The following is a 576,716-nucleotide window of genomic DNA, read 5'->3' as shown; positions in this document are numbered from 1 at the left end:
ATTCAGCCGTTGAATCTTGGTCAAAAGTCATGATTTTGTAGATTTCGTGCTCTTCTTTGCGAATTCAAGCCAGAAAACAACGAAAATCGGCGAGAAATAGTCGTTTTGCATCGAAAAATGCGGTTTTCTGTAAGAATTTTGATGATTTCGTGCAGAATTCTGCTGTTTTCTTGCAATTCAGCTGTTGAATCTTGGTAAAAAGTCATGATTTTGTAGATTTCGTGCTCTTCTTTGCGAATTCAAGATAGAAAACAACGAAAATCAGCGAGAAATCGTCGTTTTGCATGGAAATATGCGGTTTTCTCTAAGAATTTGGATGATTTCGTGCAGAATTCTGCTGTTTTCTTGCAATTCAGCCGTTGAATCTTGATAAAAAGCATGATTTTGTAGATTTCGTGCTCTTCTTTGCGAATTCAAGCCGGAAAACAACGAAAATCGGCGAGAAATCGTCGTTTTGCATCGAAATATGCGGTTTTCTCTAAGAATTTTGATGATTTCGTGCAAAATTCTGCTGTTTTCTTGCAATTCAGCCGTTGAATCTTGGTAAAAAGTGATGATTTTGTAGATTTCGTGCTCTTTTTGCGAATTCAAGCCAGAAAACAACGAAAATCGGCGAGAAATCGTCGTTTTGCATCGAAATATGCGGTTATCTCTAAGAATTTTGACGATTTCGTGCAGAATTCTGCTGTTTTCTTGCAATTCAGCCGTTGAATCTTGGTAAAAAGTCATGATTTTGTAGATTTCGTGCTCTTCTTTGCGAATTCAAGATAGAAAACAACGAAAATCAGCGAGAAATCGTCGTTTTGCATCGAAATATGCGGTTTTCTCTAAGAATTTGGATGATTTCGTGCAGAATTCTGCTGTTTTCTTGCAATTCAGCCGTTGAATCTTGATAAAAAGTCATGATTTTGTAGATTTCGTGCTCTTCTTTGCAAATTCATGCCAGAAAACAACGAAAATCGGCCAGAAATCGTCGTTTTGCATCGAAATATGCGGTTTTCTGTAAGAATTTTGATGATTTCGTGCAGAATTCTGCTGTTTTCTTGCAATTCAGCCGTTGAATCTTGGTAAAAAGTCATGATTTTGTAGATTTCGTGCTCTTCATTGCGAATTCAAGCCAGAAAACAACGAAAATCAGCGAGAAATCGTCGTTTTGCATCGAAATATGCGGTTTTCTGTAAGAATTTTGATGATTTCGTGCAGAACTCTGCTGTTTTCTTGCAATTCAGCCGTTGAATCTAGGTAAAAAGTCATGATTTTGTAGATTTCGTGCTCTTTTTGGCAAATTCAAGATAGAAAACAACGAAAATCGGCGAGAAATCGTTGTTTTGGATCGAAATATGCGGTTTTCTGTTAGAATTTTGATGATTTCGTGCAGAATTCTGCTGTTTTCTTGCAATTCAGCCGTTGAATCGAGGTAAAAAGTCATGATTTTGTAGATTTCGTGCTCTTCTTGGCGAATTCAAGATAGAAAACAACGAAAATCGGCGAGAAATCGTTATTTTGCATCGAAATATGCGGTTTTCTGTAAGAATTTTTATGATTTCGTGCAGAATTCTGCTGTTTTCTTGCAATTCAGCCGTTGAATCTTGGTAAAAAGTCATGATTTTGTAGATTTCGTGCTCTTCTTTGCAAATTTAAGCCAGAAAACAACGAAAATCGGCGAGAAATCGTCGTTTTGCATCGAAAAATGCGGTTTTCTGTAAGAATTTTGATGATTTCGTGCAGATTTCTGCTGTTTTCTTGCAATTCAGCCGTTGAATCTTGGTAAAAAATCATGATTTTGTAGATTTCGTGCTCTTCTTTGCGAATTCAAGCCAGAAAACAACCAGAATCGGCGAGAAATCGTCGTTTTGCATCGAAATATGCGGTTTTCTGTAAGAATTTTGACGATTTCGTGCAGAATTCTGCTGTTTTCTTGCAATTCAGCCGTTGAATCTTGGTAAAAAGTGATGATTTTGTAGATTTCGTGCTCTTTTTTGCGAATTCAAGCCAGAAAACAACGAAAATCGGCGAGAAATAATCGTTTTGCATCAAAATATGCGGTTTTCTCTAAGAATTTTGACGATTTCGTGCAGAATTCTGCTGTTTTCTTGCAATTCAGCCGTTGAATCTTGGTAAAAAGTCATGATTTTGTAGATTTCGTGCTCTTCTTTGCGAATTCAAGATAGAAAACAACGAAAATCAGCGAGAAATCGTCGTTTTGCATCGAAATATGCGGTTTTCTCTAAGAATTTTGATGATTTCGTGCAAAATTCTGCTGTTTTCTTGCAATTCAGCCGTTGAATCTTGGTAAAAAGTGATGATTTTGTAGATTTCGTGCTCTTCTTTGCGAATTCAAGCCAGAAAACAACGAAAATCGGCGAGAAATCGTCGTTTTGCATCGAAATATGCGGTTTTCTCTAAGAATTTTGACGATTTCGTGCAGAATTCTGCTGTTTTCTTGCAATTCAGCCCTTGAATCTTTGTAAAAAGTCATGATTTTGTAGATTTCGTGCTCTTCTTTGCGAATTCAAGATAGAAAACAACGAAAATCAGCGAGAAATCGTCGTTTTGCATCGAAATATGCGGTTTTCTCTAAGAATTTGGATGATTTCGTGCAGAATTCTGCTGTTTTCTTGCAATTCAGCCGTTGAATCTTGATAAAAAGTCATGATTTTGTAGATTTCGTGCTCTTCTTTGCAAATTCATGCCAGAAAACAACGAAAATCGGCGAGAAATCGTCGTTTTGCATCGAAATATGCGGTTTTCTGTAAGAATTTTGATGATTTCGTGCAGAATTCTGCTGTTTTCTTGCAATTCAGCCGTTGAATCTTGGTAAAAAGTCATGATTTTGTAGATTTCGTGCTCTTCATTGCGAATTCAAGCCAGAAAACAACCAGAATCGGCGAGAAATCGTCGTTTTGCATCGAAATATGCGGTTTTCTGTAAGAATTTTGATGATTTCGTGCAGAATTCTGCTGTTTTCTTGCAATTCAGCCGTTGAATCTAGGTAAAAAGTCATGATTTTGTAGATTTCGTGCTCTTTTTGGCAAATTCAAGATAGAAAACAACGAAAATCGGCGAGAAATCGTTGTTTTGCATCGAAATATGCGGTTTTCTGTAAGAATTTTGGTGATTTCGTGCAGAATTCTGCTGTTTTCTTGCAATTCAGCCGTTGAATCTTGGTAAAAAGTTATGATTTTGTAGATTTCGTGCTCTTCTTTGCGAATTCAAGCCAGAAAACAACGAAAATCGGCGAGAAATCGTCGTTTTGCATCGAAAAATGCGGTTTTCTGTAAGAATTTTGATGATTTCGTGCAGATTTCTGCTGTTTTCTTGCAATTCAGCCGTTGAATCTTGGTAAAAAGTCATGATTTTGTAGATTTCGTGCTCTTCTTTGCGAATTCAAGCCAGAAAACAACCAGAATCGGCGAGAAATCGTCGTTTTGCATCGAAATATGCGGTTTTCTGTAAGAATTTTGATGATTTCGTGCAGAATTCTGCTGTTTTCTTGCAATTCAGCCGTTGAATCTTGGTAAAAAGTCATGATTTTGTAGATTTCGTGCTTTTCTTTGCGAATTCAAGCCAGAAAACAACGAAAATCGGCGAGAAATAATCGTTTTGCATCGAAATTTGCGGTTTTCTGTAAGAATTTTGATGATTTCGTGCAGAATTCTGCTGTTTTCTTGCAATTCAGCCGTTGAATCTTGGTAAAAAGTGATGATTTTGTAGATTTCGTGCTCTTTTTTGCGAATTCAAGCCAGAAAACAACGAAAATCGGCGAGAAATAATCGTTTTGCATCGAAATATGCGGTTTTCTCTAAGAATTTTGACGATTTCGTGCAGAATTCTGCTGTTTTCTTGCAATTCAGCCGTTGAATCTTGGTAAAAAGTCATGATTTTGTAAATTTCGTGCTCTTCTTTGCGAATTCAAGATAGAAAACAACGAAAATCAGCGAGAAATCGTCGTTTTGCATCGAAATATGCGGTTTTCTCTAAGAATTTTGATGATTTCGTGCAAAATTCTGCTGTTTTCTTGCATTTCAGCCGTTGAATCTTGGTAAAAAGTGATGATTTTGTAGATTTCGTGCTCTTCTTTGCGAATTCAAGCCAGAAAACAACGAAAATCGGCGAGAAATCGTCGTTTTGCATCGAAATATGCGGTTTTCTCTAAGAATTTTGACGATTTCGTGCAAAATTCTGCTGTTTTCTTGCAATTCAGCCGTTGAATCTTGGTAAAAAGTCATGATTTTGTAGATTTCGTGCTCTTCTTTGCGAATTCAAGATAGAAAACAACGAAAATCAGCGAGAAATCGTCGTTTTGCATCGAAATATGCGGTTTTCTCTAAGAATTTGGATGATTTCGTGCAGAATTCTGCTGTTTTCTTGCAATTCAGCTGTTGAATCTTGATAAAAAGTCATGATTTTGTAGATTTCGTGCTCTTCTTTGCAAATTCATGCCAGAAAACAACGAAAATCGGCGAGAAATCGTCGTTTTGCATCGAAATATGCGGTTTTCTGTAAGAATTTTGATGATTTCGTGCAGAATTCTGCTGTTTTCTTGCAATTCAGCCGTTGAATCTTGGTAAAAAGTCATGATTTTGTAGATTTCGTGCTCTTCATTGCGAATTCAAGCCAGAAAACAACGAAAATCAGCGAGAAATCGTCGTTTTGCATCGAAATATGCGGTTTTCTGTAAGAATTTTGATGATTTCGTGCAGAATTCTGCTGTTTTCTTGCAATTCAGCTGTTGAATCTAGGTAAAAAGTCATGATTTTGTAGATTTCGTGCTCTTTTTGGCAAATTCAAGATAGAAAACAACGAAAATCGGCGAGAAATCGTTGTTTTGCATCGAAATATGCGGTTTTCTGTAAGAATTTTGATGATTTCGTGCAGAATTCTGCTGTTTTCTTGCAATTCAGCCGTTGAATCTAGGTAAAAAGTCATGATTTTGTAGATTTCGTGCTCTTTTTGGCAAATTCAAGATAGAAAACAACGAAAATCGGCGAGAAATCGTTGTTTTGCATCGAAATATGCGGATTTCTGTAAGAATTTTGATGATTTCGTGCAGAATTCTGCTGTTTTCTTGCAATTCAGCCGTTGAATCTTGGTAAAAGTCATGATTTTGTAGATTTCGTGCTCTTCTTTGCGAATTCAAGATAGAAAACAACGAAAATCAGCGAGAAATCGTCGTTTTGCATCGAAATATGCGGTTTTCTCTAAGAATTTTGATGATTTCGTGCAAAATTCTGCTGTTTTCTTGCAATTCAGCTGTTGAATTTTGGTAAAAAGTGATGATTTTGTAGATTTCGTGCTCTTCTTTGCGAATTCAAGCCAGAAAACAACGAAAATCGGCGAGAAATCGTCGTTTTGCATCGAAATATGCGGTTTTCTCTAAGAATTTTGACGATTTCGTGCAGAATTCTGCTGTTTTCTTGCAATTCAGCCGTTGAATCTTGGTAAAAAGTCATGATTTTGTTGATTTCGTGCTCTTCTTTGCGAATTCAAGATAGAAAACAACGAAAATCAGCGAGAAATCGTCGTTTTGCATCGAAATATGCGGTTTTCTCTAAGAATTTGGATGATTTCGTGCAAAATTCTGCTGTTTTCTTGCAATTCAGCCGTTGAATCTTGGTAAAAAGTCATGATTTTGTAGATTTCGTGCTCTTCTTTGCGAATTCAAGCCAGAAATCAACCAGAATCGGCGAGAAATCGTCGTTTTGCATCGAAATATGCGGTTTTCTGTAAGAATTTTGATGATTTCGTGCAGAATTCTGCTGTTTTCTTGCAATTCAGCCGTTGAATCTTGATAAAAAGTCATGATTTTGTAGATTTCGTGCTCTTCATTGCGAATTCAAGCCAGAAAACAACGAAAATCAGCGAGAAATCGTCGTTTTGCATCGAAATATGCGGTTTTCTGTAAGAATTTTGATGATTTCGTGCAAAATTCTGCTGTTTTCTTGCAATTCAGCCGTTGAATCTTGGTAAAAAGTCATGATTTTGTAGATTTCGTGCTCTTCTTTGCGAATTCAAGCCAGAAATCAACCAGAATCGGCGAGAAATCGTCGTTTTGCATCGAAATATGCGGTTTTCTGTAAGAATTTTGATGATTTCGTGCAGAATTCTGCTGTTTTCTTGCAATTCAGCCGTTGAATCTAGGTAAAAAGTCATGATTTTGTAGATTTCGTGCTCTTCTTGGCGAATTCAAGATAGAAAACAACGAAAATCGGCGAGAAATCGTTATTTTGCATCGAAATATGCGGTTTTCTGTAAGAATTTTTAAGATTTCGTGCAGAATTCTGCTGTTTTCTTGCAATTCAGCCGTTGAATCTTGGTAAAAAGTCATGATTTTGTAGATTTCGTGCTCTTCTTTGCGAATTCAAGCCAGAAAACAACGAAAATCGGCGAGAAATGGTCGTTTTGCATTGAAATATGCGGTTTTCTGTAAGAATTTTGATGATTTCGTGCAGAATTCTGCTGTTTTCTTGCAATTCAGCCGTTAAATCTTGGTAAAAAGTCATGATTTTGTAGATTTCGTGCTTTTCTTTGCGAATTCAAGCCAGAAAACAACGAAAATCGGCGAGAAATAATCGTTTTGCATCGAAATTTGCGGTTTTCTGTAAGAATTTTGATGATTTCGTGCAGAATTCTGCTGTTTTCTTGCAATTCAGCCGTTGAATCTTGGTAAAAAGTGATGATTTTGTAGATTTCGTGCTCTTTTTTGCGAATTCAAGCCAGAAAACAACGAAAATCGGCGAGAAATAATCGTTTTGCATCGAAATATGCGGTTTTCTCTAAGAATTTTGACGATTTCGTGCAGAATTCTGCTGTTTTCTTGCAATTCAGCCTTTGAATCTTGGTAAAAAGTCATGATTTTGTAGATTTCGTGCTCTTCTTTGCGACTTCAAGATAGAAAACAACGAAAATCAGCGAGAAATCGTCGTTTTGCATCGAAATATGCGGTTTTCTCTAAGAATTTTGATGATTTCGTGCAAAATTCTGCTGTTTTCTTGCAATTCAGCCGTTGAATCTTGGTAAAAAGTGATGATTTTGTAGATTTCGTGCTCTTCTTTGCGAATTCAAGCCAGAAAACAACGAAAATCGGCGAGAAATCGTCGTTTTGCATCGAAATATGCGGTTTTCTCTAAGAATTTTGACGATTTCGTGCAGAATTCTGCTGTTTTCTTGCAATTCAGCCGTTGAATCTTGGTAAAAAGTCATGATTTTGTAGATTTCGTGCTCTTCTTTGCGAATTCAAGATAGAAAACAACGAAAATCAGCGAGAAATCGTCGTTTTGCATCGAAATATGCGGTTTTCTCTAAGAATTTGGATGATTTCGTGCAGAATTCTGCTGTTTTCTTGCAATTCAGCCGTTGAATCTAGGTAAAAAGTCATGATTTTGTAGATTTCGTGCTCTTTTTGGCAAATTCAAGATAGAAAACAACGAAAATCGGCGAGAAATCGTTGTTTTGCATCGAAATATGCGGTTTTCTGTAAGAATTTTGATGATTTCGTGCAGAATTCTGCTGCTTTCTTGCAATTCAGCCGTTGAATCTAGGTAAAAAGTCATGATTTTGTAGATTTCGTGCTCTTCTTTGCGAATTCAAGATAGAAAACAACGAAAATCGGCGAGAAATCGTTATTTTGCATCGAAATATGCGGTTTTCTGTAAGAATTTTTAAGATTTCGTGCAGAATTCTGCTGTTTTCTTGCAATTCAGCCGTTGAATCTTGGTAAAAAGTCATGATTTTGTAGATTTCGTGCTCTTCTTTGCGAATTCAAGCCAGAAAACAACGAAAATCGGCGAGAAATCGTCGTTTTGCATCGAAAAATGCGGTTTTCTGTAAGAATTTTGATGATTTCGTGCAGATTTCTGCTGTTTTCTTGCAATTCAGCCGTTGAATCTTGGTAAAAAGTCATGATTTTGTAGATTTCGTGCTCTTCTTTGCGAATTCAAGCCAGAAAACAACCAGAATCGGCGAGAAATCGTCGTTTTGCATTGAAATATGCGGTTTTCTGTAAGAATTTTGATGATTTCGTGCAGAATTCTGCTGTTTTCTTGCAATTCAGCCGTTAAATCTTGGTAAAAAGTCATGATTTTGTAGATTTCGTGCTTTTCTTTGCGAATTCAAGCCAGAAAACAACGAAAATCGGCGAGAAATAATCGTTTTGCATCGAAATTTGCGGTTTTCTGTAAGAATTTTGATGATTTCGTGCAGAATTCTGCTGTTTTCTTGCAATTCAGCCGTTGAATCTTGGTAAAAAGTGATGATTTTGTAGATTTCGTGCTCTTTTTTGCGAATTCAAGCCAGAAAACAACGAAAATCGGCGAGAAATAATCGTTTTGCATCGAAATGTGCGGTTTTCTCTAAGAATTTTGACGATTTCGTGCAGAATTCTGCTGTTTTCTTGCAATTCAGCCTTTGAATCTTGGTAAAAAGTCATGATTTTGTAGATTTCGTGCTCTTCTTTGCGAATTCAAGATAGAAAACAACGAAAATCAGCGAGAAATCGTCGTTTTGCATCGAAATATGCGGTTTTCTCTAAGAATTTTGATGATTTCGTGCAAAATTCTGCTGTTTTCTTGCAATTCAGCCGTTGAATCTTGGTAAAAAGTGATGATTTTGTAGATTTCGTGCTCTTCTTTGCGAATTCAAGCCAGAAAACAACGAAAATCGGCGAGAAATCGTCGTTTTGCATCGAAATATGCGGTTTTCTCTAAGAATTTTGACGATTTCGTGCAGAATTCTGCTGTTTTCTTGCAATTCAGCCGTTGAATCTTGGTAAAAAGTCATGATTTTGTAGATTTCGTGCTCTTCTTTGCGAATTCAAGATAGAAAACAACGAAAATCAGCGAGAAATCGTCGTTTTGCATCGAAATATGCGGTTTTCTCTAAGAATTTGGATGATTTCGTGCAGAATTCTGCTGTTTTCTTGCAATTCAGCCGTTGAATCTAGGTAAAAAGTCATGATTTTGTAGATTTCGTGCTCTTTTTGGCAAATTCAAGATAGAAAACAACGAAAATCGGCGAGAAATCGTTGTTTTGCATCGAAATATGCGGTTTTCTGTAAGAATTTTGATGATTTCGTGCAGAATTCTGCTGCTTTCTTGCAATTCAGCCGTTGAATCTTGGTAAAAAGTCATGATTTTGTAGATTTCGTGCTCTTCTTTGCGAATTCAAGATAGAAAACAACGAAATTCAGCGAGAAATCGTCGTTTTGCATCGAAATATGCGGTTTTCTCTAAGAATTTTGATGATTTCGTGCAAAATTCTGCTGTTTTCTTGCAATTCAGCCGTTGAATCTTGGTAAAAAGTGATGATTTTGTAGATTTCGTGCTCTTCTTTGCGAATTCAAGCCAGAAAACAACGAAAATCGGCGAGAAATCGTCGTTTTGCATCGATATATGCGGTTTTCTCTAAGAATTTTGACGATTTCGTGCAGAATTCTGCTGTTTTCTTGCAATTCAGCCGTTGAATCTTGGTAAAAAGTCATGATTTTGTTGATTTCGTGCTCTTCTTTGCGAATTCAAGATAGAAAACAACGAAAATCAGCGAGAAATCGTCGTTTTGCATCGAAATATGCGGTTTTCTGTAAGAATTTTGATGATTTCGTGCAGAATTCAGCTGTTTTCTTGCAATTCAGCCGTTGAATCTTGGTAAAAAGTCATGATTTTGTAGATTTCGTGCTCTTTTTGGCAAATTCAAGATAGAAAACAACGAAAATCGGCGAGAAATCGTTGTTTTGCATCGAAATATGCGGTTTTCTGTAAGAATTTTTATGATTTCGTGCAGAATTCTGCTGTTTTCTTGCAATTCAGCCGTTGAATCTTGGTAAAAAGTCATGATTTTGTAGATTTCGTGCTCTTCTTTGCGAATTCAAGCCAGAAAACAACGAAAATCGGCGAGAAATCGTCGTTTTGCATCGAAAAATGCGGTTTTCTGTAAGAATTTTGATGATTTCGTGCAGATTTCTGCTGTTTTCTTGCAATTCAGCCGTTGAATCTTGGTAAAAAATCATGATTTTGTAGATTTCGTGCTCTTCTTTGCGAATTCAAGCCAGAAAACAACCAGAATCGGCGAGAAATCGTCGTTTTGCATCGAAATATGCGGTTTTCTGTAAGAATTTTGATGATTTCGTGCAGAATTCTGCTGTTTTCTTGCAATTCAGCCGTTGAATCTTGGTAAAAAGTCATGATTTTGTAGATTTCGTGCTTTTCTTTGCGAATTCAAGCCAGAAAACAACGAAAATCGGCGAGAAATAATCGTTTTGCATCGAAATATGCGGTTTTCTGTTAGAATTTTGATGATTTCGTGCAGAATTCTGCTGTTTTCTTGCAATTCAGCCGTTGAATCTTGGTAAAAAGTGATGATTTTGTAGATTTCGTGCTCTTTTTTGCGAATTCAAGCCAGAAAACAACGAAAATCGGCGAGAAATAATCGTTTTGCATCGAAATATGCGGTTTTCTCTAAGAATTTTGACGATTTCGTGCAGAATTCTGCTGTTTTCTTGCAATTCAGCCGTTGAATCTTGGTAAAAAGTCATGATTTTGTAGATTTCGTGCTCTTCTTTGCGAATTCAAGATAGAAAACAACGAAAATCAGCGAGAAATCGTCGTTTTGAATCGAAATATGCGGTTTTCTCTAAGAATTTTGACGATTTCGTGCAGAATTCTGCTGTTTTCTTGCAATTCAGCCGTTGAATCTTGGTAAAAAGTCATGATTTTGTACATTTCGTGCTCTTTTTGGCAAATTCAAGATAGAAAACAACGAAAATCGGCGAGAAATCGTTGTTTTGCATCGAAATATGCGGTTTTCTGTAAGAATTTTGATGATTTCGTGCAGAATTCTGCTGCTTTCTTGCAATTCAGCCGTTGAATCTTGGTAAAAAGTCATGATTTTGTAGATTTCGTGCTCTTCTTTGCGAATTCAAGATAGAAAACAACGAAATTCAGCGAGAAATCGTCGTTTTGCATCGAAATATGCGGTTTTCTCTAAGAATTTTGATGATTTCGTGCAAAATTCTGCTGTTTTCTTGCAATTCAGCAGTTGAATCTTGGTAAAAAGTGATGATTTTGTAGATTTCGTGCTCTTCTTTGCGAATTCAAGCCAGAAAACAACGAAAATCGGCGAGAAATCGTCGTTTTGCATCGATATATGCGGTTTTCTCTAAGAATTTTGACGATTTCGTGCAGAATTCTGCTGTTTTCTTGCAATTCAGCCGTTGAATCTTGGTAAAAAGTCATGATTTTGTTGATTTCGTGCTCTTCTTTGCGAATTCAAGATAGAAAACAACGAAAATCAGCGAGAAATCGTCGTTTTGCATCGAAATATGCGGTTTTCTGTAAGAATTTTGATGATTTCGTGCAGAATTCAGCTGTTTTCTTGCAATGCAGCCGTTGAATCTTGGTAAAAAGTCATGATTTTGTAGATTTCGTGCTCTTCATTGCGAATTCAAGCCAGAAAACAACGAAAATCAGCGAGAAATCTTCGTTTTGCATCGAAATATGCGGTTTTCTGTAAGAATTTTGATGATTTCGTGCAGAATTCTGCTGTTTTCTTGCAATTCAGCCGTTGAATCTAGGTAAAAAGTCATGATTTTGTAGATTTCGTGCTCTTTTTGGCAAATTCAAGATAGAAAACAACGAAAATCGGCGAGAAATCGTTGTTTTGCATCGAAATATGCGGTTTTCTGTAAGAATTTTTATGATTTCGTGCAGAATTCTGCTGTTTTCTTGCAATTCAGCCGTTGAATCTTGGTAAAAAGTCATGATTTTGTAGATTTCGTGCTCTTCTTTGCGAATTCAAGCCAGAAAACAACGAAAATCGGCGAGAAATCGTCGTTTTGCATCGAAAAATGCGGTTTTCTGTAAGAATTTTGATGATTTCGTGCAGATTTCTGCTGTTTTCTTGCAATTCAGCCGTTGAATCTTGGTAAAAAATCATGATTTTGTAGATTTCGTGCTCTTCTTTGCGAATTCAAGCCAGAAAACAACCAGAATCGGCGAGAAATCGTCGTTTTGCATCGAAATATGCGGTTTTCTGTAAGAATTTTGATGATTTCGTGCAGAATTCTGCTGTTTTCTTGCAATTCAGCCGTTGAATCTTGGTAAAAAGTCATGATTTTGTAGATTTCGTGCTTTTCTTTGCGAATTCAAGCCAGAAAACAACGAAAATCGGCGAGAAATAATCGTTTTGCATCGAAATATGCGGTTTTCTGTAAGAATTTTGATGATTTCGTGCAGAATTCTGCTGTTTTCTTGCAATTCAGCCGTTGAATCTTGGTAAAAAGTGATGATTTTGTAGATTTCGTGCTCTTTTTTGCGAATTCAAGCCAGAAAACAACGAAAATCGGCGAGAAATAATCGTTTTGCATCGAAATATGCGGTTTTCTCTAAGAATTTTGACGATTTCGTGCAGAATTCTGCTGTTTTCTTGCAATTCAGCCGTTGAATCTTGGTAAAAAGTCATGATTTTGTAGATTTCGTGCTCTTCTTTGCGAATTCAAGATAGAAAACAACGAAAATCAGCGAGAAATCGTCGTTTTGCATCGAAATATGCGGTTTTCTCTAAGAATTTTGACGATTTCGTGCAGAATTCTGCTGTTTTCTTGCAATTCAGCCGTTGAATCTTGGTAAAAAGTCATGATTTTGTAGATTTCGTGCTCTTCTTTGCGAATTCAAGATAGAAAACAACGAAAATCAGCGAGAAATCGTCGTTTTGCATCGAAATATGCGGTTTTCTCTAAGAATTTTGATGATTTCGTGCAAAATTCTGCTGTTTTCTTGCAATTCAGCCGTTGAATCTTGGTAAAAAGTGATGATTTTGTAGATTTCGTGCTCTTCTTTGCGAATTCAAGCCAGAAAACAACGAAAATCGGCGAGAAATCGTCGTTTTGCATCGAAATATGCGGTTTTCTCTAAGAATTTTGACGATTTCGTGCAGAATTCTGCTGTTTTCTTGCAATTCAGCCGTTGAATCTTGGTAAAAAGTCATGATTTTGTTGATTTCGTGCTCTTCTTTGCGAATTCAAGATAGAAAACAACGAAAATCAGCGAGAAATCGTCGTTTTGCATCGAAATATGCGGTTTTCTGTAAGAATTTTGATGATTTCGTGCAGAATTCAGCTGTTTTCTTGCAATTCAGCCGTTGAATCTTGGTAAAAAGTCATGATTTTGTAGATTTCGTGCTCTTCATTGCGAATTCAAGCCAGAAAACAACGAAAATCAGCGAGAAATCGTCGTTTTGCATCGAAATATGCGGTTTTCTGTAAGAATTTTGATGATTTCGTGCAGAATTCTGCTGTTTTCTTGCAATTCAGCCGTTGAATCTAGGTAAAAAGTCATGATTTTGTAGATTTCGTGCTCTTTTTGGCAAATTCAAGATAGAAAACAACGAAAATCGGCGAGAAATCGTTGTTTTGCATCGAAATTTGCGGTTTTCTGTAAGAATTTTTATGATTTCGTGCAGAATTCTGCTGTTTTCTTGCAATTCAGCCGTTGAATCTTGGTAAAAAGTCATGATTTTGTAGATTTCGTGCTCTTCTTTGCGAATTCAAGCCAGAAAACAACGAAAATCGGCGAGAAATCGTCGTTTTGCATCGAAAAATGCGGTTTTCGGTAAGAATTTTGATGATTTCGTGCAGATTTCTGCTGTTTTCTTGCAATTCAGCCGTTGAATCTTGGTAAAAAATCATGATTTTGTAGATTTCGTGCTCTTCTTTGCGAATTCAAGCCAGAAAACAACCAGAATCGGCGAGAAATCGTCGTTTTGCATCGAAATATGCGGTTTTCTGTAAGAATTTTGATGATTTCGTGCAGAATTCTGCTGTTTTCTTGCAATTCAGCCGTTGAATCTTGGTAAAAAGTCATGATTTTGTAGATTTTGTGCTTTTCTTTGCGAATTCAAGCCAGAAAACAACGAAAATCGGCGAGAAATAATCGTTTTGCATCGAAAAATGCGGTTTTCTGTAAGAATTTTGATGATTTCGTGCAGAATTCTGCTGTTTTCTTGCAATTCAGCCGTTGAATCTTGGTAAAAAGTAATGATTTTGTAGATTTCGTGCTCTTTTTTGCGAATTCAAGCCAGAAAACAACGAAAATCGGCGAGAAATAATCGTTTTGCATCGAAATATGCGGTTTTCTCTAAGAATTTTGAAGATTTCGTGCAGAATTCTGCTGTTTTCTTGCAATTCAGCCATTGAATCTTGGTAAAAAGTCATGATTTTGTAGATTTCGTGCTCTTCTTTGCGAATTCAAGATAGAAAACAACGAAAATCAGCGAGAAATCGTCGTTTTGCATCGAAATATGCGGTTTTCTCTATGAATTTGGATGATTTCGTGCAGAATTCTGCTGTTTTCTTGCAATTCAGCCGTTGAATCTTGATAAAAAGTCATGAGTTTGTAGATTTCGTGCTCTTCTTTGCAAATTCATGCCAGAAAACAACGAAAATCGGCGAGAAATCGTCGTTTTGCATCGAAATATGCGGTTTTCTGTAAGAATTTTGATGATTTCGTGCAGAATTCTGCTGTTTTCTTGCAATTCAGCCGTTGAATCTAGGTAAAAAGTCATGATTTTGTAGATTTCGTGCTCTTCTTGGCGAATTCAAGATAGAAAACAACGAAAATCGGCGAGAAATCGTTATTTTGCATCGAAATATGCGGTTTTCTGTAAGAATTTTTATGATTTCGTGCAGAATTCTGCTGTTTTCTTGCAATTCAGCCGTTGAATCTTGGTAAAAAGTCATGATTTTGTAGATTTCGTGCTCTTCTTTGCGAATTCAAGCCAGAAAACAACGAAAATCGGCGAGAAATCGTCGTTTTGCATCGAAAAATGCGGTTTTCTGTAAGAATTTTGATGATTTCGTGCAGATTTCTGCTGTTTTCTTGCAATTCAGCCGTTGAATCTTGGTAAAAATTCATGATTTTGTAGATTTCGTGCTCTTCTTTGCGAATTCAAGCCAGAAAACAACCAGAATCGGCGAGAAATCGTCGTTTTGCATCGAAATATGCGGTTTTCTGTAAGAATTTTGATGATTTCGTGCAGAATTCTGCTGTTTTCTTGCAATTCAGCCGTTGAATCTTGGTAAAAAGTCATGATTTTGTAGATTTCGTGCTCTTCTTTGCGAATTCAAGCCAGAAAACAACGAAAATCGGCGAGAAATCGTCGTTTTGCATCGAAAAATGCGGTTTTCTGTAAGAATTTTGATGATTTCGTGCAGATTTCTGCTGTTTTCTTGCAATTCAGCCGTTGAATCTTGGTAAAAAGTCATGATTTTGTAGATTTCGTGCTCTTCTTTGCGAATTCAAGCCAGAAAACAACCAGAATCGGCGAGAAATCGTCGTTTTGCATCGAAATATGCGGTTTTCTGTAAGAATTTTGATGATTTCGTGCAGAATTCTGCTGTTTTCTTGCAATTCAGCCGTTGAATCTTGGTAAAAAGTCATGATTTTGTAGATTTCGTGCTTTTCTTTGCGAATTCAAGCCAGAAAACAACGAAAATCGGCGAGAAATAATCGTTTTGCATCGAAATTTGCGGTTTTCTGTAAGAATTTTGATGATTTCGTGCAGAATTCTGCTGTTTTCTTGCAATTCAGCCGTTGAATCTTGGTAAAAAGTGATGATTTTGTAGATTTCGTGCTCTTTTTTGCGAATTCAAGCCAGAAAACAACGAAAATCGGCGAGAAATAATCGTTTTGCATCGAAATATGCGGTTTTCTCTAAGAATTTTGACGATTTCGTGCAGAATTCTGCTGTTTTCTTGCAATTCAGCTGTTGAATCTTGGTAAAAAGTCATGATTTTGTAGATTTCGTGCTCTTCTTTGCGAATTCAAGATAGAAAACAACGAAAATCAGCGAGAAATCGTCGTTTTGCATCGAAATATGCGGTTTTCTCTAAGAATTTTGATGATTTCGTGCAAAATTCTGCTGTTTTCTTGCAATTCAGCCGTTGAATCTTGGTAAAAAGTGATGATTTTGTAGATTTCGTGCTCTTCTTTGCGAATTCAAGCCAGAAAACAACGAAAATCGGCGAGAAATAATCGTTTTGCATCGAAATATGCGGTTTTCTCTAAGAATTTTGACGATTTCGTGCAGAATTCTGCTGTTTTCTTGCAATTCAGCTGTTGAATCTTGGTAAAAAGTCATGATTTTGTAGATTTCGTGCTCTTCTTTGCGAATTCAAGATAGAAAACAACGAAAATCAGCGAGAAATCGTCGTTTTGCATCGAAATATGCGGTTTTCTCTAAGAATTTTGATGATTTCGTGCAAAATTCTGCTGTTTTCTTGCAATTCAGCCGTTGAATCTTGATAAAAAGTCATGATTTTGTAGATTTCGTGCTCTTCTTTGCAAATTCATGCCAGAAAACAACGAAAATCGGCGAGAAATCGTCGTTTTGCATCGAAATATGCGGTTTTCTGTAAGAATTTTGATGATTTCGTGCAGAATTCTGCTGTTTTCTTGCAATTCAGCCGTTGAATCTTGGTAAAAAGTCATGATTTTGTAGATTTCGTGCTCTTCATTGCGAATTCAAGCCAGAAAACAACGAAAATCAGCGAGAAATCGTCGTTTTGCATCGAAATATGCGGTTTTCTGTAAGAATTTTGATGATTTCGAGCAGAATTCTGCTGTTTTCTTGCAATTCAGCCGTTGAATCTAGGTAAAAAGTCATGATTTTGTAGATTTCGTGCTCTTTTTGGCAAATTCAAGATAGAAAACAACGAAAATCGGCGAGAAATCGTTGTTTTGCATCGAAATATGCGGTTTTCTGTAAGAATTTTGATGATTTCGTGCAGAATTCTGCTGTTTTCTTGCAATTCAGCCGTTGAATCTAGGTAAAAAGTCATGATTTTGTAGATTTCGTGCTCTTTTTGGCAAATTCAAGATAGAAAACAACGAAAATCGGCGAGAAATCGTTGTTTTGCATCGAAATATGCGGTTTTCTGTAAGAATTTTGATGATTTCGTGCAGAATTCTGCTGTTTTCTTGCAATTCAGCCGTTGAATCTTGGTAAAAAGTCATGATTTTGTAGATTTCGTGCTCTTCTTTGCGAATTCAAGATAGAAAACAACGAAAATCAGCGAGAAATCGTCGTTTTGCATCGAAATATGCGGTTTTCTCTAAGAATTTTGACGATTTCGTGCAGAATTCTGCTGTTTTCTTGCAATTCAGCCGTTGAATCTTGATAAAAAGTCATGATTTTGTAGATTTCGTGCTCTTCTTTGCAAATTCATGCCAGAAAACAACGAAAATCGGCGAGAAATCGTCGTTTTGCATCGAAATATGCGGTTTTCTGTAAGAATTTTGATGATTTCGTGCAGAATTCAGCTGTTTTCTTGCAATTCAGCCGTTGAATCTTGGTAAAAAGTCATGATTTTGTAAATTTCGTGCTCTTCTTTGCAAATTCATGCCAGAAAACAACGAAAATCGGCGAGAAATCGTCGTTTTGCATCGAAATATGCGGTTTTCTGTAAGAATTTTGATGATTTCGTGCAGAATTCAGCTGTTTTCTTGCAATTCAGCCGTTGAATCTTGGTAAAAAGTCATGATTTTGTAGATTTCGTGCTCTTCATTGCGAATTCAAGCCAGAAAACAACGAAAATCAGCGAGAAATCGTCGTTTTGCATCGAAATATGCGGTTTTCTGTAAGAATTTTGATGATTTCGTGCAGAATTCTGCTGTTTTCTTGCAATTCAGCCGTTGAATCTTGGTAAAAAGTGATGATTTTGTAGATTTCGTGCTCTTCTTTGCGAATTCAAGCCAGAAAACAACGAAAATCGGCGAGAAATCGTCGTTTTGCATCGAAATATGCGGTTTTCTCTAAGAATTTTGACGATTTCGTGCAGAATTCTGCTGTTTTCTTGCAATTCAGCCGTTGAATCTTGGTTAAAAGTCATGATTTTGTAGATTTCGTTCTCTTCTTTGCGAATTCAAGATAGAAAACAACGAAAATCAGCGAGAAATCGTCGTTTTGCATCGAAATATGCGGTTTTCTCTAAGAATTTTGATGATTTCGTGCAAAATTCTGCTGTTTTCTTGCAATTCAGCCGTTGAATCTTGGTAAAAAGTCATGATTTTGTTGATTTCGTGCTCTTCTTTGCGAATTCAAGATAGAAAACAACGAAAATCAGCGAGAAATCGTCGTTTTGCATCGAAATATGCGGTTTTCTCTAAGAATTTGGATGATTTCGTGCAGAATTCTGCCGTTTTCTTGCAATTCAGCCGTTGAATCTTGATAAAAAGTCATGATTTTGTAGATTTCGTGCTCTTCTTTGCAAATTCATGCCAGAAAACAACGAAAATCGGCGAGAAATCGTCGTTTTGCATCGAAATATGCGGTTTTCTGTAAGAATTTTGATGATTTCGTGCAGAATTCAGCTGTTTTCTTGCAATTCAGCTGTTGAATCTTGGTAAAAAGTCATGATTTTGTAAATTTCGTGCTCTTCTTTGCAAATTCATGCCAGAAAACAACGAAAATCGGCGAGAAATCGTCGTTTTGCATCGAAATATGCGGTTTTCTGTAAGAATTTTGATGATTTCGTGCAGAATTCAGCTGTTTTCTTGCAATTCAGCCGTTGAATCTTGGTAAAAAGTCATGATTTTGTAGATTTCGTGCTCTTCATTGCGAATTCAAGCCAGAAAACAACGAAAATCAGCGAGAAATCGTCGTTTTGCATCGAAATATGCGGTTTTCTGTAAGAATTTTGATGATTTCGTGCAGAATTCTGCTGTTTTCTTGCAATTCAGCCGTTGAATCTTGGTAAAAAGTCATGATTTTGTAGATTTCGTGCTCTTTTTGGCAAATTCAAGATAGAAAACAACGAAAATCGGCGAGAAATCGTTGTTTTGCATCGAAATATGCGGTTTTCTGTAAGAATTTTGATGATTTCGTGCAGAATTCAGCTGTTTTCTTGCAATTCAGCCGTTGAATCTTGGTAAAAAGTCATGATTTTGTAGATTTCGTGCTCTTCATTGCGAATTCAAGCCAGAAAACAACGAAAATCAGCGAGAAATCGTCGTTTTGCATCGAAATATGCGGTTTTCTGTAAGAATTTTGATGATTTCGTGCAGAATTCTGCTGTTTTCTTGCAATTCAGCCGTTGAATCTAGGTAAAAAGTCATGATTTTGTAGATTTCGTGCTCTTTTTGGCAAATTCAAGATAGAAAACAACGAAAATCGGCGAGAAATCGTTGTTTTGCATCGAAATATGCGGTTTTCTGTAAGAATTTTGATGATTTCGTGCAGAATTCTGCTGTTTTCTTGCAATTCAGCCGTTGAATCTAGGTAAAAAGTCATGATTTTGTAGATTTCGTGCTCTTTTTGGCAAATTCAAGATAGAAAACAACGAAAATCGGCGAGAAATCGTTGTTTTGCATCGAAATATGCGGTTTTCTGTAAGAATTTTGATGATTTCGTGCAGAATTCTGCTGTTTTCTTGCAATTCAGCCGTTGAATCTTGGTAAAAAGTCATGATTTTGTAGATTTCGTGCTCTTCTTTGCGAATTCAAGATAGAAAACAACGAAAATCAGCGAGAAATCGTCGTTTTGCATCGAAATATGCGGTTTTCTCTAAGAATTTTGACGATTTCGTGCAGAATTCTGCTGTTTTCTTGCAATTCAGCCGTTGAATCTTGATAAAAAGTCATGATTTTGTAGATTTCGTGCTCTTCTTTGCAAATTCATGCCAGAAAACAACGAAAATCGGCGAGAAATCGTCGTTTTGCATCGAAATATGCGGTTTTCTGTAAGAATTTTTATGATTTCGTGCAGAATTCAGCTGTTTTCTTGCAATTCAGCCGTTGAATCTTGGTAAAAAGTCATGATTTTGTAAATTTCGTGCTCTTCTTTGCAAATTCATGCCAGAAAACAACGAAAATCGGCGAGAAATCGTCGTTTTGCATCGAAATATGCGGTTTTCTGTAAGAATTTTGATGATTTCGTGCAGAATTCAGCTGTTTTCTTGCAATTCAGCCGTTGAATCTTGGTAAAAAGTCATGATTTTGTAGATTTCGTGCTCTTCATTGCGAATTCAAGCCAGAAAACAACGAAAATCAGCGAGAAATCGTCGTTTTGCATCGAAATATGCGGTTTTCTGTAAGAATTTTGATGATTTCGTGCAGAATTCTGCTGTTTTCTTGCAATTCAGCCGTTGAATCTTGGTAAAAAGTGATGATTTTGTAGATTTCGTGCTCTTCTTTGCGAATTCAAGCCAGAAAACAACGAAAATCGGCGAGAAATCGTCGTTTTGCATCGAAATATGCGGTTTTCTCTAAGAATTTTGACGATTTCGTGCAGAATTCTGCTGTTTTCTTGCAATTCAGCCGTTGAATCTTGGTTAAAAGTCATGATTTTGTAGATTTCGTTCTCTTCTTTGCGAATTCAAGATAGAAAACAACGAAAATCAGCGAGAAATCGTCGTTTTGCATCGAAATATGCGGTTTTCTCTAAGAATTTTGATGATTTCGTGCAAAATTCTGCTGTTTTCTTGCAATTCAGCCGTTGAATCTTGGTAAAAAGTCATGATTTTGTTGATTTCGTGCTCTTCTTTGCGAATTCAAGATAGAAAACAACGAAAATCAGCGAGAAATCGTCGTTTTGCATCGAAATATGCGGTTTTCTCTAAGAATTTGGATGATTTCGTGCAGAATTCTGCTGTTTTCTTGCAATTCAGCCGTTGAATCTTGATAAAAAGTCATGATTTTGTAGATTTCGTGCTCTTCTTTGCAAATTCATGCCAGAAAACAACGAAAATCGGCGAGAAATCGTCGTTTTGCATCGAAATATGCGGTTTTCTGTAAGAATTTTGATGATTTCGTGCAGAATTCAGCTGTTTTCTTGCAATTCAGCTGTTGAATCTTGGTAAAAAGTCATGATTTTGTAAATTTCGTGCTCTTCTTTGCAAATTCATGCCAGAAAACAACGAAAATCGGCGAGAAATCGTCGTTTTGCATCGAAATATGCGGTTTTCTGTAAGAATTTTGATGATTTCGTGCAGAATTCAGCTGTTTTCTTGCAATTCAGCCGTTGAATCTTGGTAAAAAGTCATGATTTTGTAGATTTCGTGCTCTTCATTGCGAATTCAAGCCAGAAAACAACGAAAATCAGCGAGAAATCGTCGTTTTGCATCGAAATATGCGGTTTTCTGTAAGAATTTTGATGATTTCGTGCAGAATTCTGCTGTTTTCTTGCAATTCAGCCGTTGAATCTTGGTAAAAAGTCATGATTTTGTAGATTTCGTGCTCTTTTTGGCAAATTCAAGATAGAAAACAACGAAAATCGGCGAGAAATCGTTGTTTTGCATCGAAATATGCGGTTTTCTGTAAGAATTTTGATGATTTCGTGCAGAATTCAGCTGTTTTCTTGCAATTCAGCCGTTGAATCTTGGTAAAAAGTCATGATTTTGTAGATTTCGTGCTCTTCATTGCGAATTCAAGCCAGAAAACAACGAAAATCAGCGAGAAATCGTCGTTTTGCATCGAAATATGCGGTTTTCTGTAAGAATTTTGATGATTTCGTGCAGAATTCTGCTGTTTTCTTGCAATTCAGCCGTTGAATCTAGGTAAAAAGTCATGATTTTGTAGATTTCGTGCTCTTTTTGGCAAATTCAAGATAGAAAGCAACGAAAATCGGCGAGAAATCGTTGTTTTGCATCGAAATATGCGGTTTTCTGTAAGAATTTTGATGATTTCGTGCGGAATTCTGCTGTTTTCTTGCAATTCAGCCGTTGAATCTAGGTAAAAAGTCATGATTTTGTAGATTTCGTGCTCTTTTTGGCAAATTCAAGATAGAAAACAACGAAAATCGGCGAGAAATCGTTGTTTTGCATCGAAATATGCGGTTTTCTGTAAGAATTTTGATGATTTCGTGCAGATTTCTGCTGTTTTCTTGCAATTCAGCCGTTGAATCTTGGTAAAAAGTCATGATTTTGTAGATTTCGTGCTCTTCTTTGCGAATTCAAGCCAGAAAACAACCAGAATCGGCGAGAAATCGTCGTTTTGCATCGAAATATGCGGTTTTCTGTAAGAATTTTGATGATTTCGTGCAGAATTCTGCTGTTTTCTTGCAATTCAGCCGTTGAATCTAGGTAAAAAGTCATGATTTTGTAGATTTCGTGCTCTTTTTGGCAAATTCAAGATAGAAAACAACGAAAATCGGCGAGAAATCGTTGTTTTGCATCGAAATATGCGGTTTTCTGTAAGAATTTTGATGATTTCGTGCAGAATTCTGCTGTTTTCTTGCAATTCAGCCGTTGAATCTAGGTAAAAAGTTATGATTTTGAAGATTTCGTGCTCTTCTTGGCGAATTCAAGATAGAAAACAACGCAAATCGGCGAGAAATCGTTATTTTGCATCGAAATATGCGGTTTTCTGTAAGAATTTTTATGATTTCGTGCAGAATTCTGCTGTTTTCTTGCAATTCAGCCGTTGAATCTTGGTAAAAAGTCATGATTTTGTAGATTTCGTGCTCTTCTTTGCGAATTCAAGCCAGAAAACAACGAAAATCGGCGAGAAATCGTCGTTTTGCATCGAAAAATGCGGTTTTCTGTAAGAATTTTGATGATTTCGTGCAGATTTCTGCTGTTTTCTTGCAATTCAGCCGTTGAATCTTGGTAAAAAGTCATGATTTTGTAGATTTCGTGCTCTTCTTTGCGAATTCAAGCCAGAAAACAACCAGAATCGGCGACAAATCATCGTTTTGCATCGAAATATGCGGTTTTCTGTAAGAATTTTGATGATTTCGTGCAGAATTCTGCTGTTTTCTTGCAATTCAGCCGTTGAATCTTGGTAAAAAGTCATGATTTTGTAGATTTCGTGCTTTTCTTTGCGAATTCAAGCCAGAAAACAACGAAAATCGGCGAGAAATAATCGTTTTGCATCGAAATATGCGGTTTTCTGTAAGAATTTTGATGATTTCGTGCAGAATTCTGCTGTTTTCATGCAATTCAGCCGTTGAATCTTGGTAAAAAGTGATGATTTTGTAGATTTCGTGCTCTTTTTTGCGAATTCAAGCCAGAAAACAACGAAAATCGGCGAGAAATAATCGTTTTGCATCGAAATATGCGGTTTTCTCTAAGAATTTTGACGATTTCGTGCAGAATTCTGCTGTTTTCTTGCAATTCAGCCGTTGAATCTTGGTAAAAAGTCATGATTGTGTAGATTTCGTGCTCTTCTTTGCGAATTCAAGATAGAAAACAACGAAAATCAGCGAGAAATCGTCGTTTTGCATCGAAATATGCGGTTTTGTCTAAGAATTTTGATGATTTCGTGCAAAATTCTGCTGTTTTCTTGCAATTCAGCCGTTGAATCTTGGTAAAAAGTGATGATTTTGTAGATTTCGTGCTCTTCTTTGCGAATTCAAGCCAGAAAACAACGAAAATCGGCGAGAAATCGTCGTTTTGCATCGAAATATGCGGTTTTCTCTATGAATTTTGACGATTTCGTGCAGAATTCTGCTGTTTTCTTGCAATTCAGCCGTTGAATCTTGGTAAAAAGTCATGATTTTGTAGATTTCGTGCTCTTTTTGGCAAATTCAAGATAGAAAACAACGAAAATCGGCGAGAAATCGTTGTTTTGCATCGAAATATGCGGTTTTCTGTGAGAATTTTGATGATTTCGTGCAGAATTCTGCTGTTTTCTTGCAATTCAGCCGTTGAATCTTGGTAAAAAGTCATGATTTTGTAGATTTCGTGCTCTTCTTTGCGAATTCAAGATAGAAAACAACGAAAATCAGCGAGAAATCGTCGTTTTGCATCGAAATATGCGGTTTTCTCTAAGAATTTTGATGATTTCGTGCAAAAATCTGCTGTTTTCTTGCAATTCAGCCGTTGAATCTTGGTAAAAAGTGATGATTTTGTAGATTTCGTGCTCTTCTTTGCGAATTCAAGCCAGAAAACAACGAAAATCGGCGAGAAATCGTCGTTTTGCATCGAAATATGCGGTTTTCTCCAAGAATTTTGACGATTTCGTGCAGAATTCTGCTGTTTTCTTGCAATTCAGCCGTTGAATCTTGGTAAAAAGTCATGATTTTGTTGATTTCGTGCTCTTCTTTGCGAATTCAAGATAGAAAACAACGAAAATCAGCGAGAAATCGTCGTTTTGCATCGAAATATGCGGTTTTCTCTAAGAATTTGGATGATTTCGTGCAGAATTCTGCTGTTTTCTTGCAATTCAGCCGTTGAATCTTGATAAAAAGTCATGATTTTGTAGATTTCGTGCTCTTCTTTGCAAATTCATGCCAGAAAACAACGAAAATCGGCGAGAAATCGTCGTTTTGCATCGAAATATGCGGTTTTCTGTAAGAATTTTGATGATTTCGTGCAGAATTCTGCTGTTTTCTTGCAATTCAGCCGTTGAATCTAGGTAAAAAGTCATGATTTTGTAGATTTTGTGCTCTTTTTGGCAAATTCAAGATAGAAAACAACGAAAATCGGCGAGAAATCGTTGTTTTGCATCGAAATATGCGGTTTTCTGTAAGAATTTTGATGATTTCGTGCAGAATTCTGCTGTTTTCTTGCAATTCAGCCGTTGAATCTAGGTAAAAAGTCATGATTTTGTAGATTTCGTGCTCTTCTTGGCGAATTCAAGATAGAAAACAACGAAAATCGGCGAGAAATCGTTATTTTGCATCGAAATATGCGGTTTTCTGTAAGAATTTTTATGATTTCGTGCAGAATTCTGCTGTTTTCTTGCAATTCAGCCGTTGAATCTTGGTAAAAAGTCATGATTTTGTAGATTTCATGCTCTTCTTTGCGAATTCAAGCCAGAAAACAACGAAAATCGGCGAGAAATCGTCGCTTTGCATCGAAAAATGCGGTTTTCTGTAAGAATTTTGATGATTTCGTGCAGATTTCTGCTGTTTTCTTGCAATTCAGCCGTTGAATCTTGGTAAAAAGTCATGATTTTGTAGATTTCGTGCTCTTCTTTGCGAATTCAAGCCAGAAAACAACCAGAATCGGCGAGAAATCGTCGTTTTGCATCGAAATATGCGGTTTTCTGTAAGAATTTTGATGATTTCGTGCAGAATTCTGCTGTTTTCTTGCAATTCAGCCGTTGAATCTAGGTAAAAAGTCATGATTTTGTAGATTTCGTGCTCTTTTTGGCAAATTCAAGATAGAAAACAACGAAAATCGGCGAGAAATCGTTGTTTTGCATCGAAATATGCGGTTTTCTGTAAGAATTTTGATGATTTCGTGCAGAATTCTGCTGTTTTCTTGCAATTCAGCCGTTGAATCTAGGTAAAAAGTTATGATTTTGAAGATTTCGTGCTCTTCTTGGCGAATTCAAGATAGAAAACAACGAAAATCGGCGAGAAATCGTTATTTTGCATCGAAATATGCGGTTTTCTGTAAGAATTTTTATAATTTCGTGCAGAATTCAGCTGTTTTCTTGCAATTCAGCCGTTGAATCTTGGTAAAAAGTCATGATTTTGTAAATTTCGTGCTCTTCTTTGCAAATTCATGCCAGAAAACAACGAAAATCGGCGAGAAATCGTCGTTTTGCATCGAAATATGCGGTTTTCTGTAAGAATTTTGATGATTTCGTGCAGAATTCAGCTGTTTTCTTGCAATTCAGCCGTTGAATCTTGGTAAAAAGTCATGATTTTGTAGATTTCGTGCTCTTCATTGCGAATTCAAGCCAGAAAACAACGAAAATCAGCGAGAAATCGTCGTTTTGCATCGAAATATGCGGTTTTCTGTAAGAATTTTGATGATTTCGTGCAGAATTCTGCTGTTTTCTTGCAATTCAGCCGTTGAATCTAGGTAAAAAGTCATGATTTTGTAGATTTCGTACTCTTTTTGGCAAATTCAAGATAGAAAACAACGAAAATCGGCGAGAAATCGTTGTTTTGCATCGAAATATGCGGTTTTCTGTAAGAATTTTGATGATTTCGTGCAGAATTCTGCTGTTTTCTTGCAATTCAGCCGTTGAATCTAGGTAAAAAGTCATGATTTTGTAGATTTCGTGCTCTTCTTGGCGAATTCAAGATAGAAAACAACGAATATCGGCGAGAAATCGTTATTTTGCATCGAAATATGCGGTTTTCTGTAAGAATTTTTATGATTTCGTGCAGAATTCTGCTGTTTTCTTGCAATTCAACCGTTGAATCTTGGTAAAAAGTCATGATTTTGTAGATTTCATGCTCTTCTTTGCGAATTCAAGCCAGAAAACAACGAAAATCGGCGAGAAATCGTCGCTTTGCATCGAAAAATGCGGTTTTCTGTAAGAATTTTGATGATTTCGTGCAGATTTCTGCTGTTTTCTTGCAATTCAGCCGTTGAATCTTGGTAAAAAGTCATGATTTTGTAGATTTCGTGCTCTTCTTTGCGAATTCAAGCCAGAAAACAACCAGAATCGGCGAGAAATCGTCGTTTTGCATCGAAATATGCGGTTTTCTGTAAGAATTTTGATGATTTCGTGCAGAATTCTGCTGTTTTCTTGCAATTCAGCCGTTGAATCTAGGTAAAAAGTCATGATTTTGTAGATTTCGTGCTCTTTTTGGCAAATTCAAGATAGAAAACAACGAAAATCGGCGAGAAATCGTTGTTTTGCATCGAAATATGCGGTTTTCTGTAAGAATTTTGATGATTTCGTGCAGAATTCTGCTGTTTTCTTGCAATTCAGCCGTTGAATCTAGGTAAAAAGTTATGATTTTGAAGATTTCGTGCTCTTCTTGGCGAATTCAAGATAGAAAACAACGAAAATCGGCGAGAAATCGTTATTTTGCATCGAAATATGCGGTTTTCTGTAAGAATTTTTATGATTTCGTGCAGAATTCTGCTGTTTTCTTGCAATTCAGCCGTTGAATCTTGGTAAAAAGTCATGATTTTGTAGATTTCGTGCTCTTCTTTGCGAATTCAAGCCAGAAAACAACGAAAATCGGCGAGAAATCGTCGTTTTGCATCGAAAAATGCGGTTTTCTGTAAGAATTTTGATGATTTCGTGCAGATTTCTGCTGTTTTCTTGCAATTCAGCCGTTGAATCTTGGTAAAAAGTCATGATTTTGTAGATTTCGTGCTCTTCTTTGCGAATTCAAGCCAGAAAACAACCAGAATCGGCGAGAAATCGTCGTTTTGCATCGAAATATGCGGTTTTCTGTAAGAATTTTGATGATTTCGTGCAGAATTCTGCTGTTTTCTTGCAATTCAGCCGTTGAATCTTGGTAAAAAGTCATGATTTTGTAGATTTCGTGCTTTTCTTTGCGAATTCAAGCCAGAAAACAACGAAAATCGGCGAGAAATAATCGTTTTGCATCGAAATATGCGGTTTTCTGTAAGAATTTTGATGATTTCGTGCAGAATTCTGCTGTTTTCTTGCAATTCAGCCGTTGAATCTTGGTAAAAAGTGATGATTTTGTAGATTTCGTGCTCTTTTTTGCGAATTCAAGCCAGAAAACAACGAAAATCGGCGAGAAATAATCGTTTTGCATCGAAATATGCGGTTTTCTCAAAGAATTTTGACGATTTCGTGCAGAATTCTGCTGTTTTCTTGCAATTCAGCCGTTGAATCTTGGTAAAAAGTCATGATTTTGTAGATTTCGTGCTCTTCTTTGCGAATTCAAGATAGAAAACAACGAAAATCAGCGAGAAATCGTCGTTTTGCATCGAAATATGCGGTTTTCTCTAAGAATTTTGATGATTTCGTGCAAAATTCTGCTGTTTTCTTGCAATTCAGCCGTTGAATCTTGGTAAAAAGTGATGATTTTGTAGATTTCGTGCTCTTCTTTGCGAATTCAAGCCAGAAAACAACGAAAATCGGCGAGAAATCGTCGTTTTGCATCGAAATATGCGGTTTTCTCTAAGAATTTTGACGATTTCGTGCAGAATTCTGCTGTTTTCTTGCAATTCAGCCGTTGAATCTTGGTAAAAAGTCATGATTTTGTTGATTTCGTGCTCTTCTTTGCGAATTCAAGATAGAAAACAACGAAAATCAGCGAGAAATCGTCGTTTTGCATCGAAATATGCGGTTTTCTCTAAGAATTTGGATGATTTCGTGCAGAATTCTGCTGTTTTCTTGCAATTCAGCCGTTGAATCTTGATAAAAAGTCATGATTTTGTAGATTTCGTGCTCTTCTTTGCAAATTCATGCCAGAAAACAACGAAAATCGGCGAGAAATCGTCGTTTTGCATCGAAATATGCGGTTTTCTGTAAGAATTTTGATGATTTCGTGCAGAATTCTGCTATTTTCTTGCAATTCAGCCGTTGAATCTAGGTAAAAAGTCATGATTTTGTAGATTTCGTGCTCTTTTTGGCAAATTCAAGATAGAAAACAACGAAAATCGGCGAGAAATCGTTGTTTTGCATCGAAATATGCGGTTTTCTGTAAGAATTTTGATGATTTCGTGCAGAATTCTGCTGTTTTCTTGCAATTCAGCCGTTGAATCTAGGTAAAAAGTCATGATTTTGTAGATTTCGTGCTCTTCTTGGCGAATTCAAGATAGAAAACAACGAAAATCGGCGAGAAATCGTTATTTTGCATCGAAATATGCGGTTTTCTGTAAGAATTTTTATGATTTCGTGCAGAATTCTGCTGTTTTCTTGCAATTCAGCCGTTGAATCTTGGTAAAAAGTCATGATTTTGTAGATTTCGTGCTCTTCTTTGCGAATTCAAGCCAGAAAACAACGAAAATCGGCGAGAAATCGTCGTTTTGCATCGAAAAATGCGGTTTTCTGTAAGAATTTTGATGATTTCGTGCAGATTTCTGCTGTTTTCTTGCAATTCAGCCGTTGAATCTTGGTAAAAAGTCATGATTTTGTAGATTTCGTGCTCTTCTTTGCGAATTCAAGCCAGAAAACAACCAGAATCGGCGAGAAATCGTCGTTTTGCATCGAAATATGCGGTTTTCTGTAAGAATTTTGATGATTTCGTGCAGAATTCTGCTGTTTTCTTGCAATTCAGCCGTTCAATCTAGGTAAAAAGTCATGATTTTGTAGATTTCGTGCTCTTTTTGGCAAATTCAAGATAGAAAACAACGAAAATCGGCGAGAAATCGTTGTTTTGCATCGAAATATGCGGTTTTCTGTAAGAATTTTGATGATTTCGTGCAGAATTCTGCTGTTTTCTTGCAATTCAGCCGTTGAATCTTGGTAAAAAGTGATGATTTTGTAGATTTCGTGCTCTTTTTTGCGAATTCAAGCCAGAAAACAACGAAAATCGGCGAGAAATAATCGTTTTGCATCGAAATATGCGGTTTTCTCTAAGAATTTTGACGATTTCGTGCAGAATTCTGCTGTTTTCTTGCAATTCAGCTGTTGAATCTTGGTAAAAAGTCATGATTTTGTAGATTTCGTGCTCTTCTCTGCGAATTCAAGATAGAAAACAACGAAAATCAGCGAGAAATCGTCGTTTTGCATCGAAATATGCGGTTTTCTCTAAGAATTTTGATGATTTCGTGCAAAATTCTGCTGTTTTCTTGCAATTCAGCCGTTGAATCTTGGTAAAAAGTGATGATTTTGTAGATTTCGTGCTCTTCTTTGCGAATTCAAGCCAGAAAACAACGAAAATCGGCGAGAAATCGTCGTTTTGCATCGAAATATGCGGTTTTCTCTAAGAATTTTGACGATTTCGTGCAGAATTCTGCTGTTCTCTTGCAATTCAGCCGTTGAATCTTGGTAAAAAGTCATGATTTTGTAGATTTCGTGCTCTTCTTTGCAAATTCATGCCAGAAAACAACGAAAATCGGCGAGAAATCGTCGTTTTACATCGAAATATGCGGTTTTCTGTAAGAATTTTGATGATTTCGTGCAGAATTCTGCTGTTTTCTTGCAATTCAGCCGTTGAATCTTGGTAAAAAGTCATGATTTTGTAGATTTCGTGCTCTTCATTGCGAATTCAAGCCAGAAAACAACGAAAATCAGCGAGAAATCGTCGTTTTGCATCGAAATATGCGGTTTTCTGTAAGAATTTTGATGATTTCGTGCAGAATTCTGCTGTTTTCTTGCAATTCAGCCGTTGAATCTAGGTAAAAAGTCATGATTTTGTAGATTTCGTGCTCTTTTTGGCAAATTCAAGATAGAAAACAACGAAAATCGGCGAGAAATCGTTGTTTTGCATCGAAATATGCGGTTTTCTGTAAGAATTTTGATGATTTCGTGCAGAATTCTGCTGTTTTCTTGCAATTCAGCCGTTGAATCTAGGTAAAAAGTCATGATTTTGTAGATTTCGTGCTCTTCTTGGCGAATTCAAGATAGAAAACAACGAAAATCGGCGAGAAATCGTTATTTTGCATCGAAATATGCGGTTTTCTGTAAGAATTTTTATGATTTCGTGCAGAATTCTGCTGTTTTCTTGCAATTCAGCCGTTGAATCTTGGTAAAAAGTCATGATTTTGTAGATTTCGTGCTCTTCTTTGCGAATTCAAGCCAGAAAACAACGAAAATCGGCGAGAAATCGTCGTTTTGCATCGAAAAATGCGGTTTTCTGTAAGAATTTTGATGATTTCGTGCAGATTTCTGCTGTTTTCTTGCAATTCAGCCGTTGAATCTTGGTAAAAAGTCATGATTTTGTAGATTTCGTGCTCTTCTTTGCGAATTCAAGCCAGAAAACAACCAGAATCGGCGAGAAATCGTCGTTTTGCATCGAAATATGCGGTTTTCTGTAAGAATTTTGATGATTTCGTGCAGAATTCTGCTGTTTTCTTGCAATTCGGCCGTTGAATCTTGGTAAAAAGTCATGATTTTGTAGATTTCGTGCTTTTCTTTGCAAATTCAAGCCAGAAAACAACGAAAATCGGCGAGAAATAATCGTTTTGCATCGAAATATGCGGTTTTCTGTAAGAATTTTGATGATTTCGTGCAGAATTCTGCTGTTTTCTTGCAATTCAGCCGTTGAATATTGGTAAAAAGTGATGATTTTGTAGATTTCGTGCTCTTTTTTGCGAATTCAAGCCAGAAAACAACGAAAATCGGCGAGAAATAATCGTTTTGCATCGAAATATGCGGTTTTCTCTAAGAATTTTGACGATTTCGTGCAGAATTCTGCTGTTTTCTTGCAATTCAGCCGTTGAATCTTAGTAAAAAGTCATGATTTTGTAGATTTCGTGCTCTTCTTTGCGAATTCAAGATAGAAAACAACGAAAATCAGCAAGAAATCGTCGTTTTGCATCGAAATATGCGGTTTTCTCTAAGAATTTTGATGATTTCGTGCGGAATTCTGCTGTTTTCTTGCAATTCAGCCGTTGAATCTTGGTAAAAAGTCATGATTTTGTAGATTTCGTGCTCTTCTTTGCGAATTCAAGCCAGAAAACAACGAAAAACGGCGAGAAATCGTCGTTTTGCATCGAAATATGCGGTTTTCTGTAAGAATTTTGACGATTTCGTGCAGAATTCTGCTGTTTTCTTACAATTCAGCCGTAGAATCTTGGTAAAAAGTGATGATTTTGTAGATTTCGTGCTCTTCTTTGCGAACTCAAGCCAGAAAACAACGAAAATCGGCGAGAAATCGTTGTTTTGCATCGAAATATGCGGTTTTCTGTAAGAATTTTGATGATTTCGTTCAGAATTCTGCTGTTTTCTTGCAATTCAGCCGTTGAATCTTGGTAAAAAGTCATGATTTTGTAGATTTCGTGCTCTTCTTTGCGAATTCAAGCCAGAAAACAACGAAAATCGACGAGAAATCGTCGTTTTGCTTCGAAAAATGCGGTTTTCTGTAAGAATTTTGATGATTTCGTGCAGAATTCTGCTGTTTTCTTGCAATTCAGCCGTTGAATCTTGGTAAAAAGTGATGATTTTGTAGATTTCGTGCTCTTCTTTGCGAATTCAAGCCAGAAAACAACGAAAATCGGCGAGAAATCGTCGTTTGCATCGAAATATGCGGTTTTCTGTAAGAATTTTGATGATTTCGTGCAGAATTCTGCTGTTTTCTTGCAATTCAGCCGTTGAATCTAGGTAAAAAGTCATGACTTTGTAGATTTCGTGCTCTTCTTGGCGAATTCAAGATGGAAAACAACGAAAATCGGCGAGAAATCGTTGTTTTGCATCGAAATATGCGGTTTTCTGTAAAAATTTTGACGATTTCGTACAGAATTCTGCTGTTTTCTTGCAATTCAGCCGTTGAATCTAGGTAAAAAGTCATGATTTTGTAGATTTCGTGCTCTTCTTGGCGAATTCAATTTAGAAAACAACGAAAATCGGCGAGAAATCGTTGTTTTGCATCGAAATATGCAGTTTTCTCTAAGAATTTTGATGATTTCGTGCAGAATTCTGCTGTTTTCTTGCAATTCAGCCGTTGAATCTTGGTAAAAAGTCATGATTTTGTAGATTTCGTGCTCTTCTTTGCGAATTCAAGCCAGAAAACAACGAAAATCGGCGAGAAATCGTCGTTTTGCATCGAAATATGCGGTTTTCTGTAAGAATTTTGATGATTTCGTGCAGAATTCTGCTGTTTTCTTGCAATTCAGCCGTAGAATCTTGGTAAAAAGTGATGATTTTGTAGATTTCGTGCTCTTCTTTGCGAATTCAAGCCAGAAAACAACGAAAATCGGCGAAAAATCGTTGTTTTGCATCGAAATATGCGGTTTTCTGTAAGAATTTTGATGATTTCGTGCAGAATTCTGCTGTTTTCTTGCAATTCAGCCGTTGAATCTTGGTAAAAAGTCATGATTTTGTAGATTTCGTGCTTTTCTTTGCGAATTCAAGCCAGAAAACAACGAAAATCGGCGAGAAATAATCGTTTTGCATCGAAATATGCGGTTTTCTCTAAGAATTTTGACGATTTCGTGCAGAATTCTGCTGTTTTCTTGCAATTCAGCCGTTGAATCTTAGGAAAAAGTCATGATTTTGTAGATTTCGTGCTCTTCTTTGCGAATTCAAGATAGAAAACAACGAAAATCAGCAAGAAATCGTCGTTTTGCATCGAAATATGCGGTTTTCTCTAAGAATTTTGATGATTTCGTGCAGAATTCTGCTGTTTTCTTGCAATTCAGCCGTTGAATCTTGGTAAAAAGTCATGATTTTGTAGATTTCGTGCTCTTCTTTGCGAATTCAAGCCAGAAAACAGCGAAAAAACGGCGAGAAATCGTCGTTTTGCATCGAAATATGCGGTTTTCTGTAAGAATTTTGACGATTTCGTGCAGAATTCTGCCGTTTTCTTACAATTCAGCCGTAGAATCTTGGTAAAAAGTGATGATTTTGTAGATTTCGTGCTCTTCTTTGCGAACTCAAGCCAGAAAACAACGAAAATCGGCGAGAAATCGTCGTTTTGCATCGAAATATGCGGTTTTCTCTAAGAATTTTGATGATTTCGTGCAGAATTCTGCTGTTTTCTTGCAATTCAGCCGTTGAATCTTGGTAAAAAGTGATGATTTTGTAGATTTCGTGCTCTTCTTTGCGAATTCAAGCCAGAAAACAACGAAAATCGGCGAGAAATCGTCGTTTTGCATCGAAATATGCGGTTTTCTGTAAGAATTTTGATGATTTCGTGCAGAATTCTGCTGTTTTCTTGCAATTCAGCCGTTGAATCTAGGTAAAAAGTCATGATTTTGTAGATTTCGTGCTCTTCTTTGCGAATTCAAGCCAGAAAACAACGAAAATCAGCAAGAAATCTTCGTTTTGCATCGAAATATGCGGTTTTCTCTAAGAATTTTGATGATTTCGTGCAGAATTCTGCTGTTTTCTTGCAATTCAGCCGTTGAATCTTGGTAAAAAGTCATGATTTTGTAGATTTCGTGCTCTTCTTTGCGAATTCAAGCCAGAAAACAACGAAAAACGGCGAGAAATCGTCGTTTTGCATCGAAATATGCGGTTTTCTGTAAGAATTTTGACGATTTCGTGCAGAATTCTGCTGTTTTCTTACAATTCAGCCGTAGAATCTTGGTAAAAAGTGATGATTTTGTAGATTTCGTGCTCTTCTTTGCGAACTCAAGCCAGAAAACAACGAAAATCGGCGAGAAATCGTCGTTTTGCTTCGAAAAATGCGGTTTTCTGTATGAATTTTGATGATTTCGTGCAGAATTCTGCTGTTTTCTTGCAATTCAGCCGTTGAATCTTGGTAAAAAGTCATGATTTTGTAGATTTCGTGCTCTTCTTTGCGAATTCAAGCCAGAAAACAACGAAAAACGGCGAGAAATCGTCGTTTTGCATCGAAATATGCGGTTTTCTGTAAGAATTTTGACGATTTCGTGCAGAATTCTGCTGTTTTCTTACAATTCAGCCGTAGAATCTTGGTAAAAAGTGATGATTTTGTAGATTTCGTGCTCTTCTTTGCGAACTCAAGCCAGAAAACAACGAAAATCGGCGAGAAATCGTCGTTTTGCTTCGAAAAATGCGGTTTTCTGTAAGAATTTTGATGATTTCGTGCAGAATTCTGCTGTTTTCTTGCAATTCAGCCGTTGAATCTTGGTAAAAAGTCATGATTTTGTTGATTTCGTGCTCTTCTTTGCGAATTCAAGCCAGAAAACAACGAAAATCGGCGAGAAATCGTTGTTTTGCATCGAAATATGCGGTTTTCTGTAAGAATTTTGATGATTTCGTGCAGAATTCTGCTGTTTTCTTGCAATTCAGCCGTTGAATCTAGGTAAGAGGTCATGATTTTGTAGATTTCGTGCTCTTCTTTGCGAATTCAAGATAGAAAACAACGAAAATCAGCGAGAAATCGTCGTTTTGCATCGAAATATGCGGTTTTCTCTAAGAATTTTGATGATTTCGTGCAGAATTCTGCTGTTTTCTTACAATTCAGCCGTAGAATCTTGGTAAAAAGTGATGATTTTGTAGATTTCGTGCTCTTCTTTGCGAATTCAAGCCAGAAAACAACGAAAATCGGCGAAAAATCGTTGTTTTGCATCGAAATATGCGGTTTTCTGTAAGAATTTTGATGATTTCGTGCAGAATTCTGCTGTTTTCTTGCAATTCAGCCGTTGAATCTTGGTAAAAAGTCATGATTTTGTAGATTTCGTGCTCTTCTTTGCGAATTCAAGCCAGAAAACAACGAAAATCGGCGAGAAATCGTCGTTTTGCATCGAAAAATGCGGTTTTCTGTAAGAATTTTCATGATTTCGTGCAGAATTCTGCTTTTTTCTCGCAATTCAGCCGTTAAATCTTGGTAAAAAGTCATGATTTTGTAGATTTCGTGCTCTTCTTTGCGAATTCAAGCCAGAAAACCACGAAAATCGGCGAGAAATCGTCGTTTTGCATCGAAATATGCGGTTTTCTCTAAGAATTTTGTGGATTTCGTGCAGAATTCTGCTGTTTTCTTGCAATTCAGATGTTGAATCTTGGTAAAAAGTCATGATTTTGTAGATTTCGTGCTCTTCTTTGCGAATTCAAGCCAGAAAACAACGAAAATCGGCGAGAAATCGTCGTTTTGCATCGAAATATGCGGTTTTCTGTAAGAATTTTGATGATTTCGTGCAGAATTCTGCTGTTTTCTTGCAATTCAGCCGTTGAATCTAGGTAAAAAGTCATGATTTTGTAGATTTCGTGCTCTTCTTGGCGAATTCAAGACAGAAAACAACGAAAATCGGCGAGAAATCGTTGTTTTGCATCGAAATATGCAGTTTTCTCTAAGAATTTTGATGATTTCGTGCAGAATTCTGCTGTTTTCTTGCAATTCAGCCGTTGAATCTTGGTAAAAAGTGATGATTTTGTAGATTTCGTGCTCTTCTTTGCGAATTCAAGCCAGAAAACAACGAAAATCAGCGAGAAATCGTCGTTTTGCATCGAAATATGCGGTTTTCTCTAAGAATTTTGAAGATTTCGTGCAGAATTCTGCTGTTTTCTTGCAATTCAGCCGTTGAATCTTGGTAAAAAGTGAAGATTTTGTAGATTTCGTGCACTTCTTTGCAAATTCATGCCAGAAAACAACGAAAATCGGCGAGAAATCGTCGTTTTGCATCGAAATATGCGGTTTTCTGTGAGAATTTTGATGATTTCGTGCAGAATTCTGCTGTTTTCTTGCAATTCAGCCGTTGAATCTTGGTAAAATGTCATGATTTTGTAGATTTCGTGCGCTTCATTGCGAATTCAAGCCAGAAAACAACGAAAATCAGCGAGAAATCGTCGTTTTGCATCGAAATATGCGGTTTTCTGTAAGAATTTTGATGATTTCGTGCAGAATTCTGCTGTTTTCTTGCAATTCAGCCGTTGAATCTTGGTAAAAAGTCATGATTTTGTAGATTTCGTGCTCTTTTTGGCAAATTCAAGATAGAAAACAACGAAAATCGGCGAGAAATCGTTGTTTTGCATCGAAATATGCGGTTTTCTGTAAGAATTTTGATGATTTCGTGCAGAATTCTGCTGTTTTCTTGCAATTCAGCCGTTGAATCTAGGTAAAAAGTCATGATTTTGTAGATTTCGTGCTCTTCTTTGCGAATTCAAGATAGAAAACAACGAAAATCAGCGAGAAATCGTCGTTTTGCATCGAAATATGCGGTTTTCTCTAAGAATTTTGACGATTTCGTGCAGAATTCTGCTGTTTTCTTGCAATTCAGCCGTTGAATCTTGGTAAAAAGTGATGATTTTGTAGATTTCGTGCTCTTCTTTGCGAATTCAAGCCAGAAAACAACGAAAATCGGCGAGAAATCGTCGTTTTGCATCGAAATATGCGGTTTTCTCTAAGAATTTTGAAGATTTCGTGCAGAATTCTGCTGTTTTCTTGCAATTCAGATGTTGAATCTTGGTAAAAAGTGAAGATTTTGTAGATTTCGTGCACTTCTTTGCAAATTCATGCCAGAAAACAACGAAAATCGGCGAGAAATCGTCGTTTTGCATCGAAATATGCGGTTTTCTGTAAGAATTTTGATGATTTCGTGCAGAATTCTGCTGTTTTCTTGCAATTCAGCCGTTGAATCTAGGTAAAAAGTCATGATTTTGTAGATTTCGTGCACTTCTTGGCGAATTCAAGATAGAAAACAACGAAAATCGGCGAGAAATCGTTATTTTGCATCGAAATATGCGGTTTTCTGTAAGAATTTTTATGATTTCGTGCAGAATTCTGCTGTTTTCTTGCAATTCAGCCGTTGAATCTTGGTAAAAAGTCATGATTTTGTAGATTTCGTGCTCTTCTTTGCGAATTCAAGCCAGAAAACAACGAAAATAGGCGAGAAATCGTCGTTTAGCATCGAAAAATGCGGTTTTCTGTAAGAATTTTGATGATTTCGTGCAGATTTCTGCTGTTTTCTTGCAATTCAGCCGTTGAATCTTGGTAAAAAGTCATGATTTTGTAGATTTCGTGCTCTTCTTTGCAAATTCAAGCCAGAAAACAACCAGAATCGGCGAGAAATCGTCGTTTTGCATCGAAATATGCGGTTTTCTGTAAGAATTTTGATGATTTCGTGCAGAATTCTGCTGTTTTCTTGCAATTCAGCCGTTGAATCTTGGTAAAAAGTCATGATTTTGTAGATTTCGTGCTTTTCTTTGCGAATTCAAGCCAGAAAACAACGAAAATCGGCGAGAAATAATCGTTTTGCATCGAAATATGCGATTTTCTGTAAGAATTTTGATGATTTCGTGCAGAATTCTGCTGTTTTCTTGCAATTCAGCCGTTGAATCTTGGTTAAAAGTGATGATTTTGTAGATTTCGTGCTCTTCTTTGCGAACTCAAGCCAGAAAACAACGAAAATCGGCGAGAAATCGTTGTTTTGCATCGAAATATGCGGTTTTCTGTAAGAATTTTGATGATTTCGTTCAGAATTCTGCTGTTTTCTTGCAATTCAGCCGTTGAATCTTGGTAATTAGTCATGATTTTGTAGATTTCGTGCTCTTCTTTGCGAATTCAAGCCAGAAAACAACGAAATCGGCGAGAAATCGTCGTTTTGCATCGAAAAATGCGGTTTTCTGTAAGAATTTTGATGATTTCGTGCAGATTTCTGCTGTTTTCTTGCAATTCAGCCGTTGAACCTTGGTAAAAAGTCATGATTTTGTAGATTTCGTGCTCTTCTTTGCGAATTCAAGCCAGAAAACAACCAGAATCTGCGAGAAATCGTCGTTTTGCATCGAAATATGCGGTTTTCTGTAAGAATTTTGATGATTTCGTGCAGAATTCTGCTGTTTTCTTGCAATTCAGCCGTTGAATCTAGGTAAAAAGTCATGATTTTGTAGATTTCGTGCTCTTCTTGGCGAATTCAAGATAGAAAACAACGAAAATCGGCGAGAAATCGTTATTTTGCATCGAAATATGCGGTTTTCTGTAAGAATTTTTATGATTTCGTGCAAAATTCTGCTGTTTTCTTGCAATTCAGCCGTTGAATCTTGGTAAAAAGTCATGATTTTGTAGATTTCGTGCTCTTCTTTGCGAATTCAAGCCAGAAAACAACGAAAATCGGCGAGAAATCGTCGTTTAGCATCGAAAAATGCGGTTTTCTCTAAGAATTTTGACGATTTCGTGCAGAATTCTGCTGTTTTCTTGCAATTCAGCCGTTGAATCTTGGTAAAAAGTGATGATTTTGTAGATTTCGTGCTCTTCTTTGCGAATTCAAGATAGAAAACAACGAAAATCAGCGAGAAATCGTCGTTTTGCATCGAAATATGCGGTTTTCTCTAAGAATTTTGACGATTTCGTGCAGAATTCTGCTGTTTTCTTGCAATTCAGCCGTTGAATCTTGGTAAAAAGTGATGATTTTGTAGATTTCGTGCTCTTCTTTGCGAATTCAAGCCAGAAAACAACGAAAATCGGCGAGAAATCGTCGTTTTGCATCGAAATATGCGGTTTTCTCTAAGAATTTTGAAGATTTCGTGCAGAATTCTGCTGTTTTCTTGCAATTCAGATGTTGAATCTTGGTAAAAAGTGAAGATTTTGTAGATTTCGTGCACTTCTTTGCAAATTCATGCCAGAAAACAACGAAAATCGGCGAGAAATCGTCGTTTTGCATCGAAATATGCGGTTTTCTGTAAGAATTTTGATGATTTCGTGCAGAATTCTGCTGTTTTCTTGCAATTCAGCCGTTGAATCTAGGTAAAAAGTCATGATTTTGTAGATTTCGTGCTCTTCTTGGCGAATTCAAGATAGAAAACAACGAAAATCGGCGAGAAATCGTTATTTTGCATCGAAATATGCGGTTTTCTGTAAGAATTTTTATGATTTCGTGCAGAATTCTGCTGTTTTCTTGCAATTCAGCCGTTGAATCTTGGTAAAAAGTCATGATTTTGTAGATTTCGTGCTCTTCTTTGCGAATTCAAGCCAGAAAACAACGAAAATAGGCGAGAAATCGTCGTTTAGCATCGAAAAATGCGGTTTTCTGTAAGAATTTTGATGATTTCGTGCAGATTTCTGCTGTTTTCTTGCAATTCAGCCGTTGAATCTTGGTAAAAAGTCATGATTTTGTAGATTTCGTGCTCTTCTTTGCGAATTCAAGCCAGAAAACAACCAGAATCGGCGAGAAATCGTCGTTTTGCATCGAAATATGCGGTTTTCTGTAAGAATTTTGATGATTTCGTGCAGAATTCTGCTGTTTTCTTGCAATTCAGCTGTTGAATCTAGGTAAAAAGTCATGATTTTGTAGATTTCGTGCTCTTCTTGGCGAATTCAAGATAGAAAACAACGAAAGTCGGCGAGAAATCGTTATTTTGCATCGAAATATGCGGTTTACTGTAAGAATTTTTATGATTTCGTGCAGAATTCTGCTGTTTTCTTGCAATTCAGCCGTTGAATCTTGGTAAAAAGTCATGATTTTGTAGATTTCGTGCTCTTCTTTGCGAATTCAAGCCAGAAAACAACGAAAATCGGCGAGAAATCGTCGTTTAGCATCGAAAAATGCGGTTTTCTGTAAGAATTTTGATGATTTCGTGCAGATTTCTGCTGTTTTCTTGCAATTCAGCCGTTGAATCTTGGTAAAAAGTCATGATTTTGTAGATTTCGTGCTCTTCTTTGCGAATTCAAGCCAGAAAACAACCAGAATCGGCGAGAAATCGTCGTTTTGCATCGAAATATGCGGTTTTCTGTAAGAATTTTGATGATTTCGTGCAGAATTCTGCTGTTTTCTTGCAATTCAGATGTTCAATTTTGGTAAAAAGTGAAGATTTTGTAGATTTCGTGCACTTCTTTGCAAATTCATGCCAGAAAACAACGAAAATCGGCGAGAAATCGTCGTTTTGCATCGAAATATGCGGTTTTCTGTAAGAATTTTGATGATTTCGTGCAGAATTCTGCTGTTTTCTTGCAATTCAGCCGTTGAATCTAGGTAAAAAGTCATGATTTTGTAGATTTCGTGCTCTTCTTGGCGAATTCAAGATAGAAAACAACGAAAATCGGCGAGAAATCGTTATTTTGCATCGAAATATGCGGTTTTCTGTAAGAATTTTTATGATTTCGTGCAGAATTCTGCTGTTTTCTTGCAATTCAGCCGTTGAATCTTGGTAAAAAGTCATGATTTTGTACATTTCGTGCTCTTCTTTGCGAATTCAAGCCAGAAAACAACGAAAATCGGCGAGAAATCGTCGTTTAGCATCGAAAAATGCGGTTTTCTGTAAGAATTTTGATGATTTCGTGCAGAATTCTGCTGTTTTCTTGCAATTCAGCCGTTGAATCTTGGTAAAAAGTCATGATTTTGTAGATTTCGTGCACTTCTTTGCGAATTCAAGCCAGAAAACAACCAGAATCGGCGAGAAATCGTCGTTTTGCATCGAAATATGCGGTTTTCTGTAAGAATTTTGATGATTTCGTGCAGAATTCTGCTGTTTTCTTGCAATTCAGCCGTTGAATCTTGGTAAAAAGTCATGATTTTGTAGATTTCGTGCTTTTCTTTGCGAATTCAAGCCAGAAAACAACGAAAATCGGCGAGAAATAATCGTTTTGCATCGAAATATGCGGTTTTCTGTTAGAATTTTGATGATTTCGTGCAGAATTCTGCTGTTTTCTTGCAATTCAGCCGTTGAATCTTAGTAAAAAGTCATGATTTTGTAGATTTCGTGCTCTTCTTTGCGAATTCAAGATAGAAAACAACGAAAATCAGCGAGAAATCGTCGTTTTGCATCGAAATATGCGGTTTTCTCTAAGAATTTTGATGATTTCGTGCAGAATTGTGCTGTTTTCTTGCAATTCAGCTGTTGAATCTTGGTAAAAAGTCATGATTTTGTAGATTTCGTGCTCTTCTTTGTGAATTCAAGCCAGAAAACAACGAAAAACGGCGAGAAATCGTCGTTTTGCATCGAAATACGCGGTTTTCTGTAAGAATTTTGACGATTTCGTGCAGAATTCTGCTGTTTTCTTACAATTCAGCCGTAGAATCTTGGTAAAAATTGATGATTTTGTAGATTTCGTGCTCTTCTTTGCTAACTCAAGCCAGAAAACAACGAAAATCGGCGAGAAATCGTTGTTTTGCATCGAAATATGCGGTTTTCTGTAAGAATTTTGATGATTTCGTTCAGAATTCTGCTGTTTTCTTGCAATTCAGCCGTTGAATCTTGGTAAAAAGTCATGATTTTGTAGATTTCGTGCTCTTCTTTGCGAATTCAAGCCAGAAAACAACGAAAATCGGCGAGAAATCGTTGTTTTTGCATCGAAATATGCGGTTTTCTGTGAGAATTTTGATGATTTCGTGCAGAATTCTGCTGTTTTCTTGCAATTCAGCCGTTGAATCTTGGTAAAAAGTCATGATTTTGTAGATTTCGTGCTCTTCTTTGCGAATTCAAGCCAGAAAACAACGAAAATCGGCGAGAAATCGTCGATTTGCATCGAAATATGCGGTTTTCTGTAAGAATTTTGATGATTTCGTGCAGAATTCTGCTGTTTTCTTGCAATTCAGCCGTTGAATCTTGGTAAAAAGTCATGATTTTGTAGATTTCGTGCTCTTCTTTGCGAATTCAAGCCAGAAAACAACGAAAATCGGCGAGAAATCGTCGTTTTGCATCGAAATATGCGGTTTTCTGTAAGAATTTTGATGATTTCGTGCAGAATTCTGCTGTTTTCTTGCAATTCAGCCGTAGAATCTTGGTAAAAAGTGATGATTTTGTAGATCTCGTGCTCTTCTTTGCGAATTCAAGCCAGAAAACAACGAAAATCGGCGAAAAATCGTTGTTTTGCATCGAAATATGCGGTTTTCTGTAAGAATTTTGATGATTTCGTGCAGAATTCTGCTGTTTTCTTGCAATTCAGCCGTTGAATCTTGGTAAAATGTCATGGTTTTGTAGATTTCGTGCTCTTCTTTGCGAATTCAAGATAGAAAACAACGAAAATCAGCGAGAAATCGTCGTTTTGCATCGAAATATGCGGTTTTCTCTAAGAATTTTGATGATTTCGTGCAGAATTCTGCTGTTTTCTTGCAATTCAGCCGTTGAATCTTGGTAAAAAGTGATGATTTTGTAGATTTCGTGCTCTTCTTTGCGAATTCAAGCCAGAAAACAACGACAATCGGCGAGAAATCGTCGTTTTGCATCGAAATATGCGGTTTTCTCTAAGAATTTTGATGATTTCGTGCAGAATTCTGCTGTTTTCTTGCAATTCAGCCGTTGAATCTTGGTAAAAAGTCATGATTTTGTAGATTTCGTGCTCTTCTTTGCGAATTCAAGCCAGAAAACAACGAAAATCGGCGAGAAATCGTCGTTTGCATCGAAATCTGCGGTTTTCTGTAAGAATTTTGATGATTTCGTGCAAAATTCTGCTGTTTTCTTGCAATTCAGCCGTTGAATCTTGGTAAAAAGTCATGATTTTGAAGATTTCGTGCTCTTCTTTGCGAATTCAAGCCAGAAAACAACGAAAATCGGCGAGAAATCGTCGTTTTGCATCGAAATATGCGGATTTCTCTAAGAATTTTGATGATTTCCTGCAGAATTCTGCTGTTTTCTTGCAATTCAGCCGTTGAACCTTGGTAAAAAGTCATGATTTTGTAGATTCCGTGCTCTTCTTTGCGAATTCAAGATAGAAAACAACGAAAATCAGCGAGAAATCGTCGTTTTGCATCGAAATATGCGGTTTTCTCTAAGAATTTTGATGATTTCGTGCAGAATTCTGCTGTTTTCTTGCAATTCAGCTGTTGAATCTTGGTAAAAAGTGATGATTTTGTAGATTTCGTGCTCTTCTTTGCGAATTCAAGCTAGAAAACAACGAAAATCGGCGAGAAATCGACGTTTTGCATCGAAATATGCGGTTTTCTCTAAGAATTTTAAAGATTTCGTGCAGAATTCTGCTGTTTTCTTGCAATTCAGCCGTTGAATCTTGGTAAAAAGTGAAGATTTTGTAGATTTCGTGCACTTCTTTGCAAATTCATGCCAGAAAACAACGAAAATCGGCGAGAAATCGTCGTTTTGCATCGAAATATGCGGTTTTCTGTAAGAATTTTGATGATTTCGTGCAGAATTCTGCTGTTTTCTTGCAATTCAGCCGTTGAATCTAGGTAAAAAGTCATGATTTTGTAGATTTCGTGCTCTTTTTGGCAAATTCAAGATAGAAAACAACGAAAATCGGCGAGAAATCGTTGTTTTGCATCGAAATATGCGGTTTTCTGTAAGAATTTTTATGATTTCGTGCAGAATTCTGCTGTTTTCTTGCAATTCAGCCGTTGAATCTTGGTAAAAAGTCATGATTTTGTAGATTTCGTGCTTTTCTTTGCGAATTCAAGCCAGAAAACAACGAAAATCGGCGAGAAATAATCGTTTTGCATCGAAATATGCGGTTTTCTGTAAGAATTTTGATGATTTCGTGCAGAATTCTGCTGTTTTCTTGCAATTCAGCCGTTGAATCTTGGTAAAAAGTGATGATTTTGTAGATTTCGTGATCTTTTTTGCGAATTCAAGCCAGAAAACAACGAAAATCGGCGAGAAATCGTCGTTTTGCATCGAAATATGCGGTTTTCTGTAAGAATTTTGATGATTTCGTGCAGAATTCTGCTGTTTTCTTGCAATTCAGCCGTTGAATCTTGGTAAAAAGTCATGGTTTTGTAGATTTCGTGCTCTTCTTTGCGAATTCAAGATAGAAAACAACGAAAATCAGCGAGAAATCGTCGTTTTGCATCGAAATATGCGGTTTTCTCTAAGAATTTTGATGATTTCGTGCAGAATTCTGCTGTTTTCTTGCAATTCAGCCGTTGAATCTTGGTAAAAAGTCATGATTTTGTAGATTTCGTGCTCTTCTTTGCGAATTCAAGCCAGAAAACAACGAAAAACGGCGAGAAATCGTCGTTTTGCATCGAAATATGCGGTTTTCTGTAAGAATTTTGACGATTTCGTGCAGAATTCTGCTGTTTTCTTACAATTCAGCCGTAGAATCTTGGTAAAAAGTGATGATTTTGTAGATTTCGTGCTCTTCTTTGCGAACTCAAGCCAGAAAACAACGAAAATCGGCGAGAAAGCGTTGTTTTGCATCGAAATATGCGGTTTTCTGTAAGAATTTTGATGATTTCGTTCAGAATTCTGCTGTTTTCTTGCAATTCAGCCGTTGAATCTTGGTAAAAAGTCATGATTTTGTAGATTTCGTGCTCTTCTTTGCGAATTCAAGCCAGAAAACAACGAAAATCGGCGAGAAATCGTCGTTTTGCATCGAAAAATGCGGTTTTCTGTAAGAATTTTGATGATTTCGTGCAGATTTCTGCTGTTTTCTTGCAATTCAGCCGTTGAATCTTGGTAAAAAGTCATGATTTTGTAGATTTCGTGCTCTTCTTTGCGAATTCAAGCCAGAAAACAACCAGAATCGGCGAGAAATCGTCGTTTTGCATCGAAATATGCGGTTTTCTGTAAGAATTTTGATGATTTCGTGCAGAATTCTGCTGTTTTCTTGCAATTCAGCTGTTGAATCTTGGTAAAAAGTCATGATTTTGTAGATTTCGTGCTCTTCTTTGCGAATTCAAGCCAGAAAACAACGAAAATCGGCGAGAAATCGTTGTTTTGCATCGAAATATGCGGTTTTCTGTAAGAATTTTGATGATTTCGTGCAGAATTCTGCCGTTTTCTTGCAATTCAGCCGTTGAATCTTGGTAAAAAGTCATGATTTTGTAGATTTCGTGCTCTTCTTTGCGAATTCAAGCCAGAAAACAACGAAAATCGGCGAGAAATCGTCGTTTTGCATCGAAAAATGCGGTTTTCTGTAAGAATTTTGATGATTTCGTGCAGAATTCTGCTGTTTTCTTGCAATTCAGCCGTTGAATCTTGGTAAAAAGTCATGATTTTGTAAATTTCGTGCTCTTCTTTGCGAATTCAAGCCAGAAAACAACGAAAATCGGCGAGAAATCGTCGTTTTGCATCGAAATATGCGGTTTTCTATAAGAATTTTGATGATTTCGTGCAGAATTCTGCTGTTTTCTTGCAATTCAGCCGTTGAATCTTGGTAAAAAGTCATGGTTTTGTAGATTTCGTGCTCTTCTTTGCGAATTCAAGATAGAAAACAACGAAAATCAGCGAGAAATCGTCGTTTTGCATCGAAATATGCGGTTTTCTCTAAGAATTTTGATGATTTCGTGCAGAATTCTGCTGTTTTCTTGCAATTCAGCCGTTGAATCTTGGTAAAAAGTCATGATTTTGTAGATTTCGTGCTCTTCTTTGCAAATTCATGCCAGAAAACAACGAAAATCGGCGAGAAATCGTCGTTTTGCATCGAAATATGCGGTTTTCTGTAAGAATTTTGATGATTTCGTGCAGAATTCTGCTGTTTTCTTGCAATTCAGCCGTTGAATCTTGGTAAAAAGTCATGATTTTGTAGATTTCGTGCTCTTCTTTGCGAATTCAAGCCAAAAAACAACGAAAATCGGCGAGAAATCGTCGTTTTGCATCGAAATATGCGGTTTTCTGTAAGAATTTTGATGATTTCGTGCAGAATTCTGCTGTTTTCTTGCAATTCAGCCGTTGAATCTTGGTAAAAAGTCATGATTTTGTAGATTTCGTGCTCTTCTTTGCGAATTCAAGCCAGAAAACAACGAAAATCGGCGAGAAATCGTCGTTTTGCATCGAAATATGCGGTTTTCTCTAAGAATTTTGATGATTTCCTGCAGAATTCTGCTGTTTTCTTGCAATTCAGCCGTTGAATCTTGGTAAAAAGTCATAATTTTGTAGATTTCGTGCTCTTCTTTGCGAATTCAAGCCAGAAAACAACGAAAATCGGCGAGAAATCGTCGTTTTGCATCGAAATATGCCGTTTTCTGTAAGAATTTTGATGATTTCGTGCAGAATTCTGCTGTTTTCTTGCAATTCAGCCGTTGAATCTAGGTAAAAAGTCATGATTTTGTAGATTTCGTGCTCTTCTTGGCGAATTCAAGACAGAAAACAACGAAAATCGGCGAGAAATCGTTGTTTTGCATCGAAATATGCAGTTTTCTCTAAGAATTTTTATGATTTCGTGCAGAATTCTGCTGTTTTCTTGCAATTCAGCCGTTGAATCTTGGTAAAAAGTCATGATTTTGTAGATTTCGTGCTCTTCTTTGCGAATTCAAGCCAGAAAACAACGAAAATCGGCGAGAAATCGTCGTTTGCATCGAAATCTGCGGTTTTCTGTAAGAATTTTGATGATTTCGTGCAAAATTCTGCTGTTTTCTTGCAATTCAGCCGTTGAATCTTGGTAAAAAGTCATGATTTTGTAGATTTCGTGCTCTTCTTTGCGAATTCAAGCCAGAAAACAACGAAAATCGGCGAGAAATCGTCGTTTTGCATCGAAATATGCGGATTTCTCTAAGAATTTTGATGATTTCCTGCAGAATTCTGCTGTTTTCTTGCAATTCAGCCGTTGAACCTTGGTAAAAAGTCATGATTTTGTAGATTCCGTGCTCTTCTTTGCAAATTCAAGATAGAAAACAACGAAAATCAGCGAGAAATCGTCGTTTTGCATCGAAATATGCGGTTTTCTCTAAGAATTTTGATGATTTCGTGCAGAATTCTGCTGTTTTCTTGCAATTCAGCCGTTGAATCTTGGTAAAAAGTGATGATTTTGTAGATTTCGTGCTCTTCTTTGCGAATTCAAGCTAGAAAACAACGAAAATCGGCGAGAAATCGACGTTTTGCATCGAAATATGCGGTTTTCTCTAAGAATTTTAAAGATTTCGTGCAGAATTCTGCTGTTTTCTTGCAATTCAGCCGTTGAATCTTGGTAAAAAGTGAAGATTTTGTACATTTCGTGCACTTCTTTGCAAATTCATGCCAGAAAACAACGAAAATCGGCGAGAAATCGTCGTTTTGCATCGAAATATGCGGTTTTCTGTAAGAATTTTGATGATTTCGTGCAGAATTCTGCTGTTTTCTTGCAATTCAGCCGTTGAATCTAGGTAAAAAGTCATGATTTTGTAGATTTCGTGCTCTTTTTGGCAAATTCAAGATAGAAAACAACGAAAATCGGCGAGAAATCGTCGTTTTGCATCGAAATATGCGGTTTTCTGTAAGAATTTTGATGATTTCGTGCAGAATTCTGCTGTTTTCTTGCAATTCAGCCGTTGAATCTTGGTAAAAAGTCATGATTTTGTAGATTTCGTGCTCTTCTTTGCGAACTCAAGCCAGAAAACATCGAAAATCGGCGAGAAATCATCGTTTTGCATCGAAATATGCGGTTTTCTGTAAGAATTTTGATGATTTCGTGCAGAATTCTGCTGTTTTCTTGCAATTCAGCCGTTGAATCTTGGTAAAAAGTCATGATTTTGTAGATTTCGTGCTCTTCTTTGCGAATTCAAGATAGAAAACAACGAAAATCAGCGAGAAATCGTCGTTTTGCATCGAAAAATGCGGTTTTCTGTGAGAATTTTGATGATTTCGTGCAGATTTCTGCTGTTTTCTTGCAATTCAGCCGTTGAATCTTGGTAAAAAGTCATGATTGTGTAGATTTCGTGCTCTTCTTTGCGAATTCAAGCCAGAAAACAACCAGAATCGGCGAAAAATCGTCGTTTTGCATCGAAATATGCGGTTTTCTGTAAGAATTTTGATGATTTCGTGCAGAATTCTGCTGTTTTCTTGCAATTCAGCTGTTGAATCTTGGTAAAAAGTTATGGTTTTGTAGATTTCGTGCTCTTCTTTGCGAATTCAAGATAGAAAACAACGAAAATCAGCGATAAATCGTCGTTTTGCATCGAAATATGCGGTTTTCTCTAAGAATTTTGATGATTTAGTGCAGAATTCTGCTGTTTTCTTGCAATTCAGCCGTTGAATCTTGGTAAAAAGTCATGATTTTGTAGATTTCGTGCTCTTCTTTGCAAATTCATGCCAGAAAACAACGAAAATCGGCGAGAAATCGTCGTTTTGCATCGAAATATGCGGTTTTCTGTAAGAATTTTGATGATTTCGTGCAGAATTCTGCTGTTTTCTTGCAATTCAGCCGTTGAATCTTGGTAAAAAGTCATGATTTTGTAGATTTCGTGCTCTTCTTTGCGAATTCAAGCCAGAAAACAACGAAAATCGGCGAGAAATCGTCGTTTTGCATCGAAAATTGCAAGAAAACAGCAGAATTATTTACGAAATCATCAAAATTCTTACAGAAAACCGCATATTTCGATGCAAAACGACGATTTCTCGCCGATTTTCGTTGTTTTCTGGCTTGAAATCGCAAAGAAGAGCACGAAATCTACTAAATCATCACTTTTTACCAAGATTCAAAGGCTGAATTGCAAGAAAACAGCAGAATTCTGCTCGAAATCATCAAAATTCTTACAGAAAACCGCATATTTTGATGCAAAACGACGATTTCTCGCCGATTTTCGTTGTTTTCTGGCTTGAATTCGCAAAAAAGAGCACGAAATTTACAAAATCATGACTTTTTACCAAGATTCAACGGCTGAATTGCAAGAAAATAGCAGAATTCTGCACGAAATCATCAAAATTCTTAGAGAAAACCGCATATTTCGATGCAAAACGACGATTTCTCGCTGATTTTCGATGTTTTCTATCTTGAATTCGCAAAGAAGAGCACGAAATCTACAAAATCATGACTTTTTACCAAGATTCAACGGCTGAATTGCAAGAAAACAGCAGAATTCTGCTCGAAATCATCAAAATTCTTACAGAAAACCGCATATTTCGATGCAAAACGACGATTTCTCGCCGATTTTCGTTGTTTTCTGGCTTGAATTCGCAAAAAAGAGCACGAAATCTACAAAATCATGACTTTTTACCAAGATTCAACGGCTGAATTGCAAGAAATCAGCAGAATTCTGCACGAAATCATCAAAATTCTTAGAGAAAACCGCATATTTCGATGCAAAACGACGATTTCTCGCTGATTTTCGTTGTTTTCTATCTTGATTTCGCAAAGAAGAGCACGAAATCTACAAAATCATGACTTTTTACCAAGATTCAACGGCTGAATTGCAAGAAAACAGCAGAATTCTGCACGAAATCAACAAAATTCTTACAGAAAACCGCATATTTCGATGCAAAACGACGATTTCTCGCAGATTTTCGTTGTTTTCTATCTTGAATTCGCAAAGAAGAGCACGAAGTCTACAAAATCATGACTTTTTACCAAGATTCAACGGCTGAATTGCAAAAAAACTGCAGAATTTCGCACGAAATCCTCAAAATTCTTACAGAAAACCGCATATTTCGATGCAAAACGACGATTTTTCCCCGATTTTCGTTGTTTTCTGGCTTGAATTCGCAAAGAAGAGCACGAAATCTACAAAATCATAACTTTTTACCAAGATTCAACGGCTGAATTGCAAGAAAACAGCAGAATTCTGCACGAAATCATCAAAATTCCTACAGAAAACCGCATATTTCGATGCAAGACGACTATTTCTCGCCGATTTTCGTTGTTTTCTGGCTTGAATTCGCAAAGAAGAGCACGAAATCTACTAAATAATCACTTTTTACCAAGATTCAACAGCTGAATTGCAAGAAAACAGCAGAATTCTGCACGAAATCGTCAACATTCTCACAGAAAACCGCATATTTCGATGCAAAACGACGATTTCTCGCCGATTTTCGTTGTTTTCTGGCTTGAATTCGCAAAGAAGAGCACGAAACCTACAAAATCATCACTTTTTACCAAGATTCAACATCTGAATTGCAAGAAAACAGCAGAATTCTGCACGAAATCATCAAAATTCTTAGAAAAAACCGCATATTTCGATGCAAAGCGACGATTTCTCGCCGATTTTCGTTGATTTCTGGCTTGAATTCGCAAAGAAGAGCACGAAATCTACAAAATCATCACTATTTACCAAGATTCAACGGCTGAATTGCAAGAAAACAGCAGAATTCTGCACGAAATCATCAAAATTTTTAGAGAAAACCGCATATTTCGATGCAAAACGACGATTTCTCGCTGATTTTCGTTGTATTCTATCTTGAATTCGCAAAGAAGAGCACGAAATCTACAAAATCATGACTTTTTACCAAGATTCAACGGCTGAATTGCAAGAAAACAGCAGAATTCCGCACGAAATCCTCAAAATTCTTAAAGAAAACCGCATATTTCGATGCAAAACGACGATTTCTCGCCGATTTTCGTTGTTTTCTGGCTTGAATTCGCAACGAAGAGCACGAAATCTACAAAATCATGATTTTTTACCAAGATTCTACGGCTGAATTGCAAGAAAACAGCAGAATTATCCACGAAATCATCAAAATTCTTACAGAAAACCGCATATTTCGATGCAAAACGACGATTTCTCGCCGATTTTCGTTGTTTTCTGGCTTGAATTCGCAAAGAAGTGCACGAAATCTACTAAATCATCACTTTTTACCAAGATTCAACGGCTGAATTGCAAGAAAACAGCTGAATTCTGCACGAAATCATCAAAATTCTTAGAGAAAACCGCATATTTCGATGCAAAACGACGATTTCTCGCTGATTTTCGTTGTTTTCTATCTTGAATTTGCAAAGAAGAGCACGAAATCTACAAAATCATGACTTTTTACCAAGATTCAACGGCTGAATTGCAAGAAAACAGCAGAATTCTGCACGAAATCATCAAAATTCTTACAGAAAACCGCATATTTCGATGCAAAACGACGATTTCTCGCCGATTTTCGTTGTTTTCTGGCTTGAATTCGCAAAGAAGAGCACGAAATCTACAAAATCATCACTTTTTACCAAGATTCAACGGCTGAATTGCAAGAAAACAGCAGAATTCTGCACGAAATCATCAAAATTCTTAGAGAAAACCGCATATTTCGATGCAAAACGACGATTTCTCGCTGATTTTCGTTGTTTTCTATCTTGAATTCGCAAAGAAGAGCACAAAATCTACAAAATCATGACTTTTTACCATGATTCAACGGCTGAATTGCAAGGAAACAGCAGAATTCTGCACAAAATCATCAAAATTCTTAGAGAAAACCGCATATTTCGATGCAAAATGACGATTTCTCGCCGATTTTCGTTGTTTTCTGGCTTGAAATCGCAAAGAAGAGCACGAAATCTACTAAATCATCACTTTTTACCAAGATTCAACGGCTGAATTGCAAGAAAACAGCAGAATTCTGCACAAAATCATCAAAATTCTTACAGAAAACCGCATATTTCGATGCAAAACGACGATTTCTCGCTGATTTTCGTTGTTTTCTATCTTGAATTCGCAAAGAAGAGCACGAAATCTACAAAATCATGACTTTTTACCAAGATTCAACGGCTAAATTGCAAGAAAACAGCAGAATTCTGCACTAAATCATCAAAATTCTTACAGAAAACCGCATATTTCGATGTAAAACGACGATTTCTCGCCGATTTTTGTTGTTTTCTGGCTTGAATTCGCAAAGAAGAGCACGAAATCTACAAAATCATGACTTTTTACCAAGATTCAACGGCTGAATTGCAAGAAAATAGCAGAATTCTGCACGAAATCATCAAAATTCTTAGAGAAAACCGCATATTTCGATGCAAAACGACGATTTCTCGCTGATTTTCGATGTTTTCTATCTTGAATTCGCAAAGAAGAGCACGAAATCTACAAAATCATGACTTTTTACCAAGATTCAACGGCTGAATTGCAAGAAAACAGCAGAATTCTGCTCGAAATCATCAAAATTCTTACAGAAAACCGCATATTTCGATGCAAAACGACGATTTCTCGCCGATTTTCGTTGTTTTCTGGCTTGAATTCGCAAAAAAGAGCACGAAATCTACAAAATCATGACTTTTTACCAAGATTCAACGGCTGAATTGCAAGAAATCAGCAGAATTCTGCACGAAATCATCAAAATTCTTAGAGAAAACCGCATATTTCGATGCAAAACGACGATTTCTCGCTGATTTTCGTTGTTTTCTATCTTGATTTCGCAAAGAAGAGCACGAAATCTACAAAATCATGACTTTTTACCAAGATTCAACGGCTGAATTGCAAGAAAATAGCAGGATTCTGCACGAAATCATCAAAATTCTTAGAGAAAACCGCATATTTCGATGCAAAACGACGATTTCTCGCTGATTTTCGATGTTTTCTATCTTGAATTCGCAAAGAAGAGCACGAAATCTACAAAATCATGACTTTTTACCAAGATTCAACGGCTGAATTGCAAGAAAACAGCAGAATTCTGCTCGAAATCATCAAAATTCTTACAGAAAACCGCATATTTCGATGCAAAACGACGATTTCTCGCCGATTTTCGTTGTTTTCTGGCTTGAATTCGCAAAAAAGAGTACGAAATCTACAAAATCATGACTTTTTACCAAGATTCAACGGCTGAATTGCAAGAAATCAGCAGAATTCTGCACGAAATCATCAAAATTCCTTGAGAAAACCGCATATTTCGATGCAAAACGACGATTTCTCGCTGATTTTCGTTGTTTTCTATCTTGATTTCGCAAAGAAGAGCACGAAATCTACAAAATCATGACTTTTTACCAAGATTCAACGGCTGAATTGCAAGAAAACAGCAGAATTCTGCACGAAATCAACAAAATTCTTACAGAAAACCGCATATTTCGATGCAAAACGACGATTTCTCGCAGATTTTCGTTGTTTTCTATCTTGAATTCGCAAAGAAGAGCACGAAGTCTACAAAATCATGACTTTTTACCAAGATTCAACGGCTGAATTGCAAAAAAACTGCAGAATTTCGCACGAAATCCTCAAAATTCTTACAGAAAACCGCATATTTCGATGCAAAACGACGATTTTTCCCCGATTTTCGTTGTTTTCTGGCTTGAATTCGCAAAGAAGAGCACGAAATCTACAAAATCATGACTTTTTACCAAGATTCAACGGCTGAATTGCAAGAAAACAGCAGAATTATTTACGAAATCATCAAAATTCTTACAGAAAACCGCATATTTCGATGCAAAACGACGATTTCTCGCCGATTTTCGTTGTTTTCTGGCTTGAAATCGCAAAGAAGAGCACGAAATCTACTAAATCATCACTTTTTACCAAGATTCAACGGCTGAATTGCAAGAAAACAGCAGAATTCTGCACAAAATCATCAAAATTCTTACAGAAAACCGCATATTTCGATGCAAAACGACGATTTCTCGCTGATTTTCGTTGTTTTCTATCTTGAATTCGCAAAGAAGAGCACGAAATCTACAAAATCATGACTTTTTACCAAGATTCAACGGCTAAATTGCAAGAAAACAGCAGAATTCTGCACTAAATCATCAAAATTCTTACAGAAAACCGCATATTTCGATGTAAAACGACGATTTCTCGCCGATTTTTGTTGTTTTCTGGCTTGAATTCGCAAAGAAGAGCACGAAATCTACAAAATCATAACTTTTTACCAAGATTCAACGGCTGAATTGCAAGAAAACAGCAGAATTCTGCACGAAATCATCAAAATTCCTACAGAAAACCGCATATTTCGATGCAAGACGACTATTTCTCGCCGATTTTCGTTGTTTTCTGGCTTGAATTCGCAAAGAAGAGCACGAAACCTACAAAATCATCACTTTTTACCAAGATTCAACATCTAAATTGCAAGAAAACAGCAGAATTCTGCACTAAATCATCAAAATTCTTACAGAAAACCGCATATTTCGATGCAAAACGACGATTTCTCGCCGATTTTCGTTGTTTTCTGGCTTGAATTCGCAAAGAAGTGCACGAAATCTACTAAATCATCACTTTTTACCAAGATTCAACGGCTGAATTGCAAGAAAACAGCTGAATTCTGCACGAAATCATCAAAATTCTTAGAGAAAACCGCATATTTCGATGCAAAACGACGATTTCTCGCTGATTTTCGTTGTTTTCTATCTTGAATTTGCAAAGAAGAGCACGAAATCTACAAAATCATGACTTTTTACCAAGATTCAACGGCTGAATTGCAAGAAAACAGCAGAATTCTGCACGAAATCATCAAAATTCTTACAGAAAACCGCATATTTCGATGCAAAACGACGATTTCTCGCCGATTTTCGTTGTTTTCTGGCTTGAATTCGCAAAGAAGAGCACGAAATCTACAAAATCATCACTTTTTACCAAGATTCAACGGCTGAATTGCAAGAAAACAGCAGAATTCTGCACGAAATCATCAAAATTCTTAGACAAAACCGCATATTTCGATGCAAAACGACGATTTCTCGCTGATTTTCGTTGTTTTCTATCTTGAATTCGCAAAGAAGAGCACAAAATCTACAAAATCATGACTTTTTACCATGATTCAACGGCTGAATTGCAAGGAAACAGCAGAATTCTGCACAAAATCATCAAAATTCTTAGAGAAAACCGCATATTTCGATGCAAAACGACGATTTCTCGCCGATTTTCGTTGTTTTCTGGCTTGAAATCGCAAAGAAGAGCACGAAATCTACTAAATCATCACTTTTTACCAAGATTCAACGGCTGAATTGCAAGAAAACAGCAGAATTCTGCACAAAATCATCAAAATTCTTACAGAAAACCGCATATTTCGATGCAAAACGACGATTTCTCGCTGATTTTCGTTGTTTTCTATCTTGAATTCGCAAAGAAGAGCACGAAATCTACAAAATCATGACTTTTTACCAAGATTCACGGCTAAATTGCAAGAAAACAGCAGAATTCTGCACTAAATCATCAAAATTCTTACAGAAAACCGCATATTTCGATGTAAAACGACGATTTCTCGCCGATTTTTGTTGTTTTCTGGCTTGAATTCGCAAAGAAGAGCACGAAATCTACAAAATCATGACTTTTTACCAAGATTCAACGGCTGAATTGCAAGAAAATGGCAGAATTCTGCACGAAATCATCAAAATTCTTAGAGAAAACCGCATATTTCGAGCAAAACGACGATTTCTCGCTGATTTTCGATGTTTTCTATCTTGAATTCGCAAAGAAGAGCACGAAATCTACAAAATCATGACTTTTTACCAAGATTCAACGGCTGAATTGCAAGAAAACAGCAGAATTCTGCTCGAAATCATCAAAATTCTTACAGAAAACCGCATATTTCGATGCAAAACGACGATTTCTCGCCGATTTTCGTTGTTTTCTGGCTTGAATTCGCAAAAAAGAGCACGAAATCTACAAAATCATGACTTTTTACCAAGATTCAACGGCTGAATTGCAAGAAATCAGCAGAATTCTGCACGAAATCATCAAAATTCTTAGAGAAAACCGCATATTTCGATGCAAAACGACGATTTCTCGCTGATTTTCGTTGTTTTCTATCTTGATTTTGCAAAGAAGAGCACGAAATCTACAAAATCATGACTTTTTACCAAGATTCAACGGCTGAATTGCAAGAAAATAGCAGAATTCTGCACGAAATCATCAAAATTCTTAGAGAAAACCGCATATTTCGATGCAAAACGACGATTTCTCGCTGATTTTCGATGTTTTCTATCTTGAATTCGCAAAGAAGAGCACGAAATCTACAAAATCATGACTTTTTACCAAGATTCAACGGCTGAATTGCAAGAAAACAGCAGAATTCTGCTCGAAATCATCAAAATTCTTACAGAAAACCGCATATTTCGATGCAAAACGACGATTTCTCGCCGATTTTCGTTGTTTTCTGGCTTGAATTCGCAAAAAAGAGCACGAAATCTACAAAATCATGACTTTTTACCAAGATTCAACGGCTGAATTGCAAGAAATCAGCAGAATTCTGCACGAAATCATCAAAATTCTTAGAGAAAACCGCATATTTCGATGCAAAACGACGATTTCTCGCTGATTTTCGTTGTTTTCTATCTTGATTTCGCAAAGAAGAGCACGAAATCTACAAAATCATGACTTTTTACCAAGATTCAACGGCTGAATTGCAAGAAAACAGCAGAATTCTGCACGAAATCAACAAAATTCTTACAGAAAACCGCATATTTCGATGCAAAACGACGATTTCTCGCAGATTTTCGTTGTTTTCTATCTTGAATTCGCAAAGAAGAGCACGAAGTCTACAAAATCATGACTTTTTACCAAGATTCAACGGCTGAATTGCAAAAAAACTGCAGAATTTCGCACGAAATCCTCAAAATTCTTACAGAAAACCGCATATTTCGATGCAAAACGACGATTTTTCCCCGATTTTCGTTGTTTTCTGGCTTGAATTCGCAAAGAAGAGCACGAAATCTACAAAATCATGACTTTTTACCAAGATTCAACGGCTGAATTGCAAGAAAACAGCAGAATTATTTACGAAATCATCAAAATTCTTACAGAAAACCGCATATTTCGATGCAAAACGACGATTTCTCGCCGATTTTCGTTGTTTTCTGGCTTGAAATCGCAAAGAAGAGCACGAAATCTACTAAATCATCACTTTTTACCAAGATTCAACGGCTGAATTGCAAGAAAACAGCAGAATTCTGCACAAAATCATCAAAATTCTTACAGAAAACCGCATATTTCGATGCAAAACGACGATTTCTCGCTGATTTTCGTTGTTTTCTATCATGAATTTGCAAAGAAGAGCACGAAATCTACAAAATCAAGACTTTTTACCAAGATTCAACGGCTGAAATGCAAGAAAACAGCAGAATTCTGCACGAAATCATCAAAATTCGTAGAGAAAACCGCATATTTCGATGCAAAACGACGATTTCTCGCTGATTTTCGTTGTTTTCTATCTTGAATTCGCAAAGAAGAGCACGAAATCTACAAAATCATGACTTTTTACCAAGATTCAACGGCTAAATTGCAAGAAAACAGCAGAATTCTGCACTAAATCATCAAAATTCTTACAGAAAACCGCATATTTCGATGTAAAACGACGATTTCTCGCCGATTTTTGTTGTTTTCTGGCTTGAATTCGCAAAGAAGAGCACGAAATCTACAAAATCATAACTTTTTACCAAGATTCAACGGTTGAATTGCAAGAAAACAGCAGAATTCTGCACGAAATCATCAAAATTCCTACAGAAAACCGCATATTTCGATGCAAGACGACTATTTCTCGCCGATTTTCGTTGATTTCTATCTTGAATTCGCAAAGAAGAGCACAAAATCTACAAAATCATGACTTTTTACCATGATTCAACGGCTGAATTGCAAGGAAACAGCAGAATTCTGCACAAAATCATCAAAATTCTTAGAGAAAACCGCATATTTCGATGCAAAACGACGATTTCTCGCCGATTTTCGTTGTTTTCTGGCTTGAAATCGCAAAGAAGAGCACGAAATCTACTAAATCATCACTTTTTACCAAGATTCAACGGCTGAATTGCAAGAAAACAGCAGAATTCTGCACAAAATCATCAAAATTCTTACAGAAAACCGCATATTTCGATGCAAAACGACGATTTCTCGCTGATTTTCGTTGTTTTCTATCTTGAATTCGCAAAGAAGAGCACGAAATCTACAAAATCATGACTTTTTACCAAGATTCAACGGCTAAATTGCAAGAAAACAGCAGAATTCTGCACTAAATCATCAAAATTCTTACAGAAAACCGCATATTTCGATGTAAAACGACGATTTCTCGCCGATTTTTGTTGTTTTCTGGCTTGAATTCGCAAAGAAGAGCACGAAATCTACAAAATCATGACTTTTTACCAAGATTCAACGGCTGAATTGCAAGAAAATAGCAGAATTCTGCACGAAATCATCAAAATTCTTAGAGAAAACCGCATATTTCGATGCAAAACGACGATTTCTCGCTGATTTTCGATGTTTTCTATCTTGAATTCGCAAAGAAGAGCACGAAATCTACAAAATCATGACTTTTTACCAAGATTCAACGGCTGAATTGCAAGAAAACAGCAGAATTCTGCTCGAAATCATCAAAATTCTTACAGAAAACCGCATATTTCGATGCAAAACGACGATTTCTCGCCGATTTTCGTTGTTTTCTGGCTTGAATTCGCAAAAAAGAGCACGAAATCTACAAAATCATGACTTTTTACCAAGATTCAACGGCTGAATTGCAAGAAATCAGCAGAATTCTGCACGAAATCATCAAAATTCTTAGAGAAAACCGCATATTTCGATGTAAAACGACGATTTCTCGCTGATTTTCGTTGTTTTCTATCTTGATTTCGCAAAGAAGAGCACGAAATCTACAAAATCATGACTTTTTACCAAGATTCAACGGCTGAATTGCAAGAAAATAGCAGAATTCTGCACGAAATCATCAAAATTCTTAGAGAAAACCGCATATTTCGATGCAAAACGACGATTTCTCGCTGATTTTCGATGTTTTCTATCTTGAATTCGCAAAGAAGAGCACGAAATCTACAAAATCATGACTTTTTACCAAGATTCAACGGCTGAATTGCAAGAAAACAGCAGAATTCTGCTCGAAATCATCAAAATTCTTACAGAAAACCGCATATTTCGATGCAAAACGACGATTTCTCGCCGATTTTCGTTGTTTTCTGGCTTGAATTCGCAAAAAAGAGCACGAAATCTACAAAATCATGACTTTTTACCAAGATTCAACGGCTGAATTGCAAGAAATCAGCAGAATTCTGCACGAAATCATCAAAATTCTTAGAGAAAACCGCATATTTCGATGCAAAACGACGATTTCTCGCTGATTTTCGTTGTTTTCTATCTTGATTTCGCAAAGAAGAGCACGAAATCTACAAAATCATGACTTTTTACCAAGATTCAACGGCTGAATTGCAAGAAAACAGCAGAATTCTGCACGAAATCATCAAAATTTTTAGAGAAAACCGCATATTTCGATGCAAAACGACGATTTCTCGCTGATTTTCGTTGTATTCTATCTTGAATTCGCAAAGAAGAGCACGAAATCTACAAAATCATGACTTTTTACCAAGATTCAACGGCTGAATTGCAAGAAAACAGCAGAATTCCGCACGGAATCCTCAAAATTCTTACAGAAAACCGCATATTTCGATGCAAAACGACGATTTCTCGCCGATTTTCGTTGTTTTCTGGCTTGAATTCGCAACGAAGAGCACGAAATCTACAAAATCATGATTTTTTACCAAGATTCTACGGCTGAATTGCAAGAAAACAGCAGAATTATCCACGAAATCATCAAAATTCTTACAGAAAACCGCATATTTCGATGCAAAACGACGATTTCTCGCCGATTTTCGTTGTTTTCTGGCTTGAATTCGCAAAGAAGTGCACGAAATCTACTAAATCATCACTTTTTACCAAGATTCAACGGCTGAATTGCAAGAAAACAGCTGAATTCTGCACGAAATCATCAAAATTCTTAGAGAAAACCGCATATTTCGATGCAAAACGACGATTTCTCGCTGATTTTCGTTGTTTTCTATCTTGAATTTGCAAAGAAGAGCACGAAATCTACAAAATCATGACTTTTTACCAAGATTCAACGGCTGAATTGCAAGAAAACAGCAGAATTCTGCACGAAATCATCAAAATTCTTACAGAAAACCGCATATTTCGATGCAAAACGACGATTTCTCGCCGATTTTCGTTGTTTTCTGGCTTGAATTCGCAAAGAAGAGCACGAAATCTACAAAATCATCACTTTTTACCAAGATTCAACGGCTGAATTGCAAGAAAACAGCAGAATTCTGCACGAAATCATCAAAATTCTTAGAGAAAACCGCATATTTCGATGCAAAACGACGATTTCTCGCTGATTTTCGTTGTTTTCTATCTTGAATTCGCAAAGAAGAGCACAAAATCTACAAAATCATGACTTTTTACCATGATTCAACGGCTGAATTGCAAGGAAACAGCAGAATTCTGCACAAAATCATCAAAATTCTTAGAGAAAACCGCATATTTCGATGCAAGACGACTATTTCTCGCCGATTTTCGTTGTTTTCTGGCTTGAATTCGCAAAGAAGAGCACGAAATCTACTAAATAATCACTTTTTACCAAGATTCAACAGCTGAATTGCAAGAAAACAGCAGAATTCTGCACGAAATCGTCAAAATTCTCACAGAAAACCGCATATTTCGATGCAAAACGACGATTTCTCGCCGATTTTCGTTGTTTTCTGGCTTGAATTCGCAAAGAAGAGCACGAAACCTACAAAATCATCACTTTTTACCAAGATTCAACATCTGAATTGCAAGAAAACAGCAGAATTCTGCACGAAATCATCAAAATTCTTAGAAAAAACCGCATATTTCGATGCAAAACGACGATTTCTCGCCGATTTTCGTTGATTTCTGGCTTGAATTCGCAAAGAAGAGCACGAAATCTACAAAATCATCACTTTTTACCAAGATTCAACGGCTGAATTGCAAGAAAACAGCAGAATTCTGCACGAAATCATCAGAATTTTTAGAGAAAACCGCATATTTCGATGCAAAACGACGATTTGTCGCTGATTTTCGTTGTATTCTATCTTGAATTCGCAAAGAAGAGCACGAAATCTACAAAATCATGACTTTTTACCAAGATTCAACGGCTGAATTGCAAGAAAACAGCAGAATTCCGCACGAAATCCTCAAAATTCTTACAGAAAACCGCATATTTCGATGCAAAACGACGATTTCTCGCCGATTTTCGTTGTTTTCTGGCTTGAATTCGCAACGAAGAGCACGAAATCTACAAAATCATGATTTTTTACCAAGATTCTACGGCTGAATTGCAAGAAAACAGCAGAATTATCCACGAAATCATCAAAATTCTTACAGAAAACCGCATATTTCGATGCAAAACGACGATTTCTCGCCGATTTTCGTTGTTTTCTGGCTTGAATTCGCAAAGAAGTGCACGAAATCTACTAAATCATCACTTTTTACCAAGATTCAACGGCTGAATTGCAAGAAAACAGCTGAATTCTGCACGAAATCATCAAAATTCTTAGAGAAAACCGCATATTTCGATGCAAAACGACGATTTCTCGCTGATTTTCGTTGTTTTCTATCTTGAATTTGCAAAGAAGAGCACGAAATCTACAAAATCATGACTTTTTACCAAGATTCAACGGCTGAATTGCAAGAAAACAGCAGAATTTTGCACGAAATCATCAAAATTCTTACAGAAAACCGCATATTTCGATGCAAAACGACGATTTCTCGCCGATTTTCGTTGTTTTCTGGCTTGAATTCGCAAAGAAGAGCACGAAATCTACAAAATCATCACTTTTTACCAAGATTCAACGGCTGAATTGCAAGAAAACAGCAGAATTCTGCACGAAATCATCAAAATTCTTAGAGAAAACCGCATATTTCGATGCAAAACGACGATTTCTCGCTGATTTTCGTTGTTTTCTATCTTGAATTCGCAAAGAAGAGCACAAAATCTACAAAATCATGACTTTTTACCATGATTCAACGGCTGAATTGCAAGGAAACAGCAGAATTCTGCACAAAATCATCAAAATTCTTAGAGAAAACCGCATATTTCGATGCAAGACGACTATTTCTCGCCGATTTTCGTTGTTTTCTGGCTTGAATTCGCAAAGTAGAGCACGAAATCTACAAAATCATCACTTTTTACCAAGATTCAACGGCTGAATTGCAAGAAAACAGCAGAATTCTGCACGAAATCATCAAAATTCTTAGAGAAAACCGCATATTTCGATGCAAAACGACGATTTCTCGCTGATTTTCGTTGTTTTCTATCTTGAATTCGCAAAGAAGAGCACAAAATCTACAAAATCATGACTTTTTACCATGATTCAACGGCTGAATTGCAAGGAAACAGCAGAATTCTGCACAAAATCATCAAAATTCTTAGAGAAAACCGCATATTTCGATGCAAAACGACGATTTCTCGCCGATTTTCGTTGTTTTCTGGCTTGAAATCGCAAAGAAGAGCACGAAATCCACTAAATCATCACTTTTTACCAAGATTCAACGGCTGAATTGCAAGAAAACAGCAGAATTCTGCACAAAATCATCAAAATTCTTACAGAAAACCGCATATTTCGATGCAAAACGACGATTTCTCGCTGATTTTCGTTGTTTTCTATCTTGAATTCGCAAAGAAGAGCACGAAATCTACAAAATCATGACTTTTTACCAAGATTCAACGGCTAAATTGCAAGAAAACAGCAGAATTCTGCACTAAATCATCAAAATTCTTACAGAAAACCGCATTTTTCGATGTAAAACGACGATTTCTCGCCGATTTTTGTTGTTTTCTGGCTTGAATTCGCAAAGAAGAGCACGAAATCTACAAAATCATGACTTTTTACCAAGACTCAACGGCTGAATTGCAAGAAAATAGCAGAATTCTGCACGAAATCATCAAAATTCTTAGAGAAAACCGCATATTTCGATGCAAAACGACGATTTCTCGCTGATTTTCGATGTTTTCTATCTTGAATTCGCAAAGAAGAGCACGAAATCTACAAAATCATGACTTTTTACCAAGATTCAACGGCTGAATTGCAAGAAAACAGCAGAATTCTGCTCGAAATCATCAAAATTCTTACAGAAAACCGCATATTTCGATGCAAAACGACGATTTCTCGCCGATTTTCGTTGTTTTCTGGCTTGAATTCGCAAAAAAGAGCACGAAATCTACAAAATCATGACTTTTTACCAAGATTCAACGGCTGAATTGCAAGAAATCAGCAGAATTCTGCACGAAATCATCAAAATTCTTAGAGAAAACCGCATATTTCGATGCAAAACGACGATTTCTCGCTGATTTTCGTTGTTTTCTATCTTGATTTCGCAAAGAAGAGCACGAAATCTACAAAATCAAGACTTTTTACCAAGATTCAACGGCTGAAATGCAAGAAAACAGCAGAATTCTGCACGAAATCATCAAAATTCGTAGAGAAAACCGCATATTTCGATGCAAAACGACGATTTCTCGCTGATTTTCGTTGTTTTCTATCTTGAATTCGCAAAGAAGAGCACGAAATCTACAAAATCATGACTTTTTACCAAGATTCAACGGCTAAATTGCAAGAAAACAGCAGAATTCTGCACTAAATCATCAAAATTCTTACAGAAAACCGCATATTTCGATGTAAAACGACGATTTCTCGCCGATTTTTGTTGTTTTCTGGCTTGAATTCGCAAAGAAGAGCACGAAATCTACAAAATCATAACTTTTTACCAAGATTCAACGGCTGAATTGCAAGAAAACAGCAGAATTCTGCACGAAATCATCAAAATTCCTACAGAAAACCGCATATTTCGATGCAAGACGACTATTTCTCGCCGATTTTCGTTGTTTTCTGGCTTGAATTCGCAAAGAAGAGCACGAAATCTACTAAATAATCACTTTTTACCAAGATTCAACAGCTGAATTGCAAGAAAACAGCAGAATTCTGCACGAAATCGTCAAAATTCTCACAGAAAACCGCATATTTCGATGCAAAACGACGATTTCTCGCCGATTTTCGTTGTTTTCTGGCTTGAATTCGCAAAGAAGAGCACGAAACCTACAAAATCATCACTTTTTACCAAGATTCAACATCTGAGTTGCAAGAAAACAGCAGAATTCTGCACGAAATCATCAAAATTCTTAGAAAAAACCGCATATTTCGATGCAAAACGACGATTTCTCGCCGATTTTCGTTGATTTCTGGCTTGAATTCGCAAAGAAGAGCACGAAATCTACAAAATCATCACTTTTTACCAAGATTCAACGGCTGAATTGCAAGAAAACAGCAGAATTCTGCACGAAATCATCAAAATTTTTAGAGAAAACCGCATATTTCGATGCAAAACGACGATTTCTCGCTGATTTTCGTTGTATTCTATCTTGAATTCGCAAAGAAGAGCACGAAATCTACAAAATCATGACTTTTTACCAAGATTCAACGGCTGAATTTCAAGAAAACAGCAGAATTCCGCACGAAATCCTCAAAATTCTTACAGAAAACCGCATATTTCGATGCAAAACGACGATTTCTCGCCGATTTTCGTTGTTTTCTGGCTTGAATTCGCAACGAAGAGCACGAAATCTACAAAATCATGATTTTTTACCAAGATTCTACGGCTGAATTGCAAGAAAACAGCAGAATTATCCACGAAATCATCAAAATTCTTACAGAAAACCGCATATTTCGATGCAAAACGACGATTTCTCGCCGATTTTCGTTGTTTTCTGGCTTGAATTCGCAAAGAAGTGCACGAAATCTACTAAATCATCACTTTTTACCAAGATTCAACGGCTGAATTGCAAGAAAACTGCTGAATTCTGCACGAAATCATCAAAATTCTTAGAGAAAACCGCATATTTCGATGCAAAACGACGATTTCTCGCTGATTTTCGTTGTTTTCTATCTTGAATTTGCAAAGAAGAGCACGAAATCTACAAAATCATGACTTTTTACCAAGATTCAACGGCTGAATTGCAAGAAAACAGCAGAATTCTGCACGAAATCATCAAAATTCTTACAGAAAACCGCATATTTCGATGCAAAACGACGATTTCTCGCCGATTTTCGTTGTTTTCTGGCTTGAATTCGCAAAGAAGAGCACGAAATCTACAAAATCATCACTTTTTACCAAGATTCAACGGCTGAATTGCAAGAAAACAGCAGAATTCTGCACGAAATCATCAAAATTCTTAGAGAAAACCGCATATTTCGATGCAAAACGACGATTTCTCGCTGATTTTCGTTGTTTTCTATCTTGAATTCGCAAAGAAGAGCACAAAATCTACAAAATCATGACTTTTTACCATGATTCAACGGCTGAATTGCAAGGAAACAGCAGAATTCTGCACAAAATCATCAAAATTCTTAGAGAAAACCGCATATTTCGATGCAAGACGACTATTTCTCGCCGATTTTCGTTGTTTTCTGGCTTGAATTCGCAAAGAAGAGCACGAAATCTACTAAATAATCACTTTTTACCTAGATTCAACAGCTGAATTGCAAGAAAACAGCAGAATTCTGCACGAAATCGTCAAAATTCTCACAGAAAACCGCATATTTCGATGCAAAACGACGATTTCTCGCCGATTTTCGTTGTTTTCTGGCTTGAATTCGCAAAGAAGAGCACGAAACCTACAAAATCATCACTTTTTACCAAGATTCAACATCTGAATTGCAAGAAAACAGCAGAATTCTGCACGAAATCATCAAAATTCTTAGAAAAAACCGCATATTTCGATGCAAAACGACGATTTCTCGCCGATTTTCGTTGATTTCTGGCTTGAATTCGCAAAGAAGAGCACGAAATCTACAAAATCATCACTTTTTACCAAGATTCAACGGCTGAATTGCAAGAAAACAGCAGAATTCTGCACGAAATCATCAAAATTTTTAGAGAAAACCGCATATTTCGATGCAAAACGACGATTTGTCGCTGATTTTCGTTGTATTCTATCTTGAATTCGCAAAGAAGAGCACGAAATCTACAAAATCATGACTTTTTACCAAGATTCAACGGCTGAATTGCAAGAAAACAGCAGAATTCCGCACGAAATCCTCAAAATTCTTACAGAAAACCGCATATTTCGATGCAAAACGACGATTTCTCGCCGATTTTCGTTGTTTTCTGGCTTGAATTCGCAAAGAAGTGCACGAAATCTACTAAATCATCACTTTTTACCAAGATTCAACGGCTGAATTGCAAGAAAACAGCTGAATTCTGCACGAAATCATCAAAATTCTTAGAGAAAACCGCATATTTCGATGCAAAACGACGATTTCTCGCTGATTTTCGTTGTTTTCTATCTTGAATTTGCAAAGAAGAGCACGAAATCTACAAAATCATGACTTTTTACCAAGATTCAACGGCTGAATTGCAAGAAAACAGCAGAATTCTGCACGAAATCATCAAAATTCTTACAGAAAACCGCATATTTCGATGCAAAACGACGATTTCTCGCCGATTTTCGTTGTTTTCTGGCTTGAATTCGCAAAGAAGAGCACGAAATCTACAAAATCATCACTTTTTACCAAGATTCAACGGCTGAATTGCAAGAAAGCAGCAGAATTCTGCACGAAATCATCAAAATTCTTAGAGAAAACCGCATATTTCGATGCAAAACGACGATTTCTCGCTGATTTTCGTTGTTTTCTATCTTGAATTCGCAAAGAAGAGCACAAAATCTACAAAATCATGACTTTTTACCATGATTCAACGGCTGAATTGCAAGGAAACAGCAGAATTCTGCACAAAATCATCAAAATTCTTAGAGAAAACCGCATATTTCGATGCAAGACGACTATTTCTCGCCGATTTTCGTTGTTTTCTGGCTTGAATTCGCAAAGAAGAGCACGAAATCTACTAAATAATCACTTTTTACCAAGATTCAACAGCTGAATTGCAAGAAAACAGCAGAATTCTGCACGAAATCGTCAAAATTCTCACAGAAAACCGCATATTTCGATGCAAAACGACGATTTCTCGCCGATTTTCGTTGTTTTCTGGCTTGAATTCGCAAAGAAGAGCACGAAACCTACAAAATCATCACTTTTTACTAAGATTCAACATCTGAATTGCAAGAATACAGCAGAATTCTGCACGAAATCATCAAAATTCTTAGAAAAAACCGCATATTTCCATGCAAAACGACGATTTCTCGCCGATTTTCGTTGATTTCTGGCTTGAATTCGCAAAGAAGAGCACGAAATCTACAAAATCATCACTTTTTACCAAGATTCAACGGCTGAATTGCAAGAAAACAGCAGAATTCTGCACGAAATCATCAAAATTTTTAGAGAAAACCGCATATTTCGATGCAAAACGACGATTTCTCGCTGATTTTCGTTGTATTCTATCTTGAATTCGCAAAGAAGAGCACGAAATCTACAAAATCATGACTTTTTACCAAGATTCAACGGCTGAATTGCAAGAAAACAGCAGAATTCCGCACGAAATCCTCAAAATTCTTACAGAAAACCGCATATTTCGATGCAAAACGACGATTTCTCGCCGATTTTCGTTGTTTTCTGGCTTGAATTCGCAACGAAGAGCACGAAATCTACAAAATCATGATTTTTTACCAAGATTCTACGGCTGAATTGCAAGAAAACAGCAGAATTATCCACGAAATCATCAAAATTCTTACAGAAAACCGCATATTTCGATGCAAAACGACGATTTCTCGCCGATTTTCGTTGTTTTCTGGCTTGAATTCGCAAAGAAGTGCACGAAATCTACTAAATCATCACTTTTTACCAAGATTCAACGGCTGAATTGCAAGAAAACAGCTGAATTCTGCACGAAATCATCAAAATTCTTAGAGAAAACCGCATATTTCGATGCAAAACGACGATTTCTCGCTGATTTTCGTTGTTTTCTATCTTGAATTTGCAAAGAAGAGCACGAAATCTACAAAATCATGACTTTTTACCAAGATTCAACGGCTGAATTGCAAGAAAACAGCAGAATTCTGCACGAAATCATCAAAATTCTTACAGAAAACCGCATATTTCGATGCAAAACGACGATTTCTCGCCGATTTTCGTTGTTTTCTGGCTTGAATTCGCAAAGAAGAGCACGAAATCTACAAAATCATCACTTTTTACCAAGATTCAACGGCTGAATTGCAAGAAAACAGCAGAATTCTGCACGAAATCATCAAAATTCTTAGAGAAAACCGCATATTTCGATGCAAAACGACGATTTCTCGCTGATTTTCGTTGTTTTCTATCTTGAATTCGCAAAGAAGAGCACATAATCTACAAAATCATGACTTTTTACCATGATTCAACGGCTGAATTGCAAGGAAACAGCAGAATTCTGCACAAAATCATCAAAATTCTTAGAGAAAACCGCATATTTCGATGCAAAACGACGATTTCTCGCCGATTTTCGTTGTTTTCTGGCTTGAAATCGCAATGAAGAGCACGAAATCTACTAAATCATCACTTTTTACCAAGATTCAACGGCTGAATTGCAAGAAAACAGCAGAATTCTGCACAAAATCATCAAAATTCTTACAGAAAACCGCATATTTCGATGCAAAACGACGATTTCTCGCTGATTTTCGTTGTTTTCTATCTTGAATTCGCAAAGAAGAGCACGAAATCTACAAAATCATGACTTTTTACCAAGATTCAACGGCTAAATTGCAAGAAAACAGCAGAATTCTGCACTAAATCATCAAAATTCTTACAGAAAACCGCATATTTCGATGTAAAACGACGATTTCTCGCCGATTTTTGTTGTTTTCTGGCTTGAATTCGCAAAGAAGAGCACGAAATCTACAAAATCATGACTTTTTACCAAGATTCAACGGCTGAATTGCAAGAAAATAGCAGAATTCTGCACGAAATCATCAAAATTCTTAGAGAAAACCGCATATTTCGATGTAAAACGACGATTTCTCGCTGATTTTCGTTGTTTTCTATCTTGATTTCGCAAAGAAGAGCACGAAATCTACAAAATCATGACTTTTTACCAAGATTCAACGGCTGAATTGCAAGAAAACAGCAGAATTCTGCACGAAATCATCAAAATTCTTACAGAAAACCGCATATTTCGATGCAAAACGACGATTTCTCGCCGATTTTCGTTGTTTTCTGGCTTGAATTCGCAAAGAAGAGCACGAAATCTACAAAATCATCACTTTTTACCAAGATTCAACGGCTGAATTGCAAGAAAGCAGCAGAATTCTGCACGAAATCATCAAAATTCTTAGAGAAAACCGCATATTTCGATGCAAAACGACGATTTCTCGCTGATTTTCGTTGTTTTCTATCTTGAATTCGCAAAGAAGAGCACAAAATCTACAAAATCATGACTTTTTACCATGATTCAACGGCTGAATTGCAAGGAAACAGCAGAATTCTGCACAAAATCATCAAAATTCTTAGAGAAAACCGCATATTTCGATGCAAGACGACTATTTCTCGCCGATTTTCGTTGTTTTCTGGCTTGAATTCGCAAAGAAGAGCACGAAATCTACTAAATAATCACTTTTTACCAAGATTCAACAGCTGAATTGCAAGAAAACAGCAGAATTCTGCACGAAATCGTCAAAATTCTCACAGAAAACCGCATATTTCGATGCAAAACGACGATTTCTCGCCGATTTTCGTTGTTTTCTGGCTTGAATTCGCAAAGAAGAGCACGAAACCTACAAAATCATCACTTTTTACTAAGATTCAACATCTGAATTGCAAGAATACAGCAGAATTCTGCACGAAATCATCAAAATTCTTAGAAAAAACCGCATATTTCGATGCAAAACGACGATTTCTCGCCGATTTTCGTTGATTTCTGGCTTGAATTCGCAAAGAAGAGCACGAAATCTACAAAATCATCACTTTTTACCAAGATTCAACGGCTGAATTGCAAGAAAACAGCAGAATTCTGCACGAAATCATCAAAATTTTTAGAGAAAACCGCATATTTCGATGCAAAACGACGATTTCTCGCTGATTTTCGTTGTATTCTATCTTGAATTCGCAAAGAAGAGCACGAAATCTACAAAATCATGACTTTTTACCAAGATTCAACGGCTGAATTGCAAGAAAACAGCAGAATTCCGCACGAAATCTTCAAAATTCTTACAGAAAACCGCATATTTCGATGCAAAACGACGATTTCTCGCCGATTTTCGTTGTTTTCTGGCTTGAATTCGCAACGAAGAGCACGAAATCTACAAAATCATGATTTTTTACCAAGATTCTACGGCTGAATTGCAAGAAAACAGCAGAATTATCCACGAAATCATCAAAATTCTTACAGAAAACCGCATATTTCGATGCAAAACGACGATTTCTCGCCGATTTTCGTTGTTTTCTGGCTTGAATTCGCAAAGAAGTGCACGAAATCTACTAAATCATCACTTTTTACCAAGATTCAACGGCTGAATTGCAAGAAAACAGCTGAATTCTGCACGAAATCATCAAAATTCTTAGAGAAAACCGCATATTTCGATGCAAAACGACGATTTCTCGCTGATTTTCGTTGTTTTCTATCTTGAATTTGCAAAGAAGAGCACGAAATCTACAAAATCATGACTTTTTACCAAGATTCAACGGCTGAATTGCAAGAAAACAGCAGAATTCTGCACGAAATCATCAAAATTCTTACAGAAAACCGCATATTTCGATGCAAAACGACGATTTCTCGCCGATTTTCGTTGTTTTCTGGCTTGAATTCGCAAAGAAGAGCACGAAATCTACAAAATCATCACTTTTTACCAAGATTCAACGGCTGAATTGCAAGAAAACAGCAGAATTCTGCACGAAATCATCAAAATTCTTAGAGAAAACCGCATATTTCGATGCAAAACGACGATTTCTCGCTGATTTTCGTTGTTTTCTATCTTGAATTCGCAAAGAAGAGCACATAATCTACAAAATCATGACTTTTTACCATGATTCAACGGCTGAATTGCAAGGAAACAGCAGAATTCTGCACAAAATCATCAAAATTCTTAGAGAAAACCGCATATTTCGATGCAAAACGACGATTTCTCGCCGATTTTCGTTGTTTTCTGGCTTGAAATCGCAATGAAGAGCACGAAATCTACTAAATCATCACTTTTTACCAAGATTCAACGGCTGAATTGCAAGAAAACAGCAGAATTCTGCACAAAATCATCAAAATTCTTACAGAAAACCGCATATTTCGATGCAAAACGACGATTTCTCGCTGATTTTCGTTGTTTTCTATCTTGAATTCGCAAAGAAGAGCACGAAATCTACAAAATCATGACTTTTTACCAAGATTCAACGGCTAAATTGCAAGAAAACAGCAGAATTCTGCACTAAATCATCAAAATTCTTACAGAAAACCGCATATTTCGATGTAAAACGACGATTTCTCGCCGATTTTTGTTGTTTTCTGGCTTGAATTCGCAAAGAAGAGCACGAAATCTACAAAATCATGACTTTTTACCAAGATTCAACGGCTGAATTGCAAGAAAATAGCAGAATTCTGCACGAAATCATCAAAATTCTTAGAGAAAACCGCATATTTCGATGTAAAACGACGATTTCTCGCTGATTTTCGTTGTTTTCTATCTTGATTTCGCAAAGAAGAGCACGAAATCTACAAAATCATGACTTTTTACCAAGATTCAACGGCTGAAATGCAAGAAAACAGCAGAATTCTGCACGAAATCAACAAAATTCTTACAGAAAACCGCATATTTCGATGCAAAACGACGATTTCTCGCAGATTTTCGTTGTTTTCTATCTTGAATTCGCAAAGAAGAGCACGAAGTCTACAAAATCATGACTTTTTACCAAGATTCAACGGCTGAATTGCAAGAAAACTGCAGAATTTCGCACGAAATCCTCAAAATTCTTACAGAAAACCGCATATTTCGATGCAAAACGACGATTTTTCCCCGATTTTCGTTGTTTTCTGGCTTGAATTCGCAAAGAAGAGCACGAAATCTACAAAATCATGACTTTTTACCAAGATTCAACGGCTGAATTGCAAGAAAACAGCAGAATTATTTACGAAATCATTAAAATTCTTACAGAAAACCGCATATTTCGATGCAAAACGACGATTTCTCGCCGATTTTCGTTGTTTTCTGGCTTGAAATCGCAAAGAAGAGCACGAAATCTACAAAATCATCACTTTTTACCAAGATTCAACGGCTGAATTGCAAGAAAACAGCAGAATTCTGCACGAAATCATCAAAATTCTTAGAGAAAACCGCATATTTCGATGCAAAACGACGATTTCTCGCTGATTTTCGTTGTTTTCTATCTTGAATTCGCAAAGAAGAGCACATAATCTACAAAATCATGACTTTTTACCATGATTCAACGGCTGAATTGCAAGGAAACAGCAGAATTCTGCACAAAATCATCAAAATTCTTAGAGAAAACCGCATATTTCGATGCAAAACGACGATTTCTCGCCGATTTTCGTTGTTTTCTGGCTTGAAATCGCAATGAAGAGCACGAAATCTACTAAATCATCACTTTTTACCAAGATTCAACGGCTGAATTGCAAGAAAACAGCAGAATTCTGCACAAAATCATCAAAATTCTTACAGAAAACCGCATATTTCGATGCAAAACGACGATTTCTCGCTGATTTTCGTTGTTTTCTATCTTGAATTCGCAAAGAAGAGCACGAAATCTACAAAATCATGACTTTTTACCAAGATTCAACGGCTAAATTGCAAGAAAACAGCAGAATTCTGCACTAAATCATCAAAATTCTTACAGAAAACCGCATATTTCGATGTAAAACGACGATTTCTCGCCGATTTTTGTTGTTTTCTGGCTTGAATTCGCAAAGAAGAGCACGAAATCTACAAAATCATGACTTTTTACCAAGATTCAACGGCTGAATTGCAAGAAAATAGCAGAATTCTGCACGAAATCATCAAAATTCTTAGAGAAAACCGCATATTTCGATGTAAAACGACGATTTCTCGCTGATTTTCGTTGTTTTCTATCTTGATTTCGCAAAGAAGAGCACGAAATCTACAAAATCATGACTTTTTACCAAGATTCAACGGCTGAATTGCAAGAAAACAGCAGAATTCTGCACGAAATCATCAAAATTCTTACAGAAAACCGCATATTTCGATGCAAAACGACGATTTCTCGCCGATTTTCGTTGTTTTCTGGCTTGAATTCGCAAAGAAGAGCACGAAATCTACAAAATCATCACTTTTTACCAAGATTCAACGGCTGAATTGCAAGAAAGCAGCAGAATTCTGCACGAAATCATCAAAATTCTTAGAGAAAACCGCATATTTCGATGCAAAACGACGATTTCTCGCTGATTTTCGTTGTTTTCTATCTTGAATTCGCAAAGAAGAGCACAAAATCTACAAAATCATGACTTTTTACCATGATTCAACGGCTGAATTGCAAGGAAACAGCAGAATTCTGCACAAAATCATCAAAATTCTTAGAGAAAACCGCATATTTCGATGCAAGACGACTATTTCTCGCCGATTTTCGTTGTTTTCTGGCTTGAATTCGCAAAGAAGAGCACGAAATCTACTAAATAATCACTTTTTACCAAGATTCAACAGCTGAATTGCAAGAAAACAGCAGAATTCTGCACGAAATCGTCAAAATTCTCACAGAAAACCGCATATTTCGATGCAAAACGACGATTTCTCGCCGATTTTCGTTGTTTTCTGGCTTGAATTCGCAAAGAAGAGCACGAAACCTACAAAATCATCACTTTTTACTAAGATTCAACATCTGAATTGCAAGAATACAGCAGAATTCTGCACGAAATCATCAAAATTCTTAGAAAAAACCGCATATTTCGATGCAAAACGACGATTTCTCGCCGATTTTCGTTGATTTCTGGCTTGAATTCGCAAAGAAGAGCACGAAATCTACAAAATCATCACTTTTTACCAAGATTCAACGGCTGAATTGCAAGAAAACAGCAGAATTCTGCACGAAATCATCAAAATTTTTAGAGAAAACCGCATATTTCGATGCAAAACGACGATTTCTCGCTGATTTTCGTTGTATTCTATCTTGAATTCGCAAAGAAGAGCACGAAATCTACAAAATCATGACTTTTTACCAAGATTCAACGGCTGAATTGCAAGAAAACAGCAGAATTCCGCACGAAATCTTCAAAATTCTTACAGAAAACCGCATATTTCGATGCAAAACGACGATTTCTCGCCGATTTTCGTTGTTTTCTGGCTTGAATTCGCAACGAAGAGCACGAAATCTACAAAATCATGATTTTTTACCAAGATTCTACGGCTGAATTGCAAGAAAACAGCAGAATTATCCACGAAATCATCAAAATTCTTACAGAAAACCGCATATTTCGATGCAAAACGACGATTTCTCGCCGATTTTCGTTGTTTTCTGGCTTGAATTCGCAAAGAAGTGCACGAAATCTACTAAATCATCACTTTTTACCAAGATTCAACGGCTGAATTGCAAGAAAACAGCTGAATTCTGCACGAAATCATCAAAATTCTTAGAGAAAACCGCATATTTCGATGCAAAACGACGATTTCTCGCTGATTTTCGTTGTTTTCTATCTTGAATTTGCAAAGAAGAGCACGAAATCTACAAAATCATGACTTTTTACCAAGATTCAACGGCTGAATTGCAAGAAAACAGCAGAATTCTGCACGAAATCATCAAAATTCTTACAGAAAACCGCATATTTCGATGCAAAACGACGATTTCTCGCCGATTTTCGTTGTTTTCTGGCTTGAATTCGCAAAGAAGAGCACGAAATCTACAAAATCATCACTTTTTACCAAGATTCAACGGCTGAATTGCAAGAAAACAGCAGAATTCTGCACGAAATCATCAAAATTCTTAGAGAAAACCGCATATTTCGATGCAAAACGACGATTTCTCGCTGATTTTCGTTGTTTTCTATCTTGAATTCGCAAAGAAGAGCACATAATCTACAAAATCATGACTTTTTACCATGATTCAACGGCTGAATTGCAAGGAAACAGCAGAATTCTGCACAAAATCATCAAAATTCTTAGAGAAAACCGCATATTTCGATGCAAAACGACGATTTCTCGCCGATTTTCGTTGTTTTCTGGCTTGAAATCGCAATGAAGAGCACGAAATCTACTAAATCATCACTTTTTACCAAGATTCAACGGCTGAATTGCAAGAAAACAGCAGAATTCTGCACAAAATCATCAAAATTCTTACAGAAAACCGCATATTTCGATGCAAAACGACGATTTCTCGCTGATTTTCGTTGTTTTCTATCTTGAATTCGCAAAGAAGAGCACGAAATCTACAAAATCATGACTTTTTACCAAGATTCAACGGCTAAATTGCAAGAAAACAGCAGAATTCTGCACTAAATCATCAAAATTCTTACAGAAAACCGCATATTTCGATGTAAAACGACGATTTCTCGCCGATTTTTGTTGTTTTCTGGCTTGAATTCGCAAAGAAGAGCACGAAATCTACAAAATCATGACTTTTTACCAAGATTCAACGGCTGAATTGCAAGAAAATAGCAGAATTCTGCACGAAATCATCAAAATTCTTAGAGAAAACCGCATATTTCGATGTAAAACGACGATTTCTCGCTGATTTTCGTTGTTTTCTATCTTGATTTCGCAAAGAAGAGCACGAAATCTACAAAATCATGACTTTTTACCAAGATTCAACGGCTGAAATGCAAGAAAACAGCAGAATTCTGCACGAAATCAACAAAATTCTTACAGAAAACCGCATATTTCGATGCAAAACGACGATTTCTCGCAGATTTTCGTTGTTTTCTATCTTGAATTCGCAAAGAAGAGCACGAAGTCTACAAAATCATGACTTTTTACCAAGATTCAACGGCTGAATTGCAAGAAAACTGCAGAATTTCGCACGAAATCCTCAAAATTCTTACAGAAAACCGCATATTTCGATGCAAAACGACGATTTTTCCCCGATTTTCGTTGTTTTCTGGCTTGAATTCGCAAAGAAGAGCACGAAATCTACAAAATCATGACTTTTTACCAAGATTCAACGGCTGAATTGCAAGAAAACAGCAGAATTATTTACGAAATCATTAAAATTCTTACAGAAAACCGCATATTTCGATGCAAAACGACGATTTCTCGCCGATTTTCGTTGTTTTCTGGCTTGAAATCGCAAAGAAGAGCACGAAATCTACAAAATCAAGACTTTTTACCAAGATTCAACGGCTGAAATGCAAGAAAACAGCAGAATTCTGCACGAAATCATCAAAATTCGTAGAGAAAACCGCATATTTCGATGCAAAACGACGATTTCTCGCTGATTTTCGTTGTTTTCTATCTTGAATTCGCAAAGAAGAGCACGAAATCTACAAAATCATGACTTTTTACCAAGATTCAACGGCTAAATTGCAAGAAAACAGCAGAATTCTGCACTAAATCATCAAAATTCTTACAGAAAACCGCATATTTCGATGTAAAACGACGATTTCTCGCCGATTTTTGTTGTTTTCTGGCTTGAATTCGCAAAGAAGAGCACGAAATCTACAAAATCATAACTTTTTACCAAGATTCAACGGCTGAATTGCAAGAAAACAGCAGAATTCTGCACGAAATCATCAAAATTCCTACAGAAAACCGCATATTTCGATGCAAGACGACTATTTCTCGCCGATTTTCGTTGTTTTCTGGCTTGAATTCGCAAAGAAGAGCACGAAATCTACTAAATAATCACTTTTTACCAAGATTCAACAGCTGAATTCCAAGAAAACAGCAGAATTCTGCACGAAATCGTCAAAATTCTCACAGAAAACCGCATATTTCGATGCAAAACGACGATTTCTCGCCGATTTTCGTTGTTTTCTGGCTTGAATTCGCAAAGAAGAGCACGAAACCTACAAAATCATCACTTTTTACCAAGATTCAACATCTGAATTGCAAGAAAACAGCAGAATTCTGCACGAAATCATCAAAATTCTTAGAAAAAACCGCGTATTTCGATGCAAAACGACGATTTCTCGCCGATTTTCGTTGATTTCTGGCTTGAATTCGCAAAGAAGAGCACGAAATCTACAAAATCATCACTTTTTACCAAGATTCAACGGCTGAATTGCAAGAAAACAGCAGAATTCTGCACGAAATCATCAAAATTTTTAGAGAAAACCGCATATTTCGATGCAAAACGACGATTTCTCGCTGATTTTCGTTGTATTCTATCTTGAATTCGCAAAGAAGAGCACGAAATCTACAAAATCATGACTTTTTACCAAGATTCAACGGCTGAATTGCAAGAAAACAGCAGAATTCCGCACGAAATCCTCAAAATTCTTACAGAAAACCGCATATTTCGATGCAAAACGACGATTTCTCGCCGATTTTCGTTGTTTTCTGGCTTGAATTCGCAACGAAGAGCACGAAATCTACAAAATCATGATTTTTTACCAAGATTCTACGGCTGAATTGCAAGAAAACAGCAGAATTATCCACGAAATCATCAAAATTCTTACAGAAAACCGCATATTTCGATGCAAAACGACGATTTCTCGCCGATTTTCGTTGTTTTCTGGCTTGAATTCGCAAAGAAGTGCACGAAATCTACTAAATCATCACTTTTTACCAAGATTCAACGGCTGAATTGCAAGAAAACAGCTGAATTCTGCACGAAATCATCAAAATTCTTAGAGAAAACCGCATATTTCGATGCAAAACGACGATTTCTCGCTGATTTTCGTTGTTTTCTATCTTGAATTTGCAAAGAAGAGCACGAAATCTACAAAATCATGACTTTTTACCAAGATTCAACGGCTGAATTGCAAGAAAACAGCAGAATTCTGCACGAAATCATCAAAATTCTTACAGAAAACCGCATATTTCGATGCAAAACGACGATTTCTCGCCGATTTTCGTTGTTTTCTGGCTTGAATTCGCAAAGAAGAGCACGAAATCTACAAAATCATCACTTTTTACCAAGATTCAACGGCTGAATTGCAAGAAAACAGCAGAATTCTGCACGAAATCATCAAAATTCTTAGAAAAAACCGCATATTTCGATGCAAAACGACGATTTCTCGCCGATTTTCGTTGATTTCTGGCTTGAATTCGCAAAGAAGAGCACGAAATCTACAAAATCATCACTTTTTACCAAGATTCAACGGCTGAATTGCAAGAAAACAGCAGAATTCTGCACGAAATCGTCAAAATTCTCACAGAAAACCGCATATTTCGATGCAAAACGACGATTTCTCGCCGATTTTCGTTGTTTTCTGGCTTGAATTCGCAAAGAAGAGCACGAAACCTACAAAATCATCACTTTTTACCAAGATTCAACATCTGAATTGCAAGAAAACAGCAGAATTCTGCACGAAATCATCAAAATTCTTAGAAAAAACCGCATATTTCGATGCAAAACGACGATTTCTCGCCGATTTTGGTTGATTTCTGGCTTGAATTCGCAAAGAAGAGCACGAAATCTACAAAATCATCAATTTTTACCAAGATTCAACGGCTGAATTGCAAGAAAACAGCAGAATTCTGCACGAAATCATCAAAATTTTTAGAGAAAACCGCATATTTCGATGCAAAACGACGATTTCTCGCCGATTTTCGTTGTTTTCTGGCTTGAAATCGCAAAGAAGAGCACGAAATCTACTAAATCATCACTTTTTATCAAGATTCAACGGCTGAATTGCAAGAAAACAGCAGAATTCTGCACAAAATCATCAAAATTCTTACAGAAAACCGCATATTTCGATGCAAAACGACGATTTCTCGCTGATTTTCGTTGTTTTCTATCATGAATTTGCAATGAAGAGCACGAAATCTACAAAATCAAGACTTTTTACAAAGATTCAACGGCTGAAATGCAAGAAAACAGCAGAATTCTGCACGAAATCATCAAAATTCGTAGAGAAAACCGCATATTTCGATGCAAAACGACGATTTCTCGCCGATTTTTGTTGTTTTCTGGCTTGAATTCGCAAAGAAGAGCACGAAATCTACAAAATCATAACTTTTTACCAAGATTCAACGGCTGAATTGCAAGAAAACAGCAGAATTCTGCACGAAATCATCAAAATTCCTACAGAAAACCGCATATTTCGATGCAAGACGACTATTTCTCGCCGATTTTCGTTGTTTTCTGGCTTGAATTCGCAAAGAAGAGCACGAAATCTACTAAATAATCACTTTTTACCAAGATTCAACAGCTGAATTGCAAGAAAACAGCAGAATTCTGCACGAAATCGTCAAAATTCTCACAGAAAACCGCATATTTCGATGCAAAACGACGATTTCTCGCCGATTTTCGTTGTTTTCTGGCTTGAATTCGCAAAGAAGAGCACGAAACCTACAAAATCATCACTTTTTACCAAGATTCAACATCTGAATTGCAAGAAAACAGCAGAATTCTGCACGAAATCATCAAAATTCTTAGAAAAAACCGCATATTTCGATGCAAAACGACGATTTCTCGCCGATTTTCGTTGATTTCTGGCTTGAATTCGCAAAGAAGAGCACGAAATCTACAAAATCATCACTTTTTACCAAGATTCAACGGCTGAATTGCAAGAAAACAGCAGAATTCTGCACGAAATCATCAAAATTTTTAGAGAAAACCGCATATTTCGATGCAAAACGACGATTTCTCGCTGATTTTCGTTGTATTCTATCTTGAATTCGCAAAGAAGAGCACGAAATCTACAAAATCATGACTTTTTACCAAGATTCAACGGCTGAATTGCAAGAAAACAGCAGAATTCCGCACGAAATCCTCAAAATTCTTACAGAAAACCGCATATTTCGATGCAAAACGACGATTTCTCGCCGATTTTCGTTGTTTTCTGGCTTGAATTCGCAACGAAGAGCACGAAATCTACAAAATCATGATTTTTTACCAAGATTCTACGGCTGAATTGCAAGAAAACAGCAGAATTATCCACGAAATCATCAAAATTCTTACAGAAAACCGCATATTTCGATGCAAAACGACGATTTCTCGCCGATTTTCGTTGTTTTCTGGCTTGAATTCGCAAAGAAGTGCACGAAATCTACTAAATCATCACTTTTTACCAAGGTTCAACGGCTGAATTGCAAGAAAACAGCTGAATTCTGCACGAAATCATCAAAATTCTTAGAGAAAACCGCATATTTCGATGCAAAACGACGATTTCTCGCTGATTTTCGTTGTTTTCTATCTTGAATTTGCAAAGAAGAGCACGAAATCTACAAAATCATGACTTTTTACCAAGATTCAACGGCTGAATTGCAAGAAAACAGCAGAATTCTGCACGAAATCATCAAAATTCTTAGAAAAAACCGCATATTTCGATGCAAAACGACGATTTCTCGCCGATTTTCGTTGATTTCTGGCTTGAATTCGCAAAGAAGAGCACGAAATCTACAAAATCATCACTTTTTACCAAGATTCAACGGCTGAATTGCAAGAAAACAGCAGAATTCTGCACGAAATCGTCAAAATTCTCACAGAAAACCGCATATTTCGATGCAAAACGACGATTTCTCGCCGATTTTCGTTGTTTTCTGGCTTGAATTCGCAAAGAAGAGCACGAAACCTACAAAATCATCACTTTTTACCAAGATTCAACATCTGAATTGCAAGAAAACAGCAGAATTCTGCACGAAATCATCAAAATTCTTAGAAAAAACCGCATATTTCGATGCAAAACGACGATTTCTCGCCGATTTTGGTTGATTTCTGGCTTGAATTCGCAAAGAAGAGCACGAAATCTACAAAATCATCAATTTTTACCAAGATTCAACGGCTGAATTGCAAGAAAACAGCAGAATTCTGCACGAAATCATCAAAATTTATAGAGAAAACCGCATATTTCGATGCAAAACGACGATTTCTCGCCGATTTTCGTTGTTTTCTGGCTTGAAATCGCAAAGAAGAGCACGAAATCTACTAAATCATCACTTTTTATCAAGATTCAACGGCTGAATTGCAAGAAAACAGCAGAATTCTGCACAAAATCATCAAAATTCTTACAGAAAACCGCATATTTCGATGCAAAACGACGATTTCTCGCTGATTTTCGTTGTTTTCTATCATGAATTTGCAATGAAGAGCACGAAATCTACAAAATCAAGACTTTTTACAAAGATTCAACGGCTGAAATGCAAGAAAACAGCAGAATTCTGCACGAAATCATCAAAATTCGTAGAGAAAACCGCATATTTCGATGCAAAACGACGATTTCTCGCTGATTTTCGTTGTTTTCTATCTTGAATTCGCAAAGAAGAGCACGAAATCTACAAAATCATGACTTTTTACCAAGATTCAACGGCTAAATTGCAAGAAAACAGCAGAATTCTGCACTAAATCATCAAAATTCTTACAGAAAACCGCATATTTCGATGTAAAACGACGATTTCTCGCCGATTTTTGTTGTTTTCTGGCTTGAATTCGCAAAGAAGAGCACGAAATCTACAAAATCATAACTTTTTACCAAGATTCAACGGCTGAATTGCAAGAAAACAGCAGAATTCTGCACGAAATCATCAAAATTCCTACAGAAAACCGCATATTTCGATGCAAGACGACTATTTCTCGCCGATTTTCGTTGTTTTCTGGCTTGAATTCGCAAAGAAGAGCACGAAATCTACTAAATAATCACTTTTTACCAAGATTCAACAGCTGAATTGCAAGAAAACAGCAGAATTCTGCACGAAATCGTCAAAATTCTCACAGAAAACCGCATATTTCGATGCAAAACGACGATTTCTCGCCGATTTTCGTTGTTTTCTGGCTTGAATTCGCAAAGAAGAGCACGAAACCTACAAAATCATCACTATTTACCAAGATTCAACATCTGAATTGCAAGAAAACAGCAGAATTCTGCACGAAATCATCAAAATTCTTAGAAAAAACCGCATATTTCGATGCAAAACGACGATTTCTCGCCGATTTTCGTTGATTTCTGGCTTGAATTCGCAAAGAAGAGCACGAAATCTACAAAATCATCACTTTTTACCAAGATTCAACGGCTGAATTGCAAGAAAACAGCAGAATTCTGCACGAAATCATCAAAATTTTTAGAGAAAACCGCATATTTCGATGCAAAACGACGATTTCTCGCTGATTTTCGTTGTATTCTATCTTGAATTCGCAAAGAAGAGCACGAAATCTACAAAATCATGACTTTTTACCAAGATTCAACGGCTGAATTGCAAGAAAACAGCAGAATTCCGCACGAAATCCTCAAAATTCTTACAGAAAACCGCATATTTAGATGCAAAACGACGATTTCTCGCCGATTTTCGTTGTTTCTGGCTTGAATTCGCAACGAAGAGCACGAAATCTACAAAATCATGATTTTTTACCAAGATTCTACGACTGAATTTCAAGAAAACAGCAGAATTATCCACGAAATCATCAAAATTCTTACAGAAAACCGCATGATGCAAAACGACGATTTCTCGCCGATTTTCGTTGTTTTCTGGCTTGAATTCGCAAAGAAGTGCACGAAATCTACTAAATCATCACTTTTTACCAAGATTCAACGGCTGAATTGCAAGAAAACAGCTGAATTCTGCACGAAATCATCAAAATTCTTAGAGAAAACCGCATATTTCGATGCAAAACGACGATTTCTCGCTGATTTTCGTTGTTTTCTATCTTGAATTTGCAAAGAAGAGCACGAAATCTACAAAATCATGACTTTTTACCAAGATTCAACGGCTGAATTGCAAGAAAACAGCAGAATTCTGCACGAAATCATCAAAATTCTTACAGAAATCCGCATATTTCGATGCAAAACGACGATTTCTCGCCGATTTTCGTTGTTTTCTGGCTTGAATTCGCAAAGAAGAGCACGAAATCTACAAAATCATCACTTTTTACCAAGATTCAACGGCTGAATTGCAAGAAAACAGCAGAATTCTGCACGAAATCGTCAAAATTCTCACAGAAAACCGCATATTTCGATGCAAAACGACGATTTCTCGCCGATTTTCGTTGTTTTCTGCCTTGAATTCGCAAAGAAGAGCACGAAACCTACAAAATCATCACTTTTTACCAAGATTCAACATCTGAATTGCAAGAAAACAGCAGAATTCTGCACGAAATCATCAAAATTCTTAGAAAAAACCGCATATTTCGATGCAAAACGACGATTTCTCGCCGATTTTCGTTGATTTCTGGCTTGAATTCGCAAAGAAGAGCACGAAATCTACAAAATCATCACTTTTTACCAAGATTCAACGGCTGAATTGCAAGAAAACAGCAGAATTCTGCACGAAATCATCAAAATTTTTAGAGAAAACCGCATATTTCGATGCAAAACGACGATTTCTCGCTGATTTTCGTTGTATTCTATCTTGAATTCGCAAAGAAGAGCACGAAATCTACAAAATCATGACTTTTTACCAAGATTCAACGGCTGAATTGCAAGAAAACAGCAGAATTCTGCACGAAATCATCAAAATTCTTAGAGAAAACCGCATATTTCGATGCAAAACGACGATTTCTCGCTGATTTTCGTTGTTTTCTATCTTGAATTCGCAAAGAAGAGCACAAAATCTACAAAATCATGACTTTTTACCATGATTCAACAGCTGAATTGCAAGGAAACAGCAGAATTCTGCACAAAATCATCAAAATTCTTAGAGAAAACCGCATATTTCGATGCAAAACGACGATTTCTCGCCGATTTTCGTTGTTTTCTGGCTTGAAATCGCAAAGAAGAGCACGAAATCTACTAAATCATCACTTTTTACCAAGATTCAACGGCTGAATTGCAAGAAAACAGCAGAATTCTGCACAAAATCATCAAAATTCTTACAGAAAACCGCATATTTCGATGCAAAACGACGATTTCTCGCTGATTTTCGTTGTTTTCTATCTTGAATTCGCAAAGAAGAACACGAAATCTACAAAATCATGACTTTTTACCAAGATTCAACGGCTAAATTGCAAGAAAACAGCAGAATTCTGCACTAAATCATCAAAATTCTTACAGAAAACCGCATATTTCGATGTAAAACGACGATTTCTCGCCGATTTTTGTTGTTTTCTGGCTTGAATTCGCAAAGAAGAGCACGAAATCTACAAAATCATAACTTTTTACCAAGATTCAACGGCTGAATTGCAAGAAAACTGCAGAATTCTGCACGAAATCATCAAAATTCCTACAGAAAACCGCATATTTCGATGCAAGACGACTATTTCTCGCCGATTTTCGTTGTTTTCTGGCTTGAATTCGCAAAGAAGAGCACGAAATCTACTAAATAATCACTTTTTACCAAGATTCAACAGCTGAATTGCAAGAAAACAGCAGAATTCTGCACGAAATCGACAAAATTCTTACAGAAAACCGCATATTTCGATGCAAAACGACGATTTCTCGCCGATTTTCGTTGTTTTCTGGCTTGAATTCGCAAAGAAGAGCACGAAACCTACAAAATCATCACTTTTTACCAAGATTCAACGGCTGAATTGCAAGAAAACAGCAGAATTCTGCACGAAATCATCAAAATTCTTAGAAAAAACCGCATATTTCGATGCAAAACGACGATTTCTCGCCGATTTTCGTTGATTTCTGGCTTGAATTCGCAAAGAAGAGCACGAAATCTACAAAATCATCACTTTTTACCAAGATTCAACGGCTGAATTGCAAGAAAACAGCAGAATTCTGCACGAAATCATCAAAATTTTTAGAGAAAACCGCATATTTCGATGCAAAACGACGATTTCTCGCTGATTTTCGTTGTATTCTATCTTGAATTCGCAAAGAAGAGCACGAAATCTACAAAATCATGACTTTTTACCAAGATTCAACGGCTGAATTGCAAGAAAACAGCAAAATTCCGCACGAAATCCTCAAAATTCTTACAGAAAACCGCATATTTCGATGCAAAACGACGATTTCTCGCCGATTTTCGTTGTTTTCTGGCTTGAATTCGCAACGAAGAGCACGAAATCTACAAAATCATGATTTTTTACCAAGATTCTACGGCTGAATTGCAAGAAAACAGCAGAATTATCCACGAAATCATCAAAATTCTTACAGAAAACCGCATATTTCGATGCAAAACGACGATTTCTCGCCGATTTTCGTTGTTTTCTGGCTTGAATTCGCAAAGAAGTGCACGAAATCTACTAAATCATCACTTTTTACCAAGATTCAACGGCTGAATTGCAAGAAAACAGCAGAATTTTGCACGAAATCATCAAAATTCTTAGAGAAAACCGCATATTTCGATGCAAAACGACGATTTCTCGCTGATTTTCGTTGTTTTCTATCTTGAATTCGCAAAGAAGAGCACAAAATCTACAAAATCATGACTTTTTACCAAGATTCAACGGCTGAATTGCAAGAAAACAGCAGAATTCCGCACGAAATCCTCAAAATTCTTACAGAAAACGGCATATTTCGATGCAAAACGACGATTTCTCCCCGATTTTCGTTGTTTTCTGGCTTGAATTCGCAAAGAAGAGCACGAAATCTACAAAATCATGACTTTTTACCAAGATTCAACGGCTGAATTGCAAGAAAACAGCAGAATTCTGCACGAAATCATCAAAATTCTTACAGAAAACCGCAAATTTCGATGCAAAACGACGATTTCTCGCCGATTTTCGTTGTTTTTTGGCTTGAATTCGCAAAGAAGAGCACGAAATCTACAAAATCATGACTTTTTACCAAGATTCAACGGCTGAAATGCAAGAAAACAGCAGAATTCTGCACGAAATCATCAAAATTCGTAGAGAAAACCGCATATTTCGATGCAAAACGACGATTTCTCGCTGATTTTCGTTGTTTTCTATCTTGAATTCGCAAAGAAGAGCACGAAATCTACAAAATTATGACTTTTTACCAAGATTCAACTGCTGAATTGCAAGAAAACAGCAGAATTCTGCACGAAATCATCAAAATTCTTACAGAAAACCGCATATTTCGATTCAAAACGACGATTTCTCGCCGATTTTCGTTGTTTTCTGGCTTGAATTCGCAAAGAAGAGCACGAAATCTACTAAATAATCACTTTTTACCAAGATTCAACGGCTGAATTGCAAGAAAACAGCAGAATTCTGCACGAAATCATCAAAATTCTTAGAGAAAACCGCATATTTCGATGCAAAACGACGATTTCTCGCTGATTTTCGTTGTTTTCTATCTTGAATTCGCAACGAAGAGCACGAAATCTACAAAATCATGATTTTTTACCAAGATTCTACGGCTGAATTGCAAGAAAACAGCAGAATTATCCACGAAATCATCAAAATTCTTACAGAAAACCGCATATTTCGATGCAAAACGACGATTTCTCGCCGATTTTCGTTGTTTTCTGGCTTGAATTCGCAAAGAAGTGCACGAAATCTACTAAATCATCACTTTTTACCAAGATTCAACGGCTGAATTGCAAGAAAACAGCTGAATTCTGCACGAAATCATCAAAATTCTTAGAGAAAACCGCATATTTCGATGCAAAACGACGATTTCTCGCTGATTTTCGTTGTTTTCTATCTTGAATTCGCAAAGAAGAGCACGAAATCCACAAAATCATGACTTTTTACCAAGATTCAACAGCTGAATTGCAAGAAAACAGCAGAATTCTGCACGAAATCATCAAAATTCTTACAGAAAACCGCATATTTCGATGCAAAACGACGATTTCTCGCCGATTTTCGTTGTTTTCTGGCTTGAATTCGCAAAGAAGAGCACGAAATCTACAAAATCATCACTTTTACCAAGATTCAACGGCTGAATTGCAAGAAAACAGCAGAATTCTGCACGAAATCATCAAAATTCTTACAGAAAACCGCATATTTCGATGCAAAACGACGATTTCTCGCCGATTTTCGTTGTTTTCTGGCTTGAATTCGCAAAGAAGAGCACGAAATCTACAAAATCATCACTTTTTACCAAGATTCAACGGCTGAATTGCAAGAAAACAGCAGAATTCTGCACGAAATCATTAAAATTCTTAGAGAAAACCGCATATTTCGATGCAAAACGACGATTTCTCGCTGATTTTCGTTGTTTTCTATCTTGAATTCGCAAAGAAGAGCACAAAATCTACAAAATCATGACTTTTTACCATGATTCAACGGCTAAATTGCAAGAAAACAGCAGAATTCTGCACTAAATCATCAAAATTCTTACAGAAAACCGCATATTTCGATGTAAAACGACGATTTCTCGCCGATTTTTGTTGTTTTCTGGCTTGAATTCGCAAAGAAGAGCACGAAATCTACAAAATCATAACTTTTTACCAAGATTCAACGGCTGAATTGCAAGAAAACTGCAGAATTCTGCACGAAATCATCAAAATTCCTACAGAAAACCGCATATTTCGATGCAAGACGACTATTTCTCGCCGATTTTCGTTGTTTTCTGGCTTGAATTCGCAAAGAAGAGCACGAAATCTACTAAATAATCACTTTTTACCAAGATTCAACAGCTGAATTGCAAGAAAACAGCAGAATTCTGCACGAAATCGACAAAATTCTTACAGAAAACCGCATATTTCGATGCAAAACGACGATTTCTCGCCGATTTTCGTTGTTTTCTGGCTTGAATTCGCAAAGAAGAGCACGAAACCTACAAAATCATCACTTTTTACCAAGATTCAACGGCTGAATTGCAAGAAAACAGCAGAATTCTGCACGAAATCATCAAAATTCTTAGAAAAAACCGCATATTTCGATGCAAAACGACGATTTCTCGCCTATTTTCGTTGATTTCTGGCTTGAATTCGCAAAGAAGAGCACGAAATCTACAAAATCATCACTTTTTACCAAGATTCAACGGCTGAATTGCAAGAAAACAGCAGAATTCTGCACGAAATCATCAAAATTTTTAGAGAAAACCGCATATTTCAATGCAAAACGACGATTTCTCGCTGATTTTCGTTGTATTCTATCTTGAATTCGCAAAGAAGAGCACGAAATCTACAAAATCATGACTTTTTACCAAGATTCAACGGCTGAATTGCAAGAAAACAGCAAAATTCCGCACGAAATCCTCAAAATTCTTATAGAAAACCGCATATTTCGATGCAAAACGACGATTTCTCGCCGATTTTCGTTGTTTTCTGGCTTGAATTCGCAACGAAGAGCACGAAATCTACAAGATCATCACCTTTTACCAAGATTCAACGGCTGAATTGCAAGAAAACAGCAGAATTCTGCACGAAATCATCAAAATTCTTACAGAAAACCGCATATTTCGATTCAAAACGACGATTTCTCGCCGATTTTCGTTGTTTTCTGGCTTGAATTCGCAAAGAAGAGCACGAAATCTACAAAATCATCACTTTTTACCAAGATTCAACGGCTGAATTGCAAGAAAACAGCAGAATTCTGCACGAAATCATCAAAATTTTTAGAGAAAACCGCATATTTCAATGCAAAACGACGATTTCTCGCTGATTTTCGTTGTATTCTATCTTGAATTCGCAAAGAAGAGCACGAAATCTACAAAATCATGACTTTTTACCAAGATTCAACGGCTGAATTGCAAGAAAACAGCAAAATTCCGCATGAAATCCTCAAAATTCTTACAGAAAACCGCATATTTCGATGCAAAACCACGATTTCTCGCCGATTTTCGTTGTTTTCTGGCTTGAATTCGCAACGAAGAGCACGAAATCTACAAAATCATGATTTTTTACCAAGATTCTACGGCTGAATTGCAAGAAAACAGCAGAATTATCCACGAAATCATCAAAATTCTTACAGAAAACCGCATATTTCGATGCAAAACGACGATTTCTCGCCGATTTTCGTTGTTTTCTGGCTTGAATTCGCAAAGAAGTGCACGAAATCTACTAAATCATCACTTTTTACCAAGATTCAACGGCTGAATTGCAAGAAAACAGCTGAATTCTGCACGAAATCATCAAAATTCTTAGAGAAAACCGCATATTTCGATGCAAAACGACGATTTCTCGCTGATTTTCGTTGTTTTCTATCTTGAATTCGCAAAGAAGAGCACAAAATCTACAAAATCATGACTTTTTACCAAGATTCAACGGCTGAATTGCAAGAAAACAGCAGAATTCTGCACGAAATCATCAAAATTCTTAAAGAAAACCGCATGTTTCGATGCAAAACGACGATTTCTCGCCGATTTTCGTTGTTTTCTGGCTTGAATTCGCAAAGAAGAGCACGAAATCTACAAGATCATCACCTTTTACCAAGATTCAACGGCTGAATTGCAAGAAAACAGCAGAATTTTGCACGAAATCATCAAAATTCTTAGAGAAAACCGCATATTTCGATGCAAAACGACGATTTCTCGCAGATTTTCGTTGTTTTCTATCTTAAATTCGCAAAGAAGAGCACGAAATCTACAAAATCATCACTTTTTACCAAGATTCAACGGCTGAATTGCAAGAAAACAGCAGAATTCTGCACGAAATCATCAAAATTTTTAGAGAATACCGCATATTTCAATGCAAAACGACGATTTCTCGCTGATTTTCGTTGTATTCTATCTTGAATTTGCAAAGAAGAACACGAAATCTACAAAATCATGACTTTTTACCAAGATTCAACGGCTGAATTGCAAGAAAACAGCAAAATTCCGCACGAAATCCTCAAAATTCATACAGAAAACCGCATATTTCGATGCAAAACGACGATTTCTCGCCGATTTTCGTTGTTTTCTGGCTTGAATTCGCAACGAAGAGCACGAAATCTACAAAATCATGATTTTTTACCAAGATTCTACGGCTGAATTGCAAGAAAACAGCAGAATTATCCACGAAATCATCAAAATTCTTACAGAAAACCGCATATTTCGATGCAAAACGACGATTTCTCGCCGATTTTCGTTGTTTTCTGGCTTGAATTCGCAAAGAAGTGCACGAAATCTACTAAATCATCACTTTTTACCAAGATTCAACGGCTGAATTGCAAGAAAACAGCTGAATTCTGCACGAAATCATCAAAATTCTTAGAGAAAACCGCATATTTCGATGCCAAACGACGATTTCTCGCTGATTTTCGTTGTATTCTATCTTGAATTCGCAAAGAAGAGCACGAAATCTACAAAATCATGACTTTTTACCAAGATTCAACGGCTGAATTGCAAGAAAACAGCAGAATTCTGCACGAAATCATCAAAATTCTTAAAGAAAACCGCATATTTCGATGCAAAACGACGATTTCTCGCCGATTTTCGTTGTTTTCTGGCTTGAATTCGCAAAGAAGAGCACGAAATCTACAAGATCATCACCTTTTACCAAGATTCAACGGCTGAATTGCAAGAAAACAGCAGAATTTTGCACGAAATCATCAAAATTCTTAGAGAAAACCGCATATTTCGATGCAAAACGACGATTTCTCGCCGATTTTCGTTGTTTTCTGGCTTGAATTCGCAAAGAAGAGCACGAAATCTACTAAATAATCACTTTTTACCAAGATTCAACGGCTGAAATGCAAAAAAACAGCAGAATTCTGCACGAAATCATCAAAATTCGTAGAGAAAACCGCATATTTCGATGCAAAACGACGATTTCTCGCTGATTTTCGTTGTTTTCTATCTTGAATTCGCAAAGAAGAGCACGAAATCTACAAAATTATGACTTTTTACCAAGATTCAACTGCTGAATTGCAAGAAAACAGCAGAATTCTGCACGAAATCATCAAAATTCTTACAGAAAACCGCATATTTCGATTCAAAACGACGATTTCTCGCCGATTTTCGTTGTTTTCTGGCTTGAATTCGCAAAGAAGAGCACGAAATCTACTAAATAATCACTTTTTACCAAGATTCAACGGCTGAATTGCAAGAAAACAGCAGAATTCTGCACGAAATCATCAAAATTCTTAGAGAAAACCGCATATTTCGATGCAAAACGACGATTTCTCGCTGATTTTCGTTGTTTTCTATCTTGAATTCGCAACGAAGAGCACGAAATCTACAAAATCATGATTTTTTACCAAGATTCTACGGCTGAATTGCAAGAAAACAGCAGAATTATCCACGAAATCATCAAAATTCTTACAGAAAACCGCATATTTCGATGCAAAACGACGATTTCTCGCAGATTTTCGTTGTTTTCTATCTTAAATTCGCAAAGAAGAGCACGAAATCTACAAAATCATGACTTTTTACCTAGATTCAACAGCTGAATTGCAAGAAAACAGCAGAATTCCGCACGAAATCCTCAAAATTCTTACAGAAAACGGCATATTTCGATGCAAAACGACGATTTCTCCCCGATTTTCGTTGTTTTCTGCCTTGAATTCGCAAAGAAGAGCACGAAATCTACAAAATCATTACTTTTTACCAAGATTCAACGGCTGATTTGCAAGAAAACAGCAGAATTCTGCACGAAATCATCAAAATTCTTACAGAAAACCGCAAATTTCGATGCAAAACGACGATTTCTCGGCGATTTTCGTTGTTTTTTGGCTTGAATTCGCAAAGAAGAGCACGAAATCTACAAAATCATGACTTTTTACCAAGATTCAACGGCTGAAATGCAAGAAAACAGCAGAATTCTGCACGAAATCATCAAAATTCGTAGAGAAAACCGCATATTTCGATGCAAAACGACGATTTCTCGCTGATTTTCGTTGTTTTCTATCTTGAATTCGCAAAGAAGAGCACGAAATCTACAAAATCATGACTTTTTACCAAGATTTAACAGCTGAATTGCAAGAAAACAGCAGAATTCTGCACGAAATCATCAAAATTCATACAGAAAACCGCATATTTCGATGCAAAACGACGATTTCTCGCCGATTTTCGTTGTTTTCTGGCTTGAATTCGCAAAGAAGAGCACGAAATCTACTAAATAATCACTTTTTACCAAGATTCAACGGCTGAATTGCAAGAAAACAGCAGAATTCTGCACGAAATCATCAAAATTCTTAGAGAAAACCGCATATTTCGATGCAAAACGACGATTTCTCGCTGATTTTCGTTGTTTTCTATCTTGAATTCGCAAAAATGAGCACGAAATCTACAAAATCATGACTTTTTACCAAGATTCAACGGCTGAATTGCAAGAAAACAGCAGAATTCTGCACGAAATCATCAAAATTCTTACAGAAAACCGCATATTTCGATGCAAAACGACGATTTCTCGCCGATTTTCGTTGTTTTCTGGCTTGAATTCGCAAAGAAGTGCACAAAATCTACTAAATCATCACTTTTTACCAAGATTCAACGGCTGAATTGCAAGAAAACAGCAGAATTCTGCACAAAATCATCAAAATTCTTACAGAAAACCGCATATTTCGATGCAAAACGACGATTTCTCGCTGATTTTCGATGTTTTCTATCTTGAATTCGCAAAGGAGAGCACGAAATCTACAAAATCATGACTTTTTACCAAGATTCAACAGCTGAAATGCAAGAAAACAGCAGAATTCTGCACGTAATCATCAAAATTCGTAGAGAAAACCGCATTTTTCGATGCAAAACGACGATTTCTCGCTGATTTTCGTTGTTTTCTATCTTGAATTCGCAAAGAAGAGCACGAAATCTACAAAATCATGACTTTTTACCAAGATTTAACGGCTGAATTGCAAGAAAACAGCAGAATTCTGCACGAAATCTTCAAAATTCTTACAGAAAACCGCATATTTTGATTCAAAACGACGATTTCTCGCCGATTTTCGTTGTTTTCTGGCTTGAATTCGCAAAGAAGAGCACGAAATCTACAAAATCATGACTTTTACCAAGATTCAACGGCTGAATTGCAAAAAAACAGCAGAATTTCGCACGAAATCCTCAAAATTCTTACAGAAAACCGCATATTTCGATGCAAAACGACGATTTCTCCCCGATTTTCGTTGTTTTCTGGCTTGAATTCGCAAAGAAGAGCACGAAATCTACAAAATCATGACTTTTTACCAAGATTCAACGGCTGAATTGCAAGAAAGCAGCAGAATTCTGCACGAAATCATCAAAATTCTTACAGAAAACCGCAATTTTCGATGCAAAACGACGATTTCTCGCCGATTTTCGTTGTTTTCTGGCTTGAATTCGCAAAGAAGAGCACGAAATCTACAAAATCATGACTTTTTACCAAGATTCAACGGCTGAAATGCAAGAAAACAGCAGAATTCTGCACGAAATCATCAAAATTCGTAGAGAAAACCGCATATTTCGATGCAAAACGACGATTTCTCGCTGATTTTCGTTGTTTTCTATCTTGAATTCGCAAAGAAGAGCACGAAATCTACAAAATCATGACTTTTTACCAAGATTCAACGGCTGAATTGCAAGAAAACAGCAGAATTCTGCACGAAATCATCAAAATTCTTACAGAAAACCGCATATTTTGATTCAAAACGACGATTTCTCGCCGATTTTCGTTGTTTTCTGGCTTGAATTCGCAAAGAAGAGCACGAAATCTACAAAATCATGACTTTTTACCAAAATTCAACGGCTGAATTGCAAGAAAACAGCAGAATTCTGCACGAAATCGTCAAAATTCTTAGAGAAAACCGCATATTTCGATGCAAAACGACGATTTCTCGCTGATTTTCGTTGTTTTCTATCTTGAATTCGCAAAGAAGAGCACGAAATCTACAAAATCATGACTTTTAACCAAGATTCAACGGCTGAATTGCAAGAAAACAGCAGAATTCTGCACGAAATCATCAAAATTTTTAGAGAAAACAGCATATTTCGATGCAAAACGACGATTTCTCGCTGATTTTCGTTGTTTTCTATCTTGAATTCGCAAAGAAGAGCACGAAATCTACAAAATCATGACTTTTTACCAAGATTCAACGGCTGAATTGCAAGAAAACAGCAGAATTATCCACGAAATCATCAAAATTCTTAGAGAAAACCGCATATTTCGATGCAAAACGCCGATTTCTCGCTGATTTTCGTTGTTTTCAATCTTGAATTCGCAAAGAAGAGCACGAAATCTACAAAATCATGACTTTTTACCATGATTCAACGGCTGAATTGCAAGAAAACAGCAGAATTCTGCACGAAATCATCAAAATTCTTAGAGAAAACCGCATATTTCGATGCAAAACGCCGATTTCTCGCTGATTTTCGTTGTTTTCAATCTTGAATTCGCAAAGAAGAGCACGAAATCTACAAAATCATGACTTTTTACCATGATTCAACGGCTGAATTGCAAGAAAACAGCAGAATTCTGCACGAAATCATCAAAAATCTTAGAGAAAACCGCATATTTCGATGCAAAACGACGATTTCTCGCAGATTTTCGTTGTTTTCTATCTTGAATTCGCAAAGAAGAGCACGAAATCTACAAAATCATGACTTTTAACCAAGATTCAACAGCTGAATTGCAAGAAAACAGCAGAATTCTGCACGAAATCGTCAAAATTCTTAGAGAAAACCGCATATTTCGATGCAAAACGACGATTTCTCGCTGATTTTCGTTGTTTTCTATCTTGAATTCGCAAAGAAGAGCACGAAATCTACAAAATCATGACTTTTAACCAAGATTCAACGGCTGAATTGCAAGAAAACAGCAGAATTCTGCACGAAATCATCAAAATTTTTAGAGAAAACAGCATATTTCGATGCAAAACGACGATTTCTCGCTGATTTTCGTTGTTTTCTATCTTGAATTCGCAAAGAAGAGCACGAAATCTACAAAATCATGACTTTTTACCAAGATTCAACGGCTGAATTGCAAGAAAACAGCAGAATTATCCACGAAATCATCAAAATTCTTAGAGAAAACCGCATATTTCGATGCAAAACGACGATTTCTCGCTGATTTTCGTTGTTTTCTATCTTGAATTCGCAAAGAAGAGCACGAAATCTACAAAATCATGACTTTTTACCAAGATTCAACGGCTGAATTGCAAGAAAACAGCAGAATTCCGCACGAAATCGTCAAAATTCTTACAGAAAACCGCATATTTCGATGCAAAACGACGATTTCTCGCCGATTTTCGTTGTTTTCTGGCTTGAATTCGCAACGAAGAGCACGAAATCTACAAAATCATGATTTTTTACCAAGATTCTACGGCTGAATTGGAAGAAAACAGCAGAATTATCCACGAAATCATCAAAATTCTTAGAGAAAACCGCATATTTCGATGCAAAACGACGATTTCTCGCTGATTTTCGTTGTTTTCTATCTTGAATTTGCAAAGAAGAGCACGAAATCTACAAAATCATGACTTTTTACCATGATTCAACGGCTGAATTGCAAGAAAACAGCAGAATTCTGCACGAAATCATCAAAATTCTTAGAGAAAACCGCATATTTCGATGCAAAACGACGATTTCTCGCAGATTTTCGTTGTTTTCTATCTTGAATTCGCAAAGAAGAGCACGAAATCTACAAAATCATGACTTTTAACCAAGATTCAACAGCTGAATTGCAAGAAAACAGCAGAATTCCGCACGAAATCCTCAAAATTCTTACAGAAAACCGCATATTTCGATGCAAAACGACGATTTCTCCCCGATTTTCGTTGTTTTCTGGCTTGAATTCGCAAAGACGAGCACTAAATCTACAAAATCATGACTTTTTACAAGATTCAACGGCTGAATTGCAAGAAAACAGCAGAATTCTGCACGAAATCATCAAAATTCTTACAGAAAACCGCATATTTCGATGCAAAACGACGATTTCTCGCCGATTTTCGTTGTTTTCTGGCGTGAATTCGCAAAGAAGAGCACGAAATCTACAAAATCATGACTTTTTACCAAGATTCAACGGCTGAAATGCAAGAAAACAGCAGAATTCCGCACGAAATCCTCAAAATTCTTACAGAAAACCGCATATTTCGATGCAAAACGACGATTTCTCGCCGATTTTCGTTGTTTTCTGGCTTGAATTCGCAACGAAGAGCACGAAATCTACAAAATCATGATTTTTTACCAAGATTCTACGGCTGAATTGGAAGAAAACAGCGGAATTATCCACGAAATCATCAAAATTCTTAGAGAAAACCGCATATTTCGATGCAAAACGACGATTTCTCGCTGATTTTCGTTGTTTTCAATCTTGAATTCGCAAAGAAGAGCACGAAATCTACAAAATCATGACTTTTTACCATGATTCAACGGCTGAATTGCAAGAAAACAGCAGAATTCTGCACGAAATCATCAAAATTCTTAGAGAAAACCGCATATTTCGATGCAAAACGACGATTTCTCGCAGATTTTCGTTGTTTTCTATCTTGAATTCGCAAAGAAGAGCACGAAATCTACAAAATCATGACTTTTAACCAAGATTCAACAGCTGAATTGCAAGAAAACAGCAGAATTCCGCACGAAATCCTCAAAATTCTTACAGAAAACCGCATATTTCGATGCAAAACGACGATTTCTCCCCGATTTTCGTTGTTTTCTGGCTTGAATTCGCAAAGACGAGCACTAAATCTACAAAATCATGACTTTTTACAAGATTCAACAGCTGAATTGCAAGAAAACAGCCGAATTCTGCACGAAATCATCAAAATTCGTAGAGAAAACCGCATATTTCGATGCAAAACGACGATTTCTCGCTGATTTTCGTTGTTTTCTATCTTGAATTCGCAAAGAAGAGCACGAAATCTACAAAATTATGACTTTTTACAAGATTCAACGGCTGAATTGCAAGAAAACAGCAGAATTCTGCACGAAATCATCAAAATTCTTACAGAAAACCGCATATTTCGATGCAAAACGACGATTTCTCGCCGATTTTCGTTGTTTTCTGGCTTGAATTCGCAAAGAAGAGCACGAAATCTACAAAATCATGACTTTTTACCAAGATTCAACGGCTGAAATGCAAGAAAACAGCAGAATTCCGCACGAAATCCTCAAAATTCTTACAGAAAACCGCATATTTCGATGCAAAACGACGATTTCTCGCCGATTTTCGTTGTTTTCTGGCTTGAATTCGCAACGAAGAGCACGAAATCTACAAAATCATGATTTTTTACCAAGATTCTACGGCTGAATTGGAAGAAAACAGCAGAATTATCCACGAAATCATCAAAATTCTTAGAGAAAACCGCATATTTCGATGCAAAACGCCGATTTCTCGCTGATTTTCGTTGTTTTCAATCTTGAATTCGCAAAGAAGAGCACGAAATCTACAAAATCATGACTTTTTACCATGATTCAACGGCTGAATTGCAAGAAAACAGCAGAATTCTGCACGAAATCATCAAAATTCTTAGAGAAAACCGCATATTTCGATGCAAAACGACGATTTCTCGCAGATTTTCGTTGTTTTCTATCTTGAATTCGCAAAGAAGAGCACGAAATCTACAAAATCATGACTTTTAACCAAGATTCAACAGCTGAATTGCAAGAAAACAGCAGAATTCTGCACGAAATCGTCAAAATTCTTAGAGAAAACCGCATATTTCGATGCAAAACGACGATTTCTCGCTGATTTTCGTTGTTTTCTATCTTGAATTCGCAAAGAAGAGCACGAAATCTACAAAATCATGACTTTTAACCAAGATTCAACGGCTGAATTGCAAGAAAACAGCAGAATTCTGCACGAAATCATCAAAATTTTTAGAGAAAACAGCATATTTCGATGCAAAACGACGATTTCTCGCTGATTTTCGTTGTTTTCTATCTTGAATTCGCAAAGAAGAGCACGAAATCTACAAAATCATGACTTTTTACCAAGATTCAACGGCTGAATTGCAAGAAAACAGCAGAATTATCCACGAAATCATCAAAATTCTTAGAGAAAACCGCATATTTCGATGCAAAACGACGATTTCTCGCTGATTTTCGTTGTTTTCTATCTTGAATTCGCAAAGAAGAGCACGAAATCTACAAAATCATGACTTTTTACCAAGATTCAACGGCTGAATTGCAAGAAAACAGCAGAATTCCGCACGAAATCGTCAAAATTCTTACAGAAAACCGCATATTTCGATGCAAAACGACGATTTCTCGCCGATTTTCGTTGTTTTCTGGCTTGAATTCGCAACGAAGAGCACGAAATCTACAAAATCATGATTTTTTACCAAGATTCTACGGCTGAATTGGAAGAAAACAGCAGAATTATCCACGAAATCATCAAAATTCTTAGAGAAAACCGCATATTTCGATGCAAAACGACGATTTCTCGCTGATTTTCGTTGTTTTCTATCTTGAATTTGCAAAGAAGAGCACGAAATCTACAAAATCATGACTTTTTACCATGATTCAACGGCTGAATTGCAAGAAAACAGCAGAATTCTGCACGAAATCATCAAAATTCTTAGAGAAAACCGCATATTTCGATGCAAAACGACGATTTCTCGCAGATTTTCGTTGTTTTCTATCTTGAATTCGCAAAGAAGAGCACGAAATCTACAAAATCTTGACTTTTAACCAAGATTCAACAGCTGAATTGCAAGAAAACAGCAGAATTCCGCACGAAATCCTCAAAATTCTTACAGAAAACCGCATATTTCGATGCAAAACGACGATTTCTCCCCGATTTTCGTTGTTTTCTGGCTTGAATTCGCAAAGACGAGCACTAAATCTACAAAATCATGACTTTTTACAAGATTCAACGGCTGAATTGCAAGAAAACAGCAGAATTCTGCACGAAATCATCAAAATTCTTACAGAAAACCGCATATTTCGATGCAAAACGACGATTTCTCGCCGATTTTCGTTGTTTTCTGGCGTGAATTCGCAAAGAAGAGCACGAAATCTACAAAATCATGACTTTTTACCAAGATTCAACGGCTGAAATGCAAGAAAACAGCAGAATTCCGCACGAAATCCTCAAAATTCTTACAGAAAACCGCATATTTCGATGCAAAACGACGATTTCTCGCCGATTTTCGTTGTTTTCTGGCGTGAATTCGCAAAGAAGAGCACGAAATCTACAAAATCATGACTTTTTACCAAGATTCAACGGCTGAATTGCAAGAAAACAGCAGAATTCTGCACGAAATCATCAAAATTCTTACAGAAAACCGCATATTTCGATTCAAAACGACGATTTCTCGCCGATTTTCGTTGTTTTCGGGCTTGAATTCGCAAAGAAGAGCACGAAATCTACTAAATAATCACTTTTTACCAAGATTCAACAGCTGAATTGCAAGAAAACAGCAGAATTCTGCACGAAATCGTCAAAATTCTTAGAGAAAACCGCATATTTCGATGCAAAACGACGATTTCTCGCTGATTTTCGTTGTTTTCTATCTTGAATTCGCAAAAATGAGCACGAAATCTACAAAATCATAACTTTTTACCAAGATTCAACGGCTGAATTGCAAGAAAACAGCAGAATTCTGCACGAAATCCTCAAAATTCTTACAGAAAACCGCATATTTCGATGCAAAACGACGATTTCTCGCCGATTTCCGTTGTTTTCTGGCTTGAATTCGGAAAGAAGAGCACGAAATCTACTAAATCATGATTTTTACCAAGATTCAACGGCTGAATTGCAAGAAAACAGCAGAATTATCCACGAAATCATCAAAATTCTTACAGAAAACTGCCTATTTCGATGCAAAACGACGATTTCTCGCCGATTTTCGTTGTTTTCTGGCTTGAATTCGCAACGAAGAGCACGAAATCTACAAAATCATGATTTTTTACCAAGATTCTACGGCTGAATTGGAAGAAAACAGCAGAATTATCCACGAAATCATCAAAATTCTTAGAGAAAACCGCATATTTCGATGCAAAACGACGATTTCTCGCTGATTTTCGTTGTTTTCTATCTTGAATTTGCAAAGAAGAGCACGAAATCTACAAAATCATGACTTTTTACCATGATTCAACGGCTGAATTGCAAGAAAACAGCAGAATTCTGCACGAAATCATCAAAATTCTTAGAGAAAACCGCATATTTCGATGCAAAACGACGATTTCTCGCAGATTTTCGTTGTTTTCTATCTTGAATTCGCAAAGAAGAGCACGAAATCTACAAAATCATGACTTTTAACCAAGATTCAACAGCTGAATTGCAAGAAAACAGCAGAATTCCGCACGAAATCCTCAAAATTCTTACAGAAAACCGCATATTTCGATGCAAAACGACGATTTCTCCCCGATTTTCGTTGTTTTCTGGCTTGAATTCGCAAAGACGAGCACTAAATCTACAAAATCATGACTTTTTACAAGATTCAACGGCTGAATTGCAAGAAAACAGCAGAATTCTGCACGAAATCATCAAAATTCTTACAGAAAACCGCATATTTCGATGCAAAACGACGATTTCTCGCCGATTTTCGTTGTTTTCTGGCTTGAATTCGCAAAGAAGAGCACGAAATCTACAAAATCATGACTTTTTACCAAGATTCAACGGCTGAAATGCAAGAAAACAGCAGAATTCCGCACGAAATCCTCAAAATTCTTACAGAAAACCGCATATTTCGATGCAAAACGACGATTTCTCGCCGATTTTCGTTGTTTTCTGGCTTGAATTCGCAACGAAGAGCACGAAATCTACAAAATCATGATTTTTTACCAAGATTCTACGGCTGAATTGGAAGAAAACAGCAGAATTATCCACGAAATCATCAAAATTCTTAGAGAAAACCGCATATTTCGATGCAAAACGACGATTTCTCGCTGATTTTCGTTGTTTTCAATCTTGAATTCGCAAAGAAGAGCACGAAATCTACAAAATCATGACTTTTTACCATGATTCAACGGCTGAATTGCAAGAAAACAGCAGAATTCTGCACGAAATCATCAAAATTCTTAGAGAAAACCGCATATTTCGATGCAAAACGACGATTTCTCGCAGATTTTCGTTGTTTTCTATCTTGAATTCGCAAAGAAGAGCACGAAATCTACAAAATCATGACTTTTAACCAAGATTCAACAGCTGAATTGCAAGAAAACAGCAGAATTCCGCACGAAATCCTCAAAATTCTTACAGAAAACCGCATATTTCGATGCAAAACGACGATTTCTCCCCGATTTTCGTTGTTTTCTGGCTTGAATTCGCAAAGACGAGCACTAAATCTACAAAATCATGACTTTTTACAAGATTCAACAGCTGAATTGCAAGAAAACAGCCGAATTCTGCACGAAATCATCAAAATTCGTAGAGAAAACCGCATATTTCGATGCAAAACGACGATTTCTCGCTGATTTTCGTTGTTTTCTATCTTGAATTCGCAAAGAAGAGCACGAAATCTACAAAATTATGACTTTTTACCAAGATTCAACGGCTGAATTGCAAGAAAACAGCAGAATTCTGCACGAAATCATCAAAATTCTTACAGAAAACCGCATATTTCGATTCAAAACGACGATTTCTCGCCGATTTTCGTTGTTTTCTGGCTTGAATTCGCAAAGAAGAGCACGAAATCTACTAAATAATCACTTTTTACCAAGATTCAACAGCTGAATTGCAAGAAAACAGCAGAATTCTGCACGAAATCGTCAAAATTCTTAGAGAAAACCGCATATTTCGATGCAAAACGACGATTTCTCGCTGATTTTCGTTGTTTTCTATCTTGAATTCGCAAAAATGAGCACGAAATCTACAAAATCATAACTTTTTACCAAGATTCAACGGCTGAATTGCAAGAAAACAGCAGAATTCTGCACGAAATCCTCAAAATTCTTACAGAAAACCGCATATTTCGATGCAAAACGACGATTTCTCGCCGATTTCCGTTGTTTTCTGGCTTGAATTCGGAAAGAAGAGCACGAAATCTACTAAATCATGATTTTTACCAAGATTCAACGGCTGAATTGCAAGAAAACAGCTGAATTCTGCACGAAATCATCAAAATTCTTACAGAAAACCGCCTATTTCGATGCAAAACGACGATTTCTCGCCGAATTTCGTTGTTTTCTGGCTTGAATTCGCAAAGAAGAGCACGAAATCTACAAAATCATGACTTTTTACCAAGATTCAACGGCTGAATTGCAAGAAAACAGCAGAATTCTGCACGAAATCATCAAAATTCTTAGAGAAAACCGCATATTTCGATGCAAAACGACGATTTCTCGCAGATGTTCGCTGTTTTCTATCTTGAATTCGCAAAGAAGAGCACGAAATCTACAAAATCATGACTTTTAACCAAGATTCAACAGCTGAATTGCAAGAAAACAGCAGAATTCCGCACGAAATCCTCAAAATTCTTACAGAAAACCGCATATTTCGATGCAAAACGACGATTTCTCCCCGATTTTCGTTGTTTTCTGGCTTGAATTCGCAAAGACGAGCACTAAATCTACAAAATCATGACTTTTTACAAGATTCAACAGCTGAATTGCAAGAAAACAGCCGAATTCTGCACGAAATCATCAAAATTCGTAGAGAAAACCGCATATTTCGATGCAAAACGACGATTTCTCGCTGATTTTCGTTGTTTTCTATCTTGAATTCGCAAAGAAGAGCACGAAATCTACAAAATTATGACTTTTTACCAAGATTCAACAGCTGAATTGCAAGAAAACAGCAGAATTCTGCACGAAATCATCAAAATTCTTACAGAAAACCGCATATTTCGATTCAAAACGACGATTTCTCGCCGATTTTCGTTGTTTTCTGGCTTGAATTCGCAAAGAAGAGCACGAAATCTACTAAATAATCACTTTTTACCAAGATTCAACAGCTGAATTGCAAGAAAACAGCAGAATTCTGCACGAAATCGTCAAAATTCTTAGAGAAAACCGCATATTTCGATGCAAAACGACGATTTCTCGCCGATTTTCGTTGTTTTCTGGCTTGAATTCGCAAAGAAGAGCACGAAATCTACAAAATCATCACTTTTTACCAAGATTCAACGGCTGAATTGCAAGAAAACAGCAGAATTCTGCACGAAATCATCAAAATTCTTAGAGAAAACCGCATATTTCGATGCAAAACGACGATTTCTCGCTGATTTTCGTTGTTTTCTATCTTGAATTCGCAAAAATGAGCACGAAATCTACAAAATCATAACTTTTTACCAAGATTCAACGGCTGAATTGCAAGAAAACAGCAGAATTCTGCACGAAATCCTCAAAATTCTTACAGAAAACCGCATATTTCGATGCAAAACGACGATTTCTCGCCGATTTCCGTTGTTTTCTGGCTTGAATTCGGAAAGAAGAGCACGAAATCTACTAAATCATGATTTTTACCAAGATTCAACGGCTGAATTGCAAGAAAACAGCAGAATTATCCACGAAATCATCAAAATTCTTACAGAAAACTGCCTATTTCGATGCAAAACGACGATTTCTCGCCGATTTTCGTTGTTTTCTGGCTTGAATTCGCAAAGAAGAGCACAAAATCTACTAAATCATCACTTTTTACCAAGATTCAACGGCTGAATTGCAAGAAAACAGCAGAATTCTGCACGAAATCATCAAAATTCTTACAGAAAACCGCCTATTTCGATGCAAAACGACGATTTCTCGCCGAATTTCGTTGTTTTCTGGCTTGAATTCGCAAAGAAGAGCACGAAATCTACAAAATCATGACTTTTTACCAAGATTCAACGGCTGAATTGCAAAAAAACAGCAGAATTCTGCACGAAATCATCAAAATCCTTAGAGAAAACCGCATATTTCGATGCAAAACGACGATTTCTCGCCGATTTTCGTTGTTTTCTGGCTTGAATTCGCAAAGAAGAGCACGAAATCTACAAAATCATGACTTTTTACCAAGATTCAACGGCTGAATGCAAGAAAACAGCAGAATTCTGCACGAAATCGTCAAAATTCTTTGAGAAAACCGCATATTTCGATGCAAAACGACGATTTCTCGCCGATTCTCGTTGTTTTCTGGCTTGAATTCGCAAAGAAGAGCACGAAATCTACAAAATCATGACTTTTTACCAAGATTCAACGGCTGAATTGCAAGAAAACAGCAGAATTCTGCACGAAATCATCAAAATTCTTAGAGAAAACCGCATATTTCGATGCAAAACGACGATTTCTCGCTGATTTTCGTTGTTTTCTATCTTGAATTCGCAAAGAAGAGCACGAAATCTACAAAATCATGACTTTTTACCAAGATTCAACAGCTGAATTGCAAGAAAACAGCAGAATTCTGCACGAAATCATCAAAATTCTTACAGAAAACCGCATATTTCAATGCAAAACGACGATTTCTCGCCGATTTTCGTTGATTTCTTGCTTGAATTCGCAAAGAAGTGCACGAAATCGACAAAATCATGACTTTTTACCAAGATTCAACGGCTGAATTGCAAGAAAACAGCATAATTATCCACGAAATCATCAAAATTCTTACAGAAAACCGCCTATTTCGATGCAAAACGACGATTTCTCGCCGATTTTCGTTGTTTTCTGGCTTGAATTCGCAAAGAAGAGCACGAAATCTACTAAATCATCACTTTTTACCAAGATTCAACGGCTGAATTGCAAGAAAACAGCAGAATTCCGCACGAAATCCTCAAAATTCTTACAGAAAACGGCATATTTCGATGCAAAACGACGATTTCTCCCCGATTTTCGTTGTTTTCTGGCTTGAATTCGTAAAGACGAGCACTAAATCTACAAAATCATGACTTTTTACAAGATTCAACAGCTGAATTGCAAGAAAACAGCCGAATTCTGCACGAAATCATCAAAATTCGTAGAGAAAACCGCATATTTCGATGCAAAACGACGATTTCTCGCTGATTTTCGTTGTTTTCTATCTTGAATTCGCAAAGAAGAGCACGAAATCTACAAAATTATGACTTTTTACCAAGATTCAACGGCTGAATTGCAAGAAAACAGCAGAATTCTGCACGAAATCATCAAAATTCTTACAGAAAACCGCATATTTCGATTCAAAACGACGATTTCTCGCCGATTTTCGTTGTTTTCTGGCTTGAATTCGCAAAGAAGAGCACGAAATCTACTAAATAATCACTTTTTACCAAGATTCAACAGCTGAATTGCAAGAAAACAGCAGAATTCTGCACGAAATCGTCAAAATTCTTAGAGAAAACCGCATATTTCGATGCAAAACGACGATTTCTCGCCGATTTTCGTTGTTTTCTGGCTTGAATTCGCAAAGAAGAGCACGAAATCTACAAAATCATCACTTTTTACCAAGATTCAACGGCTGAATTGCAAGAAAACAGCAGAATTCTGCACGAAATCATCAAAATTCTTAGAGAAAACCGCATATTTCGATGCAAAACGACGATTTCTCGCTGATTTTCGTTGTTTTCTATCTTGAATTCGCAAAAATGAGCACGAAATCTACAAAATCATAACTTTTTACCAAGATTCAACGGCTGAATTGCAAGAAAACAGCAGAATTCTGCACGAAATCCTCAAAATTCTTACAGAAAACCGCATATTTCGATGCAAAACGACGATTTCTCGCCGATTTCCGTTGTTTTCTGGCTTGAATTCGGAAAGAAGAGCACGAAATCTACTAAATCATGATTTTTACCAAGATTCAACGGCTGAATTGCAAGAAAACAGCTGAATTCTGCACGAAATCATCAAAATTCTTAGAGAAAACCGCATATTTCGATGCAAAACGACGATTTCTCGCTGATTTTCGTTGTATTCTATCTTGAATTCGCAAAGAAGAGCACGAAATCTACAAAATCATGACTTTTTACCAAGATTCAACAGCTGAATTGCAAGAAAACAGCAGAATTCTGCACGAAATCATCAAAATTCTTACAGAAAACCGCACATTTCGATGCAAAACGACGATTTCTCGCCGATTTTCGTTGTTTTCTGGCTTGAATTCGCAAAGAAGAGCACGAAATCTACAAAATCATCACTTTTTATCAAGATTCAACGGCTGAATTGCAAGAAAACAGCAGAATTCTGCACGAAATCATCAAAATTCTTAGAGAAAACCGCATATTTCGATGCAAAACGACGATTTCTCGCAGATTTTCGTTGTTTTCTATCTTGAATTCGCAAAGAAGAGCACGAAGTCTACAAAATCATGACTTTTTACCAAGATTCAACGGCTGAATTGCAAGAAAACTGCAGAATTCCGCACGAAATCCTCAAAATTCTTACAGAAAACCGCATATTTCGATGCAAAACGACGATTTTTCCCCGATTTTCGTTGTTTTCTGGCTTGAATTCGCAAAGAAGAGCACAAAATCTACAAAATCATGACTTTTTACCAAGATTCAACGGCTGAATGCAAGAAAACAGCAGAATTATTTACGAAATCATCAAAATTCTTACAGAAAACCGCATATTTCGATGCAAAACGACGATTTCTCGCCGATTTTCGTTGTTTTCTGGGTTGAAATCGCAAAGAAGAGCACGAAATCTACTAAATCATCACTTTTTACCAAGATTCAACGGCTGAATTGCAAGAAAACAGCAGAATTCTGCACAAAATCATCAAAATTCTTACAGAAAACCGCATATTTCGATGCAAAACGACGATTTCTCGCTGATTTTCGATGTTTTCTATCTTGAATTCGCAAAGGAGAGCACGAAATCTACAAAATCATGACCTTTTACCAAGATTCAACAGCTGAAATGCAAGAAAACAGCAGAATTCTGCACGTAATCATCAAAATTCGTAGAGAAAACCGCATTTTTCGATGCAAAACGACGATTTCTCGCTGATTTTCGTTGTTTTCTATCTTGAATTCGCAAAGAAGAGCACGAAATCTACAAAATCATGACTTTTTACCAAGATTTAACGGCTGAATTGCAAGAAAACAGCAGAATTCTGCACGAAATCTTCAAAATTCTTACAGAAAACCGCATATTTTGATTCAAAACGACGATTTCTCGCCGATTTTCGTTGTTTTCTGGCTTGAATTCGCAAAGAAGAGCACGAAATCTACAAAATCATGACTTTTTACCAAGATTCAACGGCTGAATTGCAAGAAAACAGCAGAATTTCGCACGAAATCCTCAAAATTCTTACAGAAAACCGCATATTTCGATGCAAAACGACGATTTCTCCCCGATTTTCGTTGTTTTCTGGCTTGAATTCGCAAAGAAGAGCACGAAATCTACAAAATCATGACTTTTTACCAAGATTCAACGGCTGAATTGCAAGAAAGCAGCAGAATTCTGCACGAAATCATCAAAATTCTTACAGAAAACCGCCTATTTCGATGCAAAACGACGATTTCTCGCCGATTTTCGTTGTTTTCTGGCTTGAATTCGCAAAGAAGAGCACGAAATCTACTAAATCATCACTTTTTACCAAGATTCAACGGCTGAATTGCAAGAAAACAGCAGAATTCCGCACGAAATCCTCAAAATTCTTACAGAAAACGGCATATTTCGATGCAAAACGACGATTTCTCCCCGATTTTCGTTGTTTTCTGGCTTGAATTCGTAAAGACGAGCACTAAATCTACAAAATCATGACTTTTTACAAGATTCAACAGCTGAATTGCAAGAAAACAGCCGAATTCTGCACGAAATCATCAAAATTCGTAGAGAAAACCGCATATTTCGATGCAAAACGACGATTTCTCGCTGATTTTCGTTGTTTTCTATCTTGAATTCGCAAAGAAGAGCACGAAATCTACAAAATTATGACTTTTTACCAAGATTCAACGGCTGAATTGCAAGAAAACAGCAGAATTCTGCACGAAATCATCAAAATTCTTACAGAAAACCGCATATTTCGATTCAAAACGACGATTTCTCGCCGATTTTCGTTGTTTTCTGGCTTGAATTCGCAAAGAAGAGCACGAAATCTACTAAATAATCACTTTTTACCAAGATTCAACAGCTGAATTGCAAGAAAACAGCAGAATTCTGCACGAAATCGTCAAAATTCTTAGAGAAAACCGCATATTTCGATGCAAAACGACGATTTCTCGCCGATTTTCGTTGTTTTCTGGCTTGAATTCGCAAAGAAGAGCACGAAATCTACAAAATCATCACTTTTTACCAAGATTCAACGGCTGAATTGCAAGAAAACAGCAGAATTCTGCACGAAATCATCAAAATTCTTAGAGAAAACCGCATATTTCGATGCAAAACGACGATTTCTCGCTGATTTTCGTTGTTTTCTATCTTGAATTCGCAAAAATGAGCACGAAATCTACAAAATCATAACTTTTTACCAAGATTCAACGGCTGAATTGCAAGAAAACAGCAGAATTCTGCACGAAATCCTCAAAATTCTTACAGAAAACCGCATATTTCGATGCAAAACGACGATTTCTCGCCGATTTCCGTTGTTTTCTGGCTTGAATTCGGAAAGAAGAGCACGAAATCTACTAAATCATGATTTTTACCAAGATTCAACGGCTGAATTGCAAGAAAACAGCTGAATTCTGCACGAAATCATCAAAATTCTTAGAGAAAACCGCATATTTCGATGCAAAACGACGATTTCTCGCTGATTTTCGTTGTATTCTATCTTGAATTCGCAAAGAAGAGCACGAAATCTACAAAATCATGACTTTTTACCAAGATTCAACAGCTGAATTGCAAGAAAACAGCAGAATTCTGCACGAAATCATCAAAATTCTTACAGAAAACCGCACATTTCGATGCAAAACGACGATTTCTCGCCGATTTTCGTTGTTTTCTGGCTTGAATTCGCAAAGAAGAGCACGAAATCTACAAAATCATCACTTTTTATCAAGATTCAACGGCTGAATTGCAAGAAAACAGCAGAATTCTGCACGAAATCATCAAAATTCTTAGAGAAAACCGCATATTTCGATGCAAAACGACGATTTCTCGCAGATTTTCGTTGTTTTCTATCTTGAATTCGCAAAGAAGAGCACGAAGTCTACAAAATCATGACTTTTTACCAAGATTCAACGGCTGAATTGCAAGAAAACTGCAGAATTCCGCACGAAATCCTCAAAATTCTTACAGAAAACCGCATATTTCGATGCAAAACGACGATTTTTCCCCGATTTTCGTTGTTTTCTGGCTTGAATTCGCAAAGAAGAGCACAAAATCTACAAAATCATGACTTTTTACCAAGATTCAACGGCTGAATGCAAGAAAACAGCAGAATTATTTACGAAATCATCAAAATTCTTACAGAAAACCGCATATTTCGATGCAAAACGACGATTTCTCGCCGATTTTCGTTGTTTTCTGGGTTGAAATCGCAAAGAAGAGCACGAAATCTACTAAATCATCACTTTTTACCAAGATTCAACGGCTGAATTGCAAGAAAACAGCAGAATTCTGCACAAAATCATCAAAATTCTTACAGAAAACCGCATATTTCGATGCAAAACGACGATTTCTCGCTGATTTTCGATGTTTTCTATCTTGAATTCGCAAAGGAGAGCACGAAATCTACAAAATCATGACTTTTTACCAAGATTCAACAGCTGAAATGCAAGAAAACAGCAGAATTCTGCACGTAATCATCAAAATTCGTAGAGAAAACCGCATTTTTCGATGCAAAACGACGATTTCTCGCTGATTTTCGTTGATTTCTATCTTGAATTCGCAAAGAAGAGCACGAAATCTACAAAATCATGACTTTTTACCAAGATTTAACGGCTGAATTGCAAGAAAACAGCAGAATTCTGCACGAAATCTTCAAAATTCTTACAGAAAACCGCATATTTTGATTCAAAACGACGATTTCTCGCCGATTTTCGTTGTTTTCTGGCTTGAATTCGCAAAGAAGAGCACGAAATCTACAAAATCATGACTTTTTACCAAGATTCAACGGCTGAATTGCAAGAAAACAGCAGAATTTCGCACGAAATCCTCAAAATTCTTACAGAAAACCGCATATTTCGATGCAAAACGACGATTTCTCCCCGATTTTCGTTGTTTTCTGGCTTGAATTCGCAAAGAAGAGCACGAAATCTACAAAATCATGACTTTTTACCAAGATTCAACGGCTGAATTGCAAGAAAGCAGCAGAATTCTGCACGAAATCATCAAAATTCTTACAGAAAACCGCAATTTTCGATGCAAAACGACGATTTCTCGCCGATTTTCGTTGTTTTCTGGCTTGAATTCGCTAAGAAGAGCACGAAATCTACAAAATCATGACTTTTTACCAAGATGCAACGGCTGAAATGCAAGAAAACAGCAGAATTCTGCACGAAGTCATCAAAATTCGTAGAGAAAACCGCATATTTCGATGCAAAACGACGATTTCTCGCTGATTTTCGTTGTTTTCTATCTTGAATTCGCAAAGAAGAGCACGAAATCTACAAAATCATGACTTTTTACCAAGATTCAACGGCTGAATTGCAAGAAAACAGCAGAATTCTGCACGAAATCATCAAAATTCTTACAGAAAACCGCATATTTTGATTCAAAACGACGATTTCTCGCCGATTTTCGTTGTTTTCTGGCTTGAATTCGCAAAGAAGAGCACGAAATCTACAAAATCATGACTTTTTACCAAAATTCAACGGCTGAATTGCAAGAAAACAGCAGAATTCTGCACGAAATCGTCAAAATTCTTAGAGAAAACCGCATATTTCGATGCAAAACGACGATTTCTCGCTGATTTTCGTTGTTTTCTATCTTGAATTCGCAAAGAAGAGCACGAAATCTACAAAATCATGACTTTTAACCAAGATTCAACGGCTGAATTGCAAGAAAACAGCAGAATTCTGCACGAAATCATCAAAATTTTTAGAGAAAACAGCATATTTCGATGCAAAACGACGATTTCTCGCTGATTTTCGTTGTTTTCTATCTTGAATTCGCAAAGAAGAGCACGAAATCTACAAAATCATGACTTTTTACCAAGATTCAACGGCTGAATTGCAAGAAAACAGCAGAATTATCCACGAAATCATCAAAATTCTTAGAGAAAACCGCATATTTCGATGCAAAACGACGATTTCTCGCTGATTTTCGTTGTTTTCTATCTTGAATTCGCAAAGAAGAGCACGAAATCTACAAAATCATGACTTTTTACCAAGATTCAACGGCTGAATTGCAAGAAAACAGCAGAATTCCGCACGAAATCGTCAAAATTCTTACAGAAAACCGCATATTTCGATGCAAAACGACGATTTCTCGCCGATTTTCGTTGTTTTCTGGCTTGAATTCGCAACGAAGAGCACGAAATCTACAAAATCATGATTTTTTACCAAGATTCTACGGCTGAATTGGAAGAAAACAGCAGAATTATCCACGAAATCATCAAAATTCTTAGAGAAAACCGCATATTTCGATGCAAAACGACGATTTCTCGCTGATTTTCGTTGTTTTCTATCTTGAATTTGCAAAGAAGAGCACGAAATCTACAAAATCATGACTTTTTACCATGATTCAACGGCTGAATTGCAAGAAAACAGCAGAATTCTGCACGAAATCATCAAAATTCTTAGAGAAAACCGCATATTTCGATGCAAAACGACGATTTCTCGCAGATTTTCGTTGTTTTCTATCTTGAATTCGCAAAAAAGAGCACGAAATCTACAAAATCATGACTTTTAACCAAGATTCAACAGCTGAATTGCAAGAAAACAGCAGAATTCCGCACGAAATCCTCAAAATTCTTACAGAAAACCGCATATTTCGATGCAAAACGACGATTTCTCCCCGATTTTCGTTGTTTTCTAGCTTGAATTCGCAAAGACGAGCACTAAATCTACAAAATCATGACTTTTTACAAGATTCAACGGCTGAATTGCAAGAAAACAGCAGAATTCTGCACGAAATCATCAAAATTCTTACAGAAAACCGCATATTTCGATGCAAAACGACGATTTCTCGCCGATTTTCGTTGTTTTCTGGCTTGAATTCGCAAAGAAGAGCACGAAATCTACAAAATCATGACTTTTTACCAAGATTCAACGGCTGAAATGCAAGAAAACAGCAGAATTCCGCACGAAATCCTCAAAATTCTTACAGAAAACCGCATATTTCGATGCAAAACGACGATTTCTCGCCGATTTTCGTTGTTTTCTGGCTTGAATTCGCAACGAAGAGCACGAAATCTACAAAATCATGATTTTTTACCAAGATTCTACGGCTGAATTGGAAGAAAACAGCAGAAATATCCACGAAATCATCAAAATTCTTAGAGAAAACCGCATATTTCGATGCAAAACGACGATTTCTCGCTGATTTTCGTTGTTTTCAATCTTGAATTCGCAAAGAAGAGCACGAAATCTACAAAATCATGACTTTTTACCATGATTCAACGGCTGAATTGCAAGAAAACAGCAGAATTCCGCACGAAATCCTCAAAATTCTTACAGAAAACCGCATATTTCGATGCAAAACGACGATTTCTCGCCGATTTTCGTTGTTTTCTGGCTTGAATTCGCAACGAAGAGCACGAAATCTACAAAATCATGATTTTTTACCAAGATTCTACGGCTGAATTGGAAGAAAACAGCAGAATTATCCACGAAATCATCAAAATTCTTAGAGAAAACCGCATATTTCGATGCAAAACGACGATTTCTCGCTGATTTTCGTTGTTTTCAATCTTGAATTCGCAAAGAAGAGCACGAAATCTACAAAATCATGACTTTTTACCATGATTCAACGGCTGAATTGCAAGAAAACAGCAGAATTCTGCACGAAATCATCAAAATTCTTAGAGAAAACCGCATATTTCGATGCAAAACGACGATTTCTCCCCGATTTTCGTTGTTTTCTAGCTTGAATTCGCAAAGACGAGCACTAAATCTACAAAATCATGACTTTTTACAAGATTCAACGGCTGAATTGCAAGAAAACAGCAGAATTCTGCACGAAATCATCAAAATTCTTACAGAAAACCGCATATTTCGATGCAAAACGACGATTTCTCGCCGATTTTCGTTGTTTTCTGGCTTGAATTCGCAAAGAAGAGCACGAAATCTACAAAATCATGACTTTTTACCAAGATTCAACGGCTGAAATGCAAGAAAACAGCAGAATTCCGCACGAAATCCTCAAAATTCTTACAGAAAACCGCATATTTCGATGCAAAACGACGATTTCTCGCCGATTTCCGTTGTTTTCTGGCTTGAATTCGGAAAGAAGAGCACGAAATCTACTAAATCATGATTTTTACCAAGATTCAACGGCTGAATTGCAAGAAAACAGCAGAATTATCCACGAAATCATCAAAATTCTTACAGAAAACTGCCTATTTCGATGCAAAACGACGATTTCTCGCCGATTTTCGTTGTTTTCTGGCTTGAATTCGCAAAGAAGAGCACAAAATCTACTAAATCATCACTTTTTACCAAGATTCAACGGCTGAATTGCAAGAAAACAGCAGAATTCTGCACGAAATCATCAAAATTCTTACAGAAAACCGCCTATTTCGATGCAAAACGACGATTTCTCGCCGAATTTCGTTGTTTTCTGGCTTGAATTCGCAAAGAAGAGCACGAAATCTACAAAATCATGACTTTTTACCAAGATTCAACGGCTGAATTGCAAGAAAACAGCAGAATTCTGCACGAAATCATCAAAATTCTTAGAGAAAACCGCATATTTCGATGCAAAACGACGATTTCTCGCAGATGTTCGTTGTTTTCTATCTTGAATTCGCAAAGAAGAGCACGAAATCTACAAAATCATGACTTTTAACCAAGATTCAACAGCTGAATTGCAAGAAAACAGCAGAATTCCGCACGAAATCCTCAAAATTCTTACAGAAAACCGCATATTTCGATGCAAAACGACGATTTCTCCCCGATTTTCGTTGTTTTCTGGCTTGAATTCGCAAAGACGAGCACTAAATCTACAAAATCATGACATTTTACAAGATTCAACAGCTGAATTGCAAGAAAACAGCCGAATTCTGCACGAAATCATCAAAATTCGTAGAGAAAACCGCATATTTCGATGCAAAACGACGATTTCTCGCTGATTTTCGTTGTTTTCTATCTTGAATTCGCAAAGAAGAGCACGAAATCTACAAAATTATGACTTTTTACCAAGATTCAACGGCTGAATTGCAAGAAAACAGCAGAATTCTGCACGAAATCATCAAAATTCTTACAGAAAACCGCATATTTCGATTCAAAACGACGATTTCTCGCCGATTTTCGTTGTTTTCTGGCTTGAATTCGCAAAGAAGAACACGAAATCTACTAAATAATCACTTTTTACCAAGATTCAACAGCTGAATTGCAAGAAAACAGCAGAATTCTGCACGAAATCGTCAAAATTCTTAGAGAAAACCGCATATTTCGATGCAAAACGACGATTTCTCGCCGATTTTCGTTGTTTTCTGGCTTGAATTCGCAAAGAAGAGCACGAAATCTACAAAATCATCACTTTTTACCAAGATTCAACGGCTGAATTGCAAGAAAACAGCAGAATTCTGCACGAAATCATCAAAATTCTTAGAGAAACCGCATATTTCGATGCAAAACGACGATTTCTCGCTGATTTTCGTTGTTTTCTATCTTGAATTCGCAAAAATGAGCACGAAATCTACAAAATCATAACTTTTTACCAAGATTCAACGGCTGAATTGCAAGAAAACAGCAGAATTCTGCACGAAATCCTCAAAATTCTTACAGAAAACCGCATATTTCGATGCAAAACGACGATTTCTCGCCGATTTCCGTTGTTTTCTGGCTTGAATTCGGAAAGAAGAGCACGAAATCTACTAAATCATGATTTTTACCAAGATTCAACGGCTGAATTGCAAGAAAACAGCAGAATTATCCACGAAATCATCAAAATTCTTACAGAAAACTGCCTATTTCGATGCAAAACGACGATTTCTCGCCGATTTTCGTTGTTTTCTGGCTTGAATTCGCAAAGAAGAGCACAAAATCTACTAAATCATCACTTTTTACCAAGATTCAACGGCTGAATTGCAAGAAAACAGCAGAATTCTGCACGAAATCATCAAAATTCTTACAGAAAACCGCCTATTTCGATGCAAAACGACGATTTCTCGCCGAATTTCGTTGTTTTCTGGCTTGAATTCGCAAAGAAGAGCACGAAATCTACAAAATCATGACTTTTTACCAAGATTCAACGGCTGAATTGCAAAAAAACAGCAGAATTCTGCACGAAATCATCAAAATCCTTAGAGAAAACCGCATATTTCGATGCAAAACGACGATTTCTCGCCGATTTTCGTTGTTTTCTGGCTTGAATTCGCAAAGAAGAGCACGAAATCTACAAAATCATGACTTTTTACCAAGATTCAACGGCTGAATGCAAGAAAACAGCAGAATTCTGCACGAAATCGTCAAAATTCTTTGAGAAAACCGCATATTTCGATGCAAAACGACGATTTCTCGCCGATTCTCGTTGTTTTCTGGCTTGAATTCGCAAAGAAGAGCTCGAAATCTACAAAATCATCACTTTTTAGCAAAACTCAACGGCTGAATTGCAAGAAAACAGCAGAATTCTGCACGAAATCATCAAAATTCTTAAAGAAAACCGCATATTTCGATGCAAAACGACGATTTCTCGCTGATTTTCATTGTTTTCTATCTTGAATTCGCAAAGAAGAGCACGAAATCTACAAAATCAAGACTTTTTACCAAGATTCAACGGCTGAATTGCAAGAAAACAGCAGAATTCTGCACGAAATCATCAAAATTCTTACAGAAAACCGCATATTTCGATGCAAAACGACGATTTCTCGCCGATTTTCGTTGTTTTCTTGCTTGAATTCGCAAAGAAGTGCACGAAATCTACAAAATCATGACTTTTTACCAAGATTCAACGGCTGAATTGCAAGAAAACAGCATAATTATCCACGAAATCATGAAAATTCTTACAGAAAACCGCCTATTTCGATGCAAAACGACGATTTCTCGCCAATTTTCGTTGTTTTCTGGCTTGAATTCGCAAAGAAGAGCACGAAATCTACTAAATCATCACTTTTTACCAAGATTCAACAGCTAAATTGCAAGAAAACAGCAGAATTCTGCACGAAATCATCAAAATTCTTACAGAAAACCGCCTATTTCGATGCAAAACGACGATTTCTCGCCGATTTTCGTTGTTTTCTGGCTTGAATTCGCAAAGAAGAGCACGAAATCTAGAAATCATGACTTTTTACCAAGATTCAACGGCTGAATTGCAAGAAAACAACAGAATTCTGCACGAAATCATCAAAATTCTTAGAGAAAACCGCATATTTCGATGCAAAACGACGATTTCTCGCCGATTTTTGTTGTTTTCTGGCTTGAATTCGCAAAGAAGAGCACGAAATCTACAAAATCATCACTTTTTACCAAGATTCAACGGCTGAATTGCAAGAAAACAGCAGAATTCTGCACGAAATCATCAAAATTCTTAGAGAAAACCGCATATTTCGATGCAAAACGACGATTTCTCGCTGATTTTCGTTGTTTTCTATCTTGAATTCGCAAAGAAGAGCACGAAATCTACAAAATCATGACTTTTTACCAAGATTCAACAGCTGAATTGCAAGAAAACAGCAGAATTCTGCACGAAATCATCAAAATTCTTACAGAAAACCGCATATTTCGATGCAAAACGACGATTTCTCGCCGATTTTCGTTGATTTCTTGCTTGAATTCGCAAAGAAGTGCACGAAATCGACAAAATCATGACTTTTTACCAAGATTCAACGGCTGAATTGCAAGAAAACAGCATAATTATCCACGAAATCATCAAAATTCTTACAGAAAACCGCCTATTTCGATGCAAAACGACGATTTCTCGCCGATTTTCGTTGTTTTCTGGCTTGAATTCGCAAAGAAGAGCACGAAATCTACTAAATCATCACTTTTTACCAAGATTCAACGGCTGAATTGCAAGAAAACAGCAGAATTCCGCACGAAATCCTCAAAATTCTTACAGAAAACGGCATATTTCGATGCAAAACGACGATTTCTCCCCGATTTTCGTTGTTTTCTGGCTTGAATTCGCAAAGAAGAGCACGAAATCTACAAAATCATGACTTTTTACCAAGATTCAACGGCTGAATTGCAAGAAAACAGCAGAATTCTGCACGAAATCATCAAAATTCTTACAGAAAACCGCAAATTTCGATGCAAAACGACGATTTCTCGGCGATTTTCGTTGTTTTTTGGCTTGAATTCGCAAAGAAGAGCACGAAATCTACAAAATCATGACTTTTTACCAAGATTCAACGGCTGAAATGCAAGAAAACAGCAGAATTCTGCACGAAATCATCAAAATTCTTACAGAAAACCGCATATTTTGATTCAAAACGACGATTTCTCGCCGATTTTCGTTGTTTTCTGGCTTGAATTCGCAAAGAAGAGCACGAAATCTACAAAATCATGACTTTTTACCAAGATTCAACGGCTGAATTGCAAGAAAACAGCAGAATTCCGCACGAAATCCTCAAAATTCTTACAGAAAACCGCATATTTCGATGCAAAACGACGATTTTTCGCCGATTTTCGTTGTTTTCTGGCTTGAATTCGCAAAGAAGAGCACGAAATCTACTAAATCATCAATTTTTACCAAGATTCAACCTCTCAATTGCAAGAAAACAGCAGAATTCTGCATGAAATCATCAAAATTCTTACAGAAAACCGCATATTTCGATGCAAAACGACGATTTCTCGCCGATTTTCGTTGTTTTCTGGCTTGAATTCGCAAAGAAGAGCACGAAATCTACAAAATCATCACTTTTTATCAAGATTCAACGGCTGAATTGCAAGAAAACAGCAGAATTCTGCACGAAATCATCAAAATTCTTAGAGAAAACCGCATATTTCGATTCAAAACGACGATTTCTCGCTGATTTTCGTTGTTTTCTATCTTGAATTCGCAAAGAAGAGCACAAAATCTACAAAATCATGACTTTTTACCAAGATTCAACGGCTGAATTGCAAGAAAACAGCAGAATTCTGCACGAAATCATCAAAATTCTTACAGAAAACCGCATATTTTGATTCAAAACGACGATTTCTCGCCGATTTTCGTTGTTTTCTGGCTTGAATTCGCAAAGAAGAGCACGAAATCTACAAAATCATGACTTTTTACCAAGATTCAACGGCTGAATTGCAAGAAAACAGCAGAATTCCGCACGAAATCCTCAAAATTCTTACAGAAAACCGCATATTTCGATGCAAAACGACGATTTTTCCCCGATTTTCGTTGTTTTCTGGCTTGAATTCGCAAAGAAGAGCACGAAATCTACAAAATCATGACTTTTTACCAAGATTCAACGGATGAATTGCAAGAAAACAGCAGAATTCTGCACGAAATCATCAAAATTCTTACAGAAAACCGCAAATTTCGATGCAAAACGACGATTTCTCGCCGATTTTCGTTGTTTTCTGGCTTGAATTCGCAAAGAAGAGCACGAAATCTACAAAATCATGACTTTTTACCAAGATTCAACGGCTGAAATGCAAGAAAACAGCAGAATTCTGCACGAAATCATCAAAATTCGTAGAGAAAACCGCATATTTCGATGCAAAACGACAATTTCTCGCTGATTTTCGTTGTTTTCTATCTTGAATTCGCAAAGAAGAGCACGAAATCTACAAAATCATGACTTTTTACCAAGATTCAACGGCTGAAATGCAAGAAAACAGCAGAATTCTGCACGAAATCATCAAAATTCGTAGAGATAACCGCATATTTCGATGCAAAACGACGATTTCTCGCCGATTTTCGTTGTTTTCTGGCTTGAATTCGCAAAGAAGAGCACGAAATCTACAAAATCATGACTTTTTACCAAGATTCAACGGCTGCATTGCAAGAAAACAGCAGAATTCTGCACGAAATCGTCAAAATTCTTAGAGAAAACCGCATATTTCGATGCAAAACGACGATTTCTCGCTGATTTTCGTTGTTTTCTATCATGAATTCGCAAAGAAGAGCACGAAATCTACAAAATCATGACTTTTTACCAAGATTCAACGGCTAAATTGCAAGAAAACAGCAGAATTCTGCACTAAATCATCAAAATTCTTACAGAAAACCGCATATTTCGATGCAAAACGACGATTTCACGCCCATTTTCGTTGTTTTTTGGCTTGAATTCGCAAAGAAGAGCACGAAATCTACAAAATCATAACTTTTTACCAAGATTCAACGGCTGAATTGGAAGAAAACAGCAGAATTCTACACGAAATCATCAAAATTCCTACAGAAAACCGCATATTTCGATGCAAGACGACAATTTTTCGCCGATTTTCGTTGTTTTCTGGCTTGAATTCGCAAAGAAGAGCACGAAACCTACAAAATCATCACTTTTTACCAAGATTCAACAGCTGAATTGCAAGAAAACAGCAGAATTCTGCACGAAATCATCAAAATTCTTAGAGAAATCCGCATATTTCGATGCAAAACGACGATTTCTCGCCGATTTTCGTTGATTTCTGGCTTGAATTCGCAAAGAAGAGCACGAAATCTACAAAATCATCACTTTTAACCAAGATTCAACGGCTGAATTGCAAGAAAACACCAGAATTCTGCACGAGATCATCAAAATTTTTAGAGAAAACAGCACATTTCGATGCAAAACGACGATTTCTCGCTGATTTTCGTTGTTTTCTATCTTGAATTCGCAAAGAAGAGCACGAAATCTACAAAATCATGACTTTTTACCAAAATTCAACGGCTGAATTGCAAGAAAACAGCAGAATTCCGCACGAAATCCTCAAAATTCTTACAGAAAACCGCATATTTCGATGCAAAACGACGATTTCTCGCCGATTTTCGTTGTTTTCTGGCTTGAATTCGCAACGAAGAGCACGAAATCTACAAAATCATGATTTTTTACCAAGATTCTACGGCTGAATTGGAAGAAAACAGCAGAATTATCCACGAAATCATCAAAATTCTTAGAGAAAACCGCATATTTCGATGCAAAACGACGATTTCTCGCTGATTTTCGTTGTTTTCTATCTTGAATTTGCAAAGAAGAGCACGAAATCTACAAAATCATGACTTTTTACCATGATTCAACGGCTGAATTGCAAGAAAACAGCAGAATTCTGCACGAAATCATCAAAATTCTTAGAGAAAACCGCATATTTCGATGCAAAACGACGATTTCTCGCCGATTTTCGTTGATTTCTGGCTTGAATTCGCAAAGAAGAGCACGAAATCTACAAAATCATCACTTTTAACCAAGATTCAACGGCTGAATTGCAAGAAAACAGCAGAATTCTGCACGAAATCATCAAAGTTTTTAGAGAAAACAGCACATTTCGATGCAAAACGACGATTTCTCGCTGATTTTCGTTGTTTTCTATCTTGAATTCGCAAAGACGAGCACTAAATCTACAAATTCATGACTTTTTACCAAGATTCAACGGCTGAATTGCAAGAAAACAGCAGAATTCTGCACGAAATCATCAAAATTCTTACAGAAAACCGCATATTTCGATGCAAAACGACGATTTCTCGCCGATTTTCGTTGTTTTCTGGCTTGAATTCGCAAATAAGAGCACGAAATCTACAAAATCATGACTTTTTTCCAAGATTCAACGGCTGAAATGCAAGAAAACAGCAGAATTCCGCACGAAATCCTCAAAATTCGTAGAGAAAACCGCAAATTTCGATGCAAAACGACGATTTCTCGCCGATTTTTGTTGTTTTCTGGCTTGAATTCGCAAAGAAGAGCACGAAATCTACAAAATCATCACTTTTTACCAAGATTCAACGGCTGAATTGCAAGAAAACGGCAGAATTCTGCACGAAATCATCAAAATTCTTAGAGAAAACCGCATATTTCGATGCAAAACGACGATTTCTCGCTGATTTTCGTTGTTTTCTATCTTGAATTCGCAAAGAAGAGCACAAAATCTACAAAATCATGACTTTTTACCAAGATTCAACGGCTGAATTGCAAGAAAACAGCAGAATTCTGCACGAAATCATCAAAATTCTTACAGAAAACCGCATATTTTGATTCAAAACGACGATTTCTCGCCGATTTTCGTTGTTTTCTGGCTTGAATTCGCAAAGAAGAGCACGAAATCTACAAAATCATGACTTTTTACCAAGATTCAACGGCTGAATTGCAAGAAAACAGCAGAATTCCGCACGAAATCCTCAAAATTCTTACTGAAAACCGCATATTTCGATGCAAAACGACGATTTCTCCCCGATTTTCGTTGTTTTCTGGCTTGAATTCGCAAAGAAGAGCACGAAATCTACAAAATCATGACTTTTTACAAAGATTCAACGGCTGAATTGCAAGAAAACAGCAGAATTCTGCACGAAATCATCAAAATTCTTACAGAAAACCGCAAATTTCGATGCAAAACGACGATTTCTCGCCGATTTTCGTTGTTTTCTGGCTTGAATTCGCAAAGAAGAGCACGAAATCTACAAAATCATGACTTTTCACCAAGATTCAACGGCTGAAATGCAAGAAAACAGCAGAATTCTGCACGAAATCATCAAAATTCGTAGAGAAAACCGCATATTTCGATGCAAAACGACGATTTCTCGCTGATTTTCGTTGTTTTCTATCTTGAATTCGCAAAGAAGAGCACGAAATCTACAAAATCATGACTTTTTACCAAGATGCAACGGCTGAATTGCAAGAAAACAGCAGAATTCTGCACGAAATCATCAAAATTCTTACAGAAAACCGCATATTTCGATTCAAAACGACGATTTCTCGCCGATTTTCGTTGTTTTCTGGCTTGAATTCGCAAAGAAGAGCACGAAATCTACTAATTAATCACTTTTTACCAAGATTCAACAGCTGAATTGCAAGAAAACAGCAGAATTCTGCACGAAATCGTCAAAATTCTTAGAGAAAACCGCATATTTCGATGCAAAACGACGATTTCTCGCCGATTTTCGTTGTTTTCTGGCTTGAATTCGCAAAGAAGAGCACGAAATCTACAAAATCATCACATTTTACCAAGATTCAACGGCTGAATTGCAAGAAAACAGCATAATTCTGCACGAAATCATCAAAATTCTTAGAGAAAACTGCATATTTCGATGCAAAACGACGAGTTCTCGCTGATTTTCGTTGTTTTCTATCTTGAATTCGCAAAAATGAGCACGAAATCTACAAAATCATGACTTTTTACCAAGATTCAACGGCTGAATTGCAAATAAACAGCAGAATTCTGCACGAAATAATCAAAATTCTTACAGAAAACCGCATATTTCGATGCAAAACGACGATTTTTCGCCGATTTTCGTTGTTTTCTGGCTTGAATTCGCAAAGAAGAGCACGAAATCTACTAAATCATCAATTTTTACCAAGATTCAACGGCTCAATTGCAAGAAAACAGGAGAATTCTGCATGAAATCATCAAAATTCTTACAGAAAACCGCATATTTCGATGCAAAACGACGATTTCACGCCGATTTTCGTTGTTTTCTGGCTTGAATTCGCAAAGAAGAGCACGAAATCTACAAAATCATGACTTTTTACCAAGATTCAACGGCTGAATTGCAAGAAAACAGCAGAATTCTGCTCGAAATCATCAAAATTCTTACAGAAAACCGCATATTTCGATGCAAAACGACGATTTCTCGCCGATTTTCGTTGTTTTCTGGCTTGAATTCGCAAAAAAGAGCACGAAATCTACAAAATCATGACATTTTACCAAGATTCAACGGCTGAATTGCAAGAAACCAGCAGAATTCTGCACGAAATCATCAAAATTCTTAGAGAAAACCGCATATTTCGATGCAAAACGACGATTTCTCGCAGATTTTCGTTGTTTTCTATCTTGAATTCGCAAAGAAGAGCACGAAGTCTACAAAATCATGACTTTTTACCAAGATTCAACGGCTGAATTGCAAGAAAACTGCAGAATTCCGCACGAAATCCTCAAAATTCTTACAGAAAACCGCATATTTCGATGCAAAACGACGATTTTTCCCCGATTTTCGTTGTTTTCTGGCTTGAATTCGCAAAGAAGAGCACGAAATCTACAAAATCATGACTTTTTACCAAGATTCAACGGCTGAATGCAAGAAAACAGCAGAATTATTTACGAAATCATCAAAATTCTTACAGAAAACCGCATATTTCGATGCAAAACGACGATTTCTCGCCGATTTTCGTTGTTTTCTGGCTAGAAATCGCAAAGAAGAGCACGAAATCTACTAAATCATCACTTTTTACCAACATTCAACGGCTGAATTGTAAGAAAACAGCAGAATTCTGCACAAAATCATCAAAATTCTTACAGAAAACCGCATATTTCGATGCAAAACGACAATTTCTCGCTGATTTTCGTTGTTTTCTATCTTGAATTTGCAAAGAAGAGCACGAAATCTACAAAATCATGACTTTTTACCAAGATTCAACGGCTGAAATGCAAGAAAACAGCAGAATTCTGCACGAAATCATCAAAATTCGTAGAGAAAACCGCATATTTCGATGCAAAACGACGATTTCTCGCTGATTTTCGTTGTTTTCTATCATGAATTCGCAAAGAAGAGCACGAAATCTACAAAATCATGACTTTTTACCAAGATTCAACGGCTAAATTGCAAAAAAAACCGCAGAATTCTGCACTAAGTCATCAAAATTCTTACAGAAAACCGCATATTTCGATGCAAAACGACGATTTCTCGCCCATTTTCGTTGTTTTCTGGCTTGAATTCGCAAAGAAGAGCACGAAATCTACAAAATCATAACTTTTTACCAAGATTCAACGGCTGAATTGGAAGAAAACAGCAGAATTCTGCACGAAATCATCAAAATTCCTACAGAAAACCGCATATTTCGATGCAAGACGACTATTTTAGGCCGATTTTCGTTGTTTTCTGGCTTGAATTCGCAAAGAAGAGCACGAAATCTACAAAATCATGACTTTTTACCAAGATTCAACGGCTGAAATGCAAGAAAACAGCAGAATTCTGCACGAAATCATCAAAATTCGTAGAGAAAACCGCATATTTCGATGCAAGACGACTATTTTTCGCCGATTTTCGTTGTTTTCTGGCTTGAATTCGCAAAGAGGAGCACGAAACCTACAAAATCATCACTTTTTACCAAGATTCAACAGCTGAATTGCAAGAAAACAGCAGAATTCTGCACGAAATCATCAAAATTCTTAGAGAAAACCGCATATTTCGATGTAAAACGACGATTTCTCGCAGATTTTCGTTGTTTTCTATCTTGAATTCGCAAAGAAGAGCACGAAGTCTACAAAATCATGACTTTTTACCAAGATTCAACGGCTGAATTGCAAGAAAACTGCAGAATTCCGCACGAAATCCTCAAAATTCTTAGAGAAAACCGCATATTTCGATGCAAAACGACGATTTCTCGCAGATTTTCGTTGTTTTCTATCTTGAATTCGCAAAGAAGAGCACGAAATCTACAAAATCATGACTTTTTACCAAGATTCAACGGCTGAATGCAAGAAAACAGCAGAATTATTTACGAAATCATCAAAATTCTTACAGAAAACCGCATATTTCGATGCAAAACGACGATTTCTCGCCGATTTTCGTTGTTTTCTGGCTTGAAATCGCAAAGAAGAGCACGAAATCTACTAAATCATCACTTTTTACCAACATTCAACGGCTGAATTGTAAGAAAACAGCAGAATTCTGCACAAAATCATCAAAATTCTTACAGAAAACCGCATATTTCGATGCAAAACGACAATTTCTCGCTGATTTTCGTTGTTTTCTATCTTGAATTCGCAAAGAAGAGCACGAAATCTACAAAATCATGACTTTTTACCAAGATTCAACGGCTGAAATGCAAGAAAACAGCAGAATTCTGCACGAAATCATCAAAATTCGTAGAGAAAACCGCATATTTCGATGCAAGACGACTATTTTTCGCCGATTTTCGTTGTTTTCTGGCTTGAATTCGCAAAGAAGAGCACGAAACCTACAAAATCATCACTTTTTACCAAGATTCAACAGCTGAATTGCAAGAAAACAGCAGAATTCTGCACGAAATCATCAAAATTCTTAGAGAAAACCGCATATTTCGATGTAAAACGACGATTTCTCGCCGATTTTCGTTGATTTCTGGCTTGAATTCGCAAAGAAGAGCACGAAATCTACAAAATCATCACTTTTAACCAAGATTCAACGGCTGAATTGCAAGAAAACAGCAGAATTCTACACGAAATCATCAAAATTTTTAGAGAAAACAGCATATTTCGATGCAAAACGACGATTTCTCGCTGATTTTCGTTGTTTTCTATCTTGAATTCGCAAAGAAGAGCACGAAATCTACAAAATCATGACTTTTTACCAAGATTCAACGGCTGAATTGCAAGAAAACAACAGAATTCCGCACGAAATCCTCAAAATTCTTACAGAAAACCGCATATTTCGATGCAAAACGACGATTTCTCGCCGATTTTCGTTGTTTTCTGGCTTGAATTCGCAACGAAGAGCACGAAATCTACAAAATCATGATTTTTTACCAAGATTCTACGGCTGAATTGGAAGAAAACAGCAGAATTATCCACGAAATCATCAAAATTCTTAGAGAAAACCGCATATTTTGATGCAAAACGACGATTTCTCGCTGATTTTCGTTGTTTTCTATCTTGAATTTGCAAAGAAGAGCACGAAATCTACAAAATCATGACTTTTTACCATGATTCAACGGCTGAATTGCAAGAAAACAGCAGAATTCCGCACGAAATGCTCACAATTCTTACAGAAAACCGCATATTTCGATGCAAAACGACGATTTCTCCCCGATTTTCGTTGTTTTCTGGCTTGAATTCGCAAAGACGAGCACTAAATCTACAAAATCATGACTTTTTACTAAGATTCAACGGCTGAATTGCAAGAAAACAGCAGAATTCTGCACGAAATCATCAAAATTCTTACAGAAAACCGCATATTTCGATGCAAAACGACGATTTCTCGCCGATTTTCGTTGTTTTCTGGCTTGAATTCGCAAAGAAGAGCACGAAATCTACAAAATCATAACTTTTTACCAAGATTCAACGGCTGAAATGCAAGAAAACAGCAGAATTCTGCACGAAATCATCAAAATTCCTACAGAAAACCGCATATTTCGATGCAAGACGACTATTTTTCGCCGATTTTCGTTGTTTTCTGGCTTGAATTCGCAAAGAAGAGCACGAAACCTACAAAATCATCACTTTTTACCAAGATTCAACAGCTGAATTGCAAGAAAACAGCAGAATTCTGCACGAAATCATCAAAATTCTTAGAGAAAACCGCATATTTCGATGTAAAACGACGATTTCTCGCCGATTTTCGTTGATTTCTGGCTTGAATTCGCAAAGAAGAGCACGAAATCTACAAAATCATCACTTTTAACCAAGATTCAACGGCTGAATTGCAAGAAAACAGCAGAATTCTACACGAAATCATCAAAATTTTTAGAGAAAACAGCATATTTCGATGCAAAACGACGATTTCTCGCTGATTTTCGTGGTTTTCTATCTTGAATTCGCAAAGAAGAGCACGAAATCTACAAAATCATGACTTTTAACCAAGATTCAACAGCTGAATTGCAAGAAAACAGCAGAATTCCGCACGAAATGCTCACAATTCTTACAGAAAACCGCATATTTCGATGCAAAACGACGATTTCTCCCCGATTTTCGTTGTTTTCTGGCTTGAATTCGCAAAGACGAGCACTAAATCTACAAAATCATGACTTTTTACTAAGATTCAACGGCTGAATTGCAAGAAAACAGCAGAATTCTGCACGAAATCATCAAAATTCTTACAGAAAACCGCATATTTCGATGCAAAACGACGATTTCTCGCAGATTTTCGTTGTTTTCTATCTTGAATTCGCAAAGAAGAGCACGAAATCTACAAAATCATGACTTTTAACCAAGATTCAACAGCTGAATTGCAAGAAAACAGCAGAATTCCGCACGAAATGCTCACAATTCTTACAGAAAACCGCATATTTCGATGCAAAACGACGATTTCTCCCCGATTTTCGTTGTTTTCTGGCTTGAATTCGCAAAGACGAGCACTAAATCTACAAAATCATGACTTTTTACTAAGATTCAACGGCTGAATTGCAAGAAAACAGCAGAATTCTGCACGAAATCATCAAAATTCTTACAGAAAACCGCATATTTCGATGCAAAACGACGATTTCTCGCCGATTTTCGTTGTTTTCTGGCTTGAATTCGCAAAGAAGAGCACGAAATCTACAAAATCATAACTTTTTACCAAGATTCAACGGCTGAAATGCAAGAAAACAGCAGAATTCTGCACGAAATCATCAAAATTCCTACAGAAAACCGCATATTTCGATGCAAGACGACTATTTTTCGCCGATTTTCGTTGTTTTCTGGCTTGAATTCGCAAAGAAGAGCACGAAACCTACAAAATCATCACTTTTTACCAAGATTCAACAGCTGAATTGCAAGAAAACAGCAGAATTCTGCACGAAATCATCAAAATTCTTAGAGAAAACCGCATATTTCGATGTAAAACGACGATTTCTCGCCGATTTTCGTTGATTTCTGGCTTGAATTCGCAAAGAAGAGCACGAAATCTACAAAATCATCACTTTTAACCAAGATTCAACGGCTGAATTGCAAGAAAACAGCAGAATTCTACACGAAATCATCAAAATTTTTAGAGAAAACAGCATATTTCGATGCAAAACGACGATTTCTCGCTGATTTTCGTTGTTTTCTATCTTGAATTCGCAAAGAAGAGCACGAAATCTACAAAATCATGACTTTTTACCAAGATTCAACGGCTGAATTGCAAGAAAACAACAGAATTCCGCACGAAATCCTCAAAATTCTTACAGAAAACCGCATATTTCGATGCAAAACGACGATTTCTCGCCGATTTTCGTTGTTTTCTGGCTTGAATTCGCAACGAAGAGCACGAAATCTACAAAATCATGATTTTTTACCAAGATTCTACGGCTGAATTGGAAGAAAACAGCAGAATTATCCACGAAATCATCAAAATTCTTAGAGAAAACCGCATATTTCGATGCAAAACGACGATTTCTCGCTGATTTTCGTTGTTTTCTATCTTGAATTTGCAAAGAAGAGCACGAAATCTACAAAATCATGACTTTTTACCATGATTCAACGGCTGAATTGCAAGAAAACAGCAGAATTCTGCACGAAATCATCAAAATTCTTAGAGAAAACCGCATATTTCGATGCAAAACAACGATTTCTCGCAGATTTTCGTTGTTTTCTATCTTGAATTCGCAAAGAAGAGCACGAAATCTACAAAATCATGACTTTTAACCAAGATTCAACAGCTGAATTGCAAGAAAACAGCAGAATTCCGCACGAAATGCTCACAATTCTTACAGAAAACCGCATATTTCGATGCAAAACGACGATTTCTCCCCGATTTTCGTTGTTTTCTGGCTTGAATTCGCAAAGACGAGCACTAAATCTACAAAATCATGACTTTTTACTAAGATTCAACGGCTGAATTGCAAGAAAACAGCAGAATTCTGCACGAAATCATCAAAATTCTTACAGAAAACCGCATATTTCGATGCAAAACGACGATTTCTCGCCGATTTTCGTTGTTTTCTGGCTTGAATTCGCAAAGAAGAGCACGAAATCTACAAAATCATGACTTTTTACCAAGATTCAACGGCTGAAATGCAAGAAAACAGCAGAATTCCGCACGAAATCCTCAAAATTCTTACAGAAAACCGCATATTTCGATGCAAAACGACGATTTCTCGCCGATTTTCGTTGTTTTCTGGCTTGAATTCGCAACGAAGAGCACGAAATCTACAAAATCATGATTTTTTACCAAGATTCTACGGCTGAATTGGAAGAAAACAGCAGAATTATCCACGAAATCATCAAAATTCTTAGAGAAAACCGCATATTTTGATGCAAAACGACGATTTCTCGCTGATTTTCGCTGTTTTCTATCTTGAATTCGCAAAGAAGAGCACGAAATCTACAAAATCATGACTTTTTACCATGATTCAACGGCTGAATTGCAAGAAAACAGCAGAATTCTGCACGAAGTCATCAAAATTCTTAGAGAAAACCGCATATTTCGATGCAAAACGACGATTTCTCCCCGATTTTCGTTGTTTTCTGGCTTGAATTCGCAAAGACGAGCACTAAATCTACAAAATCATGACTTTTTACCAAGATTCAACGGCTGAATTGCAAGAAAACAGCAGAATTCTGCACGAAATCATCAAAATTCTTACAGAAAACCGCATATTTCGATGCAAAACGACGATTTCTCGCCGATTTTCGTTGTTTTCTGGCTTGAATTCGCAAAGAAGAGCACGAAATCTACAAAATCATGACTTTTTACCAAGATTCAACGGCTGAATTGCAAGAAAACAGCAGAATTCTGCACGAAATCATCAAAATTCTTACAGAAAACCGCATATTTCGATTCAAAACGACGATTTCTCGCCGATTTTCGTTGTTTTCTGGCTTGAATTCGCAAAGAAGAGCACGAAATCTACTAAATAATCACTTTTTACCAAGATTCAACAGCTGAATTGCAAGAAAACAGCAGAATTCTGCACGAAATCGTCAAAATTCTTAGAGAAAACCGCATATTTCGATGCAAAACGACGATTTCTCGCCGATTTTCGTTGTTTTCTGGCTTGAATTCGCAAAGAAGAGCACGAAATCTACAAAATCATCACTTTTTACCAAGATTCAACGGCTGAATTGCAAGAAAACAGCAGAATTCTGCACGAAATCATCAAAATTCTTAGAGAAAACCGCATATTTCGATGCAAAACGACGATTTCTCGCTGATTTTCGTTGTTTTCTATCTTGAATTCGCAAAAATGAGCACGAAATCTACAAAATCATGACTTTTTACCAAGATTCAACGGCTGAATTGCAAGAAAACAGCAGAATTCTGCACGGAATCATCAAAATTCTTACAGAAAACCGCATATTTCGATGCAAAACGACGATTTCTCGCCGATTTTCGTTGTTTTCTGGCTTGAATTCGCAAAGAAGAGCACGAAATCTACAAAATCATGACTTTTTACCAAGATTCAACGGCTGAAATGCAAGAAAACAGCAGAATTCTGCACGAAATCATCAAAATTCGTAGAGAAAACCGCATATTTCGATGCAAAACGACGATTTCTCGCTGATTTTCGTTGTTTTCTATCTTGAATTCGCAAAGAAGAGCACGAAATCTACAAAATCATGACTTTTTACCAAGATTCAACGGCTGAATTGCAAGAAAACAGCAGAATTCTGCACGAAATCATCAAAATTCTTACAGAAAACCGCATATTTCGATTCAAAACGACGATTTCTCGCCGATTTTCGTTGTTTTCTGGCTTGAATTCGCAAAGAAGAGCACGAAATCTACAAAATCATCACTTTTTACCAAGATTCAACGGCTGAATTGCAAGAAAACAGCAGAATTCTGCACGAAATCATCAAAATTCTTAGAGAAAACCGCATATTTCGATGCAAAACGACGATTTCTCGCTGATTTTCGTTGTTTTCTATCTTGAATTCGCAAAAATGAGCACGAAATCTACAAAATCATAACTTTTTACCAAGATTCAACGGCTGAATTGCAAGAAAACAGCAGAATTCTGCACGAAATCCTCAAAATTCTTACAGAAAACCGCATATTTCGATGCAAAACGACGATTTCTCGCCGATTTTCGTTGTTTTCTGGCTTGAATTCGCAAAGAAGAGCACGAAATCTACAAAATCATGATTTTTACCAAGATTCAACGGCTGAATTGCAAGAAAACAGCAGAATTATCCACGAAATCATCAAAATTCTTACAGAAAACTACCTATTTCGATGCAAAACGACGATTTCTCGCCGATTCTCGTTGTTTTCTGGCTTGAATTCGCAAAGAAGAGCACAAAATCTACTAAATCATCACTTTTTACCAAGATTCAACGGCTGAATTGCAAGAAAACAGCAGAATTCTGCACGAAATCATCAAAATTCTTACAGAAAACCGCCTATTTCGATGCAAAACGACGATTTCTCGCCGAATTTCGTTGTTTTCTGGCTTGAATTCGCAAAGAAGAGCTCGAAATCTACAAAATCATCACTTTTTAGCAAAATTCAACGGCTGAATTGCAAGAAAACAGCAGAATTCTGCACGAAATCATCAAAATTCTTAAAGAAAACCGCATATTTCGATGCAAAACGACGATTTCTCGCTGATTTTCATTGTTTTCTATCTTGAATTCGCAAAGAAGAGCACGAAATCTACAAAATCATGACTTTTTACCAAGATTCAACGGCTGAATTGCAAGAAAACAGCAGAATTCTGCACGAAATCATCAAAATTCTTACAGAAAACCGCATATTTCGATGCAAAACGACCATTTCTCGCCGATTTTCGTTGTTTTCTTGCTTGAATTCGCAAAGAAGTGCACGAAATCTACAAAATCATGACTTTTTACCAAGATTCAACGGCTGAATTGCAAGAAAACAGCATAATTATCCACGAAATCATCAAAATTCTTACAGAAAACCGCCTATTTCGATGCAAAACGACGATTTCTCGCCGATTTTCGTTGTTTTCTGGCTTGAATTCGCAAAGAAGAGCACGAAATCTACTAAATCATCACTTTTTACCAAGATTCAACGGTTAAATTGCTAGAAAACAGCAGAATTCTACACGAAATTATAAAAATTCTTACAGAAAACCGCCTATTTCGATGCAAAACGACGATTTCTCGCCGATTTTCGTTGTTTTCTGGCTTGAATTCGCAAAGAAGAGCACGAAATCTACAAAATCATGACTTTTTACCAAGATTCAACGGCTGAATTGCAAGAAAACAACAGAATTCTGCACGAAATCATCAAAATTCTTAGAGAAAACCGCATATTTCGATGCAAAACGACGATTGCTCGCCGATTTTCGTTGTTTTCTGGCTTGAATTCGCAAAGAAGAGCACGAAATCTACAAAATCATCACTTTTTACCAAGATTCAACGGCTGAATTGAAAGAAAACAGCAGAATTCTGCACGAAATCATCAAAATTCTTAGAGAAAACCGCATATTTCGATGCAAAACGACGATTTCTCGCCGATTTTCGTTGTTTTCTATCTTGAATTCGCAAAGAAGAGCACGAAATCTACAAAATCATGACTTTTTACCAAGATTTAACAGCTGAATTGCAAGAAAACAGCAGAATTCTGCACGAAATCATCAAAATTCTTACAGAAAACCGCATATTTCGATGCAAAACGACGATTTCTCGCCGATTTTCGTTGTTTTCTTGCTTGAATTCGCAAAGAAGTGCACGAAATCTACAAAATCATGACTTTTTACCAAGATTCAACGGCTCAATTGCAAGAAAACAGCATAATTATCCACGAAATCATCAAAATTCTTACAGAAAACCGCCTATTTCGATGCAAAACGACGATTTCTCGCCGATTTTCGTTGTTTTCTGGCTTGAATTCGCAAAGAAGAGCACGAAATCTACAAAATCATCACTTTTTACCAAGATTCAACGAATGAATTGCAAGAAAACAGCAGAATTCTGCACGAAATCATCAAAATTCTTAGAGAAAACCGCATATTTCGTTGCAAAACGACGATTTCTCGCCGATTTTCGTTGTTTTCTGGCTTGAATTCGCAAAGAAGAGCACGAAATCTACAAAATCATCACTTTTTACCAAGATTCAACGAATGAATTGCAAGAAAACAGCAGAATTCTGCACGAAATCATCAAAATTCTTAGAGAAAACCGCATATTTCGTTGCAAAACGACGATTTCTCGCCGATTTTCGTTGTTTTCTGGCTTGAATTCGCAAAGAAGAGCTCGAAATCTACAAAATCATCACTTTTTACCAAGATTCAACGGCTGAATTGCAAGAAAACAGCAGAATTCTGCACGAAATCATCAAAATTCTTAGAGAAAACCGCATATTTCGATGCAAAACGACGATTTCTCGCCGATTTTCGTTGTCTTCTGGCTTGAATTCGCAAAGAAGAGCACGAAATCTACAAAGTCATCACTTTTTACCAAGATTCAACGGCTGAATTGCAAGAAAACAGCAGAATTCTGCACGAAATCATCAAAATTCTTAGAGAAAACCGCATATTTCGATGCAAAACGACGATTTCTCGCTGATTTTCGTTGTTTTCTATCTTGAATTCGCAAAGAAGAGCACAAAATCTACAAAATCATGACTTTTTACCAAGATTCAACGGCTGAATTGCAAGAAAACAGCATAATTATCCACGAAATCATCAAAATTCTTACAGAAAACCGCCTATTTCGATGCAAAACGACGATTTCTCGCCGATTTTTGTTGTTTTCTGGCTTGAATTCGCATAGAAGAGCACGAAATCTACTAAATCATCACTTTTTACCAAGATTCAACGGCTAAATTGCAAGAAAACAGCAGAATTCTGCACGAAATCATCAAAATTCTTACAGAAAACCGCATATTTCGATGCAAAACGACGATTTCTCGCCGATTTTCGTTGTTTTCTGGCTTGAATTCGCAAAGAAGAGCACGAAATCTACAAAATCATGACTTTTTACCAAGATTCAACGGCTGAAATGCAAGAAAACAGCAGAATTCTGCACGAAATCATCAAAATTCGTAGAGAAAACCGCATATTTCGATGCAAAACGACGATTTTCGCTGATTTTCGTTGTTTTCTATCTTGAATTCGCAAAGAAGAGCACGAAATCTACAAAATTATGACTTTTTACCTAGATTCAACGGCTGAATTGCAAGAAAACAGCAGAATTCTGCACGAAATCATCAAAATTCTTACAGAAAACCGCATATTTCGATTCAAAACGACGATTTCTCGCCGATTTTCGTTGTTTTCTGGCTTGAATTCGCAAAGAAGAGCACGAAATCTACAAAATCATGACTTTTTACCAAGATTCAACGGCTGAATTGCAAGAAAACAGCAGAATTCTGCACGAAATCGTCAAAATTCTTACAGAAAACCGCATATTTCGATGCAAAACGACGATTTCTCGCCGATTTTCGTTGTTTTCTGGCTTGAATTTGCAAAGAAGAGCACAAAATTTACAAAATCATGACTTTTTACCAAGATTCAACGGCTGAATTGCAAGAAAACAGCAGAATTATCCACGAAATCATCAAAATTCATACAGAAAACTGCCTATTTCGATACAAAACGACGATTTCTCGCCGATTTTCGTTGTTTTCTGGCTTGAATTCGCAAAGAAGAGCACAAAATCTACTAAATCATCACTTTTTACCAAGATTCAACGGCTGAATTGCAAGAAAACAGCAGAATTCTGCACGAAATCATCAAAATTCTTACAGAAAACCGCGTATTTCGATGCAAAACGACGATTTCTCGCCGATTCTCGTTGTTTTCTGGCTTGAATTCGCAAAGAAGAGCTCGAAATCGACAAAATCATCACTTTTTACCAAGATTCAACGGCTGAATTGCAAGAAAACAGCAGAATTCTGCACGAAATCATCAAAATTCTTAGAGAAAACCGCATATTTCGATGCAAAACGACGATTTCTCGCTGATTTTCGTTGTTTTCTGTCTTGAATTCGCAAAGAAGAGCACAAAATCTACAAAATCATGACTTTTTACCAAGATTCAACGGCTGAATTGCAAGAAAACAGCAGAATTCTGCACGAAATCATCAAAATTCTTACAGAAAACCGCATATTTCGATGCAAAACGACGATTTCTCGCCGATTTTCGTTGTTTTCTGGCTTGAATTCGCAAAGAAGAGCACGAAATCTACAAAATCATGACTTTTTACCAAGTTTCAACGGCTGAATTGAAAGAAAACAGCAGAATTCTGCACGAAATCATCAAAATTCTTACAGAAAACCGCATATTTCGATGCAAAACGACGATTTCTCGCCGATTTTCGTTGTCTTCTGGCTTGAATTCGCAAGGAAGAGCACGAAATCTACAAAATCATGAATTTTTACCAAGATTCAACGGCTGAATTGCAAGAAAACAGCAGAATTCTGCACGAAATCATCAAAATTCTTACAGAAAACCGCATATTTCGATGCAAAACGACGATTTTTCGCCGATTTTCGTTGTTTTCTGGCTTGAATTCGCAAAGAAGAGCACGAAATCTACAAAATCATGACTTTTTACCAAGATTCAACGGCTGAATTGCAAGAAAACAGCATAATTATCCACGAAATCATCAAAATTCTTACAGAAAACCGCCTATTTCGATGCAAAACGACGATTTCTCGCCGATTTTCGTTGTTTTCTGGCTTGAATTCGCAAAGAAGAGCACGAAATCTACTAAATCATCACTTTTTACCAAGATTCAACGGCTAAATTGCAAGAAAACAGCAGAATTCTGCACGAAATCATCAAAATTCTTACAGAAAACCGCATATTTCGATGCAAAACGACGATTTCTCGCCGATTTTCGTTGTTTTCTGGCTTGAATTCGCAAAGAAGAGCACGAAATCTACAAAATCATGACTTTTTACCAAGATTCAACGGCTGAAATGCAAGAAAACAGCAGAATTCTGCACGAAATCATCAAAATTCGTAGAGAAAACCGCATATTTCGATGCAAAACGACGATTTCTCGCTGATTTTCGTTGTTTTCTATCTTGAGTTCGCAAAGAAGAGCACGAAATCTACAAAATTATGACTTTTTACCTAGATTCAACGGCTGAATTGCAAGAAAACAGCAGAATTCTGCACGAAATCATCAAAATTCTTACAGAAAACCGCATATTTCGATTCAAAACGACGATTTCTCGCCGATTTTCGTTGTTTTCTGGCTTGAATTCGCAAAGAAGAGCACGAAATCTACAAAATCATGACTTTTTACCAAGATTCAACGGCTGAATTGCAAGAAAACAGCAGAATTCTGCACGAAATCGTCAAAATTCTTACAGAAAACCGCATATTTCGATGCAAAACGACGATTTCTCGCCGATTTTCGTTGTTTTCTGGCTTGAATTCGCAAAGAAGAGCACAAAATCTACAAAATCATGACTTTTTTCCAAGATTCAACGGCTGAATTGCAAGAAAACAGCAGAATTATCCACGAAATCATCAAAATTCATACAGAAAACTGCCTATTTCGATACAAAACGACGATTTCTCGCCAATTTTCGTTGTTTTCTGGCTTGAATTCACAAAGAAGAGCACAAAATCTACTAAATCATCACTTTTTACCAAGATTCAACGGCTGAATTGCAAGAAAACAGCAGAATTCTGCACGAAATCATCAAAATTCTTACAGAAAACCGAGTATTTCGATGCAAAACGACGATTTCTCGCCGATTCTCGTTGTTTTCTGGCTTGAATTCGCAAAGAAGAGCTCGAAATCGACAAAATCATCACTTTTTACCAAGATTCAACGGCTGAATTGCAAGAAAACAGCAGAATTCTGCACGAAATCATCAAAATTCTTAGAGAAAACCGCATATTTCGATGCAAAACGACGATTTCTCGCTGATTTTCGTTGTTTTCTATCTTGAATTCGCAAAGAAGTGCTTGAAATCGACAAAATCATCACTTTTTACCAAGATTCAACGGCTGAATTGCAAGAAAACAGCAGAATTCTGCACGAAATCATCAAAACTCTTACAGAAAACCGCATATTTCGATGCAAAACGACGATTTCTCGCCGATTTTCGTTGTTATCTGGCTTGAATTCGCAATGAAGAGCACGAAATCTACTAAATCATCACTTTTTACCAAGATTCAACGGCTGAATTGCAAGAAAACAGCAGAATTCTGCACGAAATCATCAAAATTCTTACAGAAAACCGCATATTTCGATGCAAAACGACGATTTCTCGCCGATTTTCGTTGTCTTCTGGCTTGAATTCGCAAAGAAGAGCACGAAATCTACAAAATCATGACTTTTTACCAAGATTCAACGGCTGAATTGCAAGGAAACAGCAGAATTCTGCACGAAATCGTCAAATTTCTTAGAGAAAACCGCATATTTCAATGCAAAACGACGATTTATCGCCGATTTTCGTTGTTTTCTGGCTTGAATTCGCAAAGAAGAGCACGAAATCTACAAAATCATGACTTTTTGCCAAGATTCAACGGCTGAATTGCAAGAAAACAGCAGAATTCTGCACAAAATCATCAAAATTCTTACAGAAAACCGCATATTTCGATGCAAAACGACGATTTCTCGCCGATTTTCGTTGTTTTCTGGCTTGAATTCGCAAAGAAGAGCACGAAATCTACAAAATCATTACTTTTTACCAAGATTCAACGGCTGAATTGCAAGAAAACAGCAGAATTCTGCACGAAATCATCAAAATCCTTACAGAAAACCGCATATTTCGATGCAAAACGACGATTTCTTGCCGATTTTCGTTGTTTTCTGGCTTGAATTCGCAAAGAAGAGCACGAAATCTACAAAATCATGACTTTTTACCAAGATTCAACTGCTGAATTGCAAGAAAACAGCAGAATTATCCACGAAATCATCAAAATTCTTACAGAAAACCGCATATTTCGATGCAAAACGACGATTTCTCGCCGATTTTCGTTGTTTTCCGGCTTGAATTCGCAATGAAGAGCACGAAATCTACTAAATCATCACTTTTTACCAAGATTCAACGGCTGAATTGCAAGAAAACAGCAGAATTCTGCACGAAATCATCAAAATTCTTACAGAAAACCGCATATTTCGATGCAAAACGACGATTTCTCGCCGATTTTCGTTGTTTTCTGGCTTGAATTCGCAAAGAAGAGCACGAAATCTACAAAATCATCACTTTTTACCAAGATTCAACGGCTGAATTGCAAGATAACAGCAGAATTCTGCACGAAATCATCAAAATTCCTACAGAAAACCGCATATTTCGATGCAAAACGACGATTTCTCGCTGATTTTCGTTGTTTTCTATCTTGAATTCGCAAAGAAGAGCACGAAATCTACAAAATCATGACTTTTTACCAAGATTCAACAGCTGAATTGCAAGAAAACAGCAGAATTCTGCACGAAATCATCAAAATTCTTAGAGAAAACCGCATATTTCGATGCAAAACGACGATTTCTCGCCGGTTTTCGTTGTTTTCTGGCTTGAATTCGCAAAGAAGAGCACGAAATCTACAAAATCATGACTTTTTACCAAGATTCAACGGCTGAATTGCAAGAAAACAGCAGAATTCTGCACGAAATCATCAAAATTCTTACAGAAAACCGCATGTTTCGATGCAAAACGACGATTTCTCGCTGATTTTCGTTGTTTTCTATCTTGAATTCGCAAAGAAGAGCACGAAATCGACAAAATCATGACTTTTTACCCAGATTCAACGGCTGAATTGCAAGAAAACAGCAGAATTCTGCACGAAATCATCAAAATTCTTACAGAAAACGCATATTTCGATGCAAAACGACAATTTCTCGCCGATTTTCGTTGTTTTCTGGCTTGAATTCGAAAAGAAGAGCACGAAATCTACAAAATCATGACTCTTTACCAAGATTCAACGGCTGAATTGCAAGAAAACAGCAGAATTATCCACGAAATCATCAAAATTCTTACAGAAAACCGCATATTTCGATGCAAAACGAAGGTTTCTCGCCGATTTTCGTTGTTTTCTGACTTGAATTCGCAAAGAAGAGCACGAAATCTACTAAATCATCACTTTTTACCAAGATTCAACGGCTGAATTGCAAGAAAACAGCAGAATTCTGCAAGATATATCATCAAAATTCTTAGAGAAAACCGCATATTTCGATGCAAAACGACAATTTCTCGCTGATTTTTGTTGTTTTCTATCTTGAATTCGCAAAGAAGAGCACGAAATCTACAAAATCATGACTTTTTACCAAGATTCAACAGCTGAATTGGAAGAAAACAGCAGAATTCTGCACGAAATCATCAAAATTCTTAGAGAAAACCGCATATTTCGATGCAAAACAGCGATTTCTCGCCGATTTTCGTTGTTTTCTGGCTTGAATTCGCAAGGAAGAGCACGAAATCTACTAAATAATCACTTTTTACCAAAATTCAACGGCTGAATTGCAAGAAAACAGCAGAATTCTGCACGAAATCATCAAAATTCTTACAGAAAACCGCATGTTTCGATGCAAAACGACGATTTCTCGCTGATTTTCGTTGTTTTCTATCTTGAATTCGCAAAGAAGTGCACGAAATCGACAAAATCATGACTTTTTACCCAGATTCAACGGCTGAATTGCAAGAAAACAGCAGAATTCTGCACGAAATCATCAAAATTCTTACAGAAAACGCATATTTCGATGCAAAACGACAATTTCTCGCCGATTTTCGTTGTTTTCTGGCTTGAATTCGCAAAGAAGAGCACGAAATCTACAAAATCATGACTCTTTACCAAGATTCAACGGCTGAATTGCAAGAAAACAGCAGAATTATCCACGAAATCATCAAAATTCTTACAGAAAACCGCATATTTCGATGCAAAACGACGGTTTCTCGCCGATTTTCGTTGTTTTATGACTTGAATTCGCAAAGAAGAGCACGAAATCTACTAAATCATCACTTTTTACCAAGATTCAACGGCTGAATTGCAAGAAAACAGCAGAATTCTGCAAGATATATCATCAAAATTCTTAGAGAAAACCGCATATTTCGATGCAAAACGACAATTTCTCGCTGATTTTTGTTGTTTTCTATCTTGAATTCGCAAAGAAGAGCACGAAATCTACAAAATCATGACTTTTTACCAAGATTCAACAGCTGAATTGCAAGAAAACAGCAGAATTCTGCACGAAATCATCAAAATTCTTAGAGAAAACCGCATATTTCGATGCAAAACAGCGATTTCTCGCCGATTTTCGTTGTTTTCTGGCTTGAATTCGCAAAGAAGAGCACGACATCTACTAAATAATCACTTTTTACCAAAATTCAACGGCTGAATTGCAAGAAAACAGCAGAATTCTGCACGAAATCGTCAAATTTTTTAGAGAAAACCTCATATTTCGATGCAAAACGACGATTTTTCGCCGATTTTCGTTGTTTTCTATATTGACTTCGCAAAGATGAGCACAAAATCTACGAAATCATCACTTTTTACCAAGATTCAACGGCTGAATTGCAAGAAAACAGCAGAAATCTGCACGAAATCATCAAAATTCTTACAGAAAACCGCATGTTTCGATGCAAAGCGACGATTTCTCGCTGATTTTCGTTGTTTTCTATCTTGAATTCGCAAAGAAGAGCACGAAATCTACAAAATCATGACTTTTTACCCAGATTCAACGGCTGAATTGCAAGAAAACAGCAGAATTCTGCACGAAATCATCAAAATTCTTACAGAAAACGCATATTTCGATGCAAAACGACAATTTCTCGCCGATTTTCGTTGTTTTCTGGCTTGAATTTGAAAAGAAGAGCACGAAATCTACAAAATCATGACTCTTTACCAAGATTCAACGGCTGAATTGCAAGAAAACAGCAGAATTATCCACGAAATCATCAAAATTCTTACAGAAAACCGCATATTTCGATGCAAAACGAAGGTTTCTCGCCGATTTTCGTTGTTTTCTGACTTGAATTCGCAAAGAAGAGCACGAAATCTACTAAATCATCACTTTTTACCAAGATTCAACGGCTGAATTGCAAGAAAACAGCAGAATTCTGCAAGATATATCATCAAAATTCTTAGAGAAAACCGCATATTTCGATGCAAAACGTCAATTTCTCGCTGATTTTTGTTGTTTTCTATCTTGAATTCGCAAAGAAGAGCACGAAATCTACAAAATCATGACTTTTTACCAAGATTCAACAGCTGAATTGGAAGAAAACAGCAGAATTCTGCACGAAATCATCAAAATTCTTAGAGAAAACCGCATATTTCGATGCAAGACAGCGATTTCTCGCCGATTTTCGTTGTTTTCTGGCTTGAATTCGCAAAGAAGAGCACGAAATCTACTAAATAATTACTTTTTACCAAAATTCAACGGCTGAATTGCAAGAAAACAGCAGAATTCTGCACGAAATCATCAAAATTCTTACAGAAAACCGCATGTTTCGATGCAAAACGACGATTTCTCGCTGATTTTCGTTGTTTTCTATCTTGAATTCGCAAAGAAGAGCACAAAATCGACAAAATCATGACTTTTTACCCAGATTCAACGGCTGAATTGCAAGAAAACAGCAGAATTCTGCACGAAATCATCAAAATTCTTACAGAAAACGCATATTTCGATGCAAAACGACAATTTCTCGCCGATTTTCGTTGTTTTCTGGCTTGAATTCGCAAAGAAGAGCACGAAATCTACAAAATCATGACTCTTTACCAAGATTCAACGGCTGAATTGCAAGAAAACAGCAGAATTATCCACGAAATCATCAAAATTCTTACAGAAAACCGCATATTTCGATGCAAAACGACGGTTTCTCGCCGATTTTCGTTGTTTTCTGACTTGAATTCGCAAAGAAGAGCACGAAATCTACTAAATCATCACTTTTTACCAAGATTCAACGGCTGAATTGCAAGAAAACAGCAGAATTCTGCAAGATATATCATCAAAATTCTTAGAGAAAACCGCATATTTCGATGCAAAACGACAATTTCTCGCTGATTTTTGTTGTTTTCTATCTTGAATTCGCAAAGAAGAGCACGAAATCTACAAAATCATGACTATTTACCAAGATTCAACAGCAGAATTGCAAGAAAACAGCAGAATTCTGCACGAAATCATCAAAATTCTTAGAGAAAACCGCATATTTCGATGCAAAACAGCGATTTCTCGCCGATTTTCGTTGTTTTCTGGCTTGAATTCGCAAAGAAGAGCACGACATCTACTAAATAATCACTTTTTACCAAAATTCAACGGCTGAATTGCAAGAAAACAGCAGAATTCTGCACGAAATCGTCAAATTTTTTAGAGAAAACCTCATATTTCGATGCAAAACGACGATTTTTCGCCGATTTTCGTTGTTTTCTATATTGAATTCGCAAAGATGAGCACAAAATCTACAAAATCATCACTTTTTACCAAGATTCAACGGCTGAATTGTAAGAAAACAGCAGAAATCTGCACGAAATCATCAAAATTCTTACAGAAAACCGCATGTTTCGATGCAAAACGACGATTTCTCGCTGATTTTCGTTGTTTTCTATCTTGAATTCGCAAAGAAGAGCACGAAATCTACAAAATCATGACTTTTTACCCAGATTCAACGGCTGAATTGCAAGAAAACAGCAGAATTCTGCACGAAATCATCAAAATTCTTACAGAAAACGCATATTTCGATGCAAAACGACAATTTCTCGCCGATTTTCGTTGTTTTCTGGCTTGAATTCGCAAAGAAGAGCACGAAATCTACAAAATCATGACTCTTTACCAAGATTCAACGGCTGAATTGCAAGAAAACAGCAGAATTATCCACGAAATCATCAAAATTCTTACAGAAAACCGCATATTTCGATGCAAATCGACGGTTTCTCGCCGATTTTCGTTGTTTTCTGGCTTGAATTCGCAAAGAAGAGCACGAAATCTACAAAATCATCACTTTTTACCAACATTCAACGGCTGAATTGCAAGAAAACAACAGAATTCTGCACGAAATCATCAAAATTCTTAGAGAAAACCGCATATTTCGATGCAAAACGACGATTTCTCGCCGATTTTCGTTGTTTTCTGGCTTGAATTCGCAAAGAAGAGCACGAAATCTACAAAATCATCACTTTTTACCAACATTCAACGGCTGAATTGCAAGGAAACAGCAGAATTCTGCACGAAATCATGAAACTTCTTAGAGAAAACCACATATTTCGATGCAAAACGACGATTTCTCGCTGATTTTTGTTGTTTTCTATCTTGAATTCGCAAAGATGAGCATGAAATCTACAAAATCATAACTTTTTACCAAGATTCAACGGCTGAATTGCAAGAAAACATCAGAATTCTGCACGAAATCATCAAAATTCTTACAGAAAACCGCATATTTCGATGCAAGACGACGATTTCTCGCCGATTTTCGTTGTTTTCTGGCTTGAATTCGCAAAGAAGGGCACGAAATCTACAAAGTCATGACTTTTTACCAAGATCCAACGGCTGAATTGCAAGAAAACAGCCGAATTCTGCACGAAATCATCAAAATTCTTCGAGAAAACCGCATATTACGATGCAAAACAACGATTTCTCGCCGATTTTCGTTGCTTTCTGGCTTGAATTCGCAAAGAAGAGCACGAAATCCACTAAATAATCAATTTTTACCACGATTCAACAGCTGAATTGCAAGAAAACAGCACAATTCTGCACGAAATCGTCAAAATTCTTAGAGAAAACCGCATATTTCGATGCAAAACGACGATTTCTCGCCGATTTTCGTTGTTTTCTGGCTTGAATTCGCAAGGAAGAGCACGAAATCTACTAAATCATCACTTTTTACCAAGATTCAACGGCTGAATTGCAAGAACACAGCAGAATTCTGCACGAAATCATCAAAATTCTTAGAGAAAACCGCATATTTCGATGCAAAACGACGATTTCTCGCTGATTTTCGTTGTTTTCTGGCTTGAATTCGCAAAGAAGACCACGAAATCTACAAAATCATGACTCTTTACCAAGATTCAACGGCTGAATTGCAAGAAAACAGCAGAATTATCCACGAAATCATCAAAATTCTTACAGAAAACCGCATATTTCGATGCAAATCGACGGTTTCTCGCCGATTTTCGTTGTTTTCTGGCTTGAATTCGCAAAGAAGAGCACGAAATCTACAAAATCATCACTTTTTACCAACATTCAACGGCTGAATTGCAAGAAAACAGCAGAATTCTGCACGAAATCATCAAAATTCTTACAGAAAACCGCATATTTCGATGCAAAACGACGATTTCTCGCCGATTTTCGTTGTTTTCTGGCTTGAATTCGCAAAGAAGAGCACGAAATCTACAAAATCATCACTTTTTACCAACATTCAACGGCTGAATTGCAAGGAAACAGCAGAATTCTGCACGAAATCATGAAACTTCTTAGAGAAAACCACATATTTCGATGCAAAACGACGATTTCTCGCTGATTTTCGTTGTTTTCTATCTTGAATTCGCAAAGAAGAGCATGAAATCTACAAAATCATGACATTTTACCAAGATTCAACGGCTGAATTGCAAGAAAACATCAGAATTCTGCACGAAATCATCAAAATTCTTACAGAAAACCGCATAATTCGATGCAAGACGACGATTTCTCGCCGATTTTCGTTGTTTTCTGGCTTGAATTCGCAAAGAAGGGCACGAAATCTACAAAGTCATGACTTTTTACCAAGATCCAACGGCTGAATTGCAAGAAAACAGCCGAATTCTGCACGAAATCATCAAAATTCTTCGAGAAAACCGCATATTACGATGCAAAACAACGATTTCTCGCCGATTTTCGTTGTTTTCTGGCTTGAATTCGCAAAGAAGAGCACGAAATCTACTAAATAATCAATTTTTACCACGATTCAATAGCTGAATTGCAAGAAAACAGCAGAATTCTGCACGAAATCGTCAAAATTCTTAGAGAAAACCGCATAATTCGATGCAAAACGACGATTTCTCGCCGATTTTCGTTGTTTTCTGGCTTGAATTCGCAAGGAAGAGCACGAAATCTACTAAATCATCACTTTTTACCAAGATTCAACGGCTGAATTGCAAGAACACAGCAGAATTCTGCACGAAATCATCAAAATTCTTAGAGAAAACCGCATATTTCGATGCAAAACGACGATTTCTCGCTGATTTTCGTTGTTTTCTATCTTGAGTTCGCAAAGAAGAGCACGAAATCTACAAAATCATCACTTTTTACCAAGATTCAACGGCTGAATTGCAAGAAAACAGCAGAACTCTGCACGAAATCATCAAAATCCTTATAGAAAACCGCATATTTCGATGCAAAACGACAATTTCTCGCCGATTTTCGTTGTTTTCCGGCTTGAATTTGCAATGAAGAGCACGAAATCTACAAAATCATCACTTTTTACTAAGATTCAACGGCTGAATTGCAAGAAAACAACAGAATTCTGCACGAAATCATCAAAATTCTTACAGAAAACCGCATATTTCGATGCAAAACGACGATTTCTCGCTGATTTTCGTTGTTTTCTATCTTGAATTCGCAAAGAAGAGCACGAAATCTACAAAATCATGACTTTTTACCAAGATTCAACGGCTGAATTGCAAGAAAACAGCAGAATTCTGCACGAAATCATCAAAATTCTTACAGAAAACCGCATATTTCGATGCAAAACGACGATTTCTCGCTGATTTTCGTTGTTTTCTATCTTGAACTCGCAAAGAAGAGCACGAAATCTACAAAATCATGACTTTTTACCAAGATTCAACGGCTGAATTGCAAGAAAACAGCAGAATTCTGCACGAAATCATGAAACTTCTTAGAGAAAACCGCATATTTCGATGCAAAACGACGATTTCTCGCTGATTTTCGTTGTTTTCTATCTTGAATTCGCAAAGAAGAGCACGAAATCTACACAATCATGACTTTTTATCAAGATTCAACGGCTGAATTGCAAGAAAACAGCAGAATTCTGCACGAAATCATCAAAATTCTTACAGAAAACCGCATATTTCGATGCAAAACGACGATTTCTCGCTGATTTTCGTTGTTTTCTATCTTGAACTCGCAAAGAAGAGCATGAAATCTACAAAATCATGACTTTTTACCGAGATTCAACGGCTGAATTGCAAGAAAACAGCAGAATTCTGCACGAAATCATCAAAATTCTTACAGAAAACCGCATATTTCGATGCAAGACGACGATTTCTCGCCGATTTTCGTTGTTTTCTGGCTTGAATTCGCAAAGAAGGGCACGAAATCTACAAAGTTATGACTTTTTACCAAGATTCAACGGCTGAATTGCAAGAAAACAGCCGAATTCTGCACGAAATCATCAAAATTCTTAGAGAAAACCGCATATTACGATGCAAAACAACGATTTCTCGCCGATTTTCGTTGTTTTCTGGCTTGAATTCGCAAAGAAGAGCACGAAATCTACTAAATAATCAATTTTTACCACGATTTAACAGCTGAATTGCAAGAAAACAGCCGAATTCTGCACGAAATCATCAAAATTCTTAGAGAAAACCGCATATTTCGATGCAAAACGACGATTTCTCGCCGATTTTCGTTGTTTTCTGGCTTGAATTCGCAAGGAAGAGCACGAAATCTACTAAATCATCACTTTCCAAGATTCAACGGCTGAATTGCAAGAAAACAGCAGAATTCTGCACGAAATCATCAAAATTCTCAGAGAAAACCGCATATTTCGATGCAAAACGACGATTTCTCGCTGATTTTCGTTGTTTTCTATCTTGAGTTTGCAAAGAAGAGCACGAAATCTACAAAATCATCACTTTTTACCAAGATTCAACGGCTGAATTGCAAGAAAACAGCAGAACTCTGCACGAAATCATCAAAATCCTTACAGAAAACCGCATATTTCGATGCAAAACGACAATTTCTCGCCGATTTTCGTTGTTTTCCGGCTTGAATTCGCAATGAAGAGCACGAAATCTACAAAATCATTACTTTTTACCAAGATTCAACGGCTGAATTGCAAGAAAACAACAGAATTCTGCACGAAATCATCAAAATTCTTACAGAAAACCGCATATTTCGATGCAAAACGACGATTTCTCGCTGATTTTCGTTGTTTTCTATCTTGAACTCGCAAAGAAGAGCATGAAATCTACAAAATCATGACTTTTTACCGAGATTCAACGGCTGAATTGCAAGAAAAGAGCAGAATTCTGCACGAAATCATCAAAATTCTTACAGAAAACCGCATATTTCGATGCAAGACGACGATTTCTCGCCGATTTTCGTTGTTTTCTGGCTTGAATTCGCAAAGAAGGGCACGAAATCTACAAAGTTATGACTTTTTACCAAGATTCAACGGCTGAATTGCAAGAAAACAGCCGAATTCTGCACAAAATCATCAAAATTCTTAGAGAAAACCGCATATTACGATGCAAAACAACGATTTCTCGCCGATTTTCGTTGTTTTCTGGCTTGAATTCGCAAAGAAGAGCACGAAATCTACTAAATAATCAATTTTTACCACGATTTAACAGCTGAATTGCAAGAAAACAGCCGAATTCTGCACGAAATCATCAAAATTCTTAGAGAAAACCGCATATTTCGATGCAAAACGACGATTTCTCGCCGATTTTCGTTGTTTTCTGGCTTGAATTCGCAAGGAAGAGCACGAAATCTACTAAATCATCACTTTCCAAGATTCAACGGCTGAATTGCAAGAAAACAGCAGAATTCTGCACGAAATCATCAAAATTCTCAGAGAAAACCGCATATTTCGATGCAAAACGACGATTTCTCGCTGATTTTCGTTGTTTTCTATCTTGAGTTTGCAAAGAAGAGCACGAAATCTACAAAATCATCACTTTTGACCAAGATTCAACGGCTGAATTGCAAGAAAACAGCAGAACTCTGCACGAAATCATCAAAATCCTTACAGAAAACCGCATATTTCGATGCAAAACGACAATTTCTCGCCGATTTTCGTTGTTTTCCGGCTTGAATTCGCAATGAAGAGCACGAAATCTACAAAATCATCACTTTTTACCAAGATTCAACGGCTGAATTGCAAGAAAACAACAGAATTCTGCACGAAATCATTAAAATTCTTACAGAAAACCGCATATTTCGATGCAAAACGACGATTTCTCGCTGATTTTCGTTGTTTTCTATCTTGAATTCGCAAAGAAGAGCACGAAATCTACAAAATCATGACTTTTTACCAAGATTCAACGGCTGAATTGCAAGAAAACAGCAGAATTCTGCACGAAATCATCAAAATTCTTAGAGAAAACCGCATATTTCGATGCAAAACGACGATTTCTCGCTGATTTTCGTTGTTTTCTATCTTGAATTCGCAAAGAAGAGCTCGAAATCTACACAATCATGACTTTTTATCAAGATTCAACGGCTGAATTGCGAGAAAACAGCAGAATTCTGCACGAAATCATCAAAATTCTTACAGAAAACCGCATATTTCGATGCAAAACGACGATTTCTCGCTGATTTTCGTTGTTTTCTATCTTGAATTCGCAAAGAAGAGCACGAAATCTAAAAAATCATGACTTTTTACCAAGATTCAACGGCTGAATTGCAAGAAAACAGCAGAATTCTGCACGAAATCATCAAAATTCTTAGAGAAAACTGCATATTTCGATGCAAAACGACGATTTCTCGCTGATTTTCGTTGTTTTCTATCTTAAATTCGCAAAGAAGAGCACGAAATCTACACAATCATGACTTTTTACCAAGATTCAACGGCTGAATTGCAAGAAAACAGCAGAATTCTGCACGAAATCATCAAAATTCTTAGAGAAAACCGCATATTTCGATGCAAAACGACGATTTCTCGCCGATTTTCGTTGTTTTCTGGCTTGAATTCGCAAAGAAGAGCACGAAATCTAAAAAATCATCACTTTTTACCAACATTCAACGGCTGAATTGCAAGGAAACAGCAGAATTCTGCACGAAATCATGAAACTTCTTAGAGAAAACCACATATTTCGATGCAAAACGACGATTTCTCGCTGATTTTCGTTGTTTTCTATCTTGAATTCGCAAAGAAGAGCATGAAATCTACAAAATCATGACTTTTTACCGAGATTCAACGGCTGAATTGCAAGAAAACAGCCGAATTCTGCACGAAATCATCAAAATTCTTAGAGAAAACCGCATATTACGATGCAAAACAACGATTTCTCGCCGATTTTCGTTGTTTTCTGGCTTGAATTCGCAAAGAAGAGCACGAAATCTACTAAATAATCAATTTTTACCACGATTTAACAGCTGAATTGCAAGAAAACAGCAGAATTCTGCACGAAATCGTCAAAATTCTTAGAGAAAACCGCATATTTCGATGCAAAACGACGATTTCTCGCCGATTTTCGTTGTTTTCTTGCTTGAATTCGCAAGGAAGAGCACGAAATCTACTAAATCATCACTTTCCAAGATTCAACGGCTGAATTGCAAGAAAACAGCAGAATTCTGCACGAAATCATCAAAATTCTTAGAGAAAACCGCATATTTCGATGCAAAACGACGATTTCTCGCTGATTTTCGTTGTTTTCTATCTTGAGTTCGCAAAGAAGAGCACAAAATCTACAAAATCATCACTTTTTACCAAGATTCAACGGCTGAATTGCAAGAAAACAGCAGATCTCTGCACGAAATCATCAAAATCCTTACAGAAAACCGCATATTTCGATGCAAAACGACAATTTCTCGCCGATTTTCGTTGTTTTCCGGCTTGAATTCGCAATGAAGAGCACGAAATCTACAAATTCATCACTTTTTATCAAGATTCAACGGCTGAATTGCAAGAAAACAGCAGAATTCTGCACGAAATCATCAAAATTCTTACAGAAAACCACATATTTCGATGCAAAACAACGATTTCTCGCCGATTTTCGTTGTTTTCTGGCTTGAATTCGCAAAGAAAAGCACGAAATCTACAAAATCATGACTTTTTACCAAGATTCAACGGCTGAATTGCAAGAAAACAGCAGAATCCTGCACGAAATCATCAAAATTCTTACAGAAAACCATATTTCGATGCAAAACGACGATTTCTCGCCGATTTTCGTTGTTTTCTGGCTTGAATTCGCAAAGAAGAGCCCGAAATCTACTAAAACATCACTTTTTACCAAGATTCAACGGCTGAATTGCAAGAAAACAGCAGAATTCTGCACGAAATCATCAAAATTCTTAGAGAAAACCGCATATTACGATGCAAAACAACGATTTCTCGCCGATTTTCGTTGTTTTCTGGCTTGAATTCGCAAAGAAGAGCACGAAATCTACTAAATAATCAATTTTTACCACGATTTAACAGCTGAATTGCAAGAAAACAGCCGAATTCTGCACGAAATCATCAAAATTCTTAGAGAAAACCGCATATTTCGATGCAAAACGACGATTTCTCGCCGATTTTCGTTGTTTTCTGGCTTGAATTCGCAAGGAAGAGCACGAAATCTACTAAATCATCACTTTCCAAGATTCAACGGCTGAATTGCAAGAAAACAGCAGAATTCTGCACGAAATCATCAAAATTCTTAGAGAAAACCGCATATTTCGATGCAAAACGACGATTTCTCGCTGATTTTCGTTGTTTTCTATCTTGAGTTTGCAAAGAAGAGCACGAAATCTACAAAATCATCACTTTTTACCAAGATTCAACGGCTGAATTGCAAGAAAACAGCAGAACTCTGCACGAAATCATCAAAATCCTTACAGAAAACCGCATATCTCGATGCAAAACGACAATTTCTCGCCGATTTTCGTTGTTTTCCGGCTTGAATTCGCAATGAAGAGCACGAAATCTACAAAATCATCACTTTTTACCAAGATTCAACGGCTGAATTGCAAGAAAACAACAGAATTCTGCACGAAATCATTAAAATTCTTACAGAAAACCGCATATTTCGATGCAAAACGACGATTTCTCGCTGATTTTCGTTGTTTTCTATCTTGAATTCGCAAAGAAGAGCACGAAATCTACAAAATCATGACTTTTTACCAAGATTCAACGGCTGAATTGCAAGAAAACAGCAGAATTCTGCACGAAATCATCAAAATTCTTAGAGAAAACCGCATATTTCGATGCAAAACGACGATTTCTCGCTGATTTTCGTTGTTTTCTATCTTGAATTCGCAAAGAAGAGCTCGAAATCTACACAATCATGACTTTTTATCAAGATTCAACGGCTGAATTGCGAGAAAACAGCAGAATTCTGCACGAAATCATCAAAATTCTTACAGAAAACCGCATATTTCGATGCAAAACGACGATTTCTCGCTGATTTTCGTTGTTTTCTATCTTGAATTCGTAAAGAAGAGCACGAAATCTAAAAAATCATGACTTTTTACCAAGATTCAACGGCTGAATTGCAAGAAAACAGCAGAATTCTGCACGAAATCATCAAAATTCTTAGAGAAAACTGCATATTTCGATGCAAAACGACGATTTCTCGCTGATTTTCGTTGTTTTCTATCTTAAATTCGCAAAGAAGAGCACGAAATCTACACAATCATGACTTTTTACCAAGATTCAACGGCTGAATTGCAAGAAAACAGCAGAATTCTGCACGAAATCATGAAAATTCTTAGAGAAAACCGCATATTTCGATGCAAAACGACGATTTCTCGCCGATTTTCGTTGTTTTCTGGCTTGAATTCGCAAAGAAGAGCACGAAATCTAAAAAATCATCACTTTTTACCAACATTCAACGGCTGAATTGCAAGGAAACAGCAGAATTCTGCACGAAATCATGAAACTTCTTAGAGAAAACCACATATTTCGATGCAAAACGACGATTTCTCGCTGATTTTCGTTGTTTTCTATCTTGAATTCGCAAAGAAGAGCATGAAATCTACAAAATCATGACTTTTTACCGAGATTCAACGGCTGAATTGCAAGAAAACAGCCGAATTCTGCACGAAATCATCAAAATTCTTAGAGAAAACCGCATATTACGATGCAAAACAACGATTTCTCGCCGATTTTCGTTGTTTTCTGGCTTGAATTCGCAAAGAAGAGCACGAAATCTACTAAATAATCAATTTTTACCACGATTTAACAGCTGAATTGCAAGAAAACAGCAGAATTCTGCACGAAATCGTCAAAATTCTTAGAGAAAACCGCATATTTCGATGCAAAACGACGATTTCTCGCTGATTTTCGTTGTTTTCTATCTTGAGTTCGCAAAGAAGAGCACAAAATCTACAAAATCATCACTTTTTACCAAGATTCAACGGCTGAATTGCAAGAAAACAGCAGATCTCTGCACGAAATCATCAAAATCCTTACAGAAAACCGCATATTTCGATGCAAAACGACAATTTCTCGCCGATTTTCGTTGTTTTCCGGCTTGAATTCGCAATGAAGAGCACGAAATCTACAAAATCATCACTTTTTATCAAGATTCAACGGCTGAATTGCAAGAAAACAGCAGAATTCTGCACGAAATCATCAAAATTCTTAGAGAAAACCGCATATTTCGATGCAAAACGACGATTTCTCGCTGATTTTCGTTGTTTTCTGGCTTGAATTCGCAAAGAAGAGCACGAAATCTACAAAATCATCACTTTTTACCAAGATTCAGCAGCTGAATTGCAAGAAAACAGCAGAATTCTGCACGAAATCGTCAAATTTTTTAGAGAAAACCTCATATTTCGATGCAAAACGACGATTTTTCGCCGATTTTCGTTGTTTTCTATCTTGAATTCGCAAAGATGAGCACGAAATCTACAAAATCATCACTTTTTACCAAGATTCAACGGCTGAATTGCAAGAAAACAGCAGAATTCTGCACCAAATCATCAAAATTCTTACAGAAAACCGCATGTTTCGATGCAAAACGACGATTTCTCGCTGATTTTCGTTGTTTTCTATCTTGAATTCGCAAAGATGAGCACGAAATCTACAAAATCATCACTTTTTACCAAGATTCAACGGCTGAATTGAAGAAAACAGCAGAATTCTGCACGAAATCATCAAAATTCTTACAGAAAACCGCATGTTTCGATGCAAAACGACGATTTCTCGCTGATTTTTGTTGTTTTCTATCTTGAATTCGCAAAGAAGGGCACGAAATCTACAAAATCATGACTTTTTACCCAGATTTAACGGCATAATTGCAAGAAAACAGCAGAATTCTGCACGAAATCATCAAAATTCTTACAGAAAACGCATATTTCGATGCAAAACGACAATTTCTCGCCGATTTTCGTTGTTTTCTGGCTTGAATTCGCAAAGAAGAGCACGAAATCTACAAAATCATGACTTTTTACCAAGATTCAACGGCTGAATTGCAAGAAAACAGCAGAATTATCCACGACATCATCAAAATTCTTACAGAAAACCGCATATTTCGATGCAAATCGACGGTTTCTCGCCGATTTTCGTTGTTTTCTGGCTTGAATTCGCAAAGAAGAGGACGAAATCTACTAAATCATCACTTTTTATTAAGATTCAACGGCTGAATTGCAAGAAAACAGCAGAATTCTGCACGAAATCATCAAAATTCTTAGAGAAAACCGCATATTTCGATGCAAATCGACAATTTCTCGCTGATTTTCGTTGTTTTCTATCTTGAATTCGCAAAGAAGAGCACGAAATCTACAAAATCATGACTTTTTACCAAGATTCAACGGCTGAATTGCAAGAAAACAGCAGAATTTTGCACGAAATCATCAAAATTCTTACAGAAAACCGCATATTTCGATGCAAAACGACGATTTCTCGCCGATTTTCGTTGTGTTCTGGCTTGAATTCGCAAAGAAGAGCACGAAATCTACAAAATCATCACTTTTTACAAAGATTCAACGGCTGAATTGCAAGGAAACAGCAGAATTCTGCACGAAATCATGAAACTTCTTAGAGAAAACCACATATTTCGATGCAAAACGACGATTTTTCGCTGATTTTCGTTGTTTTCTATCTTGAATTCGCAAAGAAGAGCATGAAATCTACAAAATCATGACTTTTTACCAAGATTCAACGGCTGAATTGCAAGAAAACAGCAGAATTCTGCACGAAATCATCAAAATTCTTACAGAAAACCGCATATTTCGATGCAAGACGACGATTTTTCGCCGATTTTCGTTGTTTTCTGGCTTGAATTCGCAAAGAAGGGCACGAAATTTACAAAGTCATGACTTTTTACCAAGATTCAACGGCTGAATTGCAAGAAAACAGCCGAATTCTGCACGAAATCATCAAAATTCTTAGAGAAAACCGCATATTACGATCCAAACAACGATTTCTCGCCGATTTTCGTTGTTTTCTGGCTTGAATTCGCAAAGAAGAGCACGAAATCTACTAAATAATCAATTTTTACCACGATTCAACAGCTGAATTGCAAGAAAACAGCAGAATTCTGCACGAAATCGTCAAAATTCTTAGAGAAAACCGCATATTTCGATGCAAAACGTCGATTTCTCGCCGATTTTCGTTGTTTTCTGGCTTGAATTTGCAAGGAAGAGCACGAAATCTACTAAATCATCACTTTTTGCCAAGATTCAACGGCTAAATTGCAAGAAAACAGCAGAATTCTGCACGAAATCATCAAAATTCTTAGAGAAAACCGCATATTTCGATGCAAAACGACGATTTCTCGCTGATTTTTGTTGTTTTCTATCTTGAGTTCGCAAAGAAGAGCACGAAATCTACAAAATCATCACTTTTTACCAAGATTCAACGGCTGAATTGCAAGAAAACAGCAGAACTCTGCACGAAATCATCAAAATCCTTACAGAAAACCGCATATTTCGATGCAAAACGACAATTTCTCGCCGATTTTCGTTGTTTTCCGGCTTGAATTCGCAATGAAGAGCACGAAATCTACAAAATCATCACTTTTTACCAAGATTCAACGGCTGAATTGCAAGAAAACAGCAGAATTCTGCACGAAATCATCAAAATTCTTAGAGAAAACCGCATATTTCGATGCAAAACGACGATTTCTCGCTGATTTTCGCTGTTTTCTGGCTTGAATTCGCAAAGAAGAGCACAAAATCTACAAAATCATCACTTTTTACCAAGATTCAGCAGCTGAATTGCAAGAAAACAGCAGAATTCTGCACGAAATCATCAAAATTCTTAGAGAAAACCGCATATTTCGATGCAAAACAACGATTTCTCGCCGATTTTCGTTGTTTTCTGGCATGAATTTGCAAAGAAGAGCACGAAATCTACTAAATAATCACTTTTTACCAAGATTCAACGGCTGAATTGCAAGAAAACAGCAGAATTCTGCACGAAATCGTCAAATTTTTTAGAGAAAACCTCATATTTCGATGCAAAACGACGATTTTTCGCCGATTTTCGTTGTTTTCTATCTTGAATTCGCAAAGATGAGCACGAAATCTACAAAATCATCACTTTTTACCAAGATTCAACGGCTGAATTGCAAGAAAACAGCAGAATTCTGCACCAAATCATCAAAATTCTTACAGAAAACCGCATGTTTCGATGCAAAACGACGATTTCTCGCTGATTTTCGTTGTTTTCTATCTTGAATTCGCAAAGATGAGCACGAAATCTACAAAATCATCACTTTTTACCAAGATTCAACGGCTGAATTGAAGAAAACAGCAGAATTCTGCACGAAATCATCAAAATTCTTACAGAAAACCGCATGTTTCGATGCAAAACGACGATTTCTCGCTGATTTTCGTTGTTTTCTATCTTGAATTCGCAAAGAAGAGCACGAAATCTACAAAATCATGACTTTTTACCCAGATTCAACGGCATAATTGCAAGAAAACAGCAGAATTCTGCACGAAATCATCAAAATTCTTAGAGAAAACCGCATATTTCGATGCAAAGCGACGATTTCTCGCTGATTTTCGTTGTTTTCTATCTTGACTTCGCAAAGAAGAGCACGAAATCTACACAATCAAGACTTTTTACCAAGATTCAACGGCTGAATTGCAAGAAAACAGCAGAATTCTGCACGAAATCGTCAAAATTCTTAGAGAAAACCGCATATTTCGATGCAAAACGACAATTCCTCGCCGATTTTCGTTGTTTTCTGGCTTGAATTCGCAAAGAAGAGCACGAAATCTACAAAATCATCACTTTTTACCAAGATTCAACGGCTGAATTGCAAGAAAACAGCAGAATTCTGCACGAAATCATCAAAATCCTTACAAAAAACCGCATATTTCGATGCAAAACGACGATTTCTCGCCGATTTTCATTGTTTTCTGGCTTGAATTCGCAAAGAAGAGCACGAAATCTACAAAATCATGACTTTTTACCAAGATTCAACGGCTGAATTGCAAGAAAACAGCAGAATTATCCACGAAATCATCAAAATTCTGACAGAAAACCGCATATTTCGATGCAAAACGACGATTTCTCGCCGATTTTCGTTGTTTTCCGGCTTGAATTCGCAATGAAGAGCACGAAATCTACTAAGTCATCACTTTTTACCAAGATTCAACGGCTGAATTGCAAGAAAACAGCAGAATTCTGCACGAAATCATCAAAATTCTTACAGAAAACCGCATATTTCGATGCAAAACGACGATTTCTCGCCGATTTTCGTTGTTTTCTGGCTTGAATTTGCAAAGAAGAGCACGAAATCTACAAAATCATCACTTTTTACCAAGATTCAACGGCTGAATTGCAAGAAAACAGCAGAATTCTGCACGGAATCATCAAAATTCTTACAGAAAACTGCATATTTCGATGCAAAACGACGATTTCTCGCTGATTTTCGTTGTTTTCTATCTTGAATTCGCAAAGAAGAGCACGAAATCTACAAAATCATCACTTTTTACCAAGATTCAACGGCTGAATTGCAAGAAAACAGCAGAATTCTGCACGAAATCATCAAAATTCTTAGAGAAAACTGCATATTTCGATGCAAAACGACGATTTCTCGCTGATTTTCGTTGTTTTCTATCTTAAATTCGCAAAGAAGAGCACGAAATCTACACAACCATGACTTTTTACCAAGATTCAACGGCTGAATTGCAAGAAAACAGCAGAATTCTGCACGAAATCATGAAAATTCTTAGAGAAAACCGCATATTTCGATGCAAAACGACGATTTCTCGCCGATTTTCGTTGTTTTCTGGCTTGAATTCGCAAAGAAGAGCACGAAATCTAAAAAATCATCACTTTTTACCAACATTCAACGGCTGAATTGCAAGGAAACAGCAGAATTCTGCACGAAATCATGAAACTTCTTAGAGAAAACCACATATTTCGATGCAAAACGACGATTTCTCGCTGATTTTCGTTGTTTTCTATCTTGAATTCGCAAAGAAGAGCATGAAATCTACAAAATCATGACTTTTTACCGAGATTCAACGGCTGAATTGCAAGAAAACAGCCGAATTCTGCACGAAATCATCAAAATTCTTAGAGAAAACCGCATATTACGATGCAAAACAACGATTTCTCGCCGATTTTCGTTGTTTTCTGGCTTGAATTCGCAAAGAAGAGCACGAAATCTACTAAATAATCAATTTTTACCACGATTTAACAGCTGAATTGCAAGAAAACAGCAGAATTCTGCACGAAATCGTCAAAATTCTTAGAGAAAACCGCATATTTCGATGCAAAACGACGATTTCTCGCCGATTTTCGTTGTTTTCTTGCTTGAATTCGCAAGGAAGAGCACGAAATCTACTAAATCATCACTTTCCAAGATTCAACGGCTGAATTGCAAGAAAACAGCAGAATTCTGCACGAAATCATCAAAATTCTTAGAGAAAACCGCATATTTCGATGCAAAACGACGATTTCTCGCTGATTTTCGTTGTTTTCTATCTTGAGTTCGCAAAGAAGAGCACAAAATCTACAAAATCATCACTTTTTACCAAGATTCAACGGCTGAATTGCAAGAAAACAGCAGATCTCTGCACGAAATCATCAAAATCCTTACAGAAAACCGCATATTTCGATGCAAAACGACAATTTCTCGCCGATTTTCGTTGTTTTCCGGCTTGAATTCGCAATGAAGAGCACGAAATCTACAAAATCATCACTTTTTATCAAGATTCAACGGCTGAATTGCAAGAAAACAGCAGAATTCTGCACGAAATCATCAAAATTCTTACAGAAAACCACATATTTCGATGCAAAACAACGATTTCTCGCCGATTTTCGTTGTTTTCTGGCTTGAATTCGCAAAGAAAAGCACGAAATCTACAAAATCATGACTTTTTACCAAGATTCAACGGCTGAATTGCAAGAAAACAGCAGAATCCTGCACGAAATCATCAAAATTCTTACAGAAAACCATATTTCGATGCAAAACGACGATTTCTCGCCGATTTTCGTTGTTTTCTGGCTTGAATTCGCAAAGAAGAGCCCGAAATCTACTAAAACATCACTTTTTACCAAGATTCAACGGCTGAATTGCAAGAAAACAGCAGAATTCTGCACGAAATCATCAAAATTCTTAGAGAAAACCGCATATTTCGATGCAAAACGACGATTTCTCGCTGATTTTCGTTGTTTTCTGGCTTGAATTCGCAAAGAAGAGCACGAAATCTACAAAATCATCACTTTTTACCAAGAGTCAGCAGCTGAATTGCAAGAAAACAGCAGAATTCTGCACGAAATCGTCAAATTTTTTAGAGAAAACCTCATATTTCGATGCAAAACGACGATTTTTCGCCGATTTTCGTTGTTTTCTATCTTGAATTCGCAAAGATGAGCACGAAATCTACAAAATCATCACTTTTTACCAAGATTCAACGGCTGAATTGCAAGAAAACAGCAGAATTCTGCACCAAATCATCAAAATTCTTACAGAAAACCGCATGTTTCGATGCAAAACGACGATTTCTCGCTGATTTTCGTTGTTTTCTATCTTGAATTCGCAAAGATGAGCACGAAATCTACAAAATCATCACTTTTTACCAAGATTCAACGGCTGAATTGAAGAAAACAGCAGAATTCTGCACGAAATCATCAAAATTCTTACAGAAAACCGCATGTTTCGATGCAAAACGACGATTTCTCGCTGATTTTTGTTGTTTTCTATCTTGAATTCGCAAAGAAGAGCACGAAATCTACAAAATCATGACTTTTTACCCAGATTCAACGGCATAATTGCAAGAAAACAGCAGAATTCTGCACGAAATCATCAAAATTCTTACAGAAAACGCATATTTCGATGCAAAACGACAATTTCTCGCCGATTTTCGTTGTTTTCTGGCTTGAATTCGCAAAGAAGAGCACGAAATCTACAAAATCATGACTTTTTACCAAGATTCAACGGCTGAATTGCAAGAAAACAGCAGAATTATCCACGACATCATCAAAATTCTTACAGAAAACCGCATATTTCGATGCAAATCGACGGTTTCTCGCCGATTTTCGTTGTTTTCTGGCTTGAATTCGCAAAGAAGAGGACGAAATCTACTAAATCATCACTTTTTATTAAGATTCAACGGCTGAATTGCAAGAAAACAGCAGAATTCTGCACGAAATCATCAAAATTCTTAGAGAAAACCGCATATTTCGATGCAAAACGACGATTTCTCGCTGATTTTCGTTGTTTTCTATCTTGAGTTCGCAAAGAAGAGCACAAAATCTACAAAATCATCACTTTTTACCAAGATTCAACGGCTGAATTGCAAGAAAACAGCAGATCTCTGCACGAAATCATCAAAATCCTTACAGAAAACCGCATATTTCGATGCAAAACGACAATTTCTCGCCGATTTTCGTTGTTTTCCGGCTTGAATTCGCAATGAAGAGCACGAAATCTACAAAATCATCACTTTTTATCAAGATTCAACGGCTGAATTGCAAGAAAACAGCAGAATTCTGCACGAAATCATCAAAATTCTTACAGAAAACCACATATTTCGATGCAAAACAACGATTTCTCGCCGATTTTCGTTGTTTTCTGGCTTGAATTCGCAAAGAAAAGCACGAAATCTACAAAATCATGACTTTTTACCAAGATTCAACGGCTGAATTGCAAGAAAACAGCAGAATCCTGCACGAAATCATCAAAATTCTTACAGAAAACCATATTTCGATGCAAAACGACGATTTCTCGCCGATTTTCGTTGTTTTCTGGCTTGAATTCGCAAAGAAGAGCCCGAAATCTACTAAAACATCACTTTTTACCAAGATTCAACGGCTGAATTGCAAGAAAACAGCAGAATTCTGCACGAAATCATCAAAATTCTTAGAGAAAACCGCATATTTCGATGCAAAACGACGATTTCTCGCTGATTTTCGTTGTTTTCTGGCTTGAATTCGCAAAGAAGAGCACGAAATCTACAAAATCATCACTTTTTACCAAGAGTCAGCAGCTGAATTGCAAGAAAACAGCAGAATTCTGCACGAAATCGTCAAATTTTTTAGAGAAAACCTCATATTTCGATGCAAAACGACGATTTTTCGCCGATTTTCGTTGTTTTCTATCTTGAATTCGCAAAGATGAGCACGAAATCTACAAAATCATCACTTTTTACCAAGATTCAACGGCTGAATTGCAAGAAAACAGCAGAATTCTGCACGAAATCATCAAAATTCTTACAGAAAACCGCATGTTTCGATGCAAAACGACGATTTCTCGCTGATTTTCGTTGTTTTCTATCTTGAATTCGCAAAGATGAGCACGAAATCTACAAAATCATCACTTTTTACCAAGATTCAACGGCTGAATTGAAGAAAACAGCAGAATTCTGCACGAAATCATCAAAATTCTTACAGAAAACCGCATGTTTCGATGCAAAACGACGATTTCTCGCTGATTTTTGTTGTTTTCTATCTTGAATTCGCAAAGAAGAGCACGAAATCTACAAAATCATGACTTTTTACCCAGATTCAACGGCATAATTGCAAGAAAACAGCAGAATTCTGCACGAAATCATCAAAATTCTTACAGAAAACGCATATTTCGATGCAAAACGACAATTTCTCGCCGATTTTCGTTGTTTTCTGGCTTGAATTCGCAAAGAAGAGCACGAAATCTACAAAATCATGACTTTTTACCAAGATTCAACGGCTGAATTGCAAGAAAACAGCAGAATTATCCACGACATCATCAAAATTCTTACAGAAAACCGCATATTTCGATGCAAATCGACGGTTTCTCGCCGATTTTCGTTGTTTTCTGGCTTGAATTCGCAAAGAAGAGGACGAAATCTACTAAATCATCACTTTTTATTAAGATTCAACGGCTGAATTGCAAGAAAACAGCAGAATTCTGCACGAAATCATCAAAATTCTTAGAGAAAACCGCATATTTCGATGCAAATCGACAATTTCTCGCTGATTTTCGTTGTTTTCTATCTTGAATTCGCAAAGAAGAGCACGAAATCTACAAAATCATCACTTTTTACAAAGATTCAACGGCTGAATTGCAAGGAAACAGCAGAATTCTGCACGAAATCATGAAACTTCTTAGAGAAAACCACATATTTCGATGCAAAACGACGATTTTTCGCTGATTTTCGTTGTTTTCTATCTTGAATTCGCAAAGAAGAGCATGAAATCTACAAAATCATGACTTTTTACCAAGATTCAACGGCTGAATTGCAAGAAAACAGCAGAATTCTGCACGAAATCATCAAAATTCTTACAGAAAACCGCATATTTCGATGCAAGACGACGATTTTTCGCCGATTTTCGTTGTTTTCTGGCTTGAATTCGCAAAGAAGGGCACGAAATTTACAAAGTCATGACTTTTTACCAAGATTCAACGGCTGAATTGCAAGAAAACAGCCGAATTCTGCACGAAATCATCAAAATTCTTAGAGAAAACCGCATATTACGATCCAAACAACGATTTCTCGCCGATTTTCGTTGTTTTCTGGCTTGAATTCGCAAAGAAGAGCACGAAATCTACTAAATAATCAATTTTTACCACGATTCAACAGCTGAATTGCAAGAAAACAGCAGAATTCTGCACGAAATCGTCAAAATTCTTAGAGAAAACCGCATATTTCGATGCAAAACGTCGATTTCTCGCCGATTTTCGTTGTTTTCTGGCTTGAATTTGCAAGGAAGAGCACGAAATCTACTAAATCATCACTTTTTGCCAAGATTCAACGGCTGAATTGCAAGAAAACAGCAGAATTCTGCACGAAATCATCAAAATTCTTAGAGAAAACCGCATATTTCGATGCAAAACGACGATTTCTCGCTGATTTTTGCTGTTTTCTATCTTGAGTTCGCAAAGAAGAGCACGAAATCTACAAAATCATCACTTTTTACCAAGATTCAACGGCTGAATTGCAAGAAAACAGCAGAACTCTGCACGAAATCATCAAAATCCTTACAGAAAACCGCATATTTCGATGCAAAACGACAATTTCTCGCCGATTTTCGTTGTTTTCCGGCTTGAATTCGCAATGAAGAGCACGAAATCTACAAAATCATCACTTTTTACCAAGATTCAACGGCTGAATTGCAAGAAAACAGCAGAATTCTGCACGAAATCATCAAAATTCTTACAGAAAACCGCATATTTCGATGCAAAACGACGATTTCTCGCTGATTTTCGTTGTTTTCTATCTTGAATTCGCAAAGAAGAGCACGAAGTCTACAAAACCATGACTTTTTACCAAGATTCAACGGCTGAATTGCAAGAAAACAGCAGAATTCTGCACGAAATCATCAAAATTCTTAGAGAAAACCGCATATTTCGATGCAAAACGACGATTTCTCGCTGATTTTTGTTGTTTTCTATCTTGAGTTCGCAAAGAATAGCACGAAATCTACACAATCATGACTTTTTATCAAGATTCAACGGCTGAATTGCAAGAAAACAGCAGAATTCTGCACGAAATCATCAAAATTCTTACAGAAAACCGCATATTTCGATGCAAAACGACGATTTCTCGCCGATTTTCGTTGTTTTCTGGCTTGAATTCGCAAAGGAAAGCACGAGATGTACAAAATCATGACTTTTTACCAAGATTCAACGGCTGAATTGCAAGAAAACAGCAGAATTCTGCACGAAATCATCAAAATTCTTACAGAAAACCATATTTCGATGCAAGACGACGATTTCTCGCCGATTTTCGTTGTTTTCTGGCTTGAATTCGCAAGAAGAGCCCGAAATCTACTAAAACATCACTTTTTACCAAGATTCAACGGCTGAATTGCAAGAAAACAGCAGAATTCTGCACGAAATCATCAAAATTCTTAGAGAAAACCGCATATTTCTATGCAAAACGACGATTTCTCGCTGATTTTCGTTGATTTCTATCTTGAGTTCGCAAAGAAGAGCACGAAATCTACAAAATCATGACTTTTTACCAAGATTCAACGGCTGAATTGCAAGAAAACAGCAGAATTATCCACGAAATCATCAAAATTCTGACAGAAAACCGCATATTTCGATGCAAAACGACGATTTCTCGCCGATTTTCGTTGTTTTCCGGCTTGAATTCGCAATGAAGAGCACGAAATCTAAAAAATCATCACTTTTTACCAACATTCAACGGCTGAATTGCAAGGAAACAGCAGAATTCTGCACGAAATCATGAAACTTCTTAGAGAAAACCACATATTTCGATGCAAAACGACGATTTCTCGCTGATTTTCGTTGTTTTCTATCTTGAATTCGCAAAGAAGAGCATGAAATCTACAAAATCATGACTTTTTACCGAGATTCAACGGCTGAATTGCAAGAAAACAGCCGAATTCTGCACGAAATCATCAAAATTCTTAGAGAAAACCGCATATTACGATGCAAAACAACGATTTCTCGCCGATTTTCGTTGTTTTCTGGCTTGAATTCGCAAAGAAGAGCACGAAATCTACTAAATAATCAATTTTTACCACGATTTAACAGCTGAATTGCAAGAAAACAGCAGAATTCTGCACGAAATCGTCAAAATTCTTAGAGAAAACCGCATATTTCGATGCAAAACGACGATTTCTCGCCGATTTTCGTTGTTTTCTTGCTTGAATTCGCAAGGAAGAGCACGAAATCTACTAAATCATCACTTTCCAAGATTCAACGGCTGAATTGCAAGAAAACAGCAGAATTCTGCACGAAATCATCAAAATTCTTAGAGAAAACCGCATATTTCGATGCAAAACGACGATTTCTCGCTGATTTTCGTTGTTTTCTATCTTGAGTTCGCAAAGAAGAGCACAAAATCTACAAAATCATCACTTTTTACCAAGATTCAACGGCTGAATTGCAAGAAAACAGCAGATCTCTGCACGAAATCATCAAAATCCTTACAGAAAACCGCATATTTCGATGCAAAACGACAATTTCTCGCCGATTTTCGTTGTTTTCCGGCTTGAATTCGCAATGAAGAGCACGAAATCTACAAAATCATCACTTTTTATCAAGATTCAACGGCTGAATTGCAAGAAAACAGCAGAATTCTGCACGAAATCATCAAAATTCTTACAGAAAACCACATATTTCGATGCAAAACAACGATTTCTCGCCGATTTTCGTTGTTTTCTGGCTTGAATTCGCAAAGAAAAGCACGAAATCTACAAAATCATGACTTTTTACCAAGATTCAACGGCTGAATTGCAAGAAAACAGCAGAATCCTGCACGAAATCATCAAAATTCTTACAGAAAACCATATTTCGATGCAAAACGACGATTTCTCGCCGATTTTCGTTGTTTTCTGGCTTGAATTCGCAAAGAAGAGCCCGAAATCTACTAAAACATCACTTTTTACCAAGATTCAACGGCTGAATTGCAAGAAAACAGCAGAATTCTGCACGAAATCATCAAAATTCTTAGAGAAAACCGCATATTTCGATGCAAAACGACGATTTCTCGCTGATTTTCGTTGTTTTCTGGCTTGAATTCGCAAAGAAGAGCACGAAATCTACAAAATCATCACTTTTTACCAAGAGTCAGCAGCTGAATTGCAAGAAAACAGCAGAATTCTGCACGAAATCGTCAAATTTTTTAGAGAAAACCTCATATTTCGATGCAAAACGACGATTTTTCGCCGATTTTCGTTGTTTTCTATCTTGAATTCGCAAAGATGAGCACGAAATCTACAAAATCATCACTTTTTACCAAGATTCAACGGCTGAATTGCAAGAAAACAGCAGAATTCTGCACCAAATCATCAAAATTCTTACAGAAAACCGCATGTTTCGATGCAAAACGACGATTTCTCGCTGATTTTCGTTGTTTTCTATCTTGAATTCGCAAAGATGAGCACGAAATCTACAAAATCATCACTTTTTACCAAGATTCAACGGCTGAATTGAAGAAAACAGCAGAATTCTGCACGAAATCATCAAAATTCTTACAGAAAACCGCATGTTTCGATGCAAAACGACGATTTCTCGCTGATTTTTGTTGTTTTCTATCTTGAATTCGCAAAGAAGAGCACGAAATCTACAAAATCATGACTTTTTACCCAGATTCAACGGCATAATTGCAAGAAAACAGCAGAATTCTGCACGAAATCATCAAAATTCTTACAGAAAACGCATATTTCGATGCAAAACGACAATTTCTCGCCGATTTTCGTTGTTTTCTGGCTTGAATTCGCAAAGAAGAGCACGAAATCTACAAAATCATGACTTTTTACCAAGATTCAACGGCTGAATTGCAAGAAAACAGCAGAATTATCCACGACATCATCAAAATTCTTACAGAAAACCGCATATTTCGATGCAAATCGACGGTTTCTCGCCGATTTTCGTTGTTTTCTGGCTTGAATTCGCAAAGAAGAGGACGAAATCTACTAAATCATCACTTTTTATTAAGATTCAACGGCTGAATTGCAAGAAAACAGCAGAATTCTGCACGAAATCATCAAAATTCTTAGAGAAAACCGCATATTTCGATGCAAATCGACAATTTCTCGCTGATTTTCGTTGTTTTCTATCTTGAATTCGCAAAGAAGAGCACGAAATCTACAAAATCATGACTTTTTACCAAGATTCAACGGCTGAATTGCAAGAAAACAGCAGAATTTTGCACGAAATCATCAAAATTCTTACAGAAAACCGCATATTTCGATGCAAAACGACGATTTCTCGCCGATTTTCGTTGTGTTCTGGCTTGAATTCGCAAAGAAGAGCACGAAATCTACAAAATCATCACTTTTTACAAAGATTCAACGGCTGAATTGCAAGGAAACAGCAGAATTCTGCACGAAATCATGAAACTTCTTAGAGAAAACCACATATTTCGATGCAAAACGACGATTTTTCGCTGATTTTCGTTGTTTTCTATCTTGAATTCGCAAAGAAGAGCATGAAATCTACAAAATCATGACTTTTTACCAAGATTCAACGGCTGAATTGCAAGAAAACAGCAGAATTCTGCACGAAATCATCAAAATTCTTACAGAAAACCGCATATTTCGATGCAAGACGACGATTTTTCGCCGATTTTCGTTGTTTTCTGGCTTGAATTCGCAAAGAAGGGCACGAAATTTACAAAGTCATGACTTTTTACCAAGATTCAACGGCTGAATTGCAAGAAAACAGCCGAATTCTGCACGAAATCATCAAAATTCTTAGAGAAAACCGCATATTACGATCCAAACAACGATTTCTCGCCGATTTTCGTTGTTTTCTGGCTTGAATTCGCAAAGAAGAGCACGAAATCTACTAAATAATCAATTTTTACCACGATTCAACAGCTGAATTGCAAGAAAACAGCAGAATTCTGCACGAAATCGTCAAAATTCTTAGAGAAAACCGCATATTTCGATGCAAAACGTCGATTTCTCGCCGATTTTCGTTGTTTTCTGGCTTGAATTTGCAAGGAAGAGCACGAAATCTACTAAATCATCACTTTTTGCCAAGATTCAACGGCTGAATTGCAAGAAAACAGCAGAATTCTGCACGAAATCATCAAAATTCTTAGAGAAAACCCAATATTTCGATGCAAAACGACGATTTCTCGCTGATTTTTGCTGTTTTCTATCTTGAGTTCGCAAAGAAGAGCACGAAATCTACAAAATCATCACTTTTTACCAAGATTCAACGGCTGAATTGCAAGAAAACAGCAGAACTCTGCACGAAATCATCAAAATCCTTACAGAAAACCGCATATTTCGATGCAAAACGACAATTTCTCGCCGATTTTCGTTGTTTTCCGGCTTGAATTCGCAATGAAGAGCACGAAATCTACAAAATCATCACTTTTTACCAAGATTCAACGGCTGAATTGCAAGAAAACAGCAGAATTCTGCACGAAATCATCAAAATTCTTACAGAAAACCGCATATTTCGATGCAAAACGACGATTTCTCGCTGATTTTCGTTGTTTTCTATCTTGAATTCGCAAAGAAGAGCACGAAGTCTACAAAACCATGACTTTTTACCAAGATTCAACGGCTGAATTGCAAGAAAACAGCAGAATTCTGCACGAAATCATCAAAATTCTTAGAGAAAACCGCATATTTCGATGCAAAACGACGATTTCTCGCTGATTTTTGTTGTTTTCTATCTTGAGTTCGCAAAGAATAGCACGAAATCTACACAATCATGACTTTTTATCAAGATTCAACGGCTGAATTGCAAGAAAACAGCAGAATTCTGCACGAAATCATCAAAATTCTTACAGAAAACCGCATATTTCGATGCAAAACGACGATTTCTCGCCGATTTTCGTTGTTTTCTGGCTTGAATTCGCAAAGGAAAGCACGAGATCTACAAAATCATGACTTTTTACCAAGATTCAACGGCTGAATTGCAAGAAAACAGCAGAATTCTGCACGAAATCATCAAAATTCTTACAGAAAACCATATTTCGATGCAAGACGACGATTTCTCGCCGATTTTCGTTGTTTTCTGGCTTGAATTCGCAAGAAGAGCCCGAAATCTACTAAAACATCACTTTTTACCAAGATTCAACGGCTGAATTGCAAGAAAACAGCAGAATTCTGCACGAAATCATCAAAATTCTTAGAGAAAACCGCATATTTCTATGCAAAACGACGATTTCTCGCTGATTTTCGTTGATTTCTATCTTGAGTTCGCAAAGAAGAGCACGAAATCTACAAAATCATGACTTTTTACCAAGATTCAACGGCTGAATTGCAAGAAAACAGCAGAATTCTGCAAGAAATCGTCAAAATTCTTAGAGAAAACCGCATATTTCGATGCAAAACGACAATTTCTCGCCGATTTTCGTTGTTTTCTGGCTTGAATTCGCAAAGAAGAGCCCGAAATCTACTAAAACATCACTTTTTACCAAGATTCAACGGCTGAATTGCAAGAAAACAGCAGAATTCTGCACGAAATCATCAAAATTCTTAGAGAAAACCGCATATTTCGATGCAAAACGACGATTTCTCGCTGATTTTCGCTGTTTTCTGGCTTGAATTCGCAAAGAAGAGCACAAAATCTACAAAATCATCACTTTTTACCAAGATTCAGCAGCTGAATTGCAAGAAAACAGCAGAATTCTGCACGAAATCATCAAAATTCTTAGAGAAAACCGCATTTTTCGATGCAAAACAACGATTTCTCGCCGATTTTCGTTGTTTTCTGGCATGAATTTGCAAAGAAGAGCACGAAATCTACTAAATAATCACTTTTTACCAAGATTCAACGGCTGAATTGCAAGAAAACAGCAGAATTCTGCACGAAATCGTCAAATTTTTTAGAGAAAACCTCATATTTCGATGCAAAACGACGATTTTTCGCCGATTTTCGTTGTTTTCTATCTTGAATTCGCAAAGATGAGCACGAAATCTACAAAATCATCACTTTTTACCAAGATTCAACGGCTGAATTGCAAGAAAACAGCAGAATTCTGCACCAAATCATCAAAATTCTTACAGAAAACCGCATGTTTCGATGCAAAACGACGATTTCTCGCTGATTTTCGTTGTTTTCTATCTTGAATTCGCAAAGATGAGCACGAAATCTACAAAATCATCACTTTTTACCAAGATTCAACGGCTGAATTGAAGAAAACAGCAGAATTCTGCACGAAATCATCAAAATTCTTACAGAAAACCGCATGTTTCGATGCAAAACGACGATTTCTCTCTCTGCTGATTTTCGTTGTTTTCTATCTTGAATTCGCAAAGAAGAGCACGAAATCTACAAAATCATGACTTTTTACCCAGATTCAACGGCATAATTGCAAGAAAACAGCAGAATTCTGCACGAAATCATCAAAATTCTTAGAGAAAACCGCATATTTCGATGCAAAGCGACGATTTCTCGCTGATTTTCGTTGTTTTCTATCTTGACTTCGCAAAGAAGAGCACGAAATCTACACAATCAAGACTTTTTACCAAGATTCAACGGCTGAATTGCAAGAAAACAGCAGAATTCTGCACGAAATCGTCAAAATTCTTAGAGAAAACCGCATATTTCGATGCAAAACGACAATTCCTCGCCGATTTTCGTTGTTTTCTGGCTTGAATTCGCAAAGAAGAGCACGAAATCTACAAAATCATCACTTTTTACCAAGATTCAACGGCTGAATTGCAAGAAAACAGCAGAATTCTGCACGAAATCATCAAAATCCTTACAAAAAACCGCATATTTCGATGCAAAACGACGATTTCTCGCCGATTTTCATTGTTTTCTGGCTTGAATTCGCAAAGAAGAGCACGAAATCTACAAAATCATGACTTTTACCAAGATTCAACGGCTGAATTGCAAGAAAACAGCAGAATTATCCACGAAATCATCAAAATTCTGACAGAAAACCGCATATTTCGATGCAAAACGACGATTTCTCGCCGATTTTCGTTGTTTTCCGGCTTGAATTCGCAATGAAGAGCACGAAATCTACTAAATCATCACTTTTTACCAAGATTCAACGGCTGAATTGCAAGAAAACAGCAGAATTCTGCACGAAATCATCAAAATTCTTACAGAAAACCGCATATTTCGATGCAAAACGACGATTTCTCGCCGATTTTCGTTGTTTTCTGGCTTGAATTTGCAAAGAAGAGCACGAAATCTACAAAATCATCACTTTTTACCAAGATTCAACGGCTGAATTGCAAGAAAACAGCAGAATTCTGCACGGAATCATCAAAATTCTTACAGAAAACTGCATATTTCGATGCAAAACGACGATTTCTCGCTGATTTTCGTTGTTTTCTATCTTGAATTCGCAAAGAAGAGCACGAAATCTACAAAATCATCACTTTTTACCAAGATTCAACGGCTGAATTGCAAGAAAACAGCAGAATTCTGCACGAAATCATCAAAATTCTTACAGAAAACTGCATATTTCGATGCAAAACGACGATTTCTCGCTGATTTTCGTTGTTTTCTATCTTGAATTCGCAAAGAAGAGCACAAAATCTACAAAATCATGACTTTTTACCAAGATTCAACGGCTGAATTGCAAGAAAACAGCAGAATTCTGCACGAAATCGTCAAAATTCTTAGAGAAAACCGCATATTTCGATGCAAAACGACAATTTCTCGCCGATTTTCGTTGTTTTCTGGCTTGAATTCGCAAAGAAGAGCACGAAATCTACAAAATCATCACTTTTTACCAAGATTCAACGGCTGAATCGCAAGAAAACAGCAGAATTCTGCACGAAATCATCAAAATCCTTACAGAAAACCGCATATTTCGATGCAAAACGACGATTTCTCGCCGATTTTCGTTCTTTTCTGGCTTGAATTCGCAATGAAGAGCACGAAATCTACAAAATCATGACTTTTTACCAAGATTCAACGGCTGAATTGCACGAAAACAGCAGAATTATCCACGAAATTATCAAAATTCTTACAGAAAACCGCATATTTCGATGCAAAACGTCGATTTCTCGCCGATTTTCGTTGTTTTCTGGCTTGAATTTGCAAGGAAGAGCACGAAATCTACTAAATCATCACTTTTTGCCAAGATTCAACGGCTGAATTGCAAGAAAACAGCAGAATTCTGCACGAAATCATCAAAATTCTTAGAGAAAACCGCATATTTCGATGCAAAACGACGATTTCTCGCTGATTTTTGCTGTTTTCTATCTTGAGTTCGCAAAGAAGAGCACGAAATCTACAAAATCATCACTTTTTACCAAGATTCAACGGCTGAATTGCAAGAAAACAGCAGAACTCTGCACGAAATCATCAAAATCCTTACAGAAAACCGCATATTTCGATGCAAAACGACAATTTCTCGCCGATTTTCGTTGTTTTCCGGCTTGAATTCGCAATGAAGAGCACGAAATCTACAAAATCATCACTTTTTACCAAGATTCAACGGCTGAATTGCAAGAAAACAGCAGAATTCTGCACGAAATCATCAAAATTCTTACAGAAAACCGCATATTTCGATGCAAAACGACGATTTCTCGCTGATTTTCGTTGTTTTCTATCTTGAATTCGCAAAGAAGAGCACGAAGTCTACAAAACCATGACTTTTTACCAAGATTCAACGGCTGAATTGCAAGAAAACAGCAGAATTCTGCACGAAATCATCAAAATTCTTAGAGAAAACCGCATATTTCGATGCAAAACGACGATTTCTCGCTGATTTTTGTTGTTTTCTATCTTGAGTTCGCAAAGAATAGCACGAAATCTACACAATCATGACTTTTTATCAAGATTCAACGGCTGAATTGCAAGAAAACAGCAGAATTCTGCACGAAATCATCAAAATTCTTACAGAAAACCGCATATTTCGATGCAAAACGACGATTTCTCGCCGATTTTCGTTGTTTTCTGGCTTGAATTCGCAAAGGAAAGCACGAGATCTACAAAATCATGACTTTTTACCAAGATTCAACGGCTGAATTGCAAGAAAACAGCAGAATTCTGCACCAAATCATCAAAATTCTTACAGAAAACCGCATGTTTCGATGCAAAACGACGATTTCTCGCTGATTTTCGTTGTTTTCTATCTTGAATTCGCAAAGATGAGCACGAAATCTACAAAATCATCACTTTTTACCAAGATTCAACGGCTGAATTGAAGAAAACAGCAGAATTCTGCACGAAATCATCAAAATTCTTACAGAAAACCGCATGTTTCGATGCAAAACGACGATTTCTCGCTGATTTTCGTTGTTTTCTATCTTGAATTCGCAAAGAAGAGCACGAAATCTACAAAATCATGACTTTTTACCCAGATTCAACGGCATAATTGCAAGAAAACAGCAGAATTCTGCACGAAATCATCAAAATTCTTAGAGAAAACCGCATATTTCGATGCAAAGCGACGATTTCTCGCTGATTTTCGTTGTTTTCTATCTTGACTTCGCAAAGAAGAGCACGAAATCTACACAATCAAGACTTTTTACCAAGATTCAACGGCTGAATTGCAAGAAAACAGCAGAATTCTGCACGAAATCGTCAAAATTCTTAGAGAAAACCGCATATTTCGATGCAAAACGACAATTCCTCGCCGATTTTCGTTGTTTTCTGGCTTGAATTCGCAAAGAAGAGCACGAAATCTACAAAATCATCACTTTTTACCAAGATTCAACGGCTGAATTGCAAGAAAACAGCAGAATTCTGCACGAAATCATCAAAATCCTTACAAAAAACCGCATATTTCGATGCAAAACGACGATTTCTCGCCGATTTTCATTGTTTTCTGGCTTGAATTCGCAAAGAAGAGCACGAAATCTACAAAATCATGACTTTTACCAAGATTCAACGGCTGAATTGCAAGAAAACAGCAGAATTATCCACGAAATCATCAAAATTCTGACAGAAAACCGCATATTTCGATGCAAAACGACGATTTCTCGCCGATTTTCGTTGTTTTCCGGCTTGAATTCGCAATGAAGAGCACGAAATCTACTAAATCATCACTTTTTACCAAGATTCAACGGCTGAATTGCAAGAAAACAGCAGAATTCTGCACGAAATCATCAAAATTCTTACAGAAAACCGCATATTTCGATGCAAAACGACGATTTCTCGCCGATTTTCGTTGTTTTCTGGCTTGAATTTGCAAAGAAGAGCACGAAATCTACAAAATCATCACTTTTTACCAAGATTCAACGGCTGAATTGCAAGAAAACAGCAGAATTCTGCACGGAATCATCAAAATTCTTACAGAAAACTGCATATTTCGATGCAAAACGACGATTTCTCGCTGATTTTCGTTGTTTTCTATCTTGAATTCGCAAAGAAGAGCACGAAATCTACAAAATCATCACTTTTTACCAAGATTCAACGGCTGAATTGCAAGAAAACAGCAGAATTCTGCACGAAATCATCAAAATTCTTACAGAAAACTGCATATTTCGATGCAAAACGACGATTTCTCGCTGATTTTCGTTGTTTTCTATCTTGAATTCGCAAAGAAGAGCACAAAATCTACAAAATCATGACTTTTTACCAAGATTCAACGGCTGAATTGCAAGAAAACAGCAGAATTCTGCACGAAATCGTCAAAATTCTTAGAGAAAACCGCATATTTCGATGCAAAACGACAATTTCTCGCCGATTTTCGTTGTTTTCTGGCTTGAATTCGCAAAGAAGAGCACGAAATCTACAAAATCATCACTTTTTACCAAGATTCAACGGCTGAATCGCAAGAAAACAGCAGAATTCTGCACGAAATCATCAAAATCCTTACAGAAAACCGCATATTTCGATGCAAAACGACGATTTCTCGCCGATTTTCGTTCTTTTCTGGCTTGAATTCGCAATGAAGAGCACGAAATCTACAAAATCATGACTTTTTACCAAGATTCAACGGCTGAATTGCAAGAAAACAGCAGAATTATCCACGAAATTATCAAAATTCTTACAGAAAACCGCATATTTCGATGCAAAACGACGATTTCTCGCCGATTTTCGTTGTTTTCCGGCTTGAATTCGCAATGAAGAGCACGAAATCTACTAAATCATCACTTTTTACCAAGATTCAACGGCTGAATTGCAAGAAAACAGCAGAATTCTGCACGAAATCATCAAAAATCTTACAGAAAACCGCATATTTCGATGCAAAACGACGATTTCTCGCCGATTTTCGTTGTTTTCTGGCTTGAATTTGCAAAGAAGAGCACGAAATCTACAAAATCATCACTTTTTACCAAGATTCAACGGCTGAATTGCAAGAAAACAGCAGAATTCTGCACGGAATCATCAAAATTCTTACAGAAAACTGCATATTTCGATGCAAAACGACGATTTCTCGCTGATTTTCGTTGTTTTCTATCTTGAATTCGCAAAGAAGAGCACGAAATCTACAAAATCATCACTTTTTACCAAGATTCAACGGCTGAATTGCAAGAAAACAGCAGAATTCTGCACGAAATCATCAAAATTCTTACAGAAAACTGCATATTTCGACGCAAAACGACAATTTCTCCCTGATTTTCGTTGTTTTCTATCTTGAATTCGCAAAGAAGAGCACAAAATCTACAAAATCATGACTTTTTACCAAGATTCAACGGCTGAATTGCAAGAAAACAGCAGAATTCTGCACGAAATCGTCAAAATTCTTAGAGAAAACCGCATATTTCGATGCAAAACGACAATTTCTCGCCGATTTTCGTTGTTTTCTGGCTTGAACTCGCAAAGAAGAGCACGAAATCTACAAAATCATCACTTTTTACCAAGATTCAACGGCTGAATTGCAAGAAAACAGCAGAATTCTGCACGAAATCATCAAAATCCTTACAAAAAACCGTATATTTCGATGCAAAACGACGATTTCTCGCCGATTTTCATTGTTTTCTGGCTAGAATTCGCAAAGAAGAGCACGAAATCTACAAAATCATGACTTTTTACCAAGATTCAACAGCTGAATTGCAAGAAAACAGCAGAATTATCCACGAAATCATCAAAATTCTGACAGAAAACCGCATATTTCGATGCAAAACGACGATTTCTCGCCGATTTTCGTTGTTTTCCGGCTTGAATTCGCAATGAAGAGCACGAAATCTACTAAATCATCACTTTTTACCAAGATTCAACGGCTGAATTGCAAGAAAACAGCAGAATTCTGCACGAAATCATCAAAATTCTTACAGAAAACAGCATATTTCGATGCAAAACGACGATTTCTCGCCGATTTTTGTTGTTTTCTGGCTTGAATTCGCAAAGAAGAGCACGAAATCTACTAAATCATCACTTTTTACCAAGATTCAACGGTTGAATTGCAAGAAAACAGCAGAATTCTGCACGGAATCATCAAAATTCTTACAGAAAACTGCATATTTCGATGCAAAACGACGATTTCTCGCTGATTTTCGTTGTTTTCTATCTTGAATTCGCAAAGAAGAGCACAAAATCTACAAAATCATGACTTTTTACCAAGATTCAACGGCTGAATTGCAAGAAAACAGCAGAATTCTGCACGAAATCGTCAAAATTCTTAGAGAAAACCGCATATTTCGATGCAAAACGACAATTTCTCGCCGATTTTCGTTGTTTTCTGGCTTGAATTCGCAAAGAAGAGCACGAAATCTACAAAATCATGACTTTTTACCAAGATTCAACGGCTGAATTGCAAGAAAACAGCAGAATTCTGCACGAAATCGTCAAAATTCTTAGAGAAAACCGCATATTTCGATGCAAAACGACAATTTCTCGCCGATTTTCGTTGTTTTCTGGCTTGAATTCGCAAAGAAGAGCACGAAATCTACAAAATCATCACTTTTTACCAAGATTCAACGGCTGAATTGCAAGAAAACAGCAGAATTCTGCACGAAATCATCAAAATCCTTACAAAAAACCGCATATTTCGATGCAAAACGACGATTTCTCGCCGATTTTCATTGTTTTCTGGCTAGAATTCGCAAAGAAGAGCACGAAATCTACAAAATCATGACTTTTTACCAAGATTCAACAGCTGAATTGCAAGAAAACAGCAGAATTATCCACGAAATCATCAAAATTCTGACAGAAAACCGCATATTTCGATGCAAAACGACGATTTCTTGCCGATTTTCGTTGTTTTCCGGCTTGAATTCGCAATGAAGAGCACGAAATCTACTAAATCATCACTTTTTACCAAGATTCAACGGCTGAATTGCAAGAAAACAGCAGAATTCTGCACGAAATCATCAAAATTCTTACAGAAAACAGCATATTTCGATGCAAAACGACGATTTCTCGCTGATTTTCGTTGTTTTCTATCTTGAATTTGCAAAGAAGAGCACGAAATCTACAAAATCATGACTTTTTACCAAGATTCAACGGCTGAATTGCAAGAAAACAGCAGAATTCTGCACGAAATCATCAAAATTCTTAGAGAAAACCGCATATTTCGATGCAAAACGACGATTTCTCGCTGATTTTCGTTGTTTTCTATCTTGAATTCGCAAAGAAGAGCACGAAATCTACACAATCATGACTTTTTACCAAGATTCAACGGCTGAATTGCAAGAAAACAGCAGAATTCTGCACGAAATCATCAAAATTCTTAGAGAAAACCGCATATTTCGATGCAAAACGACGATTTTTCGCCGATTTTCGTTGTTTTCTGGCTTGAATTCGCAAAGAAGAGCACGAAATCCACAAAATCATGACTTCTTACCAAGATTCAACGGCTGAATTGCAAGAAAACAGCAGAGTTCTGCACGAAATCATCAAAATTCTTACAGAAAACCGCATATTTCGATGCAAAACGACGATTTCTCGCCGATTTTCGTTGTTTTCTGGCTTGAATTCGCAAAGAAGAGCACGAAATCTACTAAATCATCACTTTTTACCAAGATTCAACGGTTGAATTGCAAGAAAACAGCAGAATTCTGCACGAAATCATCAAAATTCTTATAGAAAACCGCATATTTCGATGCAAAACGACGATTTCTCGCCGATTTTTGTTGTTTTCTGGCTTGAATTCGCAAAGAAGAGCACGAAATCTACAAAATCATGACTTTTTACCAAGATTCAACGGCTGAATTGCAAGAAAACAGCAGAATTCTGCACGAAATCATCAAAATTCTTAGAGAAAAAAAATTCTTACAGAAAACCGCCTATTTCGATGCAAAACGACGATTTCTCGCCGATTTTCGTTGTTTTCTGGCTTGAATTCGCAAAGAAGAGCACGAAATCTACTAAATCATCACTTTTTACCAAGATTCAACAGCTAAATTGCAAGAAAACAGCAGAATTCTGCACGAAATCATCAAAATTCTTACAGAAAACCGCATATTTCGATGCAAAACGACGATTTCTCGCCGATTTTCGTTGTTTTCTGGCTTGAATTCGCAAAGAAGAGCACGAAATCTACTAAATAATCACTTTTTACCAAGATTCAACAGCTGAATTGCAAGAAAACAGCAGAATTCTGCACGAAATCGTCAAAATTCTTAGAGATAACCGCATATTTCGATGCAAAACGACGATTTCTCGCCGATTTTCGTTGTTTTCTGGCTTGAATTCGCAAAAAAGAGCACGAAATCTACAAAATCATGACTTTTTACCAAGATTCAACGGCTGAATTGCAAGAAAACAGCAGAATTCTGCACGAAATCATCAAAATTCTTACAGAAAACCGCATATTTCGATGCAAGACGACGATTTCTCGCCGATATTCGTTGTTTTCTGGCTTGAATTCGCAAAGAAGAGCACGAAATCTACAAAATCATGACTTTTTACCAAGATTTAACGGCTGAATTGGAAGAAAACAGCAGAATTCTGCACGAAATCGTCAAAATTCTTAGAGAAAACCGCATATTACGATGCAAAACAACGATTTCTCGCCGATTTTCGTTGTTTTCTGGCTTGAATTCGCAAAGAAGGGCACGAAATCTACAAAATCATGATTTTTTACCAAGATTCAACGGCTGAATTGCAAGAAAACAGCAGAATTCTGCACGAAATCATCAAAATTCTTACAGAAAACCGCATATTGCGATGCAAGACGACGATTTCTCGCCGATTTTCGTTGTTTTCTGGCTTGAATTCGCAAAGAAGAGCACGAAATCTACTAAATCATCACTTTTTACCAAGATTCAACAGCTAAATTGCAAGAAAACAGCAGAATTCTGCACGAAATCATCAAAATTCTTACAGAAAACCGCATATTTCGATGCAAAACGACGATTTCTCGCCGATTTTCGTTGTTTTCTGGCTTGAATTCGCAAAGAAGAGCACGAAATCTACAAAATCATGACTTTTTACCAAGACTCAACGGCTGAATTGCAAGAAAACAGCAGAATTCTGCACGAAATCATCAAAATTCTTACAGAAAACCGCATATTGCGATGCAAGACGACGATTTCTCGCCGATTTTTGTTGTTTTCTGGCTTGAATTCGCAAAGAAGAGCACGAAATCTACAAAATCATGACTTTTTACCAAGATTCAACGGCTGAATTGCAAGAAAACAGCAGAATTCTGCACGAAATCATCAAAATTCTTAGAGAAAAAAAATTCTTACAGAAAACCGCCTATTTCGATGCAAAACGACGATTTCTCGCCGATTTTCGTTGTTTTCTGGCTTGAATTCGCAAAGAAGAGCACGAAATCTACTAAATCATCACTTTTTACCAAGATTCAACAGCTAAATTGCAAGAAAACAGCAGAATTCTGCACGAAATCATCAAAATTCTTGCAGAAAACCGCATATTTCGATGCAAAACGACGATTTCTCGCCGATTTTCGTTGTTTTCTGGCTTGAATTCGCAAAGAAGAGCATGAAATCTACAAAATCATGAATTTTTACCAAGATTCAACGGCTGAATTGCAAGAAAACAGCAGAATTCTGCACGAAATCATCAAAATTCTTACAGAAAACCGCATATTGCGATGCAAGACGACGATTTCTCGCCGATTTTCGTTGTTTTCTGGCTTGAATTCGCAAAGAAGAGCACGAAATCTACTAAATCATCACTTTTTACCAAGATTCAACAGCTAAATTGCAAGAAAACAGCAGAATTCTGCACGAAATCATCAAAATTCTTACAGAAAACCGCATATTTCGATGCAAAACGACGATTTCTCGCCGATTTTCGTTGTTTTCTGGCTTGAATTCGCAAAGAAGAGCACGAAATCTACAAAATCATGACTTTTTACCAAGACTCAACGGCTGAATTGCAAGAAAACAGCAGAATTCTGCACGAAATCATCAAAATTCTTACAGAAAAACGCATATTTCGATGCAAAACGACGATTTCTCGCCGATTTTCGTTGTTTTCTGGCTTGAATTCGCAAAGAAGAGCACGAAATCTACAAAGTCATCACTTTTTACCAAGATTCAACGGCTGAATTGCAAGAAAACAGCAGAATTTTGCACGAAATCATCAAAATTCTTAGAGAAAACCGCATATTACGATGCGAAACAACGATTTCTCGCCGATTTTCGTTGTTTTCTGGCTTGAATTCGCAAAGAAGAGCACGAAATCTACTAAATAATCACTTTTTACCAAGATTCAACAGCTGAATTGCAAGAAAACAGCAGAATTCTGCACGAAATCGTCAAAATTCTTAGAGATAACCGCATATTTCGATGCAAAACGACGATTTCTCGCCGATTTTCGTTGTTTTCTGGCTTGAATTCGCAAAGAAGGGCACGAAATCTACAAAATCATGATTTTTTACCAAGATTCAACGGCTGAATTGCAAGAAAACAGCAGAATTCTGCACGAAATCATCAAAATTCTTACAGAAAACCGCATATTTCGATGCAAAACGACGATTTTTCGCCGATTTTCGTTGTTTTCTGGCTTGAATTCGCAAAGAAGAGCACGAAATTTACAAAATCATGACTTTTTACCAAGATTCAACGGCTGAATTGCAAGAAAACAGCAGAATTCTGCACGAAATCATCAAAATTCTTACAGAAAACCGCATATTGCGATGCAAGACGACGATTTCTCGCCGATTTTCGTTGTTTTCTGGCTTGAATTCGCAAAGAAGAGCACGAAATCTACAAAATCATGAATTTTTACCAAGATTCAACGGCTGAATTGCAAGAAAACAGCAGAATTCTGCACGAAATCATCTAAATTCTTAGAGAAAACCGCATATTACGATGCAAAACAACGATTTCTCGCCGATTTTCGTTGTTTTCTGGCTAGAATTCGCAAAGAAGAGCACGAAATCTACTAAATAATCACTTTTTACCAAGATTCAACAGCTGAATTGCAAAAAAACAGCAGAATTCTGCACGAAATCGTCAAAATTCTTAGAGAAAATCGCATATTTCGATGCAAAACGACGATTTCTCGCAGATTTTCGTTGTTTTCTATCTTGAATTGGCAAAGAAGAGCACGAAATCTACAAAATCATGACTTTTTACCAAGATTCAACGGCTGAATTGCAAGAAAACAGCAGAATTCTGCACGAAATCATCAAAATTCTTGCAGAAAACCGCATATTTCGATGCAAAACGACGATTTCTCGCGGATTTTCGTTGTTTTCTGGCTTGAATTCGCAAAGAAGAGCACGAAATCTACTAAATCATCACTTTTTACCAAGATTCAACGCCTGAATGCAAGAAAACAGCAGAATTCTGCACGAAATCATCAAAATTCTTAGAGAAAACCGCATATTTCGATGCAAAACGACGATTTCTCGCCGATTTTCGTTGTTTTCTGGCTTGAATTCGCAAAGAAGAGCACGAAATCTACAAAATCATGACTTTTTACCAAGATTCAACGGCTGAATTGCAAGAAAACAGCAGAATTCTGCACGAAATCATCAAAATTCTTAGAGAAAACCGCATATTTCGATGCAAAACAACGATTTCTCGCCGATTTTCGTTGTTTTCTGGCTTGAATTAGCAAAGATGAGCACGAAATGTACAAAATCATGACTTTTTACCAAGATTCAACGGCTGAATTGCATGAAAACAGCAGAATTCTGCACGAAATCATCAAAATTCTTACAGAAAAACCGCATATTTCGATGCAAGACGACGATTTCTCGCCGATTTTCGTTGTTTTCTGGCTTGAATTCGCAAAGAAGGGCACAAAATCTACAAAGTCATGACTTTTTACCAAGATTCAACGGCTGAATTGCAAGAAAACAGCCGAATTCTGCACGAAATCATCAAAATTCTTAGAGAAAACCGCATATTTCGATGCAAAACGACGATTTCTCGCTGATTTTCGTTGTTTTCTGGCTTGAATTCGCAAAGAAGAGCACGAAATCTACTAAATAATCAATTTTTACCAAGATTCAACAGCTGAATTGCAAGAAAACAGCAGAATTCTGCACGAAATCGTCAAAATTCTTAGAGAAACCGCATATTTCGATGCAAAACGACGATTTCTCGCCGATTTTCGTTGTTTTCTGGCTTGAATTCGCAAGGAAGAGCACGAAATCTACTAAATCATCACTTTTTACCAAGATTCAACAGCTGAATTGCAAGAAAACAGCAAAATTCTGCACGAAATCATCAAAATTCTTAGAGAAAACCGCATATTTCGATGCAAAACGACGATTTCTCGCTGATTTTCGTTGTTTTCTATCTTGAGTTCGCAAAGAAGAGCACGAAATCTACAAAATCATCACTTTTTACCAAGATTCAACAGCTGAATTGCAAGAAAACAGCAGAATTCTGCACGAAGTCATCAATATTCTTACAGAAAACCGCATATTTCGATGCAAAACGACGATTTCTCGCTGATTTTCGTTGTTTTCTATCTTGAATTCGCAAAGAAGAGCACGAAATCTACAAAATCAAGACTTTTTACCAAGATTCATCGGCTGAATTGCAAGAAAACAGCAGAATTCTGCACGAAATCATCAAAATTCTTAGAGAAAACCGCATATTTCGATGCAAAACGACGATTTCTCGCTGATTTTCGTTGTTTTCTATCTTGAATTCGCAAAGAAGAGCACGAAATCTACACAATCATGACTTTTTACCAAGATTCAACGGCTGAATTGCAATAAAACAGCAGAGCTCTGCACGAAATCATCAAAATTCTTACAGAAAACCGCATATTTCGATGCAAACCGAAGATTTCTCGCCGATTTTCGTTGTTTTCTGGCTTGAATTCGCAAAGAAGAGCACGAAATCTACTAAATCATCACTTTTTACCAAGATTCAACGGCTGAATTGCAAGAAAACAGCAGAATTCTGCACGAAATCATCAAAATTCTTATAGAAAACCGCATATTTCGATGCAAAACGACGATTTCTCGCCGATTTTTGTTGTTTTCTGGCTTGAATTCGCAAAGAAGAGCACGAAATCTACAAAATTATGACTTTTTACCAAGATTCAACGGCTGAATGCAAGAAAACAGCAGAATTCTGCACGAAATCTTCAAAATTCTTACAGAAAACCGCATATTTCGATGCAAAACGACGATTTCTCGCCGATTTTCGTTGTTTTCTGGCTTGAATTCGCAAAGAAGAGCACGAAATCTACAAAATCATAACTTTTTACCAAGATTCAACGGCTGAATTGCAAGAAAACAGCAGAATTCTGCACGAAATCATCAAAATTCTTAGAGAAAACCGCATATTTCGATGCAAAACAACGATTTCTCGCCAATTTTCGTTGTTTTCTATCTTGAATTCGCCAAGAAAAGCACGAAATCTACAAAATCATGACTTTTTACCAAGATTCAACGGCTGAATTGCAAGAAAACAGCAGAATTCTGCTCCAAATCATCAAAATTCTTACAGAAAACCGCATATTTCGATGCAAAACGACGATTTCTCGCCGATTTTCGTTGAATTGAATTGCAAGAAAACAGCAGAATTCTGCACGAAATCATCAAAATTATTAGAGAAAACCGCATATTTCGATGCAAAACGACGATTTCTCGCCGATTTTCGTTGTTTTCTGGCTTGAATTCGCAAAGAAGAGCACGAAATCTACAAAATCATGACTTTTTACCAAGATTCAACGGCTGAATTGCAATAAAACAGCAGAGTTCTGCACGAAATCATCAAAATTCTTACAGAAAACCGCATATTTCGATGCAAAACGACGATTTCTCGCCGATTTTCGTTGTTTTCTGGCTTGAATTCGCAAAGAAGAGCACGAAATCTACGAAATCATCACTTTTTACCAAGATTCAACGGCTGAATTGCAATAAAACAGCAGAGTTCTGCACGAAATCATCAAAATTCTTACAGAAAACCGCATATTTCTATGCAAAACGAAGATTTCTCGCCGATTTTCGTTGTTTTCTGGCTTGAATTCGCAAAGAAGAGCACGAAATCTACTAAATCATCACTTTTTACCAAGATTCAACGGCTGAATTGCAAGAAAACAGCAGAATTCTGCACGAAATCATCAAAATTCTTATAGAAAACCGCATATTTCGATGCAAAACGACGATTTCTCGCCGATTTTTGTTGTTTTCTGGCTTGAATTCGCAAAGAAGAGCACGAAATCTACAAAATCATGACTTTTTACCAAGATTCAACGGCTGAATGCAAGAAAACAGCAGAATTCTGCACGAAATCTTCAAAATTCTTACAGAAAACCGCATATTTCGATGCAAAACGACGATTTCTCGCCGATTTTCGTTGTTTTCTGGCTTGAATTCGCAAAGAAGAGCACGAAATCTACAAAATCATAACTTTTTACCAAGATTCAACGGCTGAATTGCAAGAAAACAGCAGAATTCTGCACGAAATCATCAAAATTCTTAGAGAAAACCGCATATTTCGATGCAAAACAACGATTTCTCGCCGATTTTCGTTGTTTTCTATCTTGAATTCGCCAAGAAAAGCACGAAATCTACAAAATCATGAATTTTTACCAAGATTCAACGGCTGAATTGCAAGAAAACAGCAGAATTCTGCTCCAAATCATCAAAATTCTTACAGAAAACCGCATATTTCGATGCAAAACGACGATTTCTCGCCGATTTTCGTTGAATTGAATTGCAAGAAAACAGCAGAATTCTGCACGAAATCATCAAAATTCTTAGAGAAAACCGCATATTTCGATGCAAAACGACGATTTCTCGCCGATTTTCGTTGTTTTCTGGCTTGAATTCGCAAAGAAGAGCACGAAATCTACAAAATCATGACTTTTTACCAAGATTCAACGGCTGAATGCAAGAAAACAGCAGAATTCTGCACGAAATCTTCAAAATTCTTACAGAAAACCGCATATTTCGATGCAAAACGACGATTTCTCGCCGATTTTCGTTGTTTTCTGGCTTGAATTCGCAAAGAAGAGCACGAAATCTACGAAATCATCACTTTTTACCAAGATTCAACGGCTGAATTGCAAGAAAACAGCAGAATTCTGCACGAAATCTTCAAAATTCTTATAGAAAACCGCACATTTCGATGCAAAACGACGATTTCTCGCCGATTTTAGTTGTTTTCTATCTTGAATTCGCCAAGAAAAGCACGAAATCTACAAAATCATGACTTTTTACCAAGATTCAACGGCTGAATTGCAAGAAAACAGCAGAATTCTGCTCCAAATCATCAAAATTCTTACAGAAAACCGCATATTTCGATGCAAAACGACGATTTCTCGCCGATTTTCGTTATTTTCTGGCTTGAATTCGCAAAGAAGAGCACGAAATCTACTAAATCATCACTTTTTACCAAGATTCAACGGCTGAATTGCAAGAAAACAGCAGAATTCTGCACGAAATCATCAAAATTCTTAGAGAAACCGCATATTTCGATGCAGAACGACGATTTCTCGCTGATTTTCGTTGTTTTCTATCTTGAATTCGCAAAGAAGAGCACGAAATCTACAAAATCATGACTTTTTACCAAGATTCAACGGCTGAATTGCAGGAAAACAGCAGAATTCTGCACGAAATCATCAAAATTCTTACAGAAAACCGCATATTTCGATGCAAAACGACGATTTCTCGCCGATTTTCGTTGTTTTCTGGCTTGAATTCGCAAAGAAGAGCACGAAATCTACAAAATCATCACTTTTTACAAAGATTCAACGGCTGAATTGCAAGAAAACAGCAGAATTCTGCACGAAATTATCAAAATTCTTAGAGTAAACCGCATACTTCGATGCAAAACGACGATTTCTCGTTGATTTTCGTTGTTTTCTATCTTGAATTCGCAAAGAAGAGCACGAAATCTACAAAATCATGAATTTTTACCAAGATTCAACGGCTGAATTGCAAGAAAACAGCAGAATTCTGCTCCAAATCATCAAAATTCTTACAGAAAACCGCATATTTCGATGCAAAACGACGATTTCTCGCCGATTTTCGTTGAATTGAATTGCAAGAAAACAGCAGAATTCTGCACGAAATCATCAAAATTCTTAGAGAAAACCGCATATTTCGATGCAAAACAACGATTTCTCGCCGATTTTCGTTGTTTTCTATCTTGAATTCGCCAAGAAAAGCACGAAATCTACAAAATCATGAATTTTTACCAAGATTCAACGGCTGAATTGCAAGAAAACAGCAGAATTCTGCTCCAAATCATCAAAATTCTTACAGAAAACCGCATATTTCGATGCAAAACGACGATTTCTCGCCGATTTTCGTTGAATTGAATTGCAAGAAAACAGCAGAATTCTGCACGAAATCATCAAAATTCTTAGAGAAAACCGCATATTTCGATGCAAAACGACGATTTCTCGCCGATTTTCGTTGAATTGAATTGCAAGAAAACAGCAGAATTCTGCACGAAATCATCAAAATTCTTAGAGAAAACCGCATATTTCGATGCAAAACGACGATTTCTCGCCGATTTTCGTTGTTTTCTGGCTTGAATTCGCAAAGAAGAGCACGAAATCTACGAAATCATCACTTTTTACCAAGATTCAACGGCTGAATTGCAAGAAAACAGCAGAATTCTGCACGAAATAATCAAAATTCTTATAGAAAACCGCATATTTCGATGCAAAACGACGATTTCTCGCCGATTTTTGTTGTTTTCTGGCTTGAATTCGCAAAGAAGAGCACGAAATCTACAAAATCATGACTTTTTACCAAGATTCAACGGCTGAATGCAAGAAAACAGCAGAATTCTGCACGAAATCTTCAAAATTCTTACAGAAAACCGCATATTTCGATGCAAAACGACGATTTCTCGCCGATTTTAGTTGTTTTCTGGCTTGAATTCGCAAAGAAGAGCACGAAATCTACAAAATCATGACTTTTTACCAAGATTCAACGGCTGAATTGCAAGAAAACAGAAGAATTCTGCACGAAATCATCAAAATTCTTAGAGAAAACCGCATATTTCGATGCAAAACAACGATTTCTCGCCGATTTTCGGTGTTTTCTATCTTGAATTCGCCAAGAAAAGCACGAAATCTACAAAATCATGACTTTTTACCAAGATTCAACGGCTGAATTGCAAGAAAACAGCAGAATTCTGCTCCAAATCATCAAAATTCTTACAGAAAACCGCATATTTCGATGCAAAACGACGATTTCTCGCCGATTTTCGTTGTTTTCTGGTTTGAATTCGCAAAGAAGAGCACGAAATCTACTAAATCATCACTTTTTACCAAGATTCAACGGCTGAATTGCAAGAAAACAGCAGAATTCTGCACGAAATCATCAAAATTCTTAGAGAAACCGCATATTTCGATGCAGAACGACGATTTCTCGCTGATTTTCGTTGTTTTCTATCTTGAATTCGCAAAGAAGAGCACGAAATCTACAAAATCATGACTTTTTACCAAGATTCAACGGCTGAATTGCAAGAAAACAGCAGAATTCTGCACGAAATCATCAAAATTCTTACAGAAAACCGCATATTTCGATGCAAAACGACGATTTCTCGCCGATTTTCGTTGTTTTCTGGCTTGAATTCGCAAAGAAGAGCACGAAATCAACAAAATCATCACTTTTTACAAAGATTCAACGGCTGAATTGCAAGAAAACAGCAGAATTCTGCACGAAATTATCAAAATTCTTAGAGTAAACCGCATACTTCGATGCAAAACGACGATTTCTCGTTGATTTTCGTTGTTTTCTATCTTGAATTCGCAAAGAAGAGCACGAAATCTACAAAATCATGACTTTTTACCAAGATTCAACGGCTGAATTGCAAGAAAACAGCAGAAATCTGCACGAAATCATCAAAATTCTTACAGAAAACTGCATATTTCGATGCAAAACGACGATTTCTCGCCGATTTTCGTTGTTTTCTGGCTTGAATTCGCAAAGAAGAGTACGAAATCTACAAAATCATGACTTTTTACTAAGATTCAACGGCTGAATTGCAAGAAAACAGCAGAGTTCTGCACGAAATCATCAAAATTCTTACAGAAAACCGCATATTTCGATGCAAAACGACGATTTTTCGCCGATTTATGTTGTTTTCTGGCTTGAATTCGCAAAGAAGAGCACGAAATCAACTAAATCATCACTTTTTACCAAGATTCAACGGCTGAATTGCAAGAAAACAGCAGAATTCTGCACGAAATCTTCAAAATTCTTACAGAAAACCGCATATTTCGATGCAAAACGACGATTTCTCGCCGATTTATGTTGTTTTCTGGCTTGAATTCGCAAAGAAGAGCACGAAATCTACAAAATCATGACTTTTTACCAAGATTCAACGGCTGAATTGCAAGAAAACAGCAGAATTCAGCACGAAATCATCAAAATTCTTAGAAAAAACCGCATATTTCGATGCAAAACAACGATTTCTCGCCGATTTTCGTTGTTTTCTATCTTGAATTCGCCAATAAGAGCACGAAATCTACAAAATCATGACTTTTCACCAAGATTCAACGGCTGAATTGCAAGAAAACAGCAGAATTCTGCACGAAATCATCAAAATTTTTACAGAAAACCGCATATTTCGATGCAGAACGACGATTTCTCGCCGATTTTCGTAGTTTTCTGGCTTGAATTCGCAAAGAAGAGCACGAAATCTACAAAATCATCACCTTTTACCAAGATTCAACGGCTGAATTGCAAGAAATAAGCAGAATTCTGCACGAAATCATCAAAATTCTTACAGAAAACCGCATATTTCGATGCAAAACGACGATTTTTCGCCGATTTTCGTTGTTTTCTGGCTTGAATTCGCAAAGAAGAGCACGAAATCTACTAAATCATCACTTTTTACCAAGATTCAACGGCTGAATGCAAGAAAACAGCAGAATTCTGCACGAAATCATCAAAATTCTTACAGAAAACCGCATATTTCGATGCAAAACGACGATTTCTCGCCGATTTTCGTTGTTTTCTGGCTTGAATTCACAAAAAAGAGCACGAAATCTACAAAATCATGACTTTTTACCAAGATTCAACGGCTGAATTGCAAGAAAACAGCAGAATTCTGCACGAAATCATCAAAATTCTTAGAGAAAACCACATATTTCGATGCAAAACAACGATTTCTCGCCGATTTTAGTTGTTTTCTGGCATGAATTCGCAAAGCAGAGCACGAAATCTACATAATCATGACTTTTTACCAAGATTCAACGGCTGAATTGCATGAAAACAGCAGAATTCTGCACGAAATCATCAAAATTCTTAGAGAAAACCGCATATTTCGATGCAAAACGACGATTTCTCGCTGATTTTCGTTGTTTTCTATCTTGAATTCGCAAAGAAGAGCACGAAATCTACAAAATCATGACTTTTTACCAAGATTCAACGGCTGAATTGCAAGAAAACAGCAGAATTCTCCACGAAATCATCAAAATTCATAGAGAAAACCGCATATTTCGATGCAAAACGACGATTTTTCGCTGATTTTCGTTGTTTTCTATCTTGAATTCGCCAAGAAGAGCACGAAATGTACAAAATCATGACTTTTTACCAAGATTCAACGGCTGAATGCAAGAAAACAGCAGAATTCTGCACGAAATCGTCAAAATCGTCGTTTTGCATCGAAATATGCGGTTTTCTCTAAGAATCTTGATGATTTCGTGCAGAATTCTGCTGTTTTCTTGCAATTCAGCCGTTGAATCTTGGTAAAAAGTCATGATTTTGTAGATTTTATGCTCTTCTTTTCGAATTCAGGCCAGAAAACAACGAAAATCGGCGAGAAATCGTCGTTTTGCATCGAAATATGAGGTTTTCTCTAAGAATTTTGACGATTTCGTGCAGAATTCTGCTGTTTTCTTGCAATTCAGCCGTTGAATCTTAGTAAAAAGTGATGATTTAGTAGATTTCGTGCTCTACTTTGCGAATTCAAGCCAGAAAACAACGAAAATCGGCGAGAAATCGTTGTTTTGCATCAAAATATGCGGTTTTCTCTAAGAATTTTGATGATTTCATGCAGAATTCTGCTGTTTTCTTCCAATTCAGCTGTTGAATCTTGGTAAAAAGTGATGACTTAGTAGATTTCGTGCTCTTCTTTGCGAATTCAAGCCAGAAAACAACGAAAATCCGCGAGAAATCGTCGTTTTGCATCGAAATATGCGGTTTTCTCTAAAAATTTTGATGATTTCGTGCAGAATTTTGCTGTTTTCTTGCAATTCAACCGTTGAATCTTGGTAAAAAGTGATGATTTAGTAGATTTCGTGCTCTTCTTTGCAAATTCAAGCCAGAAAACAACGAAAATCGGCGAGAAATCGTCGTTTTGCATCGAAATATGCGGTTTTCTGTAAGAATTTTGATGATTCCGTGGATAATTCTGCTGTTTTCTTGCAATTCAGCCGTTCAATTTTGGTAAAAAGTCATGATTTTGTAGATTTCGTGCTCTTCTTTGCGAATTCAAGCCAGAAAACAACGAAAATCGGCGAGAAATCGTCGTTTTGCATCGAAATATGCGGTTTTCTGTAAGAATTTTGATGATTTCGTGCAGAATTCTGCTGTTTTCTTGCAATTCAGCCGTTGAATCTTGGTAAAAAGTCATGATTTTGTAGATTTCGTGCTCTTCTTTGCGAATTCAAGATAGCAAACAACGAAAATCAGCGAGAAATCGTCGTTTTGCATCGAAATATGCGGTTTTCTCTAAGAATTTTGATGATTTCGTGCAGAATTCTGCTGTTTTCTTGCAATTCAGCCGTTGAATCTTGGTAAAAAGTCATGATCTTGTAGATTTTGTGCTCTTCTTTTCGAATTCAAGCCAGAAAACAACAAAAATCGGCGAGAAATCGTCGTTTTGCATCGAAATATGCGGTTTTCTCTACGAATTTTGACGATTTCGTGCAGAATTCTGCTGTTTTCTTGCGATTCAGCCGTTGAATCTTGGTAAAAAGACATGATTTTGTAGATTTCGTGCTCTTCTTTGCGAATTCAAGATAGAAAACAACGAAAATCAGCGAGAAATCGTCGTTTTGCATCGAAATATGCGGTTTTCTGTAAGAATTTTGATGATTTCGTGCAGAATTCTGCTGTTTTCTAGTAATTCAGCCGTTGAATCTTGGTAAAAAGTGATGATTTAGTAGATTTCGTGCTCTTCTGTGCGAATTCAAGCCAGAAAACAACGAAAGTCAGCGAGAAATCGTCGTTTTGCATCGAAATATGCGGTTTTCTCTAAGAATTTTGATGATTTCCTGCAGAATTCTGCTGTTATCTTGCAATTCAGTTGTTGAATCTTGGTAAAAAGTGATTATTTAGTAGATTTCGTGCTCTTCTTTGAGAATTCAAGCCAGAAAACAACGAAAATCGGCGAGAAATCGTTGTTTTGCATCGAAATATGCGGTTTTCTCTAAGAATTTTGATGATTTCGTGCAGAATTCTGCTGTTTTCTTGCAATTCAGCCGTTGAATCTTGGTAAAAAGTCATGATTTTGTAGATTTCGTGCTCTTCTTTGCGAAATCAAGCCAGAAAACAACGAAAGTCAGCGAGAAATCGTCGTTTTGCATCGAAATATGCGGTTTTCTCTAAGAATTTTGATGATTTCCTGCAGAATTCTGCTGTTATCTTGCAATTCAGTTGTTGAATCTTGGTAAAAAGTGATTATTTAGTAGATTTCGTGCTCTTCTTTGCGAATTCAAGCCAGAAAACAACAAAAATCGGCGAGAAATCGTCGTTTTGCATCGAAATATGCGGTTTTCTGTAAGAATTTTGATGATTTCGTACAGAATTCTGCTGTTTCCTTGCAATTCAGCCGTTGAATCTTGGCAAAAAGTCATGATCTTGTAGATTTCGTGCTCTTCTTTGCGAATTCAAGATAGAAAACAACGAAAATCAGCGAGAAATCGTCGTTTTGCATCGAAATATGCGGTTTTCTCTAAGAAATTTGATGATTTCGTGCAGAATTCTGCTGTTTTCTTGCAATTCAGCCGTTTCTGCTGTTTCCTTGCAATTCAGCCGTTGAATCTTGGTAAAAAGTCATGATCTTGTAGATTTCGTGCTCTTCTTTGCGAATTCAAGATAGAAAACAACGAAAATCAGCGAGAAATCGTCGTTTTGCATCGAAATATGCGGTTTTCTCTAAGAATTTTGATGATTTCGTGCAGAATTCTGCTGTTTTCTTGCAATTCAGCCGTTGAATCTTGGTAAAAAGTCATAATTTTGTAGATTTCGTGCTCGCCTTTGCGAATTCAAGATAGAAAACAACGAAAATCAGCGAGAAATCGTCGTTTTGCATCGAAATATGAGGTTTTCTCTAAGAATTTTGACGATTTCGTGCAGAATTCTGCTGTTTTCTTGCAATTCAGCCGTTGAATCTTAGTAAAAAGTGATGATTTAGTAGATTTCGTGCTCTACTTTCATTCAAGCCAGAAAACAACGAAAATCGGCGAGAAATCGTTGTTTTGCATCGAAATATGCGGTTTTCTCTAAGAATTTTGATGATTTCATGCAGAATTCTGCTGTTTTCTTGCAATTCAGCTGTTGAATCTTGGTAAAAAGTGATGACTTAGTAGATTTCGTGCTCTTTTTTGCGAATTCAAGCCAGAAAACAACGAAAATCCGCGAGAAATCGTCGTTTTGCATCGAAATATGCGGTTTTCTCTAAGAATTTTGATGATTTCGTGCAGAATTTTGCTGTTTTCTTTCAATTCAGCCGTTGAATCTTGGTAAAAAGTGATGATTTAGTAGATTTCGTGCTCTTCTTTGCAAATTCAAGCCAGAAAACAACGAAAATCGGCGAGAAATCGTCGTTTTGCATCGAAATATGCGGTTTTCTGTAAGAATTTTGATGATTTCGTGCAGAATTCTGCTGTTTTCTTGCAATTCAGCCGTTGAATCTTGGTAAAAAGTCATGATTTTGTAGATTTCGTGCTCTTCTTTGCGAATTCAAGATAGCAAACAACGAAAATCAGCGAGAAATCGTCGTTTTGCATCGAAATATGCGGTTTTCTCTAAGAATTTTGATGATTTCGTGCAGAATTCTGCTGTTTTCTTGCAATTCAGCCGTTGAATCTTGGTAAAAAGTCATGATCTTGTAGATTTTGTGCTCTTCTTTTCGAATTCAAGATAGAAAACATCAAAAATCGGCGAGAAATCGTCGTTTTGCATCGAAATATGCGGTTTTCTCTACGAATTTTGACGATTTCGTGCAGAATTCTGCTGTTTTCTTGCGATTCAGCCGTTGAATCTTGGTAAAAAGACATGATTTTGTAGATTTCGTGCTCTTCTTTGCGAATTCAAGATAGAAAACAACGAAAATCAGCGAGAAATCGTCGTTTTGCATCGAAATATGCGGTTTTCTCTAAGAATTTTGATGATTTCGTGCAGAATTCTGCTGTTTTCTAGTAATTCAGCCGTTGAATCTTGGTAAAAAGTGATGATTTAGTAGATTTCGTGCTCTTCTGTGCGAATTCAAGCCAGAAAACAACGAAAATCGGCGAGAAATCGTCGTTTTGCATCGAAATATGCGGTTTTCTGCAAGAATTTTGATGATTTCGTGCAGAATTCTGCTGTTTTCTTGCAATTCAGCCGTTGAATCTTGGTAAAAAGTCATAATTTTGTAGATTTCGTGCTCGCCTTTGCGAATTCAAGATAGAAAACAACGAAAATCAGCGAGAAATCGTCGTTTTGCATCGAAATATGCGGTTTTCTCTAAGAATTTTGATGATTTCGTGCAGAATTCTGCTGTTTTCTTGCAATTCAGCCGTTGAATCTTGGTAAAAAGTCATAATTTTGTAGATTTCGTGCTCGCCTTTGCGAATTCAAGATAGAAAACAACGAAAATCAGCGAGAAATCGTCGTTTTGCATCGAAATATGCGGTTTTCTCAAAGAATTTTGATGATTTCGTGCAGAATTCTGCTGTTTTCTAGCAATTCAGCCGTTGAATCTTGGTAAAAAGTGATGATTTAGTAGATTTCGAGCTCTTCTTTGCGAATTCAAGCCAGAAAACAACGAAAATCGGCGAGAAATCGTCGTTTTGCATCGAAATATGCGGTTTTCTGTAAGAATTTTCATGATTTCGTGGATAATTCTGCTGTTTTCTTGCAATTCAGCCGTTGAATCTTGGTAAAAAGTCATGATTTTGTAGATTTCGTGCTCTTCTTTGCGAATTCAAGCCAGAAAACAACGAAAATCGGCAAGAAATCGTCGTTTTGCATCGAAATATGCGGTTTTCTGTAAGAATTTTGATGATTTCGTGCAGAATTCTGCTGTTTTCTTGCAATTCAGCCGTTGAATCTTAGTAAAACGTGATGATTTAGTAGATTTTGTGCCCTTCTTTGCGAATTCAAGCCAGAAAACAATGAAAATCGGCGAGAAATCGTTGTTTTGCATCGAAATATGCGGTTTTCTCTAAGAATTTTGATGATTTCATGCAGAATTCTGCTGTTTTCTTGAAATTCAGCCGTTGAATCTTGGTAAAAAGTGCTGATTTAGTAGATTTCGTGCTCTTCTTTGCGAATTCAAGCCAGAAAACAACGAAAATCAGCGAGAAATCGTCGTTTTGCATCGAAATATGCGGTTTTCTCTAAGAATTTTGATGATTTCGTGCAGAATTCTGCTGTTATCTTGCAATTCAGCTGTTGAATCTTGGTAAAAAGTGATAATTTAGTAGATTTCGTGCTCTTCTTTGCGAATTTAAGCCAGAAAACAACGAAAATCGGCGAGAAATCGTTGTTTTGCATCAAAATATGCGGTTTTCTCTAAGAATTTTGATGATTTCTTGCAGAATTCTGCTGTTTTCTTGCAATTCAGCCGTTGAATCTTGGTAAAAAGTCATGATTTTGTAGATTTCGTGCTCTTCTTTGCGAATTCAAGCCAGAAAACAACGAAAATCGGCGTGAAATCGTCGTTTTGCATCGAAATATACGGTTTTCTGTAAGAATTTTGATGATTTCATGCAGAATTCTGCTGTTTTCTTGAAATTCAGCCGTTGAATCTTGGTAAAAAGTCATAATTTTGTAGATTTCGTGCTCGCCTTTGCGAATTCAAGATAGAAAACAACGAAAATCAGCGAGAAATCGTCGTTTTGCATCGAAATATGCGGTTTTCTCAAAGAATTTTGATGATTTCGTGCAGAATTCTGCTGTTTTCTAGCAATTCAGCCGTTGAATCTTGGTAAAAAGTGATGATTTAGTAGATTTCGTGCTCTTCTTTGCGAATTCAAGCCAGAAAACAACGAAAATCGGCGAGAAATCGTCGTTTTGCATCGAAATATGCGGTTTTCTGTAAGAATTTTCATGATTTCGTGGATAATTCTGCTGTTTTCTTGCAATTCAGCCGTTGAATCTTGGTAAAATGTCATGATTTTGTAGATTTCGTGCTCTTCTTTGCGAATTCAAGCCAGAAAACAACGAAAATCGGCAAGAAATCGTCGTTTTGCATCGAAATATGCGGTTTTCTGTAAGAATTTTGATGATTTCGTGCAGAATTCTGCTGTTTTCTTGCAATTCAGCCGTTGAATCTTAGTAAAACGTGATGATTTAGTAGATTTTGTGCTCTTCTTTGCGAATTCAAGCCAGAAAACAATGAAAATCGGCGAGAAATCGTTGTTTTGCATCGAAATATGCGGTTTTCTCTAAGAATTTTGATGATTTCATGCAGAATTCTGCTGTTTTCTTGAAATTCAGCCGTTGAATCTTGGTAAAAAGTGCTGATTTAGTAGATTTCGTGCTCTTCTTTGCGAATTCAAGCCAGAAAACAACGAAAATCAGCGAGAAATCGTCGTTTTGCATCGAAATATGCGGTTTTCTCTAAGAATTTTGATGATTTCGTGCAGAATTCTGCTGTTATCTTGCAATTCAGCTGTTGAATCTTGGTAAAAAGTGATTATTTAGTAGATTTCGTGCTCTTCTTTGCGAATTCAAGCCAGAAAACAACGAAAATCGGCGAGAAATCGTTGTTTTGCATCAAAATATGCGGTTTTCTCTAAGAATTTTGATGATTTCTTCCAGAATTCTGCTGTTTTCTTGCAATTCAGCCGTTGACTCTTGGTAAAAAGTCATGATTTTGTAGATTTCGTGCTCTTCTTTGCGAATTCAAGCCAGAAAACAACGAAAATCGGCGTGAAATCGTCGTTTTGCATCGAAATATACGGTTTTCTGTAAGAATTTTGATGATTTCGTGCAGAATTCTGCTGTTTTCTTGCAATTCAGCCGTTGAATCTTGGTAAAACGTGATGATTTTGTAGATTTCGTGCTCTTCTTTGCGAATTCAAGCCAGAAAACAACGAAAATCGGCGAGAAATCGTCGTTTTGCATCGAAATATGCGGTTTTCTGTAAGAATTTTGATGATTTCGTGGATAATTCTGCTATTTTCTTGCAATTCAGCCGTTGAATCTTGGTAAAAAGTCATGATTTTGTAGATTTCGTGCTCTTCTTTGCGAATTCAAGCCAGAAAACAACGAAAATCGGCGAGAAATCGTCGTTTTGCATCGAAATATGCGGTTTTCTGTAAGAATTTTGATGATTTCGTGCAGAATTCTGCTGTTTTCTTGCAATTCAGCCGTTGAATCTTGGTAAAAAGTGATTATTTAGTAGATTTCGTGCTCTTCTTTGCGAATTCAAGCCAGAAAACAACGAAAATCGGCGAGAAATCGTTGTTTTGCATCGAAATATGCGGTTTTCTCCAAGAATTTTGATGATTTCGTGCAGAATTCTGCTGTTTTCTTGCAATTCAGCTGTTGAATCTTGGTAAAAAGTCATGATTTTGTAGATTTCGTGCACTTCTTTGTGAATTCAAGCCAGAAAACAACGAAAATTAACAAGATCAAACGAACTTACCAAGTGAAGTTCGATCTTGATTATGCTATCATCTTGCACAACGACATCATTAGAATATAGATAGTACCCCCATTCTCTCCATAACACGCACGATATTTAAAGTAAGCAAATTCAAAACTCCCGCCACCCACCCTGTTGGTAGGCCTGCTTACTGGCGGTTCTGTCATTATTTTAAAGTCTTCGATGTCGCAACTTGGGAAGATCAGGGTTGCATCTTTTTGAAGATGCAAAGGGTGGGAGTGATGTCGTTGTGCAAGATGATAGCATAATCAAGATCGAACTTCACTTGGTAAGTTCGTTTGATCTTGTTAATTATGCCACTCATCTTGCACTTCGACATCATTAGAATATAGGTAGATGTTTAAAGTACGTTGCGACTCGACTTTTATTTATTCCATTCTCAATTTAAAACTGGAATAAATATCGGTAAACGTAAAAGATGAAAATAAACTATGTCAGTGCCTCCAATGATAAGGCTAACCTAATATAAACGTATATTAGGGATAATTTAAAACAACCTTAGCAAAAGGACCACATCTATTTTACATAATAGAACGGTTATAATGCCGCACACAACGGATTTTTGGACCATCCTAAGAATAGTCCTTTCCTAAAGGCTCTAGCGGCATTTGCCGAGAAAATAGAGGCGTCAACACCTGCTGTTTCCAAAACATCCTTTATGGCTCGACTAATTGTAGCGAAAGAGGCATTCTTTTGGAAAGTTGGAAAAAGACGAAAACAAAACGTCTTATCTTCTCCGTTTGGTGAAGTGCAAGCTTCAATGTTAAAAAACAGAGAGATACGTTTGCGTTTAATGAAATTGTGCGAAGGTGTGCTAAGGCAACACTGAGGTCCAAACTTTATCCTACTTGGGACTTGATGACCTCAAGTGATAGATATGCTTAAAAAAACGTTTAATCCTGTGATCCTCACCTAATTTAGGTGTAAAAAGAAAGGCCAAAGCCGAATTGAAACTGTTAAGACTCCCGTACGAAAATCCGTCTTAAATTCGTATGTCAGAAAGGACAAAACATTGTCTACTGATTTCACTATAACGTTTAACGCAAAAGTGGCTCCGTGACTACATTTCTTCCACGTCACGCCATTGTTTGTATGTTGAACTGGAAATAGAAGCTACCATTTTGTTAATGCAAGTATCCCTCTGGACTCCTAAACAGCCATGGCATTATTTAAAGAGCTTGCATAAGAAGCAAAGATCCATAGTTCTGCTGCTCACAAAATTGTGAATCCTTCTGGATAATTTAGAAAGTAATGGAAATTGAATACCACCCATCCTATTTATATTAACAGCGGCGGTGGCGTTGTCAAGCCTTAATAAATTTTTGCATGACGTGATTCGGAAGCTAACCACCTTAGACCAAAAGGTGCTAGGAATTCAAGATAATGGAAGTGACACTTCTTTTTCTTCATCCAATGTCTAAACGCCCATTGATTTCCATTTACAACTCACCAGCCGGTCCACGAGGCATCAGAGTAAGTCTCAGTTGAAAAGTCAAACGACTTTATTTGACAGTCTGATAGAGAAACTTTAAGCTGCCACTTAAGATAATCTTCTGTTAAAGAGGGAGATAAACAACATGCGAGCGTCATATTTATCTCAAAATTGTTGAAGGGCTAAACCTTCGCTCTTTCCATGTACCTTGTATTAAGCCAGCCATACTGTACAGCTGTACAGACGGGTGTAAAATCTAGTATATTCTCTAATTGTGCAAGAAAGTTTCTTTGAAAACTCTAGCTCTAACTTTGATCCTCTTTTCCGGTTGCAACTCTACAGTCATTCGTTCCGAATTCAAAAGAATTCCTAAAATTTTCACGACCTTGCAAGATGGACTTGATTTTTTAATATTAATTAGAAATCTGAAAGATTCTAGCAGTCTTGGAGATACCAGAGCAAGATTCATCGTGTCATTAAAGAGCAATAAGTCATCTTATTATAAAACTGACAAAGAACAACAAGTTTTTAACTTGTTGAACAGCTAAGAAGCCAACGCTAACCTAAAGGGTAAAGGCGAATATTCATAGTTTTCCATTTAAACAAAAGCGAAGAAATCGCCTATCAGTGTGAATAATCAAACAAAGAAATATGCAACCATTAGATCAATTGAAGCTAAGAAGCAACTTAGGGCAAAGACCTAATGCTTAAGTGTTTTAAATTTAAAATTCGTCGCTGAGAACCATTAGGCTTACAGACTGTAAAACAGTAGTAACGAATTGTACTTCAACTGGTTTGGTTTACTTGGTTATAAATTTATAACACCCTTCTTTAGTAACATTAACTGCGACCTAAGTCGCTTGATTTTCTGAGACAGACATCAATCTTTCAGCAGAAGATGACCTTGGTGTGGAAGATTAACAAAAAAAAAAGGATTTTAAAACCCCAAATCAACGACAAATTTGTCTAGTTGCTGGTGATGGACTGTCAAGCATCAATAAAAGACTGCAATCGTTCGGCAAATCTTACAGTGGAGGCCGCCACTGCTAATCTCAAACTTCCGTGACTGGTCTTCTGTGGTTCGGATCATTTAAGTTGTGTTTTCTTGGGTAAAAATTCTTCGTCCATTTCTGATTGGTGCGCCCAAACGGGATGACCAGTGCTGGTATGAACCTCGGCAGTTTTAAGGACGCCTTGACAAAGTCAGATCCCTTGGAGAGGCCGTCTTTCCAAGTGTTTTTGTTTCCTAAAAGTCGTTCTTCAAGATTATTGCCAAAAAAGGGAACGAGATTCGACTTTTTAACGTTTGAGAATTAATTCTAGACGGAAAGCAGATTTGAGTGTAATATACATTTGCCAAAAGGCAAGCTGCATCCGATAATCATCCTATAATCTGCACATCATTGTCGCCCCCCCCCCTCCTTTTGCAAAAGGTGGTATAAAACCGTTTGATATTGAAGAGGGCCGCCTCATCTGAACTTGAAGTCCAGCTTAACGAGTGTCGCGATAGATTACCCATTCAGGGACAGAGACGACTGATTCTGGATTGAATTTTTGCGCGTTGAACAAAGGACAATTACCATCCAATGGGTATTTGGGACCAAAGTGGAGCGAGATACAGAAGGCAAACCTTGTGTTAGAATAGAGGCCCAACGCGCCGACAAATTTGCATGAACTGGATCACCTATTGTTGACGCCCCAACTGGAATCTGCACAAGAAGTGACAACACTTCTTGCTCTAAACAGGCGCATCCTTGGGCTCACCTCATCCGTTAGGATAGTCTCAGTAACGTACCGCAACCAGCAGGACAACCTGCAAGTTGTAACGCAATTCTCTACAAGAAAGCAACTCTGAAGAAGATAATCTCAGTAACGTAAAACGTACTCCGCAATCAGCAGGGAAATCAGCAATTTTGCAGCGCATTTCTCCATAAGAAGAAAGCGCAACGTGAAGAAAGGTCACCTCAGACAACGCTGCTAGGTCATACAAAAAACGTACACTGCAACCAATAAGAACACCTGCAAGTTGCAACGTAATTCTCCATCAGAAGAAAGCGCAATTGCGTTCATTCAAGGCCAAGGAAGTCCGAATATTCCTGAAAATGCTGCAACTCCTCTTTTTCTAGGCGATGAATTTTCTGATCGAGTTCGCTGTTCTCTCTCGTTCCTGTGAACGGACTGCAACTCGAACTGTGGCCACGATGTCTACTGGAAAGGTATACGCAAAAGTACCCCGCAACCAACCGGATAACCTGCAGTTGCAACGCAATTCTCCATAAGAACAAAGCGCAATTGTGTTCTTTCTCAGTTTCTAGGCGATGAGATTTCTGATCGAGTTCGCTGTTCTCTCTGGCCCCTAGGGACGGACTGCAACTCGAACTGTGGCCACGATGTCTACTGGAAAAGTATACGCTAAAGTACACCTCAAACAACAAGATATACTGCAGTTGTAATGCAATTCTCCATAAGAAGAAAGCGCAATTGTGTTCTTTCTCAGTTTCTAGGCGATGAAATTTCTGTTCGAATTTGCTGTTTTCTCTGGCCCTTGGGGACGGACTGCAACTCGAACTGCGGCCACGATGTCTACTGGAAAGGTATACGCTAAAGTACACCGCAACCAACAGGATAAACTGCAAGTTGCAACGCAAATCTCCATAAGAAGAAAGCGCAATTGTGTTCTTTCTCAGTTTCTAGGCGATGAGATTTCTGATCGAGTTCGCTGTTCTCTCTGGCCCTTGGGGACGGACTGCAACTCGAACTGCGGCCACGATGTCTACTGAAAAGGTATACGCTAAAGTACACCGCAACCAACAGGATAAACTGCAGTTGCAACGGAAATTTCTGATCGAGTTCGCAGTTCTCTCTGGCTCCTGGGGACGGACTGCAGCTCGAACTGTGGCCACGATGTCTACTGGAATGGAATACGCTAAAGTACAGCGCAATCAACAGGATAAACTGCAGTTGCAATTGTTCTTTCTGGGACGAGCCTGGAGTCAAGAAAGTCCGAAGAGTGTCGTCAAATTCCTGAAGACGCCGCGGTGACGCCGCAACATAACCTCATTTTCTAGGTGATGAAATTTCTGACCAAGTTCGCTGTGCTCTCTCGCTCCTGGGGACGGACTGCAACTCGAACTGTGGTCACGATGTCTTCTTTTACGATATTTTCCCATTGCCTAACGTTTGTTGGCTAATTTCTTCAAAACTCGGGAAAAAAACGTGAACGTGTTATGGCACGAAAATGAAGAATGACAGAACCGCCAGTAAGCAGGCCTACCAACAGGGTGGGTGGCGGGAGTTTTGAATTTGCTTACTTTAAATATCGTGCGTGTTATGGAGAGAATGGGGGTACTACCTATATTCTAATGATGTCGAAGTGCAAGATGAGTGGCATAATCGGCGAGAAATCGTCGTTTTGCATCGAAATATGCGGTTTTCTGTAAGAATTTTGATGATTTCGTGCAGAATTCTGCTGTTTCCTTGCAATTCAGCCGTTGAATCTTGGTAAAAAGTCATGATTTTGTAGATTTCGTGCTCTTCTTTGCGAATTCAAGATAGAAAACAACGAAAATCAGCGAGAAATCGTCGTTTTGCATCGAAATATGCGGTTTTCTCTAAGAATTTTGATGATTTCGTGCAGAATAATGCTGTTTTCTTGCAATTCAGCCGTTGAATCTTGGTAAAAAGTCATGATTTTGTAGATTTCGTGCTCCTCTTTGCGAATTCTAGCCAGAAAACGACGAAAATCGGCGAGAAATCGTCGTTTTGCATCGGAATATGCGGTTTCCTGTAAGAATTTTGATGATTTTGTGCAGAATTCTGCTGTTTTCTTGCAATTCAGCCGTTGAATCTTGGTAAAAAATCATGATTTTGTAGATTTCGTGCTCTTCTTTGCGAATTCAAGCCAGAAAAGAACGAAAATCGGCGAGAAATCGTCGTTTTGCATCGAAATATGCGGTTTTCTGTAAGAATTTTGATGATTTCGTGCAGAATTCTGCTGTTTTCTTGCAATTCAGCCGTTGAATCTTGGTAAAAAGTCATGATTTTGTAGATTTCGTGCTCTTCTTTGCGAATTCAAGCCAGAAAACAACGAAAATCGGCGAGAAATCGTCGTTTTGCATCGAAATATGCGGTTTTCTGTAAGAATTTTGATGATTTCGTGCAGAATTCTGCTGTTTTCTTGCAATTCAGCGGTTGAATCTAGGTAAAAAGTCATGATTTTGTAGATTTCGTGCTCTTCTTGGCGAATTCAAGATAGAAAACGACGAAAATCGGCGAGAAATCGTTGTTTTGCATCGAAATATGCGGTTTTCAGTAAGAATTTTGATGATTTCGTGCATAATTCTGCGGTTTTCTTGCAATTCAGCCGTTGAATCTTGGTAAAAAGTCATGATTTTGTAGATTTCGTGCTTTTCTTTGCGAATTCAAGATAGAAAACAACGAAAATCGGCGAGAAATCGTCGTTTTGCATCGAAATATGCGGTTTTCTTTAAGAATTTTGATGATTTCGTGCAGAATTCTGCTGTTTTCTTGCAATTCAGCCGTTAAATCTTGGTAAAAAGTCATGATTTTGTAGATTTCGTGCTTTTCTTTGCGAATTCAAGATAAAAAACAACGAAAATCAGCGAGAAATCGTCGTTTTGCATCGAAATATGCGGTTTTCTCTAAGAATTTTGATGATTTCGTGCAGAATTCTGCTGTTTTCTTGCAATTCAGCCGTTGTTGAATCTTGGTAAAAAGTCATGATTTTGTAGATTTCGTGCTCTTCTTTGCGAGTTCTAGCCAGAAAACGACGAAAATCGGCGAGAAATCGTCGTTTTGCATCGAAATATGCGGTTTCCTGTAAGAATTTTGATAATTTCATGCAGAATTCTGCTGTTTTCTTGCAATTCAGCCGTTGAATCTTGGTAAAAAGTGATGATTTAGTAGATTTCGTGCCCTTCTTTGCGAATTCAAGCCAGAAAACAACGAAAATCAGCGAGAAATCGTCGTTTTGCATCGAAATATGCGGTTTTCAGTAAGAATTTTGATGATTTCGTGGATAATTGTGCTATTTTCTTGCAATTCAGCCGTTGAATCTTGGTAAAAAGTCATGATTTTGTAGATTTCGTGCTCTTCTTTGCGAATTCAAGCCAGAAAACAACGAAAATTGGCGAGAAATCGTTGTTTTGCATCAAAATATGCGGTTTTCTGTAAGAATTTTGATGATTTCGTGCAGAATTCTGCTGTTTTCTTGCAATTCAGCCGTTGAATCTTGGTAAAAAGTCATGATTTTGTAGATTTCGTGCTCTTCTTTGCGAATTCAAGCCAGAAAACAACGAAAATCGGCGAGAAATCGTCGTTTTGCATCGAAATATGCGGTTTTCTGTAAGAATTTTGATGATTTCTTGCAGAATTCTGCTGTTATCTTGCAATTCAGCTGTTGAATCTTGGTAAAAAGTCATTATTTAGTAGATTTCGTGCTCTTCTTTGCGAATTCAAGCCAGAAAACAACGAAAATCGGCGAGAAATCGTTGTTTTGCATCAAAATATGCGGTTTTCTCTAAGAATTTTGATGATTTCGTGCAGAATTCTGCTGTTTTCTTGCAATTCAGCCGTTGAATCTTGGTAAAAAGTTATGATTTTGTAGATTTCGTGCTCTTCTTTGCAAATTCAAGCCAGAAAACAAAGAAAATCGGCGAGAAATCGTCGTTTTGCATCGAAATATACGGTTTTCTGTAAGAATTTTGATGATTTCGTGCAGAATTCTGCTGTTTTCTTGCAATTCAGCCGTTGAATCTTGGTAAAAAGTCATAATTTTGTAGATTTCGTGCTCTTCTTTGCGAATTCAAGATAGAAAACAACGAAAATCAGCGAGAAATCGTCGTTTTGCATCGAAATATGCGGTTTTCAGTAAGAATTTTGATGATTTCGTGCAGAATTCTGCTGTTTTCTAGCAATTCAGCCGTTGAATCTTGGTAAAAAGTGATGATTTAGTAGATTTCGTGCTCTTCTTTGCGAATTCAAGCCAGAAAACAACGAAAATCGGCGAGAAATCGTCGTTTTGCATCGAAATATGCGGTTTTCAGTAAGAATTTTGATGATTTCGTGGATAATTGTGCTATTTTCTTGCAATTCAGCCGTTGAATCTTGGTAAAAAGTCATGATTTTGTAGATTTCGTGCTCTTCTTTGCGAATTCAAGCCAGAAAACAACGAAAATTGGCGAGAAATCGTCGTTTTGCATCGAAATATGCGGTTTTCTGTAAGAATTTTGATGATTTCGTGCAGAATTCTGCTGTTTTCTTGCAATTCAGCCGATGAATCTTGGTAAAAAGTCATGATTTTGTAGATTTCGTGCTCTTCTTTGCGAATTCAAGATAGAAAACAACGAAAATCAGCGAGAAATCGTCGTTTTGTATCGAAATATGCGGTTTTCTCTAAGAATTTTGATGATTTCGTGCAGAATTCTGCTGTTTTCTAGCAATTCAGCCGTTGAATCTTGGTAAAAAGTGATGATTTAGTAGATTTCGTGCTCTTCTTTGCGAATTCAAGCCAGAAAACAACGAAAATCGGCGAGAAATCGTCGTTTTGCATCGAAATATGCGGTTTTCAGTAAGAATTTTGATGATTTCGTGGATAATTCTGCTATTTTCTTGCAATTCAGCCGTTGAATCTTGGTAAAAAGTCATGATTTTGTAGATTTCGTGCTCTTCTTTGCGAATTCAAGCCTGAAAACAACGAAAATCGGCGAGAAATCGTCGTTTTGCATCGAAATATGCGGTTTTCTGAAAGAATTTTGATGATTTCGTGCAGAATTCTGCTGTTTTCTTGCAATTCAGCCGATGAATCTTGGTAAAAAGTCATGATTTTGAAGATTTCGTGCTCTTCTTTGCGAATTCAAGATAGAAAACAACGAAAATCAGCGAGAAATCGTCGTTTTGCATCGAAATATGCGGTTTTCTCTAAGAATTTTGATGATTTCGTGCAGAATTCTGCTGTTTTCTTGCAATTCAGCCGATGAATCTTGGTAAAAAGTCATGATTTAGTAGATTTTGTGCTCTTCTTTGCGAATTCAAGCCAGAAAACCACGAAAATCGGCGAGAAATCGTTGTTTTGCATCAAAATATGCGGTTTTCTCTAAGAATTTTGATGATTTCATGCAGAATTCTGCTGTTTTCTTGCAATTCAGCCGTTGAATCTTGGTAAAAAGTGATGATTTAGTAGATTTCGCGCCCTTCTTTGCGAATTCAAGCCAGAAAACAACGAAAATCAGCGAGAAATCTTCGCTTTGCATCGAAATATGCGGTTTTCTCTAAGAATTTTGATGATTTCGTGCAGAATTCTGCTGTTATCTTGCAATTCAGCTGTTGAATCTTGGTAAAAAGTGATTATTTAGTAGATTTCGTGCTCTTCTTTGCAAATTCAAGCCAGAAAACAACGAAAATCGGCGAGAAATCGTTGTTTTGCATCGAAATATGCGGTTTTCTCTAAGAATTTTGATGATTTCGTGCAGAATTCTGCTGTTTTCTTGCAATTCAGCTGTTGAATCTTGGTAAAAAATCATGATTTTGTAGATTTCGTGCACTTCTTTGTGAATTCAAGCCAGAAAACAACGAAAATCGGCGAGAAATCGTCGTTTTGCATCGAAATATGCGGTTTTCTGTAAGAATTTTGATGATTTCGTGCAGAATTCTGCTGTTTCCTTGCAATTCAGCCGTTGAATCTTGGTAAAAAGTCATGATTTTGTAGATTTCGTGCTCTTCTTTGCGAATTCAAGATAGAAAACAACGAAAATCAGCGAGAAATCGTCGTTTTGCATCGAAATATGCGGTTTTCTCTAAGAATTTTGATGATTTCGTGCAGAATTCTGCTGTTTTCTTGCAATTCAGATGTTGAATCTTGGTAAAAAGTGATGATTTTGTAGATTTCGTGCTCTTCTTTGCGAATTCTAGCCAGAAAACGACGAAAATCGGCGAGAAATCGTCGTTTTGCATCGAAATATGCGGTTTTCTGTAAGAATTTTGATGATTTCGTGCAGAATTCTGCTGTTTTCTTGGAATTCAGCCGTTGAATCTTGGTAAAAAGTCATGATTTAGTAGATTTTGTGCTCTTCTTTGCGAATTCAAGCCAGAAAACAACGAAAATCGGCGAGAAATCGTTGTTTTGCATCGAAATATGCGGTTTTCTCTAAGAATTTTGATGATTTCATGCAGAATTCTGCTGTTTTCTTGCAATTCAGCCGTTGAATCTTGGTAAAAAGTGATGATTTAGTAGATTTCGCGCTCTTCTTTGCGAATTCAAGCCAGAAAACAACGAAAATCATCGAGAAATCGTCGTTTTGCATCGAAATATGCGGTTTTCTCTAAGAATTTTGATGATTTCGTGCAGAATTCTGCTGTTATCTTGCAATTCAGCTGTTGAATCTTGGTAAAAAGTGATTATTTAGTAGATTTCGTGCTCTTCTTTGCAAATTCAAGCCAGAAAACAACGAAAATCGGCGAGAAATCGTTGTTTTGCATCAAAATATGCGGTTTTCTCTAAGAATTTTGATGATTTCGTGCAGAATTCTGCTGTTTTCTTGCAATTCAGCCGTTGAATCTTGGTAAAAAGTCATGATTTTGTAGATTTCGTGCTCTTCTTTGCGAATTCAAGATAGAAAACAACGAAAATCAGCGAGAAATCGTCGTTTTGCATCGAAATATGCGGTTTTCTCTAAGAATTTTGATGATTTCGTGCAGAATTCTGCTGTTTTCTTGCAATTCAGATGTTGAATCTTGGTAAAAAGTGATGATTTTGTAGATTTCGTGCTCTTCTTTGCGAATTCTAGCCAGAAAACGACGAAAATCGGCGAGAAATCGTCGTTTTGCATCGAAATATGCGGTTTTCTGTAAGAATTTTGATGATTTCGTGCAGAATTCTGCTGTTTTCTTGGAATTCAGCCGTTGAATCTTGGTAAAAAGTCATGATTTAGTAGATTTTGTGCTCTTCTTTGCGAATTCAAGCCAGAAAACAACGAAAATCGGCGAGAAATCGTCGTTTTGCATCGAAATATGCGGTTTTCTGTAAGAATTTTGATGATTTCGTGCAGAATTCTGCTGTTTTCTTGCAATTCAGCCGATGAATCTTGGTAAAAAGTCATGATTTTGTAGATTTCGTGCTCTTCTTTGCGAATTCAAGATAGAAAAAAACGAAAATCAGCGAGAAATCGTCGTTTTGCATCGAAATATGCGGTTTTCTCTAAGAATTTTGATGATTTCGTGCAGAATTCTGCTGTTTTCTTGGAATTCAGCCGTTGAATCTTGGTAAAAAGTCATGATTTAGTAGATTTTGTGCTCTTCTTTGCGAATTCAAGCCAGAAAACAACGAAAATCGGCGAGAAATCGTTGTTTTGCATCGAAATATGCGGTTTTCTCTAAGAATTTTGATGATTTCATGCAGAATTCTGCTGTTTTCTTGCAATTCAGCCGTTGAATCTTGGTAAAAAGTGATGATTTAGTAGATTTCGCGCCCTTCTTTGCGAATTCAAGCCAGAAAACAACGAAAATCATCGAGAAATCGTCGTTTTGCATCGAAATATGCGGTTTTCTCTAAGAATTTTGATGATTTCGTGCAGAATTCTGCTGTTATCTTGCAATTCAGCTGTTGAATCTTGGTAAAAAGTGATTATTTAGTAGATTTCGTGCTCTTCTTTGCAAATTCAAGCCAGAAAACAACGAAAATCGGCGAGAAATCGTTGTTTTGCATCAAAATATGCGGTTTTCTCTAAGAATTTTGATGATTTCGTGCAGAATTCTGCTGTTTTCTTGCAATTCAGCCGTTGAATCTTGGTAAAAAGTCATGATTTTGTAGATTTCGTGCTCTTCTTTGCGAATTCAAGCCAGAAAACAAAGAAAATCGGCGAGAAATCGTCGTTTTGCATCGAAATAAACGGTTTTCTGTAAGAATTTTGATGATTTCGTGCAGAATTCTGCTGTTTTCTTGCAATTCAGCCGTTGAATCTTGGTAAAAAGTCATAATTTTGTAGATTTCGTGCTCTTCTTTGCGAATTCAAGATAGAAAACAACGAAAATCAGCGAGAAATCGTCGTTTTGCATCGAAATATGCGGTTTTCTCTAAGAATTTTGATGATTTCGTGCAGAATTCTGCTGTTTTCTTGGAATTCAGCCGTTGAATCTTGGTAAAAAGTCATGATTTAGTAGATTTTGTGCTCTTCTTTGCGAATTCAAGCCAGAAAACAACGAAAATCGGCGAGAAATCGTTGTTTTGCATCGAAATATGCGGTTTTCTCTAAGAATTTTGATGATTTCATGCAGAATTCTGCTGTTTTCTTGCAATTCAGCCGTTGAATCTTGGTAAAAAGTGATGATTTAGTAGATTACGCGCCCTTCTTTGCGAATTCAAGCCAGAAAACAACGAAAATCAGCGAAAAATCGTCGTTTTGCATCGAAATATGCGGTTTTCTCTAAGAATTTTGATGATTTCGTGCAGAATTCTGCTGTTATCTTGCAATTCAGCTGTTGAATCTTGGTAAAAAGTGATTATTTAGTAGATTTCGTGCTCTTCTTTGCGAATTCAAGCCAGAAAACAACGAAAATCGGCGAGAAATCGTTGTTTTGCATCGAAATATGCGGTTTTCTCTAAGAATTTTGATGATTTCGTGCAGAATTCTGCTGTTTTCTTGCAATTCAGCTGTTGAATCTTGGTAAAAAGTCATGATTTTGTAGATTTCGTGCACTTCTTTGTGAATTCAAGCCAGAAAACAACGAAAATCGGCGAGACATCGTCGTTTTGCATCGAAATATGCGGTTTTCTGTAAGAATTTTGATGATTTCGTGCAGAATTCTGCTGTTTCCTTGCAATTCAGCCGTTGAATCTTGGTAAAAAGTCATAATTTTGTAGATTTCGTGCTCTTCTTTGCGAATTCTAGCCAGAAAACGACGAAAATCGGCGAGAAATCGTCGTTTTGCATCGAAATATGCGGTTTCCTGTAAGAATTTTGATGACTTTGTGCAGAATTCTGCTGTTTTCTTCCAATTCAGCCGTTGAATCTTGGTAAAAAATCATGATTTTGTAGATTTCGTGCTCTTCTTTGCGAATTCAAGCCAGAAAACAACGAAAATCGGCGAGAAAACGTTGTTTTGCATCGAAATATGCGGTTTTCTCTAAGAATTTTGATGATTTCATGCAGAATTCTGCTGTTTTCTTGCAATTCAGCCGTTGAATCTTGGTAAAAAGTGATGATTTAGTAGATTTCGTGCCCTTCTTTGCGAATTCAAGCCAGAAATCAACGAAAATCAGCGAGAAATCGTCGTTTTGCATCGAAATATGCGGTTTTCTCTAAGAATTTTGATGATTTCGTGCAGAATTCTGCTGTTATCTTGCAATTCAGCTGTTGAATCTTGGTAAAAAGTGATTATTTAGTAGATTTCGTGCTCTTCTTTGCGAATTCAAGCCAGAAAACAACGAAAATCGGCGAGAAATCGTTGTTTTGCATCAAAATATGCGGTTTTCTCTTAGAATTTTGATGATTTCGTGCAGAATTCTGCTGTTTTCTTGCAATTCAGCCGTTGAATCTTGGTAAAAAGTCATGATTTTGTAGATTTCGTGCTCTTTTTTGCGAATTCAAGCCAGAAAACAACGAAAATCGGCGAGAAATCGTCGTTTTGCATCGAAATATACGGTTTTCTGTAAGAATTTTGATGATTTCGTGCAGAATTCTGCTGTTTTCTTGAAATTCAGCCGTTGAATCTTGGTAAAAAGTCATGATTTTGTAGATTTCGTGCTCTTCTTTGCGAATTCAAGATAGAAAACAACGAAAATCAGCGAGAAATCGTCGTTTTGCATCGAAATATGCGGTTTTCTCTAAGAATTTTGATGATTTTGTGCAGAATCCTGCTGTTTTCTTGCAATTCAGCCGTTGAATCTTGGTAAAAAGTCATGATTTTGTAGATTTCGTGCTCTTCTTGGCGAATTCAAGATAGAAAACAACGAAAATCGGCGAGAAATCGTCGTTTTGCATCGAAATATGCGGTTTTCTTTAAGAATTTTGATGATTTCGTGCAGAATTCTGCTGTTTTCTTGCAATTCAGCCGTTAAATCTTGGTAAAAAGTCATGATTTTGTAGATTTCGTGCTTTTCTTTGCGAATTCAAGATAGAAAACAACGAAAATCGGCGAGAAATCCTCGTTTTGCATCGAAATATGCGGTTTTCTTTAAGAATTTTGATGATTTCGTGCAGAATTCTGCTGTTTTCTTGCAATTCAGCCGTTAAATCTTGGTAAAAAGTCATGATTTTGTAGATTTCGTGCTTTTCTTTGCGAATTCAAGATAAAAAGCAACGAAAATCAGCGAGAAATCGTCGTTTTGCATCGAAATATGCGGTTTTCTCTAAGAATTTTGATGATTTCGTGCAGAATTCTGCTGTTTTCTTGCAATTCAGCCGTTGAATCTTGGTAAAAAGTCATGATTTTGTAGATTTCGTGCTTTTCTTTGCGAATTCAAGATAAAAAGCAACGAAAATCAGCGAGAAATCGTCGTTTTGCATCGAAATATGCGGTTTTCTCTAAGAATTTTGATGATTTCGTGCACAATTCTGCTGTTTTCTTGCAATTTAGCCGTTGAATCTTGGTAAAAAGTCATGATTTTGTAGATTTCGTGCTCTTCTTTGCGAATTCAAGATAGAAAACAACGAAAATCAGCGAGAAATCGTCGATTTGCATCGAAATATGCGGTTTTCTCTAAGAATTTTGATGATTTCGAGCAGAATTCTGCTGTTTTCTTGCAATTCAGCCGTTGAATCTTGGTAAAAAGTCATGATTTTGTAGATTTCGTGCACTTCTTTGCGAATTCAAGCCAAAAAACAACGAAAATCGGCGAGAAATCGTCGTTTTGCATCGAAATATGCGGTTTTCTCTAAGAATTTTGATGATTTCATGCAGAATTCTGCTGTTTTCTTGCAATTCAGCCGTTGAATCTTGGTAAAAAGTGATGATTTAGTAGATTTCGTGCCTTTCTTTGCGAATTCAAGCCAGAAAACAACGAAAATCTGCGAGAAATCGTCGTTTTGCATCGAAATATGCGGTTTTCTCTAAGAATTTTGATGATTTCGTGCAGAATTCTGCTGTTATCTTGCGATTCAGCTGTTGAATCTTAGTAAAAAGTGATTATTTAGTAGATTTCGTGCTCTTCTTTGCGAATTCAAGCCAGAAAACAACGAAAATCGGCGAGAAATCGTTGTTTTGCATCGAAATATGCGGTTTTCTCTAAGAATTTTGATGATTTCGTGCAGAATTCTGCTGTTTTCTTGCAATTCAGCTGTTGAATCTTGGTAAAAAGTCATGATTTTGTAGATTTCGTGCACTTCTTTGCGAATTCAAGCCAGAAAACAACGAAAATCGGCGAGAAATCGTCGATTTGCATCGAAATATGCGGTTTTCTGTAAGAATTTTGATGATTTCGTGCAGAATTCTGCTGTTTCCTTGCAATTCAGCCGTTGAATCTTGGTAAAAAGTCATGATTTTGTAGATTTCGTGCTCTTCTTTGCGATTTCAAGATAGAAAACAACGGAAATCAGCGAGAAATCGTCGTTTTGCATCGAAATATGCGGTTTTCTCTAAGAATTTTGATGATTTCGTGCAGAATTCTACTGTTTTCTTGCAATTCAGCCGTTGAATCTTGGTAAAAAGTCAAGATTTTGTAGATTTCGTGCTCTTCTTTGCGAATTCTAGCCAGAAAACAACGAAAATCGGCGAGAAATCGTCGTTTTGCATCGAAATATGCGGTTTTCTGTAAGAATTTTGATGATTTCGTGCAGAATTCTGCTGTTTTCTTGCAATTCAGCCGTTGAATCTTGGTAAAAAGTCATGATTTTGTTGATTTCGTGCTCTTCTTTGCGAATTCAAGCCAGAAAACAACGAAAATCGGCGAGAAATCGTCGTTTTGCATCGAAATATGCGGTTTTTTGTAAGAATTTTGATGATTTCGTGCAGAATTCTGCTGTTTTCTTGCAATTCAGCCGTTAAGTCTTGGTAAAAAGTCATGATTTTGTAGATTTCGTGTTCTTTATTGCGAATTCTAGATAGAAAACAACGAAAATCAGCGAGAAATCGTCGTTTTGCATCGAAATATTCGGTTTTCTCTAAGAATTTTGATGATTTCGTGCAGAATTCTGCTATTTTCTTGCAATTCAGCCGTTGAATCTTGGTAAAAAGTGATGATTTTGTAGATTTCGTGCTCTTCTTTGCGAATTCAAGATAGAAAACAACGAAAATCAGCGAGAAATCGTCGTTTTGCATCGAAATATGCGGTTTTCTCTAAGAATTTTGATGATTTTGTGCAGAATTCTGCTGTTTTCTTGCAATTCAGCCGTTGAATCTTGGTAAAAAGTCATGATTTTGTAAATTTCGTGCTCTTCTTTGCGAATTAATGCCAGAAAACAACGAAAATCGGCGAGAAATCGTCGTTTTGCATCGAAATATGCGGTTTTTTGTAAGAATTTTGATGATTTCGTGCAGAATTCTGCTGTTTTCTTGCAATTCAGCCGTTGAATCTTGGTAAAAAGTCATGATTTTGTAGATTTCGTGCTCTTCTTTGCGAATTCAAGATAGAAAACAACGAAAATCAGCGAGAAATCGTCGTTTTGCATCGAAATATGCGGTTTTCTCTAAGAATTTTGATGATTTTGTGCAGAATTCTGCTGTTTTCTTGCAATTCAGCCGTTGAATCTTGGTAAAAAGTCATGATTTTGTAAATTTCGTGCTCCTCTTTGCAAATTAATGCCAGAAAACAACGAAAATCGGCGAGAAATCGTCGTTTTGCAACGAAATATGCGGTTTTCTGTAAGAATTTTGATGATTTCGTGCAGAATTCTGCTGTTTTCTTGAAATTCAGCCGTTGAATCTTGGTAAAAAGTCATGATTTTGTAGATTTAGTGCTCTTCTTTGCGAATTCAAGCCAGAAATCAACGAAAATCGGCGAGAAATCGTCGTTTTGCATCGAAATATGCGATTTTCTGTAAGAATTGTGATGATTTCGTGCAGAATTCTGCTGTTTTCTTGCAATTCAGCCGTTAAGTCTTGGTAAAAAGTCATGATTTTGTAGATTTCGTGCTCTTCTTTGCGAATTCTAGATAGAAAACAACGAAAATCAGCGAGAAATCGTCGTTTTGCATCGAAATATGCGGTTTTCTCTAAGAATTTTGATGATTTCGTGCAGAATTCTGCTGTTTTCTTGCAATTCAGCCGTTAAATCTTGGTAAAAAGTCATGATTTTGTAGATTTCGTGCTTTTCTTTGCGAATTCAAGATAAAAAACAACGAAAATCAGCGAGAAATCGTCGTTTTGCATCGAAATATGCGGTTTTCTCTAAGAATTTTGATGATTTCGTGCAGAATTCTGCTGTTTTCTTGCAATTCAGCCGTTGAATCTTGGTAAAAAGTCATGATTTTGTAGATTTCGTGCTTTTCTTTGCGAATTCAAGCCAGAAAACAACGAAAATCGGCGAGAAATCGTTGTTTTGCATCGAAATATGCGCCTTTCTCTAAGAATTTTGACGATTTCGTGCAGAATTCTGCTGTTTTCTTGCAATTCAGCCGTTGAATCTTGGTAAAAAGTCATGATTTTGTAGATTTCGTGCTCTTCTTTGCGAATTCAAGATAGAAAACAACGAAAATCGGCGAGAAATCGTTGTTTTGCATCGAAATATGCGGTTTTCTGTAAGAATTTTGATGATTTCGTGCAGAATTCTGCTGTTTCCTTGCAATTCAGCCGTTGAATCTTGGTAAAAAGTCATGATTTTGTAGATTTCGTGCTCTTCTTTGCGAATTCAAGATAGAAAACAACGGAAATCAGCGAGAAATCGTCGTTTTGCATCGAAATATGCGGTTTTCTCTAAGAATTTTGATGATTTCGTGCAGAATTCTGCTGTTTTCTTGCAATTCAGCCGTTGAATCTTGGTAAAAAGTCAAGATTTTGTAGATTTCGTGCTCTTCTTTGCGAATTCTAGCCAGAAAACAACGAAAATCGGCGAGAAGTCGTCGTTTTGCATCGAAATATGCGGTTTCCTGTATAAATTTTGATGATTTTGTGCAGAATTCTGCTGTTTTCTTGCAATTCAGCCGTTGAATCTTGGTAAAAAGTCATGATTTTGTAGATTTCGTGCTCTTCTTTGCGAATTCAAGCCAGAAAACAACGAAAATCGGCGAGAAATCGTCGTTTTGCATCGAAATATGCGGTTTTCTGTAAGAATTTTGATGATTTCGTGCAGAATTCTGCTGTTTTCTTGCAATTCAGCCGTTGAATCTTGGTAAAAAGTCATGATTTTGTTGATTTCGTGCTCATCTTTGCGAATTCAAGCCAGAAAACAAAGAAAATCGGCGAGAAATCGTCGTTTTGCATCGAAATATGCGGTTTTTTGTAAGAATTTTGATGATTTCGTGCAGAATTCTGCTGTTTTCTTGCAATTCAGCCGTTAAGTCTTGGTAAAAAGTCATGATTTTGTAGATTTCGTGCTCTTCATTGCGAATTCTAGATAGAAAACAACGAAAATCAGCGAGAAATCGTCGTTTTGCATCGAAATATGCGGTTTTCTCTAAGAATTTTGATGATTTTGTGCAGAATTCTGCTGTTTTCTTGCAATTCAGCCGTTGAATCTTGGTAAAAAGTCATGATTTTGTAAATTTCGTGCTCTTCTTTGCGAATTAATGCCAGAAAACAACGAAAATCGGCGAGAAATCGTCGTTTTGCATCGAAATATGCGGTTTTTTGTAAGAATTTTGATGATTTCGTGCAGAATTCTGCTGTTTTCTTGCAATTCAGCCGTTGAATCTTGGTAAAAAGTCATGATTTTGTAGATTTCGTGCTCTTCTTTGCGAATTCAAGATAGAAAACAACGAAAATCAGCGAGAAATCGTCGTTTTGCATCGAAATATGCGGTTTTCTCTAAGAATTTTGATGATTTTGTGCAGAATTCTGCTGTTTTCTTGCAATTCAGCCGTTGAATCTTGGTAAAAAGTCATGATTTTGTAAATTTCGTGCTCCTCTTTGCAAATTAATGCCAGAAAACAACGAAAATCGGCGAGAAATCGTCGTTTTGCAACGAAATATGCGGTTTTCTGTAAGAATTTTGATGATTTCGTGCAGAATTCTGCTGTTTTCTTGAAATTCAGCCGTTGAATCTTGGTAAAAAGTCATGATTTTGTAGATTTAGTGCTCTTCTTTGCGAATTCAAGCCAGAAATCAACGAAAATCGGCGAGAAATCGTCGTTTTGCATCGAAATATGCGATTTTCTGTAAGAATTGTGATGATTTCGTGCAGAATTCTGCTGTTTTCTTGCAATTCAGCCGTTAAGTCTTGGTAAAAAGTCATGATTTTGTAGATTTCGTGCTCTTCTTTGCGAATTCTAGATAGAAAACAACGAAAATCAGCGAGAAATCGTCGTTTTGCATCGAAATATGCGGTTTTCTCTAAGAATTTTGATGATTTCGTGCAGAATTCTGCTGTTTTCTTGCAATTCAGCCGTTAAATCTTGGTAAAAAGTCATGATTTTGTAGATTTCGTGCTTTTCTTTGCGAATTCAAGATAAAAAACAACGAAAATCAGCGAGAAATCGTCGTTTTGCATCGAAATATGCGGTTTTCTCTAAGAATTTTGATGATTTCGTGCAGAATTCTGCTGCTTTCTTGCAATTCAGCCGTTGAATCTTGGTAAAAAGTCATGATTTTGTAGATTTCGTGCTTTTCTTTGCGAATTCAAGCCAGAAAACAACGAAAATCGGCGAGAAATCGTTGTTTTGCATCGAAATATGCGCCTTTCTCTAAGAATTTTGACGATTTCGTGCAGAATTCTGCTGTTTTCTTGCAATTCAGCCGTTGAATCTTGGTAAAAAGTCATGATTTTGTAGATTTTGTGCTCTTCTTTGCGAATTCAAGATAGAAAACAACGAAAATCGGCGAGAAATCGTTGTTTTGCATCGAAATATGCGGTTTTCTGTAAGAATTTTGATGATTTCGTGCAGAATTCTGCTGTTTCCTTGCAATTCAGCCGTTGAATCTTGGTAAAAAGTCATGATTTTGTAGATTTCGTGCTCTTCTTTGCGAATTCAAGATAGAAAACAACGGAAATCAGCGAGAAATCGTCGTTTTGCATCGAAATATGCGGTTTTCTCTAAGAATTTTGATGATTTCGTGCAGAATTCTGCTGTTTTCTTGCAATTCAGCCGTTGAATCTTGGTAAAAAGTCAAGATTTTGTAGATTTCGTGCTCTTCTTTGCGAATTCTAGCCAGAAAACAACGAAAATCGGCGAGAAGTCGTCGTTTTGCATCGAAATATGCGGTTTCCTGTAAGAATTTTGATGATTTTGTGCAGAATTCTGCTGTTTTCTTGCAATTCAGCCGTTGAATCTTGGTAAAAAGTCATGATTTTGTTGATTTCGTGCTCTTCTTTGCGAATTCAAGCCAGAAAACAACGAAAATCGGCGAGAAATCGTCGTTTTGCATCGAAATATGCGGTTTTTTGTAAGAATTTTGATGATTTCGTGCAGAATTCTGCTGTTTTCTTGCAATTCAGCCGTTAAGTCTTGGTAAAAAGTCACGATTTTGTAGATTTCGTGCTCTTCATTGCGAATTCTAGATAGAAAACAACGAAAATCAGCGAGAAATCGTCGTTTTGCATCGAAATATGCGGTTTTCTCTAAGAATTTTGATGATTTCGTGCAGAATTCTGCTGTTTTCTTGCAATTCAGCCGTTGAATCTTGGTTAAAAGTGATGATTTTGTAGATTTCGTGCTCTTCTTTGCGAATTCAAGATAGAGAACAACGAAAATCAGCGAGAAATCGTCGTTTTGCATCGAAATATGCGGTTTTCTCTGAGAATTTTGATGATTTTGTGCAGAATTCTGCTGTTTTCTTGCAATTCAGCCGTTGAATCTTGGTAAAAAGTCATGATTTTGTAAATTTTGTGCTCTTCTTTGCGAATTAATGCCAGAAAACAACGAAAATCGGCGAGAAATCGTCGTTTTGCATCGAAATATGCGGTTTTTTGTAAGAATTTTGATGATTTCGTGCAGAATTCTGCTGTTTTCTTGCAATTCAGCCGTTGAATCTTGGTAAAAAGTCATGATTTTGTAGATTTCGTGCTCTTCTTTGCGAATTCAAGATAGAAAACAACGAAAATCAGCGAGAAATCGTCGTTTTGCATCGAAATATGCGGTTTTCTCTAAGAATTTTGATGATTTTGTGCAGAATTCTGCTGTTTTCTTGCAATTCAGCCGTTGAATCTTGGTAAAAAGTCATGATTTTGTAAATTTCGTGCTCTTCTTTGCGAATTAATGCCAGAAAACAACGAAAATCGGCGAGAAATCGTCGTTTTGCAACGAAATATGCGGTTTTCTGTAAGAATTTTGAAGATTTCGTGCAGAATTCTGCTGTTTTCTTGAAATTCAGCCGTTGAATCTTGGTAAAAAGTCATGATTTTGTAGATTTCGTGCTCTTCTTTGCGAATTCAAGATAGAAAACAACGAAAATCAGCGAGAAATCGTCGTTTTGCATCGAAATATGCGGTTTTCTCTAAGAATTTTGATGATTTTGTGCAGAATCCTGCTGTTGTCTTGCAATTCAGCCGTTGAATCTTGGTAAAAAGTCATGATTTTGTAGATTTCGTGCTCTTCTTTGCGAATTCAAGCCAGAAATCAACGAAAATCGGCGAGAAATCGTCGTTTTGCATCGAAATATGCGGTTTTCTGTAAGAATTGTGATGATTTCGTGCAGAATTCTGCTGTTTTCTTGCAATTCAGCCGTTAAGTCTTGGTAAAAAGTCATGATTTTGTAGATTTCGTGCTCTTCTTTGCGAATTCTAGATAGAAAACAACGAAAATCAGCGAGAAATCGTCGTTTTGCATCGAAATATGCGGTTTTCTCTAAGAATTTTGATGATTTCGTGCAGAATTCTGCTGTTTTCTTGCAATTCAGCCGTTAAATCTTGGTAAAATGTCATGATTTTGTAGATTTCGTGCTTTTCTTTGCGAATTCAAGATAAAAAACAACGAAAATCAGCGAGAAATCGTCGTTTTGCATCGAAATATGCGGTTTTCTCTAAGAATTTTGATGATTTCGTGCAGAATTCTGCTGTTTTCTTGCAATTCAGCCGTTGAATCTTGGTAAAAAGTCATGATTTTGTAGATTTCGTGCTCTTCATTGCGAATTCTAGATAGAAAACAACGAAAATCAGCGAGAAATCGTCGTTTTGCATCGAAATATTCGGTTTTCTCTAAGAATTTTGATGATTTCGTGCAGAATTCTGCTATTTTCTTGCAATTCAGCCGTTGAATCTTGGTAAAAAGTGATGATTTTGTAGATTTCGTGCTCTTCTTTGCGAATTATAGATAGAAAACAACGAAAATCAGCGAGAAATCGTCGTTTTGCATCGAAATATGCGGTTTTCTCTAAGAATTTTGATGATTTCGTGCAGAATTCTGCTGTTTTCTTGCAATTCAGCCGTTAAATCTTGGTAAAAAGTCATGATTTTGTAGATTTCATGCTTTTCTTTGCGAATTCAAGATAAAAAACAACGAAAATCAGCGAGAAATCGTCGTTTTGCATCGAAATATGTGGTTTTCTCTAAGAATTTTGATGATTTCGTGCAGAATTCTGCTGTTTTCTTGCAATTCAGCCGTTGAATCTTGGTAAAAAGTCATGATTTTGTAGATTTCGTGCTTTGCTTTGCGAATTCAAGCCAGAAAACAACGAAAATCGGCGAGAAATCGTTGTTTTGCATCGAAATATGCGGTTTTCTCTAAGAATTTTGACGATTTCGTGCAGAATTCTGCTGTTTTCTTGCAATTCAGCCGTTGAATCTTGGTAAAAAGTCATGATTTTGTAGATTTCGTGCTCTTCTTTGCGAATTCAAGATAGAAAACAACGAAAATCGGCGAGAAATCGTTGTTTTGCATCGAAATATGCGGTTTTCTGTAAGAATTTTGATGATTTCGTGCAGAATTCTGCTGTTTCCTTGCAATTCAGCCGTTGAATCTTGGTAAAAATTCATGATTTTGTAGATTTCGTGCTCTTCTTTGCGAATTCAAGATAGAAAACAACGGAAATCAGCGAGAAATCGTCGTTTTGCATCGAAATATGCGGTTTTCTCTAAGAATTTTGATGACTTCGTGCAGAATTCTGCTGTTTTCTTGCAATTCAGCCGTTGAATCTTGGTAAAAAGTCAAGATTTTGTAGATTTCGTGCTCTTCTTTGCGAATTCTAGCCAGAAAACAACGAAAATCGGCGAGAAGTCGTCGTTTTGCATCGAAATATGCGGTTTCCTGTAAGAATTTTGATGATTTTGTGCAGAATTCTGCTGTTTTCTTGCAATTCACCGTTGAATCTTGGTAAAAAGTCATGATTTTGTAGATTTCGTGCTCTTCTTTGCGAATTCAAGCCTGAAAACAACGAAAATCGGCGAGAAATCGTCGTTTTGCATCGAAATATGCGGTTTTCTGTAAGAATTTTGATGATTTCGTGCAGAATTCTGCTGTTTTCTTGCAATTCAGCCGTTGAATCTTGGTAAAAAGTCATGATTTTGTTGTTTTCGTGCTCTTCTTTGCGAATTCAAGCCAGAAAACAACGAAAATCGGCGAGAAATCGTCGTTTTGCATCGAAATATGCGGTTTTTTGTAAGAATTTTGATGATTTCGTGCAGAATTCTGCTGTTTTCTTGCAATTCAGCCGTTAAGTCTTGGTAAAAAGTCATGATTTTGTAGATTTCGTGCTCTTCATTGCAAACTCTAGATAGAAAACAACGAAAATCAGCGAGAAATCGTCGTTTTGCATCGAAATATGCGGTTTTCTCTAAGAATTTTGATGATTTCGTGCAGAATTCTGCTGTTTTCTTGCAATTCATCTGTTGAATTTTGGTAAAAAGTGATGATTTTGTAGATTTCGTGCTCTTCTTTGCGAATTCAAGATAGAAAACAACGAAAATCAGCGAGAAATCGTCGTTTTGCATCGAAATATGCGGTTTTCTCTGAGAATTTTGATGATTTTGTGCAGAATTCTGCTGTTTTCTTGCAATTCAGCCGTTGAATCTTGGTAAAAAGTCATGATTTTGTAAATTTCGTGCTCTTCTTTGCGAATTAATGCCAGAAAACAACGAAAATCGGCGAGAAATCGTCGTTTTGCATCGAAATATGCGGTTTTTTGTAAGAATTTTGATGATTTCGTGCAGAATTCTGCTGTTTTCTTGCAATTCAGCCGTTGAATCTTGGTAAAAAGTCATGATTTTGTAGATTTCGTGCTCTTCTTTGCGAATTAATGCCAGAAAACAACGAAAATCGGCGAGAAATCGTCGTTTTGCATCGAAATATGCGGTTTTTTGTAAGAATTTTGATGATTTCGTGCAGAATTCTGCTGTTTTCTTGCAATTCAGCCGTTAAGTCTTGGTAAAAAGTCATGATTTTGTAGATTTCGTGCTCTTCATTGCAAACTCTAGATAGAAAACAACGAAAATCAGCGAGAAATCGTCGTTTTGCATCGAAATATGCGGTTTTCTCTAAGAATTTTGATGATTTCGTGCAGAATTCTGCTGTTTTCTTGCAATTCATCTGTTGAATTTTGGTAAAAAGTGATGATTTTGTAGATTTCGTGCTCTTCTTTGCGAATTCAAGATAGAAAACAACGAAAATCAGCGAGAAATCGTCGTTTTGCATCGAAATATGCGGTTTTCTCTAAGAATTTTGATGATTTTGTGCAGAATTCTGCTGTTTTCTTGCAATTCAGCCGTTGAATCTTGGTAAAAAGTCATGATTTTGTAAATTTCGTGCTCTTCTTTGCGAATTAATGCCAGAAAACAACGAAAATCGGCGAGAAATCGTTGTTTTGCATCGAAATATGCGGTTTTCTGTAAGAATTTTGATGATTTCGTGCAGAATTCTGCTGTTTCCTTGCAATTCAGCCGTTGAATCTTGGTAAAAAGTCATGATTTTGTAGATTTCGTGCTCTTCTTTGCGAATTCAAGATAGAAAACAACGGAAATCAGCGAGAAATCGTCGTTTTGCATCGAAATATGCGGTTTTCTCTAAGAATTTTGATGATTTCGTGCAGAATTCTGCTGTTTTCTTGCAATTCAGCCGTTGAATCTTGGTAAAAAGTCAAGATTTTGTAGATTTCGTGCTCTTCTTTGCGAATTCTAGCCAGAAAACAACGAAAATCGGCGAGAAGTCGTCGTTTTGCATCGAAATATGCGGTTTCCTGTAAGAATTTTGATGATTTTGTGCAGAATTCTGCTGTTTTCTTGCAATTCAGCCGTTGAATCTTGGTAAAAAGTCATGATTTTGTAGATTTCGTGCTCTTCTTTGCGAATTCAAGCCTGAAAACAACGAAAATCGGCGAGAAATCGTCGTTTTGCATCGAAATATGCGGTTTTCTGTAAGAATTTTGATGATTTCGTGCAGAATTCTGCTGTTTTCTTGCAATTCAGCCGTTGAATCTTGGTAAAAAGTCATGATTTTGTTGATTTCGTGCTCTTCTTTGCGAATTCAAGCCAGAAAACAACGAAAATCGGCGAGAAATCGTCGTTTTGCATCGAAATATGCGGTTTTTTGTAAGAATTTTGATGATTTCGTGCAGAATTCTGCTGTTTTCTTGCAATTCAGCCGTTAAGTCTTGGTAAAAAGTCATGATTTTGTAGATTTCGTGCTCTTCATTGCAAACTCTAGATAGAAAACAACGAAAATCAGCGAGAAATCGTCGTTTTGCATCGAAATATGCGGTTTTCTCTAAGAATTTTGATGATTTCGTGCAGAATTCTGCTGTTTTCTTGCAATTCATCTGTTGAATCTTGGTAAAAAGTGATGATTTTGTAGATTTCGTGCTCTTCTTTGCGAATTCAAGATAGAAAACAACGAAAATCAGCGAGAAATCGTCGTTTTGCATCGAAATATGCGGTTTTCTCTGAGAATTTTGATGATTTTGTGCAGAATTCTGCTGTTTTCTTGCAATTCAGCCGTTGAATCTTGGTAAAAAGTCATGATTTTGTAAATTTCGTGCTCTTCTTTGCGAATTAATGCCAGAAAACAACGAAAATCGGCGAGAAATCGTCGTTTTGCATCGAAATATGCGGTTTTTTGTAAGAATTTTGATGATTTCGTGCAGAATTCTGCTGTTTTCTTGCAATTCAGCCGTTGAATCTTGGTAAAAAGTCATGATTTTGTAGATTTCGTGCTCTTCTTTGCGAATTCAAGATAGAAAACAACGAAAATCAGCGAGAAATCGTCGTTTTGCATCGAAATATGCGGTTTTCTCTAAGAATTTTGATGATTTTGTGCAGAATTCTGCTGTTTTCTTGCAATTCAGCCGTTGAATCTTGGTAAAAAGTCATGATTTTGTAAATTTCGTGCTCTTCTTTGCGAATTAATGCCAGAAAACAACGAAAATCGGCGAGAAATCGTTGTTTTGCATCGAAATATGCGGTTTTCTGTAAGAATTTTGATGATTTTGTGCAGAATTCTGCTGTTTCCTTGCAATTCAGCCGTTGAATCTTGGTAAAAAGTCATGATTTTGTAGATTTCGTGCTCTTCTTTGCGAATTCAAGATAGAAAACAACGGAAATCAGCGAGAAATCGTCGTTTTGCATCGAAATATGCGGTTTTCTCTAAGAATTTTGATGATTTCGTGCAGAATTCTGCTGTTTTCTTGCAATTCAGCCGTTGAATCTTGGTAAAAAGTCAAGATTTTGTAGATTTCGTGCTCTTCTTTGCGAATTCTAGCCAGAAAACAACGAAAATCGGCGAGAAGTCGTCGTTTTGCATCGAAATATGCGGTTTCCTGTAAGAATTTTGATGATTTTGTGCAGAATTCTGCTGTTTTCTTGCAATTCAGCCGTTGAATCTTGGTAAAAAGTCATGATTTTGTAGATTTCGTGCTCTTCTTTGCGAATTCAAGCCTGAAAACAACGAAAATCGGCGAGAAATCGTCGTTTTGCATCGAAATATGCGGTTTTCTGTAAGAATTTTGATGATTTCGTGCAGAATTCTGCTGTTTTCTTGCAATTCAGCAGTTGAATCTTAGTAAAAAGTCATGATTTTGTTGATTTCGTGCTCTTCTTTGCGAATTCAAGCCAGAAAACAACGAAAATCGGCGAGAAATCGTCGTTTTGCATCGAAATATGCGGTTTTTTGTTAGAATTTTGATGATTTCGTGCAGAATTCTGCTGTTTTCTTGCAATTCAGCCGTTAAGTCTTGGTAAAAAGTCATGATTTTGTAGATTTCGTGCTCTTCATTGCAAACTCTAGATAGAAAACAACGAAAATCAGCGAGAAATCGTCGTTTTGCATCGAAATATGCGGTTTTCTCTAAGAATTTTGATGATTTCGTGCAGAATTCTGCTGTTTTCTTGCAATTCATCTGTTGAATCTTGGTAAAAAGAGATGATTTTGTAGATTTCGTGCTCTTCTTTGCGAATTCAAGATAGAAAACAACGAAAATCAGCGAGAAATCGTCGTTTTGCATCGAAATATGCGGTTTTCTCTGAGAATTTTGATGATTTTGTGCAGAATTCTGCTGTTTTCTTGCAATTCAGCCGTTGAATCTTGGTAAAAAGTCATGATTTTGTAAATTTCGTGCTCTTCTTTGCGAATTAATGCCAGAAAACAACGAAAATCGGCGAGAAATCGTCGTTTTGCATCGAAATATGCGGTTTTTTGTAAGAATTTTGATGATTTCGTGCAGAATTCTGCTGTTTTCTTGCAATTCAGCCGTTGAATCTTGGTAAAAAGTCATGATTTTGTAGATTTCGTGCTCTTCTTTGCGAATTCAAGATAGAAAACAACGAAAATCAGCGAGAAATCGTCGTTTTGCATCGAAATATGCGGTTTTCTCTAAGAATTTTGATGATTTTGTGCAGAATTCTGCTGTTTTCTTGCAATTCAGCCGTTGAATCTTGGTAAAAAGTCATGATTTTGTAAATTTCGTGCTCTTCTTTGCGAATTAATGCCAGAAAACAACGAAAATCGGCGAGAAATCGTCGTTTTGCAACGAAATATGCGGTTTTCTGTAAGAATTTTAAAGATTTCGTGCAGAATTCTGCTGTTTTCTTGAAATTCAGCCGTTGAATCTTGGTAAAAAGTCATGATTTTGTAGATTTCGTGCTCTTCTTTGCGAATTCAAGATAGAAAACAACGAAAATCAGCGAGAAATCGTCGTTTTGCATCGAAATATGCGGTTTTCTCTAAGAATTTTGATGATTTTGTGCAGAATCCTGCTGTTTTCTTGCAATTCAGCCGTTGAATCTTGGTAAAAAGTCATGATTTTGTAGATTTCGTGCTCTTCTTTGCGAATTCAAGCCAGAAATCAACGAAAATCGGCGAGAAATCGTCGTTTTGCATCGAAATATGCGGTTTTCTGTAAGAATTGTGATGATTTCGTGCAGAATTCTGCTGTTTTCTTGCAATTCAGCCGTTAAGTCTTGGTAAAAAGTCATGATTTTGTAGATTTCGTGCTCTTCTTTGCGAATTCTAGATAGAAAACAACGAAAATCAGCGAGAAATCGTCGTTTTGCATCGAAATATGCGGTTTTCTCTAAGAATTTTGATGATTTCGTGCAGAATTCTGCTGTTTTCTTGCAATTCAGCCGTTGAATCTTGGTAAAAAGTGATGATTTTGTAGATTTCGTGCTCTTCTTTGCGAATTCAAGATAGAAAACAACGAAAATCAGCGAGAAATCGTCGTTTTGCATCGAAATATGCGGTTTTCTCTGAGAATTTTGATGATTTTGTGCAGAATTCTGCTGTTTTCTTGCAATTCAGCCGTTGAATCTTGGTAAAAAGTGATGATTTTGTAGATTTCGTGCTCTTCTTTGCGAATTCAAGATAGAAAACAACGAAAATCAGCGAGAAATCGTCGTTTTGCATCGAAATATGCGGTTTTCTCTGAGAATTTTGATGATTTTGTGCAGAATTCTGCTGTTTTCTTGCAATTCAGCCGTTGAATCTTGGTAAAAAGTCATGATTTTGTAAATTTCGTGCTCTTCTTTGCGAATTAATGCCAGAAAACAACGAAAATCGGCGAGAAATCGTCGTTTTGCATCGAAATATGCGGTTTTTTGTAAGAATTTTGATGATTTCGTGCAGAATTCTGCTGTTTTCTTGCAATTCAGCCGTTGAATCTTGGTAAAAAGTCATGATTTTGTAGATTTCGTGCTCTTCTTTGCGAATTCAAGCCAGAAATCAACGAAAATCGGCGAGAAATCGTCGTTTTGCATCGAAATATGCGGTTTTCTGTAAGAATTGTGATGATTTCGTGCAGAATTCTGCTGTTTTCTTGCAATTCAGCCGTTAAGTCTTGGTAAAAAGTCATGATTTTGTAGATTTCGTGCTCTTCTTTGCGAATTCTAGATAGAAAACAACGAAAATCAGCGAGAAATCGTCGTTTTGCATCGAAATATGCGGTTTTCTCTAAGAATTTTGATGATTTCGTGCAGAATTCTGCTGTTTTCTTGCAATTCAGCCGTTAAATCTTGGTAAAATGTCATGATTTTGTAGATTTCGTGCTTTTCTTTGCGAATTCAAGATAAAAAACAACGAAAATCAGCGAGAAATCGTCGTTTTGCATCGAAATATGCGGTTTTCTCTAAGAATTTTGATGATTTCGTGCAGAATTCTGCTGTTTTCTTGCAATTCAGCCGTTGAATCTTGGTAAAAAGTCATGATTTTGTAGATTTCGTGCTTTTCTTTGCGAATTCAAGCCAGAAAACAACGAAAATCTGCGAGAAATCGTTGTTTTGCATCGAAATATGCGGTTTTCTCTAAGAATTTTGACGATTTCGTGCAGAATTCTGCTGTTTTCTTGCAATTCAGCCGTTGAATCTTGGTAAAAAGTCATGATTTTGTAGATTTCGTGCTCTTCTTTGCGAATTCAAGATAGAAAACAACGAAAATCAGCGAGAAATCGTCGTTTTGCATCGAAATATGCGGTTTTCTCTAAGAATTTTGATGATTTCGTGCAGAATTCTGCTGTTTTCTTGCAATTCAGCCGTTGAATCTTGGTAAAAAGTCATGATTTTGTAGATTTCGTGCACTTCTTTGCGAATTCAAGCCAAAAAACAACGAAAATCGGCGAGAAATCGTCGTTTTGCATCGAAATATGCGGTTTTCTCTAAGAATTTTGATGATTTCATGCAGAATTCTGCTGTTTTCTTGCAATTCAGCCGTTGAATCTTGGTAAAAAGTGATGATTTAGTAGATTTCGTGCCCTTCTTTGCGAATTCAAGCCAGAAAACAACGAAAATCAGCGAGAAATCGTCGTTTTGCATCGAAATATGCGGTTTTCTCTAAGAATTTTGATGATTTCGTGCAGAATTCTGCTGTTATCTTGCAATTCAGCTGTTGAATCTTGGTAAAAAGTGATTATTTAGTAGATTTCGTGCTCATCTTTGCGAATTCAAGCCAGAAAACAACGAAAATCGGCGAGAAATCGTTGTTTTGCATCGAAATATGCGGTTTTCTCTTAGAATTTTGATGATTTCGTGCAGAATTCTGCTGTTTTCTTGCAATTCAGCCGTTGAATCTTGGTAAAAAGTCATGATTTTGTAGATTTCGTGCACTTCTTTGCGAATTCAAGCCAGAAAACAACGAAAATCGGCGAGAAATCGTCGTTTTGCATCGAAATATGCGGTTTTCTGTAAGAATTTTGATGATTTCGTGCAGAATTCTGCTGTTTCCTTGCAATTCAGCCGTTGAATCTTAGTAAAAAGTCATGATTTTGTAGATTTCGTGCTCTTTTTTGCGAATTCAAGATAGAAAACAACGGAAATCAGCGAGAAATCGTCGTTTTGCATCGAAATATGCGGTTTTCTCTAAGAATTTTGATGATTTCGTGCAGAATTCTGCTGTTTTCTTGCAATTCAGCCGTTGAATCTTGGTAAAAAGTCATGATTTTGTAGATTTCGTGCTCTTCTTTGCGAATTCTAGCCAGAAAACAACGAAAATCGGCGAGAAATCGTCGTTTTGCATCGAAATATGCGGTTTCCTGTAAGAATTTTGATGATTTTGTGCAGAATTCTGCTGTTTTCTTGCAATTCAGCAGTTGAATCTTTGTAAAAAGTGATGATTTTGTAGATTTAGTGCTCTTCTTTGCAAATTCAAGATAGAAAACAACGAAAATCAGCGAGAAATCGTCGTTTTGCATCGAAATATGCGGTTTTCTCTAAGAATTTTGATGATTTTGTAGATTTCGTGCTCTTCTTTGCGAATTCAAGCCAGAAATCAACGAAAATCGGCGAGAAATCGTCGTTTTGCATCGAAATATGCGGTTTTCTGTAAGAATTGTGATGATTTCGTGCAGAATTCTGCTGTTTTCTTGCAATTCAGCCGTTAAGTCTTGGTAAAAAGTCATGATTTTGTAGATTTCGTGCTCTTCTTTGCGAATTCTAGATAGAAAACAACGAAAATCAGCGAGAAATCGTCGTTTTGCATCGAAATATGCGGTTTTCTCTAAGAATTTTGATGATTTCGTGCAGAATTCTGCTGTTTTCTTGCAATTCAGCCGTTAAATCTTGGTAAAAAGTCATGATTTTGTAGATTTCGTGCTTTTCTTTGCGAATTCAAGATAATAAACAACGAAAATCAGCGAGAAATCGTCGTTTTGCATCGAAATATGCGGTTTTCTCTAAGAATTTTGATGATTTCGTGCAGAATTCTGCTGTTTTCTTGCAATTCAGCCGTTGAATCTTGGTAAAAAGTCATGATTTTGTAGATTTCGTGCTTTTCTTTGCGAATTCAAGCCAGAAAACAACGAAAATCGGCGAGAAATCGTTGTTTTGCATCGAAATATGCGGTTTTCTCTAAGAATTTTGACGATTTCGTGCAGAATTCTGCTGTTTTTTTGCAATTCAGCTGTTGAATCTTGGTAAAAAGTCATGATTTTGTAGATTTCGTGGTCTTCTTTGCGAATTCAAGATAGAAAACAACGAAAATCGGCGAGAAATCGTTGTTTTGCATCGAAATATGCGGTTTTCTGTAAGAATTTTGATGATTTCGTGCAGAATTCTGCTGTTTCCTTGCAATTCAGCCGTTGAATCTTGGTAAAAAGTCATGATTTTGTAGATTTCGTGCTCTTCTTTGCGAATTCAAGATAGAAAACAACGGAAATCAGCGAGAAATCGTCGTTTTGCATCGAAATATGCGGTTTTCTCTAAGAATTTTGATGATTTCGTGCGGAATTCTGCTGTTTTCTTGCAATTCAGCCGTTGAATCTTGGTAAAAAGTCAAGATTTTGTAGATTTCGTGCTCTTCTTTGCGAAGTCTAGCCAGAAAACAACGAAAATCGGCGAGAAGTCGTCGTTTTGCATCGAAATATGCGGTTTCCTGTAAGAATTTTGATGATTTTGTGCAGAATTCTGCTGTTTTCTTGCAATTCAGCCATTGAATCTTGGTAAAAAGTCATGATTTTGTAGATTTCGTGCTCTTCTTTGCGAATTCAAGCCAGAAAACAACGAAAATCGGCGAGAAATCGTCGTTTTGCATCGAAATATGCGGTTTTCTGTAAGAATTTTGATGATTTCGTGCAGAATTCTGCTGTTTTCTTGCAATTCAGCCGTTGAATCTTGGTAAAAAGTCATGATTTTGTTGATTTCGTGCTCTTCTTTGCGAATTCAAGCCAGAAAACAACGAAAATCGGCGAGAAATCGTCGTTTTGCATCGAAATATGCGGTTTTTTGTAAGAATTTTGATGATTTCGTGCAGAATTCTGCTGTTTTCTTGCAATTCAGCCGTTAAGTCTTGGTAAAAAGTCATGATTTTGTAGATTTCGTGCTCTTCATTGCGAATTCTAGATAGAAAACAACGAAAATCAGCGAGAAATCGTCGTTTTGCATCGAAATATGCGGTTTTCTCTAAGAATTTTGATGATTTCGTGCAGAATTCTGCTGTTTTCTTGCAATTCAGCCGTTGAATCTTGGTAAAAAGTGATGATTTTGTAGATTTCGTGCTCTTCTTTGCGAATTCAAGATAGAAAACAACGAAAATCAGCGAGAAATCGTCGTTTTGCATCGAAATATGCGGTTTTCTCTGAGAATTTTGATGATTTTGTGTAGAATTCTGCTGTTTTCTTGCAATTCAGCCGTTGAATCTTGGTAAAAAGTCATGATTTTGTAAATTTCGTGCTCTTCTTTGCGAATTAATGCCAGAAAACAACGAAAATCGGCGAGAAATCGTCGTTTTGCATCGAAATATGCGGTTTTTTGTAAGAATTTTGATGATTTCGTGCAGAATTCTGCTGTTTTCTTGCAATTCAGCCGTTGAATCTTGGTAAAAAGTCATGATTTTGTAGATTTCGTGCTCTTCTTTGCAAATTCAAGATAGAAAACAACGAAAATCAGCGAGAAATCGTCGTTTTGCATCGAAATATGCGGTTTTCTCTAAGAATTTTGATGATTTTGTGCAGAATTCTGCTGTTTTCTTGCAATTCAGCCGTTGAATCTTGGTAAAAAGTCATGATTTTGTAAATTTCGTGCTCTTCTTTGCGAATTCAAGATAGAAAACAACGAAAATCAGCGAGAAATCGTCGTTTTGCAACGAAATATGCGGTTTTCTGTAAGAATTTTGATGATTTCGTGCAGAATTCTGCTGTTTTCTTGAAATTCAGCCGTTGAATCTTGGTAAAAAGTCATGATTTTGTAGATTTCGTGCTCTTCTTTGCAAATTCAAGATAGAAAACAACGAAAATCAGCGAGAAATCGTCGTTTTGCATCGAAATATGCGGTTTTCTCTAAGAATTTTGATGATTTTGTGCAGAATCCTGCTGTTTTCTTGCAATTCAGCCGTTGAATCTTGGTAAAAAGTCATGATTTTGTAGATTTCGTGCTCTTCTTTGCGAATTCAAGCCAGAAATCAACGAAAATCGGCGAGAAATCGTCGTTTTGCATCGAAATATGCGTTTTTCTGTAAGAATTGTGATGATTTCGTGCAGAATTCTGCTGATTTCTTGCAATTCAGCCGTTAAGTCTTGGTAAAAAGTCATGATTTTGTAGATTTCGTGCTCTTCTTTGCGAATTCTAGATAGAAAACAACGAAAATCAGCGAGAAATCGTCGTTTTGCATCGAAATATGCGGTTTTCTCTAAGAATTTTGATGATTTCGTGCAGAATTCTGCTGTTTTCTTGCAATTCAGCCGTTGAATCTTGGTAAAAAGTCATGATTTTGTAGATTTCGTGCTTTTCTTTGCGAATTCAAGCCAGAAAACAACGAAAATCGGCGAGAAATCGTTGTTTTGCATCGAAATATGCGGTTTTCTCTAAGAATTTTGACGATTTCGTGCAGAATTCTGCTGTTTTCTTGCAATTCAGCCGTTGAATCTTGGTAAAAAGTCATGATTTTGTAGATTTCGTGCCCTTCTTTGCGAATTCAAGATAGGAAACAACGAAAATCAGCGAGAAATCGTCGTTTTGCATCGAAATATGCGGTTTTCTCTAAGAATTTTGATGATTTCGTGCAGAATTCTGCTGTTTTCTTGCAATTCAGCCGTTGAATCTTGGTAAAAAGTCATGATTTTGTAGATTTCGTGCACTTCTTTGCGAATTCAAGCCAAAAAACAACGAAAATCGGCGAGAAATCGTCGTTTTGCATCGAAATATGCGGTTTTCTCTAAGAATTTTGATGATTTCATGCAGAATTCTGCTGTTTTCTTGCAATTCAGCCGTTGAATCTTGGTAAAAAGGGATGATTTAGTAGATTTCGTGCCCTTCTTTGCGAATTCATGCCAGAAAACAACGAAAATCAGCGAGAAATCGTCGTTTTGCATCGAAATATGCGGTTTTCTCTAAGAATTTTGATGATTTCGTGCAGAATTCTGCTGTTATCTTGCAATTCAGCTGTTGAATCTTGGTAAAAAGTGATTATTTAGTAGATTTCGTGCTCATCTTTGCAAATTCAAGCCAGAAAACAACGAAAATCGGCGAGAAATCGTCGTTTTGCATCGAAATATGCGGTTTTCTCTGAGAATTTTGATGATTTTGTGCAGAATTCTGCTGTTTTCTTGCAATTCAGCCGTTGAATCTTGGTAAAAAGTCATGATTTTGTAAATTTCGTGCTCTTCTTTGCGAATTAATGCCAGAAAACAACGAAAATCGGCGAGAAATCGTCGTTTTGCATCGAAATATGCGGTTTTTTGTAAGAATTTTGATGATTTCGTGCAGAATTCTGCTGTTTTCTTGCAATTCAGCCGTTGAATCTTGGTAAAAGTCATGATTTTGTAGATTTCGTGCACTTCTTTGCGAATTCAAGATAGAAAACAACGAAAATCAGCGAGAAATCGTCGTTTTGCATCGAAATATGCGGTTTTCTCTAAGAATTTTGATGATTTTGTGCAGAATTCTGCTGTTTTCTTGCAATTCAGCCGTTGAATCTTGGTAAAAAGTCATGATTTTGTAAATTTCGTGCTCTTCTTTGCGAATTAATGCCAGAAAACAACGAAAATCGGCGAGAAATCGTCGTTTTGCATCGAAATATGCGGTTTTCTGTAAGAATTTTGATGATTTCGTGCAGAATTCTGCTGTTTTCTTGAAATTCAGCCGTTGAATCTTGGTAAAAAGTCATGATTTTGTAGATTTCGTGCTCTTCTTTGCGAATTCAAGATAGAAAACAACGAAAATCAGCGAGAAATCGTCGTTTTGCATCGAAATATGCGGTTTTCTGTAAGAATTGTGATGATTTCGTGCAGAATTCTGCTGTTTTCTTGCAATTCAGCCGTTAAGTCTTGGTAAAAAGTCATGATTTTGTAGATTTCGTGCTCTTCTTTGCGAATTCTAGATAGAAAACAACGAAAATCAGCGAGAAATCGTCGTTTTGCATCGAAATATGCGGTTTTCTCTAAAAATTTTGATGATTTCGTGCAGAATTCTGCTGTTTTCTTGCAATTCAGCCGTTAAATCTTGGTAAAAATTCATGATTTTGTAGATTTCGTGCTTTTCTTTGCGAATTCAAGATAAAAAACAACGAAAATCAGCGAGAAATCGTCGTTTTGCATCGAAATATGCGGTTTTCTCTAAGAATTTTGATGATTTCGTGCAGAATTCTGCTGTTTTCTTGCAATTCAGCCGTTGAATCTTGGTAAAAAGTCATGATTTTGTAGATTTCGTGCTTTTCTTTGCGAATTCAAGCCAGAAAACAACGAAAATCGGCGAGAAATCGTTGTTTTGCATCGAAATATGCGGTTTTCTCTAAGAATTTTGACGATTTCGTGCAGAATTCTGCTGTTTTCTTGCAATTCAGCCGTTGAATCTTGGTAAAAAGTCATGATTTTGTAGATTTCGTGCTCTTCTTTGCGAATTCAAGATAGAAAACATCGAAAATCGGCGAGAAATCGTCGTTTTGCATCGAAATATGCGGTTTCCTGTAAGAATTTTGATGATTTTGTGCAGAATTCTGCTGTTTTCTTGCAATTCAGCTGTTGAATCTTGGTAAAAAGTGATTATTTAGTAGATTTCGTGCTCATCTTTGCAAATTCAAGCCAGAAAACAACGAAAATCGGCGAGAAATCGTCGTTTTGCATCGAAATATGCGGTTTTCTCTGAGAATTTTGATGATTTTGTGCAGAATTCTGCTGTTATCTTGCAATTCAGCTGTTGAATCTTGGTAAAAAGTGATTATTTAGTAGATTTCGTGCTCATCTTTGCAAATTCAAGCCAGAAAACAACGAAAATCGGCGAGAAATCGTCGTTTTGCATCGAAATATGCGGTTTTCTCTAAGAATTTTGATGATTTCGTGCAGAATTCTGCTGTTATCTTGCAATTCAGCTGTTGAATCTTGGTAAAAAGTGATTATTTAGTAGATTTCGTGCTCATCTTTGCAAATTCAAGCCAGAAAACAACGAAAATCGGCGAGAAATCGTCGTTTTGCATCGAAATATGCGGTTTTCTCTGAGAATTTTGATGATTTTGTGCAGAATTCTGCTGTTTTCTTGCAATTCAGCCGTTGAATCTTGGTAAAAAGTCATGATTTTGTAAATTTCGTGCTCTTCTTTGCGAATTAATGCCAGAAAACAACGAAAATCGGCGAGAAATCGTCGTTTTGCATCGAAATATGCGGTTTTTTGTAAGAATTTTGATGATTTCGTGCAGAATTCTGCTGTTTTCTTGCAATTCAGCCGTTGAATCTTGGTAAAAAGTCATGATTTTGTAGATTTCGTGCACTTCTTTGCGAATTCAAGATAGAAAACAACGAAAATCAGCGAGAAATCGTCGTTTTGCATCGAAATATGCGGTTTTCTCTAAGAATTTTGATGATTTTGTGCAGAATTCTGCTGTTTTCTTGCAATTCAGCCGTTGAATCTTGGTAAAAAGTCATGATTTTGTAAATTTCGTGCTCTTCTTTGCGAATTAATGCCAGAAAAAACGAAAATCGGCGAGAAATCGTCGTTTTGCATCGAAATATGCGGTTTTCTGTAAGAATTTTGATGATTTCGTGCAGAATTCTGCTGTTTTCTTGAAATTCAGCCGTTGAATCTTGGTAAAAAGTCATGATTTTGTAGATTTCGTGCTCTTCTTTGCGAATTCAAGATAGAAAACAACGAAAATCAGCGAGAAATCGTCGTTTTGCATCGAAATATGCGGTTTTCTGTAAGAATTGTGATGATTTCGTGCAGAATTCTGCTGTTTTCTTGCAATTCAGCCGTTAAGTCTTGGTAAAAAGTCATGATTTTGTAGATTTCGTGCTCTTCTTTGCGAATTCTAGATAGAAAACAACGAAAATCAGCGAGAAATCGTCGTTTTGCATCGAAATATGCGGTTTTCTCTAAAAATTTTGATGATTTCGTGCAGAATTCTGCTGTTTTCTTGCAATTCAGCCGTTAAATCTTGGTAAAAATTCATGATTTTGTAGATTTCGTGCTTTTCTTTGCGAATTCAAGATAAAAAACAACGAAAATCAGCGAGAAATCGTCGTTTTGCATCGAAATATGCGGTTTTCTCTAAGAATTTTGATGATTTCGTGCAGAATTCTGCTGTTTTCTTGCAATTCAGCCGTTGAATCTTGGTAAAAAGTCATGATTTTGTAGATTTCGTGCTTTTCTTTGCGAATTCAAGCCAGAAAACAACGAAAATCGGCGAGAAATCGTTGTTTTGCATCGAAATATGCGGTTTTCTCTAAGAATTTTGACGATTTCGTGCAGAATTCTGCTGTTTTCTTGCAATTCAGCCGTTGAATCTTGGTAAAAAGTCATGATTTTGTAGATTTCGTGCTCTTCTTTGCGAATTCAAGATAGAAAACAACGAAAATCGGCGAGAAATCGTCGTTTTGCATCGAAATATGCGGTTTCCTGTAAGAATTTTGATGATTTTGTGCAGAATTCTGCTGTTTTCTTGCAATTCAGCCGTTGAATCTTGGTAAAAAGTCATGATTTTGTAGATTTCGTGCTCTTCTTTGCGAATTCAAGCCAGAAGACAACGAAAATCGGCGAGAAATCGTCGTTTTGCATCGAAATATGCGGTTTTCTGTAAGAATTTTGATGATTTCGTGCAGAATTCTGCTGTTTTCTTGCAATTCAGCCGTTGAATCTTGGTAAAAAGTCATGATTTTGTAGATTTCGTGCTCTTCTTTGCAAATTCAAGATAGAAAACAACGAAAATCAGCGAGAAATCGTCGTTTTGCATCGAAATATGCGGTTTTCTCTAAGAATTTTGATGATTTTGTGCAGAATTCTGCTGTTTTCTTGCAATTCAGCCGTTGAATCTTGGTAAAAAGTCATGATTTTGTAAATTTCGTGCCCTTCTTTGCGAATTAGTGCCAGAAAACAACGAAAATCGGCGAGAAATCGTCGTTTTGCAACGAAATATGCGGTTTTCTGTAAGAATTTTGATGATTTCGTGCAGAATTCGGCTGTTTTCTTGAAATTCAGCCGTTGAATCTTGGTAAAAAGTCATGATTATGTTGATTTCGTGCTCTTCGTTGCGAATTCAAGCCAGAAAACCACGAAAATTGGCGAGAAATCGTCGTTTTGCATCGAAATATGCGGTTTTCTCTAAGAATTTTGTTGATTTCGTGCAGAATTCTGCTGTTTTCTTGCAATTCAGCCGTTGAATCTTGGTAAAAAGTCATGATTTTGTAGATTTCGTGCTCTTCTTTGCGATTTCAAGATAGAAAACAACGAAAATCAGCGAGAAATCGTCGTTTTGCATCGAAATATGCGGTTTTCTTTAAGAATTTTGACGATTTCGTTCAGAATTCTGTTGTTTTCTTGCAATTCAGCCGTTGAATCTTGGTAAAAAGTCATGATTTTGTAGATTTCGTGCTCTTCTTTGCGAATACAAGATAGAAAACAACAAAAATCAGCGGGAAATCGTCGTTTTGCATCGAAATATGCGGTTTCTCTAAGAATTTTGATGATTTTGTGCAGAATTCTGCTGTTTTCTTGCAATTCAGCCGTTGAATCTTGGTAAAAAGTCATGATTTTGTAGATTTCGTGCTTTTCTTTGCGAATTCATGCCAGAAAACAACGAAAATCGGCGAGAAATCGTCGTTTTGCAACGAAATATGCGGTTTTCTGTAAGAATTTTGATGATTTCGTGCAGAATTCTGCTGTTTTCTTGAAATTCAGCCGTTGAATCTTGGTAAAAAGTCATGATTTTGTAGATTTCGTGCTCTTCTTTGCGAATTCAAGCCAGAAAATACGAAAATCGGTGAGAAATTGTCGTTTTGCATCGAAATATGCAGTTTTCTGTAAGAATTTTGATGATTTCGTGCAGAATTCTGCTGTTTTCTTGCAATTCAGCCGTTGAATCTTGGTAAAAAATGATCATTTAGTAGATTCCGTGCTCTTCTTTGCAAATTCAAGCCAGAAAACAACGAAAATCAGCGAGAAATCGTCGTTTTGCATCGAAATATGCGGTTTTCTTTAAGAATTTTGACGATTTCGTGCAGAATTCTGCTGTTTTCTTGCAATCCAGCCGTTGAATCTTGGTTAAAAGTGATTATTTAGTAGATTTCGTGCTCTTCATTGCGAATTCAAGCCAGAAAACAACGAAAATCGGCGAGAAATCGTTGTTTTGCATCGAAATATGCGGTTTTCTGTAAGAATTTTGATGATTTCGTGCATAATTCTGCTGTTTTCTTGCAATTCAGCTGTTCAATCTTGGTAAAAAGTCATGATTTTGTAGATTTCGTGCTCTTCTTGGCGAATTCAATATAGAAAACAACGAAAATCGGCGAGAAATCGTCGTTTTGCATCGAAATATGCGGTTTTCTTTAAGAATTTTGATGATTTTGTGCAGAATTCTGCTGTTTTCTTGCAATTCAGCCGTTAAATTTTGGTAAAAAGTCATGATTTTGTAGATTTCGTGCTTTTCTTTGCGAATTCAAGATAGAAAACAACAAAAATCGGCGAGAAATCGTCGTTTTGCATCGAAATATGCGGTTTTCTTTAAGAATTTTGATGATTTCGTGCAGAATTCTGCTGTTTTCTTGCAATTCAGCCGTTAAATCTTGGTAAAAAGTCATGATTTTGTAGATTTCGTGCTTTTCTTTGCGAATTCAAGATAAAAAACAACGAAAATCAGCGAGAAATCGTCGTTTTGCATCGAAATATGCGGTTTTCTCTAAGAATTTTGATGATTTCGTGCAGAATTCTGCTGTTTTCTTGCAATTCAGCCGTTGAATCTTGGTAAAAAGTCATGATTTTGTAGATTTCGTGCTCTTCTTTGCGAATTCTAGCCAGAAAACAACGAAAATCAGCGAGAAATCGTCGTTTTGCATCGAAATATGCGGTTTCCTGTAAGAATTTTGATGATTTTGTGCAGAATTCTGCTGTTTTCTTGCAATTCAGCCGTTGAATCTTGGTAAAAAGTCATGATTTTGTAGATTTCGTGCTCTTCTTTGCGAATTCAAGCTAGAAAACAACGAAAATCGGCGAGAAATCGTTGTTTTGCATCGAAATATGCGGTTTTCTCTACGAATTTTGATGATTTCGTGCAGAATTCTGCTGTTTTCTTGCAATTCAGCTGTTGAATCTCTGGTAAAAAGTCATGATTTTGTAGATTTCGTGCTTTTCTTTGCGAATTCAAGCCAGAAAACAACGAAAATCGGCGAGAAATCGTTGTTTTGCATCGAAATATGCGGTTTTCTCTAAGAATTTTGATGATTTCGTGCAGAATTCTGCTGTTTTCTTGCAATTCAGCTGTTGAATCTTGGTAAAAAGTCATGATTTTGTAGATTTCGTGCTCTTCTTTGCGAATTCAAGCCAGAAAACAACGAAAATCAGCGAGAAATCGTCGTTTTGCATCGAAATATGCGGTTTTCTCTAAGAATTTTGATGATTTCGTGCAGAATTCTGCTGTTTTCTTGCAATTCAGCCGTTGAATCTTGGTAAAAAGTCATGATTTTGTAGATTTCGTGCTCTTCTTTGCGAATTCTAGCCAGAAAACAACGAAAATCAGCGAGAAATCGTCGTTTTGCATCGAAATATGCGGTTTTCTCTAAGAATTTTGATGATTTCGTGCAGAATTCTGCTGTTTTCTTGCAATTCAGCCGTTGAATCTTGGTAAAAAGTCATGATTTTGTAGATTTCGTGCTCTTCTTTGCGAATTCTAGCCAGAAAACAACGAAAATCAGCGAGAAATCGTCGTTTTGCATCGAAATATGCGGTTTCCTGTAAGAATTTTGATGATTTTGTGCAGAATTCTGCTGTTTTCTTGCAATTCAGCCGTTGAATCTTGGTAAAAAGTCATGATTTTGTAGATTTCGTGCTCTTCTTTGCGAATTCAAGCCAGAAAACAACGAAAATCGGCGAGAAATCGTCGTTTTGCATCGAAATATGCGGTTTTCTGTAAGAATTTTGATGATTTCGTGCAGAATTCTGCTGTTTTCTTGCAATTCAGCCGTTGAATCTTGGTAAAAAGTCATGATTTTGTTGATTTCGTGCTCTTCTTTGCGAATTCAAGATAGAAAACAACGAAAATCAGCGAGAAATCGTCGTTTTGCATCAAAATATGCGGTTTTCTCTAAGAATTTTGATGATTTTGTGCAGAATTCTGCTGTTTTCTTGCAATTCAGTCGTTGAATTTTGGTAAAAAGTCATGATTTTGTAGATTTCGTGCTCTTCTTTGCGAATTCAAGATAGAAAACAACGAAAATCAGCGAGAAATCGTCGTTTTGCATCGAAATATGCGGTTTTCTCTAAGAATTTTGATGATTTCGTGCAGAATTCTGCTGTTTTCTTGCAATTCAGCCGTTGAATCTTGGTAAAAAGTCATGATTTTGTAGATTTCGTGCACTTCTTTGCGAATTCAAGCCAAAAAACAACGAAAATCGGCGAGAAATCGTCGTTTTGCATCGAAATATGCGGTTTTCTCTAAGAATTTTGATGATTTCATGCAGAATTCTGCTGTTTTCTTGCAATTCAGCCGTTGAATCTTGGTAAAAAGTGATGATTTAGTAGATTTCGTGCCCTTCTTTGCGAATTCAAGCCAGAAAACAACGAAAATCAGCGAGAAATCGTCGTTTTGCATCGAAATATGCGGTTTTCTCTAAGAATTTTGATGATTTCGTGCAGAATTCTGCTGTTATCTTGCAATTCAGCTGTTGAATCTTGGTAAAAAGTCATGATTTTGTAGATTTCGTGCTCTTCTTTGCGAATTCTAGCCAGAAAACAACGAAAATCAGCGAGAAATCGTCGTTTTGCATCGAAATATGCGGTTTCCTGTAAGAATTTTGATGATTTTGTGCAGAATTCTGCTGTTTTCTTGCAATTCAGCCGTTGAATCTTGGTAAAAAGTCATGATTTTGTAGATTTCGTGCTCTTCTTTGCGAATTCAAGCCAGAAAACAACGAAAATCAGCGAGAAATCGTCGTTTTGCATCGAAATATGCGGTTTTCTCTAAGAATTTTGATGATTTCGTGCAGAATTCTGCTGTTTTCTTGCAATTCAGCTGTTGAATCTTGGTAAAAAGTCATGATTTTGTAGATTTCGTGCTCTTCTTTGCGAATTCTAGCCAGAAAACAACGAAAATCAGCGAGAAATCGTCGTTTTGCATCGAAATATGCGGTTTTCTCTAAGAATTTTGATGATTTCGTGCAGAATTCTGCTGTTTTCTTGCAATTCAGCCGTTGAATCTTGGTAAAAAGTCATGATTTTGTAGATTTCGTGCTCTTCTTTGCGAATTCTAGCCAGAAAACAACGAAAATCAGCGAGAAATCGTCGTTTTGCATCGAAATATGCGGTTTCCTGTAAGAATTTTGATGATTTTGTGCAGAATTCTGCTGTTTTCTTGCAATTCAGCCGTTGAATCTTGGTAAAAAGTCATGATTTTGTAGATTTCGTGCTGTTCTTTGCGATTTCAAGATAGAAAACAACGAAAATCGGCGAGAAATCGTCGTTTTGCATCGAAATATGCGGTTTTCTTTAAGAATTTTGACGATTTCGTTCAGAATTCTGCTGTTTTCTTGCAATTCAGCCGTTGAATCTTGGTAAAAAGTCATGATTTTGTAGATTTCGTGCTCTTCTTTGCAAATACAAGATAGAAAACAACAAAAATCAGCGAGAAATCGTCGTTTTGCATCGAAATATGCGGTTTCTCTAAGAATTTTGATGATTTTGTGCAGAATTCTGCTGTTTTCTTGCAATTCAGCCGTTGAATCTTGGTAAAAAGTCATGATTTTGTAGATTTCGTGCTCTTCCTTGCGAATTCAAGATAGAAAACAACGAAAATCAGCGAGAAATCGTCGTTTTGCAACGAAATATGCGGTTTTCTGTAAGAATTTTGATGATTTCGTGCAGAATTCTGCTGTTTTCTTCAAATTCAGCCGTTGAATCTTGGTAAAAAGTCATGATTTTGTAGATTTCGTGCTCTTCTTTGCGAATTCAAGCCAGAAAACAACGAAAATCAGCGAGAAATCGTCGTTTTGCATCGAAATATGCGGTTTTCTCTAAGAATTTTGATGATTTCGTGCAGAATTCTGCTGTTTTCTTGCAATTCAGCCGTTGAATCTTGGTAAAAAGTCATGATTTTGTTGATTTCGTGCTCTTCTTTGCGAATTCAAGATAGAAAACAACGAAAATCAGCGAGAAATCGTCGTTTTGCATCGAAATATGCGGTTTTCTCTAAGAATTTTGATGATTTTGTGCAGAATTCTGCTGTTTTCTTGCAATTCAGCCGTTGAATTTTGGAAAAAAGTCATGATTTTGTAGATTTCGTGCTCTTCTTTGCGAATTCAAGATAGAAAACAACGAAAATCAGCGAGAAATCGTCGTTATGCATCGAAATATGCGGTTTTCTCTAAAAATTTTGATGATTTTGTGCAGAATTCTGCTGTTTTCTTGCAATTCAGCCGTTGAATCTTGGTAAAAAGTCATGATTTTGTAGATTTCGTGCTCTTCTTTGCGAATTCATGCCAGAAAACAACGAAAATCGGCGAGAAATCGTCGTTTTGCAACGAAATATGCGGTTTTCTGTAAGAATTTTGATGATTTCGTGCAGAATTCTGCTGTTTTCTTGAAATTCAGCCGTTGAATCTTGGTAAAAAGTCATGATTTTGTAGATTTCGTGCTTTTCTTTGCGAATTCAAGATAGAAAACAACGAAAATCAGCGAGAAATCGTCGTTTTGCATCGAAATATGCGGTTTTCTCTAAGAATTTTGATGATTTTGTGCAGAATCCTGCTGTTTTCTTGCAATTCAGCCGTTGAATCTTGGTAAAAAGTCATGATTTTGTAGATTTCGTGCTCTTCTATGCGAATTCAAGCCAGAAATCAACGAAAATCGGCGAGAAATCGTCGTTTTGCATCGAAATATGCGGTTTTCTGTTAGAATTGTGATGATTTCGTGCAGAATTCTGCTGTTTTCTTGCAATTCAGCCGTTAAGTCTTGGTAAAAAGTCATGATTTTGTAGATTTCGTGCTCTTCTTTGCGAATTCTAGATAGAAAACAACGAAAATCAGCGAGAAATCGTCGTTTTGCATCGAAATATGCGGTTTTCTCTAAGAATTTTGATGATTTCGTGCAGAATTCTGCTGTTTTCTTGCAATTCAGCCGTTGAATCTTGGTAAAAAGTGATGATTTTGTAGATTTCGTGCTCTTCTTTGCAAATTCAAGCCAGAAAGCAACGAAAATCGGCGAAAAATCGTCGTTTTGCATCGAAATATGCGGTTTTCTGTAAGAATTTTGATGATTTCATGCAGAATTCTGCTGTTTTCTTGCAATTCAGCCGTTGAATCTTGGTAAAAAGTGATGATTTAGTAGATTTCGTGCCCTTCTTTGCGAATTCAAGCTAGAAAACAACGAAAATCAGCGAGAAATCGTCGTTTTGCATCGAAATATGCGGTTTTCTCTACGAATTTTGATGATTTCGTGCAGAATTCTGCTGTTTTCTTGCAATTCAGCCGTTGAATCTTGGTAAAAAGTCATGATTTTGTAGATTTCGTGCTTTTCTTTGCGAATTCAAGCCAGAAAACAACGAAAATCGGCGAGAAATCGTTGTTTTGCATCGAAATATGCGGTTTTCTCTAAGAATTTTGATGATTTCGTGCAGAATTCTGCTGTTTTCTTGCAATTCAGCCGTTGAATCTTGGTAAAAAGTCATGATTTTGTAGATTTCGTGCACTTCTTTGCGAATTCAAGCCAAAAAACAACGAAAATCGGCGAGAAATCGTCGTTTTGCATCGAAATATGCGGTTTTCTCTAAGAATTTTGATGATTTCATGCAGAATTCTGCTGTTTTCTTGCAATTCAGCCGTTGAATCTTGGTAAAAAGTGATGATTTAGTAGATTTCGTGCCCTTCTTTGCGAATTCAAGCCAGAAAACAACGAAAATCAGCGAGAAATCGTCGTTTTGCATCGAAATATGCGGGTTTCTCTAAGAATTTTGATGATTTCGTGCAGAATTCTGCTGTTATCTTGCAATTCAGCTGTTGAATCTTGGTAAAAAGTCATGATTTTGTAGATTTCGTGCTCTTCTATGCGAATTCAAGCCAGAAATCAACGAAAATCGGCGAGAAATCGTCGTTTTGCATCGAAATATGCGGTTTTCTGTTAGAATTGTGATGATTTCGTGCAGAATTCTGCTGTTTTCTTGCAATTCAGCCGTTAAGTCTTGGTAAAAAGTCATGATTTTGTAGATTTCGTGCTCTTCTTTGCGAATTCTAGATAGAAAACAACGAAAATCAGCGAGAAATCGTCGTTTTGCATCGAAATATGCGGTTTTCTCTAAGAATTTTGATGATTTCGTGCAGAATTCTGCTGTTTTCTTGCAATTCAGCCGTTGAATCTTGGTAAAAAGTGATGATTTTGTAGATTTCGTGCTCTTCTTTGCAAATTCAAGCCAGAAAGCAACGAAAATCGGCGAAAAATCGTCGTTTTGCATCGAAATATGCGGTTTTCTGTAAGAATTTTGATGATTTCATGCAGAATTCTGCTGTTTTCTTGCAATTCAGCCGTTGAATCTTGGTAAAAAGTGATGATTTAGTAGATTTCGTGCCCTTCTTTGCGAATTCAAGCTAGAAAACAACGAAAATCAGCGAGAAATCGTCGTTTTGCATCGAAATATGCGGTTTTCTCTACGAATTTTGATGATTTCGTGCAGAATTCTGCTGTTTTCTTGCAATTCAGCCGTTGAATCTTGGTAAAAAGTCATGATTTTGTAGATTTCGTGCTTTTCTTTGCGAATTCAAGCCAGAAAACAACGAAAATCGGCGAGAAATAGTTGTTTTGCATCGAAATATGCGGTTTTCTCTAAGAATTTTGATGATTTCGTGCAGGATTCTGCTGTTTTCTTGCAATTCAGCCGTTGAATCTTGGTAAAAAGTCATGATTTTGTAGATTTCGTGCACTTCTTTGCGAATTCAAGCCAAAAAACAACGAAAATCGGCGAGAAATCGTCGTTTTGCATCGAAATATGCGGTTTTCTCTAAGAATTTTGATGATTTCATGCAGAATTCTGCTGTTTTCTTGCAATTCAGCCGTTGAATCTTGGTAAAAAGTGATGATTTAGTAGATTTCGTGCCCTTCTTTGCGAATTCAAGCCAGAAAACAACGAAAATCAGCGAGAAATCGTCGTTTTGCATCGAAATATGCGGTTTTCTCTAAGAATTTTGATGATTTCGTGCAGAATTCTGCTGTTATCTTGCAATTCAGCTGTTGAATCTTGGTAAAAAGTCATGATTTTGTAGATTTCGTGCTCTTCTTTGCAAATTCTAGCCAGAAAACAACGAAAATCAGCGAGAAATCGTCGTTTTGCATCGAAATATGCGGTTTCCTGTAAGAATTTTGATGATTTTGTGCAGAATTCTGCTGTTTTCTTGCAATTCAGCCGTTGAATCTTGGTAAAAAGTCATGATTTTGTAGATTTCGTGCTCTTCTTTGCGAATTCAAGCCAGAAAACAACGAAAATCAGCGAGAAATCGTCGTTTTGCATCGAAATATGCGGTTTTCTCTAAGAATTTTGATGATTTCGTGCAGAATTCTGCTGTTTTCTTGCAATTCAGCCGTTGAATCTTGGTAAAAAGTCATGATTTTGTAGATTTCGTGCTCTTCTTTGCGAATTCTAGCCAGAAAACAACGAAAATCAGCGAGAAATCGTCGTTTTGCATCGAAATATGCGGTTTTCTCTAAGAATTTTGATGATTTCGTGCAGAATTCTGCTGTTTTCTTGCAATTCAGCCGTTGAATCTTGGTAAAAAGTCATGATTTTGTAGATTTCGTGCTCTTCTTTGCGAATTCTAGCCAGAAAACAACGAAAATCAGCGAGAAATCGTCGTTTTGCATCGAAATATGCGGTTTCCTGTAAGAATTTTGATGATTTTGTGCAGAATTCTGCTGTTTTCTTGCAATTCAGCCGTTGAATCTTGGTAAAAAGTCATGATTTTGTAGATTTCGTGCTCTTCTTTGCGAATTCAAGCCAGAAAACAACGAAAATCGGCGAGAAATCGTCGTTTTGCATCGAAATATGCGGTTTTCTGTAAGAATTTTGATGATTTCGTGCAGAATTCTGCTGTTTTCTTGCAATTCAGCCGTTGAATCTTGGTAAAAAGTCATGATTTTGTTGATTTCGTGCTCTTCTTTGCGAATTCAAGATAGAAAACAACGAAAATCAGCGAGAAATCGTCGTTTTGCATCGAAATATGCGGTTTTCTCTAAGAATTTTGATGATTTTGTGCAGAATTCTGCTGTTTTCTTGCAATTCAGCCGTTGAATTTTGGTAAAAAGTTATGATTTTGTAGATCTCGTGCTCTTCTTTGCGAATTCAAGATAGAAAACAACGAAAATCAGCGAGAAATCGTCGTTTTGCATCGAAATATGCGGTTTTCTCTAAAAATTTTGATGATTTTGTGCAGAATTCTGCTGTTTTCTTGCAATTCAGCCGTTGAATCTTGGTAAAAAGTCATGATTTTGTAGATTTCGTGCTCTTCTTTGCGAATTCATGCCAGAAAACAACGAAAATCGGCGAGAAATCGTCGTTTTGCAACGAAATATGCGGTTTTCTGTAAGAATTTTGATGATTTCGTGCAGAATTCTGCTGTTTTCTTGAAATTCAGCCGTTGAATCTTGGTAAAAAGTCATGATTTTGTAGATTTCGTGCTCTTCTTTGCGAATTCAAGATAGAAAACAACGAAAATCAGCGAGAAATCGTCGTTTTGCATCGAAATATGCGGTTTTCTCTAAGAATTTTGATGATTTTGTGCAGAATCCTGCTGTTTTCTTGCAATTCAGCCGTTGAATCTTGGTAAAAAGTCATGATTTTGTAGATTTCGTGCTCTTCTTTGCGAATTCAAGCCAGAAATCAACGAAAATCGGCGAGAAATCGTCGTTTTGCATCGAAATATGCGGTTTTCTGTAAGAATTGTGATGATTTCGTGCAGAATTCTGCTGTTTTCTTGCAATTCAGCCGTTAAGTCTTGGTAAAAAGTCATGATTTTGTAGATTTCGTGCTCTTCTTTGCGAATTCTAGATAGAAAACAACGAAAATCAGCGAGAAATCGACGTTTTGCATCGAAATATGCGGTTTTCTCTAAGAATTTTGATGATTTCGTGCAGAATTCTGCTGTTTTCTTGCAATTCAGCCGTTGAATCTTGGTAAAAAGTGATGATTTTGTAGATTTCGTGCTCTTCTTTGCAAATTCAAGCCAGAAAACAACGAAAATCGGCGAAAAATCGTCGTTTTGCATCGAAATATGCGGTTTTCTGTAAGAATTTTGATGATTTCGTGAAGAATTCTGCTGTTTTCTTGCAATTCAGCCGTTGAATCTTGGTAAAAAGTCATGATTTTGTAGATTTCGTGCTCTTCTTTGCGAATTCAAGCCAGAAAACCACGAAAATCGGCGAGAAATCGTCGTTTTGCATCGAAATATGCGGTTTTCTGTGAGAATTTTGATGATTTCGTGCAGAATTCTGCTGTTTTCTTGCAATTCAGCCGTTGAATCTTGGTAAAAAGTCATGATTTTGTAGATTTCGTTCTCTTCGTTGCGAATTCAAGCCAGAAAACCACGAAAATTGGCGAGAAATCGTCGTTTTGCATCGAAATATGCGGTTTTCTCTAAGAATTTTGAAGATTTCGTGCAGAATTCTGCTGTTTTCTTGCAATTCAGCCGTTGAATCTTGGTAAAAAGTCATGATTTTGTTGATTTCGTGCTCTTCTTTGCGAATTCAAGATAGAAAACAACGAAAATCAGCGAGAAATCGTCGTTTTGCATCGAAATATGCGGTTTTCTCTAAGAATTTTGATGATTTCGTGCAGAATTCTGCTGTTTTCTTGCAATTCAGCCGTTGAATTTTGGTAAAAAGTCATGATTTTGTAGATTTCGTGCTCTTCTTTGCGAATTCAAGATAGAAAACAACGAAAATCAGCGAGAAATCGTCGTTTTGCATCGAAATATGCGGTTTTCTCTAAAAATTTTGATGATTTTGTGCAGAATTCTGCTGTTTTCTTGCAATTCAGCCGTTGAATCTTGGTAAAAAGTCATGATTTTGTACATTTCGTGCTCTTCTTTGCGAATTCATGCCAGAAAACAACGAAAATCGGCGAGAAATCGTCGTTTTGCAACGAAATATGCGGTTTTCTGTAAGAATTTTGATGATTTCGTGCAGAATTCTGCTGTTTTGTTGAAATTCAGCCGTTGAATCTTGGTAAAAAGTCATGATTTTGTAGATTTCGTGCTCTTCTTTGCGAATTCAAGATAGAAAACAACGAAAATCAGCGAGAAATCGTCGTTTTGCATCGAAATATGCGGTTTTCTCTAAAAATTTTGATGATTTTGTGCAGAATTCTGCTGTTTTCTTGCAATTCAGCCGTTGAATCTTCGTAAAAAGTCATGATTTTGTACATTTCGTGCTCTTCTTTGCGAATTCATGCCAGAAAACAACGAAAATCGGCGAGAAATCGTCGTTTTGCATCGAAATATGCGGTTTTCTCTAAGAATTTTGATGATTTCGTGCAGAATTCTGCTGTTTTCTTGCAATTCAGCCGTTGAATCTTGGTAAAAAGTGATGATTTTGTAGATTTCGTGCTCTTCTTTGCAAATTCAAGCCAGAAAACAACGAAAATCGGCGAAAAATCGTCGTTTTGCATCGAAATATGCGGTTTTCTGTAAGAATTTTGATGATTTCGTGCAGAATTCTGCTGTTTTCTTGCAATTCAGACGTTGAATCTTGGTAAAAAGTCATGATTTTGTAGATTTCGTGCTCTTCTTTGCGAATTCAAGCCAGAAAACCACGAAAATCGGCGAGAAATCGTCGTTTTGCATCGAAATATGCGGTTTTCTGTGAGAATTTTGATGATTTCGTGCAGAATTCTGCTGTTTTCTTGCAATTCAGCCGTTGAATCTTGGTAAAAAGTCATGATTTTGTAGATTTCGTTCTCTTCGTTGCGAATTCAAGCCAGAAAACCACGAAAATTGGCGAGAAATCGTCGTTTTGCATCGAAATATGCGGTTTTCTCTAAGAATTTTGAAGATTTCGTGCAGAATTCTGCTGTTTTCTTGCAATTCAGCCGTTGAATCTTGGTAAAAAGTCATGATTTTGTAGATTTCGTGCTCTTCTTTGCGAATTCTAGATAGAAAACAACGAAAATCAGCGAGAAATCGTCGTTTTGCATCGAAATATGCGGTTTTCTCTAAGAATTTTGAAGATTTCGTGCAGAATTCTGCTGTTTTCTTGCAATTCAGCCGTTGAATCTTGGTAAAAAGTCATGATTTTGTTGATTTCGTGCTCTTCTTTGCGAATTCAAGATAGAAAACAACGAAAATCAGCGAGAAATCGTCGTTTTGCATCGAAATATGCGGTTTTCTCTAAGAATTTTGATGATTTTGTGCAGAATTCTGCTGTTTTCTTGCAATTCAGCCGTTGAATCTTGGTTAAAAGTCTTGATTTTGTAGATTTCGTGCTCTTCTTTGCGAATTCAAGATCGAAAACAACGAAAATCAGCGAGAAATCGTCGTTTTGCATCGAAATATGCGGTTTTCTCTAAAAATTTTGATGATTTTGTGCAGAATTCTGCTGTTTTCTTGCAATTCAGCCGTTGAATCTTGGTAAAAAGTCATGATTTTGTAGATTTCGTGCTCTTCTTTGCGAATTCAAGATAGAAAACAACGAAAATCAGCGAGAAATCGTCGTTTTGCATCGAAATATGCGGTTTTCTCTAAGAATTTTGATGATTTTGTGCAGAATCCTACTGTTTTCTTGCAATTCAGCCGTTGAATCTTGGTAAAAAGTCATGATTTTGTAGATTTCGTGCTCTTCTTTGCAAATTCAAGCCAGAAATCAACGAAAATCGGCGAGAAATCGTCGTTTTGCATCGAAATATGCGGTTTTCTGTAAGAATTGTGATGATTTCGTGCAGAATTCTGCTGTTTTCTTGCAATTCAGCCGTTAAGTCTTGGTAAAAAGTCATGATTTTGTAGATTTCGTGCTCTTCTTTGCGAATTCTAGATAGAAAACAACGAAAAACAGCGAGAAATCGTCGTTTTGCATCGAAATATGCGGTTTTCTCTAAGAATTTTGATGATTTCGTGCAGAATTCTGCTGTTTTCTTGCAATTCAGCCGTTGAATCTTGGTAAAAAGTGATGATTTTGTAGATTTCGTGCTCTTCTTTGCAAATTCAAGCCAGAAAACAACGAAAATCGGCGAAAAATCGTCGTTTTGCATCGAAATATGCGGTTTTCTGTAAGAATTTTGATGATTTCGTGCAGAATTCTGCTGTTTTCTTGCAATTCAGCCGTTGAATCTTGGTAAAAAGTCATGATTTTGTAGATTTCGTGCTCTTCTTTGCGAATTCAAGCCAGAAAACCACGAAAATCGGCGAGAAATCGTCGTTTTGCATCGAAATATGCGGTTTTCTGTGAGAATTTTGATGATTTCGTGCAGAGTTCTGCTGTTTTCTTGCAATTCAGCCGTTGAATCTTGGTAAAAAGTCATGATTTTGTAGATTTCGTGCTCTTCTTTGCGAATTCAAGCCAGAAAACAACGAAAATCGGCGAGAAATCGTCGTTTTGCATCGAAATATGCAGTTTTCTGTAAGAATTTTGATGATTTCGTGCAGAATTCTGCTGTTTTCTTGCAATTCAGCCGTTGAATCTTGGTAAAAAATGATGATTTAGTAGATTCCGTGCTCTTCTTTGCAAATTCAAGCCAGAAAACAACGAAAATCAGCGAGAAATCGTCGTTATGCATCGAAATATGCGGTTTTCTTTAAGAATTTTGACGATTTCGTGCAGAATTCTGCTGTTTTCTTGCAATCCAGCCGTTGAATCTTGGTTAAAAGTGATTATTTAGTAGATTTCGTGCTCTTTTTTGCGAATTCAAGCCAGAAAACAACGAAAATCGGCGAGAAATCGTTGTTTTGCATCGAAATATGCGGTTTTCTGTAAGAATTTTGATGATTTCGTGCAGAATTCTGCTGTTTTCTTGCAATTCAGCCGTTGAATCTTGGTAAAAAGTCATGATTTTGTAGATTTCGTGCTCTTCTTTGCGAATTCACGCCAGAAAACAACGAAAATCGGCGAGAAATCGTCGTTTTGCATCGAAATATGCGGTTTTCTGTAAGAATTTTGATGATTCCGTGCAGAATTCTGCTGTTTTCTTGAAATTCAGCTGTTGAATCTTGATAAAAAGTCATGATTTTGTAGATTTCGTGCTTTTCTTTGCGAATTCAAGATAGAAAACAACGAAAATCAGCGAGAAATCGTCGTTTTGCATCGAATTATGCGGTTTTCTCCAAGAATTTTAATGATTTCGTGCAGAATTCTGCTGTTTTCTTGCAATTCAGCCGTTGAATCTTGGTAAAAGGTCATGATTTTGTAGATTTCGATTTTTTTCTTTGCAAATTCAAGATAGAAAACAACGAAAATCAGCGAGAAATCGTCGTTTTGCATCGAAATAAGCGGTTTTCTCTAAGAATTTTAATGATTTCGTGCAGAATTCTGCTGTTTTCTTGCAATTCAGCCGTTGAATCATGGTAAAAAGTCATGATTTTGTAGATTTCGTGCTCTTCTTTGCGAATTCACGCCAGAAAACAACGAAAATCGGCGAGAAATCGTCGTTTTGCATCGAAATATGCGGTTTTCTGTAAGAATTTTGATGATTCCGTGCAGAATTCTGCTGTTTTCTTGAAATTCAGCCGTTGAATCTTGATAAAAAGTCATGATTTTGTAGATTTCGTGCTTTTCTTTGCGAATTCAAGATAGAAAACAACGAAAATCAGCGAGAAATCGTCGATTTGCATCGAAATAAGCGGTTTTCTCTAAGAATTTTAATGATTTCGTGCAGAATTCTGCTGTTTTCTTGCAATTCAGCTGTTGAATCATGGTAAAAAGTCATGATTTTGTAGATTTCGTGCTCTTCTTTGCGAATTCACGCCAGAAAACAACGAAAATCGGCGAGAAATCGTCGTTTTGCATCGAAATATGCGGTTTTCTGTAAGAATTTTGATGATTCCGTGCAGAATTCTGCTGTTTTCTTGAAATTCAGCCGTTGAATCTTGATAAAAAGTCATGATTTTGTAGATTTCGTGCTTTTCTTTGCGAATTCAAGATAGAAAACAACGAAAATCAGCGAGAAATCGTCGTTTTGCATCGAAATATGCGGTTTTCTCCAAGAATTTTAATGATTTCGTGCAGAATTCTGCTGTTTTCTTGCAATTCAGCCGTTGAATCTTGGTAAAATGTCATGATTTTGTAGATTTCGTGCTCTTCTTTGCGAATTCAAGCCAGAAAACAACAAAAATCGGCGAGAAATCGTTGTTTTGCATCGAAATATACGGTTTTCTCTAAGAATTTTGATGATTTCGTGCAGGATTCTGCTGTTTTCTTGCAATTCAGCCGTTGAATCTTGGTAAAAAGTCATGATTTTGTAGATTTCGTGCTCTTCTTTGCGAATTCATGCCAGAAAACAACTAAATTCGGCGAGAAATCGTCGTTTTGCATCGAAATATGCGGTTTTCTGTAAGAATTTTGATGATTTCGTGCAGAATTCTGCTGTTTTCTTGCAATTCAGCCGTTGAATCTCGGTAAAAAGTCATGGTTTTGTAGATTTCGTGCTCTTCTTTGCGAATTCAAGCCAGAAAACAACGAAAATCGGCGAGAAATCGTCGTTTTGCATCGAAATATGCGGTTTTCTGTAAGAATTTTGATGATTTCGTGCAGAATTTTGCTGTTTTCTTGCAATTCAGCCGTTGAATCTTGGTAAAAAGTCATGATTTTGTAGATTTCGTGCTCTTCTTGGCAAATTCAAGATAGAAAACAACGAAAATCGGCGAGAAATCGTTGTTTTGCATTGAAATATGCGGTTTTCTCTAAGAATTTTGATGATTTCGTGCAGAATTCTGCTGTTTTCTTGCAATTCAGCCGTTGAATCTTGGTAAAAAGTCATGATTTTGTAGATTTCGTGCTTTTCTTTGCGAATTCAAGATAAAAAACAACGAAAATCAGCGAGAAATCGTCGTTTTGCATCGAAATATGCGGTTTTCTCTAAGAATTTTGATGATTTCGTGCAGAATTCTGCTGTTTTCTTGCAATTCAGCCGTTGAATCTTGGTAAAAAGTCATGATTTTGTAGATTTCGTGCTCTTCTTTGCGAATTCAAGCCAGAAAACAACGAAAATCAGCGAGAAATCGTCGTTTTGCATCGAAATATGCGGTTTTCTCTAAGAATTTTGACGATTTCGTGCAGAATTCTGCTGTTTTCTTGCAATTCAGCCGTTGAATCTTGGTAAAAAGTCATGATTTTGTAGATTTCGTGCTCTTCTTTGCGAATTCAAGATAGAAAACAACGAAAATCAGCGAGAAATCGTCGTTTTGCATCGAAATATGCGGTTTTCTCTAAGAATTTTGAAGATTTCGTGCAGAATTCTGCTGTTTTCTTGCAATTCAGCCGTTGAATCTTGGTAAAAGTCATGATTTTGTAGATTTCGTGCTCTTCTTGGCGAATTTAAGATAGAAAACAACGAAAATCGGCGAGAAATCGATGTTTTGCATCGAAATATGCGGTTTTCTCTAAGAATTTTGATGATTTCGTGCAGAATTCTGCTGTTTTCTTGCAATTCAGCCGTTGAATCTTGGTAAAAGTCATGATTTTGTAGATTTTGTGCTCTTCTTTGCGAATTCAAGCCAGAAAACAACGAAAATCGGCGAGAAATCGTCGTTTTGCATCGAAATATGCGGTTTTCTCTAAGAATTTTGACGATTTCGTGCAGAATTCTGCTGTTTTCTTGCAATTCAGCCGTTGAATCTTGGTAAAAAGTCATGATTTTGTAGATTTCGTGCTCTTCTTTGAGAATTCAAGATAGAAAACAACGAAAATCAGCGAAAAATCGTCGTTTTGCATCGAAATATGCGGTTTTCTGTAAGAATTTTGATGATTTCGTGCAGAATTCTGCTGTTTTCTTGCAATTCAGCCGTTGAATCTTGGTAAAAAGTCATGATTTTGTAGATTTCGTGCTCATCTTTGCGAATTCAAGCCAGAAATCCACGAAAATCGGCGAGAAATCGTCGTTTTGCATCGAAATATGCGGTTTTCTCTAAGAATTTTGATGATTTCGTTCAGAATTCTGCTGTTTTCTTGCAATTCAGCCGTTGAATCTTGGTAAAAAGTCATGATTCTGTAGATTTCGTGCTCTTCTTTGCGAATTCAAGATAGAAAACAACGAAAATCAGCGAGAAATCGTCGTTTTGCATCGAAATATGCGGTTTTCTCTAAGAATTTTGATGATTTCGTGCAGAATTCTGATGTTTTCTTGCAGTTCAGCCGTTGAATCCTGGTAAAAAGTGATGATTTTGTAGCTTTCGTGCTCTTCTTTGCGAATTCAAGCCAAAAAACAACGAAAATCGGCGAGAAATCGTCGTTTTGCATCGAAATATGCGGTTTTCTGTAAGAATTTTGATGATTTCGTGCAGAATTCTGCTGTTTTCTTGCAATTCAGCCGTTGAATCTTGGTAAAAAGTCATGATTTTGTAGATTTCGTGCTTTTCTTTGCGAATTCAAGATAGAAAACAACGAAAATCAGCGAGAAATCGTCGTTTTGCATCGAAATATGCGGTTTTCTCTAAGAATTTTGATGATTTCGTGCAGAATTCTGCTGTTTTCTTGCAGTTCAGCTGTTGAATCTTGGTAAAAAGTGATGATTTTGTAGATTTCGTGCTCTTCTTTGCGAATTCAAGCCAGAAGACAACGAAAATCGGCGAGAAATCGTCGTTTTGCATCGAAATATACGGTTTTCTCTAAGAAATTTGACGATTTCGTGCAGAATTCTGCTGTTTTCTTGCAATTCAGCCGTTGAATCTTGGTAGAAAGTCTTGATTTTGTAGATTTCGTGCTCTTCTTTGCGAATTCAAGATAGAAAACAGCAAAAATCAGCGAGAAATCGTCGTTTTGCATCGAAATATGCGGTTTTCTCTAAGAATTTTGATGATTTCGTGCAGAATTCTGCTGTTTTCTTGCAATACAGCTGTTGAATCTTGGTAAAAAGTCATGATTTTGTAGATTTCGTGCTCTTCTTTGCGAATTCAAGCCAGAAAACAACGAATTTCGGCGAGAAATCGTCGTTTTGCATCGAAATATGCGGTTTTCTGTAAGAATTTTGATGATTTCGTGCAGAATTCTGCTGTTTTCTTGCAATTCAGCCGTTGAATCTTGGTAAAAAGTCATGATTCTGTAGATTTTGTGTTCTTCTTTGCGAATTTAAGATAGAAAACAACGAAAATCAGCGAGAAATCGTCGTTTTGCATCGAAATATGCGGTTTTCTCTAAGAATTTTGATGATTTCGTGCAGAATTCTGCCGTTTTCTTGCAGTTCAGCCGTTGAATCTTGGTAAAAAGTGATGATTTTGTAGATTTCGTGCTCTTCTTTGCGAATTCAAGCCAGAAAACAACGAAAATCGGCGATAAATCGTCGTTTTGCATCGAAATATGCGGTTTTCTCTAAGAATTTTGATGATTTCGTGCAGAATTCTGATGTTTTCTTGCAGTTCAGCCGTTGAATCCTGGTAAAAAGTGATGATTTTGTAGATTTCGTGCTTTTCTTTGCGAATTCAAGCCAGAAAACAACGAAAATCGGCGAGAAATCGTCGTTTTGCATCGAAATATGCGGTTTTCTCTAAGAATTTTGACGATTTCGTGCAGAATTCTGCTGTTTTCTTGCAATTCGGCCGTTGAATCTTGGCAAAAGTCATGATTTTGTAGATTTTGTGCTCTTCTTTGCGAATTCAAGCCAGAAAACAACGAAAATCGGCGAGAAATCGTCGTTTTGCTTCGAAATATGCGGTTTTCTCTAAGAATTTTGACGATTTCGTGCAGAATTCTGCTGTTTTCTTGCAATTCAGCCGTTGAATCTTGGTAAAAAGTCATGATTTTGTAGATTTCGTGCTCTTCTTTGAGAATTCAAGATAGAAAACAACGAAAATCAGCGAAAAATCGTCGTTTTGCATCGAAATATGCGGTTTTCTGTAAGAATTTTGATGATTTCGTGCAGAATTCTGCTGTTTTCTTGCAATTCAGCCGTTGAATCTTGGTAAACAGTCATGATTTTGTAGATTTCGTGCTCTTCTTTGCGAATTCAAGCCAGAAAACCACGAAAATCGGCGAGAAATCGTCGTTTTGCATCGAAATATGCGGTTTTCTCTAAGAATTTTGATGATTTCGTGCAGAATTCTGCTGTTTTCTTGCAATTCAGCCGTTGAATCTTGGTAAAAAGTCATGATTCTGTAGATTTCGTGCTCTTCTTTGCGAATTCAAGATAGAAAACAACGAAAATCAGCGAGAAATCGTCGTTTTGCATCGAAATATGCGGTTTTCTCTAAGAATTTTGATGATTTCGTGCAGAATTCTGATGTTTTCTTGCAGTTCAGGTGTTGAATCCTGGTAAAAAGTGATGATTTTGTAGATTTCGTGCTCTTCTTTGCGAATTCAAGCCAGAAAACAACGAAAATCGGCGAGAAATCGTCGTTTTGCATCGAAATATGCGGTTTTCTGTAAGAATTTTGATGATTTCGTGCAGAATTCTGCTGTTTTCTTGCAATTCAGCCGTGGAATCTTGGTAAAAAGTCATGATTTTGTAGATTTCGTGCTCTTCTTTGCAAATTCAAGATAGAAAACAACGAAAATCAGCGAGAAATCGTCGTTTTGCATCGAAATATGCGGTTTTCTGTAAAAATTTTGATGTTTTCGTGCAGAATTCTGCTGTTTTCTTGCAATTCAGCCGTTGAATCTTGGTTAAAAGTGATGATTTTGTAGATTTCGTACTCTTCTTTGCGAATTCAAGATAGAAAACAACGAAAATCAGCGAAAAATCGTCGTTTTGCATCGAAATATGCGGTTTTCTGTAAGAATTTTGATGATTTCGTGCAGAATTCTGCTGTTTTCTCGCAATTCAGCCGTTGAATCTTGGTAAAAAGTCACGATTTTGTAGATATCGTGCTCTTCTTTGCGAATTCATGCCAGAAAACAACGAAAATCGGTGAGAAATCGTCGTTTTGCATCGAAATATGCGGTTTTCTGTAAGAATTTTGATGATTTCGTGCAGAATTCTGCTGTTTTCTTGCAATTCAGCCGTTGAATCTTGGTAAAAAGTCATGATTTTGTAGATTTCGTGCGCTTCTTTGCGAATTCATGCCAGAAAACAACGAAAATCGGCGAGAAATCGTCGTTTTGCATCGAAATATGCGGTTTTCTGTAAGAATTTTGATGATTTCGTGCAGAATTCTGCTGTTTTCTTGCAATTCAGCCGTTGAATCTTGGTAAAAAGTCATGATTTTGTAGATTTCGTGCTCTTCTTCGCGAATTCAAGATAGAAAACAACGAAAATCAGCGAGAAATCGTCGTTTTGCATCGAAATATGCGGTTTTCTCTAAGAATTTTGATGATTTCGTGCAGAATTCTGCTGTTTTCTTGCAGTTCAGCCGTTGAATCTTGGTAAAAAGTGATGATTTTATAGATTTCGTGCTCTTCTTTGCGAATTCAAGCCAGAAAACAACGAAAATCGGCGATAAATCGTCGTTTTGCATCGAAATATGCGGTTTTCTCTAAGAATTTTGATGATTTCGTGCTGAATTCTGATGTTTTCTTGCAGTTCAGCCGTTGAATCCTGGTAAAAAGTGATGATTTTGTAGATTTCGTGCTCTTCTTTGCGAATTCAAGCCAGAAAACAACGAAAATCGGCGAGAAATCGTCGTTTTGCATCGAAATATGCGGTTTTCTCTAAGAATTTTGACGATTTCGTGCAGAATTCTGCTGTTTTCTTGCAATTCAGCCGTTGAATCTTGGTAAAGGTCATGATTTTGTAGATTTTGTGCTCTTCTTTGCGAATTCAAGCCAGAAAACAACGAAAATCGGCGAGAAATCGTCGTTTTGCATCGAAATATGCGGTTTTCTCTAAGAATTTTGACGATTTCGTGCAGAATTCTGCTGTTTTCTTGCAATTCAGCCGTTGAATCTTGGTAAAAAGTCATGATTTTGTAGATTTCGTGCTCTTCATTGAGAACTCAAGATAGAAAACAACGAAAATCAGCGAAAAATCGTCGTTTTGCATCGAAATATGCGGTTTTCTGTAAGAATTTTGATGATTTCGTGCAGAATTCTGCTGTTTTCTTGCAATTCAGCTGTTGAATCTTGGTAAAAAGTCATGATTTTGTAGATTTCGTGCTCTTCTTCGCGAATTCAAGATAGAAAACAACGAAAATCAGCGAGAAATCGTCGTTTTGCATCGAAATATGCGGTTTTCTCTAAGAATTTTGATGATTTCGTGCAGAATTCTGCTGTTTTCTTGCAGTTCAGCCGTTGAATCTTGGTAAAAAGTGATGATTTTATAGATTTCGTGCTCTTCTTTGCGAATTCAAGCCAGAAAACAACGAAAATCGGCGATAAATCGTCGTTTTGCATCGAAATATGCGGTTTTCTCTAAGAATTTTGATGATTTCGTGCTGAATTCTGATGTTTTCTTGCAATTCAGCCGTTGAATCTTGGTAAAGGTCATGATTTTGTAGATTTTGTGCTCTTCTTTGCGAATTCAAGCCAGAAAACAACGAAAATCGGCGAGAAATCGTCGTTTTGCATCGAAATATGCGGTTTTCTGTAAGAATTTTGATGATTTCGTGCAGAATTCTGCTGTTTTCTTGCAATTCAGCCGTTGAATCTTGGTAAAAAGTCATGATTTTGTAGATTTCGTGCTCTTCTTCGCGAATTCAAGATAGAAAACAACGAAAATCAGCGAGAAATCGTCGTTTTGCATCGAAATATGCGGTTTTCTCTAAGAATTTTGATGATTTCGTGCAGAATTCTGCTGTTTTCTTGCAGTTCAGCCGTTGAATCTTGGTAAAAAGTGATGATTTTATAGATTTCGTGCTCTTCTTTGCGAATTCAAGCCAGAAAACAACGAAAATCGGCGATAAATCGTCGTTTTGCATCGAAATATGCGGTTTTCTCTAAGAATTTTGATGATTTCGTGCTGAATTCTGATGTTTTCTTGCAGTTCAGCCGTTGAATCCTGGTAAAAAGTGATGATTTTGTAGATTTCGTGCTCTTCTTTGCGAATTCAAGCCAGAAAACAACGAAAATCGGCGAGAAATCGTCGTTTTGCATCGAAATATGCGGTTTTCTCTAAGAATTTTGACGATTTCGTGCAGAATTCTGCTGTTTTCTTGCAATTCAGCCGTTGAATCTTGGTAAAGGTCATGATTTTGTAGATTTTGTGCTCTTCTTTGCGAATTCAAGCCAGAAAACAACGAAAATCGGCGAGAAATCGTCGTTTTGCATCGAAATATGCGGTTTTCTCTAAGAATTTTGACGATTTCGTGCAGAATTCTGCTGTTTTCTTGCAATTCAGCCGTTGAATCTTGGTAAAAAGTCATGATTTTGTAGATTTCGTGCTCTTCATTGAGAACTCAAGATAGAAAACAACGAAAATCAGCGAAAAATCGTCGTTTTGCATCGAAATATGCGGTTTTCTGTAAGAATTTTGATGATTTCGTGCAGAATTCTGCTGTTTTCTTGCAATTCAGCTGTTGAATCTTGGTAAAAAGTCATGATTCTGTAGATTTCGTGCTCTTCTTTGCGAATTCAAGATAGAAAATAACGAAAATCAGCGAGAAATCGTCGTTTTGCATCGAAATATGCGGTTTTCTCTAAGAATTTTGATGATTTCGTGCAGAATTCTGATGTTTTCTTGCAGTTCAGGTGTTGAATCCTGGTAAAAAGTGATTATTTTGTAGATTTCGTGCTCTTCTTTGCGAATTCAAGCCAGAAAACAACGAAAATCGGCGAGAAATCGTCGTTTTGCATCGAAATATGCGGTTTTCTGTAAGAATTTTGATGATTTCGTGCAGAATTCTGCTGTTTTCTTGCAATTCAGCCGTGGAATCTTGGTAAAAAGTCATGATTTTGTAGATTTCGTGCTCTTCTTTGCGAATTCAAGATAGAAAACAACGAAAATCAGCGAGAAATCGTCGTTTTGCATCGAAATATGCGGTTTTCTGTAAAAATTTTGATGTTTTCGTGCAGAATTCTGCTGTTTTCTTGCAATTCAGCCGTTGAATCCTTGGTTAAAAGTGATGATTTTGTAGATTTCGTACTCTTCTTTGCGAATTCAAGCCAGAAAACAACGAAAATCGGCGAGAAATCGTCGTTTTGCATCGAAATATGCGGTTTTCTCTAAGAATTTTGACGATTTCGTGCAGAATTCTGCTGTTTTCTTGCAATTCAGCGGTTGAATCTTGGTAAAAAGTCATGATTTTGTAGATTTCGTGCTCTTCTTTGCGAATTCAAGATAGAAAACAACGAAAATCAGCGAAAAATCGTCGTTTTGCATCGAAATATGCGGTTTTCTGTAAGAATTTTGATGATTTCGTGCAAAATTCTGCTGTTTTCTCGCAATTCAGCCGTTGAATCTTGGTAAAAAGTCACGATTTTGTAGATATCGTGCTCTTCTTTGCGAATTCATGCCAGAAAACAACGAAAATCGGTGAGAAATCGTCGTTTTGCATCGAAATATGCGGTTTTCTGTAAGAATTTTGATGATTTCGTGCAGAATTCTGCTGTTTTCTTGCAATTCAGCCGTGGAATCTTGGTAAAAAGTCATGATTTTGTAGATTTCGTGCTCTTCTTTGCGAATTCAAGATAGATAACAACGAAAATCAGCGAGAAATCGTCGTTTTGCATCGAAATATGCGGTTTTCTGTAAAAATTTTGATGTTTTCGTGCAGAATTCTGCTGTTTTCTTGCAATTCAGCCGTTGAATCTTGGTTAAAAGTGATGATTTTGTAGATTTCGTACTCTTCTTTGCGAATTCAAGCCAGAAAACAACGAAAATCGGCGAGAAATCGTCGTTTTGCATCGAAATATGCGGTTTTCTCCAAGAATTTTGACGATTTCGTGCAGAATTCTGCTGTTTTCTTGCAATTCAGCGGTTGAATCTTGGTAAAAAGTCATGATTTTGTAGATTTCGTGCTCTTCTTTGCGAATTCAAGATAGAAAACAACGAAAATCAGCGAAAAATCGTCGTTTTGCATCGAAATATGCGGTTTTCTGTAAGAATTTTGATGATTTCGTGCAAAATTCTGTTGTTTTCTTGCAATTCAGCCGTTGAATCTTGGTAAAAAGTCATGATTTTGTAGATTTCGTGCTCTTCTTGGCGAATTCAAGATAGAAAACAACGAAAATCAGCGAAAAATCGTCGTTTTGCATCGAAATATGCGGTTTTCTGTAAGAATTTTGATGATTTCGTGCAAAATTCTGTTGTTTTCTTGCAATTCAGCCGTTGAATCTTGGTAAAAAGTCATGATTTTGTAGATTTCGTGCTCTTCTTTGCGAATTCAAGATAGAAAACAACGAAAATCAGCGAAAAATCGTCGTTTTGCATCGAAATATGCGGTTTTCTGTAAGAATTTTGATGATTTCGTGCAAAATTCTGCTGTTTTCTCGCAATTCAGCCGTTGAATCTTGGTAAAAAGTCACGATTTTGTAGATATCGTGCTCTTCTTTGCGAATTCATGCCAGAAAACAACGAAAATCGGTGAGAAATCGTCGTTTTGCATCGAAATATGCGGTTTTCTGTAAGAATTTTGATGATTTCGTGCAGAATTCTGCTGTTTTCTTGCAATTCAGCCGTGGAATCTTGGTAAAAAGTCATGATTTTGTAGATTTCGTGCTCTTCTTTGCGAATTCAAGATAGATAACAACGAAAATCAGCGAGAAATCGTCGTTTTGCATCGAAATATGCGGTTTTCTGTAAAAATTTTGATGTTTTCGTGCAGAATTCTGCTGTTTTCTTGCAATTCAGCCGTTGAATCTTGGTTAAAAGTGATGATTTTGTAGATTTCGTACTCTTCTTTGCGAATTCAAGCCAGAAAACAACGAAAATCGGCGAGAAATCGTCGTTTTGCATCGAAATATGCGGTTTTCTCCAAGAATTTTGACGATTTCGTGCAGAATTCTGCTGTTTTCTTGCAATTCAGCGGTTGAATCTTGGTAAAAAGTCATGATTTTGTAGATTTCGTGCTCTTCTTTGCGAATTCAAGATAGAAAACAACGAAAATCAGCGAAAAATCGTCGTTTTGCATCGAAATATGCGGTTTTCTGTAAGAATTTTGATGATTTCGTGCAAAATTCTGTTGTTTTCTTGCAATTCAGCCGTTGAATCTTGGTAAAAAGTCATGATTTTGTAGATTTCGTGCTCTTCTTGGCGAATTCAAGATAGAAAACAACGAAAATCAGCGAGAAATCGTCGTTTTGCATCGAAATATGCGGTTTTCTCTAAGAATTTTGATGATTTCGTGCAAAATTCTGCTGTTTTCTCGCAATTCAGCCGTTGAATCTTGGTAAAAAGTCACGATTTTGTAGATATCGTGCTCTTCTTTGCGAATTCATGCCAGAAAACAACGAAAATCGGTGAGAAATCGTCGTTTTGCATCGAAATATGCGGTTTTCTGTAAGAATTTTGATGATTTCGTGCAGAATTCTGCTGTTTTCTCGCAATTCAGCCGTTGAATCTTGGTAAAAAGTCACGATTTTGTAGATATCGTGCTCTTCTTTGCGAATTCATGCCAGAAAACAACGAAAATCGGTGAGAAATCGTCGTTTTGCATCGAAATATGCGGTTTTCTGTAAGAATTTTGATGATTTCGTGCAGAATTCTGCTGTTTTCTTGCAATTCAGCCGTTGAATCTTGGTAAAAAGTCATGATTTTGCAGATTTCGTGCTCTTCTTTGCAAATTCAAGATAGAAAACAACGAAAATCAGCGAGAAATCGTCGTTTTGCATCGAAATATGCGGATTTCTCTAAGAATTTTGATGATTTCGTGCAGAATTCTGTTGTTTTCTTGCAATTCAGCCGTTGAATCTTGGTAAAAAGTCATGATTTTGTAGATTTCGTGCTCTTCTTGGCGAATTCAAGATAGAAAACAACGAAAATCAGCGAGAAATCGTCGTTTTGCATCGAAATATGCGGTTTTCTCTAAGAATTTTGATGATTTCGTGCAGAATTCTGCTGTTTTCTTGCAATTCAGCCGTTGAATCTTGGTAAAAAGTCATGATTTTGTAGATTTCGTGCTCTTCTTGGCGAATTCAAGATAGAAAACAACGAAAATCGGCGAGAAATCGTTGTTTTGCATCGAAATATGCGGTTTTCTCTAAGAATTTTGATGATTTCGTGCAGAATTCTGCTGTTTTCTTGCAATTCAGCCGTTGAATCTTGGTAAAAAGTCATGATTTTGTAGATTTCGTGCTCTTCTTTGCGAATTCAAGCCAGAAAACAACGAAAATCGGCGAGAAATCGTCGTTTTGCATCGAAATATGCGGTTTTTTGTAAGAATTTTGATGATTTCGTGCAGAATTCTGCTGTTTTCTTGCAATTCAGCCGTTGAATCTTGGTAAAAAGTCATGATTTTGTAGATTTCGTGCTCTTCTTTGCGAATTCAAGGTAGAAAACAACGAAAATCAGCGAGAAATCGTCGTTTTGCATCGAAATATGCGGTTTTCTGTAAGAATTTTAATGATTTCGTGCAGAATTCTGCTGTTTCCTTGCAATTCAGCCGTTGAATCTTGGTAAAAAGTTATGATTTTGTAGATTTCGTGCTCTTCTTGGCGAATTCAAGACAGAAAACAACGAAAATCAACGAAAAATCGTCGTTTTGCATCTAAATATGCGGTTTTCTCTAAGAATTTTGATGATTTCGTGCAGAATTCTGCTGTTTTCTTTGCAATTCAGCCGTTGAATCTTGGCAAAAAGTCATGATTTTGTAGATTTCGTGCTCTTCTTTGCGAGTTCAAGATAGAAAACAACGAAAATCAGCGAGAAATCGTCGTTTTGCATCGAAATATGCGGCTTTCTTTAAGAATTTTGATGATTTCGTGCAGAATTCTGCTGTTTTCTTGCAATTCAGCCGTTGAATCTTGGTAAAAAGTGATGATTTTGTAGATTTCGTGCTCTTCTTTGCGAATTCAAGCCAGAAAACAACGAAAATCGGCGAGAAGTCGTCGTTTTGCATCGAAATACGCGGTTTTCTCTAAGAATTTTGACGATTTCGTGCAGAATTCTGCTGTTTTCTTGCAATTCAGCCGTTGAATCTTGGTAAAAAGTCATGATTTTGTAGATTTCGTGCTCTTCTTTGCGAATTCAAGCCAGAAAACAACGAAAATCGGCGAGAAATCGTTATTTTGCATCGAAATATGCGGTTTTCTGTAAGAATTTTGATGATTTCGAGCAGAATTCTGTTGTCTTCTTGCAATTCAGCCGTTGAATCTTGGTAAAAAGTCATGATTTTGTAGATTTCGTGCTCTTCTTTGCGAATTCATGACAGGAAAACAACGAAAATCGGCGAGAAATTGTCGTTTTGCATCGAAATATGCGGTTTTCTGTAAGAATTTTGATGATTTCGTGCAGAATTCTGCTGTTTTCTTGCAATTCAGCCGTTGAATCTTGGTTAAAAGTCATGATTTTGTAGATTTCGTGCTCTTCTTTGCGAATTCAAGCCAGAAAACAACGAAAATCGGCGAGAAATCGTTGTTTTGCATCGCAATATGCGGTTTTCTGTAAGAATTTTGATAATTTCGTGCAGAATTCTGCTGTTTTCTTGCAATTCAGCCGTTGAATCTTGGTAAAAAGTCATGATTTTGTAGATTTCGTGCTCTTCTTGGCGAATTCAAGATAGAAAACAACGAAAATCGGCGAGAAATCGTTGTTTTGCATCGAAATATGCGGTTTTCTCTAAGAATTTTGATGATTTCGTTCAGAATTCTGCTGTTTTCTTGCAATTCAGCCGTTGAATCTTGGTAAAAAGTGATGATTTTGTAGATTTCGTGCTCTTCTTTGCGAATTCAAGCCAGAAAACAACGAAAATCGGCGAAAAGTCGTCGTTTTGCATCGAAATACGCGGTTATCTCTAAGAATTTTGACGATTTCGTGCAGAATTCTGCTGTTTTCTTGCAATTCAGCCGTTGAATCTTGGTAAAAAGTCATGATTTTGTAGATTTCGTGCTCTTCTTTGCGAATTCAAGCCAGAAAACAACGAAAATCGGCGAGAAATCGTCGTTTTGCATCGAAATATGCGGTTTTCTGTAAGAATTTTGATGATTTCGAGCAGAATTCTGTTGTCTTCTTGCAATTCAGCCGTTGAATCTTTGTAAAAAGTCATAATTTTGTAGATTTCGTGCTCTTCTTTGCAAATTCAAGCCAGAAAACAACGAAAATCGGCGAGAAATCGTCGTTTTGCATCGAAATATGCGGTTTTCTGTGAGAATTTTGATAATTCCGTGCAGAATTCTGCTGTTTTCTTGCAATTCAGCCATTGAATCTTGGTAAAAAGTCATGATTTTGTAGATTTCGTGCTGTTCTTTGCGAATTCAAGATAGAAAACAACGAAAATCAGCGAGAAATCGTCGTTTTGCATCGAAATATGCGGTTTTCTCTAAGAATTTTGATGATTTCGTGCAAAATTCTGCTGTTTTCTTGCAATTCAGCCGTTGAATCTTGGTAAAAAGTGATGATTTTGTAGATTTCGTGCTCTTCTTTGCGAATTCAAGCCAGAAAACAACAAAAATCGGCGAGAAATCGTCGTTTTGCATCGAAATATGCGGTTTTCTGTAAGAATTTTTATGATTTCGAGCAGAATTCTGTTGTCTTCTTGCAATTCAGCCGTTGAATCTTGGTAAAAAGTGATGATTTTGTAGATTTCGTGCTCTTTTTTGCGAATTCAAGCCAGAAAACAACGAAAATCGGCGAGAAGTCGTCGTTTTGCATCGAAATACGCGGTTTTCTCTAAGAATTTTGACGATTTCGTGCAGAATTCTGCTGTTTTCTTGCAATTCAGCCGTTGAATCTTGGTAAAAAGTCATGATTTTGTAGATTTCGTGCTCTTCTTTGCGAATTCAAGCCAGAAAACAACGAAAATCGGCGAGAAATCGTTGTTTTGCATCGAAATATGCGGTTTTCTCTAAGAATTTTGATGATTTCGTTCAGAATTCTGCTGTTTTCTTGCAATTCAGCCGTTGAATCTTGGTAAAAAGTGATGATTTTGTAGATTTCGTGCTCTTCTTTGCGAATTCAAGCCAGAAAACAACGAAAATCGGCGAAAAGTCGTCGTTTTGCATCGAAATACGCGGTTATCTCTAAGAATTTTGACGATTTCGTGCAGAATTCTGCTGTTTTCTTGCAATTCAGCCGTTGAATCTTGGTAAAAAGTCATGATTTTGTAGATTTCGTGCTCTTCTTTGCGAATTCAAGATAGAAAACAACGAAAATCAGCGAGAAATCGTCGTTTTGCATCGAAATATGCGGTTTTCTGTAAGAATTTTAATGATTTCGTGCAGAATTCTGCTGTTTCTTTGCAATTCAGCCGTTGAATCTTGGCAAAAAGTCATGATTTTGTAGATTTCGTGCTCTTCTTTGCGAGTTCAAGATAGAAAACAACGAAAATCAGCGAGAAATCGTCGTTTTGCATCGAAATATGCGGCTTTCTTTAAGAATTTTGATGATTTCGTGCAGAATTCTGCTGTTTTCTTGCAATTCAGCCGTTGAATCTTGGTAAAAAGTGATGATTTTGTAGATTTCGTGCTCTTCTTTGCGAATTCAAGCCAGAAAACAACGAAAATCGGCGAGAAGTCGTCGTTTTGCATCGAAATACGCGGTTTTCTCTAAGAATTTTGACGATTTCGTGCAGAATTCTGCTGTTTTCTTGCAATTCAGCCGTTGAATCTTGGTAAAAAGTCATGATTTTGTAGATTTCGTGCTCTTCTTTGCGAATTCAAGCCAGAAAACAACGAAAATCGGCGAGAAATCGTTATTTTGCATCGAAATATGCGGTTTTCTGTAAGAATTTTGATGATTTCGAGCAGAATTCTGTTGTCTTCTTGCAATTCAGCCGTTGAATCTTGGTAAAAAGTCATGATTTTGTAGATTTCGTGCTCTTCTTTGCGAATTCATGACAGGAAAACAACGAAAATCGGCGAGAAATTGTCGTTTTGCATCGAAATATGCGGTTTTCTGTAAGAATTTTGATGATTTCGTGCAGAATTCTGCTGTTTTCTTGCAATTCAGCCGTTGAATCTTGGTTAAAAGTCATGATTTTGTAGATTTCGTGCTCTTCTTTGCGAATTCAAGCCAGAAAACAACGAAAATCGGCGAGAAATCGTTGTTTTGCATCGCAATATGCGGTTTTCTGTAAGAATTTTGATAATTTCGTGCAGAATTCTGCTGTTTTCTTGCAATTCAGCCGTTGAATCTTGGTAAAAAGTCATGATTTTGTAGATTTCGTGCTCTTCTTGGCGAATTCAAGATAGAAAACAACGAAAATCGGCGAGAAATCGTTGTTTTGCATCGAAATATGCGGTTTTCTCTAAGAATTTTGATGATTTCGTTCAGAATTCTGCTGTTTTCTTGCAATTCAGCCGTTGAATCTTGGTAAAAAGTGATGATTTTGTAGATTTCGTGCTCTTCTTTGCGAATTCAAGCCAGAAAACAACGAAAATCGGCGAAAAGTCGTCGTTTTGCATCGAAATACGCGGTTATCTCTAAGAATTTTGACGATTTCGTGCAGAATTCTGCTGTTTTCTTGCAATTCAGCCGTTGAATCTTGGTAAAAAGTCATGATTTTGTAGATTTCGTGCTCTTCTTTGCGAATTCAAGCCAGAAAACAACGAAAATCGGCGAGAAATCGTCGTTTTGCATCGAAATATGCGGTTTTCTGTAAGAATTTTGATGATTTCGAGCAGAATTCTGTTGTCTTCTTGCAATTCAGCCGTTGAATCTTTGTAAAAAGTCATAATTTTGTAGATTTCGTGCTCTTCTTTGCAAATTCAAGCCAGAAAACAACGAAAATCGGCGAGAAATCGTCGTTTTGCATCGAAATATGCGGTTTTCTGTGAGAATTTTGATAATTCCGTGCAGAATTCTGCTGTTTTCTTGCAATTCAGCCATTGAATCTTGGTAAAAAGTCATGATTTTGTAGATTTCGTGCTGTTCTTTGCGAATTCAAGATAGAAAACAACGAAAATCAGCGAGAAATCGTCGTTTTGCATCGAAATATGCGGTTTTCTCTAAGAATTTTGATGATTTCGTGCAAAATTCTGCTGTTTTCTTGCAATTCAGCCGTTGAATCTTGGTAAAAAGTGATGATTTTGTAGATTTCGTGCTCTTCTTTGCGAATTCAAGCCAGAAAACAACAAAAATCGGCGAGAAATCGTCGTTTTGCATCGAAATATGCGGTTTTCTGTAAGAATTTTTATGATTTCGAGCAGAATTCTGTTGTCTTCTTGCAATTCAGCCGTTGAATCTTGGTAAAAAGTGATGATTTTGTAGATTTCGTGCTCTTTTTTGCGAATTCAAGCCAGAAAACAACGAAAATCGGCGAGAAGTCGTCGTTTTGCATCGAAATACGCGGTTTTCTCTAAGAATTTTGACGATTTCGTGCAGAATTCTGCTGTTTTCTTGCAATTCAGCCGTTGAATCTTGGTAAAAAGTCATGATTTTGTAGATTTCGTGCTCTTCTTTGCGAATTCAAGCCAGAAAACAACGAAAATCGGCGAGAAATCGTCGTTTTGCATCGAAATGTGCGGTTTTCTGTAAGAATTTTGATGATTTCGAGCAGAATTCTGTTGTCTTCTTGCAATTCAGCCGTTGAATCTTGGTAAAAAGTCATGATTTTGTAGATTTCGTGCTCTTCTTTGCGAATTCAAGATAGAAAACAACGAAAATCAGCGAGAAATCGTCGTTTTGCATCGAAATATGCGGTTTTCTCTAAGAATTTTGATGATTTCGTGCAGAATTCTGCTGTTTTCTTCCAATTCAGCCATTGAATCTTGGTAGAAAGTCTTGATTTTGTAGATTTCGTGTTCCTCTTTGCGAATTCAAGAATTTTGATGATTTCGTGTAGAATTCTGCTGTTTTCTTGCAATTCAGCCGTTGAATCTTGGTAAAAAGTCATGATTTTGTAGATTTCGTGCTTTTCTTTGCGAATTCAAGCCAGAAAACAACGAAAATCGGCGAAAAGTCGTCGTTTTGCATCGAAATACGCGGTTATCTCTAAGAATTTTGACGATTTCGTGCAGAATTCTGCTGTTTTCTTGCAATTCAGCCGTTGAATCTTGGTAAAAAGTCATGATTTTGTAGATTTCGTGCTCTTCTTTGCGAATTCAAGCCAGAAAACAACGAAAATCGGCGAGAAATCGTCGTTTTGCATCGAAATATGCGGTTTTCTGTAAGAATTTTGATGATTTCGAGCAGAATTCTGTTGTCTTCTTGCAATTCAGCCGTTGAATCTTTGTAAAAAGTCATAATTTTGTAGATTTCGTGCTCTTCTTTGCAAATTCAAGCCAGAAAACAACGAAAATCGGCGAGAAATCGTCGTTTTGCATCGAAATATGCGGTTTTCTGTAAGAATTTTGATAATTCCGTGCAGAATTCTGCTGTTTTCTTGCAATTCAGCCGTTGAATCTTGGTAAAAAGTCATGATTTTGTAGATTTCGTGCTGTTCTTTGCGAATTCAAGATAGAAAACAACGAAAATCAGCGAGAAATCGTCGTTTTGCATCGAAATATGCGGTTTTCTCTGAGAATTTTGATGATTTCGTGCAAAATTCTGCTGTTTTCTTGCAATTCAGCCGTTGAATCTTGGTAAAAAGTGATGATTTTGTAGATTTCGTGCTCTTCTATGCGAATTCAAGCCAGAAAACAACGAAAATCGGCGAGAAATCGTCGTTTTGCATCGAAATATGCGGTTTTCTGTAAGAATTTTTATGATTTCGAGCAGAATTCTGTTGTCTTCTTGCAATTCAGCCGTTGAATCTTGGTAAAAAGTGATGATTTTGTAGATTTCGTGCTCTTCTTTGCGAATTCAAGCCAGAAAACAACGAAAATCGGCGAGAAGTCGTCGTTTTGCATCGAAATACGCGGTTTTCTCTAAGAATTTTGACGATTTCGTGCAGAATTCTGCTGTTTTCTTGCAATTCAGCCGTTGAATCTTGGTAAAAAGTCATGATTTTGTAGATTTCGTGCTCTTCTTTGCGAATTCAAGCCAGAAAACAACGAAAATCGGCGAGAAATCGTCGTTTTGCATCGAAATGTGCGGTTTTCTGTAAGAATTTTGATGATTTCGAGCAGAATTCTGTTGTCTTCTTGCAATTCAGCCGTTGAATCTTGGTAAAAAGTCATGATTTTGTAGATTTCGTGCTCTTCTTTGCGAATTCAAGATAGAAAACAACGAAAATCAGCGAGAAATCGTCGTTTTGCATCGAAATATGCGGTTTTCTCTAAGAATTTTGATGATTTCGTGCAGAATTCTGCTGTTTTCTTCTAATTCAGCCATTGAATCTTGGTAGAAAGTCTTGATTTTGTAGATTTCGTGTTCCTCTTTGCGAATTCAAGAATTTTGATGATTTCGTGTAGAATTCTGCTGTTTTCTTGCAATTCAGCCGTTGAATCTTGGTAAAAAGTCATGATTTTGTAGATTTCGTGCTTTTCTTTGCGAATTCAAGCCAGAAAACAACGAAAATCGGCGAGAAATCGTCGTTTTGCATCGAAATATGCGGTTTTCTGTAAAAATTTTGATGATTTCGTGCAGAATTCTGCTGTTTTCTTGCAATTCAGCCGTTGAATCTTGGTAAAAAGTCATGATTTTGTTGATTTCGTGCTCTTCTTGGCGAATTCAAGATAGAAAACAACGAAAATCAGCGAAAAATCGTCGTTTTGCATCTAAAGATGCGGTTTTCTGTAAGAATTTTGATGATTTCGTGCAGAATTCTGCTGTTTTCTTGCAATTCAGCCGTTGAATCTTAGTAAAAAGTCATGATTTTGTAGATTTCGTGCTCTTCTTTGCGAATTCAAGATAGAAAACAACGAAAATCAGCGAGAAATAGTCGTTTTGCATCGAAATATGCGGTTTTCTCCAAGAATTTTGATGATTTCGTGCAGAATTCTGCTGTTTTCTTGCAATTCAGCTGTTGCATCTTGGTAAAAAGTGATGATTTTGTAGATTTCGTGCTCTTCTTTGCGAATTAAAGCCAGAAAACAACGAAAATCGGCGAGAAATCGTCGTTTTGCATCGAAATATGCGGTTTTCTCTAAGAATTTTGACGATTTCGTGCAGAATTCTGCTGTTTTCTTGCAATTCCGCCGTTGAATCTTGGTAAAAAGTCATGATTTTGTAGATTTCGTGCTCTTATTTGCGAATTCAAGATAGAAAACAACGAAAATCAGCGAGAAATCGTCGTTTTGCATCGAAATATGCGGTTTTCTCTAAGAATTTTGATGATCTCGTGCAGAATTCTGCTGTTTTCTTGCAATTCTGCCGTTGAATCTTGGTAAAAACTCATGATTTTGTAGATTTCGTGCTCTTCTTTGCGAATTCATGCCAGAAAACAACGAAAATCGGCGAGAAATCGTCGTTTTGCATCGAAATATGCGGTTTTCTGTAAGAATTTTGATGATTTCGTGCAGAATTCTGCTGTTTTCTTGCAATTCAGCCGTTGAATCTTGATAAAAAGTCATGATTTTGTAGATTTCGTGCTCTTCTTTGCGAATTCAAGCCAGAAAACAACGAAAATCGGCGAGAAATCATCGTTTTGCATCGAAATATGCGGTTTTCTGTAAAAATTTTGATGATTTCGTGCAGAATTCTGCTGTTTTCTTGCAATTCAGCCGTTGAATCTTGGTAAAAAGTCATGATTTTGTAGATTTCGTGCTCTTCTTGGCGAATTCAAGATAGAAAACAACGAAAATCAACGAAAAATCGTCGTTTTGCATCTAAATATGCGGTTTTCTCTAAGAATTTTGATGATTTCGTGCAGAATTCTGCTGTTTTCTTGCAATTCAGCCGTTGAATCTTGGTAAAAAGTGATGATTTTGTAGATTTCGTGCTCTTCTTTGCGAATTCAAGCCAGAAAACAACGAAAATCGGCGAGAAATCGTTGTTTTGCATCGAAATATGCGGTTTTCTGTAAGAATTTTGATGATTTCGTGCAGAATTCTGCTGTTTTCTTGCAATTCAGCCGTTGAATCTTGGTAAAAAGTCATGATTTTGTAGATTTCGTGGTCTTCTTGGCGAATTCAAGATAGAAAACAACGAAAATCGGCGAGAAATCGTTGTTTTGCATCGAAATATGCGGTTTTCTCTAAGAATTTTGATGATTTCGTTCAGAATTCTGTTGTCTTCTTGCAATTCAGCCGTTGAATCTTTGTAAAAAGTCATAATTTTGTAGATTTCGTGCTCTTCTTTGCAAATTCAAGCCAGAAAACAACGAAAATCGGCGAGAAATCGTCGTTTTGCATCGAAATATGCGGTTTTCTGTGAGAATTTTGATAATTCCGTGCAGAATTCTGCTGTTTTCTTGCAATTCAGCCGTTGAATCTTGGTAAAAAGTCATGATTTTGTAGATTTCGTGCTCTTCTTGGCGAATTCAAGATAGAAAACAACGAAAATCGGCGAGAAATCGTTGTTTTGCATCGAAATATGCGGTTTTCTCTAAGAATTTTGATGATTTCGTTCAGAATTCTGCTGTTTTCTTGCAATTCAGCCGTTGAATCTTGGTAAAAAGTGATGATTTTGTAGATTTCGTGCTCTTCTTTGCGAATTCAAGCCAGAAAACAACAAAAATCGGCGAGAAATCGTCGTTTTGCATCGAAATATGCGGTTTTCTGTAAGAATTTTGATGATTTCGAGCAGAATTCTGTTGTCTTCTTGCAATTCAGCCGTTGAATCTTTGTAAAAAGTCATAATTTTGTAGATTTCGTGCTCTTCTTTGCAAATTCAAGCCAGAAAACAACGAAAATCGGCGAGAAATCGTCGTTTTGCATCGAAATATGCGGTTTTCTGTGAGAATTTTGATAATTCCGTGCAGAATTCTGCTGTTTTCTTGCAATTCAGCCGTTGAATCTTGATAAAAAGTCATGATTTTGTAGATTTCGTGCTCTTCTTTGCGAATTCAAGCCAGAAAACAACGAAAATCGGCGAGAAATCATCGTTTTGCATCGAAATATGCGGTTTTCTGTAAAAATTTTGATGATTTCGTGCAGAATTCTGCTGTTTTCTTGCAATTCAGCCGTTGAATCTTGGTAAAAAGTCATGATTTTGTAGATTTCGTGCTCTTCTTGGCGAATTCAAGATAGAAAACAACGAAAATCGGCGAGAAATCGTTGTTTTGCATCGAAATATGCGGTTTTCTCTAAGAATTTTGATGATTTCGTTCAGAATTCTGCTGTTTTCTTGCAATTCAGCCGTTGAATCTTGGTAAAAAGTGATGATTTTGTAGATTTCGTGCTCTTCTTTGCGAATTCAAGCCAGAAAACAACGAAAATCGGCGAAAAGTCGTCGTTTTGCATCGAAATACGCGGTTATCTCTAAGAATTTTGACGATTTCGTGCAGAATTCTGCTGTTTTCTTGCAATTCAGCCGTTGAATCTTGGTAAAAAGTCATGATTTTGTAGATTTCGTGCTCTTCTTTGCGAATTCAAGCCAGAAAACAACGAAAATCGGCGAGAAATCGTCGTTTTGCATCGAAATATGCGGTTTTCTGTAAGAATTTTGATGATTTCGAGCAGAATTCTGTTGTCTTCTTGCAATTCAGCCGTTGAATCTTTGTAAAAAGTCATAATTTTGTAGATTTCGTGCTCTTCTTTGCAAATTCAAGCCAGAAAACAACGAAAATCGGCGAGAAATCGTCGTTTTGCATCGAAATATGCGGTTTTCTGTGAGAATTTTGATAATTCCGTGCAGAATTCTGCTGTTTTCTTGCAATTCAGCCATTGAATCTTGGTAAAAAGTCATGATTTTGTAGATTTCGTGCTGTTCTTTGCGAATTCAAGATAGAAAACAACGAAAATCAGCGAGAAATCGTCGTTTTGCATCGAAATATGCGGTTTTCTCTAAGAATTTTGATGATTTCGTGCAAAATTCTGCTGTTTTCTTGCAATTCAGCCGTTGAATCTTGGTAAAAAGTGATGATTTTGTAGATTTCGTGCTCTTCTTTGCGAATTCAAGCCAGAAAACAACAAAAATCGGCGAGAAATCGTCGTTTTGCATCGAAATATGCGGTTTTCTGTAAGAATTTTTATGATTTCGAGCAGAATTCTGTTGTCTTCTTGCAATTCAGCCGTTGAATCTTGGTAAAAAGTGATGATTTTGTAGATTTCGTGCTCTTTTTTGCGAATTCAAGCCAGAAAACAACGAAAATCGGCGAGAAGTCGTCGTTTTGCATCGAAATACGCGGTTTTCTCTAAGAATTTTGACGATTTCGTGCAGAATTCTGCTGTTTTCTTGCAATTCAGCCGTTGAATCTTGGTAAAAAGTCATGATTTTGTAGATTTCGTGCTCTTCTTTGCGAATTCAAGCCAGAAAACAACGAAAATCGGCGAGAAATCGTCGTTTTGCATCGAAATGTGCGGTTTTCTGTAAGAATTTTGATGATTTCGAGCAGAATTCTGTTGTCTTCTTGCAATTCAGCCGTTGAATCTTGGTAAAAAGTCATGATTTTGTAGATTTCGTGCTCTTCTTTGCGAATTCAAGATAGAAAACAACGAAAATCAGCGAGAAATCGTCGTTTTGCATCGAAATATGCGGTTTTCTCTAAGAATTTTGATGATTTCGTGCAGAATTCTGCTGTTTTCTTCCAATTCAGCCATTGAATCTTGGTAGAAAGTCTTGATTTTGTAGATTTCGTGTTCCTCTTTGCGAATTCAAGAATTTTGATGATTTCGTGTAGAATTCTGCTGTTTTCTTGCAATTCAGCCGTTGAATCTTGGTAAAAAGTCATGATTTTGTAGATTTCGTGCTTTTCTTTGCGAATTCAAGCCAGAAAACAACGAAAATCGGCGAAAAGTCGTCGTTTTGCATCGAAATACGCGGTTATCTCTAAGAATTTTGACGATTTCGTGCAGAATTCTGCTGTTTTCTTGCAATTCAGCCGTTGAATCTTGGTAAAAAGTCATGATTTTGTAGATTTCGTGCTCTTCTTTGCGAATTCAAGCCAGAAAACAACGAAAATCGGCGAGAAATCGTCGTTTTGCATCGAAATATGCGGTTTTCTGTAAGAATTTTGATGATTTCGAGCAGAATTCTGTTGTCTTCTTGCAATTCAGCCGTTGAATCTTTGTAAAAAGTCATAATTTTGTAGATTTCGTGCTCTTCTTTGCAAATTCAAGCCAGAAAACAACGAAAATCGGCGAGAAATCGTCGTTTTGCATCGAAATATGCGGTTTTCTGTAAGAATTTTGATAATTCCGTGCAGAATTCTGCTGTTTTCTTGCAATTCAGCCGTTGAATCTTGGTAAAAAGTCATGATTTTGTAGATTTCGTGCTGTTCTTTGCGAATTCAAGATAGAAAACAACGAAAATCAGCGAGAAATCGTCGTTTTGCATCGAAATATGCGGTTTTCTCTGAGAATTTTGATGATTTCGTGCAAAATTCTGCTGTTTTCTTGCAATTCAGCCGTTGAATCTTGGTAAAAAGTGATGATTTTGTAGATTTCGTGCTCTTCTATGCGAATTCAAGCCAGAAAACAACGAAAATCGGCGAGAAATCGTCGTTTTGCATCGAAATATGCGGTTTTCTGTAAGAATTTTTATGATTTCGAGCAGAATTCTGTTGTCTTCTTGCAATTCAGCCGTTGAATCTTGGTAAAAAGTGATGATTTTGTAGATTTCGTGCTCTTCTTTGCGAATTCAAGCCAGAAAACAACGAAAATCGGCGAGAAGTCGTCGTTTTGCATCGAAATACGCGGTTTTCTCTAAGAATTTTGACGATTTCGTGCAGAATTCTGCTGTTTTCTTGCAATTCAGCCGTTGAATCTTGGTAAAAAGTCATGATTTTGTAGATTTCGTGCTCTTCTTTGCGAATTCAAGCCAGAAAACAACGAAAATCGGCGAGAAATCGTCGTTTTGCATCGAAATGTGCGGTTTTCTGTAAGAATTTTGATGATTTCGAGCAGAATTCTGTTGTCTTCTTGCAATTCAGCCGTTGAATCTTGGTAAAAAGTCATGATTTTGTAGATTTCGTGCTCTTCTTTGCGAATTCAAGATAGAAAACAACGAAAATCAGCGAGAAATCGTCGTTTTGCATCGAAATATGCGGTTTTCTCTAAGAATTTTGATGATTTCGTGCAGAATTCTGCTGTTTTCTTCTAATTCAGCCATTGAATCTTGGTAGAAAGTCTTGATTTTGTAGATTTCGTGTTCCTCTTTGCGAATTCAAGAATTTTGATGATTTCGTGTAGAATTCTGCTGTTTTCTTGCAATTCAGCCGTTGAATCTTGGTAAAAAGTCATGATTTTGTAGATTTCGTGCTTTTCTTTGCGAATTCAAGCCAGAAAACAACGAAAATCGGCGAGAAATCGTCGTTTTGCATCGAAATATGCGGTTTTCTGTAAAAATTTTGATGATTTCGTGCAGAATTCTGCTGTTTTCTTGCAATTCAGCCGTTGAATCTTGGTAAAAAGTCATGATTTTGTTGATTTCGTGCTCTTCTTGGCGAATTCAAGATAGAAAACAACGAAAATCAGCGAAAAATCGTCGTTTTGCATCTAAAGATGCGGTTTTCTGTAAGAATTTTGATGATTTCGTGCAGAATTCTGCTGTTTTCTTGCAATTCAGCCGTTGAATCTTGGTAAAAAGTGATGATTTTGTAGATTTCGTGCTCTTCTTTGCGAATTCAAGCCAGAAAACAACGAAAATCGGCGAGAAATCGTTGTTTTGCATCGAAATATGCGGTTTTCTGTAAGAATTTTGATGATTTCGTGCAGAATTCTGCTGTTTTCTTGCAATTCAGCCGTTGAATCTTGGTAAAAAGTCATGATTTTGTAGATTTCGTGGTCTTATTTGCGAATTCAAGCCAGAAAACAACGAAAATCGGCGAGAAATCGTCGTTTTGCATCGAAAAATGCGGTTTTCTATAAGAATTTTGATGATTTCGTGCAGAATTCTGCTGTTTTCTTGCAATTCAGCTGTTGAATCTTGGTAAAAAGTCATGATTTTGTAGATTTCGTGCTCTTCTTTGCGAATTCAAGCCAGAAAACCACGAAAATCGGCGAGAAATCGTCGTTTTGCATCGAAATATGCGGTTTTCTCTAAGAATTTTGATGATTTCGTGCAGAATTCTGCTGTTTTCTTGCAATTCAGCCGTTGAATCTTGGTAAAAAGTGATGATTTTGTAGATTTCGTGCTCTTCTTTGCGAATTCAAGCCAGAAAACAACGAAAATCGGCGAGAAATCGTCGTTTTGCATCGAAATATGCGGTTTTCTCTAAGAATTTTGACGATTTCGTGCAGAATTCTGCTGTTTTCTTGCAATTCAGCCGTTGAATCTTGGTAAAAAGTCATGATTTTGTAGATTTCGTGCTCTTCTTTGCGAATTCAAGATAGAAAACAACGAAAATCAGCGACAAATCGTCGTTTTGAATCGAAATATGCGGTTTTCTCTAAGAATTTTGATGATTTCGTGCAGAATTCTGCTGTTTTCTTGCAATTCAGCCGTTGAATCTTGGTAAAAAGTCATGATTTTGTAGATTTCGTGCTCTTCTTTGCGAATTCATGCCAGAAAACAACGAAAATCGGCGAGAAATCATCGTTTGGCATCGAAATATGCGGTTTTCTGTAAGAATTTTGATGATTTCGTGCAGAATTCTGCTGTTTTCTTGCAATTCAGCCGTTGAATCTTGGTAAAAAGTCATGATTTTGTAGATTTCGTGCTCTTCTTTGCGAATTCAAGCCAGAAAACAACGAAAATCGGCGAGAAATCGTCGTTTTGCATCGAAATATGTGGTTTTCTGTAAGAATTTTGATGATTTCGTGCAGAATTCTGCTGTTTTCTTGCAATTCAGCCGTTGAATCTAGGTAAAAAGTCATGATTTTGTAGATTTCGTGCTCTTCTTGGCGAATTCAAGATAGAAAACAACGAAAATCGGCGAGAAATCGTTGTTTTGCATCGAAATATGCAGTTTTCTCTAAGAATTTTGATGATTTCGTGTAGAATTCTGCTGTTTTCTTGCAATTCAGCCGTTGAATCTTGGTAAAAAGTCATGATTTTGTAGATTTCGTGCTCTTCTTTGCGAATTCAAGATAGAAAACAACGAAAATCAGCGAGAAATCGTCGTTTTGCATCGAAATATGCGGTTTTCTCTAAGAATTTTGATGATTTCGTGCAAAATTCTGCTGTTTTCTTGCAATTCAGCCGTTGAATCTTGGTAAAAAGTCATGATTTTGTAGATTTCGTGCTCTTCTTTGCGAATTCAAGATAGAAAACAACGAAAATCAGCGAGAAATCGTCGTTTTGCATCGAAATATGCGGTTTTCTCTAAGAATTTTGATGATTTCGTGCAGAATTCTGCTGTTTTCTTGCAATTCAGCCGTTGAATCTTGGTAAAAAGTCATGATTTTGTAGATTTCGTGCTCTTCTTTGCGAATTCATGCCAGAAAACAACGAAAATCGACGAGAAATCATCGTTTTGCATCGAAATATGCGATTTTCTGTAAGAATTTTGATGATTTCGTGCAGAATTCTCCTGTTTTCTTGCAATTCAGCCGTTGAATCTAGGTAAAAAGTCATGATTTTGTAGATTTCGTGCTCTTCTTGGCGAATTCAAGCCAGAAAACAACGAAATTCTCGGCGAGAAATCGTCGTTTTGCATCGAAATATGCGGTTTTCTGTAAGAATTTTGATGATTTCGTGCAGAATTCTGCTGTTTTCCTGCAATTAAGCCGTAGAATCTTGGTAAAAAGTGATGATTTTGTAGATTTCGTGCTCTTCTTTGCGAATTCAAGCCAGAAAACAACGAAAATCGGCGAGAAATCGTTGTTTTACATCGAAATATGCGGTTTTCTGTAAGAATTTTGATGATTTCGTGCAGAATTCTGCTGTTTTCTTGCAATTCAGCCGTTGAATCTTGGTAAAAAGTCATGATTTTGTAGATTTCGTGCTCTTCTTTGCGAATTCAAGCCAGAAAACAACGAAAATCGGCGAGAAATCGTCGTTTTGCATCGAAAAATGCGGTTTTCTGTAAGAATTTTGATGATTTCGTGCAGAATTCTGCTGTTTTCTTGTAATTCAGCCGTTGAATCTTGGTAAAAAGTCATGATTTTGTAGATTTCGTGCTCTTCTTTGCGAATTCAAGCCAGAAAACAACGAAAATCGGCGAGAAATCGTCGTTTTGCATCGAAATATGCGGTTTTCTCTAAGAATTTTGATGATTTCGTGCAGAATTCTGCTGTTTTCTTGCAATTCAGCCGTTGAATCTTGGTAAAAAGTCATGATTTTGTAGATTTCGTGCTCATCTTTGCGAATTCAAGATAGAAAACAACGAAAATCAGCGAGAAATCGTCGATTTGCATCGAAATATGCGGTTTTCTCTAAGAATTTTGATGATTTCGTGCAGAATTCTGCTGTTTTCTTCCAATTCAGCCGTTGAATCTTGGTAAAAAGTCATGATTTTGTAGATTTCGTGCTCTTCTTTGCGAATTCAAGATAGAAAACAACGAAAATCAGCGAGAAATCGTCGTTTTGCATCGAAATATGCGGTTTTCTCTAAGAATTTTGATGATTTCGTGCAGAATTCTGCTGTTTTCTTGCAATTCAGCCGTTAAATCTTGGTAAAAAGTCATGATTTTGTAGATTTCGTGCTCTTCTTTGCGAATTCATGCCAGAAAACAACGAAAATCGGCGAGAAATCATCGTTTTGCATCGAAATATGCGATTTTCTGTAAGAATTTTGATGACTTCGTGCAGAATTCTGCTGTTTTCTTGCAATTCAGGCGTTGAATCTAGGTAAAAAGTCATGATTTTGTAGATTTCGTGCTCTTCTTGGCGAATTCAAGATAGAAAACAACGAAAATCGGCGAGAAATCGTTGTTTTGCATCGAAATATGCGGTTTTCTCTAAGAATTTTGACGATTTCGTGCAGAATTCTGCTGTTTTCTTGCAATTCAGCCGTTGAATCTTGGTAAAAAGTCATGATTTTGTAGATTTCGTGCTCTTCTTTGCGAATTCAAGATAGAAAACAACGAAAATCAGCGAGAAATCGTCGTTTTGCATCGAAATTTGTAGATTTCGTGGGCTTCTTGGCGAATTCAAGATAGAAAACAACGAAAATCGGCGAGAAATCGTTGTTTTCCATCGAAATATGCAGTTTTCTCTAAGAATTTTGATGATTTCGTGCAGAATTCTGCTGTTTTCTTGCAATTCAGCCGTTGAATCATGGTAAAAAGTCATGATTTTGTAGATTTCGTGCTCTTCATTGCGAATTCAAGCCAGAAAACAACGAAAATCGGCGAGAAATCGTCGTTTTGCATCGAAATATGCGGTTTTCTGTAAGAATTTTGATGATTTCGTGCAGAATTCTGCTGTTTTCCTGCAATTAAGCCGTAGAATCTTGGTAAAAAGTGATGATTTTGTAGATTTCGTGCTCTTCTTTGCGAATTCAAGCCAGAAAACAACGAAAATCGGCGAGAAATCGTTGTTTTACATCGAAATATGCGGTTTTCTGTAAGAATTTTGATGATTTCGTGCAGAATTCTGCTGTTTTCTTGCAATTCAGCCGTTGAATCTTGGTAAAAAGTCATGATTTTGTAGATTTCGTGCTCTTCTTTGCGAATTCAAGCCAGAAAACAACGAAAATCGGCGAGAAATCGTCGTTTTGCATCGAAAAATGCGGTTTTCTGTAAGAATTTTGATGATTTCGTGCAGAATTCTGCTGTTTTCTTGTAATTCAGCCGTTGAATCTTGGTAAAAAGTCATGATTTTGTAGATTTCGTGCTCTTCTTTGCGAATTCAAGCCAGAAAACAACGAAAATCGGCGAGAAATCGTCGTTTTGCATCGAAATATGCGGTTTTCTCTAAGAATTTTGATGATTTCGTGCAGAATTCTGCTGTTTTCTTGCAATTCAGCCGTTGAATCTTGGTAAAAAGTCATGATTTTGTAGATTTCGTGCTCATCTTTGCGAATTCAAGATAGAAAACAACGAAAATCAGCGAGAAATCGTCGATTTGCATCGAAATATGCGGTTTTCTCTAAGAATTTTGATGATTTCGTGCAGAATTCTGTTGTTTTCTTCCAATTCAGCCGTTGAATCTTGGTAAAAAGTCATGATTTTGTAGATTTCGTGCTCTTCTTTGCGAATTCATGCCAGAAAACAACGAAAATCGGCGAGAAATCGTTGTTTTACATCGAAATATGCGGTTTTCTGTAAGAATTTTGATGATTTCGTGCAGAATTCTGCTGTTTTCTTGCAATTCAGCCGTTGAATCTTGGTAAAAAGTCATGATTTTGTAGATTTCGTGCTCATCTTTGCGAATTCAAGATAGAAAACAACGAAAATCAGCGAGAAATCGTCGTTTTGCATCGAAATATGCGGTTTTCTCTAAGAATTTTGATGATTTCGTGCAGAATTCTGCTGTTTTCTTGCAATTCAGCCGTTAAATCTTGGTAAAAAGTCATGATTTTGTAGATTTCGTGCTTTTCTTTGCGAATTCATGCCAGAAAACAACGAAAATCGGCGAGAAATCATCGTTTTGCATCGAAATATGCGATTTTCTGTAAGAATTTTGATGACTTCGTGCAGAATTCTGCTGTTTTCTTGCAATTCAGGCGTTGAATCTAGGTAAAAAGTCATGATTTTGTAGATTTCGTGCTCTTCTTGGCGAATTCAAGATAGAAAACAACGAAAATCGGCGAGAAATCGTTGTTTTGCATCGAAATATGCGGTTTTCTCTAAGAATTTTGACGATTTCGTGCAGAATTCTGCTGTTTTCTTGCAATTCAGCCGTTGAATCTTGGTAAAAAGTCATGATTTTGTAGATTTCGTGCTCTTCTTTGCGAATTCAAGATAGAAAACAACGAAAATCAGCGAGAAATCGTCGTTTTGCATCGAAATTTGTAGATTTCGTGGGCTTCTTGGCGAATTCAAGATAGAAAACAACGAAAATCGGCGAGAAATCGTTGTTTTCCATCGAAATATGCAGTTTTCTCTAAGAATTTTGATGATTTCGTGCAGAATTCTGCTGTTTTCTTGCAATTCAGCCGTTGAATCATGGTAAAAAGTCATGATTTTGTAGATTTCGTGCTCTTCTTTGCGAATTCAAGCCAGAAAACAACGAAAATCGGCGAGAAATCGTCGTTTTGCATCGAAATATGCGGTTTTCTGTAAGAATTTTGATGATTTCTTGCAGAATTCTGCTGTTTTCTTGCAATTCAGCCCTTGAATGTTGGTAAAAAGTCATGATTTTGTAGATTCCGTGCTCTTCTTTGCGAATTCAAGATAGAAAACAACGAAAATCAGCGAGAAATCGTCGTTTTGCATCGAAATATGCGGTTTTCTCTAAGAATTTTGATGATTTCGTGCAGAATTCTGCTGTTTTCTTGCAATTCAGCCGTTGAATCTTGGTAAAAAGTGATGATTTTGTTGATTTCGTGCTCTTCTTTGCGAATTCAAGCCAGAAAACAACGAAAATCGGCGAGAAATCGTCGTTTTGCATCGAAATATGCGGTTTTCTCTAAGAATTTTGATGATTTCGTGTAGAATTCTGCTGTTTTCTTGCAATTCAGCCGTTGAATCTTGGTAAAAACTCGTGATTTTGTAGATTTCGTGCTCTTCTTTGCGAATTCGAGCCAGAAAACCACGAAAATCGGCGAGAAATCGTCGTTTTGCATCGAAATATGCGGTTTTCTCTAAGAATTTTGATGATTTCGTGCAGAATTCTGCTGTTTTCCTGCAATTAAGCCGTAGAATCTTGGTAAAAAGTGATGATTTTGTAGATTTCGTGCTCTTCTTTGCGAATTCAAGCCAGAAAACAACGAAAATCGGCGAGAAATCGTTGTTTTACATCGAAATATGCGGTTTTCTGTAAGAATTTTGATGATTTCGTGCAGAATTCTGCTGTTTTCTTGCAATTCAGCCGTTGAATTTTGGTAAAAAGTCATGATTTTGTAGATTTCGTGCTCTTCTTTGCGAATTCAAGCCAGAAAACAACGAAAATCGGCGAGAAATCGTCGTTTTGCATCGAAAAATGCGGTTTTCTGTAAGAATTTTGATGATTTCGTGCAGAATTCTGCTGTTTTCTTGTAATTCAGCCGTTGAATCTTGGGAAAAAGTCATGATTTTGTAGATTTCGTGCTCTTCTTTGCGAATTCAAGCCAGAAAACAACGAAAATCGGCGAGAAATCGTCGTTTTTCATCGAAATATGCGGTTTTCTGTAAGAATTTTGATGATTTCTTGCAGAATTCTGCTGTTTTCTTGCAATTCAGCCGTTGAATCTTGGTAAAAAGTCATGATTTTGTAGATTCCGTGCTCTTCTTTGCGAATTCAAGATAGAAAACAACGAAAATCAGCAAGAAATCGTCGTTTTGCATCGAAATATGCGGTTTTCTCTAAGAATTTTGATGATTTCGTGCAGAATTCTGCTGTTTTCTTGCAATTCAGCCGTTGAATCTTGGTAAAAAGTGATGATTTTGTTGATTTCGTGCTCTTCTTTGCGAATTCAAGCCAGAAAACAACGAAAATCGGCGAGAAATCGTCGTTTTGCATCGAAATATGCGGTTTTCTCTAAGAATTTTGATGATTTCGTGTAGAATTCTGCTGTTTTCTTGCAATTCAGCCGTTGAATCTTGGTAAAAACTCGTGATTTTGTAGATTTCGTGCTCTTCTTTGCGAATTCGAGCCCGAAAACCACGAAAATCGGCGAGAAATCGTCGTTTTGCATCGAAATATGCGGTTTTCTCTAAGAATTTTGATGATTTCGTGCAGAATTCTGCTGTTTTCCTGCAATTAAGCCGTAGAATCTTGGTAAAAAGTGATGATTTTGTAGATTTCGTGCTCTTCTTTGCGAATTCAAGCCAGAAAACAACGAAAATCGGCGAGAAATCGTTGTGTTACATCGAAATATGCGGTTTTCTGTAAGAATTTTGATGATTTCGTGCAGAATTCTGCTGTTTTCTTGCAATTCAGCCGTTGAATTTTGGTAAAAAGTCATGATTTTGTAGATTTCGTGCTCTTCTTTGCGAATTCAAGCTAGAAAACAACGAAAATCGGCGAGAAATCGTCGTTTTGCATCGAAAAATGCGGTTTTCTGTAAGAATTTTGATGATTTCGTGCAGAATTCTGCTGTTTTCTTGTAATTCAGCCGTTGAATCTTGGGAAAAAGTCATGATTTTGTAGATTTCGTGCTCTTCTTTGCGAATTCAAGCCAGAAAACAACGAAAATCGGCGAGAAATCGTCGTTTTGCATCGAAATATGCGGTTTTCTCTAAGAATTTTGATGATTTCGTGCAGAATTCTGCTGTTTTCTTGCAATTCACCCGTTGAATCTTGGTAAAAAGTCATGATTTTGTAGATTTCGTGCTCATCTTTGCGAATTCAAGATAGAAAACAACGAAAATCAGCGAGAAATCGTCGTTTTGCATCGAAATATGCGGTTTTCTCTAAGAATTTTGATGATTTCGTGCAGAATTCTGCTGTTTTCTTCCAATTCAGCCGTTGAATCTTGGTAAAAAGTCATGATTTTGTAGATTTCGTGCTCTTCTTTGCGAATTCAAGATAGAAAACAACGAAAATCAGCGAGAAATCGTCGTTTTGCATCGAAATATGCGGTTTTCTCTAAGAATTTTGATGATTTCGTGCAGAATTCTGCTGTTTTCTTGCAATTCAGCCGTTGAATCTGGGTAAAAAGTCATGATTTTGTAGATTTCGTGCTCTTCTTTGCGAATTCATGCCAGAAAACAACGAAAATCGGCGAGAAATCATCGTTTTGCATCGAAATATGCGATTTTCTGTAAGAATTTTGATGACTTCGTGCAGAATTCTGCTGCTTTCTTGCAATTCAGCCGTTGAATCTGGGTAAAAAGTCATGATTTTGTAGATTTCGTATTCTTCTTTGCGAATTCATGCCAGAAAACAACGAAAATCGGCGAGAAATCGTCGTTTTGCATCGAAATATGCGGTTTTCTCTAAGAATTGTGACGATTTCGTGCAGAATTCTGCTGTTTTCTTGCAATTCAGCCGTTGAATCTTGGTAAAAAGTCATGATTTTGTAGATTTCGTGCTCTTCTTTGCGAATTCAAGATAGAAAACAACGAAAATCAGCGAGAAATCGTCGTTTTGCATCGAAATTTGTAGATTTCGTGGGCTTCTTGGCGAATTCAAGATAGAAAACAACGAAAATCGGCGAGAAATCGTTGTTTTCCATCGAAATATGCAGTTTTCTCTAAGAATTTTGATGATTTCGTGCAGAATTCTGCTGTTTTCTTGCAATTCAGCCGTTGAATCATGGTAAAAAGTCATGATTTTGTAGATTTCGTGCTCTTCTTTGCGAATTCAAGCCAGAAAACAACGAAAATCGGCGAGAAATCGTCGTTTTGCATCGAAATATGCGATTTTCTGTAAGAATTTTGATGATTTCTTGCAGAATTCTGCTGTTTTCTTGCAATTCAGCCGTTGAATCTTGGTAAAAGGTCATGATTTTGTAGATTCCGTGCTCTTCTTTGCGAATTCAAGATAGAAAACAACGAAAATCAGCGAGAAATCGTCGTTTTGCATCGAAATATGCGGTTTTCTCTAAGAATTTTGATGATTTCGTGTAGAATTCTGCTGTTTTCTTGCAATTCAGCCGTTGAATCTTGGTAAAAACTCGTGATTTTGTAGATTTCGTGCTCTTCTTTGCGAATTCAAGCCAGAAAACCACGAAAATCGGCGAGAAATCGTCGTTTTGCATCGAAATATGCGGTTTTCTCTAAGAATTTTGATGATTTCGTGCAGAATTCTGCTGTTTTTTTGCAATTCAGCCGTTGAATCTTGGTAAAAAGTGATGATTTTGTAGATTTCGTGCTCTTCTTTGCGAAATCAAGCCAGAAAACAACGAAAATCGGCGAGAAATCGTCGTTTTGCATCGAAATATGCGGTTTTCTCTAAGAATTTTGACGATTTCGTGCAGAATTCTGCTGTTTTCTTGCAATTCAGCCGTTGAATCTTGGTAAAAAGTCATGATTTTGTAGATTTCGTGCTCTTCTTTGCGAATTTAACATAGAAAACAACGAAAATCAGCGAGAAATCGTCGTTTTGCATCGAAATTTGTAGATTTCGTGGGCTTCTTGGCGAATTCAAGATAGAAAACAACGAAAATCGGCGAGAAATCGTTGTTTTCCATCGAAATATGAAGTTTTCTCTAAGAATTTTGATGATTTCGTGCAGAATTCTGCTGTTTTCTTGCAATTCAGCCGTTGAATCATGGTAAAAAGTCATGATTTTGTAGATTTCGTGCTCTTCTTTGCGAATTCAAGCCAGAAAACAACGAAAATCGGCGAGAAATCGTCGTTTTGCATCGAAATATGCGGTTTTCTGTAAGAATTTTGATGATTTCTTGCAGAATTCTGCTGTTTTCTTGCAATTCAGCCGTTGAATCTTGGTAAAAGGTCATGATTTTGTAGATTCCGTGCTCTTCTTTGCGAATTCAAGATAGAAATCAACGAAAATCAACGAGAAATCGTCGTTTTGCATCGAAATATGCGGTTTTCTCTAAGAATTTTGATGATTTCGTGCAGAATTCTGCTGTTTTCTTGCAATTCAGCCGTTGAATCTTTGTAAAAAGTGATGATTTTGTTGATTTCGTGCTCTTCTTTGCGAATTCAAGCCAGAAAACAACGAAAATCGGCGAGAAATCGTCGTTTTGCATCGAAATATGCGGTTTTCTCTAAGAATTTTGATGATTTCGTGTAGAATTCTGCTGTTTTCTTGCAATTCAGCCGTTGAATCTTGGTAAAAACTCGTGATTTTGTAGATTTCGTGCTCTTCTTTGCGAATTCAAGCCAGAAAACCACGAAAATCGGCGAGAAATCGTCGTTTTGCATCGAAATATGCGGTTTTCTCTAAGAATTTTGATGATTTCGTGCAGAATTCTGCTGTTTTTTTGCAATTCAGCTGTTGAATCTTGGTAAAAAGTGATGATTTTGTAGATTTCGTGCTCTTCTTTGCGAATTTAACATAGAAAACAACGAAAATCAGCGAGAAATCGTCGTTTTGCATCGAAATATGCGGTTTTCTCTAAGAATTTTGATGATTTCGTGCAGAATTCTGCTGTTTTCTTGCAATTCAGCCGTTGAATCTTGGTAAAAAGTCATGATTTTGTAGATTTCGTGCTCTTCTTTGCGAATTCAAGCCAGAAAACAACGAAAATCGGCGAGAAATCGTCGTTTTGCATCGAAATATGCGGTTTTCTCTAAGAATTTTGACGATTTCGTGCAGAATTCTGCTGTTTTCTTGCAATTCAGCCGTTGAATCTTGGTAAAAAGTCATGATTTTGTAGATTTCGTGCTCTTCTTTGCGAATTCAAGATAGAAAACAACGAAAATCAGCGAGAAATCGTCGTTTTGCATCGAAATTTGTAGATTTCGTGGGCTTCTTGGCGAATTCAAGATAGAAAACAACGAAAATCGGCGAGAAATCGTTGTTTTCCATCGAAATATGAAGTTTTCTCTAAGAATTTTGATGATTTCGTGCAGAATTCTGCTGTTTTCTTGCAATTCAGCCGTTGAATCATGGTAAAAAGTCATGATTTTGTAGATTTCGTGTTCTTCTTTGCGAATTCAAGCCAGAAAACAACGAAAATCGGCGAGAAATCGTCGTTTTGCATCGAAATATGCGGTTTTCTGTAAGAATTTTGATGATTTCTTGCAGAATTCTGCTGTTTTCTTGCAATTCAGCCGTTGAATCTTGGTAAAAGGTCATGATTTTGTAGATTCCGTGCTCTTCTTTGCGAATTCAAGATCGAAATCAACGAAAATCAGCGAGAAATCGTCGTTTTGCATCGAAATATGCGGTTTTCTCTAAGAATTTTGATGATTTCGTGCAGAATTCTGCTGTTTTCTTGCAATTCAGCCGTTGAATCTTTGTAAAAAGTGATGATTTTGTTGATTTCGTGCTCTTCTTTGCGAATTCAAGCCAGAAAACAACGAAAATCGGCGAGAAATCGTCGTTTTGCATCGAAATATGCGGTTTTCTCTAAGAATTTTGATGATTTCGTGTAGAATTCTGCTGTTTTCTTGCAATTCAGCCGTTGAATCTTGGTAAAAACTCGTGATTTTGTAGATTTCGTGCTCTTCTTTGCGAATTCAAGCCAGAAAACCACGAAAATCGGCGAGAAATCGTCGTTTTGCATCGAAATATGCGGTTTTCTCTAAGAATTTTGATGATTTCGTGCAGAATTCTGCTGTTTTTTTGCAATTCAGCTGTTGAGTCTTGGTAAAAAGTGATGATTTTGTAGATTTCGTGCTCTTCTTTGCGAATTCAAGCCAGAAAACAACGAAAATCGGCGAGAAATCGTCGTTTTGCATCGAAATATGCGGTTTTCTCTAAGAATTTTGACGATTTCGTGCAGAATTCTGCTGTTTTCTTGCAATTCAGCCGTTGAATCTTGGTAAAAAGTCATGATTTTGTAGATTTCGTGCTCTTCTTTGCGAATTTAACATAGAAAACAACGAAAATCAGCGAGAAATCGTCGTTTTGCATCGAAATATGCGGTTTTCTCTAAGAATTTTGATGATTTCGTGTAGAATTCTGCTGTTTTCTTGCAATTCAGCCGTTGAATCTTGGTAAAAAGTCATGATTTTGTAGATTTCGTGCTCTTCTTTGCGAATTCAAGCTAGAAAACCACGAAAATCGGCGAGAAATCGTCGTTTTGCATCGAAATATGCGGTTTTCTCTAAGAATTTTGATGATTTCGTGCAGAATTCTGCTGTTTTCTTGCAATTCAGCCGTTGAATCTTGGTAAAAAGTGATGATTTTGTAGATTTCGTGCTCTTCTTTGCGAATTCAAGCCAGAAAACAACGAAAATCGGCGAGAAATCGTCGTTTTGCATCGAAATATGCGGTTTTCTCTAAGAATTTTGACGATTTCGTGCAGAATTCTGCTGTTTTCTTGCAATTCAGCCGTTGAATCTTGGTAAAAAGTCATGATTTTGTAGATTTCGTGCTCTTTTTTGCGAATTTAAGATAGAAAACAACGAAAATCAGCGAGAAATCGTCGTTTTGCATCGAAATATGCGGTTTTCTCTAAGAATTTTGATGATTTCGTGCAGAATTCTGCTATTTTCTTGCAATTCAGCCGTTGAATCTAGGTAAAAAGTCATGATTTTGTAGATTTCGTGCTCTTCTTGGCGAATTCAAGATAGAAAACAACGAAAATCGGCGAGAAATCGTTGTTTTGCATCGAAATATGCAGTTTTCTCTAAGAATTTTGATGATTTCGAGCAGAATTCTGCTGTTTTCTTGCAATTCAGCCGTTGAATCTTGGTAAAAATTCATGATTTTGTAGATTTCGTGCTCTTCTTTACGAATTCAAGCCAGAAAACAACAAAAATCGGCGAGACATCGTCGTTTTGCATCGAAAAATGCGGTTTTCTGTAAGAATTTTGATGATTTCGTGCAGAATTCTGCTGTTTTCTTGCAATTCAGCCGTTGAATCTTGGTAAAAAGTCATGATTTTGTAGATTTCGTGCTCTTCTTTGCGAATTCAAGCCAGAAAACAACGAAAATCGGCGAGAAATCGTCGTTTTGCATCGAAATATGCGGTTTTCTCTAAGAATTTTGACGATTTCGTGCAGAATTCTGCTGTTTTCTTGCAATTCAGCCGTTGAATCTTGGTAAAAAGTCATGATTTTGTAGATTTCGTGCTCTTCTTTGCGAATTCAAGATAGAAAACAACGAAAATCAGCGAGAAATCGTCGTTTTGCATCGAAATATGCGGTTTTCTCTAAGAATTTTGATGATTTCGTGCAGAATTCTGCTGTTTTCTTGCAATTCAGCCGTTGAATCTTGGTAAAAAGTCATGATTTTGTAGATTTCGTGCTCTACTTTGCGAATTCATGCCAGAAAACAACGAAAATCGGCGAGAAATCATCGTTTTGCATCGAAATATGCGATTTTCTGTAAGAATTTTGATGATTTCGTGCAGAATTCTCCTGTTTTCTTGCAATTCAGCCGTTGAATCTAGGTAAAAAGTCATGATTTTGTAGATTTCGTGCTCTTCTTGGCGAATTCAAGCCAGAAAACAACGAAAATCGGCGAGAAATCGTCGTTTTGCATCGAAATATGCGGTTTTCTGTAAGAATTTTGATGCTTTGGTGCAGAATTCTGCTGTTTTCTTGCAATTCAGCCGTAGAATCTTGGTAAAATGTGATGATTTTGTAGATTTCGTGCTCTTCTTTGCGAATTCAAGCCAGAAAACAACGAAAATCGGCGAGAAATCGTCGTTTTGCATCGAAATATACGGTTTTCTGTAAGAATTTTGATGATTTCGTGCAGAATTCTGCTGTTTTCTTGCAATTCAGTCGTAGAATCTTGGTAAAAAGTGATGATTTTGTAGATTTCGTGCTCTTCTTTGCGAATTCAAGCCAGAAAACAACGAAAATCGGCGAGAAATCGTCGTTTTGCATCGAAATATGCGGTTTTCTGTAAGAATTTTGATGATTTCGTGCAGAATTCTGCTGTTTTCTTGCAATTCAGTCGTAGAATCTTGGTAAAAAGTGATGATTTTGTAGATTTCGTGCTCTTCTTTGCGAATTCAAGCCAGAAAACAACGAAAATCGGCGAGAAATCGTCGTTTTGCATCGAAATATGCGGTTTTCTGTAAGAATTTTGATGATTTCGTGCAGAATTCTGCTGTTTTCTTGCAATTCAGCCGTTGAATCTTGGTAAAAAGTCATGATTTTGTAGATTTCGTGCTCTTCTTGGCGAATTCAAGATAGAAAACAACGAAAATCGGCGAGAAATCGTTGTTTTGCATCGAAATATGCAGTTTTCTCTAAGAATTTTGATGATTTCGTGCAGAATTCTGCTGTTTTCTTGCAATTCAGCCGTTGAATCTTGGTAAAAAGTCATGATTTTGTTGATTTCGTGCTCTTTTTTGCGAACTCAAGCCAGAAAACAACGAAAATCGGCGAGAAATCGTCGTTTTGCATCGAAATATGCGGTTTTCTGTAAGAATTTTGATGATTTCGTGCAGAATTCTGCTGTTTTCTTGCAATTCAGCCGTAGAATCTTGGTAAAAAGTGATGATTTTGTAGATTTCGTGCTCTTCTTTGCGAATTCAAGCCAGAAAACAACGAAAATCGGCGAGAAATCGTCGTTTTGCATCGAAATATGCGGTTTTCTCTAAGAATTTTGATGATTTCGTGCAGAATTCTGCTGTTTTCTTGCAATTCAGCCGTTGAATCTTGGTAAAAAGTCATGATTTTGTAGATTTCGTGCTCTTCTTTGCAAATTCAAGCCAGAAAACAACGAAAATCGGCGAGAAATAATCGTTTTGCATCGAAATATGCGGTTTTCTCTAAGAATTTTGATGATTTCGTGCAGAATTCTGCTGTTTTCTTGCAATTCAGCCGTTGAATATTGGTAAAAAGTGATAATTTTGTAGATTTCGTGCTCTTCTTTGCGAATTCAAGCCAGAAAACAACGAAAATCGGCGAGAAATCGTCGTTTTGCATCGAAATATGCGGTTTTCTCTAAGAATTTTGACGATTTCGTGCAGAATTCTGCTGTTTTCTTGCAATTCAGCTGTTGAATCTAGGTAAAAAGTTATGATTTTGTAGATTTCGTCTCTTCTCTGCGAATTCAAGCCAGAAAACAACGAAAATCGGCGAGAAATCGTGGTTTTGCAACGAAATATGCGGTTTTCTGTAAGAATTTTGATGATTTCGTGCAGAATTCTGCTGTTTTCTTGCAATTCAGCCGTTGAATCTAGGTAAAAAGTCATGATTTTGTAGATTTCGTGCTCTTCTTGGCGAATTCAAGATAGAAAACAACGAAAATCGGCGAGAAATCGTTGTTTTGCATCGAAATATGCGGTTTTCTGTAAGAATTTTGATGATTTCGTGCAGAATTCTGCTGTTTTCTTGCAATTCAGCTGTTGAATCTTGGTAAAAAGTCATGATTTTGTAGATTTCGTGCTTTTCTTTGGGAATTCAAGCCAGAAAACAACGAAAATCGCCGAGAAATCGTCGTTTTGCATCGAAATATGCGGTTTTCTCTAAGAATTTTGACGATTTCATATAGAATTCTGCTGTTTTCTTGCAATTCAGCGTTGAATCTTGGTAAAAAGTCATGATTTTGTAGATTTCGTGCTCTTCTTTGCGAATTCAAGATAGAAAACAACGAAAATCAGCGAGAAATCGTCGTTTTGCATCGAAATATGCGGTTTTCTCTAAGAATTTTGATGATTTCGTGCAGAATTCTGCTGTTTTCTTGCAATTCAGCAGTTGAATCTTGGTAAAAAGTCATGATTTTGTAGATTTCGTGCACTTCTTTGCGAATTCAAGCCAGAAAACAACGAAAATCGGCCAGAAATCGTCGTTTTGCATCGAAATATGCGGTTTTCTGTAAGAATTTTGATGATTTCGTGCAGAATTCTGCTGTTTTCTTGCAATTCAGCTGTTGAATCTTGATAAAAAGTCATGATTTTGTAGATTTCGTGCTCTTCTTTGCGAATTCAAGCCAGAAAACAACGAAAATCGGCGAGAAATCGTCGTTTTGCATCGAAAAATGCGGCTTTCTGTGAGAATTTTGATGATTTCGTGCAGATTTCTGCTGTTTTCTTGCAATTCAGCCGTTGAATCTTGGTAAAAAGTCATGATTTTGTAGATTTCGTGCTCTTCTTTGCGAATTCAAGCCAGAAAACAACCAGAATCGGCGAGAAATCGTCGTTTTGCATCGAAATATGCGGTTTTCTGTAAGAATTTTGATGATTTCGTGCAGAATTTTGCTGTTTTCTTGCAATTCAGCCGTTGAATCTTGGTAAAAAGTCATGATTTTGTAGATTTCGTGCTCTTCTTTGCGAATTCAAGCCAGAAAACCACGAAAATTGGCGAGAACTCGTCGTTTTGCATCGAAAAATGCGGTTTTCTCTAAGAATTTGGATGATTTCGTGCAGATTTCTGTTGTTTTCTTGCAATTCAGCCGTTGAATCTTGGTAAAAAGTGATGATTTTGCAGATTTCGTGCTCTTTTTTGCGAATTCAAGCCAGAAAACAACGAAAATCGGCGAGAAATCGTCGTTTTGCATCGAAATATGCGGTTTTCTCTAAGAATTTTGACGATTTCGTGCAGAATTCTGCTGTTTTCTTGCAATTCAGCCGTTGAATCTTGGTAAAAAGTCATGATTTTGTAGACTTCGTGCTCTTCTTTGCAAATTCAAGATAGAAAACAACGAAAATCAGCGAGAAATCGTCGTTTTGCATCGAAATATGCGGTTTTCTCTAAGACTTTTGATGATTTCGTGCAGAATTCTGCTGTTTTCTTGCAATTCAGCCGTAGAATCTTGGTAAAAAGTGATGATTTTGTAGATTTCGTGCTTTTCTTTGCGAATTCAAGCCAGAAAACAACGAAAATCGGCGAGAAATCGTTGTTTTGCATCGAAATATGCGGTTTTCTGTAAGAATTTTGATGATTTCGTGCAGAATTCTGCTGTTTTCTTGCAATTCAGCCGTTGAATCTTGGCAAAAAGTCATGATTTTGTAGATTTCGTGCTCTTCTTTGCGAATTCAAGCCAGAAAACAACGAAAATCGGCGAGAAATCGTCGTTTTGCATCGAAAAATGCGGTTTTCTGTAAGAATTTTGATAATTTCGTGCAGAATTCTGCCGTTTTCTTGCAATTCAGCCGTTGAATCTTGGTAAAAAGTCATGATTTTGTAGATTTCGTGCTCTTCTTTGCGAATTCAAGCCAGAAAACAACGAAAATCGGCGAAAAATCGTCGTTTTGCATCGAAATATGCGGTTTTCTGTAAGAATTTTGATGATTTCGTGCAGAATTCTGCTGTTTTCTTGCAATTCAGCCGTTGAATCTTGGTAAAAAGTCATGATTTTGTAGATTTCGTGCTCTTTTTTGCGAATTCAAGATAGAAAACAACGAAAATCAGCGAGAAATCGTCGTTTTGCATCGAAATATGCGGTTTTCTCTAAGAATTTTGATGATTTCGTGCAGAATTCTGCTGTTTTCTTGCAATTCAGCCGTAGAATCTTGGTAAAAAGTGATGATTTTGTAGATTTCGTGCTTTTCTTTGCGAATTCAAGCTAGAAAACAACGAAAATCGGCGAGAAATCGTTGTTTTGCATCGAAATATGCGGTTTTCTGTAAGAATTTTGATGATTTCGTGCAGAATTCTGCTGTTTTCTTGCAATTCAGCCGTTGAATCTTGGCAAAAAGTCATGATTTTGTAGATTTCGTGCTCTTCTTTGCGAATTCAAGCCAGAAAACAACGAAAATCGGCGAGAAATCGTCGTTTTGCATCGAAAAATGCGGTTTTCTGTAAGAATTTTGATAATTTCGTGCAGAATTCTGCCGTTTTCTTGCAATTCAGCCGTTGAATCTTGGTAAAAAGTCATGATTTTGTAGATTTCGTGCTCTTCTTTGCGAATTCAAGCCAGAAAACAACGAAAATCGGCGAAAAATCGTCGTTTTGCATCGAAATATGCGGTTTTCTGTAAGAATTTTGATGATTTCGTGCAGAATTCTGCTGTTTTCTTGCAATTCAGCCGTTGAATCTTGGTAAAAAGTCATGATTTTGTAGATTTCGTGCTCTTTTTTGCGAATTCAAGATAGAAAACAACGAAAATCAGCGAGAAATCGTCGTTTTGCATCGAAATATGCGGTTTTCTCTAAGAATTTTGATGATTTCGTGCAGAATTCTGCTGTTTTCTTGCAATTCAGCCGTTGAATCTTGGTAAAAAGTGATGATTTTGTAGATTTCGTGCTCTTCTTTGCGAATTCAAGCCAGAAAACAACGAAAATCGGCGAGAAATCGTCGTTTTGCATCGAAATATGCGGTTTTCTCTAAGAATTTTGAAGATTTCGTGCAGAATTCTGCTGTTTTCTTGCAATTCAGCCGTTGAATCTTGGTAAAAAGTCATGATTTTGTAGATTTTGTGCTCTTCTTTGCGAATTCAAGCCAGAAAACAACGAAAATCGGCGAGAAATCGTCGTTTTGCATCGAAATATGCGGTTTTCTGTAAGAATTTTGATGATTTCGTGCAGAATTCTGCTGTTTTCTTGCAATTCAGCCGTTGAATCTTGGTAAAAAGTCATGATTTTGTAGATTCCGTGCTCTTCTTTGCGAATTCAAGATAGAAAACAACGAAAATCAGCGAGAAATCGTCGTTTTGCATCGAAATATGCGGTTTTCTCTAAGAATTTTGATGATTTCGTGCAGAATTCTGCTGTTTTCTTGCAATTCAGCCGTTGAATCTTGGTAAAAAGTCATGATTTTGTAGATTTCGTGCTCTTCTTTGCAAATTCATGCCAGAAAACAACGAAAATCGGCGAGAAATCGTCGTTTTGCATCGAAATATGCGGTTTTCTGTAAGAATTTTGATGATTTCGTGCAGAATTCTGCTGTTTTCTTGCAATTCAGCCGTTGAATCTTGGTAAAAAGTCATGATTTTGTAGATTTCGTGCTCTTCTTTTCGAATTCAAGCCAGAAAACAACGAAAATCGGCGAGAAATCGTCGTTTTGCATCGAAAAATGCGGTTTTCTGTAAGAATTTTGATGATTTCGTGCAGAATTCTGCTGTTTTCTTGCAATTCAGCTGTTGAATCTTGGTAAAAAGTCATGATTTTATAGATTTCGTGCTCTTCTTTGCAAATTCAAGCCAGAAAACAACGAAAATCGGCGAGAAATCGTCGTTTTGCATCGAATTATGCGGTTTTCTGTTAGAATTTTGATGATTTCGTGCAGAATTCTGCTGTTTTCTTGCAATTCAGCCGTTGAATCTTGGTAAAAAGTCATGATTTTATAGATTTCGTGCTCTTCTTTGCGAATTCAAGATAGAAAACAACGAAAATCGGCGAGAAATCGTAGTTTTGTATCGAAATATGCGGTTTTCTGTTAGAATTTTGATGATTTCGTGCAGAATTCTGCTGTTTTCTTGCAATTCAGCCGTTGAATCTTGGTAAAAAGTCATGATTTTGTAGATTTCGTGCTGTTCTTTGCGAATTCAAGCCAGAAAACAACGAAAATCGGCGAGAAATCGTCGTTTTGCATCGAAAAATGCGGTTTTCTGTAAGAATTTTGATGATTTCGTGCAGAATTCTGCTGTTTTCTTGCAATTCAGCTGTTGAATCTTGGTAAAAAGTCATGATTTTGTAGATTTCGTGCTCTTCTTTGCGAATTCAAGCCAGAAAACAACGAAAATCGGCGAGAAATCGTCGTTTTGCATCGAAATATGCGGTCTTCTGTAAGAATTTTGATGATTTCGTGCAGAATTCTGCTGTTTTCTTGCAATTCAGCCGTTGAATCTTGGTAAAAAGTGATGATTTTGTAGATTTCGTGCTCTTTTTTGCGAATTCAAGCCAGAAAACAACGAAAATCGGCGAGAAATCGTCGTTTTGCATCGAAATATGCGGTTTTCTCTAAGAATTTTGACGATTTCGTGCAGAATTCTGCTGTTTTCTTGCAATTCAGCCGTTGAATCTTGGTAAAAAGTCATGATTTTGTAGATTACGTGCTCTTCTTTGCGAATTCAAGATAGAAAACAACGAAAATCAGCGAGAAATCGTCGTTTTGCATCGAAATATGCGGTTTTCTCTAAGAATTTTGATGATTTCGTGCAGGATTCTGCTGTTTTCTTGCAATTCAGCAGTTGAATCTTGGTAAAAAGTCATGATTTTGTAGATTTCGTGCTCTTCTTTGCGAATTCAAGCCAGAAAACAACGAAAATCGGCCAGAAATCGTCGTTTTGCATCGAAATATGCGGTTTTCTGTAAGAATTTTGATGATTTCGTGCAGAATTCTGCTGTTTTCTTGCAATTCAGCCGTAGAATCTTGGTAAAAAGTGATGATTTTGTAGATTTCGTGCTCTTCTTTGCGAATTCAAGCCAGAAAACAACGAAAATCGGCGAGAAATTGTTGTTTTGCATCGAAATATGCGGTTTTCTGTAAGAATTTTGATGATTTCGTGCAGAATTCTGCTGTTTTCTTGCAATTCAGCCGTTGAATCTTGGTAAAAAGTCATGATTTTGTAGATTTCGTGCTCTTCTTTGCGAATTCAAGCCAGAAAACAACGAAAATCGGCGAGAAATCGTCGTTTTGCATCGAAATATGCGGTTTTCTGTAAGAATTTTGATGATTTCGTGCAGAATTCTGCTGTTTTCTTGCAATTCAGCCGTTGAATCTTGGTAAAAAGTGATGATTTTGTAGATTTCGTGCTCTTCTTTGCGAATTCAAGCCAGAAAACAACGAAAATCGGCGAGAAATCGTCGTTTTGCATCGAAATATGCGGTTTTCTCTAAGAATTTTGATGATTTCGTGCAGAATTCTGCTGTTTTCTTGCAATTCAGCCGTTGAATCTTGGTAAAAAGTCATGATTTTGTAGATTTCGTGCTCTTCTTTGCGAATTCAAGCCAGAAAACAACGAAAATCGGCGAGAAATCGTCGTTTTGCATCGAAATATGCGGTTTTCTGTAAGAATTTTGATGATTTCGTGCAGAATTCTGCTGTTTTCTTGCAATTCAGCCGTTGAATCTTGGTAAAAAGTCATGATTTTGTAGATTCCGTGCTCTTCTTTGCGAATTCAAGATAGAAAACAACGAAAATCAGCGAGAAATCGTCGTTTTGCATCGAAATATGCGGTTTTCTCTAAGAATTTTGATGATTTCGTGCAGAATTCTGCTGTTTTCTTGCAATTCAGCCGTTGAATCTTGGTAAAAAGTCATGATTTTGTAGATTTCGTGCTCTTCTTTGCAAATTCATGCCAGAAAACAACGAAAATCGGCGAGAAATCGTCGTTTTGCATCGAAATATGCGGTTTTCTGTAAGAATTTTGATGATTTCGTGCAGAATTCTGCTGTTTTCTTGCAATTCAGCCGTTGAATCTTGGTAAAAAGTCATGATTTTGTAGATTTCGTGCTCTTCTTTGCGAATTCAAGCCAGAAAACAACGAAAATCGGCGAGAAATCGTCGTTTTGCATCGAAAAATGCGGTTTTCTGTAAGAATTTTGATGATTTCGTGCAGAATTCTGCTGTTTTCTTGCAATTCAGCCGTTGAATCTTGGTAAAAAGTCATGATTTTGTAGATTTCGTGCTGTTCTTTGCAAATTCAAGCCAGAAAACAACGAAAATCGGCGAGAAATAATCGTTTTGCATTGAAATATGCGGTTTTCTGTAAGAATTTTGATGATTTCGCGCAGAATTCTGCTGTTTTCTTGCAATTCAGCCGTTGAATCTTGGGAAAAAGTCATGATTTTGTAGATTTCGTGCTCTTCTTTGCAAATTCAAGCCAGAAAATCAGGAAAATCGGCGAGAAATCGTCGTTTTGCATCGAAATATGCGGTTTTCTCTAAGAATTTTGACGATTTTGTGCAGAATTCTGCTGTTTTCTTGCACTTCAGCCGTTGAATCTTGGTAAAAAGTCATGATTTTGTAGATTTCGTGCTCTTCTTTGCGAATTCAAGATAGAAAACAACGAAAATCAGCGAGAAATCGTCGTTTTGCATCGAAATATGCGGTTTTCTCTAAGAATTTTGATGATTTCGTGCAGAATTCTGCTGTTTTCTTGCAATTCAGCCGTTGAATCTTGGTAAAAAGTCATGATTTTGTAGATTTCGTGCTCTTCTTTGCGAATTCATGCCAGAAAACAACGAAAATCGGCGAGAAATCGTCGTTTTGCATCGAAATATGCGGTTTTCTGTAAGAATTTTGATGATTTCGTGCAAAATTCTGCTGTTTTCTTGCAATTCAGCCGTTGAATCTTGGTAAAAAGTCATGATTTTGTAGATTTCGTGCTCTTCTTTGCGAATTCAAGCCAGAAAACAACGAAAATCGGCGAGAAATCGTCGTTTTGCATCGTAATATGCGGTTTTCTCTAAGAATTTTGATGATTTCGTGCAGAATTCTGCTGTTTTCTTGCAATTCAGCCGTTGAATCTTGGTAAAAAGTGATTATTTAGTAGATTTCGTGCTCTTCTTTGCGAATTCAAGCCAGAAAACAACGAAAATCGGCGAGAAATCGTTGTTTTGCATCGTAATATGCAGTTGTCTCTAAGAATTTTGATGATTTCGTGCAGAATTCTGCAGTTTTCTTGCAATTCAGCCGTTGAATCTTGGTAAAAAGTCATGACTTTGTAGATTTCGTGCTCTTCTTTGCGAATTCAAGCCAGAAAACAACGAAAATCGGCGAGAAATCGTTGTTTCGCATCGTAATATGCGGTTTTCTCTAAGAATTTTGATGATTTCGAGCAAAATTCTGCTGTTTTCTTGCAATTCAGCCGTCGAATCTTGGTAAAAAGTCATGACTTTGTAGATTTCGTGCTCTTCTTTGCGAATTCAAGCCAGGAAACAACGAAAATCGGCGAGAAATTGTCGTCTTGCATCGAAATATGCGGTTTTCTGTAAGAATTTTGATGATTTCGTGCAAAATTCTGCTGTTTTCTTGCAATTCAGCCGTTAAATCTTGGTAAAAAGTCATGATTTTGTAGATTTCGTGCTCTTCTTTGCAAATTCATGCCAGAAAACAACGAAAATCGGCGAGAAATCGTCGTTTTGCATCGAAATATGCGGTTTTCTGTAAGAATTTTGATGATTTCATGCAGAATTCTGCTGTTTTCTTGCAATTCAGCCGTTGAATCTTGGTAAAAAGTCATGATTTTGTAGATTTCATGCTCTTCTTTGCAAATTCAAGAGAGAAAACAACGAAAATCGGCGAGAAATCGTAGTTTTGTATCGAAATATGCGGTTTTCTGTAAGAATTTTGATGATTTCGAGCAGAATTCTGCTGTTTTCTTGCAATTCAGCCGTTGAATCTTGGTAAAAAGTCATGATTTTGTAGATTTCGTGCTGTTCTTTGCGAATTCAAGCCAGAAAACAACGAAAATCGGCAAGAAATCGTCGTTTTGCATCGAAAAATGCGGTTTTCTGTAAGAATTTTGATGATTTCGTGCAGAATTCTGCTGTTTTCTTGCAATTCAGCCGTTGAATCTTGGTAAAAAGTCATGATTTTGTAGATTTCGTGCTCTTCTTTGCGAATTCAAGCCAAAAAACAACGAAAATCGGCGAGAAATAATCGTTTTGCATTGAAATATGCGGTTTTCTGTAAGAATTTTGATGATTTCGCGCAGAATTCTGCTGTTTTCTTGCAATTCAGCCGTTGAATCTTGGTAAAAAGTCATGATTTTGTAGATTTCGTGCTCTTCTTTGCAAATTCAAGCAAGAAAATCACGAAAATCGGCGAGAAATCGTCGTTTTGCATGGAAATATGCGGTTTTCTCTAAGAATTTTGACGATTTTGTGCAGAATTCTGCTGTTTTCTTGCACTTCAGCCGTTGAATCTTGGTAAAAAGTCATGATTTTGTAGATTTCGTGCTCTTCTTTGCGAATTCAAGATAGAAAACAACGAAAATCAGCGAGAAATCGTCGTTTTGCATCGAAATATGCGGTTTTCTCTAAGAATTTTGATGATTTCGTGCAGAATTCTGCTGTTTTCTTGCAATTCAGCCGTTGAATCTTGGTAAAAAGTCATGATTTTGTAGATTTCGTGCTCTTCTTTGCGAATTCATGCCAGAAAACAACGAAAATCGGCGAGAAATCGTCGTTTTGCATCGAAATATGCGGTTTTCTGTAAGAATTTTGATGATTTCGTGCAAAATTCTGCTGTTTTCTTGCAATTCAGCCGTTGAATCTTGGTAAAAAGTCATGATTTTGTAGATTTCGTGCTCTTTTTTGCGAATTCAAGCCAGAAAACAACGAAAATCGGCGAGAAATCGTTGTTTTGCATCGTAATATGCGGTTTTCTCTAAGAATTTTGATGATTTCGTGCAGAATTCTGCTGTTTTCTTGCAATTCAGCCGTTGAATCTTGGTAAAAAGTGATTATTTAGTAGATTTCGTGCTCTTCTTTGCGAATTCAAGCCAGAAAACAACGAAAATCGGCGAGAAATCGTTGTTTTGCATCGTAATATGCAGTTGTCTCTAAGAATTTTGATGATTTCGTGCAGAATTCTGCTGTTTTCTTGCAATTCAGCCGTTGAATCTTGGTAAAAAGTCATGACTTTGTAGATTTCGTGCTCTTCATTGCGAATTCAAGCCAGAAAACAACGAAATTCGGCGAGAAATCGTTGTTTCGCATCGTAATATGCGGTTTTCTATAAGAATTTTGATGATTTCGAGCAAAATTCTACTGTTTTCTTGCAATTCAGCCGTCGAATCTTGGTAAAAAGTCATGACTTTGTAGATTTCGTGCTCTTCTTTGCGAATTCAAGCCAGAAAACAACGAAAATCGGCGAGAAATTGTCGTCTTGCATCGAAATATGCGGTTTTCTGTAAGAATTTTGATGATTTCGTGCAGAATTCTGCTGTTTTCTTGCAACTCAGCCGTTGAATCTTGGTAAAAAGTCATGATTTTGTAGATTTCGTGCTCTTTTTTGCGAATTCAAGCCAGAAAACAACGAAAATCGGCGAAAAATCGTTGTTTTGCATCGTAATATGCGGTTTTCTCTAAGAATTTTGATGATTTCGTGCAGAATTCTGCTGTTTTCTTGCAATTCAGCCGTTGAATCTTGGTAAAAAGTGATTATTTAGTAGATTTCGTGCTCTTCTTTGCAAATTCAAGCCAGAAAACAACGAAAATCGGCGAGAAATCGATGTTTTGCATCGTAATATGCAGTTGTCTCTAAGAATTTTGATGATTTCGTGCAGAATTCAGCTGTTTTCTTGCAATTCAGCTGTTGAATCTTGGTAAAAAGTCATGACTTTGTAGATTTCGTGCTCTTCTTTGCGAATTCAAGCCAGAAAACAACGAAATTCGGCGAGAAATCGTTGTTTCGCATCGTAATATGCGGTTTTCTCTAAGAATTTTGATGATTTCGAGCAAAATTCTGCTGTTTTCTTCCAATTCAGCTGTCGAATCTTGGTAAAAAGTCATGACTTTGTAGATTTCGTGCTCTTCTTTGCGAATTCAAGCCAGAAAACAACGAAAATCGGCGAGAAATTGTCGTCTTGCATCGAAATATGCGACTTTCTGTAAGAATTTTGATGATTTCGTGCAGAATTCTGCTGTTTTCTTGCAATTCAGCCGTTAAATCTTGGTAAAAAGTCATGATTTTGTAGATTTCGTGCTCTTCTTTGCAAATTCATGCCAGAAAACAACGAAAATCGGCGAGAAATCGTCGTTTTGCATCGAAATATGCGGTTTTCTGTAAGAATTTTGATGATTTCATGCAGAATTCTGCTGTTTTCTTGCAATTCAGCCGTTGAATCTTGGTAAAAAGTCATGATTTTGTAGATTTCGTGCTCTTCTTTGCGAATTCAAGCCAGAAAACAACGAAAATCGGCGAGAAATCGTCGTTTTGCATCGAAAAATGCGGTTTTCTGTGAGAATTTTGATGATTTCGTGCAGAATTCTGCTGTTTTCTTGCAATTCAGCCGTTGAATCTTGGTAAAAAGTCATGATTTTGTAGATTTCGTGCTCTTCTTTGCGAATTCAAGCCAGAAAACAACGAAAATCGGCGAGAAATCGTCGTTTTGCATCGAAATATGCGGTTTTCTGTAAGAATTTTGATGATTTCGTGCAGAATTCTGCTGTTTTCTTGCAATTCAGCCGTTGAATCTTGGTAAAAAGTCATGATTTTGTAGATTTCATGCTCTTCTTTGCGAATTCAAGAGAGAAAACAACGAAAATCGGCGAGAAATCGTAGTTTTGTATCGAAATATGCGGTTTTCTGTAAGAATTTTGATGATTTCGTGCAGAATTCTGCTGTTTTCTTGCAATTCAGCCGTTGAATCTTGGTAAAAAGTCATGATTTTGTAGATTTCATGCTCTTCTTTGCGAATTCAAGAGAGAAAACAACGAAAATCGGCGAGAAATCGTGGTTTTGTATCGAAAAATGCGGTTTTCTGTTAGAATTTTGATGATTTCGTGCAGAATTCTGCTGTTTTCTTGCAATTCAGCCGTTGAATCTTGGTAAAAAGTCATGATTTTGTAGATTTCGTGCTCTTCTTTGCGAATTCAAGCCAAAAAACAACGAAAATCGGCGAGAAATAATCGTTTTGCATTGAAATATGCGGTTTTCTGTAAGAATTTTGATGATTTCGCGCAGAATTCTGCTGTTTTCTTGCAATTCAGCCGTTGAATCTTGGTAAAAAGTCATGATTTTGTAGATTTCGTGCTCTTCTTTGCAAATTCAAGCCAGAAAACAACGAAAATCGGCGAGAAATCGTCGTTTTGCATCGAAATATGCGGTTTTCTGTAAGAATTTTGATGATTTCGTGCAAAATTCTGCTGTTTTCTAGCAATTCAGCCGTTGAATCTTGGTAAAAAGTCATGATTTTGTAGATTTCGTGCTCTTTTTTGCGAATTCAAGCCAGAAAACAACGAAAATCGGCGAGAAATCGTTGTTTTGCATCGTAATATGCGGTTTTCTCTAAGAATTTTGATGATTTCGTGCAGAATTCTGCTGTTTTCTTGCAATTCAGCCGTTGAATCTTGGTAAAAAGTGATTATTTAGTAGATTTCGTGCTCTTCTTTGCGAATTCAAGCCAGAAAACAACGAAAATCGGCGAGAAATCGTCGTTTTGCATGGAAATATGCGGTTTTCTCTAAGAATTTTGACGACTTTGTGCAGAATTCTGCTGTTTTCTTGCACTTCAGCCGTTGAATCTTGGAAAAAAGTCATGATTTTGTAGATTTCGTGCTCTTCTTTGCGAATTCAAGATAGAAAACAACGAAAATCAGCGAGAAATCGTCGTTTTGCATCGAAATATGCGGTTTTCTCTAAGAATTTTGATGATTTCGTGCAGAATTCTGCTGTTTTCTTGCAATTCAGCCGTTGAATCTTGGTAAAAAGTCATGATTTTGTAGATTTCGTGCTCTTCTTTGCGAATTCATGCCAGAAAACAACGAAAATCGGCGAGAAATCGTCGTTTTGCATCGAAATATGCGGTTTTCTGTAAGAATTTTGATGATTTCGTGCAAAATTCTGCTGTTTTCTAGCAATTCAGCCGTTGAATCTTGGTAAAAAGTCATGATTTTGTAGATTTCGTGCTCTTTTTTGCGAATTCAAGCCAGAAAACAACGAAAATCGGCGAGAAATCGTTGTTTTGCATCGTAATATGCGGTTTTCTCTAAGAATTTTGATGATTTCGTGCAGAATTCTGCTGTTTTCTTGCAATTCAGCCGTTGAATCTTGGTAAAAAGTGATTATTTAGTAGATTTCGTGCTCTTCTTTGCGAATTCAAGCCAGAAAACAACGAAAATCGGCGAGAAATCGTTGTTTTGCATCGTAATATGCAGTTGTCTCTAAGAATTTTGATGATTTCGTGCAGAATTCTGCTGTTTTCTTGCAATTCAGCCGTTGAATCTTGGTAAAAAGTCATGACTTTGTAGATTTCGTGCTCTTCATTGCGAATTCAAGCCAGAAAACAACGAAATTCGGCGAGAAATCGTTGTTTCGCATCGTAATATGCGGTTTTCTCTAAGAATTTTGATGATTTCGAGCAAAATTCTGCTGTTTTCTTGCAATTCAGCCGTCGAATCTTGGTAAAAAGTCATAACTTTGTAGATTTCGTGCTCTTCTTTGCGAATTCAAGCCAGAAAACAACGAAAATCGGCGAGAAATTGTCGTCTTGCATCGAAATATGCGGTTTTCTGTAAGAATTTTGATGATTTCGTGCAGAATTCTGCTGTTTTCTTGCAACTCAGCCGTTGAATCTTGGTAAAAAGTCATGATTTTGTAGATTTCGTGCTCTTCTTTGCAAATTCATGCCAAAAAACAACGAAAATCGGCGAGAAATCGTTGTTTCGCATCGTAATATGCGGTTTTCTCTAAGAATTTTGATGATTTCGAGCAAAATTCTGCTGTTTTCTTGCAATTCAGCCGTCGAATCTTGGTAAAAAGTCATGACTTTGTAGATTTCGTGCTCTTCTTTGCGAATTCAAGCCAGAAAACTACGAAAATCGGCGAGAAATTGTCGTCTTGCATCGAAATATGCGGTTTTCTGTAAGAATTTTGATGATTTCGTGCAGAATTCTGCTGTTTTCTTGCAATTCAGCCGTTGAATCTTGGTAAAAAGTCATGATTTTGTAGATTTCGTGCTCTTCTTTGCAAATTCATGCCGAAAAACAACGAAAATCGGCGAGAAATCGTCGTTTTGCATCGAAATATGAGGTTTTCTGTAAGAATTTTGATGATTTCGTGCAGAATTCTGCTGTTTTCTTGCAATTCAGCCTTTGAATCTTGGTAAAAAGTCATGATTTTGTAGATTTTGTGCTCTTCTTTGCGAATTCAAGCCAGAAAACAACGAAAATCGGCGAGAAATCGTTGTTTTGCATCGTAATATGCGGTTTTCTCTAAGAATTTTGATGATTTCGTGCAGAATTCTGCTGTTTTCTTGCAATTCAGCCGTTGAATCTTGGTAAAAAGTGATTATTTAGTAGATTTCGTGCTCTTCTTTGCGAATTCAAGCCAGAAAACAACGAAAATCGGCGAGAAATCGTTGTTTTGCATCGTAATATGCAGTTGTCTCTAAGAATTTTGATGATTTCGTGCAGAATTCTGCTGTTTTCTTGCAATTCAGCCGTTGAATCTTGGTAAAAAGTCATGATTTTGTAGATTTCGTGCTCTTCTTTGCAAATTCATGCCAAAAAACAACGAAAATCGGCGAGAAATCGATGTTTCGCATCGTAATATGCGGTTTTCTCTAAGAATTTTGATGATTTCGAGCAAAATTCTGCTGTTTTCTTGCAATTCAGCCGTCGAATCTTGGTAAAAAGTCATGACTTTGTAGATTTCGTGCTCTTCTTTGCGAATTCAAGCCAGAAAACAACGAAAATCGGCGAGAAATTGTCGTCTTGCATCGAAATATGCGGTTTTCTGTAAGAATTTTGATGATTTCGTGCAGAATTCTGCTGTTTTCTTGCAATTCAGCTGTTGAATCTTGGTAAAAAGTGATTATTTAGTAGATTTCGTGCTCTTCTTTGCGAATTCAAGCCAGAAAACAACGAAAATCGGCGAGAAATCGTTGTTTTGCATCGTAATATGCAGTTGTCTCTAAGAATTTTGATGATTTCGTGCAGAATTCTGCTGTTTTCTTGCAATTCAGCCATTGAATCTTGGTAAAAAGTCATGATTTTGTAGATTTCGTGCTCTTCTTTGCGAATTCAAGCCAGAAAACAACGAAAATCGGCGAGAAATCGTCGTTTTGCATCGAAATATGCGGTTATCTCTAAGAATTTTGACGATTTCGTGCAGAATTCTGCTGTTTTCTTGCAATTCAGCTGTTGAATCTTGGTAAAAAGTGATTCTTTAGTAGATTTCGTGCTCTTCTTTGCGAATTCAAGCCAGAAAACAACGAAAATCGGCGAGAAATCGTTGTTTCGCATCGTAATATGCGGTTTTCTCTAAGAATTTTGATGATTTCGTGCAAAATTCTGCTGTTTTCTTGCAATTCAGCCGTTGAATCTTGGTAAAAAGTCATGACTTTGTAGATTTCGTGCTCTTCCTTGCGAATTCAAGCCAGAAAACAACGAAAATCGGCGAGAAATCGTTGTCTTGCATCGAAATATGCGGTTTTCTGTAAGAATTTTGATGATTTCGTGCAGAATTCTGCTGTTTTCTTGCAATTCAGCCGTTGAATCTTGGTAAAAAGTCATGATTTTGTAGATTTCGTGCTCTTCTTGGCGAATTCAAAATAGAAAACAACGAAAATCGGCGAGAAATTGTTGTTTGGCATCGAAATATGCGGTTTTCTGTAAGAATTTTGATGATTTCGTGCAGAATTCTGCTGTTTTCTTGCAACTCAGCCGTTGAATCTAGGTAAAAAGTCATGATTTTGTAGATTTCGTGCTCTTCTTGGCGAATTCAAAATAGAAAACAACGAAAATCGGCGAGAAATTGTTGTTTGGCATCGAAATATGCAGTTTTCTCTAAGAATTTTGATGATTTCGTGCAGAATTCTGCTGTTTTCTTGCAATTCAGCTGTTGAATCTTGGTAAAAAGTGATTATTTAGTAGATTTCGTGCTCTTCTTTGCGAATTCAAGCCAGAAAACAACGAAAATCGGCGAGAAATCGTTGTTTTGCATCGTAATATGCAGTTGTCTCTAAGAATTTTGATGATTTCGTGCAGAATTCTGCTGTTTTCTTGCAATTCAGCCATTGAATCTTGGTAAAAAGTCATGATTTTGTAGATTTCGTGCTCTTCTTTGCGAATTCAAGCCAGAAAACAACGAAAATCGGCGAGAAATCGTTGTTTTGCATCGAAATATGCGGTTATCTCTAAGAATTTTGACGATTTCGTGCAGAATTCTGCTGTTTTCTTGCAATTCAGCTGTTGAATCTTGGTAAAAAGTGATTCTTTAGTAGATTTCGTGCTCTTCTTTGCGAATTCAAGCCAGAAAACAACGAAAATCGGCGAGAAATCGTTGTTTCGCATCGGAATATGCGGTTTTCTCTAAGAATTTTGATGATTTCGTGCAAATTTCTGCTGTTTTCTTGCAATTCAGCCGTTGAATCTTGGTAAAAAGTCATGACTTTGTAGATTTCGTGCTCTTCTTTGCGAATTCAAGCCAGAAAACAACGAAAATCGGCGAGAAATCGTTGTCTTGCATCGAAATATGCGGTTTTCTGTAAGAATTTTGATGATTTCGTGCAGAATTCTGCTGTTTTCTTGCAATTCAGCCGTTGAATCTTGGTAAAAAGTCATGATTTTGTAGATTTCGTGCTCTTCTTTGCGAATTCAAGCCAGAAAACAACGAAAATCGGCGAGAAATCGTCGTTTTGCATCGAAAAATGCGGTTTTTTGTAAGAATTTTGATGATTTCGTGCAGAATTCTGATGTTTTCTTGCAATTCAGCCGTTGAATCTTGGTAAAAAGTCATGATTTTGTAGATTTCGTGCTCTTTTTTGCGAATTCAAGCCAGAAAACAACGAAAATCGGCGAGAAATCGTCGTTTTCCATCGAAATATGCGGTTTTCTCTAAGAATTTTGACGATTTCGTGCAGAATTCTGCTGTTTTCTTGCAATTCAGCCGTTGAATCTTGGTAAAAAGTCATGATTTTGTAGATTTCGTGCTCTTCTTTGCGAATTCAAGATAGAAAACAACGAAAATCAGCGAGAAATCGTCGTTTTGCATCGAAATATGCGGTTTTCTCTATGAATTTTGAAGATTTCGTGCAGAATTCTGCTGTTTTCTCTGCAATTCAGCCGTTGAATCTTGGTAAAAAGTCATGATTTTGTAGATTTCGTGCTCTTCTTTGCAAATTCATGCCAGAAAACAACGAAAATCGGCGAGAAATCGTCGTTTTGCATCGGAATATGAGGTTTTCTGTAAGAATTTTGATGATTTCGTGCAGAATTCTGCTGTTTTCTTGCAATTCAGCTGTTGAATCTTGGTAAAAAGTCATGATTTTGTAGATTTCGTGCTCTTCTTTGCGAATTCAAGCCAGAAAACAACGAAAATCGGCGAGAAATCGTCGTTTTGCATCGAAATATGCGGTTTTCTGTAAGAATTTTGATGATTTCGTGCAGAATTCTGCTGTTTTCTTGCAATTCAGCCGTTGAATCTAGGTAAAAATTCATGATTTTGTAGATTTCGTGCTCTTCTTGGCGAATTCATAATAGAAAACAACGAAAATCGGCGAGAAATCGTTGTTTGGCATCGAAATATGCGGTTTTCTGTAAGAATTTTGATGATTTCGCGCAGAATTCTGCTGTTTTCTTGCAATTCAGCCGTTGAATCTAGGTAAAAAGTCATGATTTTGTAGATTTCGTGCTCTTCTTGTCGAATTCAAAATAGAAAACAACGAAAATCGGCGAGAAATCGTTGTTTTGCATCGAAATATGCAGTTTTCTCTAAGAATTTTGATGATTTCGTGCAGAATTCTGCTGTTTTCTTGCAATTCAGCCGTTGAATCTTGGTAAAAAGTCATGATTTTGTAGATTTCGTGCTCTTCTTTGCGAATTCAAGCCAGAAAACAACGAAAATCGGCGAGAAATCGTCGTTTTGCATCGAAGTATGCGGTTTTCTGTAAGAATTTTGATGATTTCGTGCAGAATTCTGCTGTTTTCTTGCAATTCAGCCGTTGAATCTAGGTAAAAAGTCATGATTTTGTAGATTTCGTGCTCTTCTTGGCGAATTCATAATAGAAAACAACGAAAATCGGCGAGAAATCGTTGTTTGGCATCGAAATATGCGGTTTTCTGTAAGAATTTTGATGATTTCGTGCAGAATTCTGCTGTTTTCTTGCAATTCAGACGTTGAATCTAGGTAAAAAGTCATGATTTTGTAGATTTCGTGCTCTTCTTGGCGAATTCAAAATAGAAAACAACGAAAATCGGCGAGAAATCGTTGTTTTGCATCGAAATATGCAGTTTTCTCTAAGAATTTTGATGATTTCGTGCAGAATTCTGCTGTTTTCTTGCAATTCAGCCGTTGAATCTTGGTAAAAAGTCATGATTTTGTAGATTTCGTGCTCTTCTTTGCGAATTCAAGCCAGAAAACAACGAAAATCGGCGAGAAATCGTCGTTTTGCATCAAAATATGCGGTTTTCTGTAAGAATTTTGATGATTTTGTGCAGAATTCTGCTGTTTTCTTGCAATTCAGCCGTTGAATCTAGGTAAAAAGTCATGATTTTGTAAATTTCGTGCTCTTCTTGGCGAATTCATAATAGAAAACAACGAAAATGGGCGAGAAATCGTTGTTTGGCATCGAAATATGCGGTTTTCTGTAAGAATTTTGATGATTTCGTGCAGAATTCTGCTGTTTTCTTGATATTCAGCCGTTGAATCTAGGTAAAAGGTCATGATTTTGTAGATTTCGTGCTCTTCTTGGCGAATTCAAAATAGAAAACAACGAAAATCGGCGAGAAATCGTCGTTTTGCATCGAAATATGCGGTTTGCTGTAAGAATTTTGATGATTTCGTGCAGAATTCTGCTGTTTTCTTGCAATTCAGCCGTTGAATCTAGGTAAAAAGTCAAGATTTTGTAGATTTCGTGCTCTTCTTGGCGAATTCATAATAGAAAACAACGAAAATCGGCGAGAAATCGTTGTTTGGCATCGAAATATGCGGATTTCTGTAAGAATTCTGATGATTTCGTGCAGAATTCTGCTGTTTTCTTGCAATTCAGCCGTTGAATCTAGGTAAAAAGTCATGATTTTGTAGATTTCGTGCTCTTCTTGGCGAATTCAAAATAGAAAACAACGAAAATCGGCGAGAAATCGTTGTTTTGCATCGAAATATGCAGTTTTCTCTAAGAATTTTGATGATTTCGTGCAGAATTCTGCTGTTTTCTTGCAATTCAGATGTTGAATCTTGGTAAAAAGTCATGATTTTGTAGATTTCGTGCTCTTCTTTGCGAATTCAATCCAGAAAACAACGAAAATCGGCGAGAAATCGTCGTTTTGCATCGAAATATGCGGTTTTCTGTAAGAATTTTGATGATTTCGTGCAGAATTCTGCTGTTTTCTTGCAATTCAGCCGTTGAATCTTGGTAAAAAGTCATGATTTTGTAGACTTCGTGCTCTTCTTTGCGAATTTAAGCCAGAAAACCACGAAAATCGGCGAGAAATCGTCGTTTTGCATCGAAATATGCGGTTTTCTCTAAGAATTTTGATGATTTCGTGCAGAATTCTGCTGTTTTCTTGCAATTCAGCCGTTGAATCTTGGTAAAATGTCATGATTTTGAAGATTTCGTGCTCTTCTTTGCGAATTCAAGATAGAAAACAACGAAAATCAGCGAGAAATCGTCGTTTTGCATCGAAATATGCGGTTTTCTCTAAGAATTTTGATGATTTCGTGCAGAATTCTGCTGTTTTCTTGCAATTCAGCCGTTGAATCTTGGTAAAAAGTCATGATTTTGTAGATTTCGTGCTCTTCTTTGCGAATTCATGCCAGAAAACTACGAAAATCGGCGAGAAATCGTCGTTTTGCATCGAAATATGCGGTTTTCTGTAAGAATTTTGATGATTTCGTGCAGAATTCTGCTGTTTTCTTGCAATTCAGCCGTTGAATCTAGGTAAAAAGTCATGATTTTGTAGATTTTGTGCTCTTCTTGGCGAATTCAAGACAGAAAACAACGAAAATCGGCGAGAAATCGTTGTTTTGCATGGAAATATGCAGTTTTCTCTAAGAATTTTGACGATTTCGTGCAGAATTCTGCTGTTTTCTTGCAATTCAGCCGTTGAATCTTGATAAAAAGTCATGATTTTGTAGATTTCGTGCTCTTCTTTGCGAATTCAAGCCAGAAAACAACGAAAATCGGCGAGAAATCGTCGTTTTGCATCGAAATATGCGGTTTTCTGTAAGAATTTTGATGATTTCGTGCAGAATTCTGCTGTTTTCTTGCAATTCAGCCGTAGAATCTTGGTAAAAAGTGATGATTTTGTAGATTTCGTGCTCTTCTTTGCGAATTCAAGCCAGAAAACAACAAAAATCGGCGAGAAATCGTTGTTTTGCATCGAAATATGCGAAGTCATGATTTTGTAGATTTCGTGCTCTTCTTTGCGAATTCAAGCCAGAAAACAACGAAAATCGGCGAGAAATCGTCGTTTTGCATCGAAATATGCGATTTTCTGTAAGAATTTTGATGATTTCGTGCAGAATTCTGCTGTTTCCTTGCAATTCAGCCGTTGAATCTTGGTAAAAAGTCATGATTTTGTAGATTTCGTGCTCTTCTTTGCGAATTTAAGCCAGAAAACCACGAAAATCGGCGAGAAATCGTCGTTTTGCATCGAAATATGCGGTTTTCTCTAAGAATTTTGATGATTTCGTGCAGAATTCTGCTGTTTTCTTGCAATTCAGCCGTTGAATCTTGGTAAAAAGTGATGATTTTGTAGATTTCGTGCTCTTCTTTGCGAATTCAAGCCAGAAAACAACGAAAATCGGCGAGAAATCGTCGTTTTGCATCGAAAAATGCGGTTTTCTGTAAGAATTTTGATGATTTCGTGCAGAATTCTGCTGTTTTCTTGCAATTCAGCCGTTGAATCTTGATAAAAAGTCATGATTTTGTAGATTTCGTGCTCTTCTTTGCTAATTCAAGCCAGAAAACAACGAAAATCGGCGAGAAATCGTCGTTTTGCATCGAAAAATGCGGTTTTCTGTAAGAATTTTGATGATTTCGTGCAGAATTCTGCTGTTTTCTTGCAATTCAGCCGTTGAATCTTGGTAAAAAGTCATGATTTTGTAGATTTCGTGCTCTTCTTTGCGAATTTAAGCCAGAAAACCACGAAAATCGGCGAGAAATCGTCGTTTTGCATCGAAATATGCGGTTTTCTCTAAGAATTTTGATGATTTCGTGCAGAATTCTGCTGTTTTCTTGCAATTCAGCCGTTGAATCTAGGTAAAAATTCACGATTTTGTAGATTTCGTGCTCTTCTTGGCGAATTCATAATAGAAAACAACGAAAATCGGCGAGAAATCGTTGTTTGGCATCGAAATATGCGGTTTTCTGTAAGAATTTTGATGATTTCGTGCAGAATTCTGCTGTTTTCTTGCAATTCAGCTGTTGAATCTTGGTAAAAAGTCATGATTTTGTAGATTTCGTGCTCTTCTTTGCAAATTCATGCCAGAAAACAACGAAAATCGGCGAGAAATCGTCGTTTTGCATCGAAATATGAGGTTTTCTGTAAGAATTTTGATGATTTCGTGCAGAATTCTGCTGTTTTCTTGCAATTCAGCCGTTGAATCTTGGTAAAAAGTCATGATTTTGTAGATTTCGTGCTCTTCTTGGCGAATTCAAAATAGAAAACAACGAAAATCGGCGAGAAATCGTCGTTTTGCATCGAAATATGCGGTTTTCTCAGAGAATTTTGATGATTTCGTGCAGAATTCTGCTGTTTTCTTGCAATTCAGCCGTTGAATCTTGGTAAAAAGTCATGATTTTGTAGATTTCGTGCTCTTCTTTGCAAATTCATGCCAGAAAACAACGAAAATCGGCGAGAAATCGTCGTTTTGCATCGAAATATGAGGTTTTCTGTATGAATTTTGATGATTTCGAGCAGAATTCTGCTGTTTTGTTGCAATTCAGCCGTTGAATCTTGGTAAAAAGTCATGATTTTGTAGATTTCGTGCTCTTCTTTGCGAATTCAAGCCAGAAAACAACGAAAATCGGCGAGAAATCGTCGTTTTGCATCGAAATATGCGGTTTTCTGTAAGAATTTTGATGATTTCGTGCAGAATTCTGCTGTTTTCTTGCAATTCAGCCGTTGAATCTAGGTAAAAAGTCATGATTTTGTAGATTTCGTGCTCTTCTTGGCGAACTCATAATAGAAAACAACGAAAATCGGCGAGAAATCGTTGTTTGGCATCGAAACATGCGGTTTTCTGTAAGAATTTTGATGATTTCGTGCAGAATTCTGCTGTTTTCTTGCAATTCAGCCGTTGAATCCAGGTAAAAAGTCATGATTTTGTAGATTTCGTGCTCTTCTTGGCGAATTCAAAATAGAAAACAACTAAAATCGGCGAGAAATCGTTGTTTTGCTTCGAAATATGCAGTTTTCTCAAAGAATTTTGATGATTTCGTGCAGAATTCTGCTGTTTTCTTGCAATTCAGATGTTGAATCTTGGTAAAAAGTCATGATTTTGTAGATTTCGTGCTCTTCTTTGTGAATTCAAGCCAGAAAACAACGAAAATCGGCGAGAAATCGTCGTTTTGCATCGAAATATGCGGTTTTCTCTAAGAATTTTGTCGATTTCGTGCAGAATTCTGCTGTTTTCTTGCAATTCAGCCGTTGAATCTTGGTAAAATGTCATGATTTTGTAGATTTCGTGCTCTTCTTTGCGAACTCAAGATAGAAAACAACGAAAATCAGCGAGAAATCGTCGTTTTGCATCGAAATATGCGGTTGTCTCTAAGAATTTTGATGATTTCGTGCAGAATTCTGCTGTTTTCTTGCAATTCAGCCGTTGAATCTTGGTAAAAAGTCATGATTTTGTAGATTTCGTGCTCTTCTTTGCGAATTCATGCCAGAAAACAACGAAAATCGGCGAGAAATCGTCGTTTTGCATCGAAATATGCGGTTTTCTGTAAGAATTTTGATGATTTCGTGCAGAATTCTGCTGTTTTCTTGCAATTCAGCCGTTGAATCTTGGTAAAAAGTCATGATTTTGTAGATTTCGTGCTCTTCTTTGCAAATTCATGCCAGAAAACAACGAAAATCGGCGAGAAATCGTCGTTTTGCATCGAAATATGAGGTTTTCTGTAGGAATTTTGATGATTTCGTGCAGAATTCTGCTGTTTTCTTGCAATTCAGCCGTTGAATCTTGGTAAAAAGTCATGATTTTGTAGATTTCGTGCTCTTCTTTGCGAATTCAAGCCAGAAAACAACGAAAATCGGCGAGAAATCGTCGTTTTGCATCGAAATATGCGGTTTTCTGTAAGAATTTTGATGATTTCGTGCAGAATTCTGCTGTTTTCTTGCAATTCAGCCGTTGAATCTAGGTAAAAAGTCATGATTTTGTAGATTTCGTGCTCTTCTTGGCGAATTCATAATAGAAAACAACGAAAATCGGCGAGAAATCGTTGTTTGGCATCGAAATATGCGGTTTTCTGTAAGAATTTTGATGATTTCGTGCAGAATTCTGCTGTTTTCTTGCAATTCAGCTGTTGAATCCAGGTAAAAAGTCATGATTTTGTAGATTTCGTGCTCTTCTTGGCGAATTCAAGATAGAAAACAACGAAAATCGGCGAGAAATCGTTGTTTTGCATCGAAATATGCAGTTTTCTCTAAGAATTTTGATGATTTCGTGCAGAATTCTGCTGTTTTCTTGCAATTCAGCCGTTGAGTCTTGATAAAAGTCATGATTTTGTAGATTTCGTGCTCTTCTTTGCGAATTCAAGATAGAAAACAACGGAAATCAGGGAGAAATCGTCGTTTTGCATCGAAATATGCGGTTTTCTCTAAGAATTTTGATGATTTCGTGCAGAATTCTGCTGTTTTCTTGCAATTCAGCCGTTGAATCTTGGTAAAAAGTCATGATTTTGTAGATTTCGTGCTCTTCTTTGCGAATTCATGCCAGAAAACAACGAAAATCGGCGAGAAATCGTCGTTTTGCATCGAAATATGCGGTTTTCTCTAAGAATTTTGATGATTTCGTGCAGAATTCTGCTGTTTTCTTGCAATTCAGCCGTTGAATCTTGGTAAAATGTCATGATTTTGTTGATTTCGTGCTCTTCTTTGCGAATTCAAGCCAGAAAACATCGAAAATCGGCGAGAAATCGTCGTTTTGCATCGAAATATGCGGTATTCTCTAAGAATTTTGTCGATTTCGTGCAGAATTCTGCTGTTTTTTTGCAATTCAGCCGTTGAATCTTGGTAAAATGTCATGATTTTGTAGATTTCGTGCTCTTCTTTGCGAATTCAAGCCAGAAAACAACGAAAATCGGCGAGAAATCGTCGTTTTGCATCGAAATATGCGGTTTTCTCTAAGAATTTTGATGATTTCGTGCAGAATTCTGCTGTTTTCTTGCAATTCAGCCGTAGAATCTTGGTAAAAAGTGATGATTTTGTAGATTTCGTGCTCTTCTTTGCGAATTCAAGCCAGAAAACAACAAAAATCGGCGAGAAATCGTTGTTTTGCATCGAAATATGCGAAGTCATGATTTTGTTGATTTCGTGCTCTTCTTTGCGAATTCAAGCCAGAAAACAACGAAAATCGGCAAGAAATCGTCGTTTTGCATCGAAATATGCGATTTTCTGTAAGAATTTTGATGTTTTCGTGCAGAATTCTGCTGTTTTCTTGCAATTCAGCCGTTGAATCTTGGTAATAAGTCATGATTTTGTAGATTTCGTGCTCTTCTTTGCGAATTCAATCCAGAAAACCACGAAAATCGGCGAGAAATCGTCGTTTTGCATCGAAATATGCGGTTTTCTCTAAGAATTTTGATGATTTCGTGCAGAATTCTGCTGTTTTCTTGCAATTCAGCCGTTGAATCTTGGTAAAAAGTGATGATTTTGTAGATTTCGTGCTTTTCTTTGCGAATTCAAGCCAGAAAACAACGAAAATCGGCGAGAAATCGTCGTTTTGCATCGAAATATGCGGTTTTCTCTAAGAATTTTGACGATTTCGTGCAGAATTCTGCTGTTTTCTTGCAATTCAGCTGTTGAATCTTGGTAAAAAGTCATGATTTTGTAGATTTCGTGCTCTTCTTTGCGAATTCAAGCCAGAAAACAACGAAAATCGGCGAGAAATCGTCGTTTTGCATCGAAAAATGCGGTTTTCTGTAAGAATTTTGATGATTTCGTGCAGAATTCTGCTGTTTTCTTGCAATTCAGCCGTTGAATCTTGGTAAAAAGTCATGATTTTGTAGATTTTGTGCTCTTCTTTGCGAATTCAAGCCAGAAAACAACGAAAATCGGCGAGAAATCGTCGTTTTGCATCGAAAAATGCGGTTTTCTGTAAGAATTTTGATGATTTCGTGCAGAATTCAGCTGTTTTCTTGCAATTCAGCCGTTGAATCTTGGTAAAAAGTCATGATTTTGTAGATTTCGTGCTCTTCTTTGCAAATTTAAGCCAGAAAACCACGAAAATCGGCGAGAAATCGTCGTTTTGCATCGAAATATGCGGTTTTCTCTATGAATTTTGATGATTTCGTGCAGAATTCTGCTGTTTTCTTGCAATTCAGCCGTTGAATCTTTGTAAAAAGTGATGATTTTGTAGATTTCGTGCTCTTCTTTGCGAATCCATGCCAGAAAACAACGAAAATCGGCGAGAAATCGTCGTTTTGCATCGAAATATGCGGTTTTCTGTAAGAATTTTGATGATTTCGTGCAGAATTTTGCTGTTTTCTTGCAATTCAGCCGTTGAATCTAGGTAAAAAGTCATGATTTTGTAGATTTCGTGCTCTTCTTGGCGAATTCAAGATAGAAAACAACGAAAATCGGCGAGAAATCGTTGTTTTGCATCGAAAAATGCGGTTTTCTGTAAGAATTTTGATGATTTCGTGCAGAATTCTGCTGTTTTCTTGCAATTCAGCCGTTGAATCTTGGTAAAAAGTCATGATTTTGTAGATTCCGTGCTCTTCTTTGCGAATTCAAGATAGAAAACAACGAAAATCAGCGAGAAATCGTCGCTTTGCATCGAAATATGCGGTTTTCTCTAAGAATTTTGATGATTTCGTGCAGAATTCTGCTGTTTTCTTGCAATTCAGCCGTTGAATCTTGGTAAAAAGTCATGATTTAGTAGATTTCGTGCTCTTCTTTGCGAATTAAAGCCAGAAAACAACGAAAAACGGCGAGAAATCGTCGTTTTGCACCGAAAAATGCGGTTTTCTGTAAGAATTTTGATGATTTCGTGCAGAATTCTGCTGTTTTCTTGCAATTCAGCCGTTGAATCTTGGTAAAAAGTCATGATTTTGTAGATTCCGGGCTCTTCTTTGCGAATTCAAGATAGAAAACAACGAAAATCAGCGAGAAATCGTCGTTTTGCATCGAAATATGCGGTTTTCTCTAAGAATTTTGATGATTTCGTGCAGAATTCTGCTGTTTTCTTGCAATTCAGCCGTTGAATCTTGGTAAAAAGTGATGATTTTGTAGATTTCGTGCTCTTCTTTGCGAATTCAAGCCAGAAAACAACGGAAATCGGCGAGAAATCGTCGTTTTGCATCGAAATATGCGGTTTTCTCTAAGAATTTTGACGATCTCGTGCAGAATTCTGCTGTTTTCTTGCAATTCAGCCGTTGAATCTTGGTAAAAAGTCATGATTTTGTAGATTTCGTGCTCTTCTTTGCGAATTCAAAATAGAAAACAACGAAAATCAGCGAGAAATCGTCGTTTTGCATCGAAATATGCGGTTTTCTCTAAGAATTTTGATGATTTCGTGCAGAATTCTGCTGTTTTCTTGCAATTCAGCCGTTGAATCTAGGTAAAAAGTCATGATTTTGTAGATTTCGTGCTCTTCTTTGCGAATTCAAGCCAGAAAACAACAAAAATCGGCGAGAAATCGTTGTTTTGCATCGAAATATGCGAAGTCATGATTTTGTAGATTTCGTGCTCTTCTTTGCGAATTCAAGCCAGAAAACAACGAAAATCGGCAAGAAATCGTCGTTTTGCATCGAAATATGCGGTTTTCTGTAAGAATTTTGATGATTTCGTGCAGAATTCTGCTGTTTTCTTGCAATTCAGCTGTTGAATCTTGGTAAAAAGTCATGATTTTGTAGATTCCGGGCTCTTCTTTGCGAATTCAAGATAGAAAACAACGAAAATCAGCGAGAAATCGTCGTTTTGCATCGAAATATGCGGTTTTCTCTAAGAATTTTGATGATTTCGTGCAGAATTCTGCTGTTTTCTTGCAATTCAGCCGTTGAATCTTGGTAAAAAGTGATGATTTTGTAGATTTCGTGCTCTTCTTTGCGAATTCAAGCCAGAAAACAACGGAAATCGGCGAGAAGTCGTCGTTTTGCATCGAAATATGCGGTTTTCTCTAAGAATTTTGACGATCTCGTGCAGAATTCTGCTGTTTTCTTGCAATTCAGCCGTTGAATCTTGGTAAAAAGTCATGATTTTGTAGATTTCGTGCTCTTCTTTGCGAATTCAAGATAGAAAACAACGAAAATCAGCGAGAAATCGTCGTTTTGCATCGAAATATGCGGTTTTCTCTAAGAATTTTGATGATTTCGTGCAGAATTCTGCTGTTTTCTTGCAATTCAGCCGTTGAATCTAGGTAAAAAGTCATGATTTTGTAGATTTCGTGCTCTTCTTTGCGAATTCAAGCCAGAAAACAACAAAAATCGGCGAGAAATCGTTGTTTTGCATCGAAATATGCGAAGTCATGATTTTGTAGATTTCGTGCTCTTCTTTGCGAATTCAAGCCAGAAAACAACGAAAATCGGCGAGAAATCGTCGTTTTGCATCGAAATATGCGATTTTCTGTAAGAATTTTGATGTTTTCGTGCAGAATTCTGCTGTTTTCTTGCAATTCAGCTGTTGAATCTTGGTAATAAGTCATGATTTTGTAGATTTCGTGCTCTTCTTTGCGAATTCAATCCAGAAAACAACGAAAATCGGCGAGAAATAATCGTTTTGCATCGAAATATGCGGTTTTCTGTAAGAATTTTGATGATTTCGTGCAGAATTCTGCTGTTTTCTTGCAATTCAGCCGTTGAATCTTGGTAAAAAGTCATGATTTTGTAGATTTCGTGCTCTTCTTTGCGAATTTAAGCCAGAAAACCACGAAAATCGGCGAGAAATCGTCGTTTTGCATCGAAATATGCGGTTTTCTCTAAGAATTTTGATGATTTCGTGCAGAATTCTGCTGTTTTCTTGCAATTCAGCCGTTGAATCTTGGTAAAAAGTGATGATTTTGTAGATTTCGTGCTTTTCTTTGCGAATTCAAGCCAGAAAACAACGAAAATCGGCGAGAAATCGTCGTTTTGCATCGAAATATGCGGTTTTCTCTAAGAATTTTAACGATTTCGTGCAGAATTCTGCTGTTTTCTTGCAATTCAGCTGTTGAATCTTGGTAAAAAGTCATGATTTTGTAGATTTCGTGCTCTTCTTTGCGAATTCAAGCCAGAAAACAACCAAAATCGGCGAGAAATCGTCGTTTTGCATCGAAAAATGCGGTTTTCTGTAAGAATTTTGATGATTTCGTGCAGAATTCTGCTGTTTTCTTGCAATTCAGCCGTTGAATCTTGGTAAAAAGTCATGATTTTGTAGATTTCGTGCTCTTCTTTGCGAATTCAAGCCAGAAAACAACGAAAATCGGCGAGAAATCGTCGTTTTGCATCGAAAAATGCGGTTTTCTGTAAGAATTTTGATGATTTCGTGCAGAATTCAGCTGTTTTCTTGCAATTCAGCCGTTGAATCTTGGTAAAAAGTCATGATTTTGTAGATTTCGTGCTCTTCTTTGCGAATTTAAGCCAGAAAACCACGAAAATCGGCGAGAAATCGCCGTTTTGCATCGAAATATGCGGTTTTCTCTATGAATTTTGATGATTTCGTGCAGAATTCTGCTGTTTTCTTGCAATTCAGCAGTTGAATCTTTGTAAAAAGTGATGATTTTGTAGATTTCGTGCTCTTCTTTGCGAATTCAAGCCAGAAAACAACGAAAATCGGCGAGAAATCGTCGTTTTGCATCGAAATATGCGGTTTTCTCTAAGAATTTTGACGATTTCGTGCAGAATTCGGCTGTTTTCTTGCAATTCAGCCGTTGAATCTTGGTAAAATGTCATGATTTTGTAGATTTCGTGCTCTTCTTTGCGAATTCAAGATAGAAAACAACGAAAATCAGCGAGAAATCGTCGTTTTGCATCGAAATATGCGGTTTTCTCTAAGAATTTTGATGATTTCGTGCAGAATTCTGCTGTTTTCTTGCAATTCAGCCGTTGAATCTTGGTAAAAAGTCATGATTTTGTAGATTTTGTGCTCTTCTTTGCGAATTCATGCCAGAAAACAACGAAAATCGGCGAGAAATCGTCGTTTTGCATCGAAATATGCGGTTTTCTGTAAGAATTTTGATGATTTCGTGCAGAATTTTGCTGTTTTCTTGCAATTCAGCCGTTGAATCTAGGTAAAAAGTCATGATTTTGTAGATTTCGTGCTCTTCTTGGCGAATTCAAGATAGAAAACAACGAAAATCGGCGAGAAATCGTTGTTTTGCATCGAAAAATGCGGTTTTCTGTAAGAATTTTGATGATTTCGTGCAGAATTCTGCTGTTTTCTTGCAATTCAGCCGTTGAATCTTGGTAAAAAGTCATGATTTTGTAGATTCCGTGCTCTTCTTTGCGAATTCAAGATAGAAAACAACGAAAATCAGCGAGAAATCGTCGTTTTGCATCGAAATATGCGGTTTTCTCTAAGAATTTTGATGATTTCGTGCAGAATTCTGCTGTTTTCTTGCAATTCAGCCGTTGAATCTTGGTAAACATCATGATTTAGTAGATTTCGTGCTCTTCTTTGCGAATTCAAGCCAGAAAACAACGAAAATCGGCGAGAAATCGTCGTTTTGCATCGAAAAATGCGGTTTTCTGTAAGAATTTTGATGATTTCGTGCAGAATTCTGCTGTTTTCTTGCAATTCAGCCGTTGAATCTTGGTAAAAAGTTATGATTTTGTAGATTTCGTGCTCTTCTTTGCGAATTCAAGCCAGAAAACAACGAAAATCGGCAAGAAATCGTCGTTTTGCATCGAAATATGCGGTTTTCTGTAAGAATTTTGATGATTTCGTGCAGAATTCTGCTGTTTTCTTGCAATTCAGCCGTTGAATCTTGGTAAAAAGTCATGATTTTGTAGATTCCGGGCTCTTCTTTGCGAATTCAAGATAGAAAACAACGAAAATCAGCGAGAAATCGTCGTTTTGCATCGAAATATGCGGTTTTCTCTAAGAATTTTGATGATTTCGTGCAGAATTCTGCTGTTTTCTTGCAATTCAGCCGTTGAATCTTGGTAAAAAGTGATGATTTTGTAGATTTCGTGCTCTTCTTTGCGAATTCAAGCCAGAAAACAACGGAAATCGGCGAGAAATCGTCGTTTTGCATCGAAATATGCGGTTTTCTCTAAGAATTTTGACGATGTCGTGCAGAATTCTGCTGTTTTCTTGCAATTCAGCCGTTGAATATTGGTAAAAAGTCATGATTTTGTAGATTTCGTGCTCTTCTTTGCGAATTCAAGATAGAAAACAACGAAAATCAGCGAGAAATCGTCGTTTTGCATCGAAATATGCGGTTTTCTCTAAGAATTTTGATGATTTCGTGCAGAATTCTGCTGTTTTCTTGCAATTCAGCCGTTGAATCTAGGTAAAAAGTCATGATTTTGTAGATTTCGTGCTCTTCTTGGCAAATTCAAGATAGAAAACAACGAAAATCGGCGAGAAATCGTTGTTTTGCATCGAAATATGCGGTTTTCTGTAAGAATTTTGATGATTTCGTGCAGAATTCTGCTGTTTTCTTGCAATTCAGCCGTTGAATCTAGGTAAAAAGTCATGATTTTGTAGATTTCGTGCTCTTCTTGGCAAATTCAAGATAGAAAACAACGAAAATCGGCGAGAAATCGTTGTTTTGCATCGAAATATGCAGTTTTCTCTAAAAATTTTGATGATTTCGTGCAGAATTCTGCTGTTTTCTTGCAATTCAGCCGTTGAATCTAGGTAAAAAGTCATGATTTTGTAGATTGCGTGCTCTTCTTGGCAAATTCAAGATAGAAAACAACGAAAATCGGCGAGAAATCGTTGTTTTGCATCGAAATATGCAGTTTTCTCTAAAAATTTTGATGATTTCGTGCAGAATTCTGCTGTTTTCTTGCAATTCAGCCGTTGAATCTTAGTAAAAAGTCATGATTTTGTAGATTTCGTGCTCTTCTTTGCGAATTCAAGCCAGAAAACAACGAAAATCGGCGAGAAATCGTCGTTTTGCATCGAAATATGCGGTTTTCTCTAAGAATTTTGACGATTTCGTGCAGAATTCTGCTGTTTTCTTGCAATTCAGCCGTTGAATCTTGGTAAAATGTCATGATTTTGTAGATTTCGTGCTCTTCTTTGCGAATTCAAGATAGAAAACAACGAAAATCAGCGAGAAATCGTCGTTTTGCATCGAAATATGCGGTTTTCTCTAAGAATTTTGATGATTTCGTGCAGAATTCTGCTGTTTTCTTGCAATTCAGCCGATGAATCTTGGTAAAAAGTCATGATTTTGTAGATTTCGTGCTCTTCTTTGCAAATTCATGCCAGAAAACAACGAAGATCGGCGAGAAATCGTCGTTTTGCATCGAAAAATGCGGTTTTCTGTAAGAATTTTGATGATTTCGTGCAGAATTCTGCTGTTTTCTTGCAATTCAGCCGTAGAATCTTGGTAAAAAGTGATGATTTTGTAGATTTCGTGTTCTTCTTTGCAAATTCAAGCCAGAACACAACGAAAATCGGCGAGAAATCGTCGTTTTGCATCGAAATATGCGGTTTTCTGTAAGAATTTTGATGATTTTGTGCAGAATTCTGCTGTTTTCTTGCAATTCAGCCGTTGAATCTTGGTAAAAAGTCATGATTTTGTAGATTTCGTTCTCTTCTTTGCGAATTCAAGCCAGAAAACAACGAAAATCGGCGAGAAATCGTCGTTTTGCATCGAAATATGCGGTTTTCTGTGAGCATTTTGATGATTTCGTGCAGAATTCTGCTGTTTTCTTGCAATTCAGCCGTTCAATCTAGGTAAAAAGTCATGATTTTGTAGATTTCGTGCTCTTGGCGAACTCAAGATAGAAAACAACGAAAATCGGCGAGAAATCGTTGTTTTGCATCGAAATATGCGGTTTTCTGTAAGAATTTTGATGATTTCGTGCAGAATTCTGCTGTTTTCTTGCAATTCACCCGTTGAATCTATGTAAAAAGTCATGATTTTGTAGAATTCGTGCTCTTCTTGGCGAATTCAAGATAGAAAACAACGAAAATCGGCGAGAATTCGTTGTTTTGCATCGAAATATGCAGTTTTCTCTAAGAATTTTGATGATTTCGTGCAGAATTCTGCTGTTTTCTTGCAATTCAGCCGTTGAATCGTGGTAAAAAGTCATGATTTTGTAGATTTCGTGCTCTTCTTTGCGAATTCAAGCCAGAAAACAACGAAAATCGGCGAGAAATCGTCGTTTTGCATCGAAATATGCGGTTTTCTGTAAGAATTTTGATGATTTCGTGCAGAATTCTGCTGTTTACTTGCAATTCAGCCGTAGAATCTTGGTAAAAAGTGATGATTTTGTAGATTTCGTGCTCTTCTTTGCGAATTCAAGCCAGAAAACAACGAAAATCGGCGAGAAATCGTTGTTTTGCATCGAAATATGCGGTTTTCTGTAAGAATTTTGATGATTTCGTGCAGAATTCTGCTGTTTTCTTGCAATTCAGCCGTTGAATCTAGGTAAAAAGTCATGATTTTGTAGATTTCGTGCTCTTCTTGGCAAATTCAAGATAGAAAACAACGAAAATCGGCGAGAAATCGTTGTTTTGCATCGAAATATGCAGTTTTCTCTAAAAATTTTGATGATTTCGTGCAGAATTCTGCTGTTTTCTTGCAATTCAGCCGTTGAATCTAGGTAAAAAGTCATGATTTTGTAGATTTCGTGCTCTTCTTGGCAAATTCAAGATAGAAAACAACGAAAATCGGCGAGAAATCGTTGTTTTGCATCGAAATATGCAGTTTTCTCTAAAAATTTTGATGATTTCGTGCAGAATTCTGCTGTTTTCTTGCAATTCAGCCGTAGAATCTTGGTAAAACGTGATGATTTTGTAGATTTCGTGCTCTTCTTTGCGAATTGAAGCCAGAAACGATCGAAAATCGGCGAGAAATCGTTGTTTTGCATCGAAATATGCGGTTTTCTGTAAGAATTTTGATGATTTCGTGCAGAATTCTGCTGTTTTCTTGCAATTCAGCCGTTGAATCTTGGTAAAAAGTCATGATTTTGTAGATTTCGTGCTCTTCTTTGCGAATTCATGCCAGAAAACAACGAAAATCGGCGAGAAATCGTCGTTTTGCATCGAAATATGCGGTTTTCTGTAAGAATTTTGATGATTTCGTGCAGAATTCTGCTGTTTTCTTGCAATTCAGCCGTTGAATCTTGGTAAAAAGTCATGATTTTGTAGATTTCGTGCTCTTCTTTGCGAATTCAAGCCAGAAAACAACGAAAATCGGCGAGAAATCGTCGTTTTGCATCGAAATATGCGGTTTTCTGTAAGAATTTTGATGATTTCGTGCAGAATTCTGCTGTTTTCTTGCAATTCAGCCGTTGAATCTTGGTAAAAAGTGATGATTTTGTAGATTTCGTGCTCTTCTTTGCAAATTCAAGCCAGAAAACAACGAAAATCGGCGAGAAATCGTCCTTTTGCATCGAAATATGCGGTTTTCTCTAAGAATTTTGACGATTTCGTGCAGAATTCTGCTGTTTTCTTGCAATTCAGCCGTTGAAGTTTGGTAAAATGTCATGATTTTGTAGATTTCGTGCTCTTCTTTGCGAATTCAAGATAGAAAACAACGAAAATCAGCGAGAAATCGTCGTTTTGCATCGAAATATGCGGTTTTCTCTAAGAATTTTGATGATTTCGTGCAGAATTCTGCTGTTTTCTTGCAATTCAGCCGTTGAATCTTGGTAAAAAGTCATGATTTTGTAGATTTCGTGCTCTTCTTTGCAAATTCATGCCAGAAAACAACGAAGATCGGCGAGAAATCGTCGTTTTGCATCGAAAAATGCGGTTTTCTGTAAGAATTTTGATGATTTCGTGCAGAATTCTGCTGTTTTCTTGCAATTCAGCCGTAGAATCTTGGTAAAAAGTGATGATTTTGTAGATTTCGTGCTCTTCTTTGCAAATTCAAGCCAGAACACAACGAAAATCGGCGAGAAATCGTCGTTTTGCATCGAAATATGCGGTTTTCTGTAAGAATTTTGATGATTTTGTGCAGAATTCTGCTGTTTTCTTGCAATTCAGCCGTTGAATCTTGGTAAAAAGTCATGATTTTGTAGATTTCGCTCTCTTCTTTGCGAATTCAAGCCAGAAAACAACGAAAATCGGCGAGAAATCGTCGTTTTGCATCGAAATATGCGGTTTTCTGTGAGCATTTTGATGATTTCGTGCAGAATTGTGCTGTTTTCTTGCAATTCACCCGTTGAATCTATGTAAAAAGTCATGATTTTGTAGAATTCGTGCTTTTCTTGGCGAATTCAAGATAGAAAACAACGAAAATCGGCGAGAATTCGTTGTTTTGCATCGAAATATGCAGTTTTCTCTAAGAATTTTGATGATTTCGTGCAGAATTCTGCTGTTTTCTTGCAATTCAGCCGTTGAATCGTAATAAAAAGTCATGATTTTGTAGATTTCGTGCTCTTCTTTGCGAATTCAAGCCAGAAAACAACGAAAATCGGCGAGAAATCGTCGTTTTGCATCGAAATATGCGGTTTTCTGTAAGAATTTTGATGATTTCGTGCAGAATTCTGCTCTTTACTTGCAATTCAGCCGTAGAATCTTGGTAAAAAGTGATGATTTTGTAGATTTCGTGCTCTTCTTTGCGAATTCAAGCCAGAAAACAACGAAAATCGGCGAGAAATCGTTGTTTTGCATCGAAATATGCGGTTTTCTGTAAGAATTTTGATGATTTCGTGCATAATTCTGCTGTTTTCTTGCAATTCAGCCGTTGAATCTTGGTAAAAAGTCATGATTTTGTAGATTTCGTGCTCTTCTTTGCGAATTCAAGCCAGAAAACAACGAAAATCGGCGAGAAATCGTCGTTTTGCATCGAAAAATGCGGTTTTCTGTAAGAATTTTGATGATTTCGTGCAGAATTCTGCTGCTTTCTTGCGATTCAGCCGTTGATTCTTGGTAAAAAGTCATGATTTTGTAGATTTCGTGCTCTTCTTTGCGAATTCAAGCCAGAAAACAACGAAAATCGGCGAGAAATCGTCGTTTTGCATCGAAATATGCGGTTTTCTGTAAGAATTTTGATGATTTCGTGCAGAATTCTGCTGTTTTCTTGCAATTCAGCCGTTGAATCTTGGTAAAAAGTGATGATTTTGTAGATTTCGTGCTCTTCTTTGCGAATTCAAGCCAGAAAACAACGAAAATCGGCTAGAAATCGTCGTTTTGCATCGAAATATGCGGTTTTCTCTAAGAAATTTGACGATTTCGTGCAGAATTCTGCTGTTTTCTTGCAATTCAGCCGTTGAATCTTGGTAAAAAGTCATGATTTTGTAGATTTCGTGCTCTTTGCGAATTCAAGATAGAAAACAACGAAGATCAGCGAGAAATCGTCGTTTTGCATCGAAATATGCGGTTTTCTCTAATAATTTTGATGATTTCGTGCAGAATTCTGCTGTTTTCTTGTAATTCAGCCGTTGAATCTTGGTAAAAAATCATGGTTTTGTAGATTTCGTTCTCTTCTTTGCAAATTCATGCCAGAAAACAACGAAGATCGGCGAGAAGCAATTCAGCCGTAGAATCTTGGTAAAAAGTGATGATTTTGTAGATTTCGTGCTCTTCTTTGCGAATTCAAGCCAGCAAACAACGAAAATCGGCGAGAAATCGTTGTTTTGCATCGAAATATGCGGTTTTCTGTAAAAATTTTGATGATTTCGTGCAGAATTCTGCTGTTTTCTTGCAATTCAGCCGTTGAATCTTGGTAAAAAGTCATGATTTTGTAGATTTCGTGCTCTTCTTTGCGAATTCAAGCCAGAAAACAACGAAAATCGGCGAGAAATCGTCGTTTTGCATCGAAAAATGCGGTTTTCTGTAAGAATTTTGATGATTTCGTGCAGAATTCTGCTGTTTTCTTGCAATTCAGCCGTTGAATCTTGGTAAAAAGTCATGATTTTGTAGATTTCGTGCTCTTCTTTGCGAATTCAAGCCAGAAAACAACGAAAATCGGCGAGAAATCGTCGTTTTGCATCGAAAAATGCGGTTTTCTGTAAGAATTTTGATGATTTCGTGCAGAATTCAGCTGTTTTCTTGCAATTCAGCCGTTGAATCTTGGTAAAAAGTCATGATTTTGTAGATTTCGTGCTCTTCTTTGCGAATTTAAGCCAGAAAACCACGAAAATCGGCGAGAAATCGTCGTTTTGCATCGAAATATGCGGTTTTCTCTATGAATTTTGATGATTTCGTGCAGAATTCTGCTGTTTTCTTGCAATTCAGCAGTTGAATCTTTGTAAAAAGTGATGATTTTGTAGATTTCGTGCTCTTCTTTGCGAATTCAAGCCAGAAAACAACGAAAATCGGCGAGAAATCGTCGTTTTGCATCGAAATATGCGGTTTTCTCTAAGAATTTTGACGATTTCGTGCAGAATTCGGCTGTTTTCTTGCAATTCAGCCGTTGAATCTTGGTAAAATGTCATGATTTTGTAGATTTCGTGCTCTTCTTTGCGAATTCAAGATAGAAAATAACGAAAATCAGCGAGAAATCGTCGTTTTGCATCGAAATATGCGGTTTTCTCTAAGAATTTTGATGATTTCGTGCAGAATTCTGCTGTTTTCTTGCAATTCAGCCGTTGAATCTTGGTAAAAAGTCATGATTTTGTAGATTTTGTGCTCTTCTTTGCGAATTCATGCCAGAAAACAACGAAAATCGGCGAGAAATCGTCGTTTTGCATCGAAATATGCGGTTTTCTGTAAGAATTTTGATGATTTCGTGCAGAATTTTGCTGTTTTCTTGCAATTCAGCCGTTGAATCTAGGTAAAAAGTCATGATTTTGTAGATTTCGTGCTCTTCTTGGCGAATTCAAGATAGAAAACAACGAAAATCGGCGAGAAATCGTTGTTTTGCATCGAAAAATGCGGTTTTCTGTAAGAATTTTGATGATTTCGTGCAGAATTCTGCTGTTTTCTTGCAATTCAGCCGTTGAATCTTGGTAAAAAGTCATGATTTTGTAGATTCCGTGCTCTTCTTTGCGAATTCAAGATAGAAAACAACGAAAATCAGCGAGAAATCGTCGTTTTGCATCGAAATATGCGGTTTTCTCTAAGAATTTTGATGATTTCGTGCAGAATTCTGCTGTTTTCTTGCAATTCAGCCGTTGAATCTTGGTAAAAAGTCATGATTTAGTAGATTTCGTGCTCTTCTTTGCGAATTCAAGCCAGAAAACAACGAAAATCGGCGAGAAATCGTCGTTTTGCATCGAAAAATGCGGTTTTCTGTAAGAATTTTGATGATTTCGTGCAGAATTCTGCTGTTTTCTTGCAATTCAGCCGTTGAATCTTGGTAAAAAGTTATGATTTTGTAGATTTCGTGCTCTTCTTTGCAAATTCAAGCCAGAAAACAACGAAAATCGGCAAGAAATCGTCGTTTTGCATCGAAATATGCTGTTTTCTGTAAGAATTTTGATGATTTCGTGCAGAATTCTGCTGTTTTCTTGTAATTCAGCCGTTGAATCTTGGTAAAAAGTCATGATTTTGTAGATTCCGGGCTCTTCTTTGCGATTTCAAGATAGAAAACAACGAAAATCAGCGAGAAATCGTCGTTTTGCATCGAAATATGCGGTTTTCTCTAAGAATTTTGATGATTTCGTGCAGAATTCTGCTGTTTTCTTGCAATTCAGCCGTTGAATCTTGGTAAAAAGTGATGATTTTGTAGATTTCGTGCTCTTCTTTGCGAATTCAAGCCAGAAAACAACGGAAATCGGCGAGAAATCGTCGTTTTGCATCGAAATATGCGGTTTTCTCTAAGAATTTTGACGATGTCGTGCAGAATTCTGCTGTTTTCTTGCAATTCAGCCGTTGAATATTGGTAAAAAGTCATGATTTTGTAGATTTCGTGCTCTTCTTTGCGAATTCAAGATAGAAAACAACGAAAATCAGCGAGAAATCGTCGTTTTGCATCGAAATATGCGGTTTTCTCTAAGAATTTTGATGATTTCGTGCAGAATTCTGCTGTTTTCTTGCAATTCAGCCGTTGAATCTAGGTAAAAAGTCATGATTTTGTAGATTTCGTGCTCTTCTTGGCAAATTCAAGATAGAAAACAACGAAAATCGGCGAGAAATCGTTGTTTTGCATCGAAATATGCAGTTTTCTCTAAAAATTTTGATGATTTCGTGCAGAATTCTGCTGTTTTCTTGCAATTCAGCCGTTGAATCTAGGTAAAAAGTCATGATTTTGTAGATTTCGTGCTCTTCTTGGCAAATTCAAGATAGAAAACAACGAAAATCGGCGAGAAATCGTTGTTTTGCATCGAAATATGCAGTTTTCTCTAAAAATTTTGATGATTTCGTGCAGAATTCTGCTGTTTTCTTGCAATTCAGCCGTAGAATCTTGGTAAAAAGTGATGATTTTGTAGATTTCGTGCTCTTCTTTGCGAATTGAAGCCAGAAACGATCGAAAATCGGCGAGAAATCGTTGTTTTGCATCGAAATATGCGGTTTTCTGTAAGAATTTTGATGATTTCGTGCAGAATTCTGCTGTTTTCTTGCAATTCAGCCGTTGAATCTTGGTAAAAAGTGACGATTTTGTAGATTTCGTGCTCTTCTTTGCGAATTCAAGCCAGAAAAGAACGAAAATCGGCGAAAAATCGTCGTTTTGCATCGAAATATGCGGTTTTCTGAAAGAATTTTGATGATTTCGTGCAGAATTCTGCTGTTTTCTTGCAATTCAGCCGTTGAATCTTAGTAAAAAGTCATGATTTTGTAGATTTCGTGCTCTTCTTTGCGAATTCAAGCCAGAAAACAACGAAAATCGGCGAGAAATCGTCGTTTTGCATCGAAATATGCGGTTTTCTGTAAGAATTTTGATGATTTCGTGCAGAATTCTGCTGTTTTCTTGCAATTCAGCCGTTGAATCTTGGTAAAAAGTGATGATTTTGTAGATTTCGTGCTCTTCTTTGCGAATTGAAGCCAGAAAACAACGAAAATCGGCGAGAAATCGTCGTTTTGCATCGAAATATGCGGTTTTCTCTAAGAATTTTGACGATTTCGTGCAGAATTCTGCTGTTTTCTTGCAATTCAGCCGTTGAATCTTGGTAAAATGTCATGATTTTGTAGATTTCGTGCTCTTCTTTGCGAATTCAAGATAGAAAACAACGAAAATCAGCGAGAAATCGTCGTTTTGCATCGAAATATGCGGTTTTCTCTAAGAATTTTGATGATTTCGTGCAGAATTCTGCTGTTTTCTTGCAATTCAGCCGATGAATCTTGGTAAAAAGTCATGATTTTGTAGATTTCGTGCTCTTCTTTGCAAATTCATGCCAGAAAACAACGAAGATCGGCGAGAAATCGTCGTTTTGCATCGAAAAATGCGGTTTTCTGTAAGAATTTTGATGATTTCGTGCAGAATTCTGCTGTTTTCTTGCAATTCAGCCGTTGAATCTTGGTAAAAAGTGACGATTTTGTAGATTTCGTGCTCTTCTTTGCGAATTCAAGCCAGAAAAGAACGAAAATCGGCGAAAAATCGTCGTTTTGCATCGAAATATGCGGTTTTCTGTAAGAATTTTGATGATTTCGTGCAGAATTCTGCTGTTTTCTTGCAATTCAGCCGTTGAATCTTAGTAAAAAGTCATGATTTTGTAGATTTCGTGCTCTTCTTTGCGAATTCAAGCCAGAAAACAACGAAAATCGGCGAGAAATCGTCGTTTTGCATCGAAATATGCGGTTTTCTGTAAGAATTTTGATGATTTCGTGCAGAATTCTGCTGTTTTCTTGCAATTCAGCCGATGAATCTTGGTAAAAAGTCATGATTTTGTAGATTTCGTGCTCTTCTTTGCAAATTCATGCCAGAAAACAACGAAGATCGGCGAGAAATCGTCGTTTTGCATCGAAAAATGCGGTTTTCTGTAAGAATTTTGATGATTTCGTGCAGAATTCTGCTGTTTTCTTGCAATTCAGCCGTTGAATCTTGGTAAAAAGTGACGATTTTGTAGATTTCGTGCTCTTCTTTGCGAATTCAAGCCAGAAAAGAACGAAAATCGGCGAAAAATCGTCGTTTTGCATCGAAATATGCGGTTTTCTGTAAGAATTTTGATGATTTCGTGCAGAATTCTGCTGTTTTCTTGCAATTCAGCCGTTGAATCTTAGTAAAAAGTCATGATTTTGTAGATTTCGTGCTCTTCTTTGCGAATTCAAGCCAGAAAACAACGAAAATCGGCGAGAAATCGTCGTTTTGCATCGAAATATGCGGTTTTCTGTAAGAATTTTGATGATTTCGTGCAGAATTCTGCTGTTTTCTTGCAATTCAGCCGTTGAATCTTGGTAAAAAGTGATGATTTTGTAGATTTCGTGCTCTTCTTTGCGAATTCAAGCCAGAAAACAACGAAAATCGGCGAGAAATCGTCGTTTTGCATCGAAATATGCGGTTTTCTGTAAGAATTTTGATGATTTCGTGCAGAATTCTGCTGTTTTCTTGCAATTCAGCCGTTGAATCTTGGTAAAAAGTGATGATTTTGTAGATTTCGTGCTCTTCTTTGCGAATTCAAGCCAGAAAACAACGAAAATCGGCGAGAAATCGTCGTTTTGCATCGAAATATGCGGTTTTCTCTAAGAATTTTGACGATTTCGTGCAGAATTCTGCTGTTTTCTTGCAATTCAGCCGTTGAATCTTGGTAAAATGTCATGATTTTGTAGATTTCGTGCTCTTCTTTGCGAATTCAAGATAGAAAACAACGAAAATCAGCGAGAAATCGTCGTTTTGCATCGAAATATGCGGTTTTCTCTAAGAATTTTGATGATTTCGTGCAGAATTCTGCTGTTTTCTTGCAATTCAGCCGATGAATCTTGGTAAAAAGTCATGATTTTGTAGATTTCGTGCTCTTCTTTGCAAATTCATGCCAGAAAACAACGAAGATCGGCGAGAAATCGTCGTTTTGCATCGAAAAATGCGGTTTTCTGTAAGAATTTTGATGATTTCGTGCAGAATTCTGCTGTTTTCTTGCAATTCAGCCGTAGAATCTTGGTAAAAAGTGATGATTTTGTAGATTTCGTGTTCTTCTTTGCAAATTCAAGCCAGAACACAACGAAAATCGGCGAGAAATCGTCGTTTTGCATCGAAATATGCGGTTTTCTGTAAGAATTTTGATGATTTTGTGCAGAATTCTGCTGTTTTCTTGCAATTCAGCCGTTGAATCTTGGTAAAAAGTCATGATTTTGTAGATTTCGTTCTCTTCTTTGCGAATTCAAGCCAGAAAACAACGAAAATCGGCGAGAAATCGTCGTTTTGCATCGAAATATGCGGTTTTCTGTGAGCATTTTGATGATTTCGTGCAGAATTCTGCTGTTTTCTTGCAATTCAGCCGTTCAATCTAGGTAAAAAGTCATGATTTTGTAGATTTCGTGCTCTTGGCGAACTCAAGATAGAAAACAACGAAAATCGGCGAGAAATCGTTGTTTTGCATCGAAATATGCGGTTTTCTGTAAGAATTTTGATGATTTCGTGCAGAATTCTGCTGTTTTCTTGCAATTCACCCGTTGAATCTATGTAAAAAGTCATGATTTTGTAGAATTCGTGCTCTTCTTGGCGAATTCAAGATAGAAAACAACGAAAATCGGCGAGAATTCGTTGTTTTGCATCGAAATATGCAGTTTTCTCTAAGAATTTTGATGATTTCGTGCAGAATTCTGCTGTTTTCTTGCAATTCAGCCGTTGAATCGTGGTAAAAAGTCATGATTTTGTAGATTTCGTGCTCTTCTTTGCGAATTCAAGCCAGAAAACAACGAAAATCGGCGAGAAATCGTCGTTTTGCATCGAAATATGCGGTTTTCTGTAAGAATTTTGATGATTTCGTGCAGAATTCTGCTGTTTACTTGCAATTCAGCCGTAGAATCTTGGTAAAAAGTGATGATTTTGTAGATTTCGTGCTCTTCTTTGCGAATTCAAGCCAGAAAACAACGAAAATCGGCGAGAAATCGTTGTTTTGCATCGAAATATGCGGTTTTCTGTAAGAATTTTGATGATTTCGTGCATATTTCTGCTGTTTTCTTGCAATTCAGCCGTTGAATCTTGGTAAAAAGTCATGATTTTGTAGATTTCGTGCTCTTCTTTGCGAATTCAAGCCAGAAAACAACGAAAATCGGCGAGAAATCGTCGTTTTGCATCGAAAAATGCGGTTTTCTCTAAGAATTTTGATGATTTCGTGCAGAATTCTGCTGTTTTCTTGCAATTCAGCCGTAGAATCTTGGTAAAAAGTGATGATTTTGTAGATTTCGTGCTCTTCTTTGCGAATTGAAGCCAGAAACGATCAAAAATCGGCGAGAAATCGTTGTTTTGCATCGAAATATGCGGTTTTCTGTAAGAATTTTGATGATTTCGTGCAGAATTCTGCTGTTTTCTTGCAATTCAGCCGTTGAATCTTGGTAAAAAGTCATGATTTTGTAGATTTCGTGCTCTTCTTTGCGAATTCATGCCAGAAAACAACGAAAATCGGCGAGAAATCGTCGTTTTGCATCGAAATATGCGGATTTCTGTAAGAATTTTGATGATTTCGTGCAGAATTCTGCTGTTTTCTTGCAATTCAGCCGTTGAATCTTGGTAAAAAGTCATGATTTTGTAGATTTCGTGCTCTTCTTTGCGAATTCAAGCCAGAAAACAACGAAAATCGGCGAGAAATCGTCGTTTTGCATCGAAATATGCGGTTTTCTGTAAGAATTTTGATGATTTCGTGCAGAATTCTGCTGTTTTCTTGCAATTCAGCCGTTGAATCTCGGTAAAAAGTGATGATTTTGTAGATTTCGTGCTCTTCTTTGCAAATTCAAGCCAGAAAACAACGAAAATCGGCGAGAAATCGTCCTTTTGCATCGAAATATGCGGTTTTCTCTAAGAATTTTGACGATTTCGTGCAGAATTCTGCTGTTTTCTTGCAATTCAGCCGTTGAATTTTGGTAAAATGTCATGATTTTGTAGATTTCGTGCTCTTCTTTGCGAATTCAAGATAGAAAACAACGAAAATCAGCGAGAAATCGTCGTTTTGCATCGAAATATGCGGTTTTCTCTAAGAATTTTGATGATTTCGTGCAGAATTCTGCTGTTTTCTTGCAATTCAGCCGTTGAATCTTGGTAAAAAGTCATGATTTTGTAGATTTCGTGCTCTTCTTTGCAAATTCATGCCAGAAAACAACGAAGATCGGCGAGAAATCGTCGTTTTGCATCGAAAAATGCGGTTTTCTGTAAGAATTTTGATGATTTCGTGCAGAATTCTGCTGTTTTCTTGCAATTCAGCCGTAGAATCTTGGTAAAAAGTGATGATTTTGTAGATTTCGTGCTCTTCTTTGCAAATTCAAGCCAGAACACAACGAAAATCGGCGAGAAATCGTCGTTTTGCATCGAAATATGCGGTTTTCTGTAAGAATTTTGATGATTTTGTGCAGAATTCTGCTGTTTTCTTGCAATTCAGCCGTTGAATCTTGGTAAAAAGTCATGATTTTGTAGATTTCGTTCTCTTCTTTGCGAATTCAAGCCAGAAAACAACGAAAATCGGCGAGAAATCGTCGTTTTGCATCGAAATATGCGGTTTTCTGTGAGCATTTTGATGATTTCGTGCAGAATTCTGCTGTTTTCTTGCAATTCACCCGTTGAATCTATGTAAAAAGTCATGATTTTGTAGAATTCGTGCTTTTCTTGGCGAATTCAAGATAGAAAACAACGAAAATCGGCGAGAATTCGTTGTTTTGCATCGAAATATGCAGTTTTCTCTAAGAATTTTGATGATTTCGTGCAGAATTCTGCTGTTTTCTTGCAATTCAGCCGTTGAATCGTGGTAAAAAGTCATGATTTTGTAGATTTCGTGCTCTTCTTTGCGAATTCAAGCCAGAAAACAACGAAAATCGGCGAGAAATCGTCGTTTTGCATCGAAATATGCGGTTTTCTGTAAGAATTTTGATGATTTCGTGCAGAATTCTGCTCTTTACTTGCAATTCAGCCGTAGAATCTTGGTAAAAAGTGATGATTTTGTAGATTTCGTGCTCTTCTTTGCGAATTCAAGCCAGAAAACAACGAAAATCGGCGAGAAATCGTTGTTTTGCATCGAAATATGCGGTTTTCTGTAAGAATTTTGATGATTTCGTGCATAATTCTGCTGTTTTCTTGCAATTCAGCCGTTGAATCTTGGTAAAAAGTCATGATTTTGTAGATTTCGTGCTCTTCTTTGCGAATTCAAGCCAGAAAACAACGAAAATCGGCGAGAAATCGTCGTTTTGCATCGAAAAATGCGGTTTTCTGTAAGAATTTTGATGATTTCGTGCAGAATTCTGCTGCTTTCTTGCGATTCAGCCGTTGATTCTTGGTAAAAAGTCATGATTTTGTAGATTTCGTGCTCTTCTTTGCGAATTCAAGCCAGAAAACAACGAAAATCGGCGAGAAATCGTCGTTTTGCATCGAAATATGCGGTTTTCTGTAAGAATTTTGATGATTTCGTGCAGAATTCTGCTGTTTTCTTGCAATTCAGCCGTTGAATCTTGGTAAAAAGTGATGATTTTGTAGATTTCGTGCTCTTCTTTGCGAATTCAAGCCAGAAAACAACGAAAATCGGCTAGAAATCGTCGTTTTGCATCGAAATATGCGGTTTTCTCTAAGAAATTTGACGATTTCGTGCAGAATTCTGCTGTTTTCTTGCAATTCAGCCGTTGAATCTTGGTAAAAAGTCATGATTTTGTAGATTTCGTGGTCTTTGCGAATTCAAGATAGAAAACAACGAAGATCAGCGAGAAATCGTCGTTTTGCATCGAAATATGCGGTTTTCTCTAATAATTTTGATGATTTCGTGCAGAATTCTGCTGTTTTCTTGTAATTCAGCCGTTGAATCTTGGTAAAAAATCATGATTTTGTAGATTTCGTTCTCTTCTTTGCAAATTCATGCCAGAAAACAACGAAGATCGGCGAGAAGCAATTCAGCCGTAGAATCTTGGTAAAAAGTGATGATTTTGTAGATTTCGTGCTCTTCTTTGCGAATTCAAGCCAGCAAACAACGAAAATCGGCGAGAAATCGTTGTTTTGCATCGAAATATGCGGTTTTCTGTAAAAATTTTGATGATTTCGTGCAGAATTCTGCTGTTTTCTTGCAATTCAGCCGTTGAATCTTGGTAAAAAGTCATGATTTTGTAGATTTCGTGCTCTTCTTTGCGAATTCAAGCCAGAAAACAACGAAAATCGGCGAGAAATCGTCGTTTTGCATCGAAAAATGCGGTTTTCTGTAAGAAATTTGATGATTTCGTGCAGAATTCTGCTGTTTTCTTGCAATTCAGCCGTAGAATCTTGGTAAAAAGTGATGATTTTGTAGATTTCGTGCTCTTCCTTGCAAATTCAAGCCAGAAAACAACGAAAATCGGCGAGAAATCGTCGTTTTGCATCGAAATATGCGGCTTTCTGTAAGAATTTTGATGATTTTGTGCAGAATTCTGCTGTTTTCTTGCAATTCAGCCGTTGAATCTTGGTAAAAAGTCATGATTTTGTAGATTTCGTTCTCTTCTGTGCGAATTCAAGCCAGAAAACAACGAAAATCGGCGAGAAATCGTCGTTTTGCATCGAAATATGCGGTTTTCTGTAAGAATTTTGATGATTTCGTGCATATTTCTGCTGTTTTCTTGCAATTCAGCCGTTGAATCTTGGTAAAAAGTCATGATTTTGTAGATTTCGTGCTCTTCTTTGCGAATTCAAGCCAGAAAACAACGAAAATCGGCGAGAAATCGTCGTTTTGCATCGAAAAATGCGGTTTTCTCTAAGAATTTTGATGATTTCGTGCAGAATTCTGCTGTTTTCTTGCAATTCAGCCGTTGAATCTAGGTAAAAAGTCATGATTTTGTAGATTTCGTGCTCTTCTTGGCAAATTCAAGATAGAAAACAACGAAAATCGGCGAGAAATCGTTGTTTTGCATCGAAATATGCGGTTTTCTGTAAGAATTTTGATGATTTCGTGCAGAATTCTGCTGTTTTCTTGCAATTCAGCCGTTGAATCTAGGTAAAAAGTCATGATTTTGTAGATTTCGTGCTCTTCTTGGCAAATTCAAGATAGAAAACAACGAAAATCGGCGAGAAATCGTTGTTTTGCATCGAAATATGCAGTTTTCTCTAAAAATTTTGATGATTTCGTGCAGAATTCTGCTGTTTTCTTGCAATTCAGCCGTTGAATCTAGGTAAAAAGTCATGATTTTGTAGATTTCGTGCTCTTGGCAAATTCAAGATAGAAAACAACGAAAATCGGCGAGAAATCGTTGTTTTGCATCGAAATATGCAGTTTTCTCTAAAAATTTTGATGATTTCGTGCAGAATTCTGCTGTTTTCTTGCAATTCAGCCGTAGAATCTTGGTAAAAAGTGATGATTTTGTAGATTTCGTGCTCTTCTTTGCGAATTGAAGCCAGAAACGATCAAAAATCGGCGAGAAATCGTTGTTTTGCATCGAAATATGCGGTTTTCTGTAAGAATTTTGATGATTTCGTGCAGAATTCTGCTGTTTTCTTGCAATTCAGCCGTTGAATCTTGGTAAAAAGTCATGATTTTGTAGATTTCGTGCTCTTCTTTGCGAATTCATGCCAGAAAACAACGAAAATCGGCGAGAAATCGTCGTTTTGCATCGAAATATGCGGATTTCTGTAAGAATTTTGATGATTTCGTGCAGAATTCTGCTGTTTTCTTGCAATTCAGCCGTTGAATCTTGGTAAAAAGTCATGATTTTGTAGATTTCGTGCTCTTCTTTGCGAATTCAAGCCAGAAAACAACGAAAATCGGCGAGAAATCGTCGTTTTGCATCGAAATATGCGGTTTTCTGTAAGAATTTTGATGATTTCGTGCAGAATTCTGCTGTTTTCTTGCAATTCAGCCGTTGAATCTCGGTAAAAAGTGATGATTTTGTAGATTTCGTGCTCTTCTTTGCAAATTCAAGCCAGAAAACAACGAAAATCGGCGAGAAATCGTCCTTTTGCATCGAAATATGCGGTTTTCTCTAAGAATTTTGACGATTTCGTGCAGAATTCTGCTGTTTTCTTGCAATTCAGCCGTTGAATTTTGGTAAAATGTCATGATTTTGTAGATTTCGTGCTCTTCTTTGCGAATTCAAGATAGAAAACAACGAAAATCAGCGAGAAATCGTCGTTTTGCATCGAAATATGCGGTTTTCTCTAAGAATTTTGATGATTTCGTGCAGAATTCTGCTGTTTTCTTGCAATTCAGCCGTTGAATCTTGGTAAAAAGTCATGATTTTGTAGATTTCGTGCTCTTCTTTGCAAATTCATGCCAGAAAACAACGAAGATCGGCGAGAAATCGTCGTTTTCATCGAAAAATGCGGTTTTCTGTAAGAATTTTGATGATTTCGTGCAGAATTCTGCTGTTTTCTTGCAATTCAGCCGTAGAATCTTGGTAAAAAGTGATGATTTTGTAGATTTCGTGCTCTTCTTTGCAAATTCAAGCCAGAACACAACGAAAATCGGCGAGAAATCGTCGTTTTGCATCGAAATATGCGGTTTTCTGTAAGAATTTTGATGATTTTGTGCAGAATTCTGCTGTTTTCTTGCAATTCAGCCGTTGAATCTTGGTAAAAAGTCATGATTTTGTAGATTTCGTTCTCTTCTTTGCGAATTCAAGCCAGAAAACAACGAAAATCGGCGAGAAATCGTCGTTTTGCATCGAAATATGCGGTTTTCTGTGAGCATTTTGATGATTTCGTGCAGAATTCTGCTGTTTTCTTGCAATTCACCCGTTGAATCTATGTAAAAAGTCATGATTTTGTAGAATTCGTGCTTTTCTTGGCGAATTCAAGATAGAAAACAACGAAAATCGGCGAGAATTCGTTGTTTTGCATCGAAATATGCAGTTTTCTCTAAGAATTTTGATGATTTCGTGCAGAATTCTGCTGTTTTCTTGCAATTCAGCCGTTGAATCGTGGTAAAAAGTCATGATTTTGTAGATTTCGTGCTCTTCTTTGCGAATTCAAGCCAGAAAACAACGAAAATCGGCGAGAAATCGTCGTTTTGCATCGAAATATGCGGTTTTCTGTAAGAATTTTGATGATTTCGTGCAGAATTCTGCTCTTTACTTGCAATTCAGCCGTAGAATCTTGGTAAAAAGTGATGATTTTGTAGATTTCGTGCTCTTCTTTGCGAATTCAAGCCAGAAAACAACGAAAATCGGCGAGAAATCGTTGTTTTGCATCGAAATATGCGGTTTTCTGTAAGAATTTTGATGATTTCGTGCATAATTCTGCTGTTTTCTTGCAATTCAGCCGTTGAATCTTGGTAAAAAGTCATGATTTTGTAGATTTCGTGCTCTTCTTTGCGAATTCAAGCCAGAAAACAACGAAAATCGGCGAGAAATCGTCGTTTTGCATCGAAAAATGCGGTTTTCTGTAAGAATTTTGATGATTTCGTGCAGAATTCTGCTGCTTTCTTGCGATTCAGCCGTTGATTCTTGGTAAAAAGTCATGATTTTGTAGATTTCGTGCTCTTCTTTGCGAATTCAAGCCAGAAAACAACGAAAATCGGCGAGAAATCGTCGTTTTGCATCGAAATATGCGGTTTTCTGTAAGAATTTTGATGATTTCGTGCAGAATTCTGCTGTTTTCTTGCAATTCAGCCGTTGAATCTTGGTAAAAAGTGATGATTTTGTAGATTTCGTGCTCTTCTTTGCGAATTCAAGCCAGAAAACAACGAAAATCGGCTAGAAATCGTCGTTTTGCATCGAAATATGCGGTTTTCTCTAAGAAATTTGACGATTTCGTGCAGAATTCTGCTGTTTTCTTGCAATTCAGCCGTTGAATCTTGGTAAAAAGTCATGATTTTGTAGATTTCGTGGTCTTTGCGAATTCAAGATAGAAAACAACGAAGATCAGCGAGAAATCGTCGTTTTGCATCGAAATATGCGGTTTTCTCTAATAATTTTGATGATTTCGTGCAGAATTCTGCTGTTTTCTTGTAATTCAGCCGTTGAATCTTGGTAAAAAATCATGATTTTGTAGATTTCGTTCTCTTCTTTGCAAATTCATGCCAGAAAACAACGAAGATCGGCGAGAAGCAATTCAGCCGTAGAATCTTGGTAAAAAGTGATGATTTTGTAGATTTCGTGCTCTTCTTTGCGAATTCAAGCCAGCAAACAACGAAAATCGGCGAGAAATCGTTGTTTTGCATCGAAATATGCGGTTTTCTGTAAAAATTTTGATGATTTCGTGCAGAATTCTGCTGTTTTCTTGCAATTCAGCCGTTGAATCTTGGTAAAAAGTCATGATTTTGTAGATTTCGTGCTCTTCTTTGCGAATTCAAGCCAGAAAACAACGAAAATCGGCGAGAAATCGTCGTTTTGCATCGAAAAATGCGGTTTTCTGTAAGAAATTTGATGATTTCGTGCAGAATTCTGCTGTTTTCTTGCAATTCAGCCGTAGAATCTTGGTAAAAAGTGATGATTTTGTAGATTTCGTGCTCTTCCTTGCAAATTCAAGCCAGAAAACAACGAAAATCGGCGAGAAATCGTCGTTTTGCATCGAAATATGCGGCTTTCTGTAAGAATTTTGATGATTTTGTGCAGAATTCTGCTGTTTTCTTGCAATTCAGCCGTTGAATCTTGGTAAAAAGTCATGATTTTGTAGATTTCGTTCTCTTCTGTGCGAATTCAAGCCAGAAAACAACGAAAATCGGCGAGAAATCGTCGTTTTGCATCGAAATATGCGGTTTTCTGTAAGAATTTTGATGATTTCGTGCAGAATTCTGCTGTTTTCTTGCAATTCAGCCGTTGAATCTTGGTAAAAAGTGATGATTTTGTAGATTTCGTGCTCTTCTTTGCGAATTCAAGCCAGAAAACAACGAAAATCGGCGAGAAATCGTTGTTTTGCATCGAAATATGCGGTTTTCTGTAAGAATTTTGATGATTTCGTGCAGAATTCTGCTGTTTTCTTGCAATTCAGCCGTTGAATCTTGGTAAAAAGTCATGATTTTGTAGATTTCGTGCTCTTCTTTGCGAATTTAAGCCAGAAAACAACGAAAATCGGCGAGAAATCGTCGTTTTGCATCGAAAAATGCGGTTTTCTGTAAGAATTTTGATGATTTCGTGCAGAATTCTGCTGTTTTCTTGCAATTCAGCCGTTGAATCTTGGTAAAAAGTCATGATTTTGTAGATTTCGTGCTCTTCTTTGCGAATTCAAGCCAGAAAACAACGAAAATCGGCGAGAAATCGTCGTTTTGCATCGAAATATGCGGTTTTCTGTAAGAATTTTGATGATTTCGTGCAGAATTCTGCTGTTTTCTTGCAATTCAGCCGTTGAATCTTGGTAAAAAGTGATGATCTTTGTTGTTTTCTGGCATGAATTTGCAAAGAAGAGCACGAAATCTACAAAATCATGACTTTTTACCAAGATTCAACGGCTGAATTGCAAGAAAACAGCAGAATTCTGCACGAAATCATCAAAATTCTTAGAGAAAACCGCATATTTCGATGCAAAACGACGATTTCTCGCTGATTTTCGTTGTTTTCTATCTTGAATTTGCAAAGAAGAGCACGAAATCTACAAAATCATGACTTTTTACCAAGATTCGACGGCTGAATTGCAAGAAAACAGCAGAATTCTGCACGAAATCGTCAAAATTCTTAGAGAAAACCGCATATTTCGATGCAAAACGACGATTTCTCGCCGATTTTCGTTGTTTTCTGGCTTGAATTCGCTAAGAAGAGCACGAAATCTACAAAATCATCACTTTTTACCAAGATTCAACGGCTGAATTGCATGAAAACAGCAGAATTCTGCACGAAATCATCAAAATTCTTAGAGAAAACTGCATATTTCGATGCAAAACAACGATTTCTCGCCGATTTTCGTTGTCTTCTATCTTGAATTCGCCAAGAAGAGCACGAAATCTACAAAATCATGACTTTTTACCTAGATTCAACGGCTGAATTGCAAGAAAACAGCAGAATTCTGCACGAAAACATCAAAATTCTTACAGAAAACCGCATATTTCGATGCAAAACGACGATTTCTCGCCGATTTTCGTTGTTTTCTGGCTTGAATTCGCAAAGAAGAGCACGAAATCTACAAAATCATGACTTTTTACCAAGATTCAACGGCTGAATTGCAAGAAAACAGCAGAATTCTGCACGAAATCATCAAAATTCTTACAGAAAACCGCATATTTCGATGCAAAACGACGATTTCTCGCCGATTTTCGTTGTTTTCTGGCTTGAATTCGCAAAGAAGAGCGCGAAATCTACGAAATCATGACTTTTTACCAAGATTCAACGGCTAAATTGCAAGAAAACAGCAGAATTCTGCACGAAATCATCAAAATTCTTAGAGAAAACTGCATATTTCGATGCAAAACAACGATTTCTCGCCGATTTTCGTTGTTTTCTATCTTGAGTTTGCCAAGAAGAGCACGAAATCTACAAAATCATGACTTTTTACATAGATTCAACGGCTGAATTGCAAGAAAACAGCAGAATTCTGCACGAAATCATCAAAATTCTTACAGAAAACCGCATATTTCGATGCAAAACAACGATTTCTCGCCGATTTTCGTTGTTTTCTATCTTGAATTCGCCAAGAAGAGCACGAAATCTACAAAACCATGACTTTTTACCTAGATTCAACGGCTGAATTGCAAGAAAACAGCAGAATTCTGCACGAAATCATCAAAATTCTTACAGAAAACCGCATATTTCGATGCAAAACGACGATTTCTCGCCGATTTTCGTTGTTTTCTGGCTTGAATTCGCAAAGAAGAGCACGAAATCCACAAAATCATCACTTTTTACCAAGATTCAACGGCTGAATTGCAAGAAAACAGCAGAATTCTGCACGAAATCATCAAAATTCTTAGAGAAAACCGCATATTTCGATGCAAAACGAAGATTTCTCGCCGATTTTCGTTGTTTTCTGGCTTGAATTCGCAAAGAAGAGCACGAAATCTACAAAATCATCACTTTTTACCAAGATTCAACGGCTGAATTGCATGAAAACAGCAGAATTCTGCACGAAATCATCAAAATTCTTAGAGAAAACTGCATATTTCGATGCAAAACAACGATTTCTCGCCGATTTTCGTTGTTTTCTATCTTGAATTCGCCAAGAAGAGCACGAAATCTACAAAATCATGACTTTTTACCTAGATTCAACGGCTGAATTGCAAGAAAACAGCAGAATTCTGCACGAAATCATCAAAATTCTTACAGAAAACCGCATATTTCGATGCAAAACGACGACTTCTCGCCGATTTTCGTTGTTTTCTGGCTTGAATTCGCAAAGAAGAGCACAAAATCTACAAAATCATGACTTTTTACCAAGATTCAACGGCTGAATTGCAAGAAAACAGCAGAATTCTGCACGAAATCATCAAAATTCTTACAGAAAACCGCATATTTCGATGCAAAACGACGATTTCTCGCCGATTTTCGTTGTTTTCTGGCTTGAATTCGCAAAGAAGGGCACGAAATCTACAAAATCATGACTTTTTACCTAGATTCAACGGCTAAATTGCAAGAAAACAGCAGAATTCTGCACGAAATCATCAAAATTCTTAGAGAAAACTGCATATTTCGATGCAAAACAACGATTTCTCGCCGATTTTCGTTGTTTTCTATCTTGAATTTGCCAAGAAGAGCACGAAATCTACAAAATCATGACTTTTTACATAGACTCAACGGCTGAATTGCAAAAAAACAGCAGAATTCTGCACGAAATCATCAAAATTCTTACAGAAAACCGCATATTTCGATGCAAAACAACGATTTCTCGCCGATTTTCGTTGTTTTCTATCCTGAATTCGCCAAGAAGAGCACGAAATCTACAAAATCATGACTTTTTACCTAGATTCAACGGCTGAATTGCAAGAAAACAGCAGAATTCTGCACGAAATCATCAAAATTCTTACTGAAAACCGCATATTTCGATGCAAAACGACGATTTCTCGCCGATTTTCGTTGTTTTCTGGCTTGAATTCGCAAAGAAGAGAACGAAATCTACAAAATCATGACTTTTTACCAAGATTCAACGGCTGAATTGCAAGGAAACAGCAGAATTCTGCACGAAATCATCAAAATTCTTACAGAAAACCGCATATTTCGATGCAAAACGATGATTTCTCGCCGATTTTCGTTGTTTTCTGGCTTGAATTCGCAAAGAAGAGCACGAAATCTACAAAATCATGACTTTTTACCAAGATTCAACGGCTGAATTGCAAGAAAACAGCAGAATTCTGCACGAAATCATCAAAATTCTTACAGAAAACCGCATATTTCGATGCAAAACGACGATTTCTCGCCGATTTTCGTTGTTTTCTTTCATGAATTTGCCAAGAAGAGCACGAAATCTACAAAATCATGACTTTTTACCAAGATTCAACGGCTGAATTGCAAGAAAACAGCAGAATTCTGCACGAAATCATCAAAATTCTTAGAGAAAACCGCATATTTCGATGCAAAACGACGATTTCTCGCTGATTTTCGTTGTTTTCTATCTTGAATTCGCAAAGAAGAGCACAAAATCTACAAAATCATTACTTTTTACCAAGATTCAACGGCTGAATTGCAAGAAAACAGCAGAATTCTGCATGAAATCGTCAAAATTCTTAGAGAAAACCGCATATTTCGATGCAAAACGACGATTTCTCGCCGATTTTCGTTGTTTTCTGGCTTGAATTCGCAAAGAAGAGCACGAAATCTACAAAATCATTACTTTTTACCAAGATTCAACGGCTGAATTGCAAGAAAACAGCAGAATTCTGCCCGAAATCATCAAAATTCTTACAGAAAACCGCATTTTTCGATGCAAAACGACGATTTCTCGCCGAGTTTCGTTGTTTTCTGGCTTGAATTCGCAAAGAAGAGCACGAAATCTACAAAATCATGACTTTTTACCAAGATTCAACGGCTGAATTGCAAGAAAACAGCAGAATTCTGCACGAAATCATCAAAATTCTTACAGAAAACCGCATATTTCGATGCAAAACAACGATTTCTCGCCGATTTTCGTTGTTTTCTGGCTTGAATTCGCAAAGAAGAGCACGAAATCTACAAAATCATCACTTTTTACCAAGATTCTACGGCTGAATTGCAAGAAAACAGCAGAATTCTGCACGAAATCATCAAAATTCTTACAGAAAACCGCATATTTCGATGCAAAACGACGATTTCTCGCCGATTTTCGTTGTTTTCTGGCTTGAATATGCAAAGAAGAGCACAAAATGTACAAAATCATGACTTTTTACCAAGATTCAACGGCTGAATTGCAAGAAAACAGCAGAATTCTGCACGAAATCATCAAAATTCTTAGAGAAAACTGCATATTTCGATGCAAAACAACGATTTCTCGCCGATTTTCGTTGTTTTCTATCTTGAATTTGCCAAGAAGAGCACGAAATCTACAAAATCATGACTTTTTACATAGATTCAACGGCTGAATTGCAAGAAAACAGCAGAATTTTGCACGAAATCATCAAAATTCTTACAGAAAACCGCATATTTCGATGCAAAACAACGATTTCTCGCCGATTTTCGTTGTTTTCTATCTTGAATTCGCCAAGAATAGCACGAAATCTACAAAATCATGACTTTTTACCTAGATTCAACGGCTGAATTGCAAGAAAACAGCAGAATTTTGCACGAAATCATCAAAATTCTTACAGAAAACCGCATATTTCGATGCAAAACGACGATTTCTCGCCGATCTTCGTTGTTTTCTGGCATGAATTTGCAACGAAGAGCACGAAATCTACAAAATCATGACTTTTTACCAAGATTCAACGGCTGAATTGCAAGAAAACAGCAGAATTCTGCACGAAATCATCAAAATTCTTAGAGAAAACCGCATATTTCGATGCAAAACGACGATTTCTCGCCGATTTTCGTTGTTTTCTGGCTTGAATTCGCAAAGAAGAGCACGAAATCTACAAAATCATCACTTTTTACCAAGATTCAACGGTTGAATTGCAAAAAAACAGCAGAATTCTGCACGAAATCTTCAAAATTCTTAGAGAAAACCGCATATTTCGATGCAAAACGACGATTTCTCGCCGATTTTCGTTGTTTTCTGGCTTGAATTCGCAAAGAAGAGCACGAAATCTACAAAATCATCACTTTTTACCAAGATTCAACGGCTGAATTGCATGAAAACAGCAGAATTCTGCACGAAATCATCAAAATTCTTAGAGAAAACTGCATATTTCGATGCAAAACAACGATTTCTCGCCGATTTTCGTTGTTTTCTATCTTGAATTCGCCAAGAAGAGCACGAAATCTACAAAATCATGACTTTTTACCTAGATTCAACGGCTGAATTGCAAGAAAACAGCAGAATTCTGCACGAAATCATCAAAATTCTTACAGAAAACCGCATATTTCGATGCAAAACAACGATTTCTCGCCGATTTTCGTTGTTTTCTATCTTGAATTTGCCAGGAAGAGCACGAAATCTACAAAATCATGACTTTTTACCAAGATTCAACGGCTGAATTGCAAGAAAACAGCAGAATTCTGCACGAAATCATCAAAATTCTTAGAGAAAACCGCATATTTCGATGCAAAACGACGATTTCTCGCTGATTTTCGTTGTTTTCTATCTTGAATTCGCAAAGAAGAGCACAAAATCTACAAAATCATGACTTTTTACCAAGATTCAACGGCTGAATTGCAAGAAAACAGCAGAATTCTGCATGAAATCGTCAAAATTCTTAGAGAAAACCGCATATTTCGATGCAAAACGACGATTTCTCGCCGATTTTCGTTGTTTTCTGGCTTGAATTCGCAAAGAAGAGCACGAAATCTACAAAATCATGACTTTTTACATAGATTCAACGGCTGAATTGCAAGAAAACAGCAGAATTCTGCACGAAATCATCAAAATTCTTAGAGAAAACTGCATATTTCGATGCAAAACAACGATTTCTCGCCGATTTTCGTTGTTTTCTATCTTGAATTCGCCAAGAATAGCACGAAATCTACAAAATCATGACTTTTTACCTAGATTCAACGGCTGAATTGCAAGAAAACAGCAGAATTTTGCACGAAATCATCAAAATTCTTACAGAAAACCGCATATTTCGATGCAAAACGACGATTTCTCGCCGATCTTCGTTGTTTTCTGGCATGAATTTGCAACGAAGAGCACGAAATCTACAAAATCATGACTTTTTACCAAGATTCAACGGCTGAATTGCAAGAAAACAGCAGAATTCTGCACGAAATCATCAAAATTCTTAGAGAAAACCGCATATTTCGATGCAAAACGACGATTTCTCGCCGATTTTCGTTGTTTTCTGGCTTGAATTCGCAAAGAAGAGCACGAAATCTACAAAATCATCACTTTTTACCAAGATTCAACGGCTGAATTGCAAGAAAACAGCAGAATTCTGCAGGAAATCTTCAAAATTCTTAGAGAAAACCGCATATTTCGATGCAAAACGACGATTTCTCGCCGATTTACGTTGTTTTCTGGCTTGAATTCGCAAAGAAGAGCACGAAATCTACAAAATCATCACTTTTTACCAAGATTCAACGGCTGAATTGCATGAAAACAGCAGAATTCTGCACGAAATCATCAAAATTCTTAGAGAAAACTGCATATTTCGATGCAAAACAACGATTTCTCGCCGATTTTCGTTGTTTTCTATCTTGAATTCGCCAAGAAGAGCACGAAATCTACAAAATCATGACTTTTTACCTAGATTCAACGGCTGAATTGCAAGAAAACAGCAGAATTCTGCACGAAATCATCAAAATTCTTACAGAAAACCGCATATTTCGATGCAAAACAACGATTTCTCGCCGATTTTCGTTGTTTTCTATCTTGAATTTGCCAGGAAGAGCACGAAATCTACAAAATCATGACTTTTTACCAAGATTCAACGGCTGAATTGCAAGAAAACAGCAGAATTCTGCACGAAATCATCAAAATTCTTAGAGAAAACCGCATATTTCGATGCAAAACGACGATTTCTCGCTGATTTTCGTTGTTTTCTATCTTGAATTCGCAAAGCAGAGCACAAAATCTACAAAATCATGACTTTTTACCAAGATTCAACGGCTGAATTGCAAGAAAACAGCAGAATTCTGCATGAAATCGTCAAAATTCTTAGAGAAAACCGCATATTTCGATGCAAAACGACGATTTCTCGCCGATTTTCGTTGTTTTCTGGCTTGAATTCGCAAAGAAGAGTACGAAATCTACAAAATCATTACTTTTTACCAAGATTCAACGGCTGAATTGCAAGAAAACAGCAGAATTCTGCACGAAATCATCAAAATTCTTACAGAAAACCGCATTTTTCGATGCAAAACGACGATTTCTCGCCGATTTTTGTTGTTTTCTGGCTTGAATTCGCAAAGAAGAGCACGAAATCTACAAAATCATGACTTTTTACCAAGATTCAACGGCTGAATTGCAAGAAAACAGCAGAATTCTGCACGAAATCATCAAAATTCTTACAGAAAACCGCATATTTCGATGCAAAACAACGATTTCTCGCCGATTTTCGTTGTTTTCTGGCTTGAATTCGCAAAGAAGAGCACGAAATCTACAAAATCATCACTTTTTACCAAGATTCTACGGCTGAATTGCAAGAAAACAGCAGAATTCTGCACGAAATCATCAAAATTCTTACAGAAAACCGCATATTTCGATGCAAAACGACGATTTCTCGCCGATTTTCGTTGTTTTCTGGCTTGAATTCGCAAAGAAGAGCACAAAATGTACAAAATCATTACTTTTTACCAAGATTCAACGGCTGAATTGCAAGAAAACAGCAGAATTCTGCACGAAATCATCAAAATTCTTACAGAAAACCGCATTTTTCGATGCAAATCGACGATTTCTCGCCGATTTTCGTTGTTTTCTGGCTTGAATTCGCAAAGAAGAGCACGAAATCTACAAAATCATGACTTTTTACCAAGATTCAACGGCTGAATTGCAAGAAAACAGCAGAATTCTGCACGAAATCATCAAAATTCTTACAGAAAACCGCATATTTCGATGCAAAACAACGATTTCTCGCCGATTTTCGTTGTTTTCTGGCTTGAATTCGCAAAGAAGAGCACGAAATCTACAAAATCATCACTTTTTACCAAGATTCAACGGCTGAATTGCAAGAAAACAGCAGAATTCTGCACGAAATCATCAAAATTCTTAGAGAAAACTGCATATTTCGATGCAAAACAACGATTTCTCGCCGATTTTCGTTGTTTTCTATCTTGAATTTGCCAAGAAGAGCACGAAATCTACAAAATCATGACTTTTTACATAGATTCAACGGCTGAATTGCAAGAAAACAGCAGAATTTTGCACGAAATCATCAAAATTCTTACAGAAAACCGCATATTTCGATGCAAAACAACGATTTCTCGCCGATTTTCGTTGTTTTCTATCTTGAATTCGCCAAGAATAGCACGAAATCTACAAAATCATGACTTTTCACCTAGATTCAACGGCTGAATTGCAAGAAAACGGCAGAATTTTGCACGAAATCATCAAAATTCTTACAGAAAACCGCATATTTCGATGCAAAACGACGATTTCTCGCCGATCTTCGTTGTTTTCTGGCATGAATTTGCAACGAAGAGCACGAAATCTACAAAATCATGACTTTTTACCAAGATTCAACGGCTGAATTGCAAGAAAACAGCAGAATTCTGCACGAAATCATCAAAATTCTTAGAGAAAACCGCATATTTCGATGCAAAACGACGATTTCTCGCCGATTTTCGTTGTTTTCTGGCTTGAATTCGCAAAGAAGAGCACGAACTCTACAAAATCATCACTTTTTACCAAGATTCAGCGGCTGAATTGCAAGAAAACAGCAGAATTCTGCACGAAATCTTCAAAATTCTTAGAGAAAACCGCATATTTCGATGCAAAACGACGATTTCTCGCCGATTTTCGTTGTTTTCTGGCTTGAATTCGCAAAGAAGAGCACGAAATCTACAAAATCATCACTTTTTACCAAGATTCAACGGCTGAATTGCATGAAAACAGCAGAATTCTGCACGAAATCATCAAAATTCTTAGAGAAAACTGCATATTTCGATGCAAAACAACGATTTCTCGCCGATTTTCGTTGTTTTCTATCTTGAATTCGCCAAGAAGAGCACGAAATCTACAAAATCATGACTTTTTACCTAGATTCAACGGCTGAATTGCAAGAAAACAGCAGAATTCTGCACGAAATCATCAAAATTCTTACAGAAAACCGCATATTTCGATGCAAAACAACGATTTCTCGCCGATTTTCGTTGTTTTCTATCTTGAATTTGCCAGGAAGAGCACGAAATCTACAAAATCATGACTTTTTACCAAGATTCAACGGCTGAATTGCAAGAAAACAGCAGAATTCTGCACGAAATCATCAAAATTCTTAGAGAAAACCGCATATTTCGATGCAAAACGACGATTTCTCGCTGATTTTCGTTGTTTTCTATCTTGAATTCGCAAAGAAGAGCACAAAATCTACAAAATCATGACTTTTTACCAAGATTCAACGGCTGAATTGCAAGAAAACAGCAGAATTCTGCATGAAATCGTCCAAATTCTTAGAGAAAACCGCATATTTCGATGCAAAACGACGATTTCTCGCCGATTTTCGTTGTTTTCTGGCTTGAATTCGCAAAGAAGAGCACGAAATCTACAAAATCATTACTTTTTACCAAGATTCAACGGCTGAATTGCAAGAAAACAGCAGAATTCTGCACGAAATCATCAAAATTCTTACAGAAAACCGCATTTTTCGATGCAAAACGACGATTTCTCGCCGATTTTCGTTGTTTTCTGGCTTGAATTCGCAAAGAAGAGCACGAAATCTACAAAATCATGACTTTTTACCAAGATTCAACGGCTGAATTGCAAGAAAACAGCAGAATTCTGCACGAAATCATCAAAATTCTTACAGAAAACCGCATATTTCGATGCAAAACAACGATTTCTCGCCGATTTTCGTTGTTTTCTGGCTTGAATTCGCAAAGAAGAGCACGAAATCTACAAAATCATCACTTTTTACCAAGATTCTACGGCTGAATTGCAAGAAAACAGCAGAATTCTGCACGAAATCATCAAAATTCTTACAGAAAACCGCATATTTCGATGCAAAACGACGATTTCTCGCCGATTTTCGTTGTTTTCTGGCTTGAATTCGCAAAGAAGAGCACAAAATGTACAAAATCATGACTTTTTACCAAGATTCAACGGCTGAATTGCAAGAAAACAGCAGAATTCTGCACGAAATCATCAAAATTCTTAGAGAAAACTGCATATTTCGATGCAAAACAACGATTTCTCGCCGATTTTCGTTGTTTTCTATCTTGAATTTGCCAAGAAGAGCACGAAGTCTACAAAATCATGACTTTTTACATAGATTCAACGGCTGAATTGCAAGAAAACAGCAGAATTTTGCACGAAATCATCAAAATTCTTACAGAAAACCGCATACTTCGATGCAAAACAACGATTTCTCGCCGATTTTCGTTGTTTTCTATCTTGAATTCGCCAAGAATAGCACGAAATCTACAAAATCATGACTTTTCACCTAGATTCAACGGCTGAATTGCAAGAAAACAGCAGAATTTTGCACGAAATCATCAAAATTCTTACAGAAAACCGCATATTTCGATGCAAAACGACGATTTCTCGCCGATTTTCGTTGTTTTCTGGCTTGAATTCGCAAAGAAGAGAACGAAATCTACAAAATCATGAATTTTTACCAAGATTCAACGGCTGAATTGCAAGAAAACAGCAGAATTCTGCACAAAATCATCAAAATTCTTACAGAAAACCGCATATTACGATGCAAAACGACGATTTCTCGCCGTTCTTCGTTGTTTTCTGGCTTGAATTTGCAACGAAGAGCACGAAATCTACAAAATCATGACTTTTTACCAAGATTCAACGGCTGAATTGCAAGAAAACAGCAGAATTCGGCACGAAATCATCAAAATTCTTAGAGAAAACCGCATATTTCGATGCAAAACGACGATTTCTCGCTGATTTTCGTTGTTTTCTATCTTGAATTCGCAAAGAGCACGAAATCTACAAAATCATGACTTTTTACCAACATTCAACGGCTGAATTGCAAGAAAACAGCAGAATTCTGCACGAAATCATCAAAATTCTTACAGAAAACCGCATATTTCGATGCAAAACGACGATTTCTCGCCGATTTTCGTTGTTTTCTGGCTTGAATTCGCAAAGAAGAGCACGAAATCTACAAAATCATGACTTTTTACATAGATTCAAGGGCTGAATTGCAAGAAAACAGCAGAATTCTGCACGAAATCATCAAAATTCTTACAGAAAACCGCATATTTCGATGCAAAACAACGATTTCTCGCCGATTTTCGTTGTTTTCTATCTTGAATTCGCCAAGAAGAGCACGAAATCTACAAAATCATGACTTTTTACCTAGATTCAACGGCTGAATTGCAAGAAAACAGCAGAATTCTGCACGAAATCATCAAAATTCTTACAGAAAACCGCATATTTCGATGCAAAACGACGATTTCTCGCCGATTTTCGTTGTTTTCTGGCTTGAATTCGCAAAGAAGAGCACGAAATCTACAAAATCATGACTTTTTACCAAGATTCAACGGCTGAATTGCAAGAAAACAGCAGAATTCTGCACGAAATCATCAAAATTCTTACAGAAAACCGCATATTTCGATGCAAAACAACGATTTCTCGCCGATTTTCGTTGTTTTCTGGCTTGAATCCGCAAAGAAGAGCACGAAATCTACAAAATCATGACTTTTTACCAAGATTCAACGGCTGAATTGCAAGAAAACAGCAGAATTCTGCACGAAATCGTCAAAATTCTTAGAGAAAACCGCATATTTCGATGCAAAACGACGATTTCTCGCCGATTTTCGTTGTTTTCTGGCTTGAATTCGCAAAGAAGAGCACGAAATCTACAAAATCATGACTTTTTACATAGATTCAAGGGCTGAATTGCAAGAAAACAGCAGAATTCTGCACGAAATCATCAAAATTCTTACAGAAAACCGCATATTTCGATGCAAAACAACGATTTCTCGCCGATTTTCGTTGTTTTCTATCTTGAATTCGCCAAGAAGAGCACGAAATCTACAAAATCATGACTTTTTACCTAGATTCAACGGCTGAATTGCAAGAAAACAGCAGAATTCTGCACGAAATCATCAAAATTCTTACAGAAAACCGCATATTTCGATGCAAAACGACGATTTCTCGCCGATTTTCGTTGTTTTCTGGCTTGAATCCGCAAAGAAGAGCACGAAATCTACAAAATCATGACTTTTTACCAAGATTCAACGGCTGAATTGCAAGAAAACAGCAGAATTCTGCACGAAATCATCAAAATTCTTACAGAAAACCGCATATTTCGATGCTAAACAACGATTTCTCGCCGATTTTTGTTGTTTTCTGGCTTGAATTCGCAAAGAAGAGCACGAAATCTACAAAATCATCACTTTTTACCAAGATTCTACGGCTGAATTGCAAGAAAACAGCAGAATTCTGCTCGAAATCATCAAAATTCTTACAGAAAACCGCATATTTCGATGCAAAACGACGATTTCTCGATGATTTTCGTTGTTTTCTATCTTGAATTCGCAAAGAAGAGCACGAAATCTACAAAATCATGACTTTTTACCAAGATTTAACGGCTGAATTGCAAGAAAACAGCAGAATTCTGCACGAAATCGTCAAAATTCTTAGAGAAAACCGCATATTTCGATGCAAAACGACGATTTCTCGCCGATTTTCGTTGTTTTCTGGCTTGAATTCGCAAAGAAGAGCACGAAATCTACAAAATCATCACTTTTACCAAGATTCAACGGCTGAATTGCAAGAAAACAGCAGAATTCTGCACGAAATCATCAAAATTCTTAGAGAAAACCGCATATTTCGATGCAAAACGACGATTTCTCGCCGATTTTCGTTGTTTTCTGGCTTGAATTCGCAAAGAAGAGCACGAAATCTACAAAATCATCACTTTTTACCAAGATTCAACGGCTGAATTGCATGAAAACAACAGAATTCTGCACGAAATCATCAAAATTCTTAGAGAAAACTGCATATTTCGATGCAAAACAACGATTTCTCGCCGATTTTCGTTGTTTTCTATCTTGAATTCGCCAAGAAGAGCACGAAATCTACAAAATCATGACTTTTTACCAAGATTCAACGGCTGAATTGCAAGAAAACAGCAGAATTCTGCACGAAATCATCAAAATTCTTACAGAAAACCGCATATTTCGATGCAAAACGACGATTTCTCGCCGATTTTCGTTGTTTTCTTTTATGAATTTGCAAAGAAGAGCACGAAATCTACAAAATCATGACTTTTTACCAAGATTCTACGGCTGAATTGCAAGAAAACAGCAGAATTCTGCACGAAATCATCAAAATTCTTACAGAAAACCGCATATTTCGATGCAAAACGACGATTTCTCGCCGATTTTCGTTGTTTTCTTTCATGAATTTGCAAAGAAGAGCACGAAATCTACAAAATCATGACTTTTTACCAAGCTTCAACAGCTGAATTGCAAGAAAACAGCAGAATTCTGCACGAAATCGTCAAAATTCTTAGAGAAAACCGCATATTTCGATGCAAAACGACGATTTCTCGCCGATTTTCGTTGTTTTCTGGCTTGAATTCGCAAAGAAGAGCACGAAATCTACAAAATCATTACTTTTTACCAAGATTCAACGGCTGAATTGCAAGAAAACAGCAGAATTCTGCACGAAATCATCAAAATTCTTAGAGAAAACCGCATATTTCGATGCAAAACGACGATTTCTCGCTGATTTTCGTTGTTTTCTATCTTGAATTCGCAAAGAAGAGCACAAAATCTACAAAATCATGACTTTCTACCAAGATTCAACGGCTGAATTGCAAGAAAACAGCAGAATTCTGCACGAAATCATCAAAATTCTTAGAGAAAACCGCATATTTCGATGCAAAACGACGATTTCTCGCTGATTTTCGTTGTTTTCTATCTTGAATTCGCAAAGAAGAGCACGAAATCTACAAAATCATGACTTTTTACCAAGATTCAACGGCTGAATTGCAAGAAAACAGCAGAATTCTGCACGAAATCGTCAAAATTCTTAGAGAAAACCGCATATTTTGATGCAAAACGACGATTTTTCGCCGATTTTCGTTGTTTTCTGGCTTGAATTCGCAAAGAAGAGCACGAAATCTACAAAATCATCACTTTTTACCAAGATTCAACGGCTGAATTGCAAGAAAACAGCAGAATTCTGCACGAAATCATCAAAATTCTTACAAAAAACCGCATTTTTCGATGCAAAACGACGATTTCTCGCCGATTTTCGTTGTTTTCTGGCTTGAATTCGCAAAGAAGAGCACGAAATCTACAAAATCATGACTTTTTACCAAGATTCAACGGCTGAATTGCAAGAAAACAGCAGAATTCTGCACGAAATCATCAAAATTCTTACAGAAAACCGCATATTTCAATGGAAGACGACGATTTCTCGCCGATTTTCGTTGTTTTCTGGCTTGAATTCGCAAAGAAGAGCACGAAATCGACAAAGTCATGACTTTTTACCAAGATTCAACGGCTGAATTGCAAGAAAACAGCAGAATTTTGCACGAAATCATCAAAAATCTTAGAGAAAACCGCATATTACGATGCGAAACAACGATTTCTCGCCGATTTTCGTTGTTTTCTGGCTTGAATTCGCAAAGAAGGGCACGAAATCTACTAAATAATCACTTTTTACCAAGATTCAACGGCTGAATTGCAAGAAAACAGCAGAATTCTGCACGAAATCATCAAAATTCTTACAGAAAACCGCATATTTCGATGCCAAACAACGATTTCTCGCCGATTTTCGTTGTTTTCTATTATGAATTCGCCAAGAAGAGCACGAAATCTACAAAATCATGACTTTTTACCTAGATTCAACGGCTGAATTGCAAGAAAACAGCAGAATTCTGCACGAAATCATCAAAATTCTTAGAGAAAACCGCATATTTCGATGCAAAACGACGATTTCTCGCTGATTTTCGTTGTTTTCTATCTTGAATTCGCAAAGAAGAGCACGAAATCTACAAAATCATGACTTTTTACCAAGATTCAACAGTTGAATTGCAAAAAAACAGCAGAATTCTGCACGAAATCGTCAAAATTCTTAGAGAAAACCGCATATTTCGATGCAAAACGACGATTTCTCGCCGATTTTCGTTGTTTTCTGGCTTGAATTCGCAGAGAAGAGCACGAAATCTACAAAATCATGACTTTTTACCAAGATTCAATGGCTGAATTGCAAGAAAACAGCAGAATTCTGCACGAAATCATCAAAATTCTTACAGAAAACCGCATATTTCGATGCAAGACGACGATTTCTCGCCGATTTTCGTTGTTTTCTGGCTTGAATTCGCAAAGAAGAGCACGAAATCTACAAAGTCATGACTTTTTACCAAGATTCAACGGCTGAATTGCAAGAAAACAGCTGAATTTTGCACGAAATCATCAAAATTCTTAGAGAAAACCGCATATTACGATGCGAAACAACGATTTCTCGCCGATTTTCGTTGTTTTCTGGCTTGATTTCGCAAAGAAGAGCACGAAATCTACTAAATAATCACTTTTTACCAAGATTCAACAGCTGAATTGCAAGAAAACAGCAGATTCTGCACGAAATCGTCAAAATTCTTAGAGATAACCGCATATTTCGATGCAAAACGACGATTTCTCGCCGATTTTCGTTGTTTTCTGGCTTGAATTTGCAAAAAAGAGCACGAAATCTACAAAATCATGACTTTTTACCAAGATTCAACGGCTGAATTGCAAGAAAACAGCAGAATTCTGCACGAAATCATCAAAATTCTTACAGAAAACCGCGTATTTCGATGCAAGACGACGATTTCTCGCCGATTTTCGTTGTTTTCTGGCTTGAATTCGCAAAGAAGAGCACGAAATCTACAAAATCATGACTTTTTACCAAGATTCAACGGCTGAATTGCAAGAAAACAGCAGAATTCTGCACGAAATCATCAAAATTCTTAGAGACAACTGCATATTACGATGCAAAACAACGATTTCTCGCCGATTTTCGTTGTTTTCTGGCTTGAATTCGCAAAGAAGAGCACGAAATCTACTAAATAATCACTTTTTACCAAGATTCAACGGCTGAATTGCAAGAAAACAGCAGAATTCTGCACGAAATCATCAAAATTCTTAGAGAAAACCGCATATTACGATGCAAAACCACGATTTCTCGCCGATTTTCGTTGTTTTCTGGCTTGAATTCGCAAAGAAGAGCACGAAATCTACTAAATAATCACTTTTTACCAAGATTCAACAGCTGAATTGCAAGAAAACAGCAGAATTCTGCACGAAATCGTCAAAATTCTTAGAGAAAACCGCATATTTCGATGCAAAACGACGATTTTTCGCCGATTTTCGTTGTTTTCTGGCTTGAATTCGCAAAGAAGAGCACGAAATCTACAAAATCATCACTTTTTACCAAGATTCAACGGCTGAATTGCAAGAAAACAGCAGAATTCTGCACGAAATCATCAAAATTCTTACAAAAAACCGCATTTTTCGATGCAAAACGACGATTTCTCGCCGATTTTCGTTGTTTTCTGGCTTGAATTCGCAAAGAAGAGCACGAAATCTACAAAATCATGACCTTTTACCAAGATTCAACGGCTGAATTGCAAGAAAACAGCAGAATTCTGCACGAAATCATCAAAATTCTTACAGAAAACCGCATATTTCAATGGAAGACGACGATTTCTCGCCGATTTTCGTTGTTTTCTGGCTTGAATTCGCAAAGAAGAGCACGAAATCGACAAAGTCATGACTTTTTACCAAGATTCAACGGCTGAATTGCAAGAAAACAGCAGAATTTTGCACGAAATCACCAAAATTCTTAGAGAAAACCACATATTACGATGCGAAACAACGATTTCTCGCCGATTTTCGTTGTTTTCTGGCTTGAATTCGCAAAGAAGAGCACGAAATCTACTAAATAATCACTTTTTACCAAGATTCAACGGCTGAATTGCAAGAAAACAGCAGAATTCTGCACGAAATCATCAAAATTCTTAGAGAAAACTGCATATTTCGATGCAAAACAACGATTTCTCGCCGATTTTCGTTGTTTTCTATTTTGAATTCGCCAAGAAGAGCACGAAATCTACAAAATCATGACTTTTTACCTAGATTCAACGGCTGAATTGCAAGAAAACAGCAGAATTCTGCACGAAATCATCAAAATTCTTACAGAAAACCGCATATTTCGATGCCAAACAACGATTTCTCGCCGATTTTCGTTGTTTTCTATTATGAATTCGCCAAGAAGAGCCCGAAATCTACAAAATCATGACTTTTTACCTAGATTCAACGGCTGAATTGCAAGAAAACAGCAGAATTCTGCACGAAATCATCAAAATTCTTTGAGAAAACCGCATATTTCGATGCAAAACGACGATTTCTCGCTGATTTTCGTTGTTTTCTATCTTGAATTCGCAAAGAAGAGCACGAAATCTACAAAATCATAACTTTTTACCAAGATTCAACAGTTGAATTGCAAAAAAACAGCAGAATTCTGCACGAAATCGTCAAAATTCTTAGAGAAAACCGCATATTTCGATGCAAAACGACGATTTCTCGCCGATTTTCGTTGTTTTCTGGCTTGAATTCGCAAAGAAGAGCACGAAATCTACAAAATCATGACTTTTTACCAAGATTCAACGGCTGAATTGCAAGAAAACAGCAGAATTCTGCACGAAATCATCAAAATTCTTACAGAAAACCGCATATTTCAATGGAAGACGACGATTTTTCGCCGATTTTCGTTGTTTTCTGGCTTGAATTCGCAAAGAAGAGCACGAAATCGACAAAGTCATGACTTTTTACCAAGATTCAACGGCTGAATTGCAAGAAAACAGCAGAATTTTGCACGAAATCATCAAAATTCTTAGAGAAAACCGCATATTACGATGCGAAACAACGATTTCTCGCCGATTTTCGTTGTTTTCTGGCTTGAATTCGCAAAAAAGAGCACGAAATCTACTAAATAATCACTTTTTACCAAGATTCAACTGCTGAATTGCAAAAAAACAGCAGAATTCTGCACGAAATCATCAAAATTCTTAGAGAAAACTGCATATTTCGATGCAAAACAACGATTTCTCGCCGATTTTCGTTGTTTTCTATCTTGAATTCGCCAAGAAGAGCACGAAATCTACAAAATCATGACTTTTTACCAAGATTCAACGGCTGAATTGCAAGAAAACAGCAGAATTCTGCACGAAATCGTCAAAATTCTTAGAGAAAACCGCATATTTTGATGCAAAACGACGATTTTTCGCCGATTTTCGTTGTTTTCTGGCTTGAATTCGCAAAGAAGAGCACGAAATCTACAAAATCATCACTTTTTACCAAGATTCAACGGCTGAATTGCAAGAAAACAGCAGAATTCTGCACGAAATCATCAAAATTCTTACAAAAAACCGCATTTTTCGATGCAAAACGACGATTTCTCGCCGATTTTCGTTGTTTTCTGGCTTGAATTTGCAAAGAAGAGCACGAAATCTACAAAATCATGACTTTTTACCAAGATTCAACGGCTGAATTGCAAGAAAACAGCAGAATTCTGCACGAAATCATCAAAATTCTTAGAGAAAACCGCATATTTTGATGCAAAACAACGATTTCTCGCCGATTTTCGTTGTTTTCTATCTTGAATTCGCCAAGAAGAGCACGAAATCCACAAAATCATGACTTTTCACATAGATTCAAGGGCTGAATTGCAAGAAAACAGCAGAATTCTGCACGAAATCATCAAAATTCTTACAGAAAACCGCATATTTCGATGCAAAACAACGATTTCTCGCCGATTTTCGTTGTTTTCTATCTTGAATTCGCCAAGAAGAGCACGAAATCTACAAAATCATGACTTTTTACCTAGATTCAACGGCTGAATTGCAAGAAAACAGCAGAATTCTGCACGAAATCATCAAAATTCTTACAGAAAACCGCATATTTCGATGCAAAACGACGATTTCTCGCCGATTTTCGTTGTTTTCTGGCTTGAATTCGCAAAGAAGAGCACGAAATCTACAAAATCATGACTTTTAACCAAGATTCAACGGCTGAATTGCAAGAAAACAGCAGAATTCTGCACGAAATCATCAAAATTCTTACAGAAAACCGCATATTTCGATGCAAAACAACGATTTCTCGCCGATTTTTGTTGTTTTCTGGCTTGAATTCGCAAAGAAGAGCACGAAATCTACAAAATCATCACTTTTTACCAAGATTCTACGGCTGAATTGCAAGAAAACAGCAGAATTCTGCTCGAAATCATCAAAATTCTTACAGAAAACCGCATATTTCGATGCAAAACAACGATTTCTCGCCGATTTTCGTTGTTTTCTATCTTGAATTCGCAAAGAAGAGCACGAAATCTACAAAATCATGACTTTTTACCAAGATTCAACGGCTGAATTGCAAGAAAACAGCAGAATTCTGCACGAAATCGTCAAAATTCTTAGAGAAAACCGCATATTTCGATGCAAAACGACGATTTCTCGCCGATTTTCGTTGTTTTCTGGCTTGAATTCGCAAAGAAGAGCACGAAATCTACAAAATCATCACTTTTACCAAGATTCAACGGCTGAGTTGCAAGAAAACAGCAGAATTCTGCACGAAATCATCAAAATTCTTAGAGAAAACCGCATATTTCGATGCAAAACGACGATTTCTCGCCGATTTTCGTTGTTTTCTTTTATGAATTTGCAAAGAAGAGCACGAAATCTACAAAATCATCACTTTTTACCAAGATTCAACGGCTGAATTGCATGAAAACAACAGAATTCTGCACGAAATCATCAAAATTCTTAGAGAAAACTGCATATTTCGATGCAAAACAACGATTTCTCGCCGATTTTCGTTGTTTTCTATCTTGAATTCGCCAAGAAGAGCACGAAATCTACAAAATCATGACTTTTTACCAAGATTCAACGGCTGAATTGCAAGAAAACAGCAGAATTCTGCACGAAATCATCAAAATTCTTACAGAAAACCGCATATTTCGATGCAAAACGACGATTTCTCGCCGATTTTCGTTGTTTTCTTTTATGAATTTGCAAAGAAGAGCACGAAATCTACAAAATCATGACTTTTTACCAAGATTCTACGGCTGAATTGCAAGAAAACAGCAGAATTCTGCATGAAATCATCAAAATTCTTACAGAAAACCGCATATTTCGATGCAAAACGACGATTTCTCGCCGATTTTCGTTGTTTTCTTTCATGAATTTGCAAAGAAGAGCACGAAATCTACAAAATCATGACTTTTTACCAAGATTCAACAGCTGAATTGCAAGAAAACAGCAGAATTCTGCACGAAATCGTCAAAATTCTTAGAGAAAACCGCATATTTCGATGCAAAACGACGATTTCTCGCCGATTTTCGTTGTTTTCTGGCTTGAATTCGCAAAGAAGAGCACGAAATCTACAAAATCATTACTTTTTACCAAGATTCAACGGCTGAATTGCAAGAAAACAGCAGAATTCTGCACGAAATCATCAAAATTCTTAGAGAAAACCGCATATTTCGATGCAAAACGACGATTTCTCGCTGATTTTCGTTGTTTTCTATCTTGAATTCGCAAAGAAGAGCACAAAATCTACAAAATCATGACTTTCTACCAAGATTCAACGGCTGAATTGCAAGAAAACAGCAGAATTCTGCACGAAATCATCAAAATTCTTAGAGAAAACCGCATATTTCGATGCAAAACGACGATTTCTCGCTGATTTTCGTTGTTTTCTATCTTGAATTCGCAAAGAAGAGCACGAAATCTACAAAATCATAACTTTTTACCAAGATTCAACTGCTGAATTGCAAAAAAACAGCAGAATTCTGCACGAAATCATCAAAATTCTTAGAGAAAACTGCATATTTCGATGCAAAACAACGATTTCTCGCCGATTTTCGTTGTTTTCTATCTTGAATTCGCCAAGAAGAGCACGAAATCTACAAAATCATGACTTTTTACCAAGATTCAACGGCTGAATTGCAAGAAAACAGCAGAATTCTGCACGAAATCGTCAAAATTCTTAGAGAAAACCGCATATTTTGATGCAAAACGACGATTTTTCGCCGATTTTCGTTGTTTTCTGGCTTGAATTCGCAAAGAAGAGCACGAAATCTACAAAATCATCACTTTTTACCAAGATTCAACGGCTGAATTGCAAGAAAACAGCAGAATTCTGCACGAAATCATCAAAATTCTTACAAAAAACCGCATTTTTCGATGCAAAACGACGATTTCTCGCCGATTTTCGTTGTTTTCTGGCTTGAATTTGCAAAGAAGAGCACGAAATCTACAAAATCATGACTTTTTACCAAGATTCAACGGCTGAATTGCAAGAAAACAGCAGAATTCTGCACGAAATCATCAAAATTCTTAGAGAAAACCGCATATTTTGATGCAAAACAACGATTTCTCGCCGATTTTCGTTGTTTTCTATCTTGAATTCGCCAAGAAGAGCACGAAATCCACAAAATCATGACTTTTCACATAGATTCAAGGGCTGAATTGCAAGAAAACAGCAGAATTCTGCACGAAATCATCAAAATTCTTACAGAAAACCGCATATTTCGATGCAAAACAACGATTTCTCGCCGATTTTCGTTGTTTTCTATCTTGAATTCGCCAAGAAGAGCACGAAATCTACAAAATCATGACTTTTTACCTAGATTCAACGGCTGAATTGCAAGAAAACAGCAGAATTCTGCACGAAATCATCAAAATTCTTACAGAAAACCGCATATTTCGATGCAAAACGACGATTTCTCGCCGATTTTCGTTGTTTTCTGGCTTGAATTCGCAAAGAAGAGCACGAAATCTACAAAATCATGACTTTTAACCAAGATTCAACGGCTGAATTGCAAGAAAACAGCAGAATTCTGCACGAAATCATCAAAATTCTTACAGAAAACCGCATATTTCGATGCAAAACAACGATTTCTCGCCGATTTTTGTTGTTTTCTGGCTTGAATTCGCAAAGAAGAGCACGAAATCTACAAAATCATCACTTTTTACCAAGATTCTACGGCTGAATTGCAAGAAAACAGCAGAATTCTGCTCGAAATCATCAAAATTCTTACAGAAAACCGCATATTTCGATGCAAAACAACGATTTCTCGCCGATTTTCGTTGTTTTCTATCTTGAATTCGCAAAGAAGAGCACGAAATCTACAAAATCATGACTTTTTACCAAGATTCAACGGCTGAATTGCAAGAAAACAGCAGAATTCTGCACGAAATCGTCAAAATTCTTAGAGAAAACCGCATATTTCGATGCAAAACGACGATTTCTCGCCGATTTTCGTTGTTTTCTGGCTTGAATTCGCAAAGAAGAGCACGAAATCTACAAAATCATCACTTTTACCAAGATTCAACGGCTGAGTTGCAAGAAAACAGCAGAATTCTGCACGAAATCATCAAAATTCTTAGAGAAAACCGCATATTTCGATGCAAAACGACGATTTCTCGCCGATTTTCGTTGTTTTCTTTTATGAATTTGCAAAGAAGAGCACGAAATCTACAAAATCATCACTTTTTACCAAGATTCAACGGCTGAATTGCATGAAAACAACAGAATTCTGCACGAAATCATCAAAATTCTTAGAGAAAACTGCATATTTCGATGCAAAACAACGATTTCTCGCCGATTTTCGTTGTTTTCTATCTTGAATTCGCCAAGAAGAGCACGAAATCTACAAAATCATGACTTTTTACCAAGATTCAACGGCTGAATTGCAAGAAAACAGCAGAATTCTGCACGAAATCATCAAAATTCTTACAGAAAACCGCATATTTCGATGCAAAACGACGATTTCTCGCCGATTTTCGTTGTTTTCTTTTATGAATTTGCAAAGAAGAGCACGAAATCTACAAAATCATGACTTTTTACCAAGATTCTACGGCTGAATTGCAAGAAAACAGCAGAATTCTGCATGAAATCATCAAAATTCTTACAGAAAACCGCATATTTCGATGCAAAACGACGATTTCTCGCCGATTTTCGTTGTTTTCTTTCATGAATTTGCAAAGAAGAGCACGAAATCTACAAAATCATGACTTTTTACCAAGATTCAACAGCTGAATTGCAAGAAAACAGCAGAATTCTGCACGAAATCGTCAAAATTCTTAGAGAAAACCGCATATTTCGATGCAAAACGACGATTTCTCGCCGATTTTCGTTGTTTTCTGGCTTGAATTCGCAAAGAAGAGCACGAAATCTACAAAATCATTACTTTTTACCAAGATTCAACGGCTGAATTGCAAGAAAACAGCAGAATTCTGCACGAAATCATCAAAATTCTTAGAGAAAACCGCATATTTCGATGCAAAACGACGATTTCTCGCTGATTTTCGTTGTTTTCTATCTTGAATTCGCAAAGAAGAGCACAAAATCTACAAAATCATGACTTTCTACCAAGATTCAACGGCTGAATTGCAAGAAAACAGCAGAATTCTGCACGAAATCATCAAAATTCTTAGAGAAAACCGCATATTTCGATGCAAAACGACGATTTCTCGCTGATTTTCGTTGTTTTCTATCTTGAATTCGCAAAGAAGAGCACGAAATCTACAAAATCATAACTTTTTACCAAGATTCAACGGCTGAATTGCAAGAAAACAGCAGAATTCTGCACGAAATCGTCAAAATTCTTAGAGAAAACCGCATATTTTGATGCAAAACGACGATTTTTCGCCGATTTTCGTTGTTTTCTGGCTTGAATTCGCAAAGAAGAGCACGAAATCTACAAAATCATCACTTTTTACCAAGATTCAACGGCTGAATTGCAAGAAAACAGCAGAATTCTGCACGAAATCATCAAAATTCTTACAAAAAACCGCATTTTTCGATGCAAAACGACGATTTCTCGCCGATTTTCGTTGTTTTCTGGCTTGAATTCGCAAAGAAGAGCACGAAATCTACAAAATCATGACTTTTTACCAAGATTCAACGGCTGAATTGCAAGAAAACAGCAGAATTCTGCACGAAATCATCAAAATTCTTACAGAAAACCGCATATTTCAATGGAAGACGACGATTTCTCGCCGATTTTCGTTGTTTTCTGGCTTGAATTCGCAAAGAAGAGCACGAAATCGACAAAGTCATGACTTTTTACCAAGATTCAACGGCTGAATTGCAAGAAAACAGCAGAATTCGGCACGAAATCATCAAAATTCTTAGAGAAAACTGCATATTTCGATGCAAAACAACGATTTCTCGCCGATTTTCGTTGTTTTCTATTTTGAATTCGCCAAGAAGAGCACGAAATCTACAAAATCATGACTTTTTACCTAGATTCAACGGCTGAATTGCAAGAAAACAGCAGAATTCTGCACGAAATCATCAAAATTCTTACAGAAAACCGCATATTTCGATGCCAAACAACGATTTCTCGCCGATTTTCGTTGTTTTCTATTATGAATTCGCCAAGAAGAGCACGAAATCTACAAAATCATGACTTTTTACCTAGATTCAACGGCTGAATTGCAAGAAAACAGCAGAATTCTGCACGAAATCATCAAAATTCTTAGAGAAAACCGCATATTTCGATGCAAAACGACGATTTCTCGCTGATTTTCGTTGTTTTCTATCTTGAATTCGCAAAGAAGAGCACGAAATCTACAAAATCATGACTTTTTACCAAGATTCAACAGTTGAATTGCAAAAAAACAGCAGAATTCTGCACGAAATCGTCAAAATTCTTAGAGAAAACCGCATATTTCGATGCAAAACGACGATTTCTCGCCGATTTTCGTTGATTTCTGGCTTGAATTCGCAAAGAAGAGCACGAAATCTACAAAATCATGACTTTTTACCAAGATTCAATGGCTGAATTGCAAGAAAACAGCAGAATTCTGCACGAAATCATCAAAATTCTTACAGAAAACCGCATATTTCGATGCAAGACGACGATTTCTCGCCGATTTTCGTTGTTTTCTGGCTTGAATTCGCAAAGAAGAGCACGAAATCTACAAAATCATGACTTTTTACCAAGATTCAACGGCTGAATTGCAAGAAAACAGCAGAATTCTGCACGAAATCATCAAAATTCTTAGAGACAACTGCATATTACGATGCCAAACAACGATTTCTCGCCGATTTTCGTTGTTTTCTGGCTTGAATTCGCAAAGAAGAGCACGAAATCTACAAAATCATGACTTTTTACCAAGATTCAACGGCTGAATTGCAAGAAAACAGCAGAATTCTGCACGAAATCATCAAAATTCTTACAGAAAACCGCATATTTCAATGGAAGACGACGATTTCTCGCCGATTTTCGTTGTTTTCTGGCTTGAATTCGCAAAGAAGAGCACGAAATCGACAAAGTCATGACTTTTTACCAAGATTCAACGGCTGAATTGCAAGAAAACAGCAGAATTTTGCACGAAATCATCAAAATTCTTAGAGAAAACCGCATATTACGATGCGAAACAACGATTTCTCGCCGATTTTCGTTGTTTTCTGGCTTGAATTCGCAAAGAAGAGCACGAAATCTACTAAATAATCACTTTTTACCAAGATTCAACGGCTGAATTGCAAGAAAACAGCAGAATTCTGCACGAAATCATCAAAATTCTTAGAGAAAACTGCATATTTCGATGCAAAACAACGATTTCTCGCCGATTTTCGTTGTTTTCTATTTTGAACTCGCCAAGAAGAGCACGAAATCTACAAAATCATGACTTTTTACCTAGATTCAACGGCTGAATTGCAAGAAAACAGCAGAATTCTGCACGAAATCATCAAAATTCTTACAGAAAACCGCATATTTCGATGCCAAACAACGATTTCTCGCCGATTTTCGTTGTTTTCTATTATGAATTCGCCAAGAAGAGCACGAAATCTACAAAATCATGACTTTTTACCTAGATTCAACGGCTGAATTGCAAGAAAACAGCAGAATTCTGCACGAAATCATCAAAATTCTTAGAGAAAACCGCATATTTCGATGCAAAACGACGATTTCTCGCTGATTTTCGTTGTTTTCTATCTTGAATTCGCAAAGAAGAGCACGAAATCTACAAAATCATGACTTTTTACCAAGATTCAACAGTTGAATTGCAAAAAAACAGCAGAATTCTGCACGAAATCGTCAAAATTCTTAGAGAAAACCGCATATTTCGATGCAAAACGACGATTTCTCGCCGATTTTCGTTGATTTCTGGCTTGAATTCGCAAAGAAGAGCACGAAATCTACAAAATCATGACTTTTTACCAAGATTCAATGGCTGAATTGCAAGAAAACAGCAGAATTCTGCACGAAATCATCAAAATTCTTACAGAAAACCGCATATTTCGATGCAAGACGACGATTTCTCGCCGATTTTCGTTGTTTTCTGGCTTGAATTCGCAAAGAAGAGCACGAAATCTACAAAGTCATGACTTTTTACCAAGATTCAACGGCTGAATTGCAAGAAAACAGCAGAATTTTGCACGAAATCATCAAAATTCTTAGAGAAAACCGCATATTACGATGCGAAACAACGATTTCTCGCCGATTTTCGTTGTTTTCTGGCTTGATTTCGCAAAGAAGAGCACGAAATCTACTAAATAATCACTTTTTACCAAGATTCAACAGCTGAATTGCAAGAAAACAGCAGATTCTGCACGAAATCGTCAAAATTCTTAGAGATAACCGCATATTTCGATGCAAAACGACGATTTCTCGCCGATTTTCGTTGTTTTCTGGCTTGAATTTGCGAAAAAGAGCACGAAATCTACAAAATCATGACTTTTTACCAAGATTCAACGGCTGAATTGCAAGAAAACAGCAGAATTCTGCACGAAATCATCAAAATTCTTACAGAAAACCGCGTATTTCGATGCAAGACGACGATTTCTCGCCGATTTTCGTTGTTTTCTGGCTTGAATTCGCAAAGAAGAGCACGAAATCTACAAAATCATGACTTTTTACCAAGATTCAACGGCTGAATTGCAAGAAAACAGCAGAATTCTGCACGAAATCATCAAAATTCTTAGAGAAAACCGCATATTACGATGCAAAACCACGATTTCTCGCCGATTTTCGTTGTTTTCTGGCTTGAATTCGCAAAGAAGAGCACGAAATCTACTGAATAATCACTTTTTACCAAGATTCAACAGCTGAATTGCAAGAAAACAGCAGAATTCTGCACGAAATCGTCAAAATTCTTAGAGAAAACCGCATATTTCGATGCAAAACGACGATTTCTCGCTGATTTTCGTTGTTTTCTATCTTGAATTCGCAAAGAAGAGCACGAAATCTACAAAATCATGACATTTTACCAAGATTCAACGGCTGAATTGCAAGAAAACAGCAGAATTCTGCACGAAATCATCAAAATTCTTACAGAAAACCGCATATTTCGATGCAAAACGACGATTTCTCGCCGATTTTCGTTGTTTTCTGGCTTGAATTCGCAAAGAAGAGCACGAAATCTACAAAATCATGACTTTTTACCAAGATTCAACGGCTGAATTGCAAGAAAACAGCAGAATTCTGCACGAAATCGTCAAAATTCTTAGAGAAAACCGCATATTTCGATGCAAAACGACGATTTCTCGCTGATTTTCGTTGTTTTCTATCTTGAATTCGCAAAGAAGAGCACGAAATCTACAAAATCATGACATTTTACCAAGATTCAACGGCTGAATTGCAAGAAAACAGCAAAATTATCCACAAAATCATCAAAATTCTTACAGAAAACCGCATATTTCGATGCAAAACGACGATTTCTCGCCGATTTTCGTTGTTTTCTGGCTTGAATTCGCAAAGAAGAGCACGAAATCTACAAAATCATGACTTTTTACCAAGATTCAACGGTTGAATTGCAAGAAAACAGCAGAATTCTGCACGAAGTCATCAAAATTCTTAGAGAAAACCGCATATTACGATGCAAAACAACGATTTCTCGCCGATTTTCGTTGTTTTCTGGCTTGAATTCGCAAAGAAGAGCTCGAAATCTACTAAATAATCACTTTTTACCAAGATTCAACAGCTGAATTGCAAGAAAACAGCAGAATTCTGCACGAAATCGTCAAAATTCTTAGAGAAAACCGCATATTTCGATGCAAAACGACGATTTCTCGCCGATTTTCGTTGTTTTCTGGCTTGAATTCGCAAAGAATAGCACGAAATCTAGAAAATCATGACTTTTTACCAAGATTCAACGGCTGAATTGCAAGAAAACAGCAGAATTCTGCACGAAATCGTCAAAATTCTTAGAGAAAACCGCATATTTCGATGCAAAACGACGATTTCTCGCTGATTTTCGTTGTTTTCTATCTTGAATTCGCAAAGAAGAGCACGAAATCTACAAAATCATGACATTTTATCAAGATTCAACGGCTGAATTGCAAGAAAACAGCAAAATTATCCACAAAATCATCAAAATTCTTAGAGAAAACCGCATATTACGATGCAAAACAACGATTTCTCGCCGATTTTCGTTGTTTTCTGGCTTGAATTCGCAAAGAAGAGCTCGAAATCTACTAAATAATCAATTTTTACCAAGATTCAACAGCTGAATTGCAAGAAAACAGCAGAATTCTGCACGAAATCGTCAAAATTCTTAGAGAAAACCGCATATTTCGATGCAAAACGACGATTTCTCGCTGATTTTCGTTGTTTTCTATCTTGAATTCGCAAAGAAGAGCACGAAATCTACAAAATCATGACATTTTACCAAGATTCAACGGCTGAATTGCAAGAAAACAGCAGAATTCTGCACGAAATCTACAAAATCATGACATTTTACCAAGATTCAACGGCTGAATTGCAAGAAAACAGCAGAATTCTGCACGAAATCATCAAAATTCTTAGAGAAAACCGCATATTTCGATGCAAAACCACGATTTCTCGCCGATTTTCGTTGTTTTCTGGCTTGAATTCGCAAAGAAGGGCACGAAATCTACAAAATCATGACTTTTTACCAAGATTCAACGGCTGAATTGCAAGAAAACAGCAGAATTCTGCACGAAATCATCAAAATTCTTACAGAAAACCGCATATTTCGATGCAAAACGACGATTTCTCGCCGATTTTCGTTGTTTTCTGGCTTGAATTCGCAAAGAAGAGCACGAAATCTACAAAATCATGACTTTTTACCAAGATTCAACGGCTGAATTGCAAGAAAACAGCAGAATTCCGCACGAAATCATCAAAATTCTTAGAGAAAACCGCATATTACGATGCAAAACAACGATTTCTCGCCGATTTTCGTTGTTTTCTGGCTTGAATTCGCAAAGAAGAGCTCGAAATCTACTAAATAATCAATTTTTACCAAGATTCAACAGCTGAATTGCAAGAAAACAGCAGAATTCTGCACGAAATCGTCAAAATTCTTAGAGAAAACCGCATATTTCGATGCAAAACGACGATTTCTCGCTGATTTTCGTTGTTTTCTATCTTGAATTCGCAAAGAAGAGCACGAAATCTACAAAATCATGACATTTTACCAAGATTCAACGGCTGAATTGCAAGAAAACAGCAGAATTCTGCACGAAATCTACAAAATCATGACATTTTACCAAGATTCAACGGCTGAATTGCAAGAAAACAGCAAAATTATCCACAAAATCATCAAAATTCTTACAGAAAACCGCATATTTCGATGTAAAACGACGATTTTTCGCCGATTTTCGTGGTTTTCTGGCTTGAATTCGCAAAGAAGAGCACGAAATCTACAAAATCATGACTTTTTACCAAGATTCAACGGCTGAATTGTAAGAAAACAGCAGAATTCTGCACGAAATCATCAAAATTCTTAGAGAAAAACGCATATTTCGATGCAAAACAACGATTTCTCGCCGATTTTCGTTGTTTTCTGGCTTGAATTTGCAAAGAAGAGCACGAAATCTACAAAATCATGACTTTTTACCAAGATTCAACGGCTGAATTGCAAGAAAACAGCAGAATTCTGCACGAAATCATCAAAATTCTTACAGAAAACCGCATATTTCGATGCAAAACGACGATTTCTCGTCGATTTTCGTTGTTTTCTGGCATGAATTCGCAAAGAAGAGCACGAAATCTACAAAATCATGACTTTTTACCAAGATTCAACGGCTGAATTGCAAGAAAACAGCAGAATTCTGCACGAAATCATCAAAATTCTTAGAGAAAACCGCATATTACGATGCAAAACAACGATTTCTCGCCGATTTTCGTTGTTTTCTGGCTTGAATTCGCAAAGAAGAGCTCGAAATCTACTCAATAATCACTTTTTACCAAGATTCAACAGCTGAATTGCAAGAAAACAGCAGAATTCTGCACGAAATCGTCAAAATTCTTAGAGAAAACCGCATATTTCGATGCAAAACGACGATTTCTCGCTGATTTTCGTTGTTTTCTATCTTGAATTCGCAAAGAAGAGCACGAAATTTACAAAATCATGACATTTTACCAAGATTCAACGGCTGAATTGCAAGAAAACAGCAGAATTCTGCACGAAATCATCAAAATTCTTACAGAAAACCGCATATTTCGATGCAAAACGACGATTTCTCGCCGATTTTCGTTGTTTTCTGGCTTGAATTCGCAAAGAAGAGCACGAAATCTACAAAATCATGACTTTTTACCAAGATTCAACGGCTGAATTGCAAGAAAACAGCAAAATTATCCACAAAATCATCAAAATTCTTACAGAAAGCCGCATATTTCGATGTAAAACGACGATTTTTCGCCGATTATCGTGGTTTTCTGGCTTGAATTCGCAAAGAAGAGCACGAAATCTACAAAATCATAACTTTTTACCAAGATTCAACGGCTGAATTGCAAGAAAACAGCAGAATTCTGCACGAAATCATCAAAATTCTTAGAGAAAAACGCATATTTCGATGCAAAACAACGATTTCTCGCCGATTTTCGTTGTTTTCTGGCTTGAATTTGCAAAGAAGAGCACGAAATCTACAAAATCATGACTTTTTACCAAGATTCAACGGCTGAATTGCAAGAAAACAGCAGAATTCTGCACGAAATCATCAAAATTCTTACAGAAAACCGCATATTTCGATGCAAAACGACGATTTCTCGTCGATTTTCGTTGTTTTCTGGCATGAATTCGCAAAGAAGAGCACGAAATCTACAAAATCATGACTTTTTACCAAGACTCAACGGCTGAATTGCAAGAAAACAGCAGAATTCTGCACGAAATCGTCAAAATTCTTAGAGAAAACCGCATATTTCGATGCAAAAAGACGATTTCCGCCGATTTTCGTTGTTTTCTGGCTTGAATTCGCAAAGAAGAGCACGAAATCTACAAAATCATGACTTTTTACAAAGATTCAACGGCTGAATTGCAAGAAAACAGCAGAATTCTGCACGAAATCATCAAAATTCTTACAGAAAACTGCATATTTCGATGCAAAACAACGATTTCTCGCCAATTTTCGTTGTTTTCTATCTTGAATTTGCCAAGAAGAGCACGAAATCTACAAAATCATGACTTTTTACCTAGATTCAACAGCTGAATTGCAAGAAAACAGCAGAATTCTGCACGAAATCATCAAAATTCTTACAGAAAACCGCATATTTCGATGCAAAACGACGATTTCTCGCCGATTTTCGTTGTTTTCTGGCTTGAATTCGCAAAGTAGAGCACGAAATCTACAAAATCATGACTTTTTACGAAGATTCAACGGCTGAATTGCAAGAAAACAGCAGAATTCTGCACGAAATCATCAAAATTCTTACAGAAAACCGCATTTTTCGATGCAAAACGACGATTTCTCGCCGATTTTCGTTGTTTTCTGGCTTGAATTCGCAAAGAAGAGCACGAAATCTACAAAATCATGACTTTTTACCAAGATTCAACGGCTGAATTGCAAGAAAACAGCAGAATTCTGCACGAAATCATCAAAATTCTTAGAGAAAACCGCATATTTCAATGCAAAACGACGATTTCTCGCTGATTTTCGTTGTTTTCTATCTTGAATTCGCAAAGAAGAGCACGAAATCTACAAAATCATGACTTTTTACCAAGATTCAACGGCTGAATTGCAAGAAAACAGCAGAATTCTGCACGAGATCGTCAAAATTCTTAGAGAAAACCGCATATTTCGATGCAAAACGACGATTTCTCGCTGATTTCCGTTGTTTTCTGGCTTGAATTCGCAAAGAAGAGCACGAAATCTACAAAATCATCACTTTTTACCAAGATTCAACGGCTGAATTGCAAGAAAACAGCAGAATTCTGCACGAAATCTACAAAATCATGACTTTTTACCAAGATTCAACGGCTGAATTGCAAGAAAACAGCAGAATTCTGCACGAAATCATCAAAATTCTTACAAAAAACCGCATTTTTCGATGCAAAACGACGATTTCTCGCCAATTTTCGTTGCTTTCTGGCTTGAATTCGCAAAGAACAGCACGAAATCTACTAAATCATGACTTTTTACCAAGATTCAACGGCTGAATTGCAAGAAAACAGCAGAATTCTGCACGAAATCATCAAAATTCTTAGAGAAAACTGCATATTTCGATGCAAAACAACGATTTCTCGCCGATTTTTGTTGTTTTCTATCTTGAATTCGCCAAGAAGAGCACGAAATCTACAAAATCATGACTTTTTACCTAGATTCAACGGCTGAATTGCAAGAAAACAGCAGAATTCTGCACGAAATCATCAAAATTCTTAGAGAAAAACGCATATTTCGATGCAAAACAACAATTTCTCGCCGATTTTCGTTGTTTTCTGGCTTGAATTCGCAAAGAAGAGCACGAAATCTACGAAATAATCACTTTTTACCAAGATTCAACGGCTAAATTGCAAGAAAACAGCAGAATTCTGCACGAAATCGTCAAAATTCTTAGAGAAAACCGCATATTTCGATGCAAAACGACGATTTCTCGCCGATTTTCGTTGTTTTCTGGCTTGAATTCGCAAAGAAGAGCACGAAATCTACAAAATCATGACTTTTTACCAAGATTCAACGGCTGAATTGCAAGAAAACAGCAGAATTCTGCACGAAATCGTCAAAATTCTTAGAGAAAACCGCATATTTCGATGCAAAACCACGATTTCTCGCCGATTTTCGTTGTTTTCTGGCTTGAATTCGCAAAGAAGAGCACGAAATCTACAAAATCATGACTTTTTACCAAGATTAAACGGCTGAATTGCAAGAAAACAGCAGAATTCCGCACGAAATCATCAAAATTCTTAGAGAAAACCGCATATTTCGATGCAAAACGACGATTTCTCGCCGATTTTCGTTGTTTTCTGGCTTGAATTCGCAAAGAAGAGCACGAAATCTACAAAATCTTGACTTTTTACCAAGATTCAACGGCTGAATTGCAAGAAAACAGCAAAATTATCCACGAAATCATCAAAATTCTTACAGAAAACCGCATATTTCGATGCAAAACGACGATTTTTCGCCGATTTTCGTGGTTTTCTGGCTTGAATTTGCAAAGAAGAGCACAAAATCTACAAAATCATGACTTTTTACCAAGATTCAACGGCTGAATTGCAAGAAAACAGCAGAATTCTGCACGAAATCATCAAAATTCTTAGAGAAAAACGCATATTTCGATGCAAAACAACAATTTCTCGCCGATTTTCGTTGTTTTCTGGCTTGAATTCGCAAAGAAGAGCACGAAATCTACGAAATAATCACTTTTTACCAAGATTCAACGGCTAAATTGCAAGAAAACAGCAGAATTCTGCACGAAATCGTCAAAATTCTTAGAGAAAACCGCATATTTCGATGCAAAACGACGATTTCTCGCCGATTTTCGTTGTTTTCTGGCTTGAATTCGCAAAGAAGAGCACGAAATCTACAAAATCATGACTTTTTACCAAGATTCAACGGCTGAATTGCAAGAAAACAGCAGAATTCTGAACGAAATCATCAAAATTCTTAGAGAAAACTGCATATTTCGATGCAAAACAACGATTTCTCGCCGATTTTCGTTGTTTTCTATTTTGAATTCGCCAAGAAGAGCACGAAATCTACAAAATCATGACTTTTTACCTAGATTCAACGGCTGAATTGCAAGAAAACAGCAGAATTCTGAACGAAATCATCAAAATTCTTACAGAAAACCGCATATTTCGATGCCAAACAACGATTTCTCGCCGATTTTCGTTGTTTTCTATTATGAATTCGCCAAGAAGAGCACGAAATCTACAAAATCATGACTTTTTACCTAGATTGAACAGCTGAATTACAAGAAAACAGCAGAATTCTGCACGAAATCATCAAAATTCTTAGAGAAAACCGCATATTTCGATACAAGACGACGATTTCTCGCCGATTTTCGTTGTTTTCTGGCTTGAATTCGCAAAGAGGAGCACGAAATCTACAAAGTCATGACTTTTTACCAAGATTCAACCGCTGAATTGCAAGAAAACAGCAGAATTTTGCACGAAATCATCAAAATTCTTAAAGAAAACCGCATATTACGATGCGAAACATCGATTTCTCGCCGATTTTCGTTGTTTTCTGGCTTGAATTCGCAAAGAAGATCACGAAATCTACTAAATAATCACTTTTTACCAAGATTCAACAGCTGAATTGCAAGAAAACAGCAGAATTCTGCACGAAATCGTCAAAATTCTTAGAGATAACCGCATATTTCGATGCAAAACGACGATTTCTCGCCGATTTTCGTTGTTTTCTGGCTTGAATTCGCAAAAAAGAGCACGAAATCTACAATATCATGACTTTTTACCAAGATTCAACGGCTGAATTGCAAGAAAACAGCAGAATTCTGCACGAAATCATCAAAATTCTCACAGAAAACCGCATATTTCGATGCAAGACGACGATTTCTCGCCGATTTTCGTTGTTTTCTGGCTTGAATTCGCAAAGAAGACCACGAAATCTACAAAATCATGACTTTTTACCAAGATTCAACGGCTGAATTGCAAGAAAACAGCAGAATTCTGCACGAAATCATCAAAATTCTTAGAGACAACTGCATATTACGATGCAAAACAACGATTTCTCGCCGATTTTCGTTGTTTTCTGGCTTGAATTCGCAAAGAAGAGCACAAAATCTACAAAATCATGACTTTTTACCAAGATTCAACAGCTGAATTGCAAGAAAACAGCAGAATTCTGCACGAAATCATCAAAATTCTTAGAGAAAACCGCATATTACGATGCAAAACAACGATTTCTCGCCGATTTTCGTTGTTTTCTGGCTTGAATTCGCAAAGAAGAGCACGAAATCTACTAAATAATCACTTTTTACCAAGATTCAACAGCTGAATTGCAAGAAAACAGCAGAATTCTGCACGAAATCATCAAAATTCTTAGAGAAAACCGCATATTTCCATGCAAAACGACGATTTCTCGCTGATTTTCGTTGTTTTCTGGCTTGAATTCGCAAAAAAGAGCACGAAATCTACAAAATCATCACTTTTTACCAAGATTCTACGGCTGAATTGCAAGAAAACAGCAGAATTCTGCACAAAATCATCAAAATTCTTACAGAAAACCGCATACTTCGATGCAAAACGACGATTTCTCGCCGATTTTCGTTGTTTTCTGGCTTGAATTCGCAAAGAAGAGCACGAAATCTACAAAATCATGACTTTTTACCTAGATTCAACGGCTGAATTGCAAGAAAACAGCAGAATTCTGCACGAAATCATCAAAATTCTTACAGAAAACCGCATATTTCGATGCCAAACAACGATTTCTCGCCGATTTTCGTTGTTTTCTATTATGAATTCGCCAAAAAGAGCACGAAATCTACAAAATCATGACTTTTTACCTAGATTCAACGGCTGAATTGCAAGAAAACAGCAGAATTCTGCACGAAATCATCAAAATTCTTACAGAAAACCGCATATTTCGATGCAAAACGACGATTTCTCGCCGATTTTCGTTGTTTTCTGGCTTGAATTCGGAAAGAAGAGCACGTAATCTACAAAATCATGACTTTTTACCAAGATTCAACGGCTGAATTGCAAGAAAACAGCAGAATTCTGCACGAAATCATCAAAATTCTTACAGAAAACCTCATATTTCGATGCAAAACGACGATTTCTCGCCGATTTTCGTTGTTTTCTGGGATGAATTTGCAAAGAAGAGCACGAAATCTACAAAATCATGACTTTTTACCAAGATTCAACGGCTGAATTGCAAGAAAACAGCAGAATTCTGCACGAAATCATCAAAATTCTTAGAGAAAACCGCATATTTCGATGCAAGACGACGATTTCTCGCCGATTTTCGTTGTTTTCTGGCTTGAATTCGCAAAAAAGAGCACGAAATCTACAATATCATGACTTTTTACCAAGATTCAACGGCTGAATTGCAAGAAAACAGCAGAATTCTGCACGAAATCATCAAAATTCTTACAGAAAACCGCATATTTCGATGCAAGACGACGATTTCTCGCCGATTTTCGTTGTTTTCTGGCTTGAATTTGCAAAGAAGAGCACGAAATCTACAAAGTCATGACTTTTTACCAAGATTCAACCGCTGAAATGCAAGAAAACAGCAGAATTTTGCACGAAATCATCAAAATTCTTAGAGAAAACCGCATATTACGATGCGAAACAACGATTTCTCGCCGATTTTCGTTGTTTTCTGGCTTGAATTCGCAAAGAAGAGCACGAAATCTACTAAATAATCACTTTTTACCAAGATTCAACAGCTGAATTGCAAGAAAACAGCAGAATTCTGCACGAAATCGTTAAAATTCTTAGAGATAACCGCATATTTCGATGCAAAACGACGATTTCTCGCCGATTTTCGTTGTTTTCTGGCTTGAATTCGCAAAAAAGAGCACGAAATCTACAATATCATGACTTTTTACCAAGATTCAACGGCTGAATTGCAAGAAAACAGCAGAATTCTGCACGAAATCATCAAAATTCTTACAGAAAACCGCATATTTCGATGCAAGACGACGATTTCTCGCCGATTTTCGTTGTTTTCTGGCTTGAATTTGCAAAGAAGAGCACGAAATCTACAAAATCATGACTTTTTACCAAGATTCAACGGCTGAATTGCAAGAAAACAGCAGAATTCTGCACGAAATCATCAAAATTCTTAGAGACAACTGCATATTACGATGCAAAACAACGATTTCTCGCCGATTTTCGTTGTTTTCTGGCTCGAATTTGCAAAGAAGAGCACGAAATCTACAAAATCATGACTTTTTACCAAGATTCAAAGGCTGAATTGCAAGAAAACAGCAGAATTCTGCACGAAATCATCAAAATTCTTAGAGAAAACCGCATATTACGATGCAAAACAACGATTTCTCGCCGATTTTCGTTGTTTTCTGGCTTGAATTCGCAAAGAAGAGCACGAAATCTACAAAATCATGACTTTTTACCAAGATTCAACGGCTGAATTGCTAGAAAACAGCAGAATTCTGCACGAAATCGTCAAAATTCTTAGAGAAAACCGCATATTTCGATGCAAAACGACGATTTCTCGCCGATTTTCGTTGTTTTCTGGCTTGAATTCGCAAAGAAGAGCACGAAATCTACAAAATCATGACTTTTTACCAAGATTCAACGGCTGAATTGCAAGAAAACAGCAGAATTCTGCACGAAATCATCAAAATTCTTAGAGAAAACCGCATATTTCGATGCAAAACGACGATTTCTCGCCGATTTTCGTTGTTTTCTGGCTTGAATTCGCAAAGAAGAGCACGAAATCTACAAAATCTTGACTTTTTACCAAGATTCAACTGCTGAATTGCAAGAAAACAGCAAAATTATCCACGAAATCATCAAAATTCTTACAGAAAACCGCATATTTCGATGCAAAACGACGATTTTTCGCCGATTTTCGTGGTTTTCTGGCTTGAATTTGCAAAGAAGAGCACAAAATCTACAAAATCATGACTTTTTACCAAGATTCAACGGCTGAATTGCAAGAAAACAGCAGAATTCTGCACGAAATCATCAAAATTCTTAGAGAAAAACGCATATTTCGATGCAAAACAACGATTTCTCGCCGATTTTCGTTGTTTTCTGGCTTACATTCGCAAAGAAGAGCACGAAATCTACTAAATAATCACTTTTTACCAAGATTCAACGGCTAAATTGCAAGAAAACAGCAGAATTCTGCACGAAATCGTCAAAATTCTTAGAGAAAACCGCATATTTCGATGCAAAACGACGATTTCTCGCCGATTTTCGTTGTTTTCTAGCTTGAATTTGCAAAGAAGAGCACGAAATCTACAAAATCATGACTTTTCACCAAGATTCAACGGCTGAATTGCAAGAAAACAGCAGAATTCTGCACAAAATCATCAAAATTCTTACAGAAAACTGCATATTTCGATGCAAAACGACGATTTCTCGCCGATTTTCGTTGTTTTCTGGCTTGAATTCGCAAAGAAGAGCACGAAATCTACAAAATCATGACTTTTTACCAAGATTCAACGGCTGAATTGCAAGAAAACAGCAGAATTCTGAACGAAATCATCAAAATTCTTCGAGAAAACCGCATATTTCCAAGCAAAACGACGATTTTTCGCTGATTTTCGTTGTTTTCTATCTTGAATTCGCAAAGATGAGCACGAAATCTACAAAATCATGACTTTTTACCAAGATTCAACGGCTGAATTGCAAGAAAACAGCAGAATTCTGCACGAAATCGTCAAAATTCTTAGAGAAAACCGCATATTTCGATGCAAAACGACGATTTCTCGCCGATTTTCGTTGTTTTCTGGCTTGAATTCGCAAAGAAGAGCACGAAATCTACAAAATCATGACTTTTTACCAAGATTCAACGGCTGAATTGCAAGAAAACAGCAGAATTCTGCACGAAATCGTCAAAATTCTTAGAGAAAACCGCATATTTCGATGCAAAACGACGATTTCTCGCCGATTTTCGTTGTTTTCTGGCTTGAATTCGCAAAGAAGAGCACGAAATCTACAAAATCATGACTTTTTACCAAGATTCAACGACTGAATTGCAAGAAAACAGCAGAATTCTGCACGAAATCATCAAAATTCTTAGAGAAAACCGCATATTTCGATGCAAAACGACGATTTCTCGCCGATTTTCGTTGTTTTCTGGCTTGAATTCGCAAAGAAGAGCACGAAATCTACATAATCTTGACTTTTTACCAAGATTCAACGGCTGAATTGCAAGAAAACAGCAAAATTATCCACGAAATCATCAAAATTCTTACAGAAAACCGCATATTTCGATGCAAAACGACGATTTTTCGCCGATTTTCGTGGTTTTCTGGCTTGAATTTGCAAAGAAGAGCACGAAATCTACAAAATCATGACTTTTTACCAAGATTCAACGGCTGAATTGCAAGAAAACAGCAGAATTCTGCACGAAATCATCAAAATTCTTAGAGAAAACCGCATATTTCGATGCAAAACGACGATTTCTCGCTGATTTTCGTTGTTTTCTATCTTGAATTCGCAAAGAAGAGCACGAAATCTACAAAATCATGACTTTTTACCAAGATTCAACGGCTGAATTGCAAGAAAACAGCAGAATTCTGCACGAAATCATCAAAATTCTTACAGAAAACCACATATTTCGATGCAAAACGACGATTTCTCGCCGATATTCGTTGTTTTCTGGCTTGAATTTGCAAAGAAGGGCACGAAATCTACAAAATCATGACTTTTTACCAAGATTCAACGGCTGAATTGCAAGAAAACAGCAGAATTCTGCACGAAATCATCAAAATTCTTAGAGACAACTGCATATTACGATGCAAAACAACGATTTCTCGCCGATTTTCGTTGTTTTCTGGCTTGAATTCGCAAAGAAGAGCACGAAATCTACAAAATCATGACTTTTTACCAAGATTCAACAGCTGAATTGCAAGAAAACAGCAGAATTCTGCACGAAATCATCAAAATTCTTAGAGAAAACCGCATATTACGATGCAAAACAACGATTTCTCGCCGATTTTCGTTGTTTTCTGGCTTGAATTCGCAAAGAAGAGCACGAAATCTACAAAATCATGACTTTTTACCAAGATTCAACGGCTGAATTGCAAGAAAACAGCAGAATTCTGCACGAAATCGTCAAAATTCTTAGAGAAAACCGCATATTTCGATGCAAAACGACGATTTCTCGCCGATTTTCGTTGTTTTCTGGCTTGAATTCGCAAAGAAGAGCACGAAATCTACAAAATCATGACTTTTTACCAAGATTCAAAGGCTGAATTGCAAGAAAACAGCAGAATTCTGCACGAAATCGTCAAAATTCTTAGAGAAAACCGCATATTTCGATGCAAAACGACGATTTCTCGCCGATTTTCGTTGTTTTCTGGCTTGAATTCGCAAAGAAGAGCACGAAATCTACAAAATCATGACTTTTTACCAAGATTCAACGGCTGAATTGCAAGAAAACAGCAAAATTATCCACGAAATCATCAAAATTCTTACAGAAAACCGCATATTTCGATGCAAAACGACGATTTTTCGCCGATTTTCGTGGTTTTCTGGCTTGAATTTGCAAAGAAGAGCACGAAATCTACAAAATCATGACTTTTTACCAAGATTCAACGGCTGAATTGCAAGAAAACAGCAGAATTCTGCACGAAATCATCAAAATTCTTAGAGAAAACCGCATATTTCGATGCAAAACGACGATTTCTCGCTGATTTTCGTTGTTTTCTATATTGAATTCGCAAAGAAGAGCACGAAATCTACAAAATCATGACTTTTTACCAAGATTCAACGGCTGAATTGCAAGAAAACAGCAGAATTCTGCACGAAATCATCAAAATTCTTACAGAAAACCACATATTTCGATGCAAAACGACGATTTCTCGCCGATATTCGTTGTTTTCTGGCTTGAATTTGCAAAGAAGGGCACGAAATCTACAAAATCATGACTTTTTACCAAGATTCAACGGCTGAATTGCAAGAAAACAGCAGAATTCTGCACGAAATCATCAAAATTCTTAGAGAAAACCGCATATTTCGATGCAAAACGACGATTTCTCGCTGATTTTCGTTGTTTTCTATTTTGAATTCGCAAAGAAGAGCACGAAATCTACAAAATCATGACTTTTTACCAAGATTCAACGGCTGAATTGCAAGAAAACAGCAGAATTCTGCACGAAATCATCAAAATTCTTACAGAAAACCACATATTTCGATGCAAAACGACGATTTCTCGCCGATATTCGTTGTTTTCTAGCTTGAATTTGCAAAGAAGGGCACGAAATCTACAAAATCATGACTTTTTACCAAGATTCAACGGCTGAATTGCAAGAAAACAGCAGAATTCTGCACGAAATCATCAAAATTCTTAGAGACAACTGCATATTACGATGCAAAACAACGATTTCTCGCCGATTTTCGTTGTTTTCTGGCTTGAATTCGCAAAGAAGAGCACGAAATCTACAAAATCATGACTTTTTACCAAGATTCAACAGCTGAATTGCAAGAAAACAGCAGAATTCTGCACGAAATCATCAAAATTCTTAGAGAAAACCGCATATTACGATGCAAAACAACGATTTCTCGCCGATTTTCGTTGTTTTCTGGCTTGAATTCGCAAAGAAGAGCACGAAATCTACTAAATAATCACTTTTTACCAAGATTCAACAGCTGAATAGCAAGAAAACAGCAGAATTCTGCACGAAATCATCAAAATTCTTAGAGAAAACCGCATATTTCCATGCTAAACGACGATTTTTCGCTGATTTTCGTTGTTTTCTATCTTGAATTCGCAAAGAAGAGCACGAAATCTACAAAATCATGACTTTTTACCAAGATTCAACGGCTGAATTGCAAGAAAACAGCAGAATTCTGCACGAAATCGTCAAAATTCTTAGAGAAAACCGCATATTTCGATGCAAAACGACGATTTCTCGCCGATTTTCGTTGTTTTCTGGCTTGAATTCGCAAAGAAGAGCACGAAATCTACAAAATCATGACTTTTTACCAAGATTCAAAGGCTGAATTGCAAGAAAACAGCAGAATTCTGCACGAAATCGTCAAAATTCTTAGAGAAAACCGCATATTTCGATGCAAAACGACGATTTCTCGCCGATTTTCGTTGTTTTCTGGCTTGAATTCGCAAAGAAGAGCACGAAATCTACAAAATCATGACTTTTTACCAAGATTCAACGGCTGAATTGCAAGAAAACAGCAAAATTATCCACGAAATCATCAAAATTCTTACAGAAAACCGCATATTTCGATGCAAAACGACGATTTTTCGCCGATTTTCGTGGTTTTCTGGCTTGAATTTGCAAAGAAGAGCACGAAATCTACAAAATCATGACTTTTTACCAAGATTCAACGGCTGAATTGCAAGAAAACAGCAGAATTCTGCACGAAATCATCAAAATTCTTAGAGAAAACCGCATATTTCGATGCAAAACGACGATTTCTCGCTGATTTTCGTTGTTTTCTATATTGAATTCGCAAAGAAGAGCACGAAATCTACAAAATCATGACTTTTTACCAAGATTCAACGGCTGAATTGCAAGAAAACAGCAGAATTCTGCACGAAATCATCAAAATTCTTACAGAAAACCACATATTTCGATGCAAAACGACGATTTCTCGCCGATATTCGTTGTTTTCTGGCTTGAATTTGCAAAGAAGGGCACGAAATCTACAAAATCATGACTTTTTACCAAGATTCAACGGCTGAATTGCAAGAAAACAGCAGAATTCTGCACGAAATCATCAAAATTCTTAGAGAAAACCGCATATTTCGATGCAAAACGACGATTTCTCGCTGATTTTCGTTGTTTTCTATTTTGAATTCGCAAAGAAGAGCACGAAATCTACAAAATCATGACTTTTTACCAAGATTCAACGGCTGAATTGCAAGAAAACAGCAGAATTCTGCACGAAATCATCAAAATTCTTACAGAAAACCACATATTTCGATGCAAAACGACGATTTCTCGCCGATATTCGTTGTTTTCTAGCTTGAATTTGCAAAGAAGGGCACGAAATCTACAAAATCATGACTTTTTACCAAGATTCAACGGCTGAATTGCAAGAAAACAGCAGAATTCTGCACGAAATCATCAAAATTCTTAGAGACAACTGCATATTACGATGCAAAACAACGATTTCTCGCCGATTTTCGTTGTTTTCTGGCTTGAATTCGCAAAGAAGAGCACGAAATCTACAAAATCATGACTTTTTACCAAGATTCAACAGCTGAATTGCAAGAAAACAGCAGAATTCTGCACGAAATCATCAAAATTCTTAGAGAAAACCGCATATTACGATGCAAAACAACGATTTCTCGCCGATTTTCGTTGTTTTCTGGCTTGAATTCGCAAAGAAGAGCACGAAATCTACTAAATAATCACTTTTTACCAAGATTCAACAGCTGAATAGCAAGAAAACAGCAGAATTCTGCACGAAATCATCAAAATTCTTAGAGAAAACCGCATATTTCCATGCAAAACGACGATTTTTCGCTGATTTTCGTTGTTTTCTATCTTGAATTCGCAAAGAAGAGCACGAAATCTACAAAATCATGACTTTTTACCAAGATTCAACGGCTGAATTGCAAGAAAACAGCAGAATTCTGCACGAAATCGTCAAAATTCTTAGAGAAAACCGCATATTTCGATGCAAAACGACGATTTCTCGCCGATTTTCGTTGTTTTCTGGCTTGAATTCGCAAAGAAGAGCACGAAATCTACAAAATCATGACTTTTTACCAAGATTCAAAGGCTGAATTGCAAGAAAACAGCAGAATTCTGCACGAAATCGTCAAAATTCTTAGAGAAAACCGCATATTTCGATGCAAAACGACGATTTCTCGCCGATTTTCGTTGTTTTCTGGCTTGAATTCGCAAAGAAGAGCACGAAATCTACAAAATCATGACTTTTTACCAAGATTCAACGGCTGAATTGCAAGAAAACAGCAAAATTATCCACGAAATCATCAAAATTCTTACAGAAAACCGCATATTTCGATGCAAAACGACGATTTTTCGCCGATTTTCGTGGTTTTCTGGCTTGAATTTGCAAAGAAGAGCACGAAATCTACAAAATCATGACTTTTTACCAAGATTCAACGGCTGAATTGCAAGAAAACAGCAGAATTCTGCACGAAATCATCAAAATTCTTAGAGAAAACCGCATATTTCGATGCAAAACGACGATTTCTCGCTGATTTTCGTTGTTTTCTATATTGAATTCGCAAAGAAGAGCACGAAATCTACAAAATCATGACTTTTTACCAAGATTCAACGGCTGAATTGCAAGAAAACAGCAGAATTCTGCACGAAATCATCAAAATTCTTACAGAAAACCACATATTTCGATGCAAAACGACGATTTCTCGCCGATATTCGTTGTTTTCTGGCTTGAATTTGCAAAGAAGGGCACGAAATCTACAAAATCATGACTTTTTACCAAGATTCAACGGCTGAATTGCAAGAAAACAGCAGAATTCTGCACGAAATCATCAAAATTCTTAGAGAAAACCGCATATTTCGATGCAAAACGACGATTTCTCGCTGATTTTCGTTGTTTTCTATTTTGAATTCGCAAAGAAGAGCACGAAATCTACAAAATCATGACTTTTTACCAAGATTCAACGGCTGAATTGCAAGAAAACAGCAGAATTCTGCACGAAATCATCAAAATCCTTACAGAAAACCACATATTTCGATGCAAAACGACGATTTCTCGCCGATATTCGTTGTTTTCTAGCTTGAATTTGCAAAGAAGGGCACGAAATCTACAAAATCATGACTTTTTACCAAGATTCAACGGCTGAATTGCAAGAAAACAGCAGAATTCTGCACGAAATCATCAAAATTCTTAGAGAAAACCGCAAATTTCGGTGCAAAACGACGATTTCTCGCTGATTTTCGTTGTTTTCTAGCTTGAATTCGCAAAGAAGAGCACGAAATCTACAAAATCATGACTTTTTACCAAGATTCAACGGCTGAATTGCAAGAAAACAGCAGAATTCCGCACGAAATCCTCAAAATTCTTACAGAAAACCGCATATTTCGATGCAAAACGACGATTTCTCGCCGATTTTCGTTGTTTTCTGGCTTGAATTCTCAAAGAAGAGCACGAAATCTACAAAATCATGATTTTTTACCAAGATTCAACGGCTGAATTGCAAGAAAACAGCAGAATTATCCACGAAATCATCAAAATTCTAACAGAAAACCGCATATTTCGATGCAAAACGACGATTTCTCGCCGATTTTCGTTGTTTTCTGGCTTGAATTCGCAAAGAAGAGCACGAAATCTACTAAATCATCACTTTTTACCAAGATTCAACGGCTCAATTGGAAGAAAACAGCAGAATTCTGCATGAAATCATCAAAATTCTTACAGAAAACCGCATATTTCGATGCAAAACGACGATCTCTCGCCGATTTTCGTTGTTTTCTGGCTTGAATTCGCAAAGAAGAGCACGAAATCTACAAAATCATGACTTTTTACCAAGAGTCAACGGCTGAAATGCAAGAAAACAGCAGAATTCTGCACGAAATCATCAAAATTCTTAGAGAAAACCGCATATTTCGATGCAAAACGACGATTTCTCGCTGATTTTCGTTGTTTTCTATCTTGAATTCGCAAAGAAGAGCACGAAATCTACAAAATCATGACTTTTTACCTAGATTCAACGGCTGAATTGCAAGAAAACAGCAGAATTCTGCACGAAATCATCAAAATTCTTAGAGAAAACCGCATATTTCCATGCAAAACGACGATTTCTCGCTGATTTTCGTTGTTTTCTGGCTTGAATTCGCAAAAAAGAGCACGAAATCTACAAAATCATCACTTTTTACCAAGATTCTACGGCTGAATTGCAAGAAAACAGCAGAATTCTGCACAAAATCATCAAAATTCTTACAGAAAACCGCATATTTCGATGCAAAACGACGATTTCTCGCCGATTTTCGTTGTTTTCTGGCTTGAATTCGCAAAGAAGAGCACGAAATCTACAAAATCATGACTTTTTACCAAGATTCAACGGCTGAATTGCAAGAAAACAGCAGAATTCTGCACGAAATCATCAAAATTCTTAGAGAAAACTGCATATTTCGATGCAAAACAACGATTTCTCGCCGATTTTCGTTGTTTTCTATTTTGAATTCGCCAAGAAGAGCACGAAATCTACAAAATCATGACTTTTTACCTAGATTCAACGGCTGAATTGCAAGAAAACAGCAGAATTCTGCACGAAATCATCAAAATTCTTACAGAAAACCGCATATTTCGATGCCAAACAACGATTTCTCGCCGATTTTCGTTGTTTTCTATTATGAATTCGCCAAAAAGAGCACGAAATCTACAAAATCATGACTTTTTACCTAGATTCAACGGCTGAATTGCAAGAAAACAGCAGAATTCTGCACGAAATCATCAAAATTCTTAGAGAAAACCGCATATTACGATGCAAAACAACGATTTCTCGCCGATTTTCGTTGTTTTCTGGCTTGAATTCGCAAAGAAGAGCACGAAATCTACAAAATCATGACTTTTTACCAAGATTCAACAGCTGAATTGCAAGAAAACAGCAGAATTCTGCACGAAATCATCAAAATTCTTAGAGAAAACCGCATATTACGATGCAAAACAACGATTTCTCGCCGATTTTCGTTGTTTTCTGGCTTGAATTCGCAAAGAAGAGCACGAAATCTACTAAATAATCACTTTTTACCAAGATTCAACAGCTGAATAGCAAGAAAACAGCAGAATTCTGCACGAAATCATCAAAATTCTTAGAGAAAACCGCATATTTCCATGCAAAACGACGATTTTTCGCTGATTTTCGTTGTTTTCTATCTTGAATTCGCAAAGAAGAGCACGAAATCTACAAAATCATGACTTTTTACCAAGATTCAACGGCTGAATTGCAAGAAAACAGCAGAATTCTGCACGAAATCGTCAAAATTCTTAGAGAAAACCGCATATTTCGATGCAAAACGACGATTTCTCGCCGATTTTCGTTGTTTTCTGGCTTGAATTCGCAAAGAAGAGCACGAAATCTACAAAATCATGACTTTTTACCAAGATTCAAAGGCTGAATTGCAAGAAAACAGCAGAATTCTGCACGAAATCGTCAAAATTCTTAGAGAAAACCGCATATTTCGATGCAAAACGACGATTTCTCGCCGATTTTCGTTGTTTTCTGGCTTGAATTCGCAAAGAAGAGCACGAAATCTACAAAATCATGACTTTTTACCAAGATTCAACGGCTGAATTGCAAGAAAACAGCAAAATTATCCACGAAATCATCAAAATTCTTACAGAAAACCGCATATTTCGATGCAAAACGACGATTTTTCGCCGATTTTCGTGGTTTTCTGGCTTGAATTTGCAAAGAAGAGCACGAAATCTACAAAATCATGACTTTTTACCAAGATTCAACGGCTGAATTGCAAGAAAACAGCAGAATTCTGCACGAAATCATCAAAATTCTTAGAGAAAACCGCATATTTCGATGCAAAACGACGATTTCTCGCTGATTTTCGTTGTTTTCTATATTGAATTCGCAAAGAAGAGCACGAAATCTACAAAATCATGACTTTTTACCAAGATTCAACGGCTGAATTGCAAGAAAACAGCAGAATTCTGCACGAAATCATCAAAATTCTTACAGAAAACCACATATTTCGATGCAAAACGACGATTTCTCGCCGATATTCGTTGTTTTCTGGCTTGAATTTGCAAAGAAGGGCACGAAATCTACAAAATCATGACTTTTTACCAAGATTCAACGGCTGAATTGCAAGAAAACAGCAGAATTCTGCACGAAATCATCAAAATTCTTAGAGAAAACCGCATATTTCGATGCAAAACGACGATTTCTCGCTGATTTTCGTTGTTTTCTATTTTGAATTCGCAAAGAAGAGCACGAAATCTACAAAATCATGACTTTTTACCAAGATTCAACGGCTGAATTGCAAGAAAACAGCAGAATTCTGCACGAAATCATCAAAATTCTTACAGAAAACCACATATTTCGATGCAAAACGACGATTTCTCGCCGATATTCGTTGTTTTCTAGCTTGAATTTGCAAAGAAGGGCACGAAATCTACAAAATCATGACTTTTTACCAAGATTCAACGGCTGAATTGCAAGAAAACAGCAGAATTCTGCACGAAATCATCAAAATTCTTAGAGACAACTGCATATTACGATGCAAAACAACGATTTCTCGCCGATTTTCGTTGTTTTCTGGCTTGAATTCGCAAAGAAGAGCACGAAATCTACAAAATCATGACTTTTTACCAAGATTCAACAGCTGAATTGCAAGAAAACAGCAGAATTCTGCACGAAATCATCAAAATTCTTAGAGAAAACCGCATATTACGATGCAAAACAACGATTTCTCGCCGATTTTCGTTGTTTTCTGGCTTGAATTCGCAAAGAAGAGCACGAAATCTACTAAATAATCACTTTTTACCAAGATTCAACAGCTGAATAGCAAGAAAACAGCAGAATTCTGCACGAAATCATCAAAATTCTTAGAGAAAACCGCATATTTCCATGCAAAACGACGATTTTTCGCTGATTTTCGTTGTTTTCTATCTTGAATTCGCAAAGAAGAGCACGAAATCTACAAAATCATGACTTTTTACCAAGATTCAACGGCTGAATTGCAAGAAAACAGCAGAATTCTGCACGAAATCGTCAAAATTCTTAGAGAAAACCGCATATTTCGATGCAAAACGACGATTTCTCGCCGATTTTCGTTGTTTTCTGGCTTGAATTCGCAAAGAAGAGCACGAAATCTACAAAATCATGACTTTTTACCAAGATTCAAAGGCTGAATTGCAAGAAAACAGCAGAATTCTGCACGAAATCGTCAAAATTCTTAGAGAAAACCGCATATTTCGATGCAAAACGACGATTTCTCGCCGATTTTCGTTGTTTTCTGGCTTGAATTCGCAAAGAAGAGCACGAAATCTACAAAATCATGACTTTTTACCAAGATTCAACGGCTGAATTGCAAGAAAACAGCAAAATTATCCACGAAATCATCAAAATTCTTACAGAAAACCGCATATTTCGATGCAAAACGACGATTTTTCGCCGATTTTCGTGGTTTTCTGGCTTGAATTTGCAAAGAAGAGCACGAAATCTACAAAATCATGACTTTTTACCAAGATTCAACGGCTGAATTGCAAGAAAACAGCAGAATTCTGCACGAAATCATCAAAATTCTTAGAGAAAACCGCATATTTCGATGCAAAACGACGATTTCTCGCTGATTTTCGTTGTTTTCTATATTGAATTCGCAAAGAAGAGCACGAAATCTACAAAATCATGACTTTTTACCAAGATTCAACGGCTGAATTGCAAGAAAACAGCAGAATTCTGCACGAAATCATCAAAATTCTTACAGAAAACCACATATTTCGATGCAAAACGACGATTTCTCGCCGATATTCGTTGTTTTCTGGCTTGAATTTGCAAAGAAGGGCACGAAATCTACAAAATCATGACTTTTTACCAAGATTCAACGGCTGAATTGCAAGAAAACAGCAGAATTCTGCACGAAATCATCAAAATTCTTAGAGAAAACCGCATATTTCGATGCAAAACGACGATTTCTCGCTGATTTTCGTTGTTTTCTATTTTGAATTCGCAAAGAAGAGCACGAAATCTACAAAATCATGACTTTTTACCAAGATTCAACGGCTGAATTGCAAGAAAACAGCAGAATTCTGCACGAAATCATCAAAATCCTTACAGAAAACCACATATTTCGATGCAAAACGACGATTTCTCGCCGATATTCGTTGTTTTCTAGCTTGAATTTGCAAAGAAGGGCACGAAATCTACAAAATCATGACTTTTTACCAAGATTCAACGGCTGAATTGCAAGAAAACAGCAGAATTCTGCACGAAATCATCAAAATTCTTAGAGAAAACCGCAAATTTCGGTGCAAAACGACGATTTCTCGCTGATTTTCGTTGTTTTCTAGCTTGAATTCGCAAAGAAGAGCACGAAATCTACAAAATCATGACTTTTTACCAAGATTCAACGGCTGAATTGCAAGAAAACAGCAGAATTCCGCACGAAATCCTCAAAATTCTTACAGAAAACCGCATATTTCGATGCAAAACGACGATTTCTCGCCGATTTTCGTTGTTTTCTGGCTTGAATTCTCAAAGAAGAGCACGAAATCTACAAAATCATGATTTTTTACCAAGATTCAACGGCTGAATTGCAAGAAAACAGCAGAATTATCCACGAAATCATCAAAATTCTAACAGAAAACCGCATATTTCGATGCAAAACGACGATTTCTCGCCGATTTTCGTTGTTTTCTGGCTTGAATTCGCAAAGAAGAGCACGAAATCTACTAAATCATCACTTTTTACCAAGATTCAACGGCTCAATTGGAAGAAAACAGCAGAATTCTGCATGAAATCATCAAAATTCTTACAGAAAACCGCATATTTCGATGCAAAACGACGATCTCTCGCCGATTTTCGTTGTTTTCTGGCTTGAATTCGCAAAGAAGAGCACGAAATCTACAAAATCATGACTTTTTACCAAGAGTCAACGGCTGAAATGCAAGAAAACAGCAGAATTCTGCACGAAATCATCAAAATTCTTAGAGAAAACCGCATATTTCGATGCAAAACGACGATTTCTCGCTGATTTTCGTTGTTTTCTATCTTGAATTCGCAAAGAAGAGCACGAAATCTACAAAATCATGACTTTTTACCTAGATTCAACGGCTGAATTGCAAGAAAACAGCAGAATTCTGCACGAAATCATCAAAATTCTTAGAGAAAACCGCATATTTCCATGCAAAACGACGATTTCTCGCTGATTTTCGTTGTTTTCTGGCTTGAATTCGCAAAAAAGAGCACGAAATCTACAAAATCATCACTTTTTACCAAGATTCTACGGCTGAATTGCAAGAAAACAGCAGAATTCTGCACAAAATCATCAAAATTCTTACAGAAAACCGCATATTTCGATGCAAAACGACGATTTCTCGCCGATTTTCGTTGTTTTCTGGCTTGAATTCGCAAAGAAGAGCACGAAATCTACAAAATCATGACTTTTTACCAAGATTCAACGGCTGAATTGCAAGAAAACAGCAGAATTCTGCACGAAATCATCAAAATTCTTAGAGAAAACTGCATATTTCGATGCAAAACAACGATTTCTCGCCGATTTTCGTTGTTTTCTATTTTGAATTCGCCAAGAAGAGCACGAAATCTACAAAATCATGACTTTTTACCTAGATTCAACGGCTGAATTGCAAGAAAACAGCAGAATTCTGCACGAAATCATCAAAATTCTTACAGAAAACCGCATATTTCGATGCCAAACAACGATTTCTCGCCGATTTTCGTTGTTTTCTATTATGAATTCGCCAAAAAGAGCACGAAATCTACAAAATCATGACTTTTTACCTAGATTCAACGGCTGAATTGCAAGAAAACAGCAGAATTCTGCACGAAATCATCAAAATTCTTACAGAAAATCGCATATTTCGATGCAAAACGACGATTTCTCGCCGATTTTCGTTGTTTTCTGGCTTGAATTCGGAAAGAAGAGCACGAAATCTACAAAACCATGACTTTTTACCAAGATTCAACGGCTGAATTGCAAGAAAACAGCAGAATTCTGCACGAAATCATCAAAATTCTTACAGAAAACCTCATATTTCGATGCAAAACGACGATTTCTCGCCGATTTTCGTTGTTTTCTGGCTTGAATTCGCAAAGAAGAGCACGAAATCTACAAAGTCATGACTTTTTACCAAGATTCAACCGCTGAATTGCAAGAAAACAGCAGAATTTTGCACGAAATCATCAAAATTCTTAGAGAAAACCGCATATTACGATGCGAAACAACGATTTCTCGCCGATTTTCGTTGTTTTCTGGCTTGAATTCGCAAAGAAGAGCACGAAATCTACTAAATAATCACTTTTTACCAAGATTCAACAGCTGAATTGCAAGAAAACAGCAGAATTCTGCACGAAATCGTTAAAATTCTTAGAGATAACCGCATATTTCGATGCAAAACGACGATTTCTCGCCGATTTTCGTTGTTTTCTGGCTTGAATTCGCAAAAAAGAGCACGAAATCTACAATATCATGACTTTTTACCAAGATTCAACGGCTGAATTGCAAGAAAACAGCAGAATTCTGCACGAAATCATCAAAATTCTTACAGAAAACCGCATATTTCGATGCAAGACGACGATTTCTCGCCGATTTTCGTTGTTTTCTGGCTTGAATTCGCAAAGAAGAGCACGAAATCTACAAAATCATGACTTTTTACCAAGATTCAACGGCTGAATTGCAAGAAAACAGCAGAATTCTGCACGAAATCATCAAAATTCTTAGAGACAACTGCATATTACGATGCAAAACAACGATTTCTCGCCGATTTTCGTTGTTTTCTGGCTCGAATTTGCAAAGAAGAGCACGAAATCTACAAAATCATGACTTTTTACCAAGATTCAACGGCTGAATTGCAAGAAAACAGCAGAATTCTGCACGAAATCATCAAAATTCTTAGAGAAAACCGCATATTACGATGCAAAACAACGATTTCTCGCCGATTTTCGTTGTTTTCTGGCTTGAATTCGCAAAGAAGAGCACGAAATCTACAAAATCATGACTTTTTACCAAGATTCAACGGCTGAATTGCAAGAAAACAGCAGAATTCTGCACGAAATCGTCAAAATTCTTAGAGAAAACCGCATATTTCGATGCAAAACGACGATTTCTCGCCGATTTTCGTTGTTTTCTGGCTTGAATTCGCAAAGAAGAGCACGAAATCTACAAAATCATGACTTTTTACCAAGATTCAACGGCTGAATTGCAAGAAAACAGCAGAATTCTGCACGAAATCATCAAAATTCTTAGAGAAAACCGCATATTTCGATGCAAAACGACGATTTCTCGCCGATTTTCGTTGTTTTCTGGCTTGAATTCGCAAAGAAGAGCACGAAATCTACAAAATCTTGACTTTTTACCAAGATTCAACGGCTGAATTGCAAGAAAACAGCAAAATTATCCACGAAATCATCAAAATTCTTACAGAAAACCGCATATTTCGATGCAAAACGACGATTTTTCGCCGATTTTCGTGGTTTTCTGGCTTGAATTTGCAAAGAAGAGCACAAAATCTACAAAATCATGACTTTTTACCAAGATTCAACGGCTGAATTGCAAGAAAACAGCAGAATTCAGCACGAAATCATCAAAATTCTTAGAGAAAAACGCATATTTCCATGCAAAACAACGATTTCTCGCCGATTTTCGTTGTTTTCTGGCTTGTATTCGCAAAGAAGAGCACGAAATCTACTAAATAATCACTTTTTACCAAGATTCAACGGCTAAATTGCAAGAAAACAGCAGAATTCTGCACGAAATCGTCAAAATTCTTAGAGAAAACCGCATATTTCGATGCAAAACGACGATTTCTCGCCGATTTTCGTTGTTTTCTAGCTTGAATTTGCAAAGAAGAGCACGAAATCTACAAAATCATGACTTTTCACCAAGATTCAACGGCTGAATTGCAAGAAAACAGCAGAATTCTGCACAAAATTCTTACAGAAAACCGCATATTACGATGCGAAACAACGATTTCTCGCCGATTTTCGTTGTTTTCTGGCTTGAATTCGCAAAGAAGAGCACGAAATCTACTAAATAATCACTTTTTACCAAGATTCAACAGCTGAATTGCAAGAAAACAGCAGAATTCTGCACGAAATCGTCAAAATTCTTAGAGATAACCGCATATTTCGATGCAAAACGACGATTTCTCGCCGATTTTCGTTGTTTTCTGGCTTGAATTCGCAAAAAAGAGCACGAAATCTATATGACTTTTTACCAAGATTCAACGGCTGAATTGCAAGAAAACAGCAGAATTCTGCACGAAATCATCAAAATTCTCACAGAAAACCGCATATTTCGATGCAAGACGACGATTTCTCGCCGATTTTCGTTGTTTTCTGGCTTGAATTCGCAAAGAAGACCACGAAATCTACAAAATCATGACTTTTTACCAAGATTCAACCGCTGAATTGCAAGAAAACAGCAGAATTCTGCACGAAATCATCAAAATACTTAGAGACAACTGCATATTACGATGCAAAACAACGATTTCTCGCCGATTTTCGTTGTTTTCTGGCTTGAATTCGCAAAGAAGAGCACGAAATCTACAAAATCATGACTTTTTACCAAGATTCAACAGCTGAATTGCAAGAAAACAGCAGAATTCTGCACGAAATCATCAAAATTCTTAGAGAAAACCGCATATTACGATGCAAAACAACGATTTCTCGCCGATTTTCGTTGTTTTCTGGCTTGAATTCGCAAAGAAGAGCACGAAATCTACTAAATAATCACTTTTTACCAAGATTCAACAGCTGAATAGCAAGAAAACAGCAGAATTCTGCACGAAATCATCAAAATTCTTAGAGAAAACCGCATATTTCCATGCAAAACGACGATTTTTCGCTGATTTTCGTTGTTTTCTATCTTGAATTCGCAAAGAAGAGCACGAAATCTACAAAATCATGACTTTTTACCAAGATTCAACGGCTGAATTGCAAGAAAACAGCAGAATTCTGCACGAAATCGTCAAAATTCTTAGAGAAAACCGCATATTTCAATGCAAAACGACGATTTCTCGCCGATTTTCGTTGTTTTCTGGCTTGAATTCGCAAAGAAGAGCACGAAATCTACAAAATCATGACTTTTTACCAAGATTCAACGGCTGAATTGCAAGAAAACAGCAGAATTCTGCACGAAATCGTCAAAATTCTATGAGAAAACCGCATATTTCGATGCAAAACGACGATTTCTCGCCGATTTTCGTTGTTTTCTGGCTTGAATTCGCAAAGAAGAGCACGAAATCTACAAAATCATGACTTTTTACCAAGATTCAACGACTGAATTGCAAGAAAACAGCAGAATTCTGCACGAAATCATCAAAATTCTTAGAGAAAACCGCATATTTCGATGCAAAACGACGATTTCTCGCCGATTTTCGTTGTTTTCTGGCTTGAATTCGCAAAGAAGAGCACGAAATCTACATAATCTTGACTTTTTACCAAGATTCAACGGCTGAATAGCAAGAAAACAGCAAAATTATCCACGAAATCATCAAAATTCTTACAGAAAACCGCATATTTCGATGCAAAACGACGATTTTTCGCCGATTTTCGTGGTTTTCTGGCTTGAATTTGCAAAGAAGAGCACGAAATCTACAAAATCATGACTTTTCACCAAGATTCAACGGCTGAATTGCAAGAAAACAGCAGAATTCTGCACAAAATTCTTACAGAAAACCGCATATTACGATGCGAAACAACGATTTCTCGCCGATTTTCGTTGTTTTCTGGCTTGAATTCGCAAAGAAGAGCACGAAATCTACTAAATAATCACTTTTTACCAAGATTCAACAGCTGAATTGCAAGAAAACAGCAGAATTCTGCACGAAATCGTCAAAATTCTTAGAGATAACCGCATATTTCGATGCAAAACGACGATTTCTCGCCGATTTTCGTTGTTTTCTGGCTTGAATTCGCAAAAAAGAGCACGAAATCTACATGACTTTTTACCAAGATTCAACGGCTGAATTGCAAGAAAACAGCAGAATTCTGCACGAAATCATCAAAATTCTCACAGAAAACCGCATATTTCGATGCAAGACGACGATTTCTCGCCGATTTTCGTTGTTTTCTGGCTTGAATTCGCAAAGAAGACCACGAAATCTACAAAATCATGACTTTTTACCAAGATTCAACCGCTGAATTGCAAGAAAACAGCAGAATTCTGCACGAAATCATCAAAATACTTAGAGACAACTGCATATTACGATGCAAAACAACGATTTCTCGCCGATTTTCGTTGTTTTCTGGCTTGAATTCGCAAAGAAGAGCACGAAATCTACAAAATCATGACTTTTTACCAAGATTCAACAGCTGAATTGCAAGAAAACAGCAGAATTCTGCACGAAATCATCAAAATTCTTAGAGAAAACCGCATATTTCGATGCAAAACGACGATTTCTCGCCGATTTTCGTTGTTTTCTGGCTTGAATTCGCAAAAAAGAGCACGAAATCTACATGACTTTTTACCAAGATTCAACGGCTGAATTGCAAGAAAACAGCAGAATTCTGCACGAAATCATCAAAATTCTCACAGAAAACCGCATATTTCGATGCAAGACGACGATTTCTCGCCGATTTTCGTTGTTTTCTGGCTTGAATTCGCAAAGAAGACCACGAAATCTACAAAATCATGACTTTTTACCAAGATTCAACCGCTGAATTGCAAGAAAACAGCAGAATTCTGCACGAAATCATCAAAATACTTAGAGACAACTGCATATTACGATGCAAAACAACGATTTCTCGCCGATTTTCGTTGTTTTCTGGCTTGAATTCGCAAAGAAGAGCACGAAATCTACAAAATCATGACTTTTTACCAAGATTCAACAGCTGAATTGCAAGAAAACAGCAGAATTCTGCACGAAATCATCAAAATTCTTAGAGAAAACCGCATATTACGATGCAAAACAACGATTTCTCGCCGATTTTCGTTGTTTTCTGGCTTGAATTCGCAAAGAAGAGCACGAAATCTACTAAATAATCACTTTTTACCAAGATTCAACAGCTGAATAGCAAGAAAACAGCAGAATTCTGCACGAAATCATCAAAATTCTTAGAGAAAACCGCATATTTCCATGCAAAACGACGATTTTTCGCTGATTTTCGTTGTTTTCTATCTTGAATTCGCAAAGAAGAGCACGAAATCTACAAAATCATGACTTTTTACCAAGATTCAACGGCTGAATTGCAAGAAAACAGCAGAATTCTGCACGAAATCGTCAAAATTCTTAGAGAAAACCGCATATTTCAATGCAAAACGACGATTTCTCGCCGATTTTCGTTGTTTTCTGGCTTGAATTCGCAAAGAAGAGCACGAAATCTACAAAATCATGACTTTTTACCAAGATTCAACGGCTGAATTGCAAGAAAACAGCAGAATTCTGCACGAAATCGTCAAAATTCTATGAGAAAACCGCATATTTCGATGCAAAACGACGATTTCTCGCCGATTTTCGTTGTTTTCTGGCTTGAATTCGCAAAGAAGAGCACGAAATCTACAAAATCATGACTTTTTACCAAGATTCAACGACTGAATTGCAAGAAAACAGCAGAATTCTGCACGAAATCATCAAAATTCTTAGAGAAAACCGCATATTTCGATGCAAAACGACGATTTCTCGCCGATTTTCGTTGTTTTCTGGCTTGAATTCGCAAAGAAGAGCACGAAATCTACATAATCTTGACTTTTTACCAAGATTCAACGGCTGAATAGCAAGAAAACAGCAAAATTATCCACGAAATCATCAAAATTCTTACAGAAAACCGCATATTTCGATGCAAAACGACGATTTTTCGCCGATTTTCGTGGTTTTCTGGCTTGAATTTGCAAAGAAGAGCACGAAATCTACAAAATCATGACTTTTTACCAAGATTCAACGGCTGAATTGCAAGAAAACAGCAGAATTCTGCACGAAATCATCAAAATTCTTAGAGAAAACCGCATATTTCGATGCAAAACGACGATTTCTCGCTGATTTTCGTTGTTTTCTATCTTGAATTCGCAAAGAAGAGCACGAAATCTACAAAATCATGACTTTTTACCAAGATTCAACGGCTGAATTGCAAGAAAACAGCAGAATTCTGCACGAAATCATCAAAATTTTTACAGAAAACCACATATTTCGATGCAAAACGACGATTTCTCGCCGATATTCGTTGTTTTCTGGCTTGAATTTGCAAAGAAGGGCACGAAATCTACAAAATCATGACTTTTTACCAAGATTCAACGGCTGAATTGCAAGAAAACAGCAGAATTCTGCACGAAATCATCAAAATTCTTAGAGACAACTGCATATTACGATGCAAAACAACGATTTCTCGCCGATTTTCGTTGTTTTCTGGCTTGAATTCGCAAAGAAGAGCACGAAATCTACAAAATCATGACTTTTTACCAAGATTCAACAGCTGAATTGCAAGAAAACAGCAGAATTCTGCACGAAATCATCAAAATTCTTAGAGAAAACCGCATATTACGATGCAAAACAACGATTTCTCGCCGATTTTCGTTGTTTTCTGGCTTGAATTCGCAAAGAAGAGCACGAAATCTACTAAATAATCACTTTTTACCAAGATTCAACAGCTGAATAGCAAGAAAACAGCAGAATTCTGCACGAAATCATCAAAATTCTTAGAGAAAACCGCTTATTTCCATGCAAAACGACGATTTTTCGCTGATTTTCGTTGTTTTCTATCTTGAATTCGCAAAGAAGAGCACGAAATCTACAAAATCATGACTTTTTACCAAGATTCAACGGCTGAATTGCAAGAAAACAGCAGAATTCTGAACGAAATCGTCAAAATTCTTAGAGAAAACCGCATATTTCGATGCAAAACGACGATTTCTCGCCGATTTTCGTTGTTTTCTGGCTTGAATTCGCAAAGAAGAGCACGAAATCTACAAAATCATGACTTTTTACCAAGATTCAACGGCTGAATTGCAAGAAAACAGCAGAATTCTGCACGAAATCGTCAAATTTCTTAGAGAAAACCGCATATTTCGATGCAAAACGACGATTTCTCGCCGATTTTCGTTGTTTTCTGGCTTGAATTCGCAAAGAAGAGCACGAAATCTACAAAGTCATGACTTTTTACTAAGATTCAACGGCTGAATTGCAAGAAAACAGCAGAATTCTGCACGAAATCATCAAAATTCTTAGAGAAAACCGCATATTTCGATGCAAAACGACGATTTCTCGCCGATTTTCGTTGTTTTCTGGCTTGAATTCGCAAAGAAAAGCACGAAATCTACATAATCTTGACTTTTTACCAAGATTCAACGGCTGAATTGCAAGAAAACAGCAAAATTATCCACGAAATCATCAAAATTCTTACAGAAAACCGCATATTTCGATGCAAAACGACGATTTTTCGCCGATTTTCGTGGTTTTCTGGCTTGAATTTGCAAAGAAGAGCACGAAATCTACAAAATCATGACTTTTTACCAAGATTCAACGGCTGAATTGCAAGAAAACAGCAGAATTCTGCACGAAATCATCAAAATTCTTAGAGAAAACCGCATATTTCGATGCAAAACGACGATTTCTCGCTGATTTTCGTTGTTTTCTATCTTGAATTCGCAAAGAAGAGCACGAAATCTACAAAATCATGACTTTTTACCAAGATTCAACGGCTGAATTGCAAGAAAACAGCAGAATTCTGCACGAAATCATCAAAATTCTTAGAGAAAACCACATATTTCGATGCAAAACGACGATTTCTCGCTGATTTTCGTTGTTTTCTATTTTGAATTCGCAAAGAAGAGCACGAAATCTACAAAATCATGACTTTTTACCAAGATTCAACGGCTGAGTTGCAAGAAAACAGCAGAATTCTGCACGAAATCATCAAAATTCTTACAGAAAACCACTTATTTCGATGCAAAACGACGATTTCTCGCCGATATTCGTTGTTTTCTAGCTTGAATTTGCAAAGAAGGGCACGAAATCTACAAAATCATGACTTTTTACCAAGATTCAACGGCTGAATTGCAAGAAAACAGCAGAATTCTGCACGAAATCATCAAAATTCTTAGAGAAAACCGCATATTTCCATGCAAAACGACGATTTTTCGCTGATTTTCGTTGTTTTCTATCTTGAATTCGCAAAGAAGAGCACGAAATCTACAAAATCATGACTTCTTACCAAGATTCAACGGCTGAATTGCAAGAAAACAGCAGAATTCTGCACGAAATCGTAAAATTCTTAGAGAAAACCGCATATTTCGATGCAAAACGACGATTTCTCGCCGATTTTCGTTGTTTTCTGGCTTGAATTCGCAAAGAAGAGCACGAAATCTACAAAATCATGACTTTTTACCAAGATTCAACGGCTGAATTGCAAGAAAACAGCAGAATTCTGCACGAAATCGTCAAAATTCTTAGAGAAAACCGCATATTTCGATGCAAAACGACGATTTCTCGCCGATTTTCGTTGTTTTCTGGCTTGAATTCGCAAAGAAGAGCACGAAATCTACAAAATCATGACTTTTTACCAAGATTCAACGGCTGAATTGCAAGAAAACAGCAGAATTCTGCACGAAATCATCAAAATTCTTAGAGAAAACCGCATATTTCGATGCAAAACGACGATTTCTCGCCGATTTTCGTTGTTTTCTGGCTTGAATTCGCAAAGAAGAGCACAAAATCTACATAATCTTGACTTTTTACCAAGATTCAACGGCTGAATTGCAAGAAAACAGCAAAATTATCCATGAAATCATCAAAATTCTTACAGAGAACCGCATATTTCGATGCAAAACGACGATTTTTCGCCGATTTTCGTTGTTTTCTGGCTTGAATTTGCAAAGAAGAGCACGAAATCTACAAAATCATGACTTTTTACCAAGATTCAACGGCTGAATTGCAAGAAAACAGCAGAATTCTGCACGAAATCATCAAAATTCTTAGAGAAAACCGCATATTTCGATGCAAAACGACGATTTCTCGCTGATTTTCGTTGTTTTCTATTTTGAATTCGCAAAGAAGAGCACGAAATCTACAAAATCATAACTTTTTACCAAGATTCAACGGCTGAATTGCAAGAAAACAGCAGAATTCTGCACGAAATCATCAAAATTCTTACAGAAAACCACATATTTCGATGCAAAACGACGATTTCTCGCCGATATTCGTTGTTTTCTAGCTTGAATTTGCAAAGAAGGGCACGAAATCTACAAAATCATGACTTTTTACCAAGATTCAACGGCTGAATTGCAAGAAAACAGCAGAATTCTGCACGAAATCATCAAAATTCTTAGAGAAAACCGCATATTTCCATGCAAAACGACGATTTTTCGCTGATTTTCGTTGTTTTCTATCTTGAATTCGCAAAGAAGAGCACGAAATCTACAAAATCATGACTTTTTACCAAGATTCAACGGCTGAATTGCAAGAAAACAGCAGAATTCTGCACGAAATCGTCAAAATTCTTAGAGAAAACCGCATATTTCGATGCAAAACGACGATTTCTCGCCGATTTTCGTTGTTTTCTGGCTTGAATTCGCAAAGAAAAGCACGAAATCTACAAAATCATGACTTTTTACCAAGATTCAACGGCTGAATTGCAAGAAAACAGCAGAATTCTGCACGAAATCATCAAAATTCTTAGAGAAAACCGCATATTTCGATGCAAAACGACGATTTCTCGCTGATTTTCGTTGTTTTCTATTTTGAATTCGCAAAGAAGAGCACGAAATCTACAAAATCATAACTTTTTACCAAGATTCAACGGCTGAATTGCAAGAAAACAGCAGAATTCTGCACGAAATCATCAAAATTCTTACAGAAAACCACATATTTCGATGCAAAACGACGATTTCTCGCCGATATTCGTTGTTTTCTAGCTTGAATTTGCAAAGAAGGGCACGAAATCTACAAAATCATGACTTTTTACCAAGATTCAACGGCTGAATTGCAAGAAAACAGCAGAATTCTGCACGAAATCATCAAAATTCTTAGAGAAAACCGCATATTTCCATGCAAAACGACGATTTTTCGCTGATTTTCGTTGTTTTCTATCTTGAATTCGCAAAGAAGAGCACGAAATCTACAAAATCATGACTTTTTACCAAGATTCAACGGCTGAATTGCAAGAAAACAGCAGAATTCTGCACGAAATCGTCAAAATTCTTAGAGAAAACCGCATATTTCGATGCAAAACGACGATTTCTCGCCGATTTTCGTTGTTTTCTGGCTTGAATTCGCAAAGAAAAGCACGAAATCTACAAAATCATGACTTTTTACCAAGATTCAACGGCTGAATTGCAAGAAAACAGCAGAATTCTGCACGAAATCGTAAAATTCTTAGAGAAAACCGCATATTTCGATGCAAAACGACGATTTTTCGCCGATTTTCGTGGTTTTCTGGCTTGAATTTGCAAAGAAGAGCACCAAATCTACAAAATCATGACTTTTTACCAAGATTCAACGGCTGAATTGCAAGAAAACAGCAGAATTCTGCACGAAATCATCAAAATTCTTAGAGAAAACCGCATATTTCGATGCAAAACGACGATTTCTCGCTGATTTTCGTTGTTTTCTATCTTGAATTCGCAAAGAAGAGCACGAAATCTACAAAATCATGACTTTTTACCAAGATTCAACGGCTGAATTGCAAGAAAACAGCAGAATTCTGCACGAAATCATCAAAATTCTTACAGAAAACCACATATTTCGATGCAAAACGACGATTTCTCGCCGATATTCGTTGTTTTCTGGCTTGAATTTGCAAAGAAGGGCACGAAATCTACAAAATCATGACTTTTTACCAAGATTCAACGGCTGAATTGCAAGAAAACAGCAGAATTCTGCACGAAATCATCAAAATTCTTAGAGACAACTGCATATTACGATGCAAAACAACGATTTCTCGCCGATTTTCGTTGTTTTCTGGCTTGAATTCGCAAAGAAGAGCACGAAATCTACAAAATCATGACTTTTTACCAAGATTCAACAGCTGAATTGCAAGAAAACAGCAGAATTCTGCACGAAATCATCAAAATTCTTAGAGAAAACCGCATATTACGATGCAAAACAACGATTTCTCGCCGATTTTCGTTGTTTTCTGGCTTGAATTCGCAAAGAAGAGCACGAAATCTACTAAATAATCACTTTTTACCAAGATTCAACAGCTGAATAGCAAGAAAACAGCAGAATTCTGCACGAAATCATCAAAATTCTTAGAGAAAACCGCATATTTCCATGCAAAACGACGATTTTTCGCTGATTTTCGTTGTTTTCTATCTTGAATTCGCAAAGAAGAGCACGAAATCTACAAAATCATGACTTTTTACCAAGATTCAACGGCTGAATTGCAAGAAAACAGCAGAATTCTGCACGAAATCGTCAAAATTCTTAGAGAAAACCGCATATTTCGATGCAAAACGACGATTTCTCGCCGATTTTCGTTGTTTTCTGGCTTGAATTCGCAAAGAAGAGCACGAAATCTACAAAATCATGACTTTTTACCAAGATTCAACGGCTGAATTGCAAGAAAACAGCAGAATTCTGCACGAAATCGTCAAAATTCTTAGAGAAAACCGCATATTTCGATGCAAAACGACGATTTCTCGCCGATTTTCGTTGTTTTCTGGCTTGAATTCGCAAAGAAGAGCACGAAATCTACAAAATCATGACTTTTTACCAAGATTCAACGGCTGAATTGCAAGAAAACAGCAGAATTCTGCACGAAATCATCAAAATTCTTAGAGAAAACCGCATATTTCGATGCAAAACGACGATTTCTCGCCGATTTTCGTTGTTTTCTGGCTTGAATTCGCAAAGAAGAGCACAAAATCTACATAATCTTGACTTTTTACCAAGATTCAACGGCTGAATTGCAAGAAAACAGCAAAATTATTCACGAAATCATCAAAATTCTTACAGAGAACCGCATATTTCGATGCAAAACGACGATTTTTCGCCGATTTTCGTGGTTTTCTGGCTTGAATTTGCAAAGAAGAGCACGAAATCTACAAAATCATGACTTTTTACCAAGATTCAACGGCTGAGTTGCAAGAAAACAGCAGAATTCTGCACGAAATCATCAAAATTCTTAGAGAAAACCGCATATTTCGATGCAAAACGACGATTTCTCGCTGATTTTCGTTGTTTTCTATCTTGAATTCGCAAAGAAGAGCACGAAATCTACAAAATCATGACTTTTTACCAAGATTCAACGGCTGAATTGCAAGAAAACAGCAGAATTCTGCACGAAATCATCAAAATTCTTACAGAAAACCACATATTTCGATGCAAAACGACGATTTCTCGCCGATATTCGTTGTTTTCTGGCTTGAATTTGCAAAGAAGGGCACGAAATCTACAAAATCATGACTTTTTACCAAGATTCAACGGCTGAATTGCAAGAAAACAGCAGAATTCTGCACGAAATCATCAAAATTCTTAGAGAAAACCGCATATTTCGATGCAAAACGACGATTTCTCGCTGATTTTCGTTGTTTTCTATTTTGAATTCGCAAAGAAGAGCACGAAATCTACAAAATCATGACTTTTTACCAAGATTCAACGGCTGAATTGCAAGAAAACAGCAGAATTCTGCACGAAATCATCAAAATTCTTACAGAAAACCACATATTTCGATGCAAAACGACGATTTCTCGCCGATTTTCGTTGTTTTCTGGCTTGAATTCTCAAAGAAGAGCACGAAATCTACAAAATCATGATTTTTTACCAAGATTCAACGGCTGAATTGCAAGAAAACAGCAGAATTATCCACGAAATCATCAAAATTCTAACAGAAAACCGCATATTTCGATGCAAAACGACGATTTCTCGCCTATTTTCGTTGTTTTCTGGCTTGAATTCGCAAAGAAGAGCACGAAATCTACTAAATCATCACTTTTTACCAAGATTCAACGGCTCAATTGGAAGAAAACAGCAGAATTCTGCATGAAATCATCAAAATTCTTACAGAAAACCGCATATTTCGATGCAAAACGACGATCTCTCGCCGATTTTCGTTGTTTTCTGGCTTGAATTCGCAAAGAAGAGCACGAAATCTACAAAATCATGACTTTTTACCAAGAGTCAACGGCTGAAATGCAAGAAAACAGCAGAATTCTGCACGAAATCATCAAAATTCTTAGAGAAAACCGCATATTTCGATGCAAAACGACGATTTCTCGCTGATTTTCGTTGTTTTCTATCTTGAATTCGCAAAGAAGAGCACGAAATCTACAAAATCATGACTTTTTACCAAGATTCAACGGCTGAATTGCAAGAAAACAGCAGAATTCTGCACGAAATCAACATAATTCTTACAGAAAACCGCATATTTCGATGCAAAACGACGATTTCTCGCCGATTTTCGTTGTTTTCTGGCTTGAATTCGCAAAGAAGAGCACGAAATCTACAAAATCATGATTTTTTACCAAGATTCAACGGCTGAATTGCAAGAAACCAGCAGAATTATCCACGAAATCATCAAAATTCTTACAGAAAACCGCATATTTCGATGCAAAACGACGATTTCTCGCCGATTTTCGTTGTTTTCTGGCTTGAATTCGCAAAGAAGAGCACGAAATCTACAAAATCATGACTTTTTACCAAGATTCAACGGCTGAAATGCAAGAAAACAGCAGAATTCTGCACGAAATCATCAAAATTCTTAGAGAAAACCGCATATTTCGATGCAAAACGACGATTTCTCGCTGATTTTCGTTGTTTTCTATCTAGAATTCGCAAAGAAGAGCACGAAATCTACAAAATCATGACTTTTTACCAAGATTCAACGGCTGAATTGCAAGAAAACAGCAGAATTCTGCACGAAATCAACAAAATTCTTACAGAAAACCGCATATTTCGATGCAAAACGACGATTTCTCGCCGATTTTCGTTGTTTTCTGGCTTGAATTCGCAAAGAAGAGCACGAAATTTACAAAATCATCACTTTTTACCAAGATTCAACGGCTGAATTGCAAGAAAATAGCAGAATTCTGCACGAAATAATCAAAATTCTTAGAGAAAACCGCATATTTCGATGCAAAACGACGATTTCTCGCTGATTTTCGATGTTTTCTATCTTGAATTCGCAAAGAAGAGCACGAAATCTACAAAATCATGACTTTTTACCAAGATTCAACGGCTGAATTGCAAGAAAACAGCAGAATTCTGCTCGAAATCATCAAAATTCTTACAGAAAACCGCATATTTCGATGCAAAACGACGATTTCTCGCCGATTTTCGTTGTTTTCTGGCTTGAATTCGCAAAAAAGAGCACGAAATCTACAAAATCATGACTTTTTACCAAGATTCAACGGCTGAATTCAAGAAATCAGCAGAATTCTGCACGAAATCATCAAAATTCTTAGAGAAAACCGCATATTTCGATGCAAAACGACGATTTCTCGCAGATTTTCGTTGTTTTCTATCTTGAATTCGCAAAGAAGAGCACGAAGTCTACAAAATCATGACTTTTTACCAAGATTCAACGGCTGAATTGCAAGAAAACAGCAGAATTATCCACGAAATCATCAAAATTCTAACAGAAAACCGCATATTTCGATGCAAAACGACGATTTCTCGCCGATATTCGTTGTTTTCTAGCTTGAATTTGCAAAGAAGGGCACGAAATCTACAAAATCATGACTTTTTACCAAGATTCAACGGCTGAATTGCAAGAAAACAGCAGAATTCTGCACGAAATCATCAAAATTCTTAGAGAAAACCGCAAATTTCGATGCAAAACGACGATTTCTCGCTGATTTTCGTTGTTTTCTAGCTTGAATTCGCAAAGAAGAGCACGAAATCTACAAAATCATGACTTTTTACCAAGATTCAACGGCTGAATTGCAAGAAAACAGCAGAATTCCGCACGAAATCCTCAAAATTCTTACAGAAAACCGCATATTTCGATGCAAAACGACGATTTCTCGCCGATTTTCGTTGTTTTCTGGCTTGAATTCTCAAAGAAGAGCACGAAATCTACAAAATCATGATTTTTTACCAAGATTCAACGGCTGAATTGCAAGAAAACAGCAGAATTATCCACGAAATCATCAAAATTCTAACAGAAAACCGCATATTTCGATGCAAAACGACGATTTCTCGCCGATTTTCGTTGTTTTCTGGCTTGAATTCGCAAAGAAGAGCTCGAAATTTACTAAATCATCACTTTTTACCAAGACTCAACGGCTCAATTGGAAGAAAACAGCAGAATTCTGCATGAAATCATCAAAATTCTTACAGAAAACCGCATATTTCGATGCAAAACGACGATCTCTCGCCGATTTTCGTTGTTTTCTGGCTTGAATTCGCAAAGAAGAGCACGAAATCTACAAAATCATGACTTTTTACCAAGAGTCAACGGCTGAAATGCAAGAAAACAGCAGAATTCTGCACGAAATCATCAAAATTCTTAGAGAAAACCGCATATTTCGATGCAAAACGACGATTTCTCGCTGATTTTCGTTGTTTTCTATCTTGAATTCGCAAAGAAGAGCACGAAATCTACAAAATCATGACTTTTTACCAAGATTCAACGGCTGAATTGCAAGAAAACAGCAGAATTCTGCACGAAATCAACAAAATTCTTACAGAAAACCGCATATTTCGATGCAAAACGACGATTTCTCGCCGATTTTCGTTGTTTTCTGGCTTGAATTCGCAAAGAAGAGCACGAAATCTACAAAATCATGATTTTTTACCAAGATTCAACGGCTGAATTGCAAGAAAACAGCAGAATTATCCACGAAATCATCAAAATTCTTACAGAAAACCGCATATTTCGATGCAAAACGACGATTTCTCGCCGATTTTCGTTGTTTTCTGGCTTGAAATCGCAAAGAAGAGCACGAAATCTACTAAATCATCACTTTTTACCAAGATTCAACGGCTGAATTGCAAGAAAACAGCAGAATTCTGCACAAAATCATCAAAATTCTTACAGAAAACCGCATATTTCGATGCAAAACGACGATTTCTCGCTGATTTTCGTTGTTTTCTATCTTGAATTCGCAAAGAAGAGCACGAAATCTACAAAATCATGACTTTTTACCAAGATTCAACGGCTGAAATGCAAGAAAACAGCAGAATTCTGCACGAAATCATCAAAATTCGTAGAGAAAACCGCATATTTCGATGCAAAACGACGATTTCTCGCTGATTTTCGTTGTTTTCTATCTTGAATTCGCAAAGAAGAGCACGAAATCTACAAAATCATGACTTTTTACCCAGATTCAACGGCTGAATTGTAAGAAAACAGCAGAATTCTGCACGAAATCATGAAAATTCTTACAGAAAACCGCATATTTTGATTCAAAACGACGATTTCTCGCCGATTTTCGTTGTTTTCTGGCTTGAATTCGCAAAGAAGAGCACGAAATCTACAAAATCATGACTTTTTACCAAGATTCAACGGCTGAATGCAAGAAAACAGCAGAATTCTGCACGAAATCGTCAAAATTCTTAGAGAAAACCGCATATTTCGATGCAAAACGACGATTTCTCGCTGATTTTCGTTGTTTTCTATCTTGAATTCGCAAAGAAGAGCACGAAATCTACAAAATCATGACTTTTTACCAAGATTCAACGGCTAAATTGTAAGAAAACAGCAGAATTCTGCTCGAAATCATCAAAATTCTTACAGAAAACCGCATATTTCGATGCAAAACGACGATTTCTTGCCGATTTTCGTTGTTTTCTGGCTTGAATTCGCAAAACAGAGCACGAAATCTACAAAATCATAACTTTTTCCCAAGATTCAACGGCTGAATTCAAGAAATCAGCAGAATTCTGCACGAAATCATCAAAATTCTTAGAGAAAACCGCATATTTCGATGCAAAACGACGATTTCTCGCAGATTTTCGTTGTTTTCTATCTTGAATTCGCAAAGAAGAGCACGAAGTCTACAAAATCATGACTTTTTACCAAGATTCAACGGCTGAATTGCAAGAAAACAGCAGAATTATCCACGAATTCATCAAAATTCTAACAGAAAACCGCATATTTCGATGCAAAACGACGATTTCTCGCCGATATTCGTTGTTTTCTAGCTTGAATTTGCAAAGAAGGGCACGAAATCTACAAAATCATGACTTTTTACCAAGATTCAACGGCTGAATTGCAAGAAAACAGCAGAATTCTGCACGAAATCATCAAAATTCTTAGAGAAAACCGCAAATTTCGATGCAAAACGACGATTTCTCGCTGATTTTCGTTGTTTTCTAGCTTGAATTCGCAAAGAAGAGCACGAAATCTACAAAATCATGACTTTTTACCAAGATTCAACGGCTGAATTGCAAGAAAACAGCAGAATTCCGCACGAAATCCTCAAAATTCTTACAGAAAACCGCATATTTCGATGCAAAACGACGATTTCTCGCCGATTTTCGTTGTTTTCTGGCTTGAATTCTCAAAGAAGAGCACGAAATCTACAAAATCATGATTTTTTACCAAGATTCAACGGCTGAATTGCAAGAAAACAGCAGAATTATCCACGAAATCATCAAAATTCTAACAGAAAACCGCATATTTCGATGCAAAACGACGATTTCTCGCCGATTTTCGTTGTTTTCTGGCTTGAATTTGCAAAGAAGAGCTCGAAATCTACTAAATCATCACTTTTTACCAAGATTCAACGGCTCAATTGGAAGAAAACAGCAGAATTCTGCATGAAATCATCAAAATTCTTACAGAAAACCGCATATTTCGATGCAAAACGACGATCTCTCGCCGATTTTCGTTGTTTTCTGGCTTGAATTCGCAAAGAAGAGCACGAAATCTACAAAATCATGACTTTTTACCAAGAGTCAACGGCTGAAATGCAAGAAAACAGCAGAATTCTGCACGAAATCATCAAAATTCTTAGAGAAAACCGCATATTTCGATGCAAAACGACGATTTCTCGCTGATTTTCGTTGTTTTCTATCTTGAATTCGCAAAGAAGAGCACGAAATCTACAAAATCATGACTTTTTACCAAGATTCAACGGCTGAATTGCAAGAAAACAGCAGAATTCTGCACGAAATCAACAAAATTCTTACAGAAAACCGCATATTTCGATGCAAAACGACGATTTCTCGCCGATTTTCGTTGTTTTCTGGCTTGAATTCGCAAAGAAGAGCACGAAATCTACAAAATCATGATTTTTTACCAAGATTCAACGGCTGAATTGCAAGAAAACAGCAGAATTATCCACGAAATCATCAAAATTCTTACAGAAAACCGCATATTTCGATGCAAAACGACGATTTCTCGCCGATTTTCGTTGTTTTCTGGCTTGAATTCGCAAAGAAGAGCACGAAATCTACAAAATCATGACTTTTTACCAAGATTCAACGGCTGAAATGCAAGAAAACAGCAGAATTCTGCACGAAATCATCAAAATTCTTAGAGAAAACCGCATATTTCGATGCAAAACGACGATTTCTCGCTGATTTTCGTTGTTTTCTATCTAGAATTCGCAAAGAAGAGCACGAAATCTACAAAATCATGACTTTTTACCAAGATTCAACGGCTGAATTGCAAGAAAACAGCAGAATTCTGCACGAAATCAACAAAATTCTTACAGAAAACCGCATATTTCGATGCAAAACGACGATTTCTCGCCGATTTTCGTTGTTTTCTGGCTTGAATTCGCAAAGAAGAGCACGAAATTTACAAAATCATCACTTTTTACCAAGATTCAACGGCTGAATTGCAAGAAAATAGCAGAATTCTGCACGAAATCATCAAAATTCTTAGAGAAAACCGCATATTTCGATGCAAAACGACGATTTCTCGCTGATTTTCGATGTTTTCTATCTTGAATTCGCAAAGAAGAGCACGAAATCTACAAAATCATGACTTTTTCCCAAGATTCAACGGCTGAATTGCAAGAAAACAGCAGAATTCTGCTCGAAATCATCAAAATTCTTACAGAAAACCGCATATTTCGATGCAAAACGACGATTTCTCGCCGATTTTCGTTGTTTTCTGGCTTGAAATCGCAAAGAAGAGCACGAAATCTACTAAATCATCACTTTTTACCAAGATTCAACTGCTGAATTGCAAGAAAACAGCAGAATTCTGCACAAAATCATCAAAATTCTTACAGAAAACCGCATATTTCGATGCAAAACGACGATTTCTCGCTGATTTTCGTTGTTTTCTATCTTGAATTCGCAAAGAAGAGCACGAAATCTACAAAATCATGACTTTTTACCAAGATTCAACGGCTGAAATGCAAGAAAACAGCAGAATTCTGCACGAAATCATCAAAATTCGTAGAGAAAACCGCATATTTCGATGCAAAACGACGATTTCTCGCTGATTTTCGTTGTTTTCTATCTTGAATTCGCAAAGAAGAGCACGAAATCAACAAAATCATGACTTTTTACCAAGATTCAACGGCTGAATTGTAAGAAAACAGCAGAATTCTGCACGAAATCATCAAAATTCTTACAGAAAACCGCATATTTCGATGTAAAACGACGATTTCTCGCCGATTTTCGTTGTTTTCTGGCTTGAATTCGCAAAGAAGAGCACGAAATCTACAAAATCATGACTTTTTACCAAGATTCAACGGCTGAATGCAAGAAAACAGCAGAATTCTGCACGAAATCGTCAAAATTCTTAGAGAAAACCGCATATTTCGATGCAAAACGACGATTTCTCGCTGATTTTCGTTGTTTTCTATCTTGAATTCGCAAAGAAGAGCACGAAATCTACAAAATCATGACTTTTTACCAAGATTCAACGGCTGAATTGCAAGAAAACAGCAGAATTCTGCACGAAATCGTCAAAATTCTTAGAGAAAACCGCATATTTCGATGCAAAACGACGATTTCTCGCCGATTTTCATTGTTTTCTGGCTTGAATTCGCAAAGAAGAGCACGAAACCTACAAAATCATCACTTTTTACCAAGATTCAACGGCTGAATTGCAAGAAAACAGCAGAATTCTGCACGAAATCATCAAAATTCTTAGAGAAAACCGTATATTTCGATGCAAAACGACGATTTCTCGCCGATTTTCGTTGATTTCTGGCTTGAATTCGCAAAGAAGAGCACGAAATCTACAAAATCATCACTTTTTACCAAGATTCAACGGCTGAATTGCAAGAAAACAGCAGAATTCTGCACGAAATCATCAAAATTTTTTGAGAAAACCGCATATTTCGATGCAAAACGACGATTTCTCGCTGATTTTTGTTGTTTTCTATCTTGAATTTGCAAAGAAGAGCACGAAATCTACAAAATCATGACTTTTTACCAAGATTCTACGGCTGAATTGCAAGAAAACAGCAGAATTATCCACGAAATCATCAAAATTCTTACAGAAAACCGCATATTTCGATGCAAAACGACGATTTCTCGCCGATTTTCGTTGTTTTCTGGCTTGAATTCGCAAAGAAGTGCACGAAATCTACTAAATCATCACTTTTTACCAAGATTCAACGGCTGAATTGCAAGAAAACTGCAGAATTCCGCACGAAATCCTCAAAATTCTTACAGAAAACCGCATATTTCGATGCAAAACGACGATTTTTCCCCGATTTTCGTTGTTTTCTGGCTTGAATTCGCAAAGAAGAGCACGAAATCTACAAAATCATGACTTTTTACCAAGATTCTACGGCTGAATTGCAAGAAAACAGCAGAATTATCCACGAAATCATCAAAATTCTTACAGAAAACCGCATATTTCGATGCAAAACGACGATTTCTCGCCGATTTTCGTTGATTTCTGGCTTGAATTCGCAAAGAAGAGCACGAAATCTACAAAATCATCACTTTTTACCAAGATTCAACGGCTGAATTGCAAGAAAACAGCAGAATTCTGCACGAAATCATCAAAATTTTTTGAGAAAACCGCATATTTCGATGCAAAACGACGATTTCTCGCTGATTTTTGTTGTTTTCTATCTTGAATTTGCAAAGAAGAGCACGAAATCTACAAAATCATGACTTTTTACCAAGATTCTACGGCTGAATTGCAAGAAAACAGCAGAATTATCCACGAAATCATCAAAATTCTTACAGAAAACCGCATATTTCGATGCAAAACGACGATTTCTCGCCGATTTTCGTTGTTTTCTGGCTTGAATTCGCAAAGAAGTGCACGAAATCTACTAAATCATCACTTTTTACCAAGATTCAACGGCTGAATTGCAAGAAAACTGCAGAATTCCGCACGAAATCCTCAAAATTCTTACAGAAAACCGCATATTTCGATGCAAAACGACGATTTTTCCCCGATTTTCGTTGTTTTCTGGCTTGAATTCGCAAAGAAGAGCACGAAATCTACAAAATCATGACTTTTTACCAAGATTCAACGGCTGAATTGCAAGAAAACAGCAGAATTATTTACGAAATCATCAAAATTCTTACAGAAAACCGCATATTTCGATGCAAAACGACGATTTCTCGCCGATTTTCGTTGTTTTCTGGCTTGAAATCGCAAAGAAGAGCACGAAATCTACTAAATCATCACTTTTTACCAAGATTCAACGGCTGAATTGCAAGAAAACAGCAGAATTCTGCACAAAATCATCAAAATTCTTACAGAAAACCGCATATTTCGATGCAAAACGACGATTTCTCGCTGATTTTCGTTGTTTTCTATCTTGAATTCGCAAAGAAGAGCACGAAATCTACAAAATCATGACTTTTTACCAAGATTCAACGGCTGAAATGCAAGAAAACAGCAGAATTCTGCACGAAATCATCAAAATTCGTAGAGAAAACCGCATATTTCGATGCAAAACGACGATTTCTCGCTGATTTTCGTTGTTTTCTATCTTGAATTCGCAAAGAAGAGCACGAAATCTACAAAATCATGACTTTTTACCAAGATTCAACGGCTGAATTGCAAGAAAACAGCAGAATTCTGCACAAAATCATCAAAATTCTTACAGAAAACCGCATATTTCGATGCAAAACGACGATTTCTCGCTGATTTTCGTTGTTTTCTATCTTGAATTCGCAAAGAAGAGCACGAAATCTACAAAATCATGACTTTTTACCAAGATTCAACGGCTAAATTGTAAGAAAACAGCAGAATTCTGCACTAAATCATCAAAATTCTTACAGAAAACCGCATATTTCGATGTAAAACGACGATTTCTCGCCGATTTTCGTTGTTTTCTGGCTTGAATTCGCAAAGAAGAGCACGAAATCTACAAAATCATAACTTTTTACCAAGATTCAACGGCTGAATTGCAAGAAAATTGCAGAATTCTGCACGAAATCATCAAAATTCCTACAGAAAACCGCATATTTCGATGCAAGACGACTATTTCTCGCCGATTTTCGTTGTTTTCTGGCTTGAATTCGCAAAGAAGAGCACGAAATCTACAAAATCATGACTTTTTACCAAGATTCAACGGCTGAATTGCAAGAAAACAGCAGAATTCTGCACGAAATCATCAAAATTCTTACAGAAAACCGCATATTTCGATGCAAAACGACGATTTCTCGCCGATTTTCGTTGTTTTCTGGCTTGAATTCGCAAAGAAGAGCACGAAATCTATTAAATAATCACTTTTTACCAAGATTCAACAGCTGAATTGCAAGAAAACAGCAGAATTCTGCACGAAATCGTCAAAATTCTTAGAGAAAACCGCATATTTCGATGCAAAACGACGATTTCTCGCCGATTTTCGTTGATTTCTGGCTTGAATTTGCAAAGAAGAGCACGAAATCTACAAAATCATCACTTTTTACCAAGATTCAACGGCTGAATTGCAAGAAAACAGCAGAATTCTGCACGAAATCATCAAAATTTTTAGAGAAAACCGCATATTTCGATGCAAAACGACGATTTCTCGCTGATTTTTGTTGTTTTCTATCTTGAATTTGCAAAGAAGAGCACGAAATCTACAAAATCATGACTTTTTACCAAGATTCTACGGCTGAATTGCAAGAAAACAGCAGAATTATCCACGAAATCATCAAAATTCTTACAGAAAACCGCATATTTCGATGCAAAACGACGATTTCTCGCCGATTTTCGTTGTTTTCTGGCTTGAATTCGCAAAGAAGTGCACGAAATCTACTAAATCATCACTTTTTACCAAGATTCAACGGCTGAATTGCAAGAAAACTGCAGAATTCCGCACGAAATCCTCAAAATTCTTACAGAAAACCGCATATTTCGATGCAAAACGACGATTTTTCCCCGATTTTCGTTGTTTTCTGGCTTGAATTCGCAAAGAAGAGCACGAAATCTACAAAATCATGACTTTTTACCAAGATTCAACGGCTGAATTGCAAGAAAACAGCAGAATTATTTACGAAATCATCAAAATTCTTACAGAAAACCGCATATTTCGATGCAAAACGACGATTTCTCGCCGATTTTCGTTGTTTTCTGGCTTGAAATCGCAAAGAAGAGCACGAAATCTACTAAATCATCACTTTTTACCAAGATTCAACGGCTGAATTGCAAGAAAACAGCAGAATTCTGCACAAAATCATCAAAATTCTTACAGAAAACCGCATATTTCGATGCAAAACGACGATTTCTCGCTGATTTTCGTTGTTTTCTATCTTGAATTCGCAAAGAAGAGCACGAAATCTACAAAATCATGACTTTTTACCAAGATTCAACGGCTGAAATGCAAGAAAACAGCAGAATTCTGCACGAAATCATCAAAATTCGTAGAGAAAACCGCATATTTCGATGCAAAACGACGATTTCTCGCTGATTTTCGTTGTTTTCTATCTTGAATTCGCAAAGAAGAGCACGAAATCTACAAAATCATGACTTTTTACCAAGATTCAACGGCTGAATTGCAAGAAAACAGAAGAATTCTGCACAAAATCATCAAAATTCTTACAGAAAACCGCATATTTCGATGCAAAACGACGATTTCTCGCTGATTTTCGTTGTTTTCTATCTTGAATTCGCAAAGAAGAGCACGAAATCTACAAAATCATGACTTTTTACCAAGATTCAACGGCTAAATTGTAAGAAAACAGCAGAATTCTGAACTAAATCATCAAAATTCTTACAGAAAACCGCATATTTCGATGTAAAACGACGATTTCTCGCCGATTTTCGTTGTTTTCTGGCTTGAATTCGCAAAGAAGAGCACGAAATCTACAAAATCATAACTTTTTACCAAGATTCAACGGCTGAATTGCAAGAAAATAGCAGAATTCTGCACGAAATCATCAAAATTCCTACAGAAAACCGCATATTTCGATGCAAGACGACTATTTCTCGCCGATTTTCGTTGTTTTCTGGCTTGAATTCGCAAAGAAGAGCACGAAATCTACAAAATCATGACTTTTTACCAAGATTCAACGGCTGAATTGCAAGAAAACAGCAGAATTCTGCACGAAATCATCAAAATTCTTACAGAAAACCGCATATTTCGATGCAAAACGACGATTTCTCGCCGATTTTCGTTGTTTTCTGGCTTGAATTCGCAAAGAAGAGCACGAAATCTATTAAATAATCACTTTTTACCAAGATTCAACAGCTGAATTGCAAGAAAACAGCAGAATTCTGCACGAAATCGTCAAAATTCTTAGAGAAAACCGCATATTTCGATGCAAAACGACGATTTCTCGCCGATTTTCATTGTTTTCTGGCTTGAATTCGCAAAGAAGAGCACAAAACCTACAAAATCATCACTTTTTACCAAGATTCAACGGCTGAATTGCAAGAAAACAGCAGAATTCTGCACGAAATCATCAAAATTCTTAGAGAAAACCGCATATTTCGATGCAAAACGACGATTTCTCGCCGATTTTCGTTGATTTCTGGCTTGAATTCGCAAAGAAGAGCACGAAATCTACAAAATCATCACTTTTTACCAAGATTCAACGGCTGAATTGCAAGAAAACAGCAGAATTCTGCACGAAATCATCAAAATTTTTAGAGAAAACCGCATATTTCGATGCAAAACGACGATTTCTCGCTGATTTTCGTTGTTTTCTATCTTGAATTTGCAAAGAAGAGCAGGAAATCTACAAAATCATGACTTTTTACCAAGATTCAACGGCTGAATTGCAAGAAAACAGCAGAATTCCGCACGAAATCCTCAAAATTCTTACAGAAAACCGCATATTTCGATGCAAAACGACGATTTCTCGCCGATTTTCGTTGTTTTCTGGCTTGAATTCGCAACGAAGAGCACGAAATCTACAAAATCATGATTTTTTACCAAGATTCTACGGCTGAATTGCAAGAAAACAGCAGAATTATCCACGAAATCATCAAAATTCTTACAGAAAACCGCATATTTCGATGCAAAACGACGATTTCTCGCTGATTTTCGTTGTTTTCTATCTTGAATTCGCAAAGAAGAGCACGAAATCTACAAAATCATGACTTTTTACCAAGATTCAACGGCTAAATTGTAAGAAAACAGCAGAATTCTGCTCGAAATCATCAAAATTCTTACAGAAAACCGCATATTTCGATGCAAAACGACGATTTCTCGCCGATTTTCGTTGTTTTCTGGCTTGAATTCGCAAAAAAGAGCACGAAATCTACAAAATCATGACTTTTTCCCAAGATTCAACGGCTGAATTCAAGAAATCAGCAGAATTCTGCACGAAATCATCAAAATTCTTAGAGAAAACCGCATATTTCGATGCAAAACGACGATTTCTCGCAGATTTTCGTTGTTTTCTATCTTGAATTCGCAAAGAAGAGCACGAAGTCTACAAAATCATGACTTTTTACCAAGATTCAACGGCTGAATTGCAAGAAAACAGCAGAATTCTGCACGAAATCATCAAAATTCTTAGAGAAAACCGCAAATTTCGATGCAAAACGACGATTTCTCGCTGATTTTCGTTGTTTTCTAGCTTGAATTCGCAAAGAAGAGCACGAAATCTACAAAATCATGACTTTTTACCAAGATTCAACGGCTGAATTGCAAGAAAACAGCAGAATTCCGCACGAAATCCTCAAAATTCTTACAGAAAACCGCATATTTCGATGCAAAACGACGATTTCTCGCCGATTTTCGTTGTTTTCTGGCTTGAATTCTCAAAGAAGAGCACGAAATCTACAAAATCATGATTTTTTACCAAGATTCAACGGCTGAATTGCAAGAAAACAGCAGAATTATCCACGAAATCATCAAAATTCTAACAGAAAACCGCATATTTCGATGCAAAACGACGATTTCTCGCCGATTTTCGTTGTTTTCTGGCTTGAATTTGCAAAGAAGAGCTCGAAATCTACTAAATCATCACTTTTTACCAAGATTCAACGGCTCAATTGGAAGAAAACAGCAGAATTCTGCATGAAATCATCAAAATTCTTACAGAAAACCGCATATTTCGATGCAAAACGACGATCTCTCGCCGATTTTCGTTGTTTTCTGGCTTGAATTCGCAAAGAAGAGCACGAAATCTACAAAATCATGACTTTTTACCAAGAGTCAACGGCTGAAATGCAAGAAAACAGCAGAATTCTGCACGAAATCATCAAAATTCTTAGAGAAAACCGCATATTTCGATGCAAAACGACGATTTCTCGCTGATTTTCGTTGTTTTCTATCTTGAATTCGCAAAGAAGAGCACGAAATCTACAAAATCATGACTTTTTACCAAGATTCAACGGCTGAATTGCAAGAAAACAGCAGAATTCTGCACGAAATCAACAAAATTCTTACAGAAAACCGCATATTTCGATGCAAAACGACGATTTCTCGCCGATTTTCGTTGTTTTCTGGCTTGAATTTGCAAAGAAGAGCACGAAATCTACAAAATCATGATTTTTTACCAAGATTCAACGGCTGAATTGCAAGAAAACAGCAGAATTATCCACGAAATCATCAAAATTCTTACAGAAAACCGCATATTTCGATGCAAAACGACGATTTCTCGCCGATTTTCGTTGTTTTCTGGCTTGAATTCGCAAAGAAGAGCACGAAATCTACAAAATCATGACTTTTTACCAAGATTCAACGGCTGAAATGCAAGAAAACAGCAGAATTCTGCACGAAATCATCAAAATTCTTAGAGAAAAACGCATATTTCGATGCAAAACGACGATTTCTCGCTGATTTTCGTTGTTTTCTATCTAGAATTCGCAAAGAAGAGCACGAAATCTACAAAATCATGACTTTTTACCAAGATTCAACGGCTGAATTGCAAGAAAACAGCAGAATTCTGCACGAAATCAACAAAATTCTTAGAGAAAACCGCATATTTCGATGCAAAACGACGATTTCTCGCCGATTTTCGTTGTTTTCTGGCTTGAATTCGCAAAGAAGAGCACGAAATTTACAAAATCATCACTTTTTACCAAGATTCAACGGCTGAATTGCAAGAAAATAGCAGAATTCTGCACGAAATCATCAAAATTCTTAGAGAAAACCGCATATTTCGATGCAAAACGACGATTTCTCGCTGATTTTCGATGTTTTCTATCTTGAATTCGCAAAGAAGAGCACGAAATCTACAAAATCATGACTTTTTACCAAGATTCAACGGCTAAATTGCAAGAAAACAGCAGAATTCTGCTCGAAATCATCAAAATTCTTACAGAAAACCGCATATTTCGATGCAAAACGACGATTTCTCGCCGATTTTCGTTGTTTTCTGGCTTGAAATCGCAAAGAAGAGCACGAAATCTACTAAATCATCACTTTTTACCAAGATTCAACGGCTGAATTGCAAGAAAACAGCAGAATTCTGCACAAAATCATCAAAATTCTTACAGAAAACCGCATATTTCGATGCAAAACGACGATTTCTCGCTGATTTTCGTTGTTTTCTCTCTTGAATTCGCAAAGAAGAGCACGAAATCTACAAAATCATGACTTTTTACCAAGATTCAACAGCTGAAATGCAAGAAAACAGCAGAATTCTGCACGAAATCATCAAAATTCGTAGAGAAAACCGCATATTTCGATGCAAAACGACGATTTCTCGCTGATTTTCGTTGTTTTCTATCTTGAATTCGCAAAGAAGAGCACGAAATCTACAAAATCATGACTTTTTACCAAGATTCAACGGCTGAATTGTAAGAAAACAGCAGAATTCTGCACGAAATCATCAAAATTCTTACAGAAAACCGCATATTTTGATTCAAAACGACGATTTCTCGCCGATTTTCGTTGTTTTCTGGCTTGAATTCGCAAAGAAGAGCACGAAATCTACAAAATCATGACTTTTTACCAAGATTCAACGGCTGAATGCAAGAAAACAGCAGAATTCTGCACGAAATCGTCAAAATTCTTAGAGAAAACCGCATATTTCGATGCAAAACGACGATTTCTCGCTGATTTTCGTTGTTTTCTATCTTGAATTCGCAAAGAAGAGCACGAAATCTACAAAATCATGACTTTTTACCAAGATTCAACGGCTAAATTGTAAGAAAACAGCAGAATTCTGCACTAAATCATCAAAATTCTTACAGAAAACCGCATATTTCGATGTAAAACGACGATTTCTCGCCGATTTTCGTTGTTTTCTGGCTTGAATTCGCAAAGAAGAGCACGAAATCTACAAAATCATGACTTTTTACCAAGATTCAACGGCTGAATTGTAAGAAAACAGCAGAATTCTGCACGAAATCATCAAAATTCTTACAGAAAACCGCATATTTTGATTCAAAACGACGATTTCTCGCCGATTTTCGTTGTTTTCTGGCTTGAATTCGCAAAGAAGAGCACGAAATCTACAAAATCATGACTTTTTACCAAGATTCAACGGCTGAAATGCAAGAAAACAGCAGAATTCTGCACGAAATCATCAAAATTCGTAGAGAAAACCGCATATTTCGATGCAAAACGACGATTTCTCGCTGATTTTCGTTGTTTTCTATCTTGAATTCGCAAAGAAGAGCACGAAATCTACAAAATCATGACTTTTTACCAAGATTCAACGGCTGAATTGTAAGAAAACAGCAGAATTCTGCACGAAATCATCAAAATTCTTACAGAAAACCGCATATTTTGATTCAAAACGACGATTTCTCGCCGATTTTCGTTGTTTTCTGGCTTGAATTCGCAAAGAAGAGCACGAAATCTACAAAATCATGACTTTTTACCAAGATTCAACGGCTGAATTGCAAGAAAACAGCAGAATTCTGCACGAAATCATCAAAATTCTTACGGAAAACCGCATATTTCGATGCAAAACGACGATTTCTCGCCGATTTTCGTTGTTTTCTGGCTTGAATTCGCAAAGAAGAGCACGAAATCTACTAAATAATCACTTTTTACCAAGATTCAACAGCTGAATTGCAAGAAAACAGCAGAATTCTGCACGAAATCGTCAAAATTCTTAGAGAAAACCGCATATTTCGATGCAAAACGACGATTTCTCGCCGATTTTCATTGTTTTCTGGCTTGAATTCGCAAAGAAGAGCACGAAACCTACAAAATCATCACTTTTTACCAAGATTCAACGGCTGAATTGCAAGAAAACAGCAGAATTCTGCACGAAATCATCAAAATTCTTAGAGAAAACCGCATATTTCGATGCAAAACGACGATTTCTCGCCGATTTTCGTTGATTTCTGGCTTGAATTCGCAAAGAAGAGCACGAAATCCACAAAATCATCACTTTTTACCAAGATTCAACGGCTGAATTGCAAGAAAACAGCAGAATTATTTACGAAATCATCAAAATTCTTACAGAAAACCGCATATTTCGATGCAAAACGACGATTTCTCGCCGATTTTCGTTGTTTTCTGGCTTGAAATCGCAAAGAGGAGCACGAAATCTACTAAATCATCACTTTTTACCAAGATTCAACGGCTGAATTGCAAGAAAACAGCAGAATTCTGCACAAAATCATCAAAATTCTTACAGAAAACCGCATATTTCGATGCAAAACGACGATTTCTCGCTGATTTTCGTTGTTTTCTATCTTGAATTCGCAAAGAAGAGCACGAAATCTACAAAATCATGACTTTTTACCAAGATTCAACGGCTGAATTGCAAGAAAACAGCAGAATTCTGCACAAAATCATCAAAATTCTTACAGAAAACCGCATATTTCGATGCAAAACGACGATTTCTCGCTGATTTTCGTTGTTTTCTATCTTGAATTCGCAAAGAAGAGCACGAAATCTACAAAATCATGACTTTTTACCAAGATTCAACGGCTAAATTGTAAGAAAACAGCAGAATTCTGCACTAAATCATCAAAATTCTTACAGAAAACCGCATATTTCGATGTAAAACGACGATTTCTCGCCGATTTTCGTTGTTTTCTGGCTTGAATTCGCAAAGAAGAGCACGAAATCTACAAAATCATAACTTTTTACCAAGATTCAACGGCTGAATTGCAAGAAAATAGCAGAATTCTGCACGAAATCATCAAAATTCCTACAGAAAACCGCATATTTCGATGCAAGACGACTATTTCTCGCCGATTTTCGTTGTTTTCTGGCTTGAATACGCAAAGAAGAGCACGAAATCTACAAAATCATGACTTTTTACCAAGATTCAACGGCTGAATTGCAAGAAAACAGCAGAATTCTGCACGAAATCATCAAAATTCTTACAGAAAACCGCATATTTCGATGCAAAACGACGATTTCTCGCCGATTTTCGTTGTTTTCTGGCTTGAATTCGCAAAGAAGAGCACGAAATCTATTAAATAATCACTTTTTACCAAGATTCAACAGCTGAATTGCAAGAAAACAGCAGAATTCTGCACGAAATCGTCAAAATTCTTAGAGAAAACCGCATATTTCGATGCAAAACGACGATTTCTCGCCGATTTTCATTGTTTTCTGGCTTGAATTCGCAAAGAAGAGCACAAAACCTACAAAATCATCATTTTTTACCAGGATTCAACGGCTGAATTGCAAGAAAACAGCAGAATTCTGCACGAAATCATCAAAATTCTTAGAGAAAACCGCATATTTCGATGCAAAACGACGATTTCTCGCCGATTTTCGTTGATTTCTGGCTTGAATTCGCAAAGAAGAGCACGAAATCTACAAAATCATCACTTTTTACCAAGATTCAACGGCTGAATTGCAAGAAAACAGCAGAATTCTGCACGAAATCATCAAAATTTTTAGAGAAAACCGCATATTTCGATGCAAAACGACGATTTCTCGCTGATTTTCGTTGTTTTCTATCTTGAATTTGCAAAGAAGAGCAGGAAATCTACAAAATCATGACTTTTTACCAAGATTCAACGGCTGAATTGCAAGAAAACAGCAGAATTCCGCACGAAATCCTCAAAATTCTTACAGAAAACCGCATATTTCGATGCAAAACGACGATTTCTCGCCGATTTTCGTTGTTTTCTGGCTTGAATTCGCAACGAAGAGCACGAAATCTACAAAATCATGATTTTTTACCAAGATTCTACGGCTGAATTGCAAGAAAACAGCAGAATTATCCACGAAATCATCAAAATTCTTACAGAAAACCGCATATTTCGATGCAAAACGACGATTTCTCGCCGATTTTCGTTGTTTTCTGGCTTGAATTCGCAAAGAAGTGCACGAAATCTACTAAATCATCACTTTTTACCAAGATTCAACGGCTGAATTGCAAGAAAACAGCTGAATTCTGCACGAAATCATCAAAATTCTTAGAGATAACCGCATATTTCGATGCAAAACGACGATTTCTCGCCGATTTTCGTTGTTTTCTGGCTTGAATTCGCAAAGAAGAGCACGAAATCTACAAAATCATGACTTTTTACCAAGATTCAACTCCTGAATTGCAAGAAAACAGCAGAATTCTGCACGAAATCATCAAAATTCTTAGAGAAAACCGCATATTTCGATGCAAAACGACGATTTCTCGCTGATTTTCGTTGTTTTCTATCTTGAATTCGCAAAGAAGAGCACAAAATCTACAAAATCATGACTTTTTACCAAGATTCAGCGGCTGAATTGCAAGAAAACAGCAGAATTCTGCTCGAAATCATCAAAATTCTTAGAGAAAACCGCATATTTCGATGCAAAACGACGATTTCTCGCTGATTTTCGTTGTTTTCTATCTTGAATTCGCAAAGAAGAGCACAAAATCTACAAAATCATGACTTTTTACCAAGATTCAACGGCTGAATTGCAAGAAAACAGCAGAATTCCGCACGAAATCCTCAAAATTCTTACAGAAAACCGCATATTTCGATGCAAAACGACGATTTCTCGCCGATTTTCGTTGTTTTCTGGCTTGAATTCGCAAAGAAGAGCACGAAATCTACAAAATCATCACTTTTTACCAAGATTCAACGGCTGAATTGCAAGAAAACAGCAGAATTCTGCACGAAATCATCAAAATTCTTAGAGAAAACCGCATATTTCGATGCAAAACGACGATTTCTCGCTGATTTTCGTTGTTTTCTATCTTGAATTCGCAAAGAAGAGCACAAAATCTACAAAATCATGACTTTTTACCATGATTCAACGGCTGAATTGCAAGAAAACAGCAGAATTCTGCACGAAATCATCAAAATTCTTAGAGAAAACCGCATATTTCGATGCAAACCGACGATTTCTCGCAGATTTTCGTTGTTTTCTATCTTGAATTCGCAAAGAAGAGCACGAAATCTACAAAATCATGACTTTTTACCAAGATTCAACGGCTGAATTGCAAGAAAACAGCAGAATTCCGCACGAAATCCTCAAAATTCTTACAGAAAACCGCATATTTCGATGCAAAACGACGATTTCTCCCCGATTTTCGTTGTTTTCTGGCTTGAATTCGCAAAGAAGAGCACGAAATCTACAAAATCATGACTTTTTACCAAGATTCAACGGCTGAATTGCAAGAAAACAGCAGAATTCTGCACGAAATCATCAAAATTCTTACAGAAAACCGCATATTTCGATGCAAAACGACGATTTCTCGCCGATTTTCGTTGTTTTCTGGCTTGAATTCGCAAAGAAGAGCACGAAATCTACAAAATCATCACTTTTTACCAAGATTCAACGGCTGAATTGCAAGAAAACAGCAGAATTCTGCACGAAATCATCAAAATTCTTAGAGAAAACCGCATATTTCGATGCAAAACGACGATTTCTCGCTGATTTTCGTTGTTTTCTATCTTGAATTCGCAAAGAAGAGCACAAAATCTACAAAATCATGACTTTTTACCATGATTCAACGGCTGAATTGCAAGAAAACAGCAGAATTCTGCACGAAATCATCAAAATTCTTAGAGAAAACCGCATATTTCGATGCAAACCGACGATTTCTCGCAGATTTTCGTTGTTTTCTATCTTGAATTCGCAAAGAAGAGCACGAAATCTACAAAATCATGACTTTTTACCAAGATTCAACGGCTGAATTGCAAGAAAACAGCAGAATTCCGCACGAAATCCTCAAAATTCTTACAGAAAACCGCATATTTCGATGCAAAACGACGATTTTTCCCCGATTTTCGTTGTTTTCTGGCTTGAATTCGCAAAGAAGAGCACGAAATCTACAAAATCATGACTTTTTACCAAGATTCAACGGCTGAATTGCAAGAAAACAGCAGAATTCTGCACGAAATCATCAAAATTCTTACAGAAAACCGCAAATTTCGATGCAAAACGACGATTTCTCGCCGATTTTCGTTGTTTTCTGGCATGAATTCGCAAAGAAGAGCACGAAATCTACAAAATCATGACTTTTTACCAAGATTCAACGGCTGAAATGCAAGAAAACAGCAGAATTCTGCACGAAATCATCAAAATTCGTAGAGAAAACCGCATATTTCGATGCAAAACGACGATTTCTCGCTGATTTTCGTTGTTTTCTATCTTGAATTCGCAAAGAAGAGCACGAAATCTACAAAATCATGACTTTTTACCAAGATTCAACGGCTGAATTGCAAGAAAACAGCAGAATTCTGCACGAAATCGTCAAAATTCTTACAGAAAACCGCATATTTCGATGCAAAACGACGATTTCTCGCCGATTTTCGTTGTTTTCTGGCTTGAATTCGCAAAGAAGTGCACGAAATCTACTAAATCATCACTTTTTACCAAGATTCAACGGCTGAATTGCAAGAAAACAGCTGAATTCTGCACGAAATCATCAAAATTCTTAGAGAAAACCGCATATTTCGATGCAAAACGACGATTTCTCGCTGATTTTCGTTGTTTTCTATCTTGAATTCGCAAAGAAGAGCACGAAATCTACAAAATCATGACTTTTTACCAAGATTCAACGGCTGAATTGCAAGAAAACAGCAGAATTCCGCACGAAATCCTCAAAATTCTTACAGAAAACCGCATATTTCGATGCAAAACGACGATTTCTCCCCGATTTTCGTTGTTTTCTGGCTTGAATTCGCAAAGAAGAGCACGAAATCTACAAAATCATGACTTTTTACCAAGATTCAACGGCTGAATTGCAAGAAAACAGCAGAATTCTGCACGAAATCATCAAAATTCTTACAGAAAACCGCATATTTCGATGCAAAACGACGATTTCTCGCCGATTTTCGTTGTTTTCTGGCTTGAATTCGCAAAGAAGAGCACGAAATCTACAAAATCATCACTTTTTACCAAGATTCAACGGCTGAATTGCAAGAAAACAGCAGAATTCTGCACGAAATCATCAAAATTCTTAGAGAAAACCGCATATTTCGATGCAAAACGACGATTTCTCGCTGATTTTCGTTGTTTTCTATCTTGAATTCGCAAAGAAGAGCACAAAATCTACAAAATCATGACTTTTTACCATGATTCAACGGCTGAATTGCAAGAAAACAGCAGAATTCTGCACGAAATCATCAAAATTCTTAGAGAAAACCGCATATTTCGATGCAAACCGACGATTTCTCGCAGATTTTCGTTGTTTTCTATCTTGAATTCGCAAAGAAGAGCACGAAATCTACAAAATCATGACTTTTTACCAAGATTCAACGGCTGAATTGCAAGAAAACAGCAGAATTCCGCACGAAATCCTCAAAATTCTTACAGAAAACCGCATATTTCGATGCAAAACGACGATTTTTCCCCGATTTTCGTTGTTTTCTGGCTTGAATTCGCAAAGAAGAGCACGAAATCTACAAAATCATGACTTTTTACCAAGATTCAACGGCTGAATTGCAAGAAAACAGCAGAATTCTGCACGAAATCATCAAAATTCTTACAGAAAACCGCAAATTTCGATGCAAAACGACGATTTCTCGCCGATTTTCGTTGTTTTCTGGCATGAATTCGCAAAGAAGAGCACGAAATCTACAAAATCATGACTTTTTACCAAGATTCAACGGCTGAAATGCAAGAAAACAGCAGAATTCTGCACGAAATCATCAAAATTCGTAGAGAAAACCGCATATTTCGATGCAAAACGACGATTTCTCGCTGATTTTCGTTGTTTTCTATCTTGAATTCGCAAAGAAGAGCACGAAATCTACAAAATCATGACTTTTTACCAAGATTCAACGGCTGAATTGCAAGAAAACAGCAGAATTCTGCACGAAATCGTCAAAATTCTTACAGAAAACCGCATATTTCGATGCAAAACGACGATTTCTCGCCGATTTTCGTTGTTTTCTGGCTTGAATTCGCAAAGAAGTGCACGAAATCTACTAAATCATCACTTTTTACCAAGATTCAACGGCTGAATTGCAAGAAAACAGCTGAATTCTGCACGAAATCATCAAAATTCTTAGAGAAAACCGCATATTTCGATGCAAAACGACGATTTCTCGCTGATTTTCGTTGTTTTCTATCTTGAATTCGCAAAGAAGAGCACGAAATCTACAAAATTATGACTTTTTACCAAGATTCAACTACTGAATTGCAAGAAAACAGCAGAATTCTGCACGAAATCATCAAAATTCTTACAGAAAACCGCATATTTCGATTCAAAACGACGATTTCTCGCCGATTTTCGTTGTTTTCTGGCTTGAATTCGCAAAGAAGAGCACGAAATCTACAAAATAATGACTTTTTACCAAGATTCAACGGCTGAATTGCAAGAAAACAGCAGAATTCTGCACGAAATCGTCAAAATTCTTACAGAAAACCGCATATTTCGATGCAAAACGACGATTTCTCGCCGATTTTCGTTGTTTTCTGGCTTGAATTCGCAAAGAAGAGCACGAAATCTACTAAATAATCACTTTTTACCAAGATTCAACAGCTGAATTGCAAGAAAACAGCAGAATTCTGCACGAAATCGTCAAAATTCTTAGAGAAAACCGCATATTTCGATGCAAAACGACGATTTCTCGCCGATTTTCGTTGTTTTCTGGCTTGAATTCGCAAAGAAGAGCACGAAATCTACAAAATCATCACTTTTTACCAAGATTCAACGGATGAAATGCAAGAAAACAGCAGAATTCTGCACGAAATCATCAAAATTCTTAGAGAAAACCGCATATTTCGATGCAAAACGACGATTTCTCGCTGATTTTCGTTGTTTTCTATCTTGAATTCGGAAAGAAGAGCACGAAATCTACAAAATCATGACTTTTTACCAAGATTCAAAGGCTGAATTGCAAGAAAACAGCAGAAATCTGCACGAAATCAACAAAATTCTTACAGAAAACCGCATATTTCGATGCAAAACGACGATTTCTCGCCGATTTTCGTTGTTTTCTGGCTTGAATTCGCAAAGAAGAGCACGAAATCTACTAAATAATCACTTTTTACCAAGATTCAACAGCTGAATTGCAAGAAAACAGCAGAATTCTGCACGAAATCATCAAAATTCTTAGAGAAAACCGCATATTTCGATGCAAAACGACGATTTCTCGCTGATTTTCGTTGTTTTCTATCTTGAATTCGCAAAGAAGAGCACAAAATCTACAAAATCATGACTTTTTACCATGATTCAACGGCTAAATTGCAAGAAAACAGCAGAATTCTGCACGAAATCATCAAAATTCTTAGAGAAAACCGCATATTTCGATGCAAACCGACGATTTCTCGCAGATTTTCGTTGTTTTCTATCTTGAATTCGCAAAGAAGAGCACGAAATCTACAAAATCATGACTTTTTACCAAGATTCAACGGCTGAATTGCAAGAAAACAGCAGAATTCCGCACGAAATCCTCAAAATTCTTACAGAAAACCGCATATTTCGATGCAAAACGACGATTTCTCCCCGATTTTCGTTGTTTTCTGGCTTGAATTCGCAAAGAAGAGCACGAAATCTACAAAATCATGACTTTTTACCAAGATTCAACGGCTGAATTGCAAGAAAACAGCAGAATTCTGCACGAAATCATCAAAATTCTTACAGAAAACCGCAAATTTCGATGCAAAACGACGATTTCTCGCCGATTTTCGTTGTTTTCTGGCATGAATTCGCAAAGAAGAGCACGAAATCTACAAAATCATGACTTTTTACCAAGATTCAACGGCTGAAATGCAAGAAAACAGCAGAATTCTGCACGAAATCATCAAAATTCGTAGAGAAAACCGCATATTTCGATGCAAAACGACGATTTCTCGCTGATTTTCGTTGTTTTCTATCTTGAATTCGCAAAGAAGAGCACGAAATCTACAAAATCATGACTTTTTACCAAGATTCAACGGCTGAATTGCAAGAAAACAGCAGAATTCTGCACGAAATCGTCAAAATTCTTACAGAAAACCGCATATTTCGATGCAAAACGACGATTTCTCGCCGATTTTCGTTGTTTTCTGGCTTGAATTCGCAAAGAAGTGCACGAAATCTACTAAATCATCACTTTTTACCAAGATTCAACGGCTGAATTGCAAGAAAACAGCTGAATTCTGCACGAAATCATCAAAATTCTTAGAGAAAACCGCATATTTCGATGCAAAACGACGATTTCTCGCTGATTTTCGTTGTTTTCTATCTTGAATTCGCAAAGAAGAGCACGAAATCTACAAAATTATGACTTTTTACCAAGATTCAACTACTGAATTGCAAGAAAACAGCAGAATTCTGCACGAAATCATCAAAATTCTTACAGAAAACCGCATATTTCGATTCAAAACGACGATTTCTCGCCGATTTTCGTTGTTTTCTGGCTTGAATTCGCAAAGAAGAGCACGAAATCTACAAAATAATGACTTTTTACCAAGATTCAACGGCTGAATTGCAAGAAAACAGCAGAATTCTGCACGAAATCGTCAAAATTCTTACAGAAAACCGCATATTTCGATGCAAAACGACGATTTCTCGCCGATTTTCGTTGTTTTCTGGCTTGAATTCGCAAAGAAGAGCACGAAATCTACTAAATAATCACTTTTTACCAAGATTCAACAGCTGAATTGCAAGAAAACAGCAGAATTCTGCACGAAATCGTCAAAATTCTTAGAGAAAACCGCATATTTCGATGCAAATCGACGATTTCTCGCCGATTTTCGTTGTTTTCTGGCTTGAATTCGCAAAGAAGAGCACGAAATCTACAAAATCATCACTTTTTACCAAGATTCAACGGCTGAAATGCAAGAAAACAGCAGAATTCTGCACGAAATCAACAAAATTCTTAGAGAAAACCGCATATTTCGATGCAAAACGACGATTTCTCGCTGATTTTCGTTGTTTTCTATCTTGAATTCGGAAAGAAGAGCACGAAATCTACAAAATCATGACTTTTTACCAAGATTCAACGGCTGAATTGCAAGAAAACAGCAGAAATCTGCACGAAATCAACAAAATTCTTACAGAAAACCGCATATTTCGATGCAAAACGACGATTTCTCGCCGATTTTCGTTGTTTTCTGGCTTGAATTCGCAAAGAAGAGCACGAAATCTACTAAATAATCACTTTTTACCAAGATTCAACAGCTGAATTGCAAGAAAACAGCAGAATTCTGCACGAAATCATCAAAATTCTTAGAGAAAACCGCATATTTCGATGCAAAACGACGATTTCTCGCTGATTTTCGTTGTTTTCTATCTTGAATTCGGAAAGAAGAGCACGAAATCTACAAAATCATGACTTTTTACCAAGATTCAACGGCTGAGTTGCAAGAAAACAGCAGAATTCTGCACGAAATCATCAAAATTCTTAGAGAAAACCGCATATTTCGATGCAAAACGACGATTTCTCGCTGATTTTCGATGTTTTCTAACTTGAATTCGCAAAGAAGAGCACGAAATCTACAAAATCATGACTTTTTACCAAGATTCAACGGCTGAATTGCAAGAAAACAGCAGAATTCTGCTCGAAATCATCAAAATTCTTACAGAAAACCGCATATTTCGATGCAAAACGACGATTTCTCGCCGATTTTCGTTGTTTTCTGGCTTGAATTCGCAAAAAAGAGCACGAAATCTACAAAATCATGACTTTTTACCAAGATTCAACGGCTGAATTGCAAGAAATCAGCAGAATTCTGCACGAAACCATCAAAATTCTTAGAGAAAACCGCATATTTCGATGCAAAACGACGATTTCTCGCAGATTTTCGTTGTTTTCTATCTTGAATTCGCAAAGAAGAGCACGAAGTCTACAAAATCATGACTTTTTACCAAGATTCAACGGCTGAATTGCAAGAAAACTGCAGAATTCCGCACGAAATCCTCAAAATTCTTACAGAAAACCGCATATTTTGATGCAAAACGACGATTTTTCCCCGATTTTCGTTGTTTTCTGGCTTGAATTCGCAAAGAAGAGCACGAAATCTACAAAATCATGACTTTTTACCAAGATTCAACGGCTGAATTGCAAGAAAACAGCAGAATTATTTACGAAATCATCAAAATTCTTACAGAAAACCGTATATTTCGATGCAAAACGACGATTTCTCGCCGATTTTCGTTGTTTTCTGGCTTGAAATCGCAAAGAAGAGCACGAAATCTACTAAATCATCACTTTTTACCAAGATTCAACGGCTGAATTGTAAGAAAACAACGGCTGAATTGCAAGAAAACAGCAGAATTTTGCACGAAATCATCAAAATTCTTAGAGAAAACCGCATATTACGATGCGAAACAACGATTTCTCGCCGATTTTCGTTGTTTTCTGGCTTGAATTCCAAAGAAGAGCACGAAATCTACTAAATAATCACTTTTTACCAAGATTCAACAGCTGAGTTGCAAGAAAACAGCAGAATTCTGCACGAAATCGTCAAAATTCTTAGAGAAAACCGCATATTTCGATGCAAAACGACGATTTCTCGCCGATTTTCGTTGTTTTCTGGCTTGAATTCGCAAAGAAGAGCACGAAATCTACAAAATCATCACTTTTTACCAAGATTCAACGGCTGAAATGCAAGAAAACAGCAGAATTCTGCACGAAATCATCAAAATTCTTAGAGAAAACCGCATATTTCGATGCAAAACGACGATTTCTCGCTGATTTTCGTTGTTTTCTATCTTGAATTCGCAAAGAAGAGCACGAAATCTAAAAAATCATGACTTTTTACCAAGATTCAACAGCTGAATTGCAAGAAAACAGCAGAATTCTGCACGAAATCAACAAAATTCTTATAGAAAACCGCATATTTCGATGCAAAACGACGATTTCTCGCCGATTTTCGTTGTTTTCTGACTTGAATTCGCAAAGAAGAGCACGAAACCTACAAAATCATCACTTTTTACCAAGATTCAACGGCTGAATTGCAAGAAAACAGCAGAATTCTGCACGAAATCATCAAAATTCTTAGAGAAAACCGCATATTTCGATGCAAAACGACGATTTCTCGCTCATTTTCGATGTTTTCTATCTTGAATTCGCAAAGAAGAGCACGAAATCTACAAAATCATGACTTTTTTCCAAGATTCAACGGCTGAATTGCAAGAAAACAGCAGAATTCTGCTCGAAATCATCAAAATTCTTACAGAAAACCGCATATTTCGATGCAAAACGACGATTTCTCGCCGATTTTCGTTGTTTTCTTGCTTGAATTCGCAAAAAAGAGCACGAAATCTACAAAATCATGACTTTTTACCAAGATTCAACGGCTGAATTGCAAGAAATCAGCAGAATTCTGCACGAAATCATCAAAATTCTTAGAGAAAACCGCATATTTCGATGCAAAACGACGATTTCTCGCAGATTTTCGTGGTTTTCTATCTTGAATTCGCAAAGAAAAGCACGAAGTCTACAAAATCATGACTTTTTACCAAGATTCAACGGCTGAATTGCAAGAAAACTGCAGAATTCCGCACGAAATCCTCAAAATTCTTACAGAAAACCGCATATTTTGATGCAAAACGACGATTTTTCCCCGATTTTCGTTGTTTTCTGGCTTGAATTCGCAAAGAAGAGCACGAAATCTACAAAATCATGACTTTTTACCAAGATTCAACGGCTGAATTGCAAGAAAACAGCAGAATTATTTACGAAATCATCAAAATTCTTACAGAAAACCGCATATTTCGATGCAAAACGACGATTTCTCGCCGATTTTCGTTGTTTTCTGGCTTGAAATCGCAAAGAAGAGCACGAAATCTACTAAATCATCACTTTTTACCAAGATTCAACTGCTGAATTGCAAGAAAACAACGGCTGAATTGCAAGAAAAGAGCAGAATTTTGCACGAAATCATCAAAATTCTTAGAGAAAACCGCATATTACGATGCGAAACAACAATTTCACGCCGATTTTCGTTGTTTTCTGGCTTGAATTCGCAAATAAGAGCACGAAATCAACTAAATAATCACTTTTTACCAAGATTTAACAGCTGAATTGCAAGAAAACAGCAGAATTCTGCACGAAATCGTCAAAATTCTTAGAGATAACCGCATATTTCGATGCAAAACGACGATTTCTCGCCGATTTTCGTTGTTTTCTGGCTTGAAGTTGCAAAAAAGAGCACGAAATCTACTAAATAATCACTTTTTACCAAGATTCAACGGCTGAATTGCAAGAAAACAGCAGAATTCTGCACGAAATCATCAAAATTCTTAGAGAAAACCGCATATTACGATGCAAAACAACGATTTCTCGCCGATTTTCGTTGTTTTCTGGCTTGAATTCGCAAAGAAGAGCACGAAATCTACTAAATAATCACTATTTACCAAGATTCAACAGCTGAATTGCAAGAAAACAGCAGAATTCTGCACGAAATCGTCAAAATTCTTAGAGAAAACCGCATATTTCGATGCAAAACGACGATTTCTCGCTGATTTTCGTTGTTTTCTATCTTGAATTCGCAAAGAAGAGCACGAAATCTACAAAATCATGACATTTTACCAAGATTCAACGGCTGAATTGCAAGAAAACAGCAGAATTCTGCACGAAATCATCAAAATTCTTACAAAAAACCGCATATTTCGATGCAAAACGACGATTTCTCGCCGATTTTCGTTGTTTTCTGGCTTGAATTCGCAAAGAAGAGCACGAAATCTACAAAATCATGACTTTTTACCAAGATTCAACGGCTGAATTGCAAGAAAACAGCAGAATTCTGCACGAAATCATCAAAATTCTTAGAGAAAACCGCTTATTACGATGCAAAACAACGACTTCTCGCCGATTTTCGTTGTTTTCTGGCTTGAATTTGCAAAGAAGAGCACGAAATCTACTAAATAATCACTTTTTACCAAGATTCAACAGCTGAATTGCAAGAAAACAGCAGAATTCTGCACGAAATCGTCAAAATTCTTAGAGAAAACCGCATATTTCGATGCAAAACGACGATTTCTCGCTGATTTTCGCTGTTTTCTATCTTGAATTCGCAAAGAAGAGCACGAAATCTACAAAATCATGACATTTTACCAAGATTCAACGGCTGAATTGCAAGAAAACAGCAGAATTCTGCACGAAATCATCAAAATTCTTACAGAAAACCGCATATTTCGATGCAAAACGACGATTTTTCGCCGATTTTCGTTGTTTTCTGGCTTGAATTCGCAAAGATGAGCACGAAATCTACAAAATCATGACTTTTTACCAAGATTCAACGGCTGAATTGCAAGAAAACAGCAAAATTATACACAAAATCATCAAAATTCTTACAGAAAACCGCATATTTCGATGTAAAACGACGATTTTTCGCCGATTTTCGTGGTTTTCTGGCTTGAATTCGCAAAGAAGAGCACGAAATCTACAAAATCATGACTTTTTTCCAAGATTCAACAGCTGAATTGCAAGAAAACAGCAGAATTTTGCACGAAATCATCAAAATTCTTAGAGAAAAACGCATATTTCGATGCAAAACAACGATTTCTCGCCGATTTTCGTTGTTTTCTGGCTTGAATTCGCAAAGAAGAGCACGAAATCTACAAAATCATGACTTTTTACCAAGATTCAACGGCTGAATTGCAAGAAAACAGCAGAATTCTGCACGAAATCATCAAAATTCTTACAGAAAACCGCATATTTCGATGCAAAACGACGATTTCTCGTCGATTTTCGTTGTTTTCTGGCATGAATTCGCAAAGAAGAGCACGAAATCTACAAAATCATGACTTTTTACCAAGATTCAACGGCTGAATTGCAAGAAAACAGCAGAATTCTGCACGAAATCGTCAAAATTCTTAGAGAAAACCGCATATTTCGATGCAAAACGACGATTTCTCGCCGATTTTCGTTGTTTTCTGGCTTGAATTCGCAAAGAAGAGCACGAAATCTACAAAATCATCACTTTTTACCAAGATTCAACGGCTGAATTGCAAGAAAACAGCAGAATTCTGCACGAAATCATCAAAATTCTTACAGAACACCGCATATTTCGATGCAAAACAACGATTTCTCGCCGATCTTCGTTGTTTGCTGGCTTGAATTCGCAAAGAAGAGCCCGAAATCTAAAAAATCATCACTTTTTACCAAGATTCTACGGCAGAATTGCAAGAAAACAGCAGAATTCTGCACGAAATCATCAAAATTCTTACAGAAAACCGCATATTTCGATGCAAAACGACGATTTCTCGCCGATTTTCGTTGTTTTCTGGCTTGAATTCGCAAAGAAGAGCACGAAATCTACAAAATCATGACTTTTTACCAAGATTCAACGGCTGAATTGCAAGAAAACAGCAGAATTCTGCACGAAATCATCAAAATTCTTAGAGAAAACTGCATATTTCGATGCAAAACAACGATTTCTCGCCAATTTTCGTTGTTTTCTATCTTGAATTTGCCAAGAAGAACACGAAATTTACAAAATCATGACTTTTTACCTAGATTCAACGGCTGAATTGCAAGAAAACAGCAGAATTCTGCACGAAATCATCAAAATTCTTACAGAAAACCGCATATTTCGATGCAAAACGACGATTTCTCGCCGATTTTCGTTGTTTTCTGGCTTGAATTCGCAAAGTAGAGCACGAAATCTACAAAATCATGACTTTTTACACAAGATTCAACAGCTGAATTGCAAGAAAACAGCAGAATTCTGCACGAAATCATCAAAATTCTTACAGAAAACCGCATTTTTCGATGCAAAACGACGATTTCTCGCCGATTTTCGTTGTTTTCTGGCTTGAATTCGCAAAGAAGAGCACGAAATCTACAAAATCATGACTTTTTACCAAGATTCGACGGCTGAATTGCAAGAAAACAGCAGAATTCTGCACGAAATCATCAAAATTCTTACAGAAAACCGCATATTTCGATGCAAAACGATTATTTCTTGCCGATTTTCGTTGTTTTCTGGCTTAAATTCGCAAAGAAGAGCACGAAATCCACAAAATCATGACTTTTTACCAAGATTCAACGGCTGAATTGCAAGAAAACAGCAGAATTCTGCACGAAATCATCAAAATTCTTAGAGAAAACCGGATTTTTCGATGCAAAACGACGATTTCTCGTAAAAAGTCATAATTTTGTGGATTTCGTGCTCCTCTTTGCGAATTCAAGCCAGAAAACCACGAAAATCGGCGAGAAATCGTGGTTTCGCATCGAAATATGCGGTTTTCTCTAAGAATTTTGATGATTTCGTGCAGAATTCTGCTGTTTTCTTGCAATTCAGCCGTTGAATCTTGGTAAAAAGTGATAATTTTGTAGATTTCGTGCTCTTCTTTGCTAATTCAAGCCCGAAAACAACGAAAATCGGCGAGAAATCGTCGTTTTGCATCGAAATATGCGGTTTTCTCTAAGAATTTTGACGATTTCGTGCAGAATTCTGCTGTTTTCTTGCAATTCAGCTGTTGAATCTAGGTAAAAAGTCATGATTTTGTAGATTTCGTGCTCTTCTTGGCGAATTCAAGATAGAAAACAACGAAAATCGGCGAGAAATCGTTGTTTTGCATCGAAATATGCAGTTTTCTATAAGAATTTTGATGATTTCGTGCAGAGTTCTGCTGTTTTCTTGCAATTCAGCCGTTGAATCTTGGTAAAAAGTCATGATTTTGTAGATTTCGTGCTCTTCTTTGCGAATTCAAGCCAGAAAACAACGAAAATCGGCGAGAAATCGTCGTTTTGCATCGAAATATGCGGTTTTCTGTAAGAATTTTGATGATTTCGTGCAGAATTCTGCTGTTTTCTTGCAATTCAGCCGTTGAATCTTGGTAAAAAGTCATGATTTTGTAGATTTCGTGCTCTTCTTTGCGAATTCAAGCCAGAAAACAACGAAAATCGGCGAGAAATCGTCGTTTCGCATCGAAATATGTGGTTTTCTGTAAGAATTTTGATGATTTCGTGCAGAATTCTGCTGTTTTCTTGCAATTCAGCCGTTGAATCTAGGTAAAAAGTTATGATTTTGTAGATTTCGTGCTCTTCTTGGCGAATTCAAGATAGAAAACAACGAAAATCGGCGAGAAATCGTTGTTTTGCATCGAAATATGCGGTTTTCTCTAAGAATTTTGATGATTTTGTGCAGAATTCTGCTGTTTTCTTGCAATTCAGCCGTTGAATCTAGGTAAAAAGTCATGATTTTGTAGATTTCGTGCTCTTCTTGGCGAATTCAAGATAGAAAACAACGAAAATCGGCGAGAAATCGTTGTTTTGCATCGAAATATGCAGTTTTCTCTAAGAATTTTGATGATTTCGTGCAGAATTCTGCTGTTTTCTTGCAATTCAGCTGTTGAATCTTGGTAAAAAGTCATGATTTTGTAGATTTCGTGCTCTTCTTTGCGAATTCAAGCCAGAAAACAACGAAAATCGGCGAGAAATCGTCGTTTTGCATCGAAATATGCGGTTTTCTGTAAGAATTTTGATGATTTCGTGCAGAATTCTGCTGTTTTCTTGCAATTCAGCCGTTGAATCTTGGTAAAAAGTCATGATTTTGTAGATTTCGTGCTCTTCTTTGCGAATTCAAGCCAGAAAACAACGAAAATCGGCGAGAAATCGTCGTTTTGCATCGAAATATGCAGTTTTCTCTAAGAATTTTGATGATTTCGTGCAGAGTTCTGCTGTTTTCTTGCAATTCAGCCGTTGAATCTTGGTAAAAAGTCATGATTTTGTAGATTTCGTGCTCTTCTTTGCGAATTCAAGCCAGAAAACAACGAAAATCGGCGAGAAATCGTCGTTTTGCATCGAAATATGCGGTTTTCTGTAAAAATTTTGATGATTCCGTGCAGAATTCTGCTGTTTTCTTGCAATTCAGCCGTTGAATCTTGGTAAAAAGTCATGATTTTGTAGATTTCGTGCTCTTCTTTGCGAATTCAAGCCAGAAAACAACGAAAATCGGCGAGAAATCGTCGTTTCGCATCAAAATATGCAGTTTTCTGTAAGAATTTTGATGATTTCGTGCAGAATTCTGCTGTTTTCTTGCAATTCAGCCGTTGAATCTAGGTAAAAAGTCATGATTTTGTAGATTTCGTGCTCTTCTTGGCGAATTCAAGATAGAAAACAACGAAAATCGGCGAGAAATCGTTGTTTTGCATCGAAATATGCGGTTTTCTGTAAGAATTTTGATGATTTCGTGCAGAATTCTGCTGTTTTCTTGCAATTCAGCCGTTGAATCTAGGTAAAAAGTCATGATTTTGTAGATTTCGTGCTCTTCTTGGCGAATTCAAGATAGAAAACATCGAAAATCGGCGAGAAATCGTTGTTTTGCATCGAAATATGCAGTTTTCTCTAAGAATTTTGATGATTTCGTGCAGAATTCTGCTGTTTTCTTGCAATTCAGCTGTTGAATCTTGGTAAAACGTCATGATTTTGTAGATTTCGTGCTCATCTTTGCGAATTCAAGCCAGAAAACAACGAAAATCGGCGAGAAATCGTCGTTTTGCATCGAAATATGCGGTTTTCTGTAAGAATTTTGATGATTTCGTGCAGAATTCTGCTGTTTTATTGCAATTCAGCCGTTGAATCTTGGTAAAAAGTCATGATTTTGTAGATTTCGTGCTCTTCTTTGCGAATTCAAGCCAGAAAACAACGAAAATCGGCGAGAAATCGTCGTTTTGCATCGAAATATGCGGTTTTCTCTAAGAATTTTGATGATTTCGTGCAGAATTCTGCTGTTTTCTTGCAATTCAGCCGTTGAATCTTGGTAAAAAGTCATGATTTTGTAGATTCCGTGCTCTTCTTTGCGAATTCAAGATAGAAAACAACGAAAATCAGCGAGAAATCGTCGTTTTGCATCGAAATATGCGGTTTTCTCTAAGAATTTTGATGATTTCGTGCAGAATTCTGCTGTTTTCTTGCAATTCAGCCGTTGAATCTTGGAAAAAGTCATGATTTTGTAGATTTCGTGCTCTTCTTTGCGAATTCAAGCCAGAAAACAACGAAAATCGGCGAGAAATAATCGTTTTGTATCGAAATATGCGGTTTTCTGTAAGAATTTTGATGATTTCGTGCAGAATTCTGCTGTTTTCTTGCAATTCAGCCGTTGAATCTTGGTAAAAAGTCATGATTTTGTAGATTTCGTGCTCCTCTTTGCAAATTCAAGCCAGAAAACCACGAAAATCGGCGAGAAATCGTCGTTTTGCATCGAAATATGCGGTTTTCTCTAAGAATTTTGATGATTTCGTGCAGAATTCTGCTGTTTTCTTACAATTCAGCCGTTGAATCTTGGTAAAAAGTGATAATTTTGTAGATTTCGTGCTCTTCTTTGCGAATTCAAGCCAGAAAACAAGGAAAATCGGCGAGAAATCGTCGTTTTGCATCGAAATATGCGGTTTTCTGTAAGAATTTTGATGATTTCGTGCAGAATTCTGCTGTTTTCTTGCAATTCAGCCGTTGAATCTTGGTAAAAAGTCATGATTTTGTAGATTTCGTGCTCTTCTTTGCGAATTCAAGCCTGAAAACAAGGAAAATCGGCGAGAAATCGTCGTTTTGCATCGAAATATGCGGTTTTCTGTAAGAATTTTGATGATTTCGTGCAGAATTCTGCTGTTTTCTTACAATTCAGCCGTTGAATCTTGGTAAAAAGTGATAATTTTGTAGATTTCGTGCTCTTCTTTGCGAATTCAAGCCAGAAAACAAGGAAAATCGGCGAGAAATCGTCGTTTTGCATCGAAATATGCGGTTTTCTGTAAGAATTTTGATGATTTCGTGCAGAATTCTGCTGTTTTCTTGCAATTCAGCCGTTGAATCTTGGTAAAAAGTGATAATTTTGTAGATTTCGTGCTCTTCTTTGCGAATTCAAGCCAGAAAACAACGAAAATCGGCGAGAAATCGTCGTTTTGCATCGAAATTTGCGGTTTTCTCTAAGAATTTTGACGATTTCGTGCAGAATTCTGCTGTTTTCTTGCAATTCAGCTGTTGAATCTAGGTAAAAAGTCATGATTTTGTAGATTTCGTGCTCTTCTTGGCGAATTCAAGATAGAAAACAACGAAAATCGGCGAGAAATCGTTGTTTTGCATCGAAATAAGCAGTTTTCTCTAAGAATTTTGATGATTTCGTGCAGAGTTCTGCTGTTTTCTTGCAATTCAGCCGTTGAATCTTGGTAAAAAGTCATGATTTTGTAGATTTCGTGCTCTTCTTTGCGAATTCAAGCCAGAAAACAACGAAAATCGGCGAGAAATCGTCGTTTTGCATCGAAATATGCGGTTTTCTGTAAGAATTTTGATGATTTCGTGCAGAATTCTGCTGTTTTCTTGCAATTCAGCCGTTGAATCTTGGTAAAAAGTCATGATTTTGTAGATTTCGTGCTCTTCTTTGCGAATTCAAGCCAGAAAACAACGAAAATCGGCGAGAAATCGTCGTTTCGCATCGAAATATGCGGTTTTCTGTAAGAATTTTGATGATTTCGTGCAGAATTCTGCTGTTTTCTTGCAATTCAGCCGTTGAATCTAGGTAAAAAGTTATGATTTTGTAGATTTCGTGCTCTTCTTGGCGAATTCAAGATAGAAAACAACGAAAATCGGCGAGAAATCGTTGTTTTGCATCGAAATATGCGGTTTTCTGTAAGAATTTTGATGATTTCGTGCAGAATTCTGCTGTTTTCTTGCAATTCAGCCGTTGAATCTAGGTAAAAAGTCATGATTTTGTAGATTTCGTGCTCTTCTTGGCGAATTCAAGATAGAAAACAACGAAAATCGGCGAGAAATCGTTGTTTTGCATCGAAATATGCAGTTTTCTCTAAGAATTTTGACGATTTCGTGCAGAATTCTGCTGTTTTCTTGCAATTCAGCTGTTGAATCTTGGTAAAAAGTCATGATTTTGTAGATTTCGTGCTCTTCTTTGCGAATTCAAGCCAGAAAACAACGAAAATCGGCGAGAAATCGTCGTTTTGCATCGAAATATGCGGTTTTCTGTAAGAATTTTGATGATTTCGTGCAGAATTCTGCTGTTTTCTTGCAATTCAGCCGTTGAATCTTGGTAAAAAGTCATGATTTTGTAGATTTCGTGCTCTTCTTTGCGAATTCAAGCCAGAAAACAACGAAAATCGGCGAGAAATCGTCGTTTTGCATCGAAATATGCAGTTTTCTCTAAGAATTTTGATGATTTCGTGCAGAGTTCTGCTGTTTTCTTGCAATTCAGCCGTTGAATCTTGGTAAAAAGTCATGATTTTGTAGATTTCGTGCTCTTCTTTGCGAATTCAAGCCAGAAAACAACGAAAATCGGCGAGAAATCGTCGTTTTGCATCGAAATATGCGGTTTTCTGTAAGAATTTTGATGATTTCGTGCAGAATTCTGCTGTTTTCTTGCAATTCAGCCGTTGAATCTTGGTAAAAAGTGATAATTTTGTAGATTTCGTGCTCTTCTTTGCGAATTCAAGCCAGAAAACAACGAAAATCGGCGAGAAATCGTCGTTTTGCATCGAAATTTGCGGTTTTCTCTAAGAATTTTGACGATTTCGTGCAGAATTCTGCTGTTTTCTTGCAATTCAGCTGTTGAATCTAGGTAAAAAGTCATGATTTTGTAGATTTCGTGCTCTTCTTGGCGAATTCAAGATAGAAAACAACGAAAATCGGCGAGAAATCGTTGTTTTGCATCGAAATAAGCAGTTTTCTCTAAGAATTTTGATGATTTCGTGCAGAGTTCTGCTGTTTTCTTGCAATTCAGCCGTTGAATCTTGGTAAAAAGTCATGATTTTGAAGATTTCGTGCTCTTCTTTGCGAATTCAAGCCAGAAAACAACGAAAATCGGCGAGAAATCGTCGTTTTGCATCGAAATATGCGGTTTTCTGTAAGAATTTTGATGATTTCGTGCAGAATTCTGCTGTTTTCTTGCAATTCAGCCGTTGAATCTTGGTAAAAAGTCATGATTTTGTAGATTTCGTGCTCTTCTTTGCGAATTCAAGCCAGAAAACAACGAAAATCGGCGAGAAATCGTCGTTTCGCATCGAAATATGCGGTTTTCTGTAAGAATTTTGATGATTTCGTGCAGAATTCTGCTGTTTTCTTGCAATTCAGCCGTTGAATCTAGGTAAAAAGTTATGATTTTGTAGATTTCGTGCTCTTCTTGGCGAATTCAAGATAGAAAACAACGAAAATCGGCGAGAAATCGTTGTTTTGCATCGAAATATGCGGTTTTCTGTAAGAATTTTGATGATTTCGTGCAGAATTCTGCTGTTTTCTTGCAATTCAGCCGTTGAATCTAGGTAAAAAGTCATGATTTTGTAGATTTCGTGCTCTTCTTGGCGAATTCAAGATAGAAAACAACGAAAATCGGCGAGAAATCGTTGTTTTGCATCGAAATATGCAGTTTTCTCTAAGAATTTTGATGATTTCGTGCAGAATTCTGCTGTTTTCTTGCAATTCAGCTGTTGAATCTTGGTAAAAAGTCATGATTTTGTAGATTTCGTGCTCTTCTTTGCGAATTCAAGCCAGAAAACAACGAAAATCGGCGAGAAATCGTCGTTTTGCATCGAAATATGCGGTTTTCTGTAAGAATTTTGATGATTTCGTGCAGAATTCTGCTGTTTTCTTGCAATTCAGCCGTTGAATCTTGGTAAAAAGTCATGATTTTGTAGATTTCGTGCTCTTCTTTGCGAATTCAAGCCAGAAAACAACGAAAATCGGCGAGAAATCGTCGTTTTGCATCGAAATATGCAGTTTTCTCTAAGAATTTTGATGATTTCGTGCAGAGTTCTGCTGTTTTCTTGCAATTCAGCCGTTGAATCTTGGTAAAAAGTCATGATTTTGTAGATTTCGTGCTCTTCTTTGCGAATTCAAGCCAGAAAACAACGAAAATCGGCGAGAAATCGTCGTTTTGCATCGAAATATGCGGTTTTCTGTAAGAATTTTGATGATTTCGTGCAGAATTCTGCTGTTTTCTTGCAATTCAGCCGTTGAATCTTGGTAAAAAGTCATGATTTTGTAGATTTCGTGCTCTTCTTTGCGAATTCAAGCCAGAAAACAACGAAAATCGGCGAGAAATCGTCGTTTCGCATCGAAATATGCGGTTTTCTGTAAGAATTTTGATGATTTCGTGCAGAATTCTGCTGTTTTCTTGCAATTCAGCCGTTGAATCTAGGTAAAAAGTCATGATTTTGTAGATTTCGTGCTCTTCTTGGCGAATTCAAGATAGAAAACAACGAAAATCGGCGAGAAATCGTTGTTTTGCATCGAAATATGCGGTTTTCTGTAAGAATTTTGATGATTTCGTGTAAAATTCTGCTGTTTTCTTGCAATTCAGCCGTTGAATCTTGGTAAAAAGTCATGATTTTGTAGATTTCGTGCTCTTCTTTGCGAATTCAAGCCAGAAAACAACGAAAATCGGCGAGAAATCGTCGTTTTGCATCGAAATATGCGGTTTTCTGTAAGAATTTTGATGATTTCGTGCAGAATTCTGCTGTTTTCTTGCAATTCAGCCGTTGAATTTTGGTAAAAAGTCATGATTTTGTAGATTTCGTGCTCTTCTTTGCGAATTCAAGCCAGAAAACCACGAAAATCGGCGAGAAATCGTCGTTTTGCATCGAAATATGCGGTTTTCTGTAAGAATTTTGATGATTTCGTGCAGAATTCTGCTGTTTTCTTGCAATTCAGCCGTTGAATCTTGGTAAAAAGTGATGATTTTGTAGATTTCGTGCTCTTCTTTGCGAATTCAAGCCAGAAAACAACGAAAATCGGCGAGAAATCGTGGTTTTGCATCGAAATATGCGGTTTTCTGAAAGAATTTTGATGATTTCGTGCAGAATTCTGCTGTTTTCTTGCAATTCAGCCGTTGAATCTTGGTAAAAAGTCATGATTTTGTAGATTTCGTGCTCTTCTTTGCGAATTCAAGCCAGAAAACAACGAAAATCGGCGAGAAATAATCGTTTTGCATCGAAATATGCGGTTTTCTGTAAGAATTTTGATGATTTCGTGCAGAATTCTGCTGTTTTCTTGCAATTCAGCCGTTGAATCTTGGTAAAAAGTCATGATTTTGTAGATTTCGTGCTCTTCTTTGCAAATTCAAGCCAGAAAACAACGAAAATCGGCGAGAAATAATCGTTTTGCATCGAAATATGCGGTTTTCTGTAAGAATTTTGATGATTTAGTGCAGAATTCTGCTGTTTTATTGCAATTCAGCCGTTGAATCTTGGTACAAAGTCATGATTTTGTAGATTTCGTGCTCCTCTTTGCGAATTCAAGCCAGAAAACCACGAAAATCGGCGAGAAATCGTCGTTTTGCATCGAAATATGCGGTTTTCTCTAAGAATTTTGATGATTTCGTGCAGAATTCTGCTGTTTTCTTGCAATTCCGCCGTTGAATCTTGGTAAAAAGTGATAATTTTGTAGATTTCGTGCTCTTCTTTGCAAATTCAAGCCAGAAAACAACGAAAATCGGCGAGAAATCGTCGTTTTGCATCGAAATATGCGGTTTTCTCTAAGAATTTCGACGATTTCGTGCAGAATTCTGCTGTTTTCTTGCAATTCAGCTGTTGAATCTAGGTAAAAAGTCATGATTTTGTAGATCTCGTGCTCTTCTTGGCGAATTCAAGATAGAAAACAACGAAAATCGGCGAGAAATCGTTGTTTTGCATCGAAATATGCAGTTTTCTCTAAGAATTTTGATGATTTCGTGCTGAGTTCTGCTGTTTTCTTGCAATTCAGCCGTTGAATCTTGGTAAAAAGTCATGATTTTGTAGATTTCGTGCTCTTCTTTGCGAATTCAAGCCAGAAAACAACGAAAATCGGCGAGAAATCGTCGTTTTGCATCGAAATATGCGGTTTTCTGTAAGAATTTTGATGATTTCGTGCAGAATTCTGCTGTTTTCTTGCAATTCAGCCGTTGAATCTTGGTAAAAAGTCATGATTTTGTAGATTCCGTGCTCTTCTTTGCGAATTCAAGATAGAAAACAACGAAAATCAGCGAGAAATCGTCGTTTTGCATCAAAATATGCGGTTTTCTCTAAGAATTTTGATGATTTCGTGCAGAATTCTGCTGTTTTCTTGCAATTCAGCCGTTGAATCTTGGTAAAAAGTGATGATTTTATAGATTTCGTGCTCTTCTTTGCGAATTCAAGCCAAAAAACAACGAAAATCGGCGAGAAATCGTCGTTTTGCATCGAAATATGCGGTTTTCTCTAAGAATTTTGATGATTTCGTGCAGAATTCTGCTGTTTTCGTGCAATTCAGCTGTTGAATCTTGGTAAAAAGTGATGATTTTGTAGATTTCGTGCTCTTCTTTGCGAATTCAAGCCAGAAAACAACGAAAATCGGCAAGAAATCGTCGTTTTGCATCGAAATATGCGGTTTTCTCTAAGAATTTTGACGATTTCGTGCAGAATTCTGCTGTTTTCTAGCAATTCAGCCGTTGAATCTTGGTAAAAAGTCATGATTTTGTAGATTTCGTGCTCTCCTTTGCGAATTCAAGATAGAATACAACGAAAATCAGCGAGAAATCGTCGTTTTGCATCGAAATATGCGATTTTCTCTAAGAATTTTGATGATTTCGTGCAGAATTCTGCTGTTTTCTTGCAATTCAGCCGTTGAATCTAGGTAAAAAGTCATGATTTTGTAGATTTCGTGCTCTTCTTGGCGAATTCAAGATAGAAAACAACGAAAATCGGCGAGAAATCGTTGTTTTGCATCGAAATATGCAGTTTTCTCTAAGAATTTTGATGATTTCGTGCAGAATTCTGCTGTTTTCTTGCATTCAGCCGTTGAATCTTGGTAAAAAGTCATGATTTTGTTGATTTCGTGCTCTTCTTTGCGAATTCAAGCCAGAAAACAACGAAAATCGGCGAGAAATCGTCGTTTTGCATCGAAATATGGGGTTTTCTCTAAGAATTTTGATGATTTCGTGCAGAATTCTGCTGTTTTCGTGCAATTCAGCCGTTGAATCTTGGTAAAAAGTCATGATTTTGTAGATTTCGTGCTCTTCTTTGCAAATTCATGCCAGAAATCAACGAAAATCGGCGAGAAATCGTCGTTTTGCAACGAAATATGCGGTTTTCTGTAAGAATTTTGATGATTTCGTGCAGAATTCTGCTGTTTTCTTGCAATTCAGCCGTTGAATCTTGGTAAAAAGTCATGATTTTGTAGATTTCGTGCTCTTCTTTGCGAATTCAAGCCAGAAAACAACGAAAATCGGCGCGAAATCGTCGTTTTGCATCGAAATATGCGGTTTTCTGTAAGAATTTTGATGATTTCGTGCAGAAGTCTGCTGTTTTCTTGCAATTCAGCCGTAGAATCTTGGTAAAATATGATGATTTTGTAGATTTCGTGCTCTTCTTTGCGAATTCAAGCCAGAAAACAACGAAAATCGGCGAGAAATCGTTGTTTTGCATCGAAATATGCGGTTTTCTGTAAGAATTTTGATGATTTCGTGCAGAATTCTGCTGTTTTCTTGCAATTCAGCCGTTGAATCTTGATAAAAAGTCATGATTTTGTAGATTTCGTGCTCTTCTTTGCGAATTCAAGCCAGAAAACAACGAAAATCGGCGAGAAATCGTCGTTTTGCATCGAAAAATGCGGTTTTCTGTAAGAATTTTGATGATTTCGTGCAGAATTCTGCTGTTTTCTTGCAATTCAGCCGTTGAATCTTGGTAAAAAGTCATGATTTTGTAGATTTCGTGCTCTTCATTGCAAATTCAAGCCAGAAAACAACGAAAATCGGCGAGAAATCTTCGTTTTGCATCGAAATATGCGGTTTTCTATAAGAATTTTGATGATTTCGTGCAGAATTCTGCTGTTTTCTTGCAATTCAGCCGTTGAATCTTGGTAAAAAGTCATGATTTTGTAGATTCCGTGCTCTTCTTTGCGAATTCAAGATAGAAAACATCGAAAATCAGCGAGAAATCTTCGTTTTGCATCGAAATATGCGGTTTTCTCTAAGAATTTTAATGATTTCGTGCAGAATTCTGCTGTTTTCTTGCAATTCAGCCGTTGAATCTTGGTAAAAAGTGATGATTTTGTAGATTTCGTGCTCTTCTTTGCGAATTCAAGCCAGAAAACAACGAAAATCGGCGAGAAATCGTCGTTTTGCATCGAAATATGCGGTTTTCTCTAAGAATTTTGATGATTTCGTGCAGAAATCTGCTGTTTTCTTGCAATTCAGCCGTTGAGTCTTGGTAAAAAGTCATGATTTTGTAGATTTCGTGCTCTTCTTTGCGAATCCAAGATAGAAAACAACGAAAATAAGCGAGAAATCGTCGTTTTGCATCGAAATATGCGGTTTTCTCTAAGAATTTTGATGATTTCGTGCAGAATTCTGCTGTTTTCTTGCAATTCAGCCGTTGAATCTTGGTAAAAAGTCATGATTTTGTAGATTTCGTGCTCTTCTTTGCAAATTCATGCCAGAAAACAACGAAAATCGGCGAGAAATCGTCGTTTTGCATCGAAATATGCGGTTTTCTGTAAGAATTTTGATGATTTCGTGCAGAATTCTGCTGTTTTCTTGTAATTCAGCCGTTGAATCTTGGTAAAAAGTCATGATTTTGTAGATTTCGTGCCCTTCTTTGCGAATTCATGCCAGAAAACAACGAAAATCGGCGAGAAATCGTCGTTTTGCCTCGAAATATGCGGTTTTCTGTAAGAATTTTGATGATTTCGTGCAGAATTCTGCTGTTTTCTTGCAATTCAGCCGTTGAATCTTGGTTAAAAGTCATGATTTTGTAGATTTCGTGCTCTTCTTTGCGAATTCAAGCCAGAAAACAACGAAAATCGGCGAGAAATAATCGTTTTGCATCGAAATATGCGGTTTTCTGTAAGAATTTTGATGATTTCGTGCAGAATTCTGCTGTTTTCTTGCAATTCAGCCGTTGAATCTTGATAAAAAGTCATGATTTTGTAGATTTCGTGCTCTTCTTTGCGAATTCAAGCCAGAAAACAACGAAAATCGGCGAGAAATCGTCGTTTTGCATCGAAAAATGCGGTTTTCTGTAAGAATTTTGATGATTTTGTGCAGAATTCTGCTGTCTTCTTGCAATTCAGCCGTTGAATATTGGTAAAAAGTCATGATTTTGTAGATTTCGTGCTCTTCTTTGCAAATTCAAGCCAGAAAACAACGAAAATCGGCGAGAAATAATCGTTTTGCATCGAAATATGCGGTTTTCTGTAAGAATTTTGATGATTTCGTGCAGAATTCTGCTGTTTTCTTGCAATTCAGCCGTTGAATCTTGGTAAAAAGTCATGATTTTGTAGATTTTGTGCTCTTCTTTGCAAATTCAAGCCAGAAAACCACGAAAATCGGCGAGAAATCGTCGTTTTGCATCGAAATATGCGGTTTTCTCTAAGAATTTTGATGATTTCGTGCAGAATTCTGCTGTTTTCTTGCAATTCAGCCGTTGAATCTTGGTAAAAAGTGATGATTTTGTAGATTTCGTGCTCTTCTTTGCGAATTCAAGCCAGAAAACAACGAAAATCGGCGAGAAATCGTCGTTTTGCATCGAAATATGCGGTTTTCTCTAAGAATTTTGACGATTTCGTGCAGAATTCTGCTGTTTTCTTGCAATTGAGCCGTTGAATCTTGGTAAAAAGTCATGATTTTGTAGATTTCGTGCTCTTCTTTGCAAATTCAAGATAGAAAACAACGAAAATCAGCGAGAAATCGTCGTTTTGCATCAAAATATGCGGTTTTCTGTAAGAATTTTGATGATTTCGTGCAGAATTCTGCTGTTTTCTTGCAATTCAGCCGTTGAATCTTGGTAAAAAGTCATGATTTTGTAGATTTCGTGCTCTTCTTTGCGAATTCAAGCCAGAAAACAACGAAAATCGGCGAGAAATCGTCGTTTTGCATCGAAATATGCGGTTTTCTGTAAGAATTTTGTTGATTTCGTGCAGAATTCTGCTGTTTTCTTGCAATTCAGCCATTGAATCTTGGTAAAAAGTCATGATTTTGTAGATTTCGTGCTTTTCTTTGCGAATTCAAGCCAGAAAACAACGAAAATCGGCGAGAAATAATCGTTTTGCATCGAAATATGCGGTTTTCTGTAAGAATTTTGATGATTTCGTGCAGAATTCTGCTGTTTTCTTGCAATTCAGCCGTTGAATCTTGGTAAAAAATCATGATTTTGAAGATTTCGTGCTCTTCTTTGCGAATTCAAGCCAGAAAACCACGAAAATCGGCGAGAAATCGTCGTTTTGCATCGAAATATGCGGTTTTCTCTAAGATTTTTGATGATTTCGTGCAGAATTCTGCTGTTTTCTTGCAATTCAGCCGTTGAATCTTGGTAAAAAGTCATGATTTTGTCGATTTCGTGCTCTTCTTTGCGAATTCAAGCCAGAAAACAACGAAAATCGGCGCAAAATCGTTGTTTTGCATCGAAATATGCGGTTTTCTGTAAGAATTTTGATGATTTCGTGCAGAATTCTGCTGTTTTCTTGCAATTCAGCCGTTGAATCTTGATAAAAAGTCATGATTTTGTAGATTTCGTGCTCTTCTTTGCGAATTCAAGCCAGAAAACAACGAAAATCGGCGAGAAATCGTCGTTTTGCATCGAAAAATGCGGTTTTCTGTAAGAATTTTGATGATTTTGTGCAGAATTCTGCTGTCTTCTTGCAATTCAGCCGTTGAATCTTGGTAAAAAGTCATGATTTTGTAGATTTCGTGCTCTTCTTTGCAAATTCAAGCCAGAAAACAACGAAAATCGGCGAGAAATTTTCGTTTTGCATCGAAATATGCGGTTTTCTATAAGTATTTTGATGATTTCGTGAAGAATTCTGCTCTTTTCTTGCACTTCAGCCGTTGAATCTTGGTAAAAAGTCATGATTTTGTAGATTCCGTGCTCTTCTTTGCGAATTCAAGATAGAAAACGTCGAAAATCAGCGAGAAATCGTCGTTTTGCATCGAAATATGCGGTTTTCTCTAAGAATTTTGACGATTTCGTGCAGAATTCTGCTGTTTTCTTGCAATTGAGCCGTTGAATCTTGGTAAAAAGTCATGATTTTGTAGATTTCGTGCTCTTCTTTGCAAATTCAAGATAGAAAACAACGAAAATCAGCGAGAAATCGTCGTTTTGCATCAAAATATGCGGTTTTCTGTAAGAATTTTGATGATTTCGTGCAGAATTTTGCTGTTTTCTTGCAATTCAGCCGTTGAATCTTGGTAAAAAGTCATGATTTTGTAGATTTCGTGCTCTTCTTTGCGAATTCAAGCCAGAAAACAACGAAAATCGGCGATAAATCGTCGTTTTGCATCGAAATATGCGGTTTTCTGTAAGAATTTTGTTGATTTCGTGCAGAATTCTGCTGTTTTCTTGCAATTCAGCCGTTGAATCTTGGTAAAAAGTCATGATTTTGTAGACTTCGTGCTCTTCTTTGCGAATTCAAGCCAGAAAACAACGAAAATCGGCGAGAAATAATCGTTTTGCATCGAAATATGCGGTTTTCTGTAAGAATTTTGATGATTTCGTGCAGAATTCTGCTGTTTTCTTGCAATTCAGCCGTTGAATCTTGGTAAAAAATCATGATTTTGAAGATTTCGTGCTCTTCTTTGCGAATTCAAGCCAGAAAACCACGAAAATCGGCGAGAAATCGTCGTTTTGCATCGAAATATGCGGTTTTCTCTAAGATTTTTGATGATTTCGTGCAGAATTCTGCTGTTTTCTTGCAATTCAGCCGTTGAATCTTGGTAAAAAGTCATGATTTTGTCGATTTCGTGCTCTTCTTTGCGAATTCAAGCCAGAAAACAACGAAAATCGGCGCAAAATCGTTGTTTTGCATCGAAATATGCGGTTTTCTGTAAGAATTTTGATGATTTCGTGCAGAATTCTGCTGTTTTCTTGCAATTCAGCCGTTGAATCTTGATAAAAAGTCATGATTTTGTAGATTTCGTGCTCTTCTTTGCGAATTCAAGCCAGAAAACAACGAAAATCGGCGAGAAATCGTCGTTTTGCATCGAAAAATGCGGTTTTCTGTAAGAATTTTGATGATTTTGTGCAGAATTCTGCTGTCTTCTTGCAATTCAGCCGTTGAATCTTGGTAAAAAGTCATGATTTTGTAGATTTCGTGCTCTTCTTTGCAAATTCAAGCCAGAAAACAACGAAAATCGGCGAGAAATTTTCGTTTTGCATCGAAATATGCGGTTTTCTATAAGTATTTTGATGATTTCGTGAAGAATTCTGCTCTTTTCTTGCACTTCAGCCGTTGAATCTTGGTAAAAAGTCATGATTTTGTAGATTCCGTGCTCTTCTTTGCGAATTCAAGATAGAAAACATCGAAAATCAGCGAGAAATCGTCGTTTTGCATCGAAATATGCGGTTTTCTCTAAGAATTTTGATGATTTCGTGCAGAATTCTGCTGTTTTCTTGCAATTCAGCCGTTGAATCTTGGGAAAAAGTGATAATTTTGTAGATTTCGTGCTCTTCTTTGCGAATTCAAGCCAGAAGACAACGAAAATCGGCGAGAAATCGTCGTTTTGCATCGAAATATGCGGTTTTCTCTAAGAATTTTGATGATTTCGTGCAGAAATCTGCTGTTTTCTTGCAATTCAGCCGTTGAATCTTGGTAAAAAGTCATGATTTTGTAGATTTCGTGCCCTTCTTTGCGAATTCAAGCCAGAAAACAACGAAAATCGGCGAGAAATCGTCGTTTTGCATCGAAATATGCGGTTTTCTCTAAGAATTTTGACGATTTCGTGCAGAATTCTGCTGTTTTCTTGCAATTGAGCCGTTGAATCTTGGTAAAAAGTCATGATTTTGTAGATTTCGTGCTCTTCTTTGCAAATTCAAGATAGAAAACAACGAAAATCAGCGAGAAATCGTCGTTTTGCATCAAAATATGCGGTTTTCTGTAAGAATTTTGATGATTTCGTGCAGAATTCTGCTGTTTTCTTGCAATTCAGCCGTTGAATCTTGGTAAAAAGTCATGATTTTGTAGATTTCGTGCTCTTCTTTGCGAATTCAAGCCAGAAAACAACGAAAATCGGCGATAAATCGTCGTTTTGCATCGAAATATGCGGTTTTCTGTAAGAATTTTGTTGATTTCGTGCAGAATTCTGCTGTTTTCTTGCAATTCAGCCGTTGAATCTTGGTAAAAAGTCATGATTTTGTAGACTTCGTGCTCTTCTTTGCGAATTCAAGCCAGAAAACAACGAAAATCGGCGAGAAATAATCGTTTTGCATCGAAATATGCGGTTTTCTGTTAGAATTTTGATCATTTCGTGCAGAATTCTGCTGTTTTCTTGCAATTCAGCCGTTGAATCTTGGTAAAAAGTCATGATTTTGTAGATTTCGTGCTCTTCCTTGCAAATTCATGCCAGAAAACAACGAAAATCGGCGAGAAATCGTCGTTTTGCATCGAAATATGCGGTTTTCTGTAAGAATTTTGATGATTTCGTGCAGAATTCTGCTGTTTTCTTGTAATTCAGCCGTTGAATCTTGGTAAAAAGTCATGATTTTGTAGATTTTGTGCCCTTCTTTGCGAATTCAAGCCAGAAAACAACGAAAATCGGCGAGAAATCGTCGTTTTGCATCGAAATATGCGGTTTTCTGTAAGAATTTTGATGATTTCGTGCAGAATTCTGCTGTTTTCTTGCAATTCAGCCGTTGAATCTAGGTAAAAAGTCATGATTTTGTAGATTTCGTGCTCTTCTTGGCGAATTCAAGATAGAAAACAACGAAAATCGGCGAGAAATCGTTGTTTTGGATCGAAAAATGCGGTTTTCTGTAAGAATTTTGATGATTTCGTGCAGAATTCTGCTGTTTTCTTGCAATTCAGCCGTTGAATCTAGGTAAAAAGTCATGATTTTGTAGATTTCGTGCTCTTCTTGGCGAATTCAAGATAGAAAACAACGAAAATCGGCGAGAAATCGTTGTTTTGGATCGAAATATGCGGTTTTCTGTAAGAATTTTGATGATTTCGTGCAGAATTCTGCTGTTTTCTTGCAATTCAGCCGTTGAATCTAGGTAAAAAGTCATGATTTTGTAGATTTCGTGCTCTTCTTGGCGAATTCAAGATAGAAAACAACGAAAATCGGCGAGAAATCGTTGTTTTGCATCGAAATATGCAGTTTTCTCTAAGAATTTTGATGATTTCGTGCAGAATTCTGCTGTTTTCTTGCAATTCAGCCGTTGAATCTTGGTAAAAAGTCATGATTTTGTAGATTTCGTGCTCTTCTTTGCGAATTCAAGCCAGAAAACAACGAAAATCGGCGAGAAATCGTCGTTTTGCATCGAAAAATGCGGTTTTCTGTAAGAATTTTGATGATTTTGTGCAGAATTCTGCTGTTTTCTTGCAATTCAGCCTTTGAATCTTGGTAAAGAGTCATGATTTTGTAGATTTCGTGCTCTTCTTTGCGAATTCAAGCCAGAAAACAACGAAAATCGGCGAGAAATCGTCGTTTTGCGTCGAAATATGCGATTTTCTGTAAGAATTTTGATGATTTCGTGCAGAATTCTGCTGTTTTCTTGCAATTCAGCTGTTGAATCTTGGTAAAAAGTCATGATTTTGTCGATTTCGTGCTCTTCTTTGCGAATTCATGCCAGAAAACAACGAAAATCGGCGAGAAATAATCGTTTTGCATCGAAATATGCGGTTTTCTGTTAGAATTTTGATCATTTCGTGCAGAATTCTGCTGTTTTCTTGCAATTCAGCCGTTGAATCTTGGTAAAAAGTCATGATTTTGTAGATTTCGTGTTCTTCTTTGCAAATTCAAGCCAGAAAACCACGAAAATCGGCGAGAAATCGTCGTTTTGCATCGAAATATGCGGTTTTCTTTAAGAATTTTGATGATTTCGTGCAGAATTCTGCTGTTTTCTTGCAATTCAGCCGTTGAATCTTGGTAAAAAGTGATGATTTTGTAGATTTCGTGCTCTTCTTTGCGAATTCAAGCCAGAAAACAACGAAAATCGGCGAGAAATCGTCGTTTTGCATCGAAATATGCGGTTTTCTCTAAGAATTTTGACGATTTCGTGCAGAATTCTGCTGTTTTCTTGCAATTGAGCCGTTGAATCTTGGTAAAAAGTCATGATTTTGTAGATTTCGTGCTCTTCTTTGCAAATTCAAAATAGAAAGCAACGAAAATCAGCGAGAAATCGTCGTTTTGCATCAAAATATGCGGTTTCCTGTAAGAATTTTGATGATTTCGTGCAGAATTCTGCTGTTTTCTTGCAATTCAGCCGAAGAATCTTGGTAAAAATTGATGATTTTGTAGATTTCGTGCTCTTCTTTGCGAATTCAAGCCAGAAAACAACGAAAATCGGCGAGAAATCGTCGTTTTGCATCGAAAAATGCGGTTTTCTGTAAGAATTTTGTTGATTTCGTGCAGAATTCTGCTGTTTTCTTGCAATTCAGCCGTTGAATCTTGGTAAAAAGTCATGATTTTGTAGATTTCGTGCTCTTCTTTGCGAATTCAAGCCAGAAAACAACGAAAATCGGCGAGAAATCGTCGTTTTGCATCGAAATATGCGGTTTTCTGTAAGAATTTTGATGATTTCGTGCAGAATTCTGCTGTTTTCTTGCAATTCAGCCGTTGAATCTTGGTAAAAAGTCATGATTTTGTAGATTTCGTGCTCTTCTTTGCGAATTCAAGCCAGAAAACAACGAAAATCGGCGAGAAATCGTCGTTTTGCGTCGAAATATGCGATTTTCTGTAAGAATTTTGATGATTTCGTGCAGAATTCTGCTGTTTTCTTGCAATTCAGCTGTTGAATCTTGGTAAAAAGTCATGATTTTGTCGATTTCGTGCTCTTCTTTGCGAATTCATGCCAGAAAACAACGAAAATCGGCGAGAAATAATCGTTTTGCATCGAAATATGCGGTTTTCTGTTAGAATTTTGATCATTTCGTGCAGAATTCTGCTGTTTTCTTGCAATTCAGCCGTTGAATCTTGGTAAAAAGTCATGATTTTGTAGATTTCGTGTTCTTCTTTGCAAATTCAAGCCAGAAAACCACGAAAATCGGCGAGAAATCGTCGTTTTGAATCGAAATATGCGGTTTTCTTTAAGAATTTTGATGATTTCGTGCAGAATTCTGCTGTTTTCTTGCAATTCAGCCGTTGAATCTTGGTAAAAAGTGATGATTTTGTAGATTTCGTGCTCTTCTTTGCGAATTCAAGCCAGAAAACAACGAAAATCGGCGAGAAATCGTCGTTTTGCATCGAAATATGCGGTTTTCTCTAAGAATTTTGACGATTTCGTGCAGAATTCTGCTGTTTTCTTGCAATTGAGCCGTTGAATCTTGGTAAAAAGTCATGATTTTGTAGATTTCGTGCTCTTCTTTGCAAATTCAAGATAGAAAGCAACGAAAATCAGCGAGAAATCGTCGTTTTGCATCAAAATATGCGGTTTTCTGTAAGAATTTTGATGATTTCGTGCAGAATTCTGCTGTTTTCTTGCAATTCAGCCGAAGAATCTTGGTAAAAATTGATGATTTTGTAGATTTCGTGCTCTTCTTTGCGAATTCAAGCCAGAAAACAACGAAAATCGGCGAGAAATCGTCGTTTTGCATCGAAAAATGCGGTTTTCTGTAAGAATTTTGTTGATTTCGTGCAGAATTCTGCTGTTTTCTTGCAATTCAGCCGTTGAATCTTGGTAAAAAGTCATGATTTTGTAGATTTCGTGCTCTTCTTTGCGAATTCAAGCCAGAAAACAACGAAAATCGGCGAGAAATCGTCGTTTTGCATCGAAATATGCGGTTTTCTGTAAGAATTTTGATGATTTCGTGCAGAATTCTGTTGTTTTCTTGCAATTCAGCCGTTGAATCTTGGTAAAAAGTCATGATTTTGTAGATTTCGTGCTCTTCTTTGCGAATTCAAGCCAGAAAACAACGAAAATCGGCGAGAAATCGTCGTTTTGCGTCGAAATATGCGATTTTCTGTAAGAATTTTGATGATTTCGTGCAGAATTCTGCTGTTTTCTTGCAATTCAGCCGTTGAATCTTGGTCAAAAGTCATGATTTTGTAGATTTCGTGCTCTTCTTTGCAAATTCAAGCCAGAAAACCACGAAAATCGGCGAGAAATCGTCGTTTTGCATCGAAATATGCGGTTTTCTCTAAGAATTTTGATGATTTCGTGCAGAATTCTGCTGTTTTCTTGCAATTCAGCCGTTGAATCTTGGTAAAAAGTGATGATTTTGTAGATTTCGTGCTCTTCTTTGCGAATTCAAGCCAGAAAACAACGAAAATCGGCGAGAAATCGTCGTTTTGCATCGAAATATGCGGTTTTCTCTAAGAATTTTGACGATTTCGTGCAGAATTCTGCTGTTTTCTTGCAATTGAGCCGTTGAATCTTAGTAAAAAGTCATGATTTTGTAGATTTCGTGATCTTCTTTGCAAATTCAAGATAGAAAACAACGAAAATCAGCGAGAAATCGTCGTTTTACATCAAAATATGCGGTTTTCTGTAAGAATTTTGATGATTTCGTGCAGAATTCTGCTGTTTTCTTGCAATTCAGCCGTTGAATCTTGGTAAAAAGTCATGATTTTGTAGATTTCGTGCTCTTCTTTGCGAATTCAAGCCAGAAAACAACGAAAATCGGCGAGAAATCGTCGTTTTGCATCGAAATATGCGGTTTTCTGTAAGAATTTTGTTGATTTCGTGCAGAATTCTGCTGTTTTCTTGCAACTCAGCCGTTGAATCTTGGTAAAAAGTCATGATTTTGTAGATTTCGTGCTCTTCTTTGCGAATTCAAGCCAGAAAACAACGAAAATCGGCGAGAAATAATCGTTTTGCATCGAAATATGCGGTTTTCTGTAAGAATTTTGATGATTTCGTGCAGAATTCTGCTGTTTTCTTGCAATTCAGACGTTGAATCTTGGTAAAAAATCATGATTTTGTAGATTTCGTGCTCTTCTTTGCGAATTCAAGCCAGAAAACCACGAAAATCGGCGAGAAATCGTCGTTTTGCATCGAAATATGCGGTTTTCTCTAAGAATTTTGATGATTTCGTGCAGAATTCTGCTGTTTTCTTGCAATTCAGCCGTTGAATCTTGGTAAAAAGTCATGATTTTGTAGATTTCGTGCTCTTCTTTGCGAATTCAAGCCAGAAAACAACGAAAATCGGCGCGAAATCGTTGTTTTGCATCGAAATATGCGGTTTTCTGTAAGAATTTTGATGATTTCGTGCAGAATTCTGCTGTTTTCTTGCAATTCAGCCGTTGAATCTTGATAAAAAGTCATGATTTTGTAGATTTCGTGCTCTTCTTTGCGAATTCAAGCCAGAAAACAACGAAAATCGGCGAGAAATCGTCGTTTTGCATCGAAATATGCGGTTTTCTGTAAGAATTTTGATGATTTCGTGCAGAATTCTGCTGTTTTCTTGCAATTCAGCCGTTGAATCTTGGTAAAAAGTCATGATTTTGTAGATTTCGTGCTCTTCTTTGCGAATTCAAGCCAGAAAACAACGAAAATCGGCGAGAAATCGTCGTTTTGCGTCGAAATATGCGATTTTCTGTAAGAATTTTGATGATTTCGTGCAGAATTCTGCTGTTTTCTTGCAATTCAGCCGTTGAATCTTGGTAAAAAGTCATGATTTTGTAGATTTCGTGCTCTTCTTTGCAAATTCAAGCCAGAAAACCACGAAAATCGGCGAGAAATCGTCGTTTTGCATCGAAATATGCGGTTTTCTCTAAGAATTTTGATGATTTCGTGCAGAATTCTGCTGTTTTCTTGCAATTCAGCCGTTGAATCTTGGTAAAAAGTGATGATTTTGTAGATTTCGTGCTCTTCTTTGCGAATTCAAGCCAGAAAACAACGAAAATCGGCGAGAAATCGTCGTTTTGCATCGAAATATGCGGTTTTCTCTAAGAATTTTGACGATTTCGTGCAGAATTCTGCTGTTTTCTTGCAATTGAGCCGTTGAATCTTAGTAAAAAGTCATGATTTTGTAGATTTCGTGATCTTCTTTGCAAATTCAAGATAGAAAACAACGAAAATCAGCGAGAAATCGTCGTTTTACATCAAAATATGCGGTTTTCTGTAAGAATTTTGATGATTTCGTGCAGAATTCTGCTGTTTTCTTGCAATTCAGCCGTTGAATCTTGGTAAAAAGTCATGATTTTGTAGATTTCGTGCTCTTCTATGCGAATTCAAGCCAGAAAACAACGAAAATCGGCGAGAAATCGTCGTTTTGCATCGAAATATGCGGTTTTCTGTAAGAATTTTGTTGATTTCGTGCAGAATTCTGCTGTTTTCTTGCAACTCAGCCGTTGAATCTTGGTAAAAAGTCATGATTTTGTAGATTTCGTGCTCTTCTTTGCGAATTCAAGCCAGAAAACAACGAAAATCGGCGAGAAATAATCGTTTTGCATCGAAATATGCGGTTTTCTGTAAGAATTTTGATGATTTCGTGCAGAATTCTGCTGTTTTCTTGCAATTCAGACGTTGAATCTTGGTAAAAAATCATGATTTTGTAGATTTCGTGCTCTTCTTTGCGAATTCAAGCCAGAAAACCACGAAAATCGGCGAGAAATCGTCGTTTTGCATCGAAATATGCGGTTTTCTCTAAGAATTTTGATGATTTCGTGCAGAATTCTGCTGTTTTCTTGCAATTCAGCCGTTGAATCTTGGTAAAAAGTCATGATTTTGTAGATTTCGTGCTCTTCTTTGCGAATTCAAGCCAGAAAACAACGAAAATCGGCGCGAAATCGTTGTTTTGCATCGAAATATGCGGTTTTCTGTAAGAATTTTGATGATTTCGTGCAGAATTCTGCTGTTTTCTTGCAATTCAGCCGTTGAATCTTGATAAAAAGTCATGATTTTGTAGATTTCGTGCTCTTCTTTGCGAATTCAAGCCAGAAAACAACGAAAATCGGCGAGAAATCGTCGTTTTGCATCGAAAAATGCGGTTTTCTGTAAGAATTTTGATGATTTTGTGCAGAATTCTGCTGTCTTCTTGCAATTCAGCCGTTGAATCTTGGTAAAAAGTCATGATTTTGTAGATTTCGTGCTCTTCTTTGCGAATTCAAGCCAGAAAACAACGAAAATCGGCGAGAAATCGTCGTTTTGCATCGAAATATGCGGTTTTCTGTAAGAATTTTGTTGATTTCGTGCAGAATTCTGCTGTTTTCTTGCAACTCAGCCGTTGAATCTTGGTAAAAAGTCATGATTTTGTAGATTTCGTGCTCTTCTTTGCGAATTCAAGCCAGAAAACAACGAAAATCGGCGAGAAATAATCGTTTTGCATCGAAATATGCGGTTTTCTGTAAGAATGTTGATGATTTCGTGCAGAATTCTGCTGTTTTCTTGCAATTCAGCCGTTGAATCTTGGTAAAAAATCATGATTTTGTAGATTTCGTGCTCTTCTTTGCGAATTCAAGCCAGAAAACCACGAAAATCGGCGAGAAATCGTCGTTTTGCATCGAAATATGCGGTTTTCTCTAAGAATTTTGATGATTTCGTGCAGAATTCTGCTGTTTTCTTGCAATTCAGCCGTTGAATCTTGGTAAAAAGTCATGATTTTGTAGATTTCGTGCTCTTCTTTGCGAATTCAAGCCAGAAAACAACGAAAATCGGCGCGAAATCGTTGTTTTGCATCGAAATATGCGGTTTTCTGTAAGAATTTTGATGATTTCGTGCAGAATTCTGCTGTTTTCTTGCAATTCAGCCGTTGAATCTTGATAAAAAGTCATGATTTTGTAGATTTCGTGCTCTTCTTTGCGAATTCAAGCCAGGAAACAACGAAAATCGGCGAGAAATCGTCGTTTTGCATCGAAAAATGCGGTTTTCTGTAAGAATTTTGATGATTTTGTGCAGAATTCTGCTGTCTTCTTGCAATTCAGCCGTTGAATCTTGGTAAAAAGTCATGATTTTGTAGATTTCGTGCTCTTCTTTGCAAATTCAAGCCAGAAAACAACGAAAATCGGCGAGAAATTTTCGTTTTGCATCGAAATATGCGGTTTTCTATAAGAATTTTGATGATTTCGTGAAGAATTCTGCTCTTTTCTTGCACTTCAGCCGTTGAATCTTGGTAAAAAGTCATGATTTTGTAGATTCCGTGCTCTTCTTTGCGAATTCAAGATAGAAAACATCGAAAATCAGCGAGAAATCGTCGTTTTGCATCGAAATATGCGGTTTTCTCTAAGAATTTTGATGATTTCGTGCAGAATTCTGCTGTTTTCTTGCAACTCAGCCGTTGAATCTTGGTAAAAAGTGATAATTTTGTAGATTTCGTGCTCTTCTTTGCGAATTCAAGCCAGAAGACAACGAAAATCGGCGAGAAATCGTCGTTTTGCATCGAAATATGCGGTTTTCTCTAAGAATTTTGATGATTTCGTGCAGAAATCTGCTGTTTTCTTGCAATTCAGCCGTTGAATCTTGGTAAAAAGTCATGATTTTGTAGATTTCGTGCTCTTCTTTGCAAATTCATGCCAGAAAACAACGAAAATCGGCGAGAAATCGTCGTTTTGCATCGAAATATGCGGTTTTCTGTAAGAATTTTGATGATTTCGGGCAGAATTCTGCTGTTTTCTTGTAATTCAGCCGTTGAATCTTGGTAAAAAGTCATGATTTTGTAGATTTTGTGCCCTTCTTTGCGAATTCAAGCCAGAAAACAACGAAAATCGGCGAGAAATCGTCGTTTTGCATCGAAATATGCGGTTTTCTCTAAGAATTTTGATGATTTCGTGCAGAATTCTGCTGTTTTCTTGCAACTCAGCCGTTGAATCTTGGTAAAAAGTGATAATTTTGTAGATTTCGTGCTCTTCTTTGCGAATTCAAGCCAGAAGACAACGAAAATCGGCGAGAAATCGTCGTTTTGCATCGAAATATGCGGTTTTCTCTAAGAATTTTGATGATTTCGTGCAGAAATCTGCTGTTTTCTTGCAATTCAGCCGTTGAATCTTGGTAAAAAGTCATGATTTTGTAGATTTCGTGCTCTTCTTTGCAAATTCATGCCAGAAAACAACGAAAATCGGCGAGAAATCGTCGTTTTGCATCGAAATATGCGGTTTTCTGTAAGAATTTTGATGATTTCGTGCAGAATTCTGCTGTTTTCTTGCAATTCAGCCGTTGAATCTAGGTAAAAAGTCATGATTTTCTAGATTTCGTGCTCTTCTTGGCGAATTCAAGATAGAAAACAACGAAAATCGGCGAGAAATCGTTGTTTTGGATCGAAATATGCGGTTTTCTGTAAGAATTTTGATGATTTCGTGCAGAATTCTGCTGTTTTCTTGCAATTCTGCCGTTGAATCTAGGTAAAAAGTCATGATTTTGTAGATTTCGTGCTCTTCTTGGCGAATTCAAGATAGAAAACAACGAAAATCGGCGAGAAATCGTTGTTTTGGATCGAAATATGCGGTTTTCTGTAAGAATTTTGATGATTTCGTGCAGAATTCTGCTGTTTTCTTGCAATTCAGCCGTTGAATCTAGGTAAAAAGTCATGATTTTGTAGATTTCGTGCTCTTCTTGGCGAATTCAAGATAGAAAACAACGAAAATCGGCGAGAAATCGTTGTTTTGCATCGAAATATGCAGTTTTCTCTAAGAATTTTGATGATTTCGTGCAGAATTCTGCTGTTTTCTTGCAATTCAGCCGTTGAATCTTGGTAAAAAGTCATGATTTTGTAGATTTCGTGCTCTTCTTTGCGAATTCAAGCCAGAAAACAACGAAAATCGGCGAGAAATCGTCGTTTTGCATCGAAAAATGCGGTTTTCTGTAAGAATTTTGATGATTTTGTGCAGAATTCTGCTGTTTTCTTGCAATTCAGCCGTTGAATCTTGGTAAAAAGTCATGATTTTGTAGATTTCGTGCTCTTCTTTGCGAATTCAAGCCAGAAAACAACGAAAATCGGCGAGAAATCGTCGTTTTGCGTCGAAATATGCGATTTTCTGTAAGAATTTTGATGATTTCGTGCAGAATTCTGCTGTTTTCTTGCAATTCAGCTGTTGAATCTTGGTAAAAAGTTATGGTTTTGTAGATTTCGTGCTCTTCTTTGCGAATTCATGCCAGAAAACAACGAAAATCGGCGAGAAATAATCGTTTTGCATCGAAATATGCGGTTTTCTGTTAGAATTTTGATGATTTCGTGCAGAATTCTGCTGTTTTCTTGCAATTCAGCCGTTGAGTCTTGGTAAAAAGTCATGATTTTGTAGATTTCGTGTTCTTCTTTGCAAATTCAAGCCAGAAAACCACGAAAATCGGCGAGAAATCGTCGTTTTGCATCGAAATATGCGGTTTTCTGTAAGAATTTTGATGATTTCGTGCAGAATTCTGCTGTTTTCTTGCAATTCTGCCGTTGAATCTAGGTAAAAAGTCATGATTTTGTAGATTTCGTGCTCTTCTTGGCGAATTCAAGATAGAAAACAACGAAAATCGGCGAGAAATCGTTGTTTTGGATCGAAATATGCGGTTTTCTGTAAGAATTTTGATGATTTCGTGCAGAATTCTGCTGTTTTCTTGCAATTCAGCCGTTGAATCTAGGTAAAAAGTCATGATTTTGTAGATTTCGTGCTCTTCTTGGCGAATTCAAGATAGAAAACAACGAAAATCGGCGAGAAATCGTTGTTTTGCATCGAAATATGCAGTTTTCTCTAAGAATTTTGATGATTTCGTGCAGAATTCTGCTGTTTTCTTGCAATTCAGCCGTTGAATCTTGGTAAAAAGTCATGATTTTGTAGATTTCGTGCTCTTCTTTGCGAATTCAAGCCAGAAAACAACGAAAATCGGCGAGAAATCGTCGCTTTGCATCGAAAAATGCGGTTTTCTGTAAGAATTTTGATGATTTTGTGCAGAATTCTGCTGTTTTCTTGCAATTCAGCCGTTGAATCTTGGTAAAAAGTCATGATTTTGTAGATTTCGTGCTCTTCTTTGCGAATTCAAGCCAGAAAACAACGAAAATCGGCGAGAAATCGTCGTTTTGCGTCGAAATATGCGATTTTCTGTAAGAATTTTGATGATTTCGTGCAGAATTCTGCTGTTTTCTTGCAATTCAGCTGTTGAATCTTGGTAAAAAGTTATGGTTTTGTAGATTTCGTGCTCTTCTTTGCGAATTCATGCCAGAAAACAACGAAAATCGGCGAGAAATAATCGTTTTGCATCGAAATATGCGGTTTTCTGTTAGAATTTTGATGATTTCGTGCAGAATTCTGCTGTTTTCTTGCAATTCAGCCGTTGAGTCTTGGTAAAAAGTCATGATTTTGTAGATTTCGTGTTCTTCTTTGCAAATTCAAGCCAGAAAACCACGAAAATCGGCGAGAAATCGTCGTTTTGCATCGAAATATGCGGTTTTCTTTAAGAATTTTGATGATTTCGTGCAGAATTCTGCTGTTTTCTTGCAATTCAGCCGTTGAATCTTGGTAAAAAGTGATGATTTTGTAGATTTCGTGCTCTTCTTTGCGAATTCAAGCCAGAAAACAACGAAAATCGGCGAGAAATCGTCGTTTTGCATCGAAATATGCGGTTTTCTCTAAGAATTTTGACGATTTCGTGCAGAATTCTGCTGTTTTCTTGCAATTGAGCCGTTGAATCTTGGTAAAAAGTCATGATTTTGTAGATTTCGTGCTCTTCTTTGCAAATTCAAGATAGAAAACAACGAAAATCAGCGAGAAATCGTCGTTTTGCATCAAAATATGCGGTTTTCTGTAAGAATTTTGACGATTTCGTGCAGAATTCTGCTGTTTTCTTGCAATTCAGCCGTTGAATCTAGGTAAAAAGTCATGATTTTGTAGATTTCGTGCTCTTCTTGGCGAATTCAAGATAGAAAACAACGAAAATCGGCGAGAAATCGTTGTTTTGGATCGAAATATGCGGTTTTCTGTAAGAATTTTGATGATTTCGTGCAGAATTCTGCTGTTTTCTTGCAATTCAGCCGTTGAATCTAGGTAAAAAGTCATGATTTTGTAGATTTCGTGCTCTTCTTGGCGAATTCAAGATAGAAAACAACGAAAATCGGCGAGAAATCGTTGTTTTGCATCGAAATATGCAGTTTTCTCAAAGAATTTTGATGATTTCGTGCAGAATTCTGCTGTTTTCTTGCAATTCAGCCGTTGAATCTTGGTAAAAAGTCATGATTTTGTAGATTTCGTGCTCTTCTTTGCGAATTCAAGCCAGAAAACAACGAAAATCGGCGAGAAATCGTCGTTTTGCATCGAAAAATGCGGTTTTCTGTAAGAATTTTGATGATTTTGTGCAGAATTCTGCTGTTTTCTTGCAATTCAGCCGTTGAATCTTGGTAAAAAGTCATGATTTTGTAGATTTCGTGCTCTTCTTTGCGAATTCAAGCCAGAAAACAACGAAAATCGGCGAGAAATCGTCGTTTTGCGTCGAAATATGCGATTTTCTGTAAGAATTTTGATGATTTCGTGCAGAATTCTGCTGTTTTCTTGCAATTCAGCTGTTGAATCTTGGTAAAAAGTTATGGTTTTGTAGATTTCGTGCTCTTCTTTGCGAATTCATGCCAGAAAACAACGAAAATCGGCGAGAAATAATCGTTTTGCATCGAAATATGCGGTTTTCTGTTTGAATTTTGATGATTTCGTGCAGAATTCTGCTGTTTTCTTGCAATTCAGCCGTTGAGTCTTGGTAAAAAGTCATGATTTTGTAGATTTCGTGTTCTTCTTTGCAAATTCAAGCCAGAAAACCACGAAAATCGGCGAGAAATCGTCGTTTTGCATCGAAATATGCGGTTTTCTGTAAGAATTTTGATGATTTCGTGCAGAATTCTGCTGTTTTCTTGCAATTCTGCCGTTGAATCTAGGTAAAAAGTCATGATTTTGTAGATTTCGTGCTCTTCTTGGCGAATTCAAGATAGAAAACAACGAAAATCGGCGAGAAATCGTTGTTTTGGATCGAAATATGCGGTTTTCTGTAAGAATTTTGATGATTTCGTGCAGAATTCTGCTGTTTTCTTGCAATTCAGCCGTTGAATCTAGGTAAAAAGTCATGATTTTGTAGATTTCGTGCTCTTCTTGGCGAATTCAAGATAGAAAACAACAAAAATCGGCGAGAAATCGTTGTTTTGCATCGAAATATGCAGTTTTCTCTAAGAATTTTGATGATTTCGTGCAGAATTCTGCTGTTTTCTTGCAATTCAGCCGTTGAATCTTGGTAAAAAGTCATGATTTTGTAGATTTCGTGCTCTTCTTTGCGAATTCAAGCCAGAAAACAACGAAAATCGGCGAGAAATCGTCGTTTTGCATCGAAAAATGCGGTTTTCTGTAAGAATTTTGATGATTTTGTGCAGAATTCTGCTGTTTTCTTGCAATTCAGCCGTTGAATCTTGGTAAAAAGTCATGATTTTGTAGATTTCGTGCTCTTCTTTGCGAATTCAAGCCAGAAAACAACGAAAATCGGCGAGAAATCGTCGTTTTGCGTCGAAATATGCGATTTTCTGTAAGAATTTTGATGATTTCGTGCAGAATTCTGCTGTTTTCTTGCAATTCAGCTGTTGAATCTTGGTAAAAAGTTATGGTTTTGTAGATTTCGTGCTCTTCTTTGCGAATTCATGCCAGAAAACAACGAAAATCGGCGAGAAATAATCGTTTTGCATCGAAATATGCGGTTTTCTGTTAGAATTTTGATGATTTCGTGCAGAATTCTGCTGTTTTCTTGCAATTCAGCCGTTGAGTCTTGGTAAAAAGTCATGATTTTGTAGATTTCGTGTTCTTCTTTGCAAATTCAAGCCAGAAAACCACGAAAATCGGCGAGAAATCGTCGTTTTGCATCGAAATATGCGGTTTTCTTTAAGAATTTTGATGATTTCGTGCAGAATTCTGCTGTTTTCTTGCAATTCAGCCGTTGAATCTTGGTAAAAAGTGATGATTTTGTAGATTTCGTGCTCATCTTTGCGAATTCAAGCCAGAAAACAACGAAAATCGGCGAGAAATCGTCGTTTTGCATCGAAATATGCGGTTTTCTCTAAGAATTTTGACGATTTCGTGCAGAATTCTGCTGTTTTCTTGCAATTGAGCCGTTGAATCTTGGTAAAAAGTCATGATTTTGTAGATTTCGTGCTCTTCTTTGCAAATTCAAGATAGAAAACAACGAAAATCAGCGAGAAATCGTCGTTTTGCATCAAAATATGCGGTTTTCTGTAAGAATTTTGACGATTTCGTGCAGAATTCTGCTGTTTTCTTGCAATTCAGCCGTTGAATCTAGGTAAAAAGTCATGATTTTGTAGATTTCGTGCTCTTCTTGGCGAATTCAAGATAGAAAACAACGAAAATCGGCGAGAAATCGTTGTTTTGGATCGAAATATGCGGTTTTCTGTAAGAATTTTGATGATTTCGTGCAGAATTCTGCTGTTTTCTTGCAATTCAGCCGTTGAATCTAGGTAAAAAGTCATGATTTTGTAGATTTCGTGCTCTTCTTGGCGAATTCAAGATAGAAAACAACGAAAATCGGCGAGAAATCGTTGTTTTGCATCGAAATATGCAGTTTTCTCTAAGAATTTTGATGATTTCGTGCAGAATTCTGCTGTTTTCTTGCAATTCAGCCGTTGAATCTTGGTAAAAAGTCATGATTTTGTAGATTTCGTGCTCTTCTTTGCGAATTCAAGCCAGAAAACAACGAAAATCGGCGAGAAATCGTCGTTTTGCATCGAAAAATGCGGTTTTCTGTAAGAATTTTGATGATTTTGTGCAGAATTCTGCTGTTTTCTTGCAATTCAGCTGTTGAATCTTGGTAAAAAGTTATGGTTTTGTAGATTTCGTGCTCTTCTTTGCGAATTCATGCCAGAAAACAACGAAAATCGGCGAGAAATAATCGTTTTGCATCGAAATATGCGGTTTTCTGTTAGAATTTTGATGATTTCGTGCAGAATTCTGCTGTTTTCTTGCAATTCAGCCGTTGAGTCTTGGTAAAAAGTCATGATTTTGTAGATTTCGTGTTCTTCTTTGCAAATTCAAGCCAGAAAACCACGAAAATCGGCAAGAAATCGTCGTTTTGCATCGAAATATGCGGTTTTCTTTAAGAATTTTGATGATTTCGTGCAGAATTCTGCTGTTTTCTTGCAATTCAGCCGTTGAATCTTGGTAAAAAGTGATGATTTTGTAGATTTCGTGCTCTTCTTTGCGAATTCAAGCCAGAAAACAACGAAAATCGGCGAGAAATCGTCGTTTTGCATCGAAATATGCGGTTTTCTCTAAGAATTTTGACGATTTCGTGCAGAATTCTGCTGTTTTCTTGCAATTGAGCCATTGAATCTTGGTAAAAAGTCATGATTTTGTAGATTTCGTGCTCTTCTTTGCAAATTCAAGATAGAAAACAACGAAAATCAGCGAGAAATCGTCGTTTTGCATCAAAATATGCGGTTTTCTGTAAGAATTTTGACGATTTCGTGCAGAATTCTGCTGTTTTCTTGCAATTCAGCCGTTGAATCTAGGTAAAAAGTCATGATTTTGTAGATTTCGTGCTCTTCTTGGCGAATTCAAGATAGAAAACAACGAAAATCGGCGAGAAATCGTTGTTTTGGATCGAAATATGCGGTTTTCTGTAAGAATTTTGATGATTTCGTGCAGAATTCTGCTGTTTTCTTGCAATTCAGCCGTTGAATCTAGGTAAAAAGTCATGATTTTGTAGATTTCGTGCTCTTCTTGGCGAATTCAAGATAGAAAACAACGAAAATCGGCGAGAAATCGTTGTTTTGCATCGAAATATGCAGTTTTCTCTAAGAATTTTGATGATTTCGTGCAGAATTCTGCTGTTTTCTTGCAATTCAGCCGTTGAATCTTGGTAAAAAGTCATGATTTTGTAGATTTCGTGCTCTTCTTTGCGAATTCAAGCCAGAAAACAACGAAAATCGGCGAGAAATCGTCGTTTTGCATCGAAAAATGAGGTTTTCTGTAAGAATTTTGATGATTTTGTGCAGAATTCTGCTGTTTTCTTGCAATTCAGCTGTTGAATCTTGGTAAAAAGTTATGGTTTTGTAGATTTCGTGCTCTTCTTTGCGAATTCATGCCAGAAAACAACGAAAATCGGCGAGAAATCGTCGTTTTGCATCGAAATATGCGGTTTTCTGTAAGAATTTTGATGATTTCGTGCAGAATTCTGCTGTTTTCTTGCAATTCAGCTGTTGAATCTTGGTAAAAAGTTATGGTTTTGTAGATTTCGTGCTCTTCTTTGCGAATTCATGCCAGAAAACAACGAAAATCGGCGAGAAATAATCGTTTTGCATCGAAATATGCGGTTTTCTGTTAGAATTTTGATGATTTCGTGCAGAATTCTGCTGTTTTCTTGCAATTCAGCCGTTGAGTCTTGGTAAAAAGTCATGATTTTGTAGATTTCGTGTTCTTCTTTGCAAATTCAAGCCAGAAAACCACGAAAATCGGCGAGAAATCGTCGTTTTGCATCGAAATATGCGGTTTTCTTTAAGAATTTTGATGATTTCGTGCAGAATTCTGCTGTTTTCTTGCAATTCAGCCGTTGAATCTTGGTAAAAAGTGATGATTTTGTAGATTTCGTGCTCTTCTTTGCGAATTCAAGCCAGAAAACAACGAAAATCGGCGAGAAATCGTCGTTTTGCATCGAAATATGCGGTTTTCTCTAAGAATTTTGACGATTTCGTGCAGAATTCTGCTGTTTTCTTGCAATTGAGCCGTTGAATCTTGGTAAAAAGTCATGATTTTGTAGATTTCGTGCTCTTCTTTGCAAATTCAAGATAGAAAACAACGAAAATCAGCGAGAAATCGTCGTTTTGCATCAAAATATGCGGTTTTCTGTAAGAATTTTGACGATTTCGTGCAGAATTCTGCTGTTTTCTTGCAATTCAGCCGTTGAATCTAGGTAAAAAGTCATGATTTTGTAGATTTCGTGCTCTTCTTGGCGAATTCAAGATAGAAAACAACGAAAATCGGCGAGAAATCGTTGTTTTGGATCGAAATATGCGGTTTTCTGTAAGAATTTTGATGATTTCGTGCAGAATTCTGCTGTTTTCTTGCAATTCAGCCGTTGAATCTAGGTAAAAAGTCATGATTTTGTAGATTTCGTGCTCTTCTTGGCGAATTCAAGATAGAAAACAACGAAAATCGGCGAGAAATCGTTGTTTTGCATCGAAATATGCAGTTTTCTCTAAGAATTTTGATGATTTCGTGCAGAATTCTGCTGTTTTCTTGCAATTCAGCCGTTGAATCTTGGTAAAAAGTCATGATTTTGTAGATTTCGTGCTCTTCTTTGCGAATTCAAGCCAGAAAACAACGAAAATCGGCGAGAAATCGTCGTTTTGCATCGAAAAATGCGGTTTTCTGTAAGAATTTTGATGATTTTGTGCAGAATTCTGCTGTTTTCTTGCAATTCAGCTGTTGAATCTTGGTAAAAAGTTATGGTTTTGTAGATTTCGTGCTCTTCTTTGCGAATTCATGCCAGAAAACAACGAAAATCGGCGAGAAATAATCGTTTTGCATCGAAATATGCGGTTTTCTGTTAGAATTTTGATGATTTCGTGCAGAATTCTGCTGTTTTCTTGCAATTCAGCCGTTGAGTCTTGGTAAAAAGTCATGATTTTGTAGATTTCGTGTTCTTCTTTGCAAATTCAAGCCAGAAAACCACGAAAATCGGCGAGAAATCGTCGTTTTGCATCGAAATATGCGGTTTTCTTTAAGAATTTTGATGATTTCGTGCAGAATTCTGCTGTTTTCTTGCAATTCAGCCGTTGAATCTTGGTAAAAAGTGATGATTTTGTAGATTTCGTGCTCTTCTTTGCGAATTCAAGCCAGAAAACAACGAAAATCGGCGAGAAATAATCGTTTTGCATCGAAATATGCGGTTTTCTGTTAGAATTTTGATGATTTCGTGCAGAATTCTGCTGTTTTCTTGCAATTCAGCCGTTGAGTCTTGGTAAAAAGTCATGATTTTGTAGATTTCGTGTTCTTCTTTGCAAATTCAAGCCAGAAAACCACGAAAATCGGCGAGAAATCGTCGTTTTGCATCGAAATATGCGGTTTTCTGTAAGAATTTTGATGATTTCGTGCAGAATTCTGCTGTTTTCTTGCAATTCTGCCGTTGAATCTAGGTAAAAAGTCATGATTTTGTAGATTTCGTGCTCTTCTTGGCGAATTCAAGATAGAAAACAACGAAAATCGGCGAGAAATCGTTGTTTTGGATCGAAATATGCGGTTTTCTGTAAGAATTTTGATGATTTCGTGCAGAATTCTGCTGTTTTCTTGCAATTCAGCCGTTGAATCTAGGTAAAAAGTCATGATTTTGTAGATTTCGTGCTCTTCTTGGCGAATTCAAGATAAAAAACAACGAAAATCGGCGAGAAATCGTTGTTTTGCATCGAAATATGCAGTTTTCTCTAAGAATTTTGATGATTTCGTGCAGAATTCTGCTGTTTTCTTGCAATTCAGCCGTTGAATCTTGGTAAAAAGTCATGATTTTGTAGATTTCGTGCTCTTCTTTGCGAATTCAAGCCAGAAAACAACGAAAATCGGCGAGAAATCGTCGTTTTGCATCGAAAAATGCGGTTTTCTGTAAGAATTTTGATGATTTTGTGCAGAATTCTGCTGTTTTCTTGCAATTCAGCCGTTGAATCTTGGTAAAAAGTCATGATTTTGTAGATTTCGTGCTCTTCTTTGCGAATTCAAGCCAGAAAACAACGAAAATCGGCGAGAAATCGTCGTTTTGCGTCGAAATATGCGATTTTCTGTAAGAATTTTGATGATTTCGTGCAGAATTCTGCTGTTTTCTTGCAATTCAGCTGTTGAATCTTGGTAAAAAGTTATGGTTTTGTAGATTTCGTGCTCTTCTTTGCGAATTCATGCCAGAAAACAACGAAAATCGGCGAGAAATAATCGTTTTGCATCGAAATATGCGGTTTTCTGTTAGAATTTTGATGATTTCGTGCAGAATTCTGCTGTTTTCTTGCAATTCAGCCGTTGAGTCTTGGTAAAAAGTCATGATTTTGTAGATTTCGTGTTCTTCTTTGCAAATTCAAGCCAGAAAACCACGAAAATCGGCGAGAAATCGTCGTTTTGCATCGAAATATGCGGTTTTCTTTAAGAATTTTGATGATTTCGTGCAGAATTCTGCTGTTTTCTTGCAATTCAGCCGTTGAATCTAGGTAAAAAGTCATGATTTTGTAGATTTCGTGCTCTTCTTGGCGAATTCAAGATAGAAAACAACGAAAATCGGCGAGAAATCGTTGTTTTGGATCGAAATATGCGGTTTTCTGTAAGAATTTTGATGATTTCGTGCAGAATTCTGCTGTTTTCTTGCAATTCAGCCGTTGAATCTAGGTAAAAAGTCATGATTTTGTAGATTTCGTGCTCTTCTTGGCGAATTCAAGATAGAAAACAACGAAAATCGGCGAGAAATCGTTGTTTTGCATCGAAATATGCAGTTTTCTCTAAGAATTTTGATGATTTCGTGCCGAATTCTGCTGTTTTCTTGCAATTCAGCCGTTGAATCTTGGTAAAAAGTCATGATTTTGTAGATTTCGTGCTCTTCTTTGCGAATTCAAGCCAGAAAACAACGAAAATCGGCGAGAAATCGTCGTTTTGCATCGAAAAATGCGGTTTTCTGTAAGAATTTTGATGATTTTGTGCAGAATTCTGCTGTTTTCTTGCAATTCAGCCGTTGAATCTTGGTAAAAAGTCATGATTTTGTAGATTTCGTGCTCTTCTTTGCGAATTCAAGCCAGAAAACAACGAAAATCGGCGAGAAATCGTCGTTTTGCGTCGAAATATGCGATTTTCTGTAAGAATTTTGATGATTTCGTGCAGAATTCTGCTGTTTTCTTGCAATTCAGCTGTTGAATCTTGGTAAAAAGTTATGGTTTTGTAGATTTCGTGCTCTTCTTTGCGAATTCATGCCAGAAAACAACGAAAATCGGCGAGAAATAATCGTTTTGCATCGAAATATGCGGTTTTCTGTTAGAATTTTGATGATTTCGTGCAGAATTCTGCTGTTTTCTTGCAATTCAGCCGTTGAGTCTTGGTAAAAAGTCATGATTTTGTAGATTTCGTGTTCTTCTTTGCAAATTCAAGCCAGAAAACCACGAAAATCGGCGAGAAATCGTCGTTTTGCATCGAAATATGCGGTTTTCTTTAAGAATTTTGATGATTTCGTGCAGAATTCTGCTGTTTTCTTGCAATTCAGCCGTTGAATCTTGGTAAAAAGTGATGATTTTGTAGATTTCGTGCTCTTCTTTGCGAATTCAAGCCAGAAAACAACGAAAATCGGCGAGAAATCGTCGTTTTGCATCGAAAAATGCGGTTTTCTGTAAGAATTTTGTTGATTTCGTGCAGAATTCTGCTGTTTTCTTGCAATTCAGCCGTTGAATCTTGGTAAAAAGTCATGATTTTGTAGATTTCGTGCTCTTCTTTGCGAATTCAAGCCAGAAAACAACGAAAATCGGCGAGAAATCGTCGTTTTGCATCGAAATATGCGGTTTTCTGTAAGAATTTTGATGATTTCGTGCAGAATTCTGCTGTTTTCTTGCAATTCAGCCGTTGAATCTTGGTAAAAAATCATGATTTTGTAGATTTCGTGCTCTTCTTTGCGAATTCAAGCCAGAAAACCACGAAAATCGGCGAGAAATCGTCGTTTTGCATCGAAATATGCGGTTTTCTCTAAGAATTTTGATGATTTCGTGCAGAATTCTGCTGTTTTCTTGCAATTCAGCCGTTGAATCTTGATAAAAAGTCATGATTTTGTAGATTTCGTGCTCTTCTTTGCGAATTCAAGCCAGAAAACAACGAAAATCGGCGAGAAATCGTCGTTTTGCATCGAAAAATGCGGTTTTCTGTAAGAATTTTGATGATTTCGTGCAGAATTCTGCTGTTTTCTTGCAATTCAGCCGTTGAATCTTGGTAAAAAGTCATGATTTTGTAGATTTCGTGCTCTTCTTTGCAAATTCAAGCCAGAAAACAACGAAAATCGGCGAGAAATTTTCGTTTTGCATCGAAATATGCGGTTTTCTATAAGAATTTTGATGATTTCGTGCAGAATTCTGCTGTTTTCTTGCAAGTCAGCCGAAGAATCTTGGTAAAAAGTGATGATTTTGTAGATTTCGTGCTCTTCTTTGCGAATTCAAGCCAGAAAACAACGAAAATCGGCGAGAAATCGTCGTTTTGCATCGAAAAATGCGGTTTTCTGTAAGAATTTTGTTGATTTCGTGCAGAATTCTGCTGTTTTCTTGCAATTCAGCTGTTGAATCTTGGTAAAAAGTCATGATTTTGTAGATTTCGTGCTCTTCTTTGCGAATTCAAGCCAGAAAACAACGAAAATCGGCGAGAAATCGTCGTTTTGCATCGAAATATGCGGTTTTCTGTAAGAATTTTGATGATTTCGTGCAGAATTCTGCTGTTTTCTTGCAATTCAGCCGTTGAATCTTGGTAAAAAGTCATGATTTTGTAGATTTCGTGCTATTCTTTGCGAATTCAAGCCAGAAAACAACGAAAATCGGCGAGAAATAATCGTTTTGCATCGAAATATGCGGTTTTCTGTAAGAATTTTGATGATTTCGTGCAGAATTCTGCTGTTTTCTTGCAATTCAGCCGTTGAATCTTGGTAAAAAATCATGATTTTGTAGATTTCGTGCTCTTCTTTGCGAATTCAAGCCAGAAAACCACGAAAATCGGCGAGAAATCGTCGTTTTGCATCGAAATATGCGGTTTTCTCTAAGAATTTTGATGATTTCGTGCAGAATTCTGCTGTTTTCTTGCAATTCAGCCGTTGAATCTTGGTAAAAAGTCATGATTTTGTAGATTTCTTGCTCTTCTTTGCGAATTCAAGCCAGAAAACATCGAAAATCGGCGCGAAATCGTCGTTTTGCATCGAAATATGCGGTTTTCTGTAAGAATTTTGATGATTTCGTGCAGAATTCTGCTGTTTTCTTGCAATTCAGCCGTAGAATCTTGGTAAAATGTGATGATTTTGTAGATTTCGTGCTCTTCTTTGCGAATTCAAGCCAGAAAACAACGAAAATCGGCGAGAAATTGTTGTTTCACATCGAAATATGCGGTTTTCTGTAAGAATTTTGATGATTTCGTGCAGAATTCTGCTGTTTTCTTGCAATTCAGCCGTTGAATCTTGATAAAAAGTCATGATTTTGTAGATTTCGTGCTCTTCTTTGCGAATTCAAGCCAGAAAACAACGAAAATCGGCGAGAAATCGTCGTTTTGCATCGAAAAATGCGGTTTTCTGTAAGAATTTTGATGATTTCGTGCAGAATTCTGCTGTTTTCTTGCAATTCAGCCGTTGAATCGTGGTAAAAAGTCATGATTTTGTAGATTTCGTGCTCTTCTTTGCAAATTCAAGCCAGAAAACAACGAAAATCGGCGAGAAATTTTCGTTTTGCATCGAAATATGCGGTTTTCTATAAGAATTTTGATGATTTCGTGCAGAATTCTGCCGTTTTCTTGCACTTCAGCCGTTGAATCTTGGTAAAAAGTCATGATTTTGTAGATTCCGTGCTCTTCTTTGCGAATTCAAGATAGAAAACATCGAAAATCAGCGAGAAATCGTCGTTTTGCATCGAAATATGCGGTTTTCTCTAAGAATTTTGATGATTTCGTGCAGAATTCTGCTGTTTTCTTGCAATTCAGCCGTTGAATCTTGGTAAAAAGTGATGATTTTGTAGATTTCGTGCTCTTCTTTGCGAATTCAAGCCAGAAAACAACGAAAATCGGCGAGAAATCGTCGTTTTGCATCGAAATATGCGGTTTTCTCTAAGAATTTTGATGATTTCGTGCAGAAATCTGCTGTTTTCTTGCAATTCAGCCGTTGAATCTTGGCAAAAAGTCATGATTTTATAGATTTCGTGCTCTTCTTTGCAAATTCATGCCAGAAAACAACGAAAATCGGCGAGAAATCGTCGTTTTGCATCGAAATATGCGGTTTTCTGTAAGAATTTTGATGATTTCGTGCAGAATTCTGCTGTTTTCCTGTAATTCAGCCGTTGAATCTTGGTAAAAAGTCATGATTTTGTAGATTTCGTGCCCTTCTTTGCGAATTCAAGCCAGAAAACAACGAAAATCGGCGAAAAATCGTCGTTTTGCATCGAAATATGCGGTTTTCTGTAAGAATTTTGATGATTTCGTGCAGAATTCTGCTGTTTTCTTGCAATTCAGCCGTTGAATCTAGGTAAAAAGTCATGATTTTGTAGATTTCGTGCTCTTCTTGGCGAATTCAAGATAGAAAACAACGAAAATCGGCGAGAAATCGTTGTTTTGGATCGAAATATGCGGTTTTCTGTAAGAATTTTGATGATTTCGTGCAGAATTCTGCTGTTTTCTTGCAATTCAGCCGTTGAATCGTGGTAAAAAGTCATGATTTTGTAGATTTCGTGCTCTTCTTTGCGAATTCATGCCAGAAAACAACGAAAATCGGCGAGAAATAATCGTTTTGCATCGAAATATGCGGTTTTCTGTAAGAATTTTGATGATTTCGTGCAGAATTCTGCTGTTTTCTTACAATTCAGCCGTTGAATCTTAGTAAAAAGTGATGATTTTGTAGATTTCGTGCTCTTCTTTGCGAATTCAAGCCAGAAAACAACGAAAATCGGCGAGAAATCGTCGTTTTGCATCGAAATATGCGGTTTTCTCTAAGAATTTTGACGATTTCGTGCAGAATTCTGCTGTTTTCTTGCAATTGAGCGGTTGAATCTTGGTAAAAAGTCATGATTTTGTAGATTTAGTGCTCTTCTTTGCAAATTCAAGATAGAAAACAACGAAAATCAGCGAGAAATCGTCGTTTTGCATCGAAATATGCGGTTTTCTCTAAGAATTTTGATGATTTCGTGCAGAATTCTGCTGTTTTCTTGCAATTCAGCCGTTGAATCTTGGTAAAAAGTCATGATTTTGTAGATTTCGTGCTCTTCTTTGCGAATTCATGCCAGAAAACAACGAAAATCGGCGAGAAATCGTCGTTTTGCATCGAAAAATGCGGTTTTCTGTAAGAATTTTGATGATTTTGTGCAGAATTCTGCTGTTTTCTTGCAATTCAGCCGTTGAATCTTGGTAAAAAGTCATGATTTTGTAGATTTCGTGCTCTTCTTGGCGAATTCAAGATAGAAAGCAACGAAAATCGGCGAGAAATCGTTGTTTTGCATCGAAATATGCAGTTTTCTCTAAGAATTTTGATGATTTCGTGCAGAATTCTGCTGTTTTCTTGCAATTCAGCCGTTGAATCTTGGTAAAAAGTCATGATTTTGTAGATTTCGTGCTCTTCTTTGCGAATTCAAGCCAGAAAACAACGAAAATCGGCGAGAAATCGTCGTTTTGCATCGAAATATGCGGTTTTCTCTAAGAATTTTGATGATTTCGTGCAGAAATCTGCTGTTTTCTTGCAATTCAGCCGTTGAATCTTGGCAAAAAGTCATGATTTTGTAGATTTCGTGCTCTTCTTTGCAAATGCATGCCAGAAAACAACGAAAATCGGCGAGAAATCGTCGTTTTGCATCGAAAAATGCGGTTTTCTGTAAGAATTTTGATGATTTTGTGCAGAATTCTGCTGATTTCTTGCAATTCAGCCGTTGAATCTTGGTAAAAAGTCATGATTTTGTAGATTTCGTGCTCTTCTTGGCGAATTCAAGATAGAAAGCAACGAAAATCGGCGAGAAATCGTTGTTTTGCATCGAAATATGCAGTTTTCTCTAAGAATTTTGATGATTTCGTGCAGAATTCTGCTGTTTTCTTGCAATTCAGCCGTTGAATCTTGGTAAAAAGTCATGACTTTGTAGATTTCGTGCTCTTCTTTGCGAATTCAAGCCAGAAAACAACGAAAATCGGCGAGAAATCGTCGTTTTGCATCGAAAAATGCGGTTTTCTGTAAGAATTTTGATGATTTCGTGCAGAATTCTGCTGTTTTCTTGCAATTCAGCCGTTGAATCTTGGTAAAAAGTCATGATTTTGTAGATTTCGTGCTCTTCTTTGCAAATTCAAGCCAGAAAACAACGAAAATCGGTGAGAAATTTTCGTTTTGCATCGAAATATGCGGTTTTCTATAAGAATTTTGATGATTTCGTGCAGAATTCTGCTGTTTTCTTGCAAGTCAGCCGAAGAATCTTGGTAAAAAGTGATGATTTTGTAGATTTCGTGCTCTTCTTTGCGAATTCAAGCCAGAAAACAACGAAAATCGGCGAGAAATCGTCGTTTTGCATCGAAAAATGCGGTTTTCTGTAAGAATTTTGTTGATTTCGTGCAGAATTCTGCTGTTTTCTTGCAATTCAGCTGTTGAATCTCGGTAAAAAGTCATGATTTTGTAGATTTCGTGCTCTTCTTTGCGAATTCAAGCCAGAAAACAACGAAAATCGGCGAGAAATCGTCGTTTTGCATCGAAATATGCGGTTTTCTGTAAGAATTTTGATGATTTCGTGCAGAATTCTGCTGTTTTCTTGCAATTCAGCCGTTGAATCTTGGTAAAAAGTCATGATTTTGTAGATTTCGTGCTATTCTTTGCGAATTCAAGCCAGAAAACAACGAAAATCGGCGAGAAATAATCGTTTTGCATCGAAATATGCGGTTTTCTGTAAGAATTTTGATGATTTCGTGCAGAATTCTGCTGTTTTCTTGCAATTCAGCCGTTGAATCTTGGTAAAAAATCATGATTTTGTAGATTTCGTGCTCTTCTTTGCGAATTCAAGCCAGAAAACCACGAAAATCGGCGAGAAATCGTCGTTTTGCATCGAAATATGCGGTTTTCTCTAAGAATTTTGATGATTTCGTGCAGAATTCTGCTGTTTTCTTGCAATTCAGCCGTTGAATCTTGGTAAAAAGTCATGATTTTGTAGATTTCTTGCTCTTCTTTGCGAATTCAAGCCAGAAAACATCGAAAATCGGCGCGAAATCGTCGTTTTGCATCGAAATATGCGGTTTTCTGTAAGAATTTTGATGATTTCGTGCAGAATTCTGCTGTTTTCTTGCAATTCAGCCGTAGAATCTTGGTAAAATGTGATGATTTTGTAGATTTCGTGCTCTTCTTTGCGAATTCAAGCCAGAAAACAACGAAAATCGGCGAGAAATTGTTGTTTCACATCGAAATATGCGGTTTTCTGTAAGAATTTTGATGATTTCGTGCAGAATTCTGCTGTTTTCTTGCAATTCAGCCGTTGAATCTTGATAAAAAGTCATGATTTTGTAGATTTCGTGCTCTTCTTTGCGAATTCAAGCCAGAAAACAACGAAAATCGGCGAGAAATCGTCGTTTTGCATCGAAAAATGCGGTTTTCTGTAAGAATTTTGATGATTTCGTGCAGAATTCTGCTGTTTTCTTGCAATTCAGCCGTTGAATCGTGGTAAAAAGTCATGATTTTGTAGATTTCGTGCTCTTCTTTGCAAATTCAAGCCAGAAAACAACGAAAATCGGCGAGAAATTTTCGTTTTGCATCGAAATATGCGGTTTTCTATAAGAATTTTGATGATTTCGTGCAGAATTCTGCCGTTTTCTTGCACTTCAGCCGTTGAATCTTGGTAAAAAGTCATGATTTTGTAGATTCCGTGCTCTTCTTTGCGAATTCAAGATAGAAAACATCGAAAATCAGCGAGAAATCGTCGTTTTGCATCGAAATATGCGGTTTTCTCTAAGAATTTTGATGATTTCGTGCAGAATTCTGCTGTTTTCTTGCAATTCAGCCGTTGAATCTTGGTAAAAAGTGATGATTTTGTAGATTTCGTGCTCTTCTTTGCGAATTCAAGCCAGAAAACAACGAAAATCGGCGAGAAATCGTCGTTTTGCATCGAAATATGCGGTTTTCTCTAAGAATTTTGATGATTTCGTGCAGAAATCTGCTGTTTTCTTGCAATTCAGCCGTTGAATCTTGGCAAAAAGTCATGATTTTGTAGATTTCGTGCTCTTCTTTGCAAATTCATGCCAGAAAACAACGAAAATCGGCGAGAAATCGTCGTTTTGCATCGAAATATGCGGTTTTCTGTAAGAATTTTGATGATTTCGTGCAGAATTCTGCTGTTTTCTTGTAATTCAGCCGTTGAATCTTGGTAAAAAGTCATGATTTTGTAGATTTCGTGCCCTTCTTTGCGAATTCAAGCCAGAAAACAACGAAAATCGGCGAAAAATCGTCGTTTTGCATCGAAATATGCGGTTTTCTGTAAGAATTTTGATGATTTCGTGCAGAATTCTGCTGTTTTCTTGCAATTCAGCCGTTGAATCTAGGTAAAAAGTCATGATTTTGTAGATTTCGTGCTCTTCTTGGCGAATTCAAGATAGAAAACAACGAAAATCGGCGAGAAATCGTTGTTTTGGATCGAAATATGCGGTTTTCTGTAAGAATTTTGATGATTTCGTGCAGAATTCTGCTGTTTTCTTGCAATTCAGCCGTTGAATCGTGGTAAAAAGTCATGATTTTGTAGATTTCGTGCTCTTCTTTGCGAATTCATGCCAGAAAACAACGAAAATCGGCGAGAAATAATCGTTTTGCATCGAAATATGCGGTTTTCTGTAAGAATTTTGATGATTTCGTGCAGAATTCTGCTGTTTTCTTACAATTCAGCCGTTGAATCTTAGTAAAAAGTGATGATTTTGTAGATTTCGTGCTCTTCTTTGCGAATTCAAGCCAGAAAACAACGAAAATCGGCGAGAAATCGTCGTTTTGCATCGAAATATGCGGTTTTCTCTAAGAATTTTGACGATTTCGTGCAGAATTCTGCTGTTTTCTTGCAATTGAGCGGTTGAATCTTGGTAAAAAGTCATGATTTTGTAGATTTAGTGCTCTTCTTTGCAAATTCAAGATAGAAAACAACGAAAATCAGCGAGAAATCGTCGTTTTGCATCGAAATATGCGGTTTTCTCTAAGAATTTTGATGATTTCGTGCAGAATTCTGCTGTTTTCTTGCAATTCAGCCGTTGAATCTTGGTAAAAAGTCATGATTTTGTAGATTTCGTGCTCTTCTTTGCGAATTCATGCCAGAAAACAACGAAAATCGGCGAGAAATCGTCGTTTTGCATCGAAAAATGCGGTTTTCTGTAAGAATTTTGATGATTTTGTGCAGAATTCTGCTGTTTTCTTGCAATTCAGCCGTTGAATCTTGGTAAAAAGTCATGATTTTGTAGATTTCGTGCTCTTCTTGGCGAATTCAAGATAGAAAGCAACGAAAATCGGCGAGAAATCGTTGTTTTGCATCGAAATATGCAGTTTTCTCTAAGAATTTTGATGATTTCGTGCAGAAATCTGCTGTTTTCTTGCAATTCAGCCGTTGAATCTTGGCAAAAAGTCATGATTTTGTAGATTTCGTGCTCTTCTTTGCAAATTCATGCCAGAAAACAACGAAAATCGGCGAGAAATCGTCGTTTTGCATCGAAATATGCGGTTTTCTGTAAGAATTTTGATGATTTCGTGCAGAATTCTGCTGTTTTCTTGCAATTCAGCCGTTGAATCTTGGTAAAAAGTCATGATTTTGTAGATTTCGTGCTCTTCTTTGCGAATTCAAGCCAGAAAACAACGAAAATCGGCGAGAAATCGTCGTTTTGCATCGAAATATGCGGTTTTCTCTAAGAATTTTGATGATTTCGTGCAGAAATCTGCTGTTTTCTTGCAATTCAGCCGTTGAATCTTGGCAAAAAGTCATGATTTTGTAGATTTCGTGCTCTTCTTTGCAAATTCATGCCAGAAAACAACGAAAATCGGCGAGAAATCGTCGTTTTGCATCGAAATATGCGGTTTTCTGTAAGAATTTTGATGATTTCGTGCAGAATTCTGCTGTTTTCTTGTAATTCAGCCGTTGAATCTTGGTAAAAAGTCATGATTTTGTAGATTTCGTGCCCTTCTTTGCGAATTCTAGCCAGAAAACAACGAAAATCGGCGAAAAATCGTCGTTTTGCATCGAAATATGCGGTTTTCTGTAAGAATTTTGATGATTTCGTGCAGAATTCTGCTGTTTTCTTGCAATTCAGCCGTTGAATCTAGGTAAAAAGTCATGATTTTGTAGATTTCGTGCTCTTCTTGGCGAATTCAAGATAGAAAACAACGAAAATCGGCGAGAAATCGTTGTTTTGGATCGAAATATGCGGTTTTCTGTAAGAATTTTGATGATTTCGTGCAGAATTCTGCTGATTTCTTGCAATTCAGCCGTTGAATCTAGGTAAAAAGTCATGATTTTGTAGATTTCGTGCTCTTCTTGGCGAATTCAAGATAGAAAACAACGAAAATCGGCGAGAAATCGTTGTTTTGCATCGAAATATGCAGTTTTCTCTAAGAATTTTGATGATTTCGTGCAGAATTCTGCTGTTTTCTTGCATTCAGCCGTTGAATCTTGGTAAAAAGGCATGATTTTGTAGATTTCGTGCTCTTCTTTGCGAATTCAAGCCAGAAAACAACGAAAATCGGCGAGAAATCGTCGTTTTGCATCGAAAGATGCGGTTTTCTGTAAGAATTTTGATGATTTTGTGCAGAATTCTGCTGTTTTCTTGCAATTCAGCCGTTGAATCTTGGTAAAAAGTCATGATTTTGTAGATTTCGTGCTCTTCGTTGCGAATTCAAGCCAGAAAACAACGAAAATCGGCGAGAAATCGTCGTTTTGCGTCGAAATATGCGGTTTTCTGTAAGAATTTTGATGATTTCGTGCAGAATTCTGCTGTTTTCTTGCAATTCAGCCGTTGAATCGTGGTAAAAAGTCATGATTTTGTAGATTTCGTGCTCTTCTTTGCGAATTCATGCCAGAAAACAACGAAAATCGGCGAGAAATAATCGTTTTGCATCGAAATATGCGGTTTTCTGTAAGAATTTTGATGATTTCGTGCAGAATTCTGCTGTTTTCTTACAATTCAGCCGTTGAATCTTAGTAAAAAGTGATGATTTTGTAGATTTCGTGCTCTTCTTTGCGAATTCAAACCAGAAAACAACGAAAATCGGCGAGAAATCGTCGTTTTGCATCGAAATATGCGGTTTTCTCTAAGAATTTTGACGATTTCGTGCAGAATTCTGCTGTTTTCTTGCAATTGAGCGGTTGAATCTTGGTAAAAAGTCATGATTTTGTAGATTTAGTGCTCTTCTTTGCAAATTCAAGATAGAAAACAACGAAAATCAGCGAGAAATCGTCGTTTTGCATCGAAATATGCGGTTTTCTCTAAGAATTTTGATGATTTCGTGCAGAATTCTGCTGTTTTCTTGCAATTCAGCCGTTGAATCTTGATAAAAAGTCATGATTTTGTAGATTTCGTGCTCTTCTTTGCGAATTCATGCCAGAAAACAACGAAAATCGGCGAGAAATCGTCGTTTTGCATCGAAAAATGCGGTTTTCTGTAAGAATTTTGATGATTTTGTGCAGAATTCTGCTGTTTTCTTGCAATTCAGCCGTTGAATCTTGGTAAAAAGTCATGATTTTGCAGATTTCGTGCTCTTCTTGGCGAATTCAAGATAGAAAGCAACGAAAATCGGCGAGAAATCGTTGTTTTGCATCGAAATATGCAGTTTTCTCTAAGAATTTTGATGCTTTCGTGCAGAATTCTGCTGTTTTCTTGCAATTCAGCCGTTGAATCTTGGTAAAAAGTCATGATTTTGTAGATTTCGTGCTCTTCTTTGCGAATTCAAGCCAGAAAACAACGAAAATCGGCGAGAAATCGTTGTTTTGCATTGAAATATGCGGTTTTCTGTAAGAATTTTGATGATTTCGTGCAGAATTCTACTGTTTTCTTGCAATTCAGCCGTTGAATCTTGGTAAAAAGTCATGGTTTTGTAGATTTCGTGCTCTTCTTTGCGAATTCATGCCAGAAAACAACGAAAATCGGCGAGAAATAATCGTTTTGCATCGAAATATGCGGTTTTCTGTTAGAATTTTGATGATTTCGTGCAGAATTCTGCTGTTTTCTTGCAATTCAGCCGTTGAATCTTGGTAAAAAGTCATGATTTTGTAGATTTCGTGTTCTTCTTTGCAAATTCAAGCCAGAAAACCACGAAAATCGGCGAGAAATCGTCGTTTTGCATCGAAATATGCGGTTTTCTTTAAGAATTTTGATGATTTCGTGCAGAATTCTGCTGTTTTCTTGCAATTCAGCCGTTGAATCTTGGTAAAAAGTGATGATTTTGTAGATTTCGTGCTCTTCTTTGCGAATTCAAGCCAGAAAACAACGAAAATCGGCGAGAAATCGTCGTTTTGCATCGAAATATGCGGTTTTCTCTAAGAATTTTGACGATTTCGTGCAGAATTCTGCTGTTTTCTTGCAATTGAGCCGTTGAATCTTGGTAAAAGTCATGATTTTGTAGATTTCGTGCTCTTCTTTGCAAATTCAAGATAGAAAACAACGAAAATCAGCGAGAAATCGTCGTTTTGCATCAAAATATGCGGTTTTCTGTAAGAATTTTGATGATTTCGTGCAGAATTCTGCTGTTTTCTTGCAATTCAGCCGAAGAATCTTGGTAAAAAGTGATGATTTTGTAGATTTCGTGCTCTTCTTTGCGAATTCAAGCCAGAAAACAACGAAAATCGGCGAGAAATCGTCGTTTTGCATCGAAAAATGCGGTTTTCTGTAAGAATTTTGTTGATTTCGTGCAGAATTCTGCTGTTTTCTTGCAATTCAGCCGTTGAATCTTGGTAAAATGTCATGATTTTGTAGATTTCGTGCTCTTCTTTGCGAATTCAAGCCAGAAAACAACGAAAATCGGCGAGAAATCGTCGTTTTGCATCGAAATATGCGGTTTTCTGTAAGAATTTTGATGATTTCGTGCAGAATTCTGCTGTTTTCTTGCAATTCAGCCGTTGAATCTTGGTAAAAAGTCATGATTTTGTAGATTTCGTGCTCTTCTTTGCGAATTCAAGCCAGAAAACAACGAAAATCGGCGAGAAATAATCGTTTTGCATCGAAATATGCGGTTTTCTGTAAGAATTTTGATGATTTCGTGCAGAATTCTGCTGTTTTCTTGCAATTCAGCCGTTGAATCTTGGTAAAAAATCATGATTTTGTAGATTTCGTGCTCTTCTTTGCGAATTCAAGCCAGAAAACCACGAAAATCGGCGAGAAATCGTCGTTTTGCATCGAAATAATCGGTTTTCTCTAAGAATTTTGATGATTTCGTGCAGGATTCTGCTGTTTTCTTGCAATTCAGCCGTTGAATCTTGGTAAAAAGTCATGATTTTGTAGATTTCGTGCTCTTCTTTGCGAATTCAAGCCAGAAAACAACGAAAATCGGCGCGAAATCGTCGTTTTGCATCGAAATATGCGGTTTTCTGTAAGAATTTTGATGATTTCGTGCAGAATTCTGCTGTTTTCTTGCAATTCAGCCGTAGAATCTTGGTAAAATGTGATGATTTTGTAGATTTCGTGCTCTTCTTTGCGAATGCAAGCCAGAAAACAACGAAAATCGGCGAGAAATTGTTGTTTTACATCGAAATATGCGGTTTTCTGTAAGAATTTTGATGATTTCGTGCAGAATTCTGCTGTTTTCTTGCAATTCAGCCGTTGAATCTTGATAAAAAGTCATGATTTTGTAGATTTCGTGCTCTTCTTTGCAAATTCAAGCCAGAAAACAACGAAAATCGGCGAGAAATTTTCGTTTTGCATCGAAATATGCAGTTTTCTCTAAGAATTTTGATGATTTCGTGCAGAATTCTGCTGTTTTCTTGCAATTCAGCCGTTGAATCTTGGTAAAAAGTCATGATTTTGTAGATTTCGTGCTCTTCTTTGCGAATTCAAGCCAGAAAACAACGAAAATCGGCGAGAAATCGTCGTTTTGCATCAAAATATGCGGTTTTCTGTAAGAATTTTGATGATTTCGTGCAGAATTCTGCTGTTTTCTTGCAATTCAGCCGAAGAATCTTGGTAAAAAGTGATGATTTTGTAGATTTCGTGCTCTTCTTTGCGAATTCAAGCCAGAAAACAACGAAAATCGGCGAGAAATCGTTGTTTTGCATTGAAATATGCGGTTTTCTGTAAGAATTTTGATGATTTCGTGCAGAATTCTACTGTTTTCTTGCAATTCAGCCGTTGAATCTTGGTAAAAAGTCATGGTTTTGTAGATTTCGTGCTCTTCTTTGCGAATTCATGCCAGAAAACAACGAAAATCGGCGAGAAATAATCGTTTTGCATCGAAATATGCGGTTTTCTGTTAGAATTTTGATGATTTCGTGCAGAATTCTGCTGTTTTCTTGCAATTCAGCCGTTGAATCTTGGTAAAAAGTCATGATTTTGTAGATTTCGTGTTCTTCTTTGCAAATTCAAGCCAGAAAACCACGAAAATCGGCGAGAAATCGTCGTTTTGCATCGAAATATGCGGTTTTCTTTAAGAATTTTGATGATTTCGTGCAGAATTCTGCTGTTTTCTTGCAATTCAGCCGTTGAATCTTGGTAAAAAGTGATGATTTTGTAGATTTCGTGCTTTTCTTTGCGAATTCAAGCCAGAAAACAACGAAAATCGGCGAGAAATCGTCGTTTTGCATCGAAATATGATGTTTTCTCTAAGAATTTTGACGATTTCGTGCAGAATTCTGCTGTTTTCTTGCAATTGAGCCGTTGAATCTTGGTAAAAAGTCATGATTTTGTAGATTTCGTGCTCTTCTTTGCAAATTCAAGATAGAAAACAACGAAAATCAGCGAGAAATCGTCGTTTTGCATCAAAATATGCGGTTTTCTGTAAGAATTTTGATGATTTCGTGCAGAATTCTGCTGTTTTCTTGCAATTCAGCCAAAGAATCTTGGTAAAAAGTGATGATTTTGTAGATTTCGTGCTCTTCTTTGCGAATTCAAGCCAGAAAACAACGAAAATCGGCGGGAAATCGTCGTTTTGCATCGAAAAATGCTGTTTTCTGTAAGAATTTTGTTGATTTCGTGCAGAATTCTGCTGTTTTCTTGCAATTCAGCCGTTGAATCTTGGTAAAAAGTCATGATTTTGTAGATTTCGTGCTCTTCTTTGCGAATTCAAGCCAGAAAACAACGAAAATCGGCGAGAAATCGTCGTTTTGCATCGAAATATGCGGTTTTCTGTAAGAATTTTGATGATTTCGTGCAGAATTCTGCTGTTTTCTTGCAATTCAGCCGTTGAATCTTGATAAAAAGTCATGATTTTGTAGATTTCGTGCTCTTCTTTGCAAATTCAAGCCAGAAAACAACGAAAATCGGCGAGAAATTTTCGTTTTGCATCGAAATATGCGGTTTTCTGTAAGAATTTTGTTGATTTCGTGCAGAATTCTGCTGTTTTCTTGCAATTCAGCCGTTGAATCTTGGTAAAAAGTCATGACTTTGTAGATTTCGTGCTCTTCTTTGCGAATTCAAGCCAGAAAACAACGAAAATCGGCGAGAAATCGTCGTCTTGCATCGAAATATGCGGTTTTCTGTAAGAATTTTGATGATTTCGTGCAGAATTCTGCTGTTTTCTTGCAAGTCAGCCGAAGAATCTTGGTAAAAAGTGATGATTTTGTAGATTTCGTGCTCTTCTTTGCGAATTCAAGCCAGAAAACAACGAAAATCGGCGAGAAATCGTCGTTTTGCATCGAAATATGCGGTTTTCTCTAAGAATTTTGATGATTTCGTGCAGAATTCTGCTGTTTTCTTGCAATTCAGCCGTTGAATCTTGGTAAAAAGTGATGATTTTGTAGATTTCGTGCTCTTCTTTGCGAATTCAAGCCAGAAAACAACGAAAATCGGCGAGAAATCGTCGTTTTGCATCGAAATATGCGGTTTTCTCTAAGAATTTTGATGATTTCGTGCAGAAATCTGCTGTTTTCTTGCAATTCAGCCGTTGAATCTTGGCAAAAAGTCATGATTTTGTAGATTTCGTGCTCTTCATTGCAAATTCATGCCAGAAAACAACGAAAATCGGCGAGAAATCGTCGTTTTGCATCGAAATGTGCGGTTTTCTGTAAGAATTTTGATGATTTCGTGCAGAATTCTGCTGTTTTCTTGTAATTCAGCCGTTGAATCTTGGTAAAAAGTCATGATTTTGTAGATTTCGTGCCCTTCTTTGCGAATTCAAGCCAAAAAACAACGAAAATCGGCGAAAAATCGTCGTTTTGCATCGAAATATGCGGTTTTCTGTAAGAATTTTGATGATTTCGTGCAGAATTCTGCTGTTTTCTTGCAATTCAGCCGTTGAATCTAGGTAAAAAGCCATGATTTTGTAGATTTCGTGCTCTTCTTGGCGAATTCAAGATAGAAAACAACGAAAATCAGCGAGAAATCGTTGTTTTGGATCGAAATATGCGGTTTTCTGTAAGAATTTTGATGATTTCGTGCAGAATTCTGCTGATTTCTTGCAATTCAGCTGTTGAATCTAGGTAAAAAGTCATGATCTTGTAGATTTCGTGCTCTTCTTGGCGAATTCAAGATAGAAAACAACGAAAATCGGCGAGAAATCGTTGTTTTGCATCGAAATATGCAGTTTTCTCTAAGAATTTTGTTGATTTCGTGCAGAATTCTGCTGTTTTCTTGCAATTCAGCCGTTGAATCTTGGTAAAAAGTCATGATTTTGTAGATTTCGTGCTCTTCTTTGCGAATTCAAGCCAGAAAACAACGAAAATCGGCGAGAAATCGTCGTTTTGCATCGAAAAATGCGGTTTTCTGTAAGAATTTTGATGATTTTGTGCAGAATTCTGCTGTTTTCTTGCAATTCAGCCGTTGAATCTTGGTAAAAAGTCATGATTTTGTAGATTTCGTGCTCTTCTTTGCGAATTCAAGCCAGAAAACAACGAAAATCGGCGAGAAATCGTCGTTTTGCGTCGAAATATGCGGTTTTCTGTAAGAATTTTGATGATTTCGTGCAGAATTCTGCTGTTTTCTTGCAATTCAGCCGTTGAATCGTGGTAAAAAGTCATGATTTTGTAGATTTCGTGCTCTTCTTTGCGAATTCATGCCAGAAAACAACGAAAATCGGCGAGAAATAATCGTTTTGCATCGAAATATGCGGTTTTCTGTAAGAATTTTGATGATTTCGTGCAGAATTCTGCTGTTTTCTTGCAATTCAGCCGTTGAATCTTGGTAAAAAGTGATGATTTTGTAGATTTCGTGCTCTTCTTTGCGAATTCAAGCCAGAAAACAACGAAAATCGGCTAGAAATCGTCGTTTTGCATCGAAATATGCGGTTTTCTCTAAGAATTTTGATGATTTCGTGCAGAAATCTGCTGTTTTCTTGCAATTCAGCCGTTGAATCTTGGCAAAAAGTCATGATTTTGTAGATTTCGTGCCCTTCATTGCAAATTCATGCCAGAAAACAACGAAAATCGGCGAGAAATCGTCGTTTTGCATCGAAATGTGCGGTTTTCTCTAAGAATTTTGATGATTTCGTGCAGAATTCTGCTGTTTTCTTGTAATTCAGCCGTTGAATCTTGGTAAAAAGTCATGATTTTGTAGATTTCGTGCCCTTCTTTGCGAATTCAAGCCAGAAAACAACGAAAATCGGCGAAAAATCGTCGTTTTGCATCGAAATATGCGGTTTTCTGTAAGAATTTTGATGATTTCGTGCAGAATTCTGCTGTTTTCTTGCAATTCAGCCGTTGAATCTAGGTAAAAAGTCATGATTTTGTAGATTTCGTGCTCTTCTTGGCGAATTCAAGATAGAAAACAACGAAAATCAGCGAGAAATCGTTGTTTTGGATCGAAATATGCGGTTTTCTGTAAGAATTTTGATGATTTCGTGCAGAATTCTGCTGATTTCTTGCAATTCAGCTGTTGAATCTAGGTAAAAAGTCATGATTTTGTAGATTTCGTGCTCTTCTTGGCGAATTCAAGATAGAAAACAACGAAAATCGGCGAGAAATCGTTGTTTTGCATCGAAATATGCAGTTTTCTCTAAGAATTTTGTTGATTTCGTGCAGAATTCTGCTGTTTTCTTGCAATTCAGCCGTTGAATCTTGGTAAAAAGTCATGATTTTGTAGATTTCGTGCTCTTCTTTGCGAATTCAAGCCAGAAAACAACAAAAATCGGCGAGAAATCGTCGTTTTGCATCGAAAAATGCGGTTTTCTGTAAGAATTTTGATGATTTTGTGCAGAATTCTGCTGTTTTCTTGCAATTCAGCCGTTGAATCTTGGTAAAAAGTCATGATTTTGTAGATTTCGTGCTCTTCTTTGCGAATTCAAGCCAGAAAACAACGAAAATCGGCGAGAAATCGTCGTTTTGCGTCGAAATATGCGGTTTTCTGTAAGAATTTTGATGATTTCGTGCAGAATTCTGCTGTTTTCTTGCAATTCAGCCGTTGAATCGTGGTAAAAAGTCATGATTTTGTAGATTTCGTGCTCTTCTTTGCGAATTCATGCCAGAAAACAACGAAAATCGGCGAGAAATAATCGTTTTGCATCGAAATATGCGGTTTTCTGTAAGAATTTTGATGATTTCGTGCAGAATTCTGCTGTTTTCTTACAATTCAGCCGTTGAATCTTAGTAAAAAGTGATGATTTTGTAGATTTCGTGCTCTTCTTTGCGAATTCAAGCCAGAAAACAACGAAAATCGGCGAGAAATCGTCGTTTTGCATCGAAATATGCGGTTTTCTCTAAGAATTTTGACGATTTCGTGCAGAATTCTGCTGTTTTCTTGCAATTGAGCGGTTGAATCTTGGTAAAAAGTCATGATTTTGTAGATTTAGTGCTCTTCTTTGCAAATTCAAGATAGAAAACAACGAAAATCAGCGAGAAATCGTCGTTTTGCATCGAAATATGCGGTTTTCTGTAAGAATTTTGATGATTTCGTGCAGAATTCTGCTGTTTTCTTACAATTCAGCCGTTGAATCTTAGTAAAAAGTGATGATTTTGTAGATTTCGTGCTCTTCTTGGCGAATTCATGCCAGAAAACAACGAAAATCGGCGAGAAATCGTCGTTTTGCATCGAAAAATGCGGTTTTCTGTAAGAATTTTGATGATTTTGTGCAGAATTCTGCTGTTTTCTTGCAATTCAGCCGTTGAATCTTGGTAAAAAGTCATGATTTTGTAGATTTCGTGCTCTTCTTGGCGAATTCAAGATAGAAAGCAACGAAAATCGGCGAGAAATCGTTGTTTTGCATCGAAATATGCAGTTTTCTCTAAGAATTTTGATGATTTCGTGCAGAATTCTGCTGTTTTCTTGCAATTCAGCCGTTGAATCTTGGTAAAAAGTCATGATTTTGTAGATTTCGTGCTCTTCTTTGCGAATTCAAGCCAGAAAACAACGAAAATCGGCGAGAAATCGTCGTTTTGCATCAAAATATGCGGTTTTCTGTAAGAATTTTGATGATTTCGTGCAGAATTCTGCTGTTTTCTTGCAATTCAGCCGAAGAATCTTGGTAAAAAGTGATGATTTTGTAGATTTCGTGCTCTTCTTTGCGAATTCAAGCCAGAAAACAACGAAAATCGGCGAGAAATCGTTGTTTTGCATTGAAATATGCGGTTTTCTGTAAGAATTTTGATGATTTCGTGCAGAATTCTACTGTTTTCTTGCAATTCAGCCGTTGAATCTTGGTAAAAAGTCATGGTTTTGTAGATTTCGTGCTCTTCTTTGCGAATTCATGCCAGAAAACAACGAAAATCGGCGAGAAATAATCGTTTTGCATCGAAATATGCGGTTTTCTGTTAGAATTTTGATGATTTCGTGCAGAATTCTGCTGTTTTCTCCCAATTCAGCCGTTGAATCTTGGTAAAAAGTCATGATTTTGTAGATTTCGTGTTCTTCTTTGCAAATTCAAGCCAGAAAACCACGAAAATCGGCGAGAAATCGTCGTTTTGCATCGAAATATGCGGTTTTCTTTAAGAATTTTGATGATTTCGTGCAGAATTCTGCTGTTTTCTTGCAATTCAGCCGTTGAATCTTGGTAAAAAGTGATGATTTTGTAGATTTCGTGCTCTTCTTTGCGAATTCAAGCCAGAAAACAACGAAAATCGGCGAGAAATCGTCGTTTTGCATCGAAATATGCGGTTTTTTCTAAGAATTTTGACGATTTCGTGCAGAATTCTGCTGTTTTCTTGCAATTGAGCCGTTGAATCTTGGTAAAAAGTCATGATTTTGTAGATTTCGTGCTCTTCTTTGCAAATTCAAGATAGAAAACAACGAAAATCAGCGAGAAATCGTCGTTTTGCATCAAAATATGCGGTTTTCTGTGAGAATTTTGATGATTTCGTGCAGAATTCTGCTGTTTTCTTGCAATTCAGCCGAAGAATCTTGGTAAAAAGTGATGATTTTGTAGATTTCGTGCTCTTCTTTGCGAATTCAAGCCAGAAAACAACGAAAATCGGCGAGAAATCGTCGTTTTGCATCGAAAAATGCGGTTTTCTGTAAGAATTTTGTTGATTTCGTGCAGAATTCTGCTGTTTTCTTGCAATTCAGCCGTTGAATCTTGGTAAAAAGTCATGATTTTGTAGATTTCGTGCTCTTCTTTGCGAATTCAAGCCAGAAAACAACGAAAATCGGCGAGAAATCGTCGTTTTGCATCGAAATATGCGGTTTTCTGTAAGAATTTTGATGATTTCGTGCAGAATTCTGCTGTTTTCTTGTAATTCAGCCGTTGAATCTTGGTAAAAAGTCATGATTTTGTAGATTTCGTGCCCTTCTTTGCGAATTCAAGCCAGAAAACAACGAAAATCGGCGAAAAATCGTCGTTTTGCATCGAAATATGCGGTTTTCTGTAAGAATTTTGATGATTTCGTGCAGAATTCTGCTGTTTTCTTGCAATTCAGCCGTTGAATCTAGGTAAAAAGTCATGATTTTGTAGATTTCGTGCTCTTCTTGGCGAATTCAAGATAGAAAACAACGAAAATCAGCGAGAAATCGTTGTTTTGGATCGAAATATGCGGTTTTCTGTAAGAATTTTGATGATTTCGTGCAGAATTCTGCTGATTTCTTGCAATTCAGCTGTTGAATCTAGGTAAAAAGTCATGATTTTGTAGATTTCGTGCTCTTCTTGGCGAATTCAAGATAGAAAACAACGAAAATCGGCGAGAAATCGTTGTTTTGCATCGAAATATGCAGTTTTCTCTAAGAATTTTGTTGATTTCGTGCAGAATTCTGCTGTTTTCTTGCAATTCAGCCGTTGAATCTTGGTAAAAAGTCATGATTTTGTAGATTTCGTGCTCTTCTTTGCGAATTCAAGCCAGAAAACAACGAAAATCGGCGAGAAATCGTCGTTTTGCATCGAAAAATGCGGTTTTCTGTAAGAATTTTGATGATTTTGTGCAGAATTCTGCTGTTTTCTTGCAATTCAGCCGTTGAATCTTGGTAAAAAGTCATGATTTTGTAGATTTCGTGCTCTTCTTTGCGAATTCAAGCCAGAAAACAACGAAAATCGGCGAGAAATCGTCGTTTTGCATCGAAAAATGCGGTTTTCTGTAAGAATTTTGTTGATTTCGTGCAGAATTCTGCTGATTTCTTGCAATTCAGCTGTTGAATCTAGGTAAAAAGTCATGATTTTGTAGATTTCGTGCTCTTCTTGGCGAATTCAAGATAGAAAACAACGAAAATCGGCGAGAAATCGTTGTTTTGCATCGAAATATGCAGTTTTCTCTAAGAATTTTGTTGATTTCGTGCAGAATTCTGCTGTTTTCTTGCAATTCAGCCGTTGAATCTTGGTAAAAAGTCATGATTTTGTAGATTTCGTGCTCTTCTTTGCGAATTCAAGCCAGAAAACAACGAAAATCGGCGAGAAATCGTCGTTTTGCATCGAAAAATGCGGTTTTCTGTAAGAATTTTGATGATTTTGTGCAGAATTCTGCTGTTTTCTTGCAATTCAGCCGTTGAATCTTGGTAAAAAGTCATGATTTTGTAGATTTCGTGCTCTTCTTTGCGAATTCAAGCCAGAAAACAACGAAAATCGGCGAGAAATCGTCGTTTTGCGTCGAAATATGCGGTTTTCTGTAAGAATTTTGATGATTTCGTGCAGAATTCTGCTGTTTTCTTGCAATTCAGCCGTTGAATCGTGGTAAAAAGTCATGACTTTGTAGATTTCGTGCTCTTCTTTGCGAATTCATGCCAGAAAACAACGAAAATCGGCGAGAAATAATCGTTTTGCATCGAAATATGAGGTTTTCTGTAAGAATTTTGGTGATTTCGTGCAGAATTCTGCTGTTTTCTTGCAATTCAGCCGTTGAATCTTGGTAAAAAGTGATGATTTTGTAGATTTCGTGCTCTTCTTTGCGAATTCAAGCCAGAAAACAACGAAAATCGGCGAGAAATCGTCGTTTTGCATCGAAATATGCGGTTTTCTCTAAGAATTTTGATGATTTCGTGCAGAAATCTGCTGTTTTCTTGCAATTCAGCCGTTGAATCTTGGCAAAAAGTCATGATTTTGTAGATTTCGTGCTCTTCATTGCAAATTCATGCCAGAAAACAACGAAAATCGGCGAGAAATCGTCGTTTTGCATCGAAATGTGCGGTTTTCTGTAAGAATTTTGATGATTTCGTGCAGAATTCTGCTGTTTTCTTGTAATTCAGCCGTTGAATCTTGGTAAAAAGTCATGATTTTGTAGATTTCGTGCCCTTCTTTGCGAATTCAAGCCAGAAAACAACGAAAATCGGCGAAAAATCGTCGTTTTGCATCGAAATATGCGGTTTTCTGTAAGAATTTTGATGATTTCGTGCAGAATTCTGCTGTTTTCTTGCAATTCAGCCGTTGAATCTAGGTAAAAAGTCATGATTTTGTAGATTTCGTGCTCTTCTTGGCAAATTCAAGATAGAAAACAACGAAAATCAGCGAGAAATCGTTGTTTTGGATCGAAATATGCGGTTTTCTGTAAGAATTTTGATGATTTCGTGCAGAATTCTGCTGATTTCTTGCAATTCAGCTGTTGAATCTAGGTAAAAAGTCATGATTTTGTAGATTTCGTGCTCTTCTTGGCGAATTCAAGATAGAAAACAACGAAAATCGGCGAGAAATCGTTGTTTTGCATCGAAATATGCAGTTTTCTCTAAGAATTTTGTTGATTTCGTGCAGAATTCTGCTGTTTTCTTGCAATTCAGCCGTTGAATCTTGGTAAAAAGTCATGATTTTGTAGATTTCGTGCTCTTCTTTGCGAATTCAAGCCAGAAAACAACGAAAATCGGCGAGAAATCGTCGTTTTGCATCGAAAAATGCGGTTTTCTGTAAGAATTTTGATGATTTTGTGCAGAATTCTGCTGTTTTCTTGCAATTCAGCCGTTGAATCTTGGTAAAAAGTCATGATTTTGTAGATTTCGTGCTCTTCTTTGCGAATTCAAGCCAGAAAACAACGAAAATCGGCGAGAAATCGTCGTTTTGCGTCGAAATATGCGGTTTTCTGTAAGAATTTTGATGATTTCGTGCAGAATTCTGCTGTTTTCTTGCAATTCAGCCGTTGAATCGTGGTAAAAAGTCATGATTTTGTAGATTTCGTGCTCTTCTTTGCGAATTCATGCCAGAAAACAACGAAAATCGGCGAGAAATAATCGTTTTGCATCGAAATATGCGGTTTTCTGTAAGAATTTTGATGATTTCGTGCAGAATTCTGCTGTTTTCTTACAATTCAGCCGTTGAATCTTAGTAAAAAGTGATGATTTTGTAGATTTCGTGCTCTTCTTTGCGAATTCAAGCCAGAAAACAACGAAAATCGGCGAGAAATCGTCGTTTTGCATCGAAATATGCGGTTTTCTCTAAGAATTTTGACGATTTCGTGCAGAATTCTGCTGTTTTCTTGCAATTGAGCGGTTGAATCTTGGTAAAAAGTCATGATTTTGTAGATTTAGTGCTCTTCTTTGCAAATTCAAGATAGAAAACAACGAAAATCAGCGAGAAATCGTCGTTTTGCATCGAAATATGCGGTTTTCTCTAAGAATTTTGATGATTTCGTGCAGAATTCTGCTGTTTTCTTGCAATTCAGCCGTTGAATCTTGGTAAAAAGTCATGATTTTGTAGATTTCGTGCTCTTCTTTGCGAATTCAAGCCAGAAAACAACGAAAATCGGCGAGAAATCGTCGTTTTGCATCAAAATATGCGGTTTTCTGTAAGAATTTTGATGATTTCGTGCAGAATTCTGCTGTTTTCTTGCAATTCAGCCGAAGAATCTTGGTAAAAAGTGATGATTTTGTAGATTTCGTGCTCTTCTTTGCGAATTCATGCCAGAAAACAACGAAAATCGGCGAGAAATCGTCGTTTTGCATCGAAATATGCAGTTTTCTCTAAGAATTTTGATGATTTCGTGCAGAATTCTGCTGTTTTCTTGCAATTCAGCCGTTGAATCTTGGTAAAAAGTCATGATTTTGTAGATTTCGTGCTCTTCTTTGCGAATTCAAGCCAGAAAACAACGAAAATCGGCGAGAAATCGTCGTTTTGCATCAAAATATGCGGTTTTCTGTAAGAATTTTGATGATTTCGTGCAGAATTCTGCTGTTTTCTTGCAATTCAGCCGAAGAATCTTGGTAAAAAGTGATGATTTTGTAGATTTCGTGCTCTTCTTTGCGAATTCAAGCCAGAAAACAACGAAAATCGGCGAGAAATCGTTGTTTTGCATTGAAATATGCGGTTTTCAGTAAGAATTTTGATGATTTCGTGCAGAATTCTACTGTTTTCTTGCAATTCAGCTGTTGAATCTTGGTAAAAAGTCATGGTTTTGTAGATTTCGTGCTCTTCTTTGCGAATTCAAGCCAGAAAACAACGAAAATCGGCGAGAAATCGTCGTTTTGCATCAAAATATGCGGTTTTCTGTAAGAATTTTGATGATTTCGTGCAGAATTCTGCTGTTTTCTTGCAATTCAGCCGTTGAATCTTAGTAAAAAGTGATGATTTTGTAGATTTCGTGCTCTTCTTTGCGAATTCATGCCAGAAAACAACGAAAATCGGCGAGAAATCGTCGTTTTGCATCGAAATATGCAGTTTTCTCTAAGAATTTTGATGATTTCGTGCAGAATTCTGCTGTTTTCTTGCAATTCAGCCGTTGAATCTTGGTAAAAAGTCATGATTTTGTAGATTTCGTGCTCTTCTTTGCGAATTCAAGCCAGAAAACAACGAAAATCGGCGAGAAATCGTCGTTTTGCATCAAAATATGCGGTTTTCTGTAAGAATTTTGATGATTTCGTGCAGAATTCTGCTGTTTTCTTGCAATTCAGCCGAAGAATCTTGGTAAAAAGTGATGATTTTGTAGATTTCGTGCTCTTCTTTGCGAATTCAAGCCAGAAAACAACGAAAATCGGCGAGAAATCGTTGTTTTGCATTGAAATATGCGGTTTTCAGTAAGAATTTTGATGATTTCGTGCAGAATTCTACTGTTTTCTTGCAATTCAGCTGTTGAATCTTGGTAAAAAGTCATGGTTTTGTAGATTTCGTGCTCTTCTTTGCGAATTCATGCCAGAAAACAACGAAAATCGGCGAGAAATAATCGTTTTGCATCGAAATATGCGGTTTTCTGTTAGAATTTTGATGATTTCGTGCAGAATTCTGCTGTTTTCTCGCAATTCAGCCGTTGAATCTTGGTAAAAAGTCATGATTTTGTAGATTTCGTGTTCTTCTTTGCAAATTCAAGCCAGAAAACCACGAAAATCGGCGAGAAATCGTCGTTTTGCATCGAAATATGCGGTTTTCTTTAAGAATTTTGATGATTTCGTGCAGAATTCTGCTGTTTTCTTGCAATTCAGCCGTTGAATCTTGGTAAAAAGTGATGATTTTGTAGATTTCGTGCTCTTCTTTGCGAATTCAAGCCAGAAAACAACGAAAATCGGCGAGAAATCGTCGTTTTGCATCGAAATATGCGGTTTTTTCTAAGAATTTTGACGATTTCGTGCAGAATTCTGCTGTTTTCTTGCAATTGAGCCGTTGAATCTTGGTAAAAAGTCATGATTTTGTAGATTTCGTGCTCTTCTTTGCAAACTCAAGATAGAAAACAACGAAAATCAGCGAGAAATCGTCGTTTTGCATCAAAATATGCGGTTTTCTGTAAGAATTTTGATGATTTCGTGCAGAATTCTGCTGTTTTCTTGCAATTCAGCCGAAGAATCTTGGCAAAAAGTGATGATTTTGTAGATTTCGTGCTCTTCTTTGCGAATTCAAGCCAGAAAACAACGAAAATCGGCGAGAAATCGTCGTTTTGCATCGAAAAATGCGGTTTTCTGTAAGAATTTTGTTGATTTCGTGCAGAATTCTGCTGTTTTCTTGCAATTCAGCCGTTGAATCTTGGTAAAAAGTCATGATTTTGTAGATTTCGTGCTCTTCTTTGCGAATTCAAGCCAGAAAACAACGAAAATCGGCGAGAAATCGTCGTTTTGCATCGAAATATGCGGTTTTCTGTAAGAATTTTGATGATTTCGTGCAGAATTCTGCTGTTTTCTTGCAATTCAGCCGTTGAATCTTGGTAAAAAGTCATGATTTTGTAGATTTCGTGCTCTTCTTTGCGAATTCAAGCCAGAAAACAACGAAAATCGGCGAGAAATAATCGTTTTGCATCGAAATATGCGGTTTTCTGTAAGAATTTTGATGATTTCGTGCAGAATCCTGCTGTTTTCTTGCAATTCAGCCGTTGAATCTTGGTAAAAAATCATGATTTTGTAGATTTCGTGCTCTTCTTTGCGAATTCAAGCCAGAAAACCACGAAAATCGGCGAGAAATCGTCGTTTTGCATCGAAATAATCGGTTTTCTCTAAGAATTTTGATGATTTCGTGCAGAATTCTGCTGTTTTCTTGCAATTCAGCCGTTGAATCTTGGTAAAAAGTCATGATTTTGTAGATTTCGTGCTCTTCTTTGCGAATTCAAGCCAGAAAACAACGAAAATCGGCGCGAAATCGTCGTTTTGCATCGAAATATGCGGTTTTCTGTAAGAATTTTGATGATTTCGTGCAGAATTCTGCTGTTTTCTTGCAATTCAGCCGTAGAATCTTGGTAAAATGTGATGATTTTGTAGATTTCGTGCTCTTCTTTGCGAATGCAAGCCAGAAAACAACGAAAATCGGCGAGAAATTGTTGTTTTACATCGAAATATGCGGTTTTCTGTAAGAATTTTGATGATTTCGTGCAGAATTCTGCTGTTTTCTTGCAATTCAGCCGTTGAATCTTGATAAAAAGTCATGATTTTGTAGATTTCGTGCTCTTCTTTGCAAATTCAAGCCAGAAAAACACGAAAATCGGCGAGAAATTTTCGTTTTGCATCGAAATATGCGGTTTTCTATAAGAATTTTGATGATTTCGTGCAGAATTCTGCTGTTTTCTTGCAAGTCAGCCGAAGAATCTTGGTAAAAAGTGATGATTTTGTAGATTTCGTGCTCTTCTTTGCGAATTCAAGCCAGAAAACAACGAAAATCGGCGAGAAATCGTCGTTTTGCATCGAAAAATCCGGTTTTCTGTAAGAATTTTGTTGATTTCGTGCAGAATTCTGCTGTTTTCTTGCAATTCAGCCGTTGAATCTTGGTAAAAAGTCATGATTTTGTAGATTTCGTGCTCTTCTTTGCAAATTCAAGCCAGAAAACAACGAAAATCGGCGAGAAATCGTCGTTTTGCATCGAAATATGCGGTTTTCTGTAAGAATTTTGATGATTTCGTGCAGAATTCTGCTGTTTTCTTGCAATTCAGCCGTTGAATCTTGGTAAAAAGTCATGATTTTGTAGATTTCGTGCTATTCTTTGCGAATTCAAGCCAGAAAACAACGAAAATCGGCGAGAAATAATCGTTTTGCATCGAAATATGCGGTTTTCTGTAAGAATTTTGATGATTTCGTGCAGAATTCTGCTGTTTTCTTGCAATTCAGCCGTTGAATCTTGGTAAAAAATCATGATTTTGTAGATTTCGTGCTCTTCTTTGCGAATTCAAGCCAGAAAACCACGAAAATCGGCGAGAAATCGTCGTTTTGCATCGAAATATGCGGTTTTCTGTAAGAATTTTGATGATTTCGTGCAGAATTCTGCTGTTTTCTTGCAATTCAGCCGTTGAATCTTGGTAAAAAGTCATGATTTTGTAGATTTCGTGCTCTTCTTTGCGAATTCAAGCCAGAAAACAACGAAAATCGGCGCGAAATCGTCGTTTTGCATCGAAATATGCGGTTTTCTGTAAGAATTTTGATGATTTCGTGCAGAATTCTGCTGTTTTCTTGCAATTCAGCCGTAGAATCTTGGTAAAATGTGATGATTTTGTAGATTTCGTGCTCTTCTTTGCGAATGCAAGCCAGAAAACAACGAAAATCGGCGAGAAATTGTTGTTTTACATCGAAATATGCGGTTTTCTGTAAGAATTTTGATGATTTCGTGCAGAATTCTGCTGTTTTCTTGCAATTCAGCCGTTGAATCTTGATAAAAAGTCATGATTTTGTAGATTTCGTGCTCTTCTTTGCAAATTCAAGCCAGAAAAACACGAAAATCGGCGAGAAATTTTCGTTTTGCATCGAAATATGCGGTTTTCTATAAGAATTTTGATGATTTCGTGCAGAATTCTGCTGTTTTCTTGCAAGTCAGCCGAAGAATCTTGGTAAAAAGTGATGATTTTGTAGATTTCGTGCTCTTCTTTGCGAATTCAAGCCAGAAAACAACGAAAATCGGCGAGAAATCGTCGTTTTGCATCGAAAAATCCGGTTTTCTGTAAGAATTTTGTTGATTTCGTGCAGAATTCTGCTGTTTTCTTGCAATTCAGCCGTTGAATCTTGGTAAAAAGTCATGATTTTGTAGATTTCGTGCTCTTCTTTGCAAATTCAAGCCAGAAAACAACGAAAATCGGCGAGAAATCGTCGTTTTGCATCGAAATATGCGGTTTTCTGTAAGAATTTTGATGATTTCGTGCAGAATTCTGCTGTTTTCTTGCAATTCAGCCGTTGAATCTTGGTAAAAAGTCATGATTTTGTAGATTTCGTGCTATTCTTTGCGAATTCAAGCCAGAAAACAACGAAAATCGGCGAGAAATAATCGTTTTGCATCGAAATATGCGGTTTTCTGTAAGAATTTTGATGATTTCGTGCAGAATTCTGCTGTTTTCTTGCAATTCAGCCGTTGAATCTTGGTAAAAAATCATGATTTTGTAGATTTCGTGCTCTTCTTTGCGAATTCAAGCCAGAAAACCACGAAAATCGGCGAGAAATCGTCGTTTTGCATCGAAATATGCGGTTTTCTCTAAGAATTTTGATGATTTCGTGCAGAATTCTGCTGTTTTCTTGCAATTCAGCCGTTGAATCTTGGTAAAAAGTCATGATTTTGTAGATTTCGTGCTCTTCTTTGCGAATTCAAGCCAGAAAACAACGAAAATCGGCGCGAAATCGTCGTTTTGCATCGAAATATGCGGTTTTCTGTAAGAATTTTGATGATTTCGTGCAGAATTCTGCTGTTTTCTTGCAATTCAGCCGTAGAATCTTGGTAAAATGTGATGATTTTGTAGATTTCGTGCTCTTCTTTGCGAATTCAAGCCAGAAAACAACGAAAATCGGCGAGAAATTGTTGTTTCACATCGAAATATGCGGTTTTCTGTAAGAATTTTGATGATTTCGTGCAGAATTCTGCTGTTTTCTTGCAATTCAGCCGTTGAATCTTGATAAAAAGTCATGATTTTGTAGATTTCGTGCTCTTCTTTGCGAATTCAAGCCAGAAAACAACGAAAATCGGCGAGAAATCGTCGTTTTGCATCGAAAAATGCGGTTTTCTGTAAGAATTTTGATGATTTCGTGCAGAAATCTGCTGTTTTCTTGCAATTCAGCCGTTGAATCTTGGTAAAAAGTCATGATTTTGTAGATTTCGTGCTCTTCTTTGCAAATTCAAGCCAGAAAACAACGAAAATCGGCGAGAAATTTTCGTTTTGCATCGAAAAATGCGGTTTTCTCTAAGAATTTTGATGATTTCGTGCAGAATTCTGCTGTTTTCTTGCAATTCAGCCGTTGAATCTTGGTAAAAAGTGATGATTTTGTAGATTTCGGGCTCTTCTTTGCGAATTCAAGCCAGAAAACAACGAAAATCGGCGAGAAATCGTCGTTTTGCATCGAAATATGCGGTTTTCTCTAAGAATTTTGATGATTTCGTGCAGAATTCTGCTGTTTTCTTGCAATTCAGCCGTTGAATCTTGGTAAAAAGTCATGATTTTGTAGATTCCGTGCTTTTCTTTGCGAATTCAAGATAGAAAACAACGAAAATCAGCGAGAAATCGTCGTTTTGCATCGAAATATGCAGTTTTCTCTAAGAATTTTGATGATTTCGTGCAGAATTCTGCTGTTTTCTTGCAATTCAGCCGTTGAATCTTGGTAAAAAGTCATGATTTTGTAGATTCCGTGCTTTTCTTTGCGAATTCAAGATAGAAAACAACGAAAATCAGCGAGAAATCGTCGTTTTGCATCGAAATATGCGGTTTTCTCTAAGAATTTTGATGATTTCGTGTAGAATTCTGCTGTTTTCTTGCAATTCAGCCGTTGAATCTTGGTAAAAAGTGATGATTTTGTAGATTTCGTGCTCTTCTTCGCGAATTCAAGCCAGAAAACAACGAAAATCGGCGAGAAATCGTCGTTTTGCATCGAAATATGCGGTTTTCTCTAAGAATTTTGATGATTTCGTGCAAAATTCTGCTGTTTTCTTGCAAGTCAGCCGTTGAATCTTGGTAAAAAGTGATGATTTTGTAGATTTCGTGCTCTTCTTTGCGAATTCAAGCCAGAAAACAACGAAAATCGGCGAGAAATCGTCGTTTTGCATCGATATATGCGGTTTTCTCTAAGAATTTTGACGATTTCGTGCAGAATTCTGCTGTTTTTTTGCGATTCAGCCGTTGAATCTTGGTAAAAAGGCATGATTTTGTAGATTTCGTGCTCTTCTTTGCAAATTCAAGATAGAAAACAACGAAAATCAGCGAGAAATCTTCGTTTTGCATCGAAATATGCGGTTTTCTGTAAGAATTTTGATGATTTCGTGCAGAATTCTGCTGTTTTCTTGCAATTCAGCTGTTGAATCTTGGTAAAAAGTCATGATTTTGTAGATTTCGTGCTCTTCATTGCGAATTCAAGATAGAAAACAACGAAAATCGGCGAGAAATCGTTGTTTTGCATCGAAATATGCGGTTTTCTGTAAGAATTTTGATGATTTCGTGCAGAATTCTGCTGTTTTCTTGCAATTCAGCCGTTGAATCTTGGTAAAAAGTCATGATTTTGTAGATTTCGTGCTTTTCTTTGCGAATTCAAGCCAGAAAACAACGAAAATCGGCGAGAAATAATCGTTTTGCATCGAAATATGCGGTTTTCTGTAAGAATTTTGATGATTTCGTGCAGAATTCTGCTGTTTTCTTGCAATTCAGCCGTTGAATCTTGGTAAAAAGTGATGATTTTGTAGATTTCGTGCTCTTTTTTGCGAATTCAAGCCAGAAAACAACGAAAATCGGCGAGAAATCGTCGTTTTGCATCGAAATATGCGGTTTTCTCTAAGAATTTTGACGATTTCGTGCAGAATTCTGCTGTTTTTTTGCAATTCAGCCGTTGAATCTTAGTAAAAAGGCATGATTTTGTAGATTTCGTGCTCTTATTTGCGAATTCAAGATAGAAAACAACGAAAATCAGTGAGAAATCGTCGTTTTGCATCGAAATATGCGGTTTTCTCTAAGAATTTTGATGATTTCGTGCAGAATTCTGCTGTTTTCTTGCAATTCAGCCGAAGAATCTTGGTAAAAAGTGATGATTTTGTAGATTTCGTGCTCTTCTTTGCGAATTCAAGCCAGAAAACAACGAAAATCGGCGAGAAATCGTTGTTTTGCATCGAAATATGCGGTTTTCTGTAAGAATTTTTATGATTTCGTGCAGAATTCTACTGTTTTCTTGCAATTCAGCCGTTGAATCTTGGTAAAAAGTCATGATTTTGTAGATTTCGTGCTCTTCTTTGCGAATTCAAGCCAGAAAACAACGAAAATCGGCGAGAAATCGTCGTTTTGCATCGAAAAATGCGGTTTTCTGTAAGAATTTTGATGATTTCGTGCAGAATTCTGCTGTTTTCTTGCAATTCAGCCGTTGAATCTTGGTAAAAAGTCATGATTTTGTAGATTTCGTGCTCTTCTTTGCGAATTCTAGCCAGAAAACAACGAAAATCGGCGAGAAATCGTCGTTTTGCATCGAAATATGCGGTTTTCTCTAAGAATTTTGACGATTTCGTGCAGAATTCTGCTGTTTTTTTGCAATTCAGCCGTTGAATCTTGGTAAAAAGGCATGATTTTGTAGATTTCGTGCTCTTCTTTGCGAATTCAAGATAGAAAACAACGAAAATCAGCGAGAAATCGTCGTTTTGCATCGAAATATGCGGTTTTCTGTAAGAATTTTGATAATTTCGTGCAGAATTCTGCTGTTTTCTTGCAATTCAGCCGTTGAATCTTGGTAAAAAGTCATGATTTTGTAGATTTTGTGCTCTTCATTGCGAATTCAAGCCAGAAAACAACGAAAATCAGCGAGAAATCGTCGTTTTGCATCGAAATATGCGGTTTTCTGTAAGAATTTTGATAATTTCGTGCAGAATTCTGCTGTTTTCTTGCAATTCAGCCGTTGAATCTAGGTAAAAAGTCATGATTTTGTAGATTTCGTGCTCTTTTTGGCAAATTCAAGATAGAAAACAACGAAAATCGGCGAGAAATCGTTGCTTTGCATCGAAATATGCGGTTTTCTGTAAGAATTTTGATGATTTCGTGCAGAATTCTGCTGTTTTCTTGCAATTCAGCCGTTGAAACTAGGTAAAAAGTCATGATTTTGTAGATTTCGTGCTCTTCTTGGCGAATTCAAGATAGAAAACAACGAAAATCGGCGAGAAATCGTTGTTTTGCATCGAAATATGCGGTTTTCTGTAAGAATTTTGATGATTTCGTGCAGAATTCTGCTGTTTTCTTGCAACTCAGCCGTTGAATCTTGGTAAAAAGTCATGATTTTGTAGATTTCGTGCTCTTCTTTGCAAATTCAAGATAGAAAACAACAAAAATCAGCGAGAAATCGTCGTTTTGCATCGAAATATGCGGTTTTCTCTAAGAATTTTGATGATTTCGTGCAGAATTCTGCTGTTTTCTTGCAATTCAGCCGTTGAATCTTGGTAAAAAGTCATGATTTTGTAGATTTCGTGCTCTTCTTTGCGAATTCATGCCAGAAAACAACGAAAATCGGCGAGAAATCGTCGTTTTGCATCGAAAAATGCGGTTTTCTGTAAGAATTTTGATGATTTTGTGCAGAATTCTGCTGTTTTCTTGCAATTTAGCCGAAGAATCTTGGTAAAAAGTGATGATTTTGTAGATTTCGTGCTCTTCTTGGCGAATTCAAGATAGAAAGCAACGAAAATCGGCGAGAAATCGTTGTTTTGCATCGAAATATGCAGTTTTCTCTAAGAATTTTGATGATTTCGTGCAGAATTCTGCTGTTTTCTTGCAATTCAGCCGTTGAATCTTGGTAAAAAGTCATGATTTTGTAGATTTCGTGCTCTTCTTTGCGAATTCAAGCCAGAAAACAACGAAAATCGGCGAGAAATCGTCGTTTTGCATCAAAATATGCGGTTTTCTGTAAGAATTTTGATGATTTCGTGCAGAATTCTGCTGTTTTCTTGCAATTCAGCCGTTGAATCTTGGTAAAAAGTCATGATTTTGTAGATTTCGTGCTCTTCTTTGCGAATTCAAGCCAGAAAACAACGAAAATCGGCGAGAAATAATCGTTTTGCATCGAAATATGCGGTTTTCTGTAACAATTTTGATGATTTCGTGCAGAATTCTGCTGTTTTCTTGCAATTCAGCCGTTGAATCTTGGTAAAAAATCATGATTTTGTAGATTTCGTGCTCTTCTTTGCGAATTCAAGCCAGAAAACCACGAAAATCGGCGAGAAATCGTCGTTTTGCATCGAAATAATCGGTTTTCTCTAAGAATTTTGATGATTTCGTGCAGAATTCTGCTGTTTTCTTGCAATTCAGCCGTTGAATCTTGGTAAAAAGTCATGATTTTGTAGATTTCGTGCTCTTCTTTGCGAATTCAAGCCAGAAAACAACGAAAATCGGCGCGAAATCGTCGTTTTGCATCGAAATATGCGGTTTTCTGTAAGAATTTTGATGATTTCGTGCAGAATTCTGCTGTTTTCTTGCAATTCAGCCGTAGAATCTTGGTAAAATGTGATGATTTTGTAGATTTCGTGCTCTTCTTTGCGAATGCAAGCCAGAAAACAACGAAAATCGGCGAGAAATTGTTGTTTTACATCGAAATATGCGGTTTTCTGTAAGAATTTTGATGATTTCGTGCAGAATTCTGCTGTTTTCTTGCAATTCAGCCGTTGAATCTTGATAAAAAGTCATGATTTTGTAGATTTCGTGCTCTTCTTTGCAAATTCAAGCCAGAAAACAACGAAAATCGGCGAGAAATTTTCGTTTTGCATCGAAATATGCGGTTTTCTATAAGAATTTTGATGATTTCGTGCAGAATTCTGCTGTTTTCTTGCAAGTCAGCCGAAGAATCTTGGTAAAAAGTGATGATTTTGTAGATTTCGTGCTCTTCTTTGCGAATTCAAGCCAGAAAACAACGAAAATCGGCGAGAAATCGTCGTTTTGCATCGAAAAATGCGGTTTTCTGTAAGAATTTTGTTGATTTCGTGCAGAATTCTGCTGTTTTCTTGCAATTCAGCCGTTGAATCTTGGTAAAAAGTCATGATTTTGTAGATTTCGTGCTCTTCTTTGCAAATTCAAGCCAGAAAACAACGAAAATCGGCGAGAAATCGTCGTTTTGCATCGAAATATGCGGTTTTCTGTAAGAATTTTGATGATTTCGTGCAGAATTCTGCTGTTTTCTTGCAATTCAGCCGTTGAATCTTGGTAAAAAGTCATGATTTTGTAGATTTCGTGCTATTCTTTGCGAATTCAAGCCAGAAAACAACGAAAATCGGCGAGAAATAATCGTTTTGCATCGAAATATGCGGTTTTCTGTAAGAATTTTGATGATTTCGTGCAGAATTCTGCTGTTTTCTTGCAATTCAGCCGTTGAATCTTGGTAAAAAGTCATGATTTTGTAGATTTCGTGCTCTTCTTTGCAAATTCAAGCCAGAAAACAACGAAAATCGGCGAGAAATTTTCGTTTTGCATCGAAATATGCGGTTTTCTCTAAGAATTTTGATGATTTCGTGCAGAATTCTGCTGTTTTCTTGCAATTCAGCCGTTGAATCTTGGTAAAAAGTGATGATTTTGTAGATTTCGTGCTCTTCTTTGCGAATTCAAGCCAGAAAACAACGAAAATCGGCGAGAAATCGTCGTTTTGCATCGAAATATGCGGTTTTCTGTAAGAATTTTGATGATTTCGTGCAGAATTCTGCTGTTTTCTTGCAATTCAGCCGTTGAATCTAGGTAAAAAGTCATGATTTTGTAGATTTCGTGCTCTTCTTGGCGAATTCAAGATAGAAAACAACGAAAATCGGCGAGAAATCGTTGTTTTGGATCGAAATATGCGGTTTTCTGTAAGAATTTTGATGATTTCGTGCAGAATTCTGCTGATTTCTTGCAATTCAGCCGTTGAATCTAGGTAAAAAGTCATGATTTTGTAGATTTCGTGCTCTTCTTGGCGAATTCAAGATAGAAAACAACGAAAATCGGCGAGAAATCATTGTTTTGCATCGAAATATGCAGTTTTCTCTAAGAATTTTGATGATTTCGTGCAGAATTCTGCTGTTTTCTTGCAATTCAGCCGTTGAATCTTGGTAAAAAGTCATGATTTTGTAGATTTCGTGCTCTTCTTTGCGAATTCAAGCCAGAAAACAACGAAAATCGGCGAGAAATCGTCGTTTTGCATCGAAAAATGCGGTTTTCTGTAAGAATTTTGATGATTTTGTGCAGAATTCTGCTATTTTCTTGCAATTCAGCCGTTGATTGGTAAAAAGTCATGATTTTGTAGATTTCGTGCTCTTCTTTGCGAATTCAAGCCAGAAAACAACGAAAATCGGCGAGAAATCGTCGTTTTGCGTCGAAATATGCGGTTTTCTATAAGAATTTTGATGATTTCGTGCAGAATTCTGCTGTTTTCTTGCAATTCAGAATCGTGGTAAAAAGTCATGATTTTGTAGATTTCGTGCTCTTCTTTGCGAATTCATGCCAGAAAACAACGAAAATCGGCGAGAAATAATCGTTTTGCATCGCAATATGCGGTTTTCTGTAAGAATTTTGATGATTTCGTGCACAATTCTGCTGTTTTCTTACAATTCAGCCGTTGAATCTTGGTAAAAAGTAATGATTTTGTAGATTTCGTGCTCTTCTTTGCAAACTCAAGCCAGAAAACCACGAAAATCGGCGAGAAATCGTCGTTTTGCGTCGAAATATGCGGTTTTCTATAAGAATTTTGATGATTTCGTGCAGAATTCTGCTGTTTTCTTGCAATTCAGCCGTTGAATCTTAGTAAAAAGTGATGATTTTGTAGATTTCGTGCTCTTCTTTGCGAATTCAAGCCAGAAAACAACGAAAATCGGCGAGAAATCGTCGTTTTGCATCGAAATATGCGGTTTTCTCTAAGAATTTTGACGATTTCGTGCAGAATTCTGCTGTTTTCTTGCAATTGAGCGGTTGAATCTTGGTAAAAAGTCATGATTTTGTAGATTTCGTGCTCTTCTTTGCGAATTCATGCCAGAAAACAACGAAAATCGGCGAGAAATCGTCGTTTTGCATCGAAAAATGCGGTTTTCTGTAAGAATTTTGATGATTTTGTGCAGAATTCTGCTGTTTTCTTGCAATTCAGCCGTTGAATCTTGGTAAAAAGTCATGATTTTGTAGATTTCGTGCTCTTCTTGGCGAATTCAAGATAGAAAGCAACGAAAATCGGCGAGAAATCGTTGTTTTGCATCGAAATATGCAGTTTTCTCTAAGAATTTTGATGATTTCGTGCAGAATTCTGCTGTTTTCTTGCAATTCAGCCGTTGAATCTTGGTAAAAAGTCATGATTTTGTAGATTTCGTGCTCTTCTTTGCGAATTCAAGCCAGAAAACAACGAAAATCGGCGAGAAATCGTCGTTTTGCATCAAAATATGCGGTTTTCTGTAAGAATTTTGATGATTTCGTGCAGAATTCTGCTGTTTTCTTGCAATTCAGCCGAAGAATCTTGGTAAAAAGTGATGATTTTGTAGATTTCGTGCTCTTCTTTGCGAATTCAAGCCAGAAAACAACGAAAATCGGCGAGAAATCGTTGTTTTGCATTGAAATATGCGGTTTTCTGTAAGAATTTTGATGATTTCGTGCAGAATTCTACTGTTTTCTTGCAATTCAGCCGTTGAATCTTGGTAAAAAGTCATGATTTTGTAGATTCCGTGCTTTTCTTTGCGAATTCAAGATAGAAAACAACGAAAATCAGCGAGAAATCGTCGTTTTGCATCGAAATATGCGGTTTTCTCTAAGAATTTTGATGATTTCGTGTAGAATTCTGCTGTTTTCTTGCAATTCAGCCGTTGAATCTTGGTAAAAAGTGATGATTTTGTAGATTTCGTGCTCTTCTTCGCAAATTCAAGCCAGAAAACAACGAAAATCGGCGAGAAATCGTCGTTTTGCATCGAAATATGCGGTTTGCTCTAAGAATTTTGATGATTTCGTGCAAAATTCTGCTGTTTTCTTGCAAGTCAGCCGTTGAATCTTGGTAAAAAGTGATGATTTTGTAGATTTCGTGCTCTTCTTTGCGAATTCAAGCCAGAAAACAACGAAAATCGGCGAGAAATCGTCGTTTTGCATCGATATATGCGGTTTTCTCTAAGAATTTTGACGATTTCGTGCAGAATTCTGCTGTTTTTTTGCGATTCAGCCGTTGAATCTTGGTAAAAAGACATGATTTTGTAGATTTCGTGCTCTTCTTTGCGAATTCAAGACAGAAAACAACGAAAATCAGCGAGAAATCTTCGTTTTGCATCGAAATATGCGGTTTTCTGTAAGAATTTTGATGATTTCGTGCAGAATTCTGCTGTTTTCTTGCAATTCAGCCGTTGAATCTTGGTAAAAAGTCATGATTTTGTAGATTTCGTGCTCTTCATTGCGAATTCAAGCCAGAAAACAACGAAAATCAGCGAGAAATCGTCGTTTTGCATCGAAATATGCGGTTTTCTGTAAGAATTTTGATGATTTCGTGCAGAATTCTGCTGTTTTCTTGCAATTCAGCCGTTGAATCTAGGTAAAAAGTCATGATTTTGAAGATTTCGTGCTCTTTTTGGCAAATTCAAGATAAAAAACAACGAAAATCGGCGAGAAATCGTTGTTTTGCATCGAAATATGAGGTTTTCTGTGAGAATTTTGATGATTTCGTGCAGAATTCTGCTGTTTTCTTGCAATTCAGCCGTTGAATCTAGGTAAAAAGTCATGATTTTGTAGATTTCGTGCTCTTCTTGGCGAATTCAAGATAGAAAACAACGAAAATCGGCGAGAAATCGTTGTTTTGAATCGAAATATGCGGTTTTCTGTAAGAATTTTGATGATTTCGTGCAGAATTCTGCTGTTTTCTTGCAATTCAGCCGTTGAATCTTGGTAAAAAGTGATGATTTTGTAGATTTCGTGCTCTTTTTTGCGAATTCAAGCCAGAAAACAACGAAAATCGGCGAGAAATCGTCGTTTTGCATCGAAATATGCGGTTTTCTCTAAGAATTTTGACGATTTCGTGCAGAATTCTGCTGTTTTTTTGCAATTCAGCTGTTGAATCTTGGTAAAAAGGCATGATTTTGTAGATTTCGTGCTCTTATTTGCGAATTCAAGATAGAAAACAACGAAAATCAGCGAGAAATCGTCGTTTTGCATCGAAATATGCGGTTTTCTCTAAGAATTTTGATGATTTCGTGCAGAATTCTGCTGTTTTCTTGCAATTCAGCCGAAGAATCTTGGTAAAAAGTGATGATTTTGTAGATTTCGTGCTCTTCTTCGCGAATTCAAGCCAGAAAACAACGAAAATCGGCGAGAAATCGTCGTTTTGCATCGAAATATGCGGTTTTCTCTAAGAATTTTGATGATTTCGTGCAAAATTCTGCTGTTTTCTTGCAATTCAGCCGTTGAATCTTGGTAAAAAGTGATGATTTTGTAGATTTCGTGCTCTTCTTTGCGAATTCAAGCCAGAAAACAACGAAAATCGGCGAGAAATCGTCGTTTTGCATCGAAATATGCGGTTTTCTCTAAGAATTTTGACGATTTCGTGCAGAATTCTGCTGTTTTTTTGCAATTCAGCCGTTGAATCTTGGTAAAAAGGCATGATTTTGTAGATTTCGTGCTCTTCTTTGCGAATTCAAGATAGAAAACAACGAAAATCAGCGAGAAATCGTCGTTTTGCATCGAAATATGCGGTTTTCTGTAAGAATTTTGATGATTTCGTGCAGAATTCTGCTGTTTTCTTGCAATTCAGCCGTTGAATCTTGGTAAAAAGTCATGATTTTGTAGATTTCGTGCTCTTCATTGCGAATTCAAGCCAGAAAACAACGAAAATCAGCGAGAAATCGTCGTTTTGCATCGAAATATGCGGTTTTCTGTAAGAATTTTGATGATTTCGTGCAGAATTCTGCTGTTTTCTTGCAATTCAGCCGTTGAATCTAGGTAAAAAGTCATGATTTTGTAGATTTCGTGCTCTTTTTGGCAAATTCAAGATAGAAAACAACGAAAATCGGCGAGAAATCGTTGTTTTGCATCGAAATATGCGGTTTTCTGTAAGAATTTTGATGATTTCGTGCAGAATTCTGCTGTTTTCTTGCAATTCAGCCGTTGAAACTAGGTAAAAAGTCATGATTTTGTAGATTTCGTGCTCTTCTTGGCGAATTGAAGATAGAAAACAACGAAAATCGGCGAGAAATCGTTGTTTTGCATCGAAATATGCGGTTTTCTGTAAGAATTTTGATGATTTCGTGCAGAATTCTGCTGTTTTCTTGCAACTCAGCCGTTGAATCTTGGTAAAAAGTCATGATTTTGTAGATTTCGTGCTCTTCTTTGCAAATTCAAGATAGAAAACAACGAAAATCAGCGAGAAATCGTCGTTTTGCATCGAAATATGCGGTTTTCTCTAAGAATTTTGATGATTTCGTGCAGAATTCTGCTGTTTTCTTGCAATTCAGCCGTTGAATCTTGGTAAAAAGTCATGATTTTGTAGATTTCGTGCTCTTCTTTGCGAATTCATGCCAGAAAACAACGAAAATCGGCGAGAAATCGTCGTTTTGCATCGAAAAATGCGGTTTTCTGTAAGAATTTTGATGATTTTGTGCAGAATTCTGCTGTTTTCTTGCAATTCAGCCGTTGAATCTTGGTAAAAAGTCATGATTTTGTAGATTTCGTGCTCTTCTTGGCGAATTCAAGATAGAAAGCAACGAAAATCGGCGAGAAATCGTTGTTTTGCATCGAAATATGCAGTTATCTCTAAGAATTTTGATGATTTCGTGCAGAATTCTGCTGTTTTCTTGCAATTCAGCCGTTGAATCTTGGTAAAAAGTCATGATTTTGTAGATTTCGTGCTCTTCTTTGCGAATTCAAGCCAGAAAACAACGAAAATCGGCGAAAAATCGTCGTTTTGCATCAAAATATGCGGTTTTCTGTAAGAATTTTGATGATTTAGTGCAGAATTCTGCTGTTTTCTTGCAATTCAGCCGAAGAATCTTGGTAAAAACTGATGATTTTGTAGATTTCGTGCTCTTCTTTGCGAATTCAAGCCAGAAAACAACGAAAATCGGCGAGAAATCGTTGTTTTGCATCGAAATATGCGGTTTTCTGTAAGAATTTTGATGATTTCGTGCAGAATTCTACTGTTTTCTTGCAATTCAGCCGTTGAATCTTGGTGAAAAGTCATGATTTTGTAGATTTCGTGCTCTTCTTTGCGAATTCAAGCCAGAAAACAACGAAAATCGGCGAGAAATCGTCGTTTTGCATCGAAAAATGCGGTTTTCTGTAAGAATTTTGATGATTTCGTGCAGAATTCTGCTGTTTTCTTACAATTCAGCCGTTGGATCTTGGTAAAAAGTCATGATTTTGTAGATTTCGTGCTCTTCTTTGCGAATTCAAGCCAGAAAACAACGAAAATCGGCGAGAAATCGTCGTTTTGCATCGAAATATGCGGTTTTCTGTAAGAATTTTGATGATTTCGTGCAGAATTCTGCTGTTTTCTTGCAATTCAGCCGTTGAATCTTGGTAAAAAGTCATGATTTTGTAGATTCCGTGCTTTTCTTTGCGAATTCAAGATAGAAAACAACGAAAATCAGCCGGAAATCGTCGTTTTGCATCGAAATATGCGGTTTTCTCTAAGAATTTTGATGATTTCGTGCAGAATTCTGCTGTTTTCTTGCAATTCAGCCGTTGAATCTTGGTAAAAAGTGATGATTTTGTAAATTTCGTGCTCTTCTTCGCGAATTCAAGCCAGAAAACAACGAAAATCGGCGAGAAATCGTCGTTTTGCATCGAAATATGCGGTTTTCTCTAAGAATTTTGATGATTTCGTGCAAAATTCTGCTGTTTTCTTGCAATTCAGCTGTTGAATCTTGGTAAAAAGTGATGATTTTGTAGATTTCGTGCTCTTCTTTGCGAATTCAAGCCAGAAAACAACGAAAATCGGCGAGAAATCGTCGTTTTGCATCGAAATATGCGGTTTTCTCTAAGAATTTTGACGATTTCGTGCAGAATTCTGCTGTTTTTTTGCAATTCAGCCGTTGAATCTTGATAAAAAGGCATGATTTTGTAGATTTCGTGCTCTTCTTTGCGAATTCAAGATAGAAAACAACGAAAGTCAGCGAGAAATCGTCGTTTTGCATCGAAATATGCGGTTTTCTGTAAGAATTTTGATGATTTCGTGCAGAATTCTGCTGTTTTCTTGCACTTCAGCCGTTGAATCTTGGTAAAAAGTCATGATTTTGTAGATTTCGTGCTCTTCATTGCGAATTCAAGCCAGAAAACAACGAAAATCAGCGAGAAATCGTCGTTTTGCATCGAAATATGCGGTTTTCTGTAAGAATTTTGATAATTTCGTGCAGAATTCTGCTGTTTTCTTGCAATTCAGCCGTTGAATCTAGGTAAAAAGTCATGATTTTGTAGATTTCGTGCTCTTTTTGGCAAATTCAAGATAAAAAACAACGAAAATCGGCGAGAAATCGTTGTTTTGCATCGAAATATGCGGTCTTCTGTAAGAATTTTGATGATTTCGTGCATAATTCTGCTGTTTTCTTGCAATTCAGCCGTTGAATCTAGGTAAAAAGTCATGATTTTGTAGATTTCGTGCTCTTCTTGGCGAATTCAAGATAGAAAACAACGAAAATCGGCGAGAAATCGTTGTTTTGCATCGAAATATGCGGTTTTCTGTAAGAATTTTGATGATTTCGTTCAGAATTCTGCTGTTTTCTTGCAATTCAACCGTTGAATCTTGGTAAAAAGTCATGATTTTGTAGATTTCGTGCTTTTCTTTGCGAATTCAAGCCAGAAAACAACGAAAATCGGCGAGAAATAATCGTTTTGCATCGAAATATGCGGTTTTCTGTAAGAATTTTGATGATTTCGTGCGGAATTCTGCTGTTTTCTTGCAATTCAGCCGTTGAATCTTGGTAAAAAGTGATGATTTTGTAGATTTCGTGCTCTTTTTTGCGAATTCAAGCCAGAAAACAACGAAAATCGGCGAGAAATCGTCGTTTTGCATCGAAATATGCGGTTTTCTCTAAGAATTTTGACGATTTCGTGCAGAATTTTGCTGTTTTTTTGCAATTCAGCTGTTGAATCTTGGTAAAATGGCATGATTTTGTAGATTTCGTGCTCTTCATTGCGAATTCAAGATATAAAACAACGAAAGTCAGCGAGAAATCGTCGTTTTGCATCGAAATATGCGGTTTTCTGTAAGAATTTTGATGATTTCGTGCAGAATTCTGCTGTTTTCTTGCAATTCAGCCGTTGAATCTTGGTAAAAAGTCATGATTTTGTAGATTTCGTGCTCTTCATTGCGAATTCAAGCCAGAAAACAACGAAAATCAGCGAGAAATCGTCGTTTTGCATCGAAATATGCGGTTTTCTGTAAGAATTTTGATGATTTCGTGCAGAATTCTGCTGTTTTCTTGCAATTCAGCCGTTGAATCTAGGTAAAAAGTCATGATTTTGTAGATTTCGTGCTCTTTTTGGCAAATTCAAGATAAAAAACAACGAAAATCGGCGAGAAATCGTTGTTTTGCATCGAAATATGCGGTTTTCTGTAAGAATATTGATGATTTCGTGCATAATTCTGCTGTTTTCTTGCAATTCAGCCGTTGAATCTAGGTAAAAAGTCATGATTTTGTAGATTTCGTGCTATTCTTGGCGAATTCAAGATAGAAAACAACGAAAATCGGCGAGAAATCGTTGTTTTGCATCGAAATATGCGGTTTTCTGTAAGAATTTTGATGATTTCGTGCAGAATTCTGCTGTTTTCTTGCAATTCAGCCGTTGAATCTTGGTAAAAAGTCATGATTTTGTAGATTTCGTGCTTTTCTTTGCGAATTCAAGCCAGAAAACAACGAAAATCGGCGAGAAATAATCGTCTTGCATCGAAATATGCGGTTTTCTGTAAGAATTTTGATGATTTCGTGCATAATTCTGCTGTTTTCTTGCAATTCAGCCGTTGAATCTAGGTAAAAAGTCATGATTTTGTAGATTTCGTGCTCTTCTTGGCGAATTCAAGATAGAAAACAACGAAAATCGGCGAGAAATCGTTGTTTTGCATCGAAATATGCGGTTTTCTGTAAGAATTTTGATGATTTCGTTCAGAATTCTGCTGTTTTCTTGCAATTCAGCCGTTGAATCTTGGTAAAAAGTCATGATTTTGTAGATTTCGTGCTTTTCTTTGCGAATTCAAGCCAGAAAACAACGAAAATCGGCGAGAAATAATCGTTTTGCATCGAAATATGCGGTTTTCTGTAAGAATTTTGATGATTTCGTGCGGAATTCTGCTGTTTTCTTGCAATTCAGCCGTTGAATCTTGGTAAAAAGTGATGATTTTTTAGATTTCGTGCTCTTTTTTGCGAATTCAAGCCAGAAAACAACGAAAATCGGCGAGAAATCGTCGTTTTGCATCGAAATATGCGGTTTTCTCTAAGAATTTTGACGATTTCGTGCAGAATTTTGCTGTATTTTTGCAATTCAGCCGTTGAATCTTGGTAAAATGGCATGATTTTGTAGATTTCGTGCTCTTCTTTGCGAATTCAAGATATAAAACAACGAAAGTCAGCGAGAAATCGTCGTTTTGCATCGAAATATGCGGTTTTCTGTAAGAATTTTGATGATTTCGTGCAGAATTCTGCTGTTTTCTTGCAATTCAGCCGTTGAATCTTGGTAAAAAGTCATGATTTTGTAGATTTCGTGCTCTTCATTGCGAATTCAAGCCAGAAAACAACGAAAATCAGCGAGAAATCGTCGTTTTGCATCGAAATATGCGGTTTTCTGTAAGAATTTTGATGATTTCGTGCAGAATTCTGCTGTTTTCTTGCAATTCAGCCGTTGAATCTAGGTAAAAAGTCATGATTTTGTAGATTTCGTGCTCTTTTTGGCAAATTCAAGATAAAAAACAACGAAAATCGGCGAGAAATCGTTGTTTTGCATCGAAATATGCGGTTTTCTGTAAGAATATTGATGATTTCGTGCATAATTCTGCTGTTTTCTTGCAATTCAGCCGTTGAATCTAGGTAAAAAGTCATGATTTTGTAGATTTCGTGCTATTCTTGGCGAATTCAAGATAGAAAACAACGAAAATCGGCGAGAAATCGTTGTTTTGCATCGAAATATGCGGTTTTCTGTAAGAATTTTGATTATTTCATGCAGAATTCTGCTGTTTTCTTGCAATTCAGCCGTTGAATCTTGGTAAAAAGTCATGATTTTGTAGATTTCGTGCTTTTCTTTGCGAATTCAAGCCAGAAAACAACGAAAATCGGCGAGAAATAATCGTCTTGCATCGAAATATGCGGTTTTCTGTAAGAATTTTGATGATTTCGTGCAGAATTCTGCTGTTTTCTTGCAATTCAGCCGTTGAATCTTGGTAAAAAGTGATGATTTTGTAGATTTCGTGCTCTTTTTTGCGAATTCAAGCCAGAAAACAACGAAAATCGGCGAGAAATCGTCGTTTTGCATCGAAATATGCGGTTTTCTCTAAGAATTTTGACGATTTCGTGCAGAATTCTGCTGTTTTTTTGCAATTCAGCCGTTGAATCTTGGTAAAAAGGCATGATTTTGTAGATTTCGTGCTCTTATTTGCGAATTCAAGATAGAAAACAATGAAAATCAGCGAGAAATCGTCGTTTTGCATCGAAATATGCGGTTTTCTCTAAGAATTTTGATGATTTCGTGCAGAATTCTGCTGTTTTCTTGCAATTCAGCCGAAGAATCTTGGTAAAAAGTGATGATTTTGTAGATTTCGTGCTCTTCTTTGCGAATTCAAGCCAGAAAACAACGAAAATCGGCGAGAAATCGTCGTTTTGCATCGAAATATGCGGTTTTCTGTAAGAATTTTGATGATTTCGTGCAGAATTCTGCTGTTTTCTTGCAATTCAGCCGTTGAATCTTCGTAAAAAGTCATGATTTTGTAGATTCCGTGCTTTTCTTTGCGAATTCAAGATAGAACACAACGAAAATCAGCGAGAAATCGTCGTTTTGCATCGAACTATGCGGTTTTCTCTAAGAATTTTGATGATTTCGTGCAGAATTCTGCAGTTTTCTTGCAATTCAGCCGTTGAATCTTGGTAAAAAGTGATGATTTTGTAGATTTCGTGCTCTTCTTCGCGAATTCAAGCCAGAAAACAACGAAAATCGGCGAGAAATCGTCGTTTTGCATCGAAATATGCGGTTTTCTCTAAGAATTTTGATGATTTCGTGCAAAATTCTGCTGTTTTCTTGCAATTCAGCCGTTGAATCTTAGTAAAAAGTGATGATTTTGTAGATTTCGTGCTCTTCTTTGCGAATTCAAGCCAGAAAACAACGAAAATCGGCGAGAAATCGTCGTTTTGCATCGAAATATGCGGTTTTCTCTAAGAATTTTGACGATTTCGTGCAGAATTCTGCTGTTTTTTTGCAATTCAGCCGTTGAATCTTGGTAAAAAAGCATGATTTTGTAGATTTCGTGCTCTTCTTTGCGAATTCAAGATAGAAAACAAAGAAAATCAGCGAGAAATCGTCGTTTTGCATCGAAATATGCGGTTTTCTGTAAGAATTTTGATGATTTCGTGCAGAATTCTGCTGTTTTCTTGCAATTCAGCCGTTGAATCTTGGTAAAAAGTCATGATTTTGTAGATTTCGTGCTCTTCATTGCGAATTCAAGCCAGAAAACAACGAAAATCAGCGAGAAATCGTCGTTTTGCATCGAAATATGCGGTTTTCTGTAAGAATTTTGATGATTTCGTGCAGAATTCTGCTGTTTTCTTGCAATTCAGCCGTTGAATCTAGGTAAAAAGTCATGATTTTGTAGATTTCGTGCTCTTTTTGCCAAATTCAAGATAAAAAACAACGAAAATCGGCGAGAAATCGTTGTTTTGCATCGAAATATGCGGTTTTCTGTAAGAATTTTGATGATTTCGTGCAGAATTCTGCTGTTTTCTTGCAATTCAGCCGTTGAATCTAGGTAAAAAGTCATGATTTTGTAGATTTCGTGCTCTTCTTGGCGAATTCAAGATAGAAAACAACGAAAATCGGCGAGAAATCGTTGTTTTGCATCGAAATATGCGGTTTTCTGTAAGAATTTTGATGATTTCGTGCAGAATTCTGCTGTTTTCTTGCAATTCAGCCGTTGAATCTTGGTAAAAAGTCATGATTTTGTAGATTTCGTGCTTTTCTTTGCGAATTCAAGCCAGAAAACAACGAAAATCGGCGAGAAATAATCGTCTTGCATCGAAATATGCGGTTTTCTGTAAGAATTTTGATGATTTCGTGCAGAATTCTGCTGTTTTCTTGCAATTCAGCCGTTGAATCTTGGTAAAAAGTGATGATTTTGTAGATTTCGTGCTCTTTTTTGCGAATTCAAGCCAGAAAACAACGAAAATCGGCGAGAAATCGCCGTTTTGCATCGAAATATGCGGTTTTCTCTAAGAATTTTGACGATTTCGTGCAGAATTCTGCTGTTTTTTTGCAATTCAGCCGTTGAATCTTGGTAAAAAGGCATGATTTTGTAGATTTCGTGCTCTTATTTGCGAATTCAAGATAGAAAACAACGAAAATCAGCGAGAAATCGTCGTTTTGCATCGAAATATGCGGTTTTCTCTAAGAATTTTGATGATTTCGTGCAGAATTCTGCTGTTTTCTTGCAATTTAGCTGAAGAATCTTGGTAAAAAGTGATGATTTTGTAGATTTCGTGCTCTTCTTTGCGAATTCAAGCCAGAAAACAACGAAAATCGGCGAGAAATCGTCGTTTTGCATCGAAATATGCGGTTTTCTGTAAGAATTTTGATGATTTCGTGCAGAATTCTGCTGTTTTCTTGCAATTCAGCCGTTGAATCTTGGTAAAAAGTCATGATTTTGTAGATTCCGTGCTTTTCTTTGCGAATTCAAGATAGAACACAACGAAAATCAGCGAGAAATCGTCGTTTTGCATCGAAATATGCGGTTTTCTCTAAGAATTTTGATGATTTCGTGCAGAATTCTGCTGTTTTCTTGCAATTCAGCCGTTGAATCTTGGTAAAAAGTGATGATTTTGTAGATTTCGTGCTCTTCTTCGCGAATTCAAGCCAGAAAACAACGAAAATCGGCGAGAAATCGTCGTTTTGCATCGAAATATGCGGTTTTCTCTAAGAATTTTGATGATTTCGTGCAAAATTCTGCTGTTTTCTTGCAATTCAGCCGTTGAATCTTAGTAAAAAGTGATGATTTTGTAGATTTCGTGCTCTTCTTTGCGAATTCAAGCCAGAAAACAACGAAAATCGGCGAGAAATCGTCGTTTTGCATCGAAATATGCGGTTTTCTCTAAGAATTTTGACGATTTCGTGCAGAATTCTGCTGTTTTTTTGCAATTCAGCCGTTGAATCTTGGTAAAAAGGCATGATTTTGTAAATTTCGTGCTCTTCTTTGCGAATTCAAGATAGAAAACAAAGAAAATCAGCGAGAAATCGTCGTTTTGCATCGAAATATGCGGTTTTCTGTAAGAATTTTGATGATTTCGTGCAGAATTCTGCTGTTTTCTTGCAATTCAGCCGTTGAATCTAGGTAAAAAGTCATGATTTTGTAGATTTCGTGCTCTTTTTGGCGAATTCAAGATAGAAAACAACGAAAATCGGCGAGAAATCGTTGTTTTGCATCGAAATATGCGGTTTTCTGTAAGAATTTTGATGATTTCGTGCAGAATTCTACTGTTTTCTTGCAATTCAGCCGTTGAATCTTGGTAAAAAGTCATGATTTTGTAGATTTCGTGCTCTTCTTTGCGAATTCAAGCCAGAAAACAACGACAATCGGCGAGAAATCGTCGTTTTGCATCGAAAAATGCGGTTTTCTGTAAGAATTTTGATGATTTCGGGCAGAATTCTGCTGTTTTCTTGCAATTCAGCCGTTGAATCTTGGTAAAAAGTCATGATTTTGTAGATTTCGTGCTCTTCTTTGCGAATTCAAGCCAGAAAACAACGAAAATCGGCGAGAAATCGTCGTTTTGCATCGAAATATGCGGTTTTCTCTAAGAATTTTGACGATTTCGTGCAGAATTCTGCTGTTTTTTTGCAATTCAGCCGTTGAATCTTGGTAAAAAGGCATGATTTTGTAGATTTCGTGCTCTTCTTTGCGAATTCAAGATAGAAAACAACGAAAATCAGCGAGAAATCGTCGTTTTGCATCGAAATATGCGGTTTTCTGTAAGAATTTTGATGATTTCGTGCAGAATTCTGCTGTTTTCTTGCAATTCAGCCGTTGAATCTTGTTAAAAAGGCATGATTTTGTAGATTTCGTGCTCTTCTTTGCGAATTCAAGATAGAAAACAACGAAAATCAGCGAGAAATCGTCGTTTTGCATCGAAATATGCGGTTTTCTGTAAGAATTTTGATGATTTCGTGCAGAATTCTGCTGTTTTCTTGCAATTCAGCCGTTGAATCTTGGTAAAAAGTCATGATTTTGTAGATTTTGTGCTCTTCATTGCGAATTCAAGCCAGAAAACAACGAAAATCAGCGAGAAATCGTCGTTTTGCATCGAAACATGCGGTTTTCTGTAAGAATTTTGATGATTTCGTGCAGAATTCTGCTGTTTTCTTGCAATTCAGCTGTTGAATCTATGTAAAAGTCATGATTTTGTAGATTTCGTGCTCTTCTTGGCGAATTCAAGATAGAAAACAACGAAAATCGGCGAGAAATCGTTGTTTTGCATCGAAATATGCGGTTTTCTGTAAGAATTTTGATGATTTCGTGCAGAATTCTGCTGTTTTCTTGCAATTCAGCCGTTGAATCTTGGTAAAAAGTCATGATTTTGTAGATTTCGTGCTTTTCTTTGCGAATTCAAGCCAGAAAACAACGAAAATCGGCGAGAAATAATCGTTTTGCATCGAAATATGCGGTTTTCTGTAAGAATTTTGATGATTTCGTGCAGAATTTTGCTGTTTTCTTGCAATTCAGCCGTTGAATCTTGGTAAAAAGTCATGATTTTGTAGATTCCGTGCTTTTCTTTGCGAATTCAAGATAAAACACAACGAAAATCAGCGAGAAATCGTCGTTTTGCATCGAAATATGCGGTCTTCTCTAAGAATTTTGATGATTTCGTGCAGAATTCTGCTGTTTTCTTGCAATTCAGCCGTTGAATCTTGGTAAAAAGTGATGATTTTGTAGATTTCGTGCTCTTCTTCGCGAATTCAAGCCAGAAAACAACGAAAATCGGCGAGAAATCGTCGTTTTGCATCGAAATATGCGGTTTTCTCTAAGAATTTTGATGATTTCGTGCAAAATTCTGCTGTTTTCTTGCAATTCAGCCGTTGAATCTTAGTAAAAAGTGATGATTTTGTAGATTTCGTGCTCTTCTTTGCGAATTCAAGCCAGAAAACAACGAAAATCGGCGAGAAATCGTCGTTTTGCATCGAAATATGCGGTTTTCTCTAAGAATTTTGACGATTTCGTGCAGAATTCTGCTGTTTTTTTGCAATTCAGTTGTTGAATCTTGGTAAAAAGGCATGATTTTGTAGATTTCGTGCTCTTCTTTGCGAATTCAAGATAGAAAACAAAGAAAATCAGCGAGAAATCGTCGTTTTGCATCGAAATATGCGGTTTTCTGTAAGAATTTTGATGATTTCGTGCAGAATTCTGCTGTTTTCTTGCAATTCAGCCGTTGAATCTTGGTAAAAAGTCATGATTTTGTAGATTTCGTGCTCTTCATTGCGAATTCAAGCCAGAAAACAACGAAAATCAGCGAGAAATCGTCGTTTTGCATCGAAATATGCGGTTTTCTGTAAGAATTTTGATGATTTCGTGCAGAATTCTGCTGTTTTCTTGCAATTCAGCCGTTGAATCTAGGTAAAAAGTCATGATTTTGTAGATTTCGTGCTCTTTTTGGCAAATTCAAGATAAAAAACAACGAAAATCGGCGAGAAATCGTTGTTTTGCATCGAAATATGCGGTTTTCTGTAAGAATTTTGATGATTTCGTGCAGAATTCTGATGTTTTCTTGCAATTCAGCCGTTGAATCTAGGTAAAAAGTCATGATTTTGTAGATTTCGTGCTCTTTTTGGCGAATTCAAGATAGAAAACAACGAAAATCGGCGAGAAATCGTTGTTTTGCATCGAAATATGCGGTTTTCTGTAAGAATTTTGATGATTTCGTGCAGAATTCTGCTGTTTTCTTGCAATTCAGCCGTTGAATCTTGGTAAAAAGTCATGATTTTGTAGATTTCGTGCTTTTCTTTGCGAATTCAAGCCAGAAAACAACGAAAATCGGCGAGAAATAATCGTCTTGCATCGAAATATGCGGTTTTCTGTAAGAATTTTGATGATTTCGTGCAGAATTCTGCTGTTTTCTTGCAATTCAGCCGTTGAATCTTGGTAAAAAGTGATGATTTTGTAGATTTCGTGCTCTTTTTTGCGAATTCAAGCCAGAAAACAACGAAAATCGGCGAGAAATCGTCGTTTTGCATCGAAATATGCGGTTTTCTCTAAGAATTTTGACGATTTCGTGCAGAATTCTGCTGTTTTTTTGCAATTCAGCCGTTGAATCTTGGTAAAAAGGCATGATTTTGTAGATTTCGTGCTCTTATTTGCGAATTCAAGATAGAAAACAACGAAAATCAGCGAGAAATCGTCGTTTTGCATCGAAATATGCGGTTTTCTCTAAGAATTTTGACGATTTCGTGCAGAATTCTGCTGTTTTCTTGCAATTCAGCCGTTGAATCTTGGTAAAAAGTCATGATTTTGTAGATTTCGTGCTCTTCTTTGCGAATTCAAGCCAGAAAACAACGAAAATCGGCGAGAAATCGTAGTTTTGCATCGAAATATGCGGTTTTCTCTAAGAATTTTGACGATTTCGTGCAGAATTCTGCTGTTTTTCTGCAATTCAGCCGTTGAATCTTGGTAAAAAAGCATGATTTTGTAGATTTCGTGCTCTTCTTTGCGAATTCAAGATAGAAAACAACGAAAATCAGCGAGAAATCGTCGTTTTGCATCGAAATATGCGGTTTTCTGTAAGAATTTTGATGATTTCGTGCAGAATTCTGCTGTTTTCTTGCAATTCAGCCGTTGAATCTTGGTAAAAAGGCATGATTTTGTAGATTTCGTGCTCTTCTTTGCGAATTCAAGATAGAAAACAACGAAAATCAGCGAGAAATCGTCGTTTTGCATCGAAATATGCGGTTTTCTGTAAGAATTTTGATGATTTCGTGCAGAATTCTGCTGTTTTCTTGCAATTCAGCCGTTGAATCTTGGTAAAAAGTCATGATTTTGTAGATTTTGTGCTCTTCATTGCGAATTCAAGCCAGAAAACAACGAAAATCAGCGAGAAATCGTCGTTTTGCATCGAAATATGCGGTTTTCTGTAAGAATTTTGATGATTTCGTGCAGAATTCTGCTGTTTCCTTGCAATTCAGCCGTTGAATCATGGTAAAAAGTCATGATTTTGTAGATTTCGTGCTCTATTTGGCAAATTCAAGATAGAAAACAACGAAAATCGGCGAGAAATCGTTGTTTTGCATCGAAATATGCGGTTTTCTGTAAGAATTTTGATGATTTCGTGCAGAATTCTGCTGTTTTCTTGCAATTCAGCTGTTGAATCTAGGTAAAAAGTCATGACTTTGTAGATTTCGTGCTCTTCTTGGCGAATTCAAGATAGAAAACAACGAAAATCGGCGAGAAATCGTTGTTTTGCATCGAAATATGCGGTTTTCTGTAAGAATTTTGATGATTTCGTGCAGAATTCTGCTGTTTTCTTGCAATTCAGCCGTTGAATCTTGGTAAAAAGTCATGATTTTGTAGATTTCGTGCTTTTCTTTGCGAATTCAAGCCAGAAAACAACGAAAATCGGCGAGAAATAATCGTTTTGCATCGAAATATGCGGTTTTCTGTAAGAATTTTGATGATTTCGTGCAGAATTCTGCTGTTTTCTTGCAATTCAGCCGTTGAATCTTGGTAAAAAGTGATGATTTTGTAGATTTCGTGCTCTTTTTTGCGAATTCAAGCCAGAAAACAACGAAAATCGGCGAGAAATCGTCGTTTTGCATCGAAATATGCGGTTTTCTCTAAGAATTTTGACGATTTCGTGCAGAATTCTGCTGTTTTTTTTGCAATTCAGCCGTTGAATCTTGGTAAAAAGGCATGATTTTGTAGATTTCGTGCTCTTATTTGCGAATTCAAGATAGAAAACAACGAAAATCAGCGAGAAATCGTCGTTTTGCATCGAAATATGCGGTTTTCTCTAAGAATTTTGACGATTTCGTGCAGAATTCTGCTGTTTTCTTGCAATTCAGCCGTTGAATCTTGGTAAAAAGTCATGATTTTGTAGATTTCGTGCTCTTCTTTGCGAATTCAAGCCAGAAAACAACGAAAATCGGCGAGAAATCGTCGTTTTGCATCGAAATATGCGGTTTTCTCTAAGAATTTTGACGATTTCGTGCAGAATTCTGCTGTTTTTTTGCAATTCAGCCGTTGAATCTTGGTAAAAAAGCATGATTTTGTAGATTTCGTGCTCTTCTTTGCGAATTCAAGATAGAAAACAACGAAAATCAGCGAGAAATCGTCGTTTTGCATCGAAATATGCGGTTTTCTGTAAGAATTTTGATGATTTCGTGCAGAATTCTGCTGTTTTCTTGCAATTCAGCCGTTGAATCTTGGTAAAAAGGCATGATTTTGTAGATTTCGTGCTCTTCTTTGCGAATTCAAGATAGAAAACAACGAAAATCAGCGAGAAATCGTCGTTTTGCATCGAAATATGCGGTTTTCTGTAAGAATTTTGATGATTTCGTGCAGAATTCTGCTGTTTTCTTGCAATTCAGCCGTTGAATCTTGGTAAAAAGTCATGATTTTGTAGATTTTGTGCTCTTCATTGCGAATTCAAGCCAGAAAACAACGAAAATCAGCGAGAAATCGTCGTTTTGCATCGAAATATGCGGTTTTCTGTAAGAATTTTGATGATTTCGTGCAGAATTCTGCTGTTTTCTTGCAATTCAGCCGTTGAATCATGGTAAAAAGTCATGATTTTGTAGATTTCGTGCTCTTTTTGGCAAATTCAAGATAGAAAACAACGAAAATCGGCGAGAAATCGTTGTTTTGCATCGAAATATGCGGTTTTCTGTAAGAATTTTGATGATTTCGTGCAGAATTCTGCTGTTTTCTTGCAATTCAGCTGTTGAATCTAGGTAAAAAGTCATGACTTTGTAGATTTCGTGCTCTTCTTGGCGAATTCAAGATAGAAAACAACGAAAATCGGCGAGAAATCGTTGTTTTGCATCGAAATATGCGGTTTTCTGTAAGAATTTTGATGATTTCGTGCAGAATTCTGCTGTTTTCTTGCAATTCAGCCGTTGAATCTTGGTAAAAAGTCATGATTTTGTAGATTTCGTGCTATTCTTTGCGAATTCAAGCCAGAAAACAACGAAAATCGGCGAGAAATAATCGTTTTGCATCGAAATATGCGGTTTTCTATAAGAATTTTGATGATTTCGTGCAGAATTCTGCTGTTTTCTTGCAATTCAGCCGTTGAATCTTGGTAAAAAGTGATGAGTTTGTAGATTTCGTGCTCTTTTTTGCGAATTCAAGCCAGAAAACAACGAAAATCGGCGAGAAATCGTCGTTTAGCATCGAAATATGCGGTTTTCTCTAAGAATTTTGACGATTTCGTGCAGAATTCTGCTGTTTTTTTGCAATTCAGCCGTTGAATCTTGGTAAAAAGGCATGATTTTGTAAATTTCGTGCTCTTATTTGCGAATTCAAGATAGAAAACAACGAAAATCAGCGAGAAATCGTCGTTTTGCATCGAAATATGCGGTTTTCTGTAAGAATTTTGATGATTTCGTGCAGAATTCTGCTGTTTTCTTGCAATTCAGCAGTTGAATCTTGGTAAAAAGTCATGATTTTGTAGATTTCGTGCTCTTATTTGCGAATTCAAGCCAGAAAACAACGAAAATCGGCGAGAAATCGTCGTTTTGCATCGAAATATGCGGTTTTCTCTAAGAATTTTGACGATTTCGTGCAGAATTCTGCTGTTTTTTTGCAATTCAGCCGTTGAATCTTTGTAAAAAGGCATGATTTTGTAGATTTCGTGCTCTTCTTTGCGAATTCAAGATAGAAAACAACGAAAATCAGCGAGAAATCGTCGTTTTGCATCGAAATATGCGGTTTTCTGTAAGAATTTTGATGATTTCGTGCAGAATTCTGCTGTTTTCTTGCAATTCAGCCGTTGAATCTTGGTAAAAAAACATGATTTTGTAGATTTCGTGCTCTTCTTTGCGAATTCAAGATAGAAAACAACGAAAATCAGCGAGAAATCGTCGTTTTGCATCGAAATATGCGGTTTTCTGTAAGAATTTTGATGATTTCGTGCAGAATTCTGCTGTTTTCTTGCAATTCAGCCGTAGAATCTTGGTAAAAAGTCATGATTTTGTAGATTTCGTGCTCTTCTTTGCGAATTCAAGCCAAAAAACAACGAAAATCGGCGAGAAATCGTTGTTTTGCATCGAAATATGCGGTTTTCTGTAAGAATTTTGATGATTTCGTGCAGAATTCTACTGTTATCTTGCAATTCAGCCGTTGAATCTTGGTAAAAAGTCATGATTTTGTAGATTTCGTGCTCTTCTTTGCGAATTCAAGCCAGAAAACAACGACAATCGGCGAGAAATCGTCGTTTTGCATCGAAAAATGCGGTTTTCTGTAAGAATTTTGATGATTTCGTGCAGAATTCTGCTGTTTTCTTGCAATTCAGCCGTTGAATCTTGGTAAAAAGTCATGATTTTGTAGATTTCGTGCTCTTCTTTGCGAATTCAAGCCAGAAAACAACGAAAATCGGCGAGAAATCGTCGTTTTGCATCGAAATATGCGGTTTTCTCTAAGAATTTTGACGATTTCGTGCAGAATTCTGCTGTTTTTTTGCAATTCAGCCGTTGAATCTTTGTAAAAAGGCATGATTTTGTAGATTTCGTGCTCTTCTTTGCGAATTCAAGATAGAAAACAACGAAAATCAGCGAGAAATCGTCGTTTTGCATCGAAATATGCGGTTTTCTGTAAGAATTTTGATGATTTCGTGCAGAATTCTGCTGTTTTCTTGCAATTCAGCCGTTGAATCTTGGTAAAAAGGCATGATTTTGTAGATTTCGTGCTCTTCTTTGCGAATTCAAGATAGAAAACAACGAAAATCAGCGAGAAATCGTCGTTTTGCATCGAAATATGCGGTTTTCTGTAAGAATTTTGATGATTTCGTGCAGAATTCTGCTGTTTTCTTGCAATTCAGCCGTTGAATCTTGGTAAAAAGTCATGATTTTGTAGATTTTGTGCTCTTCATTGCGAATTCAAGCCAGAAAACAACGAAAATCAGCGAGAAATCGTCGTTTTGCATCGAAATATGCGGTTTTCTGTAAGAATTTTGATGATTTCGTGCAGAGTTCTGCTGTTTTCTTGCAATTCAGCCGTTGAATCATGGTAAAAAGTCATGATTTTGTAGATTTCGTGCTCTTTTTGGCAAATTCAAGATAGAAAACAACGAAAATCGGCGAGAAATCGTTGTTTTGCATCGAAATATGCGGTTTTCTGTAAGAATTTTGATGATTTCGTGCAGAATTCTGCTGTTTTCTTGCAATTCAGCTGTTGAATCTAGGTAAAAAGTCATGATTTTGTAGATTTCGTGCTCTTCTTGGCGAATTCAAGATAGAAAACAACGAAAATCGGCGAGAAATCGTTGTTTTGCATCGAAATATGCGGTTTTCTGTAAGAATTTTGATGATTTCGTGCAGAATTCTGCTGTTTTCTTGCAATTCAGCCGTTGAATCTTGGTAAAAAGTCATGATTTTGTAGATTTTGTGCTCTTCATTGCGAATTCAAGCCAGAAAACAACGAAAATCAGCGAGAAATCGTCGTTTTGCATCGAAAAATGCGGTTTTCTGTGAGAATTTTGATGATTTCGTGCAGATTTCTGCTGTTTTCTTGCAATTCAGCCGTTGAATCTTGGTAAAAAATCATGATTTTGTAGATTTTGTGCTCTTCTTTGCGAATTCAAGCCAGAAAACAACCAGAATCGGCGAGAAATCGTCGTTTTGCATCGAAATATGCGGTTTTCTGTAAGAATTTTGATGATTTCGTGCAGAATTTTGCTGTTTTCTTGCAATTCAGCCGTTGAATCTTGGTAAAAAGTCATGATTTTGTAGATTTCGTGCTCTTCTTTGCAAATTCAAGCCAGAAAACCACGAAAATCGGCGAGAAATCGTCGTTTTGCATCGAAAAATGCGGTTTTCTCTAAGAATTTGGATGATTTCGTGCAGACTTCTGTTGTTTTCTTGCAATTCATCCGTTGAATCTTGGTAAAAAGTGATGATTTTGCAGGTTTCGTGCTCTTTTTTGCGAATTCAAGCCAGAAAACAATGAAAATCGGCGAGAAATCGTCGTTTTGCATCGAAATATGCGGTTTTCTCTAAGAATTTTGACGATTTCGTGCAGAATTCTGCTGTTTTCTTGCAATTCAGCCGTTGAATCTTGGTAAAAAGTCATGATTTTGTAGATTTCGTGCTCTTCTTTGCGAATTCAAGATAGAAAACAACGAAAATCAGCGAGAAATCGTCGTTTTGCATCGAAATATGCGGTTTTCTCTAAGAATTTTGATGATTTCGTGCAGAATTCTGCTGTTTTCTTGCAATTCAGCTGTTGAATCTTGGTAAAAAGTCATGATCTTGTAGATTTCGTGCTCTTCTTTGCCAATTCAAGCCAGAAAACAACGAAAATCGGCAAGAAATCGTCGTTTTGCATCGAAATATGCGGTTTTCTGTAAGAATTTTGATGATTTCGTGCAGAATTCTGCTGTTTTCTTGCATTTCAGCTGTAGAATCTTGGTAAAAAGTGATGATTTTGTAGATTTCGTGCTCTTCTTTGCGAATTCAAGCCAGAAAACAACGAAAATCGGCGAGAAATCGTTGTTTTGCATCGAAATATGCGGTTTTCTGAAAGAATTTTGATGATTTCGTGCAGAATTCTGCGGTTTTCTTGCAATTCAGCCGTTGAATCTTGGTAAAAAGTGATGATTTTGTAGATTTCGTGCTCTTTTTTGCGAATTCAAGCCAGAAAACAACGAAAATCGGCGAGAAATCGTCGTTTTGCATCGAATTATGCGGTTTTCTCTAAGAATTTTGACGATTTCGTGCAGAATTCTGCTGTTTTTTTGCAATTCAGCCGTTGAATCTTGGTAAAAAGGCATGATTTTGTAGATTTCGTGCTCTTATTTGCGAATTCAAGATAGAAAACAACGAAAATCAGCGAGAAATCGTCGTTTTGCATCGAAATATGCGGTTTTCTGTAAGAATTTTGATGATTTCGTGCAGAATTCTGCTGTTTTCTTGCAATTCAGCCGTAGAATCTTGGTAAAAAGTGATGATTTTGTAGATTTCGTGCTCTTCTTTGCGAATTCAAGCCAGAAAACAACGACAATCGGCGAGAAATCGTCGTTTTGCATCGAAAAATGCGGTTTTCTGTAAGAATTTTGATGATTTCGTGCAGAACTCTGCTGTTTTCTTGCAATTCAGCCGTTGAATCTTGGTAAAAAGTCATGATTTTGTAGATTTCGTGCTCTTCTTTGCGAATTCAAGCCAGAAAACAACGAAAATCGGCGAGAAATCGTCGTTTTGCATCGAAATATGCGGTTTTCTCTAAGAATTTTGACGATTTCGTGCAGAATTCTGCTGTTTTTTTGCAATTCAGCCGTTGAATCTTGGTAAAAAGGCATGATTTTGTAGATTTCGTGCTCTTCTTTGCGAATTCAAGATAGAAAACAACGAAAATCAGCGAGAAATCGTCGTTTTGCATCGAAATATGCGGTTTTCTGTAAGAATTTTGATGATTTCGTGCAGAATTCTGCTGTTTTCTTGCAATTCAGCCGTTGAATCTTGGTAAAAAGTCATGATTTTGTAGATTTTGTGCTCTTCTTTGCGAATTCAAGATAGAAAACAACGAAAATCAACGAGAAATCGTCGTTTTGCATCGAAATATGCGGTTTTCTGTAAGAATTTTGATGATTTCGTGCAGAATTCTGCTGTTTTCTTGCAATTCAGCCGTTGAATCTTGGTAAAAAGTCATGATTTTGTAGATTTTGTGCTCTTCTTTGCGAATTCAAGATAGAAAACAACGAAAATCAACGAGAAATCGTCGTTTTGCATCGAAATATGCGGTTTTCTGTAAGAATTTTGATGATTTCGTGCAGAATTCTGCTGTTTTCTTGCAATTCAGCTGTTGAATCATGGTAAAAAGTCATGATTTTGTAGATTTCGTGCTCTTTTTGGCAAATTCAAGATAGAAAACAACGAAAATCGGCGAGAAATCGTTGTTTTGCATCGAAATATGCGGTTTTCTCTAAGAATTTTGATGATTTCGTGCAGAATTCTGCTGTTTTCTTGCAATTCAGCTGTTGAATCTAGGTAAAAAGTCATGATTTTGTAGATTTCGTGCTCTTCTTGGCGAATTCAAGATAGAAAACAACGAAAATCGGCGAGAAATCGTTGTTTTGCATCGAAATATGCGGTTTTCTGTAAGAATTTTGATAATTTCGTGCAGAATTCTGCTGTTTTCTTGCAATTCAGCTGTTGAATCTTGGTAAAAAGTCATGATTTTGTAGATTTCGTGCTTTTCTTTGCGAATTCAAGCCAGAAAACAACGAAAATCGGCGAGAAATAATCGTTTTGCATCGAAATATGCGGTTTTCTGTAAGAATTTTGATGATTTCGTGCAGAATTCTGCTGTTTTCTTGCAATTCAGCCGTTGAATCTTGGTAAAAAGTGATGATTTTGTAGATTTCGTGCTCTTTTTTGCGAATTCAAGCCAGAAAACAACGAAAATCGGCGAGAAATCGTCGTTTTGCATCGAAATATGCGGTTTTCTCTAAGAATTTTGACGATTTCGTGCAGAATTCTGCTGTTTTTTTGCAATTCAGCCGTTGAATCTTGGTAAAAAGGCATGATTTTGTAGATTTCGTGCTCTTATTTGCGAATTCAAGATAGAAAACAACGAAAATCAGCGAGAAATCGTCGTTTTGCATCGAAATATGCGGTTTTCTGTAAGAATTTTGATGATTTCGTGCAGAATTCTGCTGTTTTCTTGCAATTCAGCCGTTGAATCTTGGTAAAAAGTCATGATTTTGTAGATTTCGTGCTCTTCTTTGCAAATTCAAGCCAGAAAACCACGAAAATCGGCGAGAAATCGTCGTTTTGCATCGAAAAATGCGGTTTTCTCTAAGAATTTGGATGATTTCGTGCAGAATTCTGTTGTTTTCTTGCAATTCAGCCGTTGAATCTTGGTAAAAAGTGATGATTTTGCAGATTTCGTGCTCTTTTTTGCGAATTCAAGCCAGAAAACAATGAAAATCGGCGAGAAATCGTCGTTTTGCATCGAAATATGCGGTTTTCTCTAAGAATTTTGACGATTTCGTGCAGAATTCTGCTGTTTTCTTGCAATTCAGCCGTTGAATCTTGGTAAAAAGTCATGATTTTGTAGATTTCGTGCTCTTCTTTGCGAATTCAAGATAGAAAACAACGAAAATCAGCGAGAAATCGTAGTTTTGTATCAAAATATGCGGTTTTCTGTAAGAATTTTGATGATTTCGTGCAGAATTCTGCTGTTTTCTTGCAATTCAGCCGTTGAATCTTGGTAAAAAGTCATGATTTTGTAGATTTCGTGCTCTTCTTTGCGAATTCAAGCCAGAAAACAACGAAAATCGGCGAGAAATTGTCGTTTTGCATCGAAATATGCGGTTTTCTGTAAGAATTTTGATGATTTCGTGCAGAATTCTGCTGTTTTCTTGCAATTCAGCCGTTGAATCTTGGTAAAAAGTGATTATTTTGTAGATTTCGTGCTCTTTTTTGCGAATTCAAGCCAGAAAACAACGAAAATCGGCGAGAAATCGTCGTTTTGCATCGAAATATGCGGTTTTCTCTAAGAATTTTGACGATTTCGTGCAGAATTCTGCTGTTTTCTTGCAATTCAGCAGTTGAATCTTGGTAAAAAGTCATGATTTTGTAGATTTCGTGCTCTTCTTTGCGAATTCAAGATAGAAAACAACGAAAATCAGCGAGAAATCGTCGTTTTGCATCGAAATATGCGGTTTTCTCTAAGAATTTTGATGATTTCGTGCAGAATTCTGCTGTTTTCTTGCAATTCAGCAGTTGAATCTTGGTAAAAAGTCATGATTTTGTAGATTTCGTGCTCTTCTTTGCGAATTCAAGCCAGAAAACCACGAAAATCGGCGAGAAATCGTAGTTTTGTATCGAAATATGCGGTTTTCTGTAAGAATTTTGATGATTTCGTGCAGATATCTGCTGTTTTCTTGCAATTCAGCCGTTGAATCTTGGTAAAAAGTCATGATTTTGTAGATTTCGTGCTCTTCTTTGCGAATTCAAGCCAGAAAACAACGAAAATCGGCGAGAAATTGTCGTTTTGCATCGAAATATGCGGTTTTCTGTAAGAATTTTGATGATTTCGTGCAGAATTCTGCTGTTTTCTTGCAATTCAGCCGTTGAATCTTGGTAAAAAGTGATTATTTTGTAGATTTCGTGCTCTTTTTTGCGAATTCAAGCCAGAAAACAACGAAAATCGGCGAGAAATCGTCGTTTTGCATCGAAATATGCGGTTTTCTCTAAGAATTTTGACGATTTCGTGCAGAATTCTGCTGTTTTCTTGCAATTCAGCAGTTGAATCTTGGTAAAAAGTCATGATTTTGTAGATTTCGTGCTCTTCTTTGCGAATTCAAGATAGAAAACAACGAAAATCAGCGAGAAAACGTCGTTTTGCATCGAAATATGCGGTTTTCTCTCAGAATTTTGATGATTTCGTGCAGAATTCTGCTGTTTTCTTGCAATTCAGCAGTTGAATCTTGGTAAAAAGTCATGATTTTGTAGATTTCGTGCTTTTCTTTGCGAATTCAAGCCAGAAAACCACGAAAATCGGCGAGAAATCGTCGTTTTGCATCGAAAAATGCGGTTTTCTCTAAGAATTTGGATGATTTCGTGCAGAATTCTGTTGTTTTCTTGCAATTCAGCCGTTGAATCTTGGTAAAAAGTGATGATTTTGTAGATTTCGTGCTCTTCTTTGCGAATTCAAGCCAGAAAACAACGAAAATCGGCGAGAAATCGTCGTTTTGCATCGAAAAATGCGGTTTTCTGTAAGAATTTTGATGATTTCGTGCAGAATTCTGCTGTTTTCTTGCAATTCAGCCGTTGAATCTTGGTAAAAAGTCATGATTTTGTAGATTTCGTGCTCTTCTTTGCGAATTCAAGCCAGAAAACAACGAAAATCGGCGAGAAATCGTCGTTTTGCATCGAAATATGCGGTTTTCTGTAAGAATTTTGATGATTTCGTGCAGAATTCTGCTGTTTTCTTGCAATTCAGCCGTTGAATCTTGGTAAAAAGTCATGATTTTGTAGATTTCGTGCTCTTCTTTGCGAATTCAAGCCAGAAAACAACGAAAATCGGCGAGAAATTGTCGTTTTGCATCGAAATATACGGTTTTCTGTAAGAATTTTGATGATTTCGTGCAGAATTCTGCTGTTTTCTTGCAATTCAGCAGTTGAATCTTGGTAAAAAGTCATGATTTTGTAGATTTCGTGCTCTTCTTTGCGAATTCAAGCCAGAAAACCACGAAAATCGGCGAGAAATCGTAGTTTTGTATCGAAATATGCGGTTTTCTGTAAGAATTTTGATGATTTCGTGCAGAATTCTGCTGTTTTCTTGCAATTCAGCCGTTGAATCTTGGTAAAAAGTCATGATTTTGTAGATTTCGTGCTCTTCTTTGCGAATTCAAGCCAGAAAACCACGAAAATCGGCGAGAAATCGTCGTTTTGCATCGAAAAATGCGGTTTTCTCTAAGAATTTGGATGATTTCGTGCAGAATTCTGTTGTTTTCTTGCAATTCAGCCGTTGAATCTTGGTAAAAAGTGATGATTTTGCAGATTTCGTGCTCTTTTTTGCGAATTCAAGCCAGAAAACAATGAAAATCGGCGAGAAATCGTCGTTTTGCATCGAAATATGCGGTTTTCTCTAAGAATTTTGACGATTTCGTGCAGAATTCTGCTGTTTTCTTGCAATTCAGCCGTTGAATCTTGGTAAAAAGTCATGATTTTGTAGATTTCGTGCTCTTCTTTGCGAATTCAAGATAGAAAACAACGAAAATCAGCGAGAAATCGTAGTTTTGTATCGAAATATGCGGTTTTCTGTAAGAATTTTGATGATTTCGTGCAGAATTCTGCTGTTTTCTTGCAATTCAGCCGTTGAATCTTGGTAAAAAGTCATGATTTTGTAGATTTCGTGCTCTTCTTTGCGAATTCAAGATAGAAAACAACGAAAATCAGCGAGAAATCGTCGTTTTGCATCGAAATATGCGGTTTTCTCTAAGAATTTTGATGATTTCGTGCAGAATTCTGCTGTTTTCTTGCAATTCAGCAGTTGAATCTTGGTAAAAAGTCATGATTTTGTAGATTTCGTGCTCTTCTTTGCGAATTCAAGCCAGAAAACCACGAAAATCGGCGAGAAATCGTAGTTTTGTATCGAAATATGCGGTTTTCTGTAAGAATTTTGATGATTTCGTGCAGATATCTGCTGTTTTCTTGCAATTCAGCCGTTGAATCTTGGTAAAAAGTCATGATTTTGTAGATTTCGTGCTCTTCTTTGCGAATTCAAGCCAGAAAACAACGAAAATCGGCGAGAAATTGTCGTTTTGCATCGAAATATGCGGTTTTCTGTAAGAATTTTGATGATTTCGTGCAGAATTCTGCTGTTTTCTTGCAATTCAGCCGTTGAATCTTGGTAAAAAGTGATTATTTTGTAGATTTCGTGCTCTTTTTTGCGAATTCAAGCCAGAAAACAACGAAAATCGGCGAGAAATCGTCGTTTTGCATCGAAATATGCGGTTTTCTCTAAGAATTTTGACGATTTCGTGCAGAATTCTGCTGTTTTCTTGCAATTCAGCAGTTGAATCTTGGTAAAAAGTCATGATTTTGTAGATTTCGTGCTCTTCTTTGCGAATTCAAGATAGAAAACAACGAAAATCAGCGAGAAAACGTCGTTTTGCATCGAAATATGCGGTTTTCTCTCAGAATTTTGATGATTTCGTGCAGAATTCTGCTGTTTTCTTGCAATTCAGCAGTTGAATCTTGGTAAAAAGTCATGATTTTGTAGATTTCGTGCTCTTCTTTGCGAATTCAAGCCAGAAAACCACGAAAATCGGCGAGAAATCGTCGTTTTGCATCGAAAAATGCGGTTTTCTCGAAGAATTTGGATGATTTCGTGCAGAATTCTGTTGTTTTCTTGCAATTCAGCCGTTGAATCTTGGTAAAAAGTGATGATTTTGTAGATTTCGTGCTCTTCTTTGCGAATTCAAGCCAGAAAACAACGAAAATCGGCGAGAAATCGTCGTTTTGCATCGAAAAATGCGGTTTTCTGTAAGAATTTTGATGATTTCGTGCAGAATTCTGCTGTTTTCTTGCAATTCAGCCGTTGAATCTTGGTAAAAAGTCATGATTTTGTAGATTTCGTGCTCTTCTTTGCGAATTCAAGCCAGAAAACAACGAAAATCGGCGAGAAATCGTCGTTTTGCATCGAAATATGCGGTTTTCTGTAAGAATTTTGATGATTTCGTGCAGAATTCTGCTGTTTTCTTGCAATTCAGCCGTTGAATCTTAGTAAAAAGTCATGATTTTGTAGATTTCGTGCTCTTCTTTGCGAATTCAAGCCAGAAAACAACGAAAATCGGCGAGAAATCGTCGTTTTGCATCGAAATATGCGGTTTTCTGTAAGAATTTTGATGATTTCGTGCAGAATTCTGCTGTTTTCTTGCAATTCAGCCGTTGAATCTTGGTAAAAAGTCATGATTTTGTAGATTCCGTGCTCTTCTTTGCGAATTCAAGATAGAAAACAACGAAAATCAGCGAGAAATCGTCGTTTTGCATCGAAATATGCGGTTTTCTCTAAGAATTTTGATGATTTCGTGCAGAATTCTGCTGTTTTCTTGCAATTCAGCTGTTGAATCTTGGTAAAAAGTCATGATCTTGTAGATTTCGTGCTCTTCTTTGCGAATTCAAGCCAGAAAACAACGAAAATCGGCGAGAAATCGTTGTTTTGCATCGAAATATGCGGTTTTCTGTAAGAATTTTGATGATTTCGTGCAGAATTCTGCTGTTTTCTTGCAATTCAGCCGTTGAATCTTGGTAAAAAGTCATGATTTTGTAGATTTCGTGCTCTTCTTTGCGAATTCAAGCCAGAAAACCACGAAAATCGGCGAGAAATCGTCGTTTTGCATCGAAAAATGCGGTTTTCTCTAAGAATTTGGATGATTTCGTGCAGAATTCTGTTGTTTTCTTGCAATTCAGCCGTTGAATCTTGGTAAAAAGTGATGATTTTGCAGATTTCGTGCTCTTTTTTGCGAATTCAAGCCAGAAAACAATGAAAATCGGCGAGAAATCGTCGTTTTGCATCGAAATATGCGGTTTTCTCTAAGAATTTTGACGATTTCGTGCAGAATTCTGCTGTTTTCTTGCAATTCAGCCGTTGAATCTTGGTAAAAAGTCATGATTTTGTAGATTTCGTGCTCTTCTTTGCGAATTCAATATAGAAAACAACGAAAATCAGCGAGAAATCGTAGTTTTGTATCGAAATATGCGGTTTTCTGTAAGAATTTTGATGATTTCGTGCAGAATTCTGCTGTTTTCTTGCAATTCAGCCGTTGAATCTTGGTAAAAAGTCATGATTTTGTAGATTTCGTGCTCTTCTTTGCGAATTCAAGCCAGAAAACAACGAAAATCGGCGAGAAATTGTCGTTTTGCATCGAAATATACGGTTTTCTGTAAGAATTTTGATGATTTCGTGCAGAATTCTGCTGTTTTCTTGCAATTCAGCCGTTGAATCTTGGTAAAAAGTGATTATTTTGTAGATTTCGTGCTCTTTTTTGCGAATTCAAGCCAGAAAACAACGAAAATCGGCGAGAAATCGTCGTTTTGCATCGAAATATGCGGTTTTCTCTAAGAATTTTGACGATTTCGTGCAGAATTCTGCTGTTTTCTTGCAATTCAGCAGTTGAATCTTGGTAAAAAGTCATGATTTTGTAGATTTCGTGCTCTTCTTTGCGAATTCAAGATAGAAAACAACGAAAATCAGCGAGAAATCGTCGTTTTGCATCGAAATATGCGGTTTTCTCTAAGAATTTTGATGATTTCGTGCAGAATTCTGCTGTTTTCTTGCAATTCAGCAGTTGAATCTTGGTAAAAAGTCATGATTTTGTAGATTTCGTGCTCTTCTTTGCGAATTCAAGCCAGAAAACCACGAAAATCGGCGAGAAATCGTAGTTTTGTATCGAAATATGCGGTTTTCTGTAAGAATTTTGATGATTTCGTGCAGATATCTGCTGTTTTCTTGCAATTCAGCCGTTGAATCTTGGTAAAAAGTCATGATTTTGTAGATTTCGTGCTCTTCTTTGCGAATTCAAGCCAGAAAACAACGAAAATCGGCGAGAAATTGTCGTTTTGCATCGAAATATGTGGTTTTCTGTAAGAATTTTGATGATTTCGTGCAGAATTCTGCTGTTTTCTTGCAATTCAGCCGTTGAATCTTGGTAAAAAGTGATTATTTTGTAGATTTCGTGCTCTTTTTTGCGAATTCAAGCCAGAAAACAACGAAAATCGGCGAGAAATCGTCGTTTTGCATCGAAATATGCGGTTTTCTCTAAGAATTTTGACGATTTCGTGCAGAATTCTGCTGTTTTCTTGCAATTCAGCAGTTGAATCTTGGTAAAAAGTCATGATTTTGTAGATTTCGTGCTCTTCTTTGCGAATTCAAGATAGAAAACAACGAAAATCAGCGAGAAAACGTCGTTTTGCATCGAAATATGCGGTTTTCTCTCAGAATTTTGATGATTTCGTGCAGAATTCTGCTGTTTTCTTGCAATTCAGCAGTTGAATCTTGGTAAAAAGTCATGATTTTGTAGATTTCGTGCTCTTCTTTGCGAATTCAAGCCAGAAAACCACGAAAATCGGCGAGAAATCGTCGTTTTGCATCGAAAAATGCGGTTTTCTCTAAGAATTTGGATGATTTCGTGCAGAATTCTGTTGTTTTCTTGCAATTCAGCCGTTGAATCTTGGTAAAAAGTGATGATTTTGTAGATTTCGTGCTCTTCTTTGCGAATTCAAGCCAGAAAACAACGAAAATCGGCGAGAAATCGTCGTTTTGCATCGAAAAATGCGGTTTTCTGTAAGAATTTTGATGATTTCGTGCAGAATTCTGCTGTTTTCTTGCAATTCAGCCGTTGAATCTTGGTAAAAAGTCATGATTTTGTAGATTTCGTGCTCTTCTTTGCGAATTCAAGCCAGAAAACAACGAAAATCGGCGAGAAATCGTCGTTTTGCATCGAAATATGCGGTTTTCTGTAAGAATTTTGATGATTTCGTGCAGAATTCTGCTGTTTTCTTGCAATTCAGCCGTTGAATTTTGGTAAAAAATCATGATTTTGTAGATTTCGTGCTCTTCTTTGCGAATTCAAGCCAGAAAACAACGAAAATCGGCGAGAAATCGTCGTTTTGCATCGAAATATGCGGTTTTCTGTAAGAATTTTGATGATTTCGTGCAGAATTCTGCTGTTTTCTTGCAATTCAGCCGTTGAATCTTGGTAAAAAGTCATGATTTTGTAGATTCCGTGCTCTTCTTTGCGAATTCAAGATAGAAAACAACGAAAATCAGCGAGAAATCGTCGTTTTGCATCGAAATATGCGGTTTTCTGTAAGAATTTTGATGATTTCGTGCAGAATTCTGCTGTTTTCTTGCAATTCAGCCGTTGAATTTTGGTAAAAAATCATGATTTTGTAGATTTCGTGCTCTTCTTTGCGAATTCAAGCCAGAAAACAACGAAAATCGGCGAGAAATCGTCGTTTTGCATCGAAATATGCGGTTTTCTGTAAGAATTTTGATGATTTCGTGCAGAATTCTGCTGTTTTCTTGCAATTCAGCCGTTGAATCTTGGTAAAAAGTCATGATTTTGTAGATTCCGTGCTCTTCTTTGCGAATTCAAGATAGAAAACAACGAAAATCAGCGAGAAATCGTCGTTTTGCATCGAAATATGCGGTTTTCTCTAAGAATTTTGATGATTTCGTGCAGAATTCTGCTGTTTTCTTGCAATTCAGCCGTTGAATCTTGGTAAAAAGTCATGATTTTGTAGATTTCGTGCTCATCATTGCGAATTCAAGCCAGAAAACATCGAAAATCGGCGGGAAATTGTCGTTTTGCATCGAAAAATGCGGTTTTCTGTAAGAATTTTGATGATTTCGTGCAGAATTCTGCTGTTTTCTTGCATTCAGCCGTTGAATCTTGGTAAAAAGTCATGATTTTGTAGATTTCGTGCTCTTCTTTGCGAATTCTAGATAGAAAACAACGAAAATCGGCGAGAAATCGTAGTTTTGTATCGAAATATGCGGTTTTCTGTAAGAATTTTGATGATTTCGTGCAGAATTCTGCTGTTTTCTTGCAATTCAGCCGTTGAATCTTGGTAAAAAGTCATGATTTTGTAGATTTCGTGCTCTTCTTTGCGAATTCAAGCCAGAAAACAACGAAAATCGGCGAGAAATCGTCGTTTTGCATCGAAATATGCGGTTTTCTGTAAGAATTTTGAGGATTTCGTGCAGAATTCTGCTGTTTTCTTGCAATTCAGCCGTTGAATCTTGGTAAAAAGTCATGATTTTGTAGATTTCGTGCTCTTCTTTGCGAATTCAAGCCAAAAAACAACGAAAATCGGCGAGAAATAATCGTTTTGCATTGAAATATGCGGTTTTCTGTAAGAATTTTGATGATTTCGCGCAGAATTCTGCTGTTTTCTTGCAATTCAGCCGTTGAATCTTGGTAAAAAGTGATGATTTTGTAGATTTCGTGCTCTTCTTTGCGAATTCAAGATAGAAAACAACGAAAATCAGCGAGAAATCGTCGTTTTGCATCGAAATATGCGGTTTTCTCTAAGAATTTTGACGATTTCGTGCAGAATTCTGCTGTTTTCGTGCATTCAGCAGTTGAATCTTGGTAAAAAGTCATGATTTTGTAGATTTCGTGCTCCTCTTTGCGAATTCAAGATAGAAAACAACGAAAATCAGCGAGAAATCGTCGTTTTGCATCGAAATATGCGGTTTTCTCTAAGAATTTTGATGATTTCGTGCAGAATTCTGCTGTTTTCTTGCAATTCAGCAGTTGAATCTTGGTAAAAAGACATGATTTTGTAGATTTCGTGCTCTTCTTTGCGAATTCAAGCCAGAAAACCACGAAAATCGGCGAGAAATCGTCGTTTTGCATCGAAAAATGCGGTTTTCTCTAAGAATTTGGATGATTTCGTGCAGAATTCTGTTGTTTTCTTGCAATTCAGCCGTTGAATCTTGGTAAAAAGTGATGATTTTGTAGATTTCGTGCTCTTCTTTGCGAATTCAAGCCAGAAAACAACGAAAATCGGCGAGAAATCGTCGTTTTGCATCGAAATATGCGGTTTTCTGTAAGAATTTTGATGATTTCGTGCAGAATTCTGCTGTTTTCTTGCATTCAGCCGTTGAATCTTGGTAAAAAGTCATGAATTTGTAGATTTCGTGCTCTTCTTTGCGAATTCAAGATAGAAAACAACGAAAATCGTAGTTTTGTATCGAAATATGCGGTTTTCTGTAAGAATTTTGATGATTTCGTGCAGAATTCTGCTGTTTTCTTGCAATTCAGCCGTTGAATCTTGGTAAAAAGTCATGACTTTGTAGATTTCGTGCTGTTCTTTGCGAATTCAAGGCAGAAAACAACGAAAATCGGCGAGAAATCGTCGTTTTGCATCGAAAAATGCGGTTTTCTGTAAGAATTTTGATGATTTCGTGCAGAATTCTGCTGTTTTCTTGCAATTCAGCCGTTGAATCGTGGTAAAAAGTCATGATTTTGTAGATTTCGTGCTCTTCTTTGCGAATTCAAGCCAGAAAACAACGAAAATCGGCGAGAAATCGTCGTTTTGCATCGAAATATGCGGTTTTCTGTAAGAATTTTGAGGATTTCGTGCAGAATTCTGCTGTTTTCTTGCAATTCAGCCGTTGAATCTTGGTAAAGAGTCATGATTTTGTAGATTTCGTGCTGTTCTTTGCGAATTCAAGCCAGAAAACAACGAAAATCGGCGAGAAATCGTCGTTTTGCATCGAAATAGCAACGGCTGAATTGCAAGAAAACAGCAGAATTCTGCACGAAATCATCAAAATTCTTACAGAATTCTGCTGTTTTCTTGCAATTCAGCCGTTGAATCTTGGTAAAAAGTCATGATTTTGTAGATTTCGTGCTCTTCTTTGCGAATTCAAGCCAGAAAACAACGAAAATCGGCGAGAAATCGTCGTTTTGCATCGAAAAATGCGGTTTTCTGTAAGAATTTTGATGATTTCGTGCAGAATTCTGCTGTTTTCTAGCAATTCAGCCGTTGAATCTTGGTAAAAAGTCATGATTTTGTAGATTTCGTGCCCTTCTTTGCGAATTCAAGCCAGAAAACAACGAAAATCGGCGAGAAATCGTCGTTTTGCATCGAAATATGCGGTTATCTGTAAGAATTTTGATGATTTCGTGCAGAATTCTGCTGTTTTCTTGCAATTCAGCCGTTGAATCTTGGTAAAAAGTCATGATTTTGTAGTTTCCGTGCTCTTCTTTGCGAATTCAAGATAGAAAACAACGAAAATCAGCGAGAAATCGTCGTTTTGCATCGAAATGTGCGGTTTTCTCTAAGAATTTTGATGATTTCGTGCAGAATTCTGCTGTTTTCTTGCAATTCAGCTGTTGAATCTTGGTAAAAAGTCATGATTTTGTAGATTTCGTGCTCTTCTTTGCGAATTCAAGCCAGAAACCAACGAAAATCGGCGACAAATCGTCGTTTTGCATCGAAATATGCGGTTTTCTGTAAGAATTTTGAGGATTTCGTGCAGAATTCTGCTGTTTTCTTGCAATTCAGCCGTTGAATCTTGGTAAAAAGTCATGACTTTGTAGATTTCGTGCTGTTCTTTGCGAATTCAAGCCAGAAAACAACGAAAATCGGCGAGAAATCGTCGTTTTGCATCGAAAAATGCGGTTTTCTGTAAGAATTTTGATGATTTCGTGCAGAATTCTGCTGTTTTCTTGCAATTCAGCCGTTGAATCTTGGTAAAAAGTCATGATTTTGTAGATTTCGTGCTCTTTTTTGCGAATTCAAGCCAGAAACCAACGAAAATCGGCGACAAATCGTCGTTTTGCATCGAAATATGCGGTTTTCTGTAAGAATTTTGAGGATTTCGTGCAGAATTCTGCTGTTTTCTTGCAATTCAGCCGTTGAATCTTGGTAAAAAGTCATGATTTTGTAGATTTCGTGCTCTTCTTTGCGAATTCAAGCCAAAAAACAACGAATATCGGCGAGAAATAATCGTTTTGCATTGAAATATGCGGTTTTCTGTAAGAATTTTGATGATTTCGCGCAGAATTCTGCTGTTTTCTTGCAATTCAGCCGTTGAATCTTGGTAAAAAGTGATGATTTTGTAGATTTCGTGCTCTTCTTTGCGAATTCAAGCCAGAAAACAACGAAAATCGGCAAGAAATCGTCGTTTTGCGTCGAAATATGCGGTTTTCTCTAAGAATTTTGACGATTTTGTGCAGAATTCTGCTGTTTTCTTGCACTTCAGCCGTTGAATCTTGGTAAAAAGTCATGATTTTGTAGATTTCGTGCTCTTCTTTGCGAATTCAAGATAGAAAACAACGAAAATCAGCGCGAAATCGTCGTTTTGCATCGAAATATGCGGTTTTCTCTAAGAATTTTGATGATTTCGTGCAGAATTCTGCTGTTTTCTTGCAATTCAGCCGTTGAATCTTGGTAAAAAGTCATGATTTTGTAGATTTCGTGCTCTTCTTTGCAAATTCATGCCAGAAAACAACGAAAATCGGCGAGAAATCGTCGTTTTGCATCGAAATATGCGGTTTTCTGTAAGAATTTTGATGATTTCGTGCAAAATTCTGCTGTTTTCTTGCAATTCAGCTGTTGAATCTTGGTAAAAAGTCATGATTTTGTAGATTTCGTGCTCTTCTTTGCGAATTCAAGCCAGAAAACAACGAAAATCGGCGAGAAATCGTTGTTTTGCATCGTAATATGCGGTTTTCTCTAAGAATTTTGATGATTTCGTGCAGAATTCTGCTGTTTTCTTGCAATTCAGCCGTTGAATCTTGGTAAAAAGTCATGACTTTGTAGATTTCGTGCTGTTCTTTGCGAATTCAAGCCAGAAAACAACGAAAATCGGCGAGAAATCGTCGTTTTGCATCGAAAAATGCGGTTTTCTGTAAGAATTTTGATGATTTCGTGCAGAATTCTGCTGTTTTCTTGCAATTCAGCCGTTGAATCTTGGTAAAAAGTCATGATTTTGTAGATTTCGTGCTCTTTATTGCGAATTCAAGCCAGAAACCAACGAAAATCGGCGACAAATCGTCGTTTTGCATCGAAATATGCGGTTTTCTGTAAGAATTTTGAGGATTTCGTGCAGAATTCTGCTGTTTTCTTGCAATTCAGCCGTTGAATCTTGGTAAAAAGTCATGATTTTGTAGATTTCGTGCTCTTCTTTGCGAATTCAAGCCAAAAAACAACGAATATCGGCGAGAAATAATCGTTTTGCATTGAAATATGCGGTTTTCTGTAAGAATTTTGATGATTTCGCGCAGAATTCTGCTGTTTTCTTGCAATTCAGCCGTTGAATCTTGGTAAAAAGTGATGATTTTGTAGATTTCGTGCTCTTCTTTGCGAATTCAAGCCAGAAAACAACGAAAATCGGCGAGAAATCGTCGTTTTGCGTCGAAATATGCGGTTTTCTCTAAGAATTTTGACGATTTTGTGCAGAATTCTGCTGTTTTCTTGCACTTCAGCCGTTGAATCTTGGTAAAAAGTCATGATTTTGTAGATTTCGTGCTCTTCTTTGCGAATTCAAGATAGAAAACAACGAAAATCAGCGCGAAATCGTCGTTTTGCATCGAAATATGCGGTTATCTCTAAGAATTTTGACGATTTCGTGCAGAATTCTGCTGTTTTCTTGCAATTCAGCCGTTGAATCTTGGTAAAAAGTCATGATTTTGTAGATTTCGTGCTCTTCTTTGCAAATTCATGCCAGAAAACAACGAAAATCGGCGAGAAATCGTCGTTTTGCATCGAAATATGCGGTTTTCTGTAAGAATTTTGATGATTTCGTGCAAAATTCTGCTGTTTTCTTGCAATTCAGCCGTTGAATCTTGGTAAAAAGTCATGATTTTGTAGATTTCGTGCCCTTCTTTGCGAATTCAAGCCAGAAAACAACGAAAATCGGCGAGAAATCGTTGTTTCGCATCGTAATATGCGGTTTTCTCTAAGAATTTTGATGATTTCGTGCAAAATTCTGCTGTTTTCTTGCAATTCAGCCGTTGAATCTTGGTAAAAAGTCATGACTTTGTAGATTTCGTGCTCTTCTTTGCGAATTCAAGCCAGAAAACAACGAAAATCGGCGAGAAATCGTCGTCTTGCATCGACATATGCGGTTTTCTGTAAGAATTTTGATGATTTCGTGCAGAATTCTGCTGTTTTCTTGCAATTCAGCCGTTGAATCTTGGTAAAAAGTCATGATTTTGTAGATTTCGTGCTCTTCTTTGCGAATTCAAGCCAGAAAACATCGAAAATCGGCGAGAAATCGTCGTTTTGCATCGAAATATGCGGTTTTCTGTAAGAATTTTGATGATTTCGTGCAGAATTCTGCTGTTTTCTTGCAATTCAGCTGTTGAATCTTGGTAAAAAGTCATGATTTTGTAGATTTCGTGCTCTTCTTTGCAAATTCATGCCAGAAAACAACGAAAATCGGCGAGAAATCGTCGTTTTGCATCGAAATATGCGGTTTTCTGTAAGAATTTTGATGATTTCGTGCAAAATTCTGCTGTTTTCTTGCAATTCAGCTGTTGAATCTTGGTAAAAAGTCATGATTTTGTAGATTTCGTGCTCTTCTTTGCGAATTCAAGCCAGAAAACAACGAAAATCGGCGAGAAATCGTTGTTTTGCATCGTAATATGCGGTTTTCTCTAAGAATTTTGATGATTTCGTGCAGAATTCTGCTGTTTTCTTGCAATTCAGCCGTTGAATCTTGGTAAAAAGTCATGATTTTGTAGATTTCGTGCTCTTCTTTGCGAATTCAAGCCAGAAAACAACGAAAATCGGCGAGAAATCGTCGTCTTGCATCGAAATATGCGGTTTTCTGTAAGAATTTTGATGATTTCGTGCAGAATTCTGCTGTTTTCTTGCAATTCAGCCGTTGAATCTCGGTAAAAAGTCATGATTTTGTAAATTTCGTGCTCTTTTTTACGAATTCAAGACAGAAAACAACGAAGATCGGCGAGAAATCGTCGTTTTGCATCGAAATATGCGGTTATCTCTAAGAATTTTGACGATTTCGTGCAGAATTCTGCTGTTTTCTTGCAATTCAGCTGTTGAATCTTGGTAAAAAGTGATTATTTAGTAGATTTCGTGCTCTTCTTTGCAAATTCATGCCAGAAAACAACGAAAATCGGCGAGAAATCGTCGTTTTGCATCGAAATATGCGGTTTTCTGTAAGAATTTTGATGATTTCGTGCAAAATTCTGCTGTTTTCTTGCAATTCAGCCGTTGAATCTTGGTAAAAAGTCATGATTTTGTAGATTTCGTGCCCTTCTTTGCGAATTCAAGCCAGAAAACAACGAAAATCGGCGAGAAATCGTTGTTTCGCATCGTAATATGCGGTTTTCTCTAAGAATTTTGATGATTTCGTGCAAAATTCTGCTGTTTTCTTGCAATTCAGCCGTTGAATCTTGGTAAAAAGTCATGACTTTGTAGATTTCGTGCTCTTCTTTGCGAATTCAAGCCAGAAAACAACGAAAATCGGCGAGAAATCGTCGTCTTGCATCGACATATGCGGTTTTCTGTAAGAATTTTGATGATTTCGTGCAGAATTCTGCTGTTTTCTTGCAATTCAGCCGTTGAATCTTGGTAAAAAGTCATGATTTTGTAGATTTCGTGCTCTTCTTTGCGAATTCAAGCCAGAAAACATCGAAAATCGGCGAGAAATCGTCGTTTTGCATCGAAATATGCGGTTTTCTGTAAGAATTTTGATGATTTCGTGCAGAATTCTGCTGTTTTCTTGCAATTCAGCCGTTGAATCTAGGTAAAAAGTCATGATTTTGTAGATTTCGTGCTCTTCTTGGCGAATTCATAATAGAAAACAACGAAAATCGGCGAGAAATCGTTGTTTGGCATCGAAATATGCGGTTTTCTGTAAGAATTTTGATGATTTCGTGCAGAATTCTGCTGTTTTCTAGCAATTCAGCCGTTGAATCTAGGTAAAAAGTCATGATTTTGTAGATTTCGTGCTCTTCTTGGCGAATTCAAAATAGAAAACAACGAAAATCGGCGAGAAATCGTTGTTTTGCATCGAAATATGCAGTTTTCTCTAAGAATTTTGATGATTTCGTGCAGAATTCTGCTGTTTTCTTGCATTCAGCCGTTGAATCTTGGTAAAAAGTCATGATTTTGTAGATTTCGTGCTCTTCTTTGCGAATTCAAGATAGAAAACAACGAAAATCGGCGAGAAATCGTAGTTTTGTATCGAAATATGCGGTTTTCTGTAAGAATTTTGATGATTTCGTGCAGAATTCTGCTGTTTTCTTGCAATTCAGCCGTTGAATCTTGGTAAAAAGTCATGACTTTGTAGCTTTCGTGCTGTTCTTTGCGAATTCAAGCCAGAAAACAACGAAAATCGGCGAGAAATCGTCGTTTTGCATCGAAAAATGCGGTTTTCTGTAAGAATTTTGATGATTTCGTGCAGAATTCTGCTGTTTTCTTGCAATTCAGCCGTTGAATCTTAGTAAAAAGTCATGATTTTGTAGATTTCGTGCTCTTCTTTGCGAATTCAAGCCAGAAAACAACGAAAATCGGAGAGAAATCGTCGTTTTGCATCGAAATATGCGGTTTTCTGTAAGAATTTTGAGGATTTCGTGCAGAATTCTGCTGTTTTCTTGCAATTCAGCCGTTGAATCTTGGTAAAATGTCATGATTTTGTAGATTTCGTTCTCTTCTTTGCGAATTCAAGCCAAAAAACAACGAAAATCGGCGAGAAATAATTGTTTTGCATTGAAATATGCGGTTTTCTGTAAGAATTTTGATGATTTCGCGCAGAATTCTGCTGTTTTCTTGCAATTCAGCCGTTGAATCTTGGTAAAAAGTGATGATTTTGTAGATTTCGTGCTCTTCTTTGCGAATTCAAGCCAGAAAACAACGAAAATCGGCGAGAAATCGTCGTTTTGCGTCGAAATATGCGGTTTTCTCTAAGAATTTTGACGATTTTGTGCAGAATTCTGCTGTTTTCTTGCACTTCAGCCGTTGAATCTTGGTAAAAAGTCATGATTTTGTAGCTTTCGTGCTGTTCTTTGCGAATTCAAGCCAGAAAACAACGAAAATCGGCGAGAAATCGTCGTTTTGCATCGAAAAATGCGGTTTTCTGTAAGAATTTTGATGATTTCGTGCAGAATTCTGCTGTTTTCTTGCAATTCAGCTGTTGAATCTTGGTAAAAAGTCATGATTTTGTAGATTTCGTGCTCTTTTTTGCGAATTCAAGACAGAAAACAACCAAAATCGGCGAGAAATCGTCGTTTTGCATCGAAATATGCGGTTAGCTCTAAGAATTTTGACGATTTCGTGCAGAATTCTGCTGTTTTCTTGCAATTCAGCTGTTGAATCTTGGTAAAAAGTGATTATTTAGTAGATTTCGTGCTCTTCTTTGCGAATTCAAGCCAGAAAACAACGAAAATCGGCGAGAAATCGTTGTTTCGCATCGTAATATGCGGTTTTCTCTAAGAATTTTGATGATTTCGTGCAAAATTCTGCTGTTTTCTTGCAATTCAGCCGTTGAATCTTGGTAAAAAGTCATGACTTTGTAGATTTCGTGCTCTTCTTTGCGAATTCAAGCCAGAAAACAACGAAAATCGGCGAGAAATCGTCGTCTTGCATCGAAATATGCGGTTTTCTGTAAGAATTTTGATGATTTCGTGCAGAATTCTGCTGTTTTCTTGCAATTCAGCCGTTGAATCTTGGTAAAAAGTCATGATTTTGTAGATTTCGTTCTCTTCTTTGCGAATTCAAGCCAAAAAACAACGAAAATCGGCGAGAAATAATTGTTTTGCATTGAAATATGCGGTTTTCTGTAAGAATTTTGATGATTTCGCGCAGAATTCTGCTGTTTTCTTGCAATTCAGCTGTTGAATCTTGGTAAAAAGTGATGATTTTGTAGATTTCGTGCTCTTCTTTGCGAATTCAAGCCAGAAAACAACGAAAATCGGCGAGAAATCGTCGTTTTGCGTCGAAATATGCGGTTTTCTCTAAGAATTTTGACGATTTTGTGCAGAATTCTGCTGTTTTCTTGCACTTCAGCCGTTGAATCTTGGTAAAAAGTCATGATTTTGTAGATTTCGTGCTCTTCTTTGCGAATTCAAGCCAAAAAACTACGAAAATCGGCGAGAAATAATCGTTTTGCATTGAAATATGCGGTTTTCTGTAAGAATTTTGATGATTTCGCGCAGAATTCTGCTGTTTTCTTGCAATTCAGCCGTTGAATCTTGGTAAAAAGTGATGATTTTGTAGATTTCGTGCTCTTCTTTGCGAATTCAAGCCAGAAAACAACGAAAATCGGCGAGAAATCGTCGTTTTGCGTCGAAATATGCGGTTTTCTCTAAGAATTTTGACGATTTTGTGCAGAATTCTGCTGTTTTCTTGCACTTCAGCCGTTGAATCTTGGTAAAAATTCATGATTTTGTAGATTTCGTGCTCTTCTTTGCGAATTCAAGACAGAAAACAACGAAGATCGGCGAGAAATCGTCGTTTTGCATCGAAATATGCGGTTATCTCTAAGAATTTTGACGATTTCGTGCAGAATTCTGCTGTTTTCTTGCAATTCAGCTGTTGAATCTTGGTAAAAAGTGATTATTTAGTAGATTTCGTGCTCTTCTTTGCAAATTCATGCCAGAAAACAACGAAAATCGGCGAGAAATCGTCGTTTTGCATCGAAATATGCGGTTTTCTGTAAGAATTTTGATGATTTCGTGCAAAATTCTGCTGTTTTCTTGCAATTCAGCCGTTGAATCTTGGTAAAAAGTCATGATTTTGTAGATTTCGTGCCCTTCTTTGCGAATTCAAGCCAGAAAACAACGAAAATCGGCGAGAAATCGTTGTTTCGCATCGTAATATGCGGTTTTCTCTAAGAATTTTGATGATTTCGTGCAAAATTCTGCTGTTTTCTTGCAATTCAGCCGTTGAATCTTGGTAAAAAGTCATGACTTTGTAGATTTCGTGCTCTTCTTTGCGAATTCAAGCCAGAAAACAACGAAAATCGGCGAGAAATCGTCGTCTTGCATCGACATATGCGGTTTTCTGTAAGAATTTTGATGATTTCGTGCAGAATTCTGCTGTTTTCTTGCAATTCAGCCGTTGAATCTTGGTAAAAAGTCATGATTTTGTAGATTTCGTGCTCTTCTTTGCGAATTCAAGCCAGAAAACATCGAAAATCGGCGAGAAATCGTCGTTTTGCATCGAAATATGCGGTTTTCTGTAAGAATTTTGATGATTTCGCGCAGAATTCTGCTGTTTTCTTGCAATTCAGCCGTTGAATCTTGGTAAAAAGTGATGATTTTGTAGATTTCGTGCTCTTCTTTGCGAATTCAAGCCAGAAAACAACGAAAATCGGCGAGAAATCGTCGTTTTGCGTCGAAATATGCGGTTTTCTCTAAGAATTTTGACGATTTTGTGCAGAATTCTGCTGTTTTCTTGCACTTCAGCCGTTGAATCTTGGTAAAAAGTCATGATTTTGTAGATTTCGTGCTCTTCTTTGCGAATTCAAGCCAGAAAACAACGAAAATCGGCGAGAAATCGTCGTCTTGCATCGAAATATGCGGTTTTCTGTATATATTTTGATGATTTCGTGCAGAATTCTGCTGTTTTCTTGCAATTCAGCCGTTGAATCTTGGTAAAAAGTCATGATTTTGTAGATTTCGTGCTCTTTTTTGCGAATTCAAGACAGAAAACAACCAAAATCGGCGAGAAATCGTCGTTTTGCATCGAAATATGCGGTTAGCTCTAAGAATTTTGACGATTTCGTGCAGAATTCTGCTGTTTTCTTGCAATTCAGCTGTTGAATCTTGGTAAAAAGTGATTATTTAGTAGATTTCGTGCTCTTCTTTGCGAATTCAAGCCAGAAAACAACGAAAATCGGCGAGAAATCGTTGTTTCGCATCGTAATATGCGGTTTTCTCTAAGAATTTTGATGATTTCGTGCAAAATTCTGCTGTTTTCTTGCAATTCAGCCGTTGAATCTTGGTAAAAAGTCATGACTTTGTAGATTTCGTGCTCTTCTTTGCGAATTCAAGCCAGAAAACAACGAAAATCGGCGAGAAATCGTCGTCTTGCATCGAAATATGCGGTTTTCTGTAAGAATTTTGATGATTTCGTGCAGAATTCTGCTGTTTTCTTGCAATTCAGCCGTTGAATCTTGGTAAAAAGTCATGATTTTGTAGATTTCGTTCTCTTCTTTGCGAATTCAAGCCAAAAAACAACGAAAATCGGCGAGAAATAATTGTTTTGCATTGAAATATGCGGTTTTCTGTAAGAATTTTGATGATTTCGCGCAGAATTCTGCTGTTTTCTTGCAATTCAGCTGTTGAATCTTGGTAAAAAGTGATGATTTTGTAGATTTCGTGCTCTTCTTTGCGAATTCAAGCCAGAAAACAACGAAAATCGGCGAGAAATCGTCGTTTTGCGTCGAAATATGCGGTTTTCTCTAAGAATTTTGACGATTTTGTGCAGAATTCTGCTGTTTTCTTGCACTTCAGCCGTTGAATCTTGGTAAAAAGTCATGATTTTGTAGATTTCGTGCTCTTCTTTGCGAATTCAAGCCAAAAAACTACGAAAATCGGCGAGAAATAATCGTTTTGCATTGAAATATGCGGTTTTCTGTAAGAATTTTGATGATTTCGCGCAGAATTCTGCTGTTTTCTTGCAATTCAGCCGTTGAATCTTGGTAAAAAGTGATGATTTTGTAGATTTCGTGCTCTTCTTTGCGAATTCAAGCCAGAAAACAACGAAAATCGGCGAGAAATCGTCGTTTTGCGTCGAAATATGCGGTTTTCTCTAAGAATTTTGACGATTTTGTGCAGAATTCTGCTGTTTTCTTGCACTTCAGCCGTTGAATCTTGGTAAAAATTCATGATTTTGTAGATTTCGTGCTCTTCTTTGCGAATTCAAGATAGAAAACAACGAAAATCGGCGAGAAATCGTTGTTTTGCATCGTAATATGCAGTTGTCTCTAAGAATTTTGATGATTTCGTGCAGAATTCTGCTGTTTTCTTGCAATTCAGCCGTTGAATCTTGGTAAAAAGTCATGATTTTGTAGATTTCGTGCTCTTCTTTGCGAATTCAAGCCAGAAAACAACGAAAATCGGCGAGAAATCGTCGTCTTGCATCGAAATATGCGGTTTTCTGTAAGAATTTTGATGATTTCGTGCAGAATTCTGCTGTTTTCTTGCAATTCAGCCGTTGAATCTTGGTAAAAATTCATGATTTTGTAGATTTCGTGCTCTTCTTTGCGAATTCAAGATAGAAAACAACGAAAATCGGCGAGAAATCGTTGTTTTGCATCGTAATATGCAGTTGTCTCTAAGAATTTTGATGATTTCGTGCAGAATTCTGCTGTTTTCTTGCAATTCAGCCGTTGAATCTTGGTAAAAAGTCATGATTTTGTAGATTTCGTGCTCTTCTTTGCGAATTCAAGCCAGAAAACAACGAAAATCGGCGAGAAATCGTCGTCTTGCATCGAAATATGCGGTTTTCTGTAAGAATTTTGATGATTTCGTGCAGAATTCTGCTGTTTTCTTGCAATTCAGCCGTTGAATCTTGGTAAAGATTCATGATTTTGTAGATTTCGTGCTCTTCTTTGCGAATTCAAGATAGAAAACAACGAAAATCGGCGAGAAATCGTTGTTTTGCATCGTAATATGCAGTTGTCTCTAAGAATTTTGATGATTTCGTGCAGAATTCTGCTGTTTTCTTGCAATTCAGCCGTTGAATCTTGGTAAAAAGTCATGATTTTGTAGATTTCGTGCTCTTCTTTGCGAATTCAAGCCAGAAAACAACGAAAATCGGCGAGAAATCGTCGTCTTGCATCGAAATATGCGGTTTTCTGTAAGAATTTTGATGATTTCGTGCAGAATTCTGCTGTTTTCTTGCACTTCAGCCGTTGAATCTTGGTAAAAATTCATGATTTTGTAGATTTCGTGCTCTTCTTTGCGAATTCAAGATAGAAAACAACGAAAATCGGCGAGAAATCGTTGTTTTGCATCGTAATATGCAGTTGTCTCTAAGAATTTTGATGATTTCGTGCAGAATTCTGCTGTTTTCTTGCAATTCAGCTGTTGAATCTTGGTAAAAAGTCATGATTTTGTAGATTTCGTGCTCTTCTTTGCGAATTCAAGCCAGAAAACAACGAAAATCGGCGAGAAATCGTCGTCTTGCATCGAAATATGCGGTTTTCTGTAAGAATTTTGATGATTTCGTGCAGAATTCTGCTGTTTTCTTGCAATTCAGCCGTTGAATCTTGGTAAAAAGACATGATTTTGTAGATTTCGTGCTCTTCTTTGCGAATTCAAGCCAGAAAACCACGAAAATCGGCGAGAAATCGTCGTTTTGCATCGAAAAATGCGGTTTTCTCTAAGAATTTGGATGATTTCGTGCAGAATTCTGTTGTTTTCTTGCAATTCAGCCGTTGAATCTTGGTAAAAAGTGATGATTTTGTAGATTTCGTGCTCTTCTTTGCGAATTCAAGCCAGAAAACAACGAAAATCGGCGAGAAATCGTCGTTTTGCATCGAAATATGCGGTTTTCTGTAAGAATTTTGATGATTTCGTGCAGAATTCTGCTGTTTTCTTGCATTCAGCCGTTGAATCTTGGTAAAAAGTCATTAATTTGTAGATTTCGTGCTCTTCTTTGCGAATTCAAGATAGAAAACAACGAAAATCGTAGTTTTGTATCGAAATATGCGGTTTTCTGTAAGAATTTTGATGATTTCGTGCAGAATTCTGCTGTTTTCTTGCAATTCAGCCGTTGAATCTTGGTAAAAAGTCATGACTTTGTAGATTTCGTGCTGTTCTTTGCGAATTCAAGGCAGAAAACAACGAAAATCGGCGAGAAATCGTCGTTTTGCATCGAAAAATGCGATTTTCTGTAAGAATTTTGACGATTTCGTGCAGAATTCTGCTGTTTTCTTCCAATTCAGCTGTTGAATCTTGGTAAAAAGTGATTATTTAGTAGATTTCGTGCTCTTCTTTGCGAATTCAAGCCAGAAAACAACGAAAATCGGCGAGAAATCGTTGTTTCGCATCGTAATATGCGGTTTTCTCTAAGAATTTTGATGATTTCGTGCAAAATTCTGCTGTTTTCTTGCAATTCAGCCGTTGAATCTTGGTAAAAAGTCATGATTTTGTAGATTTCGGGCTCTTCTTTGCGAATTCAAGCCAGAAAACAACGAAAATCGGCGAGAAATCGTCGTTTTGCATCGAAATAAGCGATTTTCTGTAAGAATTTTGATGATTTTGTGCAGAATTCTGCTGTTTTCTTGCAATTCAGCCGTAGAATCTTGGTAAAAAGTGATGATTTTGTAGATTTCGTGCTCTTTTTTGCGAATTCAAGCCAGAAAACATCGAAAATCGGCGAGAAATCGTCGTTTTGCATCGAAATATGCGGTTTTCTGTAAGAATTTTGATGATTTTGTGCAGAATTCTGCTGTTTTCTTGCAATTCAGCCGTAGAATCTTGGTAAAAATTGATGATTTTGTAGATTTCGTGCTCTTCTTTGCGAATTCAAGCCAGAAAACAACGAAAATCGGCGAGAAATCGTTGCTTCGCATCGTAATATGCGGTTTTCTCTAAGAATTTTGATGATTTCGTGCAAAATTCTGCTGTTTTCTTGTAATTCAGCCGTTGAATCTTGGTAAAAAGTCATGACTTTGTAGATTTCGTGCTCTTCTTTGCGAATTCAAACCAGAAAACAACGAAAATCGGCGAGAAATCGTCGTCTTGCATCGAAATATGCGGTTTTCTGAAAGAATTTTGATGATTTCGTGCAGAATTCTCCTGTTTTCTTGCAATTCAGCCGTTAAATCTTGGTAAAAAGTCATGATTTTGTAGATTTCGTGCTCTTCTTTGCAAATTCATGCCAGAAAACAACGAAAATCGGCGAGAAATCGTCGTTTTGCATCGAAATATGAGGTTTTCTGTAAGAATTTTGATGATTTCGTGCAGAATTCTGCTGTTTTCTTGCAATTCAGCCGTTGAATCTTGGTAAAAAGTCATGATTTTGTAGATTTCGTGCTCTTCTTTGCGAATTCAAGCCAGAAAACATCGAAAATCGGCGAGAAATCGTCGTTTTGCATCGAAATATGCGGTTTTCTGTAAGAATTTTGATGATTTCGTGCAGAATTCTGCTGTTTTCTTGCAATTCAGCCGTTGAATCTAGGTAAAAAGTCATGATTTTGTAGATTTCGTGCTCTTCTTGGCGAATTCATAATAGAAAACAACGAAAATCGGCGAGAAATCGTTGTTTGGCATCGAAATATGCGGTTTTCTGTAAGAATTTTGATGATTTCGTGCAGAATTCTGCTGTTTTCTTGCAATTCAGCAGTTGAATCTAGGTAAAAAGTCATGATTTTGTAGATTTCGTGCTCTTCTTGGCGAATTCAAAATAGAAAACAACGAAAATCGGCGAGAAATCGTTGTTTTGCATCGAAATATGCAGTTTTCTCTAAGAATTTTGATGATTTCGTGCAGAATTCTGCTGTTTTCTTGCAATTCAGCCGTTGAATCTTGGTAAAAAGTCATGATTTTGTAGATTTCGGGCTCTTCTTTGCGAATTCAAGCCAGAAAACAACGAAAATCGGCGAGAAATCGTCGTTTTGCATCGAAATATGCGGTTTTCTGTAAGAATTTTGATGATATTGTGCAGAATTCTGCTGTTTTCTTGCAATTCAGCCGTAGAATCTTGGTAAAAAGTGATGATTTTGTAGATTTCGTGCTCTTTTTTGCGAATTCAAGCCAGAAAACAACGAAAATCGGCGAGAAATCGTTGTTTTGCATCGAAATATGCGGTTTTCTGTAAGAATTTTGATGATTTCGTGCAGAATTCTGCTGTTTTCTTGCAATTCAGCCGTTGAATCTTGGTAAAAAGTCATGATTTTGTAGATTTCGTGCTCTTCTTTGCGAATTCAAACCAGAAAACAACGAAAATCGGCGAGAAATCGTCGTTTTGCATCGAAATATGCGGTTTTCTGTAAGAATTTGGATGATTTCGTGCAGAATTCTGCTGTTTTCTTGCATTCAGCCGTTGAATCTTGGTAAAAAGTCATGAATTTGTAGATTTCGTGCTCTTCTTTGCGAATTCAAGATAGAAAACAACGAAAATCGTAGTTTTGTATCGAAATATGCGGTTTTCTGTAAGAATTTTGATGATTTCGTGCAGAATTCTGCTGTTTTCTTGCAATTCAGCCGTTGAATCTTGGTAAAAAGTCATGATTTTGTAGATTTCGGGCTCTTCTTTGCGAATTCAAGCCAGAAAACAACGAAAATCGGCGAGAAATCGTCGTTTTGCATCGAAATAAGCGATTTTCTGTAAGAATTTTGATGATTTTGTGCAGAATTCTGCTGTTTTCTTGCAATTCAGCCGTAGAATCTTGGTAAAAAGTGATGATTTTGTAGATTTCGTGCTCTTTTTTGCGAATTCAAGCCAGAAAACATCGAAAATCGGCGAGAAATCGTCGTTTTGCATCGAAATATGCGGTTTTCTGTAAGAATTTTGATGATTTTGTGCAGAATTCTGCTGTTTTCTTGCAATTCAGCCGTAGAATCTTGGTAAAAATTGATGATTTTGTAGATTTCGTGCTCTTCTTTGCGAATTCAAGCCAGAAAACAACGAAAATCGGCGAGAAATCGTTGCTTCGCATCGTAATATGCGGTTTTCTCTAAGAATTTTGATGATTTCGTGCAAAATTCTGCTGTTTTCTTGCAATTCAGCCGTTGAATCTTGGTAAAAAGTCATGACTTTGTAGATTTCGTGCTCTTCTTTGCGAATTCAAACCAGAAAACAACGAAAATCGGCGAGAAATCGTCGTCTTGCATCGAAATATGCGGTTTTCTGAAAGAATTTTGATGATTTCGTGCAGAATTCTGCTGTTTTCTTGCAATTCAGCCGTTAAATCTTGGTAAAAAGTCATGATTTTGTAGATTTCGTGCTCTTCTTTGCAAATTCATGCCAGAAAACAACGAAAATCGGCGAGAAATCGTCGTTTTGCATCGAAATATGAGGTTTTCTGTAAGAATTTTGATGATTTCGTGCAGAATTCTGCTGTTTTCTTGCAATTCAGCCGTTGAATCTTGGTAAAAAGTCATGATTTTGTAGATTTCGTGCTCTTCTTTGCGAATTCAAGCCAGAAAACATCGAAAATCGGCGAGAAATCGTCGTTTTGCATCGAAATATGCGGTTTTCTGTAAGAATTTTGATGATTTCGTGCAGAATTCTGCTGTTTTCTTGCAATTCAGCCGTTGAATCTAGGTAAAAAGTCATGATTTTGTAGATTTCGTGCTCTTCTTGGCGAATTCATAATAGAAAACAACGAAAATCGGCGAGAAATCGTTGTTTGGCATCGAAATATGCGGTTTTCTGTAAGAATTTTGATGATTTCGTGCAGAATTCTGCTGTTTTCTTGCAATTCAGCAGTTGAATCTAGGTAAAAAGTCATGATTTTGTAGATTTCGTGCTCTTCTTGGCGAATTCAAAATAGAAAACAACGAAAATCGGCGAGAAATCGTTGTTTTGCATCGAAATATGCAGTTTTCTCTAAGAATTTTGATGATTTCGTGCAGAATTCTGCTGTTTTCTTGCAATTCAGCCGTTGAATCTTGGTAAAAAGTCATGATTTGGTAGATTTCGGGCTCTTCTTTGCGAATTCAAGCCAGAAAACAACGAAAATCGGCTAGAAATCGTCGTTTTGCATCGAAATATGCGGTTTTCTGTAAGAATTTTGATGATATTGTGCAGAATTCTGCTGTTTTCTTGCAATTCAGCCGTAGAATCTTGGTAAAAAGTGATGATTTTGTAGATTTCGTGCTCTTTTTTGCGAATTCAAGCCAGAAAACAACGAAAATCGGCGAGAAATCGTTGTTTTGCATCGAAATATGCGGTTTTCTGTAAGAATTTTGATGATTTCGTGCAGAATTCTGCTGTTTTCTTGCAATTCAGCCGTTGAATCTTGGTAAAAAGTCATGATTTTGTAGATTTCGTGCTCTTCTTTGCGAATTCAAACCAGAAAACAACGAAAATCGGCGAGAAATCGTCGTTTTGCATCGAAATATGCGGTTTTCTGTAAGAATTTGGATGATTTCGTGCAGAATTCTGCTGTTTTCTTGCAATTCAGCCGTTGAATCTAGGTAAAAAGTCATGATTTTGTAGATTTCGTGCTCTTCTTGGCGAATTCAAAATAGAAAACAACGAAAATCGGCGAGAAATCGTTGTTTTGCATCGAAATATGCAGTTTTCTCTAAGAATTTTGACCATTTCGTGCAGAATTCTGCTGTTTTCTTGCAATTCAGCTGTTGAATCTTGGTAAAAAGTGATTATTTAGTAGATTTCGTGCTTTTCTTTGCGAATTCAAGCCAGAAAACAACGAAAATCGGCGAGAAATCGTTGTTTTGCATCGTAATATGCGGTTTTCTCTGAGAATTTTGATGATTTCGCGCAGAATTCTGCTGTTTTCTTGCAATTCAGCCGTTGAATCTTGGTAAAAAGTGATTATTTAGTAGATTTCGTGCTCTTCTTTGCGAATTCAAGCCAGAAAACAACGAAAATCGGCGAGAAATCGTTGTTTTGCATCGTAATATGCGATTTTCTCTAAGAATTTTGATGATTTCGTGCAGAATTCTGCTGTTTTCTTGCAATTCAGCCGTTGAATCTTGGTAAAAAGTCATGATTTTGTAGATTTCGTGCTCTTCTTTGCGAATTCAAGCCAGAAAACAACGAAAATCGGCGAGAAATCGTCGTTTTGCATCGAAAAATGCGGTTTTTTGTAAGAATTTTGATGATTTCGTGCAGAATTCTGCTGTTTTCTTGCAATTCAGCCGTTGAATCTTGGTAAAAAGTCATGATTTTGTAGATTTCGTGCTCTTCTTTGCGAATTCAAGCCAGAAAACAACGAAAATCGGCGAGAAATCGTCGTTTTGCATCGAAATATGCGGTTTTCTCTAAGAATTTTGACGATTTCGTGCAGAATTCTGCTGTTTTCTTGCAATTCAGCCGTTGAATCTTGGTAAAAAGTCATGATTTTGTAGATTTCGTGCTCTTCTTTGCGAATTCAAGATAGAAAACAACGAAAATCAGCGAAAAATCGTCGTTTTGCATCGAAATATGCGGTTTTCTCTAAGAATTTTGATGATTTCGTGCAGAATTCTGCTGTTTTCTTGCAATTCAGCCGTTGAATCTTGGTAAAAAGTCATGATTTTATAGATTTCGTGCTCTTCTTTGCAAATTCATGCCAGAAAACAACGAAAATCAGCGAGAAATCGTCGTTTTGCATCGAAATATGCGGTTTTCTCTAAGAATTTTGATGATTTCGTGCAGAATTCTGCTGTTTTCTTGCAATTCAGCCGTTGAATCTTGGTAAAAAGTCATGATTTTGTAGATTTCGTGCTCTTCTTTGCGAATTCAAGCCAGAAAACAACGAAAATCGGCGAGAAATCGTCGTTTTGCATCGAAAAATGCGGTTTTTTGTAAAAATTTTGATGATTTCGTGCAGAATTCTGCTGTTTTCTTGCAATTCAGCCGTTGAATCTTGGTAAAAAGTCATGATTTTGTAGATTTCGTGCTCTTCTTTGCGAATTCAAGCCAGAAAACAACGAAAATCGGCGAGAAATCGTCGTTTTGCATCGAAATCTGCGGTTTTCTCTAAGAATTTTGACGATTTCGTGCAGAATTCTGCTGTTTTCTTGCAATTCAGCCGTTGAATCTTGGTAAAAAGTCATGACTTTGTAGATTTCGTGCTCTTCATTGCGAATTCAAGCCAGAAAACAACGAAAATCGGCGAGAAATCGTCGTCTTGCATCGAAATATGCGGTTTTCTGAAAGAATTTTGATGATTTCGTGCAGAATTCTGCTGTTTTCTTGCAATTCAGCCGTTGAATCTTGGTAAAAAGTCATGATTTTGTAGATTTCGTGCTCTTCTTTGCGAATTCAAGCCAGAAAACATCGAAAATCGGCGAGAAATCGTCGTTTTGCATCGAAATATGCGGTTTTCTGTAAGAATTTTGATGATTTCGTGCAGAATTCTGCTGTTTTCTTGCAATTCAGCCGTTGAATCTTGGTAAAAAGTGATTATTTAGTAGATTTCGTGCTCTTCCTTGCGAATTCAAGCCAGAAAACAACGAAAATCGGCGAGAAATCGTTGCTTCGCATCGTAATATGCGGTTTTCTCTAAGAATTTTGATGATTTCGTGCAAAATTCTGCTGTTTTCTTGCAATTCAGCCGTTGAATCTTGGTAAAAAGTCATGACTTTGTAGATTTCGTGCTCTTCTTTGCGAATTCAAGCCAGAAAACAACGAAAATCGGCGAGAAATCGTCGTCTTGCATCGAAATATGCGGTTTTCTAAAAGAATTTTGATGATTTCGTGCAGAATTCTGCTGTTTTCTTGCAATTCAGCCGTTAAATCTTGGTAAAAAGTCATGATTTTGTAGATTTCGTGCTCTTCTTTGCAAATTCATGCCAGAAAACAACGAAAATCGGCGAGAAATCGTCGTTTTGCATCGAAATATGAGGTTTTCTGTAAGAATTTTGATGATTTCGTGCAGAATTCTGCTGTTTTCTTGCAATTCAGCCGTTGAATCTAGGTAAAAAGTCATGATTTTGTAGATTTCGTGCTCTTCTTGGCGAATTCAAAATAGAAAACAACGAAAATCGGCGAGAAATCGTTGTTTTGCATCGAAATATGCAGTTTTCTCTAAGAATTTTGATGATTTCGTGCAGAATTCTGCTGTTTTCTTGCAATTCAGCCGTTGAATCTTGGTAAAAAGTCATGATTTTGTAGATTTTGTGCTCTTCTTGGCGAATTCATAATAGAAAACAACGAAAATCGGCGAAAAATCGTTGTTTGGCATCGAAATATGCGGTTTTCTGTAAGAATTTTGATGATTTCGTGCAGAATTCTGCTGTTTTCTTGCAATTCAGCCGTTGAATCTAGGTAAAAAGTCATGATTTTGTAGATTTCGTGCTCTTCTTGGCGAATTCAAAATAGAAAACAACGAAAATCGGCGAGAAATCGTTGTTTTGCATCGAAATATGCAGTTTTCTCTAAGAATTTTGATGATTTCGTGCAGAATTCTGCTGTTTTCTTGCAATTCAGCCGTTGAATCTTGGTAAAAAGTCATGATTTTGTAGATTTCGGGCTCTTCTTTGCGAATTCAAGCCAGAAAACAACGAAAATCGGCGAGAAATCGTCGTTTTGCATCGAAATATGCGGTTTTCTGTAAGAATTTTGATGATATTGTGCAGAATTCTGCTGTTTTCTTGCAATTCAGCCGTAGAATCTTGGTAAAAAGTGATGATTTTGTAGATTTCGTGCTCTTTTTTGCGAATTCAAGCCAGAAAACAACGAAAATCGGCGAGAAATCGTTGTTTTGCATCGTAATATGCGGTTTTCTCTAAGAATTTTTATGATTTCGTGCAGAATTCTGCTGTTTTCTTGCAATTCAGCCGTTGAATCTTGGTAAAAAGTCATGATTTTGTAGATTTCGTGCTCTTCTTTGCGAATTCAAGCCAGAAAACAACGAAAATCGGCGAGAAATCGTCGTTTTGCATCGAAATATGCGGTTTTCTCTAAGAATTTTGACGATTTCGTGCAGAATTCTGCTGTTTTCTTGCAATTCAGCCGTTGAATCTTGGTAAAAAGTCATGATTTTGTAGATTTCGTGCTCTTCTTTGCGAATTCAAGATAGAAAACAACGAAAATCAGCGAGAAATCGTCGTTTTGCATCGAAATATGCGGTTTTCTCTAAGAATTTTGATGATTTCGTGCAGAATTCTGCTGTTTTCTTGCAATTCAGCCGTTGAATCTTGATAAAAAGTCATGATTTTATAGATTTCGTGCTCTTCTTTGCAAATTCATGCCAGAAAACAACGAAAATCGGCGAGAAATCGTCGTCTTGCTTCGAAATATGAGGTGTTCTGTAAGAATTTTGATGATTTCGTGCAGAATTCTGCTGTTTTCTTGCAATTCAACCGTTGAATCTTGGTAAAAAGTCATGATTTTGTAGATTTCGTGCTCTTCTTTGCGAATTCAAGCCAGAAAACAACGAAAATCGGCGAGAAATCGTCGTTTTGCATCGAAATATGCGGTTTACTTTAAGAATTTTGATGATTTCGTGCAGAATTCTGCTGTTTTCTTGCAATTCAGCCGTTGAATCTAGGTAAAAAGTCATGATTTTGTAGATTTCGTGCTCTTCTTGGCGAATTCATAATAGAAAACAACGAAAATCGGCGAGAAATCTTTGTTTGGCATCGAAATATGCGGTTTTCTGTAAGAATTTTGATGATTTCGTGCAAAATTCTGCTGTTTTCTTGCAATTCAGCCGTTGAATCTAGGTAAAAAGTCATGATTTTGTAGATTTCGTGCTCTTCTTGGCGAATTCAAAATAGAAAACAACGAAAATCGGCGAGAAATCGTTGTTTTGCATCGAAATATGCAGTTTTCTCTAAGAATTTTGATGATTTCGTGCAGAATTCTGCTGTTTTCTTGCAATTCAGCCGTTGAATATTGGTAAAAAGTCATGATTTTGTAGATTTCGTGCTCTTCTTTGCGAATTCAAGCCAGAAAACAACGAAAATCGGCGAGAAATCGTCGTCTTGCATCGAAATATGCGGTTTTCTGTAAGATTTTTGATGATTTCGTGCAGAATTCTGCTGTTTTCTTGCAATTCAGCCGTTGAATATTGGTAAAAAGTCATGATTTTGTAGATTTCGTGCTCTTTTTTGCGAATTCAAGCCAGAAAACAACGAAAATCGGCGAGAAATCGTCGTTTTGCATCGAAATATGCGGTTATCTCTAAGAATTTTGACGATTTCGTGCAGAATTCTGCTGTTTTCTAGCAATTCAGCTGTTGAATCTTGGTAAAAAGTGATTATTTAATAGATTTCGTGCTCTTCTTTGCGAATTCAAGCCAGAAAACAACGAAAATCGGCGAGAAATCGTTGTTTCGCATCGTAATATGCGGTTTTCTCTAAGAATTTTGATGATTTCGTGCAAAATTCTGCTGTTTTCTTGCAATTCAGCCGTTGAATCTTGGTAAAAAGTCATGACTTTGTAGATTTCGTGCTCTTCTTTGCGAATTCAAGCCAGAAAACAACGAAAATCGTCGTCTTGCATCGAAATATGCGGTTTTCTGTAAGAATTTTGATGATTTCGTGCAGAATTCTGCTGTTTTCTTGCAATTCAGCCGTTGATTGGTAAAAAGTCATGATTTTGTAGATTTCGTGCTCTTCTTTGCGAATTCAAGCCAGAAAACAACGAAAATCGGCGAGAAATCGTCGTTTTGCATCGAAAAATGCGGTTTTTTATAAAAATTTTGATGATTTCGTGCAGAATTCTGCTGTTTTCTTGCAATTCAGCCGTTGAATCTTGGTAAAAAGTCATGATTTTGTAGATTTCGTGCTCTTCTTTGCGAATTCAAGCCAGAAAACAACGAAAATCGGCGAGAAATCGTCGTTTTGCATCGAAATCTGCGGTTTTCTATAAGAATTTTGACGATTTCGTGCAGAATTCTGCTGTTTTCTTGCAATTCAGCCGTTGAATCTTGGTAAAAAGTCATGATTTTGTAGATTTCGTGCTCTTCTTTGCGAATTCAAGATAGAAAACAACGAAAATCAGCGAGAAATCGTCGTTTTGCATCGAAATATGCGGTTTTCTCTAAGAATTTTGATGATTTCGTGCAGAATTCTGCTGTTTTCTTGCAATTCAGCCGTTGAATCTTGGTAAAAAGTCATGATTTTGTAGATTTCGTGCTCTTCTTTGCAAATTCATGCCAGAAAACAACGAAAATCGGCGAAAAATCGTCGTTTTGCATCGAAATATGAGGTTTTCTGTAAGAATTTTGATGATTTCGTGCAGAATTCTGCTGTTTTCTTGCAATTCAGCCGTTGAATCTTGGTAAAAAGTCATGATTTTGTAGATTTCGTGCTCTTCTTTGCAAATTCAAGCCAGAAAACAACGAAAATCAGCGAGAAATCGTCGTTTTGCATCGAAATATGCGGTTTTCTGTAAGAATTTTGATGATTTCGTGCAGAATTCTGCTGTTTTCTTGCAATTCAGCTGTTGAATCTAGGTAAAAAGTCATGATTTTGTAGATTTCGTGCTCTTCTTGGCGAATTCATAATAGAAAACAACGAAAATCGGCGAGAAATCGTTGTTTGGCATCGAAATATGCGGTTTTCTGTAAGAATTTTGATGATTTCGTGCAGAATTCTGCTGTTTTCTTGCAATTCAGCCGTTGAATCTAGGTAAAAAGTCATGATTTTGTAGATTTCGTGCTCTTCTTGGCGAATTCAAAATAGAAAACAACGAAAATCGGCGAGAAATCGTTGTTTTGCATCGAAATATGCAGTTTTCTCTAAGAATTTTGATGATTTCGTGCAGAATTCTAATGTTTTCTTGCAATTCAGCCGTTGAATCTTGGTAAAAAGTCATGATTTTGTAGATTTCATGCTCTTCTTTGCGAATTCAAGCCAGAAAACAACGAAAATCGGCGAGAAATCGTCGTTTTGCATCGAAATATGCGGTTTTCTGTAAGAATTTTGATGATCTTGTGCAGAATTCTGCTGTTTTCTTGCAATTCAGCCGTAGAATCTTGGTAAAAAGTGATGATTTTGTAGATTTCGTGCTCTTTTTTGCGAATTCAAGCCAGAAAGCAACGAAAATCGGCGAGAAATCGTTGTTTTGCATCGAAATATGCGGTTTTCTGTAAGAATTTTGATGATTTCGTGCAGAATTCTGCTGTTTTCTTGCAATTCAGCCGTTGAATCTTGGTAAAAATTCATGATTTTGTAGATTTCGTGCTCTTCTTTGCAAATTCAAGCCAGAAAACAACGAAAATCGGCGAGAAATCGTCGTTTTGCATCGAAATATGCGGTTTTCTGTAAGAATTTTGATGATTTCGTGCAGAATTCTGCTGTTTTCTTGCAATTCAGCCGTTGAATCTAGGTAAAAAGTCATGATTTTGTAGATTTCGTGCTCTTCTTGGCGAATTCATAATAGAAAACAACGAAAATCGGCGAGAAATCGTTGTTTGACATCGAAATATGCGGTTTTCTGTAAGAATTTTGATGATTTCGTGCAGAATTCTGCTGTTTTCTTGCAATTCAGACGTTGAATCGAGGTAAAAAGTCATGATTTTGTAGATTTCGTGCTCTTCTTGGCGAATTCAAAATAGAAAACAACGAAAATCGGCGAGAAATCGTTGTTTTTCATCGAAATATGCAGTTTTCTCTAAGAATTTTGATGATTTCGTGCAGAATTCTGCTGTTTTCTTGCAATTCAGCCTTTGAATCTTGGTAAAAAGTCATGATTTTGAAGATTTCGTGCTCTTCTTTGCGAATTCAAGCCAGAAAACAACGAAAATCGGCGAGATATCGTCGTTTTGCATCAAAATATGCGGTTTTCTGTAAGAATTTTGATGATTTTGTGCAGAATTCTGCTGTTTTCTTGCAATTCAGCCGTTGAATCTAGGTAAAAAGTCATGATTTTGTAGATTTCGTGCTCTTCTTGGCGAATTCATAATAGAAAACAACGAAAATCGGCGAGAAATCGTTGTTTGGCATCGAAATATGCGGTTTTCTGTAAGAATTTTGATGATTTCGTGCAGAATTCTGCTGTTTTCTTGCAATTCAGCCGTTGAATCTAGGTAAAAAGTCATGATCTTGTAGATTTCGTGCTCTTCTTGGCGAATTCATAATAGAAAACAACGATAATCGGCGAGAAATCGTTGTTTGGCATCGAAATATGCGGTTTTCTGTAAGAATTTTGATGATTTCGTGCAGAATTCTGCTGTTTTCTTGCAATTCAGCCGTTGAATCTAGGTAAAAAGTCATGATTTTGTAGATTTCGTGCTCTTCTTGGCGAATTCAAAATAGAAAACAACGAAAATCGGCGAGAAATCGTTGTTTTGCATCGAAATATGCAGTTTTCTCTAAGAATTTTGATGATTTCGTGCAGAATTCTGCTGTTTTCTCGCAATTCAGCCGTTGAATCTTGGTAAAAAGCCATGATTTTGTAGATTTCGTGCTCTTCTTTGCAAATTCAAGCCAGAAAACAACGAAAATCGGCGAGAAATCGTCGTTTTGCATCGAAATATGCGGTTTTCTCTAAGAATTTTGATGATTTCGTGCAGAATTCTGCTGTTTTCTTGCAATTCAGCCGTTGAATCTTGGTAAAAATTCATGATTTTGTAGATTTCGTGCTCTTCTTTGCAAATTCAAGCCAGAAAACAACGAAAATCGGCGAGAAATCGTCGTTTTGCATCGAAATATGCGGTTTTCTGTAAGAATTTTGATGATTTCGTGCAGAATTCTGCTGTTTTCTTGCAATTCAGCCGTTGAATCTAGGTAAAAAGTCATGATTTTGTAGATTTCGTGCTCTTCTTGGCGAATTCAAAATAGAAAACAACGAAAATCGGCGAGAAATCGTTGTTTTGCATCGAAATATGCAGTTTTCTCTAAGAATTTTGATGATTTCGTGCAGAATTCTGCTGTTTTCTTGCAATTCAGCCTTTGAATCTTGGTAAAAAGTCATGATTTTGTAGATTTCGTGCTCTTCTTTGCGAATTCAAGCCAGAAAACAACGAAAATCGGCGAGAAATCGTCGTTTTGCATCAAAATATGCGGTTTTCTGTAAGAATTTTGATAATTTTGTGGAGAATTCTGCTGTTTTCTTGCAATTCAGCCGTTGAATCTAGGTAAAAAGTCATGATTTTGTAGATTTCGTGCTCTTCTTGGCGAATTCATAATAGAAAACAACGAAAATCGGCGAGAAATCGTTGTTTGGCATCGAAATATGCGGTTTTCTGTAAGAATTTTGATGATTTCGTGCAGAATTCTGCTGTTTTCTTGCAATTCAGGAGTTGAATCTAGGTAAAAAGTCATGATTTTGTAGATTTCGTGGTCTTCTTGGCGAATTCAATATAGAAAACAACGAAAATCGGCGAGAAATCGTCGTTTTGCATCGAAATATGCGGTTTTCTGTAAGAATTTTGATGATTTCGTGCAGAATTCTGCTGTTTTCTTGCAATTCAGCCGTTGAATCTAGGTAAAAATTCATGATTTTGTAGATTTCGTGCTCTTCTTGGCGAATTCATAATAGAAAACAACGAAAATCGGCGAGAAATCGTTGTTTGGCATCGAAATATGCGGTTTTCTGTAAGAAATTTGATGATTTCGTGCAGAATTCTGCTGTTTTCTTGCAATTCAGCCGTTGAATCTTGGTAAAATGTCATGATTTTGTAGATTTCGTGCTCTTCTTTGCAAATTCATGCCAGAAATCAACGAAAATCGGCGGGAAATCGTCGTTTTGCATCGAAATATGAGGTTTTCTGTAAGAATTTTGATGATTTCGTGCAGAATTCTGCTGTTTTCTTGCAATTCAGCCGTTGAATCTTGGTAAAAATTCATGATTTTGTAGATTTCGTGCTCTTCTTTGCAAATTCAAGCCAGAAAACAACGAAAATCGGCGAGAAATCGTTTTGCATCGAAATATGCGGTTTTCTGTAAGAATTTTGATGATTTCGTGCAGAATTCTGCTGTTTTCTTGCAATTCAGCCGTTGAATCTAGGTAAAAAGTCATGATTTTGTTGATTTCGTGCTCTTCTTGGCAAATTCATAATAGAAAACAACGAAAATCGGCGAGAAATCGTTGTTTGGCATCGAAATATGCGGTTTTCTGTAAGAATTTTGATGATTTCATGCAGAATTCTGCTGTTTTCTTGCAATTCAGCCGTTGAATCTAGGTAAAAAGTCATGATTTTGTAGATTTCGTGCTCTTCTTGGCGAATTCAAAATAGAAAACAACGAAAATCGGCGAGAAATCGTTGTTTTGCATCGAAATATGCGGTTTTCTGTAAGAATTTTGATGATTTCGTGCAGAATTCTGCTGTTTTCTTGCAATTCAGCCGTTGAATCTAGGTAAAAAGTCATGATTTTGTAGATTTCGTGCTCTTCTTGGCGAATTCAAGCCAGAAAACAACGAAAATCGGCGGGAAATCGTCGTTTTGCATCGAAATATGAGGTTTTCTGTAAGAATTTTGATGATTTCGTGCAGAATTCTGCTGTTTTCTTGCAATTCAGCCGTTGAATCTTGGTAAAAATTCATGATTTTGTAGATTTCGTGCTCTTCTTTGCAAATTCAAGCCAGAAAACAACGAAAATCGGCGAGAAATCGTCGTTTTGCATCGAAAAATGCGGTTTTCTGTAAGAATTTTGATGATTTCGTGCAGAATTCTGCTGTTTTCTTGCAATTGAGCCGTTGAATCTTGGTAAAAATTCATGATTTTGTAGATTTCGTGCTCTTCTTTGCAAATTCAAGCCAGAAAACAACGAAAATCGGCGAGAAATCGTCGTTTTGCATCGAAAAATGCGGTTTTCTGTAAGAATTTTGATGATTTGGTGCAGAATTCTGCTGTTTTCTTGCAATTGAGCCGTTGAATCTTGGTAAAAAGTAAAGATTTTGTAGATTTCGTGCTCTTCTTTGCGAATTCAAGCCAGATAACAACGAAAATCGGCGAGAAATCGTCATTTTGCATCGAAATATGCGATTTTCTGTAAGAATTTTGATGATTTCGTGCAGAATTCTGCTGTTTTCTTGCAATTCAGCCGTTGAATCTTGGTAAAAAGTCATGATTTTGTAGATTTCGTGCTCTTCTTTGCGAATTCAAGCCAGAAAACAACGAAAATCGGCGAAAAATAATCGTTTTGCATCGAAATATGCGGTTTTCTGTAAGAATTTTGATGATTTCGTGCAGAATTCTGCTGTTTTCTTGCAATTCAGCCGTTGAATCTTGGTAAAAAGTCATGATTTTGTAGATTTCGTGCTCTTCTTTGCGAATTTAAGCCAGAAAACCACGAAAATCGGCGAGAAATCGTCGTTTTGCATCGAAATATGCGGTTTTCTCTAAGAATTTTGATGATTTCGTGCAGAATTCTGCTGTTTTCTTGCAATTCAGCCGTTGAATCTTGGTAAAAATTGATGATTTTGCAGATTTCGTGCTCTTCTTTGCGAATTCAAGCCAGAAAACAACGAAAATCGGCGAGAAATCGTCGTTTTGCATCGAAATATGCGGTTTTCTGTAAGAATTTTGATGATTTCGTGCAGAATTCTGCTGTTTTCTTGCAATTCAGCCGTTGAATCTAGGTAAAAAGTCATGATTTTGTAGATTTCGTGCTCTTCTTGGCGAATTCAAGATAGAAAACAACGAAAATCTACAAGAAATCGATGTTTTGCATCGAAATATGCAGTTTTCTCTAAGAATTTTGATGATTTCGTGCAGAATTCTGCTGTTTTCTTGCAATTCATCCGTTGAATCTAGGTAAAAAGTCATGATTTTGTAGATTTCGTGCTCTTTTTGGCGAATTCAAGATAGAAAACAACGAAAATCGGCGAGAAATCGTCGTTTTGCATCGAAATATGCGGTTTTCTCTAAGAATTTTGACGATTTCGTGCAGAATTCTGCTGTTTTCTTGCAATTCATCCGTTGAATTTTGGTAAAATGTCATGATTTTGTAGATTTCGTGCTCTTCTTTGCGAATTCAAGATAGAAAACAACGAAAATCAGCGAGAAATCGTCGTTTTGCATCGAAATATGCGGTTTTCTCTAAGAATTTTGACGATTTCGTGCAGAATTCTGCTGTTTTCTTGCAATTCATCCGTTGAATCTTGGTAAAATGTCATGATTTTGTAGATTTCGTGCTCTTCTTTGCGAATTCAAGATAGAAAACAACGAAAATCAGCGAGAAATCGTCGTTTTGCATCGAAATATGCGGTTTTCTCTAAGAATTTTGATGATTTCGTGCAGAATTCTGCTGTTTTCTTGCAATTCAGCCGTTGAATCTTGGTAAAAAGTCATGATTTTGTAGATTTCGTGCTCTTCTTTGCGAATTCATGCCAGAAAACAACGAAAATCGGCGAGAAATCGTCGTTTTGCATCGAAATATGCGGTTTTCTGTAAGAATTTTGATGATTTCGTGCAGAATTCTGCTGTTTTCTTGCAATTCAGCCGTTGAATCTAGGTAAAAAGTCATGATTTTGTAGATTTCGTGCTCTTCTTGGCGAATTCAAGATAGAAAACAACGAAAATCGGCGAGAAATCGTTGTTCTGCATCGAAATATGCAGTTTTCTCTAAGAATTTTGATGATTTCGTGCAGAATTCTGCTGTTTTCTTGCAATTCAGCCGTTGAATCTTGATAAAAAGTCATGATTTTGTAGATTTCGTGCTCTTCTTTGCGAATTCAAGCCAGAAAACAACGAAAATCGGCGAGAAATCGTCGTTTTGCATCGAAATATGCGGTTTTCTGTAAGAATTGTGATGATTTCGTGCAGAATTCTGCTGTTTTCTTGCAATTCAGCCGTAGAATCTTGGTAAAAAGTGATGATTTTGTAGATTTCGTGCTCTACTTTGCGAATTCAAGCCAGAAAACAACAAAAATCGGCGAGAAATCGTTGTTTTGCATCGAAATATGCGAAGTCATGATTTTGTAGATTCCGTGCTCTTCTTTGCGAATTCAAGCCAGAAAACAACGAAAATCGGCGAGAAATCGTCGTTTTGCATCGAAATATGCGATTTTCTGTAAGAATTTTGATGATTTCGTCCAGAATTCTGCTGTTTTCTTGCAATTCAGCCGTTGAATCTTGGTAATAAGTCATGATTTTGTAGATTTCGTGCTCTTCTTTGCGAATTCAAGCCAGAAAACAACGAAAATCGGCGAGAAATAATCGTTTTGCATCTAAATATGCGGTTTTCTGAAAGAATTTTGATGATTTCGTGCAGAATTCTGCTGTTTTCTTGCAATTCAGCCGTTGAATCTTGGTAAAAAGTCATGATTTTGTAGATTGCGTGCTCTTCTTTGCGAATTTAAGCCAGAAAACCCCGAAAATCGCCGAGAAATTGTCGTTTTGCATCGAAATATGCGGTTTTCTCTAAGAATTTTGATGATTTCGTGCAGAATTCTGCTGTTTTCTTGCAATTCAGCAGTTGAATCTTGGTAAAAAGTGATGATTTTGTAGATTTCGTGCTCTTCTTTGCGAATTCAAGCCAGAAAACAACGAAAATCGGCAAGAAATCGTCGTTTTGCATCGAAATATGCGGTTTTCTCTAAGAATTTTGACGATTTCGTGCAGAATTCTGCTGTTTTCTTGCAATTCAGCCGTTGAATCTTGGTAAAAAGTCATGATTTTGTAGATTTCGTGCTCTTCTTTGCGAATTCAAGCCAGAAAACAACGAAAATCGGCGAGAAATCGTCGTTTTGCATCGAAAAATGCGGTTTTCTGTAAGAATTTTGATGATTTCGTGCAGAATTCTGCTGTTTTCTTGGAATTCAGCCGTTGAATCTTGGTAAAAAGTGATGATTTTGTAGATTTCGTGCTCTTCTTTGCGAATTCAAGCCAGAAAACAACGAAAATCGGCAAGAAATCGTCGTTTTGCATCGAAATATGCGGTTTTCTCTAAGAATTTTGACGATTTCGTGCAGAATTCTGCTGTTTTCTTGCAATTCAGCCGTTGAATCTTGGTAAAAAGTCATGATTTTGTAGATTTCGTGCTCTTCTTTGCGAATTCAAGCCAGAAAACAACGAAAATCGGCGAGAAATCGTCGTTTTGCATCGAAAAATGCGGTTTTCTGTAAGAATTTTGATGATTTCGTGCAGAATTCTGCTGTTTTCTTGGAATTCAGCCGTTGAATCTTCGTAAAAAGTCATGATTTTGTAGATTTCGTGCTCTTCTTTGCGAATTCAAGCCAGAAAACAACGAAAATCGGCGAGAAATCGTCGTTTTGCATCGAAAAATGCGGTTTTCTGTAAGAATTTTGATGATTTCGTGCAGAATTCTGCTGTTTTCTTGCAATTCAGCCGTTGAATCTAGGTAAAAAGTCATGATTTTGTAGATTTCGTGTTCTTCTTGGCGAATTCAAAATAGAAAACAACGAAAATCGGCGAGAAATCGTTGTTTTGCATCAAAATATGCAGTTTTCTCTAAGAATTTTGATGATTTCGTGCAGAATTCTGCTGTTTTCTTGCAATTCAGCCGTTGAATCTTGGTAAAAAGTCATGATTTTGTAGATTTCGTGTTCTTCTTTGCAAATTCATGCCAGAAAACAACGAAAATCGGCGAGAAATCGTCGTTTTGCATCGAAATATGAGGTTTTCTGTAAGAATTTTGACGATTTCGTGCAGAATTCTGCTGTTTTCTTGCAATTGAGCCGTTGAATCTTGGTAAAAAGTCATAATTTTGTAGATTTCGTGCTCTTCTTTGCGAATTCAAGCCAGAAAACAACGAAAATCGGCGAGAAATCGTCGTTTTGCATCGAAATATGCGGTTTTCTGTAAGAATTTTGATGATTTCGTGCAGAATTCTGCTGTTTTCTTGCAATTCAGCCGTTGAATCTAGGTAAAAAGTCATGATTTTGTAGATTTCGTGCTCTTCTTGGCGAATTCATAATAGAAAACAACGAAAATCGGCGAGAAATCGTTGTTTGGCATCGAAATATGCGGTTTTCTGCAAGAATTTTGATGATTTCGTGCAGAATTCTGCTGTTTTCTTGCAATTCAGCCGTTGAATCTAGGTAAAAAGTCATGATTTTGTAGATTTCGTGCTCTTCTTGGCGAATTCAAAATAGAAAACAACGAAAATCGGCGAGAAATCGTTGTTTTGCATCGAAATATGCAGTTTTCTCTAAGAATTTTGATGATTTCGTGCAGAATTCTGCTGTTTTCTTGCAATTCAGATGTTGAATCTTGGTAAAAAGTCAAGATTTTGTAGATTTCGTGCTCTTCTTTGCGAATTCAAGCCAGAAAACAATTAAAATCGGCGAGAAATCGTCGTTTTGCATCGAAGTATGCGGTTTTCTCTAAGAATTTTGACGATTTCGTGCAGAATTCTGCTGTTTTCTTGCAATTCAGCCGTTGAATCTTGGTAAAATGTCATGATTTTGTAGATTTCGTGCTCTTCTTTGCGAATTCAAGATAGAAAACAACGAAAATCAGCGAGAAATCGTCGTTTTGCATCGAAATATGCGGTTTTCTCTAAGAATTTTGATGATTTCGTGCAGAATTCTGCTGTTTTCTTGCAATTCAGCCGTTGAATCTTGGTAAAAAGTCATGACTATGTAGATTTCGTGCTCTTCTTTGCAAATTCATGCCAGAAAACAACGAAAATCGGCGAGAAATCGTCGTTTTGCATCGAAATATGCGGTTTTCTGTAAGAATTTTGATGATTTCGTGCAGAATTCTGCTGTTTTCTTGCAATTCAGCCGTTGAATCTAGGTAAAAAGTCATGATTTTGTAGATTTCGTGCTCTTCTTGGCGACTTCAAGATAGAAAACAACGAAAATCGGCGAGAAATCGTTGTTTTGCATCGAAATATGCGGTTTTCTGTAAGAATTTTGATGATTTCGTGCAGAATTCTGCTGTTTTCTTGGAATTCAGCCGTTGAATCTTGGTAAAAAGTGATGATTTTGTAGATTTCGTGCTCTTCTTTGCGAATTCAAGCCAGAAAACAACGAAAATCGGCAAGAAATCGTCGTTTTGCATCGAAATATGCGGTTTTCTCTAAGAATTTTGACGATTTCGTGCAGAATTCTGCTGTTTTCTTGCAATTCAGCCGTTGAATCTTGGTAAAAAGTCATGATTTTGTAGATTTCGTGCTCTTCTTTGCGAATTCAAGCCAGAAAACAACGAAAATCGGCGAGAAATCGTCGTTTTGCATCGAAAAATGCGGTTTTCTGTAAGAATTTTGATGATTTCGTGCAGAATTCTGCTGTTTTCTTGGAATTCAGCCGTTGAATCTTCGTAAAAAGTCATGATTTTGTAGATTTCGTGCTCTTCTTTGCGAATTCAAGCCAGAAAACAACGAAAATCGGCGAGAAATCGTCGTTTTGCATCGAAAAATGCGGTTTTCTGTAAGAATTTTGATGATTTCGTGCAGAATTCTGCTGTTTTCTTGCAATTCAGCCGTTGAATCTAGGTAAAAAGTCATGATTTTGTAGATTTCGTGTTCTTCTTGGCGAATTCAAAATAGAAAACAACGAAAATCGGCGAGAAATCGTTGTTTTGCATCAAAATATGCAGTTTTCTCTAAGAATTTTGATGATTTCGTGCAGAATTCTGCTGTTTTCTTGCAATTCAGCCGTTGAATCTTGGTAAAAAGTCATGATTTTGTAGATTTCGTGTTCTTCTTTGCAAATTCATGCCAGAAAACAACGAAAATCGGCGAGAAATCGTCGTTTTGCATCGAAATATGAGGTTTTCTGTAAGAATTTTGACGATTTCGTGCAGAATTCTGCTGTTTTCTTGCAATTGAGCCGTTGAATCTTGGTAAAAAGTCATAATTTTGTAGATTTCGTGCTCTTCTTTGCGAATTCAAGCCAGAAAACAACGAAAATCGGCGAGAAATCGTCGTTTTGCATCGAAATATGCGGTTTTCTGTAAGAATTTTGATGATTTCGTGCAGAATTCTGCTGTTTTCTTGCAATTCAGCCGTTGAATCTAGGTAAAAAGTCATGATTTTGTAGATTTCGTGCTCTTCTTGGCGAATTCATAATAGAAAACAACGAAAATCGGCGAGAAATCGTTGTTTGGCATCGAAATATGCGGTTTTCTGCAAGAATTTTGATGATTTCGTGCAGAATTCTGCTGTTTTCTTGCAATTCAGCCGTTGAATCTAGGTAAAAAGTCATGATTTTGTAGATTTCGTGCTCTTCTTGGCGAATTCAAAATAGAAAACAACGAAAATCGGCGAGAAATCGTTGTTTTGCATCGAAATATGCAGTTTTCTCTAAGAATTTTGATGATTTCGTGCAGAATTCTGCTGTTTTCTTGCAATTCAGATGTTGAATCTTGGTAAAAAGTCAAGATTTTGTAGATTTCGTGCTCTTCTTTGCGAATTCAAGCCAGAAAACAATTAAAATCGGCGAGAAATCGTCGTTTTGCATCGAAGTATGCGGTTTTCTCTAAGAATTTTGACGATTTCGTGCAGAATTCTGCTGTTTTCTTGCAATTCAGCCGTTGAATCTTGGTAAAATGTCATGATTTTGTAGATTTCGTGCTCTTCTTTGCGAATTCAAGATAGAAAACAACGAAAATCAGCGAGAAATCGTCGTTTTGCATCGAAATATGCGGTTTTCTCTAAGAATTTTGATGATTTCGTGCAGAATTCTGCTGTTTTCTTGCAATTCAGCCGTTGAATCTTGGTAAAAAGTCATGACTATGTAGATTTCGTGCTCTTCTTTGCAAATTCATGCCAGAAAACAACGAAAATCGGCGAGAAATCGTCGTTTTGCATCGAAATATGCGGTTTTCTGTAAGAATTTTGATGATTTCGTGCAGAATTCTGCTGTTTTCTTGCAATTCAGCCGTTGAATCTAGGTAAAAAGTCATGATTTTGTAGATTTCGTGCTCTTCTTGGCGACTTCAAGATAGAAAACAACGAAAATCGGCGAGAAATCGTTGTTTTGCATCGAAATATGCAGTTTTCTCTAAGAATTTTGATGATTTCGTGCAGAATTCTGCTGTTTTCTTGCGATTCAGCCGTTGAATCTTGATAAAAAGTCATGATTTTGTTGATTTCGTGCTCTTCTTTGCGAATTCAAGCCTGAAAACAACGAAAATCGGCGAGAAATCGTCGTTTTGCATCGAAATATGCGGTTTTCTGTAAGAATTTTGATGATTTCGTGCAGAATTCTGCTGTTTTCTTGCAATTCAGCCGTTGAATCTTGGTAATAAGTCATGATTTTGTAGATTTCGTGCTCTTCTTTGCGAATTCAAGCCAGAAAACAACGAAAATCGGCGAGAAATAATCGTTTTGCATCGAAATATGCGGTTTTCTGTAAGAATTTTGATGATTTCGTGCAGAATTCTGCTGTTTTCTTGCAATTCAGCCGTTGAATCTTGGTAAAAAGTCATGATTTATTAGATTTCGTGCTCTTCTTTGCGAATTTAAGCCAGAAAACAACGAAAATCGGCGAGAAATCGTTGTTTGGCATCGAAATATGCGGTTTTCTGCAAGAATTTTGATGATTTCGTGCAGAATTCTGCTGTTTTCTTGCAATTCAGCCGTTGAATCTAGGTAAAAAGTCATGATTTTGTAGATTTCGTGCTCTTCTTGGCGAATTCAAAATAGAAAACAACGAAAATCGGCGAGAAATCGTTGTTTTGCATCGAAATATGCAGTTTTCTCTAAGAATTTTGATGATTTCGTGCAGAATTCTGCTGTTTTCTTGCAATTCAGATGTTGAATCTTGGTAAAAAGTCAAGATTTTGTAGATTTCGTGCTCTTCTTTGCGAATTCAAGCCAGAAAACAACGAAAATCGGCGAGAAATCGTCGTTTTGCATCGAAGTATGCGGTTTTCTCTAAGAATTTTGACGATTTCGTGCAGAATTCTGCTGTTTTCTTGCAATTCAGCCGTTGAATCTTGGTAAAATGTCATGATTTTGTAGATTTCGTGCTCTTCTTTGCGAATTCAAGATAGAAAACAACGAAAATCAGCGAGAAATCGTCGTTTTGCATCGAAATATGCGGTTTTCTCTAAGAATTTTGATGATTTCGTGCAGAATTCTGCTGTTTTCTTGCAATTCAGCCGTTGAATCTTGGTAAAAAGTCATGACTATGTAGATTTCGTGCTCTTCTTTGCGAATTCATGCCAGAAAACAACGAAAATCGGCGAGAAATCGTCGTTTTGCATCGAAATATGCGGTTTTCTGTAAGAATTTTGATGATTTCGTGCAGAATTCTGCTGTTTTCTTGCAATTCAGCCGTTGAATCTAGGTAAAAAGTCATGATTTTGTAGATTTCGTGCTCTTCTTGGCGACTTCAAGATAGAAAACAACGAAAATCGGCGAGAAATCGTTGTTTTGCATCGAAATATGCAGTTTTCTCTAAGAATTTTGATGATTTCGTGCAGAATTCTGCTGTTTTCTTGCGATTCAGCCGTTGAATCTTGATAAAAAGTCATGATTTTGTTGATTTCGTGCTCTTCTTTGCGAATTCAAGCCTGAAAACAACGAAAATCGGCGAGAAATCGTCGTTTTGCATCGAAATATGCGGTTTTCTGTAAGAATTTTGATGATTTCGTGCAGATTCTGCTGTTTTCTTGCAATTCAGCCGTTGAATCTTGGTAATAAGTCATGATTTTGTAGATTTCGTGCTCTTCTTTGCGAATTCAAGCCAGAAAACAACGAAAATCGGCGAGAAATAATCGTTTTGCATCGAAATATGCGGTTTTCTGTAAGAATTTTGATGATTTCGTGCAGAATTCTGCTGTTTTCTTGCAATTCAGCCGTTGAATCTTGGTAAAAAGTCATGATTTATTAGATTTCGTGCTCTTCTTTGCGAATTTAAGCCAGAAAACCACGAAAATCGGCGAGAAATCGTCGTTTTGCATCGAAATATGCGGTTTTCTCTAAGAATTTTGATGATTTCGTGCAGAATTCTGCTGATTTCTTGCAATTCAACCGTTGAATCTTGGTAAAAAGTGATGATTATGTAGATTTCGTGCTCTTCTTTGCGAATTCAAGCCAGAAAACAACGAAAATCGGCGAGAAATTTTGACGATTTCGTGCAGAATTCTGCTGTTTTCTTGCAATTCAGCCGTTGAATCTTGGTAAAAAGTCATGATTTTGTAGATTTCGTGCTCTTCTTTGCGAATTCAAGCCAGAAAACAACGAAAATCGGCGAGAAATCGTCGTTTTGCATCGAAAAATGCGGTTTTCTGTAAGAATTTTGATGATTTCGTGCAGAATTCTGCTGTTTTCTTGCAATTCAGCCGTTGAATCTTGGTAAAAAGTCATGATTTTGTAGATTTCGTGCTCTTCTTTGCGAATTCAAGCCAGAAAACAACGAAAATCGGCGAGAAATCGTCGTTTTGCATCGAAAAATGCGGTTTTCTGTAAGAATTTTGATGATTTCGTGCAGAATTCTGCTGTTTTCTTGCAATTCAGCCGTTGAATCTTGGTAAAAAGTCATGATTTTGTAGATTTCGTGCTCTTCTTTGCGAATTTAAGCCAGAAAACCACGAAAATCGGCGAGAAATCGTCGTTTTGCATCGAAATATGCGGTTTTCTCTATGAATTATGATGATTTCGTGCAGAATTCTGCTGTTTTCTTGCAATTCAGCCGTTGAATCTTTGTAAAAAGTGATGATTTTGTAGATTTCATGCTCTTCTTTGCGAATTCAAGCCAGAAAACAACGAAAATCGGCGAGAAATCGTCGTTTTGCATCGAAATATGCGGTTTTCTCTAAGAATTTTGACGATTTCGTGCAGAATTCGGCTGTTTTCTTGCAATTCAGCCGTTGAATCTTGGTAAAATGTCATGATTTTGTAGATTTCGTGCTCTTCTTTGCGAATTCAAGATAGAAAACAACGAAAATCAGCGAGAAATCGTCGTTTTGCATCGAAATATGCGGTTTTCTCTAAGAATTTTGATGATTTCGTGCAGAATTCTGCTGTTTTCTTGCAATTCAGCCGTTGAATCTTGGTAAAAAGTCATGATTTTGTAGATTTTGTGCTCTTCTTTGCGAATTTATGCCAGAAAACAACGAAAATCGGCGAGAAATCGTCGTTTTGCATCGAAATATGCGGTTTTCTGAAAGAATTTTGATGATTTCGTGTAGAATTCTGCTGTTTTCTTGCAATTCAGCCGTTGAATCTAGGTAAAAAGTCATGATTTTGTAGATTTCGTGCTCTTCTTGGCGAATTCAAGATAGAAAACTACGAAAATCGGCGAGAAATCGTTGTTTTGCATCGAAAAATGCGGTTTTCTGTAAGAATTTTGATGATTTCGTGCAGAATTTTGCTGTTTTCTTGCAATTCAGCCGTTGAATCTAGGTAAAAAGTCATGATTTTGTAGATTTCGTGCTCTTCTTGGCGAATTCAAGATAGAAAACTACGAAAATCGGCGAGAAATCGTTGTTTTGCATCGAAAAATGCGGTTTTCTATAAGAATTTTGATGATTTCGTGCAGAATTCTGCTGTTTGCTTGCAATTCAGCCGTTGAATCTTGGTAAAAAGTCATGATTTTGTAGATTTTGTGCTTTTCTTTGCGAATTCATGCCAGAAAACAACGAAAATCGGCGAGAAATCGTCGTTTTGCATCGAAATATGCGGTTTTCTGTAAGAAATTTTGATGATTTCGTGCAGAATTCTGCTGTTTTCTTGCAATTCAGCCGTTAAATCTTGGTAAAAAGTCATGATTTTGTAGATTTCGTGCTCTTCTTTGCGAATTCAAGCCAGAAAACAACGAAAATCGGCGAGAAATCGTCGTTTTGCATCGAAATATGCGGTTTTCTGTAAGAATTTTGATGATTTCGTGCAGAATTCTGCTGTTTTCTTGCAATTCAGCCGTTGAATCTTGGTTAAAAGTCATGATTTTGTAGATTTCCTGCTCTTCTTTGCAAATTCAAGTCAGAAAACAACTAAAATCGGCGAGAAATCGTGGTTTTGCATCGAAATATGCGGTTTTCTGTAAGAATTTTGATGATTTCGTGCAGAATTCTGCTGTTTTCTTGCAATTCAGCCGTTGAATCTTGGTAAAAAGTCATGATTTTGTAGATTTTGTGCTTTTCTTTGCGAATTCATGCCAGAAAACAACGAAAATCGGCGAGAAATCGTCGTTTTGCATCGAAATATGCGGTTTTCTGTAAGAAATTTTGATGATTTCGTGCAGAATTCTGCTGTTTTCTTGCAATTCAGCCGTTAAATCTTGGTAAAAAGTCATGATTTTGTAGATTTCGTGCTCTTCTTTGCGAATTCAAGCCAGAAAACAACGAAAATCGGCGAGAAATCGTCGTTTTGCATCGAAATATGCGGTTTTCTGTAAGAAATTTTGATGATTTCGTGCAGAATTCTGCTGTTTTCTTGCAATTCAGCCGTTGAATCTTGGTAAAAAGTCATGATTTTGTAGATTTCGTGCTCTTCTTGGCGAATTCAAGATAGAAAACAACGAAAATCAGCGAATGATTCGTTTTGCATCTAAATATGCGGTTTTCTCTAAGAATTTTGATGATTTCGTGCAGAATTCTGCTGTTTTCTTGCAATTCAGCCGTTGAATCTTAGTAAAAAGTCATGATTTTGTAGATTTCGTGCTCATCTTTGCGAATTCAAGCCAGAAAACAACGAAAATCGGCGAGAAATCGTCGTTTTGCATCGAAATATGCGGTTTTCTGTAAGAAATTTTGATGATTTCGTGCAGAATTCTGCTGTTTTCTTGCAATTCAGGCGTTAAATCTTGGTAAAAAGTCATGATTTTGTAGATTTCGTGCTCTTCTTTGCGAATTCAAGCCAGAAAACAACGAAAATCGGCGAGAAATCGTCGTTTTGCATCGAAATATGCGGTTTTCTGTAAGAATTTTGATGATTTCGTGCAGAATTCTGCTGTTTTCTTGCAATTCAGCCGTTGAATCTTGGTAAAAAGTCATGATTTTGTAGATTTGGTGCTCTTCTTTGCGAACTCAAGATAGAAAACAACGAAAATCAGCGAGAAATCGTCGTTTTGCATCGGAATATGCGGTTTTCTCTAAGAATTTTGATAATTTCGTGCAGAATTCTGCTGTTTTCTTGCAATTCAGCCGATGAATCTTGGTAATAAGTGATGATTTTGTAGATGTCGTGCTCTTCTTTGCGAATTCAAGCCAGAAAACAACGAAAATCGGCGAGAAATCCTCGTTTTGCATCGAAATATGCGGTTTTCTCTAAGAATTTTGACGATTTCGTGCAGAATTCTGCTGTTTTCTTGCAATTCAGCCGTTGAATCTTGGTAAAAAGTCATGATTTTGTAGATTTCGTGCTCTTCTTTGAGAATTCAAGATAAAACAACGAAAATCGGCGAGAAATCGTCGTTTTGCATCGAAATATGTGTAAGAATTTTGATGATTTCGTGCAGAATTCTGCTGTTTTCTTGCAATTCAGCCGTAGAATCTTGGTAAAAAGTCATGATTTTGTAGATTTCGTGCTCTTCTTTGCGAATTCAAGATAGAAAACAACGAAAATCAGCGAGAAATCGTCGTTTTGCATCGAAATATGCGGTTTTCTCTAAGAATTTTGATGATTTCGTGCAGAATTCTGCTGTTTTCTTGCAATTCAGCCGTTGAATCTTGGTAAAAAGTGATGATTTTGTAGATTTCGTTCTCTTCTTTGCGAATTCAAGCCAGAAAACAACGAAAATCGGTGAGAAATCGTCGTTTTGCATCGAAATATGCGGTTTTCTGTAAGAATTTTGATGATTTCGTGCAGAATTCTGCTGTTTTCGTGTAATTCAGCTGTTGAAACTTGGTAAAAAGTCATGATTTTGTAGATTTCGTGCTCTCCTTTGCGAATTCATGCCAGAAAACAACGAAAATCGGCGAGAAATCGTCGTTTTGCATCGAAATATGCGGTTTTCTGTGAGAATTTTGATGATTTCGTGCAGAATTCAGCTGTTTTCTTGCAATTCAGCCGTTGAATCTTGGTAAAAAGTCATGATTTTGTAGATTTCGTGCTCTTCTTTGCGAATTCAAGATAGAAAACAACGAAAATCAGCGAGAAATCGTCGTTTTGCATCGAAATATGCGGTTTTCTCTAAGAATTTTTATGATTTCGTGCAGAATTCTGCTGT

The sequence above is a fragment of the Gnatocerus cornutus genome, chromosome 1, assembly GCF_029298725.1.
Source record: "Gnatocerus cornutus isolate USDA-ARS CGAHR chromosome 1, icGnaCorn1.1, whole genome shotgun sequence".
NCBI lineage: Eukaryota > Metazoa > Arthropoda > Insecta > Coleoptera > Tenebrionidae > Gnatocerus > Gnatocerus cornutus.
This window is presented reverse-complemented; position numbering follows the sequence as displayed.